The sequence below is a fragment of the Bemisia tabaci genome, chromosome 8 (assembly GCF_918797505.1).
Source record: "Bemisia tabaci chromosome 8, PGI_BMITA_v3".
In the NCBI taxonomy this organism is placed as follows: Eukaryota; Metazoa; Arthropoda; class Insecta; order Hemiptera; family Aleyrodidae; genus Bemisia; species Bemisia tabaci.
The window spans coordinates 5468516-6035293 of NC_092800.1; the positions used below are offsets into that span (position 1 = coordinate 5468516).

Below are 566778 nucleotides of genomic sequence, written 5' to 3' on the forward strand. Positions count from 1 at the left end.
AGGCAACTAAGGAGCTGGAAGAAGGATAACTCAACTTTTAACTCGAGGATCATATCGTCTTTTTTTCTCTCGCTAGTCGCACAACCTACAAGCTCAAAAGCTGTCTCCACACCCGCTGAGAACGACAGCGGAGTCTACCCGCTGAAATCAGCACCCTTGCCATGTTGTCCGGAAAAGCTTCTCAATACAACATTCTATCAACAATTGATTAGTCGAACATAAAACTTCCCATAGAAAAAGGGAGCTTAGTACTCTAGAATTACGAGCGCATCGTGAAAATTTAAAATACACTCCTAACTTCACAATCTGCGTAGTAAGCATGTGCTTTTTTAAGCTTACCGCTTTAAAAACGATACTAACGCACAGGCGAACATTTCATAAGAGGAGTCGTACCTTCCAACCCTTACGCACTAGGGTGCGCAATATCAAAATGGCTGACGCTTACCCGCGCAAATCGTTAGGAAGCACTATGGTCTTTATCAACGCAAGAAAAATGTAAATGTAAACACGACGGTTGATAAAATACCGTCTGGCCACGTGTCTTTCGACAGGTTAGCGTCAGCCATGTTGAGTATTGTGTTGCGCCGTAGCGCACAAAGGTTGGGTGGAAGGACTAGGACTGCTCTCTCAAAATATTCCCCTGCGCCGCAGTATCGTTTTTGAAACGGGAAGCTTAAAAAGCCGCATCTTTTATCAGCAGATTGAGAAGTTAAGAGTGTATCTCAGATTCTCCCGATGCGCTCATCGTGATTTTTGGGCCATTTTTAATAAAAAAAACAACTCTTCTTTTGCTTTGGCTGAAGTTTGCAACAGGCTCTTTACCCACCTGCAGCTCGCGGAAGCCCAGCTCCATTTTTCGCCCATCAAAATCGCGTTACACTTTCCAATCCGCGGCGTCCGGCAGCCATAAATCGTGCCCTAAGCTGGCAGCATCGGGGACACGTTGGAAGATTCACTGTCCGGCGCTGTCCATGAGAAATTGGATTCTGCTTGCCTGCTCTTTATGCGCAAATAGGATGCGGAGTCCGACTACAGGGGACGGGGGGAATGGGGGGGGGGGCTCAGTCTGGGGCAAAAAGGGTCTTGGGGGGGGGGGGGGCACAGAGGGTCCGTTGACACGTTTGACAGGAGGACGGAGATCCTTCGTAGCTCTGGGTTGCTCCAGTTCTTCCTTTTCCCTATTCTTCGCTAGCTCCACATGGGCTTCGATCCTGGCCACGTTGCCGGAAAGTTCGAAAAAGTGAGGGTTTTAGGCTGGTTTTACTAGAGAAACGGGAGGGATTTGACAACGCTGGATCGAAACTTGCGTGGCCAGGAGTAGAGGCTCTCCAAGTCGACACTGCCAGACGGTGCCGATTGAATGAATGCTGCACTCTTATAAACATGTAATGGTGATTTCAGACTTAAAATTTGAAATTTGAATTCGCACAAATCTATCGATTTCAGTTTCTATATTTTATTGTTTCTATATAGATCATCATCTGCCTTCAATTTTTCAGTAGGCACATTGGCGGATCCAAGAGGGGGTGTAAGGAACGTGCGCCTCCCCCCCCCCCTCGCCTGACAAAAAGGAAAGAAAACAAGCAGGAAGCTCCAACGCATTGGCGTCGGAGAGCGGCTCTGGGGGCAGTAGTTGTAGTCAAGAATGAGGGCCTAGACACATTTTGTCATTGATGTACAATCCGACAACTGTCGATTCATGTTTTGTAACTTAGCAGATTTACGTAGCCGGTGTATAAATGTGTATTGGGCTTTGATATGGCGAATACATGGCATTATCACTTGTTGTATACTTTTAATTTTGAAAGCTCTTTGGAGGTCCGCTTCCTAAAAAATCTCTGGTTGATAAGTCGTTTAGCGAGGCTGCAAAAAATTTGCATTTTTATATCTGAAAGTGTAGGTATTGGTTTTTTGTATAATTGTTTTTTTGGATTGCTGGAAAAGTAACGCATACTTCTATAATTTAGGACTGAGTCAGGGAAATATAAGGTTCGTTAAATAGTAAATATTCCTAGTACCGTGTGACACTATTGTTAACGAAAAGTTTTTGCAACTTGTCAAAGAGGTTGTTGAATGATCTTCGAATAACTTTTGATGAGCTAGAGGTAATGGTTCTATCTGCAGCTCGTGGACTTCTGTACGATATTGTCCAGAATCATCTAAATTTTCAAAAAGTGTCCGCTTGTTCGATACCCAATTTGCTCATTCATGCATACAAGGAGAAGCGCATGAAAGCTTTAGCAGACATTTTGGAGATGAATCAAGAATTAGATGAAGAATTTATGACTTAAATCACGGCACCTTAATCACGGGATGACCTTAATTACGGCAACTATTTATTGTCCATGAGATGCAGATGGTTCCATTTCCCTAGCTCATCAAAAGGTATTCGAAGATCAATTTCATCAGCCACCCGTACGAACCACGTTTCTAGTGACCCGTACTTGCTTCGCACGTATGAAACATACAATCAGAGAAAACAGAATTCATCTTACAATAATCAATAATCAGTAGGACATGAATCGTTGCGATGTATAATACGACATTATAATGCGGCATTACTATTGTAATTCATTTTAATGGATTAGGGGCATTATAAATCATTATTGCCACGTCGGAATGAAATGTTGTAGACTGAATTGAAAAGCATGTTGGCAAAATTTATTATAAAAATAGTATAACATGTAGGTACATACATAAAGGTAATACAATTAAATATTAAGATATTAAATTCTATAAATACATTGAGGCTTTAAAAATAAAAAAGAAGAGCAAGACACTAGTGAGGAACTCTTGAACTATAGGTTAATGAGCTATAGATTGTGCATAGAAATTGCCAGTCTAAAGTTTCAAGAATGAGAAAATAATCAGCCCATGAGTGGGTCCAGAATGAGGGAGAAGGAAAAGTTGAAATAATTTTACTGGAAGGAGGGATAAATGAGGTACTCACCGAATTTATTCGTACAGAACATTCAAAAATCCCGTGAAAAAACAGCTCACAAATAAAAGCAAATTGCCATAGAAACTTCTTCACGAAATCACACACACAACGAAGAACGAGGCGCTACAGACGAGTCCGTCCAGGACAAGTTAAAAAATTCCCATGAGCCGAGTGCCGTAGGTTAAGGGCCCGTTCGCCAAAACTAATCGGAACTGTATGAATGAATTGCTCCTTTTAAAAATCAAAACAATATCGAATTGCGATATATTACACAGTTAAGATAGGGCTATGTCCTGTCGTAAGCGGCGACATACAGTCGATATCATTTCAATAATCGCCCCAATGGCCACGATAGTTGTTAGACGTTTACGGTTTCCCTGGTAACCTTTGTTTGCTATCAGCTGATATCGAGTAAATGACTAGGAAGCTCCAACCCAGTGGTTAAAGCTTCCTTAACCGCGAAAACTTTAAAATTCAAATTTTCAAATTTTGAACGTAAAGTACATTTTTTCCATCACGAGATAAAAGCACAAACAAGTTTTGAATTGTTGACTGTATCACCATGATTCCAAAAATACAATACACAACATAGCATTGACTAACAATAAAACAGTATGCAATAAAATAAAGTCATGACAAGGAACATAGCCGAAAATGGCGCCGATTCCCATCAACCAACGCGCGGTCTCTACAATGTAACATGCTGCATTGATACTCCCCAGCTGGGACCGTCCGGAATAGCAGCTCTAGTGCAAGCACCAGAGCCGCTAAAATGAAAAAAGAAAGGACGTATTTACGCTAATAGGAACTAGAGATGGGTGGGAAACATGGGGTGTGCCCTAGAAAGCTGCATTAGAAACAATATGAAAGTATGCATGATTCCTTTTTGCAAAGTGGAAAACTGTGATTTCCCATTAAATCAAAAGGAACTAAGCGGCAACATATGCTAGAACTCTGAGCCGTGGGTACGGCACAGGAGTGTTGTGAACAGGGCTCATGAGTTGAACCACATTTTGCAATAAGGAACCACTATTTTTGGCTCATTTTAGGAACAACATATGGATTACATTTTGCAATAAGGAACCACTATCTCTAGCTCTTCCATAAAAGCACGTATCTGCATAGGGAAATCAATGGCATATGTGTTGTTTCTAAAATCAGCCAGATATAGTGGTTCCTTATTGCAAAATGTAATCCATATGTGCCATTGGCTGCCATAAGCAAGAACGTGCTTTCATGGAAGAGCTAGGGATGGTGGTTCCTTTTTGCAAAGTGTAATCCAGTTGATTGACGTCAACTTGAATTTCCTCGTGCCTGTCGTCGCCGCTGACGTCAGTGGCGCTTTATAATTCCCATTCATTCTTACGGCCGGCACCTAACGAGCACATTCCTTCTTCTCCATTCGTCTCTGGTTCCTTTTAGCATAAATCCGTCCAATCGGGCAACGCATTATGTACTTAGGCTGATTCTGTTCGGAGTCATCCGAATCTGTCTCACACTGGAATTCCAGGTGAGATGTGGCCGGTTTTTAATTTCACCCGGGCCTGGACTAGTCGTAAAGCTGGCACTAGGGCGTAGTAGCCACCTCATCAGTGTCTTCGCAGCTACAAGGAGTAAGATCTCGAGAGCAACTTACGAGCGCAGCCGGGCTCGGGCCTGGATACATGATCAGTGTGATACCGTGATAAAAATCCGCTTGTTCTGTGCATACTCACAGCGCGCATGAGTCCATGTCCGCGAAAAAAGTTTACGAGCAGCCAGCGCGCAGTCTCTGTCCCGGGTTCTTACACGGCGTTCGTGCAGCGGATGGCACGGAAAAAACGCGATTTCCGGTCATTTTCAGAGTGCACCGAGGGAAGAGTACGGTAGTATTATTATTCGAAAATGGACTCAGCGCAAGGGCTCATTACGGTGGATTTACTGGGTTTGCTATTGTTTTTAACTGCTTTCTGTGACTTTAGAAAAACTTGGTGTCACAATGGGCCACTAGATAACGTCTGAGCTAGAAAAGAAGACATCATATATTTTTTCTTCGAAATCTAAACGAGGAAACGATTCATACGACGAAAAGTTCGGAGAAAAACTCCTACACGAGATAGTAACGAGTATTTTTAACAAACATCAAACGGACTACATTTTGCAAGTAGAAACTGCAATTTCTGCTTCATTTTAGAAACGGTGTACGTTTTCCTATACACATAGGTAGGTGTTTTTACAAATGAGCCAGAAATTGTGGTTTCCTGCGTGGAAAACTCATGATTCACTGATGATATCCGAGAAAATAAAATAAACTGGAAAAAAATTCCCATCTTGCGAGAATAGTTGTATCGCGTTTACACTTTATATGTCTCTTACTTTTGAATTTCGAAATAAATTAATGTTAAGTTTGCTCGAGATATGGTATGATATGTCCAAATCAATAGTCATTTTGAAAAGGAAGAAATATGTTTAAAGGTCTCTCAAGAGGTCTTTAAAGTGTGCGTATGTCTAAAAATCGAACAGACCTTCGCTTCAAAGGTAGTTACACAGAGCGAATGAAGGTGGGGATGATAAAGCGCCTGTACGTCGACAAAAAGGTGAAGATTTCAGAGAAAAGTATTTAAGCTTCAGAAAGTAGTTCTTGGACCTCTGTTCACCACTATGCGCAAAAGCACCTCCCTTCACTCCTAACTCTCTCTTTTTCCGTTCATTTAAGAAATTTTCCGCACATATTCTCGGTCGTAATTTTTTTTTTCTCTTCTTGTTTTGCTATCTGTCAGAGGGACGCATTTTTGGCGCTCCAAGGGGGCGTATCTGCCAATGGCACATTGGCCTTATGGCCAGTCCGAGCCTGCATAAAATCACCCTCTTAGGTCATTTTATTCACAGGAAATGAACTTAACTGAAAGGGTGGTTCACCACTATTAGACACATTATTCAAATCCAAAAAACTATGTCAGCATATTTTCTTCTGATGTATCGATGAGATTTGACAAAAATTAATGAGTCAGGAAACATGAAACACAAAATTTGCATGCTCTTTGTATTTTGTTGGGGAACGTACTCATAACTTTATCAGGTCACAGTATGCTTGACTTATATCCCGGAAAGAATTTCTCTTAAAGGACACAGAGAATGATGATTATCTATTTTATTTCCGCATCGTGGTCAAGAGAACGTTTTCCAATTTAATCCGATCTTTAAATAGTCTAAGACTGCCATCAGAGCACGGAACACAAAAATTATTGGTCAGGATGTGTGACTTAGGAGCCTGTAATGTCAGTAAACTCAAAAATATGAGGGCAGTTTTCCACGGGAAAGGGATTGGTCACGGGTCGAGTCAAAGGGGTGCACTCAGAAAGCGCAAAATATGAATTAGAAATAAGGAAAAAATTGAATTCGAGAGCAATAACTCCTGCATGCAGAAATGTAAACAAGAAAACTGAGCGGAATAGTTTCTTTATTTCCTGTCGAGTGAGTCCTCTGGGAGGCGGACCTCGCTGGACCACCCTCACAGCATCCGCTAATCCGAAATAAATTCGGGAATAACGAGACAGACGGGTATGTTCGACAAGACGCCGAGCAATTTCAGCGCAGGGGAGGAAAAAAATGGCGATAAGCATTTGAAGCAGAGGGGGCAGCTTTTTCTACAGTCGTGTGACGAATTCCGCGCGTCTGGCCGGGTCGACAACGGAGGGAGGGGGTTGAAATTCCACGGGGAATTGCGCCTATCGTGGAGATCTTCAGTTATTTTGGAAATCGTCATTTCGGGGGCCTTTCTCGTATTCTCGGGACCGTACTCGCGCAATAAACATTTTTCAGAAGCGTGTGTCCTCTTAATATCCTTAAAAGGCCTGATATATCTCCTCGTATTTCAGCTGGTGTATTATTACTATTCATATGAGATATCCGCAATTCAAGTTATGGATACTTATCTCGGAATAAGGGGTTATTCTCATCATTGTTCGGGCACTATACTTCATGGTCAAGTGCGCCATTTTTCACGCTGTGAGGAAGGGTACTAAAACAGCGATTAATGGAATCAAGATATAAGACTTTCTTTGAAAAGGATTAAAATGACAGAATATAAAATCTCTTGCAGTATTTTGCCTTACTTTATACTCTTTGGGATCTTTGCAGCCTTTTCGCCGAAATTTTATAGAAATCAGCTCTCCTCTCTCTGAAAATATTACATTAAAAAAAGGTACCCAGTGAAAAATGTCTCTAATTTTTGTAGTTCAATATTACTTGCATGATACATGTACTCGTTTTCGCACTCGTTGTTTCGTTTTCGCAAATTATGTTTTAGCCCCAAGAATTTTGAGGAATTCTAACTGAAAATCTCACAAATTTCTCTTCGATCTAATGCAAAAATCGGACAAATTTTGGACAAAAATCATGCAAGATTACTCTCATAAAAAATTCAATTGTTTGAGTCATTTTTGCAACATTGGAATGAAGTTATACGTTTTCTTGTGCGGAAAACGACGGAATATGACAGCTCGGATCACCAAGTTACCTCGAGCAAAGTAAAAACATCACACTGGAAAAAAAAAACACATTGGATGTAGAGTCCAGACTCTTGAAAACATCGACTAGAAAAAATACTCTTGATTCAATCGGATTTTTGCATGAATCAAAACGAAATCCGCTTAAATTAAGAGGCTTGGTTCTTGATTTAAGCTAGATTCTGATTGAATCAAGAGTACTTTTTCTTGTCGATGTTTTTAAGAGTCTGGACTCTAGATCCAATGTGTTTTTTTCCCAGTGCATAAAAGTATCGGCGCACAATCAAAGTAGAAATTATAAAGTATAATCTTCGCCTGTTAACATTTTCCTGGAGTTTGCTTAAGAATTCCGTGAGAAATTGTACAAAACTCCGGGTCTTCATTTTTTTATTGCTGTTATCCCTCTTTGACCATTGCTCTCGTTTCCATTCGGGGACTAAATTGCAAAAAACACTTTACCATGGACTAATTAGGAAGCGAGGCCGCATCGAAGCAACAAAAATATCAAAACCTCATTGCAGCGCTGCAATTCTCGGCTCAATTTGGCTCCGGGGGTCCGAGACAGGAAGCAGAGCTCGCGGCGTTTCATTCAACAATTGGACTATTTATATCAAACAGAACTAGGTGCATTGTGACGTGAGCCCTGTTATGCGTGTGTTCTTACGGGTCTCAGGGCTCATGTCTTAATGCACATAGTTCTGTTTGACAGAAATACGTCCAATTGTTCTTAGCGAAAATCCAGGACGTCATAAATCGACCAGAAGCGAGAAATACCGGGAGGAGAGGAAGAAGGACAACGGAGGACTTTTCGTCGCTCCTCTGACGTAAGGGCGTACCTCGATTTTCACGTGAGCCCTGTCTCCCGTATAGCACCGTGCTTTGCGGGGCTCACGCGTAAATCGAGATACGCCCTTACGTCAACGGAGGACTTTTATGCGGAAGAAATTGAGACTCGGTGGAAGCGGGGAAAATAGAAAGAAGCGCCGAACCAAAAGCGAGTGCTGTTCTTCTTGTGCATCGTAATAAGTCGCGCGGAGCATGGACAGGGTTCGTGGCGCGGTTGTCGGGAAGTCGCGAGGATCGTAATTTTTCCGCGGTTTTCCGGGATTTTAGTGCGGTATCTGGCAACGTTGGTTCTCAGCGCGGTGTGCGGAGATCCGGAATGAAAAAAGGGTAATTTGCACTAGCAGAAATGTCGCGTAAAGGTCAGATCGTGAAATAATTATTGCTGAGGAAGGTAAAAGAAAACAGAAGCTCCCTCTACTGCTATGAGCTCCTCGAGTAATTTACAACGATGATATAGACGTTTTTCGGTGACTGTGCTGAGGTAAACCGAGGTGAATTCTAATTGATTATGTACAGACCTTTTTTACAAAATTATTAGGTTTTTGGCTACTCATAGTTGAAAGGAACAAAGTAATGAGCTTTTAGCCGATTTTGTGGAAGCGAAACTATGTAAATGCAGGGCATGCTTAGCAATGAAACTGTGTGTCAGCGAATTACACGTTTATTGAAAAGTTACCATCGCCATGTAAAGTTAATTTTTAAATAATCGTGTATTTCTCTCGCACACTGTTTTATTGTTAAGTATGGTCCGAATTTTCAGAGTTTCGCTCCCACAGAATCGGCTGAAAGCTCTATACTTTGTTTCTTTCGACCTTTTTTACTAACCTCAAGATTCAACCACCAGAATGTGATTCTGTGACTTCCCAAAATGAATGTATCAGGCGGTAATCGCCCTAATTTTTAGAGGAAGTTCAGAAAAAGGTAGAACTCAACTTGTGATACAAGAAGCTTTTGTACGTAAAAATAGGGGAAAAATCTATTTCGTTCAATGAATCCTCAGAAGGTCTGAAACTTTAAACTTATTTCTTTCAGTTTCAACTGGGATCGGCTCCTTTCCATTGAACTCACCTTGGAAACATTTAAAGCTGAATTCTAACCTTGGTTTTGGCGATGCTAGAGGCTTCGTTGGAAGCAGCAACTATTCGATCACCACCGTCGTGGGTTGCATACCTGAAATTTTGAAGGCGATTTCGACACACGCATCAGAGGAATAGTGACGGTTAACTAGCGACTAATTTCCCGGTGATATTGAGAGTCTACCATGAGAGCATGTCCGCACGAGAACGAATATTTAGAGAAGTACTATGGGGTACGCCCCGTGACCGCTTCGCAGTCCAACCCTCCGAAACGCTTCGCGCCTACACTAGGAGGTTCGCACTGTGATTGCGCTTCAGTCCAACCGAGCTGAAAACTTAAGAGGGGCGCTTTTATCGAAGGAAATATTTTACTTGGACTGGAGAAAAGTTATTTTCAAGGAGTTCTTTATGCGGAGTTTGATAAAATTCCGTTGAGATTTTTGACTCTCCTAAAATTTCCGCCCCCTGGCTACTCTAGAGTGCGACCATGCTAAAAACTACCGTCACGGTTTCTGTTAAACGGGCGTAAGTCCACAAATCCAAATTTTTCAGGAGAGGCAAAAAACTGATTTTCTCGTTATGCAGGACACCACTAAATTTCAAAAAAGGGTTCAAAGGTTGTATAAACACCCGTTTAAAAGTTCTGAAATGTTTTTTTGGCTCAGAAAAATTTTAGTACCCTTTTAGGCTAATTTTAAGTTTTGGACTTACGCCCTTATACCAGAAAACGAAGGATGACTGAGACAGTTTCAAGCCAAAAAACTAATATTAAAGTAAGTTTGAAAAATGTAGCACATGGTTTTTTTCTTTTATATAGCATAGGGAGTTATTATATGTTTTTAAATTTATTTAAAGGCCTAAATTTTCTAGAATTACTCCTATTTTTCCAAAATTAATGAAGGTGACATGGGATATTTTCATTTAAAAAAGTGTTGAAACCAAGTTTTCAAATTTCAATCATGTATTTTTGTGATCAATGCACAATAAGAAGTTATATCACCTAACAGCTAGGTCAAGATGCAAATTCAATACAAATGTTCTTCATTTATTATGAAAAAAGTTACAGAAACTTTAGAAATGCGCGAGTTTGAGAACTCGCCCCCCCTATTCCACAGGCTTCTATACATAGGACTTCCGCCATCTTTTCAGAAAATGTGTATGTACCCTAAAGGAGGCTGAAAATGCAAAAAAAAACGATTTTGAAATTTTTGGACTTACGCCCGTATAACAGAAACCGATTCAATTGCATTTTCTGTTTTGGCATTATTAAATATCGCCGAGGCATAAACCAAGCCGAGTCTCCGAATTCGGGAGCATTGCGGGGGCGTCGGGGGGGGGGGGGGCGGGGGTTGAGCCTGGCCTAAGATCGTGTGCGGCATGGGGCCAAGTCGCTGAATAATAATCCTCATTAAATGCATTAATTAAAAGCGTCAGCCGAAACCCAGCAATGCCTCAGTGTTCGTCTGTCTGCAGCTATGAGTTAGCCCCGCTCCCGGCCCAGGAGCGCAGTCGGGTGGGGATAAGCTTTAGATATATTGGACACAACCATCGAGATGCATGGGTGAGCTTTGCAGTATTTCCAAGTGAACGTATCTTTGCTAAAACGAACTATGTTCTACGCGATCCCTATGCACATAGGTCCTTTCAGCATAAATACGTCCAAGTGTAAAACTCCTCCCGCCCCAAGTTTCTCTTTTTCTCCCGTTTCATAAAGTTTTTATTCCACAAGTCGCCCCCCACCCACCCCCCGCCGATCCGTCTGCGCCGCTCTATTCACAACCCACGTTGCCGATTCACACGCCAATAATGTATTGAAGTCGATTTTAAATCGGGAAAATGGCAACGCTGCGTGTGCTTCTCTCGGTCCTCGCCTAACTTTTCCCCGAGCTTTTGTCTCTGATTCCGAATTCCGCGTCTACCAAAAGAACATTATCCTCGCCAAGCTTTCGCCTTTGATTTATCGCGCAATAGTTTACAGTGTGGGTCTTCCTCTAAATTCTTTCTATATTTCTATATTTTATTTTTATGGTTTATGCCACCTACTTCGTTCCGCCCCGACTTCGAGTCCTTCGTCTGCTGTCGTGTCGTTCCACTCGCTGTCGTTCACCGAGTCTCAACGTGCTCTCGTTCACCCCCCCCCCCCTCACCCCCCACACCCCCACCCGGGGTCTTTTTTCTTGCATATTTGTATTTCGTTCGCTATTATTCGGCTTTTCCCGATTTTTTTTTTTTTTTTTGCGAAAGCTCATTCGGGGTTTCCCACCCGTTCCGCTTTTCGCGTTCCCCGTCCGGCCATCAGTCAGTCCGTTTCCGGTTTGGCCCGCCCGTAAATTCCTTTCATTATTCATTCGGCTCTCATCCACTATTTTTCGAAAGCTCTTCGCACCCTCCTCCACCCGTTTGATTTTCCCCGGATTTTTTTTCTTTTTTTTTCGCGCTTTCATCCCCTCCGCGTAATCTATGCGAGATGCTCGAGCACTTGCTTCTAATTTTATGCATTAAAGGCCGTGATTTATTCCCGCTTGTGGCTTAGCCCGGCGCCGCGCCGCCGCTCGATTTGTCTACGCCAGAAGCGCCTGGCAATGGACGTGATGCAACCAGCAGTACTGCAAAGTTTTTTCTGCGGCGACTGGAGAATTATACTACAAAGATTTTGAATTTTTCGTTTGAAGGATGCAAATATTAAATCATTCAATATTTCATGTCTGTTCCTCTAAATAATGAAGAAAATCAGTTACAGTGAAAATTCCAAAACCTCAGTAATACTGCATTCCTCAATTATGAGAATTATGTCGTTTGTCGATTTATCTACACCAGAAGCGCCCGGCAATGGACGTGATGCAACCAGCAGTGCTGGAAAAATGTTTCTTCGGCGTCTGGGAAATTACATGACAAAGATTCTGAATTTTTCGTTTGAGAGATGCAAATATTGAATTATTCAATATTTCATGTCTATTCTTTTAAATAATGAAGAAAAATCAGTTACGAGGAAATTCCTAAACCTCTGTAATACCGCATTCCTAAATTGAACCGATTATTTTCCAAACCACGTTTACGCCAATCTCTATTTTGGGGGTTGAGGAGTTTTTATTCCTTTTTCTCTGGTATGATCGATAATGTCTGATATCAAATTAGCCCTCTAAACGAACATACATCTCCTTTGAAATCGAAGATTGTCAACAAAGGTTTTTCTTGTTTTTCTCGCATTCGCAATTTTGGCATTTGGGTGGTTTTTGGATAAGTTTAGCAATTTGGCAACAAGGTGAGGATTGAAGCTTTGATTAAACCTATCAATACATCTTAAAACTTGGTACTGTTTCAGCGCTTTTGACAACGCTGCAGAAAATGAGAATTCTTCATGGAAAAACTGATAAAAGAAAAATCATGGGTGAAATTTAATTTTTCTATGATAAACATGGGTGATAAGCTGTTACAGTATCTTCTACAGTAAGTGGGGGCGAAATACTTAACTACTTAGTAATGAGCATAAGCTGATTTAAGGTCAAGAGTTGCCGTTAACCCTTGTACCTACACAATCAATTACACAGGGCGGGGGTAGCTTAGGGTTGAGCCGCGAAAGAAGGGAGTAATCTACATAATTACCGTAACTTCTCCCGTCGGATAGCTAATCCCGGTTAAGTTTCAGATGGTCATTTTCATCCCATAAAACTTTTATAATAAAATTCAGCTCCAGAGGCGGGCCACTCCTCTCCCTCCCTGACCCTGGCCGTTGGATTTAAGGCAAGGCTTTTGTCCCAATTTGCCCGAGTACATTTTTTTACTCTTACAATGTTGCCAAGCTGTGATTGAAAAATGTTCTTTCGATGAAAGGATTTTTCTTTTTCATTAAAACACAAACGAAAAAACAACCAATTCTTTGTGAGTTTGCATGCAGTTTACAGGCTTTACCTAGCAGTTACATTTCCTTCAATCTCTCCTTTAAAAAAACTCGAGTTGGTGAGGATGCACGACAAGCAAATGGAAATTTTAACCGACGATTGGAATAATGGGTCAGTTGTGCTAGTCATCAAATCATATTTTGATAATTGCAGATCATAGATTAGCAAAATATAATAAGATCTGTCCAGACACCAAGTTTCCACGCCCAATATTGACGAAAATAGTTTAATAAAAAAATATAAATATTTTTTGAAAAAATGACGTCATCCACAAAGTTGATGCATACCATGGTTTCTTCAACATAGGATTCATCCATGTTTTAAATGAAGCAACCAGTGGAAATGTGCGTACATCATTAGTCGACGAATCCAAGGTGGAAGAAACCATGGTACGGACTACCGCTTTTGATGACGTCATATACCATGTTTTTCAAAAGACAATATCTCCGTTAATATTGGACGTAAAAACTAGTCATTTCAACAGATATTATTTCTTGCGAGTTTATAAGCTTAAACCATCAAAATACGGTTATGTGACTAGTGCAACTACCCTATACTGGAGACAGTAAGGTTTAAAAAACTCGAGTTTTAGAAATGAAGAGAGAAAGAGTGGGCGATAGGAAGGAAGAGAGAGAAAGTGAAATTTCTCTGGAATTCACCACATGGGTGCAGGAACACGCATCTGATAAAAAGGTTTCTCGAAACTCCTGCGGGAAGGTCCGGGCATTATGAAGTAACAGTACCTTTTTATATAAATCGTGATAGGTGAAATCGCGCTCTTCCCGGGTCGTCTCCTTCTCTATTGTCTCATTATACACCCCTTGCTCAGGGCTAGTTTCACTCTTTCCTCCCTTTTGATCGAAGGAACACAATAACTCGGACACGATAAAAAAATACCTCTTTTAAATTAAGGGTTTGTCCTGGGGAAAGTACCTTTTTTAAGACGGACTCATGCCGGTCGGTGCCTCTCCTTCCTATTCTATTATTCACCACCGCCCGCTTTCTAATTTTTTAAGGGTGGATTCGGATTTTTCTAAAATAAGGAGAGTCTGAGAGGGATTCAGTTTACTTTCGGATTTTTACGGGACGAGTCGATTTTCGGCGGTCGGTGAGTGGTATGGATCTAATCCATGCACAAGTGGTTTTAGTTGCGTTGAATTGCGAGCTTTTTGTGCGCATGCGAGAGTGTTCTGTGATAGAGCTTTGTGTTCGTGCGTGGTGTCGAATAAAATATGGCGGAAATCATTACATCAGGAGAGAATTGAGTCTTAGGAAGGGTGGACCAGGGGCTGGAAAATATTTGTAAATACTTGAATTAATATATTTTGCGGAGAATTAGAATGCCTAGCGAGAGCGCCATAACAAAAGAATTACATAGCAAGGGATTTTCATCACGTGTACTGTGGGATTACTTTCATGCATCTGTTTGGAATGCAAACCTGTTTAGATAAATCGGTTGAGCCAAGGAGCAAAATCTCTTAAAAAGCTGAGGATGTAGAATTTCTCACTATTTAACTGGATTATTTGATCCGAGGAAACTTTTTACACACTAAAACTTTAAAAATAAGATACCGCCGTGGAATTCCTACGGAATCAAACATGGTCGTCGAGAGACTGGTCCGACTTAAAAAATAACACGGGATAGGTGTTAAAATCAGCATAGAGGGAAGGAGAGGAGAATGGTGGTTGCGAACGGTAGCAGACAGGGAAGATTAATCACCGAAGCTGGGGGAGTTCGGGAGCCATGCATTGCATTGTCCATATTTGAGCACAAAAAGACTTCGGTGCAAACACGTTGGCTGTGAATAGGGCCCAAGGATCTCTCGGCCAATCTAATTTCAGGTGGTGACAAAGGTATCCCATGACACCCCTTTTTACGCGAGAGGGGGAGAGAAATCAGATCCAAAACATCGATGTGATATTATAAAGCAAACTATGAGATATCTTTTAACGGCCGTTAAAATTACGAGGTGAGTCAGTTTGTGCGGTTTCTTTGCCGGGAAGGTGCTCGTAGACCGTTTTCGTTGATTCTAATGAGTTAAATCATGTGCGTTTGGTGAGCAAATATTTTGGGAATCAAGCTTGATTACTTTTGCATGTGAGAAATACGAATAAATGTAGTAATTCAATTGAGGGTGATGTGGTTATATTGGATGAAAAAGCAGATTTCTTGGCCGAAAAATAATTTTCTTGTCGATTTTTCAATCCTTAAAATAATTAGCTACGTTTTTTTCTAGATCAAAACCACTTGATTTTAAAAATATAACACATTTAAATATAAAATAATAAATAAGTAACAATTCCTGCTCTTGAGATATAAATGGCAACTCCTGGCTAGCTCATTACACATTTTGATTCAGCATATTTCATTTTTAGGAAGTGCACAAGAAGTATAATTGAAGTCCCTAAAATAATTGGTGCTGTCAATAATATGTAAAAGTTTGCTACAAGTAAAACGTATGATTTACATCATTCCGAGCGCGATATTTAGAATGGTGCGCATTCAAGTGAAAAAGAATTGCAAATTAAAGGCATATTCTGTGCTCAGTGACTGCTGTATACAACTTAATTTGGATACGATATTATTTCAAGTTGCACATATGGATAAGGATATCCTCAAAAGAAAAAAATATAGGTAAGCCTGATTTTTTCGTGTACAAACTCCTTAACCATTACTTAATTTTTATGTATTTCTTTCCGGCCCAAAAAATCTAAAAGTCGAGGAATGATGCAGGAAGGTATGAAAGATAGAAAAAACATATCCAAACTTTACCCTGCAACCATAGTAGTTTTTTTGTGGTTGTGTGTGCATAATTTTTGATGAGGCATATCAGAGCAACTGCAAAAGTAGTCATACCTGAAACAAGCGAATAACATTGATGTTAGAATATGAAAAATGTCATTTTCCGAGACAAGACATGGCAAAAAATCGAAACAGCACACAACAGACACAAAAGTGAATTCCAAAATCAAAGCAGCATTGCATCATATATCGCTCTGTTTCATGCAATTTTTTGGTAGTGTAGTTCGTAGTTAATTTTGGAATGATATCCAATTCAAATTATACTGAACCTCTTGGGAGAATCATCGATTCCCGGCATTTTTTCCCTGTGGATTTTTCCACTGTGACAGAGGTTCCTATTAAAACTTTTGAAAAATTTAAAGAAACTCACGATTTTACGAAAATGGTTATTTATCGGTTATTTATGGTATTTATGGTTATAATGGTTATTTTATGGTTACGATAAATAAGCATTAAGTGAAAGCGTGAGTTTTTTAAATATTTCAAAAGTTTTAATACAACAGCTTTTACTATTTATAAAAATTTCGATTGTTTTATGAAAAAAAGGTTCCTATACTTTAACAAGTAAAAAAAAATGGCGCACTGCTCTCCTCGACCAACCCTCCCTCCTCACTTAGAGTGTTACGCATTTTATGGGAACGGTCCCTCAGGACGGCAGAATACGGGAATATTTGCATGGTAACGCCATCCAACTCTTGAAATCGACTGAAAACGCATGAAACACCATGCGTTCGATTCGAAAGCTTCCAATACGTAATAAACGAATTCACAGGAGTAAATGAAAATCCAAGCTTGTAAGACGACAAGAGCCCCACCGACCGGGGGGGGGGGGGGGGCAGGGGTAATGAATAATTGATTGCGTGAGCGCTCGGGGTCTGTCGGATCGGAGGACCAGCTCGGTGGCGGCGCGGCGCACATGAGAGGTCGCACCTGAAATTTTCGACTAAAATTGCAAATTTTGATGTTTATATCGTAACAATGGACGTATTTTCATCAAAAGGAACTATATGCGTTGTGACATGAGCCTTCTTATGCATGTGCTCTATTGGATCCCAGGACTCGCGTCAGAATGGATATAGTTCCTTTTGATTTGCATGTACGTCCGATTCTAATTTAAAAGAGTTAACTAATAAAACAACTTTTAAATTTCCTTTAAAATATGGTGTCAGGATGGTATAGAATATTGCTGGTTCCACGAGGATCCGGTCCTGCGGGGAAATCAAAGCCAAAAAATGCCAAACATTTTGTTAGATTCAAATTTTTTACTCAAATGGGTAGGAGAGGTTGAGGCAGATGCATTGAGCCTGATCCGAACATCCAGAGTTCAAATTATTGAATTTAATTTTTTGTAATTTTTCGGTCTTGGTTCACTCGCAGAACAGTATGCTCTCGTGCTGAGGAAAAACGCAGTATGAAACTTAAGCATTGTCAAATTTCCTTTGATAAACTACGCCTTTCCTGGGAATGTTTTGAAGATTTTTCTTCCATTTTTCCAGAAAATTTTGTTCGCACCAAAGATCTGAAAATTTCAAGGAAAAATGTCATAACTTTCTTCCAGAGTAAACATATTATCGGAGGAAATTGGGCAACTCCCGAGGGTTCATACGCCGATTTTCCTCAGCACGGAAGCACACTGTTCTGCGAGTGAACCAAGCCCGAAAAATTACACAAAATTAATTAAATTCAATAATTTGAACTCAGGGTATTCGGACCAGGCTCAATGCATCTGCCTCAGCCTCTCCTACACATTTGAGTAAAAAATTTGAATCTAACAAAATTTTTGGAATTGTTTGGCTTTTGTGGCTGACTCAGTGCTATTCTCCGAACGTGTTACCTACAGTTCGGGTTTCTAGTATTTTTTTCCTGTAGAAGAAACGAGCTTTCAAAGTTTGTCCAAATTGCGTCTGACTGGCTCCACTGTGCGGCCTGGCGAAGCGTCCCGGGAACCGGCGGCGGACACCGACAACACCGGTTCGGCCGCTCGGGATTGAGATGGATCCGAAACACGAACAACGCCGCCCCGCGTCCCACCCCGGCCGCGCTCTCCGCCCAGCCCGCCGCCGCCATCTTGGATCCGCCACTCCCGGCTCCCGGTTCGAGCCCAGTGGAGTCGTCGTGGCGTTCAAGTGTGTTCATTTCCTTGCAAAATCTCATATTTTCACCGGATTTTTGTTGAATATAAAGGAATTACTGTTAGGGTCTTACATGTGTGTAGACTTGTGTTGTTATTACCCAAAAATTTGCTCGTTGAAAGCGGAAATGGTCCCAAAATAGTGAGGCTGAACCGTGAACCTTAAAGCTCGATTTTTAGGCTACCTCCGGGAGTTCTACCTTTCTATGGAGAGAGTCGTAAGTCGGTCAATACTGTTTCAGTTTCTGCTCCTGTAATGAGTTTTGTAATTAAACGAGGTACATGAAGGTTTTTTACAGTAATATTTGGACTACTAAAATGCCTAAATAACTATATGTACAAAAAAGAGAGAATCAAAAGCAACATTGCACCTAAGATAAGTGTATCCTTCTTGTTCTTTTCGAAGTAATATATTTATACATAGATATTCTTTAGTATACATATAGTCCATTTTTAGAGGTCTCACATACATCAAGTGAAAATGAGTGATAAAAACTACAGGATTGAACGCGAAAATTTTCGTTATGGCTGTAGAGGTTGAAGATAGCCTAATGTAATTGATTCTATGACTCTCTTGCTTGGAATGGTAGAATTTCTCATATTTAAAATGCAAAACAAAACGTAATCATAAAGTAAGGAGATGCGAGTAATTTTTTATAACATTTGTATGTTTTCTATTCTTTCTATTTTAAACACTTTTCTTTTAATTTATAGTTTTTTCTTATAGCCTGCAATCTGCAGGATTGATGGTTAATATTTTGCTATGGATCTACAGTCAGGTCTACTTCCTATTCCTTTCCTCATACACCAGGGCATTGGCCTTATCCATGCTATAGGCTTTTTAAATTTTCAGGAATTAGGGCAAGTGGAATTTGTTTCTCCATATCCACACAACAATTCCGTATAAATTTGTCTCCACTTTCAGGATTCAAACCCGGGACTTCTAGACCCAGAGTTAGACGCATTTACCAAACAAGGCCAAAAACTTAAATAAATAAAGATATTAATCATCGATGCGAACTATTTAGTTCAAAACGCTACTTAAAAAGGTTTAAAATCCTTCAAAATGGAAACGGACGATAAAAGATCGTATTAGCAAAAGAATCAACGAAATTCAGTGATGTAAAAATGATGCCTCTTCATAGTTATCTAAAAAAAGTCCCAGAGCAGCAAATTGTTTTCGCCTCCCATAAAAAAGTGTCAATTCTAAAGTAAAATAATTTTGTAAATTTTGAATACTGCACTTAATAGTGAGTATTTTTAAAAGAAAAGAAGAAGTTGCACAGTTTTGAAAACACCGTAATTTCCCTGGTTCCTTTTTGCTAAATGGGATCGAAGTATCCACTCGCCAAAGTTCCCGCAGTCTGTAATGCATGTAATGCTTACGTGTCGGCACGGCAAGGAGAGGGCTGTGCTGCACTGTTGCCAAATATTGCTGAAATTCCAGCACTTTTCCCTATTTAAACCCATGTAAAATACCGCTTCTTAGCGCACTACCTGGCAACGATGCTGTGCGGGAGCTTACGCCGGGTACAATGGCCGTGTTTACATCGGCTATCGGGTTACCGCAGCGTTGAACCTGTTCACAATGCATTCTAATAAAGTTTCCGCTGGATTGAGTGGTTTTGCAGTCATTGTAAGTGACCGTGTACGTCTTTGTAGCTTGTCCGCTTCCCTCACAGCGCTGAGTCACGCCAGCAATGAGCTTTTGAGACCCCAACTCCGCGAGGCTCAACAACAAATTGTAGGGGGAGCCGGTATATTACCGAGAAAATTGGTGAGAAGGGGTGTTGAAAAGGGCAATTTTCGGGCCCACTCCAAATTTCCTCAACCCTTTATATTTATCCTCGTGGAAGATCAATTTCTTACGGAATGCGTCGTGATTTGGTCATTTTAGATCTCTTTTTGGGTCTAATACTGGCCTAAACTCGAGTAATTTTTAGGCCCAGTCCGAATTTCCTCAGCTCTATGCTTTTTTTGCTCGTTGAAGATATATTTTTCACGGAATGTATTTCGTAAAAAATACACCTACTTGGAGTAAAAAATCGTAGAGTTCACAAATAATTCAACTAGAGTGGGCCCAAAACGGGGTAGACTCGGGTAAATCTTGCTTAGGGAAGCATTTTATCGTTACAATTTACTCTCAGGTGCGGAAAGCGTCACTGAAATCATGGCGACCTAGTTGAATTTAATGGGATGGCATTTGCTTGGTATTTAGAGAGGTCGTTCAGTGGCCTGTTTAACATTAACAGTCCGCCGGAGAAAATCAATACACTCGAGTTTATGAGGTATTCTCTTTATTCACTAAATGTGTCTTCAGCAAAATGTAAGGAATTCTTTCCCAAAACTTCGCCCAATTTTGGACATGAAAAGTGTAGAATCTTACGTCAAATAGCCAAGCAATAATTTTCGTTAAAACTTGGAATAATGAAACTATCTGTCATAAGGAGAAAATATGATACAAAATAGAAATTAAAAGAGTGCATTTTAAAAGGATAACCCTTGCGGTCGATAATGTTGCTTTGAAAAAGTTACGAATGATACTTATGGCGCACTATAAAAGCCTTTCGAAATTAGTATGTCTGTCACTGCGTGTTAAAAATGGTCATTGAAAATTGTACTTAGGTGAAATCATGGGTGAGTTTATATTTGACGCGCATAAACTGAAAAAAATGGATTGATGATTTAGCAATTCATTTGTTGAAAAGTATGTCCATAATGTTTCAAATGTACATTTTACAATAGTGGAAAGTTAATTTAATCACGAGGTGGTAAAATTAGCATTTTTCTATTGTAAAATCTACACGAACACATGTCGGACACTTTTTTTGACGAAAAAATTGTTAAATCAGCAATTTCACTTTTACCATGTAGGATTTTAATTTTCATTAGTTATGCCGAATGATAAACGAGGCAAGATCTAATACACCAAAATTACTTCCGTGATTTTCAGCCCCGCTCATAATCATAACTCAGGCCGAAAGTCTAATCCGAGCTATGCCGGATGAAATGAGGAGTTAAATCGCACAATTCCCCAACAGGCGCGAATAGCGGAACGCCGCTATGCATGAAGCACGTAAGTGCAATGGAATCGTCATAAGGATCCGTGCTTCTTGCCTATAGCACGGAGGCGCAAAGAAGACACTGAGGCGGCATGGCATCTCCCGCGGGACTCATACGTGGTAAAGCGCTAAAACGCGGCTGAAAGTTGCATTTTGCGCGGGCGGGCGTTGTCGCACCTGTTCTTCGAAACCCGTATACCATCGAACTACACGGATGGGATATCGATTTATCTATGAATTCAGTAATACAGTCCGAGTTCTCTGGTTTTAAGACTGCGCATGGCTGTCGAACTGATGACTGAATGGATAATTTGCGCAAAAATTTTTTATTGCAGCGTATGCGTATACGCTGCAACGCGTATGTTTTTAATGAGCTGCGTTTCCAGTATTTTTCATGATTTTTTTCTGATACGTAAAATTGTAGAAAAGTAGATTTAAAAATGAGAAAATCTGCCACCTTGTGGCGTCATCAGGTGACATTTTCGCATATATTTTATCAGATTAAGTAATTCATTTTATCACGACTCTTCCAATACTATCTTATTTTAGAAACCATATTCTCATGCTAAGTTCACCTAGTATTTCTTCTCAAACATGAAATTTAAAAAATTTCAAACTCTTGCAAATTCTCCATTGCTCAGAGACGAGAAATTCCAGAAGTTTGAAATCTATACCAAACCTAATAATCATAATTTTATTAAGGATACATTTTTTAAAGAACTGTTTGAATTTAATTCCTTTACCGACCGGGAATTTTTTCGTGAGACTAATTTAGCAAGAGATGAGCCCCCAAAACGAATCAATCCTAGCATTATCAAGAATAAACATTTTTTTTTTTTTTCAAAATATTGCCTATTTGACAGGATTCAGATGCGTTTTTATTGGATTAAAGTATGTTCAACATAACAAGAAAATCAGAATCTTGTAAGAAGACTGGCAGGTCTTCCCAACTCTTCTTAGTATCAAAAAGTAATTCATTTCGTTACAATGGGCCTTCCAATTCTCCAAGCCGTACCTCCGTTAGTTAAATTTTCACATGTACCTTACAGATTACACCTTTTGCTCACAAAAAAAAAAAAAAAAAAAAAAAAAAAAAAAAAAAAAAAAATTATCTAGACATTACCCCTTTAGGATCTCCTTCAGGTTGCGCCTTGGCAACATGGCGACCCACCTGAGCGCAAATTAAATTGAGCATTATCGCCGGGTGGATTAGCGAGGAATTGAATCAAATTGTCGCCCGGGAACATTGCCCGGAAAACTCGGGCCCTCGGGCGGCCAAGCCGGAGTCGCCATCACATTTTTGAGCCACCGTCCGGAAGGTGGAGCTGCGCGCGGTCTTCCACGGCGTGAGACGAGCCCTCCCCGTTCGCCACCCCAACCCCACCCCCTCCTACCCGCCCGCGCCATTTCGGAATGACCTCCGCCGCCACCGCCGCCGGTGAATTATTCATTCAAATTCCTACGGAATATTTATCGCCGCTCCTGGAAATTCTCGGATTTTGGCGAGCCTTCATGCGAGCAACATGGTTTGCTTGCGAGACGCCCGCGAAAAAAAGTTTTAATTTGCGGTGTGAGATTCCCGGCGAAATAACTAGGAATATTTTCGTTTCGTGGTGTCGGTCGGCATGAATAATTAATTTTTGAGATTCTTTACTTTTTTATCTACGTATATATTCATTTGTACATGCCATGTGAGCTCTAGCCAATTCATCACTATTTGAGAATAAGATAAAATCAGGTAGTTTTCAAGATTTTATCCCATACTTGCACAAAAGTAGAAGTACAGTGCACAAGGTATTATACCTTAAATTATGTTGAATAATGTTAAATAATATAATGTTGAATAAACCCTAAATAATGTTTTGAACCTGCTAAAATTAATATACAAGTATTTTAAAATAACAATTTTTTCTGCTGGGGGCCTTTCATAAATTCCAGCTTTGCTCAAATATAAAATAAAATCTATGAAAAAAGAAATGTGGCATGGATCTAATGATAAAATCCTGCACTGTATGCATACACAATGCAAACTTGAATGATGGTAATGCTGATTATGCATTTACTAGACGGATCGTGATTTAGCCATGAAAAAATTCTCTAAAATTGATGTATAATTCATGCAATACAACATCAAGAGTACTTTTCACCATATTCTCTGGCAGGAAAACTGGAAAAATTGTTGTAAAGTCATTGTCAGTGCATCAAACATTTCCATTTGAAACGATAGAATTTCATCGTGAAAATCTCCAAGTCTCCAATAAAATTTAGTATAGACTCATTCCACACGATCCTTTTCGAGAATTACCGCCCAGTATGAGCAAACACTTCTTATTTTCTAGAATTAAACGGGCTTCCGGGCTTTCTGCTTCCGGCCGGTGAAAAAATAAAGAGTTCCGTTCCCTGCCCGGCCGGCGCGCAAATCAAAGCAGTCGCGAGGCGTTAACGGTCGATTATCGATATTTCCCCATTTAAAGCTATGGTAAAGAATCGATTATCAAAGCGTTCGTTGCGAACACCCTGTCTATCGATCCTTTTCCACAGGTTTAAACGGCAGATCAATCGATACATCGCAAAGCACGCCACGCCACTGAGTCAAAACCAACATGCGCCGGGAGGAAGCGGCGGGGATGACCCAATTTCGGGGTCGCCGGTGACCGATATCCGCGCCGCGCTGGGGAAAAGGGAGAAGCCCCGGGGAAAAAGGAGGAGTTGGGGAAGGGGGGAGGGGGAGGAAGGGGAGGGGGGAGGGTCCGCGACAAAATAAATAACGCGAGCACTTGAACGGGCGCGAGTTGAAGGAACCCTACGTCCGGACGAGACAAACGGCCGCCATTGGGGAGATCAAATTTGGAAGTATTCAAAGAGAATGGAGCCATCTTTGTTGTTACTTGAGCCCTGGTGGCCGTAAGAATACGTGCTTGCTGCGACCCAAGTCGCGTTGGAGATAGTGCATTTTTATGCTTAAATTTGAAGTGTAGCCTACCGTTATGTCTACGCGGGGCGCTTGTATTCGGTTTAAGGGAACCCGAGTATGAAGACAGCAAACGCAAGTGATCTGAATTTTTTTTTTCTTCTTTTTTTTTTAACTCGGAAGAGGAAACACTTCCGATGTAAGTATTACTAACGCCACAGGCCAAAGTCAGTAATACACACTATCTTGCTTGAATAAAAAGTAAATTTTATTTTAAAGTAAAATTAAAAAACTAAATTCTTAATAATTATTTTTATTACTTTTTAGGAGAATACCAAGAAACCACAGAGACAATTTGTTTTATTACTGATTTCGCAAAAATGCTCCATAAATTTGCCAAAACTAAGGACTGCACATCAGAAAAAAAGTATGACAATCCCAACTGTACTCCTGGCTGATTTTAGCGCCAGAAGGTATATGATTGATCGAACCGCACTTTCGGCAGACTTAACCGTATAACTCTGACTGGTGCAACTATACTCTCATATCTGGCGCCAAAGTCAGAAAGGAGTATAGTTGGGATTCAGATACTTTTTTTTCGGTGTGCGAGATATCGCTTTTATTCATATGGATCGGTCTATTGATTATCCATTTGATTAGCCATTATTTTTGCAAGAAAATGAATATTTAGTAAAACCAAGTAAAATCAAATAACGTGATGTAGAATTGGATGGATCTGAAAAGTTTTTAAAATAAACCCTCTGCAGCAAGGCCCTCGGGTTATGAAACTGCTCGAGATTGTGGCCGGAAGCCAAGCAAGCATGTGACAGTCTGCTTCCTTTTGCCGCAGTGTTTGGAGCTCGGTGACAACTTCCACCCAGATTTTAAACGCATCTGAGAGTGTTTTAGAGAGGGCAGGAGGAACTAACTCAAGCTGATGTGCAGACTCAAGAATTAGACAAGACTGCATGGGATTAAAAATACATCATTGCGATTGTGAAACTAGAGATCAGCTCGAATGTTTAACTACTCTTCGTAGAATGTTTTTTATTTATTTCTTTTTTTTAATGATACAACTATTATCCGAACCATTTTGACAGTATTTCATTTCATTTTTGACAGTCTTTCTACTTTTGAAATGAGTTATCTTGCACAGAATTTCCGTGCAAAAATGTTTATTCCATAAATATTTTTTCACATGCGCGCAGTATTTATTGCTGCAAGAAATAAGTGTCCGAAGTTTCAAAATTACATGGATCCTTATGGCGGAAAGAAAGTTAGAACTGACTTTTTGATGCTTGAAAATTGGAATTTTGGGAGCAAATCTTTCACAGAATACGCATCAAGACTATTTTACTTGAAATCATTATTATTTCAAATTGTTCAAATACTTCACTTATGCGCCTTGTCCTCCAAGCCCTTCAATTGTTTAACACTAGAGCAGTAAAGCAGTCCCGTTCCCTTACCCTCTATTTTGGGGGATTCTTTTGTCATCATAACCTCTGGGACAAGTGAGCCTCATCAATTCCTCAGGGTTAATAAGTAATTTGCGCCTTCTGACCGGCCGAAAAATAGCGCCGGCCAGAATCAAAAGCGACATAAAACTCACGCACCAATTAACCCTCAACACGCATCGGACCATAAACTCTTCCCCGGGCCACTTGAGCCCCTCCACTCTCACTTTCGACGACCGCGACAATAAACATAATTATGAATTCATGAGCGAGCCCCTCCCAGCTAGGCAACCCCCCGAACGCGGACCCGAAATCCAAATCAGTTGCCGCCCCGGCGAGATTAATCTAGTGCCGAGGCGTGAATGGTCGATTATCGATATTTCCCCATTCGAAACTATGGTAAAGAATCGATTATTGAAGTATACCCTCTTTATCGATCTTTTTCCATAGGTTTAAATGGCTGAATGATCGATGTATCGCAAAGCACGCCACGCCATTGATTAATCTTCGCGACTTCGGAAAACTAATAATGGGAACGCATTGGTCCGCTGGGGGCAATATCTTTCCCGGCGCGAGGAGTGGAGGGGGAGGGGGCAGGAAGGCGGAATCAAACGGCACACCGATTTTTATGAGCTGGCGGGCGCGCAGCCCCCACTTTATTGCCCCCTCCCCCCGGGAGCCCTCCGCGATTCGATCAAACACCGCTTTGAATTTCATTGTTTTCGCGCCGAGAGCGAGGATCCATCGATGCCTGATACGATGATTTTGGGAAAAAAACAAGGAAAGAAATCGCGAAAAAAACTCCTTCCAGGGCCGGATTTACCTACTTGCCGCCCATGGGCTGCTAGTATTTTGCCGCCCCCTCCTCATTCGTTATGAAACATCAATGACAACCATCAAATGAACGTGCCAGCGGGGAAGGGGTGCAAAAGACGCGTTTACTCGTGTTGAACACATTTTTTGGGAAAGCCCTGTCAACATTACTAGCAAAAGCTCACGGAACTTTGCGCGAAAGTTAAGTTTCGTGAACCTACCTCTGTGTGGACAAGGCCTTCCATTCATAAGAAATGAACGAAAAAATTATGAAAGAACAAACATAAATGTGGATTATTGATTTTAACTTCCGCCGCCGCGTCTCGCAGACCGCACTGTGTTTGACGCAATGCGTGAAGTATTCACGCAGTCTTGTAGGCGCCATGCGTCTCACGCTGATCGCACTGTGTTTGCCGCAATGCGTGAGGTATTCATTATTCCTGAAGGCGCTATCCGTTTCACGCTGTCGGCAATGACCGCACTGTGTTTGATGCAATGCGTGAAGTATTCGTGCGTCTTGTAGGCGTTAATATGTGTTACATGAAGGCCAAATTGCTTGTTTGGTCTCTCTTAACTCGACTAATTAAAGGTGCTGTCTCTTGTATCACTGAAAGACGACAAAAGTAGAAATTACTGTACTCTCTGAAAATTAGAGATTCTGTCGCCTTTTCTCGTTTGCAATTTTTTATACCTACATTTAAAAAAATGGCAAAATTTGCCGCCCCCTATAGATTTGCCACCATGGGCCGCGGCCCATGTGGCCACCCCCCTGATTCCGGCCCTGACTCCTTCCATTAAATATTCTCAATTTATAACTCAACTGCTCTCGCAATACTTCACCAATGAGGAAATTAACGACTTTTAAGAATTTCAAACGATCAAAATTTTGAACTTTTTATTTTTGAGACAGTTAACCATCAATAATTTATAAAATTCCACCCAAAGAGGCTAAACTGTCAAACGAGGAGTTTTTCATACAGCAGAAAAATTTTAGTTTCTGCATACAGAAATGGCAGCCGAAAAACTGTCATGCAAGGAAAATTCCTAAAAATAGAGGTTTTTGGAACATTTTTGGGTTAGACAGTAAATTGGAATTTGTTGTCTAGTTGGAGGGGGGAGGGTAGTAGTATGGACCCTTAAGGGCCCAGTCCTCAATTCGATTTCACCTCTGGCGCTCTGCGGAACCACCCCATAAAACAGACGACCCGCAATTGTCAGAATTTCCCCATTTAAATTTGACAACATCGCGGAGCAAAACCCTACGTATGAGCTTGCCAATTTCTTCTCCCGGTTATGACCACGCGAGGAGAGGACGAATGCTCGTCTGTTGTTTTGGTCCGTTCCTGGAGGGAGGGGGGTGTGCCTTGCATTCGGTCATTTTAAAATTCGCGGGGTGGAGAGGAAAGGGTGTGTGAGTGCATGCTGACTTAATTGCTTGTATTGATCCCTCGTTTGGGGGGTGTTGTTTCGGCGCGGTATTGTTTTCCTAACTGGGACACGGGATTGCTCAAGTCATTTTTGGATTTCGCGAATGGTGGCGCTGTGATTGGAACAGCGTTGCCTTAATTCAGACTTCCGTAAATTTTTATCATTTATACTGTCTTGACGGGGTGTTTTCATTCCGAGATGCGGCAACGCTGATGGACAATCTAAGGATGGATCCAGGGTGGTTATACTCCAACAGGGGCATTTGTCTATAATTCAATACCCTTTTGTTAAACTTGCCAAAAATAGTAGTTAACGCCTTTGCCCATACAAACGAGGTTGCCACCTTCAACATTGTACTTAGATAGTTTTTGTAGACTTTAAAATTGTTAATACCGGAAAATGCCTCAAAAATAAGAACAGTTTTTAAAACCACCCTGTCCCTAAAAAAGGGCAGAGGGACTGCAATAAAGTAGATTACTCAAAAATCCAGAAGAAAAAAAAAATAACTTTGTTACAATTGGGAAAATTTTCAAGGTGTTAGAGACTGAGTAAAGATAATGAATCCGCGGTTATTTCTCTGCCTCTGAAAAAGTGCGTTACCGATATTTTGCAGAATGGTGAATGACATTGAAATAACCCACATTTGATTTTATTCAGTTTGAAATGAATTTCACCTACGTGTATTGCGTAAAGAATTAAAATATTTCGAGTGGGAGACCCCGAAAAAAAAATCATTTAGATTTTGAAATAATGAGAGTATAATCTGTAAATCACCATGTGAGTGTTATGACAGAGACGCTGCTAATAAATTAAATTATCAACTTCATTCACAAAGCATACAATTTTCAAAAGATATTCACCGCAATCACTGCCCGTTGACGTTACAAAAGCAAACAAATGTATTAAATTAAAAAAATTCTTGTTCAAATTCTGGTCCTCCGACAAATGATGAACCAGGTGAGAGGAAAAACAAATGAATAAAATTACGAGAGAAAAATGTACACGTTCATTTTGTTTATGACTTATTTATGTTTTGGTCTTGTTTTGTACACATGTTTATCATTTTGCGACTACATTTGTTGCTTTTCCAATCAATACGAAAGGTTACCACTTCTCCAAAGAATGACTGCGGAGGTGGTAACGAGAATGGCAAAGTTCAGGATCAGGAGCGCAGCACGGTATAAATTCAATTTGAAAGAGTTCACCAAACAAATTGATTCAAACTCAACACGAAATTAAACGTACGGATGAATTATCCGTCCCGGAGCTCGAAAAGTTTTTTTTTCGGAATCATGATTTATTCAACCCGAAGCTGGAGGTGAGAGGAGGGGCCTGGCCGTGCCAAACCAGCCCGACCAGTTGCTTCGTCTGCTCGGTCCTGATGGCGTGCTCCTACTATTTGGTGGTCCCCCTAAACTGCAGGATGTTCCTCGAAACATAAATAATGTGAGTGAGCGTGCGCGCAATGTTGCCGGGTTGAACTTGAGTCAACTTTGAGATTGAACTTAATCTTTCTTCCAAGTCCAAATGATCGTCCTTTCCTTGGTGTAAAAAAATTCTAAATTGAAAAATGTATTGCTGTTTCGATTTATATATCGAAGAAGTTGAACTTTATGTTTCTTACAAGTTCAAATGATTGACTTTTTCTTGGTGTCAAAAAACTTTAAATTGAGAAATTTATTATTACCGTAATTTATTTAAGTGTTGTCTATGTCGGCTTTTTGCGAAATATTTGCATATCATCAACGCATAAACACCCAAACGATGGGATACCCCATCGAGGGTTTTGTAGTTTCATTTTTGTAGGTCCAAAATTAATTATATTTTTGGAGAAAATTCATTATGCATTCCAAGTTTGAATGCACCATACTTGAAACTCAAGGATGTAAGTATGTATATTGCATGTTTCCGTTTTACAAAAATGCGCACATTAGTTTGTTTGACTTAGATCTTTTAAAAAAACTATGTGAAAATGAATGAAGTCACAGAAATTATGATGCACACCTATGTCCTATGTGCAAAGTTCTTATTAATTTAATTTATTTTTACATCTTTGTTTTTAGCTTAGGTACGCCCAAATAAAGTAAACTGCTTGCAATTTCTTCCTCAGGATATTCAAAATCATCCTCTGTCGAGATCTCAAATTCTAGTGTTTCCATTAAACTTGACTAATATTGCTCTCTTGAATATACTGTTACTGTTCCATTGATGGGCACTTTTGCCCATGAAGAGCATCCATTCATGCGTTTTTACCAAAATTTGACGTTTTACTGTTAGATGTCAAAATGAAAGAGAAAAAAACGTCGGAAAACAGTAACGAAATGCGAAAAAGAAAATAACCATTTGGGTCTGTACATGCAGTTGAGCGTATACGAATATGTAAATTGGAGGGAAGTTGATTATTAAGATTGATTTATACGACAGATTTATGGGATTTGACACCTCTGTTTTCACATTAAACCAGTAACCAAACAAGGTTGCCAGACGATTAATCTTTTCTGAGCTTCTCGCGACAGCAACGCGAGACGGGCAGACGTGGCAAGTCCAACACTCAAGGCGCTCGAACGAAAGCTGCAGCAGCTCGATCATTGGCTCTTATCTTGAGACGTGGATTTCAGGGCATTAGTCTATCCATCGATTTCGACATGGAGAGCGCTCTGGTTCCACCAGCGGGAACGAACTGTGAAAGGGATCGAATTTAATGATAAGTTTCGTTTGCACTAGCCTTTGGCGATCGTGACAGATATATGGTATCACCACCGCATTAAATTCAATTTCCAGCTGAAATTATAAGGTGGCGCGAGCGTATCGGTCTCAAATCTCCGTCAACTGATTGATACTTTTAACTTTGGGTACCTGGTTAAGCTTGAATGACGGTGATTTCTCGCCCGGGTTCCCCTTCCTTGCTCTTCTGGGTTGAATATTGTCGCGCTCGGTGTAAAATTGATCGTTGATTCGGTTTAAATCGAGTCGAAGCACGACTACGGGTCGTTCCGTTTTTTTTTCTTTGTCACTTCCTACTCGTAGTATCGTAGTAAACTATTTATCCGCGAAAGCGCTTGGTCAAATTTCCGTATGAGAGAGGGGAAAAGTTGTTATATTTGGTAGAGGAAAAACTTGTATACTGAGAAAAAAAGTTCGGTCATATGAACCGAACGTTTGGTTACACGAACCGATAGGTCAGTTTGACGAACCGAACGTCCGGTTCATATGACCGAACTTTTTTTCTCTGAACCGGACGTTCGGTTCGTCAAACTGACCTATCGGTTCGTGTAACCAAACGTTCGGTTCATATGACCGAATTTTATTCGTCAGTTCTCTTTACAGTTGAAGTTTGGTTTCACGAACCGGGAGAGCGATGTGACGAAACTAAAATTTTGTTTTACAAACCAATTTAGTTAGAATGATACGGAACACCGAGCATTAGTTGATGCGGCCGAAAAAAATTTTTCAGTGTAAAACTATCGAAAAATACATACAAATGTTGGCTTTTTTTTTTTTTTTTTTTTTTTTTTTTTTTTTTTTTTTTTTTTTTAGAAAAACAAGAATTTAGGGGCTTGGAGGACAAGACGTGTAAGTTCAGTTTTTGCTATCTCAAAGAACACGCGTTTCAAGTTTCAATATTACATAAAACCATAGGGCAGATAGAAAGTTCAAACTCACTTTTTGATGCTTAAAAATCGAAGTTAAAAAGCAAAATGATTTACAAACTTTTTCAACTCAATTTTTTCAAAAATGTGCACATATGCGGCGTTATCCTCAAAGCCCCTTAAAGACTTAAAGGCCCGAACGCATTAATCACATTTTAAGCCGAACCAGTGTCCGAAGGGGGTCACTAACCTCGATAAAATTTAATAATATTATGTTCGGAAACGCGTTAGCGATAATTAGCGTTTCGGCGGAACAATTTTATCCAACAAAAATCACACAGATACTTACGCGGAATAGCTAAACCACGCGGCTCATCACGTCGACGCGGTTCGCTACCTGATTTGCTCGAGTTCTAATTGTAGGATGGATACGGAGATATCATTGTGAATTAATAATTGTGATTAGCTTGTTTCATTCGCATGTATCTAGCCTCCCTACTTAAGCACCTGTCCAGGATACCATTTAATTCATTTGAAGAGCGGTCTCTGGAGTAGCTGGTGATTCTCAATTGGGCTCAGAAAATTACTATTTGACGAGTAGTAATCAACTACTTTAGCGGTAGTTCCTCAGTGAGAGGATCGGATAACGGTTAAAGCGCAAGTTCCTTGTGATTGGCATGAAGTGATATTTATTTAGATGAAAATTAAGCATAGACACAAACACGCATCTGCGAATGAAAATCGACGGTAGATGAGTCATTTCTAAATTAGGCAAGAGTTCGTACCCATCGAGATCGGTAAAGTTGTTGTGGAAAAAATAGAAGAGGATGCGGGAGAAAAAGAATTAGAGGAATAGTAAATTACAGTCATAGATATCTGGCATGTCATTTCTAGATCAAGTATCCTTTTTTTCACTAATCATGCCAGACCGACACAGAAAGTGGCAAAAATTATGTCTTGATGGTGAGAAAAATTGTTAACGACCTGTTTATGAGCGTTACTGACAAAAACCGCCGTAAAATGTGTTTAATTTTTTTTCTTAGAGCGATGTAAGTTATTTTTTTCACTCCGCAAGTTTACCAAACAGGAATTCTTTTCTCAAAATAATTGTGAGGAACGTCATTCATTGAGCTCAGCCTCGCCTGGGTGTTTTTCGGCTGGAAATGAACTCCAAAGAAAGGAGACAACCTATTTAATTTTCAAATCTTACCTTACCAAATTTTTGAAATTTTAATCGAATAAATAATCTGCGGGAGCAGAAATAATGTTATGCGGGGCGATGGATTTTGAGTGCAGCATGCAGACACGTTGCGCCATGAGAGGAAAACAATTTTGTCCGCAATCGAAGCATGAAGTACAAATAAGCATACGCTTCGACCTTATCATTGCATTATTTAGATGGTGCTTCAAGAGTTACACATTGTTGCTAATTTATAAGAAAATTTCCCACTGATTTGCACGTTTTTATGCTTTTAAATAAAAATTCAGTAATATCACAGTAAGTATCCCCCCCTCTCTAAAATCCATAAGAATGGACCAATTTTAAAAAACTTGGGCTCAAAATCTTCCTTAGGATATTTTGAGTTCAACAAAACAAACCGCAACAAAATCGGACCATGTGCGGCCGAACGCGAGCCGTTTGAACGCGCCGAGGTGCTCGACGCTCCCGCCGAATCCGCGAGGATTTGAAGTCCGCTACAGGAGAAGAGCTTCTCTGCCAAAGCCTCAGTCGTTCATCACTGACGAAAAATCAAAGAAATTTTTGTAGAATAAGGGGCTTACCTCACTTCTCCACATAACCAGCTCGATCCAAGCAAGTCTGATACTGAGACTAAGGCTAAGAGAACAGCTTTTGGATGCCTCGTGCGTGGAAGTCTTTCAGCTGACCGCGGATGAAAGAGTGGACGGCTTGTTTGACCTCTTCCACGGATTCAAAATTAACTCCTCCGAGTTCAGATTTCAGATACGATAATAAATGGCAAACCAGACCACCATTTATTCCCGTTCCTGAAATCTGAACTCGGAGGAGTTAATTTTGAATCCGTGGAAGAGGTCAAACAAGCCGTCCACTCTTTCATCCGCGGTCAGCTGAAAGACTTCCACGCACGAGGCATCCAAAAGCTGTTCTCTTAGCCTTAGTCTCAGTATCAGACTTGCTTGGATCGAGCTGGTTATGTGGAGAAGTGAGGTAAGCCCCTTATTCTACAAAAATTTCTTTGATTTTTCGTCAGTGATGAACGACTGAGGCTTTGGCAGAGAAGCTCTTCTCCTGTAGCGGACTTCAAATCCTCGCGGATTCGGCGGGAGCGTCGAGCACCTCGGCGCGTTCAAACGGCTACGCAGCGATACTTCGTCCTCAGAAAAGAGTATGCCGTAACAGACTTGCTGAATACACTGGGAAAAAAAACGTTGGATCTAGAGTCCAGACTCTTAAAAAACACATTGGATCTAGAGTCCAGACTCTTGAAAACATCGACAAGAAAAAGTACTCTTGATTCAATCGGAATCTAGCTTAAAGCAAGAACCAAGCCTCTTAATTTAAGCGGATTTCGTTTTGATTCAAGCAAAAATCCGATTGAATCAAGAGTACTTTTTCTTGTCAATGTTTTCAAGAGTCTGGACTCTAGATCCAATGTGTTTTTTTTTCCAGTGTACTATACTTCGTCCTGAAGACATTCTTCGATGAGAATTTCGATGCTTTTCTTAGTTTATATCTTCTTTCTTCTTAAAGCTGTACCGATTAAGGCCAACAACTTTATCACTCACGCTGAAAAACAAGAGCAACCCCGCAAAACAGGCTCAGGGAACTTCTCGGTTATGCGTAAGCCTCCCTGGGTATAATTACCGGCATGTTGGGCACCACATCTAAAACGCATGAGTTTTAATTGCCGCTCATTGATAATGCACCCAGCTAGCGACGTTGCCAAACCGTGCGAGGAAATCAAGTGTTTGATACCATAATCATCGACAACGGTTTAGATTTGGCAACCTTAATCGGGGTTAAGCGCGGGGCTTAATCAACTGATAGAGTGTGAGTTACTGTGGGCACGATTTCGCGGTGCCAGCGCATGCGCAGTGCGAGCCGAGCATGCAAGTGCGGGGCTTTAATTGCGCGGATTCAATTATACTGCCGTCCTAAGGAAGAACGCCGTATGAGCTTTCACGCATTGCCAAATTTCCTTTGATAGAATACGAATTTTCAGGGTGATCTGTAAATATGTTCACTTCAAATTTTCAGATGATTACATTCGCAATCAGATCTAAATTATCTGAAAATTTTAAGAGAGAAGAGTTGTAACACACCTTGTAAATGAACATTTTTAGGAGGAAATTTGGCAACGCTCGAATGTTCATACGGCGTTTTTCCTCAGTACGGCAGTTTAGGAATTCGTAAGCTCGGCTCGATCTGATTTTCGTCCGGGCTTTTGTGCCGCTGGGGAATTCAAATTTCAGGTCGTGGCTTGTTCCCCGCATTTCGATCACGAATGGGGCTTCAGCTTTTCGTCGCGGTTTGGTCTTGGATCATGTCGCAATCTCGGTTGTCGCAAGAATGTCAGCGTAACGTACGGCAGGAATGGAAATCAGTCAAACCGAGGATAGTTGCAAGCTCATCAGATATGACTTTTGGGTAAACTTCAAATTTTACCCCTTATTTGAATCGTGTTTGATATCGATTTAAATGCTGATTAGACACAGGACACAATTTCGTCAATCCACTAGCGCAAGGGTGTATCTCAATTTCAACTTGAACCCTGTTTCCCATATAACTCTGTGGATTCCAGGGCTTACGCGGAAATGAAGATACACTCTTAAGTCAGAGGGGCCACGATTTCAAAACAATTTCACACAACAATCACACAAACACATCACTCAACAACATCAACATCAATCACACACAACAACATCACACATCAACACAATCAACATCACAACAACAACACAACACATCACACATCACAACACAATCAAACACATCACACAACACACAATCAACACAACATCACAATCACACATCACAACAATCAACATCACATCATCAACACACATCACACATCACACATCACACATCAAATCACAACATCACATCATCACATCAATCACACAACAACATCACAAACACAATCATACACACAATCACACAACAATCATCATCACACAAATCACAACAACAATCACACAACATCAATCATCACAAATCACACATCACACATCAAATCATCAAACACACACAACACAACACACATCATCACAACACACACAACAACAACAACACACAACAACACAATCAACACACATCATCAACAATCATCACAACACACATCACACAACAACATCACAATCATCACAACAATCAACAATCACACAACACATCAAACAACATCAACATCACACACAACAATCACAACATCACAATCACATCAATCACAACAACACAACACAATCACACAATCAATCACACAAACACAATCAATCACATCACAACACATCACACACACAATCACAATCAACACAACACACAACAACACATCACAACAAACAAACAACACAACACACAACACACACATCAACAACAAACACAATCACACAAACAACACACAAACACACAACACACAACAATCACACATCACAACACATCAACAACACACATCACACAACACAACATCAACACATCAAACACAACACACAACACATCAACAACATCAACAACACATCATCACACACAACATCACACAACAATCACACACAAACATCACACACAAACATCACACACAACAACACAACACATCAACACAACATCACACAACACACAACAAAACACAACACAACAATCACACACACACACAACATCAACACACACACAACAAAATCACAAACACACAACACACAACAAACACACACAACAATCACAACACAAATCAACACACACAACACACAACACACACATCACACACACAAATCACACAACACACACAACACAACAACAACACAACAACACACACAACAACAACACACATCACACACAACACAACACACAAATCAACACAACAACACAACACAACACACACACACACAACATCACACACAACACACAAACACACACAACACACAACACACAACACAACAAACAACATCAAACATCACACAATCACAACACACATCACACACACATCAACACAACACATCACACACAACACACACACACAAACACAACAACAACAACACACACACACAACATCAACAACACACAAACACACACAACATCACACACATCACAACACAACAAACAACACACACAACACAACAACACAACACACAACACACAACACAACAACACACACAACACAACACAACAACAACAACACAACACAACACACAACACACAACACAACAACACACAACAACACACAACACAACACAACACACAACACACAATCACATCAACACAAACAACAACACACAACACAACACAACACAACACACAACACATCACACAACACACAAACACAACAACACACACAACAACAACACAACACAACAACACAACACAACACACACAACACAACAACACAACAATCAACAACACAACAACACATCACACACAACACAACAACAACAAACAACAACACAATCACAACAACAACACACAACAACATCACACAACACACAACACAACAACACACAACAACACACAACAACACAACAACACAACATCACACACAACAACACACACAACACAACACAACATCATCACAACACACAACACACACACAACAACAACACACAAACACACACAACACACACAACAACACAACAACACACAACACAACAAAACAATCACACAACAACAACACACAACAACAACAACACACACACACAACAATCAACAACACACAACACAACACAATCAAAATCAACACAACACACACAACACAACACACAACACAACACAACACATCAAACATCACAACACAACAACAACACAACAACACACATCACACACACAACACACAACATCAACAACACACATCACACACACACAACACAACAACACAATCAACAACAATCAACACACACAACACACACACAACAACACAATCACAACACAACACACACACAAATCAACAAACATCACAACACAATCAACAACAACACACACAAACACAACAACAAACACACAAACAACACAACACACACAACATCAACACAACACACAACACACACAAACACAACAACACAACAACAACACAAACATCATCACAAACAACACACAACACAACAAACACAACACACAAACAAATCACAACATCAACAAATCACACACAATCAAACAACAACACACATCAATCACAAAACAAACAACAACACAACACAACACACAACAAACAACAACACAACAAACACAACAAACACACACAACACACAAACAACATCACACAACAACACAACACAACACACACAAAACAACAAAACATTACGCGGAAATGAAGATACACTCTTAAGTCAGAGGGGCCACGATTTCACCCAAATCTCAACATGGAAGGTCAAAAGTTGTGCGATGGAGGTACAATAGCTTGTGGAGATAAAAACTTTAAAAAATCATCCTAAAGTGTCGTAGAATTGATCAAAATCGGCTCCATATAAATCGACCTCAAAATGCAAGGACCAACCCTCTATCCTCCCAAATGATGCTAATGAAAATGATACGCCAATTCTGACAAACGCCATAATTGAAAATGCCCTCCTGGATCCGCCTATGACAAAAATGAACCAAGTGACTTTTGGCTTCTCTACAAATTCTTAAAAGGTTTATTCAATTCACAGTTCAGAGCAAATGATGCGCAAATTACGTTAATGCTGATAGAAAATGAAAAAGATCTTCGCTTCTTTAAAAGACCTGTATCGTTCCCGCTAAACTTAATACACTCTTCGAATGCGCATTTTACAGTAACGATTGAATGATCGATAGCATTTTTGTTGTAGAGCATCGGACTTGGAGCATGTTCGACGCTGTCCTTCGGGGACGAGGAGGAGCAATGAGAGGAGGTGTCCAGGGAAATTAGGGAATGAGGGATGGACCAAGTGCGCCGGAGTCATAAGCCATTAAGGCTCCACCGAAACATGGAAGGACGAGCATTTAGTGCGCCGGAAAATGGGCAAGATGGCTTGTCCCGCCACCGTTACGAGCCGATGTTCGATTCCGGACACGAACACCGTTGCCTCGCCGTCGATGAGATGTAAAATACACCCAAAGTAATTAAAAACTGCGGGCTGATTATTAACATTGATGGACAAAGACTATAGACAAAGAAGGCATAGGGAGTATGGAGCGATCCTATTGCTTAAAATGTGTGGTTACTCTAGACTAAGGGAGAAAATGATGGACTAACTACAGTATCTCTGATGGGTTGCCGTTAGTTAGTGTATAATCTACCTCCTTTGTCAATTGCAATCACACACTTCCACCAATAGGATCCCTCTATATTCCTTCTGTCTTCTTTGTCGATAGCTTTGTCTATCAATTTCAATAATCGGCCTTCTGAGGGGAATTTGGATTTACATCTATAAAAATAAATAAATATCAAGTTGTAAAGTTTCCTCATCGATTCACGCATAAATGATCATCATTCTTTGATACAACTATATTAACTCCCCGGTCACGATGCGGTATCACGTGGAAATGAAGGCGCATATGAAAGGCAGAATCACTTATGCTTATAGAACAAGGATGCGTCGCAATCAGTGGCGAGGCGTGAATGATCGATATCGATAACTCCACATTTGAAGCTATGGTAAAACTTTCTTCCCCAGGCAATGAAAGATTTGAAGTTTTAAAAAAAAATTCGATGAGTCAACATTTTTTTACAATATCACCTCTTTTTTATCAGTCAATCTTCGAGGTGAAGAAAAAATGTACATATATCAAGGCCAAATTCTTCAATTACAAGAGTTGCATGATCCAAGTTCGTAAGGAAATTGGAGAAATATCTTGCCTATCCGAGCAAATTCAAGACAATCTGTCGTATTTCTGCCGAACGGAACTATGTGCAAAAAGACATGAGCCCTAAGACCCATAAGAATGTATGCATAACGCGGTTCACGTCATAATGCAAATAGTTCCGTTTGGCAGAAATACGTCCAATTCACCCGCGGATTGCCCGGGATCTGCGATAGTATCGCATACGCACGTCCATGATTGCCAGATCGTCTGGGAAAATTCCCCAAATCAGTCTCAATACGTCGGGGAAATCAGCAAATTCCTGTAGCCAGGCAAACCTGCTTGTGCGTAAGTCGTACCAATAAATAAAAGGATTAAAAGCAGAGGACGAAACTAACAGGACGATGGACCAGTAAAAGGAACGGTTGAAAGATTTGCCCGGATAAATCATTCCGGCCTGAAAAGAATCGCGTCCCTCGTCCGGATCGCTCTCTCCACTTTTTCTGCGTCCTTTTAGTCTATGTATAAAATACGTTACACTATGTTGCCATTTTCGTATAAATAAGCGAAAAATTCAGGCACTTGAAAGCTCGTGAGAGGTTAATCTGTTCATCTCCGATTTCTGTTTAATCTCGCGACTGCACATTTAAATTGCAAATGCTGAGATTTTTGTTTTGTTTTTTTTTTTTGTTTTTTTTTTGGTTCTATTTTTCTGAGGTATGAATTTTTTTGATGTCCCAAACGAACTTAAGAGTTGTAACTATCGATAGAAAAAATACCTTGATGCTCACGAGCAAAATTTTGAGAGGTAAATTTTGGTTCCCTTAACAGCATTAATTTTTTTACGAATAAAAACGGAGCAATGATTTACTAAGTGTATCCCCTAAAAGTTTGTTTCCGATTATAATCATGTGCATTTTTTTTCATACTGATAAAAAACTTTTTTACAATTCTTCACAAATGTAATATCGCAAAATTTGAACTAGATTTTTCGTATGGTTCCCAGAAAAATAAGAAAGATAATTTTGGCAACATGGACTTTTTTCTGTCCAAAGTCTGGTTTGAAAATAACCCCTTACCTCCCCCTCTTCCTCTATATATGTTAGCCCCCTCCAGTATCTATAAAGATCCCCTCCTCATCCAGGGTCACATAAAGTAATTGGCTTTCAGATTTATTGGTTTATGCGTGTCTTTTTTGCTTCTTACCAAATACTGATGTCTTGATCGTCCGACAAAAGTTGGGGGACAGTACATAGTTATAACTTTCTTTCTTTTGTAGTTTTTCCCTCCTTTTTTTTGTCTTGCCTCTGGGGCTTAGTGGACTTCTTTTTTGTTTTTAGCCATGAAATTCATCACAAGTTCAGGGAAAACATTCGATCAAATTTAGGAAAGAAGATTTCTTCATTTTTCCCAACATTTTTACATATGGGAGTGTTCTCCGATTGAACTTTCATTTTATTGAATTATCGTCTTCAGTTTTAAAATTTTTGATGCAATTTAAACCGTATCAAAGCAGTCTATTAATTCGGCTGTGTGAACAGAATAGTAACGAATACGTCTTCTGATCTATACAATACGTTGTCGGTTCAAGCGATGACCTTATAGAGAGCACAGAGTATCGCAGAGACTGAGAATGGAGAATTTGCACAAAATTGTTTATTGCTGCATCTGAGAGTACTCAATAAGCTGCGTTCGCAGTATTTTGCATTATTTTTTTCTGGTGCGAGAAATTATTGAAAAATATAGTATAGATAGTAACAAAATCTGCCGCCCTGAGTCGTCCTCAGGCGGCATTTACCATTTAAATACATGTATTTTAGCAGATTAGATAATTCGGTCATATTTTTTCCGATAAGTAATAATTGTTCATTTTTGAAACCAAGGATATCCTCGTGCTCAGTTCGCTCAATAGTTCCTTCAAATGTGAAATTCACAAAATTCCAGACATCCACTGGAAAAAAAAAACACATTGTATCTAGAGTCCAGACTCGTGAAAACATTGACAAGAAAAAGTACACTTGATTCAATCAGATTTAAGCTTAAATCAAAAGGAAATCCGCTCAAATTAAGAGGCTTGGTTCTTGATTTAAGCAAAAATCCGATTGAATCAAGAGTATTTTTTCTTGTCGATGTTTTTAAGACGTCTGGACTCTAGATCCAATGTCGTGTCTGCAAACTTTCCATTTATTATTTATTTATTTTTTTAAATTATTATTTTTTTTAAACAAAAAATTGCAGATAAGATGCTTAGTTATCCATATACCCTCTTATTCAACAACGGCGATCACCGTGGCAGGAAAAAAAATTGCGACACTAGATACGCTCGCAGCAATCCTTCATCCATTAGCAACACGTGCGACCGATTAAGCGGCTCGAGCGAAGGAGCCCAATCAATCAAATCAAAAGCAATCACAGGATATTTATTCACTCATTATCACTTTCTCCGAGCGTATCTCAACTTTTCCCCCGACCGCATCCATCACTCTGTCACCAACCGAACCCGTCGTCCGAGACCTTAAAAGTTCACCCGACCAACTCGGAATCTGGTTGGTCGGACCTCCGAGCAGCTCGGGCTCTTTTAGAGCGCGACACACGACGCAATATATCAGAGCTTCTTCGGATTTTTTTTCTCGAAACTGTATTCTATCCGAAAAGCCTTTTACCGATAGCGAACAGAACACGTTGTTTCCTTCACGAAAGAACGTAACTTCATTTCAATGTTGCCAAGTGTCTCCTCTCAAATTGCATATTAACCAAGATTGTCTTGGGCACTTCTAACTGAAAATTATCACCGAAAAAAAAGTAAGGTTGATTTAACATTTGGATGTAAAAAAGTGTGGAGAACTTAAAAAATGCTGAATTACCCGCTACAGCAGTTACTTTAGCAATGCCAAGATATAAAACTAACTGCTGTGGCTGCTAATTCAACATTTTATAAGTTCTCGCACACTTTTTTTACATTCAAAATGTTAAATTAACTTCATTTTTTTTTCGGTGTAATTTTTCCTCGGATTTCATGTAAAAATCAGACATATTTTTTATTTAAATTGCGCAGGTAAATTTTTGTAAAATAAATAATTTTTTGAGTCAATGTGGCAACGTTGGAATGGAGTTAAGCTCTTTCGTCCGGATGAGGACGAACAGAGGCGGACGGGCGGAAATACAAACATGGCGTCGCGTCGACTCGCGTCACATCCGTCCGACGCCCGAAACTATTTATCAAATCGAAATGTATTTAGTGTACGAAGACGATTTTTTACGTGATAAATTAGGAGAACTTGTTCGAGGAGGAATAAACTAGAATTTTTAATCCGGCATTAAAGAGAAAGGAAAAAAGCCACAAATCAAGGAGTGTCCGAACTTACAAGCAGCATGATTTGTGGTCGCTTGCCCCCTTCTCCGCGTTCCCCCCGCCTGTGCTTCCCTCTGCGTTTTCTCGGTTTCTCGTGGAAAAGGGCGTCGTGGGCTCTGCATGGAGCACGGAAAGACTCGGGAATCGATCCGAGGCCCTTATCGCAATTTTCTTCGATGGTGTCTGAAAATTTGTATTTCGTTACGGAGAGGAAAAAAAAAGGCGAGACTAATTGGACTGCATTTAACAGGCGGGAATCGACTAAGTTTCAGTGGTTTTAAAATTAAGCAAATTCTTCTTTGCTTTAAATAATTCTGCATATCGAGGTCTAACGAACAATACCGTCTAACTAACAATTTTAGCAAGAAAAAGAGTTAGCAGCTTGGTCGTATTTTACAGTATAAAATACACAAGCTGATGCTGTATTGTAGGAAAAAATTGAAAATCTGACCTTAATATTACAAAAAAAGCGAAGTTTTCTGTCCGTTCTACAAAATTGTCAATTTGCAGATTATCGGTGGTAATGTTCGTTAGCCATCGATATTTGTAGTCTATCATAAAATTCACACAATCATTTTGCTTCGATTGACCATCTTCGATGGATAAACCATAATCATTTGCTATACTAGACATTTTACTGGATGCATATGAAAATGAGATCTTTACAACACTCTTTTCGTATTGGTTCCCTCCTATTTAATACTCGTACGATCCAATTTTTTTAAGCAAAACTTTTATAGGCTCTTGATTTATTATTTAACATACAAAATAAATGCCGGATAAGATTAATTTATTCTGATGAAATTTGCAAATGTTTTGGCTAAACACTCACATATTAAAATTTGCGACATCAATAATACTGCCAGAAAAAAAGGCAATGCTAAGCTAACGACAGTTAACGTATCCTAATACACCAATAAAAGCGTCTAAAAAGGTCACATGTCATGTGGACGATATAAAAACAACAATCAAATTTTAACAGTATATAAAATTGAGTAAGAGGGACCTGGCAAATGTAACTTGATACACCGTCCGTTTTGCCAAATTACGATTTTGTTTACAAAAATGAGTGAAAAACAAACGTGATCTTTAATGAATTATCGTTTTTGCCAAAGCTCAAAATAATTATCAACAAAGGACGACTAAAATCGGAGATTCAGGTTTTCAGGTCATCGTAAACGAGATCACAACTCGGGAAATTTCAGCAAACAACTTCAGAGATTGCGCACAAAACGGGATTAACGCCAGGTTAACGATTGTAATTGTACCCCTGTGCGTACATTTTCCAGGGGAGAGAAAAATGAATTTGGCTCGGATGTTAAGATCGGACTGTACGGATAGAGTGCTTCACTAAAACAGTGAAAAAACGGAGCCAAAAAATGTATCGAGACGAGAGGTTCGGAAAATACGTTTGCGCTTCAAAAATATTTGCCATTCGATGAAATAAAAAACAACCCTTCCGTTTGGGATCCGAACTCTGTCTCAGCCGTCTGGACCGAGAAGGAGACAACAAAAATCCCCTCCGCAGAGAGGGATGTGTGAATCACAGCGGGAACTTTTGATTTAAGGATCCCGACTCAAAAAAATATGGCCCGAAGAGTCGAAGGATGCGAGTGCAATAAGTCTTTTCTCCTCGGATAAGTTGGTGTTCTCGAGTTTCGATGAGGATTTTTTAGCACTAAGTTTGTGATGTATGCTGCAACATGTTTCCAACATAGATTTATTTTAAATCGCCAAATTTGATTTTGAGTTTACATTTTACATTTAAAATAATTTTTTAATAGTGATTCTACCTCAACCAGTTGCTTTATGAGTAAGAAAACGATGTATATATTTAGAGACAACTATCAACTGAGGAGCAATTCAGCCATTTTTTGTAGAGCAACTGTATGAGCCGTGCTGCCAAAATCGTAAAACTTGGTGAACCATTTGCAGATGACCAATTTAAAAGCCAGACTAGCATTTGCACCCTCAGTAATCTTCCATATGTTTACTGATTTTTCTTTAAAAATTACTGTGTACTTTTATGTTAGTGTGGATTTGCAAATTATGAAAAGGCTTGCACAATCTAAAAGGCGTTTCAAAACTTACACGTCGTTACTACAAAGTATGACTCAATTTTCATCCATCCACTAATTTTTCTGTGAAAAAAATGGGCTTCCACAAAAGTGTTGACAGAAAAATTGTTTGAAAAAAAATACTATGTTTTTCCAACAATGGAAAATACAAAATAATTGTGCCAGTGTCGAAGCATTTACTTGATTATGAACTTTGTAATATTCTTTCTGGTAAAAGTATCGGAATAAGAAAATAATATATACAGCGTTTGGCTTTATGAACATGAATTTTTTTAGCTTTATTTTACTCAACCCTCATTGAGGTTATACCAGCCCCATTAATCATGCTGCCCACAAGACAAAGAAAAGAGAGAAGGATGGAAACAAGAGACTGGAATGCTCCCAGACAGAGAAAGAGAAAGGAGGAGGGGCGTTAATTGATTAACGGCGGAAAATATGCGCACGCAATAATGTATGCGTTTGATCCAGTCCAGAGATTTTTCGAGGTATCGAAAGGGGCATGAAAGAGGAAGGAGGAAGAAAGAAAATTAGCGTGTTAAAACGCGCTCTTGGATTTCATATTTCTCAGCAAGTTAAGAAAATGCCTTTGTCAAACTGGAAGATTTATGCTTCATTCAAAATCACAATCATTAATCATGGTCATGCCGGCCATTTTGGAGAGAGTTTACGCTGCTTTAATACGTGCGAGAATGGTTTATGCTGCATTTTCTGAATCACCTGATACTGCGTTTGATTCACTAGGTTTCGTACCCTTGAATTTTCTCCCATTCATTTTTCATCTTTCTGAATAACATAGGACTTGCGCGGGAGGAACATAATGTTTTTCAACAACGAAGTGTAAATGTTTTAATAAAAGCTTTTAATAAGAGATGGTAAAGTATTTTCTCGGATATGATGAAAAACATAACAGGACAGAATAAAGGAGAATGGAAAATATGCTCTCAAATATTTTATTGTTTCATCTGATATTGTTTAGTGAGCTGATTTCGCAGTATTTTTTATAATTTTTCCTGACGTGGGAAACAGAATAGATCTAAAAGTGAGAAAATGCATCGCTTAATGACGTCATCACGCAGCATTTCCTATTTGAACACATGTATTTTAGCATATGAGATCATTTTGTCATAACTTCTCTAATATTTGTCCACTTTATGAAATATGAGTATCCTATTGTTTAGTTCACTCAGTAGCTTCCATTTAACTACTAAATTTATCTGATTTCAGACACCTGCGAATTCTCTATTATGATAATATAGCTGGAGTGTTGCGATTACGTCACTTAGATCGAACCTAAAAATGTAATATTTCCTTTTATGATTAGCGGATATGCAAACTGCTATGTGAGTTTTCTGGGAACGATGGCCGGTGGAAAGCTTCAGAATATACCCAATTGGTCAGGATACACTAGAAAGAGGTCCTCGGGATAAAAAAGAGGAAGGGAAGAATTGAGTATGCAGCCGTCTGGAAAATGCAATTATTCAACGATCCGAAAATTAATCACGCGGCCATATTTCCTCGACGGCGATCAAGCGCACTTGCGAACGAACCCCAATGTCCGGCTGATCACTGCTCGCAATTAACACATGGAAGGATGTGGTCACCGCGTTTTATTAACACTCAAATTACATTCAGAAGTCGCCTCCCCCTCGCTCGCCGAGGGGGCACGAAGGGAGGCGCGAATAACGCGGAGCGTAAAAAACTGGGCGAAATATAAAAAAAAAACGAAAGGCCGCAACGTGTTATAGAAAAATGGGGCTCAAATGAGCGAGGGGCGAAGGGATGAAATGATGTACCTACACGAGGGGATGGGGGCGCGAAGTGCGAGCAACACGTTTAATTTACCCTGCAGTGACCCTGTATCTTTTAAATGGTTCAGCGTGTTTTGTTGCCGGGCGCGAGGGAGGGGGTGGGTGATGAGATACTAGCAAGTGCAACGGGGGAGCCGAGTGGAGGGACGGGGAGGGAGAGGCCGTACTGCACGGTGGCTGTAGAATGGCAGATATATAGGACTTCCACGGCTGATAAACTATGCGACTGGGGGTACTAAGTTATTTATTTACTGTATATATTGTCATTCAATCCCTTTCCCTCCATCATTTATCACAATCTATGTTTTCATTTAATTTCACGCACGTTTAGGAAGCGAGCCTTCCTGTTCTTCATATTGTCCAATCACGCCTTGGTAAATTGTCTCCGACAAATAAATCCATCTCGCTGACGGATCTGGATTCGAGGGTAATTTTGGGACGCGGAAAACACTCCCTGAATCGATACGGAAAGAAATCAGTAAACGCTGAAACGAGCGTTGCGGGCAGTTCTCGGCTCGTGACTTTTCGTCCCAACCTTTTAAGTGTAGTTCTCTAGGACTTAATTACCTCTGTTTCCGATAATTATTTAGACTTTTTCACCATGTACGGTTCCATGAAAATTGAGCGAGTGAAACTAAAGAAAGTTCTCGGACGATGATTCAAAATGAGGGAGCTTGTATTTTACCGAATTTTTTCGTCATGTGCCGTCCATGAATTTTCGATTAAAAATCCCACTTGTGTTGAGCATTTTTCAAAAATCAGGTTGTTTGTTTAACGTTTCTTGTTTTTTAAGGTTACATAATTTTGTGGAGGGGTTGGAAAAGACGCGCGTTCTATTACCACTTACTCAGGAATTTATCGCACGAAAAATTTTTGAAGTTTCAATTGAGCCTGCGTATGAAAAGTATGAATCGCAATTTTCAAAAAATTTCTCAGATTTGCGACCTGAGGCTTCCTGCAAAAACGTAAAATGATTTGTCTAATGTAAATATAAAGAGAACCACCAGAACGAGGAGTGTATTCATTTCATTCATCCCTTCCAATAATTAATGTGACATTTAACACCTGACTTTTCAAACAAAAAAAGTTATAAGGTATTTTTTCTTCTTCCTTTTTATTTATTTTTTTATTTTATGACTTTACATCCAAGCTCAAGAGATGAAGTTGTTGAAATCCGGTCTGCATTCGATCCAACCTGCTGCTTGCAACACCACTAGAAAAACTCGTACTAAATAAATAACCAAAAAAAAATCCTCTCATTGACTAAATTCGCCCATCGCTCACCTTTTGGAGTCTCGGCTTCAAAGATACCGACTGATTAATCACTCGTTTTAAAACGAGCCGCTTTTTATTGAGCCATTCGATCACTGCAACGTTGCCATCTTCCTTCACCTTTTTCGATTACTTCACCAACATGAGGGAGAAAAAATCAGAGAAAAACCCGAATTTTAACGCCTTGAACACCGGTTATTTTCTATCCATTTTTCACCGAATCCGGTGACGGAGCCATTACCGGGAGCATGGCGCGAGACTAAAGCGACATGATTAAGATTTTAAGCAAATCTGGTAGGCTAACAGGACTGCCAACCACGGGTTCCTCAAAGAATAATCACCACTAGTAATGAGTTTGAAATACTGACATAGGCAAATTGGCTCTTTAGGTTCGATCAGGGAAAAGAGGAGTAAACTAAGATACAGAATTCGTCACCCGGTCTTGCTGGGCAATTCTGGGTTACAATAATTAAGCCATTATTCCTAATGGAACACTGATTGGTCTCATCGGACTGATTAAGGTCTAGAGCCATCTGATGGAAATGAAACACTTAACTTCGGGCGCCACGTTAACAAGAAGCTCCACATACTCATTCCATTCGATCTTTTCTTATTTTATCTTGGGTTCTTTTGCTTAGCAGCAGGGACAATGGGTGCGAGAGAAGAATAAGTAAACAATTAGCAACAGAACGGGTTAAAATGACCTCCTTTCACATGTTAACATAATTTTAGAATACTGTACGAAGTGAAAAAACATTTTAAATAATGTCTACTGCGAGAATCAAGACTTCCTGCAAAAAATAATTTTAACCGGAATTTCATTAAAATTTCTTAAAATTTCAAAATATATCGGGGTTTAACTAACTAACTATAAATGTAGGTTTTTCGAAGGTTAATATCTCTGTTGAACTTGAAAACACGTGTTTTCTTTTTTCCCTCTCTTTTTGTAGATTTATACATGCTCTAACATTTATTACAGCATGATTTCAGCAAGCATCATCACCTAATTGCGATACATTATTTTTAATACTGATGAATTTGTATTTTCTGTTCAAAAAGTTCGAGTACAGACGAGAAAATAAGAGTCTATAGAGATCCAATTCAAATAAAACGAATGAGTCCATATGAAGGAGGCCTTGTCCGAAATCTGAGGTACTCAGAGTGGACCGTCAGAAATTCCGCCTCCAAATTTACACGGCTCGAATAGTTAAAATCTTGCGCCGTGGCTAGGTATACCAATCGCTCTCTAAACTCAGGCGCCTTCCATTCTCCACATAGGCCAAAACCCGACATTCAGGCACGAATAGTTATCTCCCTGCGCCGTGGCAATCTATGGCTCTATTCGGGCGCCTTCAAATTCGCCGCATAGGCCAAAAACCAACGTTCAGGCACGAATAGTTATCTTCCATGCGCCGTGGCCATCTATCACTCTCTTTTCGGGCGCCTTCAAATTCCCCGCATAGGCCAAAAACCGACGTTCAAGCATGAATAGTTATCTCCCCTGCGCCGTGGCAATCGATCGCTCTCCATCCGGGCGCGTTCGAATAAAAAAGGGATAGCTGGAAAAGCTCCCAGAAAACCCGTCGACGCCGCGCAGGAAAAACAAGGCTCGGAGCAGGAGCGAAGTAATTAATCGCTGAAGCGGGGAGTTATGCGCGGAGTGAAAGCGAATGCATAAAGCTGACAAAGTTAAGTCCGAACTGAAGTTGTCTGAAATTAATCCGGGCCGGGGGCTGTGCCTTTGCGGTCGCCAGCCCGTAGCCCGATGGATGCGAGGGATTACCTCTGTTGGAGGGTAAAACCGCAGGTTCGTGTATGACGTCGGCCGCCGCCGGGGGTGGCGGCGCGGGGTTGATTTAGGGCCGGGAAAACTCAACAACCCCCCGCCGCCCCCTCGCCCCCGGTCCCATTCATGTTCGCCCGCAGTTTGATATATCACCTGAGAATTTATATTGTTTCGTGCGAATGTATTCTCCTCTCTCGCCTTTGCACCTATTAATGACGTGTAATAACCTTTAAAACAACCCAGCATCCCTGCATCCGATCCCCCGCTCCGAATCCCTGGCGCCCCTTTCCGGCCTTCCGGCTCCGCTCCGCGCCACTTTCCCGTTTTCCAATTTTTATTAAGCCGCCCTCCCGGTTCCAACATGCAGTTTTCCGATTGACGGATTATTAGGATTGCATTTTGCAAAATAGAACCAAGAGCATTCCGATGTCGCTAAGATTGTGCAACTTTTTTATACTGTAAATATGAATAGATCATCTAAACAAGTTTCATCTCTTTACTCCCAATAAACTATGAATTCAAGACAAAAATTACCTTTGTGCATTTAAGTTTTTGCATAATTTCAGGAATTTTTTACGAAGATTGTAAGTTGTACAATCCTATCAACATTGAAATGCTCTTGGTTACTTTTTGCAAAATGCGATCCACTTCTTCTCGAGAATCATCGCATCAATAATGTGAATTTTATAATGTTGAACTGCAGGCTGATGTATTGAAATCGATGGACAAAGCTATAGACAAAGAAGACAAACTGAAAATGAAGCGATCCTCTTGGTGGAAGTGGGTTTAGTGGGTTTGCAATGGGCAAAAAGAGTGAGTAATAGACTAACCAGCGCAACCCAAGAGAGACCCTATAGTTAGTCCATCATTTTACCCCTTATAATAACTACCCGTTTCAACCAATCGGATCATTCCATGTTCCCTATGTCTTCTTTGTCTACCACTTGGTCTATGAATTTCAATGATCAACACGCATGTATGTCATAGAACACTCGAAAAAAAATCTCTTGGATCCAGAGTCCAGACTCTAAAAATAATTGACAAGAAAAATAAATCTTGATTCAATCAGGTTTTTTCTTGAATCGAGAGTAAAGCCTCTTAATTTAAGAAAAGCGGATTTTCTTTTAATTCAACAAAAAATTCGATTGAATCAAGAATATTTTTTGTCGGCAATTTTTTTAAGAGTCTGTTAGGCTCTTGTTAGCCAAGATACTTTTTTCCAGTGATGGTTTATATGATTACAGAGTAAAGAACCGACAAAAAGTAAGATTTGCCCAAAGAAACTAGCTTTTGCGTCCGACTAACAGATACATCGCGCTTTTTTTGAAAATTGAATTTACCATGGTTCCTTCATGAACCTACATAGTAATTAATTTTCTTTTATATACTCAAATGGAAAATTGATGAAGTTAGCGTACCTGCACGGAAAATTATTCTCATACATTTTGGAATGCTTTGAAAGTTTTTATTCCTCAATTTTTTTCTCTATCAACAAGCAGAAAGCTTCTGGTTACCCACCAAAATGATAAAACATGCACTCCAGTATTTCATCTACCCGGCTAAATTAGAAAATAAGGAGTCTTGAGCCTCTCTAATTTACGCGAAAAAGGAGTTTTGTTCCTCCCTTAATTATTACCAAGGCTGCCAGGAGGCACTTGGGGTGTTGGCCCTCCCTCGGGACCCCGCAGAAGGCACCGCTAGCGCCCTATCAGCTCCCCTCCAGCCAGAACGTGCGAACCGAATCCTCCGGCGTTTTTCTTAATTTATCAACCGAACAACAATTAAAAGAATAAGGAGCGAATAAATCCCGACTCACGCATTTCGCTGCATCGCAAGTGCCCGGCCGCGGGAGTGTCCCGAATTCTGCTAAGGAAGAACGCCGTATGAACCTTCAGGCGTTGCCAAATTTCCCTCGATAAAACACGAATTTCCTGGTACACTTATGAATATTTTCCCTCCAATTTTTCAGATAATTTTGTTCGTAATTTTACCTACAGTTCCTGAAAATTTCAAGGAAAAGTATTCATAACTTTCCTCAAAAATAAGCATTTTAATGAAGGAAATTTGGCAACTCTCGAATGTTCTTACGGCGTTCTTCCTTAGTACGGTAGAATTCTCAACACGCCTAAAACTCGGGAGGGGCGCGGGAATACTAATTTCAGATGTAAGGAGTGAATTTAAGACTCCCGAGGCCGAAAAGGGTTGCGCCTGAATTACGAGCGCGCGTAATTACGAATACATTTTGATAAACGATTTTCTGGGGTTTTCCGCGGCGGCGAAGGAGCGAGGATCCCCTATCTGAGCAAAAACTTGCGCCAGCCCTCTCGATTCCAAGAAAGTATTTCCAAATAAATTAATTAAATCCGCGCGCTGCCGCGGGCACCGAGGGTCAAACGACCCTGAAGGGTCCAAAATGAATTAATAGTCAATTACGCGCTAAGTTCGGCTAACTATCACCTGATTTAAGCCGTCTTTTGTGTGAGGGATGGACGGTTCCTTTCGGCACCCTTCCGCCTTCCTCGAAACTAATCCTTGAAATGTGTGCCGCAGTTAATCTGCATTTCGGTTTGAGGTCCTCGCATGAGGGCTGGAAAGTTCCTTCGGTTGCGGCTCAATATTGGGACTTTGGTGCCCCAACATGCTGGTGCCCTAACGTGTGAAGCTCTTTGGAGGGATTTACTTAAATGGCTTCCGTCTTACATTGCACAACAATCTCTTGTTGCACTCCAGTGGTGCATACTTTAGTATACAGTGGCTTGAAATAAATGGTCTCGAACGTGAGTTCATTGCAAGTTTAATACGAATTAAAGAAAAAAAAACATGATTCTCTTGGAGACCTTCATTTCGATGAATCGACCCAAGGAAACGGATCAAAGGTAGAAAAGTTACAAAATTTAACGGCAGTGCTTGTTTAATCTCTTCCTGTGGAAGATAAGCCAATGCAACCTTTTTCTCCTGAAAAAATTGTACCGTCCGTAAATTTCTTTGGGTAAAGCTTGTTTAAAGGTAAGAAAGCGCAGTTTCCCCTATTTCCCGATGTGGCGAGACGAGAATGTTTTGGATTTTAGAGTGGATGCGAGGATTTTCTATACCTCGCTCATTCCTCCGTCAAAACTTTGAAGGAAAATTTGGAGCAATTTTAGCCAAGTTTTTAAGATGTTTTTTCACCTGGTTTAACGTTTCCCAGCAATTACTTTCCCCCTAGCAGATTTTGCATTCTCACTGTTTTGATTAGACTAAATTTTGCAAAAAGGAACCCATTATTTTCGGTTCTTTTTAGAAAGAATGTATGCGCTCCTAGTTCCCCTGTGCAAGTATGTGCTTATTGGTGAGCCAGAGATGGTAATCCCTTGTTGCAAAATGAAGTCCAATTTGGAATGACACTCCAACTACCGTAGGATGCTGAGACGTATCGTGTGTAAATTTAAAAAAAAACTTCTAAATTACTTTACAAAGGATTTTCGCCACCTTCAACTTATTGAGACCAGTCTCCAGACAATCGATACCCGTGAGAGCCAATTTCACCTCCCAATTTCGATTTTCGCGCCATCTCCCTCATCTAACTCCTTCGTCGACTAGGTCGAATTTCAAACTCCCGCTTTGGAGCCACTTAGCAGGAGTAACGAAACTCGAAACTATAGCCATTGTTGCCGGATCAAGCCAGAAACCTACGAGATCAACCGGAAATACCAACAGATCACCACCCGACCGGCAACAATCTAGAGATATGTATATCTGGTTAGCTATGTATGTATATTGTGTTTGACACGGGGCAGGAGCAGTTGCGAAGTGTGAATCATTCAATATCGATATTTTCACATGAGAAACCATGGTAAAGAATCGATTAATATGGTGTTCGACGCAAAATCGACTGTTTTCTATTGGTTTAAATGGCAGAGCAATCGATTCATCGCAGATAATTTCGCGCCATTGGGCAGGAGCCTTGATCCTGGGCAGAATCCGTCGCAGATCCTAGAAATTTCGAAATAATTTCAGCGGAGTCAGAGTCGTACGGAGCTGGTCGGGGCGATTGCGTGGCGAGTCGATCTCGAACGGAGCCGAGAAAAATGATATAAATCACCGGGCAGGAGTCGAATGTCAGCCAAGTAGTGGAGAATGCGCAGTAAATTACTCGGGGCTGTCGGCTGACATTGGAACTTGATAACAGTGCTGTACTGTCCCTGGTGTTTGGTGTTTGGTCGCCGTCGCCGGCCGGGCGAAGGCGCTCGACACCAGCGCCGAATCGGCCGGCGCCCGAACTACCCGCGGCGGGGACCCGGGGCTTTTCGGGGGGGATTTGGCAACGGGGGCTCGGGTTGGGGCCGGTGCATGGACCGCGGTCGCCGAGTGTCACACTGCAGCCTTTTTCCACCGCCAAGTAAAGCCTACGCTGCTGTTTTGATGCGCTGATGCCAAATTGCTCCAGAACGCGAAAAATTGCGTGAGCAAAAGCCGCCAAGAAAACCACCCCATTTTATGCCTACAGCACGAGAGATTAAAATTTTTGGAGGAAAAACGAAAGATAAAAGAGTTGGAGTGGAACAGAGGGAAAGTCAAGATTTTAGCTTTTACTTTATTTATGGTGTTTTTTTTTTTGAGTGGAACAGAGGGAAAGTCAAGATTTTAGCTTTTATTTTATTTATGTTTTTTTTTTTTTTTTTTTTTTTTTTTTTTTTTTTTTAATGAAACTCTTAGTAATGCGCCAAACAACGTAACTAACAGAGGGAAATTATGGTTGAAGTGAGTTTTTACCCTTTGAAGCGAGTCTCTGCGTATCCAGAGACAAGAAGTCACCTTGGATTATTGTTCAGTGATCACAACCTGTGTCTACATTTTTTTTAATTCATCCTAACTCGCGATTAAAAAGTTTACGATTGAAAAATTTTGGACAAAGCATATCTTTTTCATAAATTCATAATTCTGACCTTCTTGAAAAGTAGCGGTGGCTCATAGTTCACAGGAATTTCCACAGATTTTTCTGAAGAAAATTAACCCACAAAAAACAGGTTCAAAGTTCTGTATGTTAGGCTCCCATTTAAACGCGCAGCGCCACTATCCAAGAAACATTCTAAAATTTCACCCTGAATCTTCATGAGGGTAGGGAAGGAAGGTAGGGGATTAAAAATCTAAAAATTTTGCATGTGGTTATTTGTTTGAGGTTTTTGTAAGGAGGGGTGCGTAGTTTTCCCGGGGAAAACGACATTGCATCACTGGTAGTGATGTACCGATAGTTGGCGTATGTGACTATGTGCGCACGGGCGCTCTGTCAGCCGACCGGGGGAGGGGGGGGGGGGGGGGCATGCCATGACGCACCATCGCATTGCACCGCGGCAGACGCAGATAATCTTCCTCCCCGTTCACCGACCTACAACCGACTCAAAAGTTGCTCGCAACGAGTGTGCACAGACGAATCTCTAGACTAGCCAACCGATGGAAGGCCATATCGAGAACTTTGCTGAGCTAGGAGAGGAAAATCTCGGTGGAAGATTCATAAATTCTTCGATTTGCAGGCAGAAGGACATAGCTACATTTGGACCATGTTTAGCAGAAAGGAACCAAGCCACATCGGATATCGCCAAATTTAACTGGGCAATTTAATTTTTTCGAAGAGAACGTTCGTGCAGATTCCATCGAAAAAATTTAAGAATTTGCTTCGTCTTATGAAGAAAATTTACTGAAATTTGCACAAAGATCCGTAAAACCTTTTCATGTAAAACATAAAATCGCCTAATTAAAGTTTGCAATAGCTAATGTGATTTGGTTCCTCTTGCTTAACGCGGTTCCATTTGATACGGTAAAATTTTCACTCGCGAAGTATACCACTGTGGGACAATTCTAACCGGAAACTCAACATATTTTTCTTCAGATTATAAAGTTTTAACTCTGCGATCGTATGCTTTTGAAAAATGAATCATGAGATTTAGACGATACATAATGTTAAATTTACAGGTTTTTACACTCATCCATGTGACACTTTGTAACGTTGTGCGGGACATCCCGGTAAAAAAATACGTGACGCTCTCTCTATCGAGTGGATTTGAGTGGGATCCCGAGTGGATTTGTTTCGCTTAAAGTCTTTGATGAGGATACATTAAGTAGTAGCGTAGCGATGGTTTTTATTGCGAATTTCCACGACAATCTGACTGGTGTTAAGAACTCAGACGTCCTTGAGGGAGGTCTGGCGGTTTTGGGCTTTGGGTGAACTCAGTCATTCGCAAGAGCTGTTAACTATCACGTTTCTTCGGCTTTAAGATAGCGTCGGTCCTGAAGCGCATCTCCGCTTTGCCGTTGGAAAAAAAGAAAGAGAAAAGAGGAGAATTGAAAAATATAAAGAAACCCGAGGTTTTCCTCGTAGCTGTTTGATTAAGGTAGAAATGATAAAAATGCATACGAAAAAGCGTATAATTCGGGTTTTCTTCTTCTTTATTATCATGCATCAAGCGCAAATTGGTCACCCGCATCCCGTAACATGCTCGTGCTCGTAGATCCGTAACGTTACTCATCCACGTTTCGTTTTTTCAGTCTTGAAAGATTTCATCGTGATGTTATGCGATTCAACGTGGTTTCATCGCGATGGAGAATTTGCATGCAAATTTTTAATTGTTTCATCTGAAAATGTTTGAAGAGCTGATTTCCCAGTAGTTTTTATAATTTTTTTCTGATATGGGAAAGAGTATAAAAATAGATTTAAAAGTGAGAAAATGCACCGCTTAGTGACGTCATCTGGCGGCATTTCCCATTAAAGCACATGTATTTTAGCAGATTAGATCATTTCGTCGTATCTTCTCCAATGATTGTTCAATTCATGAGCCAAGGGTATCCTCGCGTTCAATTCACTCAGCAGTTTCCACTTAGACACGAAATTCATCAAATCTATGACACCTGCAAATTCTCTATTGTTGGTTTTATTTCCTTTTTCATTTTTCTTGATTTTTTCCCTTTTTTTACACAATAATCTTGAGACAGTTGTACATACATATCTAGGAAACTGCATTGTTTTTACCGCACAAAATACCCCAAACCTAAAATCCTTTTCCACTTCAAGCTCAGGGTTCTTCCTCGCAAGACCGATTCAAGTGTGACGCTACCAGCTTTCTCTCTCATGTTGGAAGCATTTTCCGTCGACTTTTTAAGCATTTAAACATCTAAACGCAATTTTTGATTTATTATTTCATTTTTCTTGATTTTTCCCCTTTTTTTACACATTGATTTCGAGTCAGTTGCACATACATATCCAGGAAACTGCATTGGTTTTGCCGCACATAATACCCCAAACCTAAAATCCTTTTCCACTTCAAGCTCAGGATTCTTCCTCGTAAGACCGATTCAAGTGTGGCGCTACCAGCTTTCTCTCTCATGTTAGAAGCATTTTCCGTCGACTTTTTAAGCATTTAAACTGGGCAATTAATCCGGCGGATTGTGGCGGCGCGTGGAGAAGCTTACAGCGACTCCAACGAAGGAGCATTCAAGAAATGCAGGAGAATAAGTCCGACTAGGAAAAGCTCGCGATCGTAACGGATGTTAATGGCAACTCGAGTGAGAGCTTAATTGGAAGTTAAACACCGGTCTAATCCCGTCGTTGGGCCGCCGAGCAGAGTAAAATATCGCCAAGTAGTTCGTCCTCTCCCTTAACTCCTCGCAAATGAGCTTAAACCGTTCGGCTACCAAATAATTATCAGCGCCACACGAAAGCCATTCGCTCCACGCTGCGCCACTTCGACCTTCCCGGATTTCGGAAATGGAAAATTCCCTCCTGAAAATTGAATTGCTTCTAAGGCGCAATTCTGAGCTACACATTGGAAAAAAAATACATTGGGTCTAGAGTCCAGACTCTTGAAAACATTGACAAGAAAAAATACTCTTGATTCAATCAGATTTTTGCTTAAATCAAAAGGAAATCCGCTCAAATTAAGAGGCTTGGTTCTTGATTTAAGCTAAAATCCGATTGAATCAAGAGTATTTTTTCTTGTCGATGTTTTTAAGAGTCTGGACTCTAGATCCAATGTGTTTTTTTTTCCAGTACACTGAATAAAAATCCGATCGTATGGGCTGAAAGTTCAGTGCACCATATCGATTAAAATATCCAGTCTGCGAGCTGATTAATGAGATTGATGGTCAAAGTGATACTCTCAAAAAAATGTATTCCTAAAAAGGAGATGCTTTGTTTGCCAAAATGAGACATAGATCCTTTCTGCTAAACTCGGTTCATTTCCATTTTGGGATTTAAGATTGTTTAAGTTAAACTCACATAGGAAGTAGTGTAGTTTCCTGCCAATATGTGAAGTAAAATGTAATTACCTGCAACAAAAGAAGAGAAAAATGTTAGAAACTTCGTGACTATGCATAAGAGTGGGAGTAAGCAGAAACCGAATGTACAAATCAACACTTTCCAACCAAAGTATCGCAAGCGTCATGCGAAGTTTCAAAATTTCTGTCGCCATTTTATTTTTTTACATAGAAATTGTTGGTCGACTCTGTTTGCAAACATGACTGAATTTTATCGGTAGCACAAAGAAAATTCACTGAAATTTTCGGACAACTTCGTTGAAAAATTTCTCTGTAAAATAATAAAATGGCGGCGGAAATTTTGAAGCATCACATGGCGCTTGTGATACTTTGGTCTAAAAGTGACAAAATATCGCCTCTTTATATTTTAGAATTCTTATTTTTTAATAAAAAACTAACAGAACCCCGCGAGATTTCCCGAAACCAGCGCTGAAATTACAAAAGAAGAGTTAAATTAGCCAGGTTCCAAAATGATATCATAGTGTAACGTAATATATCTCGGGTTCCCTGAAACATTGTACATTTTCAGTAAAATAGAAAAAAAAATCAAATGACTTTGACGGTGTGAGGCAGTATCCGAACATCTGGTCCGGTAGTAGAGATAGAATTTTTCCACTATCGCATTATTCCATCACCTATGCTCTCGTTTTCAAGCGGCAAAAACGAGGATAAAAAATCGAACATTCTAAAGTATCGGACAAATTATGAAACTACCATTTAGATACTCTCGTCCGGTCGAGATTCCTGGTCCAACTTGGTCACGGCAAGACGGTGTTTTATGGTCGTGTAGTGTCCGATAAACCCGCGGAGGACAAATTTTTTCACAATTTGTAGCCCCCAACCTACTCATTTCCGAAGCTTGACAAAGAGGTGATAAATTCGATCGGACTCGAAAAATACCTCAAAACACACGAGCGAAAAAAAGAAGAACAAAACGCGTAGGGAAAACAACATTCAACCGAGGAAGAGTGGGACAAGTAAAATAAGTCACACGCATGCATCCCCAGCCCGAATGTGAGAATACCTATCCCCTCCTTCTGCAAATGCAAAAATTCCTCGCTTTTGTTATTTTTTTCTTCTTTCATTACCATTGATGAAACTCCAGAAATACAATATTTGGACGCGACGCATGAATGACATTTATTCGTTAATGATTGGATTTGACGATTGATATTCATATCAACTCTTCGATACGACATTACAAGTGAAACTGACGAAGTTGTCACTTGGCTGCACTAATATACTCGTATATTTTAACATATTATTTAGCCCATTGTATTCAAGCTCTGGATAATCTAAGTGAAGCTTCAGTTGGCCCTCTTGGTCCAACCAAGGAAAGAAGATTCCCGTTAGGAGAATGGCGCAAATTTTAATGATCCATTACATATTGTCCCTTTGAGTAATTGTAAATTTCAGTCTTTAAAATCACAACAATTTTGCTAAACACTAACGTACCACTTGCGTAAATAATTTTAAAAATGGAGGGACGTGTTTTGGGTCCTTAGGTCTTTGTGTCCCATCGTCGTCAGAGTCGCGGCTGATGATGGGACCTAAGGACCCGAAACACCCTTCATTTTTTCAAGTGAGTGCGTTATTGTTTATTATCAAAAATGAGAACTTGTTTAGCTCCTTGACGGTATTTTGTAGTAGAAATTTCAGTTGCATGGCTGAATGAAACCTTCCGGATAAAAATCGCACATCTGAATTTGCGACTTTTTCATTAGGATATGTGTTTTGGCTCCACGGGTTGTTTGCGTGGTTCACGGCGTGGATTTCATCCGGTGAGCCGATGGGATGAGCGGTGTTTCTCGAGTGGGAGGAAAAGCACTCAAATGCCAAGTTCTATTGATCCAGATCGCGCGAGAACCGGACCCCAAGTCGAACAGGACAGGACCAGGATCGCGGACAGGAACGGGCGAACCCTGGACGAGGAACGCGGGGCGCGGACCAGGGATAAAATAAGTCATCGAAGAGGAGATAAATATCGAGCACGACTCGTTATGAGCGAGTGGACAGACAACCATTCGCCGTTGCCAACTTAAACTGATGTCTGTATCCTCATTTTTTGCAAGAAAAAAAAGCACATTTAAGGTGTTTGGTGCAATAGCGGTCCAAGTAGCAAAATTGCAGTTCCTTAGAACAGCGATGGAATATTTTATTATGGTACCAGTTTGTCACATAATCAGGTAGCACATTGACTTAGGTCAAAAAAAGTTAGTCATATCCTCAAATCTAAGTTGGCACGACAGAAAGATATTGTTATAAATTAGAAATATCAGAAATAGAAAAAATGTGCCCGGGCCATTTTTGCATAGAAGGTCTGTTATGAGAAGTGGATGTTGTGTGTAAATTTCTGATACTGGGGCGGTTTTTGCACATGATCACTTTTAACCTATCGGGAATGCAAACAGGGGTTTCTGGGAAAAAGAAAAGAAAAAATTGAGAGAAAAAGTTGATTTTTTTACAAAGAAACTCATAGAAAATTGAAAATTTGTCCACAAAATAATGACAATATTCATAATCCGAAAACTTTTTCTTTTCCGCAAAAACGGTTCCACCCCGCTTAGGCCGTTTTAGCGCATCACTCCTCAGTTTTTTCATATAACGAGGGCTTTAGCCACTTAAAAATTGTTTGAAAAAATCGTCCGTGTCGAGAGCATCTGGCAGCAAGGAGCTTGGCCGACGTAGACGGGACATTCTTGACGTAGCCGGCGCGAAGCGCGCTCTCATGTCGGCGGCGGCGGTCCGCTTCCCGTTCCCCTGGCGTTCCGTTCCCGTCCGCGTTCCCTGACCCGTAATATAGACGTGTATAAGCATAACATAATTATAACATCAAAAAAGCTCTGCGCAGCGCGGAGAGGCAGAGATCACGAGAAGAGAACCGTAAGTCCCTGTACCTTGTCCCGGCCTTCTTGTTACCTCTCGCAACATACACCGTCCTTGTACCCGCCATTATCATGCTCCCGTGCCAAGCCAAAACCCCCTATCCACAGCCGCACGTTGCCAAATTTACAGTCATGGAATGGGAATTTTCCAGGGGAACGTACACTGGAAATAAAAGTCGTTTGGATCTAGAGTCCAGACTCTTAAAGACATTGACAAGAAAAAATACTCTTCATTCAATCGGATTTTTCCTTGAATCGAAGAGCGAAGCCTCTTGATTTAAGCACATTTCCTTTGGATTCAAGCAAAATTCCGATTGAACAAAAAGTATTGTTTCTTGTCGATGAGTTTAAGAGTCTCGACTCTAGATCAAAGCGACTTTTTGTCCAGTGTATGTTTTCTTTTCTTGCCTTTGAAACGTTTATGTTCTTTATTTAATCTAGTTCATATGCAAGTTTTGAGGCGCAAAAAAACATAACTATTCTCATGGGTAAGATTACAGGTATCCACAAGAAGGAGGATGCTATCCAAGGAGGCAACTTTTTCAGAGGATAAAACTTGTAAACTTGGGTCAAAAAGTCGGAAAACGAATTGTTGATGGAAAACACTATTTATTTATTCAAAAAAATAATTACGAGCAGTTTAGTATGAATTTGCATGTTTTCCTGTCAAACTAGACAAAATTATTGGACTACATTGACGGAGATACGTAAAAAAATTTGACAAATAAAAATTGTTATTTGCCTCGTACACGCATTCTTTGAATTTTCATATACATTTGAAAAACTTAAGAGTAAGATTCTCAAAAAATCCAACAGAAAAAATTCTTAATATTTTTTATTTCCAAAAGAATCGCACTTAGAATCCGTATTCCTCGTCTGTGTGTAAATGCCCATAATCAAACACTTTCAGCTCTTACTCAGAAATCAATTTTTTTTATCCTTAAACCTAGTTTCATTCGACAAATTGGACGGAGTTAAACAGAAAGGAACCAAGCCACATCTGGATCGAACCGAGAAAAAGAGGTTTAAAGTTTGGCTCCTGCATAAGACTCAATGTAAAAGATAAACTTCAAGTTCAATTTCTGCCAAATTTGCTCCAACAAAAACTTTGAATTTTTGGCGATATAGATAGTGGAGCGGTGGTTGAGTTCAAAACCACTCATAACTCAATTTTTCCCAAAATGTGGGTTGGTTCCTTTCTGCTTAACTCAGTCCAATTAAAAGTTTTCATGACAATAAGTCGAGTGTACATCACTCCAATAGTGAAAACCAATGTCGCATCGTAGTTACACGGCTCTCGGGTCTCTTTCCCGTGGGTCGTGGCGAATAAATAATTTATTGCGATAAATTTGGCAACACCCGGGTGCCCATACGCCCTTTTTCCGCGGCACGACAGCATGGCTGCCCCGGAGCCTCCTCCAAGCGTGTACTCGGATCCCGCAGCCTCCCGCATCTCGTGGACCCTGGCCAGCATCCCGCCGCGCGGGCCCCGAGGCCCACCGCCCTCACACCTACGTAGCATCACGGAATCCGCCTCGCCTGAAAGTTCTGAGAAAATTTTAATTAATTGTGATTATTTTTTAAAGAGCTTTAATTAATTATCTTATTTATGTGCGAAAGGGCCTTGTTCCTGCCCCGCGACTTGGACTTTCTTCGGCCATCTTGATGGAGTAACCCCGTTCGCAGATCTGGAACCGGTAACACCCGCATAATGGGCTCGGGGACCCCAGACTAATTAAAAGGGGGGGCGGGGGCTGGGGGGCGGGCGAGAAAGGTATCACTCGCTCGCTGAGTGGGGACCACCGGTCAGGCATCGAGGCTGGGCCGTGACCCTGGTCAGCTCCTGGATCGTTGGCCATTTGGCATGGCGTGGCAGTGATCTCAGGAAGTTGGCGTGTTTTACACCCGGGAGAGATCACTGTCCACAGCGTGCTGCAAGAATTTAGGGGGAGGGAATTTTTTTAAAGGAAATAAAGACAGTCTCAAATCGACCGCGCTAGGCAGGAAGGAACCAAGCCACATCAGCTTGCAATTTAATTGGCAATTGAATTTTCTACGTGACATCGGTTGTGCGGATTTTTTTGCAAATTTCAGTGTATTTTTGCCTTATTGCGAAGCAAATTTCTTAAAATTTTCAAAAGAATCCGTACAAACGTTTTCGCGTAGAAAATTAAATTGCCCAGTTAAATATGGCAATAACTGGTGTGGCTTGGTTCCTTTCTGCTGAACGCAGTCCAAATAATCTCACTATTTTCTTTAGAACAACAAGAACTCTTGCCGTTCCGAAGGAATGCTGAATAACGTAAAGATGATGTCGCGATCATACTCAAAAAAAATTCAAGCGAAAAAAATAATTATATGTTTATTCACAAAGAGCGATTTCTCAAAGCTCAATGTGCTGAACTTGTTGAAAAATCATGTTGTTTATCAAAAAATGTACATCATTGGAGCTTAAATACTGAATTCAACTCCTTGGATTCGTCTTCTAAGTTTTCCCTAAAAAAAACTCTGTTCCTCCAAGAGACAATCATGTTTTCTGTCGTGGTTAAGAAAGGTTTCAGGTAGCCTGTTACGTAGCGCACTTAAAATAGATAATTTCATTGAAAGTCCGGCGCAGAGATACAACTATTCGTGCTTGATGGATGTCCATATTGCATCAGTCCGAAATTGAAGGCGCGCGCGATGGAGCGAGGCGTGAACGATCAATGCTCCGTTGTATGCTGCCGATGAGGTGTCTCACAGATTCGGGAGAGAAATTTAAAAAAACGAGGCCTGAATATGTTGCTCCCTATCTTCGGCGGTGTTGCTCAAGCAACTTTTAAAGCACCACTATAAAATAGACAAGCGGAAGCAGCTTAACAAGGAAAGAGAGCAGGAGAATCAACGCACGTTGTGACGGCGCAGAGATACAACTATTCGTGCTTGATGGATGTCCGTGTTGCGTCCGCAAAATTGAAGGCGCGATGGCGCGCAGCGTGAACTCGCAATGTTCCGCTGTATGTTGTGAATGAGGTGTCACTTAGATTCGATAGAAAGTAAAAAAGAGCCTCAAATTTTCTCTTCCATCTTCGGCCGTGTTTTGAAGCCATTTTAAAGAATGGTAAAAAACTAGAAAATTCTAAAAAGATTCAATAGCATCAACATAGTTTTGCCGACATTTTTTGCCTTGCTAGCTTTCCTTTCGACAGATCCAGGTAATTTTACGCATATCGACTTGAATTTTTATATTCATTTCGACAACCAAAGCGGAGTTTTATTTTTATTTTATTTTTTTTACTATGATATCGACAATAATTGGCCCAAGTGACTCTTTTATATTCCTAATAAACTTAGCTGAAGGACTTTCTGCTCCTCTGATCGGATCGTAATGAAACAGCGCGTCGAATGCCATAAAACCAACATTTTTCGCCAAAATCGGCCTTCAGACCCGGGTTAAGGCCAGCATTAGAGCCAGAAAGGGACCGAAAATGACCAAATCATGATGCATTCCGCAGAATATAGACAGCCAATGAGCAAATAAGCATAAGGGCAAGGAAATTCAGGGTGAACTCAATAACGACCCATATCGATACTGCCGTGCTAAATGGAGAAACTCCGTATGAATATTCGAGTGTTGCCAATATTTTTCCCTGAAATTGTAGCATATTTTAAATCATATTGCGCACAAAATTGTCTCAAAAATTTTATGAAAAATGTTAACAATTTTCTCAGTGATTTCGTTTTTTCATTTAAAAAAATATGGCAACGTCTGAAGGCTTATACGGCGTTCTTCCTTAGCACGGTAGAACACCCCTCCTTTTAGCTAAAAATATAGTGAGCAAAACACCCGTCATTCTGACAAGTTGCAAGACAACGAGGCCAGGTCGAAGACGATCCCAAGTTGCGCGGATCGGCCATTAGATAGCGCCAGACTGCACAGGGGATGAAACTCATATTTCAAAGCCCGGACTGACGGCGGGTGTTACCGTAGCTCTTAAGCTACGGAACCTTAGGCGCGTCTAGACGCGGCGTCCTGGACGCGGCGTCAGACGCCGATAAATCTGTCTAATGGTTTTTGCGCGGGGACGGCACCTTAGCGGCGAAGAGACGCTGCGTAAAACGCCGAGCGAGGACGCTCCGATCTGTCGCGAACAGATCGGAGCGAAGACGCCGAGAAAAGACGCTCAGTCCGCTGCCATTTCTACCGATTTTTGAATGTGTTTAGTTCAACAAACCCACGAATCGATCACAAAGGCCGTGTATTGATCGACAAAAGCCGCGAATCGATCGAAAATTCCGTGAATCGATCGACAAGAGCCGTGGATCGACCGACCCACCCGTGAATCAATCGACAAAAGCCGTGGATAGATCGACAAACCTGTGAGTCTATCGACAAACCTGTGAATCGATCGACAAACCTATGAGTCGATCGACAAACCTGCGAATCGATCGACAAACCTATGAGTAGTTCGACAAACCTGTGAGTTGATCGACAAACCCGTGAATCGATCGAATTACGTCGATTGGTTAACGTTTTGGTTTTTCGATCGATTCATGTCGATTGACTAGATACCGGTTTTCCTTTTAATTGTCAATCATTTCTCGTCTATCGATCCACATTTTTTGTCGATCGAATCGACACCCGTTTTTTAGTAATTTGTCCATAGATTGGTGTCGATCGATTCACGTTTTTATTTTTCGGTCGATTTTTGTCGATCGAATCCACTCCCTCCTAAAAAAAAGCGCGTACAGCCATTTTCGCGGCCCAGAGCATACTGTCCGATCAACGAAAATTCGAGAAATTGACGGCGGACAGAGCGGAAAAAATCCACGGATTCCGCTCCTAAGGTGCCGTGCTCCAAAATGTGAGCGTCTTCTCGCCCTCGACTCAGTAGCAGCGTTTGACGCCGGCGTCCAGGACGCCGCGTCCAGCGCCTAGTCCGTCTTAATGGCCACCACCCCCCACCAAGAGCCCGCCGCAGGGGTTCTGCCATCATGGCTGTGCCTCTGCGCTCCTCGAACCCTTTCCTCCGATAGCGCCTTCGTTTTTTTCGTAGCTCCTTCTCCTCTTTCTTTTAATTGTAATTCCGTAACAAGTGGAGGGAAAATTATAAGCAGATTCCGATAATTATCAGCCCGGTTCGTCGGCCCTCTCCGCATTCCTCCCCCTCCCCTCTTCGTCTCCTTTTCGTTGTTATTGCTTCCAATTTTTTTCTTTTTTATTGTTTGTTGATTTTGCCTCGGGGCAAATTTCGTGTCGGCGAATTAGATTTTTAGTTTGAGATTTTTATACATTCTCATAGTCTGGCGTTCTAAGGAAGCACGTCGTATAAACCTTCGAATGTTGCCAAATTTTTGGCAAAAAATGAAATTTTTTTTGTACACTTGTGAGTGTTTTTTTTTTTTTTTTTTTTTTCAAAATTTTAGCGCATTTATTCGCACTTTCAAACCACGGTATTAATAGGATGATTCGCCAGTAGTAGCAGCATTTTTGTTATTTCTCCATTTACTATTATTTTAATTATTATTAATTTTTTTGAGTATTAATTTTGCCTCACAAGTTTCATGTTGACAACAGGTATTTTTAAGAAGCATATGGTCCTGCTTTACTAAGGGACCACGTTAAATATTCAAACGTTGCCAAATTTTTCGAACAAAACCTAATTACGAATTTTTTGCTTCGAGGATTTTCGGTTATTTTTCTTCAAGTTTTCAAGAGATTTTGTTTGCAATGGAATACTCCTAGTGTGAATCCTACTCCTAGAGTGAAGTGTCAGGGAAGAATAGGTATTTTTAAACATGAGTATTCCAGTTAATGATCGGTGACATTTGACACCAAAACTTCCGAAAAGTCTATGTACGATTACATTATATGAGCTGATCACAGAGTGATACAAATGTTTGTAAAAATCATTCCATTTCTCTGTCATCCAAATTTTTGAGAAAAAATTGAATGCAGATTCAGACTCTTCTTAAAGTCTTAGTTTTATCCTCCTCTTAAATTAGATTAAAGTAAGTTCTCGTTCGGTTGCTATGTATAAGTATAATTCCCGATGATGGAGTTATCAATGGGACCAAGAATAAACAAAGATGTTCGGAAGATATGTAGTACAGGGGAGTCATTTCTTTCTTGATTTCTTTTGCAATACACCGGCACCATTTATCAAACCAAAGACAAATTGAATCATCGCACTAGACAGTTTGGCATTTATGAATTCGCATAAGGAGATGCACCAAGAGGAGCGAGTCTTATTTTGGTAGGATTTGTAATGAAGTGTACAGCCGAGAACAAGTCTAAAGGTGAGGAGGGAGACAGATTAAAGGACGGAGAGACGGGGCAGGAAGAACATAAGTAAACATAATAAAGGACGAAGGAGAGAAGAAGAAAAGAACAATGGCAGGCAAGTGAATAATGGAAGTCTGAGGAGATACTGTGTCGCTCCTCGTAAGAAGCAAGTACAGCTATGCACAAACGGGACGATACGACTCAATATCTTTGATTCTGGATCGGAACAGGTTAAAAGTCTTCGCTCGACACGCGTTGCCAATTTATCTGGAATTTTGAAGTTTTTTCTGATGAAAATGAATGCATGGAACTTGAGACGAGAATGAGGAAAATGTGACAAACTGTTTGAAGTGACCAGCAACGGTGGAAGATGCCACATTGCTATGTGGTCGGAAAATTGCATGTAGTATGCGGTGCCTCGACTGGTTATCTTTCCTTAGACTTAACTGGGGCTTCGCAAACTGGGTGGATTGAACATACAATAGTCTGTTGCGTACTTAGTCAGGGGCCAAATTTTGTCGGTCCTTCCACTGTACTTCGACTGTACACAAGTCCGGCTTGGCGCTTCTGATTGGCCGGTGGTGCGGTTTGGACTCATCGATGGATGTTGCACCTCCTTGGAAAGCCGACAAAATTCGGCCTCAGCACTTACATTCACATCAAATTTTATGAGCAGCAATTTATACAACGCTATGTCTGTACACGTGAATCTTATTATGTTATTTTGGATTGGAATCGACCCTTGTAGTATGCAGTAGCGATTAATCGGTATTGTCACCACAAAATGAAACTCGGTTTCCAGAAGTTGAAGTTGACTCTTTTTCTTCTTTTTGCGTGCATGTAACCTCGAAGTCTGCCGTGCTAAGGAAGATCGCCGTATGAACATTCGAGAGTTGCCCAATTTCCCCGAATAAAACATGTATTTTTGAAGAATGTTATGCGTATTTTTCCTATAAATTTTCCGATATTTTAAATTAAATTGGGAACAAAATTGTCTGAAAATTTTGAAGAAAAATATTCACAATTTTCACAGTAAATTTCTCCTTATTGAAGGAAAAATGGCAGCGTCTGAAGGCTCATACGGCGCTCTTCCTTGGCACGGCAGTAGTAACTGCGATGATAATAATTTTAATTTTACCGAACTCAAACATCTGGTGAACGTATGTATTGCCTAACTTTTCTCCCGATGATTTTTTATTTACAAATTGTAAATGTGGGGGTTGAGGGGTGGGCGCAGGTCACTACTTTTGGCTCAGGGGATTTTCGGAGCCCCGCCGGAGGGACGAGAAGACCCGGCCGGGCGAAAGAGGACATGCGAGCCAAATAGAGTTGGCATAAGCCGAGCTTGCGGCCGACTGCAAGTTCAGGAAACATAATCTTACTTCTGACAGAGCCCGGCGGAAACCCGGCGTTAGGCGGCCTTGATTAACGGCCCGACTCAACGCCCCAAGAGCCCTCGCACGGGATACGTAGACGTCACGAGGTGAAGCCTCTTTACTCCTTCAATCTCTATACATATTCGGTTAGTTTTTGTTTGACAAAACGGATTTTGACACCTCTCTCAAGCCAAATTGAGTGTAAAACGCAGAGAAAAAAATGTCAGGCCTTATCTCCACGGGACGTTTCATGGGATTTGTCCCAAGTTCGAATCCCAGGAATGAAACATTTATGCTTTTCCCCGGTTGAAAAAAAAAAGAAAAAAAAAACCAATAAAATTTATTCATCTCCTCTCTGAGTCGCTCTTAGAACTCCGCAAGGACTCTGATTAAATGATTAGTATTGACTAATTCAATATTTTTTCCAACTTAGCAAGAGGGATTTTCCCCTGAGAGAAATCCCATGAAACGCCCCAAAATTGTAGTCAACCGCCTCTCCGAGCAGTGGCTATAGTATCCACATTTGGAGTTTTTGGCACTACAATATTTTTTACTGCGGAAGCCTTTACCAACCTTTTACCCGTGAGAGACCCCTTTTTCCTCAAAAAGTCTATATTCTAAATCACGTCTCTTAAAAAAAAAAACAAAACAAAAAAAACAATACAGTGTCAGTTAAGTACCAGTTACTGAAAAATTTCGACTCCAGTACCCTATCCCTCCTCCGTCATGAAATGAAAGTCATTAATCCACGAACTAAATCAAAGCCTGGTCCCCCGCGTAGATGAGCCATCCATAACGCTCCGCAAAATCCGACACCCAGGTCCAGACTTCCGAGTACATTTGAAATTCAGATGCACCAACTTAACATCACCAAACGCTGCCACTTTTCCATAAAAAAGCCCATTTCCACGGTTCAAGAGCTTCTAAAGCCAGCCACCTGGCAACCCGGTGCGAACTCCGACCCGGGACTTAAAGCTTTCCACTCATCTGAACTTTTTTTTCTAGACCTCCCGGTCCCTTGCCGGATACGTCTCTATCGCCACCCATCCCTCCGCGCGACGTTGCCAAAAACCGCGAATCCCTTAATATTTCTCCTCGGGAAACGCGGGATTTTGGCAACGCACTAGGTGCAACTCCACCCACGGTGTTGGCTCTTGCTCGCTGGCTTTATTTCCGAGTTTATGTTCATTACAGTGTTGCCAAAGGACATACATTTTCGCATGTAATTGGCTTGGATTCGCGACAGTATTCGGAAACTGGCAACGCTGGTTCATTACCGAATTGCTCGCAAGTGTCTTGAGTGGTCGGAATGCGGCGTTCATTAACGTGATGCCTCCGACGTGGATTTCCTGAATCCGGAGGGTCCAAGACACCGTTGCAAGATAGAGCTGAAAAATCAGCATTTTCCCCATTTAAACTCGTGGAGAATATCCACATTTAATGGCATGGTCTGGCAATCTTGGTCCAAGAAAAAGCCGGGGAGTCTGTTTCTTTAGCTCGCTGTGGGGTGGTGAGAAACTGGTGAGCGCATCGCAAACGGAGCTCATTGGAGAGGAAATGACTCTGCAGAGGAAGGAGAAGAAGAATAAAAAGAGGAAGAAAAAGCGGAGGTAGAATAGTATGAAAGAAAGGAATCAAAACCTCTCGATTTGTTGCCGCAGCAGGTAAAGTTGGTTATGCACGCAGGCTGATTGTGAACTTTTTAAGCTCCCAAGACGAGCTTCACTGCTATCATTTTTAGAAGGGTAACTTTTTAAAACCATCACATTACGGATTTTATATTATTTTAATACAATTTTACGACATGCCAGATCAATATTATTTTCTTTCAGTTAAACACCTCAGAAAATTCAAAGATTGATTCTATGAAAGTGTAGTGCATCCATGTAACTTCCCCGTATAATGGAATTCTCCTCTCATCATTAACGAGACAAAGCAATCTCTAAAACCTGGCAAATGGGCTTGTACAAAATAAAAGTATTTATTTTCGTAAGTTGAGGGTGAGTTTATGATGTTTGGTCAATATTTATGCGAGGTTACAAGCTCACTATAGTAAGTGACGTCGCTTGTAATTTAAAGCATGCTCTCCTCTCTAAACAATTTTGAAAAATGGATGAAAAATGAGAAAAATCCTGTTCTGATGAAATATTCTACAGAGTGAATTATTTAAGTGGCTGGCCATCATTCTTTACCGAGCAAATTATCATAAGACATTTCGAAAGTAATAAAACATTTGAAAATAATAAAAAAAATTTGTCAGACAATGTAAGGAAGGCTCTGAACTAAGTTTAAACGTGTTTAAATAAAATAAAAATAAAAAATTGGGTAAAATACGGGAAAATTCGTTGAAACGTATGCACTAAGTCTTTCGCCGGTAAAAAAATTGCGTCAAGCATCATGCAGACGTTTTATCCATTTTCTCGTAAGGCACATTGTCCTTCGTTTTCAGAGACCATACGTCAAAGCCACTGAGATTCTGCCTGGATTAATCAAAATATCATTGGAAGTGATGATGTAGAAATGATGAATATTATGTTGACAAAACAGTCAAAAGTGGGTAAATGCGACAATTAGTACACTTCTGAGGGCAGAAACAAATTGTGAATCGAGACATTCGAAGATTAGCCACGAAAAATGAAGAACATCAATGAAGGATTCCTCGAAAGAGCCCGTTATATGAGTGTTAAAGCGTGTTACAACAACAAATCCATCATGAAGAGGATATTCGCAGCCATAACACAGCACATAAAACTAATTCAACGAAGAAGAATGTGAAACGGAACGAGGAAAAAAAGTCCCTCCTCCCATCAACCTCAAATTATTCGTCCGCGCAAGGCGGGATCGATTGGTCTGCAGGTGGCGCGCTCTGTCTTCCCGCTCGGAAGCGAAGTTTCACCCGATCCCCGACAGAGAGCAGGAGTATCAAAACTCCAATGCCGCAGTTCCCGCCTTCGCCGCTTGCGCCGCGCAGCGCTAGCGTCGAGCACGTGGCGCGGGCATCGTGGAAGGCATCGAGCGCATGCGCCAACTCTACAGCCGGTGCGCGTATGACCGCTTCCACCGCAATGGTGACACGTCTCGCGGATAAAATCCACTTTATCGCCGGGATTCTCGCATAAACAAAGACGAAAGCGACAACGCGGCGAGCCGGTAGGTTCACTCCGTTTTTTAGGTAATAAAGCCCGATGTTTATGAGTCCACTATAAGCTTTTTGAATTCATTAAACGGGAGTAAAAATAAATTATATGATGGTAACATTGTTTTATTCGATTTCTCCGTCTCGCCGGTCTGGGTCGCGTCGTCTTCTCCCCCGTTTTCATTCATGACTCGCCGGGTGCAGGGGCACTTCTTATGTCATTTTATGAGCCTCCGTGACCTTGGGAGTCCCGCCGATGTGAGAACTAGGCCGAATTACGCGCTCGCCGCCCGGTGCTTTTGGCCGGTCGTACGTTCGCCGACACGGCGCGAGTCGTTAAAGCTCCTCCCCCTCTTTCTCCCTCTCATTACTTCCCTATTAGTTGCCCTCCCCTTCCGCTCTTCTTTCCTGTTCCTGGTCCCCCTTTTCTGCGCCTACTCCAGACTCGACATTCATCATTTTGTTTGTTCCTCCTGGCCGCGTCGTGTGTCTACGATATCCACAACCTGTGCGAAAATGCTTGATTTATTTCGAGTCGCATCACGAGAATAAAATATGGATTCGAAAATGGTATCAATGATCAGGTGGACGTACTTCTGCCAAACGGAACTATGTGCATTATGACGTGAGCCCTGTTATGTATACATTCTTATGTGATCTCAGGGTTCATGTCTTAATGCACGTAGTTCCGTTTGGCAGAAATCCGTCCAGGTGATCTGTCTTTTATTTCATTATTTAAAAAAAAAGTAAAAATACAGCCTACTCAGAATTCATTGTTTCGTCGTTTGACTGAACATTCGGTCCCTCGGGCCGGATTTTTTTATCCACCATTTTGTTTCTAAAAAAAATCGAATGATAACGTGGATGATGGCAAAATTAGTTAACGAATAATTGGATTTCATTTTGCAATAAGGAACCACTATCTCTAGCTCTTCCATAAAATCACATACCTGTATAGAGAAACCAATAGCATGTATGTTGTTTCTAAAATAAACCAGAAATAGTGGCTCCTTATTGCAAAACGTACTCCAATTATGGGTAACCTGATAGTGACATTCTGGCAATATGCGCTCCCCAGGAAATCTGTATAAGCAGCACTGGGCTTCTGGTTGTAATGAGCATACGCCTTGGTTACTGATGCGCTTTTTTGCAAATCTAGGATCGGAGACAGGAAATATTGCATCACATAATTTTAAAATGATTTCAAAGCAACGTCTCTATGAAATTCAGTATGAAGAAATTATCCTGAATACTTGAATACATCATCTCAAAATTGAAGTGTCAACTTTTTTTCGTTGAACATCGAATGCAATTCATTTGATTCTAAATCGCAGACAATAAAAAAGAAAAGCGCTGAATTTTTAGATCCATCTACTCATAGCTCAAGTTCCTTCCTTTGGCTGGTTCCCTCAGCGATCAGGTGTAAGGATGAGGGGAGGGGCCACAAAACCAAACCCCTCCTTTTTTAACGAGAAGCGGCGGGAGAGGGAAGGTGAAGAAGTTCAAGATGCACCACTGTTTACCGCTAGTTCGGTGCAAGCTTGGCAAACTCGGCTCAATAATTCAGCGGTGGCAAATCATTTCAGTGCCAGCAGGCGGCACGTTTCTAAATCCACCCCTAATTTTCAGTTAACTCAAAGACTCAAACTCTGAAACCGCAGACTGAAATTGGCTGAATGATAAAAGCGGAGGTGCTGACGGCGGGGAAAATTTAAGGTGACTTGATTAAGATGGTGCCACTTCTCATGAAAAAACTACATTTTGGTGTACAAGTACCCAGCTTCCAACTGCTCTCCAGGATTTAGTACATTATTTTTGTAAAAAACAGGTTTCGTCTTTTCTTCCTCTGGTAATAATTTACTTCCACTGGACGAGTAAATAAAGCGCTGATACTAAGCAATAAATAGTTAGTCAAAAGATAATTCGAATCTTTGAAACCCTACTAGGTAACATTTGGAATAATCGTATCTAATCCCACAGTATTCGGTCTGGTCATCCGGCAGTTGCAATTTTGGTAAAAAGTGCAACGAAGATCGAACTTTCTTCTGCGTGATACAAAGCGAGAAAGAAAACAAAATAATTTCATGGATGGTAATTTCTCCTTCCGGTAGGTTTAGAGTGACTTTAGATTCTTTAATAAAGATTAGAAATCTTAGATTTCTTTGATTTCTGGATCGCTCTTTCTCAAAATGTATCATACACGGAAAAAAGGAGGTAGGGGTTGTTGTGATACTACCCTAATACATTAGGTTACGAACCCAAATATTGCGATACTACTACAAATTAATTGGAAATGGCCATATCATTCAACGAATTGGGGTAATACCACAATTTTGGAGATAAACTCCAACACTTTTTTCTGTGGAGAGAAAACAAATATTCATGAGAACCTCCTTCAAAAGTATCTCAACATTTAAAATTATAACTTCAAAAGAAATAAATAGATACAACTTCAAGAAGGCAAGACTATTAAAAATGAAATGATTCCTTGTAGACAGCAATAGAAAATGATGTACCAGATGTGCGACCTTTTCATTTTAGGCATAAAGTCTACGCACATTTATAAGTGCATACACGAATAAAAACACAGAAAGTAAGAGTAAATACTCAAATTAGGCAACTGTGGTAGCGACAAAAGTACAGCTGAAATATTCGTCTGAGATTAATAGAGATGGAGTGGAGATGCAAAGAATCTAATTTAATCCATTCACAAATCCCATCCGCGGGCCGCGTTGTCTGAGGGCGAAGCGCGGTTTAAATGGATGTATTAACGCTAAAAGGAACTAAGTTACACGCAAACCCTATGCACTTAGTTCCTTTTAATATAAAAACGTCCAAATTATCAGATGCCAAGGAGGTCGCATCTGGTTTTTCCGAATTTTACTGCATTTTACGCGAGCTCCCTCTTTCCTCGCTGTGCGTTCCGCGCTCAAATTTATTCGCCTTCTTTGAGAGTTCGCACACCCGCTCTCGTATTCAGATCTTAATTGAACCGTTCAATTTTCAAAGGGCTTAAGCGCCAAAAACTCACGAGCCTTGAAGTATTCCGTTCATTACGGACTCTAGTTTTCAAGCGTATACTTAACACTTAGGCTCTTTTAAAAATGACACGTTTAGATAGAGATGATAATTAAGGCTCTGTTATAAATTGTCCTCTTCGTAAATTGCTTTTACGAATTTTGGGGAGCGGGCTTGCATATATTTCAAAGCAGAGACACCGTAAGTGTGTTATTCAATTGTGTTGATATTTTTTAGAGATCGATGGCTAAAGTGCAAAACCACTCGCAGATATCTCTATTGTGATGTTTCAAACTTCTCGCTCCTACTTGATTTTTTCGAAAAGGAACAAGTCATCTTTGTGGCTTGAAGTTCATACAGAATATTCTGCAAACAGAGAAGAAAAATCAAGAAAATTTTCAAAAATTTACGTTGCCTAGTTTTCCAAAGAAAAGCAATTTATGACAAGAGGTCTGCAAAGTTGCAAACGGAGATATGTTGATTCGCAATCCGGCCATCGATGTTTGATAAGGTGCTCGGGATGTAAAAGCTCTTTTCTCTTTCGCTTGTTTGGATGTATCAATAGGCTTAAATACTTATCCATGGTAGACGTTGCATAACAAAAAGGTCCCTAGGCAACCGAGTTTGAGCAAATTAGAAGCGGCCCTAGGGAAAGGTTTAAAAAAAGGGGTAATTTTTGCACTTTAGGGGAGCTGGGGGGAGCCGGATGGGGTTTTAGAAAACACTCATTTGGAAGTATACAATCTATGGTAAAAAAAATTCAGCTTTTTTCTAGTTTGTTCCACTAAAATGCTTTCGTTAACTGGACTATAACTGCCCCTCCCCCCCCCCAAAAAAAAAACGCTAAAAGTTGCTCTGTAAATAGAGGTTAAATTTCAGCGAAGGTGGCAGAGCCGACCTTGAACCTGTACCAAGAAGTGATAGAAGCGAGCCGAATTCACAGATATCATCAAGAGATACAACCAGAGATAATCCATAGGACGGTGTTTTCCTTTCTTTAATGGGAGGGTTCGGCGGGCGGGCAGGGGCACGCCGGCCGGGCCGGGCGCGTCGCGATCATTGTAATGCCGAGTGTGAAAAGCTCTCATCCTAATCAGATTTCGTTCAGGTCTGGCAGTCGGGAGTCGGCGCAGACGCACTGGAGTTATCACCCGTTAATTAGCTAACTGCCGACTTTAACGAGCATCAAACGACGGCTCGTTACTTTGATGGCCCCCCGCGTCGGAGATCCGCGTTTGATGCGCCAACGACACGACCAGGATGAGACGAGAGCGTAGCGCCACCGCTCGTGACGTCCGTCGAGGATGTCCGACGAAGATGATAGAAAGGATTTATGCAAATCGGAGACAAATAGAGACCCTCCGATAGCCTCTAAACTGCGGGCTGATTAGTGAAAGTGATAGATAAAAGGGATAGACATGGAAGACAAACGGAAAATGGAGCGATCCTATTGGTTGAAACGGGTGGTTGTAATGTACTAAGGGGACTAAGGACTATGGAGTAATGGAGCTCTTGCATGTGTCAGAAATTTGTGATTTAAATACTGGTGCTCATATGGAATTTTGCGAGAAACACGATGGCGCCACTGGTTCTCCGTGAAATCAACTCCAAAGCTCAAAAAAGCTCTCGAAGTTGAGGATGTAATGGAGGGAACATCTTACGCTATCCTGAGAGACCACCTCTATATCAAGACAAACTCTGATCCATGCAAAGATAGGGAGAAAATGCATTAACAGAGTTGTCACTTTCTTTGGGGATAGCAAAACTTTATGTATGGTTTTTGGAAGTTAACGCATTTAACTTTCAGTTTCGTTTTTTCGGCGTAAAGTATGATATTTTTACTCTACGCATATGCCCGAATACGCATCATAACGACGGTGAAACTACCAAACCACGTATCTCGTTTGCGGTGTTTAAAAATCTCCGCTCACATTTTATTTTTTTGAAGTAGACCAAATCAATATCATTCCTTGAAATTTTCACAGAATTTTCTCCGCACGAAGAGGAAAAATCACGGAAATTTTCAAGACTGGACGTTAAGTAGCTTTTCATTTAAAAAATAAAGTATGACAGGAAGTCTGCGACGTCGCAAACCGAGATACGTGGTTTGGTAGTTTCACCGTCGATAAGTGACCTATGTGCTTCCTAAGTTGCCATTTTTTTCATTCAAATAGATGTAACCGAAATGTTAGATGTGTACTACCTATACTACTTTCATGTCATTGCTTTATTTATTTATTTACTTTTTGCGTAGGTATAAATTGTTATTTTTTGCTGAATTTTGGAGAAAATATTGCTTTAAGAACGTGGAATGTAAATTAATTTTATTGAAAAAAGAAAATACCATCATTAATTTGGGCGAACAGAGAAAATATACATCAATATTTGGGTCAACATCTCCCTGATTATATAAAGGATGAATATATTAGTATTTCTGTATCAAAAAACTTAGCTTTTGTCTTCAGAGATACGATGATTCTAGTCCCAGTCAATTTGTTTTATTGAAAAAACAAAAAAACAAAAAATAAATAATAAAAAAAAAAAACAACTGAAATGTTAGACATACTATTTTCATGTCTTTCTATTTGTATCAATAGGTACTTTTTGCTTAACTTACGAACGTTGAATGCAAATTAACTTTATTGAAAAAAGAAAATAACGTCATTAATTTGGGGGAACATGTGGCTGATTATATGAAGAAGGTATATTCCAGTATTTTTGTTTAACATATTAACTCACGAGAAAATGTTCGTACATTTATCATCTACTATTAATTATTTTTTGATGATTAGTCTAAAACATTCAATACAACCATTAAAAAGTAGTTTCCATCGTCGGGTATCGAACTCCCGATCGCCGGGTGCCCGCACCGAATCAAAAATACGAGGCGGTTTAGTCAACTAGGCTATGACGGATCCACGTGAGCGAGAGTAAAAATAGCATACAAAAGACTCAAGCAATGGGCGGGACTTATCACAAGAGACTGCTTTTGGGATGATATGAAGCGCATTGCTGTATTGCTGTAGGAGCCATGGTTCGCACTGTTTTAATGCGTCTCGAGGTCCATCCCAGCACGCATTCCGATCGCGGCAGTTGAGCTAAGGCAATATTTGCGTATCCATGAATTAAATCAATCAATCGAGCTCTGATTTTGACTTCTTTATCCGTAACGAGTCCTCCAGAACAATTTTCCACCTTGTACGATGGTTATTATTTCTTTACTTCTATTTTTCAAATTTGAGGTGGGATAATGGCGGCTTCTCAAGAACACCGAGGTAGGCGATCTTTTGCACCAACGAACAGAAAACTGATGGCGAAAAATAACCAATCAGAACCTCCCAAAAAAAAGAATTTGCCTAAAAACGGAACTTCGTGGTTCTGCGCAGATTTACCAGTCAGACACGACATCTCGAGGTGGAAAAAAACTCGCTGAAAGCGAATTTTAGCAATCAACACAACTTGACGTAGAGACATGATTGGCTAAAAAATACAACGGTTTTTGATACATCGGAAAATCAACCAAAAATCGGAGACTGGGCGAAACGCTCAAGGTCGCAGAGGTATAGGGAATCCCATAGCGAAAGCAACGGAACGATTCTAATATCATGGGGAACTCCGTTCCCATGACAAAACACAGATACCCTGCTAATGTATTTGCTCCCTATTTTTGCATGTGGAGTTTGACTTGATATAGAAGTAAACTCTCAGGATATCGTGGGATATCCATTTAATTACAGCCTGAACTTTAAGATCTTTTTTGAGCTTTGGAGTTGATTTCGGAGGAAACAAGAAGCCCCGCCGTGTTTCAAGGGAAATTTTACACAGTATTCAGTGCTTAAATCGCAAATTCTTGACACATGCAAAGCTCCATCGTGCTCGGCATTTTCAGAGGAATAAAGAACAAATAGTACGCTTTAATCAACTGATCGAGGTCCGTTTTACGGAATTGATGTAGTTTTTTATATGTAAATATATAATAACGAGCTGCAGGTCATCGATTGGGCTGGTGCGACGTTTTCAGGAAAGTCTGTACAGACCGGTGGAGGGTGGAATAAAAAGCAATTAATTATAAAGGTACATGAGTTCATATTTTCAGACAGTATGATACAAGCTGAACAACGGCAGGGATGGCCAGGGACGACACGGCAGGGACGGATGAATGTGACTGTCGTGCTAAAAGAAGCGCCTCGTGTGACTAATTGCCCCCGACCGCAGTTGCTAAACCTTTTTAATAAATTATAATTCGGGATAATTTGCTTGCATGAATATATTCCGCTCTTTGGACGAAAGTGTCAACATTGGTCCAACTTTTCCAGCAACCCCTCTGTGAGGCCGCGTGTTTAAACGCAGAGATCGAAACACTTGAAAAATTGGGCGCGGCTCATTAAAGGGTTAAGGGGATGAAATCAATAAAAGTCGGGACCATCAGCGGAAAATAAGGTGAATTCTGTAGTCCTTAAAGCATTTAAGCTGCATTTTTCTAAACGAATCATGGGTTTTGAAATGTTGCTATCAGTGTGTGATTTAATAATTTCAACACTTTCCACTCATACCTAAACAAATAATGTTGCTTAAAATAGACACTCGTCTTTTGGATTTCATTGTTAAGCCTTTCCTTGGTTGTTTTGACTATACTTTGGGAGAGGAAAAATTTGCATTAAGATGCTCCTAAAATTGAGCGAATTTTACATTTAAAACTCAACAAAGAGTAGGTCCGAAAATTAAATCTATTGGTCTTTTTATTGACATTTGATAGGATGCAGTTAGAGATACCCTAATTTTCAAAATGCTTTTGCCAAATAAAAGATGCTGCACGCAGTCCTATAGCCGAATTGCAGTTCCAGTAGTTTGCAAAATGCAGTATATTTGATCCTAAAAATAAAATTTCGCGAACTTTATCAATTTTCTATTAATGCTCCGCATCCCTGTTACCTTTGGAAAATCAAACAAACTCGATTTCTTGAAATTGAAAAAATGCCCGCATTTGATTATCTTCCTCGCGGTTATCTTTCGATTAATATTTTCCCTCCATACGTTCGCTCACTTCACACCCATAGTAAAACGCCGAGGGCAGTGGCGTGGCGTGCTTTGCGATACATCGATTGATCTGTCATTTAAAAATATGGAAAAGGATCGATAAACAGAGTATCCACAACAAACACCTCAGTAATCGATTCTTTACCATAGCTTCAAATGGGGAGATATATCGATAATCGTCCGTTCACGCCTCGCAACTGTGGGGGAGTATCAAGTGAAAACCAGGCCCAACCCAGGCACCATCTTCTCACTCGTCGCAGGGTCCATACTGCCATGCTAAGGAAAAACGCCGTATGAACATTCGAGGGTTGCCAAATTTCTTCGGACAAAACATGTATTTCTGAGGAGTGTTATGCATGTATTTCCGTGAAATTTTCTGATATGTTCGATCAAGTTGCGAACAAAATAATCTGAAAAATTCGAAAAAAATATTCAACATTTTTCCAGGAAATTCGGTTTTTAGTCCAGGAAATCTGGCAGCGTCTAAAGGCTCATGCGGCGTTTTTCCTTAGCATGGCAGCATACGGATGGTGGTTTACCCGCGGAATGTAATTATTACCTGTGAGCACATACACACACATGCACAAGCTCGATCACCGAGCGGCGAGTGTGTGCGGGCTTATCGAGGGGATAAATCGTGATCAGATGGTTTCATGAAATCTTTGCACACAGCGCTTAATTGATAGTTAGGTTAGGTCTCCCCCCTCGTTTTGAGGTGAATGATATTGGGAAAAGACAGGACCTCGCCGGTTGCCAAGTTGTGGAGTTGCTACATGGTTAAATGGGATTTTGCTTGGATTTTGGCGTGCGGAGCGGCAAGGGTGGCTCCCGTCTCGCCGGCCCAAACGATATCGCTCCGTTGCAAAAGTTAATGACCGTTAGTAGGTCAAACTCCCCCTTTGAACCCGAACAAAAACGGGAGCAGAAATGGGCAGAAAAACTTGACGACGTCCCGCTTTGTTTCACTCGTGCACGTTCACTTTCCAGCTCCGTTTCTTCGGCCTTTCGAGTTTTTATCTCTTATCACTCCTGTGAAAGTGTATTGGACAACTGTGAACTATTTCCTTAGGAATGTGAGATCTAGTATAATTAGTTCCTTAAGATATTTCAGGTGCACTTGAAAATATAACAGAGGCGAGACGTGAAATATTCGATTATTGATCTGTCCTCATTTGAAGCTATGGTAAAGGATCGATCATAAAGGTATTAGTTGCGAAAACACTGTTCATCGATCCTTCTCCATAGCTGTATATGGCAGATCAATCGATAAATCGCCAAGCAAAAAAAGGAACTATGAGCATGCAAATCTGATGTACAAAGATCCCTCGCTTTAATAATGAGCGTCGTCTGTTTGCAAACAAGTTTTGTTCAAATGCGACCGAATGATTGTGCTCATAAAAAAAACGCTTTTGTGCGATGATTTTTACATTCAAAAACCATTCAAGCCTTTAACTGCGACAATCGCAACCCAGAGGAATCATTTAAATAATGAAAAATCTCGAAGGCGCGTGAAGATAACTATTCGTACTCGAGTGTTGAGTTTTGGCCTACACGTCGATTTGAAGGCGAAATGGACAGTTGCCTTGACTAAGGGGCCATTCCTACATTCCGTAATGCACATTTTCGGCATTTTTGATCTCATCCCCCGTCCCATTTGTAACGCTTTAGTGACGTAGATTCCTATCCTTCAACACTTTAAAACAAAATGGCGTAACACTCTCCTTGAACCCCCTCCCCCTGAGAACCTTACGGAATTCATGGACAGCCCCGTAGTTTCCTGACTCAAACTTGCCCGGCTTTTTTTCCAAACACTGGAAAAAAAACACATTGAATCTAGAGTCCAGACTCTTGAAAACATTAACAAGAAAAAGGACTCTTAATTCAATCAGATTTAAGCTTAAATCAAAAAGAAATCCGCTCAAATTAAGAGGCTTGGTTCTTGGTGTAAGCTTAAATCTGATTGAATCAAGAGTATTTTTTCTTGTCGATGTTTTTAAGAGTCTGGACTCTAGATCCAATGTGTTTTTTTCCAGTGAAGGCACGAAACACCTCCACGAAAGTACGCGTTTCATTCTTTGTATCGTTATCCTCCAGCCAGTTTCCACCACGCACCAGATTTTTCGCACTTAGCAGCTCGCAGGAGCACATTCCGTGTTCAAGCGTCGTATAATTTAATAAACCCGCTCAAAATTGTCGGGCGGGATAAAATATCGAGTGTTGATGAAGCTGCGGCGAAAGGGTCCGCGAAAGGCTATCTCCGTCACGTGATCTTAATTTCTGGTCGTAGATAATTGTTAATAAGATCGCTCCCCGTTACCATTACTCACACGGGTATCAGTCTCCTACGCGGCCGCCGCCGGTGGGGAGGGGGATGATTGCCGTGGAGAAATAAAATGTTTAAAAATGAGCTTCCAGGGGTAATAATTGCCCCTGCTCGGATGCGCGGTTGCCAAATAGTGCCGTGTGTGAGCGATTCATTCTGCTTGGACAGGAATTTGCAATCACGATTTGGCAAGGCTGCGGATGCTTTACGAGTGCTGAAACCTTTTTGTAGCATGCGACGCCTTCGCGTTTTTGGAGGTGCGTGGCGCGACAGCGAGGTTGCCAATTTTCCTCAAACTTGCTTTAATTGAAGGATGATCAGGCAACAATGTACTCATTTGATTTTTGTCGCGATTTTTCTGTAGGAAAAATGGTAAAAAAAAATAAAATAAATGGAATGACATAAAAAATTAGTGAGAAAACTGTACACGGCGTCTACTCGACAAAATCAATATAAAATCTGCATCAAATGAATTGATTTCTAATTTCATTGAAAGAATGATAAGAGAATAACTGTTTGATATAAGAGGGAATCATTTTTAAATCATTTTTAAAAATGAAAGTTATTTACCCTTATAAATAAAAAAACGAACACTGCTAATCGATTGAAAGCTCCAATGTTTCAAGCTGAACAGCGTGAGTGATGTTTTTATTACTGAGCATAATTTAATTTCGTTCTGATGAAAAACGTAAATTCGAGTATTGCTATAATGCCTCTTTTGTTGGTGAGAAATAGTCAATATAATTTTGGCCAGTATTTTTGTAGCCGTGCATATTTTTGTTGCCGTGGATGTTTATGCTGCCGTGCATATTTGTGCGTGCTTTCCCTTTTAGCCACCAGTATGCAGCTCAAAATTTGTGCATGATTTTCAATATTTTACTGCTAACACTGATTCTAGTTTTCTAGATACTGAAATTTTTTATCCGAGGAAATTTTGTTAAATATATTATGACACTTCCACTGACAAAACAAAAACAATGCACCGTTAAAATTACTTTTGGACTGAAACACTGAATTTTTTCACCTCTGAACCACCATAGGCAGATAGAATCTCGCAAAACCCCGTCAATAATACGCAAAAATGCGACAATATAACGTTTAAATACATTTGAAGATATATTCGCAAACAGCAACGTTGCTCGTGGGTAGCAATCATGGTACGATGCCCTACCTCGACTTAAACACTGCTCGTCCGCAGTTAAACACCATTTACTCCGGTTGGCAACTAATTGTAGGTTAGCGGATATTTTTTTCGGCGAAAGAGACGGGAAAGAACAAGACGGATGAAAGGGAGATGAAAAAAAGGAAGGAACGGAACAAGGAATTTGATGTATACTACCTTGGTGAAGAATAGCCTTTTTGTTTGACTAGGGGGCTGCGGCGATTCAGCGCCCCTCGCCCTGTCGTAGTTTTAGGGTTTCAAGGTTTTTGCATGATTATGCTGCTTTGCATTCAACGGTTTTTTGTTGATGCACGGTCAGTTGCCTCTGTGGTGAATGGTGTTGTGGTCGCTAAGTGTACACCTTGTGAAATTCCTCCTGATTGTAAGTGTTTTCTTTGAAAAATCGTTGATATTTAGAGGGATTGCTAAAATTTCCTGTTTCAAATGCTATAAGTACGTAATCGTCAACTTGGCTCAAGTAAGTAAAGTGCAACCATACGTAAAAGGTTAAATGTGGAGCTTAAATTTGTTAATCAACAGTTTATATTCGAGGGCTAAACTACTTGCTATCTATTACCTCTTTAGTGTTGTATTGCAGCTTCCATCATTAATAATTCTGGGATAAAGTAATTACGAAAACTAGCGAAATGATTAAAACCTAATTTAATCGATTATTGACATTTGGAAGACCCTACATAGGACTTTTGGTATGATTGGATGTAGTGGCTTGGGTAAACATAGTCTTCATCGCAAATGAATCTACTTGAAAATGATTAGAGCTTATTCATAATGATGAAAGTAAAATGATCTAATGATGGTGATTTTTTAGCGAGAGGAGAAAGTTTCGAAACTGATATTGGGTTTTATTGTTTATGTTTAGTATACGATCTCATGTAAAACCACTAAAATATAGATTTCAAGTTTTCTTTGGATTATATTTTTTGTTTTCATTAACAGTTCTTCATTGCTATCACAAATTTTTAAGTTCACGGTACTTTCAGGTAGAACGAGCAGATGTTAGTAAATGACAGAAATAGGAGTTTACTCTTGAATTAACTATGAATGTTGCTTTCTACAATTCAGAAGATTTCAGAGAAAGGGCGTAAGAAATGTTTAAAAAAAAAAATTAAAAATCTTGACTACTTTCATTTGATAACTATTCACTTTAATTGAGGAATCGCCATTAAAATTTCCCGCTGAGAAAATTATATTCAAACAAAATAAATAAATAAAATTAAAAAAATATCCCATCGAGCGTACTGGTGGTTCTGTGAAATGTAATCCCCCTGGCTGCATTGATTGTGGGTGCTTCAGTATTTTTATTAGTTGAATGATCATCGAATTTAATGCTTTAGTTCTACCGGTTATTAATCTCGAAAGGCTGTCACGTCTAAAATAAAATTTGACGTCATAATCATGGGTTCTAGCGCAAAAGGCGGCTAAGTTTAATCATTAGAGATTTGCATGCAGCACCATAGTTTATTAAATGCAAAGCGCTCTCTCCGTGATTCACACGCACATTATTTAATTTCTAATTAATTATCCGTTTTCTGGGGTCACTCTTTCCGCAGATTAATTGATAATTATGCGCAATTAGTCGCAAATCAAACGTAGGTGGCCGTAAAAATATATGAAGCGCGTGCTACTCTTCGGCCGTTTGAATTAAAATAATTAATGGTCAATTAGAAGGAGACAGTAACTGCCATTTGGAGAAAATGATCATGATGGATGTGAGAGTGTTTAGTCAGCACAGCTCAGGTGCTTTTACGAGGTGAGAAGTATGTCGATCTACAAAGATCGATGGTGGATAAATTGGGAAATGATCAATATTTTCGTAACATGAATAAAATTGACGTGACCATGCAGACATGCGGAGAGAAAATAATCAAAAGTTCTTCGTCAAAAAATCTTTGATTATTATACATGAAACTGACTTACGATTGTAATGCCAATTTTTGTTGAGCCAATGGTAGAAAAATTAGTTAGTACGTGCCATGAGAGATCATATTTAATTACCTGCAACAGAAAAAATAACATAACCTAATTAAAAATCATCCATTTATATGATTTGTCATTTAAAATTTTGAAAATTGCAGTGAGATTAAAACTTCGTGGTGCATATCATAACACTCCCTTTATTTCTGAAAACACTAGTTGTTTGACATATCAAAATTTTGTTTTAAAAAGGATAATCGATGCACAGGGAAAACAATTATTTTGCATTCTTGCCTTTTCAGGCTGTAAGCACCATCAATTTTTAATGTTCGATGCGAATACTCTTCGATTTTTTTCGAGTGTGAATATAAACTGTAAACTGCATGCTAAATTGAGAACATTCCACTGAGGTTATTTACACGTGGCATGCTTTCCATGATTTTTACATTCTATGTAGAAACGACTTACAATCATCGCATTGCTACTTAGATTTTGCGAATTATTTCATAAATTACAACGAACCATACAAATATACACGCTGATAATTTTAGTAGAAATCTTAAGTATATGGTAAATTTTTGGGTTCAAAATTGAAATAAGACTTTCATATCTTTTGGTTGCAAACTAAAGACAAAATTGCATATCTGAGTAGCTTCACAAATCTTTAATGTTGTTTCATTTCAACAAAGTGATATCAGCTCCATTGCTGAACGCATAAACAAATTAGTGTAATGGTAAAATCATCGCAGCAAAACGTTGGCAACTGAACGGTAAATGAGTAAAAAGAAGAAAACCCGGCGACCGAGAAGTTAGCCAGCATTGTTACTTCATTCTTACGTTATAATGTCAACTAAAATTCCTCTTCATTTTCCATCTCTTTGATGTGGAGACAAGTCGCATAGTCTGCACCACAAAAAACAGCGCTTAGCTAAATCGGGGACTTCAAGTTATTCCGCATAGGCCGTATAGTCTCATAAAAAAACGCAATAACGTAAAACACCTCGAGATACACGTGTTACAAGTATTTTGAGTCTTTGAGAAACGAATATACGACAGGTTTGTCTGAAGACATCAGTATACAGTGCCGTAACTTTAGGGATTCGTTTATTTTCTGTATTTTTCTTCAGTTTTTCTCTTTACATAACTGCAACGTCGGTCTTTTCTTGAGTTAAAATTAGAAGGAGAGATGTTGTGTCTTGCCTGTGTGCTTTTGACAATCTTTTTGTAATCTCTGCATACAGAGTTTTGCTAAAAAGGTTTGACTTTTTCATTACCCTATCCTGGTGAATGACAAGGAGCAATTAGATCCTAGGACTTTAAAAGAAAGAATAATAGGTATGTGATGATGCTTTTGAAAACTTCTGGGATTATCCTCCTGATGAAAATTCAAAAAGTGTCATATATTTTAGCCAGTTATATAAAATCAATTTGTCCAGGATATATTGTTATTTAGTGTTGAACTCCTAAAGATTTTTCTGGGCTGATGGGCTGAGTTTGTAAATTGACACAAATAATGAAACCAGTAAGTTATTAAGTGAAGCGTACGGTTTAAGGAAAGAATCAGATAGTAAAATATAGAGAAAATAGGAAAAGAGGGGGAAAATCAAAATTTTGAAACAAACGCTATAAAAATTTTCCAAGGAAGATTCCAATTTTCAAACACGAATACTTGAATTCGTGTCCGTAAATGATACACGAGAATAAAATATTCTCAGCCGAAGATCAATTGAAGAAGTGCCTATAGATTTTTCGATTTCCTTTTTTTCCAGCTGTATTTGATTTTGAAATTGATTTTTTTTCAGTTGATATAGAGGTATTTTCTAGTTTGAAAAACTTTTTGGCATCAATGGAGGGATAGCGGGTCGTGAAGATGCACTCAATGAGTCTGGAATTAAAACATTAAAAAGGGGAGTATTACTCAAATATGTCGAAACCCTTGAGCCTCCAGACCCGGACCTGTTGAAAATGACCTTGATTGGTCTGCTAGACTGCTTCACCCAAAGATGATAAACTCTTAATCAAAATGAAAATATCGTTTAGTCAGCTGAGCGGCATACCTGGATAGCTCCCTCAACGAAGGTAAATTATGAGGCTAGGGAGTTGTTGTTTTAAGAAGTAAAGCGGCACTCGGTTGCCGTTTTTCCCGGTAAAAATCAAATTTATGCCCGAAATTTTCGAGATAAATCAATAATTAATGTTAAGATTGGCAATTATGTCTCGGTGCTTGCCTCCTGTTGTTGCGGCGGCGGCAGGCGGTTGGCTAGGACGTGGAATCTTGGTGCATTTTTAGGTGCTTAGGTCACCGTGACACATGATTCAATCGAGTTCATGTGGTTCATGCACTCATGAAAAAAAGTATGACTAAGAGCCACGGACGAAGAGCCTCACGTGAACTTCTATTGGTAGCTACACCCAAAAATTTTGCTATTTTTACCATTAAGAGGTATATTAACCATTTAACGAGAGAGAGAAGAAAAACACTAGGAAGCGTGGCCCGAACCGTGTGTAAGAAGGTGGTAAAACACAGCAAGGTGGTTTTGCGGGGAAAACAAGGTCAAAAAGTTCAACCCCCTCCCTCCCAAGTCTTGTACTGGTACTCATTAGAGCTCAAAATTTTGGACTCTAATGGAAATTTTCGAACTTTTTGGTCATGTTTTCCCGCAATTTTACCACCCCGTTAACCGTTTGATAAAAGCTATATATGACGGTCATGCATGGGAACATCACAGTTTCAAAATGATTTATCTTTTTTTTATACATTGACATTAATTTTGTAAGCCAACTTCTAAGCCGCCTCTCAGACGTAATAAAAATACAAGTCTTCTTCCTTTTACTTTGTAGAACTGCATAATTAATTGTGTCTATTTGAGGAAATACTCAGAAAATATGGATCCATTGAAATGTAAAGTATTACGATTTTTTGCTAACTAAACTATCACTAACAAAATGTTTTTAATAATGATTTTTTACGGTGATTCAAGGAATGTTTATTACAAAGTCGTCAATTCAAGAGACTATCAGGAGAAAACTGTAAAATTGGTGTAGTAAAAATCGTTACTACTACAAATTTGTCTTACATATGTTCCTGTTTTTGTTTTTTAGATTGGAACAATGTGGATACCAAACATAATTCTGGGCATGTGATCAAACACATTTGGATTTTTTTAGGAGATGCATGAGAGGAGGTTGCATATCTTAAAATGGTAAGAAAATAAAATGTATTCGAAAAAATTACATTTAAAAATATTTTTTCAATTATATCTTAGACTATATCTGAGTCGATGTGTTATCAAGAAACAAATTTTGTGTGGTAATAAAAGGATTGTCGATGCACTCAATTGAAGGAGCTCTCAGTGACACAAAATAAGACAGAACAAAGGGTAGAATGTCACTTTCTAGCTGTTTTTGAAAGATATTCTTTACAGAAAATTGTTAAATTATGAGAATAATGTCTAGAATCAATCGCTGAGATGAATCTTCATGGGTGTGGGGCGAAACATCGAAAATGGGCAATGATTGGTGGGAGCTGATCCGAGATTGCTGATCACATGAACGTATTTAATGCTAAAAGGAACTATGTTACACGCAAACCCTATGCACATAGTTCCTTTTAGCATAAATACGTCCACATTCTGTTTGGATACAGCAAATCACAGCTTACGAAATCCCCCATCTCCCCGCATTTGGTGGTCCACTCTAGCGCTAGTTGTCAAGGTTTAATTGGATGATGAGGACAGATGGTTCTACGACTGCACTATGAATTTGCCCTATTTTGGTTTCCGATTTGAAACTGCACCAGAATGATGAATGTCAGTCGAGAGGAACTCTTATCCGTCCGATTAAGCTAAAAGTTCAGCGTGTGATTTTGGAGGAAAACAGAGGGCTATGTCCGCGTTTTTGCCGATCTCTGGTAGAACTCAGCAATGTAACTTAGAAAATGGATCCTCGCAAAGAATTACGATGATTTGCCATTGCAAAAAGTACAAACTACGGAGGAAAAAATTGTATGATTTTGAAAAATTTTAAGGTTGGAGCAAACCTACTTAAGATTTAAAAAACTCGTAATACATTCCATTTTGTATTATGCACTAATTGCAATGGCAAATCATTGACCCTATCAAAACCTCATTTTCAAAATTACACTGCTGAATTTCTCTCAAGGTTTGCAAAAATCGTCCTTTAAATGTTGCTCTCACTAAAGATTTCCTTGAACCTGCCTTACAATTTCAAACCCTTATCGTCGTTTCCCCACGAAAGAACGTAACTAAATTTCAATGTTGCCAAATTCACCTCGCTAATTGTATTTTCATCAGGAGAATTTTAGGGCATTTCTGATTGAAAATATTCCCGATTTTTCTTCTGATTTCATGCAAAAATTCCGACAAACTTTAGACAAAAATTGCACAGGTACATTGTTGTAAAAACAATCTAGATTACTTGAGTCCATTTTGCAATCGTGGAATGGATTTTCGTTCCTTCGTCCGGGAAACTACGATATGGGGCCTCCGAAGGAAAGGAACCTTTTAAGGAACGACTTCGAAGAGTACAACCCTAACTTATAATTGGACGTATTTATGCCAAAAGGCACTATGTCTTAAGCAAACCCTATGCACATAATTCCTTTCAGCATAAATACGTCCAATTCACTCTCGATTCGACCCTCGCAGATAAAGTTCTCATCGGTTACTCAACCATAGCAACGTGTTACGCGCTAAAAGAGTGACAACTTCGGATCCGGGCGCGTTTAGTCTCCTGTGGTAATTATCGGCCAGAGTTACGATCATAAGTTAATTATAAAGTCAATCGTTTCCGCGCGCGCTGGAAGCTAGAACCAGCAACCGGCAACCAGCAACCAGCCCGAGTGCAACCGCCGAACGGCGCTGACGCACGCACGCGCATCCGAGGCGGAGAGCCGCTCGAGCGCGCACCAGCGTGAACATGTGTTTACACGGCTTGTTGCACACTTACCAGGCCCAAGTGTGTGGCAACGCCGTTTGACCACGTGTCTGTCGCGAAGAACATTTCAGAAGCCGTTCCTTACTTTGTAGCGCTCCAAGGTCGATTGCAGAATTTCAGAGCTGACTCGCTGAAGCTCCGCGATGGACCAGTTTGTAGGGTTGGAATTTGAGCATTGCGTAACGTTTTTCTTACTTGCATTTTCCGACAGAACTTGCGAACATTTGTACATATGAAAAAACTTGAATTTTAACTTTAAAAAATAAGAAATTGAAGTTTACTGCTGATAGTAAAAACTGTAATTCCCTCAAAATTCAAGAAAGAATACCAAATGGGCCACCTGTAAATTACATAACGCTTTTTTTCAGCATTTTCGACCCATCCCTCTTCTTATAACGCTGTTGTGACGTAGATCATCCAGCCGTCAACAAGCACTGGAAAAAAACACATTGGATCTAGTAGCTACCAGACTCTTGGAAAATATTGACAAGAGTAAAATACTCTGTGATTCAATCAGATTCTTGCTTAAAAAAGCGGAAATCTTCTGCATGAGAATTGGAGTTTACTGTGATAGTAAAAACTGTAATTCTCTCGAAATTCAAGAAGATACCAAATGGGCCGTCTCTAAATCACGAAACGCTCTTTTTCAGCATTTTCGACCTCCTCGACTCTCCTAATCGCTTTTTGACTTTTTCTGTTGCCTTTACCATGCGTAAAAACAAAATTGCGTAATCGCTCTCCACAAATTCCCCCTCTCTAAGAGCGTTACGTAATTTTGGGACGGCCCCCGAAACCAAAAACAGGCATATCTTTCGGCCGAATTGAAAATATTTTTTTGCTTACTTGCATTCAAAAAGTTTCACTGTACTCGTGCACGGAATTTTGTTGAGAAAATGATACTGTGCATCTTGATTTCTCAGCTTATCTGATCGCACATTCTTGATATGATTTTCTGGATATTGATTTTATTTTTTTATTATTTTTTATTATTTTTTTTTGAGAAATCGACCATCTGCTCGTTTTGTCTCAGTTCATCGACGAGCATGTTGCTTGGGTCTTAATTCTTGATCGATGTTTTACTGAAGAGACACTGGTGACCTCTCCACGGCTAGCCTCTTGAAAGGACAAACTGACCTCTTGCGAGCCGGAGACAATTGTTAAAAAACCTTCCTTCCTTCCCTTAAAACGCATTGTTACTGTGCATCTTTAGCCTTGACGATTTTTTTATACCGTTAGGCACTCCCGCACCTTTTGATTGTTTTTTAGAGTAAAAAAAGGGTCGCAATTCCTGATACTCGGTGATATCCGTCTTTGTCCGGCGCTTTGCGGAAGAGGCCAGGTAAGGATGTGAAAAGGCCAAGCAACGGTAATTCGAGAGCAAAACTGATCGAATTGGCGTAACGAATTCGAACAAAACAAACGCGAACGGGTCGGTGCATTTTTCTACCCTGATTAATAGAAACGACGTAACAGTAATGAGATCCATACGTAAATACGCGGTTTTTTTCTTCAGCACGGTAGTTTTGTGAATGAATCCCGAACAGCAACGGAGCTCCACTCAATGTGTGTAGGATTTTAAAAAATAACTTAGAAAAGAGCGTAGCTCTGTTTCAAATTAAATCAGACCTATCTTCTTAATTTTTGATTTTTTTTCTTAAAGTAAAGTTTTCAACTAGTCGTAGTGGTAATTTTAGTTCGTGAGAATTCTTCAAGTACCGGTCATTTGGATTATATTTTGTAATACGGAGCCACTGGCTTATCTATAAAAGCACCTATCTGATATAACTAATGACATACGTGTTGCTTTCAAAATGAGATGAGAATAGCAGTTCCTCATTCCGAAATATAGTCCGTATGTTCAATTCCTTGTCCCATGTCAGTCCCTTTAAGCTTCTTCGCCCTAAAAGAAAATAACGAGAAGTATACTGCCGTGCTAAGGAAAACCACCGTAAGAGCCTTCAGACGTTGCCATATTTTTCCCAATAAAACACACATTTACTGGAAGAGTTTTGAATATTTTTCTTTCTATTTTTCAGACAATTTTGGAAGCAATTTAATCTAAAATACCTGAAAATTTCAAGGAAAAATATGCATAAATTACGCAAAAAATGCACGATTTATCAAAGGAAATTTGACAACTTTCGAATGTCCATACTGCGTTCTTCCTTAGCACGGCAGTACACACTGGCTGTTTCTGGGTGAAAGACTTCCTCATTGCTGATACCTCCCGGCAATGAAACACCGCTATTGAACCCTCGCAAAAAGTGTATAATTTTTCGAGCGAAATCTCAAGTGCAGACTAAATGGGCCCTTTGAAGCCCGAAAATTTGAGGCTCCAAGCCGTGCATTTCCCTTGGGAACCCTGTTTTGAACCCGGGGGTCCGTCTGCGGTAAATCGCGTTTTAATTCCCTCCCATACTGCCGTGCTAAGGAAGAACGCCGTATCAGCCATCAGACGTTGCCAAGTTTCCTCTGATAAAAACCGAAAAAACTGGGAATATTGTGAATATTATTTTCTTAAATGTTCAAACAATTGTGTAGACAATTTAATCTAAAATATCTGAAAATTTCAAGGAAAAATATGCATAAATTTTGTCAAAAGTACAGGTTTTATTAAGGGAAATTTGGCAACTCCTGAAGGTTCATACGACGTTTTTCCTTAGCACGGTAGGATATCACCGCAGCCCGCCCAGCCGGGTTCAAGGCCCCCCAGAGGTAACGAGCGCCGTAAGTAATCGTGGAGCCACCGAATCGGAATTCGGGCGGGGCGTCGGGCCCCGAAATTAGCACCTCCGCGCGGGAACCCCAAAAAATTGCCAAATTTACACCTAAAAACGCATATATCCCGCCTAGAATCCGTTATCGATGGCCGCACGAGGCAACAAGGCCCGAAATCCGGCCATATTTACGAGCGTTAACACGTGCTCGAGCACCATCAAAAATCAATTCCGACTTCGAAAATTTTTCAATTTGCCCCCTCGGAATACCGATAATTGCGTACAGCGACTTTTCGCCGCCCAGCGAAGCTGGCGGTAACCCCACCCTTGCCAAATATGACCGAAAAAGGTGTAAAATAAAGGTTTTTGGAGTGGGATTAGGCAATGTTGGGATGAGGCCGCGGCGGTGGGAGCCGTGGATCTTGCGGAGTATAATTAAAGTGAGGAAAACGTGATTCTATTTAAACCGATAGTTTATTGGCTGAACGGATTTCTCGTCTCGTTGCTCACCGGCCAACGATGAGCCGGCTCGGGGTCCATCGAAAATCGCCTCTATTTAGGCCCGGGCCAGACGCCTTTTGCCGCGTCGAGACCCCGCCTCAAGACGCCGGGACGCCAAAGATTTACGACCCCGATAATTTTCTTTTTTTTACTCCGATATTTAGGAGCTTGAAAATGGATGCGCCTCCAAGCTCGGCCGTGTTATCGGTTGGAAACAGAAGGTGTGCTCGTCGGTGTTAGAACGTGTTGTATTTGGACGATACGATGACGTCACGATGAACTTTGTGGCGTACCAGATGTAGTTTTGGGATTGGCGGGAAGTTTCACACGGTGCAAGTGATTAACGACGTGCATAATCCATATGCCCTCCCTCGTCTGATTGGATAAGAGTTTTGATTTGTGGTTTATCAAATCTTGTTAATCAAATTAGCCAAATTATGAAGGTTTAAATGCCGAAAAAAGTTGGTTTCACACATTTTTTGTGATTGGTTCTGCCAGTTTTTCATAAGGGTAATTTTGCAGGATACACTCATGGCCGCTGTGTTAAGGTGAATAATGTGATGAGTAATTGAAAAGTATAAGATTGATGAAAATGATTGCCAAATATCGATATTTTTTTCATAAGAGAAATTAATTTGCCTTAAATTTATGACACGATAATTTATGAGTTCTACGGAGAGCTGGTGATGACCTCAGATTGAGAGAAATGCACAGCGATCGGATCTTCTTAAAAGTTGATGACCTTTTCTCATGCTTCATTACGTCTTTAAGGTTGAAAGCTGAAAGTAGTGTAAGTTTCACTACAAAGCTACCTAATTTTGGGCAAGAATATATACGTCAGAGTAGTCAGAGGTTGTTAAAGATCCTGGCAGTTTTTATCGATTATCCAGGTAAAAATTTACTGTAAAATAGTAGATTTCATCTGATCTCTGACAACATTCATTTTGTATGCTGACTCTTGAACTTGCCGCCAAAAATTCTTTTCTCGATTCAAGCTGAACTTTTCGAGGAACAAAACAGAAAAAAAGCTTAAGTTCCTGAAAAAAGTAGTTTAAATTAGCAGCACCATTCTTGATTTAAGAATACATATTTTTGGCGGGAAATTTACAATTTTTTCCGCTCAAACGACTTATCTCTATTGATAATGATTTTGAAGCTAACTTAAAACGAGGGCTGCATATTTGGATTGCATTTTGCAAAAAGGAACCACTAGCATTGCAATGTTGCTAAGATTGTGCAACTTCTTTTGTCTTGGAGGAAAAACCCGATTATCCATTAATAGTTTCTATTTTACTCGCTAAAAACTGTGAATTTAAGACAAAAATTACCATCTAAATTTCATAGTTTTTCACGATTTCCGCAATTTTATTGCAAAAGATGAAGTTGCACAGTCTTAGCATCATTGCGATGCTAGTGGTTCCTTTTTGCAAAATGCAACCCATTTGATCTCTCCTTGCAAATGATCACCGGGTCTACAAAGGCGCGCGAATTTGAGCGATTCAAGACGTTGGGGGAGGAGGGAGGGGGGCAGTCATGCAATCCATTGACGTAACATGGCTAGCGTGAGCCATAGCCATTGGGTCTACGACGACGTCGACGTCGACGCGGCGGGCGACGCAACTCGGAGCGGCGCGGCGCGTCATATCACAATCTTTAAAAAAAATAACTCGGTCAGCCATAAATTATCTGCAGGTTGGAAAGAGCATTTATTTATATTTTATATGCATAGAACGGCAGCCCCCTCTCGGCCAATGAGCTGGGACCTCCCTGAAGCCGAGCTGAGGCTCACAGGTTCCGATCCGGCCATGAGATGCCTCAGTATCGTGATGCTCCCGGCTCATTGCCAGATTTTACCGACAATACTAGTTTTCCCTAATATTTTTCGGCTAGAATAAGAATTTAGAAGGATAGTGTGGTTTTTAGCATTTGATTGTCCCAAAATTTGGCAGATTAAGTTTGTGACTAAAAGAGATGAGTGAACCAGTTGTTTTAAGTAAGAACACGTCTAGTTTTAGTTGAGCTAATAGCGTCAGTATTTCATGAGTAATATCAGAGCCCTGTTCTAATTGGATTGACCCACATAACTGCAAAAACCAATGAAAAAAAACAACCGATTCAAATAGAAGTAGCGGTAACTTCTTGACTTCAACATTTTAAACTGTCATGAGTTATCGGATAAAATTTTGAGCCGTGAAGGTTCACAGGAAACTATGTTTCTAACAATAAGGCTATTTATTGCACGGAAGTTGTAGTGGCCTTTACAAGTTGTTCGTCTTGTAAGTGGTAACAAGGAACTGGCCATTTTCAATGCGTTAAAATAAAATTCATAAAGTGTCCATCGTTACCCGAAATAAAAATGGAATCAAAAGACTGAATTAAACCAAACTAAATATCTACTTATTGAGCATATTTTTTTCATCCTCTACCAAACGCTAGTGCGTCACATTTGAAGAAACGTAAAAAATCACCATTTATTCGCAGATGAAAAAAGTGAAGAGAGTAGAAAAAATGTATTAGGTCGAATAACTTTTAAAACCATGAGAACTGAAGCGAGAGAGGCACCAGAGCATGGATAAATTAAAATAAAGAGTAAATTGATAACAGAGCTACCTCTCTGAAATATGTCGAATATATTGACTAACGCCAACCAGCGATGATTTTTGATTTTGAGAAAAAAAATGCTTGTTCAAAAATACCACGAATTTTAACCCCAAAGCCTCCGTGAAACAACTTTTAAAGTTAGTATTCAAGATCTCAAAATTTTCTGATCTTGTAATAGACCTGAGGCCGAGGTTCAATTTCCCCCGCTTTTGATAAATATTGTTCACTATTTTTCTATCGTGGCCAGCCTATGCTGCCTTTAAAAATTCTTAATTTGCTTTAACTTTGGCAACTTTGGGGTTGGTTCTGTTTTCCAGTGCTAGCGCCGCCGCCGCCGCGCTGCACCGACCGCGATGCGGCAACTCATTAGCTGTCGCTGATGCTGTTTCTGCTGCGCTGGGAAAACTGATCATCGATGAATTTGTGAAACAACACCAGCTGTTGCCTCTTCAATTGCCCCTAATGGGCCCGACTAATTGGTTCTTTTCCGTACGTTCCCCGTTCCTGCACCCATCCCAGATCACACCCAGTTCACAATTTCTCATCATAACTTGGACACCGCGCCCGGACATGCGCGTCTCTCAAATGCAAACTAAGTGTCAGACAGTCAGATCAGGGAAATTGGATTTACGACCACGGTGCGTCGGTGTGTGTATGCGTCGTCGTTGTGGTGGTTCAGAGCCCATTCAAACTTGGAATGGATCAAGGTTGGATGGATCAATGCAGAGGAAAAGGGAAAACTGAAGTAAAACCGATAGTAGAACCGAGTAGATTAAATTTGAACTTTTAATCCTCTATTCAATTTAATTTTTAATTTCAATATGAAAAAATGTTTTCTCACCTTTAAATTTTTGATAGAGAAATACTTAAGAATAGTTGAGTTTAAATCGCTCCTGACTTTTCCTCGAAAGGGTGGTTCGGTTCGTGTCAGTTAACTCTACGACTTTGAGTCATTTATGAGCTTTACCAAAATTGTCTACACAAAAATCGACGCTGAAACCAAACCGAGATGTGTGGTTTGATAATTGTACAATCAATATTTTGTATCAGCTTTTTTATTTGGAATCGTTGAGATTAGTATCTGAATGTCGCCTCTGGTAGGCAAAGAATTAAGAATGTGTTCCCACTTAAGTTTACCTAAACAAAGGTTAAATAATTGTTTTCACAAATTTATTTTACGAGCGTGTTGACGCGTTTCACTCTTGGTATTGACGGCTGAATCATGCGAAAGCTAATGAAAATTAAAAAGACGTTTGAATGCAGATAATTTCTTGGAATGCTCCGCAAGAAAAAGTTAATCCGCAGTAATTATGGACTTTTTTTGTGCATTCATTGGATACCGCGAGTGATGTCGAAGTACAAAAATGCAGCATTCTGTCACGCCTGCTTCCAAAAAAGGAGCGGAAAAGTCGCCAGCTAATCAAACTTAATGTAAAACTGGAAGAGTTTATTCACATGAGGGAGTGGACCTTCGTTCACACACGTTAATCAAAATTCTTGACAGAGGACTCAAAAATGTATGTGTACGTAAATTAACCCGAGAATGTTTTCACATGAAGCCACGCGACCACTGTTCTAAAATTAATTACATCAGATCAGTTCTCGAGAGTGCTTGCCATCAGTGTTCATTCCTGTCACGCTAGCTACCTTGTTCATTTCTTGCATTTTTTTGGCTATTAAGCTCATTGGATGACAGAATACATTTCTTGACAAGTTTTATTCGAGAGAAAAAAGGGAGTGATAACTTTTTTTTCCCTCTCTTATTCTTTGGGAAAATAGGAAATGGCGTAACGGTATGACTCTTGGAATCCCCACACAACAGAGCAGCAACCCTTGTAACATGGACGTAACTAGGGGCTTCCGCGAGTGGAGACGAAACCCCACAGAATACGACCCCGTAATTATCACAGTAATCATGATAACACAATTTTTTTTTTTTTTTATGCAAATAAACAAAATTCAAAAATAAATACCCATTACCCATGATAATTTTATTTCTTTTGATTACAATTACCGATTTAGCTCAATGTCTCGAGCAATATTTTGCACATCAGTTTCACCTACTTAAAAAGCGAATCTTTGACTCTTGCACTGCCGTACTAAGGAAAAACGCCGTATGAACCATACGAGAGTTGCCAAATTTCTCCGAATAAAGCATGTATTTTTGAGGAAAGTTATGTATATTTTTCCGTGAAATTTTCAGTATTTTAATCAAATTGCGAACAAAACTCATCTGAAAATTCGAAAGAAAAATTCAAATTTTTTCCAGTAAATTCGGTTTTTAGTAAAGAAAATCTGGCAACGTTTAAAGGCTTATACGTCGTTTTTCCTTAGCACGGCAGTGCAGAAGTTTCATCCTCGGTGTCCTAGGAAACTCTCCTCCGTTACGCAGTTCATTGACGGTCGTGAGTACCCGCGTGGCCACCGTACCCACGCGTGCCTCGCCCTGCTAGGCTAAAACGACACACGCGCAATGCAAAACCATCGCAGATACGTCGTTTGGACGGCGGAGGTTGCGGCTCCTCGGGAGTCACGAACGGGGGCTTTGAGTTATGGCTGCTCTAATTACCCCCACCTGCAATTATTCTAAAATATCTCCTGATGACGAGTTGTGATGCATATCTAAAAAAGGAAGAAAAAAGGGGATTCCGTATTCCGCGGGTATAATTAAAGGCGACTCCTGTCCGCGGACATCCCGCACGGAGAGCAAGAAAATCACGTCGAAACGTTTCGGATTAGCTGCGTTAATGACCCCGCTCGAGGCTCCCGCCGAGAGATTCGCATCTCTCGCGCTCCCGGAAAAATGCAAGTTTTCGCTGGGAAAATCTTTTCAAGGGGCCCTGCTCAAACCGTATCTCATAGTTCTGTTTATCTCGAAGAAGCTAGAATGCAAATAGTATATCATTAATCCTCGTGTTTATGATACAATCGTATATTGAGAGAAGTAGCGCCAACATTTTTCAGGAGCTTTGGAAAATGTAAGCTGACCGGTATGCTTTAAAAATTCTCACTTAACAACTACATTCACCTTTTTTTTCCTCCTTTTTTCATTTCATTGTAAACATACAATTTTCCCTCAAAATTCGTCTAATCCCTTATAAGCAAAATCACTATTTTAGTGGTTTCAAGTGATAAAAGCTAAATATGTCTTATATGTATAAAAAGAAGACGCAAGTGTATGAGTAACAGCCGTAAGCGCGCAAAAAATAACGTAATTTTAGGCAAAACAGCCGTAAGTGACATTATTCCTACAGAAAGCTAAGCTAATAATGAAAACAGTGCTTTTAAGTGATGTGCCGCCCTTTCCTGCTAATTTCTAACCTGAGTATGTGTTAATTGTAAAACGCAACCACGAAATCATGCAAAAGATAGCACTTACGACTATCTTGCCTAACTGTAGCCTAATATGAAATTGAATAATACCCTTTTTTATAAAATTGAAATAAAATTGATGGATCTTTAATCATCTAAAAAATTTCCAAGAGTCTTTCGGGTGATTGGTGAGAATTTGACAAAAAAACGGAGGCTTCTTTCAATGAAAATCGTTTAGACGCTAGTAAGCCCGTGTTCTCAAAACTTCAGTTCTGCACTTTTACGGCTCTCTTCGCCATCACGGCAGTTCAGGTGTCTCACAAAATTGAAAAGCGTATATTTTTCACACATACTCTCCTTTGCTGTGTATCCAACAAAGGCTCCTTTTTTAACGAGCGCAGTATCGAGCGCCATTCCAGTTCCTATCGACAAGATAACCGAGCTCGGAGTCAAAAGCCGGATTAGTAGTCACACTGGTCACAATATGCGTGTCACACACACAGCCTCACGATCTAAAAAAAATCGCGGATTTTTCAGTCAACGAGCTCAAAGGTCGTGGTGTTCGCACGATGCCGCAACAGCGGTCGTGTCGTCCGTGTGTGTTGCACGCGGTATCCGGCCGGTCCGCGGCGAGGCGGTTGATCTGACGGAGTATGTTCCATTTTGAAGACCAGTAGGTCACTCTTGTCAGGCGTTGTTAGACCGGTGTCCAGCTTGTGCCCTGCCACGCCGCGCCGCGGCCAGGTAAATACCCATCGACAGATCACTCCGCGCCATCAAGTCCACTGCCCTCGCTGGAAAAAAGGCCCTTGGATCTAGAGTCCAGACTCGTAAAAACATTGACAAGAATAAATACTCTTGATTTAATCGGACTTTTTGTTTGAATCAAAAGTAAATCCACCTTGATCAAGAGGCTCGGTTCTTCGATTCAATAAAAAATCGGATTGAATCAAGAATATTTTTTCTTGTCAATGTCATTAAGAGTCTGAATTCTAGATCCAAGCTACCCTTTATTCCAGTGAGCTGCTAAGGAAGAATACATAGAATCGAGGGAAAATATGTATAAGTGCATCGGGATTACTAGCGGGTGAACAACAATAATAGTTGAAAACATGAATCAAACACATTTTCAAATCAGGAGAGATACCAGAGCCATATTTTGCCAGTAAATGTCGCCTTCTATAGTTTGTAAAATTAGGTCGTTTTAAAGGTCGCTGATTGAAATAATATCATAGAGAGTACCTTTGGTCCTACGATATACAGTCATAATTTTTGACGGTATGAGTGTAGAGCTTCAGAGTATGTGTTTTGATTTTGTATTAGCTCGATTCCCTACTTAGGATAAGAAAATTCCGGTTGAGACTTTTAACAAAAGGTCAGCGGAGAGCTTTTGGTTGCTGGCTGAACAAGCGCAAGTCCATGATCTCCGTTTCAAACTGCTGCCGGGGGCGACAGTGTTATTATAATCTGTTAGCCAAGGTGAAATGCGGTTGACAGGAGGAAATTACGGCTCGAATCCTCGTCGGGCGGAAATCTACGTCTAGAGCTTCAACTACTCGCAGGGATTCCAGTGCCCCGGATCTTGTTAGCTATCATCGGCAGGAAGAGTCAGCAGGGTCCACTTCCGAGAGGCGTTCGACATTGATCTTTTGGGGCATTTCGATCCTCCCAATTTAAAAATCCACTTTCCTCAACTTGAAATCGTCGTTTCCTTCACGAAAAAACGTAACTACATTTAAATTTTGCCTAATTTCCCAACTCAAATTGCATTTTTACGAAAAGAACCTTGAGCATTCTTAACTGAGAATGTTGCTGCTTTTTTTTTTTCTTTTTTTTTTTTCTTTTTTCATTTCTTGCAAAAATCAGCAAAATTTTGAACAAAAAATGTATGCACGGAAAAGAATATTAAAATTGCGCCAGCTACTGTGCGGTAGTTACGATAACTACTGCGGTAGAGGACACAACTAACCCGGTAGTTCCAACAACTACCATGGTATTAAAACTTGATGTATCGTTGCCTTGTGAAGACATATTAAAATCAGTAAAAAAGGAGCAGTGGAAAGCTGCATTTTGAACAGAAATAAGTTACAAATCCAAAGAAAATCCAGGAAAAATTGTTGAATTATAGACTTCCTCAATCCTTTTTTCTAGTAATTTCTAAGTCTTCTCTAGATTTGCCTTCTTTCACGGGAAATTTCTTAATTTTTCCTTTACAAAAAGTGCAAAGTTTGTTCATTCCCTGAAAACCTTTTTTATTCAAGTAGAATTTGGTATGATTCCTATTTTCCTATTCAACATTTCAGCCAAGCAAGAGAAAAAAGCAGGATTAGAGACAAAGAGGCAGCTTTAAAAAGACGAAGACTCATGTGCGAGGACCTGTAATTCACTTAGAATCAAGGCTTTGGTAGGATAGTAAAAACACACGTTATTAATAAGCGATGTGCGTCAGGCACAAAGCGTTCTCATGAATCAATGTGCAACGGAGGATACACCAACCAGGCCGGAGATTTCAGAGCCGGCGATGCAGCGGGCGCTGACTCGGTCTGCAGGTAAAACGGAGGGAGTAATCGACAAGTAGAAATTAAACGCAAGCACAAATCGACGTAAGCTACGATGATGAATTTACGATCGCCCCAACTAACTCCTCATATTATATCCATGCATTATAATAAACACTCTCCCAACCGAGTTGCTCGCCGGTGTCTTCTTGCTCGCCTTCTCCTTCGCTCCAGCGCCGGCCCGTCCCGCTTTGCAAAACCGCACCGTGTTCGCTCGACACTTGTCCATACGATAAACAATAGTATGATGAACAACCGATGATACCATTTTATTTTACCGGAGATTCCGGGTTCCCGAAATTAACTCCAATTTTCAAAAGATCCGAGAAAAATTCCAAAATACGCCCGGATATACAGATACACCGAAAAAAAGGGATGCTACTTCAACATTCTGATGTAAAAAAGTGTGCGAGAACTCACCATTGCTGAACTGACCGCTACAGCAGTTATTTTAGCTATGCAAAGATGTAACACTAACTCTGTGGGGTTATTCAGCATGTTGTGAGTTCTCGCACACTATTTTTTACATCCAAAATGTCAAATCAGCATCACTTTTTTTTCGGTGTGATACAAAGATCATCAAATTTGAAAAAAAATAATCAAATTTGATCAAATAATTTGTCAAACTGACACAAAACCCTAAACTTCCGAGAAAATTCCGAAAAGCTGGAAAGTGTGGAAAATTCTAGGAATTTCGAAGATTCCAAAAGATTACAGGAGTTCCAAAATTTCGGGAAATGGCAGCACTGTGATGAACACATGCCTTTAACTGCGGGTCATCAGTCATCTGAGCCATCATTTTTATCTGAATGTCAACGCGAAAATGTTAAACGAGGCAAAAAACACTAAGAAACGTGGCCCAAACACGGTGGTACGTAACAAAATAGTAAAAAAGTGCTGGGTCCACACTTTTTTGCGGGGTAAACAAGGCCAAAAAGTTCAACAATTTACATCAGAGTCAACAATTTTGAGCTCAATTAGAGAGAAAAAAGTGCGAGCTGAACACTCTCCCCACTCAGTATTGATACTCATTACAGCTCAAAATTTTTGACTCTTATTCAAATTTTGAACTTTAATTAGTAATTGGAACCAATATATCTGTTCATTCAGTGAATGGAAAAAAGAACTACAGCAAAGCCGATCCTTGAGATAATAATTTATAAAAGAAATGTATAGTTCTAACATTCTTGATATTAATTTATTTTTCAATTTATAATTTTTTCTCTTTGACTTTTGTCGCTTCCGACCCGAGAGAGACGCGAAGACCTTGCGGCGATGAGCAAAATCATCTCAGGGCGAACACCGTGCAAAATCACTGCCGCCACTCGTGGCCGCAGACCCTGATTAATGCAAAGAGACTCCTCCGCGTACTATTACAACCTACAACCTACAACACGTAACCGAGTTTCCCCCGGTCCTGTTCGTGTGTATACGTTGCGGTACAACGCGTTCATTTTACTATACGTGTGTAATGTAAATTACGGACTTTCGGAATGTAAATTACGCGAAAAAATGCACTTAACAAGCGATGGAATGGCTGATCAAGTGCAATGTCTCCTTAATTATGTACCGAATCATAACCTTAAATGATAGTCAATAGGAAGGCGGCATTATTTTTTGAATGATGTTAAAACATGAAAAAAAAAGTTTTACGGCTTATCAAACTGTGGTACTACCCCAATTTGTTAGATGATGTCAAAATTTCCAATTAGTTTTGGTAGTTTATTGGGTTAGTACCGCAACATTTGGGTCAACTTGATTAATTTGGGTCCCACCACAATTAATTAGGGTACTATCACAATTACTTGGAAATGTTCTCATCATCAGAAAATTGAGACTTATCTAACCCCAACCCTTTTTTCCGTGAATATTTTTAAGAATTCCAATTTAACCGATTTGATATTTTTCAGTTAATTTGGAGGAAAAAATTAAGGAATGGAGTTCAAGCTACACTTTAGACTTTGCCTGCAGAAAAGTGAGGGAAAATTTAAATGCAATTCATCGATTCTGATCCGTCCACTAAAGTGGCAAAACAGTGCTAAATTTAGCTCAACATATATCAGAGAACTGATTAAAAAGTTTGCATTTTTCGGGCTGTCTGACAACAGAATAGAACGCCAAAGCCAGGCGAGCCACGCCTGCCGCCGAAAAAGGGCACAATGGAAGCGCTGAGCTTGGTCTGTGCTTATGACCACCACAGATCGGCTGGTCGGTGTGAAAAGAGCGACCTCATACTTGTAAACGATGCCGGTGTGGTAATTGATGATCGTTGACAGCCGTAAACGAGACCGTTATTATCATCATCTGGAAAACACTGATAGTCACACGCAGCAGTGCAAACCGCCTTTTCAGCTGCATTACCTTGTATGTACCTTAAACAGCTTGGATTTTACAGCGAAAAACTTTTTTCCATCCTAAAAATACTACTTAAGAAAAATTATGGTAACATCCACTATGAGTCTACTTAATTTTTCACAGATTGATGCTATTTAGTGGTAATAAATCAGATTTATAGTAGTATTCACCAGAACTCTGGTTGATACTTACGATAATATAGTAGATGCAACCGTTGTTTATTACCATACTCGATCATCGTATCAAAATATGGTAAAATCTACCATATTTTTTTTCAGTTCAGACAAAACTAGAAGAAACTGAAGGCTCTTTCCATTCATTTTACAAAATTCATTTGTGTTGAAATGACAATGAATGGAAAAACTTGAACTACGCTAAATATGCGTGAAAGAGCAGTCCAGTCTGAAAATTTTGATCATAAATCCTAGAATATTTTCTTCTGTCTGACTTTAAAAAGGAAGCCGTTCATTTGAACAGGTAATTCTCCTAAAATTTAGCAACACTGCTCATCTCATACCTGAGCCATGCCGTTGCCTTTCGTTTAGGCAATAGGGCCACTCCGTAAAATATTTGAGAATAAACTCCCACTCCACCCTCGTTCCATAATTGAGATGTTTTATTTCAAGCGCAGTGGAGAGATTATCGACCTTCGGCCTATTCTATTCCCTCAGGTGTCCAAGAATCGTTTCTGTTGTTTAATAATGTTTTGATGCCTATTCATCTCGCTCGTAATGGGTCGCCCTGCTGAGATCGGCTTCATTCTCTGGCCTTCCTATGTTTCATATTTAGAACTTTCAATGGCTCAACTTTTTTAGATGACTAAAATCAGGAAAAATCTAGACAAATGAATGAATAAAAGAACTTTATACAGAGAAATATTGTCTGCGTCTAGAGGAACTTCCTGGGTGTGGGTCATTCATGCAATCGATAAAAATTACGGCGATCCATCAAATTAATTGCCAAAAGTAGGAGTTGAACCGTGGATTTAGGGTGCGATCGTAATTAGTTTCAGAAGTTCGGGAGAAATATCGCCACAAGATGACCGAGCACCTCAATAAATAAAAATGTGTAACGTGGAGCTATGTGCGTTTCAAATTATTGTGCGGTTATAAAATTGTCTTTCGACACGAGATCAGCCCAGTGCAGTTATGCTGGATATTTTTTACCATTTTTTCTGTAGAAGATGTTTTTCAACTTTCAGCAAACGGAACAAACATAATTTTCTGTGGCTATAGATACTCGTCAAATCCACTTACTGGGATAGTTTGGGATAGTTCGAGGTAGTTTCAACCCCTTTAGGATATTCTGAGCATATTTTGTCATAGCAATTTGTGACTAAAATGTTTCTGGTTTTTACATGAAACCAGATAATTGGACTGTATTTTACAAAAAAGAACCAGGAGCAATGGCATGTTGCTGAGATTTTGCAACTTCATCCTTTGCAATAAAACTACGGTAATCATGCAAAAATATGAAATTTATATGGTGATTTTTGTCTTAAATTTACAGATTTTAGCGTGTAGAATAAAACATGTTTAGATGATCAGAGTTTTTCTTCCAAGTCAAAAAGAACTGCACAATCTTAGCACCATTGCAATGCTCTTGGTTCCTTTTTGCAAGATACAATCCAATTATCAGTTCGTTAATTATAAAATGAACCAAATATAGTTATTCCATATAGCTCAGTGATATCTCGGTGATCTTAAAACTGTGCTTTACTCAATATTTTTCAGAATTTCCCTTAGTCCCCTATTTTCTCTTCTGCTTTGTTTACTATGATACTCTATCCCCGTGCCAAAGCTACAAGTTTGTAAACGACGCTCCCTAATTACTTTAATTTAATTTTCCCAGGACACGACGACGGAGGAAGAATCCAGGATACGGATGACCAGACCGGGAGAAGCCACCATGTTCCCGTGCCGGAGGTCAGGGCGGCGAAGGGGGGGGGGGATGCGGGCGACGGAGCCGAGACGAAAAAAGGGAAGGCCGGCCCCGGCCCCACGGGCATCCACGGATGCTGCTCCATCTCTAGGATCAGGACCCGTATCCTATCACCCGCGCTGAAAACATGGGCCCTCGGACCCAGGAGTACGCTCCAATGATCTCTCGCCAGGTAAGGATAATTAATAACGCGGGGTTTCCAGCAGTAGGCGCTTTTGTTTCACTTCCATCTAGTGTGGATCGCGGCTCCTCCCTCGCGGATTGTGAGAGTCGACTTCCAGAGCACCTGTTTACACACACTGGTAGAAATAGTTCCCCCTTCCCCCTCTATTTTTAAGATGAGAATTATTTAATTTTTTTGTCTGTGTCAAACTATATGCTCAAAATATCGGTGTTCAACAAATCAGAAAACAAACAAAAAATGGGCACATCTTTGGTGAAAGGGTCTTTATTACTTAAAATTTCAGCGCTGGGTGCAGAAAGGGCATTTGAGGGTTTTGGAGGACAAGGCGTATAAGTGCAGTTTTTGCTAGTTAGAGAAATACGTGTTTGAAGTTTCGAAATTACACGGATCCTTATCACGAAAAGAAAGTTCAAACTGACTTTTTGATTCTAAAAAATTGAAATTTTGGAGCGAATTTTTCACGTGATATGCATTGACACTAGTTTTACTTTAAATCATTACTATCTCGATTTTTTCAAAAAATGCATTTATGCGCCTTGTTCTCCAAGTCCCTCATTTCTTGGATAGTGTCTCAGAATCTCCTCAAAAGTTTCATCCATTATGATTAAAGCGAATTCGTTGAAACTTACTGAATTTTCTTCATGATTTGACAACGCAAAAAACGAGAAATTTCAGAGTATTCACTGAATAGTTTCCTCTCTGAGATATAAATTAGCAGTGAAGATTTTGAGACACCGCAACCGAAAAATGCCTTCTCTACACCAACGCCTCAATTCTGCTCGGATTTTGCAACGCTGTCTCTGAAGTCACGCTGAGCCGTTGAGCTGAAACCAAGAGGTAAAATTTCAAGGGGAAACGATTTCTAAGTTGACCCTGCCTGCGCTCCGCGAATAATTTAACGCCACCGAGCATTCATCTTTTTTCGCCGGCGAAATTATGCGGTGTAGGTGTTTACAGCTGATACAAACATGCTTTAAGATTTAGGGGTGCGCGGCTATTAGAAACGTCATATTTCGTGGATTTATGACGTCTGATAAACTTACCCCTGCGTAAACCTGGGCGACTAATGTTCCCGGTGTATCAATATCAACGTAAACCGGATTATTTCTTTCTTTTTTTTCTAATCTTTAGTGCTGTTACGGAACATTTCTGCAGACTCTCACTCTTTCTCCTCTACAAGCACGAAAAATTGAAGACGGTGCAGCGAGATGTAGACTTAATTTTTAACTATAAAACACAAGAAAAACGAGTAACCAAGGCTAAAAAACAGCAAAACATAAGCCAGGACGTTCCAGGGTGGTTTTTATCCCCTCCTCGACCAAGAAATTAAAAAAGTATAAAAATCAAAATACCTAAACCCGCTTTGATTTTTATAGTTTTTTTATATATTTTTTTTCGTGGTCGAGGAAGGGGTTGACCCATCCCGGAACGACCCCGTCCTTATATCTTGATTTTCTTTAGCCTTGGTAACCCATTTTTCTTGTGTTTTTTAATCAAATTATTGTGGCTATTTTCGTGTATTTTTGTTGATTTTTAACCTCATTACATGAAAAACAGTGGTCATAAAAATAGTGCTGTCAACCCGAGAAAATCATCTTACCAGAAATAAATAATTTATACCCATTCATTCATTGGGATGAGAAAGGGAAAAAATAAAAGTTTGTCATGGAGCAAATGCAAATTTTTATCACCCGCATTCGTTCGTGTACTTTGGTCTACTCATTATTATATCGTAATTTCAATTATTTTCAACAAAATTGAAAGAGGTGTGTGAAAAAACGGCCAAAAATGCCTCAAGGCATTTTCGAATTTTGATCACTTGGGGTGATACAGTAGCTTTCGAGACACCCAAAACCGGTCGCCGTTTTGCTTAGAAGCGCCGGGTTGCGACGTTGCCATTTTTTAAAGTGGAAACCTTTAAAAATTCATATCTCCGCCGCATCTCAACCGATTTCAATGAACTTTTTTTTAAAATGTTCCTCTTAAATAGAGCTTTCTAGTGATGTATAGTTTCTTGGGGTTTACTTGGCTTTAAGTGGCACTTACGCGGTTTTAGCAGTTTTTGATAGACACAAAAATTTAGTTTTTATTTTGCCACGATCGTGGAATCGACGGAATCTAAACAAAAACCAGTCTAAATGAAAGTTCAGATTCTCACCTTTCTAACGAGCACAAGATCATCCCGGGGAAACGTTTAGTTCCCGAGATATGACCGCTCAAAGTTGGTCACATGCGCTTTTGCGCAATGTGAATGCGTGTTATCACTGAGTCATTCGCGAACTAGGGGTCCCTTACGTTCAATTTACGTTGAAATAATTACACAGAGCAGTAAGGTGTACAACACGAGCCGTATTTTCACCTTCGGCTGCCGATGTGCGACGTTGCCATTTTTTGAAGTGAAAACTCTTAAAGATGCATAATTCCGCTGCATTTCAACCGATTTCAATGAACTTTTTTTTAAAATGTTCCTCTTAAATAGAGCTATCTAATGGCATTTAGGTTTCTGGATTTTATTTACCTTAGGGAGGCACTTAGGTCGTTTATATGGTTCTTTGCAGAGATTTTTCATACAAAAAAAAGTGTTGCTATTTTTTTTTTCTTTTTTTTCAGGAGGGGGTCTGTAGGTATTTCCCCCGAATTTTTTTAACATTCAAACTAGATCGGAAGATCACCATCGCTAAAAGTATAATGTAAAAATCTTGGTAAATTAGCAACACCACCTTCTCCTGTACAATGAGAGCGTCGCTTTCAATATTTGTACACGTAAGAATAGTGCTTAAAAGAATCCCTTTTTTTAAAAGTTATTTCTTTTAAATTTTGCCATTCTAAACCCTCCCACAATCCGCCGAGAAAAAAAAATATAAATAGCAACACTATTTTTTGTATGAAAAATCTCTGCAAAGAACCATATAAACGACCTAAGTGCCTCCCTAAGGTAAATAAAATCCAGAAACCTAAATGCCATTAGATAGCTCTATTTAAGAGGAACATTTTAAAAAAAAGTTCATTGAAATCGGTTGAAATGCAGCGGAATTATGCATCTTTAAGAGTTTTCACTTCAAAAAATGGCAACGTCGCACATCGGCAGCCGAAGGTGAAAATACGGCTCGTGTTGTACACCTTACTGCTCTGTGTAATTATTTCAACGTAAATTGAACGTAAGGGACCCCTAGTTCGCGAATGACTCAGTGATAACACGCATTCACATTGCGCAAAAGCGCATGTGACCAACTTTGAGCGGTCATATCTCGGGAACTAAACGTTTCCCCGGGATGATCTTGTGCTCGTTAGAAAGGTGAGAATCTGAACTTTCATTTAGACTGGTTTTTGTTTAGATTCCGTCGATTCCACGATCGTGGCAAAATAAAAACTAAATTTTTGTGTCTATCAAAAACTGCTAAAACCGCGTAAGTGCCACTTAAAGCCAAGTAAACCCCAAGAAACTATACATCACTAGAAAGCTCTATTTAAGAGGAACATTTTAAAAAAAAGTTCATTGAAATCGGTTGAGATGCGGCGGAGATATGAATTTTTAAAGGTTTCCACTTTAAAAAATGGCAACGTCGCAACCCGGCGCTTCTAAGCAAAACGGCGACCGGTTTTGGGTGTCTCGAAAGCTACTGTATCACCCCAAGTGATCAAAATTCGAAAATGCCTTGAGGCATTTTTGGCCGTTTTTTCACACACCTCTTTGCTGCATGTAAATTTGTATCCTCAAAGCTACCGGTGGATATTTCAAGAACAACTTTTATTTGTTAGATCATCACCATGAATCGTTCATATATATTTATAACTTTTAAGTAATAATTTGAAAACAAATTCCAGTTATCTCGCTGAAAATTAACAAGAGTAAGACCTGTTTCTTCAAAGCGACCGAAAAACAAGATTTGAATCAAAGAAATAGTCACCCACCAACTTAAAAAACTTCACACAAAGCTTGCTTGTTTGTGCACTCGAAAAATTTTAAGTAAGTATTATCGAAACTTTAAAAGATTACTCGCAAATTAAATATAATGCATGCTTAAAATGAGTCACGCAAACAAGCCATTCAAGACCAACCCAGTGATAAGCAAAATAATTAATGATGGATTTTCTCAGAAGATGCAACCCACTGCTTTAATTCCTACATCTAAAAATAAAATCAAAATCAATATCCTTTTAGTTTTAATTTTACTGAGCCAGGTTTGATGTTTTTCTTTCCTTTCCACCGATCTCATCTTTGGTCGATGAAGTTCACAGCCTCGAGAAACAAGTGCTCCAGGACGTATGTTGTTGCAGTGTCCTGGAAGTCTGCGTGCAACCGAATTTGCGTGTCCCTACATAATAGCCCACTTAAACTTGACACATTGCCGCTTGACCCTGCGAGATACGCTAAGTGCGTAACTTTGCCTCCTTCGGTCTTTCCCTCTTAAGACTAGCGTCTTGAGTTAGATTCCGAACAAACAGGGGGAAAGCAATATCCATCATAGGTGGCACTTTATCACGCAAATTGTTTACAGACAAAGCATGACGATAGCACATTCTCACAGGGTAAGGATGGTATAAAATGCCAAGATTCATAACCGTACCACTAGCCCACTAATGATGGGGTTCATTTTCACTGGAACTATGCTCCAGCGTTAGATGTTTCGTCAGAAATGCACCGCCAAAAATATGCTTTATGATATACAACAAAATTGAGACTATCATAAGCTATTTAGTCACATTTCTCTTTATTGCGTTAATTTTTATTTTCTCGGAGTACCTTTAGCCGCTTTTAATACTTAATACTCAAAACGTCATGATAACATGAATTACAGTGCTCGAGATTGAAAATTCGTTTCATTTGGACTGCACTTTGCAATTGGAAACTACAATTTCTGGCTCTTCCGTAAAAACAATTATGTGCATAGGGAAACGAGTGGCACATGCGTTGTTTCTGGAATGAGCCAGATATTGTAGTTTCAAATTGCAAAATGCAGTCCATGTATTTGAGACTATACATTATATCATTTTTATTTGAAATTTCTTATTTTTATAACTTTTTTATTTCTTTAATTTTTAGCTAATTTTCTATTGCTCACACAACCATCCATTTGGCAATTTATGGCGTTTAACTTTCATTGCAAAAGAAAAAAATAAAACGTACATTTAAAAAAATGCCGAGAAACCCAGAATAAAAGAGCCTTTTTCACATCCAATCGCAAAATGGCTCGATTGATATCCTTCGAAAACTTGGCAACGTTCGTCAAAATCTCGCCGAGTGAGAGAGCGAACACACAGGTATATGTAAGAAGAATAAATCATAGAGGCACACTCCAACAGCTCGTAGTGAGCCCCGCGGGAAAGGAAAATGAACTCACGGTCGATTAAAGGAGCTAAGCCGATTTTCAAATGAGCCCCGAAATGCATGCACCCGAATGCATTTCAAGTCCAATCCGGAAATGTACATGTTCCTTCGCGGTGACCGCGGGTTCGATAGTCAAAAGGAGCGAGGGCCAGCATCATTTCAAACGTGTTGCGTAACTAAAAAAACAATGTCAACATTGGGGTCTTGGCTGCGTTTAAAAGACCGCGAGGGCGACCTTGTAGTCAGGAGAGAGGGGTTGAAAAATAAAATCAGGCGTGTAAGCAAATTAAAAGGTGGGCTGGTGATTGTTTGTTTTTTGCGGCCTTTGTCAACGGGGTCGATTGTGTTGTGGAAGGAACGGTTTTGCCACGTAAACGGGACGAATAACAGTGATCGGTGTGTTCTGAAGACTATTTTGAGCAAATAAGATTGAAAGGATGATATGCATATAAAACAGAGCTAGTTAAATTATAGTTCCAAGTAGCGGAAATTTTGAAAAGGAAGAAAAACATCTTCGATCAAACATCTAAAACCAAATTAAAGACCATGTTTGGACCTAAAAAGAATAAAAATCAATTTTTTTATTTTCTAATAAATGTTTAGGTTTTTCTATTAAACTCTGACTATGAAACTCGCTCAAAAATCTGAGCGATTATTGGCAGAAATTGACTCGATTTTAAAATTCTATGAGGAGGGTTTCGGAGTGAATGCAAGTTCAAGAAAATTTCAAAAATGGAGGCATGATGATATTTTTCTCAAAGATTTCCGTAAAAGTCGGAGTGGAACACACTGTATTCCACGCCTGTCCTGTATTCCTTTATATCACGCTGTATTTTACACAGGGTAAATTCAGAGTCAATTCTGCCAGAAATAAGGTAAACGTTACTATATACTGGTACAGGCAACATTCCTCTGGCAAAATCGACTTTGAATTCACGCTGTGTAAAATACAGCGTGAAAGAATGGTAAATTCTACCAATCTTTTTTTTCTCGGTGCAGTCATGAAGACATTTAGGTTTCCTGTTTTACTCGAACAAAAAAACGCGGCGAGTATGCCTGTGGTCAGTGTAAGTTTTCATCGCAGACAAGCAAGAACTTTGAGCTGAGACACAACTCAGTGGTAATGAAGACGTTAAAACAAGATCATAACAATAACAGTATTAACGAGGTATAAAAATGAGATCATAAACAAGGAATCCACGTCTTTAGTATCCTTATAGGAACTGACCGACCGATCATTCATTCGCTACAACTTTCTAGTAATTCTTTAGGCTAAATGAGCTTTTATGTCACTCAGGATTAATGGCGGTTTTTCCTCTACACTTCCGCAATGCCAGATTGCGCTTTGTAATGGTAGATTCTTTGCTGTGAAGATTCCTTCATTTCAAGGCTTTGCTATTTAGAATAGAAACAAAAAAAAATTAAACCTAAAAGCTTTTGAAAATTAAATTTAACCAGTAGACATGACTTTATTAATTAATGCACCCTACTTCATAAAGTCTCACTCAAAGATTTCATCAAATGACTTTATTACATCTCGGTCCAGACTTTTTTTTATTTTTCAATTTTGATATTCTCTTTTATAAATCATTTGATAACTTTAAACACTTTCCACAGATGAAACAGTCGACTTCATTAATATTTACTCTTGTGCAAACCGCCTAAAGTGTATATGTGCCCCGTATTTTTCACGCACCACCACCTAGTGGTTCGCCCACCATAACTGTTGAGATTCTTGCTAAAAGGTCGGGCTTGAATCTGTAGCTCGTAACTGAATCACGCAAATATGTACACGATCGACGCTAATGTATAATTTTTATTCGCGGTGATCATCTGTTATGAATTCATACTTGTAAAAAAAAGGAGACGATAACATTCAGGCCGACTGAAAGTCTGAAAACAGGAATAGCGTGAATGCAAACTTTGAATTGTATATTTTTTCAAAACATCAAAGAAATCTGCAATTTCCTCGTGTCAACTCAGTGATGCAATTTTACAGTTCGGCAACTGCGTGGTTGCCCACGATTTGATTCCATACTTTTCATTTCGTTGCTTAATTTTGTAGTTTATGATTTATATCCACGGTAATTGGTTAGAAATGTCACTCTCAGTTGCCAAATCTCTCTATCGGCGTATCGAGGTTTCTTTAATTGAATTTGTTGAGGAATTTTTTGGCCCGCAGCCGGTAATTTATTAGTTATTAGGGTATTTGGTCGGCTATTCTGACACAAAAGTAAAATTCGGATTTCTGTTTCATGAATAACCAAAGTTTCGAAGCAGCTTATGACCAAAACTTCTAAATGACAGTGATTCAATTGGGTGTGGATACTTGGATCGCGTTTAACAAAAAGAAACCAAGCCACATCAGTCATTGCCAAATTTAACAGGGCAACTTAATTTTTTTTAGAAGAGAAAGTTTTTGCGGATTCTTTTGAAAATTTTAAGGAATTTGCTTCGTACTGTGCAGAAAATTCGCTGAAATTTGCACAAAAATCCGCAAAACCGTTTTCACGTAAAAAATTAAATGGCCCATTTAAATTCGGCAATAGCTGATGTGGCTTGGTTCTTATTTTCTTACCGCGGTTCAACAGTCCTGCCCACTGTAACTTACAAAAAAAGAAAAAAAAGAAGAAAAAAACACCAGGGAAGAGTTTGAAGAACGCACTATACATCGAAAATTTTTATATGATGATTGAAAATTCTCTCTTTCTAAAGTTCATTTTTTCCTCCCACAGGATATCACACTTCACGAGACAACTGACGGACACTATCTGATTCTTGATAGTTCGCAGACGAAACTTTGGCGAGACTATAGAACACATCAGCGGAGAGAGAAGCAAGCCCTCACGACCACCGCGAACGAACTCTGAATTTATCGATTTCCGGCCTCATGATGGTCTATTCGCTGCTCAGCTGAAAAGGCGCAACTACACATCCAGATGCGCCCTGTCCCTCGTATAGCCCCATGTTTTCCAGGGCCCACGCGGGGGATGCAGACAAGAGCTTTTGATAGTGGAAGGGGGCATTGTCTGACCTGCTCATTAGCCATTAGCCCGCTAATCTCTTACCCCATTTTTCATCGCTTTCAAGCATCCAACTGAGCTCTCGCAGAGTTCTGGATCAAGCCTCGCAGTCGAGATTTCACCAACCTCTTCAATCAGTTGTGATTTGATTAGTTTTATAACCGGTAAGGACGAGACGCTTTTATATAGGTCAATGTAATAACGTTTTGAGGCTGCAGAAAATTCATAGTCGTAGAATATTTTTGGGTAAAAAGCTGCCGATCAGTGCAGTGGCGAGACGTGAATGATCAATTCGTCGCTTGGCTGACTTAAGAGCGTAACTACACATTCAGATGAACCCGGAAAAGCATTGAATTGTATGGAGGACAGGGTTCATTGCAGAATGTAGTTACGCCCTTATGTCAGGAAGACGACGAATTATCGATATTTTTTTTACCCATTTGAAGCCATGGCAAAAAATCGATTATTAAGGTGTTTGTCGCGAATGCCCTGTTCGTCGATCCTTTTCCATGAGTTTAAGTGGCAGATCAATCGATCTATCGCAAAAAACGCCACGCCACTACTACAGACGTCCTTTTTTTATTTTTGGCGCGGTTTTTAAAATGCTTTTGGAATGGTCCAGTCAGTCCACGAGGTTGATATGATTTAACTGATAGTGTTTTTAGTTATTCAAAAGTTACGATCATTTTGATATCTTAGATGTTTCTCATTGAAATACTAGATATTTATAGGAATGAAAAGTTTGAACTAAATTTTATCCTTCCATTCAAAGGGAATTCATTCCAAGTACTCTCCATGGCCTTAAAAAATCAAATAAAAATACAAAAATAATAAAAATTAAGTATTCTTTCACGTGAAGCAAAAAACGGAATGCTCATTCAGAAAAGGCTAACCTCATCATAGCTGAATCGTAACTATAAACATCGTTTCAACTCTAAATTTTTTCGAAAAGAAAAAAAAAAGTTTATCTAGATAATTAATTTTAATCTCAAATATTTTGTTCTAGCGCCCTTTGGAAAGAACGAGCAACAATGATCTGCGCAATCTGGCAGATGTTAAACAACAATTAAAGCTCAGCTTCGATCACGTGACGAAAATCAGAAGAAAAAGACTTAAGTAATTTACGGATTTAAGTACTTTTATTTTAATTTTAATTAATGATAATAGTAAGTTCCTAAAGTATGTGTTGAATGTTATTTTAATTTTTTCATTTCATAATATAGATTTGTAGACTTTTAGAATATGTTATTAAAACACAATCCTTATTCCTAACTGGTTCCGGTTAACACACATTTTGTAGTTTCCCGTACAAATGAACGTAACTCAATTCCAAGGTTGTAAAGTTGACTGAAACAATTTAATTTTTTACAAGAATGTACCTGTGTACTTTTTGTCAATAGTTTTTTATTTATTTTCATATGAGATGAGGAGAAAAATCAGCGAGACTCTCAATTAGGATGGGCCAAGATTCTCCTAGTAAAAATGCAATTTCCTGAGGAGAAATTTGGCAACATTGCAATGTAGTTCCGTTCTTTCGTGCGGGATCGACGATTTGCGAGAAGAGGTCAGTCAAAAATCCGAGCGAGATCCAATTCGAGGAAGTCAAACGGGGGCAAAAAACTGGAGAAAAAACAATGGGCCACAAATCATCCGAGAAAATTTGGGCATGAGTCCGTCGAATGTTTTAATCGCTTCGGAAACACCAAATTATTGCCTCCGCCGATTTGAAGTTTCGGAGATAAAGTACCGCGCTAAAGATATCTTAATTAGTAAATTTTGACCTGAGGAGGCTCAGTAAATTACTGAATGGAAATGACTTCACCACTACAGTCGCAGCCGCACCACCACACTGCCCGCGAGTCCGAGTGTTACCCTCATTTGGACGTATTTATGCTAAAAGGAGCTATGTCACACGCAATCCCAAGGCACATAGGTCGTTTTAGCAGAAATACGTCCATTTTTCCCCTCGTTGGAGCTCTTGCTCTACCCACAAAAAAGCCCTCTCCACTGCGGAGCTGTTGTCCGTGTCCAGGCCTACCTCTCTAAAATGACTTATGGCTTAGCGCCTCCATACTCCATCTTCCGACTACTTGTATCAGCTGACCTGAAAACATTCTCCGCTTTTTCAACTGCGGGCTTCAGACCGTCGGGACTGCTGTGTTTTGCATGGACATTTACCGTTGTTTCATGTGCCGAAATAACCGATAATCATCCCTCTGGTAACAACTACGCTTCCCGCTCGATAAATTAAACGAAAACACCTTTTCTGTAAAAAAAGTTGCTCAACTGATCAAGGTTTTATCAATTTCTTCTTTTTGGACTAGAATAGTTAGCTAGAGCAAGCTACACAATCATAAATAAAAAATTATAAATAATTTAACATATGACACGAAACCTGTGAGAGGATTACACAAATTGTAATTTTGCCTTCAATTTTTGAGATAGGCCAAACACAGCCCTCGTGTAGCAATAGTTATATAAATTGAGGATTTTGTCTCAATCAATTATTGAATTTGTGTCAAATCAATTATTGTATATAATGAGAAGAAACCGAGGTGTTATGGATAAATTTCTCTTAATTTACGTAAGCACTTTGACTGACGGGAATTTACAACTTTCACAGGTGCAGTTTCTTATCATTGCGTAAGTTTTTAATATTGACACCATTGTATATCTGAGATGTAAGCTTTCGGAATGTGAATATCTTTGTGCTTAAGATTTTTCATATTACTTTGAAGACGATGGCGTAAGCCCACTGGAAGAAAAAACACACTGAATCTAGAGCCCAGACTCCTAAAAACATCGACAAGAAAAAGTACTCTTGATTCAATCAGAATCTAGCTTAAATCAAGAACCAAGCCTCTTAATTTAAGCGGATTTCGTTTTGATTCAAGCAAAAATCCGATTGAATCAAGAGTATTTTTTCTTGTTAATGTTTTCAAGAGTCTGGACTCTAGATCCAATGTTGGTTTTTTTGGCGCGTATACGTAGTATACCGCCTTTGCGATCGTTTCGAACCTTGCTCGATACAATAACCGAGTCCCTTAGTTCCTTACCGAAAAGTGACTACCGCGAACTTCTGAGATTTTCCAAAGCGTGTAAAAAGTTTATTTATCCGTCAATAATTATGATTTAAAGTTGTTTCTCATTCTGGGGCTCTCTAGTTTATGTGCAGTGAATACCAAGAGTCTACGTTACTTGGTTTTCTTAAAAAAAGCCTAAGAGTACGACGCGCTGATTTAAAATATGCATATATAAGCAGAATCAAGCGAATTGATTCGAGGATGGCTGAGCAGGTCGGCACTCTCGGAATGAGAATTTAACTCCTCCGCTTTGTTCAGAACGTTGCTTTGACAGATCTCCAAACCTCTGTTATACTTTTCAAAAGTTGGTACCCGTGCTCTGATAGTGCTGTTCATCTGACAACAATGTCAGTGTCAGCTGATAATAATATTTTTATCATATGAGGTTAATAAAAAGTTTTCAGTCAGTCTTTGACATCCTGAATAATTGTCTTGGTATTTATTTACTAATTTTACAGAATTATATTTTATTTCTTATTAAAACTAAGAAATACAGTGCAATCTGTGTAAGTGCAATCTGTGATGAGCCTCGAGACTCATTAGACCATTAGCTAAACGTGGCTCATACAGGAATCCACTTACCCCTCTCTTCCCCACGCTCCTGATCACTGCGTCGGCGTCTCGACGAACAATAGCTAATGACGGTCGCCAAGCTAGGCCGGGATCCTCAGCTCCTCGCCCAATTACTTACGCTTCATTAACCATTTCACCGTCACGCTAGGATTCGCCCAATTTTCGAAAAAATTATTTCGCGAGTTTTTAGCAATTTTTTCCTTACTCTCCGTTGAAACACGAATTAAAAGAGGTCTCATTCATAAAAATCGGCCAAATAGAAGAGAAGTTACAGTATTCGAAATCCGAAGAAATCAACAAAACTTCTCCAAACAAAAAATAAAATGAAGGGGAAAAAAAAGAAATGTATAAATTACAATTTAATATGATTGACCTCAGAATGTGACAAGCAATTCAATTATAAAAAGGAGAAAAAATTGAGTGAAATTACAAAAAATTAGCCTCTTGCAAGGGGCTTCCTTGTATGAGTTTTGACCTGAAGACAAGTAAATCCCGTTACATTATTAAAACGAAATTGACTCCATAGTTTAATGCCTTAGTTTCTTGAATACGATTATTTTAAGCTCTCGAAAATTTATACCAGCAATTTTACCCATGGGGTGATTTCCTGAGAGCTGATAATATCACGAATTTCTCATAGAGCCCTTCAAAAATGGCTTGCTTTTTGGGCAGCCGATTCGGCCATCAAACCGGGGTTTAAATGGAAGCTGATAATAACACAAAGCTCTGAGAAAAATTTTGAGATGAGTATAGGAACGGTTTGTAAATTACGAGGAGAGGCGGGCATTCTGTTCAGCATATCGATACATAAGTATTTTCACACGTAGAATTTAATTTTCACGTCAGGGAGTCGACATATTTTGATTTTTTCGATTTTATACGGAAAATGTATGGTTTTTCGGGATTGAAATTACTTACAATTGTTTCATGAAAAATGAATGCACCCAAAATGACTATAGCATTTTGACTTTCACATACGTGCACTCACTAAATCGATTGGTAAATTCAAAGAGTGGGTACATCGACCTGATATATCAAGTTTCTGCAATTTTTCACGGCAAATCGGTAGATTTTCGGGATGTGGATTGCTTACTTTCAATTCATGAATGAATAAAGCATGGACATGGTTAAGCTTCTTTGCATGAAAAGACGTTTAAAATAAAAAAATCAAGACATATTTAATACAATTGCATTTATATCGAGTATAAATCTCTTTTCAATAATATAACGGGATTTATAATACCGGTGATTTGGGTATTTTAGCCCAAAAATACCTTTAAATCGACTTTATCTTCTAGGAGTTCGACAGAATTTTTCCTTTCTTCGCTTAAATTTTTCCGTAGCACTTTTCTTCAAGAATCTGATAAGATTTTGCTTGAGGCAGATCAAAAAACTTAAATTTGTTCGAATAGCTTTCTAGATTTACAATACACGGTCTCGTCAAGGTGCCTCGTTGACCTTGCACTGTTGGATCGTTAATTCTCTTGTTGTGCTGCTTGCCTTTTTTGAAATCTCTGTAAACGAAAACTAAAGGGGTTGATATGTGCGAGTTAATGACGCGCCTTATCAACACATTGTGTTGGAGTTCACTGCTTGTTTTTTTTTTCTTTTTTTTTTTCTTTTTTTTTCTTCTTTTCTAGTGACGAAAAGTGCCTCAGTAAATTAAAAGAAATTTAGCCACAGCACCTTGGTTTCTTCTCATTACAAACCTACATTCCAAAATGGTGTTGTTTAATTGAAACTCTGTGAATCAATTATTAAAAATTAAGAGTCCCAAGAAAGGCCTACAACCAATAGACCAATCGGGAAGTGGCACAAACATCGTATAGGAACCCTGGACTGAAAGCTCATGAGAACACGGGCATATTTCGTTTTACCATCTCGGGAATCGAAGCGGGGAAATCGATAAGTGGAGGAGCGCGAGTGAAATCAACACTTGCCATTGTTGATCGCCGGGACCGTGATCAACCCGATCGCCTTTGAGTTTGAGCTGAATCGGGTATGACCTCTGACAGGGAGTAAAGGGAGCAAGCATGCCCCGATCGGGAGAAATTACCCCGGTATCAGATAAGGCCCGGACGCTTTGAGCGACATTTGGAAGTCCGAAATAATAAGCGGGGAGTCGATTCCGCGTCCCCCGCACGGAGGAGCGTAACTCCCTTCCAACGTTGCAAAGTTGGTTCGAAAAAAATCAATTTCTTACGAGAATAAAGCTGCATGATTATCGTCAAAACTTTGTCTGATTTTTGCATGGGATCAGAAGAAAAATTAGTGAAATTTTCAGGTAGAGATTCTCAAAATTCTCTTGGTTAAGATGAAATTTGCGTGGAGAAATCTGGCAACATCGAAGTGGAGTTACGTTCTTTCGTGCGAGGAACAACGGATTGCGTCTGCCCGCGCGGAGATGTTCGGTGAGCCCAGGCTGAAAACGCTTTTCGTTTGAGTAAGATTAATGGCTTACCTACAGCATATAATTTCAGATATTGAGCGTGTTAAACTTAAGGAATCCATAGTTTATTCTGAATCATGATAAGTCCCCTTTTTTCCACTCTTCGTCGCCGTCCACTCCGTCTCGCACACGCACTCCCTTCCTAACGCAAAAACAACACCTGAGAATAGGCTCTTGATGGGAGTTAGGTGGTTCTTGGTCAGGGTGGCAGCTTTCTCTCTCGTTCCCTCTTCCTGTCGTTTTTTCACAACTTTAATTTGCTCCTACGCTTCCCTCCTTCTTCCCCGTGCTTTAATTCGCATAGAGCATTTTTTCTTCGTCTCCCTCTTTTTTTTCGTCCATTTTATCTCCTCCGCTCGACCCATCACCCCCTTTGCGGTATAATTGCAACCTGCATTACTATCTTCATTTCTTAGTTTGACTCCTACCATTTTCTTGTCCCTTTTTTTGCTGCTGCAAACTCTATGTTTGTGCACACAGTCCCCCGCCACCCTCCCGACTTCTGGCTCATATGAGAAAATTCCATACTTGTTTCTGACTTCTCTTCTGCAGCTTTTCAATATAGTGTAATATTATGTGCTGAAAATAATAGAACAATTGAAAAAAACAGGACAGACGTCCATTTTTAACATGGGAGAATGTAATAGTGTATTTTTTTCGGAAAATACACTTAAAAGGTGAAAATAGATATGGATTTGGATAAAATATAAATTTAATTTACGTACGGATCAAATATTTTAACTATGGGTGGTTATCCCTTTTAAAGGTTTTTTTTTTTTTTTTTTTTTTTTTTTTGAACGAAAACAATGGAGACCTTGCACGAAAACGTGTATTGCTGCATCTGAGAGGACTTACTGAGCTGTTTTCGTAGTATTTTTCATGAGTGTTTTCAGACATGGGAAATTGTAAAAAAATAGATTTAATGTGAGAAACTCTGCCGCCTTGTGTGACGGAACTTTCAAACGACGTTTCTCGTTTGAAAAGATGCATTTTAGCAGATTAGGTAATTTGGTCATGCCTCTTCTAATAATTATTTACTTTAAAAACCAAAGACATTCCCATGCTTATTTCACTCAGTAGTTTCTTCTTAAACATGAAATTCAAAAAATTTAAGACAATTGCAAATTCTCCATTCTGCAGTAAATAAAAGTGCAAGCTAGCAAAAAATCGATGCGCTGGTGCAACTGATAGAGATCGAATAATGCAAAAAACATTAAACGTTCATTGCTATTGATTTGGTTGATAATATAATCTGAGGACAAAATATAGGCACCATCGAATTGCGTTCAATTTCGATCAGATCAATATGATAGGGAATCGATAACAAAATATAGCTTCCATTGAATTGCGTTCAAGTTTCAGGAAAAGCTGAGCAAAAAAATACAATTTTATACAAACAAAACAAAGTTTGTCTTCAAAACAATACAACGTTCTATTTTTAAGTACAGCTTCATATTCGCAGAATAAACCCCCTTAATGTCTCATGTGCCGAGAAGATCACGCATACTGCCGTGCTAAGGAAAAACGCCGTAAGAACATTTGAGAGTTGCCAAATTTCCGTCGATAAAATGTTTATTTTTGAGGAAAGTTATGAATATTTTTCCTTTAATTTTTTAGAATCATGAGGTGAAATTGCGAACAAAATTACCTGAAAAATTGGAAAGAAAATTTCCATAAGTTTACCAGGAAATTCGCGTTTTATCAAAGGAAATTTGGCAACGCCTGAAGGTCCATACGGCGTTTTTCCTTAGCACGGCAGGATACATCATGACAACCTTGCACTAAGACGCGGAATGAATACTATAATGGAACGTAAAATTCTAGACAATGACGTCAGGTTGTGATGAAAAAAAACATCAATTACTCTATCAAATTCCACGTTGGGCAGGATTAGGTTGGGATGCTGGCAAACCTGGCTGGACCAATGATGACCCACCATCAACCCGAGCGAATCCGTGGTTACTAGATGGTGGGCTAAAATTCGCGGAGACCAAAGGGGAGCGCGGGAAAAGTGGTAAAAAATCGCCAGAACCTGGCAAGTCCAACCGGATCCCGGCGGGCTGTGGGACGAGGAGTAGGAGACTACTGCACAGTCTACTCCTAGGATTTAATGAATAACTAAACCCTTGCTCAATTATGTGCCAGACTCGATGTTGCCGAGTTGGTGAAGCAATTAAAATTAGAGGGTGATAATTCGTCGATTCCCTCACGAAAGAACGTAAGTACAGTTGGACCGCGTTTAGCAGAAAGGAACCAAGTCAGATCAGCTTTTGCCAAATTTAACTAGACAATTTAATTTTTTAGGAGAAAATTTGTAGAATTTCCTTTGAAAATATTGAGGAGATTTGCTCTGTACTATGCAAAAAATTCACTGAAATTTGCACAAAAATCCGCACAACAGATTCCTTGTAAAAAATTAAATTGACCCGTTAAATTTGGCAGTAGCTGATGTAGCTTGGTTCCTTTCTGCTTAGCGCATAGTCAATTCCAATGTTCCCAAACTCCTCGCAAAATACATTTTCACCGAGAGAATTCGTCGCTTGGATGACATAAAGGCGTAACTACACATTGAGATGAGCCCGGAAAAGCATTGAATTATATGGAGGACAGGGTTCATTGCAGAGTCTAGTTACGCCCTTATGTCAGGTAGGCGACGAATTATGGGAATTTCTGACAGAAAATTTTACTAATTTTTCTTCTGATCTTATGCAAAAATCAGACAAATTATTGACGAAAATTGCAGGGGTATAATCTTGTAAATAATGAATTGATTGAGTCAATTCTGCAACTATAGGATGAAGGGACTCCTTCATCCGAGAAATGTCGAATTATAAGACGTTGTATTTGTTTGGAAACAAAAAAGTGTGTATTTAAATTTCATACACTATTGGAGTCCGATGTGAAAATTATTGGTTGTAAGCAGAAAGGGGGAAAACATGTACCATATTCCATTATGCACTGGAAAAAAAAGTCTATTTGGTCCAAAGTCTAGACTCTTGAAAATTTTGACAATAAAAACTACTCTTGATTCAATCAGATTTTTGCTTGAATCTAGAGCCATGACTCCTAGTTTAACTCCTTTTAAGGAAAAGTCGCTATGTGCCTGTAAATAGAGGCATGCTTTTCAAAATGCTCTCATACACATTGTCCTTCTCTCCTGAACATGGCCAATGTGATGAATACCACCATTAAAATCAAATTTTGGCCAGGAATTTTAACTAATTTGTGGTAATTTAATGGAAAGGAATCTGAATTGCCGATTTTGTGAATAATATGGACGCTGATGCCTTACTACTCAGTTAATATGCATTGTAAATGATCAATACTCAGCACTTATTCTGAACACTAGATCTCAATGAGAGATTAGGTCTTCCAATGCTATAATTCTTATCCAGTCTAGCTGCCTTTACTGTCATACCAAGGAAGAACGAAGTATAAGCCTTCAGACGTTGCCAAATTTCCCCCGATTTTTTTCGATTTATACCTTTTCCTATTTAAGTTAACACCTTCAAATTTATTGATTTTTATTTATTTCTGAGGAAATTTAAGAATTTTTTCTTTGAAATTTTTTGGTACTTAATTGCAAACACAATATGTCTAAAAAATTCATAGGAGAATATTCACAATTTTTCGTACAAATTTGTTTTTTATCGGAAGAAATTTGGCGACGCCTAACGGTTAATACGGCGTTTTTCCTTATCACGGTAGTATATACCGAGACTCATGTGGATCTGACAACGAGGTCGGGATCACCGCGAGGTGCAAACTTGGCAATGAATGCATGTGTACTCCTCATCCTACTGGTCACTGCATCAGTTCGATATTCTTATTCTTCCTCTCATTTTTCTTTCGGCCCTGTCTCGTGAGATCTTCTTCTCGCGGACCACCGCGAATCAAGCTTCCTATTTTGTGACGGAAGAGTGGGTGAAGACTTTATGACCCAATCCCCGCACCCTCGGGCTTGAAATTCGATGGCTGGCAGAGAACATATCACATCGTCACTCACCATCACTAGCCCTTTTGGCTCCTCTGTGATTAATTATCAAACATTTTGATTCTTTTAAAATTTATCCGTGAAGCGTCATGACTCCATTATTGCGAGGAAACATTATCATAAAAATTTACGCGGCGAAAGTTGTGACGCCACATTGATAATGTAAAATCATAAGAGTGACAATTGTAATGCAAGACACCAGAAGCGCGAAGCGCTTCGGGGAGCCTTCTAGTTATTATAATAATAGCTGCTTCAGCTCGCTACGCTCGCTTGCGCCGCTAGCCGGTGGCTTCGCCCCCTGGACCCCCAGTCACTCGCTCCGCGAGTGAATGTTGGCTCGCTTCGCGAGCCAAATTTTGCTACTACGAGTAATTAGAGGACTTCCTGGAGGAAAAATGATAAATTCAAAAACAAAGAATAAGAAACTGATAATGATAACCACCTACTTCTAGAAAAAGAAACATCTTTGAAAAATAAAAAACACTCCTTGAAAAGAAAATCAAAACACTTTGTGAAAATTTAACGGTGCGAAAGGGTGAACATTAATTACCGATTCTCTTGGAAGAACACATGAGCTGCTGTAAAAAAGTTAATTATTAATAAAACCTGTGCTGCCGTAAAAAGGAAAATTATCTTCTGAAAAATACACATCAAAATTAAGTAATTTTCATGTAAAAAAAAACTATAATGATAAAATCAAGAAAGCAAAACTCTAGACGCACTACTGAGAAACCTGGACAAACCGAGAACTGATTATGAGCAATGCGACGGAGGAAATGCGTAGTAGGTGTTCCGAGTCAGACGGCATAAGAAAGGGAGTGATACTGACAAAGGACCCATGCCAGAGCAGAAGGGTGACACGTACTAACGGCAGGTAGGGATGGGTTTACGTGGAGAGGGAAACGGAAAATCAGAGGGTGGGAGGTCCCCCAACCATATGACTCGTCCAGCGGCAAAGACGAAAATATTTCGTTATCAAATCGAGGTAAATTTTGCAACGTCGGTCGCGCAAATTGAAAAACTAAGGAATGTTGGCACGTCTACAGCCTAAGAGCTTTCATTTAAAACAAATCCGAGCAAAATCGGTCCAGTAGTTTCCGAGATCGAATTAGCACAAACTGTCCAACGTCAAAAACGCAAGCATGTCGTTATCAAATCGAGGTAAATTTTGCAACGTCGGTCGTGCAAATCGAAAAACTAAGGAATGTTGGCACGTCTACAGCCTAAGAGCTTTCATTTAAAACAAATCCGAGCAAAATCGGTCCAGTAGTTTCCGAGATCGAATTAGCACAAACTGTCCAACGTCAAAAACGCAAGCATGTCGTTATCAAATCGAGGTAAATTTTGCAACGTCGGTCGTCGCAAATCGAAAAACTAAGGAATGTTGGCACGTCTACAGCCTAAGAGCTTTCATTTAAAACAAATCCGAGCAAAATCGGTCCAGTAGTTTCCGAGATCGAATTAGCACAAACTGTATGAGGCCAAAAAAGGCCTTAGGATATTAAATATATAGATTACATTATTGCAACAACATCAAAATAACATTGTTTTGAACGTTGTACCCCTCTCTATGCCCATGTAATATGTATTTTGAGGGATCACCGCACATACAACTATTTTAACACGAGGGATGCTTGCATGGCCTATACGACGAAATGAAGGCTAATCTTGGAGGCAGATCAATTTCGGAAATCAGCGTTCAGTAATTCACTGAAATCTCTCTTACTTACTACCTAAACTGATCCGAGTTGAGTATTCGAGCAAGACACTCTAAGATTCTACCAAAATATGTAGCTCGTTAGACTTTTTTACTCAACTTTCATTACTCAAAATTGCTCAGACCCCAAAAGGAAGTTTTACGTTTTCAGTGGCGTGGAATGAATGATCGATTATCGATATCTTCCCATTTGAAGCTGTGGTTAAGAATCGATTATTAAGGTGTTCATTGCGAACACCCTGTTTATCTATCCTTTTTCGTAGGTTTAAATGGCAGATTCATCGATATGTAGCAAAACACGCCAGGCCACTGGTAAAGAGTTTTAGTGTTTGAGAAAGTTTCCAAGACAAAATAAAAATGCTTACAAGAAAAATGTGGCAGCGCTTGGAGGATTCCAGCGCCGACAGGTTCGCGGCGGCTCATCGGCACCGGGCACCGGAGCGGTCAACGGTGAGGCCGGTGAGTCCCGAACTGTCGGCCATCGCGATTCCTCTCCGCGATACACTTTTTTAATTAGGTAACATTCAACTGCCCTCGCGATCTGCGAATGGTGTGCCAGCATGCCGCTTCTTCTGCGAACCGCGAAGACACGGCGCGCCGCACTCTCGACTCATCGCAAATCGATACTTTTTCAGGGTCCTTACGGTTGAAATCGTGTTCGTATCGAAGATCGATATGCCGTCTGTTTTCTCGCAAAGGGCTGTTGAAAAGAATCGACTCTCATCGCACGACGCTTATATCGATCGATTCAACATCGGTTGAAGCACGCGCAAGGAATGCACCGTGTTCAGAGAGATGTTGTCGACTTTTTAGTTGAAACTCTCTCTTGTCACGTCAGCCTAATGGAGGGAGTTTATGTTTCTCCATTAAATGGCAACACGGGACTACACGCAGTGCTCTTGAGGACATTTCGAGATCATCTCGAACGGGAGATCCAACCTCTCTGAGGCTTTACTTTCCATCATCTAGTGTTGGAAATGCAAAAAAAAGAATGAAAGTAAGCGTAAAAGAATGTTCATTCTTAAGCAAATTTTTTCATTACGACTTCATTTTTTATCTGCAAGGAGGAAAAATAAAGACCTGTTGCTGAAACTATGCAATATAAGAAGATTGTCTTGCCAAAATCTGCAAGGCTAAAAATACGAATGTGATGATTGAAATAAGTTATCTTCGGCTTTAAAATATTAAAAAATAAGTTGAAGGATATTTGTCTTGCAATATGTGCATTTTTTAAACAAAAAAAAATGCAGAGTTGCAATTTCAATTACTCGACGGTAAATTGAGGTGCTTCTTTTAACTAACAAGTTCCTCCGAAAAAAATAACAATAACTGTAAAGGAATTCAGAGCGCACTCGTAAAAGTGACATTCACACCAACAACGCGACACCGTAAAAAACTATTGAAAACCCCTCTAAAAACGCCTGCCACATAGGCATTTCCACCTCAAAGGCACCTAGCCCAGCGTGAACCCAACTCAAAGGCCACGATCCGACCCCAAATTGAAACATCTTCAAAAAACCAGGTAGCAGCACTTGTCAAAGGACAGGTCCAGCGACAACTGGTGCCATCTATACTCCTGAACGCGAACTCCACGATCGTCCCTCGAAGGGTCGAGGAGGGCCGAGCTAAAAAACCGGAGGAGTCAAAACAATAATGAGTCAGGTAGACGGGGCGGAGACAGGGGTAGGTTACGGGACGGAAACGAAGGGGGAGAGTTGAATAGCCGGCTCCGAGGGGGTAATGTGGGTCAAAAATCAGCTGTGCCGATCAGCTGGGGCAATAAAAGTCGGGGGAAATGACGTCAAAATGATTCCGGGAGCCGGCCGGGATGGCGGAGCCGTGACCTTGGGAATTATCATACAAAGAGCCGGCTTTACCAACTTTATTACCTATGTTACCGCTCCTATGCTCCGCGCCCGGCTCGCGGACCGCGCGCCGCTTGGTGGGAGGGTTCGCCGCTTCGGTGGCGAAATCTGGACTCTCGAGAGGAAGAACGCAGTAAGTGCAGTTGCAGACTTGCCAGATTTGGGTCAAAAATATTGTCTAAATGATAAGAACTTTAAATTTTGAATTCCCATTTTTCGAATCCAATAAAATGTTCTACATAAAATCCGATTATGAGACTTTTAAGAAACTTGCAAAAAGAGAGCAAAGTAATAAGGCTTTTAGCTGATTCAGTGGAAGCAAAGCCATGTAAAGTCAGTCTTGCATGACAGTAAAAAAGTGTGCTAGAGGATTATAAATTTATTTAAAAATTACCTTTACATGGTGGTACCTTTGAAAGTAATTTTTAAATAAATATTTAAGACCCTGGCACACTGTATTATTATCAAGCATGGTCTGAATTTACACAGCTTTTTATCCACCAAATTTGCTTGATGACTTTGTTTCCTTTCAATCACGCGTAGCCGAAAACCTTGTGATTTTTTAGAAAATTACTCTGTGTCGATAATTGATAGACACAGCTATCGACAAAGGAGACAAACGAAAATTGGAACGATCTTATTGGTGAGAGCAGGTGGTTTTTATGGACGAAGGAGGTAAATAAACAGGCAAACTAACAGTAATTCACGAGAGAACCTTTAGTTAGTCTCTCATTTTCCGCATGGTCTGTAACAGCAACTCATTTCAACCAATAGGATCGCTTAATTTTTCCTTGTACTCATTTGTCTATCGTTTTGTCTATCAATCACAATAATCAACCTGCTTATGGAGAATCCCCATGGTGACGTCACTTCCCACTGTGTGCCGACGCTGACGCATCCAACGGCGGCGGCGCGGCGGCGAGCGGCCGTCCGTAGTGCTCAGGTCTATTATGCCCTCATAAAAATCCCGAATATATCACCGCTTCGGCTCCTTCGGCTCGTTATTCCTCCACCGATTTTTGCCCCCCCCCCCCCCCACACACTCCAACCCCTCGCGTCTCATTTCCGCGTATCGGTCTCACACACACGCTTTTCCCGCCAACGATTTCGCCTCCCCCAACGATCGCACTTTCACACCGTCGAATGTCTGGTGAGGCCCTATAAAACCGTGGTAAACGAGGGAGGGTCCGCGGGATGTGAGGAGGAGGGGGATGATGAGGGGAGGAGGGTTCTTTCGATACATGCCTGCAACAAGTTCTAGAGATGGTGGCATAACCTAAAATTTGACACGTTGAATCTCACTCACTTAACGTATGGGCGGATCTAGAGACTTCGAGTGGGGGCGTAAGGGGGTCCGAGAGGCTCCACCCGAAAATTTTTGAAATTTTAAAGCATCGAATACAAAATTCGAGTCAATTTCGTCATGTGTAATTACCAAATATGAGCATCCTTCCTTCTTCTTTTCTCCGTTCCTTCCTTCTTTCTATCATCCCTTTTACTTCCTCCTTTATTTCAGGCGAACTGGGAGGGGGAATGTATACCCCCTACGCCGCCCCTGGACTCGCCTATACTTAAAGCCATTTCAAAGATGGGTCAATTTTTTAGAAAATATGACGGCGCACTTTTGTTTCAAAATATTGATGATTTTTCGCGTAGGAACAGGGATAAAATCAGTGAATTTTTCGGTTAGAGATTTCCAATAGTTTCGTAATAAGAGCACACTTTGCGAGTAGGAATTTTGCGCGTTGAAGTTTTGCAGCCAGTCAAGTTTTCTTGGCTGGAAACACAACGAAAGTGTGTCACTACGCTGAAAAAAACACTATCTATGATGGCAGATTTGTGGAGAACACAATTTTCAGGAAGTCTCATCGAAACATTGAAAATCAAGTCACAAAAAACACTGTTAAGATTCCCAAAGAGTGAATTAGATCGGTTTAGTTCATTAATGAGCTTGAAAATGTAGTGAAATAACATTTTAATGCAACTGCTTTGATACCTAAACATGGCATATCAGACATATTCTCAAAGCTACATTTCTTGAACTAAAAACTTCATAGCATCCTAACTTCGGCTCCTACTTCAATTTTGATGGGTTCTAAGTGATAGATTTTCTTAAAATTGTATCACGAAAGCTACAGCATGGATTCGTGTCCCCCAGGATCCGACAACGGAAATCAATTCATGTCATGGAGGGTTTTAAAACTTTCTGTGTTGATCACAAAGAATCACCTTAATTACAAAGAATACACTCAAGAAGTGTGAGTCAGAGAGTGACATTAAATCATAAGATGATCATTCCTGAACCTCCTATCAAGCAATTTGCGGTTGCAACTCTCGGTCGAGGAGAATGACTTCTTACTAAAGTCCTGATAGCAAAGTTGTGGCACTACGTCGTTTTAACGGCCGGAATTTATAGTTCCTAATGGAAAAATGTAGTCCAATTCCTAATTGTTCGCTGAATGTAAAGGTTGAATGTTAAATGTGTCCAAATTTCCATAGATCCAGACAAAAAACTAATTGGACCACATTTTTCAATTAGGAACTATAAATCACAGCTCAGTTTAAAAACAACGCAAGTAAAATTAGTTTCCATTGTACATAAGAGTTTTTTCGGATGAGCCAGAAATTATAGTTCATTATTGCAAAATGAAGTCCAATTCTGCGTCGCTATCGCAGCCTTGTCGCAGCCTCAACCAAAGTGATGGCAATAAAATCACGGCCGAAATCTTGATTAAACGAGGGCCTAAGTGGCCCAAGTGGCACGAACCGGGCCCTCGTCAAAGACCTCAACGTAAACGCCTCGAGAAGCGTTCCTAGCGCGTTCGACACGAAATTTCCCGTTTGAGAACGGAGTAACGCTCCGCGGGTCGCGTGTCAAAAGCTTGTTTCCCTCGGTTTTCCAGTGCAGTCTATGAATAGAAATCCGGCACCGACAGTTATTGAAAGGGGGTAGGCGTTCGGAGCTGACGCGATCCGCTACTAAAGATTTCCGATGACTCCAATTACTAGGCACTATGAATATTAAGGCTCCTCAAGAGCGCTAAATTCTGGGATTCACTCCAGAAACTATGCGAATACTATGTTCATCAGTGGCGAGGCGTGAATGATCGATCATCGATATTTCTCCATTTGAATCTGTGTTACAGAATCGAATATAGGTGTTTATCGATTCTTTTTATATAGATTTAAATGGAAGATCAATCGATGAATCGCAAAGCACGCCACGCCACTGATGTTCTTGATCGTTTCTTAAACAGCTCCTTCCTTTATGAAACCCAATCTAGTTTACATAGTGATTGAGGCGTTTAGGTGTATACGATACCCAATGTTTAGCATTTCTGTAATTTATTATCAGATTTTTCATTTATAAAAACTTTTAAAATTGTAAACAATGAAGATGATATATGTAGATATCTTCAACGTAAGTTAATAAAAATAAATACTCTGTCTCTTCATGAACCCAGAAGGGTAAGAATAATATATAATTTCTATTCTATTCTAAATTGGGATTGAGGGTGGTTTAGTGGAGATCCTTCAAATGGCAACATAAAAAGGACGATTTTAATAGATCTTGAGTACCAAAATTCAACAATGCATGCTTTAGAAATAGACTTTGGCGAAGGATTACAATGATTTTCCGATGCGAATAAAATGAGAGAGGAAAAAATTCAATGATACTGACAGATTTTTAAGTAAGTATAAACTTACCTTAAAATGTTCAAAATCCGCGAATTTTTTTCTCCTGTTGTATTCTAAAAAATTCTTTTTTCATGGCAAATCATCATGATCCTTAGCACGGGTCTATTTCAAAAGTTATATGTATTGTTGAATTTTAGTCGAGATTCGTTGAAATCGCCCTTTGAATGATGGTTTGTTATAAGGACCTTTTTGAAATTCCCTTGCCTATTGTGAACTTTGTGGGGGAAAGGGGCTGTCTCATGCACGGAACGGTAGATCTCCCCGCCAAGCTAAAAATATAAATATAAGGAGAACAACCAAATAAAACCTCCCAGAGTAAGACCGGAAAACGCCTTCAAACGACTCTGCAGCAACCACACACACGCGGGGCGATAACCCGATAACCGTCGGTCGACGGTATACATTACAGAAAATATTAGGAATTGCCGATTTTCGCTGCTTTTTAACTTTTATCACCCCGTAGCAAAAAAACTACTCAAAGGATCATGTTTAAATTTGGCATGATGATTCCTCACGATTCAAAGGCCATACCTTTTGGTGTCTGATGTTTCAAAACTTATTATTAACGGAGATATGACGTTTTAAAGATTATAAAACGCCACCGGACTTCCTTCGTTAATTGCCGATTTTCGCTGCTTTTTAACTTTTATCACCCCGTAGCAAAAAAACTACTCGAAGGATCATGTTGAAATTTGGCATGATGATTCTTCAAGATTCAAAGGCCATATCTTTTGGTGTCTGATGTTTCAAAACTTATTATTAACGGAGATATGACGTTTTAAAGATTATAAAACGCCACCGGACTTCCTTCGTTAATTGCCGATTTTCGCTGCTTTTTAACTTTTATCACCCCGTAGCAAAAAAACTACTCAAAGGATCATGTTGAAATTTGGCATGATGATTCTTCAAGATTCAAAGGTCCATATCTTTTGGTGTCTGATGTTTCAAAACTTATTATTAACGGAGATATGACGTTTTAAAGATTATAAAACGCTACCGGACTTCCTTCGTTTTCTAGAACTCCTGGCCTGGTTATAGCTGCCGATTCTCATTGTTAGCGCGCTTTTTTTATCAAACCAAAACAAAAACACTTGAATAAACTCATTCAGTGTCAATAAAAGAACAATTTGGGAATTTATTCGGAATATATTAAAGTTTAGCGGCTTCTTTCATAAGTTCCCGGGTCGTAAGTTATTTCTGACGCTAGAGTTCGCATGCCATTACGGCACGGCGGCCATTCGTGGTTTTGTTATTGTTATCACAGGTGTTCAGTGTCAAGTGTCAATTATTGTCAAAAAACGTGTGAATTGTAATCGTTTTAAAGTTATTAATTCTTTTTCTCTGTAGTTCATATGTTGCTAAATGTGATTTAGTCCTAAATAATCATAGTTCAAGCACTTGAAGCTTCCACCGGACCCCAATCGTCTTTGAGGAAACAGCTGATACAGACTACAAACCTAGAGCCCCTTTACCTATACTGTTGCTATGCTTTGACTAAGCCTTTGTTTTCTCTTACTTATTTTCATCATCATCATGTACCTTTATACCATCATGAATTCTGAGTGGAAATTTTCGGAAGTGCGTGGTTTACCTATTCTTCGGAAAAAGTTGATGGTGTAGCCACATCCAAACATCCGCGTCTCAATCTCAACTAGGTACTAGCCATAAAACCCCATGGTTTATTATTTCATTCCTACTGTACTATCTACATGTGATTTATAGGAAAGGAATATCTCTTTCTCTCAGGTAACTTATCAAGCATTATAAACGATACCCTCACTTGATTGTGATTCGCCGAGTTGGCAGCTGGTTTCCACAAGCGCAAGTTCTATCGAGTCAATGTTAAGCACTCGACACTGTATTAAACTGATTTGTGACTATGACGATGATATTCTTCTTCGTCTTCCAGATACTGAACATGATTTACTATTAGTTTTCAACGTGGCCTCTAAAATCATGATCATTGTCTGCATTGAAAGTGTTTCGTATCGCTCATGAAAATCTGTCTTATTCTAGTAAGCGTTGCGTTGTTGAGCTCGCTGAGTGTAATGTTTCTATAAAGCTCTTGTATTGTTCTTGTCACAACTCGCCAATGGTGCCATCTGTTATCATGTATTAACGTGTTATTAAGTGGTGCTGATTCAGAGCTGATCAGAAAATTGACATTAGTCTCAACATGCGATGAGCAAGCTCTAACAGCATCAGGCGCCGAACTGATTGCATAATCAAGGACTTTGTTATCATGATGCTTTTCTTTGGGTTGGTATGTTAAGTGCTTAAACTTCTTTGAAATCAAGATGTGCGTGGTTTGATCCCGGCCCTAAGTTATTAAAGTGAACCCAGAATCTGTACTTGCTGAGTCATATTCGCTAATCCTATCTCGTCGCAGCAAAGGGACATGGTTTGAATGCTATTCTCATCAAGCGTCATATTCAAGAAATTACCAAGATCGCCAATTCTTAGCTGCCTTTTCAGAAAGCAATTTACCTTGTCAGTTTGCATAGGTAGCTAATGGCTGTCTCATTCAAAAATCATGGTTCTCCGCTGATTTGATATTCAAAAATTTGCGGAGACCATGGATTGATTGTCCACAGCTGTCAATTTCAACGCAACACATCAGCCTCTGAATTCTCTTATCCATATACGCTCTCATCCTTCAAATCTTCTACAATATCGCGTGGAAAGAGTTCAATTTCCTGTGAGTATTTATGACATCATGCTTTTCAACTTTCCCTCTTCCAGAGCACAGAGTTTTTCTTTTAAGCTCCTTGTCAACCTTGACTTGAAACATGCATTTTCGTTTGAGTACCTGCTTTGCTATAATAAGTTTGGTGAAGGTGCGCATAAGTTAAAAGTGATCTCTTTCCCTCTCCTCAGTAACATTTGAATTCCTCAATCAAATAATTTTTTTTGACATACAAAATTGATCTATGTTACTTCAGGATCTGTGAATAGACTACTCAAGTAGGTAATACTTATTTTTTCATTTAATTCTACCCTGCCTTAAAAACATTTCTCATTAATTCGTTTCTTTTCTAGTTTTTATGGTAATTTTATTTTATTTTTTGAGGGTCAAGGTGCACAATGTCAAAGGATGCGTGTCCATATTTTTGTTAGTGTCCTTGTGCATGCTTTCAAATAGTTCATCACTGTTTTAGCAATACCAGGTACCCATGCTATCACTGGATTTTGCCTGATACATAAATTCTAATTTTCTCAAGGAGTTCATTTCTTTGGAGGCCTAACCAGTGGAAATTATTTTTAAGTATGTTCCTGTAAGACTCATTTCTCAGTTGTTGGGAATCTGAGATCCATTATTTATCCTTTCTTGGCTTCATTTGACTGAAAAAGTATGGCCACGTTTGATCCGATGTGTTAATTTTTGTGTTTATTTTGTAGAGAGGCACCTAGAGATGAGAGGAAAGGATGGAGGAATAATGAGTTACTCAGAAATTTTTCTCACTAAAAAACCGAAAATTCAGTGTTGGGTAGTTTAACCACGGACCAATCAGAACTTACGTCGTTTTGGAATAGCGTGGCTCTCAAGTCATGTAAAAAAAAAAAAAAAAAAAAAAAAAAAAAAAAAACCTAGTTTGTAAATCTTACTTGAACAATAAAAATACAGGATCGGATGACTTAGCTCGTTTAAAAAAAAATGCCCCTTAAGCCATTCTAGAACATTAACCGAAAGCCACGTACGTATTTTCTTGTCAGAATGTACATAGGTTTATGAGGCAAAAAGCCTCAGGCCGCTCACATCCTTTTTGACGAAATAAGTGCGTAAATGACAATGAAGGCATAATTATGTCGTCTCCAAAAGCGTGTCACTCAAGTCATTTCAGAAGCAAGACTGGAGTTCTCTTAAGTCTTTTTTGAAAAAGAAATAAGAACACAGCAGCTCAGTATGACTTGATGAATGATCGACAGCTCGGATAAAAGTGGACATCCATGACCTCTAGTCTCTCTTTAAAGGGAAATATAGCATAAATTTATGGAAATGTTTCTAGAAAAAGAAGGAGAATCAAGACAATGAGAAAAAATTTCCTTCTACGCTTTTTTTTCTCGCCCACCTGGTGAAAAAATTACAGCCAGAAAAAAGAATCATCACTTTTTTTAAAGTTTCCTCAGATCTCCCTAAAGGGGCGTCAGGACCTCCCTTACGAAAATCTCGAGACTTCCTCCAGCGATAGTCCCTTGAGGAAAGTTGGAGGTGAAAGTTGGAGGTGATCCAAACGAGGTCTCGAATCGAGGAAGATGCTAAAATTCGGGCCAATATTTTTATTAAAAATTTGCTTTAAAAATGTCAAGAAATTACATTATATTTCATTAATTAGGTACCTTTCAAGTGCTCATCAATACCTATACCCTATCAGACACTGCAGAAGTTTTCAAATCTCTCTTAGATTGAAAACGAAATAAAAGTAGGTATAAAAATCAGACTATTCTGCTCCTTTTATTTGTTTGTGATCATTTATACGAAAAACTTCATGATATCACACCAAAAACACTTCCGTGTAAAAATGACCCGCCAAGCTAAAAATATAAATATTCGTCGCCTCAAAAGCAATGATATCAAATGAAGTAGACGCCAAGCAAATTTCCTGAATATAAATTGTAAGTTTCTCCTCCCTTCAACATTATTACCGGAAAAACGAAAATTATAGACAAAAAAAAATAATTTAAAAAAACCGATACAAATTTATCATTTTTTTTGTACAATTGTACTACAAAAAAAGGTGATAAATTTGTATCCCTTTTTTAAATTATTTTTTTTTGTCTATAATTTTCGTTTTTCCGGTAATAATGTTGAAGGGAGGAGAAACTTACAATTTATATTCAGGAAATTTGCTTGGCGTCTACTTCATTTGATATCATTGCTTTTGAGGCGACGAATATTTATATTTTTAGCTTGGCGGGTCATTTTTACACGGAAGTGTTTTTGGTGTGATTATGAATACGGCCAATTTTTAACATTTAACATTTAGACAGTAGCTGAAAAATAACGTGTGACTGATTCTTGTTCGATTTTGGGTGAATCTGAAATTGCTGACTTTTCTCTTGGTACAATTCTTCAGTAGAAAAAAATGTACTAAAACATTCTTTCCATCTGAAATCTATTTTTCAAAACTTTGCTGTTGAACTCACGCAGTTAGGTAGAGATAAATCATTATTTTATAAAGTCTTAATTAAGAGGATTTTAATTCATGAATCGGTTTATTTCAAAAAAGTATGTGCGAGAATTAAACTGCGGATTCAAAACTTAAAAATTGCCAGAAGCTTATTATTTTCGCATTTATCTTCTCCATTCTCATATGAAATTAGATTGAAACGACTTGCTTTCATTCCGTCATAAAGACAAACAAAAGAAGAAAAACTTTATCATTGCTGAATCAACAAATTATTTTATCTGAGTTAGATCTGAATTAATACTCTTGTGGTTTTATTTCCTTTACAGATGGTATATTTGCCTGGAAGTATTCACTCAAGAGCCATTCATATCGTCACTGAAGTTTTCGAAAGTCTTCAACATCATCAGCCTCTGTTCTACGGCAACTTTTGCTTCTGTTAATTTTTCATAAGGTGAAATTACTGAGATTTATTTCATTCAATTTTCGCAGGTGTGTAAAAAAAAACCTATTGTTGCACTACCTCGTCTATTAAAAATAGCACAATGATTCTGAAATATAATAATCAAATCGAATTTTCCGTGTCTATCTTAAGCGTTTTCAATTTTAAAACCCTCAAAGTTTCCTCTGCATTTGAAAGTATAATTCCAGTCAGAATAGCGAAACTTGGAACTTACAAAAATATTATACGTTTTCAGGGATTAAGGGAAAGAAATTATGATTAGCAAAACTACCTTTGCCGCTGTAATTCATCTTAACTCGTGCAAAACGACTGATAAAATATTTATATGTTTGGTGCAAATTCCGTTTACTTTGAAAGATGAATTACTTTAAAAAAGTAATATTTATTTATTGCTCTTTATACTTGGAACTTTTTCACTTTTCAGCAAGAACGTTTATTTATGCAAAATCCAAAAAAATAATACTGTCAAGCTCCTAAACTTCTTCGCAGTCAAGTTTTAATGTTTTTATCTTATCAGAATTTTGAATTTCATCAATAAGGTTCTTAATGAATATGCAAGTCTCTCGATTTCAAAACGGAAGTTGACGTAATGACATTTATTGGACCAAAAAATTCAAATCATATAGGGATACTCAGAAATTCTGTTTAAATTTTTCTTTATTGTGGCAGCTACGAGTAGTTATGAAAAATTAAAGCAAAAGACCTCAAGTGTTTCTATATATTTAATAAGTCAGTCCCTTCTTATGCCTCCCTGTTTTTGTAACCTCCCTTCTTACTTCAAGTGGAATGTAAACAAAGTTTGCAAAACCGGTAAAAGCAAAGAGAATAGGGTGAAAAAAAACCATAAAAACAACGCTCCACAGCCCAGGAAGTTATAATTTCAAGCTAGAGCCGAGCCCCCTCTAATATATGGAGCACACTCAGACCCCTACCTGGCAGGGTTCTCCAGGAGCAGAAACGGTGGCCCTCGCTCACAAGACCGCAGTCAACTAAGGGACAATGCCCCGGCTAAAGGCCGACAACGGAGTGCATTATCGAACAGTTAAAAACCAATAACAATGTTTGAGGGCGATTGTTAGGCACACGAGAACAATAAGGGACTCCGCTTACGGCAGGTACCCGTAGGGGTGACTCGCGCGACAACCCTCTTCAGGAAATGGAGGGCGCACGGGGCTAATGTAGATGGATGTCTTCGTTTAACGCCCTGGATCTAATTATCTCATTTGGATCAATCTGGAGGCTCTGATTTGGGAGCTGAAATGGGATGTTTGACTGCTGGTCGTTTCCGCTTTTTAGAGAATATCCTATGAGATTGTTGATAAGTTTTGAGGCATAAGTGGGGAATAATTTAACTATTAATAATAAGTATGAAAGTTTGAGCTTTTTCGACTAATCATAAAGATATCGGTGTTTTATATTTTATTTTTGTCTAGAGAGGATTAATTGGAACTTCTTTTAGTATGATTATCCGTTCTGAACTAATAAGTGTTGGATCTTTTTTATCAAATGAACATTTATATAATGTTGTTGTAACTTCTCATGCTTTAATTATGATTTTTTTATACCTTTAGTTATTGGTGGTTTTGGTAATTGACTTGTACTTGGGCACATAATTATGACTTGGGCATAAGTTGAAGTGGGGAAACTTTGATGAAAGTTACATTGATAATTGACCGCTAGAATACACTGGTGAGCTAGCAGAAATTTTCTCTGCTGAGAATTTCAAGAAATTCAAGAAATAATTGAAAACTCATCAGCAAGAGCTCAATTGCAAAAGCTCCAAGCAATATACTGAAACAAGTACTCAAGATTTCTTAATTTTCCTCTCTGAAGATTAAACATAATTCAAACTATTTTTGATCCGTAACATTCAGTTAAGTACTGATAAAGTAAATACCTCGACACAGTTACGAACTTAAGTGGTTTAAATTAAGGATTATTAGGAATCAATTTTTAGGCACTATAACTTACATTCGATGCATTGAAAAAATTCATAAGTAACGTGCATTGGTGCACAAAAATAAAAAAACCCCAAGATCTTAAGTTTTTGTAGAAACTCGCACGATATAAAGAGCCGTAAAATCAGCTACAAGATCTCAGCATCAATCTTTCAAGATGGATAGTTGTAATACAATGATTATTATTATTAGATGAACAAGCAAAAATTTCACCCGTTTTTCACAACTTGAAAATTAAGCTTGATTTCGTTATCCAGGCCGGTAGAACTCCGGTTTTTTTCCCTTGTTTCCACTCATTTTAATTTTAAGACATAATGTAAAAACTGACTCTGTATTCTTGAAATTTTCTCCACGCCATATCCATCTTTTCATTTCTCAGAATATACAGAGAAAGGGACTACCGTAAAATTAGTCTCAAAGTCTGTGGATATTGAGAAAATGCCGATAAGGTTCTAATTGAACATAATATTCCAACTCTTGAAACACGCAAATTTAAAAGGAAAAATACGAATCCTCACCCAGTTTACCCGGGTACCAGCCTCAGAAAATCAAATACACAGTTTAGTTGAAGCATTCTAGCTTAGAGATATATTACACCTTGCGGGCCTCCCATTGAACGCAATTTTATTCAAATCAGAGCAATGTCTGCTTTAGGACTATTTTTCGCAGTATTTTATACTTGGCCATTGATCTCCTTTTTCTGTCATTAAAAAATAACTCGAAATGATTCATAAGAGATCAAAGTCCTATTAAGTGAGGGATTATGCTTCACAAAGAATTTTATGCCCGCTGCATAGCGTTATGTCTTAGGTCTGAATGCAGAGATTTGTAAATATTTAGGTTGATAAAATTGTGAGCGCTGATCGAGATTTACAAAAAATGCATCTTCAAGATTTAAAAAAACAACAGATGTTTCTGATGTGAATTATATAGAAAATTCAATGAGTAATTTGCATAAAATACTAACAAAAAAGTAAGGACCTGAGGATGGTACAATCTCATTTTAACGCATTTACTATTTTGGCGGAAAATATTTTATTTTTTAGTATGATGGCAGTCCCTCAAAACGGACATTTTCGCAGTTAGCGAGAGGCGATAATTTCTATTTTTTTAGGTATAGGGTCTGCTTGTTGATAGATTGGAAATATTAGTTAAAAATTTGTATGAAGCAACATAATTTTGCTGCTTCTCTCGATCTGCATTAAAATCTACTCTTTATTTTCTGATGAAACCGACTGTCAACATGGATCATTTCTATGATTTAAGTTAGTTGTTTTTTTTTTGTTTTTTTAAATGAATACAAAAATGCAATTTCATGATGAAAACCAAACCAGCCAAAAAATTACCAAATTCATATTTCTTGATAAAATAAGGGAACAAAAAACCTACTGCTCGTTTCGTGCGTGCACGTGTTTTTAACGAGGGACAGTTTAAAACTTGGCCAATTTCTTTCAATTAGCAAATTACTTCTCTTACGTGCAATTTTCTTTCCTCTCGCCGAACGTTATACATCAAAATTGAATTGAATTTACTTAACCAAACCTTCGTTTGGGATCAATCAATCCAATTTATACCCACAGTTCAAATGGACCAGCCGAGAGGAACGAAATGGTTGACAAAATTTTCCATAAAATGTGATGAAAATCTGTGAGTACCCGTTTTAATTCCGTGAAGTACATCTCACCAATCAAGCGTTAGGATAAAATTCCTCCAATCACTTGTATTTTTTCTAGGATTTAATTTTGCTCTTTTTTTTATCAAATAGAAAGGACTAAGTCTGGCGCAATTATTACCCTGTAAAATAGTAATTTTGCCACCAAATTCAAGATTCTTGATAAAAAAAAATTAATACTTAAAAAACCGCCCGCTATCCTGACATTAAAGAGTTGGACACAATTATTTTCTCTCTAAACATTTCTGTGTCTTCTGTCAGCCCCTTCCAATTGACATGCCCTTCCTCTGTTGTGAAAATTGGCCTTTCTGATCCTCGACTTCTCAGACACAGACAATTTTTTCTTACGGTAAATTCTCTACTTAGCTACAGTTTGTTTTCATCCAAAATCAACAATAATGCCTGAATGTATTTGATCTGGCCTCAGAAATGGTCTTCCTACAAAAACTGCAAAAAAATAAACTTCACCACTACAAACGATTCTGCAGGCCAGTTTCGATACGCAGATTCTTCCTCCTTCATAAATAATTTACTCATTCCAATTACACCTTGCCCCTTGGATTCTGAAAATGGCATTTAAAATTTCCATTGAGATCACTTAAAATTTCTGTATCTTCTGTCAGCCTTTCTCAATTGACATGCCCCTTCTCTGCTATGAAAATTGGCCTTTTTGACCCTTAAAAATTCAGACACAGACAATTTTCCCGATCCTGAAAATTTCAGCCACCGCCAACTCTTATTCCTTTCATAAAAGTTGACTTCTTGCCACTTAGATCCTGAAAATTTCAGCCACCGACGACACTTGTTTCTTTCATAAAAATTTACTTCTTGCCACTTAGAACCTGAAAATTTCAGCCACCGACAACTCTTATTTCTTTCATAAAAATTGACCTCTTGCCACTTAGATCCTAAAAATTTCAGCCACCGAACCTTATCCTTCATAAAATGACTTTTGCCACTTCGATTCTGAATTTCAGCCGCCGACAATTCCAAGAAAACAAATAGAACTAGGACTAAGACTGACCTGCTATCGCCATCCAAGGGTAGAAAGTGTGATTATTGGCCGCCTGTTGGTGGAGCTGAGTGGACTGGGCGGTGGTGGAGTTGAGGGAGCATGTGTTCCACGAGGACCCGAGGGTGGCCGACGACGAGGTCCGCGTGGACCCGGTGGCTCCAGGGCTGGAACCCGGATCGCCACCCACCAAACCCACCGACGACCCGTACGTCCTCGAGTCCGGGGTGCAGGCCGACGGTCGGACCAGGCTGTTCCCGGACCCCGAATTCGCCGTGGCCGAACTCCAGATATCCTTGACAGCGGCCGCGGCTGCCGCGTAGCCGTTCTGATGTCCGGACTCGGAATTTTTCGTGCACTCGCCCTTGTTCGTCGAGTAGTTTATGCTGGTCTGGCTGTCGGCCGAGGAACTATACAATTTGCAGGCGGCTGCCGCGACTGAGGCGTCGTAGGGTGAGTCCTGGGGTCGAGACTGGAGGCCGTGGTGGTGGTGCTGGGTCGAGGCGTACGGGGACATCCCCAGCCCCAGGGGGAATCTGTAAGCTTGGTCGTGGTGATGGGACCCTGCCGTCTGGTGGTGGTGACCCCCGTAAAATCCGGTTTGCTCGAAGTACGAATTCATTGCAATTTTTATATTAAAATTATGAGTACACGATTAAAAAAACAAAAAAATAGCACTGGTGTCACGTGGTGGGATCACTGTCCGAATCACTGCTTCAGTTTGTTTTTGTAGTTAACCAACACCGTTGAAATCATTTTGGAGAGCTGTCATAGTTGTGGACAGAGCGTTTTGAAAAATTGGAGGTGGGGGTTATCGGCACGGGCCTTATCAGATAAAAAAATTAACGCTGATAATACTTGCAATATCTAGCTAATGTTTACTAGTTTGACACAACACTTAAAATTAAATGAGATTAGATGAGATTATTCAGCAGAGAAGGATGTGACGACACTTGCAGGAAAATTGTGAGAAATTGGCGAACACATTCATTGTCTGGGGAGAGCGAAAAACAAATTTAATAATTTTGTCAGTTGATAATTTTTATTTTTTACGGAAAAACACACCGCACCACTTCAAAAAAATTTCGGTCCAGAGTATTCACACTGAGGAAAAATTCAAGCTGCGATGATACGGTGATAAGAACTCACGAGTAACTGATAACAATTTTTCGGAGCGAGGAACAGATCCAACTGAATTCTGCGGAGTAGTCACGGGTTTTGGCACAAAAATTCCGGAACTTAAACTCGGGAACTTCAAAAAATCCGTCGGGAATCCCGGCCGGTAAAATCCGATTCTTATCAGAAAAAAACACACGGGTACACGCGGTAAAACCGACGGCGGGGCGTTAAAAATTCGGCGTTAATTCGTGAAAAATCCCAGCGCGAGCCGCGGTCAATCAAAAAGCGATTCGGTGGCCGTCGGAAAAATTAGGCGTCGGAAAACCGTGGGAAAAATGAAGGGAAAGGAAAAAATTTCCAATGAGGAGGAAAGACAATTTTGTTTAAGTACCGCTCATAAGAGTGATAGCGGACGAACTGAATAGCTATAACCATGTGACTAAACTCTAACAGCCCCTACTACGGCGGATTTTGAATTGGCGCGATCCCTTTTAGAATCTGAGTTATCTCCATTTCCCTTTTGTTATTATTATTCTATTTGATATGATAGTGATACCATTAAGACAAAGCGAACGCAGTGGTAAAGAGGAGTGTGATGGATACAGGCGCAAGGAACAGCTCGAAGGGGGATATGCTCCTGAGAGCCAATGAAAATCGAATTCGTCACGACCGCGTAACAACCATTGTTTGCTGTGTGTTAACGGCGGCCAGGCGCTCCTCCGCGCCGCTTCAAATAGTCCCCAGCATCTCCCTATCTATCTCTCTCTAACTACCTATTCAATCAGGGGCTGTCTTTCTCGCCCTCCGTCGAGGCCCAGCCCCCTTTCCCCACGTTGATAAACCCCACCAGGGACTGCATAGCAACTCTATCTCTCGGCAAAATGCTCAACTTTTCCTCCAAGTCCGTCCACTCCTGCAAACCGTTCATACTGTGGGGAATGGTCTTAGCACCAATGCCTTGCTGTCGTTAAAAGTTCCGTTTAAATTTCAGAACGAAGATTTTGTAAATAATCGAGGAAATTTCTTTCAAATGATCTCAAATAATCGAGGGTATGAGCTTTTTAACGTACATTCATTATAAATAATTCTACCAAGAATTATCAATTTTATTTACCCTGACTTTATTGAATTTATTCATGATTTAAAATAATACACTAAAAATCAATTGAGTTTTGAAAGTAAAATTCAATCTTTACTTTAAAAATTCAGAGCGTAATTAGGAAAAAAGTAGCCATTACTGATAAAAGAGACATTTTCAATTTGTTTTCTTTGCTTATATTAAATTGATTTTTAGGACCTACGTTGTGAAATTCAGTGAAATTATACTGCATTCTTTATGAAGAGGAAGAGGGAAATTTATAAGTCTTTCTGTGTGACAAAATAAAGAGAAGGCTCCGGAAGAATATAAAGTGATTTATAATATTTTAAACATTTTCACCTGGCATTTCACCTAACACCTTTCGCCAAGTGGTTTGAAAGTCATCCAGTTGAAACACAACATTCAAAATTATATAACATAATAAGCTTAGTTTCTAATTTTTGAGGATTAAGTCTAGCTTTAAGGAAGAATTGAACTATTGAAATTAAGTAAAATTTCATCGTGGAATATTCCACAAATATTTCAGTGGAATACTCCTGTCTTTTTCTTTCTTTATTTCTTTTTTTAATCACTTATTTAATTTTTTTTTCTGTTTATTTTATTTTTCTTAGACGTAGAAAGACTTTATTTCTTGAACTTACTGTTGGTGTAAGAACTACGGGTTTGGCTATTCGGCAATGGTTTCAAGAAAAGCTGTCTATTCTCGTTTGGCACCTACTTCACATTATTGCTAAAATCGAGACAGCAGTGCGGAAATTTTCGAGAACAGTCTTTAAAAGTAGAAAATGGGTAACCCTATCTTTATGACCTACGGAATTTCAAAAGTTACATTGGAATGGGAATCAATAGAGCCAACACGTCCTCTCGTTACCTCGAAAGGACTATAATGGAGCATGGTTCCTTTTGACTCTCGAGTACTGATATGAAAAGCATCTTGGGAAAAAAATCTAATTCATAGTTCACTCATAAAAAGTCATCCCGTTGCATTTCAATTTCAAAAGCGGCCAATGTCTTGACATAAAAATCTGGCTCCATTTCTACAGCCCTCCGCCAAAAAAAGTCATAAAAAAGTACTGCCGTGCTAAGCAAGAACGCCGTAAATCCATCAAGATTTTCTCTCGTGTTTTGGAACTTAAAACTTCGTAAAATACAAACCGTTTTACCCATGTACCTCAAAATTTCTGGTTAAGTTTTTGATAGTATTTGCGAAAGAAGTCTATAAAAACATTGTCCCAAGGTACATAAGTTTTTCTGCTGCGATACATTGTTTTCAAAAAATTTAAACTAGCGTTTACGGCGTTTTTGCGTTGCACAGCGGAGTATGTCATAATTTTGTGATAGATTTTTTGCTGTAAAATAAAGGGAAAAACGCTCCTCAAAATTAGAGGGAGGCTGTAACTATAAATAAACCTCCCACGCCACGTCCCCTTTTTTCGAAATGCAGTGGGAGCTTGCAGAATCGCACCCCATTTAAATCGAAAAGCACACCTGATATTTTATGACTCATCACACGACAACCGGAGTGAAGAAAGAAGAAGAAAACCCTCGGTTTGTTTTCAATTGACCTGACTAGACACCGATACAGGAGGTCAAGCGAGGAAGAAGAAGTCGGGACAGGACGCGTGCTGCCGTGAAATCTGAAGTGGAAGGAAAACAAGCGGTCATAAAAGAATGGTTAGGTGTGAAAAGATCAACAAATAACCGCCGGGGAGCGCGGGCGAGTGGGCAATAAAATCGTTTGTGATGAGCAATAAAAGTTCTCCGAGCTACCGACAGAGCCAGGCGACTCGAGCGTTGTCAGAGAGCGCCGTCGCACCCGTGAGGTAAGTTGGAAAAGCATCGGATTCCACCCAGATTTGGCATTGTGCCTGGCCGGCTTGCCACACTAGAGCAAATTATGAGATTTTTGGGAAACTATCCAGCTTGGTGACAAAGTGTTTAATAGACTTCTGGCTATCCAAGGAATGTGTGGAAACGATATAACAGGACCCGATGCTCCTTTAAGGTATCAATTCGTCGTACCCAAGACGAAGGAATGTAACTCCATTCTCAAATTTCAGAATTGACTCAGACAATTTAATTTTTCACGAGAATGTAATAGTGTAATTGTTTTTGTCAAAATTTTCTGATTTTCGCATGAGATCAGAAGAAAAAGCAGCGAGATTTTCAATTAAAAAAGCTTTTAATTAAAAATGTGTGGAAACGATGTTATGGGATCCGATGCTTCTTTAAGGTATCAATTATTATTCGTCGTATCCAAAACGAAGGAATGTAACTCCATTCCTAAATTGCAGAATTGACTCAAACAATTTAATTTTTCACGAGAATGTAATTGTGTAATTTTTGTCAAAAATTTTCTGAATTTGTTGGAGATCAGAAGAGAAAGCAGTGAAATTTTCGGTTAAAAAAACTTAAAATTCTCCTGTAAAAATGGAATTTGCGAAAAGATATTCGGCATATCCAATAGATCCCATTCGATAAATCAAACAAGTGAAAGTGTATCGATATCGGTTGGTTCAAAATTTAAACATAGTCTCAAAAGTCAATATAGAAATATGAGAGAACAGGTATTTTTTTAGGTCTTTTGTGATAGATTTCTCATTCTTTTGAGTACCAAATGTCACTGAAAATTGAAATTCTTTGGAATTTTCTCATTCCCAGCTTTTCCAACTTAAATCTAAATTTTTTGTTTGATTGTTTTGATCCAAACAATACATTGAACCACCATCGAATATGATCCATTGCTGGAAGAATTTTCCGCTCTGTCACCGATGGTTGAATGAGGGTAAGTATTTAGAGATTATTATTGAGGTTGAAACCCATTAAAATGGTACACTTTATAGTGATGAATCCATCATTTTAAAAATTAAAAAATGGACAAAAATTATAAGGGCGGGATAAAAATTAAAGAAAAAGAAATAATAAATTGTCTTCCTGTTAAAACCAAGCGGACTATAATATTTCAGCGACCAGACAACACGGCTTTCGAAGGCATGATGCAGTCATTTCGGCACTTGACAGTGTCTACATTTTTTACAGGTTTTCTTTATACACTTGTTAGCGGTCGTAAATGTCAAATTCTGTCCCTTTTACGACCCCCTTCCCCCGGCGTCCTCCCGACTTCGCCGGTAGCTTCGGGTGGGATCCAAGCGAGGAGGACCTCCCAGCGGCCTATAGCTTCCGATTGGGACACAATACAAAGCGAAGACAACGCACAATACAGAGACAATACAATCGAGAGGCGGGGATAATGGGGATCCAATCGATTGTGCATTGCGCGAGAGCCTACTCCTGGAAAAGGGTCAAGACAAAGCCAGGTGAAGCACCGTGAAAATTGAGTTTTATCTCGAGGAAAGGATTAGTGAGCTCCTCTTGGGAACAATAATTACAGGTGAGCTTCTGATCGACCCTGATTTTGGGGATCGTTTTGCTTCCGATTCCTGGTGCGAATTTGGTAGGTAATAAATCAGCCTTGATTTTGGATTCGAGGTTGAGTTAGGTGTAAAGTCGCAATGCAGGGGGCAAGTTTCGAAGGATAGTTTGAACCAGTATTTTTACTTCGTTTTCTAGAGAATGAGGCCCTCAGGTGACCTGTTCAGAGGAAAAGGAACGTCCACCGACGCGACATTTCATCGCCCTTCTGATAAAAGCATGCCGTTTTGCGATATATCGATTGATCTTCTATTTAAACCTATGGAAAGGGATCGATAAACAGGGCGTTAGTAATGAATACCTTCATATCCGATTATTTACCATAGCTTTAAATGGGGAAATATCAATGATAATCGAACATTCACGCCTCGCCACTGGATGTAAAGGCGCGTATCTTAATTTCGACACGAGCCGCGGTGATTATAGAATGTAATGGAGCACAGGGTTCACTTGGAAATTAAGATGCGCCCTTACGTCAGAAAAGCGACAATTTGCCAATTTTATCGTGATTTTGAAACTTGCAATGTGGAACTACTATTTCTGGTTCATTTACAGGAGTACTCGACTATACAGAGAAGCTGATATCCATGGCAAAAGTGCAAAACCACGTATCTCCATTGTGATACTTCAAAATGTTAGCTTATTTTTATTTTTTTCGAAGAGAGCCCGACTAACTTCATAGACTGAAATTTGTACAGGAAATTCTGCTGAGAGAGAAGGAAAATCAAGGAACTTTCAAGAAATCGCATTGACTAGTTTTCCCAAGAAATAAAGCATGGCAGAAAGTCTGCAACGTAGCAAACAAAGATATGCGGTTGCGCACTTTAGCTATTGGTATTTTGTTTCTAAAATGATCCAGGAGTGGTTGTTCCATGCGGCAAAATGTGTTCCGACTGAGAAAGCGCCTTCATTTCTTCAAGTATACCAAAAACATTCTCAAGTGTCGAAATAGTTGCATGTTGCGCCTTAGCTTTCTCTCATCCTCACAGTTTTTACACTTCCATGTGTAACTTTCCTTTTACTTATGGAATGGAAGCATTTGGCTTCCGTATGCTGCTTCCCGCAATGATTGATGAACTTGCCTATACTAGGTATATATTTGTGAAAATCAGTGGATTTGTGTTAGTGTAATTTTTACTATCGATCAATATTGAAAACCCTGATATTTCACACTTTCAAAATACTTCTCGAGACAATTTTGGATCAGGGAGTGTATTATTTTGAAAAATTACTTGACATCAAGCCGACACAAATCGCAGATCCGAAAATTGAAAAATTGACGATGTGGGATTTCAAAAAGTTTACGAATCCTAAAACATTTCTACTAAAGCAGTAATGTTGATGCAAAATATCCAAAATCCAAATACAGTAACAGTCTAATCTTAGTTTTATCATTTGGTCAGAAACTGGAACTACTCTGAATTTGTAATTTTTACACGAAACTTAGAAAATTGGGGTCAATGAGGAATATTCAATTATTCTGGATGAAAAACTCCCAAATCTAAGGATTTACAGAAAATAAAAATGTTGGTTATGATTTTACTGCAGCTCTAATGCTAGTAGATACATATTTTTTCAACGTATTTAAAGGGGTCAACTGAACATATGAATAAGGTTTATTGATTATAAAATTGAATGATTTACCTTTAATTTGGCTCGACAGCTGGTCATCATGATGAACAAGCGAATATCCTGAAAAAAGATATCACATAGATTAATTTCAATCGTCAAAGGTTCGTGAATTCGATTTAAATGTTCCAATGAAAAATTTGGCATTTTGCTAATCACCCATTTGATTCGGTTGAAAATTCAATGAAATTAAATGTGTATTTTCTTCTTCCTGTTCGACCCCTGCTACGTTGAAAAGTTTTTCTCCTCTCATTTCTCCTCTTATAAGCTTATGCGAGTTGCATTTTAACAGATGACAAAGAGCTCGATTCCGACAACGCCATACTTGAGCTGGTTCCCCTCTGACAAATTATACTGCCAGTCAAATGAATCTGGTGCATCATGTGCATCACCAGGGTCGGATCTAGGGGGTGGCCACATGACGGCAAAATGTAGGGGGCGGCAAATTTTGCAATCTTTTTGAATGTAGGTATAAAAAAAGAGAGAGAAAAATCGGATTCAGAAAATAAGATACAATCGAGAAAAGACGACAAAATCTCTCATTTCCTCAGAGTAAAAGTATAGTAATTTCTAATTTTGTTGTCTCTCGGTAATACAAGAGACAACACCTTCAATTAGTCGAGTTAAGAGAGAAACCAAACACGCAATTTGACCTGGAACGACGCGGCGGCGGTTCGCATTAAACGCATAGCGCCTACAAGACTGCATGAATACTTCACGCATTGCGTCAAACACACTGCCGTCAGCAACAGTCGGCTGAAAACGCATAGCGTCTACAAGACTGCATGAATACTTCACGCATTGCGCCAAACAGTGTGGTCACTTGGTCAGCCCGTCAGCAGCGGTCGGCGTGAAACCCATAGCGCCTACACGACTGCATGAATACTTCACGCATTGCGCCAACACAGTGCGGTCGGCGCGGCGGTGGAAGTTAAAATTTGTAACCACACTTATGTTTGTTCTTCATAATTTTTTCGCTCGTTTTTTATAAATGAAAGGCCTTGTCCAAACAAGGATGGGTTTTCGGAACTAAACTTTTGTTAGTGTTGACAGGGCTTTCACAAAAAACGTACCCGACACGAGTAAACGCGTCTCATACACCCCTCCTCCACCGGCACGTTCACTTGATGGTTTTTACAGATCGTAATCGACGGATCACACGGGTGAGATTATATTGATATCGATTGGTTCAATATGTAACCACAGCCTCAAAAGTCAATTTAGAAATCTGAGGTAACGAGTCTTATGTGATTCAATTTTTACTCTCTGGCAATGAAAATTGCCAGAGAGTAAAAATTGAATGTTGGAAGGAATTGTAAGGAATTTTCTCATTTTCAGCTTTTCCAAATTAAATCCTAAAATTTTTGTTTAAGGCAATGTTCTATTGTTTTGGACCAAACGATACTTCAAACCACTTTCGAATACGGTCTATTGATGTTTCAAAACAAATGAGAAGGGGGCGGAAAAATACGAGCGGCCCATGGGCGGCAAGTAGGTAAATCCGGCCCTGTACATCACGAGTTTTTTTTAGGTTTATATTCACCGTTTTTCATTTTGAAGCTCCTTAATACTCGTATGTGTGAAATGCTACCCCTATTTTCAACATTATAAGTGTCCAAACCAAAAATTACAGGGATCGAACACAACAATATACTGCAATTTCTCTCCTGGCATATGAAGCTCAAGGCATCGATCGTGCTGCCGTGATAGCGAAGAGAGCCGTATAAGTGCGAAAATATTATAGCGTCTGAGCAATTTTTATCTAAAAAAGCCCTCATTCCTTGTCAAATTGCCACCAATCATCCGAAAGACTCTTCGAAATCGTTTAGATGATTAAAAATCGACCAATTTTATTTAAAATGCACAAAAGAGTAGGTATTATTCATTTTCATTGTAGGCTAGAGCTAGGCAAGACAGCCGTAAGTGCTGTCTTCTGCGTGCTTTCGTGGTTGCATTTTGGACACACAACAAACACATTTTCAGGTTAGAAATTGGCAGGAAAGGTCGACACTTTACTTGGAAGCACTGTGTTCATTGGCTCTTTGCAGGAATAATGAATGCTTCTTACGGCTGTTCTACCAGAGACTACATCATTTTTTGCGCTCTTATAGCTTTCTGATATGTTTTTCTTTAACGCAAATTGAACTTTTTTGCAAAAATTTCAATTTGCATAAAAAAAAGTGTTCATAGTGCTGATAAAGTCTTAGGAAAATTGTGCATTAAGTTAAAGCATAGTTTCTCATATGTCTCGTTTTTGTAAAAATAAAACGAATTTTGTTGTTACAGGTATTTCAGCGATTTTGTCTAAAAAAGATGTTGACCAATTTTGAAGGAAACTTGATTCGAAAATTTTGAAATTTGAAAATTGAGCGTTACGGCTCTCTTCGCTATCACGGCAGAATAGCGCTGGCATGTGAAATCGTGGAGGCTAGGAGCTGGCGGAGAGGCAGCAGTAATCGAGGCTCTCACAACGTAGATTCCAAGATCGGTTGGTGTGGCGCTACCTATCGGCGGAACGCTGAACTTCTTGGAGAACGCGCCAACCGCGCGCGAGGAGTGGAATCATTTGAATTTTATGTTCATTTTACGACTGGTTTTATTAACAATAAAATGATGAAGCGCTAATAAACTTAACGCCTGCGTTTACCACCGAACTTGACACACGTTCACCGTTCATTCATGAAGAAATTCCGACCCCACCATCCCATCAACACTTCACACTTGCATCGAAATGAGCCGCGGACATTCAACGCGCTCATTTTTAAGCAATTTTGTCATTCGTAACAACCACGGATTGCCCCTCTCTCTCCTCGCTTCCTTCGCCTAGCTTGTTTTTTGTCCGCGTTTTTTACCGGATTTTTTTCCACGAGGCAGATTGGCTTTTTTTCACCTCATTATACGTCAATCTTGAGTGCTCATCATTGGCAATTTACTGCATTTTTACTCTTTTTTATCAGCGTTCCTGCCTACCATGTCTCTTTCTTGATGTTACAGTAATTACAGCTCACGGATCGGAAAAAAACCTCGTTCCTTGTAAAAAGTAAGTTGATTTAGATAGAAATTTGCTGCCAGGAAGAAATTCCTCTTGAATCAGGAAGCTGTTTTTATCCAAAAAGGAGTTGCTTTCCTTCAGAAACCTGCTTGATACAAACTACTTTAATCATAGGTGGATCTAGGGGGGGGGGGGGCTAGGGGGCGCACGGACTCCCCATTCGGACGAAAAAAGGGAGAAAGAAAATGGAAAGAAAGAGAGAAGGAAGGAACGGAGGAAAGAAGAACACTGAGAAAAAAAGTTCGGTGATATGAACCGAGTGTACGGTGTTCAATATCGGCCGTATGTTCGGTTGATGCGACCATCTTCTCGGTTCTGAGAACTATATCCTCGGTTCATGCAACTGAACTTTTTCGTTAGTTCTGTTCGGTTTTAATGCTCGGTTGCATGAACCGAGGATACGGTTCCCAGAACCGAGAGAGCGGTTACATGAGCCGATCAATACGGTCAATATTGAATACCGTGAATTCGATTCCTATGACAGATAATCTAGTAACCAATACCGGTTCCTTACAACTTTAGAGACACATCTAACATAGTATATACTGGATGCATTTTTAACACAAACAGAACTCAGACAAAATTTACTAAGAATCACACACGCAGTGAGATATACTTCAGTCACCAGTGTCAAACTTTTTTTGCTTATATACTTCGGTTCTCTGTACCATTTCTGATTTTGCATAGCTTTTTTCGTGCACTGTGCATAGTTTTTTTTCTCTTTTTTCCTTTATTTTTACCAATCAACTTTTAATTATAATTTAAAAATCTACAAATATACCTCAAATATTTAGTTGGTTCTGCAAGGTGAATATCTCGGGAATTCTGATTAACATCACTGCTCAAAAAGTAGCACATATTATGTATATCTGAGTAGTGCGAGTATACATGCCTTAACTTGTTTCAAAGAATTGAAAATATTGAATCCATTTCTTTATTGATGGACCATTCTGTGTCGTCCTCTTTTTCCATCATGTTATTTTTTTCCTCCAAGGAGGACAAGGAGTTCTCTACGTACCGCTGGCTGAGAGTAAAAAAATGCGTATCTCAAATTGTAGCGTTTAAAAACCTCCGATTAACTTTTATCTTCAAAGAAAATAAATTAAAATGTGTCCTTACGACTCCGTGTGATTTTTTCCCGACACTACTTTTTTTGAACTATCAACTGCCGAACTACAGATTGGTTAAGCAGTTTTTGGTGTCCGTCACGCTAAATTTTGACCTCACTCTGACTTTTCTTCGATTTTGAAATAACTAACGTTTGAATTTTTTTGACTAGGGTTCCTTTTCTTATGGACGGTGCGGTGACATTTAGTCCTTCTTAAGTTTTAATAGCTCCGATCAGAAGTAAGTAAAAAAATCTCGGGGAAATTTTCAGTTGTGTGACAAAGGCACAGCACCACAGATGGGACAGAAAGATGGAGGAACCTGAAACTTGAGCCATAGATCAGCCATTATCATAAAAACAAACAAGAGATTAATATTCAGCTACATTTTCGGAATAAATAACGCTATAAATTCACTCCGTAGCTTCTGATAGTCTGTTTCGACATTCAATATGGCCGCCCGGCGAGGCGACGTGCTTGGCATTCTCAAAATACTGATTTCGGCAAATCGTGCGGGGGAACCTCCTTCTCTCCTTCAGGAAAAAATACCAAAAAAATCCGAAAAGAAACAAAGGAACTTACTAGTGGACAAGCTGTCGGATAAAAATCTTGGGTGCTCCAGCAAGTGGCTAGCGGGCAGTCAAATTTCAGATTCTTGGACGGAATACAGTGGGCTACTTTATACTAGCTTTGTGGAGACGAGCATTGAGAGATGAGTGTTTTCTTGTGAGTATTCGGTGGCGGAGAAACGGCATGTTGATGACTAAAGTGCAAAACCTCATACCTACATTGCAGGGTTTCAAAATTTCCGTTTTTATTTTATTTTTTTGAGGAGAATAAATACTTTAAAGCTTGAAATTTTTACAGAATATTCTGCTAATGGAGAAAAAAATCAAGGAAGTTTTATAAAAAAAAAAAAAATTAAAAGAATAATTTGGTCCGTACAGTTATTAGTTACTTGCATTTAAAGTTTGGTTTGATGGTCCGAACGCTTCAACTAAAACGGAACACGAAACGTACATTCATAAAAAAAATTTGTGCTATTATTTTTTTCAGGAAATTTTGTTGAAAAAGATCACCGCGGCAAAAACTATATTGATGGCTAAGGAGCGAAACCACGTATTTCCATCGCGGTATTTCAAAATGTCAGCAGCCTTTTTATTTTTCCGATGAGAAGCAAGTCAAATGTATACCTTGAAATTTATACAGAGTATTCTGCTGAGAAAAGAAAAATCAATGAAATTTTTTTAAGAAATTACGTTGACTAGTTTTCCTGAGAAAAAATAAAGTATGACAGCAAGTCTGCAACGTCGCAAACGAAGATACGTCGTTTTGCACTTTGCATTTGGCCATCGGTATTTTGTTTGTAAAACGAGCCAAGTTTAGTTGTTCCTTGCGGCAAAATGTGCAAAATGTGCAAAATGTGTTCCAACTGAGAACGCGCCTTCATTTCTTCAAGTATACCAAAAACATTCTCAAGAGTCGAAATAGTTGCATGTTGCGCCTTAGCTTTCTCCCATCCTCAAAGTTTTTACGCATGCACTTTCATGTGTAGCTTTTCTTTCCGTAAACTACTGCCTGCAGTAAGTGATGAACTTGCTTCTGTTTTATATTTGTGGAACTTTTCCGCTTCTGTTTCATTTTTTCAAGGAGAAACAAGTCATTTTAATAGCTTGAAATTTGCACAGAGTATTTTGCCATTGGAGAAGGCAAATCAAGGATGTTTTCGATGAATTGCGCAGATTAAGTTTTCAAGGAAACCATGAAAGAAAGTCTACAAAGTAGCAAACGGAGATAAGTGGTTTCGCACTTCAGCCGTCGATATACTGAGTCTGCTCATACAGTAAAATAATTATAAAAAGTGAACTCCTCAATTTATTACTGTCATTAATTGACGAGCAAGTTTGTTTCGCCCGTTATGTTTATGCCTTTAAATTTCAGCTTTCACAGAGAGGAATTTGCCCATTAAATAATTATGGTGGAATTCAGTTTTATATACTTTTCTAGTCATTTCTAGTTTGGCGAGAAAAAATACCAGAGCGAATATCTCTTCAATTGTAATATTTGATTCGTCAGCAAAGAAAACCCGATTTGCATCACCCCTGTAGTATTTCAGACTGAAAAAACTGTGCGAATAATCAGGAATATTATTGTGTTCAGTCACCTAAATATTTTTTTTTAAAAAAGGTACAGGTGCAGGTTACATCGAATCACAATTGTGCGGATGTACAGAATCGTTGAAATTAAATTTTTGCTCAGTTACCTCCCTGAATTTGTTCAATGTGCGAAGGAAAGAGCCCACAGGCTGACTTGCCATCCATCAATTTGGTGTCAGAGAAGTTTAAAGTAACTTAACCGGTTTTTGATCAAAGGACTCGGAGTTTTTTCCACCGCCATCTACTCCATGTTATTTTTTTATTCTCTTTAACCCACATCATTCTCCCTTCTACACTTCGTTTCCTTCTCCTCTCCAAAAGGTTGGGAGAAGGAATCACACGATAGACCGGTATAGCGATCTTAATATGGCGCAATTAAGCGTTATCGGCTAAATTATAACAAGGAGGTGTGATATAATGATTTTTAAATTTTACTGGAGAATAATCCAAGCAAAAAGAGGGATTTTACGTGCACTTTCCTGATCAGAAATATGATCCAAAAGATACCGTCCACGATCCGAAAGAGGATGCTTCTTCTTCTACCTCTTTTTCTCTACTCTATCTTTGGCGAGAAGAAAAAAAGACAAAAGATAATTTACGATCCAAGCGTTAAAATAATAAAACTGAAGTATATAAAAAAAAAATTATGACTACATTTATGAGAATCTTTGCATCTTTATATGTACAAATTGCTTCCATAACACACTTTGAAGCCAAAACGCCACATTTGGATTGCATTTTGCAAAAAGGAACCAAGCATTCCAATGTTGCTAGGCTTGTGCAACTTACATTCCTCGTAATAAATTAGTGGAACCTGACAAAAGATTAAATTTACCATGATAATTTTCGAATTGAATTTATAATTTATCGGGAGGAGAGAAAGAACTTGTTTAGATGATCGTAAAAAAAGTTGCACAATCTTAGCGACATCGGAGTGCTTGTGGTTCCTTTTTGCAAAATGCAATCCATTTGCCTGTCCGCCTAGAGCTTATTGGTCAACTGACATCGGAAAATCTCTTTTTTTCATCTCATGGATTATCAACTGAAATAAATAACGTTAAACCACGGCATAGGTAAGTTTCTTAAAACTTTAGCTTTCTTCTCCAGCGATCGAAAAAAACTTGACATCGAGGAGTGTTCAATGCCTAACATGTCTTCATTTAAAGCTATAAAGCCTATGTTTGTTGATTAAATTGACCGTCAGTTAAAGCGGAAGGCTCTTTAATTATTGGCAGACACTACATTGCCAGTACCATAAATTACTTGCTGTGTTCTTCCTATGGGCGAAATATTTTGTTTACAAAACCCGCTTCATTTTTCCAACAGCAATATATTTTAAACAAAAATCAAAGTACAGACTAAGAAAACAAAAAAATGTCCAAAAATGAAAGAAGTCAAAAGAAAAATTATGAAGAGTGACGGCTAGAAAAATGGTGAAAAAACAACAATAGACCTAAAGGTTGGAAGTGAATTTTACCGAGGGACCAATTGAAGAAATGATAGGAAAGAAAGAAAAGATGGAATAGGATATGAGGTATTGAAGCGAGACAAGTGAAGAGCCGCAGCGACCCCCCAATTTGCCTTGGCTCGGAAAATGAGAGTGAGAAGAGAAAGATTTGAGGTGACTGCAAAATTGATTTAATGATCTGGAAGAGATCCTGCTTGGAGTTTTTATTTTTACCAGACTCAGAGTGAATCGGCTACTATCCTTGGATAGGAAACCTGAAGGGTTACCAGGCGTATAGTACACCGGCTTCTGCAGTGAGCAGGAAAACCAGAAGGGTTTGAATATTGAGAGCTGTGTGCTATTGCACTTATTATTAATTCCAGATTCCGAAGAATTGGCTTCTCCAAATTGGAGGTGGTATACAAACTGTATGAGTCCGAAATAGAGATGACTTGAATGTGAATAATTTTGAATGCTTGAAATGATGAATTTGCTTCGTTCTGTGTAATGATGACCGCTAATGCTTGACCTTGGTGCCAATATAACGGGAAACTGAACTTCGGTCTTGATCCAAAAAACGCCAATTTCTTGCTGAGCTCCTTAGGATGTTTCTTCAGCTGCTTGCTTGGCTTGATTTGACTTGATCCTTGTTGAGAGCTTGAGAGTGAGGTGCTTCTTGGTCGACTGCTGCATTCAGAGTGAATTAATTAGCGACTTGCGGGTATATTTATATGCAGATTTCCTTTGTGTGCGAATGCGGGAAACCAACTTGCTTGTGATTGGTCGGTTGGCGAAGCAAGAGTGAATTGGGCGGGAAAGCTGCCGCTGGCCGCTGAATTTGTATTGCGCGGGCTCTGTTGTGGCGAAGTTCAAATCTCGTGCGCCGCGGTGACTTGTGATTGGCTGCGGCAGGTACTGCGATTGCGCGCTGACTCGTCATTGGCGGCGGCGCTTGCGTGCTGCTGAACAAAGGATCTCATTACTGCGCGGTTGAAAGTTGACGTCTAGTGCAGAGTTGTTCGCCCGATCACCAAGGTTAAGCTACATTGATCGTAATGCTTGAAATGGAGACCGTTTGGGAACATCGCAATTTTACATCATTTTACACGTTTTAATTTTGTGAATTGGTCTGATATGAGTTGAGAATGCTGAGAAATTGATTTCAAGAATTTATTATAATTATTATTATTTTTTATACAGGGGAAATCAGACATACTCCCCCCGTTGAACGAGTACGCGTTCAACAGAGAATTGTTTTTAAAAAAATTTGTTAGTTTAGAAGCTCATATTCGGTGGCCTTGTCTGAACTTATGGGGAGGCGGCAAAGCTTGGAAACCGGGCGTCGTAAAGTCCCCGTGGTGGTCTTGACATCGACGACGCGTGTGACGTCATCAGGGCCCGGAAAGCACTTGGTGATTCGTCCTAATCTCCATTGCTGAGGAGGTAAATTATTGTCTTGAATAATTACGAGATCATCAATTTTTATTGGATCAGTTTCTTGAGTCCATTTTGATCGCTGCCTCAAACAGTTGATGTACTCATTTTGCCATGTTTGCCAAAAATGTTGACTGGCTTTGTTTATCAAGCCCCATCTATCCACACGATTAGAAGGGGTTTCTGTTAGATTTTCTTCGGGTAAGGCGTTGAGTGGGCGACCAACAAGAAAATGACCTGGGGTCAAGGCGTCCATATCTGAGGGATCTGTTGATAGCGGGCAGAGCGGCCTAGAGTTCATTATTGCCTCCACTCGAGTCACGAGTGTAGTCATTTCCTCGAAGGTGAAAATTTGAGTACCCATGATTCTTTTGAGATGATGTTTTGCGGATTTTATCCCTGCTTCATGTAGTCCACCAAAATTTGGCGCGGAAGCGGGCTGAAAATGCCAATTGATTTCCTTTTTGCTTAGATTTTCCGCAATGCTTGTTTCATTAGTTTTTAAGAATGCATATAGCTCTTTTAAAGAGTTATTCATTCCTACGAAGTTGGTACCGTTATCAGAGAACATATTTTTGCATAATCCTCTGCGAGAGACAAATCGAGCTAATGCCCCTTCAAAGGCCTTTGTAGTCAATTCGCTTACAAATTCCAGGTGTACTGCTTTAGTAGCCATACAAATAAATAGGGCTAGATACCCCTTCGTTTGCCTTGCATTTCTGAGCTTGTTTTCTTTGACTTGGAATGGTCCGCCGTAGTCACACGCTGTATTGAGAAACGGATATGCTGCCTGAACCCTCCATTTTGGTAAATCGCCCATAAGTGGCTGCGTGAATTTTGGTCTGACTTTAAAGCACTGGATGCACTTTTGAAGTTTAGATCTGACTACAGCACGCCCATTAATTATCCAAAATCGCTGATTGATTGCTGCTAAAGTTGAGCTGGGACCGCCGTGAAGTGTCATATCATGATAATAGTCGATTACCAGTCGAGTGAAATGATGATTTTTAGGCAATAAAATGGGAAATTTGAAGTCGTAGCTCATGTCTGAGTGCCTGAGTCTACCACCGACTCGCAATAATCCCTGTTCATCTAAAAAAGGACGAAGTTTGCATAAAGAGGCAGGGCTCTCTTTTTTCTCGCTCAGTGTTTTGATCTCCGTTTTAAATTCTTTGCCTTGAATAATTTTTATCCACCAGTGCCGGGCTTCTTGTAGCTCCGCACTGGAAATCTGTCCAGTTCTTTTCTGGGTAGGATGCCGGGTATTATAGGTAAATCTCAACATCCAAACGGTGGTTCTGAGCAGAGGAACAAATCCTGAAAATGATTTTAAGAAAGTTTCCTCCCATGATTCTTGTTTATTTTGTACCAGCGTGACGATGTCCGGTAATTTGTCGATGATTTCTGCTTTGCTTTCTGGGTCAAATGGACTCAACTTCGGCCATTTTTCTTCTGGCTCTTGCAACCATTTTGGTCCATGCCACCATAAACTGTTGTCGGCCAATCTGTCTGGCATGCAGCCTCGGCTGGCCAGATCGCTCGGATTATCTTCAGACTTGACATGCCCCCAATGTTGAGGTGTTAATACTTCTAAAATTCGAGTAACTCGATTAGCGACGAATACTTTGAGCCGGTAGGGAGGAGTTTGGAGCCATGATAAGACGACTGTGGAGTCTGAATAGGCGAACACCTTCCTGATTGGATGAGCCATTGAACATATGTAGTGAGCAGCATCTAGTAGCTCTGTTAATAGCGCCGCCCCCTGCAACTCCAGCCTGGGGATGCTCATCGGTTTGAGCGGTGCCACCTTAGTTTTCGCCATTAAAAGGCTGGTTTTGACCTCACCGGAGCTGCTTTCGACCCTCAGATACACATTGCCGCTGTATCCTAATTTACTGGCGTCGCTAAAACCGACAAGATCAAATTTTACTCCATTGATCAGAGACACATGACGCGGAATACGGATCTCGGAAATTTTGATGAGTTCTTCGGTGTACTTTTTCCACTGTGCTTGAAGCTCGAGGGGCACCGCCTCGTCCCAATCTATGCCTAATAACCACAGTTGTTGAAGAAATTGCTTGCCTTTTAGCATAATTGGTGATATCAGGCCAAGTGGATCAAAGATTTGGGCGACAACTGAGGCGATACCTCTTTTTGTGTACACCGGTGTGATTTTCTCAACCTTGAATGAGAATATATCGCTGCTTGGCTGCCATTGTAATCCGAGAAGCGATTCGGAACTGTCTGCATCTGAAAATTCTACTGGAGTTTTGAGATTGGACTCCGGCAAGTCCTCCAATATTTCTGGGTCATTGCTTGACCACTTTTTCAGCTCCATGTTGCATTCACCGGCGCATTCGATTATTTCATCTCTTGCGTGTTTTTCCATGAAAAGTTCCTCAGCTAAGAGGTCATTTGGACTTTTGACTGGCCTTGACGGGGGTTCCTCTATCTCCCAATGTCGTCGAAGGCAAGTTTCAATTGGTTCTGAATTGATGGACAGCAAAGCAGTGATTGGTGCTGATTCTGAGGTTGTCACTGCTGCTATGCGTGTTGCGTCATGCGGGGCGCTAAATTTGCCCGTCATAACCCATCCATAAATGCTGCTTAGCGCTATTGGCCAATTTTCATCGAGAATGATTTTTCTGCCATCATAAATGTGAGGATACAGGTCGGCTCCAATAAGTAGATCTACTGGGCCTGGTTTCATCCACTCTGGATCCGCCAAAATCAATGTCCTGAGAGGTTTGCTCATTGTGTTGGGAAGACTTATATTTGGCAGATCGGTGGTGATTTTTGTCATTATTGTTGCTGTTGATGTGAACACTGGCTGCGATTCAATGCGAGACTTGATCTCACATTCCACAGTACCATGAATATCATTGACTGCTTGATTGCCTAACCCTGAAATTGGAGGCGCTTCTTTGTGGATTTTTAGACCCAATTTGTTTGCACAGCGCTTAGTTATAAATGTAGACATGGCAGCACTGTCGATGAGTCCTCTGACAGGTTGATAACCACCAAATGAATCTTTGACTAGAACTAGAGCAGTTCCTAGAATGCATGCGTATTCCTTTGGTTTTGAGTTGGAAACCATAGCTGTCTTGGGAGGTTTTGATGAATCTTGATTTGACGTGTCTTCTAAGTGTAGAAGTGAATTATGCCTTTTATGACATGTTTTGCAGGTGTATTGGTTCTTACAAACCGAACTGGAGTGATTGAATTTCATGCAGTTGAAACACAGGTTTTTCTCTTTGACGAATGATCGGCGTTCAGGGATTGATTTAGCTAAAAATGATTCGCAAAAATAAATGGGATGGTCTTGAGTGCAGCATGGACATTTTTGTTGAGACGAACTCTGTTTCGGCTTAACTGAGGCCGTGAGTGTCTGCTTTGATGGTGGTTGCTTGTGTTTCGGCTTAGTTGACTTGGCTGCCGAACCATCTAATTGAAGGCACTCTTTTTCGAGGAAATCCACTAGGCTATCGATGGTGGGATATTTCGTTTCCGTGCCTCGAAAATCATCAAACCGTTTTCGAAAGTAATTATTTAACTTTTGTACCATGACTGCAGTGAGCATTGAAGAGTACTCGGACAGTTTGTGATCGAGGCCCTCCAATGCCTGGGTGTGCTCCCTGTATTTTGTCAGAAGTGCAGGAATTTGCTGGACATCCTTCACTTCTGGCAAGTCAAGCAACCCGTTGAAGTGATGAAAAATATGCCTTCTTTCACATTGAAAGCGCTGACATAATATTTCCCAAGCCACATCATAATTTGAGTCGGTGATGTCTAACCCTTTTACCAAGTCCAGTGCCTCGCCCTTCAATGACGTGAGAAGGTACTGGAACTTTTTAACTTTCGCTAACTCATTTACATTATGGACAGAGACCATGAATAAATTATAAAAACTTCTCCAATCCTCTAATTTTCCAGTGAATTGAGGTAATTCAAGTTTTGGAAGTCTAACATTTGAGGATGAATGACTTTTAACATGAGTACTATGATTATTGGATACCTCAATTTTCGATGTTTTAGGAGTGAGCGAAAGAAAACGGACTTCGGCTGCAAGTATTGTCTCGTCAAATTCTACCTGCGCCTGTTCGATGTCTATTTTGGAATTAATAGGTAAATCAGAATTGAGACCTATTAATTCTGCTTGAATTAGATCGAATTTATCCTGGAACCCTGACAATCGATCGAACAAAGGTTTAAATTGCTCAGAATTTTCATCTGAAAGCTCATCATTGAATGTTTTTTCTATGGCCTTAACCCTAGAAAAAACTATATCTCGTTTTTTCTGAAGTGAGTCTGCTAATTTTTCACTTTCATTTACCTCAGGAGAATGAAGATTGCGTCGTTTCACCATTATGAATTAATTCTGGACTGTAAATATGCAAGTTATAATCCGGCCCGAGGGACCAAAAAATGAAGAGTGACGGCTCAAAAAATGATGAAAAAACAACAATAGACCTAAAGGTTGAAAGTGAATTTTACCGAGGGACCAATTGAAGAAATGATAGGAAAGAAAGAAAAGATGGAATAGGATATGAGGTATTGAAGCGAGACAAGTGAAGAGCCGCAGCGACCCCCCAATTTGCCTTGGCTCGGAAAATGAGAGTGAGAAGAGAAAGATTTGAGGTGACTGCAAAATTGATTTAATGATCTGGAAGAGATCCTGCTTGGAGTTTTTATTTTTACCAGACTCAGAGTGAATCGGCTACTATCCTTGGATAGGAAACCTGAAGGGTTACCAGGCGTATAGTACACCGGCTTCTGCAGTGAGCAGGAAAACCAGAAGGGTTTGAATATTGAGAGCTATGTGCGATTGCACTTATTATTATTCCAGATTCCGAAGAATCGGCTTCTCCAAATTGGAGGTGGTATACAAACTGTATGAGTCCGAAATAGAGATGACTGGAAGGTGAATAATTTTGAATGCTTGAAATGATGAATTTGCTTCGTTCTGTGTAATGATGACCGCTAATGCTTGACCTTGGTGCCAATGTAACGGGAAACTGAACTTCGGTCTTGATCCAAAAAACGCCAATTTCTTGCTGAGCTCCTTAGGATATTTCTTCAGCTGCTTGCTTGGCTTGATTTGACTTGATCCTTGTTGAGAGCTTGAGAGTGAGGTGCTTCTTGGTCGACTGCTGCATTCAGAGTGAATTAATTAGCGATTTGCGGGTATATTTATATGCAGATTTCCTTTGTGTGCGAATGCGGGAAACCAACTTGCTTGTGATTGGTCGGTTGGCGAAGCAAGAGTGAATTGGGCGGGAAAGCTGCCGCTGGCCGCTGAATTTGTATTGCGCGGGCTCTGTTGTGGCGAAGTTCAAATCTCGTGCGCCGCGGTGACTTGTGATTGGCTGCGGCAGGTACTGCGATTGCGCGCTGACTCGTCATTGGCGGCGGCGCTTGCGTGCTGCTGAACAAAGGATCTCATTACTGCGCGGTTGAAAGTTGACGTCTAGTGCAGAGTTGTTCGCCCGATCACCAAGGTTAAGCTACATTGATCGTAATGCTTGAAATGGAGACCGTTTGGGAACATCGCAATTTTACATCATTTTACACGTTTTAATTTTGTGAATTGGTCTGATATGAGTTGAGAATGCTGAGAAATTGATTCCAAGAATTTATTATAATTATTATTATTTTTTATAAAGGGGAAATCAGACAAATTATACTTCCGAAATTTAATTAGCAGACTGATTTTTTTTTGTAATCTGTGAAAATCAATTTCATAAAAGCCGTTGCATTAATAAAAGAGTTATTGAGTGTGTATTTCCGTACCATAAATTAGTGAGCTACCTTAGTTCCCATCAATTAATAATAGTAACCTGAGACCACCCCTTAGTCGTATGTTAAGAAAAGTTACGCTAAAGTTATACCAATAAAAAAAAAGAAAGAAACTACCATCAGGTTCAACAATCTTAAGCACATGATTTCATTTGATTTCATTCATTTCCGACGTTCCTTCAAGCATATGTACGCTTCCAGTTTTTGCTGAAATGCATACATGAGGACCGCTATTACAGTGCACTCTAGCACTCTGTGATACTCAACCGCCACGGTGCGCTTCCCCTTCGCTTCTGGGGAGTTAGCACTCCCTCCTTTCTTTTAAGGCCCTCAGTCGCCACCCTTTTACTGTGTGTCCCATTTTTCATTCCTCCCTTAGGAGGAACCCGATCAAGCTTTTTTTTTTACATTCCTTCATACAGTTAACATATCCAAACACAACTAGCTGTCAAGTCATGAGAACGTCGGAAACGATGTCATTTTCAACTTCCATGATCTGACGTACTATATCATTACAGACTCGTTCCCTGAAGAAGCCACTGACATTAGTAGCAACAAATCGATTGACGCAACGTCAAAACACACTCGATAACTATTCCATCAAAAACAAGGATGTAATCAAATTCATGTACACGGTATTAATTTGAGGACAATCAGCGTGCAAATTGACTGCTCTCTGTGTGATTAGGGAATTGAAAAAGTGAAAAATAAACAAAATAAATAAAAAAAAGTATTACGAGGACGATTATTTAGAAAACTTATTTGGTGAAGATTGTCGTATATTTAACTGCAATCTGACAAAAATCGAGCCCTAATTATAAGCTTTAGTGTTGCTCTCAGATAAATAACCGCCACCCGTGTTTCAACGACGACAGATGCGAAGGAATACTACCGTGCTAAGAAGAAACACCGTATCGAGCATTCGAATGTTGCCAAATTTCCTCTCAGAAAATGAATATTTTTGAGAAAACTATGATTATTATCCTATGAAATTTTCAGGCTTTTTAGATCAAATTACGAATAAAATTACCTGAAAATTGGAGGAGAAATATTTACAAATTTTATCGAAAATTCGTGACTTGTCGAAGAAAATTCGTCAACGCCTAAGGGCTTATATGACGTTCTTTCTTAGCATGGCAGCACACTCGATGCCAGGCTGAAAATCACTGATTATTACCCTTACGAACTGAAAACATGGGCAGCCGTCGGCGATCCCTCGCAGATGGACACTTGTCCGACTTTCAGAAAAACACAAGCCCAGAATTTGCATAAAAATCGATGGCGCACTTGTTATTTTAATTCCTGTGCAGCAGGCCCCTCCCTCCTTGTTTGAACAATGCCCTCGTGCTTGTTGAAGGAGAAACATGGACGTCGAATCATCAAGATACACCGGCCAGAGCCTCGGCTGTTTTTGGGGGCAGGTGTTTCGGTTGAATTTGAGGGTGAAGATAAGAACCTAATAAGGTTGGATATACTACATGCTGTCGGAGAGCCTAAGATTTTCTGACATCTGATACCGAGAAAATTAAAACACTTCGACGGTGTGAGTCCGCAAACACGTACCTCGGTTTGCGACGTGGCAGACTTCCTGTCATACTATATTTTTTACATGGAAAACTAATCAAAGGCAATTCTTAAAAACTGCCGTGATTATTCGTCTCTGTGCGATAAAAATTCTATGAAAATTTCAACCAATGATGTTGATTTGTTCTTCTTTAAAAAATGAAAAAAGGGCGGAGATTTTCAAACACCGTAAACAAGATACGTAGTTTCGTACTTACACCATCGGATTGCTGAGCTGTTCAAGACGTGGCGTTCCGCAGGTGACTCACTTTAAGATGCGGGGAATGTCTAACCACCTTCACATTTGATGTAATTAAATTTGAAAAGCATGACGGGGTACTTATTTTTGGAATTATTACGCAAAAATCATTGAAAAAACTTGAACAATTGAAATTATTACGATGAAAGAATGGGAGGGGGGATTTTGAAGAGAATACACGTTGCATACTGCTTTAATTCCTGACTAGAGGCCCATTGTGAATATAAGTCAATAAACTGTTTTATATCTTGTAGTGAGAATATGGTATGGTCCTCTAGAAACCCAGTCTTGATTCTCTTCGGTTTATAGGGGTTTGCAAAACTTTTTAGGAGGTACTCATGGTAGAGTTAACGTCGCATAACATGTTTAACAGATAATAATAGGTTAAGTTGATTGAATCTTTTACTTTCGCTTCACGAGTCAGCAAAGGCGGAGTAAATTCTCTCCCCAGCCAAGAGCTTCCATGTTACTTGAACATCAGTCACCATAGGTAGTGAGAATTTAAGGACGCCAAGTACCAACCAACCACAATTTAAAGTTGATTGCAGAGCGAAAAATAGCTTAACCCGCGTCGAGGAAGGTGAGGAATTTCACGCCTGACTTCAGGAAGGAAGTCAGCTGTTAAACGAAGTTTAAAATTATTGGAGTCGCGAAAATAATGAGCGAACGGCGTGAAAATGACGCCGAGCGAGCATTTCTTCGAAACGAGGAGATTACAGGTTTTGATTCCTTTGTCGCGTCGCTTGCATGACTCCGTCCATCGCCGGCCAATTTTTTCTCTCGCATGCACACAGCTTAAGCGAAAAATTCAAATTCGGTAGTTCGGCTAATGGCCGCCTCGCACGTAAACTCACTCATTAGTCGCTCAACTTTAATCGCGAACACCGTTGCCAAACCGTGCCAGGGCTACGTAAAACACTATGGAGTAAATGTGGACTTTCTACGGGATTTGGCACGTGTAGGGTATAAAAAGCTCGGCGCGCATCCTGTAACAGGTTTTTAATTGACAAATTATTTACGCGCTCGCATAGATACGAGTAAATAAAACATGAATCTCGTATGCATGGTAATTATATTCGGAACAAGGATCGGTAATCGGCATGGCGGTAAAAATTAGAATAATGGCGAGCGCCGCGCTGCCGACAGGCTTTGCCGCCGACCGCATAATTGCTCTAATTTAATGGGCTTTCATCCATTTTGTTGCTCGTGTTCTTATTCTTCTTCCTCCAGGTTTTGTTTCTATTTTATCGCGGGATCGTTAACACTTTATTTCGAGTCAAATATTTCGGTGCTCCGCGGCGCTCGCGCGCACATAAGTTTCGCCTCTAAACTGCCGTGCCAAGGAAAAACGCCGTATGAGTATTCAAGAGTTGCCAAATTTCACCGGATAAAACGTGTATTTTTGAAGAAAGTTGTCCATCTTTCTCCTTGAAATTTTCAGATATTTTAGATTAAATTACAAGCAAAATTGTCGGAAAAATTTGGAGAAAGATATTCACAATTTTCCCGGTAAATTCGGTTTTCATTGAAAGAGATCTGGCAACGTCTGGAAGTCAATAAAACGTTCTTCCTTAGCACGGCAGTAAACGCCTCCTTCGTTGATTGAACCTTGCGCGGGAAGTTGGGAGCGTCCTCCTCAATGGGCCCGAAATAGACTCTTTGAAGCTTAAAAATAGAGGCAACTCATTAACGAGTTCGTGCGTTTTTCAAAAGTTCCGTTCACACATTCCCAATGTTTAATCACCTATAGGTCTGAGGCAGGGAGCGGGTTGTTGCCTATGGATTAAGGGCGTATTTAAAGGAGCTGCCGGGAGCGGGTTGTTGCCTATGGATTTAAGGGGCGTATTTAAAGGAGCTGCCTATAATGCTACTTTTACTAGGAGGGCGCATGGTTTTAATGATCGTGAATGCAGGTGATAGTAAGGTCGCAGCATAGTAGGCCAACATAGCATCGTATAAAGGACAATAATGACGAGTCTCGGGTAAAATTAATTTTCCCCGTCATTAATCTCATTGGCTTGATGGGGTAGCTAACATTTATTATTTATATTAGTTTGGAAATAAATCCTTGCAAGGTTTAAGCGGGAGGAAATTTTCGTCAAGAAAGCGGGAGGTTTTCCCTGGGAAAACAAGAGCAAATGTTCATCGTAACATAAGAACAAAACGTAACGTGGATTGATCCCCCCCCTCCCACCGCGTCATCAACCGTCATCATCTGCTAGATCCCCCCTTCCACCCTCAAGAATGACGTAATATATGGGCGGCCCCATAAAGAATGAACTATTTCCCTATTTAATTCTGTGTGTCACTAATTTTCCCTCAAACTTTTGTTATTTGAGGAAGTAGCAGATGGTAGCCAACTTCTAAGGATTCTATTGCAGATAACCTGTAACTGCTGTACCACAGAAGTTTATCTAAATTCATCCAGGAATTCAAATAAGACATCATCTAATTAAATGTCAAAGCAAAATAATTGCAAATTACGATTAAAAGTTTCTCACAGTTCCCGGGGTCTCGCGAAGCGACACCGGGTCCCGCTTGTTTGAAAATAAATCCTTTCGCAGGATTTAAATGATTTGCCTCTGAATAAATTAAAGATATGAAAGAAAAAATGTTGCCGTTGAAACTTTCATGATAGCTTCTTCTTCTTCCTCTTCGTCCTTCCCGGCCTTCTCGTCCTCCACGTCCTCTTTGTCCTCCTCGTCATCCTCGTCCTCTTCTTCCTTCTTCGTCCTCTTCGTCCTCTTCGTCCTCTTCGTCCTTCTTCGTCCTCTTCGTCCTTCTTCGTCCTCTTCGTCCTCCTCGTCCTTCTCCTTCTCCTTATTCTCCTCTTCCTCCTCGTCCTCCTCCTCCTCCTTATTCTCCTCGTCATCATCTTCCGCCGCCTCCTCCACCGACTCTTCTACCTGATCCTCCTCCGCCTCTGCCACCTCCTCCGCCTCCGCCGCTTCCTTTGCGACCTCCTTTGCCTCCGCCGCCTCCTCAGGAGGTCGCGGAGGAGGCGGCGGAGGTGGAGGAGGTCGCGGAGGAGGCGGCGGAGGCGGAAAAGGTCGCGGAGGAGGCGGCGGAGGCGGAGGAGGTCGCGGAGGCGGAGGAGGTCGCGGAGGAGGCGGCGGAGGCGGAGGAGGTCGCGGAGGAGGCGGCGGAGGCGGAGGAGGTCGCGGAGGCGGAGGAGGTCGCGGAGGCGGCGGAGGCGGAGGAGGTCGCGGAGGAGGCGGCGGAGGTGGAGGAGGTCGCGGAGGCGGAGGAGGTCGCGGAGGAGGCGGCGGAGGCGGAGGAGGTCGCGGAGGCGGAGGAGGTCGCGGAGGAGGCGGCGGAGGCGGAGGAGGTCGCGGAGGAGGCGGCGGAGGCGGAGGAGGTCGCGGAGGAGGTCGCGGAGGAGGCGGCGGAGGTCGCGGAGGAGGCGGCGGAGGCGGAGGAGGTCGCGGAGGAGGCGGCGGAGGTGAAAGAGGCGGAGGAGGTCACGGAGGAGGCGGCGGAGGTGGCAGAGGCGGAGGAGACGGATCAGGCAGAAGAGGCGGTGGAGGAGGCGGCGCGGCGGAGGTGGCAAAGGAGGAGGACGAGGAGGACGAGGAGGACTAGGAGGACGAGGAGGACTAGGAGGACGAGGAGGACTAGGAGGACGAGGAGGACTAGGAGGACGAGGAGGACTAGGAGGACGAGGAGGCCGAGGAGAATAAGGAGAAGGAGGAGGACGAAGAGGAAGAGGAGAATAAGGAGAAAGAGAAGGACGAGGAGGACGAAGAGGACAAAGAAGGACGAAGAGGACGAAGAGGACGAAGAAGAACGAAGAGGACGAAGAGGACGAGGAGGACGAGGAGGACAAAGAGGACGTGGAGGACGAGAAGGCCGGGAAGGACGAAGAAGAAAAACCTATCATAAAAGTTTCAACACCAACATTTTTCTTTCATTGCTTTAATTTTTTCAGAAGCAATTAATCATTTAAATCCTGCGAAAGGATTTATTTTCAAACAAGCGGGACCCGGTGTCGCTTCGCGAGACCCTGAGAACCGCGAAAAACTTTAATTTTAATTTACTTTGACATTTAATTAAATGATGTCTTATTTGAATTCCTGGATGAATTTAGATAAACTTCTGTGCTAAAACACTTAAACCCAACATTCCACTATAAAATAAAATCTTCCTCCCAATTTTGAAACGGATAATCTCCGCAACTTCTGCTCACTTGTTTTTTTTAATGGTATGTTTATGAGGCCTCGGCGGAGGTGGATCAGGCAGAAGAGGTGGCGGATGAACAAATATTAACTCCATAAACAAATTTTAACTATATACATGGCAGATGAACGGAACTAGCACAAAACATAGTGGCCAGTTCACAATCAGATGATGTGATATTGGTGATAACAAGAACAGCATGTAAATATCTTGCATAATAAACGCATAGTATTATGATACTTCTCCCTGTTATGACAATCTAGGCGTTCATTGGAGATAATTTCACTCGTCAAGAAATGTACATTTCGAAAATCTAGACCGTCTAAGAATTTACCACTCTAGTATGGTAAGTCTAAGAGTTCACACCTCCCCATCTAGATGCTCCGCTTATTTTTGAATATCCCAATTACACCCCTAATTTTTTAGTTTTGTTTTTGTTGTTGTTTTATTGCACCATTGACTCCCATATCATGGGCTGCAACGTGTAGTGACTTGAAGAGCCAGGTACTTAGTTTAGTAATCTAGCATTTATACTCAGTTATTACTTTTTCTTGATCTCCCACGGGCCTAAATTAATAAGGCGTGATTTTGTAACATGCGGAACTGATCCGTCGTGCCAAAACGTGCTAACAGCTAGACCCTCCAAACATATGCCCACTTGAGAAATCTACTGCGCTGTGGAAAACGCCGCATGCGCATTTGAATGTTGCCGAATTTCGTCTCATAAATTATGTATCTGGTGAGAGAAAGAATGAATATTCTTCCTCGGAAATTTTCAGGTATACTAGAATAAATTGCAGAGAATGTCCTCTGAAAAATTCAAAGAAAAGTTGTCTCAAATTTTCCAGAACATGTCGGTTTTACATTGAGATCCATGGCAACATCTGAATGTCTGTACGACAATTTTCCTTGGCAGGGCAGAACAGGGCTTGGACGAGAAAAAGAAATTTAGCTAGTGTGCGCACGTAGAATTTCAGTGCACAAAGTGCATTGGATTGGAGTAGGTACCCGACATTCGCGCTTCACGGAATATTTTAAGGCGGGATTGCGAAATATTAGTGCGCGGGTAACGTCAACTCGTCGTTACCCTCATGAAAGAACATAACTACATCTCAATGTTGCCAAATTTCCCTTCGCAAATTGTATATTCACCAGGAGAATCTAGCTCATTTCAACTTGAAAATTTCATTGATTTTTCTCCTGATATCATGCGAAAATCAGACAATTCCTTAACAAAGATTGGACAGGTACGTCATTATGGAAAATGAAATATTTTTGGTCAATTTTGCAACCTTAAAATGTAGTTAAGTTCCTTCGTCCGGACAACGACGAACTCTCGCAAGTACACCACGCACGGGTTATGTAAACCGGTATAAAATTTAACGGCCCGGCTGAAAAATGGCCTGCGCGCCTTCCATTTCGGTCAATCGAACGGGCCATTCGGAATCTCCGACTTACAGTCGTAAGCGATCGTTACCGGAGTGCGAATTTGCTGAGACTGGGAATTTTCAGCGATCCCAACTTTCCCCCTTTTTATTAGAGTGTAAAATGTCCGAGATGATGAGATTTTGGTCCAGCATCCATGTGAAAATGAATGAAGCGGCAGTTTGGGAATGCGCTTCTGATTGAGGTATGATGGGCATAGTACTGATCAAACGCTCATTGAATTAATTCGCTTGTAACCACGTAAGCCACGTGGTAGCCACGTGAGCCGCGGCCCATGGCGGCAAATTAAGGGGGCGGCAAATTTTGCATTTTTTTTTTTAATTAAAGGTATAAAAAAATCGGATTCAGAAAAAAAATTACAAACGAGGAAAGGTAACAATATCTCTCATTTCCTGATAGTATTGTAATTTCTAATTTTTTCGTCTTTCTGTGATGCAGAACATAGCACCTTTTATTATTCAAGTTAAGACAGAAACCAAACACACAATTTGGCCTGGAACGGCCAGAGAGCAATGATGACGAGGACTTGAGATGAAATTGATGAAAAGGAGAAGCCCTCGGCGCGGTGGTCGGCATGTAACACATATTAGCGCCTACAAGACTGCATGAATACTTCACGTATTGTGTCAAACACAGTGCGGTCAGCAGCGGTCGGCGTGAAACGCATAGCGCCTACAAGACTGCACGAATACTTCAAGCATTGCACCAAACACAGTACGGCCAGCGCGGCGCGGCGGCGGTGGGAGTTAAATTATTTAACCATATATATGTTAGTTCTTTCATAATTTGTTTCCTTATGAATGGAGGGCCTTGTCCACACAGAGATAGATTTACGGAACTTGACTTTCGCGCAAAGTTCCATGAACATTTGCTAGTAATGTTGACAGGGCTTTCGCAAAAAATGTGTCCAACACGAGTAAACGCGTCTTATGCACCCCTCCCCCTCCGCCTCCGGCACGTTCACTTAATGGTTTTCATTGATATGATGTTTCAAAACGATTGAGAAGGGGGCGGCAAAATACTAGCGGCCAATGGGCGGCAAGTAAATCCGGCCCTGATAATAATATATTTAAAAACTGAAGTTAATTTACAAAACAGACGTATATTTTTGTTTCTTTATTAATAAGCACTCATTCTAGTTGACGATTTTCTCAAAGAATTCGATACTGAGAGATGAATTTCAATAGATGGGAGAAATACAGCCTCATGCTCTTGCCTAACTGTGCTAATTCATAAGCACTATTATTATTTTCAATATTTTTCTATAATTACTTAGACACTGAATATTGCATACTTGTATGCTTATTGTACTTTGAAAGCTTCAGTTGCTCTGATCAGCAATCCTCAGCTTATAGTTTTTCATTCCAATATTTCAATCACAATTACCGAGAATTGAGTTGAATTACGGTTTCAAAATTGTTGAAAGCAAAGGGGGTGAGTCAATAAATTGAAACGCGAGAGAATTTATTCATCAAAAAATTCAAAGTTCTTTCAGAAAACGTATTGAGATTTTCAATTGAAACGAAAATAATGCATTCTTTAAAAAGTTATATAATTTCTTTCCTCATTTCACTCGCTCCGAACGAAATAAAACGGCACGCCCTCGCAGTGTCCCTCTCGAGCAAACCGTAACGCCAACTCCAGAGAGACCCTGTACCGATCCTGGGAGCTGCTCCATCGGGGCAATGAACTCTTCCGAGGGGGGAGGGGGGTGGAGTGGTCTGGATATGCGCAGTCAAAGGCTTTTGCATTTCACGAAACACTCAAATCTGCATGTGTTGATTGCGACGCTGTGTTTTAATTGGCGGCCGCTGCCAGCAGCCAGCCTCCGAGCGTTCGTTCCACCACTGACGGTTCGATGCGAAGTCAATCGGCAGTAATTGCTCCGCTGTATATGTCTTAAAATTGTCTACACTGCAAAAAAAAAGTGGTCTCTTGGATCCTGAGTCTAGATTCTTAAAAAATTGACAAGGGAAAATACTCTTGATTCAATCGGATTTCTGCTCGAATCGAAAGGGAATCCGCTTAGATTTTAGGCTTGGCTCTCGATTCAAGCAAAAATCCGATGGAATCAAGAGTGGACCCAAGAGACTTTTCTGTTCACTAGAAAAAAAAAATTGGATCTAGAGTCCAGACTCTTGAAAACATTGACGAGAAAAAATACTCTTGATTCAATCAGGTTTTTGCTTACATCAAAAGGAAATCCGCTCAAATTAAGAGGCTTGGTTCTTGATTTAAGCAAAAATCGGATTGAATCAAGAGTATTTTTTCTTGTTGGTGTCTTTAAGAGTCTGGACTCTAGATCCAATGTGTTTTTTCCAGTGTTCAATATATACTGTTTCAGATGGTACAGTATCGACTGTCAAGTTTTGGGAGGAGGGTCTTTCATTTTGCATATGAATTGGAATAATCTGGTATGAATATGATTTTCTCAATGTTGATTTGAAATATCCACGATGAAGTAATACTTGATAATGAGACCAAGGTATTAATCCTCGATCGTCTTCAGTGCCTATTTTTTTTTGACCATCACGGAAGTTAAGTCCCAACTTAGACATTTCCAATTAATTGTGGTAGTACCCCGATAAATTAGGTTACTAGTCCAACCTGTGTTGCGATACAAGCAAAATTAGTTGGAAACGTCCATATCACCCAATAAAATGGGGTATTACCACAATTTTAGGGGATAACTCCTTTTTTTCGTGATAAATCGGTACGAATTATGCGATAAAATTACAAATTAAAATTAAAATTAATTATTTCAAAGTATAAGGGAATTGCCAATATGAATATTTTTGGCAGGAATCTTAATAAAAGTTGATGTTACAATGGAAAGTATTTACTTGGTTCCGGTCTAATGAACACAATACTCGGATTGAATCAAAAATCGACAACCAAATGCCTCTTGTGATTTCACTTGGTATTTTTTTCGAGTGTGCTGTAAGAGTTACTTGCCGAAGGAATACATGACACAAAAATCAGGATTTTTCTACCGGAGTCAGCTGCCCCAATCAAAACTAACCGGACAAGATCCTTTAGGCACTAACATGTAAAAAGCAAAACATTGAGCACAAAAATGTTTCTCTCTCAAAGTTATACGGTACTCATTCCGCTGGAAGCAGACCCCTTCTCTCCCATAAAAATCATTCATTTTCGCTTAACACTTAACAATTTTGCAACCTCGTGGGTCGATCAGCGCAGAGAGCAGCGGGAGGACTCCCAAGCGAACGGCGCACGCTGTTCGGCGCAGGCGAGATATCGATCGCAGCTCGTTCGATACATTACAACGGTATCTTACGATCATGCTGGTGTCGCTTGCCTCGACAAGACGCTCGAAATCTATCGATTCGTCTTCGATCGATTGAACAATGCTGCTTGCTCGATAGACTCGTGAGTCGAACTGGGAGCCCCCCCCCCTCGCTTCCCCCACACTCAACTTCTTGAGCGCGGCCCCCAGCTCGACCCCCCCCCCCCACCCCTTCGGTCGTTCCTCATAAATATTTAATCATACATAAAGTATGCGCACTTGCTTATAAAATCATAGCAGCTGCTCCGCAAGCGCGAATGCTCAGCTCAGCTTCGCCTTTTGGCCTCAGAAGTTGCCACTGGAGGGCCGTAATTCCATTATTTTTCTTCATCTCCGCCTCCTTTTTATTCTTTTTAGGGGGAGGGGGGGGGAGGTGTGCCTATGTGTCAAATGCTCGATGGTATGAGAATTTCTTGACCATAACTCCCCTTTTTGCTGGGTCACTTATGAAATGAGAAACAACTTAATCGATCCGGAAAAATAAGAATCAACGGTTTAAAATCGGACTAAGGCCGCAAAATAAAACATAAAATAAAAACAGGGACGTTTCGCAGGATCACAACTACATTTACGAGCGGATATAAAAAAATAAGTATCATTATTATCAATATCAAATACAATTATCATTCATTGTCTTATTTGCCAAAAATAAGGTTTTCGAAACCGCCAGGAGTACTTATGAATATTAATCTTCGATTCATATTTACAAATTATGTTGAGGTAAGAGCCAGTGTATGCTTGCAATCTTCTAGAAATGGCTTCGCTTTGTTGTCAGGATTTTTCAGAAATAAAACCTCAGAATCGTCATCATGACAAAAAAAAAAGCCACACAAAAAAAACCTCTCATTTTAAGCAATTCCGAGTTGCGCGATGCAATCTACTTCACCTCTTCAAAAGAGAAGCACTATTAGGGCTCGATTCGCTGAATATTTTTCGTGCTTCTGAGGCACGTCGGATCTGGGCTGACTTTCTTAGGATTTTAAAAACTCCTGCTCTATCGTAACAATCAATGGTTTTCCTTACGATGGCAGTCATAGGTAAAAAATCACATGCTGAGATTTCTTATTCTGTCTCACGAATAATTATTATCCAGTGTAGGAGCATAAGACTACGATTACTATTAGAAATCCAGAACTTTCTAAAAGAGCAGCAACACTCATACTTTTCTCATAAGCAGTCCACCAACAGTTCGTCAAACCGGGTCTTTATATGATCCACTTTGCTATACAGCAACTTTTCTGACTCTGAAAATCGCCTTCATTTTCATCGGCTGCAACCCCACACTACTCAGACGTTAAAATAGTTGCATCAGGCGCCTGAGTCAAATTAAGGCTTATTGCTGCATTCATCTTGTGTGGTCAGCTTTCGTAGTCATCTTGTTTCATGTCTCTCTCCCTTTCTTTCGAAAATATTGGTGAGCCCCACTTCGCGAAAAAGTAAGTTTCAATTGAACAACAAGTTTAAAACCGATGTTACACAATTAAACTCTGAAATTTCAAAAATATTAAAATTACTAATACCTTATACGTTTTCAGGCATAAGAGCTGTCACTTTTATTAGTTGGAAACTTCAGTTTTGACGACTGAGAATTTAATAAATACAAAATTATTATAGCTTGTTACAAGTTTAAACCGATGCCACAAGGCCAAACACTGCACGAAAAAAAGTGTCAATTTTGATACAGTATAATATGAGACAGCATGGTAGCATATGCCGGAATTATAATCGCATTTACTTTTGCATATCAATGCCAAAGTGCAAAAACACGTATTTCTATTTGCAACGTCGCAAACTTCCTATCATATTTTATTTTTTCATTAAAAAACTAGTCGAGTTAATGTCTTATAAATAGCCTTGAGTTTTCCTACCTTTTAGTAGAATAGTCTGCAAAAAATTCAATCCACATAGTTGACTTTTGTCTCTCTTCAAACAAATAATAAAATATAAGCAGAGATTTTGAAACACCTCCATTAAGATCCGTGGTTTCACAGTTTAGCCATCGATTTGTCGAATGCTGTCAGGATGATAGATATCTTTACTCAATATTATCAATGCACGAAATAGCAAGTAGACTTGTGATAGAACGTACCATTTTTTTCAATATTTTTTTTTTTTATTTGTGAGCTGTTGGTGTCCAATTTATTTTTCGTGACAAAATCTGTCGAAAATCAACAATGTTTCCTTTTCCCTAGAACGTCACTTTAGTCATTTATTGCAGTTGACACTGTGAAAACTTCGAAGTTTCGACTTGCATTGGAGACAAAATAACTTCCATTTGCCGTCAAGAAGATTTGGACTGCATTTTGTAATTTTGAACTATAAATTCTGGCTCATCTTAAAAAACACTTATGTGCATAGGGAAACTAATGGCACACACGTTGTTTTCAAACCGGGCCAGAATTTATAGTTCCAAATTGCAAAATGCAGTCCATTTCATCATGAATGAGTCATCATGAGTGATTTTATTAATCGATTGCATCAAGCAGGTTCCTGCTAGATGTAAGCGACTTTTTTCTATAAGGCATTCCTATTCTCTGATAGACTAATTTGGTGGCTAGAGTTTTATAGTTCAATTGTGAACAAACACTTGACCTCGTCTCTGATGCGTACCCTTCTCACCCTTGTGGTAAAATGAGTCAAAGTGTTTCTCACAATCGAAATTTCTCATATTTGATGAGTCCTTGATTGCTTTGTGTCCTTTCGATGACTAAATTGTACTGAATCAACAAAATTAATTCACACGGAATTTGTCCATGAGGTTATGTGTTTGTTTGGAGGGTATTGTGGATTCGATTGACATGAATCGATTGCAAAATGAAAAGTGATTTGAACAACACCGATTTGGTCGACAACTGTGTTTCTATCGACACCAATTTGGCCGTCAACCGTGAATCGATCGATAAACCCGTGAATCAATCGATAAACCCAACTCCCTGTGAATCGACCGAAATTTGTCAATCAGTTCACTTCGATCAATTCACGTTTCTATTTTTCGATCGATTGACATCAATCGAATCCATACCCTCCTGTTTGTTTTGGTGCGTGAACCACTAAGTTCGATCAAATGACGTAATCACTAAATCAGTTTATTCAAGAATAATTTTTTCTTGGCGGGAAATTCAACATTACTTTAACTTGAATCAAGTCTATTTTTTCCCATGAGAAATTTTGACCACGGAAAGGTTTACTCTAGCATTGGTAGGGATCCGTCCTGAATATTTTCCAGCAGGAATATTTTCTTAGAGCGGAAATTCAAAAATATTTTTTCGTGAATCAAGTCGATTTTTTCCCAGTGGAAATTTTGACCACGAAACGGTTTACCCTTGCATTGGTAAGGATCCGTCCCAAATAATTTCCAGCAGGAATATTTTCTTAGAGCGGAAATTCAAAAATATTTTTTCGTGAATCAAGTCGATTTTTTCCCAGTGGAAATTTTGTATCACAAAACTGCACACTCTCGTATTGGTAAGGATCCGTCCTGAACCACTGTGGCTCAAACCGTCGAGAGAGAAGCGTTATGATGGCAACATTGGAGTTTCCAGCATCGTCGAGCCGGGCCGCTCCGTGGTTAGATCTTGATTTCGAGATATTGCCGGCTACTCAACTTAACCCAAGCCGAATCGGTGTGACCTTTGCTGGAGCCGTTCCCGTTATCCCGTTCAAAATCCACCCGGGCTCACCACACCACTCACCACCGTGCATGCGCCTGTACCCCGGTACCCGGTCCAAACTCAAATTCCGCTCCCGGATGTGACCAGAGAAAATATATTTTACACGGAGAAAAAAACTTCGTGTGTAGGGCCCAAAGTTTAGGTCATATGGATCACTGAAGTTTTCGGATTGAGCATCCGAACATTTAAGGTCCAGCTGCTGAGGTTTGGATCACACATCTGAAACTTCGGTTTTTACATCTGGAGTACTTCGGTTTTCACATCCGAAATACTTCGGTTCTCACATCCGAAAAACTTCGGTTCTCTCATCTGAAGTACTTCAGATGTGAGAACTGAAGATTCAGATGTGTGATCCGAACCTCGACAGCTAGACAGTAAATGTTCAGATTCTCAATCTGAAAACTTCAGAGATCCATATGACCTAAACTTCGGGTCCCTCGCACGAGGTTTTTTTCTCCGTGTAGAAACCTGAGCTAACAATTTCAGCGATGTGATCACACCGAAAAAAAAGTGAAGTTGATTCAACATTCTGGATGTAGAAAGTGTGCGAGAACTTATAAAATGCTAAATTACCCGTCACAGCAGTTAGTTTTACATCTTGGCATTGCTGAAAGTAACTGCTGTAGCGGGTAATTCAGCATTTTATAAGTTCTCGCATGCTTTTTTACATCCAGAATGTTAAAATCGATTTCACTTTTTTTCGGTGCAGTTGAGGCAAAAGTGGATTTCAGCAGTCAACACTATTTTTCCGCCAAATGGTGATTGATGAGCAATTTCTTTAGGAAAAAATTGAAAAAATTTGCCTAACTGACGACTGATGAAATTTTGCCGATGACTCTTTTGTCATCGGTCATGATTAGGCGAATATGAGCGTTGACTTCCAAAGGTAACTTTCAGTGGCGTGGCGTGCCTTGCGTTGAATCGATTTATTTGCCATGTAAACCTATGGAAAAGGATCGATAAACAGGGCACGAAAACGCAACGAACACCTTAATAATCGAATCTTTCAATCCACAGCTTCAAATGGGAAATATCGATAATGATCATTCACGCCTCGCCACGTGTAACTTTTACACTAAGGCAAGATAACAGTGCAGGGTCTCTGAAATATATCGTCTCTAAGAGCAGTGGTCTCAAGTGTAAAGTTAGTATGTATCAAGAAAGTGGTTAAAGGAATACATACATAGATTTGGACGCACTTCTGCATATTAAGACTATCAACATTTGGAAATCAAGGAAAAGTCTATGCATTTCATTTGTTTAAATGAATGATTGAAGCTTAGAGAGTTAAATAAAAAAATTAAAATATAATCTTCTCAATTTCATGAGAAACTTGTTGCTTAGAACAATTGGAAAATTCGCCCTTCGACGAAACAATCGATTTTTGAAAAATGTTTATTTATCTCATCATCTTCATTGCTAGGCTATAATTAAACTGTAATTAACAGTATGCAGTATGTATGAGTAGCTATAAAATGACTGATCACACATAATCTCCAAATCCATTGATTTTTTCTTTGTTTTTTTCCCCTTTTAATTCGTGTCAATGTCTATCGATCTCCCGTTTTGCAGTTGGTCGATGACCATGTGTGTGTGTACATGTAGAGGTACCTATACATAAATGTACTAACCAACCAACTATATACATACATACTGAAGACTAAGTTGTATTATAATATTATTACCCAGTTGGAAATTTGCATGCCCTCTTGGGATTTGAAGAGTGATTTAATGGGCTTTCGTTCGGGCCTGGAGGGCATGACCATGACATTGATATCACAGGCAAACAACCGAGCGACGGAACTAATAAGTCCTGCGGGTCGATCTTTGAGTTGTGATCGAATTATCTCGATCGATTAATAGCATTGCTAAGATAGGGCTTCATCGATAGATATCATTCGATAGAGAGTCAACAGTTAGCCCGAGGATCGATAAACAGGGCACGGAAACGCAACGAACGCCTTAAAAATCGATATTTTACCACAGCTTCAAATGGGATGATATCGATAATGAACATATTCACGCCCCGCCACTGGTAACTTTTGCACGATAGGCAAGATAACAGTGCGGGGTCTCTGAAATATATCGTCTCTAGGAGCAGTGGTCTCAAGTGTAAAGTTATAGTATGTATCAAGAGAGAGACTAAAGGAATGCATACATATTACAGGGTGTCCCAAAAGTCCGTACCCCCCCTCGTAACTTTTGAACGGTTAGAAGATAGAAAAACGAAACTTTGGGAATGTTTCTATCTTAAAGGGGAACATCTTCCAAGGGGGTCAAAATTTTTGTCCCCCCTCAGGGGGGGCTCGGGGGCCCCCAACTTTTTTTTTCAAATGGTAACCCCTATCTTGTGATACCTCATTCGAAAGAGCATAAAAAACTAAGAATTTTGGCGCAAACCGCAAATCAATATCTTAATTTTTGACCGAGTTATGATAGGTCAAAGGTCAAATTTGACCTATTTTCAAAAAATCATATCTCCGGTTCAAATTATCGTAATGAAAAAAATAAAACGGGAAAATTTACCAAATTGTAAGCACTTTCAAGTAAAAATCACAGAAATTACTTCAAACTAATTTTAAGGGGGGTTTCGGACCCCCAAATACGTCATTTTAAAGGTCATACGATATTCTCGCGAAATGAGCCAATTTCCCCTTACTTTTCCTCAACATTATTTTAGTAAGTTCAAAATTAGTTCAACATTGCGATTTCAAGTCCCCAAATTTCGAACAAAGTTTTAAAAAAAATGAAATTTAAATTGTCAAATTGAATCCCCTTAAATTTCGTTTTATGAACTTTGCCCGAAATTTGGGGACTTGAAATCGCAATGTTGAACTAATTTTGAACTTACTAAGATAATGTTGAGGAAAAGTAAGGGGAAATTGGCTCATTTCGCGAGAATATCGTATGACCTTTAAAATGACGTATTTGGGGGTCCGAAACCCCCCTTAAAATTAGTTTGAAGTAATTTCTGTGATTTTTACTTGAAAGTGCTTACAATTTGGTAAATTTTCCCGTTTTATTTTTTTCATTACGATAATTTGAACCGGAGATATGATTTTTTGAAAATAGGTCAAATTTGACCTTTGACCTATCATAACTCGGTCAAAAATTAAGATATTGATTTGCGGTTTGCGCCAAAATTCTTAGTTTTTTATGCTCTTTCGAATGAGTATCACAAGATAGGGGTTACCATTTGAAAAAAAAAAGTTGGGGGCCCCCGAGCCCCCCCTGAGGGGGGGACAAAAATTTTGACCCCCCTGGAAGATGTTCCCCTTTAAGATAGAAACATTCCCAAAGTTTCGTTTTTCTATCTTCAACCGTTCAAAAGTTACGAGGGGGGGTACGGACTTTTGGGACACCCTGTATATTCGGCCGCACTTCTGCAAATTAAGTATATCAACATTTGGAAATCAAGGAAAAGTCTATCTATTTCATTTGTTTAAAGGAATGATTTAATCTTAGGGAGTTAAATAAACAAATTAAAATATAATTTCCTCAATTTCATGAGAAACTTGTTGCTTAAAACAACTGAAAAATTCGCCTCTCGACAAAACAATCGATTTTTGAAAAATGTTGATTTATCTCATTATCTTCATTGCTAGGCTATAATTAAACTGTAATAAACAGTATGCAGTATGCATGAGTAGGTATAAAATGATTGATCACACATAATCTCCAAATCCATTGATTTTTTCTTTGTTTTTTTCCCCCTTTTAATTCGTGTCAATGTCTATCGATCTCCCGTTTTGAAGTTGGTGATGACTAAGTGGTGTGAAGGTACCTATACATAAATGTACTAACCAACCAACTATATACATACATACTGAAGACTAAGTTGTATTATAATATTATTACCCAGTTTGAAATTTGCATGCCCTCTTGGGATTTGAAGAGATTTAATGGGCTTTCGTTCGGGCCTGGAGGGCATGACCATGACATTGATATCACAGGCAAACAACCGAGCGACGGAACTAATAAGTCCTGCGGGTCGATCTTTGAGTTGTGATCGAATTATCTCGATCGATTAATAGCATTGCTAAGATAGGGCTTCATCGATAGATATCATTCGATAGAGAGTCAACAGTTAGCCCGTAGACCTCTGCGACTCCCTTAGAATAATCTGCCGTGCGAAAGTAAAAACGCCGTATGAACATCCTGATGTTGCCAAATTCCCTTTCATAAAACACTTATTTTTGAGGAAATTTGTGAATATTTTTCCATGAAATTTTCAGGTACTAAAGACTAAATTGCAAATTAAATTCTCTGAGAAATCGAAAGAAAAATATCCACAAGTTTCCTTAAAAATTCGTATTATATCAGAGGAAATTTGGCAACGTCTGAGAGCTTATACGGTGTTTTTCCTGAGCACGGCATTAATGTCAAGAAGTGCCCGGAGGAAGACGATGCGGCGTGAAGCCCGGCTCGCTGTCAACGAACCCCACAACCCCCCCCCCCCCCCCCCAACTGCGCGCCAAAACGGGCAAAGGTGCACTTCGGTATAGTTTGGTGACAAATCTATTGGATCGACCTAAGCTCGGGTCAATGGGTTGGCTATTGTCCGCACGCAAAGGTCCAGAAACGGCCGCGTGGCCATCCGCAAAAGGCGTTCGCTGGGGGTTAATTTATCGACGGGCCAAAATTTGCGAGATCCAGGAAATCGCAAGATCAATAGCGCAATCTCAACGGGGCGGACAATGCGGATCTCTTGTCTCCTGGCCTGCGACCTTGGGAATCGAGGATCTTTGATCCTGGGGTCTTTGATTAAGGTGGAAGAAAGGATTGGGGTCATTATTTATGAGGGATCGGATGGAGGGAGCCGGCGAGGGAGACAAAAAAACACGAGAGGACAAAAAGATGGTGACGGCGTGTGGACGGTCTGCGAAAGGTTAGATCGCCTCAGGTTTCTTCAAATCTGGCGCGAATAAAACCGCGTTCTCATTTCACCAAAAAAAGATGTGCAGATGTGCAAGATGATGAGGTATTCGGGATTCATTTCATTATGAATGGTCTTGTGTTCTTTTGTCTCGGCATGAAGCTTAATATGTCTTGTGACAACTTGATCTTAGTCTGGGAGATATCTTGTGACTTGTATTAAAAAAAAATTCTTGTTTGAATTCGTGACAGCCGATAAAATTCGAACAAATATTCCAAACCATCCGAGGAGAATATTTTGTCCACATCAATGTATTGATTGGCTTATACTCTAATTTTGGACTGAGAATTGGAAATGTAGTCGACGTGCATTACAATTCAGAAAACTGAAAATCTCAATACAGAGGGAAAAATCTCATAGGAGCATAATTTTACCTCACAGAGACGAGAGAGAGGTTGTAACTAGAGTTGCAACAAACAACGTATCTCTTTGAGGGAAAATTCTGCTCGAATGAAATTTTCCCCTGTGTATTGAGATTTTCAATTTTCTAAATTGTATTTGAAACTTACTGTCTATTAGACTCGTGCGTCTTCCGCAATCAGTTTGTACCCTAATTTTGTTTAGTACTCAGAGACTAAAATTCTAATAATCCTCTTTAATGGAGGAAAATTATGTGTATTTACGTCGTAAGAAGCCTCGTGCACTATTTTAACGAAATTCCCCCGTTTATTAGATTTTGGCACATTAACCATATTCAATATCTGCTATTTTGAGAACAAAATGCTGTAATGCATGGATAAACGTCAAGCGTAAAAGAATAAAACCTGAGCATAAAAGTCTCTTTTAGTAAAGTTTTTGGTTGTTCGCAAGTATTCCTTCTGCATACTTATTTTTTTCCGGCGAGAGAGAATGCGCAAGAAATAAGGCGCGGCTCGAAGGATTTTTAGAAGCATTCAAATGAAAAGCCTAACTGAGACATTGAAGCTTTAGGAGGAAAAACAGAAAATTGGAAACAATAATTTTTAAAACCTATATCAGTTAGCTCACTTACAATGAGAGTTGTCTAAAAATAATTATTATTATGTCGTTATATCGCTGTCTGCATTGAGAAAAATTTCGAATAAAATTATAAGGAACATCCGGTGAATATTTCTTGGACTTGTCGACTACGGAGGCCTCCTGGTCCCAAGAATTGTTAAGATAATTATTATTTTCTATTTCAAGCTCGCCACATTCTTTCCCCTTCCACCTCAGCTCGCTGCATTGTGCAAATTTACATTCTGTCATTAGATCCTAAAGAAAAAATGAATGACCAAATGTAATTTTTTGCAACCAAAACCTGAGAGCTGCATTCCTAGCAATTACAAAATAATAGAATGATTCACATAATTTTAAGCAAAATATATACTGATGCTAGTCCGGTATCTTCTCTCGGCTTGGGTCATAACTCAGTCATACTTTTAAGTGAAGTCAAGGGTTTTATAAAACTGCCATGCCAAGGAAAAACACCGTATGAGCCTTCAGACGTTGCCAAATTTCCTTCAATAAAATGTGAATTCACTGAAAAAATTGTGACTACTTTTCTTGCAAATTTTTAGACAGTATAGGATGAAATTTAATTTAGAATAACTGAAAAGTTCGAGCAAAAATCTGCATAACTTTCCCAAAAATACACGTTTTATCTGGGGAAATTTGGCAACTCTGGAATGTTCATACGGCGTTCTTCCTTAGCCCGGTAGAATAGACCTTGACCTCGAGTATGCAAGAAACGCGTTCACGACGAGTCAAGTCAGTGAAGAACTTGAAACGGCATTGAAATATCCAGCTGGCCGCAAACCCCTCAATGAACTCAGCCGTCAATGAGTCAAGGGCTCGACAACGACTCTAAAAACGCAGCTACGGAGGCGGCGGTGGCGGAAAACAAACCATCCCGCAACGAAAGGAGGGCTAGAAAACATGCACAGAACAACAAAGCGCCACAAAGCGAGCCACGACTTAAAAAAGGAACATTCGAGCAACAATCCGGTAATGAAGACATTTCCCTGCGTTTGTAGGTTAAACTAAACGGCCGGGATATTGATTTTTTATGACGTGTCTAAGCACAGATGAAACATTCTCAATCGCCATTTTTATCGACGTTACCCAGACTGCATTGTCTTGGAGTGCCGGCGGATGCCAAGATGGCCGCCAGAGCGCGGCGATGTCGGCTCGGCCCACACCGCGCCCGGGCGCTGCCAATAAGGCGCAGCGCTCCCCCACCACCGCGGCAACGCGGCGGACACCCGTCTGCGCGCGGCCGTTTCGGGGTGTGGTCTCCGCGCTGCTTTTCAATCAGGCCGGACGCGGGGCGAGGAGGGGGTGCGACTCCGCATCCCGGAGCTAGATAGCGCTAGTGTCGCCGCGGAGATGATGCCGCGAGCGGGAGGGTGCGCGGGGAGCTGCCGTCCTAAGGAAGAACGCCGTATGAACCTCCAGTTGCAATATTGCCTTCAATTAAGATAAAATTTACTGAAGAATTTCTAAATAATTTTAGTCCAATTTTTCATCCAATTTTGCTTGCAATGGAGATGTTGCATGTGTGAGGAATTTGCGATTTGACTATCGATGGTGTCACTATTCCAGGGGCGGACTGGTAGTCGAAAAGTTAGGAGGGGACCTAAATGTAAGGGCCCCTCCTGTCGTTCGGGGGCCCCTCTACGAAGGTCCGGGGGCCCTCCCCCGGTATATTTTGAAAATTTCACACTTTTTAAACACGTAGGCATTATTGGAGTTGGATTCTACAGTACTTGAACTTCAAAAAAAACCCATTCTCAGGATTCATCGGGGTCCCTTCATCACAAATGCATTTGGCGACCTTCCTTGTCTCTTAGAGACAAATTTTTAGGGAATTTGGGGCCTTTTAGTCATTGAAAAGGATAAGAAAATTACAACATTACGGGAAAAAAACGATGACTCGAAAAAAATTCGGCGCGGGGGCCCCTTCGGGACCTCCACGGCAAATTGTTAGGGGGCGATCGCCTCCCCGCCCCCATGGCCAGTCCGCCCCTAAATCAACTCCCAAGCTCAAAAAAAGCTCTCAAGTTAAGGCCAAAATGGAGGGGATATCCCACGCTATCCTGAGAGTCCACCTCTATATCAAGACAAACTCTCCATGCAAATACAGGGAGCAAATACACTAGCAGTGATGCCGTGTTTTCAATTTTAGAGTCCCCAAATAAAGTGGCAGTCCTGTCAATGTATTTGCTCCCTAGCATGGAGAGTTAGTCTTGATGTAGAGGTGGACTCTCAGGATAGCGTGGGATATACCCTCCGTTTTGGCCTCAACTTGAGAGCTTTTTTTGAGCTTTGGAGTTGATTTCAGAGAAAACCAGTGCCACCATCGTGTTTCTCGCGAACTTTTACCTAAGAATCAACGGTCAAATCGCAAATTCCTCAAACATGCAACATCTCCATTTAATAAAAAACATTAGGAAATTCCGAGAGAATATATGCATAACTTGCCGAAATTTTATTATCTAACACCACTCTATACAAGATTATTCAAAAGTCACGCACCACTGGTCATAGCTTTAGTTCTAATTATGATATCGATTTGCGGTTTAAGACGTTTTTCCTCAAATCGAGGGGAAACTTCTTTCGGTACTTTCCAGTTTTTGATCCTCTCAGGGGAGGGGCGGAGAGCAACTCTAAAATTTCAAAAGGCTACCCCCCTTATGACCAGTGGTGCGTGACTTTTGAATAACCTGGATTTTTCATGAAATTAGATTAATTTTCTTTTTAAAAAAATTAGGTAGACACGAGAAAACTTCCTGCAGTCCTTACGTTGTACTTAAATAAAGTTTCTTCAAAAAAAAAAAAAACTTTCCAAAATAATACACACACTGTATGAGGGAAAAAAACACATTGGATCTAGAGTCCAGACTCTTGAAAACATCGACAAGAAAAAGGACTCTTGATTCAATCAGATGTAAGCTCAAATCAAAACGAAATCCTCTCAAATTAAGAGGCTGGGTTCTTGATTTAAGCTTAAATCTGATTAAATCGAGAGTATTTTTTCTTGTCGATGTATTTAAGAGTCTGGACTCTAGATCCGATGTGTTTTTTTTCCAGTGATGGGTGAAAATTCGGCAACTCTCGAATGTTCATACAGCGTTTTTCCTTAGCACGGCAGTGTGGTGGTGAGCGCTCTCGGAGGAAAAAAATAGCGGAGCCGACACATTTTAATGCAGAAATAAATAGATAGGTATTTAATTACAGGTGAAATGGAGGAATAATTACAAAAATCATTAGGCGGCGCTTAGCGTGCAGGGTCCCTCGGGCCGGAGTTGGAGGCGGCCCGGCTGAAATTGAACTTGCTCTTCTCGCTTCGCCTTTGCAAGGGCCTCGCGGATTTTGTAATTAGTTTCGAGGAGTTATCGCCACGCACTTGGTTCGTTTCCAATTGCTTTTCATAGAGCTCGCGCCGTCGGGAAAATGTGGATCGATAGTAAGTAATCTCACCCGTTTGCATGCGTAGGCCCCGCTCGGCAGGCGTAGTTTCCAGTGGCGCGGCGTGCTTTGCGATGTATCGATTGATCTGCCATTCAAACCTATGGAAAAGGATCGATAAACAGGGTGTTCGCAGCGAACACCTTGATAATCGATTTTTTAACGTGGGTTTAAATAGCATAACAATCGATATATCGCAATTTACGCCGCTTCACCGGTAGTTTTGTCCGCTCGCTCGGGAATGAGGAGCATGGTTTTTTGCACGTTCTTGGACCGGCGGCGCCGCGCCGTGGTCTGCCGTGCTAAGGAAAAACGCCGTATGAACATTCGAGAGTTGCCAAATTTCCTTCAATAAAATTTTTATTTTTGAGGGAAGCTTTGAATATTTTTCCTTGAAATTTTCAGAAACTTTAGGTGGAATTGCACACAAAATTATCTGAAAAACCGGAAGAAATATATTTGTAAATTTACCAAGAAATTTGCGTTCGATAAATGAAAATTTGGCAACGCCTGAAGGTTCATACGGCGTTTTTCCTTAGCACGCGAGTTCAGTTTTTAATTCCAGCGGGAGCGATGCACTTGCTGTAATTCCATCATACCGAGCTGCTGTCAAAAGCAAAAACGCCGTAAGAGCCTTCAGGAGTTGCCAGATTTTCTCCGATGAAAAATGAATTGACTTTGAAAATCGTGAATATTTCCGTACCTCCGTCGAAATAAAATTAATGTACTTTGAAAACAGTGAATATTTTTCTTCAAATTTTCCAGTCGATTTTTGTTTCATTTAATCTAAAATGTCTGAAAATTTAAAGGCGAAATATTTATACATTTCCTCAAAAATAATTATTTCATTGAAGGAAATTTTGCAGCTCTCGAATGTTCATATGGCGTTCTACCTTAGCACAGCAGAGCTGAATTTTCATCATACTGAGCTGTCGTCCCAAAGCAAAAAGCCAAAACTCTATTTTTAAAAAAAATTACTCCCCTCTCTCCCCCGCTCTCTAACAAAACGCTTTATACAAGAAAACCAAAGGATACATATATTATTTAGATTTTTAGTGTAACTGCAATGTACCATTAGAAATTCATACGCAAAGCATGATTGTGATGGTGTTTTCATGAATAAAATAGAATGGGTGGAAAATAAATGCAAACTATGAAATGTAGATAATTCCTTTTTTACTGCAATGATTCCTTTTTCACGTTAAGTTGAGAAAAGTGGAATCTATATTTCAGATTGGCCTCAGTATTTTAGGCTTCGATAGTGTCACAAACGGGGAAATGACAAATGACTTGAACCTGATAAATGCTTGATAACGGGTGTCAAGCTGAGTTTTTAAGCTCGATAAGAACATGATCGTGTTCGTTTGTACCTACGCTGCTTGGGCTATCCGGGAATGACGACAAATTGATTACTACCGAACTGTTCCCGATAATATACGCACCAATTTGTCCAGAATTTATGGTTCTGCAGATAAACACATCACACGCGGCATTGATTACGTATTACGATGATTACGCATTGACTCATAGTTCCATTGCCTCCCCTCCCCGAACAGTTGAGCAGTTGATCATGAGCGTTTCCCGACTATCCCGATAGTCAGCTGACCTTTCTCTATCGGATCAATTACCCTTAATGACGCCTATGACGTTTGACCTGTTCCTCTGTGCACTGGTATTCCCATGTCTGCGCCAGCTCAAAACGCCAGGCCTGGTTTTTTATCATTTTTTCAACCTCGATCTTGACAGAGGAACATGTTGAAATACAAATTAGAGGTTTTATCATGTCGAATGCTATTTTTTCTTTTAAAAAAAATAGAATTTAAGAAATCACAAGACGGTGAAATGGTGCTGGGTCCACACCATTTCGAGGAAAAATCAGCCAAAAATTTCCAAAAATTTTAATTTTTGGAACTTTTTTTTTTCAATTTCAATTTTTGCTACACATATTTCGGGCCATCTCTTAATGTTTTTTATCGTTTAGAGTACACTATAGAACGCCTACAATGTATCAAATAACACGGGGGAAAAAAGGTAATAAAATGCTGGTGCGAGGCTGCAAAAGAAAAATTGGACGTCTTTCTATCAAACGGAACTATGTGCATTTTGACGTGAGCCCTGCTATGCGCGTATCCTTATGGGTCTCAGGGCTCATATCTTAATGCACATAGTTCCGTTTGATAGCAATGCATCCAATTGAAGGCAAAAACGAGACGTTCCGCCCAGTTTCCGTAACATTAATAATTTTGAAAAATATGAAAACAAAGTTGAAAAAAAACTCACTTCAGCAGTGGGTTTTTTTTATCAATTTTTTCGGCCTAGGAAGACAGAAGCTAGGTAAAGCTTTTGGAAGAAGACATCACTGGCCAATGCCAGGTTCTGAGTTTCCATTCTTCATTTTTGGGCCTTTTTCGTCTCAAAATGTTAGAAATATACGACTGTAAGCTCAGATATCTATAAAGCGTCCAACCCACGCACAAACTGAGGGCTACAAAGAGGCTCACCAATGAAACTGTTGACTGTTACATTTCAAAGATCGTCTGGGACACATCACAGATCAGATCTTGAGATTTCCAAGGAATTTTGTGCAGAAATTGCTGAAAAATTGAAAAATTAGTGCCAGTTTGAGAGCTCCAGATCGTGCGTGGGCTGAACCTTTAAGCCTTTAGTTTCGAGCGTTAATGAACAATCGGCCATTTACCTACAGACGCGGTAAGCTGTCATTTTTTATTGTTCTGCTTCTAATTTTTTAAATAACCTGCAGGCCGATTATGAACGATCGAATTCAGACGGGAATTCTGATCGATTTGGGGACGCTATCGATTTAGAAAAGCATTGCGCTTATGGGCCGGTCAAATCGATAGGACACAAATCGATGCAAAAATGCAGAAATACGGCCCTAAATCGATCAGAATCCCGAAATCGATGGAAATCCAAATCGATGGGTCCGGACCCATCGATTTGGATTTCCATCGATTTCGTGAAAAACCAAGTTTTCCATCGATTTGGGTTTAGTTTCAAAGATGGCGAATCTCGTGCTAGTCATTGAGAACTACGAAGATGTTGTAAATGAAGAGATAGAGGAGCGAATACGAATTGAGGAGAGAAGAATATTGAGGAAAACATTAAGGGACAATTGCAACTCATTTAACATGCCAAAAAAAGTATTCCAGCAGAATTTCCGCGCAAATTTACGCGCGGATTTTTTTTTATTTTTTTTTTTTATTTTTAATTTTTTTTTATTTTTTTATTTTTATTTTATTTTTTTTTCCTACGCAAATTTTAAGGCTCCTTCTGTTCGTTATGTCTTTATGATGAATTTCTCGCTCGGAAGAAGTCAGTGGGAAGTGTTCTGCGCCCATGAGAATTTTTTGAAAATCAATATCCATTGTACATTGCCAGTCAATCAACTCGGATAACTAAGATAACATAAAAGAGGGCGGGTGGGTTCATTCCCTCCCCCCTCCCTTAAAAAGATTCGTCTTAAAATTGGAAGTATACTTATTTATGAAACTTCAGCTATCGCAATAAATTGGATTTTTTTTGGCTTTCACAAATCTCGACCCTCCCTTCCCCCCCTAAGTATCGCGTGGAGATAAAAGTTCATTGACTGCCTTTGGCCGTGTACAGTAGACATTCCATATCTTGGGTTCTACTGGTCCGATTTTGACCAGAGAGGACTTAAATTTTTTATACAAAGTTAGCTTGGCTGGAATCAGCACTTGGAAGATGTGCACGAAAGTATCTAGAGAAAATAATCTACGAATATTATTTCTCAGCAAAACTGGAATATTCTATGAATTCTATGAATATATCCAGGACTTCTAACCCTCCGAAGGGCTCTCCACCTCAGGCGATATGCGTTACTTATCTACTCTTATGATTTTAAATTGCAGAGCATGATTTCTCCATGACAGCAATTTGAACTTAGGCCTCACTATCCAATAAAGAATTTTAAATTCTGATTTCAACTACTTACACTTAAGAATTAATTAATTTTCCACTTATTTTTTCGCAAGACTATGAAGGAAGTTTGCACAAATATTATAGGGGAAAGAAGAACCCCAAAGAGTATATTATGAGAAGGATTTTACCTTCATTGAGGCTGGCTCTACTGAAACAATGGGCTGTTGAGTAGAAAGCAACACAGAGATTTTTCATAATTTGCTTTCAAGAGGGGAAAAATATGATGGAACATGTTCTTGATTTCAACCGCCTCAGCTCTAACATGTAAAAATACTACCCAGCAAGACTGCGGGATCTAGGGAAATGAATCTGAGAGAATAAGAACTTTACACAAAGAAACAGGAAAAGGCGCATGAAAATTTGTGACTGAAACACCAACTTAGATATTTTAATTGGGACGAAAGTGCAGGCATACAAAGAAAAATTTGCATGCAGCAAAAAACTGAATGGAAGAGTAAAAATTATTTTGACACCAATATTAGGATTTAAAATATGAGATCTCTTTAAGACAGAATTGTTAAACCTAGCAAATAGTGTTAAAATGAGGTGTATCATTTGAAAATTGAGTTCGCTGTGCATGGATGGTTATGGAGATGTTCAAGGTTCAAAATAAAAATTGTATGAAACGTATAAAACTACAGCTAGATAGGTACTTACAGAAAATTTTGTTCCTCTTTGCGACATTCTAGTAGATTCAAGTGATGAAAAGGGAGTTGATGAAACTTGGTAGAATTAATGGCTGTTTACAATCAAGTTATAGTCTCCGCAAATCCTTAAAATGTACGATAGAACAAGCGGAAGCCATAATTCTGAGTGACACAGCTATTTAGAATTGGTGAAGTCCATGGTGACTTGTTGCTCTGGCTAGCAAGTGTTTTAAAACATTTTGAGTTGAACACATAACTGAGAACAACTGATGATAAACTGACCGCTTGCTGCTGTGAGATTGGACTAGTTGAGCTTGTTAAAAGCTGATTATCCTGGACTTTAGTAACTATCAGGACTCTCAGAGCCCCCTCATGATTGCACAGTTATTATTGCTTGATAAATCAATCCATAAAGGGGCAGCATATCAAGATAAATAAACCTCTGGTTAGGCATGCACTCATGTAGATATTTCTCTATAAGGCTCACCTATGGGTTCATTGTCAATCATCACTCGGACCCATCATGGAAACTCTTACGGACAAAGATAAAAATCAATGACGATTCATTTAATCAGTAAGGAATGGGAAAACTTACTTCTCAAATAGTTTTATGGTATTTTAATACTACATGTGTTTTTGCACTGTTGGACCAATACGCTAGTACTGGTTAGCTACGCTAACCTAATCGCAACCAACGATCCGATGAATTACGGTTGTGATGTTATGCGCAACCAGAGGATTTTGGAAGTGAATTTCTTAAATGGAGAAGTGATATTATAAAATCTTTGACACATGGTACCTGAGGATGAGAGATATAATTACTAATGAAATCACAGATGATAAATGATTTGGAAGCTGCCCGAAGAAGTTTATCATGAGCGGCGATGTCTATGATGATTACTCAGTATCCGGCACGAACTAGTTTTCGAAAATTAGAGCACGCACTTACGAGGGATTACACTACAAATTACGGATGAAATATTAATGACTAAATGTGAAAAAGGACCTCGTGTATCACCATTGAATAGCTTTGATCGGTATTCAGAGAGCGAACCAACACCTCGTAGATCCGTCACACACACCACTTTCCGGTTTGCTAACCATTTCTCCAAAGGATAGAATGTGATCCAAATTGACTGCCTTATAATGGAAGTATTGTAATGATCTAATTAGTTCGATAATATCTTCAAAAAGTAAAATAACTGACAAGAAAACACTCATTCACCAAGAGACTAAGAGAGAATGCAGGGATAAGCAGTACATAAACAAACCTTTCCGAATCAACCGTTCATCGCGCGCGCTTTCAAATATTTTGAATATTACCGCGAATATTTAATTTGACGGACTACAAATCATCTTTTGTACACTTTTCATTGTAATTCTTTCTTCATTTTCTTGATTCTTTTCTTATTTATTGGATCTATTGTCCAAAAAACGGCGCTTCCACTTGGAAGCCATTTTTTTTTTTTGGAAATCGATCGGAAATCGATCGAAAATCGATAGGCCCTAAAATCTGTCAGAAGCTCCTCAAATCGATCAGAATTCGATCGTTCATAATATTCTAAAGCTAGGCTGCAAAAAAAAATTGGAGGTAAAAACGAGACATTCCGTCCAGTTTTCGTAACATTATTAATTGTGAAAAAAATATGAAAAAAAGTTGAAAAAAAAAAACTCACTGCCGAAGTGAGTTTTTTTGCATTACAAAGATCATCGGCCCGACAATCTTTGAAGGTAACCGATGTGTTTGGGACACATCACAGATCAGATCTTGAGATTTTCAAGGAATTTTGTGCAGAAATTGCTGAAAAATTGAAGAATTAGTGCCAGTTTGAGAGCTCCAGTTCGTGCGTGGGCTGAAAGCTTTAAGCCTTAGTTTCGAGCGTTAATGAACAATCGGCCATTTACCTATCAGACGCGGTTTCATTCTAAGCTGTCATTTTTTATTGTTCTGCTTCTAATTTTTCAATAACCTGCTGTATATTGCGTTTTCTTCCATACAGCCGAAGCTGTGCCCTCCGCGAGTTTTTCCCACTTTTAATACATCGATATTTTAAAGCGCTGTATGAATAAATAATTGCGTGCACCGACGTACGTCACAGTTTTCTATTTTCCCCTGAGGTGGTCGCGGCAGCATGTTTCTTTCTGCTTTTTCTTTAATCTCCGGGCCCTGATTTAATCAACTCAAGGCTCATTTTCAATGAACACGAAAGGGTGCTTGCAACGCATGAGCTGGGTTGTCATGTGAGGGATAATAATTTAATGTTATTAGTAATGCGGCCTGATGTGAGAGTTGACTAAATATTTCATTTTAACAAGGTGCTGGTCCACACCATTTATCGGGGGAAACAAAGCCAAGAAGTTCCAAAAATTTTCAATCATTAGAGTACAAAAAGTTTTTCTTTTTTATTACTCTAATTGGAAAATTTTTGGAACTTCTTGGCATTGTTTTACCCGCAAAATGGTGTGGATTGAGCACTATTTCTTCACCTTTGTTACATACAGTTCGGACCATTTTTTAGTGTTTTTTTTTTTCTCGTTTATTTCATTTTATTTACCTCATTTGTCATTGTTTTTTCTACCCTAAAAATAAGAGGAGATGAAGGTTTTCCTTGGCACCGAGAATAAATTTACCACACCACTATCCGCGTAATATTCTATTTGAAGGTCAAAATTGAGCAATGTCTCGCCATTTGGTGTTCACAAGCTTTTAATCGCTCGTTATACAAGCAATGAATGCTCGTTTTTTTCAATTTAGAAACAGTAGGATGAGTCTGAGCGCAATATAAATTTGTCATTTCCTCAAGGACGGGGATGAGACATGAGAGTTTTTTGCGTTCTTAAAATTGATCCACTTTGTCGTCATTCTGTGAGAATTGATTGTTGAATGGACGACTTGTTTCGTTCCTCTAAATTGAATTTCACATCACAGCTTTAATTTCAATTTAGTTTTGTACAAATATACATTAGTCAAATTAGTCACTTTCTCGAAGTCTCTCCTACTTTTTTAACAACATGAATGATGCTCCAAAAAATTCCCCCCGCAGTTCTTAGTTTCTCTCATCGTAAGCTCTCATATTTGAGTCGCTTGGGTTGAGTTAAAAACTTCTTTTAACGCAATGCTTCTTTTGAATTATGTGGCTTGAGTCCTGTGCTTTTAAAAATCGAAGATTTAGATTTTAGATTTAAACGAGTTCATTTACACTGACCAGAACTGGTCCTGTCTTCCTTGTGACCAGAGGAGTGAAATTCGGTGCCGGAGTCTGTGTAGTGCCTAAAAAATCCCGGGTGATATGAATATGGAAACTGAAATTAGCACCATAAAAGCGAATGACATTCCACAAAATGAGTTGATTCTGCTCCATGATACTGTAAGCCATTCTGTAAGGAGTATAGACTCCGTTTCGCATTCATATCACTCGCAGTTTTTGCGTGCTCAGACACAGAATTTCCCTCCAAAATTCTTAACAGTGCGCTAAACTTGGTCCGATGCTCGGTTGAATAGGCGGGCCACAAGCGCCCCCCGTAAGTACACGGTATCCCGCACGTGTCTCAAACATACACTGCTCTACAAAAATAATCGACCAGAATTTCACTCCAAAATGTTTAACATTGTGCTAAAATTGGTCCAATTGTTGGTTAAATACTGCATCAGAGGGGGCGCACGATGGATCGAGTCATTCAGAGAGGTTGGACGTGAAATTTTTGACCAAAACTGTAAATTTTGATGTTCATTTCGTCACATTTTAAATTCTAAGAAGTGCCTCTAGAAGAAAATTTCACGAGGAGACCAATGCAACCACTTTTAGATCCTCAACATTTTGTATGAATGAAGTTATAAGCTTTTAAAGTTTCTAAGTTGTGCCCGACTTCTCCTATTGACCCGAACTAGTGTAGGGCGTTCCCCGGACCCAGCGCGGCCCAACCCCGTAAGCACACGAGATCCCTCACGTGTCTTAAAAATGCGCTGCTCTACAAATATTGACCAGGATTTTACTCCAAAAGTTTTAACAGTGTGCTAAACTCGATCCGATTAATGGTTCAGCACTGCATACGACGGGGCGTCCGCCTGGACACAGCGCGGCCCAACCCTGTGAGCACACGAGATCCCTCACGTGTCTTAAAAATGCGCTGCTCTACAATGTATTGACTAGGATTTTACTCCAAAAGTTTTAACAGTGTGCTAAACTCGATCCGATTAATGGTTCAGCACTGCATATGAGAGGGCGTCCGCCTGGACACAGCGCGGCCCAACCCCGTAGGCACACGATATCCCTCACGTGCCCCGAAGTGCGCTGCTCTACAATTATTATGAACCAGGATTTCACAGCCTGATCGTGGCAACGTGGCAGGGGCCAGGAATGACTTACACACCGAAGCGCGAATAAATCTTTTCAGCGGGACACCGCCTGTTCTGGCAACCTCATGCGCAGACACTGCTCACGGCTGCACCTCCACCTCCACCTCCAACTCCTCGCTCGGCGCGCCGCGCATTTCAGAGGTGGGTGACCGCCGTCGCCGCCCTTACCTCGCCCCCCGTTGCCACTCCACCCCCAAAATCCCCCTTTTCGGCGGGGAGCGATGGTCACGGACTTTCCGAGGATGCCCGGCAATGCTGGGTTGACTTCGACACATGGTCAGAGTTGGCTTACATGCACCCAGGGCTGGCATCGGCCTGCACCGGGCACCCAGAGCCTCCTGAGCACGATCCAAATACAGCCGGACTCCCATCGCAATGAGTGAATTATCCGGTCAAAAATCCCCAATGCACGGTAGTGTACCGCACAGAAAAAATTTCCTGGTGGATCAACAGGAATTCCTGTCAAGTATGCCGCGAGGTGAATTTCTGAGTGAATTATCCGATCAAAAATACCAAATGCACGATATTGTACCGCACTGGAAATATTCCTGGTGGATCAACAGGAATTCCTGTCCAGTAGGCCGCGGGGTGAATTTCTGAGTGAATTATCCGATCAAAAATACCAAATGCACGATACTGTGCCGCACTGGAAAAATTCCTGGTGGATCAACAGGAATTCCTGTCGAGTATGCCGCGAGGTGAATTTCTCTTTGAAAGAACAGAGGATCTCCTTGCTTTAAGTAGATCTGAACCGAATTTTACAGAAAGGAAACAACCCACATTTCCGAAAAAAATGAGTTAAGGATGTTTTTGAAAATTCACTAGCCGTAAATGTCCTCATGCCAAAAACTGAAAGTCTAAAAACGAAAATTTTATTGTAAAAAGAGTGATTAAAGTTTATTATTTACATTGAGCCTTATGCATATGCAGGAATAAAACTTCAAACCTCTTTTTCTCAGTTTCAACTTAATGCAGGTTGGTTCCTTTCTGATGAACTCGGTCCATCTGTTATTTCAAAAAGGTGCACGCTTGCTCGTCGGAGAACCCTAGTTGACACAAACTGATTGCACTGGGAAAAAAAACACATTGGATCTAGAGTCTAGACTCTTGAAAACATTGACAAGAAAAAATACTCTTGATTTAATCAGATTTAAGCTTAGATCAAAAGGAAATCTGCTCAGATTAAGAGGCTTGGTTCTTGATTTAAGCAAAAATCCGATTGAATCAAGAGTACTTTTTCTTGCCGATGTTTTTAAGAGCCTGGACTCTGGATCCAATCTGTTTTTTTTCCAGTGTGTGGTTCGACGCACGAGTCGTCTAGATAGAAAGTTGGTAATTTTGCCAAAGTGCGTTTGAGTTCGACAAATTGTGCTCGAATGAGCTTTTTCCCTCTGTGTTGAGATTTTCAGTTTGAACTCTGACGTAAGTTGGCAAAATTACCAACTTTCTGTCTAAATCTCGGCTGATTCGATCAAATTTCTATCCTGGCAAGTTTTACAGGTCTATTTTTCCAACTATAAGCAGGAGAAAAAAAAAACCTTGTTTTAGAAAAGAGTAAAATGACAGTGTGACAGGAAAGTGTCAAGAAACCGAAATAAGCAAATTTTATTGTTTCGATTAAATTTAAGTTTTTCCTCCTATAAACTATACACCTTTATTTCTTTCCGCCATCATGTTATTGTTCTTCTCCTCATAATTCTCTTCCCTTCAGATTTGCATCTGGAACTTATTACCGTTCTTAACTTTGATTCCAATGCTTTGAAGTTTCTGGTATTGATTTCTACTCGCTCAAGTTGCAGACAGTGCGCAACCGCCTAAGTTAAATAAAAAAAATATGTGGATCCAAAAGAAAAGAAATAATATGAAAAGTATTGATTAATATGCTTAGAGTTGAACGAGATGTGTTTGTGTTCTTGAATGCAGGGTATTAGTAGCACATCGCGCGTGCGTGCAGTGAAACTAGTAACTCTTAGTTGGGTTTGGTTCGGATAGGCAACTAAACTAACTTCCAGGCAAGGCGGAGAGTATCACAGGGATTGAAGGCGCTTTGCTTCTTGCTGTTGCCTTCGCTTGTTCGATGCAAATTATTGGAATTCGGCGAGTTACCACGCATGCCGCTTGCAAATTGCCAGTGACTGTTGAATGCTTGAGATATTTACCATATTCCAGTCACATTATGGTGGTTTTTTTCATCTTAATTCGCTCAGCATACTGCTTCGTCTTCCATTCCGTCAAATTAGAAGCTGCTACCTCTCCACATTCTAAAACTGCATTCTAACTGTCGGTTGAGAGTATGTAGTTCAGAGCTTATTTAGACATAGATTCACGAAAATACCCAAATTTTTCCTCAGGAAACTAGGAGCTTGCATTTTAATTGTTCAGCAAAATTGCTCAAAAAGGTCAATGTTAAAAAAATGCACTTAGCTCTTCCCGGTGGATTCAAATCCACTTACGAGAGATTAAGAGCAAACCTTGTCTTGATTTTGTTCTATACTTTAATTCACCTAGCTTTCCAGTCGGTTGGAAAGAAGGATTTAAAAAAAAAAAAAAAAAAAAAAAAAAAATCCGCCAAAATGACGATCTTTCATAACCAAATTCATAATTCCTGATAGAAAATGAGCATGCAGAGAAACTCTAAACGTTCATGTTTGTTTTCGAGGGTTCTTATCATCAAAATGAATAATAAGGAATAAATTCAAGTGATCATGTATAAGTGACAGACCAATCCTCAAGATTGCGAGTATGAATGTGGTGCAGCACGTACAGCACAGAGCTGGAAACCAATATTCAAGCTAAATGTGCGCCCGTAGGTAAAAGCCAACTTTTGCTCATGATTTACAGTCTGTAAGTCAGTAAGTAACAGTTATAAAACAGGTGCCACAGGTTATGCGTGTTGTTCACTTTATGAGACGATGTCAAATCGCCCATTCCATGAATGTTTTTATTTGATTGATGAAAGAGTATGTAAATAAATACATTAACAATTTCTGGTGGGAATATAAGGTCAGAGGATGAATTTAGCCCTCGTCATTTTTCGTGACCTCAAATTCGAAAAAAGGTGGGTCGATTACACATGTTACTGGATATCACTGCGACGCTGAATCTGAAAAATTAACAAAAACTATGATTTTCTCAAACGCCGGCATGTGGACTTTTAGGTCAAATATAATAACGGAGTTTTTGCTTTTCGAAAAAACCATGGAATGGACGTCATCTACCATCATGATGGCCATGCCAGTGTTATGAAAAACTTGCTCTATCAAAAACGGCCGACCCCGCTCGAGCCGTTTTTGCATCTAACTCCTCAAATGTCACCTTAAAGATTCTTTCACTGGAGCAATTGGATTGCATTTTGCAAAAAAAAAAACAAGAGCAATAAAATGTTCCTGGGATTTTGCATCTTCTTTGCTATAAAATTACTATAATCATGCGAAAAATTAAATTCACAATGGTAATTTTTGTCTTAAATTTATAGTTTCTCGGGAATAAAGATGAAACTTGCGCTTCGATGTTCAGTTCATATTTGCAAGAAGAAGAAAGTTGCACAATCCGAGTGACACTGGAATGCACTGGAAAAAAGAACACATTGGATCTAGAGCCCAGACTCTTAAAAACATCGTCAAGAATAAAGTGCTCTTGATTCAATCAGAATCTAGCTTGAATCAAGAACCAAGCCTCTTAATTTAGGCGGGTTTCGTATTGATTGAAGGAAAAATCCGATTGAATCAAGAGTATTTTTTCTTGTCAATGTTTTCAAGGGTCTGGACTCTAGATCCGATGTGTTTTTTTTTTCCAGTGTGAGGCAATTGGATTGCATTTTGCAAAAAAGAACCAAGAGCAATCCAATGCTCCTGGGATTGTGCATCTCCTTTGCTACGAAATTACGAAAATCATGCAAAAAATTAAATACACAGTGGTAATTTTCGTCTTAAATGTACAGTTTCTCGGGAGTGAAGATAACACTTGCGCTTAGATGTTCATTTCATATTTTCAATGTGAAAAAATTTGCAAAATACAAGGGACAATAGAATGCTCTCGGTTCCTTTTAGCTAAATGCAATCCAATCAATCCTCTGACACTCTTTATTTAGCAAACCATTCTCTGGTCTTGACGTAAAACGGAAAAAGTGACGTGCTTTTTGGCGGACGTGGCCCCGCGCGGCAACGCAGGATCAAAGGGAAGCGGAAGCGAAAGGCGAGATCCCGCGGAAGACAAGCGCGGGCGAGTCAAATATTAGACGAGCAAAAGTGGTGACGTTAATAAGTTCCATAAAATTAAAGGAGCCATTTATGAAGTCATAAAAGCGGAGTGACCTACCACAACGTACGCGCTGTTGATACGAATAAATAAACAGTGGGCATAAAAGTGTAGTTTACGGCCTATAAAAACTTCGGCGACGGAGCGACTGCGCGCACCAGCCGGGCCGCGGCTCGCCTCTCGCGCGGAATCCACGCCATAGTCCCTTGTCGGGCCCCGATCGCGAGCGCCGAGCGGCGAGCGGCCATCGCCCACCGAACCCGCTCACTTCGACTGCGCTCTCAGTTGTTGCTGGGGATGGCGATTTCTGATAGATTTTTTTAAAAATCGAATTTTCCGCCGAACCATCGATGATTGGATCGCATTTTCGGGGTCGATATAAAGCCAGAATCGATTTTTCGAGCACTAGAAAAAAAACACATTGGATCTAGAGTCTAGACTCGTGAAAATATCGACAAGAAAAAGTACTCTTGATTCAATCAGAATCTAGCTTAAGTCAAGAACCAAGCCTCTTAATTCAAGCGGATTTCGTTTGGATTCAAGTAAAAATCCGATTGAATCAAGAGTATTTTTTCTTGTCGATGTTTTCAAGAGTCTGGACTCTAGATCCAATGTGTTTTTTTTTTCCAGTGGGATTCAAAATTTGAATAAATTTTTTTAAGTTCATTACAAATTTGAGTTGATTTTTCGAGTTCGATTAAAAACTGAAATTGATTTTTCGATCCGATATAAAATTTCTGGGGGAAAAAAAATCGAAATTGTCTACGTTCAAGTGTGACACTGTGACACACAAGGCCTAGCTTCTGTCAAACCTGAGTTTCATTTCAAGTTCAGTCTTAGTAGTAGTTGTTTTTCAGCGTCAAAGTTGGGGTTTCAAATGTTTTAGAATCAAATCGACTTATTCGAAAAATCGCCATTCCTTGAACTTGAATTCGGAACATTCAATTTGAAATGTTGAACTTGCTAACAGAAAGTAATGTAGGAAAAGCTTGAGAGAAGCTGGAAATTCTGGGCAGTTCATGAAATACGTAACGTCATGGAGGAAAAAAGGAGGTGGTCGGATCTTGAGGATTTGTTCACCCCGTGACATATACTGCCAAGTGCCATGGTGGCGAAGAGCCGGAGGTCTCAAATTTTCTAGATCGAGTTTCCTTCAAAATTCGTCTGATCTCTATCAGATGAAATCACCAAAATAACTAAAACAACAAAATTCGTATTATTTCTGTAAAAACGAGACATGAGTGAGAAAGCCGTAAGGGCACAAAAAAAAGTGTAGTTTCAGACAAAAAAGCCGTGGGTAGCGCATTAATCCATCCAGAGATCTAATTAAAACAGTGCTTTTGAATTAAATACCACCCTTTTTTGCCAATTTCTATCCTGAATATGTGTTTGATGTGTGTTCAAAACTCAGGCACGAAAACATCCAGAAGATAAAACTTACGGCTGCCTTGCCTAACACTAGCCTAGCATGAAAATGAATAACACCGTTTTTGTATACAAGTGCTTGAAATAAAAATGTTCGATTTTTCATCATCCAGACAATTTCTAAGAATCTTTTGGATGATTGATGGCAATTTGACAAAGAACGGAGACTTAGTTCAATATAAAATTTTGCTCGGACACTAATATTCCCAATTTCTAAAACCTCATCTTGGCCCTTCCGGCTCTTTTCGCTCTCAGCAGTATTCAACTATGCGCTCTCAGTTTTTGATGAAATTTGTAACATTTAGTGTGTCCTTGCTAGAAAAAAAGATACGAAAATTTCAAGAAATTCAAAAGCTCGAAATCTGGGATCGTTCATAAAATACATTTACGTAATATAAATATGTGTCAGAGGAATTGTACATTTTTTTGAGCCATCCGCTTGTAATAAGTTCAGTTTTAATCGAAAGTCTTGGAACTCTGATCGTCAAGAGTCACGTGATGACGGAACAAAGGAAGAACCTAAAACAATATCTTGATAAACCAAAAGCATGGAAAAAAGCAAGCTATTCATGTCTTGCCTAGTGATCAAAAGACAAGAACCCCATTAATTGAGAAGAATGGTGCTGTTTCCCTCGAACAAAGGAACAATAATTACTGTTACAGGCGTCCGCGTGTGCACTGAGACCACACCACTCAAAACTGACCGTCCTTTTTCAAAAAGGTCTAAGTGTCAAAAACGCATGAAACTTGAAAGCATAACAGGGAGGAGAAAATGAGGATCATGAGTTTTTTTCGCTTGGTTGATATAAAAATGATTCGCTCAACTCTAGACCAACGAAAGCTCGTTGACAAATATTCACATCTCTACGTCCCTCAGCGGAAACTCAAATTTAATTAAGAAAATACTCGTCGTGAAGGGGCGACAGACGCTAACAAGGCTGCCAAATTTCTGGGTAATTTTCAAATATCTGAAAGAATTCACGTTTAATTTAGGGCTCTCTTGGAGAATATGGCAAGGATGGTGAAACCGCGGTAGATAAAACACTCCCTCTACAGAGAGGATTGCGGACGACATGTGTTCATCCCGAAGACATCTTGCGGTAATTTTAGACGTGTGACATCCTCTTCATGAGGGAAAGCGTATCGCTTTTGTCCTTTTCGTTTCCGCCCGCTCTAATTAAGGCGGTGAATATACTCTCGTGTGTGCATTCACCGAATGCGTTCTAAAGGCAAAGTTTTAAGTTGAGATATGACATAGAGAGTACTTCTCTACACGAAGCTTTTGTCCCAACAAACTCACTTTAAATTTTTTTCAAATAATACACATAAAATAAAAAAAATGCTCTCTGGTTTTTCTTTTGACTGTTGAGAAAAGGTCGGCGGATCTCCTCATGTATCTGTAAAAATTAGATTTCCATTTAGAAAAAAAAAATTGATTTTTTGGAAGCACAGGAATTTATCATTTTAAACTGAGCTCAATAAAACTAACTTTCATCGATGGATTAATATTTCATCACTATATTATTAATTATGAAATAATTTGTCCCGGTCAACTAGGAAATAAGGTAATCAACCCGGGAGGGGAGGAGGTGGTTTGTAGGTTGGATATCAGACCGCCAAAGAAATAAACTCATTTCCTATTGATTATTAATGGCATTATTCACTATTTTGTAGAATAATACTATAACCATCTCTAGTCCGTTCCAGAAATAAGCGTGTTTAAATCAAAAGGAACTATAAGTATATTTTAACAAGATCCATGAGAATGCATGACAGGGTATTCATTTTATAATGGATATCGTTCCTCTTGATTTAAATTCGTCCAAATGTAAACTTTGCATTTAGCCAAGGCTTCCAATCTTAAACTTATATTCTGTCAAAATAATTGAAACACGGATCTGATCGTAAAATTCATAAAATAATTTATAATGTGAGATTAAATAGAGAATAATTTAAGTACTCCCAATCTGCATTGATCTTATCATTTTTTCAGTGAACTGGAGCCAAGTGGATTACATTCTGCAATAAAGAACCACTATTTCCGGCCCATCTTAGAAGCAACATACGTGCCATTGGTTTCTCTATGCAGATATGTGCTTTTATGGGAGAGCCAGAGATAGTGGTTCCTTATTGCATAATGTAATCCAAGTGTCATAGAAACACAGAGAATGGAATGATGAATGCAACCGTATTTACGGCTGATTTCGCTATTTCCCGCTAATTTTATACTTTCAATTACTCAGGTTGGATAGTTTCACGGTCTTCCCGAGATATAATTTACATGAGTTGAAGTTTTTTGTACTTGCACAGGATATACAACTGCGAGTTTCAATACAATTTATTTATATTTTCCATGTTGATTACTGTTACGTTTGTGCTAGTTTTATGATGATAGTTTTACGATGTTTCTCAAGAATTTCAAAGCCTTACACAACCTACGAATCATCACATCTATTTTTAAAATTTAATCAACGCCATAGTAACCCTAAAAGCATGTAATCGCAGTGCATCCAATTATCAGTGCTCAGTGCATCGTAAACCTCACATTTTTTAGGCGACACAAGAGCAAAAACGACACCCGATGTCTAGACTCCTGTCGGTAGGCCCCTATCCATCACCGTAAGGAAACTAGTTAACCACCGGATAATTGGATGCATTCAATTAAAAATGCACTATCTCCATTCTTACATGAGCCCTGAGAGCCATAAGAACACATGCACAACTAGTCTCACGTCATAACGCATTTAGTTCCTTTTGATTTAAATGCATGCAATTGGCCATTCCCGATCCACCCCGCATCGGGGCGACGCAAAGTGCGCAGCACTCGAGAAGTGGCCCAAATCCAGGTGACCCAATTAGCGCGTTAATTGGCCCTCCCGACTCGGGGCCGCGAACGCGTGTGAGAGAGATGCTGGGTGACGGACCACCATTAAAAATCCCGGAGAAAGAATGATGGTCGCTCGGCGGCCGGGTCGGGGGGCGGGTGGCGAGGTGTCAAGTTCGGTGGCGGCCATAATAGCTCTGCGGGCGGGAGGGGGGGAGGGCGGAGGAGCCGGCTTCCAGCATCCCGCTCCCCCCTCCCCCCTCCCCCGTTATCCCGGCTCGTGAATATTTTGAGCGGGATAGGAGGATAGCATGGCTTCGGCTCCGCGCGCCGCGGCCCGGCCGGCTGGGTTGCCATGCGCCGCCCGCCGCGTGCCTAATGTTGCCATTCGGGGCTAAAAAACAGGGTCGCACCCTTTTAATAATGGCACTTTTCTCCTAATAATGGCAGCTATGCTTCATAGCCCCTCATACTTGAATATCGGAATGCGTTTGTAACAAAGAGGTTCTCAATTATTACTGAAGTAACGCGTAAATGGACCGCGTTAGGCAGAAACGAACCAAGCCACATCAGCAATTGCCGAATTTAATAGGGCATTTTGGACTACATTTTGCAATTAGGAACTATAAATTTCGACCCGGTTTAAAAACAACGTATGTGCCATTAGTTTCCCTATGCGCATACTGCCGTGCTAAAGAAGAACGTTGTAAGAACATTCGAGAGTTGCCCAATTTCCTTCAGAAAAATGTTTATTTTTGAGGAAAGTTACGGATATTTTCCCTTGAGATTTTTAGGAACTTTGGGTAAAATTATGAGCAAAATTATCTGAAAAATTTGAAGGAAAATATTCACAAGTTTACTAAGAAATTCGTGTTTTGTCAAAGGAAATTTGGCAACGCCTGAGGGTTCATACGGCGTTTTTCCTTAGCACGCGCAGCATAAGTGTTTTTCAAGAAGAGCCAGAATTTACAGCTCCAAATTGCAAAATGCAGTCCATTTAATCTTTCACATAATAACGGTTAAGCGGATTTTTGTGTAAACTTCAATGAATTTTCTAGATAAGTACGAAGCAGTTTCCTTAAAATTTTCAAAGATGTCTGCACAAACGTTCTCTTGTAAAAAATTAAAGTGTCCAGTCAAATTTGGTAATAGCTCATGTGGATTGGTTCCTTTCTGCTGGACGCGGGTCAATTCAGAGACACTCCTAAAGAGGTTTGATGGGAATTTGATGTTATTTCTTTTAATAATGGCAGGGCTGCTTCATAGCCCCTTATTTGAGTGTCGGAATTTTAGCGTTTGCAACATAGAGGTTCTCAATTACTGAGGTGATGCATCGATGACACCGTTATTATTGATTATTGTTATTGATGGGTATTTTGATAACCATCGCTGCAGATTTTTGTTGTTTCTAGATGGTCATTTCGAACGCAAAGCTCACTGTCAGTCGGAATTGAGAAAGGTTTGGCTCATCATTACAAGAAAATGAAGGGTTATCATATAAACCGAGACAGTAAATATCTGCATCGAAGGTAATCAAATACACATCATTAGTAGCGGTTCTCATTTGTAATCTGCACACAAAAATTGATTGTGCGAGCAAAAAAAATATGCCTCGATGAGCCTCAGCTTCAGCTAATATCAACCATGTGGTTGGGTGGTTATTTCGCCGAATGATAGCGGTTTTTACATTGTCAAGTAGTAAATACGGCGCACTTTTGGTCATAGAATTTAAAAAGACAATAAATAAATAAATAAATAAATACATAAATAAAAATATGAAAGAAATAAGGGCGGATTGAGAGTACACTAAAATTGTTTTTCCCTCAAATCTTAGCTTAAAAATTGCTTTGTGAAGATTACAGTCAGGTGCGTCTTCAAATTATTGTAATAAAAATAAGTTCAAGATTAGAAAGTTCTTGGCTACGGCTACTTTTAGTCATGGAAGCTAAAAAATCTTTTAAAAAAAAGTAGAGATAAAGCTTTGAATTCTTTTTGTTGAAAAACTCACACTTTCACTTATTGGTTACTTTTCGGACGCGTTTTGGTGGCTACCCGGGCCACCATCGTCAGCTGACTCAGCTGACACCGAAACGTATGTCCGCAAAATAATACCAAGTAGTGAAAGTGTGAGTATTTCAAAACAAATTTAAAAGTTTTAACACAGCTTTCACTGCTTTTTAAAAAAATTCGACTATTTTATTTAAAAAAAAACAGATAGAGGTTGCAAGATGGAACGCGAAAACTGTTGTGACATGGGTCCAGCGAAGGTAAACGATGATTAATAAGCTCTACCGGAGCGCTATCCTGTATGCTATATAAAAACCGTATACGCGTTGGAACGTTGCCAAATTTCCCATCAGAGAATATGTATTTTTGAAGAAAGTTATGAGTATTTTTCCTTGAAACTTTTCGACTTTTAAGATCAAATCACGAACGAAATCCTCTAAAAAACCGGAAGAAAAATATTCACAGATTCTCCTGAAAATTCGCCACGTGTCGAAGGAATTTTGGCAACGTCCGATGGCTCATACGCGGTTCTTCCTTAGGACGGCAGTATCCGCGGCCCACGTGGGACGTGCCTCGCCGGGGCTGAAATTCGTTAGCGGCGCGAGATGTAGATTGAGGAAATACTTGACCGTTGGGGCACTTGAAAGGGGTCAGCCATAAATACGGTGAGCAGAATTGATTCAGGAATGCACACCTCCTGGCAGACCGTAGTTTACTGCACCAGAGCCGGATTTTAGCACCTTGCGCCAACGCCTGATCCCAAGCTCCGCTCGCAAAACCGCGTATCTCCACTTTGTGCCGTTCGTATGGCTGCGTGCTTTCCAGGGCTCATGACAGGATGAGTTAGGAGGTTTTGGAATCGGAGGTGCTGCCATCTGCGCGCTCGAGTCCCCGGCTAATCTCGAATTACTTGCCCGAGCTGTCGGTCAGGCTGTCCCGGCGGGATTTACTCTTGCGACAAATAACCCGCCTGTAACGAATGTAGGAGGAAGTAAGCTGATTCTGCGGCAAAAAACTCCTCTTCCAGGAAAAAACTCGACTGAAATAGAGCTCGACGTGTTCTCGGAGTTTCAAAGGCATCATTTTCAAACAGAGCGAGAGTGGAACCGTCACTGGAAAAATGAAATCTACAAAATAACTAGGATACGGAAAAAATTAAATTGCTGATTTAATAATTTAATTGCTGAAAAAGTGACTGCAACGTTTCAACGTAGATTTTGCAACAAAAAATGCCTCAACCACTATTGTAAGCTAATTTGACCTCGGGGTGGATAAAGAAGCATTTTTGTGTTGTAAAATCTGAGCATTGAATTCAAACATTGCAGTCACTTTTTTTAGCGATTGAATTGTTATATTTCATAAAATATGCATTTCGGCTAGTTTTACTTTAAATCATAAATATCTCAATTTTTTTTACAAAAAAAAAACGCCTTACGCGCCTTGTTATCCACGCCTGTCAATAGTAATAATAAATCATTGTAGATAATATGAGTTCACAGGATGAATTTCCATTTGGGCTCTACCCTCCAAAATTACCGCATGTCTGTACTCTCTCCATATAGGTACCTACTCTAACTTTGGTCATCAATACTTTTATAAGCGGTCTCTCCGAACTGCGCTTACAGCCATGAGTAATCCTGCTTGGGCTATGCTTTATTCCCGACGACGCGACGCGACGCGACGAGTCAAAGCGGAGTGGAAAGGCGTCAAGAGAGAAGGAACGGCGCTCAGTGGATCGAGTCAATAGGAGAGGTCGGACAAAATTTGGAAACTTCAAACGCTTATAACTCCGTTTATACAGAACATTAAGAATCACTGGAAAAAAAACCACATTGGATCTAGAGTCCAGACTCCTAAAAACATCGACGAGAAAAAGTGCTCTTGATTCAATCAGAATCTAGCTTAAATCAAGAAGCAAGCCTCTCAATTTAGGCAGATTTCGTTTTGATTCAAGCAAAATCCGATTGAATCAAGAGTCCTTTTCTTGTCAATGTTCTCAAGAGTCCGGACTCTAAATCCAATGTGTTTTTTTTTCCAGCGTTCCAAAAGTGGTTCCATAGTCTTTCTCGTGAAATTTTCTTCTTGAATCACCCTTGAAATTTAAAATGTGACGAAATAAACATAAAAATTTGCAGTTTTAGTAAAAAATTTCATGTGCGACCTCTCTAATTGACTCGATCCACCGTGCGGCGAGGAAGGCTAACCTTTGGCGAGGGCGTGTTCATCGTCGTCGCTGGTGTATTTAGTGGACAAAGAGCGTGGCGTGGCGGGGCGATAAGGAGGAGTCGTAATTAGCATTCTGACGGCGCGTCGCGACGATTCCAATATACACATTTCTGTCACGGAATTGGGTCAAAAGCCCAAGCACCAGAACAATCGCGCCTTGAAATATCATCGCCATGCTACCAGCCGCCGAGGGTTGCCCTCCCCAGGGTTGCCACTCGCCATCCTCCTCCAGAGACAAGTTGGCAAAACTGCATTTCGTTAAATGTATGTTAAAAAAAAATCTAATTTTTAGAAAATCGAAAGTAATAAATCTCATCTGATGATTGACTTCAGACCTGTTGTTTGCTGGGGGTGCTGGGACTGTTCATCCATGGCTTTCTTGCCTAAGGGACCATTCACACTAACGTTTTCACCCAACACTTTTTGACCCGCGGATACTCGCCCACAACCCTTTTAACCTACGCGTTTTTTACCTACAAGCATTTTCATTAAGTTGCAAGTCACAAGCGTTAGAGTTGGACGGAGTTAAACAGAAAGGAACCAAGCCACATCGGGATCGAACCGAGAAAAAGAGGTTTAAAGTTTGGCTCCTGCATAAGACTCAATGTAAAAGATAAACTTCAAGTTCAATTTCTGCTAAATTTGCTCCAGCAAAAACTTTGAATTTTTGGCGATCTCAGTCCAATTGAGCACCACTCACGCAGTCACGCCAGAAACTTGAGTTAAAAATCAAGTTCGTCCTCGACTCGACCTCCCCCACGACTTCCACGGGTAGTGTAAAATAAAAGTAGGTGAAAACTCCCTCTTTGCAAAATGACGTGTAATACAAAAAAGCATGGGGTCTAAATGCTGTGGGTCAAAAGTTGTGGGTAAAAATGTCAGGGTGAATTGTACCAAAGCACTCGGCAAGTCTCTTCCCTCACCCATAAAAACCTTAACAATATCCACAACTGAAGGACGTACGAGGGAAGAACAGAAGTTTACAAGATTTTCGCACAAAATTTGCAACATTGCTAATCGAAAAATCGTTTTCGCCCACTTTGGTGCACTCCTTGTTCCGTGTCAAAGTTTATCTGATCTTGATTTGTGGCTGCAGGGTGGTGCGCCTACGGAAACAATATCAAGCAACAAATGTAAATAAAAGGCTCTTTGATGCACGGGAAAAACTTGTGGGAACGTTGCAACGTCATTGAAATCATAAACTTTTGACTTATATGTCTTACGTTTTTGAAAGCTTGAGGTTTAAACTAAAATTTTAATCCAATATGCTCCAAATTCCCATAAAATTATTTCTCCTTAAAATGTATAATTTTATTTTCCTATTTACTTTCATTCAAGTAATTTGAAAATAGAAATATAAAATAAGATGAAACTACTTAGATACTTTCTGTTTCACTCCAACAATTCCCTAATGCAACATATATTTCTTAAAGTAAAATACTTTTTAACTGTGGCTGCATCTTCCTGTTAATTAACTCCTTTGAAATTTCCGTATGTTTTTATGCTAAGCAGGATATGACAGTCTCGGGACGATACGCACGGAAAATACAATTTTCCCCTTAATTAAATCGAGGAAAAATTTGCACTTTGATTGTTCCCTTCAGAATTGATATTTCTACTTTTTTCCTTCCTTTCTTAAACAGACAAAGTGTATAATTGGAATGTTTATTAGGAAAATCTGGTGAGTAGAAAGGAAGGATGACGATTATGCCCATAACCACCTCGTTGCTTAGAAAATACATCATTAAATCTCCATAAATTTCGATTACCTTAAAGATTTTTTTTACATTGTATCAGCTTCTCGTCAGTCACTCCTTGGATAAAGTGTGGATAAGTGTCAGTGGCGTGGCGTGAATTGCGATACATCGATTGTTATGCCATTTAAATCTATGGTAAAAAATCGATTATTAAGGTGTTCGCTGCGAACACCCTGTCTATCGATCCTTTTCCATAGGTTTAAATGGCATAACAATCGATATATCGCAAAGCACGCCACGCCACTGATAAGTGTGTGCGAGAGTGGTAAAAGTGGCGATGCATGCGCAGATGCGAATCAGGATGAAAGGATTTCACGGGAGCTGACTTCACCTGGAGTCAGTGCTTCGAGCAGATAAAACAATCTAACAACAAGTTTGACGTACAGCAAACTTAATTATCGCTCAATTATTTATTCACATCAGGCCCCCATCTCTCAAGCTTGCGCAGGATTTGAACAATTACTGTTAACGTTAAGAAATGCAATAAAAGCGCCTCTAGAGTTGGCTACATCAGAAGGAGGTTCTCTCGCAGGAACTGCAGAGGGCCGCATAGTCATCACCGCCGAATTTCGTAAAAAAATTGCTTTTTATGTCAATTTCCCGACCGAAAATCTTTGGATTCTTGTGGAAATGGCAACGTTGCCATAATAATAGCTTGCGTGCGGTTTATTTTGCATACGGGCAAGAAACATGAACAGTGAGCTGGGGCCGAGAGAGAACTAATTAAATATGCATAAAAAGCGCGTATAAATATACATAGATAATTGATAGATAATAGCCCTTAACAGTGGTAACGATAATTAAAATATAATTTAATTCAAGAAACTATCCGGCGAAACATGACTGAAAAAGTGCGTCTAAGCGCTTTGCTTAACAAGGCCGAGGTATTTACATTCAAAAGCCTGGAAGCTGAAATCAGACCGCGCAAAGTGGTCTCATTTTTGCGGATCTCATAAATTCAGCAATGTGTTGCAAGGCGGAGGTGGAATAAAGAGACAGGAAACCAATGCGAGGAGAAATGATCAATTTGAAAAAAAGTCAATTAAAATGTAGACACTTAAAATTATAATGTGTCATAGGCATGCATAATCGAATGACAAGTCCATCGCATTCCGATTGAAACTGCGATCAGTCTAACTTGTTTTCTATTATAAAATATTGAAACATTTTTAAAGTCGACAGCCCTAAGCAAAAATAATGGCAAAACCTGCGAGTTGATACTTTACTTTTTAAGTATATAAATCTGTTCGAGCCATTTAAATATCAGTGCAAGTTGAATTTGAAAATATACCAGTTTAAGTTTTTGTTTTGGTTCGGAAAAGAATGCAATTTATTTTTTTACAAAAATTAAAATAAATAAATTAGCCTTTTTCAACAACGATTCCATGGGCTAATTTAGACCCCTCTATTTCGTAGGACGGTCAGCAGTCGAGTCTTATGACCTCAATCGCTGAATGATTATCCACACTGGTAAAAAAAAGTAACTTGGACTCTTAAAAACATTGACAAGAAAAAATACTCATGAATCAAATGGAAATCCGCTTAAATCAAGAGACTTGGCTCTTCGATTCAAGGAAAAATCCGATTGAATCAAGAGTATTTTCTCTTGCCAATGTTTTTAAGAGTCAGGACTCTTTTTTTAGACAAGCTACTTTTTTTACCAGTGCATAATTCAACAACTTAATAAGTTTTTTTTTTTTTTTTTTTTTTTTTTTTTTTCCAATTTGGTTCAATGAAGAAGAGACCAAATTCCTCTTGGGCATGCGTGGGCTTTTCTATAATAGAAACTACTATTATAGAAATAGCGCTTGCTTGGCAGGCTGGGATCGAACGAGTCAAAAATCAATCAAACTAGTCAAACATCTCGAGTCTCAACGAGTCAAAAATCAATCAAAATAATTCACAAGATCCGCAAGGCAACCACGACGAAGCTTTCTCCCGAATCCCCGAAATTATTCGAGCCCTGTTTGTGTTCAAAATTGGATGAATTGTGGACGGGTCATTAGCTCGGGGGTCATCGGGCCAGTATTTTATCGGATGAACCGGGGTCGGTCGGTTTTATCCGTGGTGTTTGGTAAAGGCTGGAAATTGTACGGTTGAGCCGTCCTGGTATGATTAAGCCAATTACAGTGTCCGCGCAGCACGGGAAAAACGCCCTATAAGCCATTAGACGTTGCTATATGTCCTTTCATAACACAATACATTTAAGGCAAACTAAAGAATATATTTCTCTCAATTTATCGAAGAATTTCATTCGCAATTTGACCTACATATATTACCTCACAATTTTGGAGGGAAATATCGAAGGCTTCCCTAAGAAATAAATATTTCAATGTGGAGAGATTTGGCAACATTCGAATGTTCATACGCTGTTTTTTCTTAGCATGGTAGAGCGCATGCCCGGTTGACCTGCCCGTGCCATCCCTCAATAGCGTAAGGGCGTAACTGTAATTTGAGATGAGCCCTGTCGACCATAAGAATTAATGCTTTTGAGAGCTCGCGTAAGGAGAGAGTTGCGCACTCTCATTAACAAGACGACGATGTTAGATCGTGAATCATCCCGTCTTCGGACTCATTCCTGCGGTGGGCTTCAGGAAATAGCGGTTTTGTATGCGACGATGGGAGGGAGTTCGGTTTGAGATTCGTTCATGAAAAATCTCAGCATGGGCTGAATCTAACAAAATTTAGTGGAAAAGCCTGAGAACACCTCATTATTAGGCTCATGGAAAATGAAGCCCTTGTTTCGGAAAGTTTCTAACTTCGAAAAGTAAATTCAAAAGACGAAGAAAACGCTGAATTAATTTCAAAATTTGCGGTAGGTGATAAATAATTGTGGCTCATGCGATCTAATTTGCAAGGAGAGCCCCGCGTCGCTAAACGTATGAAAGATTGTCCGGTACTTCAATGGTGCGATTTGAACGTTCTTAAAAGTTGAGGTTGGACCGTATTTTAAAAAAAAAATTCAAAATTATTCCGGTGAGTAAATTAAATGGTTTATGCATGTAACCCTAAAACACGTTTTCCGCAATAGAACTACATTTTCATTTCTTGTATGTATAGGGGAGTTTTCGAAGCAAGAATCTCAATTGTGAGAGATCAGCAATGTATGTGAGAGAGACTAGTGTGTATTACCTTTACAAATAGCATAGCTTTCGAAAGGTTCAACAGAGAATTTGACGGATCTACATACCTGAAACATAGAGAAATAAAAAGAATAAATAAGTACAGCTAGCATGAAAGAAATGGATTCAAGAAGAAACACTTCTCGGTAGCAAATTTAACATTTTTTTTTTTTTTTTCAGTGAAGAGATCAAATCAGAATCATTCTTTGCAGTTTTCACAGAATTTTCTTCGCACAGAGGAGAAAAAACCGAGTAGTTTTCCATTTAAAAAATTAAGAATGACAGGAATTTTGCAACGCCGCAAACCGAGATACGGGCTTTCGGAGTTTCACCGTCGATACGGAATGCAGGAAGGGACCGGTGGATTTATCCGTCACGGAGAGTTTTCCGTTACGGAGGGTCGCTACGGAGTGAGAAAGTACCGTATTTCATTTGTAAGCGTCATAAAAGCGGTATTGCATAGCTTTTTATAGATTCCTCGAAATTCGCCCGCTGGTACTCGTGTCCGAGCATCGACATTTGCCGGAGGAGGATCGATCCACCGTGGAAATCTGCGTTCGGGAAAATTGATAGCGCCGGTATCGTGAATTTCGCAAAAGCAATTTCCGGAGATCGTAGTCTCGGCGAAAAGGCTCCCCATAATTCCAGGACCCGAACAATGACTCACGAAACTTTCAAAAGGAATGCTGACAGCGCAAAAGAAAAAAGTAATGGCTACACAGCTTTCGTGCACAAGTTCCCGGGCTCCCCCACATCCTGCCCGACGCTGCCAGACGCCCGGAAAACCCCCGCACTCGAGTCGTCTACGGGGTGATCCAGAATTCAGTTTCGAGACTGCGGATGTCGGATATTGGGATCAAAATAAAACTTTCTTGGTAAATGACATTTTTCCCGCGGATATGAAATGCAGCAAGCAGGGAAAATTGACTTTCCCCATGCATTTTCAAATCTACCATTTATTGGTCTTTTCGGCGTTTCTCTCACGAAAGAATGTAGCTACATTTCAATTGTGTCAAATTTTCCCTTACAAATTGAACTTTTTCCAAGAGAATCTTCGGCATTTTGAACTGAAAATTTCACCGATTTTTCTTTTGATCTCATGACATTATTTTGTGTAAACTTCTCGATTTTCTCATTGATTATTTTTTTTTAAAGATTTTAAAGTTTATTCGAATTTTTTCTCTTCCTTTTTCTGAAATATCCCTTTTTGCATTCCACACAAATTAAAAGAGATTCAGTGCAAAAATGGCCCGATTATCAAGCATTTAAACACAAAATTCACTTCTCAAATCAGGCATTCTGTGCAAAAATGGTTCAAATCTACCTTTTCTATTTCTGTTATTTCTCGTTTCGAACAATATCCTTCTGTTTTTCAATCATGCCAACTTAAACTTGAGGATATGCACTGACATTTTTTGACTTCAGTCAATGCTATAACTGATAATGTAACAAACCGATACCATGATGAAATATTCAATCACTCTTTAAGGGAGCTGCAGTTTTGCTACTTGAGCCGTTTTTGCACCTACCTCCTGAATGATTCCTCACGCCCCACCTACATAAAAACTGAACTGCATCTAATTTTTCGAACACGCCACCACGATGTTCTGAAAAAAAAACTATTTTTTCCCTTGGAAACCTGTGGGCAAGGGGCTATGATCACGAAGAAAAGTGGTATAAAAAATTTAACGCCTTAAAACGCTTTCACTCTAAACAAAAAAGTTAATACTAGAAATGTTTAACCTTTACTCTGAATCACCCTATATGACAACGAATTTCCGGGAAACATTTGACAACGCTGCGCATGTCGCCTGCGCCCCTCCCTCGCATTCTTTGCGCCAGTGAGCGGACTTTCAATACGGCGCTTGCGAGTGTGTTTGTTTTTCTTTGCTTTTTATTTTTTCTTTTTTTTTATGAAGCAATCGTGATTATGATACCGGTCTGGGTCGGGTGATGTATGAATGTACGCACCGGGTATTGTATACATGCGATGTAAACATGTACTCATTCTGTTCCCGCTTTTGTCCGCAACAAGCGCTCGGACTTAGCTTGAACTTTTCAACTTTCAATTAGGTGCTCTGCGATGCAGGCTCTGGATGCACATGCGGAAGACGCTGTGGGACAAAGCGAGAAAGTATACAATACGATCAAAGTTTCCACGGATGATCTTCGTCGGGTGTCGTCTTGCTTCAGAAGTATTTTCCGGGCTTGACAGCTATGTTTTTCATTGATTTTCCTCTCTCTGGAAACTCAAGTCTCTACGAGTAGAAAATTTTCTATTGCTGTGGAGCGTATTTGGAATGCCAAATTGAAGGGGCTCTATAAAGCTATTTGGTGAGCAATATTATTGCAAATTTAGGGTTGTTGTAAGTTATACAATAAACAGAGTGCTGAACACAAAAGTCAGTACTGATTTTAGACATAACGTCGTTTCCCTGACAAATGAACTTAACTAAATATTAATGTTGCCAAATTTCTCCTTGCAAATTGCATTTCTATCAGGAGAATCTTCAGAACTAATAACAGAAAATTTCAGTGACTTTTCTCCTGATTTCAAGCAAATAACAGAAAAATGTTAAACGAAAATTGCACAGGGGCATTCTTTCAAAAATTGAATTGCTTCAGCGATTTTGCAACCTTGGCATGGAGTTACGATCCTTTGCCCGGAGAACGACAATAAATGACAGTTCAGTTGTGAAATTCATAATTTTTCAGTAAAAAATCGACAAAATAAAGGTGTGGATATGAAGGGGGAAAAGCATTGTGAATCCATCTGAAATTTTTACAAATTCTATATCCAAGATCATAAAGAATGAAGTTCTTTCTTTATTCTTAGGTAACATAAAACACACAGAAGCACAGAACTCATGACAAATTGCAGTATTTTCAATACTTCATCTGAGTTTTAGTACTTGACTCATTACTCCTTTTTTCTAGAATGTTTTGTCTACTCCCGTCATGGAAAAGCTATTATCATCTTCAAAAGAACGTATCACAGGATTGTTTTGGACTTACTTTATTTTCAAATTTCTCTCCGTGCGTTTATTCAATGCGTGGTGCTGAAACATCTTTTCATCCGAACACTGCACTTGCAAAGTAGCCTCTTTTTCCGAGACAATGAGTTCCACCCTCCCAATGAAATTACATGGATATTGACATCGCACACCGGTCTAAAAAATGTTTATAGGTACAATGACGTCATATGGGTACTTTTCAAGAAAACTACCACTCGTACGGAAAATTCATTTTCTGGATATCAAACTGAAGCCTCACCGTTGTCAGATTTCAACTATATTCGCGAAAAAACACATCCTACCAGGCTCACACACGAAACCAGATCGAACCGCACACGAACCCTTAACGAACGCAACTGACGAAAATTAAAAAAAAAAGACCACGCGTACTAAACCAATCGGTAAGGGGTACAATAAAATGTATAAACATCGGCCGCCTTCACGTCCAAGTTGGGGCAGTCTTGCCGGATTTTCCGGGCCCCGCAACCTACGAAACCTTAGAAAAAATCATTTCAATGGATATCTAGCAACCCTGATCGGCCCTCTATAGGCTTCGGGGGAAATAAATAAGGCGGTCAAGAAAAAATGCCATTCAATCACACAACACCCGCCTGGGCATTGTTTCGGCTTTTTTAACCCGGGCCGAGGGCAAAGAAACCAGGATCAGACAAGTCAAAACATTCCCAAACAAAACTCCTCCACCGCCGCCTGGATTATTTATTGGGGAGGCTCGTCAATGCTCCGATTCGATTAACCCTTAAAAAACGCTGCGAGAACAATGAGAACCCCTTTTCGATAGCCCATTATAAAGGGATCCGATTTTTCCGTGAAGGTCACTGTTTTTGCGGGCTGATCAACGCCTGTGTCCCCTATCCCTCTGTCCCTTCCTTCTCAAGGATCTTCCTCGTATGCGTTGTCTCCCGGACGAAGAAGCGTAACTCCATTCCTAGGTTGCCAGATTGACTCAAACAATTATTTCATTATACAAAAATGTGCAAGTGCAATTTTTCATCCAAAATTATCTGATTTTTGCATGAAATCTGATGAAAAATCTATGAAATTTTCTGTTAAAATGCATGAGATTTTCCTGGTTAATGTCCACTTTCCGAGGGGAAATTTGGCAACGTTGAAATGGAGTTACGCTCTTTCGTAAGAATAACGACGAGAGGTCAACATTGCACGAAAATATGTCACCAAATGAGCCCTCAACTCTGTAAGAGTGAGTATGATCAAGGCTCATGAGGATATATGAATAGTCCTCTTCCGTTTTTTATTGCCAGGATTTGTTGGATTTGCTATGTAGGTCATGTCCTGGGCATTGATTTCTTGTGTTGTTTTTTTCCGGTATGAAAGCGGAAATGTAGCCACGATTAATCGTTATTGTGACAGTCTTTGGTCCTTTCTTCTTTTGTTTTGTTGTGTCAATTTTGTCCAAACATTTCCTCTTACTCTGCGAGGAGGTTTTTGAAGAAATGGGTAACAAACGGGAAGAGAAGATTTAAGATCCTCATGGGAATGATTGAAATGTGAAGGAGGAACACAGCGATTAATCAACCACAAAACATTCTGCTAATGGGCTACAAAGAGTTCGCTGGCCGTGAAGTATATTCTTCCATGATGTGACTCAATTAATCATTTACATAAATGTCTCATTTTAATTACCCTTGGACTTACGGATTTTCCCTTTGCTCTCGTGTAAAAATCACACAAATTTAAAAAAAAATTGCACAGGTGCATCCCTGTAAAAAATTAAATTGTTTGAGTCAACTTTGCAACCTTGGAATTGAGGTACAAGAACGTTACTGCATCTTAATATTGCCAAATTTCCTGCAGCAACCGGAAAAATCTTGAGAATTTCCGACTGCAAATTTTCTTGATTTTTCTTTAGCTCTAGTGAAATAACCAGAAAAAATTTAACAAAAATTGCACGGATGCATTTCTGTTAAAAATTAATTTGTTTGAGTCAACTTTGCAAACTCGGAATGGAGTTACGTGCCTTCGTTTTCGATTGGAGCTTTGATTTTAATAGAACTCCGATTCACTGATTTCAGGGGTCAGTCCGAAATTGATGGGGGGAGGGCCGGGGGCAGCCCCGCGGAGATAGCTCACGGACGTGCAAAAAAATAAAAGGAAGAAAGAAAGGAGGGAAAAAAGCGAAATGGAAATGAGCGTGCGTGCATGCCGGGTATTTATCATGATCCAGAGCCGGCGAGCCTTATTTATTCGCCGATCCGGGCGCATAAAACACACGGACTGCGTTATTTACAAGCCGAGGTCCTGTGTGCCCCGCTCTCGGCTCTTACGACGCTCCAGATAAATTACGCCCAACGAAATGAAGAAATAAAAATAAATATTTTTTTCCCTCCTTCCCTCCTCTATTTACCTTTTTCCGATTCCTACTCCTACGTTGGATCCCTCCACCGCCGATCGGTTTTTTTTCTCTTTTTTTTTGCGCGCGATATGATATATCTCGTGAGATCCCCGGAGAGGAACATGTAGTCGTTTCCCGGACGAAGGGACGTAACTTCATTCCAAGATTGCGAAATTGACTCAAAAAGTTCAATTTTTTGCGAGAATGTACCCGTGCAATTTTCCCTCAAATGTTTCTGATTTTTGGTAGAGATTATTTGGTAGAAGAAAAGTCAACAAAATTCTCAGTTGGGAAAGCCGAAGATTCTCCCGTGTGAAATGGAATTTCCGAGGGGAAATTTGGCAACATTGGAATGTAGTTACGTTCTTTCGAGAGGGAAAAGGAAGGTTTGATGCCATAAAATTAATCGGAACCTGGGGTGAAGATTCCCCGGAGGAGTTGTAAAGGATACAAGGTGAAATAGAATCAAAAGCTCGAATCGAGGTATATCATATTTTTACCCTCACACTAGTAAACTACACATTGAATCTAGAGTCCAGACTCTTATAAACATCCACAAGAAAAAATACTCTTGATTCAATCAGATTTAAGCTTAAATCAAGAACCAAGCCTCTTAATTTGAGCGGATTTCCTTTTGATTTAAGCTTATAAATCTGATTGAATCAAGAGTCCTTTTTCTCGTCAATGTTTTCAAGAGTCTGGGCTCTAGATCCAATGTGTTCTTTTATCCAGTTCACGGTGGTTGTAGGTTTGCTGAAGCCAAAAACGTGAAGATGACTACCCGATTAATCTATGTTAAATATGTTCTTGATTTTTCCGAGCAATCCGTGACAAAATCAGAAACATTTTCATTGAAGAATTCCTACCACTTGGCGAGCGCAAATGCAATCGAAAATTTTCGAACCTTGAAGCACACTTTTCTTCGGGAAAGGACGATATAAACTATGTGATATCAGATGTGCTATAGTTCATGCATCCGTGTTTCCAAAACTAAACTAAAGAAAGAGTTCGGTGGCATGATCCGAGAGTGTGATTATCCAAACCGAAAGGTTTTGTTAGGTGCATCATTTTTATATTCATTCGTGGTTTTGAAATTAGTATTGTATCGCTGCAATGTTTGCTCAGTCTTTTAGAGCATCAAAACCCCATTCTCAGTCGAGAAATTAAATCAGTGTTCGTCATATTTTGTGCTGATAATTTTTTTCATGATGCTATTTTTTTAGGACAAGGATTAGCCTCATACTGCTGCGCTAGGGAAGAACACCGTATGAACCTTCAGGCGTTGCCAAATTTCCTTTGATAAAATACAAATCTACTGGGAAAGTAGTGAGTATTTTTCTTCTGATTTTTTTGACAACCTTTTTTGCACTTTCATCTGAAATATCTCAAAATTTGAAGGACAAATATGCATAACTTCTCTCAAAGATGCATGTTTTATCTAGGGAAATTAAGCAATGCTCGAATGTACATAGTGTTTTTCCTTATCACGGCAGCATAGTTGAAGGACAAAATAACTGGTTCAAAGTTGTTAATCACTCACGTTTTTCTCTGGACTGAATGCAACGCCAGTTTCAGATGAGTGTTTGCAAACTTACGAACTCATGTGAAATTAAGTTTAAAACTCATGCCGGGACATTTTGAAAATCGAAAATTTCGACGTTAGATCTGACGACGCCAAGCAAAGGTGTCATCACTTCACACCTTTCCCGCCCGCTAAGTTTAAAACTATGTACTCAAGTCGTGTTTCACTCAGCGAACCACTTCGCTCAAAGTTGTTCTCGTGTCAAAAGATTGTTGACCTTTTCGAATTACCGGTTCATGCCGTCAAAGGGCTAATTTTACCGACGCGGCGGTGTATCGCTAATAAGTGCATGAGGATGAGCAAATCGTCACCTTCCTGACATAACGGCGTAACTTCACATCGCGATGAACTTTGTCGTCCGTATAACTGAATGCTTTCCCAGGCTCATCTCTAGGTTCAGTTACGCCTCTTTGTCAGCCAAGCGACGAAGTATTCTCCACTCCCCCGCTTGCGTCATTATAAGCACAGGGACGGAGAATGGGGGATCCATAAAGCATAGTTTCAGACTCATACTATAATATACGAATTAAAAACTTATTACAAAGCGGGTTTTTCGGTGGAAAAAAGCCGCTGCATCAAAAAAGGAGGGGCTTTACCAAACCTTTAATTTTCAACAGTAATACGGAGTGGCACATTTGAAAACTTGATTACACTGAACAAATGAATTTGCTGATTTACAAATTTTGCAGTTGAAAAAAGTATCATGTTCCAATGTAGATTTTACCAACAAATGCTAATTTAACCACCCCCATGATAAAATTAGCTTTCCACTATTGTAAAATGTAACTTTGAAACATGTCAGACATATTTTTTAACAATTTAATTGTTAAATCACCAATCCATTTTTTCCGTGAATATACTGTCAACCGGTCATGATGCGGCTAATTTTTTTAATACAAAAAACTGTTCGCCTCTTTTACAGCCTCTAATTTTGCCCCCAGGCTCTCGACGTAATATTTGATGGACGGCCCACGAAAGCGCCAAATCTGAGATCCATCAAAACGTTCAAGCGACTCCTGCCGTGCTCATCAAGAACCTCGCACGTACATAGGCTTTCCAAAGAAGTCATGTCGTTATTACCGAATACGATATACTGGAGGTCAGGGTACGCGGGCAATCCGCGTCCAGTCATTGGCCCGTAATTAAATTTGATCCGTGAAGCTCTTAAAGCCTAATCTTTCCTCATCTTGTACCGTGGTAAGAATGAACGCCATATGAACCATTGGACGCTTCCAAATTGTTCCGAATAAAATTTGTTCAAAAGAAACTTTTGAATCGTTTTCCTTATTTTTCTTTCACGGGATTTTATTCGGAATATTTAATTTAGGAAGTTGGGTATTTATATTTTTTCTCACAATTAAATGATTTATTGGACGAAATTCGGCGACCTTCACATTTTCACACAACGTTTTTCTTAGAGCTTTGGGTGAAATTGCGAGCAAAATTATCTGCAAAATTTGAAAGAAAATATTCATAAGTTTACCAGGAAATTTGTGTTTTATCAATTGAAATTTGGTAGCGCCTGAAGGTTCATACGGCGTTCTTCCTTAGGACGGCAGAATAGGACGTTTTTCCTTGGCACGGCAGGCCAGTACATCATCATGAGGGACGACATAACTCACTTTTCCCCTAAATTAAAAAAAAAAGGTAGAGATCTTCCCAAAAATTTCATGATGCCTGTTGGTTCCTCTCAGTTCGATTCTATCATGACTTATCTGCCGCTATCGAGTCGTTTCGGAGAGGACGAAAAGCGAAGAATTCGAGAAATGGGCGATGGCATCCGACTCGAGTGACTGGAGCTCCGCATACATTATCCACCGATTCGAACAAAACCGCGTATCCACCTGGAATATCCCTTCAGAGTTAGGTGGTTCTAGCTTAGCGGGTCAGTTATCGGAGACCGGCGGCGGCGTGACATGCGGCAGTGCGGCAGATTTCGTGTGAATTAATGCGGGGATAAACAACGCTTAATGACTGTCAGGCTGTAATGCCCGTAATAACGCACTCACTAACGTCACTCCTAATGCCCGCCTCCCGATTTCCGCTGATGGATCTTGTAATTCATGCCCGTGCCCGCGCCACTCGGACCGCATACCGCTGCGGATTTTTTCGGTCGCCGTGGATTTTCCGGAAAGCGGAGAGACGGCGAGAGAGAGAGGATCCATTGAGTTTCTCAAATGGCGGCGCCTCCACTAATGCTAAAGTGGTATGGAAAAACTGAAGCACCTGCACACTGAACAGGGTGTTTGAAATTGAAGTTCGTGCGCCATGACTTTGCGACGGGGTCAGATCAACGGGGTTTTCTTTCACGTTCCTCTGAAAATGATTTATGTCGTTTGCTGATATCCGTTAGATGGAGAATTTGCGTGACTGGATTTTTTGGATGGATGACTGTTTGATCCCTGTTGGAAAGTGAGCAGCTCATAATCCAGAATTAAATTTTTAACCAAATCTTGAAGAAAATTAACTAAATGCCGAATTAAGTTTAGAAAAGCACATCAATTGGCCAATGCAACACGACAGAGTAAAAACCAGTTTTTTTTAGACGAGTATTCTCTTGAATGTGTGCAAAGACTTTCACACGAAGACGCTTTCATGTTCACGTTCTCATCTTACGAATCAACACCGTTTTGAAATTAGGAAAATAGATTATTCTTCGGTCTGAATCAAATCGAAAATGTCTCAACCCATCTTCAAAGAAAGGTAAATAATTTTGGGTTGAAAAAAAATGTCCGGTTCAAGGATTTGGTTCTAAAATTGAATCAAATTCAGTTGTGGAAATTTGCCTAGAATTAAGGATTTCTTCCCACAGGAGCTTTGTGGCGATTAGGTGTCGCAAAGCGCCAAAGAGCGCTATAACAGCGACTCGTATGTATGTATTAAGGATTTCTTCCCTCAGAATTCAACCAATTTTTTTTAAGCGACAAACGTCAGCGAAAATTTATTTACCATCTTATTACCTCTGGTGATTTCAAAGGTCTACACTCTTAGACTACACGTCTTAAAAACAACTGAGCAGGACACATAATTAATATAAATGCACTAACAACAAGCAAGCAGCCAAACTGCAAGAAATCTTTTGCCTTCTTCCGAGTGATGACTTTATGGTGATGACGGCAGAACAGCGGCATCAATGGGAATCCGAAGAAATTGCGCTAACAGCGAGATCATTACGTGACGAAGAGGCATCGAGATTATTAAAGCGCTACAATGTTCTCTTGATATCCGCTCAGAGGCGCTCTCCTTTCATTTTCCAGGGGTTCGCAACACGAGGAGCAACCTAGATCAGGTGCTCCAGTTCATAAAATTAAACAGTAGGTGATATCTGTGAGGTTTAGTGATGCATGCAAACTACTCCACCGTGCTTGAGAAGAACGCCGTATGAGCCTTCAGACGTTGCCATATTTCATTCAATAAAAGCCGGCTTTACTAAATAAAACATTGTGAATATTTTTCTTCAAACTTTGTACACGATTTTGTTTTCAATTCAATCGAGACATCTGAAAAGTTAAAGAAAAAATATGTATAACATTCTGAAAAAATACATGTTTTGTCCGGGGAATTTCGGCAACTCTCGAATGTCCATACTGCGCTTTTCCTAAACACGGCAGTAGCTGTCGGTTGTCAATGGCAGGAATCATCTCTCATCTGTAATCCTTACCCTTCATCCCCCATCTTCTCGTCTAAATTTTCTTTGTCTGATGTACCCATATCATTTCTTACCGAATCTGGGTTTCTCCATCACTCTGAATTTTTATGTTTTTGGTTTTCCAGAAACTCTCTTACACGTTCACTCCATTTTTCTACTGGCTGGCGCACTCCAAGAGGGAATATCGCCTGATGGGTTGTTGAAGCGTTATTGTCGGCACTCTTGAGCACCGCGTCCAGTAAGAACGAGTATCTTCCCGCTTTCCGTTGCGTCATTGGGCAGTATTGAATGACTCCCATTCACATAGCGCATTATTCAGGTACAGATATATTGACCAAGGCAATTCGAAAAAGATTCACGAATCAACCCGAGTGGATCTGGACCGCAATCGGCCTTAATTTCCGGTTCGGAACTCTTTCATTTTAAGTCAAATCCAAAGATCACGTTAAAACTAACCCGATTTAAAATTTCAATGCTTTCATTGCCTTAAAACTTAAGATTGCGCCGTTACTAAAAAAAAAAAGTAAAGTAACATAATCCCAATTGTACCCCTGGCTGATTTTGGCACCAGTTATAAGAGTACTAGTACTTGCACCAGCCAGAGGCACGGCTGCGTCAGCTGCAAGTGTGGTTGGATCAATCATACCCCTGTCTGGTGTAATCACTCTTATCCAAAATCTGCCAGGAGTGTAGATGAGATTGAGATTATTTATTTATTTATTTATTTTTTTTTCAGTGGTGGGTCTAAAAATCCAGTAAGATATTTTTAAACCATCGATTCAGAAAAAACTCCTAAAAAACCATCTATGCACCACTCCTCTTTTTTTCTAGAGTGGAAAAACAGGAAAGCAAGCATAATTTATTTGGTTTTTTTTATGAGGCTGAAGAGGGAAAAAATCACATCCTCCGAGAGCCCCGAATTAAAATGTGCAACTTGCGAATGAAGCCACTGCGATCTGGTGCAATGCGGCGCAATCCTGCAGCGACACCCACTTTACCCCTCTCCTTCCTTCCTTCCTCCCTCTCCCCTGACGAGCTGACCCCCAACCCCCTCCCCACACCGCCACCCCCGCTTCCCTTATCCGTCGAGTCCTTGCGTCGCGTCGTGTCCACGCTTTTCGCCAAACCTATTCATTTTCTCTGCCCTCCTCACCCACGCTGCGAGTGACTTTGCCAATTCGGCTCGGATATCATCATTTTCACCATGTCTTGACCGAATCGAACTGAAAAGAAACAAGCACCTCCGAAAAAATTAGTTTGCCCTGGGAAAAAAAACACATTGGATCTAGAGTCGAGACTCTTGAAAACATTGACAAGAAAAAGGACTCTTGATTCAAGCAGATTTTTGCTTAAATCAAAAGGAAATCCGCTCAAATTAAGAGGCTTGGTTTTTGATTTAAGCAAAAATCCGATGGATTCAAGAGTATTTTTTTCTTGTCGATGTTTTTAAGAGTCTCGACTCTAGATCCAATGTGTTTTTTTTTTTTCCAGTGAAGAAGAAAGAAACGGAGGGAAGAAGAAGGAAGTACGCTTATATTTGGAAATTTTTCATGACGAAATTGGCTCAAATTGCATATAAGATGCTTTAAAATTCAAAACCTTTTCTGGGGAGCCCTCTGGGCCGCCTTCCCTCCCCCGTTCGAATTGTCTAGATCCACCTACGAGCATCACGGAAAAAACAAGACTAGTGTTGAGCACTACTGGCCGTTTAGTGGGGAGTAGTTGAGGGCTGGCGTCTAAGCGCTGTACCGCTCAACACCGGAAGGCAGTACAGGTGGGCACTGAACATGAGTAGTGCTAATCAGATGCCGCGAGACGTAGTTGTGCTTAACAGGTGTAAATTCACCCAAGAGACGTCGGAGTCACCATAGCCTGGTGGTAACGCGCTGGTCTTCCACCGGCGCAACCCGAGTTCGATCCCAGGCGGAGGCGTTTCATATTTTACGCTCGCTCCAAAGTCACTTTAGGGCTTGACACTACTTCTTCCTTAGTGACCCAGCCTCGAGCTGTTTAGTGCCCAGCACTCCTCTGACTTGCTAGCTCCATTTGATCTAACCCTCGTTAGTGTCCAGCACTAACATGTAGGTCCCAACCCTAAGCTCGTTTTTTCCGTGATGGGCAGAATAGGGGAATTAAGGAGATGCCCCCTTGGGTACTTGGCTGTTTCGAAAATAAATGTGAGGAATTGATTCTCCATTTTTTAAATTGTATTTCAATCAACCTTTTGGCAAGGACAGCTCAGAATTTCTGTCAAGAGGACTCAAGTTTTCAAAAAATTTTCGGGCCCTACTAAACCCTACTTCGAAGCTGGAGGAACCAGCCCCCCACCCTCCTTTGGTGGGGTATCTTACATGTGTCGCGCCTTCAGCCCCTTTGATGGGGTGCTCCTTTGCCCCGCTAATACATAGTTTAAAGTCCCGCCCATGATCTGGAGTAGTTTATACTTTATAGTTCAGTTTGTCGTGCATTTTTTCCGGTTCAAGTTCAAAACATATATGAATGGAGTAGATCTTGCTATTTATTTTTAACACTAAGTCATATGCACGAACTAAGCTTAGACCGAGTTACCTAATGCTTCAGTTTAACGAGGTTCTACTCCTTCCTGGCTTCAGGATCTTCGAGTCAAACAAACGGGATGTGTCTTCGCGAGGATTAAAAACATCTATAAAATACTTTGGAATATAAGTGGCGCTGGAGTGGTTTCTGCAGGTGCTTCCCTTTCCCCTCCCTTCGTCCTGTCTGACCTGTGCCCTTCGATTTCATATGAGTAATGTTGAATAACGTTGTAAAATACGTGGGCATTTAGGAGTGCGTATAAATACGCTAGTATTCACCTAGGTACTTCCTCGGGTAAATACCTGGGATTACACGTAAGGTAATTAAGAGAGTACTCCGCTTCACGCATTTTTCTCTTCGGTACAAAATGGCATTTCTGACCTCTGTACCACTAAACACTTTGCATACTCCTGATTGAGTACGTATCCGAATTTGCTTTCCAAATTTCGCGGTTTTTTTTGTTGTTCGAATAAAAAAATAATCAGCGATGTTAAAAATCCTCTTCATTTTTCCTACACGGAGAAAAACAACTCGTGCGTGGGACCCGAAGTTTAGGTCATATGGATCTCTGAAGTTTTTAGATTGAGCATCTGAACACTTTAGGTCTAGCTACTGAAGTTCGGATCATACATCTGAAACTTCAGTTCTTACATCTGAAGTACTTCGGTTCTCACATCTGAAGTACTTCAGATGTAAGAACTAAAGTTTCAGATGTATGATCCGAACTTCGGCAGCTAGACCTAAAGTGTTCAGATGCTCAGTCTGAAAACTTCAGAGATCCATATGACCTAAACTTCGGGTTCCACGCACGAGTTTTTTTTCTCCGTGTATCATAGTGTATTTTATGGAAATTTTGAACATTGGAGTTACTCTGTCCCCTTTTTTAAAAATAATACTGAGTAGGTGAGTAGATTGTAAAGCCACGTGATTGAAATATACAGAATTTACCAGAACTCTCAAAATTAGCCCTTTGAGTTTACGTACAATTAACTCCGTGGAAAGAGTCAGGAAGAACAAGGGACATTATTTTAAAAAAAAACAAACAAACAAAAAAATAGAACTGAAAGAACATTTAAAATAAACTTTTCGTGCATAATAGACACGTCTAATTGCATGAAGGTACATATCTCGTTGGCCATTGTGTAAATACCAGGCAAATACTCACGTATTAATTTATGGCGAAGGTAATTAGCAATCGCCGGCAAACCGCAATATATTTGTGCTAAATTAAGGAATAAAACCGTTCAGAAGAAGGGAAACAAGATAGCAAGTTCTTTTCCCTCGAAACACAATTTTTTCCCTCTTAAACGCATTGCACCAGTCAGCAAACTAGTGTGTTTGTCTTAAAATCGTTTACCTAAGTTAGATTTGGTTCAGATAGGCAACTAAACTAACTGTCCGGAAAAGCGGGAAGTATCACGGTATTTGAAGGCGCTCCAAGCCGAGGATGTGCCGATGGAGTTTCTTACCGATGAAATCTCTACCGTGTCGATGCGAATTTTTGCAATTTGACAAATTAACACACATGCTGCTTGCAACTTGTCGGCGATCACGGACTTTTCCGTATCATACAAATACTATCCACCGGATATATTTACCCGATTAACATCACTGATTCTATCTAAAACATGACATTCAGTTTAAACTTTCGGAAATTTTCTGTTTGTTGGACTGTCTCCGTGGATATGATCCGTTTCCGTATTTCTTTCCTTTTTTTCCAAATGATCTGGCATACGTGCCGGTCATGCCTGCCTCCCCGCGCCGCTCCTCCTAATTTCGACGGACGAGCGGAATCTATAAATTCTGCTGATGCATGCAAAGGAAGTGTCGCTGTCGCTACATTCTAGCTGTATCTCCCACTTGGACGTGCGCCTCCGCCTTTTGTTCTCGCACTCCTCCAATTATCCTGTAACTTTCGTCTAGGATCACTTCAAAAAAGAAGCTGGAAAAAATTATGTTACCTTCAGAGCTTACCTGTGGTTCACTATTTCCCATGGACGAAGAAATGAAAAAAAAAAGAAAAGTAAAAAAAATAATTTGATTTGTATAGTTATACCAGCCGTTCTGGGCGCGTCTAGCCGGGGAGATGCGCCCCCCTGGACCCCGGTCACTCGCTCCGCGAGTGACATTCGGCCGATTTTGGTTTATTTGATATTCACCAAATATTAAAAAAAAATTATATTGGCAAATTATTTGACCAAATTATTTGATCAAATAATTTGACCTAATTATTTGACCAAATTATTTGACCAAATTATTTGATCAAATTATTGGACCAAATTATTTGGTCAAATTATTGGACCAAATTATTTGACCAAAAAAATTCACCAAATTAGTGAAAGCGACCAAAGTGCTAAATGACGTATGGCCATCGCAATGTCTCAAATTTCCACTCCCTCGATATTTCTCCGAGGAGAGGTAAACCAACTTTATAGCTTGAGATTTACTCAGAATACTCTGCCGATGAAGAAGTAAAATCAAAGAAGTTTTCGAGACAGGGCCGGATTAAGGGGGTGGCCACATGGGCCGCGGCCCATGGCGGCAAAATGTAGGGGGCGGCAAATTTTGCAATCTTTTTGAATGTAGGTGGCAAAAAAAGAGAGAAAAAAATCGGACTCAGAAAATAAATTACAAGCGAGAAAAGGCGACAAAATATCTCATTTCCTCAGAGTAAAAGATAGTAATTTCTAATTTTGTCGTCTTTCGGTGATACAAGAGATAGCACCTTTAAATAGTCGAGTTATGAGGGAAACGGAACACGCAATTTGACCTGGAACGGAGCGGCGCGGCACAGAAACACATAGCGCCTACAAGACTGCATGAATACTTCACGCATTGTGTCAAACACACTGCGGTTAGCAGCAGTCGGCTTGAAACGCATAGCGCCTACAAGACTGTTTGAATAATTCACGCATTGCGCCTAACAGTGTGGTCAGCTCAGTAGCGGTCGGCGTGAAACGCATAGCGCCTACGAGACTGCATGAATACTTCAAGCATTGCGCCAACACGGTGTGGTCGGCGCGCCGGTGAAGATTAAAATTTTTAACCACATTTATGTTTGTTCTTTCATAATTTATTCGTTCGTTTTATATAAATGGAAGGCCTTGTCCAAACAGGGAAGGTTTTACGGAACTGACCTTTGGTTAGTGTTGACAGGGCTTTCACGAAAAATGTGCCCAACACGAGTAAACGCGTCTCATACACCCCTCCCCCGCCGGCACGTTTACTTGATGGTTTTTATAGATCGTATACGACAGATCAAACAGGTGAGATTATATTGATATCGATTGGTTCAATATGTAACCACATCCTCAAAAGTCAATTCAGATATCTGAGGTAACGGGTCTAATGTGATTGAATTTTTATTCTCTCGAGTACCAAATGGCAATGAAAAGTGAAAGTGTTAGGAATTTTCTCATTTGCAACTTTTCCAAATTCTAAAATTGTTGTTTCAGGTTTTGTTCTATTGTTCCAAACGATACATCGAACCACTGTCGAATACGATCTATTGATGTTTCAAAACAAATGAGAAGGGGGCGAAAAAATCCAGGCGGCCCATTGGCGGCAAGTAGGTGAATCCGGCCCTGTTTCGAGAAATTACGTTGACTGTATTTCCAAAGAAAAAGAAGCATGACAGGAAGTCTGATACGTCTCAAACGGAGATACATAATTCTACCTTTTGGTCATCAATGCACATATTTTGATAGTTAGGTTTTTTTTAATACAATTTTTTGGAAAAAGAATGATGTAAATTCATTAAATTCGCTTTTCCAATGTCAACACTCGCTAATAAACTTTGGATCAGTGGAGGGAGGTGTTTATGGGGCACCGACAGTACATGACAATCTCTAAAAGGGGTATCATCAGAGCACGTGCTGTTTAGCAAGAAATTTACCAGGAAAAACAAAAAGAAACCGGTCATTGACTAAAATAATAAATTTCAACGAAAAAAAAGGAGAAATACACTCAAAAATCCATTTTCGTTCCCAACGAACAATCCCGTCTTCTAGTCCTGGTGCATGCCGGCCGTGGGTGGCGGTGAATCAGCGCCGCGACTTTTTCGGGGACCAATCCGATGTCGCACAGCGGAAGAGCGAAGAAGAAGAAGAGGAAGAAACGAGACATGGCGGGGGAGAGGGCACAGACAACTTGTTTTATGCGCCTAACATGAAATTTATAGATTCGAGCGAAAGAGTGAAGGTGTGATAAGCCGCGAAGCAGAAAATGGCCGCGCCGCAGCGTTGTCGAATCCGTGGATTTTTTTCCCCGGGGGCCGGCGTCGGGAGGTTTTCGCGGGGGGATCCGGCAAAAGGGCCGGGCGTTCGTCCGCCCTCATCTCCTTTCCACGCTCTCGTTTACACGAATTGCATGTAAAGCGCAAAAACGCGAATGTATAAATCCCGCGATAAGGACTCGGTTTTTTGGAGTTGGGTCGCTTGTCGGGCGCGGGCATTTTGGCCTGAGTGGTCACCGCAGGGTTGCCAGATTTGGCGGCGATGCTCCCACATTTTCACTCGGTTGAGTTTTGATTGGAAATCGGTGTTTCGAACTGTAATGGCACACCGATGTATAAAGGGTTTTTTTTTGAACGATCTACTTTAATCTTTGATAAGCAAATTTTCGTTATTCGTTTTCCTTCTAAATATAAGAAATAAAGATTTCTGAAAAATGTCTTCAAAAACCCCATTTATTAATACATTGGATAAAAATAAACATTGGATCAAGAGTCCGGACTCTTGAAAACATTGACAAGAAAAAGGACTCTTGATTCAATCAGATTTAAGCTTAAATCAAAAGGAAATCCGCTCAAATTAAGAGGCTTGGTTCTTGATTTAAGCTTAAATCTGATTGAATCAAGAGTATTTTTTCTTGTTGATCTTTTTAAGAGGCTGGACTCTAGATCCAATGTGTTTTTTCCAGTGTATCTGGATTGTATACACCTTGTGGAACTTTGGAATACCCGATTTAGATGAAAAACGAAAGGAGCACAGCTTTCCCTAGCAACTATGAAATGCTCGAATAATTTGAGCGAATGCAATGTCTTACATTATTCTGGGGCTCACGATAAAAATTATAAATTTTCTACCAAGATTCACGAACGTTCAACCTATCAATTTTTAATAAGAGAGGATTCATTACGTCTGGAGGCACAATTTGACGGTTCACTCCAAAAAAAAAATCTCTCCTGCACAACTTACATTAAAGCTTTATGTAGAGAGATTTGAACACTAAATTTAGCGCTCAGATAATTTCAGCTGCATTCGGGTTTGCAAAATAGATCGTTTGGGAAGAAACAAATACAATATACCGGCTCCAAGCGTAATGAGTAAGTTTCTTCCAAAAATTTAGAGTGATACCAGTATTGGAGCAAAATTGATAAAATGACAAAATCAATCAATCAATTATCAACTTATTAATTGTGCTAAAATACTGATTTTATTTTAAATTTTTGACAAAAACGTACCCACGTCTGAAAGTTTAATGAAAGTCTTCTAAAAAGATTAGCCGAAAGGGTCGTCCACGGCACCCGGACCGTAGGCAATCGTGACCGGTCACGAGTAGCGCGATGGAAGCTAATTAAAGAGAGAGACGAACATTTACTTTATTGAAATTTGGAAGAATTCATCCGCGGCACCCGGACCGCAGGCAATCGTGTCCGGACACGAGTAACGCGAATGAATTTAGAGACCGAAAGGAATTATTTATTGGCAGAAGGCCGGAATTTGACATGAAATTATTATTATTGAAAAAGATAGAGTAAAGAAGGTGAAATAGGAAAACATACTCACTTATTCGAATGAAAAGACGTAACTGCTTTGGGAAGAAAGGTTAAGGCGCATGAAAGACATGTGCAGGGCGAATGAACATACTCATAGACGCTACCAAAGAGTGGTAGGTGAAGCATAATTTGGATACGGCACACGGGCCAACCGGTCAAACTTGATTTGAGAAAGAATTACGCGGACGCGTGGTTTAAGTTGAGAAAGGTTGTGAAGGAAGGCACCGGTGAGTATTATAATTTAGAATTTATGGAGAAAAGTAATCAAAGATGAATTTTATATATTGAAACAGACAAAATAATAAATAAAAGAATTTAAATATTTAAAGGAAAGCCGGAGGGGCGAATAAAGAGCCCGCAGCGCGATCGGGCGGGCCGCGGCGGAACTAGGCGCGCGGCGCGACATGAGATGCGGGTGGCTTGCCTAGCTGACGGAATGAAGGCTAAATATTGGTGACGCTAGCGGCGCCAACAACGTCTAGGAAAGACACATCTCACTAGTTTTTTCCTAATGCGTCTGTTTTGTGAACCCTAAAATGCAGTTAAAGTGCAGTTTTTTCAATGTTTGATTACTTTCGGCGTAAATGAGGCGAGCCTCGAAGCTCTCTCGAGGTGCGCAGGTCCGTCATTTCCCGCCAAAAGCATCTCGACCTTCGGCCGAAAGCCAATCGCGGCCCCGCTAGCGCGCATGCGCGGGGGAACGGAGGGAACTTGACTTTGCTTACTCTCGGAGTGAACGCCCTCCGCTGATTCCACGTTGCCAAATCTCGCGAATTTCCCCTATTACATCGATTTAGACGATTTGACTTGTTGGTCGGAATCGGCAGCCCCGCACAGCAAGACTCGTATCAAGCATGCACCGCACGCACCGGGGAATTGATGGCGGATTCAAATTAGCTGTTAATAAGTTAAATCTTTTAATGGCGAGGACCCAGTGTGTGTACCTGCGGAATCTACTCACCGGGCGGGGAGGAGAATATTTTTCCGCCAGCTTTTATCGCCTGGGTGGTCCAACGGCGATGCACTCGGTTCGCAAGAAGATGCCATCGGACAGTGGAGACCATTAGCACCAATCCATCACAGTTTTCAACGGAGTCAATCGCGGGCATAATCACAGAAAAATATCATACTATTAAAAATATTGAGGTATTTCTGTGTGATTAAGGGATGAGATTCGCCACCAAGTTGCTGCTACGCGGTTCGTGTCTTTAAGAAGCGATAAGTGGATTGTATTTTGCGATGAGGAACCACCATCTCTGGCTCTCCCATAAAGCACCTTTCTGCAGAGGGAAACCAATTGCATATATGCTGTTTCTGAAACGAGCCAGAAATAGAGGTTCCTTATGGCAAAATGTGGTCCAATTATCCTTACGTACAAATTATTATAAGAAACTGATCCATAACGTGCAGCGGCATTACCACTAAGTAAAATGACATCAATTTTGTGAAGATGTAAATTTTCAATGAATCTTCAGAAATTTTATATAATTCTACTTAGTACTGATACTGATACACGTTATGGATCAGTTTCTTGCATTATATAGTTCGTTATAATGCCATCATTATGTTAAAATATCCACTTTAATTTTATTTATTTATTTTTTCAGAGAATCTGCATCGTTCCTTGAAGATTTCACAGAATTCTCTTCGCGTAGAGAAGACAAATTGCGGAAGTTTCAAGGAATATAGGTCAAACAGAGATGAATACACGTATCTTTGGAGTTGCACCGTTGATATTCAATGAAATCAGTAAAAATGGACGGGTTTACAATAAAAAAGTGGGAAGTAAGGTAAGTAGCAATCTTCTTGAACTTAAAACTGAGAGAATTTATTTCTCGACATTTTCCAGTGGAAACACTCTGAACTTCCCTCAATTCTAGCACAGTTATTACCTTCACCATATAAAATCTCATTAAAATGTCCAATAATTTTCCAGAAGCTGGCAACAGGATGCATTGTTTCATATTCAGGCACAAACCGCTTCTCATACCTCATCGAAGGTTAAACGAAGAGACTGTTGGAAAAGAAAGTCTCGACGATCTTCATTAAACGGCACGTACAGGTGAGACTAATTGAATAATTAATTAGCGATCCGTATCTAACTAATACATCATGGTTGCCCATTTATTTGCTTAGATGTATCATAATGCTCGTTTATTGACTGGGTGTTTCAGCCTTTCAAGACCTTCAATGAGCATGAGGCTATGGAGAGATTGAATTTTAACACGACCGATAATTGTTGGCGAGAGAGACGCTAGGGAAAATTTCAGACCCATTAACATGCTGTTGAGCGTGAATGGAGTAACATCTTTGAGGAAAAGTTGCAGAAGCCGCTTGATAGTAACTAAAGAACATTTTTTTCTCGATGAAAGATTTTTTTTAATACAGCTATATACAAAACAACGATATTTTAATGAAAGACTAGTTGAATTCTCCTAAATGTGTAAATGCTCATGTCAAACAATTTTTTTTTTACATGAAGCATGTCCCTCTTCATTTGAAAAAAAACCGCTATCAGCTCAATTCCTGATCTTTTTCTTTTTTTTTAAAAAACAAAACTTTGTTGGTATTTAAAATCCATCGATTCCATTTTCCTTCCTGGCTGAGACAGCACCAGAGAGGAAATAGATGCATTGAAATGTTAATAAATTAACTTGCCAGCTTCAAGAGAAAAATAAAAGTCATTTTGTTTTAACATAAAATACAAACATTGGTGTCCCCTTTTTCACTACCTGTGCACAAGTATTCTGAGGCTGCTGTCTATGTTAACTTACTTTTAATCCATCAAAGATAATAACGTACATGCCATTTTTTTTAATAATGTAGCCATGTTTCTTTTTTGCAAGTAAGATTTTACTTACATGTGCCTCGGAATATGCACCTTGACCATTCGGTGGACTCCAATAAATACTTGGTGCTTTAAATTTTATCAGGGCAACTTAACAACTTGGCAACAAATTGAACGATCGATGGTTTCTTTTTTGAATGGAAAGGGTAGGGGGGTGTCTCAGGGTCGTAACTCAAAAATTCTTTTAATTTGCGCGTTCATGTCTCCAGGACGTATAAAATGCAATCCGCGAGCCAGCCTCTTTTTGATTTGTTTCTTGTCCAGATAAATTGCCAATCCTTTGCATGCCAGTGGCCCTGCGTGAATGCAAACGCAAGGTTTTTCCGTTTTTCGTCCGTGCTCATAAGATGAATGATGCAAGGATGGTTTATGATCGCATTGTTGCCAAATTGCTGGAGCATTACTATGAATGATTCTTTTCCTTTTTTGCGTGTGGGTCGCATGCATGCAGACAAAAGAGGCCCTCCACTGGCCTCTCAGCGACAGGTGGAAGCTTTTACTTTCGAAGGTTCAACACTTTCTTACGGACAATTATAAGAGGGCAAAAGTAATTACACTCTTTCCGGCTGTTGGCCTAACTAGGTACTAGGTATGTGACGAGCTTTGGATGACCTCATGAAACAACTAAGTTTATCAAACTTCGGTTTATTTGCAAATCGGCAGTGGGGTCACACACAAGTTGTGAGATGCCCTGGTCTGTCTTGCCTCTGGTCACACCAAATAGTATCAGAATTTCTGGAGGGGCCTTTTTGTGTGCTACTGTAAAGATTGAGTAAGTTCTAAGAACATCAATGTCGAGCTTAAAACCACCAAAATTATGATCGTGGCATGCAAACCAATTGAAAATACGTTTTTCGCAAATTAAATGGTACATCTAAGGAGGGACAAGGTCTGAAATTTCATAATAATAAACAAAAGAAATCCAAGCATCAGCGGAGTCGGGCTTGATAAGTGTCCTATTTTTATAAGGTTTGCTCAAACCTGACCGCGAACTTACAAAATCCAGATATGAATAAATGTACTGGAAAAAAAGGTCGCTTGGATCTAGAGTCCAGACTCTGAATAACATTGACAAGAAAAAATACTTTTGATTCAATCCGATTTTTGCTTGAATCGAAGAGCCAAGCCTCTTGAGTTAAGAGGATTTCCTTTTGATTCAAGCAAAAATCCGATTGAATCAAGATTATTTTTTCTCTATCAATGTTTTTAAGAGTCTGGACTCCATATCCGAGCAACTTTTTTCCAGTGTAGTATTATTAAATGTTATTGTAGTCTCGTTTAGTATGGGCACTTCCAACTAATTTTATCGTAAAACACTGCACCGACCGAAAAAAAAGTGATGTTGACTTAACATCCTGGATGTAAAAAATGCGTGCAAGAACTTTCAAAATGCTGATTTAACCACTACAGCAGTTACTATAGCAATGTCAAGATATAAAATTAACTGCTGTAGCGGGTAATTCAGCATTTTGTAAATTCTCGCACACATGTTTTACATCCAGAATGTTAAATCAACATCACTTTTATTTCGGTGTGTGCCTCCGTATTGTTTGACTGGAATCAAAGTTTTTGCAAGCAATTCACCTGGCAACGGAGCTTAGTTAGTGATACTGATAAATCTAGTCGAATAGACGAGCTGAGTTCATTACAGAGTTTTATCCAGCACTTCTTTATCCTTTATTAACTTTGCTTCAACTTTGCCCAGTTCAGCAAAGGCGTGGAGGCTCAAATCCTTTCTGTCCGCTGTAAAATATTGCAGTTCAATGAGCTATAGGTCCATTTACATTTTAATTCTCTCTCTTTCGCTCTCTCCGTCTCCTCCAGCTCCCCTTGTCCCGCGTTTTCTTTTTTCTTCCACCACCCGATCACTTCTCTTTTCATCCTCCTTTTTCGATTGCATAACTTCACTCAGCGTAATCTGGGTTTATATATCATTGCAGGTTTTCCTGCCTTATCTAATGACACCATATCAGCCATCTAATGAATCCTCGGGCCATAAATAAAAACTCATGAGAACGAACCAACTTAAACCCCGCCAGATTTGTGGGATATAACGAGTTTTATGTTTTTCCTATCTCTTTGGGGAGCAATTCATCAGTTAGAGAAATGCATCTTCCTTGGAATTGAGGATTTTTTGGGTAAAAGGGCGTAAGAGGCTTGCAATGCTGCCGTGCTAAGGAAGAACGCCGTATGAGCCATCAGGCGTTGCCAAATTTCCTCCGAAAAAGAACAAATTTCAAGGAAATTTGTGGATATTTCTCCTCCGATGTATTGGAGGATTTTGTTCGAAATTGTAACTAAAACGTCTGAAAATTTCAAGGAAAAATATTCATAACTTTCTTCCAAAATATATATTTTCTGAGAGGAAGTTTGGCAATATTCGAATGCTCATACGGCGTTTTTCCTAAGCACGGCAGAATGCTGCGGAGATTGTGCAATTTTTATAGCATTTGCGGTGGATGAAATTCAATCAAAGTCGCTTTGAATAGTAAAGGAGAACTCGGAGCATATTCAAGGAAAAATTCTTAGCAGAACTGTCGGATAAGGTACCTACAATTTTTACTTTTTATTATTTTTACCCCGAGGGGCTTCGTTTATTAGCGTACAAAAAAATAGGTGGAACTGGGAAGGACAGTGCCCCAGCCCAAAGGCCTATACATACAAACTAAAAAAAGGGGTGGATTCACTGCTATAAGGTACTTACAATTACAAAATTACGTTGCACAATCGTACCAGCATTGCAAATATCGCACGCCTTTTTACCAAAAAATGCCTCAATTCCACATTGATGGAAAAATTATGAATCTGTCCTGTATTTTCTACTCTTTTTGACCAAACTGAATTTCTGTTTGATAAAATAAAGTTATCATAATAAGAGCCCCAAAGATGAAGCCCATCCTCCATAGATGAAAAATCTGGTGATAAAAAAAGTCCGCTCTCCAAGTTGTGTAATATCACCAAATGACTGAACATAGTGTCAGTCACAGTCAGGCATCTCTCGGAATATCAAAATATGATAGGAAATCTGCAACGTCGCAAAGTGAGTTGCGGGGTTTTGCAGTTTTGCCATGGGTACGCTCTGATATCGGGGATATGCTGTTTCGTTTTGATAGACAAAGGTCGTCCTTAAATGCAGCACCAAGTTGGAGACAAGACCAGATGTCGCATTTCGCCTTCAATTTTGATGATACTTCGAGCACATCCATAAAGCACGAATAGTCGTATGAAAGCGCCGTGTGAGTTCGAGAACCTTGCTCTGCTTTCATCTCTTCATTTTTCACATCTCAACGGTACTTTTGACGTATACCTAGTGTCTCGGTTCGAAAGTGTCATAAAATTGAGAGAATGTAATGCTAAGTTTGCCAAGATGTCAGGGATAGATGTTTCGTGTTGAAGGAATGACATCGTCCTCAAGCGCAGTACAAAATTGGAGTCAAGACAAAGTGTTCCATTTCGCCTTCAATTTTGATGATACTTCAAGCACATCTATAAAGCACGAATAGTGGTATGAAAGCGCCGTGTGAGTTCGAGAACCTTGTTCTGCTTGCATCTCTTCATTTTTCACATCTCAATTATACTTTGTACGGAAGTTCCTCGGTTCTCATAGTGTTGTAAAATTTAGTAAGTTAATATAAAGTTTGCCCAGACGTCGGCGATGGTAGTTCCGTTTTGATAGAATAAGGTCGTCCCTGATTTCCTACGTTTTTGCAAACTATAGAAATGATATATTTCAAAGATTTTTCACAAGTGCGCAAAATGGAAAGTATAGTTTGAAATCTTGGCGTGGTGTTTGCAGGGCTCAGAAGTTTTTACGCAAACTTAAGTTTCCACCCTATAGCAAATTTTGTCTATTTTTAGTAACATTAATGTAGAATGTAAATATCTAGCTTTACGAAAGGTTTCTCGGGTTTCGTGGATACATTCTCGGAGATATGAATTTAATACCAATTCTCACTGTGACAAATGATTCAGTGAGAACGATAACACGCCAACACGCCGGAACTCGAAAAATTCGACCTAATGGAGAATTTGCACGCAATTTTTTTATTGCTTCATCTGAAAGTGCCTAATGAGCTGAGTTCGCAATATTTTTCATAATTTTTTTCTGACATGGGAAATTGGAGAAAAATTGATTTAAAAGTGAGAAAATGCGCCGCCTTGTGACGTCATCTGGCGGCATTTCCCATTTAAACACATGTATTTTAGCAGAATCGGTTATTTTGTCATATCTCCTCTAATAATCGCTCAATTTATGAATCAAGGGTATCTTCGTGTTCAGTTCACTCAGAGGATTCCACTTAAACAGGAAATTCATCAAATTTCAGACCCTTGCAAATTCTCCTTAAAGAGAGCATATTTTTATGGTGATCATTGAAGTTGGCGCATCTGTTCCAATTTGGACATTTAAAGTGTCTTGCAGCACTTGTCTTTCGGCACCAAAAATCTTTTACTTAGACTAATTTCTTCACCTATAACCATGCAATTTTGTGTGTGTCTTGATTATTTTCAATTTTTCGAGTTGAAGTGTTTACATTCTCACTGATTTAAATTAATACAAGCGTGCCGCAGTGTCAATATTTCCACCCTACCAGAAGATTCCACGATGTTGATAGTTCAATAGCAAGGTCATCCCTCGAATTCCTCAGTCCGATTAAGAGGCCGACGCACTGGCCACCCTTCCGGCCACCCTTTTCGACCGGATAATCACCGGAACAGTGCGTCACCGTTGTGCGAAACAATCGGCAAAATGCACCGCGTTTTGTTCTGAGGTGATGGCGCGCCGCTCACCTCAAGGCCGCATCGAACCCGTTACTTTTTCGCAAGAATCACACCTGAGTGTTACCTGGGATTGCGATACCCTTTCCTCCGTAACGGGATCTGTTGTGACTACGGTTTTGATTGTTGAAATTGAAAGTGATCGTCACGGTAATTTGAGTGACCTCTCCACCAGAACTGAGGCGTTGACTTTATTAGCAGAAACCTGAGTGTTTCGCAAAGTGTAGCGGAGGGATTTCCTAGATATGGCAACTCTACAGAGCGTCTCCTGTCTCCCGAAGTCACCTACCCGAAATGTTTATTGTTTACTGTGTTACCTGTTAATTGAAAGTGAGACGGGCAAAAAGTGAAAACACGCGAGGACTGTCATGACAACAGAAAATACCGTTTGATTTCTTTAATCGCTAAGTCAAAGCCGTGATCCTTTAGAAATTCAGAGGTATAGCTAAAGGCCAACCCCCCCCCCCCGCCGCCAAACAAAAACGAGTCTGTATGCGGTATTTGATATGTAGCAGACTCTTTGCGTCGAATGAATGTCGATCTACTTACGCTGAAAACTACTTCTACCTAATTTTTTTCCAGGATGTGGCCTGGTTCTGGCTCTATTTAATTCAGTTCAAATAATGAATCCTGGTAATTGTTAGATTCTCTGTAAAGACAATTTTTTTATGTATATAGTTACTAAATTGATTGATTCAATCAACATTATAATAAATTTAAGGTATAAATGATTTAAAACGTTTGATATTACATTCTCTCTCTTAGTATTACATTCTCTCTCTTAGTATTACATTCTCTCTCTTAGTATTACATTCTCTCAAATTTATGACGCTTTCGAACCGAGACACATAGGTATACGTCAAAAGTACCGTTGAGATGTGAAAAATGAAGAGATGAAAGCAGAACAAGGTTCTCGCACTCACACGGCGCTTTGATACGACTATTCGTGCTTTATAGATGTGCTTGAAGTATCATCGAAATTGAAGGCAAAATGGAACACGTGGTCTTGACTCCGATTTTGTGCTGAGCTTAAGGACGACCTCATTCCTCAAGAACGAAACATCTATTCCCGACATCTTATCAAACTTTATATTAATTTTTCTAAAATTCACGACACTTTCGAACCGAGACACGTATACGTCAAAAGTACCGTTGAGATGTGAAAAGTCAACACAAGATGAAAGCAGAACAAGGTTCTCGAACTCACGCGGCACTTTCCACTATTCGTGCTTTATGGATGTGCTTGAAGTATCATCAAAATTGAAGGCGAAATGGAACACTTTGTCTTGACTCCAATTTTGTACTGCGCTTGAGGACGATGTCATTCCTTCGCAACAGGAAACATCTATCCCTGACATCTTGGCAAACTTAGTATTAGTTTCTCTCAATTTTATGACACTTTCGAACCGAGACACATAGGTATGCGTTAGAAGTACCGTTGAGATGTGAAAAATGAAGAGATGAAAGCAGAACAAGGTTCTCGAACTCACACGGCGCTTTGATACGACTATTCGTGCTTTATGGATGTGCTTGAAGTATCATCAAAATTGAAGGCGAAATGCGACATCTGGTCTTGTCTCCAACTTGGTGCTGCATTTAAGGACGACCTTTGTCTATCAAAACGAAACAGCATATCCCCGATATCAGAGCGTACCCATGGCAAAACTGCAAAACCCCGCAACTCACTTTGCGACGTTGCAGATTTCCTATCATATTTTGATATTCCGAGAGATGCCTGACTGTGACTGACACTATGTTCAGTTATTTGGTGATTTTACACAATTTGGAGAGCGGAATTTTTTTATTACCGGATTTTTCATCGATGGAGGATCCTGAGCGAAAATGCAAGTTTGCATTCCTACAAAGTATGAGCCCATAAACCTAAATTATCCAAATTTCGTTTTTTACTAGTCCTAGCACCGAGTGATTTTTTCATTTTTTTTCGTCTTAAATCGGATCCTGGTGGCGATTTCTCCAGTAGCGACGAAGAGCACGTCAACGTTTGAATCCAGAATCAGACGACGCCGATTTCGTTGCTAATTCGTCGTTCCTCCAACGAAAGACCGTAACTGCATTTCAATGTTGCCAAATTTCCTCTCATTTAATGGTAGAATCTTGGACTTATATAACTTAAAATTTTACTGATTTTTTCATCTGATCTCATGAGAAAATCGGAAAAATTTTGAACAAAAATTTCACAGGTATACTCTTGGAAAAAATTGAATTGTTTGAGCCAATTTTGCAACCTTTGAATGGTCTTACGTTCCTTCGTCCACTGGAAAAAAACACATTGGATCTAGAGTCCAGACTCTTGAAAACATTGACAAGAAAAAATACTCTTGATTCAATCGGATTTTTGCTTGAATCAAAACGAAATCCGCTTAAAGTAAGATGCTTGGCTCTTGATTTAAGCTAGATTCTGATTGAATCAAGAGTGCTTTTTCGTGTCGATGTTTTTAAGAGTCTGAACTCCAGATCAAATGTGTTTTTTTTTTTTTTTTTCCACTGCATGCAAAAACCAGACAAATTTTGAATACAAATTTCGCAGGTATACTCTTGGAAGAAATTGAATAATCTGAGCCAATTTTGCAACCTTGGAATGGTCTTACGTTCTTTCGTCCGGAAAACGAGGATTTGACGTTCGTAAGGGGCCCTACGATCCAAGTCTGTCAGACTAGGGTTAAACCGACAACGCAGCCATACAGCGTGGCAGAGCCCGGTTATGTGCCCTCACGATTCCTGGGTTCTGGCAGCGCGAGGAGCTTTTGTGCCGGGACGAAATTCCGGAGCCAAGCGGAGCGCGACACCGGCCGGCCGCACCGCGACCGACGACCGCGCGGGGACACCTCAATGGCTCGGATTTACGGCCCGGCCTTGTGTACGACGCTTGTTCTAAATGTCACAAATGCCCCTTAATAACTATATTAGCCGAGACAATGCCGCGCAAAAGACGGCCGTACTCAATACATCTACGCGACACCCTTTGAGTATCTAAACAACCGTCCGCGCGCCCTGTCGCTCCAACGGCCGACCGGACAGCCGCGCCGCAAAGGTCGTCCATCTTCGAGCTCCGCAAATGGCGGCGAGACGCCACGCTCTCTACAGCAAGCAAATCCTAACGGTCTTCAAGCGCGCTGAGAAAAAAAGTATGGTTTGAGCGGCAGGAATATGAGTATGGTAATTACCAAAAGACACTTTAGTAGTAAATAATGCAAATCAAATAGCGTTCTACGAGAGTATAGTATATTACTACTGGATGCCTGGTTACGTTTACCACACATAATCACTATGTCGAAAATCAAGTAGCCTCTTGATAGACTTTACCATATCTCTGGTGGATTCGTCGTATATCGACAGTGAAACTACCAAACCACGTATCTCGTTTGCGGTGTTTAAAAATCTACGCTCACATTTTATTTTTTTGAAGTAGACCAAATCAATATCATTCCTTGAAATTTTCACGGAATTTTCTCAGCACAAAGAGGAAAAATCACAGAAATTTTCAAGACTGGATGTTAAGTAGTTTTTCATTTAAAAAATAAAGTATGACAGGAAGTCTGCGACGTCGCAAACCGAGATACGTGGTTTGGTAGTTTCACCGTCGATATGTTTTTCAGTGAGGAGTGATTATTAAAATTCATTTAAGAAGCCTTATACAAAGAATACAAAAAGGAAAATGAAGCGACCGTATCGGTTAAATCCACGTGGTGCCCGGTGCCGGTTCCTAGATTAAGGGAGAAAATGATAGACGGACTAAAATCCGCACAGAAATTTCATTAATGTTTCAACAATAGTAACTTGCACACATTTTAGCTGACTAATTTTAAAAAGTATTACATTTTTTTCAAGTAATAGTGTGTCAATTAGAAAAGAAATTTGTCGTCTGATTCTGGATCCAACCATTCACGTGCTATTCGTCACTACTGAAGCAATCACCATCAGAATCCGATTTGATACAAGGAAATATGCGAAAGCACTCGGAACCAGGGCTAGTAATAAAAAACGAAATTTTGACAATTTAGGTCCATGGTCTCATAATTTGTAGGGGTGCAAATTTGGATTCTCCTTCAGGATCCTTCATAGATGAAAAATCTGGTGAGAATAAAATGCCGCCCTCAAAACCGCGTAAAAATCACTTCTTGGTTAAGTGTACTATCTTTGAAAAGTGTGTGTCATGGTTAGTCATCTTTCGAAAATCAAAATTACGACAGAAAATCTGCAACGTCGCAAAGTGAGTTGCGAGGTTTTGCAGTTTTTCCGTGGATACGCTCGGATATCGGTGATATGTTGTTTCGTTTTAATAGCAAAAGGGCGTCCTTAAGCGCAGCATGAAGGCGGAGTCAAGACCGAAAGTTCCATTTCGCCTTCAATTTTGATGATACTTCAAGCACATCCATAAAGCCCGAATAGTGGTATCAAAGCGCCGTGAAAGTTGAAGACTTTAGTTCTGCTCTCATCTCATGATTTTTCACATCTCAACGGTACATTTTACGAAGACGTGTTTCGGGTTGAAAGTGTAAAATTGAGAAAAAATACGATAAAGTTTGCCAAGATGACGGCAATAGATATTTCGCTTTGATAGAATGAGATCGTCCGTAAGCGCAGTACAAAGTCGGAGTCAAGACCAAGTGTTCCATTTCGCCTTCAATTTTGACGAAACTTCAAGCACATCCATGAAACACGAATAGTGGTATCAAAGAGCCGTAAGAGTTCGACAGCCTTTTTCTGCTTTCATCTCTTACTTCTTCCAGAAATCTAAGCAATATTCTGACGTGAATTCTTCGGAATATAATTCTAAAAATTTGGGGATTTACAGATAATTTCAAGGTGTCATGCTACTCAGTTTGTTGTAGGAAATAAAAACAAGCGAGGAAATTGTGTGATGAAATGCAGTTAGGCTGATTGGAAAGTAAAAAGAATCAGCCAAAATCAATAGAACGAACACACGTCTATTAAACATGACTGTCTTTATTCAATAAGGAGTTTTGTGAATATTTTAGGGGAAAAATCGCGCAAAGATTATACCTGGTATGTTTGATCTTGGCGTTTTTCCTGGCTCGTTCTGAAAGGAATCACTGGTGGGACCAGAGGTCTTTGCTCGATGTCCTGGCGCAGCGGTGCCCTGCGCCCCCCTCCCCCTTATTTCTTCGCAGCCAAGACCACAAAAGTGACTCCAAGTCAAAGTTTATCCGTACACCATTGCAAGTTGGTGCAAATAAACCAATATTTTTCCACCACACATTACGAGAGTGGCCAGGTTGTATGCGGCTTACAACACATGCTCTCGGTATTTATCGCTACATGTATGTGTTTATAAAAAAGGGGGGAAATAAATAAAAGATAAGATGAATAGTATGATGAACTTGATTGAATCAGTTGAGGGAAAACATGTTCTACTGAAAAAGAAAATTGTCGCTTAAATATATACATTTTAAAAACGAAGAACATCTCCCTTTTACAAAGTGTTAGAAAAATGAATCTCAGAGGAACTATATTATACTCTCACTTCGCTGCTATTATCACCTTGGTCTGAAATCAGCATTCATTGCAAGTTGCGCATGTCAGTTGTGAAATAAAATGGGAAATGATTGAACAATGACACTCATTTTACGAGAGAAAGAGTGAGAAAAATGATTTAATGTCATTAACATGTCTTAAATAGTCATGTTGGTAGGATACTTTTTGCAGAAAAATAAATAAAGCTCACCAATTGTTATCCGTGTGATTTAAGACGATTCTTACCTGAAACAGATAGAAAAAAGATTATTAGTTGGGTTTTGTTCATCAAAGAGATTAACATGCTTCATTTTTTTCGTTAATATTTTCACTTTCACACGGAAGAAATTATTTTAAAATTCGTACTCAACGTAAAACGTAACGAATTAGTTAACGTTGTATGGATTCCGTATGGAAAAGCTAATTATTAGGAAAAGTGGAAAGGAAAGAACAATTTTTCTGAAAAACTGAATGCGATAACTGGCCCTTTTCTACACAGCTAATTTCGTTTGTTTTTGCCACTTCGACACCATAGGCGAAATTATGGATATGGAAACGAGGTCCTGATGTAACATGAAAACTTGTTGAAGAAAAATCAATATAGAAAAAATGGACTTTTGCCCTATCTAAAATTGCGGCTTCAATCCAAACTGTAAGACCTGTTACCATTTACAAATATAGTTAGCACTACACCGTCTTACTAATCATTGTACCATCTTCCAATTCTTGTAAAGACGTAATAGCGAGATGCTGAAACTAACTAATTTAACAGTAGTTGTATATACGCCTAGTGCATCCACTAATATACATGTACAACTTTACACCGGAAATTCTGCGCTGAGTTGACTCGATTTCTGTAGAGCATATGAAGCTGTAATTTAGTGCCCACTATTCCCTATAGGCTAAAATTTTACTTTCAGAGGTCAACAGCCCAGATTCGCCTGATACGATGACTGATGACCAAAGAGTTGGGCAATTGGTTTAGCAATCCTAGCCTAATTTGCAAAAACTCGCACTGCAAAGATCTCACTGCGACATTTATCATCCACCATTAGGCGAAATATATCGCCAACCTCCAAATTTACTTGGCTCTATTACATTCGATGGCTTCGATTTATAGTGCATTATATGGACCGCGTTCAGTAGAAAAGAACCACATGAGCTACTGTAAAATTTAACCGAACAATTTAATTTTTTACAACAGAATGTTTGTACGGATTTTTTTTGAAAATATAAATGAATTTGCTTCGTACTGTGTACAAAATTCTCTGAAATGTGCACAAAAATCGGCACAACCGTTTCCATGTTAACGATCAAATTGCCCGATTAAATTTTGCAATAGCTGATGTGGCTTGGTTCCTTTCTGCTTAACGTAGTCCATATAGTCTCTGCCATGCCACTACCATGCTTTTTCCCGAGTAGGTAAATTCCCAATTTTTTTTCAAAATGGAGTCGGACGACATCGGAGGTGGCAACAAGGTCGGGCCTCATAGGGGGCTTTCAAGGTGTTGTGAAACTCCGAAGACACGCCTAACGAGACTACATCCTATATCATGCGCACTCGGGCCTGAGTTACGAGGTTAGTTCTCTTCCAGTTCCGAACCGGTCCTCGGATCCCGGCACCGAGCCCCCCCCCCCCCCCCCCCCCACAACCTGCGGTACCCCCGGGTACACGAGATCCTCTCCTGCCTCTTCCATGTACATGTTTACATTTTTTCCGCCTTCTTATTCTCCGGGGTTAATCCGCGCCGCGCCGCGATTAAAACATAAAATGCCTAGAGAATAAATTCTGGCGCTGAGTTCATAATTCGACTCTTCATACCCCGTGCGCGGCCCGGTCACGAGCTCAGCGGGTTGAAAGCCCTCCACGCCCGCGTGACGTCACTCAGGGGATAAATTTTCCTGCGATTTAAAGTTGAGCTTATGATAGACTACTCTCTCACCGGTGTGGTGAGAATAATCGGACGAATCCTTCATTCCTGACAGAGAAATTGCTTTCGGTGCACATGTTTCAGTTTAAAAAGAATATCATGCTTTTTTCCCTCTTTTTTTTCTCTATCAACGTTTCTTTGGTGCCAGCACTGGAAAAAAAACACATTGGATTTAGAGTCCAGACTCTTAAAAACATCGACAAGAAAAAGTACTCTTGATTCAATCAGAATCTAGACTAAATCAAGAACCAAGCCTCTTAATTTAAGCGGATTTCGTTTTGATTCAAGCAAAAATCCGATTGAATCAAGAGTATTTTTTCTTGTCAATGTTCTCAAGAGTCTGGACTCTAGATCCAAAGTGTTTTCTTTTCAGTGAGGGCTACTCACTTACAGTCTTTTTCGCCGAAGAGACTATTCACCCACACAATTTCACCAATAGCGTGCCACTGAAAAAAAAAAATGGTAGAATTTATCATTCCTCCACGCTGTATTTCACACAGCGTGAATTCAAAGTCAATTCTGCCGGAGGAATGGTTACCTGTACCAGTATGTAGTAACGTTTACCTTCCTTCTGGCAAAAGTGACTCTGGATTGACGCTGTGTGAAATACAGCGTGAACTGACTCTGAATTGACGCTGTGTGAAATACAGCGTGAAGGAATGGGAAATTCTACCAATCTTTTTTTTCAGGGTGGCTTGTTTTGCGACACATCGATTGATCTGTCATCTGAACCTATGGGAAAGGATCTACAAACAGGGTGTTCGCAACGAACACCTTAGTAATAGATTCTTTAACATAGCTTCAAATGTGGAAATATCTTTAATCGATCATTCACCCCTCGCAACTGATTTCCACCTGAGATTCTTTAACCCACGGATGTAAACCTCCGATCCTTTTGACCTACGTGTTTTTTGACCTATGAGCGTTTCCATCATGGTGCAAGTTGCGAAAGTTAGAAGTGAACACCGCTATCATCGTGGTACGTCTAAATGACTGGAAACTAGAGTCAGAAATCAAGTTCGCCTTCAACTAAATGGATACAATTTGAGCGGCTCAGGAGTTGATACAGTTGTATCGCAAATCTTAGTTCAGGGTGATCCTCAGAGGACTCGTTACTTTCAATGACTATCGCAGCGAAACGTCTAGTAACTTTGAATCGACTCTCCTCGTAGAAAAAAATTTTGATGGTAATATTGAGGTATAAGTTGCAAAAGATAGAATTGAGCACCGCTCTTGTGGTATTGACTGAAAAACTGGAAAATGGAGTTAAAAATCAGGTTCACCCTCGCTCCTCAACTCGACCTCACCTATGAATTCCACACATAAGTAGAATGCACGTAAGTCAAACTTCCTCTTTGCAAAAAGTCATGTTTACAAAAAAGCATGAAAGTCTAAATGCTAAGGGTCAAGAATTGCAGGTGAAAAGGTTTGGGTGAATTATTCCAAGGGTGATAAGTCTGTGAATGAGCGGTTCCGGAATCCTTTCTTTACTCAATAGCAGACGAGTAAGTTGTGCTCGAGTAAGACAAACATTCAATCACATCTCAATAGACAAAAATGGTATTATGACAATGGAAGGTTCTTGTTTCCATTATTTTTAATTCTTCAAAAAACGCATTCCGATGTTACCAAAATAATCCTTCACTGATCTCCCAGTTAATAACGACACACTTTGGTGGCACTACACAAAGGAATCATCGGACAGAAATTAGGTACAATGCCGATTTAAGAATATAGAGGTATTTTGCATTACAGTAGTTTGTGAATAAAGAAATAACAACCCACTTGAAAAGCAAAACACTGAGATGATTCAGCGGAGGATTTTATGCAACGAATTCGGAATTCAACATCAGAAGAATGGTGAACTGTGAAGGGCAACTGAAAGAGGACACTGGAAAATAGTGGGCAGCTCAATCGTGTAAAGTTAACAAACAGTTCACGCAGTGGCGTGGCTTGTTTTGCGACAAATCGATTGATTTGCTAGCTAAACCTATGGAATATGATCGATAGACAGAGTGTTTCAGTGGCGTGGCGTGCTTTTCGATGTATCGATTGTTATGCCATTTAAACCTATGGAAAAGGATCGATAAACAAGGTGTTCGCAGCGAACACCTTAATAATCGATTCTTTACCATAGGTTTAAATGGCATGACAATCGATACATCGCAATTCACGCCACGCCACTGGAGTGTTTGCAACGAACACCTTACTAATCGACTCTTTATCATAGCTTCAATTAGGGAAAAATCGATAATCGATCATTCACGCTTCGCCATCACTGATTGTGAGTTCACGAGCTCAGCCAACGCTTCATGATTATCGGTAAATAACTAATCTGACGCTCGTGGATATATTTCCTATTTATGATTTAGGATTGTGATAAATTTTGGTATTTACCTCAAATGTGACAAAACTGATTTCATTTGAAAAATGTTGGAGCCACACAGTTGATCAAGTGGGCCATTAATTTGAATGCCTCCTCCTCATGTTACAAACTTTTGGCGGCTGAACTCTCATTCAGGCGGACTTTAGTGTGGGTACACAATGAGACGCACGGGTTGGATATAATCTCAAAATTACGTGGCTCCACTCCTAGTTTACAGGCATTTTCAGACGGCCAACGTCAGCCGGTGGATTTCCTAATATTTTTGTGGATATTAGAATAGGACGCAGGCTTCCTATGTAAATAATCATGTCGTCAGAGAGCAGTCATATTTTGTTTCTACTTTTTTACAGTAGATGTCAATTTCAAACTTCTTTCGATTGATTTGTACTGGTAAAAATAACTTGAGTCACTTAATTTTTATATTTCCATCTTTCTTGAGTTGTACACATTTTAAAACAACACCCACTAATCCCTTCCAAAGAAAGCACTGATATTATGGTTTCTAATAATTGACAAAAACAATTTCCATGGGTAGAAAATGCATTTTGAAAATTCGCTGCTGAGCGAAGCATTCGAGGCATTTTCCCAGGAGCTGATACTTTGACGATCATATTAAGGCTAATTTCTAAGAAATGAGAGGGTAAAATACCCCAGATAAAATAATAAAATAAATAAATACTTGAAAAAATTAAAAAATGACTAAAAAAATCAAATCATTTTAATACTCGTATGGTTATTTTACATTTGAGTATGATTGTTAGTAAAACGATATGTAAGTATTTGTTGACCCATGATTATTCAGATTGAATATGAATATTGAAAATAATGAGAATCAGTAGTAATATTAATCACCTCACCGCAAACATCCTTGAAAATGTAACTCTCGCTAAAAGTATAAAGCCCCATGATTTACAGTAGTTTCGTGAAACACCGTAATGTATCTGAATTCGGGGCCATGAGAACCATCACTCCATCGATTATCGAGTAAGTGGCTACGATGCAGCCCGCGTCTTTATCGTGCCTTCATTTTTAGGGAGGGCACGACAGACTCCCGCCATATTTCATTTAAATTTTTACTGCGGCTTATTTTCGGTATTGCTCACGGTATTTAATCTTCAATTAATGGAATCATCTGTCTTAATTTTCAGATGAGGGTCAAAATAAATTGACCACCGCATTACTCGGAAGGAGTAAAGGTCTTTTCACTTGAGTTTCTTGCCGATTTGTCGAGGATAATTCAATTTTACCTGACAATTCAAACTAAATTGATACAGTCGGAGGATTTGGCAACATCCTAAACCCTTGGCGCCCGCATAGCATCCAGCCGAAGATGAGATGTACCTCTAAGACAATCGAATCGTAAATGGCGATGAATAGAACATGCAATTAAGCTCAACTTATTTAACTAGTTGTGAGCTGAATTGCTCACGTACAATGTTGTCAGATATTGATGATTGGCATATTTTTTATGAAACCGATGAGAAATCGACTAATACTAAATAATTCGATCATTATAATAACAGAAATAGAAGCGCATTTTCTTGTGATTTCGAGAGCAGATCAAATTGAGTCATTTAAAGGTATAAACAATTTTAAGCTTGTGGAGCTGAAAATTGAATTTTTATGGATTTTTTTCATAATTTTTGCGGCTATCAATAGGTAACAAATAACCCTTAGCGAGAGCGCTTTCTTTAAATTTTTGAAATGTGTGCCGAAAAACGGTCATTTAATCCTAGCTTTACCATCCGGGTCAAAACAGACCCATCAAATGCTCTTGATTTGCATATTATACGTTACAATGCGGTGCTTCACAAAGTGGCTTAAAAAATCCTCTAGGAATTGAATTTGAACATGGTTTTGAAAAATAAATTGTGTTCACGGGAAATTTATATTAATCACTACCCCTTAAATTTCCAACCAGGACCTCCTGAGGCCCAAATCAGTCCTAATGGGAATTTTTGTGTTTCCCATTGATTAGAGGTACAATTATTGGTTGGTAGTGTTGAATGAGTCAGTTTATGTGTATGTGATTTATAGTTATCGAACGCCTTTTACATAATGTAATTCTATGTGTAATCCAAAAGTCACGCATGAACCTGATAAATTCTTTGTAAAAGACCCTACACCTTGCAGGAGAAGTTTGGTGAAGGAAGTGTTTTTGTATATTCGTCTCATAATGTGTATGATATTTTTATCATGATTAAGTCATTTTTCAATGGCCAAATAGCACGTTTTCTTGAACGTAATCGGCGATTTTGCTTATTTTCTTCAGGATTTCAGCTACTCTATTCTGGTTGGTCAAAATTCCCACGGTGACACAACATTACAACAGTCATCTATCCAAAAAAAAAAAAAAAAATCAACCAAATCCAGTCGCGAAAATTCGCCTACAGTCTTCCCAGAATATACGTCCAATAAAACATTGAAGTCATTCTCATAAAAATTCGGGATCATCGAAGACCCAACTTTCCGGCATCGAGTCCTTGCACGTCTCGGCCCATTAAAACGGCGTCCTCCTCACAATGGCCTGACCATTAAGTGTCTGGCACTCAAAGCTAAGGGGCTTCCCCGACTGAGTCACATCCCGCGAATGGCTGGACCGGAAACGGCCCAAAAAACCGGAAGCCGCGCAAAAAGCTTCCAGCAATAGCCAAGACGTTCGCAGACGAGAACGGGGTGGCTTAGGAACGGCATGGCGGCCGGCCGCGCCGCCGAAGGGACTTAAGTCACGTCCTCGAGGAAGGGAGTGGGGAGGGGAGGGCTTGCCATTCTCACCATCCACCGATGCACCCAGCTGAGAGCCATGTTGCCAAATTCTTGGTGGAATGAGGTGATAAAAACCAGACTCTTGCGGCGAAAAATGACCTGCCGCATCATTCGAGCGTCCACTGAAAAAAAGATTGGTAAAATTTATCATTTCTTCACGCTGTATTTCACAGCGTGAATTCAAAGTCGATTCTGCCTGAGGAATTACCTATGCCCAGTATATAGTAACGTTTACCTTTCCTCTGGCAGAATTGATTCTGAATTGACGCGGTGTGAAATACAGCGTGAAGGAATTGTAAATTCTACCAATCTTTTTTTTCAGTGTCCTTCAAGTATTTTCAAGTCCAGATTTCTTTTTCGTGCGAAAAGAAGTGCAACCCGAGTCCTAATCGGGATGATATAGGAAATCCGGTTGTCTCAACGCTAAAAAAAAAATAAATAATAATAAAAAAAAAAACAATTCACATGGGAAAAATATCAAATGAATGTTGTTGTAAATCCTCAGGAAATTTTTTTTCCGTGACCTTACGAGCTTCACTTAAATAACTTCTCATTTTTAGTTCGAGAGTGGATTTTAGCCATGTTCTGTAACATCGCCGATTTCCTCGCGAAAACGTAAACTGAGAAAACACACTATCTCTGTCAGAAACTGATACAAATATTCCTGATAGATATGCCGTGACGGGAATCGTCGTTGAATCAACTGAAAATATTTCCTGTAACAAAACAAAATTGGGTGGGAAGTAATAGAAATACTGTGTTTGAAACAAGGATTCTCCAGTTTTTTCTACGAAAAATTCCTGACACGGTACTTTAATAGCAATTACACAGGAGGAATATTTTTATCAAAAAATTGTAGTTCCCCTCATCCCACAAAAAAAAAAAAAAAAAAAAAAAAAAAAAAATCAGGAACGTCAAATCATTTGCGAGAAATATTCAATAGAGGTTTCCTTCCTATCCGAAAACATCGGTTTTTGAAAGGTTAGTTTTTTTTTTTTCTTTTTTAGGAGCTTATCGCGCCCTCTTTAGAGTCTTTGGCCTTAGTTTTTCAACAAACAGCCACTGCACTGAGACACTTTATTAACACAAGATTTGGTTGTTTAAAATGTGCGATTCGATAAGGCCTGAAGCTGAATACACGCTTAAATTTCCGTCAGATTCCGATCAAAATGATGACAAAAATGGCGGTCAAATTTTGGCAGGCCGCAAAAATTTGATCGTAGATGGTGCGCACCAGTCACCATTTGATCGGAAATTGATGGAATTTTGAGCGTATATCCAGGCCTATATAAAATTTCTGACTCTTGGTTAACCACCATCACGCCGATTTTACATGCGGAGCGGCAACGTTGGCTGAAAAGGCGCGCACTTTTTGAACTTTGTCGCTTGCGCGCCGATTAAAAAGCCCCGGGGCGCCCGACCGGAATACATAATTTACCATCGCAGAGTTATTTATTTCTCCCACGAAAGTACCAATATCGAAGTTCGAGAGTTGGGCCGCACTTGAAAGCACGGCAATCGATGAATCGATATCGAAACGCTGGAGTGGAGAGATGACGGGGTCGGGTGATTGTCGCTCTTCGCCGAAGTTCCTCCCCCTGGTTGGGTGCCGCTAATGAAAACTCCTCGCCTTTGGAACGGAGGCGAGGCGCTAATGATCGATTATCGATATTTCCCCGTTGAACCTGTGATAAAGAATCGATTACTGAGTTGTTCGTTGCGAGCACCCTGTTTATCGATCCTTTCCCATGGGTTCAAATGGCGGAGCAATCGATACATCGCAAAGCTCGCCACGCCACTGCTTTGGAGGTCCCTTCTCCCCTGTAGAACTTTTCCCACCCTTTTCGGTCGGTTTGTTTGTTTGTTTGTCTGTTTGTTTGCTCGGACGAGTCCGTGCCGCGTGCGCCTGTTTTATGACGTATTTATCGAACTTTTTGACACCGCCTCCCGAAATTATCTCCTCCGGTTTGCTCCTCGTGTGAACGATTTTATTTGCGATTGTTTATTTAATTTTATTCTCTGCATGAGAAAATAGTATACTGTTAGCTTTTAATGATCGCAGCAGGGACTAAAAAAAAATGAAAAATTTGAATGGGTGCATATTAAGAAAAGATCACATTCAGAGAGAAAGAGGATATTGTATGGGCTGTTATTCAATATTTTGTGGAACGCGTGGTTTTACATTTGATAATATCATCTATGGATTTTGTCCTTTAAGCAGCGGAAAAGTTAGAATTATAACCAAACATGTCATTACATGTGGTCACTTGTTTTAGGGGTAAAATTTGAGTCACACGCAGCCATCTTATTTTTCTTGGGAAAATATGACCTGTTTATTTATTTTTTCCTGTGACTGTTATTTTGATTTGTCTCTTACTTTCTTCTAAAATGATCCATGATTATTTATAATATTGATAATTATTCATCTAATAACAACGCTTTCAAAAAATCAGTGACGAACCTTTTAGAAATTTTTCCTCTGAATTTCGAAATTCTGATTATGATCATATATTACAGTGATGCCAATTTTGTTAAATAAGCACTGTTTAACTTTCCAAGTGCTCATAGTACTTTCCTTCTGATATTTTTGATTTTCCGAAACAACTAGTTTTCACCTATGTGAAAATGTCCCCTTCCCTTCCAAGGAAAGATTTGCTGTCCAAAAGATTGCTCACTTCTTATTTTCTTGAAAGCAGCATTATTACTTAGATCACTAAAAGGAGGCAACAAAATTTTGAGTTGAATTTGCAAATGGGACAGGACCTATTTATTTCCATTCACGGGCGCCTACTGATTGCGAAAATCTATGTGAAAATAATAACTTAGTTCCAAATTTTGATTTGTTTAGGCTTTTACGTTTTCACCTTACAAATCCGAAAAATTTCGAAGAGATTTGGCAAAATATTTGTTTGCTACTCATTTTTGCCTTCAATAGAGCCATGTCAAAAAGAAAAGAAGAGACTAGCCCTGTTGGAAGACGGTTTTTAAAACTGAACAGTAAATCAGAGTTCTGAAGCACTAATCCATGTGATATACTAAAAAATGAAACTTTTTGAAAAAAATTCCTATAGTTTCAAAAGTAACCATTTTCATTTGTTAGTACTTATTTTTGTATTTAGAAGACCTTCCTGAAAGAGGAGAACCGAGTCTGAAGTCGATTGAAAACATTTACGGAGAATGACAATGCATTGTCATGAAAACGTTTTCAAATTTCGGAAATTGACCCTGGCAAACATAGTAAACCCTACATATTTTGAAATTGAGAACTGCGTTAATTTTTTAATGTTGATTTTCGTGATCAGTAGACGCCTCTGAGTGGAAAAAAATAGATCCTGTCCCATTAGCAAATTGAACTCAAAATTTTGTTGGCTAGTATAATTATCAAAATAATAATTAATCATCGTTTATTTTATGAACATCAGATAAGATATGGGTCCGTATGCAGTTAGAAGAAAGTAAGAGAAGAATCAAAGAAAACCAGTGACCGTAACAATTAAAATTTACGTGATGTTTCGGGGGATCAAATTCTGGACCTCCTGTTGCTGTCAGGAGCTCGGTGCTCTGAGCGACCTTATTATGGCAGCGCTTGATTAGCGCGTGCATTACTTTGCTGCTTTAGCAAGCGATTTTTTTGCCAATTTTATTAATTTCTTTGTTTTGTTTGGAATTTACGGGCCCATTCGCGAAATCGGCAGAATAGGTGCTCAGTCGTTTTTCATGAAGAAAGTTTTTGCTACACTCCGATCAAAATCTTAGTGGGATCTAAGTGACCTCTCCTTGCAAGTCAAAGGATAGCCGTGCGGATCATCAACAGAAAACTCCATCGATTTTTCACCTTAAGTTTATAACCATGACATTTGTTTCTCTCTAGCAGTTTTAAACTGCTGTAAAGAACCCAGTAAAGAATGATTTTCAAACCATCCATGATTAAATTTGAATAGAATGTACTCACTCGGAACACTTGCATTACAAGTCTAGATCATGTAAAAAGCAAAGTAAATATACACTCACAAGCACCAAAAGATATTGATGAGAAATAACCAATTGAATGCCGTCCTTCTGTTGGTGAGGGAATTTTTTGTCTAGAGTCTGTTTTTCTTTCTTCTTTTTTTTAGTGTAAAAGAATACGTGAAGAATGGGAGGAAGGCAAAATTGAATTTCTAAAACTCATCAATTTTCACAACTCCATTTTGTGTAACTATTTTAATTTACACCTTGGTAACTCTGCACTTTTGTCATCCATTCGTGACTCCAAGTATGGTTAAACATTGTATCAAATACAAGCATTTTGGCTCGTATTGAGTTACAAATGTAACTCTAACTACATCATCTGGAGACATGTTTCAACTAAATTGGCTGCGGCGAGATGTAGGCCTTCTCTTCTGTGTTGGTCGCAGCCTTGATTTACTTAATTATAATTGATTAACTGAGCCACGGCTAATCCTTCTATTATACTTTTCTCATTTTCAGGTACACCAAGCACCAGTTCTTCAAAAGACACCTCCAAAGACTCATCTAAAGACACCTCCAAAGACTCATCTAAAGACTCTTCGTTCCCTCAGCTTTTTGGGAAGCGACCCAAAAAATCCACCAAGTTTCACGATGCTTTCACAGGGAATTTAGAGATTGATTCCAAACTATTGCTTTCTAATACAAAGAAATCTGATGGTTACCAAAAGTCATATACCCCTCATTTCCTACCCCTATTTATAAAAGAAACCTAATTATTCGCTATTTTTCAGCAGATGACATTCGGGAAAGATAGTATCGATTATGATATTGAATAATACAAATTGTAGCTTTTTCCAGATGCTTATATATTGTATCTGCATGCATCCTCTCATACATCGAGGTTCTTATAAAAATAAGAGAATTTAAAATTACCCGATCAACACATAACACAAGAAAACGACCTAGGAAAATTCCTATCTTAACTGCAATCAACTTAGCAGTATTTGCTGATCCAAGTGAGCCATTAAAAAGGGTAGAAACCACGGAATACGTATTTGAACTCTCAAAATATCAATTATAATCTAATCATCAGAGATGAAGGCATCCATTAAAACATTTGTGCTGAAGAAATCGCACTAAATGATGAAAATACTTGTCTTACATACACAATTTTTTTTTCACATTAAAATCCATGCATATGCAATTTGTTTCGTGGCAAATCAGCAATCTAACACAGGAAATGTATGCCATTCAATAATTTTTCTAGTTTCACTAAGTTTTTCCAAATTTTTCCTTGCGAAGTTTTGTTGTTAGGCAAAATATTTATACGGAGTTGGGTATAACCTTGGAAATTTTCAAACCACCTTGGTCAATCCTATTCGTTGTTATTAATAAAATCATAAGTTCATTTTTAGTATCTCTTTTTGGCGTCTCCTGGGTGACGACTCTTGGATAGAAATGTATAACTTTCATGGCCTTTTCTCGTGTGCGTTAAATAAAAAACTGATTATCCAGTGCATTGGTGAATAACTATTTAGTTAAATTTATTTCAATTAATATTCATTATTAAATTATAGTTATATTAATATTTTATTTTAGGAATTAACGCACCTAGCGCGACACAAAAAAAAGAAAAGAAAAGAAAATATGCACACACTTACAATTCATGCAAACTCAACTTTCATTTGAAATGAATCATTTTGCGAGTGAACCGAGCCGAGGAACAGCTCCATTTTGACAATTTTTTCTCTAGGCCCATAAAGCGTACAATAATCCTGACGTACAAATAATTGTGTAGATTTCAATTTTGTCAATTTATTTAGTATTTTTAAAGAAAAAAATAAGTTGCACGATTTTGAAAACACTGTAATCACGCTGGTTCCCTTTTGCTAAATGCGATCCAATCTATGCACACTCAACTTTCATTTAAAATGAATCATTTTGCGAGTGAACCGAGCGGAGGAACAGCTCCACTTTGACAATTTTTTCTCTAGGGCCATAAAGTGTGCAATAATCCTGACCTGACGTACAAATAATTGTACAAATTTCAATTTTTTCAATTTATTTAGTATTTTTAAAGGAAAAAAATAAGTTGCACGATTTTGAAAACACCGTAATCACGCTGGTTCCCTATTGCTATACGCGATCCAATTTATGCATGAATCATTTTGCGAGTGAACCGATCGGGGGAACAGCTCCATTTTGACAATTTTTTCTCTAGGCCCATAAAGCGTACAATAATCCTGACGTACAACCCCGCGGAATCTGCACGGCCGCGACGAACGTGGCTCGGCTTCGGGCCTAACAACGCCATTATTATTTGACTCGGGGTGCTGGCATAAACAACTCCGCTTAAATCAGCGGGGACAAGTCTTAAATCGAATCCTCTGCCTGCATTTGAATAGGTTTATTTAGAGGCCTAAATCCAGCTTAACATGTTTTACCAATAAATAATACACTCTCGGCTCCGGCCGGCCGGCCAATGGCGAGCCCGCCCGGACCGGGGCTCTGCCAAGTCAGGTGTCTTCCCGCGGGTCGCCGCTCCAAATTTCAAAGTTCGCCCGTGTTTATCTATTCGCCCCGTGTATTTATGTATCTTGTAACGAACGCCTTGTTCGGGCGTGTTAACGGCCCACGGCGACGCGGCCGGCCGCGTCGCCATTGTAAGAAAAAACACAGTATGAACATCGAAATGTTGCCAAATTTCCCCTCACAAAATTTGTATTTTTGAGGAACTTTATGAATATTTTTCCTTGAAATTTCCAGAAACCTTAGATCGAATTATCACCGAGATTCGCTGAAAAATTGAAGGAAATATACATGCGAATTTCCCCGAAAATTTGTGTTTCATCAAAGGAGATTTGGCAACGTCTGAAGGCTTATATGGTGTTCTTCCTTAGCACGGCAGGATGGCCAGGGAACAGAAATTGCCGTGTCCGTTCAGGGCGTGCGTGAAATATTTCCGATGGATCCGCCGGCCTTGACGAGCTCAAGCGTTTTCGACATTTTTTATGAGTTGGTTTTGCGAAATTTTGATTGTAAAATGGGATCTATGATATCATAGATCTCGGGTCGTTTTCAGCTGAAGGGACAAAACTTTTGTCGCTATATTTTATTTCTTTTTATATATGTTTATTATTATTTTTTTCTTCGGACGGTCCACTAACAAGTTTTGCCCAAGCAGTGCTTCAATGGAAAAGCCTCGCAAAGTTCCTCCATGGTCCCTCCTTCCTGGAGAGACAGAGAGATGAGTCGCCGAAATGTAAGACACATATTTCACCGAAGAAATATCGCATTCGATACTAATATCGAAACTGACTCGAATGCAATGTTATTATTCTGGAAAAAAAAACCCCTTCCTTAATTACGTTGAATTAATTTGTCAAATTTGGTTGGTGAATTTTTTATTCTCATGACAACAGAAATGCGATCTCAAAATTCGAAAGAAATGACAAGTAGCTGAAAACACGGATCGAAGCAATATATCGCATGCCGTTCCGACACAAAATATGGCATCCATCGAATCACCGATTCTCTTAAGTCTTGCCTTTCAATTTCCCGGTTTCAGTGTCAGATATTTGCTATATTTTGTGTATCTCGTTTGCCCTATCCAGTAAGAAATTTCGTCTTAATATAGGGAGGATCACGCTAAGTAACCACAAACGTTTGGTTCATATTTTTTGGTTAGGTCTTTCTTTGGATTACATGACGACACTTTAGGGTTAAAAATGTGTAACTTCGTCAAAAATCAAAAACATGGAACTAATCGATGCGTATATCACGCATGCAGTTCCGACACAAAACATGCCGTCCACCGAATCACCTCAAGTCGCCTGGAGCGCAGTCTCATCTCGAGGAGCGAATAAAAATCACGCGAAAAACTTGTTTTCGGGACAATGGGGAAAGGGTTGCGCGGGCGGGAAAAGAAAACGCCGAAGGGATGAAGACCCGGAGGGGTGGCGGCGGGGCGGGGAGGTGAGGGATCGAAACCATACTCCATTATCAAACGATCTGGATTCCATTCCCGTCGCGAGACAGGGACATTGGAGGGAATGAAAGTTTACGGGTCATGGAGCATCCCCGGAGCGTGGGGCGTCCCTGGCGGAGGGCGCGGGATTCGGGCGCAGCCATGCGGAAGGAGCCGGTCCGGGAGAGCGCGCCAAGAAAATGGTTCCTGTCCCTTTGACGGATGGTAATTCCTTTCCGTACCTCCCATCCCGCGCCCCGAAATTCATTTTCCCGGGTATTAGACGTCGCTTCAGCGGGCGCTACCTTCCTCCACCGGGGTGGAATTTTATTTTGAAATTTCAGCCCTGGTCCCCGTCCCGCCCCCTCGCCGCTCGAATCGTCCCTTGATCCCTTCGATGGTTTTATTCTGCGGAGTGTCGTTTTGTCCAATCGGTTTAGGGAATTTTTGCGCTGATGAGATTTTAAGTATAAACGTGGCACGGAGAAAAAAGTGTGGTTCTTTTGAGAGAAGAAACTTTTTTTGTTGTTTTCTTTTTAATTGAGTAACGATTCAAAATTTAACCTCTCCCCTCAACCCTTTTGTATTTTTAGTGATACTTCCATGTAAATTTATGACTGTTACTGCCCTCTTTAGAGGTGTAAATGGCCTTAGATGCTAAAGCACCGCTTTAAAATAAAATTATTTTACTACTACTACTCGTTTAGTTATGGATTCTACTTATGAATAATTTTTCAACCTTGGAATTGATTTACGTTCCTTCGTCTGGGAAGCGACGAATTTATGACCAGGCTCAAAATATGGCACATGGATGTTTTCATGATATTTTGCGTTTCACATTAAAACCAATAGTCAGCGATGTAGCGTAACACACCGGAATAGTTTGAAAGGCTGTGTTTGGTTATTAGAACAAACTACTTAACACACTCCTTGTCTGCCAGTTGGGACGGAGGGAACTTTCCACGGAGGCCTATAAGCTGAGGACCACTGATGAAGAAGATCACCGGATCATCTCTGCAATAAACAAAGAGTGAAACAACAATAAACAGGCTCGTGACGAATCGTGCAGGGCCGAATTAAGGGGGTGGCCACAAGGGCCGCGGCCCATGGCGGCAAATCTATAGGGGGCGGCAAATTTTGAAATTTTTTTAAATGTAGGTATAAAAAAAATTCGGATTTAGAAAAAAAATTACAAACGAGAAAAGGCGACAAAATCTCTAATTTTCTGGGAGTATAGTAATTTCTACTTTTGTCGTCTTTCAGTGATACAAGAGACAGCACCTTTAATTAGTCGAGTTAAGAGAGAAACCAAACACACAATTTGGCCTGGAACGGCGCGACTTAGGGAGAAACGATGATGAGGGCTTGAGATGAAAAGGAGAAGCCCTCGGCGCGGCAATCGGCATGTAACACATATTAGCGCCTACAAGACTGCACGAATACTTCGCGCATTGCATCAAACACAGTGCAGTTATTGTGGTAAGCGTAAAACGGATAGCGCCTGCAAGAATGCATGAATACCTCACGCATTGCGGCAAACACAGTGCGATCAGCGTGAGACGCACAGCGCCTACAAGACTGCGTGAATACTTCACGCATTGCGTCAAACACAGTGCGGTCTGCGAGGCGCGGCGGCGGAAGTTAAAATCATTAATCCACATTTATGTTTGTTCTTTCATTATTTTGTCGTTCATTTCTTATGAATGGAAGGCCTTGTCCACACAGAGATAGGTTTACGAAACTTAACTTTCGCGCAAAGTTCCGTGAACTTTTGCTAGTAGTGTTGACAGGGCTTTCCCAAAAAATGTGTTCAACACCAGTAAACGCGTCTTATGCACCCCTCCCCCGCTGGCACGTTCATTTGATGGTTTTCATTGATGTTTCAAAACTGAATGAGAAGGGGGTGGCAAAATACTAGCGGCCCATGGGCGGCAAGTAGGTAAATCCGGCCCTGGAGACGTGAATGATCGATTGTCAATATTTCCCAACTTGAAGCTATGACAAAAAATTGATTATTAAGGTGTTCGTCGCGAACACTATGTCCATCGATTCTTTTCAATAGGTTTAAATTGCAGATCAAGCGATGAATCGCAAAACACACCATGCCACTGATACAGGCGCCAACGGAGGTTGCGCAGATTATGTAGGTAAATGTCCCTATTTTTCAGAGAAAATATATTAAAGAAAGAGTAGTAACTTTTGCTGGAGGTTACAGAGGGGTTAGTCAAAAAATTTCTAAAGCGAGGTAATTTCTAAATTTTTCGCACCGAGACACCGTACAAAAACTTTGCAACATCTTATGCCGCTGGTTAACTTTCTACTCTTTAGTGTTTTTCACAATTTTTTCAATAATTCACTTTGCTTAAGGTTGATTTTATTTTATTTATCAATGGCGTCATAATTCACACGACCCTCCGATTCGATAAAGTTCAAAACAGAAAACTCGTGCATGACGTTACGACGGAAATAATTCCTCATAATTTTTTTCATTCATGGCTTCAGATAAACGACGGCTTCATTCTGCCATGCTAAAGAAAAAAAAACCCATTTATGAACATCCAGAGATTGCCGAGTTTCCTCTGATGAAACACTTATTCTCTGGAAAACTTTTGTCCATATTTCTTTCAATATTTCAGAGGGTATTCTCGACAGCTAATTCTACAAAGCAAGAAGATTTCAGCGGCAAATATTCATAACTTCCATAAAGAATGAATAAATTATAAAAAGATATTCAGTAATATCTGAATGTTCATATACAGGGTTATTCAAAAGTCACGCACCACTGGCCATAACTTAAGTTCTAATTATGATATCGACTTGCAGTTTATGACGTTTTTCCTCATATCAAGGGGGAGACTTTTTTACGTACTTATCAGTTTTTGATCCCCTCGGGAGAAGGGGGGAAACTCAAAAATTTCAAATGGCCACCCCCCTCATGGCCAGTGGTGCGTGACTTTTGAATAACCCTGTATGTACGACCAGTGGCGAGGCGTGCTAATCGACTACCGATATCATCCCATATGAAGCCACAATAAAAAATCAATTATAGTGGTGTTCGTTGCGAACGCCCTGATAATCGATCTTTTTTCATAGGTTTGAATGACGTATCAATCGATACATCGCAAAGCCCGCCCCGCTACACACTGGGAAAAAAAAACATATTGGATCTTGAGTCCAGACTCTTAAAAACATCGACAAGAAAAAATACTCTTGATTCGATCAGATTTAAGCTTAAATCAAGAACCAAGCCTCTTAATTTGAGCAGATTTCCTTTTGATTTAAGCTTAAATCTGATTGAATCAATAGTCCTTTTTCTTGTCAATGTTTTCAAGAGTCTGGACTCTAGATCCAATGGGTGCAATGGGTTCAATGAGTGCTTTTTTCCAGTGCAGCATTCGACGTTCTCTCTTCGAACGGCAGTATAAAGAGGCGTTCCTCTACCCATGACGACCGCTCAAAACGTCTAGCATCGACCGACTGGTCGCTCTGGAGCAGAGCCAGACTCCTTCACCGGTCGACTGAACAGCGAGGGGAGGATAAACCGTGGATAAATTTCAGTACTAGTGGCGACCTCTGCCCGGAGAACCGCGAAGCTTCTAACGCCAAGAAAATCGATCTGAGCCAACGGAGCAGGTCTGCCCTCATCAACAATTCAAATTTTCGCCGCTGCGCAGTGCGCACAGCCTCAGCTTCGGTGGCTCTCTTCCGCTGGATCTTCGGGTACGATCCTAAGATGCGCAAGCCTCGGAATTTGAGAGAAACGGGTCAAAGTTTCCCGGAGTAATTTGGTTATTTTGAAAAATGTGGTATTTTTTGGAAATTTGAAAATTTATAGAATATCCTTTTGCCGGAACTTTCGCCTTATACCTCCTCCTCAAGATATTTTGCAAGAAATTTCAATTTCAGTCTCATATTTTCCCTCAAAATTTTGAAAAATATCGGAAATTCTGTTGGAATTGTATCATTCATCACTCCCAAAAGTCCGTCTGCTCTGTAAAGTAAACTGAACCAGATAGAAAAAAAGGAAAGAAAAGAAAACTGCGCCACATGAAACTATGAATTACTTAACCACGAGAGCAGAGATGCTGAAAGAATTAAAATGGAAATGTATACACATTTTACGTCATGGGAAGTTTACTCAAAGAAAAGTTACAAGAGTCCCTTTAGTGACGACCCTGAATCCTCCACTTACAAAGTGTCTCACTTCTGACTATATTCCTTGCAGCCTTATTACCTAGGTGGAGTATCCAGAAATAGTGATGTAAACTTTCGCTAACGGTAAGCCTCTGTTAAAAAGTGTAAACCATAAATTATACATAAAAAAAATTAAAAACCCAAAAATCCTGACAGACAAGTTTTTCTATGAATTCATAGCTGCCCATAAAACTGTTCCAAAGGATAAATGTATTCTACTTCGTGATGACCAGTTTCTTGTGCTTTAATCCTTCAAAACCCTAACCACAGAATCACTTACTTCGACATAGCAAAAATATCCATCAGTTAAATTGTACATTTCGATTGTACCGTTCCTTCAGGTATGCAAAGCGTAAAATCTGAAATATAACCTCAAGTTCTGGAGTAGATTCACAGATGACCCTTTCCCGGGGTCAAAAAACTGGCGCTAAGGAGAGACAAATGCCTTACATTCGTTGTTACACACGTACACACGAACGGGCGCGTTTCTCATTCTCACCTTTCCGTTCCAACCACGATGCAGATTCCAGATAGCGAAAATCGTCGCCCCTTTGACGTAAGAGCGTGTCTCAGTTTCAACGTGAGCCCTGTTTCACCTATAAATTCATGCTTTCTGGGGCTCATACGGGAATCGAGATACGCTCCTACGTCAGAGGAACGACGAAATGTGCCCAGATTTTAGATACCTATACCTCCTCCGACGAGAGCTAAATGTCTTAATCTAAGGTTACCGAGATCCAGTTCGGGATCACACGTGAGAGATGGCACGAAGACCTCAGCATGAATGCAGTTTGCGCATGCTGGACCGACACCCGATTTTATGGGAAGTACCATTGGGTGCACCGAGCGGCTGGCAGGTCTTTCATTCTGCACCTATGGAAATTGCAAAGGTGGTCAAACGTTGGAAACTCTACCTTGCGGTGCATTCGGAGGTGTGAAGACCATGTTCTTATCCTGGTCCTTCCATGAGCCCTTTATTCTGGGGTATGAGTTTTTATTGATAAAAAATGGTTTTTAACCTGTTCAGATACTTCATTTGGTCGTATCTCTGCCAAACGAAACTATGTGCATTATGACGTGAGCCCTGTTATGCGTATATTATGGTGGGTCTCAGGGCTCATGTCTTAATGCACATCGTTCCGTTTGAGAAAAACACGTCCATTAAATGATGAATAAGTAGAAATTCAAAATGGAAACCCTACAATATAAAATATATCAAATAATATGGAAGCGATCAGACGTTACCAATATTTGGTTCATTGTAAAAAAAAGTTTTCAGTTCAAAGTTTTGCTTCATTGTAAAAAAATTAAGTAAATGAAGAAGAACGTTCATATTTTTCAATCGTACAGTTTACGTTCCATTTCATCAGTCAGCGGTAAGTGCAAATTTTGGTATCTCTTGTAAGAATTGATTTCTAAACTTCCCGCTGAATCGATCGCTTTCCACGTACAATTTTAAAGAAGTGACATGGACCGTGGTGTTTTGATTCATAGATTTTCGAGTGACCAGCACCAACTGAACACATTCAAGCTAAAACTGATTCGGCATCACTGGGGAAGAAAGTAATCAGGGGGGTCACAACTTCCAGACGGGAGAAAAGGAGGTGAACTGCAGGGGTTTGAGAGCGTTCCAATTATGTTATTGTAAGTAGCACTTTCTTTTACTCTCGTCGTCTCAAAAACAATAGGGGTCATCCCTGACCCATTCACAGTAGCTACTTCAGTTTCCGCCCCGGCTCGGTCCGTCACGCATCAATTAGAGAAATCTTTAAAATTATGTAAATTTTGACCCAGTTTCACGGTCCAGCCGATGAGTCTTTAATTTTGGTTTCGGAAACAACTGCTGTCGTACTAAGAAAGAACGCCGTATAAGCCATAAGACAATGCCACATTTCTTTCGATAAAATAGTGTTTTCGGAGGAAGTTGTTGATACACTTTTTGGGGAAATTTTAACCACATATTAATCTAAAGTATTCGAAAATGTTAGTGGAAAATAATCCTGGAGTGGCTCAAAATTAACGTTTCATCGAGGAAAATTTGGCAACTGCCGCTTCTTCATACGGCGTTTTTCCTTAGAGTGACAGACAGAGATTTCCATTCTTGAGACGAGAGGTCAAAGGAGTAAGCACTGAATGCACAAATGGTTTAGAGCCACTCTGCTTGGACTTTAAAAGAAGGAAGATTGTTTCCGTTCAAAGTACCAAGAGAATATGCCTTATTCCTGGTCCAATTCTGAAGATTACCGCATATTAAAATACATAATACCAAGAGATGAAAATTATTGGGATGGCGGTTCTCCGATAGAATTTCATTAATAGTAAAAGATTTTAGTTGGAAAAATAGGATTGAAGGTGAGGAAGGAGCTTTTGAATTTTACCGTTATGGGGGAGGGAAGAAACTCTCAAGCTACATAAGTTTTAGCCTTCACTGGTAAAAAAAAAACCTCTTGGACCAATGCCGCGGTGCATTGACTTAAGAGTGCAGTTTCTTGTCGCCGGATTTAAGAGTCTTGAACTCTTGTTTCAAGCGGATTTTGCATTGATTCAATTCAAAATCCGCTTGAAACAAGAGTCCAGACTCTAAAATCCGGCGACAAGAAACTGCACTCTTGAACCAGGAGGTTTTTTTTACCAATGTTTGTTGAAACTCACTAAACATTTTGGCGACTTTTAAAAATTGGACTCTTAAATTCAAATGATCTAAAATAAATTGTCCATTTCAGAGCGGATCTAAATTTTGAGTCAGAGGTCACAGTATGCACAAAATACTTTAATGTGAATTTATGGCACATTTATGTCCACTTTTAATCCTTAGGCACACCAAAATCTGCGTTTTAAATCCACGTTATAAACACAAAATCAATGGATTGCGCAGCATTTGAGCGAAGAAAAAATGGAAGTTTCGCTTGCCGTGTCCTTAAAAATGGACTGGAATTTACATTTCTGTTACTGCGCTCACATTGCAAGAAGTGGGCTATAAAAATTATCTAAATTAAAATAGAGATCTCTAAGTATTTTTATAATTTTGATTGAAGAAAATGTTAAAAAAGAAAAAAAAAATCACAAAATTCAATCTTAATTACATTTACCACCTGGACTAAAAAAACCTGAGAAAAACGAGTAACTAAGACTGAACATAGAAAAACCTCGTAAGTTGCAACCTTAATTTTTGTTATCTCTAAATTTGGGTCAAATTATCATGATTATGATAATTATTATTATGATTTTTTTATAATCTTTGATATATTTTTGGTCCCTGATCGAGGAAGGGGTTGAAACCGACCCAAAACATCCAATACTTCATGTTTCGTTGTTTTCCAGCCTTGTTTACTCCTTTTTCTTGTGTTTTTTTTTAAATTATTCGGTCTTTTTTCGTGTATTTTTGTCTATTACATAGATTGGTGTAAATACTTAAATTCATAGGACGATAGAAGAAATGAAGGTCAGAGATGGACCAACCTCTGAAATTTAAGGCAAGGAAAACAGGAAAAAAAGGGTGATGAAAATAGGGGAAAAGAATAAAAAATGGTAAAGGGCACAGGGGGGTACAAGGAATGATCGAATAATGACGGAAGAGATAAAGCGCTGAGCTTCGAAAAAAAAGAGACCGACTTTCCTTCCGATCTGACTTCCTCACAGCGGAGTTTCCTCCCTTTTTCAGCCCTGAAGGGAGCCAAAAAATGAAAGAAAGGAAACGCGGCGAGGGGGGGGGGAGGGAACGGGAGCAGGAGTGACACAAAAAGATATAAGAAAGAGAAAAGTTCGTCTTCTATTTTCTCCTTGCTTTTGAATATTTTATACTTGTGAAACGTTTCAACTTTATACGACCCACGGGGAATCTAAAGGGCTGTTTTCAGGGGGATAAAGTCGGATAAGGCCCTGCCTCCATCAGTGCCGGGACGGAGCCTGCCGGATATAAAGAGGGAAGTTTGCTCCAAGATAAACTGAACTCTTTATTACTCCAAGAACTACAAACAATCTCACCTATGGGCCGCTTTCCCGTTATCCGAGCAGTTTTTCTTTCATCCAAGCAGTTTTGTTTTATTCATTTTTCTACTCGGGAAACTTTATATTTTACCCGGATGCCTCTGATTCTGTTTTTGCGTGCGCTGCTTATCTGCTTCCTCCTCGTTATTACGAACAACTTATTAAGGGATTGTTTTAATTGCGCGAGAACTCTCTCGAAAAATACCTTTGGCTTTCCTTTAATTTGGACACGAAGTAAGCATTCAGGAGGAGGCGGAGGGGGTGTGCGCCCCCCCCCCCCCATTAGCCCGAAAAAAGGAGGAAGAAAAAGAGAAGGAAGAAGAAAAAGGAACGGAGGAATGAAGAAGGAAAGATGCATGTATTTGGTGTATTCATGACGAAATCGACTAAAACTGCATGCATATTAGATGAAAATTAGAAAAATCAGAATTTATAAATATCAATTTATTTAAATTCAGATTAGTTAAAAATTTTCCGGGGGAGCTGGAACCCCTCAGGCCTTTGCTGATATGAAAAACTAACAGAAAAATGAAAATCGCCATAGCACTAAATAAACTGCGTCACGGAGTATTGGAAAACCCACGTTTTACAACCACAGTTATTACGTCATTCCCGCGGCAATAATGCGAGGTGATTTTTCGACAGCGATGGATGCGTATGATGCGTACAGAGATGATTGTTTCTCCACGCGCTCATGTGCCTCACTGATGAGATCAAGTTGATCATGGCACATACACAAATCCTGCGACTTCATTTACGTTATGGCGTCATCTGTCTCTACTATTTAACATACAATACTTCGACAGTTTGTGGCGTAAAAGATTGACATTTGCACCAACCTTTATTTTTTTCAGTACAAGCACTAGCCAATAAGAGCTATCTATGCATGGTACCAACGGGACAATTATTCTGGTGATCTACACGGAAAAAAATGGAGCACGGGATTGTTGGATGTATGACATTTCCAATTAATTGTGGTAGTGCCTCAACAAATTCGAAACAATTATCGGAAGCAATATGACAAAATGCATGTGTTTTAATGGGAAATGACGTCGAACAGATGGATCGATGTCAATAGGGAAGGTCGGCAAAATGATCTAACGCTTAACATCCTTTTATACACGATTTCGAGGTTCTAATAGTGGTCCCATTGGTTTCCTTTTAAATTTTTCTACTCAAAACACCCCTTAAAGTATAAAATATGACGAAATAAACATCAAATTTTGCAGTTTTAGTCGAAATTTCATGTTCGACCACTCTCTCTGACTAGATCCATGTGTTAAGGAACCGCCTGATGACGTCACAACGAGGCACATTTTTATACTTTTATATCTATTTTTCTGTAATTCGCCATTTTGGAGAAACAATTATGGTAAATATAGCTCATTAATCACTCTTAGATGGAGCAATAAAATTTTCGTGTGCAAATTCTCCATTAGAAATTCTTCGGAAAGGAAGGCACAATTCTGCAGACGAATTTCTTTATTTCTCAATATTTCGCACACGCTTGGCCGGCTCGCGAGCGTGTTGCTGAGTGAGAAATGAAGACCTCAAGGACGCCGCCGTGGCCCTGGCGAGGCGGGCGGGGGAAAAAAAGGATCTCCGTTAAAATTCAATGAAATTTACGGGTGGAAACAGTTGATAATGGTGCGGAGGGTCGGCACTTACATTATTAGTGGATGTGCTTTCGCGCCGTTAAAATAAATAAGACAGGGCGTTAGCTCTCTTGTTTATATCGCTCCCGCCCGCGGAGAGAAGAAAAGTTCCCCGGATACACGCTTTTCTTCAAAAATAATTTCGATAACTTCTTGTTCCGCGTGTGTTGTCTCGCGCATTGATGGAAAGTTATTGCAAAGTGCCCGTTTCTCTTCCCTCCGCTTTTCCGCCGGGTTTTCTTTCCCCCCCAACCCCCCCCCCCCCCGAGCTTTTCGTTTTCGATTTTCCTCGCAGCGGTGGTTCTCTGCTCCTGCGGAACGATGGAAATCAAATTTGACGCATGAGAGAGCTCAAAGCGTGGCGTGTTTGCGATCCATCGATTGCTCTGCCATTTAAACCTGTGGAAAATGATCGATAAATTGAGTGTTCGCAACGAACACCGTAATAATCGATTCTTTACCATAGCTTCAAATGGGAAAATCGAAAATCGATATTTCACGCCTCGCCACTGAAAGAGCTCCTTTATTTCGGAAGAAAGTCCGGGAACGTAAATTCGTCGTTCCCTATACGAAAGAACGTAACTCCTTTTCATTGTTGCCAAATTTTCTCTTGCGAATTGCAATTTTGACAGGAGAATCTCGGGCAATTTTTACTGGAAGTTTCACTGATTTTACTTCTGATCTCCTGCGAAATTAAGTAAAATTTTGAACGAAGATTGCTGAGGCACATTCTTGTTAAAAATTGAACTGTCTGATTGTGAGTCAATTTGGCAACCTTGGAATGAAGTTACGTTCCTTCTTGCAGGAAGGACGAAATGTCAAATGTAAAACTTTCTTAGGTTGGGTTAATTTTAATTCACGAGTTTTCCTTAAGTAAGCGCATTTGAAAGAGAGTGACCATCACTGTCGGGATAGCGAGGAGAGCCGTAAAGCAAAAATGAAGTAGAAAACGGGCTCGGAAACGTCTGAGCGAAATATTTTTTTTAGACAAGCCTCCGTCTTTCGTCAAATTGACACCCAAAAAGAGTGTTTCTCTACTGCAACTTCATCTTTAAATTCTCTGGGACAGAACGGGGTATTAATGTAGCTGAAAGCATCCATCTACAAAACAAGGACGGAAAAATTGAACAGTGTACCGACTTATACGACGGCGATGATTATTTCTCATCGGTAATTCTCGTTAACTTTACGATATTTCAATAGTTTCACTAAATTTCAAGAAGTTTTTTGAGTGCGGAAAAATAATTATGCAAAAATGAGTGCCGGAGAATGGCAAAAACACCGGGAATTTTGAGTTATTGAGACCTCATGGTAACTTTTTAGTATATTCTGCTCTGGTGAGGTTTCCACGGAGACACCTTGAAATATTTTTTGCTGAATATATCGTCACGTTCCGGCCAAAGTATCACAAGCACCATGTAACGTTTAAAAACTTCCGCCGTCATTGTATTTTTTTACAGAGAAACTGTTTAACGACCGAAAATTTCACTGAATTTCCTCGCTGCCGATAAATTCAGTGAAATTTTCAAGAAGACACAACCAGACCCAAGAGGTACTGGGCGAAATTTGTTGGACTAAAATTCTCTAGGACGAAAAATGTTGACCGAAAATTCCTGAAACCGAAAATTTCTCTGTAAAAAAAATGAAATGGCGGCGGAAATTTTTAAAAGTTCAATGGCGCTGTTCGACCGGAAGGTGACGATATCCGACCTACAAGTTTAAAGTCGGACTTGGAAGACATGGCTGAATATTAGAGAATATAGGCACCCACTCTGACAACAAATACAGCTGGAACGTTTGCGCTGGTAATACTGCTAACCGGTTAACATCGTAGATCATGTCGGTTGCTATTGTGCAAGTTATTAAACCTCTTTCGGGTGACACTTTTATCGGTCGCTGCTTTCGTTCGGATCTGTATCACTTCATTAAATTTGCCTTGCGTCGTTGCTAGGAAGAAAGCAATTTTGCAGCGTTGACGAATTTAAACAATTTTGAATATTTTTCGGCACATCGTCTGCATGGAATTATTACGAATTATTCATTGAAATCAGAGACGCTCGTGAAGTTAATTTAATTGTAAGAGAAAATAGCAAGGATAGTACGGAAATAGCCAGTTTCTGGTGGAATATAACTTCACTGAACTTAACGTTAAATAGAAAGTGCCAGTTATTTAGGTATAATTTAATAGTGATTCTTGGTTGAACGCCAGTGATAGCCCGGAAAATGGTTTTGGCCATCAAGCAATTTTTGCAATTTAGTGCAAAACTAAATTGTTTGGCGTTGTTCAAAGTTTACCCATCATACTACAAGAGAACACCAACAATTTGGCTCAATATGTAAATGATATGGTGGTGAAATACTGCTAGGCCCACACCATGCTGCTAGGAAATCAAAACCCAAGAAATTCCAAAAATGGCGATTAAAGCAAAAAATTTGAGGTATAGTGTAATTGAGCTATTTGAGCTCATGAATATCAACCATCCGTGAAAGATCGTAACTGCATTTCAATGTTGCCAAATTTCCTCTCGCGAATCGCATTCTTACGAGTAGAATCTTGGGCATTTTTAATTGAAAATCAGACGAATTTTTCTTCTGATTTCTTGCAAAAATCAGACAAATTTTGGAGACAAATTGCACAGGTATATTTTTGCAAAAAATTAAATCGTTTGAGTCAAACTCAGAATTGAGTCACGTCCCTACGACCGGGAAACGATTATATATACTCCACACCCTCTTTCAAACCGTTTTGGCGATATAGATCGTCACTCTCGTATTGGCAACAAATCGTGTCTTGTTTATAAACCGAAGACAACAAGTTGAATTCGCACAAGTAGTGTTCGCCCTTATGATTGCAAAAGGTCATGAGCCGTGCATTCTGCAGATAAACCTAGGCACCACCCATGCCCACTAGGGCTCACGCAAAAAGTAGATTAAGTAAAAGCAGAGTGGCGTTTTTTTCTAATATCCCAGCCCAAACTACCTGTGTAAAATCCCGGACCAAAAACAATCAGCCGCGCATTCACGGTAAATTAAAAACCCTCCGTAACAAGGCAATACCTGCACCTGACCTTAAAAAAGAAGGGAATCAAACCCCCGCCTGAGCGACCAGCCCTTTCAAAACCGCCGATAAAAAACAATTCAAAGGCACAACTCTTCCGCAAATACGCATGCGCGGTCCGACAACAATAATCAGTCATCGGACGAGAAAGATGTGATACTGACCCGCGTGAGTCAATAGGTTGAGCTGGAGTCTAATCAAAGACAAAAGGGTTTCCTGAAACACCTTTTTTTGCGTGAGCCCTATTTTTCGACGTTGAAAGAGTTGGCGAAGCTAACGGTAAAATCCGGATGACCTAAAAACCTAGCTGACGTGACCCAACTCCTCGAAACCCCTTTGTGTCGACCTTGATTCAATCCTTTCCGTGACAAAGGTTTGATTCCTGAGGAGCGCACGGAAATAAAAAGGATGGACAAGAGATGACAAAAACGTTTGATTGTTTCTGGCTCGCCCACGCTGTTGCGTTATTCGTGACATTGTTTACAAAACAATGATCACGCGAACAAAAAAATCTTATTTCTCCGGTTTGTTTTTCGGCTGTTTCCCCCACTAAAAACCCTAGAAGAGTTGTGGTGAGTATATTCTTCAGTTGGTTTTTTACATTTCTTCGGGGTTGACTTGGCTCCGTGTTATTAGTTCTGTGCTGTGCAGGCAGATAAGTGCATTTTTCTTGGTTAACGCGTAGTGGAAGGAAACACCCTTAAAAGTGGAGTTTACTATAGCGAATCCATGTAAGTAGCAAAGTAATGACTAAAAAATTGTGAGGAAGATTTCAGATTCCAATATCCGTAGTTTTCCGGAAGAAGAATGTAACTCTATTCAAGGTTGCAAAATTGACTCAAGAATTCCATTTTTTACCAAAACGTACCTGTGCAAGTTTTGTTCAACTTGGTTTAAAATTTTTTGCATGAGATCAGAGTAAAAATCAGAAATTTTCAGTTAGAAATGTCCATGATTCAAATGGTAAAAATTGAATTTTCGAAGGAAAATTTGGCAACACTGAAATACAGTTATGTTCTTTCGTGAGAAAAACGACGACTTGTCACAGACTTGATTCTCACTTTGGCACGCTAAAACATGTTACTTTTCACGGCAATACATTTCTCTCTTTACATTATAAGAATGAAGCGGGAGCAAAAATAAATGTTTTACCTTTTTTAAAGTAAGTCGAAAAATAATTTACCAATTTTTTAAAAAAAAAATAAAATATAAAACACCAATGTCCTTGCGATTAGTTGAAAAAGCTCACACTTTCTTATTTTATTAATGGATATCGACCGTGTAAATGGATATTTCTTATCAATTTTTGCGTATGTTTTAAACTTTTCTTTAAAAAGCTTTTCCGATTTAGTTTTTAGACTGTATTTTTCTTCAATCCGGATTATCTGTAATTCAAGATTGACCATATTGCCTCCTTTCCCAACCAACTCAAATTATTTATCGGTTTATATTCTATTTCGAAGGTGTGAAAGCACCAGACCACGTATCTCGGTTTGCAACGCTGTAGACTTCCTGTCATACTGTATTTTTTAAATGGAAAACAACCCAAATTTAATTCTGGAAATCTTCCCAGTTTTTTCTTCTCCGAGCGAAGAAAGCTCAGTGAAAATTTCAAGAAATTACAAAATTTTGTTCTCCTTCAAAAAAAAATAAATAGGAGCGAATATTTTGAAACACCGCAAACGAGGTACGTGGTCTGGTAGTTTCGCCGTCGATTTGCGTCGGAAAATGGAGCAAACATAAAACTTTTTTCTATACGAATCAAAATGTTTTAAAAAATTTTCAAAAACCAATTTTACTTAGATGACTTACTTTTTATTATTATTCTTTACGCACAATGGCCATTTCGGGCATGTCGCCCATCTTCAGGTGACACTTTTTTTCACCATCGCCAGTCATCTGAAGATGGGCGGCATGCTCGAAATGGCCATTGTGTGTAAAGAATAATAAAACAAGTCAGTCGTCTGAGTATAATCGGTTTTTGAAATTTTTTAATTTGTATAGAAAAAAAGTGTTCATAGTGCCGATAAAGTGTTGGAAAAATTATGCTGTGCGCCACAAAATAATCAAACATAAAACGTCATATTGCAAATAAAACTGATTTATTCAGACGAAAAATACATCATGGAGAGAATACTTATACTGTGACTTTCATACTTTTGCCACGACACCGTTGCTACAATATCGTGCATTTATTTTAACAAGTTTAATTAGAGCTCCTGAGAACCTTTGCAGTTCAACCACGAGAGGTGATAAGAGCATGTTCATGCACTTCGCCTAGATCAGCAAAGGCGCCAAAAGTACAATGTCATGCTTCCCGATGTCTGCAACTCCTGGCCAGATAAAGGCCGTTAATGAACTGCGAACGTGTACTTAGAGTTTACCTGTATATAAAAAGGCGAACGGGCTGTTTGTTGCTGTCGCACAGGTTTCCAGTAGCCCCAAACGGCCATTGGAAGCCCAATCAAATATGCATACAGGAGTGATTTTTCAGCCGAGTTTATTGAGGGACGCGGACCGTTAATGAGATATCAATGCCTCGTTAAAGTGCCCCGGCAGAAAGAGAGAACAAGGGGTTAGAGCCCATGTTGCCGGACTTGGCGACAATGATAATTTAGTTGAATCAGTCAGACCGAAAACAACATATTTCCTTTTTCAGGAAAGTCCTTTTCAATCCCCCTGCGGAACAGACTATCCTTTTTTCCAACCAAAAATAATTATAAATGCCACTATTACTTTGATGAAAACACTAATAAGGTTGGATTTTTTCTTTTTTGTGTGTCAATAGGTTAGATAGAATGAATGGAAATAAGGTAGTTTATAGAAAAAAAAAAAGTTGGATACTCCAAATTGATTGATAATTGACCTATAATTTGATTTGACTGATTCAATTAAGGGGCTTTGAGTAAAAGGCGCATAAAATCATTACATGAAAAAATTGAGTTATTAATGATTTCAAGTAAAACTAGTCATAACCGCATATTGCGTAAAAAATTCGCTCCTGAATTCCATTTTTCAGCATCATAAAAGTCATTTGAACTTTTTTCGGCCACGAGGGTTCATGTGATTTCGAAACCTCAAATACGTATTTCGCGAAATAGCAAAAATTGCATTTTTGCGCCCTGTCCTCCAAGCTCCTCATATTTCCTTTTTAACCGCTTAAAGGGCTTTACCGTTAAATTCTACCTGATGTTTAATTTCCTCACGCCTTGAAAAAAGGGCGTTTTATAAATTACAAGGGTATCATTTTGCTTATTCAATTTTTTAGATTAATCGTTTATGGGTCTTTTCTAGCTAATACGGATAAAAGTTGAAAATATCATGTACTAGGACGAGTTAATTTCCCAAAAAATGTACATTGTAAAATTGAATAAAAAGTAAGTAGGGCTATACATCCACTATAAGCATTGTAAGAACAAGAATTATTTTCTCTCCAAGATATCTACAAGAGCTTGAGCCCACTGTCACAACTTTTTGAACACGACAGATTAAGAAAATGAGTAATACAAGGCTAGAACTGTAAAATACTGAACAGACAGGACGTTTCGACCGGTGAAGAGCTCAGTTCAACCGCCAAAAACACTCAAAATTCATAACTCATTGAATTGCGATCTGATCTAAATTATAGGCACGCATCCATTTAAGCAGGATCAAGCTACTACTTAATTTTTACTTAGTTTCATTGTTTTTCGCAGCTGAAAGTGATCCTGAGGCGATTGAAGCGTCCTACTTTTTCAGTATATTACAATTATAGTCTTTTTTCACATTCTCTTTTTTTGGTTCTGCGTCGTGTTCATATTCTTTAGTTATACCAGTGAAGTGGCGTGCTATGCGATGTATCGATTGTTATGGCATTAAAACCTATGGGAAAGGATCGATTATTAAGGTGTTCGCTGCGAACATCCTGTTTATCGATCCTTTTCAATAGGTTTAAATGACATAACAATCGATATATCGCAAAGCACGCCACACCACTGAGTTATACATCGATGGCCGAAGTGCAAAACCACGTATCTCCCTTTGAACTTCGCAGACTTCCTGTCATACGAGGTCTGTTAGATTAGAAACCGGATTTTGGTCATAACTAGCCCACAATGCGTCCAAATTACGTTTTCTTGAGCTTTTCTGATAGCTGCAAATATATTTAAGAACGCTACGTTCACAAATTTGAAGAATTCTAATTAGCTTCCTCGGTATGTGGCTTGAAGTAAGGCAACCTCAAGGGTGTTTTGCGATTTTTATGTTTGACCGAACTTGTCTCTCTTTTTTCAGTCTTGCACTACATTTTACAACCCACGAGGACGATTGGAATTTCGTCTCCATATCGTAGTCGTACACTAAAGTATTGTCACCGAAAATTATCCTATCCAAAAATGTAGGATCATTGTTAGAACGTTCAAGTAGCTAAAGGGAAATTGACATTTGGTTGGATTTTCGTTCAACGGACAACAATCAAGGGGCAAGTGTACCTGAAACTCGATGCATGTCTACATATTCTATCAAAATTGTATGTACAGGGCCTTTAGAAATATTACTCTATTCAACAAGCTCGAAACGACCGTTTTCAAGCACTTTTGCCCGCACTTCTTCCACGTGACAAATGTCAGTTGCCGTTGAGGGTCGATTCCCATGCTCCTCATCTTTGACGAACTCCTGACCAGTTTTGAATAGTTTAACGCATTCAAAACAGTGGGAACATCTCATACAATGATCATGGTAAACTTTACTTAGCATATACCAAAAGTTTCGGTACAAGGTATACCGAGTTTAAAACCTTTAATGTTTAATCTTTGCTCGATCAGTGATCGCATGATGAAAATCGCAAAACGCACCTGACTTACTCGTATTCAAGATGACGCAGAATAATCACTAATCAAAATAAACAAAATCTGTGAATGTAGCGTTCTTAAGTATATTTTCAGCTATCAGGAAAGCTCAAAAAAACTTAATTCGGACGCATTGTGGGCTAGTTATGACCAAAATCCGGTTTCTAATCTAACAGACCTCGTACTTTATTTTTTCTTCGGAAAACATCGGAATTTTTTTAAAAATCCCTTGATTTTTTTTTTCTAGATTAGCAAAATACTTGTGTAAAAATTGCAAGCTTCAGTAGGCTCGTTCTCTTCAACAAAATTAAACAGGAGCAGAAATTTTGAAACACCGCAATGAAGATACGTGGTTTTCCTTTTTGGCCATCGACATACTATAAGCGTGCATTTTCCAAACGTTCAATTTATGACTCAAATGTCATATTCTCGTGAAGCCGTCTCCATAAATAAATTGAGCCGCGAAGCACCCAGGGATGACTTTTAAATAAAATACAACTGCGGGTAACAAGGCCAAAAACAACACATTTACCCAGACGTTTCGACTGGAGACACCGCAGCCTCCTTCATTTGAATGAAAATATATTAAAAAATTTAAAAAATAGTACCTCGTGATGACGGTAACCATAGTAATCCTCGTTATGAAAAAGTTGAAAAAATTAATGTTACCGATGTTATGAAAAATTTGTTCATAAGATTTGGTTTTTTGGACAAGGTACAACCCGGTAATGTTTTTAAATGTGTGTAGATTTTTTTATCAAACTGAGGGAGGCTGGGGTGTTTCAGCCGAAATGTCTTGGTACAGGTGTTCTATTTTAGCTGTGCTACACAGAAGAAAATGTCAACACAAACGTTTGGTTAATACGAGAAGTAAAACACAAAACTAACCCTAGCCTTCGGTTGACGATTTCAAGAGAAAATTCCACTTAGTTTTCTTCAAGATATTCGATAAAAAACGAGTCATGAGTTCCAACGTCACAATTGAGAGAATGCATTTTCCCAGTCTCTCCATTATTTTCTACACTAAATTCACCGCAAACTGTGCCAAAATCAACACAAAATGTGTGTTGGTTTGTGTTTTACTTCCTATATTAACCAAAAGTAGCACAAGAACACAATTATTTGTCACGTGTGTACCCGCAGTTGTATTTTTTAAAAGTTATGTCTCGTTCTGTTATATTGTGCTAAGTTTTCAACATATCTCGCATCCAAGGATCACTGGAAAAAAACACATTGGATCTAGAGTCCAGACTCTTAAAAACATCGACAAGAAAAAAAACTCTTGATTCAATCAGATTTAAGTTTAAATCAAGAACCAAGCCTCTTGATTTGAGCGGATTTCCTTTTGATTTAAGCTTAATCTGATTGAATCAAGAGTCCTTTTTCTTGTCAAAGACTCTATGAGTTGTTGACTCTTGATGTTTTCAAGAGCCTGGACTCTAGATCCAATGTGTTTTTTTTTTCCAGTGATGGACCCTGTAGTTGACGGAAAACTCCCCTGACCGGAGCTGAAAGCCCGTAAGTTGGGCATCGATGCTTCGACAGTGGCACCAGGAGCGGAATGAATGGAAGCCGGCGATGGAGTGTGTAAAGGTCGCGGAGGAAGAAGGGTGCTCGTAAAAATGGCTATGAAATGTGTTACATGGGCAATAGAGACCTCTAAAGCCACTTCTTCGGCTCTTGATGGCCGCCTCGCTCCCCGGATTCCCTTTTCCCGCCGGCCCGACACTTCCTTGCCACCGTTTTCCCGCCACCGCGCCGCCACTGGGAAAGTCGCCTCCTCCATTTGCACCGTGTTCCCGGGATAACAACGTGTCCAGGTCCTATTTCACAGGAAAATGTCCTTGGATTCCGTTGACTCCTGGTTTCATATCCGTGCACTTGAGGGTTCGTGTCCCTCTGGTCACTACGCGGTCTCACCTCGCCGCAGCGGGCCGATTATTGAAATTGATGGACAAAGCTATAGACAAAAGGGATGTGGAAGTGTAACACAAACCAACACAACTTTTGTGTTGATTTTGCTAAAGTTTGTGGTGAATTTAGCGCAGAAAATATTGGAGAGAGTGGGAAAATGCATTTCTTCGATTGCGACGTTGGTGCTCACTTCTCTTGTTTTATTAAATTTCTTCAAGAAAACTGGCTGACATTTTATCTTTAAATTAGCAACCAAAAGTTAGGATTATTTTGTGTTTTACTTCCCGTACTAACCAAACTCTTGTGTTGAGGTGTTTCTCTGTGTATTGATGGAAACACGTGGTTGCAACAGACGAACGGGGTAGGTAATAGGTTCATCAACGGCAACCTGCGAGAGACTCTATGGTTCGTCCATCATTTTCTTCCTTCGTTTATAGGGACTACCCATTTCAACCAATAGGATTGCTCCATACTCCCTATGTATGTTTTGTCTATCACTTGAATAATCAGCCTGCTGGGGGCCCTAAGAGGGTCGTTTCTTGGACTTATAAAACCAGGGCTACAATACAAAAATTTAGATAGCTTCGACGATTTGAAAAGCCTTTTGATAACGGATAATGAATACAAATTACGTATGACCCGTCAATTTTTTCTCGATCCTTACATTAACTGTTAAATTTTAGAATGATTTCAAAATTTCTCTTTTGTTGTCTCACTACTCTCTACTGAACTTTGTTTTTCAGTATCATTTTTTTCTCTTTTAGGGCAAACGCATCGAATAGCAGAAACTGCCATTATTGGAAGCTAAAATCAACACCCGATCAAAGTTGGGACAGACATGGCGACCCTTTCGAGTCGACAATCGAGTCAAATCATCTTCAAAAGTCTTGGTGAGTAAAACGCAAAGACCTCGGGGCGGACATCAAAAGGCTCACATTTCGGTTATTTATCCGCGCTTTCATTTATTATTTATTCATCCCCGACATTTATTCTCTCCGGGACGCCGCGTAATCTGCTTTCGTCGGCGCATTGCGCGGGCTCCGTTAATTCGATTTCGGCGCGCTCAAACGAATTAAAGCAGGGAAGGGGTGGGTGTTTACACAGCCGAGCGCTAACCGGATGCACAGCGGAAGCGTCGTGGGCAAAAACCACGCAACAAACATACGATATCTAAGTCACTTGGGTGGTTGTTTCCGAAGAAGGGATCGCTGCAGGGACACCTTTTTTAATTACGCCCCTAAACAAGAGCGAACTGCAGCGCAAGAGGTCGGAAAGATAAATGGAGCCGACTCCGCAGTTCACACTCAACCGAATTGGATCCGGCCAAAGGGGTATGGGTAGCAATTTCAGGGCCCGGGGAAAGGGATAAAGCCCGATTTATGATAGTGTAGATTGGAATAAGAGAATGCATGTATTCCCGGGCAACATTCAAATGTCATACGGTGGCGAAACGGGGGCGGGGTGGTTATGTATGGAAATAGCCCGGCCGGGGGTGGGGTGGGGTGGGGGCGGGGAAAGCTCCGGAGAGATGCCGACCCGGGCGGAATCCCCTGTTATCGCGGCATTATCTCATTCGCCGTAGTTCGCGCGGCCATGAAGCCGGGCGCTCCAGCCAGGCTCCCTTGTTAATCTGCCGGGATTTTTCAAGCGTTTCCAGGGCCGCATCTCCGTCTAGGATCAGCGTAAGGCGCTCGTTTCATGAGAAAGTTCCATAGAAGCGCGTGTGAAAGATAAATTTACAGAAAGGGTCCTGAAGAAAAAGAAACGAAAAAGAGACGTCTTTAACTCCTAATGGAGAATTTGCGCGCAAATTTTCTTATTGATTCACTTGAGAGGTCCTAAAAGCTCATGAGGGGCTTCGATGACGAGGTGTACAGTTTTTGAACACCTGGAATATTCGATAAATTCGTTACATATGCGAATTGAAATATTAATGATTTCAAGTAAAACTAATCTTAACGCATACTCTGTGAAATATTCGCTTCCAAACTTCCATTTTTTTCGCATAGAAAAGTCAGTTTGAACTTTTTTCCGCCATAAATATCCATAAAATTTCGAAAATTCAACCAGGTATCTCTCAGAATAGCAGTGCACTTAGGCGCCTTGCCCTCCAAGCCCCTCAATTCGTAGGTTCTTTTTTTGCTTTATGGGGAATGGTATAAAAGTAAATTTAAAAGTGAGAAAATGCACCGTCTAGTGGCGTAATCTGGCGGCATTTCCCACTTAAACACATGTATTTTAGAAAATTACATTCTTTTGCCATTTTTCCTCGAGTAATTCTTCAATTTATGAGCCAAGGGTATCCTCGTACTCAGTTCACAAAGCATTTTCAACTTGTACACGAATTCATAAAAAATCAGACACCTCCAAATTCTCCATTCCTTGTAAACGTCTCCTTTCAAAGCTGCACTAACGAAAAAATGTTTATGAAAATGGGGGAAAGCAAATTATTTTTGATGATTAAAAGTCCATTACAATTTGACATGAATTTTGGAAGTTTTTGTAAGTGACCGGTTTAGATGTTTCTGATGGTGCGGAATCCCTGTTATCTTCCAATTTATATACTTTCGATTTTTTTACTTTTTCAATCCGTATCTATCAAGGAGTAACTTTAATACCTCGAAACTTAACGATTGGATTGGATATTCTGATTAGAAAAACGTTTATCAAGAGTTATATTTCATACGAAAAAACAAAATCTAAGTACAACTTAGGAAAACTTCCACTGTTTTGTTCAAGAAGAAAAGGAACGAAAACCCGGTAAAGAGGACCAGGAACGAAAAAATAAGGACGATTAGAAGGAAGCGGACAGAGAAATAATTATTCCGATGCTTTTCGAGAAGATAAGCGGTGAATTTATAACTCCGAGGTTAATCCACCGGAGAAGCAAACAACTTCATACATCTTGATGTCTAAATCTCCGTGCAAGAACAGGTATCGTTTTTCACGCTGGATAAGACGTCAAACGTTGCCATCTTTCGCGCGAAATCCCTTAAAATAAGCGAAAATATACGTGGTTTTATGGCTATCCGGCAGCGTTGGAGGAGGGGTGGAGAGAGCGAACAAGAACCCCGGAGATAGGAGGCATGGTGATAAATACAAGGAGGAACTTTGCTTATTTTCTATTGGTCCGGATTCTGGAATCCTCGCACGCATTCTTCCCCGTTGAATTTTTAAAAATAATTTCGCTAATGTGTTCCTTTAAATCGCCCACCCGCTGGACCCACCCTCCGTGGATTAACACGCCTCTCCCTCCAAAAACAACCCCTCGCTGATACAGTGCTGTCAAACCGCTCGAAAAATTGTTACATGTGTGACTGGGGATGTCAATTAAACAAATTATTCGTTATATTTACTATTAAGAGTGTCCCTCTGGGGAAACATTTTAGTTACGTCATTCAAAGCCTAAGGGTTTTTCTTCTCCTCCATGTCTCCAAAAGTATGATAGAATTTGAGCAAGGGTTTGAGGAGCACATGCCAAGTCCGAGGTATGTGATTTTCTAATTGGACTGAATTTGGCAATTTTGAACTACAATTTCCGGCCCAGTTTATACATTAGTTTCCCTATAGGCGCACGTGTTTTAGCGAGTGAACCAGAGATTGTGATACCAAATTGCAAAATGAAGTCCGATTAAAATGAGGAAAAAATTCTAACTGCAAATGGATCTTTCATGTTAACTGGCACATTTCGCTGAAGTGCGCCCGAATGCTCGATCTTAGGATATTTTTATTGCTTTAAAACTTAATAATTTGACATAAATTACTTAGTGACAGACGAAAAAGGGCTTCTTATGAAATACACGCACGCGATTCAAAAGGGATGCAAAAACTGATGGTACTGATGGTATTGAACATATATGTATTAAACCGAGGTTCCCTTACCCTGATGGAAAGCAACGCATTCTAAGCAGTCACGAGAAATACAGGAATATGTGAAATCTGGAGAAAATACACTTGAAAATAATGAAAGTTTTGGTAACATAAGAAAACAAAGCCCAGCGTAATATATATATGACATTAATTAAAATCAAGTATCCTCAGAAAAATTTTCTCTTGATGCATCACTGTTGAAAATCGATAATTTTACATCGTTTTTCATTGAGACCGCAGAATTAGATAAATTGAATTCCGTGGACTTTCCAAGAAAATTTTCTGACTTTTGGCGGAATGCGGCCTTAAACTCCTCCATAATGGACGTGATGTGGCCAAAAAATCGTCAGATTCTCCCCTATTATGCCCATTTTTTCCAGCTTTCAGTTTTTTTATCTTGATAATACTTTTCAAGAGTTGATATAATCATGAAAGTGGTGCAAATACTCTTTTTGGGATTAAGAGAGCCTAAATCGAGTATTAACACCACTTTCATGGTTCTTTGTCACCCTGAAAAGTATTATCAATCCGAAAAGCTCAAAGCTGAAAAAATGGACATCAGGAGTTTTTGCACGACACGATTCAACTCTGAATCGAATTTTATACGCTCTTGACTTCCTTTGTTGACTCGCGTCCACCCCTTTAGAACTATATAAAAACATTAATTTCACCAACTTCTTCGCCAAAACCGACATCAGCGAGAAATGCAGAAGTCGGGAGAGAGGGGGAGGGTGAGTTATTGGAAGGAAAATAACTTGAAGAAGGGAGAAGAAGGGACCGAACCAAAGAAAGGAAAGCGCTGTAGCTTGAGGGCGCCGCGGATTATTCATCAGAAATTTGAGCAAGTAACACTTATTTATAAAAATAAAGTCATTACTCTAATGCGCTGCAGGCATATCGCCCCCTCTTAAGCTTAAGCCCAAGTCGCCGCGCCCCAACGCTCCGAGCAACATAATTCCCCAAGTTTATTTGCGTTGTAATGCTCATTCTAACAAGATGCCGGCATTTATCCCACCCCTGCTATGCCTTATTTCGCCTCGACGCGGCCGCCCCGATTTATTACCGACGCGCCGCGAATAAATTTTGACACGAAATTAATTTTATGACGCCTGATGCGGGAGCGCGCGGCACTAAGTTATTATCTGTAATGTCATTGTTGTTTTACTGGGTTTTAAGTGGGACTTGGAGATTTCGAGCAGGAAAGTACGGGGAAATACGATTGAGCACCGGAAAAAAACACATTGGATCTAGAGTCCAGACTCTTGAAAACATTGACATTAAGAAAAAATACTCTTGATTCAATCAGATTTTTGCTTTAAAGCAAAAGGAAATCCGCTCAAATTAAGAGGCTTGGTTCTTGATTAGAGCAAAAATCCGATTGAGTCAAGAGTATTTTTTTCTTGTCCATGTTTTTAAGAGTCTGGACTCTAGATCCAATGTGTTTTTGTTTCCGGTGAGGCGCCAGATTTCTATTGAGATCAATCAAAAATATACGTGCAGAAGTATGCGTTGTAGTGCAAAAAATATACTTGCAGAAAAGTTGCGCCTTTTGGACTGCTTTCTGAGTTACTTATTCGCATTTTTAATGTGCGTAACATGCTCTAAACTGAATATAAAAATCTCTTGGAGCCAGAGTCTAGATTCTTAAAAAATGCGACAAGAAAAAATACTCTTGATTTCATCAGATTTTCGCTTGAATCAAAAGAAAATTCGCTTAAATTAAGAGGATTAGCTTTCGGTTTAAGCAAAAATCCGATTGAATCAAGAGCATTGTTTCTTGTCAAATTATTTAAGAGTCTAGACTCTGGATCCAAGAGACTTTTTTTTCCAGTGTACGCGTATTTATCTTTGGAAAAACGTATTCACGAATAAAAATTTGTTCATGGTTCAGTGACCCACTACAGTGTAAAAAACAAAATCCTCTGCGGAGACACCATTTGGAGATAGCCATGACGGTGGAAAAAAAGAGGGTGAAAACGCAAACGCATTTGTCCTGTGATTGGTTCAGCGGAAGGGAGAAAATCAGAGATCAGAAGGGAGCGTAGCATGGAGTAAAGACTATCAGGGGACCGATGAAGATACTTCGACATCACATAATGACTTTGAATACACCCGCGGGCGCTGATGATCTAGTTTAAGTGACTCCTCGGTCACACGGCTCACGACTAAAAAGCATTTACGATTTTGCTTGCAGCATCAGTTTGACACTTTAAATCTGATACTCCTGCGTGTGTGTTAAAATATGAAAGGTAAACACCAAACTTCGCAGAATGACTTTTGGAGAGACTTCGCAGGGCTTGTATTATCTCTGAGTGGTATAGTTACTCCCTAAGATCATTCGTCTACTCTTAAGGAGGTTAATTGAACCATACTTTACACTTTGGAACTGCCATTTATAGTTCATGCATAAAAACGCCTAACTGTATTAAAAAGAAACTGATTACACATACCTTATTTCTATAATCGAGCCAAAAATAATAGTTCCATATTGAAAACTTAAGTCCGATTAGTGCTACCCATGTAGCGGAATTTTCGAAAATGGGGATTCCATAGTGATAAATGGCAATTAAGCAGTGATTAGAAATTGGGTGATGAAAACAGTCAAAAATAGCGATCTCATACCGATAAATTGCAATTGAAAAGCTATTGCGTACTCAAAAATCGAGAGAGACTTTTTATGGCAAGCTTGCATTTCACATGTAGTTTCAAATTGCTCTTTAGTGTAAGTTTCATAGCAATGAATACAGTAAATTGACTATAAATAGCTTATTCATCACTATCATTCCTGTAATTCTGCTATACATGGTTGGTTTTAACACCGCATTTTCATGCAAGTTACGTTCTCTTTTCATCATTCTTTCTTCTTGTTTCTCTTTCCCAACATTTTTTTTCAAGTATACTTTTCCTGATTGATCTAAAAACTACCCGATTTTAAGCAAAGCTTCATTAAACACCTCTAAATAACTCCTTCACTTAATAAACCTTAACCGGACGATCACTACGTCTATTTTGAATCCCTCGTCTTGATGCGCCTTCATAACTTTGTTCAGACTTCCCGCGCGTCCAGAAGGCAAGTTTAGTTGCATTTTCGCCTTAACCTAAGTTAACTTTGTGCTGGTTGAACAAGGTTTAACGAAAATGAAGAATGAACCAAGTGGCTCTTCAAAACATCAGGTTACAGATATATTGCTTGTAATTTTATGAAAGAGTGAAAATACCTATTTTGCTCCATTTCCAGCATGTAACACTTACTTCCTTTTCTTTAATTACTTTCTAAATGACCCGTTAAGAGAAAGTAAGTCATTAGTCTGTGCTCGGATATTCTGAAACTTCCGGATGAAGTTATGACCCTTCGGTGTTAACTCTCATGTATTTATGATACGATATAACTTCAAAAGTCCCCAAAAAACCAACAAAACTTCAATTATAATCCATCGTTTGAATTTAAAAGTGCGCTTACGCGTTAATTAAAGTTCATTCTCAGATACAAGACGCTATCTCCTCCGGGAAAAACGACTTTACAATTTTAATTGCACGGTCTGCCTCCCAGATTAAATTTCGAAGACGCCCAAAAAGTTTTCTAATTAAATTGGTGAAAAAATCCTCTCGGACTAATACTTAAATTTAAATGCATTAAGCAGAGCGCGGTGCTTAAGAGTCGAAAAAAGCACGAAGAGGAGCGAAGACGAGCGAGAAAAGGAGAGGTCGAATCCGAACGAAACGAAACGGACCGAAATAATGGAAAGAGAGAGAAAGTATGAAAAGAAGTTTTGCATAAAATGTATGCAGGGAGCTTTCGGGCGGTGGCTGGGGTGAATCCCGAGGGAACAATAACGCAGAGCTGGAATTGTGAAAGCCGAAACGTTTCTTATTATTCCTTGGCAATCCTTAAGGAAGCCCGAAGCAGCGTGCTGAATATATTACCCGCTCGGTTTCCTTGCATTTTCACTATACCTCCACAGGGTTTTGTCGGTTTTTTGGGAACATCAGTACTGCCGTGCGGAGGAAAAACACCGTATGGGCTTTCAAATGTTGCCAATTTTCTTTCCGAAACTTTTAATTTTTGTTAGAAAAGTTATGTGCACTGGAAAAAAGTCGCTTGGATCTAGAGTCCAAACTCTTGAAAATGTGACAAGAAAAAATACTCTTAATTCAATCGGATGTTTACTTGCATCAAAAGGAAATCCGCTTAGATTAAGAGGCTTGGCTCTCGATTTAAGCAAAAATCCGATTGAATCAAGAGTATTTTTTTCTTGTCAATGTTTTCAAGAATCTGGACTCTGGTTCCAAGCTACTTTTTTCCCGTGTATTTTACAAAAATATACAAAATAATGCTATAGTTCTACTTTGTAAGTTCTTCATCTGAATACACACCAAAAAAGGTTCAGAGATTTAACGTAGTGGGTCATCAAAATCAAAGTAGAAACAAAAAACAAAGAAACTAACGCCATCCCTTCATGGAGGCTAAAAATAATAAAAAACTAATTACCAAGTGTACTGAAGAGACAATGAAAATTTTGATCTCACGATTAAGTCCACTACCTGAAACAAATTAATTAAAAAAATTGGTAATTAATCGTGTCAGAGTTAAATGTACGTTACACATAATAATGATGTAATATTTTTGAACTAATGTCTCATGGGCTTAAGCGGGAAGAAAACCCCTGCGAATTTTCGAAGAATTACATTGGAGAAGCTGAGAAGGAGCAGTGCTCTTAGCAAGATCGATTTCAGCTCAAAGCGACCGTCTTTTCATTGGACCCCGAATCCGAAATCAAGGGTTGGCCCTTGGAGATTTAAAGGCCCAGGGGTTGACATCACGTTATTTATTTTTGAGAGGGTACAAAGGAGGGTTTTGTCTCGGCTACAAAAGGCTCTTTTTCCCGCATGCATACCCCGAGATTTATTTCTTGCGATCCTCCCACTTTTTTAATCGCGGCGACTCACCGGCAGCGATGTGCCATGATTCTTTTTTTGCCAGTCTTTTGTTGTAGATCAAGTGAGTTGCATGTTCTCTTGTCATCTAGTTGAATCTGATCGTGCAGAAGACGGGATGTACATCAATTGAAATGAGGGAGAATCTTCGAATCTAAGAAAAATCAATGAGAGACAATCCTCATTTTTCTCAAACACTGTGGATATGTGAAGAGAAGCCTTTGCCTTTGCATGCCGGATCTTCCGACGCTTTCCTTGTACATGAGATGTATCTACATGTACATTGCCAGGCTGATACAATCAGCAGAAACTGCTGTGGTATATCAGCCCACGTAGCCCTGACACTGATTCCATACACACCTATCCGAGAGAAAAAAATGTATTACAATTTTTCGCAAAAACATGCATTTACATTAAAATTCAACTAAGCCGCGGCTTTATTTCAGCTAAATCTTGGAGAGAGAGAAGGAAGTTAAAAATCTCAAAAATAGCTTCACATTGATTAAAATTTATTAAAATTAATTTTTAAAAAATGTCTTCTGGATGCAAAATTTGCAGCAATAGCTCTCTTCCACCCTCTTAAAATAGAGCCTCTGAATTGATTATAATTTTCAAAGCTGTGCGCAACTTTTTCTCGGTGATCGGAAAGTAATCCGGGAAATTTTCAATATAAATAATGATGAGTTTTCCTGTAAAAATCAAGTCTGGAAAAAAATATTACAGACGCATCAGTCTGTATTATCGTTTGTGATCCTCTTGCTAAATCTGCTAAATCTTAAAAAAGGCTTAAAATTTATCAAAAATAATTATAATTAATTTTTAAAAATTCCTTTAAAGTGCAAAAGTTGCAGCGAAAGCCAGTTTTCGCAGTATTGCGAAACACACTAGGCTCTCGAAATATTTTAATGCTCCGCACCTACTTGTAAGAATGTAAAGACAGATTTTTCTTCCTGCATCGTGAAAATAGTGATAATATGACGACGTCATAAATGGCGTTGAAAACTTCCCCTATGGAAAAAATGCTGACGGCAAGGAACGGGCGAGAACCATTAATTAAGGACTGCTGACCGGCGTTCTTGGGGGCGATAAGCTGAAGTTGAGCGGCTCTAAATGAGTTTTCACGACATTAAAGGGAAGGGGTCAAGCTGAGGGGACGGAGGTATGTCGAGTTGCTGGATAAGCGGTTTATAATAGACCCCTCGGCCAGGCCGGAGGTCCATAGACAAGAAGTTAAACATTTTATCATGTCCAGAAACTGCCCCTTCCATCGTGCGCCTCGGCCATACGCAGTACTTTAGAGAGGGGTTCACGTCGCCGCAACACCAGCCAGGCACCAACGACCCTTTACTTAAACCCGCATCCGGCACTAATTAGAGGCTCCAATGCGTTTATGGCTCTTGTTTTGGCGGCGTCGTGCATTTCGTTCAAGAGTGGAAACAATTTTTGGTGCAACAGCGCAACATCATGGGCCATGATTCCCCGTTTATGTAGTAGGAGCGAAAATAATTTAGAGACCTATTTTCGGCTTTTCTTTTTGAAGGGGTGGGGGGTAGGTACCTCTTCCATGATATTATTATGTATTTTATTCAGTCGCCTAAAGCGATGATGTTACTTTGTTTTTGCACAATCATGATGTAACGAGTATTTTTCACAGTTTTGGCGAGGGAAGAAATATGTTACGTCGGGTTCATTTTTTCACTTAGTTTAGGTAAATGCTTTCACACCTCACAAATTATATTAAATAATTGACGAATCTACGGAAGATGCAAAGGCTGCCGCTGCTCCTTCATCCGTCCAAAAAGGGTTTTCTTTTTCATTTAATTGCTGTGTATTAGTCCCCTGTCCATAGAAATTATAATACGGAAAAAAAGAGTGTAAAGGTGGGAGGAAAAGGCCGAAAAATCATGGAAACATCATACGTTGGCCTGAAAAAAGGGGTTCAACCTACCCCCCCCCCCCTTCAAAGCTCAGAAATGGTAAAAACTTTCATAAAAAAGACTTTTGTCACTTCGAAAAATGCTAGAAGGATTGACTTTCATTAAGAATACAATTTCAGCACACCAAAAGTAAATTTACAAAACAGAAGTTCAATCCGTACGAACAGGAAAGGCCTGTCCCATCCAGAATAAATTATTTTCATTGATAAAATTACTTTTCTGCAGAAATACTTCAAGACATGTCTTAATTTAATGAAGAATGATCATGACCGATGGTGATTCTAATCTAGAGCATCATCTAGACATAATAAAATCATTTTAGTTTACGCTTATTTAATTTATATTACTTCAAGCTTTGAAAGAACAACAGCCCCCATCCTCCTTCTCACCGGCGCAAAAGCGTTCTTGCCGAATACCGCAACTTTTTGAAACTTCAAACTTCTTGGAAACTTTTGAAACTTCTTGGAAAATTTTTACAAGCAAAACGGGCAAAAATGTTGCGAAAACAGCAAAATTCACCTCTCGAGTTCATGCAGCGACTCGATACGGGAGACCAGACTAGGACGACTGATAGAGGTGGAAGTACCGACAAAAGGGCGGTTGGGGGGGAGGGTTCGCTGGGATTTCCATATCAGTAAGCGAATATTTGGTTTTAATTTTAGTCGGGTAGTATTATCGCGCAATTTACCCAATCCGAGAGCGCTGCACTTGGACCGTCGGGCTGCAACGCGGAAACCGACTTTAATATTTGCTTTTGATGATTAAACATTGTTTTAATTAAGGCAATAAATTTGGCCCCGCTTTAATTAGATATTCCCCGTCCCATTCTACCCCTCCTTCTGCCCCCCTTTATTTTCTCTTCGCACCAAGTTGCCAAGCTGAAAATCACTTAAGTGTTTTCTTGTATGTAGAATTGAGAAGAGAGGAGGGGGAATAAATCCCTTCTTAAGGGGAGTCGGCAGCCATATTTTAATTTTTTCAAAACAATTTTCTTACCATTTTTTTCTAATAGATTTCTGCATATTATACTCAGCTGTAATTTCAAGCCAAAATGTTTAAAATCTGATCATTATAATTATATTATGTATCACTTTGCGACGGACGGAGTAATTTAACCCATATATGTGTGTTCAAAACTTTAAACAGGTTCTTCTCAAAACTATGGTTTTTGACCTTGAGGTAAACTTTTCTTAGATTGGATGGACTTTCAAAAAAATTTTGTTTTGTTTTTTTCGTTACCTTTTTTCCAACTACAGACCAGAGGCTATTTTCCTCTTATTCTTCAAAAGAAAAAAAAAATTAGTTCGAGAGCCTACTTGGCTAACTTTTTTTATTTTCATAAAAAAGTTCAAGTTTCAGGATTTCTCAAAATTTTCTCACTTGAGGGTAGAGTAAAGTCTTAGGAACCAATCAAGAAAAAGTTTTTGAAAATCTGTCCTTTTCGGGGTAACTGTTTTGGCACACGTTTTGAGAATTCTGATTTTCCTCCCCTTTTCTTTTTCTTATTTCTTCTTATTTTTTAAAAAAAAAATCACGCACCTTTTCATTACTCAGAGGTTTTATTAACTAAAATTTATTTATATTTGAATTTGAATTGGATATTTCAAGTTTTCAAAATAAGAATTTTTTAAGAAAGAGGAAAGGTGGAAAAATGGAAAAATCAGAGTTCAACAGCCATCGGTTATACTAAAAAAAATCAAAGGAAAGTGAAGGACCAATACGAGAAAAAAAAATAAAATGGAATTTCGTTGTGAATACATTAAGCAGCCGCTGCCCACCCATGAGATAAGCACCTGTGGCTCCGATGGGAAACCAACCTGATACAGATCAGTGTATCCAGTATAAATAAAGTGCATCAAAATCCACGCTCTTAATCACCCCCAAACATGAAGAAAAATCCATCACCAGACTCCTAAGTAGATGTAAGATTCAGATCTCTACATAAGTGGCAATTTATCGACTGATTATGCAACACCATCCTCTAACGATTTAAAGTGGAAATCTTAGAGAGAGATGTGTGATTTTTAATTCCTCTTTCAGGTCCAGACACTTAATTAGGCTTAGAGACTCAGATCTCAAAAATCCTACGTTCAGACCTAGAATCAGCGGTTTTGCTTTGAATGTATTAGGTCCAATTATTTTTCATTCCTTTGTGTGGCACATTTGCGGTGGAACAGAAGCTTGGGTGAAATTGTAATGGTTGAAGGTTGAAGTGGTTTCATCATTTAAAACATGGGCTATGAAAATGGAGAAATTCATGAATAAGCGATTTTAATTTCATACTTGAAATGATAGAAAATTAAAAAGCTTGATAGAAACTGTAAATGAAGAAGGACAATTCAGAATCCAGGAAACGCGATCTAATGTTGCTGAAATTGTATGTACAACTGATTTCCTCGTTTAAAAAGGATTGAGAAGAACAATTTTCATCAGGAAAATAAAAAAAATCAAGATAACCTAAAGAATATTCCCAAATGAAAAGTCCGTGAGACAAACGCATCTAGGTTTGTTACAATGAGTAACTCTATTACTCCATACACATGAACAATTGGATTGCTTTTTGCAAAAAGGAACCAAGCGCATTCCCATGTTGCTAGGATTGTGCAACTTACATTATTTGCAATAAAATTACTGAATCATGCAAAAAGTTAAATTTCTTAAGGTAATTTTCGTCGTGAATTTATAGTTTTTTGGGAGTAAAGATAGTACTTGTTTAGATGATCATTTCATATTTGCAAGGTAAAAATGGTTGCACTATCTTGGCAACACTGGAATGCTCTTGGTTCCTTTTTGCAAAATGCAATCCAATTATATAGCTATACCTGACGGCGCTAATCAGATTTTGAATTTCACTCCTCAGATGGAAACTGCAGAGGAAATTAAGAAGAAACAAATCGGTATAGAATTTTGAGACTCAGGATACCCATACCGTCCAAAATTTGTCGTAATTAGTCACACTCCTCCTTCCCCCTCCTCCACGAACTCCTAAAAAAACGAGCCCTGCTATCCTGCTAATGCGGAATCTGGATAATCCGGTGTTAACTTAATTTTCATGGTTCACAGGTAAACAGGCATGGAGTTTCTGGTTGCGGACTCATTTATTTTGGCTTCTGCGAATAAACGAAGCTGCGGATCCCTTTAATCGAGTCGGGACGCTCTCTCCCTGCAAGGCCGAGTATTATCCTGCTTCGCTAGAGAAAAACGCCGTATGAACCTTCAAACGTTGCCAAATTTTCCTCAATTAAATCAAGATTTTCAAGCAAATTCGTGAATATTTTTCAGAGAATTTTATTCGCAATGGAGAATTTGCAAAAACAATTTTCATTGCATCATCCAGATGAACAAAGCACCCTCAGGAGTGCTCAATGAGTTGCGTTCGCGGCATTTTTGATAAATTTTTTTATGGAATGGGAAATTGTGTAAATTTAAAAGTGAGAAAATGCGCCGCCTTTAGACGTCATCTAGCCGCATTTCCCATTTAAGCACGTAGCAGATTAGGTTATTTTGTCATATTTCCTGCGGTGAGCGTTCAATTTAAAAACCAGGAATGTCCTCATGTTAAGTTCTCTTAGTAGTTTCATTAAAAATATGAAACTTACAAAATTGCAGACACCTGCAAATTCTTCATTCAACCTGATGGCTCTGAAAATTTCGAGAAAAAATATTCATAACTTTTCTCAAAACTCGATACTGTGTTGGGGAAGATTTGGCGACCGAGTGTTCATGCGTCGTTTCTCCTTAACGGCACTATCTGCGACAACAAACAGGGCCCCGGTGACGGTGGCGGAAAGGAATCGAAACCATTGTTGCCTGATAATGCTGGGAAATCAGAAATTTTTCCTATCTAAATCCATTTAATATATCTGTTGGAGACAAGAGTAAAATCAGGCGTTTGGTCCAATGCCCGGGCAAATAGTCAAATAATTACATTTGGATTGAAGTTCTTATTCTTTCCTATAATTGAGCAAAATAATTCATTGCTTCTGTAGGGAAGAATTCTCCGTAAAAATGTGGATCACACGAAAGTATTTTCAACGATTTTTAGCTCCTGGGCGAGCATTTATCTTGAAATTTTCAGTGTGTCATAGAACGCAGATCTTCTACGATTTAAGCATTTATATGTATGAGGAGCATTTGAAAACGAAGTATCAAGGAAAGTTTGTAGATTTGATGAGTTCTTTCCCCTAAAACATTGAAAACTCGTGGAATCCCCGCCATGAAATGACAAAATTTCGTAAACTGTCAAAATTTGACCATCTGTCTGGGTATTTGAAAAAATGTGTGATTTGACTGTTTGCCTGCACATATCTATGTCAAAGGCAAATAGTCAAAGCAGGCATTTTGTCGAATTCTTAGGCAAGCAGTCAAATATTCTTACATAGATTGAAATTTTGATTTTAGTCCTAATTTTAGAAAAAATAATTCGTTGCTCCTGTAAGAAAGAGATCTCTGAAAAAATATGCAGCATACAATATTATTTTAAACGAGTTTTACGTCCTGAGCGCACATATTTATCTTGACATTTTCAGTATGTCATAAAACATAGAATTTTGACAATTTTGGACATTTAGATGTGCGAGACACATTTGAAAAGAGAAGAAACAAGGAGTTCGCGCATTTGAAGAGTTATACATCTCAAAATATTGAAAACCCGTGAACTTTTTGCCATAAATTTACAGAATTTCGTAAACTGTCAAACTCTGACTACCAACCTAGGCATTTGACAAAATGCCTGGTATAACTATTGCTGCGACATATCTACACTGGAAAAAAAACATATTGGATCTAGAGTCCAGACTCTTGAAAACATTGACAAGAAAAAATACTCTTGATTCAATCGGATTTATGCTTAAATCAAAAGAAATCCGCTTAATTTGAAAGGCTTTCCTTTGATTTAACCTTAAATCTGATTGAATCAAGAGTATTTTTTCTTGTCGATGTTTTCAAGAGTCTGACTCTAGATCCAATGTGTTTTTTTCCAGTGTATATTTTATGAGACAGCCTGGCAACGTTGATCGGAAGTAAGGATTCGGGCCCTTAAGCCGCGCCTTGTATCTCACTTCATCCCCCAGCGCGACTCGACTCGACGCGGTGGAGACGCCTGCGGTTTGCTATCCGCGAAGTTTCCCCAAGTACGGCATAAATTCCCTTTTAATCTGGCTCCGTGGTCCTTGGAATAGAGCTATCGGGATCCGCCAGGAGATGCGGATTTGCCCCGGGGCGAGGGGTTCTCGCTCGTTTTTGGTCGGCGGGGACACTCCAGACTCCAGAGTCGATTTAAGGCGCGGAGAATTCCACGTCGGGCTCGAGCCAATAGCGATTTTATTTTGGCTGAGTCTTATGGAAGGTTACTGCAAACTTCGTTTGAGGAGGGAAAAATGGACGGCGTTGAGCAGAAAGGAACCAAGTCGCATCAGCTATTGCCAACTTTTTGGCCGAATGTTACACCCAATTTCGTGCAAAAATTTCAAAGTCCTTGATTTCTTATCTTTTTCCAGTGTTAATCACTGGAAAAAAACACATTGGATCTAGAGTCCAGACTCTTGAAAGCAGTGACAAGAAAAAGGACTCTTGATTCAATAAGATTTTAGCTTAAAACAAAAGGAAATCCGCTCAAATTAAGAGGCTTGGTTCTTGATTTAAGCTTAAATCTGATTGAATCAAGAGTAGTTTTTCTTGTCGATGTTTTTAAGTATCTGGACTCTAGATCCAATGTGTTTTTTTTTTCCAGTGATGCAAAAGATCATAATTTTACGCAGAATACTTTGACCGCGTTTAGCTAAGGAGCCAAGCCACATCAACTTTTGATAAATTTAACCGGGCAATTTAAGTTTTTACAAGAGAATGATTCTGCGGATGAATTTAGAAGGTACCTCACGGGATTTGCTTCGCTTTATGCGGAAAATTCACTGAAATCTGCACATAAATCCGCACAACCGTTTATATGTAAAAACTTAAACTGCCCGTTTCAATTTGGCAACGGATGATGAGGCTTGGTTCCTCTCCGCTAAACACAATCCATATTCGGCTTGAAACAATATTATATCGTTTTCGAGCCTAAAGTAGTGTTGTTTGGGCTACATTTTGAGGAGGGTTATTACAAACTTCGTTTGAGGAGGAAAAGGTGTGCTTGAATGCAGGGCTGAAGTAGACAGGATTACACTAAGAGTAACGAGATGAATCTTAAAAATGATAACTGAAAACAAGAGACGTGATATCCTGTGAACACCCGTGTCTATTTTTTCAGAAAATAGATATTAGAGTAATGATTATGTTCCCGTTTCGACTAACTCGCCCTAATGCGCCTTCAATACTTCGTGCCGCTTCCCGCGCGTCCAAGAAGCACGTTTAGTTGCTTCTTCACTCAAACCTAACTTGGCTCATGCTTTTGATGGTGATATCAAGATTCTCTCAACCTTCGAAATGGTTTGTGCTGTAAACTGGGCGAGGAGAGGGGAGTTTAACAGAAAAATCTAAATAAAAGTTGTGAAGTGGCCTACCGTCAAATTTAAAGGGGTGTTATTCTACTAATAAATCGGTTTAATAAAAGGAGGTTTTCGGAGGTTTCGTTTTTAATTATCGGAGGTTCGATTTAATAAAAGCATTTAATAGTTAGTTTTCTCAACAAAAAAAAAAACAAAAATCAGGCAACGAGAGATGCAAACAGGCTGATCCGAGATGAATTTGTCCATATGATGCACGAAGATTTAGTAAGAATGGGCATTCAGAACTACTGCACAAGCCGCTGTCGTCGTTTCAGACGAAAGCGCAGCCAGAAAAAGAGGAATAAAGAATGGCAAAGAAAATGGAGACCGCCCAAGCACCGGAAGATGGCGCTCGATTCTGGCGAATGGCGAATTATATGCGCTCGACTTATGAGCCCGCCGTGAGTAAAATGAGAAAATTGACGTATTAAATCAACTCTTTTCCACCCGACCCCTCCTCTCGCAGATCGTTGCGTGCTTTTCTCGCCGACTGGAATATAAGACGGCTTCAATTTGGATTTCTTGCTGAGCATCCTGCAGACACCACGTGTTACTCAATCCCTTTTCTCTTCTTGCACGCGCTGCTTGCATCCCCTTGGGGAAAGGGCTGGAGGCATGGCTGCCAAATTGTCTACATGGAGAACCTCCACAACAATTTTTTATTGCTGCATCTGAGGGGGCTTCAAAAGCTGCGCTCGTTGTATTTTTCATTATTTTTTCTCTGATATGGGCATCAGTAGAAAATAGATTTGAAAGTGAGAAAATGCACCACCTAGTGACGTCATTTGGTGGCATTTTCAATTTAAACGCATATGTATTTTGGGAGATTAGGTATTAAAATTTAAGCTTTGAATGAGCTAATTTATTTCGATTTTAATAAATTCGATAGAAGTAAATTCACATGATAAGGCATCGATCCTCAGAAAAAAGACATTTAGGAACACATCCCAAAATTTCTGACTTTATTTTGTTTAACTTATTTGGATGTCAGAAAATACAAAAAAAAAAAAAAAAACTTTCTCCTTTTAAATTTCTTACGGAACATTGGATGTATTAAACCAGAATAAACCTAACTGCATTTTGCGTCGCCGCATTTTACTTTTTTCACAAAAACCGAAACAGCATGAGACACCAACGCTGCGAGAATTTTTGTGAATTTTCCCTAACTTAAACCGGATGAAAACACTCTAAAAATCCCAAGTAAAAAATCTGCTTGATTTCATGTATAAGGGAACAAAGCACGAGTAACAGTATGCAATATGCGTAAACTGATTTTAAAACCGATTTGCACAGAAAGAGAACAGCATCCATAAATATTAAAATACTGACGTTGATAAGTATAAGTAAAATATTTACATAACCAGTGGCGTGGCGTGAATTGCGATGTATCGATTGTTCTGCCTTTTAAACCTATAGTAAAGAATCGATTATTAAGGTGTTCGCTGCGAACACCCTGTTTATCGATCCTTTTCTATAGGGTTAAATGGCAGAACAATCGATACATCGCAAAACACGCCACGCCACTGTACATACTCTATAGAAACTGAATATTTATGACGCCATGCAGAAATCAGTGCACATGTCTTAAGATTTTATTATCGATCCTCGTTGGGGAGCCTGTTGATATCTTCATCCAACATGATTATCGTCATTGAAATTTCTAAACAATGCTCCAAACATGGAGCGAGAATTACGGGTTTAAATAAGCATCGATTTGCATAGATCCGACAGCTCCTCGTTTCTGCGATCGAAATTTCGGAGTCAGATAAAAATCGCGATTCGCGAAAAACCGCAACGACGGTGGTCCGACAGGAGATTTTTCCGGGCGGCGGTGGAATTTCGGCGGAAAAAAGGGAGCGCTCGAAACGGGGATGAATAATAGAGAAGACGCGGCGTAATGAATATATTTGCGTTTAAAACTAAAAGCTGTCAACAATAGTGTAATTCGAGTGACACGAATTGAGTTTACGAGGCCATAAAGCGCCATTGAGCCGCTTTTATGGCCGCTACTTCCCCACTTAATGGCCTCCATCTGTATGTAGATCAGAGCTCGGACTCGCTCTGCGCGCGGCGGCATGGCGGCGTGGCTCAGCTCGGCTGGCGAAAATCTTGATGCACTCTCGGCATTCGTGTGTAGACCTACGGTGTCACCCTTCTCTCGGCTAGGCCTCGCACACTGTTGCCGGATATTATAGAAAAAATATTATTGGAATATCCAGAAGTCCCATGTAGCGGAGTTTTCAAAATAAGGAAGTCGATAGTGATAAATGGAAATTAAGTAGCTGTTAAAATTCAAAAATTAGAAGAAAATAGTCAAAAATGGCAGTCTCGTGATTTGAATAACCAGTGGCTCAATGCAGTAGAGTTTTCAAAAATAGGAATCGACAGTGATGAATGGGAATTAAATAGCTATTAGAAATTCAAACATTGGGCGATGAAAATGGTGAGAAATAGCTGTCAAAAATAGCGCGATCTCACAGCGATGAATTTCAATTGAATCGCTATTTGGTAAACGAAAATCGAACTTTATTATTAATGGCAAGTTTTTATTTCACATCTAAATTAAAATTGCTATTTGGTTGAGGTTTCTTAGAAATGAATACACAATAAATTGACTGTAGGTAGGTTAACGCCGAATAGAAGTACGTGATTAGAGTGGGACAAAAAATCAGTTAGTTTAGCATTTGAAAAAAAATTTAAAAAAAATACAAAGTAAGAATACGAATACAAAAACATAATTTTCTCCCACATTAAAAGCGCGCGAACTTACCTAGCTTGGACATAATTTTGAGTTTTACTATAGCTGCGCATTTTTCCTACCAAATTTCTGAGTCAAGGATAAACGATTATGTGAAAATGAGTGGATGTACTTTATTACACGATTTAGTTTTTTTTTTATATTTTTTTCGTCATAAGTCCATCCCTCGGTTGGATTTTGATATGACTCGTTTCCTCTCCGTTGAGCTCATCGTAACTAACAGCAAGTCACTACACATTTCTTTTTACACCAAAGAAACTTTTGAAAGTAGCTTTTGTATTGAGATTTGCGCTTTAAAGTGCACTTTTTGCCTAGACCGAAATCTGAAAAACGGTTTTGCGTTCACTTACTTTCCGCCATTGTGAAGGGGCCAAATATAAAATATACTTCAGTGCATATCACTGGAAAAACAGTCTCCTGGATCCTGAGTCCAGATTTTTAAAACATTAGACAGAAAAAACACTCTTGATTCGATAATTTTTGCTTGAGTCAAAAGGAAATCTGCTCAGATTGAGAGGCTTGGCTCTCGATTCAAGCGATTGAATCAAGAGTATGTATTCTTATTAACTTTTTTCAGAGTCTGTATTCTAAATCCAAGAAACTTTATTTCAAAGCTAAGCAAATATGGGTTTTCGTTGATAATAAAGAAGCACGATCCGTCAACCTCTGCTGAGACATGGATCATGCAACCACTTTTTAGTGCACTTTATTCGCTGAGATTTTAATTCCCGTCTCCTTTTGACGTGACGCCCATTCAATTCGCGCGCCCATTAGTCCGTCGTTTTTAGTGACGAGCGTCGAGGCTCCCTTTGTGCGGAGCAGAGTTCATAACCGCCTCAAATTTACGAGCATTTATTTTAGATATTAGCATCTCAGTCATGAACAACACTTGAAATTATGGTGGACGGCCAAAACAAAGAAGCTGCTCAGGAAAGCTCCTCCGTTTCGCAAAATGCTGGCTCCGTTTCACGTTGTTAAATCAGTCATACACTGCCGTGTGAAGGATAAACACCGTATGAACATAGAGGAGTTGCCAAATTTCCTCTCAGAAAATATTCATTTTTGAAGAAAGCCATGAATATTTTTTCTCGCAATTTTCAGACTTTTCAGATCGAATTACGAACTAAATCCTCTGAAAAATCGAAAGAGAGATATTCACAAATTTTCCAGAAAATCGTGATTTGCCGAAGGGAATTTGGCAACGCCTGATGGCTTATAAGGCGTTCTTCCTTTAGCACGGCAGTATAGTTCTACCGGATTAAGATCCCATCATAGACTGTGAAAGTCAACGATTTGGCTCCGTTCGGAGGAGTTACGAGTATGATTTGTTGCGTTTGTTGGCATCAAATGCGAATTAAACTTCAAAATTACCTACGACTGTAAAATGCACTGCGTCTTTGTCACCACCGTTTGAACGAAGATTTCCCTCTTCTTTGTGTTCTGCAGTGTTCAAATCCTACTTTTTAAAAAGCTAAAAAGGAGAGAGAGGCAGCTCCTTGAAATAGAAAGATGTTGTCGTAACTTGAGACGACTAGGAATGAATTCTCAACAGCTTTCGAACCGAACATAATTCTAAATACCCGACACCACAACGTTGTTCATCGCCAAAAGTTTTGGAGCTAAACAAAAGTATCATCGAATATTTCCATCGTGAACACGGCCGCATTACAATCGTTAAAATACGCAATAACACAGATATGCTATGACTCGAGTACCATCACTCAGGTTCAATATAAGCCAGTGTCGCTATCATGACTTTAATGACATGTCGATGACCTGAGTGCAAAACCACATATCTCTTTTTCGATGTTTTGGAGACAAGCCAGCGTTGTAGCTCAAAATGTATACGAAAATTTTGCGAACATAGAGGTAAAATTAAGGCAGTTTTCAAGATATTACGTTAACTAGTTCACCATACGAAAAATAAAAATTGACAAAAAGTCTGCAGCGTTGCAAATAGAGATACTTGGTCTCGCACGTTGGTGATCGATATGTAAAATCAGGAAAATGATTAGGTTTTCGGCTACTCAATGGAAACCAAGTATTAAGCTTTCAGCCGATTCAATGTGGGAGCGGAACAACGTAAATTCAAATTCAGGCTATGCCTAACAATAAACCAGTGTACAAGAGAATTACGTATTTATTCACATGTTTTACCGTGCAAAGGTGGTAATCATTAATATAAACTTCGAAGGATTCAGACTTTCAGCGATTCTACCTTTTTCTATTTCACTCGATAGGTTGCCAGACTGTGCGATAAATGTGAATATTTTTACATGGATTTGAATTGGTAAAAGCGGTAAAAAAGCAACTTATCCGGCAACAATAGTGTCAGGAGGGACGAGAGGCTGCCTTCCTGGGAAAACCCATGATTCAGCCGGAAATGTCATTAAAACAATTGATTCCGTTTGAAGCATCAATTGTATACTAGAGGAAAGCTATTTTAAAATGATAATTGTAAATGGACACAGATGCCACAGAAAGGGAAAGAGGAAAGGGAAAGGAAATGAAATGAGGTATATGATTACTAATACGCAATCAGAGAGAATAAAACAAAATCATCAGAGAAATTTATATGCAATGAAAGTATAAGAAAAAAACACGAGTGGGCTCATTGCGATTCGGAACTCGAACTATACTATCGTTGAGCAGTTTTTAGACCCCTACGCTACCGATAATCTTCTTAGGAGGTAAAGATGAACTTTTGCTACTTCAGCAAGTCAAATCGCGGAAGGAGATCCATGGATTGTCTTTTTCCGCCACCCGATGGGATGACGTTCCAGTCAAATGCGTTTTTGAAGAAATGATCGATCCCCATCATCGCTTCATCTCCACACATCTATTCATGTGCAAATGATGGCACGCTCCGGCAACAAGGTTCTGTGACGAAATCATGTTTTTCTCCAGAGTCTCCAAATGTATACATCTTAGTGATCAAATGTCCAATCACTGAGAAGAATGGCTCGCGGAGCGAGCCGAATGTCACTCGCGTAGCGAGGTGATCGGGGGTCCAGGGGGCGTAGCCCCTTGGCTGGCCGTGACGGACGCGTCCAGAACGGCTAGTATTTAAATAACAATAATTCGCTAGCACACTGCTTCATTGTCAAGCATGGCTTGAATTTACATTGTTTCGCTTACATTGAATCGGATAAAAGCTCAATACTTCGTTTTTTTTCCTCATAAAATCTACCAGAGCTGAAGGAGGAAAACCTTCCAAAATATCAATACAATTTTGATTTGGAAAGAGCGGACATTGAACAAGTTACTTTTTTCATCCAGGTGCACACCTCGGTCAATTCCAACACACGCTGGGAAAAAAACACATTGGATCTATAGTCCAGACTCTTAAAAACATCGACAAGAAAAAGTACTCTTGATTCAATCAGAATCTGGCATAAATCAAGAACCAAGCCTCTTAATTTAAGCGGATATTTTTTTAATTCAAGCAAAAGTCCGATTGAATCAAGAGTAATTTTTCTTGTCAATTTTTTCAAGAGTCTGGACTCTAGATCCAATGTGTTTTTTTTTCCAGTGTTTCGTGGCAAATTGAGAAAAATCAAACGAATTGCAAAATTTTTTGCTGCTCAAAAGAAGTGAAATACGGAATAGCAGCCGAAGATACTCTCCTCTACACTTGCAGCATCGACTTATGACGTCAAAACGGACCAACATTCTTCCGTCCATCCGTCGCGTCGCGTCCAAGTGCCGTGAGGGTCAAGACACGAGCGTCGCTGCTCCCATCGCCGGAGCGGAAAAACAGCGTATCTCCCCGAATCCCCCACCGCAGATCGGAGCTTTTATCGTCGCTGGAACCGATCGTCGCGGCGTGTACGTCCTCTCGTCCTCTCGAGTGGAATTTCCGGATACTCGTCCCCGAATATAAATTGGGCTTAATGAAAAGCCGAGGAATGGACTACGAGGAAGTCGAAACCTCGTATTCCCGTACCCCTATGAGCCTTGAAATGCATGATAGTATACAGAATTCGTGGCTCATGGAGGGAGGGATATGTGCGGTTTGAAATCGACGGGATGGAATGGGCCGCGCGCGCTGGCTGGAGCCCGGGAAAGAAGAAAAAGTTATAGGCGCTTAAGCTACTTGTCAACTATTCAAAGTGATCTTTTTACGGCCGACGCTTCGAATAAATCACGAAACCCCCCGTGCATATGGACCGCCCTGCGTTCCTCTGGAACCTGTTTCCCCTCTGCGTTTGTTTACAGCTTTAATTAGAGGCTCGGAAAGCTCGACCTGTAGCTTTTGTCGGTTGAGTTTCTGAAGTTTTAGACGAGGAGAATTGAAACAGGAAAAAATCTGGTTTTATTTGGGAAAATGCGCCTTTTGTATGTTTTCAGTGATGAAAGAGAGAGAAAAAGGAAAATTTCGAACTATGCACACAAGAAAGGAAGCAAAGGAGGGGTATCGATAAGGGCCTTTATAGGGCCCACTTTAGCTGAATTTTCTCAAATTTACGATTTTTGATCATTAAGGGTCTATATTCTAGGGAAAAGATACACATTTTTATAGAGCAGCCCGCGACAATGGTAACAGTAGAAAAACAGGAGGATAAAAACGGGAAACAAGGCTAAAATACACAAATAAAAAGAAACCGAGTCGTTTCGACTCAAAACTGAGTCTTTTCAGTCGGATATTAACAAAAAATTTAAGAAACTGATATCTCTACTGTTCTAGGGAATTCATAATGATTTGGTCATTGCTGGTCTCTTCTCTGGTCTCTGATTAGGTTCTCAGGTCTAAACGGACGTATTTCTGCCAAACGGAACTATGTGCATTAAGACACGAGCCCTGAGGACCCACAAGAATACATGCATAACAGGGCTCACGTCATAATGCACTAGTTCCGGCTGGCAGAGATACGTCCAAATATGAGTCAGATGGCCGATTTTGACGAAAAAGGCATCCACTTCCCCCCCCCCAAATCAGCCTTCAGACGCATGTTTAATTTTTTAGGCCAGCAATAGCCAAACCATGATGCATTCCGTAAAATACGGACTTCTTTAAGAAAAAAATCGTAGATTTGTTGAGGAAATTCAGCTATGATGGGCCCAAAACCGGCCTTTATCGATATCGCTCCTTCATTAAACACTCTTCAAAGTTATATTTAAACATAATTTTCATATTTAAAAAAGCAAACATTTCCAATCCGCTTGATAATGTGACGGCAGCCACCACGTCGACAGACTACTTATTCAGGAAGCGAACTCGGATAATATTTCACAAAAATCCTCACTAAGCCCTGAGTCCTGCCGCAGCCTCCGAGTGGGGAGTGGGGAGCCAGCCCGAAAGCAAAACAGACAAAATCGACGGAACGGAGCGAGGGCACGTATACGTGAATTTGAGCTATTACGAACATCAGTTGTATTGTCTGTAATAAGAAGCGGTTCCAGGGGATGTTCGGATCTTAAGAGGGTGTTCTTAACTACCCTCCTTATGATGCGCTGTTATGAAATTAGGGAACTTCTGGGTGCCGCGGCTGTCCGACCTCATATCGTCCTTCTTCTAACATATAAACACAACCATTTTCTAATTTGAGCCCTCTCGTCCCTTTAACTTCATACTTTCCAAGGTTCACGAGGAGATGGATTTACGCCCTTTCGTATGTCGTAAGTCCCAGCTGCAGCGCGCTTTTTTCCGCCACGAAAGTGAGGGGTTTCGGCGGAGGGGGTTGGCGGGAAGGGGTGTGTGGATTTAATTAGAACACCTCTCGCCCCGGCAGCAATTCCTGTCATCTTTATATTAAATTTTTGGAGCTCGTAGTTGACGTATGAAGAGTGCGCTCTCTCAGTCACTCAACTTTGTCGTTAATGGCCGATGAAACATCGCTGATGGCCCCCTATGCGCGAGAGGGAGGGGCCTTAATGACTGCCGCGTCCGCATTTAAACGTAAATGCATGTACGGTGTGTTTCTCGATGTATTTACACGCCGAGCGCATTTGGCTGATATGAGCTAGAGGAAAGATTTTATCGAATCATTGCGAGTGGGGTCATGGGCAAAATACGAAATACAACACTCTGATGAAAATCCGTCTCCTCAAATGTAACGTAGGATATGATTACACAACAGGAATAGAATTGAAAAAAAAACGGATCAAATGAAGTATACGCTTCTGAAGGTTGAAGTACCCTTAAGTAATTGTTACTGTGACAGGGATGCGTGTACTGGAAAAAAAAAACACATTGGATCTAGAGTCCAGACTCTTGAAAACATTGACAAGAAAAAATACTCTTGATTCAATTGGATCAAAGCTTAAATCAAAAGGAAATCCGCTCAAATTAAGAGGCTTGGTTCTTGATTTAAGCTTAAATCTGATTGAATCAAGAATATTTTTTCTTGTCGATGTTTTTAAGAGTCTGGACTCTAGATCCAATGTGTTTTTTTTTCCAGTGTGGTAAGGAGTGCACAGTTTCGTGGGTATCATTTTACAATGCAAGAAAGAATGAAGGTCTTGCGTGTGTATGGGATTTCTGATTCAAGAACTTTTCTTGCGTAAAATTTTGCGAAAGGCACGATAGTGTGACTGGTTTTCCCTATAAAACTAACTTCAAGGCTCAAGAAAAGCTCTCGCAGTTAGAGGTGGACACAGAGTGGGATATCCCTCCATTACGGCCTTAACTTTGAGAGGATTTATTTAGGTTTCGGAGTTCATTTTCGAGAAAATCAGCGACACCATCTTGTTCTTCCCGGAATTTCACGCCAGAAAGAGTGCTTAAATCGCAAATACCCCGCACATGCAATTTAAGAGCTCCATTTAGGGTGGTTTCTATTCTCTCTCGCCCCTTACTCATCGTCCTTAAATCTTATGATTAGTCGGATTGCATTTTGCAAAAGGGAACCACTAGCATTGCAATGATGCAAAGATTGTGCAGCTTCATCCTTTGCAATAAAATTTCGGAAATCGTGAAAAACTATAAATTTAGATGTAATTTTTGTCTTTAATTCACAGTTTTAAGCGAGTAAAATAGAAACTCTTAATGGATAATCGGTTTTTCCTCCAAGATAAAAGAAGTTGCACAATCTCACAAACATTGCAATGCTAGTGGTTCCTTTTTGCAAAATGCAATCCAGTTGGACAAACGATAAAGCCGCAATATTTCATCCTGCAAACCCTCGGATCCATCTGCATTTGGACGCATTTCTGCCAAAAGGAACTACATGCATTAAGACGTGAGCCCTGAGACCCATAAGAGTACATGCATAACAGGGCTCACATCATAATACACATAGTTCCGTTCGGCAGAAAGACGTCCAATTGGAAAATTTGCCAGTTGAGAAGAGCTCAGAGAGAAACCCGTCGGAATGGTGGAGGGAGGGGGTGGGGCTAGACGGATTCCTCCGCAAATGGCCGCGCTCAGCTGAGCAAACAAAGTTCGGGGAGCGCGGTTTAAAATTCTGCACAAGTATCGGGAATTCCTCAGGAGCGCCGGCGGTGAAGCTACTTTAAGCTCCGGACCAAGTTTTAAATAAGCTTTGAAAGTTTTTCCGCCGCGTTTAAGTTTGATATTGTATTCCGAGCGCATCGAACTTTGACTCGATTCGGACCCCTCTCACGCCGTCGTGCTCCCCCCCCCCCCGCTCTTACTGCACGGACGTGCTCCCCGGCCCCGTCTCCGGGAGCAAATCCCTGGCTCCGCGTATTTATATATTCGCGTCTTAAGTCCGGGCGTCGCTCCTCGAGTTTTGGATGGCGTCTTTTTATGGCTCACGTCCGTCATTCGTCTCTTGCAGCGCGCAAAAAGATTTAGCCCCTCCCCCGGCTCTCGAACGACGAAAAAAGAAAAAAAATAGTGGCAGAAAAATCTGCACTGAAAAACTGACATCGTATTTTACTTTTGAAAGGAGGATTGAATTCTGGACATGTGACGGGATCCAGATCAAACCAAGTTTAAGTACAATGGCGGATCCAAGGGGAGGGTGTAGAGGATTTACCCCTACCCCCCCCCCCCCGGTTCCATTAGTTGATCCAGCGGGCGTAGCCCCCCCCCCCCCCTCATTGAAAAAGGAGGACAAAAAAAGAAAGAAGAAAAAGATAGGAAAGAAGGATGCTTCGATTTTGTAATTATTCACAACGAAATTGACTCCAACTGCATGCATGTTAGATACTTTAAAATTTTGAAAATGTTCATGTTTGTTCTATTTACTGATATCATTTTTTATTAAATTTCAGCACTATTCTGTCTCGAAGAACCAATGACAGATAAGTCGACATATTCCACAGCTAAGAACAAGGATACAGGACCACTAGACAGGGTGAGGATCTAACCGTTATCCGACATTTTTGCTCAACATAATTTTTACGCAGAATGTACTCATCAACATCCGAAAAATTTCTAAATATAATCAATGTCAATCAAATCATTTCTTCAAAGTAAATGTTTGGTAAGTAACTAGATCGTATTTTCATAAATATGTTCCTGTCCCTGTAATGAAAGACAGCTCTATATAAACTTTTAAAAAAGATCCACATCGTGAAATAAACTAAAACTAGAACATAGTTACCCTCGGTCTGACTTCGAAAGACTTCTGTTTTTCGACGAGCGGTTAATTTAATTTTCTGAATACAGATAAAAACGTCTACCACGCTCTAAATGAGATTTTGATAGGGAAAATATAAGCATTTTGATACTGTATTTCCATCTCTATCTATTGGCAGTGGTGTCATTTCCTGAAATTAGTTCCAAATTTTGGAAATTTTGCAGTTTTTCGTTATTGTACCGATTATTTGGTCAAATTTGATAAGTATCTTTATCCAATTCGACAATCTTCGGAGCTCAATCCGGGCGTATTCCAAAAATTTTCCTCGGGACTTTTGAAGAAGCTGGAATTTTTCTTCAAATTTTTAGAAACCGGGATTAACTTTTGCGGGTCCTCTGGAATCTTTGGCAGCAGTGTCTACTGGTCCACTCCGCAAATACATGGCTGAATTGCGACGACAATCATCCAGAAACCCGGTGGCAGCGGCGCGGGGCTAAATTATGAAACGCGAAAAACAAGGAGCCGGATCGAAAACAGAGAAATAAAGCAGAGAAAAACAAAACGGGAACGAAATCGAGAGGGTGCGGGAGGGCGCGCCATTAGGAGCTAGACTCGAGCGCTACAGAGATTTACTAGTGCAACTGTTTTTATACCGGGAAAGGGTTATTTTTGTTAGGCGCTAATGATATTTATGACGCTTTTAAAAGCTGCAGGGGTGAAAATTCCAATCCTAAACATCCCTTAAACTTCAATTTCCTTCTCCTTCCCCCCTCATTCGTCTTGTTTACGGCGCGGCTTACATTTTAAATTGCTTTCTACTCTCGCCCCTCGCCTCCGGCGGGTCTTTTTCTTCTTCCCTCATCAGCGGAGCACATCTCTTATACTTTATACTTTTTCGCCGCGGGATCCCTTATCGTCCGCTTTTTTCGCTTATTTATTCCTTGAAATCACCATTTTAATATATCTGCTCCAATTACGCCCCTGGCCACAGCATTAAGAGCCACTGAGTGGTTCCCGCCGACCCGCCCGCTTTTCCTTTCCGTCGCTACTCGATGCATTTTTGATTAAGACGTAAATTGAATCATATTGCGTTTTTAACGAAGGAACTAACTGTAGAGTGCTCTATAACGACTGCTATGCAATTCCTTACAGCGCGTCGTTTCCTTCACGAAAGAGCGTAACTGCATTACAATGTTGCCAAATTTCCCTTCAAAAATTACAATTTTACCTGTAGAATCTTGGGCATACCACTCTGGATTTCGATGATTTTTCATCTGATCTCATGCGAGTCGGATATATTTTGGCAAAACAAGCACATCCATGTAGAAAATCGAATTTTTGGAGCCAAATTTGCAACCTTGGAATGAAGTTACGTTCCTCCGTCCGGGGAACGACAATCAGTCTACGATATTCTCAGTTGGACTGCATTTTGCAATTTGGAACTATAAATTCTGGCCCTTCTGGAAAAACACTTATGTGCATAGGGAAACTAATGGCACATACGTCGTTTTCAAACCGGGCTAGAATTTATAATTCCAAATTGCAAAATGTAGTCCAGTTTAAAGTTTGAAAGGGTCTATAAAAGTTTCCATTTTACGCGCCTGCGTTTCGATGATTTTTTAATGGCTGAGACATTCTTTGCAGAAACAATGTTTCAGCTTTGGAATGCTGCTCAAATTAGGCAACTATATTTTCGATGAGTAACTACAAACATACTGATGAATTATATAGTAAAAAAAACGAGTGAAAATTCGTTAGATTTTTGGGGTAAAACTCTACGTACAACCTCCACATCATTCAGATGAAAATTAAGAAGTTGCCTAATCTGAGGGGAACTGGAAAGTTTTATGGTTTCCCTGCAAAAAATGACTCAAAAGAGAGACAGAAATTAAAAATTGTTGCCTTGAACTTGTTAACTCAGTCTGTATCTTCTATGCCTTGTTTTCTTTTTCTTATACTTCCCTCTCTTCCCACTTATTTTACTGTTGTACTTACTCATTTCTCTAATGGATCTGCTGAATTACTACTGCTGCATCTTTCTCTTCCTAGATTTCTCCCTATTTTCCTTTTTTGCTTTAACCGTGGGGAATTTCGACTGCCGTATAAGGTAGTTCAGGACCGGATTAAGGGGGTGGCCACATGGGCCCATGGCGGCAAATCTAAGGGCCGGAAAACATTTGCAATTTTTTAAAGTATAGGTATAAAAAAAAATCGGATTTATAAAAACAAAATTACAAACAAAAAGGCGACAAAATCTCTCATTTCCTGAGAGCACAGTAATTTCTAATTTTGTCGTCTCTTAGTGATACAAGAGACAACACCTTCAATAAGTCGAGTTAAGAGAGAGACCTAACACGCAATTTGGCCTGGAACGGCGCGACTTAGAGAGAAATGATAAGAAGGACTTGAGATTAAAAGGAGAAGCCCTCGGCGCGGCGATCGGCATGTAACACATATTAGCGCCTACAAGACTGTACGAATACTTCACGCATTGCATCAAGCACAGTGCGGTCATTGCGGTCAGCGTGAAACGCATAGCGCCTACAAGACTGTCGGAATACTTCACGCATTGCGCCAAACACGGTGCGGTCTGCGTGGCGCGGCGGCGGAAGTTAAAATCATTGATCCACATTTATATTTGTTCTTTCATAATTTTTTCGTTCATTTCTTATGAGTAGAAGGCCTTGTCCACACAGAGATAGGTTTACGGAACTTAACTTTTACGCGAAGTTCCGTGAACTTTTGCTAGTAGTGTTGACAGGGCTTTCCCACAAAATTTGTTCAACACGAGTAAATGCGTCTTATGCACCCCTCCCCCGCTGACACGTTCACTTGATGGTTTTTATTGATGTTTCAAAACGAATCGGAAGGGGGCGGCAAGTAGATGAATCCGGCCACGAGTTCATTCAATACAAAAATTTGAATTACTTCATTGTTTTTCCTGAGGCCACCTGTAAAGGCCACAGACTACTTCGATTAATTCCATACGTTTTGTGATGGAGTTTTCTTAGTTTACATATTGCAGATTCTGTATATTGTTGTGTCGGAGTCATCGATTATTTTGCAAGATACTCCAGGAACAAGAAAGGGTAAATAACAATAAATAACAATAATGTAAGAGGATGAATCGATGAAGCTTATATTATAGGATGAGATGAGTTTTCTGAATCATTAAAAATTCCTAAACTTATGGTGAGAATTTATGGAACATGACAGCAACGACTCCATAAAACTGTCATCGCTGACGCATCCCAAGCAAGTATCTAACAACTGGCATTAATTCGCTGAAAAGATCAGATGGCTCATAGAAATCTCAGAGTATGACTCAGTGGCAAAGCATTCTCTAGCATCCTCTTTTTTTCTCTTTTTTTTTGCACCCGCGTAATCCGATTCAAAATTCCGCGATAGCCTCTAAGATATCGAACCGCGGTAGGTAGACAATTAAACATGCGCCCGATTCTCAGAAAACCGAGTTTTAAAAAAGAGGGGAAAAAAGAAGAAGAAAAAACAGTAGAAGGAAAAGGACCAGGCGTATATGTTACTTTTGAATCGAATGCTTGACATCTTTGAGGACAGGTAGGATGCTCAGCCGCTTTGAGCCCGGGCTCCGATCGCACGTATATAATTACCATTACCCTCTATCACGATGACATTGGGGGAGCCGGGGGTCTCAAAATTGCCTGCAAAACTCGCCTTTTTCACGTGGGGAACCGTTGTTCGAGAACGCTATCTGGCAATGAGGGGGACCGGGCTTAATAAAGATATCAACAACTTCCATTTCGGACGGACCATAACTTGCGAAGAGCGGCGGCCTGGCCTACCCTGCCGCCGTCTGCCGGATTTATCATTTTCCTCTTTCGAGATGTCGAATTCATTTCCCAGGAGATGGTTATATTTAATTCGAATCGGTGCCGGGGTGGGGGGGGGGGGGAGGCGACCTCCGTACCGAAACAGGTAATCGTTGAGGAAAACCAACTCTCCGGGATCCGAGAAAATATGATGCTGGGAGGAGCGTTCGTTCACTCGGGGTGTTTGCCAGATTTTAAGGGTTTTTTTCCGATTCGAGTCTAGTTATCCGCAAAGAAATAGAAAAAAATAATAATAAATAAATAATAAAAAAATAAATTACAAAAGTTCAGACACCTGCAAATCCTCAATAGAGGACAAAATTCAAAGTGCCAAGGGAATTGCATTTAAAACGTCGAAAGTGCCTTGAAATCGGCATCCAAAGCTCTTGCGTGTACTAATTTCCCCCGATTTTGAAAATACCTTCCCGGTGAAAACTTGAAGTTTCCCTTCACAATTTCCAAAATTTTTGGAGGAACCAACATTTTTCCAGCATATTTCATTGTTTTTCGTATTTTGGGGAATCTTAAAGCATCGGGTTAAAGCGGCTTACCAAATTTATTAAAAAAAAGTCACTCTCATTGCGAAATGGGCAAAAAGGTATGATTCTTTGGTTGCACTGATTTCTTGATTTTCCTGGAAACCTGAATGGTAATTTTTTTTTTCATTTTGACAGGCATAAAACGGGAAAAGTTAGTCTTCACCGAAAGTTTTAATATTCAACAGTTTGAGATCACCTTCAAAGCTTTTGCGGGCACTCAACTAAATCCATCATTCTTTTATCTTAGCCAAAATTCACATTTAAGACTTTTTTTAAGCAAGCTGTGTATAATTCTTTGAGGCTCAATTTAACATAACTGAGAGGAAACTCCCTCAAATTTTCGCTGGCCCCTCAAGTGGAATAGACATCCTGGCAATTAATCTGTCAGCAATCCCCTTTAAGGACGGCCCAGCCTGTCGTGATCGCACTACGAAAATTAAGTATGATTAAGCATAATAAATCAGAATATCGGGGTTTAATCATTTCGGTGGATAGCCAGACCCGCCAGGCAAACGAAGGTGCAAAGAACCCAGAGAAAATGCTCACGACTATCAGTCGTGACTCAAGAACTGTCGGGTAATTTTTGGAGCCAAAAAACCTCCAAACCAGGTACTAAATTTCCGCTGGAGCTCTGGTCGTTCCTGGACCAGATCCAGGGGAATGTGAGAAACGAATTTACTGAATAAGAATGAAAAGCCTGGTGGTGGAAAATGTTTGAAATACAGAGGCTTCCAAATCAGATGCAAGTTGTTTTATTTCGAATTAAGGTTTCGTCACTCCAACCAATGAAAATCAAAGGAAAAAGTTTCCTCGTTTAGAACAGGAACCTATCCGCATCTCATGAGCCTTATCCTGCTGAAAGAAGTACCAAAAAAATTACTGGTCTAACTTGAGTACACATGCGAGTACACATACACAAGTGAACTTATTACTTGCATTCTACACTGGAAAAAAATACATTGGATCAGAGTCCAGGCTCTTAAAAACATCGACAAGAAAAAATACTCTTGATTCAATCGGATTTTTACTTGAATCAAGAACTAAGCTTCTTAATTAGAGCGGATTTCCTTTTGATTTAAGCAAAAATCTGATTGAATCAAGAGTATTTTTTCTCGTCAATGTTTTCAAGAGTCTGGACTCTAGATCTAATGTGTTTTTTTTTCCAGTGTAGGTACGTTTTTCCGCCTCCCTTTGTCTCTCCAATGATGATGGTTTAGCTTGGATTTCCCGTGAAAATCAGTTAAAGTGACCGAATTGATGATGGAAATGAAAGAGAGGAAAGTAGGAAAAGCGGGTGATCCTCTGCCGCATTCTGTATTCATACAGATTGATAATTTCATTTATTCTGGTTGTTTTTCAGGTGCGGAAAACCTGCGTCATGAGCATCTTATTTTACCAGTGTTTTCTGGGTATCTTATTCTCCTCCTACACTGTTTGAAAAAGTATACTGGGCTCCCATGGTTACTGGAGATGAGATCGAGCCAACTGCATCTCTTCTTTCGGGTCGAATTTGGCTACATATCAATACATTGGACTCGATCTCTCCTTTCGAAGCTTTTACCAGATTTCAATGGATTGGACTTCAGTTGACGGTAAAATAACTCTTGACTTATTCTAAATTATTGAAATTGCCTCTTTGTTGAAGATTCATTTCACCTGATCTACAAGTCAATCGACTCGCCATATTATCTTCAATGTTCATAGGAACATGATATTACTTTTCATGTCGTCCTGTTTTCATCTTCTCGATTCATGTTTGTCCCCTTCTTATTTTAAACTTCTTTTGCTTCGCTTCCTGCCACCTCTTCAAAAGGATGCACGTTAACGACGGCGCAGAGATACAAATATACGTACTTGATGGATGTCCGTGCTGTATCCGAAAAATTGAAGGCGCGCTGACGCGAAGCGTAAGCTCTCAATGCTCTGCTACATTCTGTCAATGAGGTGTCGCTCAGATTCGGTAGAAAAGTTGAAAAAGAGGCCCGAACACATCTCTCCTACCTTTGGCTGTGTTACTCAAGTAGTGCTTGAAGCACCACTACGAAGAGACAAAAGGAAACGAACACAATATGGAAATAGAGCGAGAGAAAGGATGCACGTTAACGACGGCGCAGAGATACAACTATACGTACTTGATGGATGTCCGTGCTGTATCTGAAAAATTGAAGGCACGCTGACGACATATGCTGTACATATGTATATGTGTATAGCCTCAGTTATATCGCACTGAAGCGCACCGCGACACGTAGCAGCCACTGAAATCCATCAAGTTAGAAAGTTACCGGATCTACCATCTCACTATTTCTTTTTACATACACTCTAAACTGTGCGCCTCCTTCTCCACACTCTGGAAAAAAACACATCGGATCTCGAGTCCAGACTCTTGAAAACATTGACAAGAAAAAGGACTCTTGATTCAATCAGATTTAAGAAATCCGCTCAAATTAAGAGGCTTGCTTCTTGATTTAAGCAAAAATCCGATTGAATCAAGAGTATTTTTTCTTGTCGATGTTTTTGAGAGTCTGGACTCTAGATACAATGTGTTTTCTTTTTCCAGTGCCGGGTCTAGCATCTCACTATTTCTTTTTACACATCCTCTTAACCGTGCGGCTCCTTTTCCACATTTTTTGCAACTTTATAAAAAGATCACTTCTGAGTGGCTGTTGCGCCATTAAAAAATAAAAATGAGGATCTAAAAACGAAATCTGGCAACACGGGTTTTGCAAGCGGGCGTCGGGTTCCAAGATGGCGGGGCCCGAGCGGTCATTAATCGTGATGAACTGGTCTAAGGATGCCGGGACCCCAGGAGACCCTGTGTCGTAGATTGAGACATAACTCACCTTTACCCTCGGCCGAGGCCCCCACCCCGACCCCCCTTTATCTCTTGCCCCCTCGCCTCCCCTCCGAATAACTCTTGCTCGGCGCGGCACGCACTTTCTCGCGCTACGGTCGTTATACCTCCTTCAACTCCATTAAATCCACGTTTACGAGAGCCTACCGAAATCGAACGGGAGAAAAAAAGCGTAGGAAAAAAAGGCCCCGATCGCTCGAATGGTCGGAATTAATTTCGAGGCGGGGCCACGTTTTTTTGTCCCCGCGCTGATCACTTAATTCACTCCCGTGGATGAGCTCATACTCTCCGGTTAATTAACGATAAAACCACGATTGGATGGCCGAATTAACGAGTATTGGTCCGTCTTCTCGGGCCGGTGTTTTTCTTCTCCTTCTTCTTTTTTTTCTTGTTCATTTGAATAATTAACCTATGGGATCGATTTAGGATGGGACAGAGCATCCTTGGAGTCGGTGTTGATCTTTCGGGGAAAAATCTTGAATTTCGTGTGAATTGAAAAGGTTGGCTCTTGGAGATTCGGAGGATCCAACAGAATTCGACAACTGCATTTGAGAGGCTTGGAGGACAAGGCGCATATGTGCAGGTTTTGCTATTTTGAAAAGTACGTGCTTGAAGTTTCGAAATTATATGGATCCTTAGGGCGGGAAGAAAATTTGAACTGACTTTTTGATGCTTAAATATTGGAATTTGGTTGCGAATTTTTCACGGAATATGCATGAAGACTACTTTTACTTGAAATCATTACACGAAGAGAAAAACTTCGTGAGTGGGACCCGAAGTTGAGGTCATATGGATTTCTGAAGTGCTCGGATCACGTATCTAAAAACTTGAGGTCGAGCTGCCGAAGTTCGGGTCAGACATCGAGGCACTTCGGTAGGTACCGGAGTACTTCAAATGTGTGACTCGAACCCTTCGGTATATATTGGAGTACTTCAAATGTCTGACCCGAACTTCGGCAGCTGGACCTCAAGTTTTCGGATGCATGATCAGAAAACTTCAAAGATCCATATGACCTAAACTTCGGGTCTCATGCACGAAGTTTTTTTCTCCATGTAATGACTCAATTTTTTCAAAAACTGCACTTATGCGCCTTGTCCTACAAGCTCCTCCTTCAAGACTATCTAATTTTCTCTCATGATTTAGTTTTTTAACAGAAAATCTTTTTATTAGGATGCAGGAATTTTTTCTCCTGCTAGCCTCGTCACTTTTTTTTCTGTATACCTTGTTTCCAACCTGATTTTGCACGATTTATCAATTGAGCTCTACGGTTGAATGTAGCAGGACAGTCCTGTGGAATGTGACCAAGCTTAGCGAGAAAATCAATGGCATTACGTCCGAGAATTGCGTATCCCGTTTGTCAGGTGAATAACATTGCATAGACGACTAAACACGACTACAAACGCGAGAAATCTCAATCGTTTTTTCTTCCATTTCCTTCTTCCTTAACGCGTGCATTGTGAAATTTGGTTTCAGTAATAAATCTTTCAAGTCACAAGGAAGCGTCATGACTACTGTAGTCAGATATTGTAGGCATTGTAGTCAGACATTGTAGTCTAATCGGTATTCTGTTACACACTCCTTAAAACCAAAATGAAATTGTGCCTTAATTCTCGCTCAAAGGCCGCAAAAATGAAAATCTTATCACATTGTATGGAGAATGAAAAATTAGTTAGTAATTTCATGTCTTAATTACTTTGGGATAAATTTTATACAATGTTTCAGTATTCGGAGAAGAGGAACATGCGAACAACTCTGACCACTTTCGGCTGTTCAGAACCCTCAGAAGAAGTTGATTTGAATCGCACAGCTTTCGTGGAAAAACTGCAAAGTCGCGCCAGAACAACCAAGGTTACATAAGACAGGATGCAATAAAATTTGGCCGAAACCGGAAAAATACGTCAAAGGAAAAGTTTGAGCATTGCCTCCAAGAAATTAGTCTTTTTTCTCTAAGGAAGAAACTTATTCACAAGAAAAAAGCAAAGATGCTTTGCGAATGGAAGACTATAACATAAACCATAAAGCAACCGTAAGCCATTTTAGAATTTTACATAAACCCAAATTGTGAATGTATATTAAGACGACATTGACACTATACGAAAAAGCTGGTTCCAAAGATCAAACGGAGATAAAGTCGAAAAATGTAGTCAATGTTTTAGTCGTTGAAATTTTTTCAGTTTTCAAAACTGTTGATCGAACGTGACAAATTTTACAAGAGGGCATTTTTCGGCAAAAAGGCGTAGGAGACTTCCAATGCAGCTAAGATTGTGCAACGTAGTTCTCTTGTTGTAAGTATGTTATACGAAAGTTCTGCAGTAAATTTTTTCCTCACTAATGAAAGGAAGTAAGTCGACTGTGAATGAATTATATCTATCGCAAACGATATTAAAAATTGCACACCTCAGCAGCATTGCAAGCCTCACACGCCCTTTTACCGAAAAAGTCCTCGGTACTAAAACTTGACTTCTCATAAGTTTCCTTTAGATTTCATAATTACCTTTCCAATGATTTATGTTCCAAATTTTCTCATCGCTTTAGAGTTTGAAAACCGACTCGACGCAGCCATAAACCGGGAATACATACAAATACAATCGAATAAATCTCAAAGTAAACGCCCTCACACACACCCAGAGAACGGCGATAATGGAAGGGGTTGAATACAATCAAATATCATGGTCTGTTAAGCTTTACAATACATTAAATCAGACTTGGGTAGTCAAAGGGTTGCGTTTTAATCCACTTTAATGTTCCTAGCAGGATTATTTCAGTCCTGGATTAATTCCCGCCGCTGGTATTATCTTTGCCCGGGCCACAATAAACACTCATCTAACTCATTCTAACACCCACACAAATCCCTGCACCCCCTTACCCCTTCCGCCGCCTGGGGGTGGAATAAATGCAACATCCCCAGCGAAAACCACCCCCTCCGCCGTCTCCCGGATCCCCGTAATCAGGACGTATGAATATTAGTTTCGCTCGTTCGGTCGAGGCATAAATTTGATACGGTTCCACAAAATTGGCTTTTTCAATCTTGTATGATTAAAATTTCCGCCGGGAAGGAAGCTTGGCTGAAATTCAAACGACCCTACTTATGCAGGCAAGCTTCTGGGGAAAAATGTGGGGCTGAGATCCAGAAAACGAGTGAAATGCGGCAATATAGTACCGCAAACCCCCCTTTTTTCATCGGTTATCATTTTTCAGCCCCGAAAAAGGATTCGCTATCCACAAAAGTACCAGAATTTGTCGTCTCTCGGTCGGAGGCACGTAACTCCATTCCAAGGTCACAAAATTATATCAAACGATTCAATTTTTTACAAGAGTATACCGCATAATTTTCGTCGAAATTTGTCTGGATTTTGCATGCTCAGAGGAAAAGTTGGTGAAATTTTCAGTTAGAAATTCTTAAAAATTTTCTGGTGAAAATGCAATTAGCGCGAAAAAATTGGGCAACATTGAAATTTAGTTACGTTTTTTTGTAAGGGAAACGGCAAATAGTGAAAAGTAGAGAAAATTTTTCAAATTTAGAGTTATAAAATGAGGAAAACATGCGGTTGCTTCATGCTAACAGTGACCCTTATTGAACGAACGAATGAAAATTCTTGAACTTGAAAATTACATTTTCTAATCGATAACGGTCATTATATTTAGCCATAAAACTGAATTGCTATAATTGCAATTCGAGAAATTCTGAAAGTATGAATTCGCTTTAAGAACAGGATGAATCGAATTTTAAACGATTTGATACTAGACAAATTTTCTCGGAAAATGAGTTTTAAATATAAAACTATTGTGAGCGTATAAACTTGGAACATTATCTTTAGAAACTCTGTAGTACAATATTGGGGCACATGGTAAGTGGTATGCTATGTATAATAAAGGCTTTTAGATGCACGTTTTAAAGTTTTTGACGGAAATAAGTAAATATTTCGAAAGTTTTAAACATGCATAAACTTTAAATGATGAATGAAGGTCTACAGCGGTGTTAGTTATAATGGCGGGCCTGATTTCATAACCAACAAGTTAGCGTGCGGTTTTATTTTTACGACAAAGCAGCACGCGCCACACCTCTTTATGAATGATGATTCTCTCACTCAATGATCCGTAAAAGCCGTAACTCGCGGACCGCTTCATTGACACTCCAACTATTCTAACTTTCGGTCCAAATAACATCGACAGCGTCCCAAACATATTTCAACAAAGCAGATGTGCAAAAGACAAAGAAACTTATCCTTCTTGCAGCCGGAGTCGAGTGCACTTAATCACACTGCAATACAATTAACAGTAACTGCTCATATTTTACTCCTCTTTTATTCCGCCACTTGAAATAATACCGACCTATCGAGCGCATGTGTGCTCGGATTCCAATAAACGAGCAAAAAATATTTTCGGGCGAATTATTGGGTTTTGCTGGAAAACGCGGTTGGTTGATATGAAGAGGTTCAATCAACGCGAGTGAATAGGGAAAGGGGCTATTGGACGGGAACGGGCATAATTTATTTTCGAAACAGACGAATTGTTCTACTGTGTGCTTCTGCGGTCAGCTGCCTATGATAACTTCATCATAAAAGCAATCACTTTTCATTCACCCCAGGAAAAAAAATTCCGGAATGAAATTTGATGCTTCCATGCTTTTTCCATTCATTTTCAATTTGGTCGCATGTTCTGTTTCATTCACGGTTTGCTATATAGAAAAATGTTGCTTTGCAGAACATGATTGACTATGTGTTCTTAAAACAATATGCATTACAATGTTGCTAAGACTTTGCATCCTCTTTTAATTTTAGGAAAACAACATGATCCGGAACTTAAAAGCTTTGATTGTATCCTGGAGAAGAACATTAATTCAATAAAAAAAAATGATTCTGTAAGTATCGTTCATTGGTCTGTTTCTGTATTTCAATTTATTCCATTTGTTTCATCCAATAAATTTACGGTGGACAAATAAGTTGTGCAATATCAATAGCAATCCAGAGCCAATATCTCTTCTACACAATATACTGTCAAAATTAACGGGCCGATAGAGTCATATCTGTCTTGCGGTACGGGATTTTTACTCAAGTAGGAATGCGGTATTCGTCCTCAAATTAGTTTTGCAATTTAAACCCTTCAAAAATCTTCTTTTTTTTTGAGACGCATGTGTAGTAAATTCATCTCATAGCGGGAAAAAACAAGTAGCACGATGTAGATCATAAATTTCACGAGACCTTATCCAATGCGAGAATATAAAGCACGAAAAAATGTATGTTTTTTTCTGTATTCGTGTTAGTTAAATACCGGCAGCTCATAGGAATCAGACTGGAAAACACGGTGCTAAATCATGATTAAACCAGTCCCAAAGATAGAAAAACTTACATTCCTCACAAGTTTTGCGTCACGTGCGTCTTTTTTGAAAGAAGCGATTCAACCAGGCATCAACACGTGTCTTTAATTATGCCGTGAGGTCTTTCGATGGTACCACTGCCAGATGACGACGGGAAGACAGTACTCGCGTGCGCATGTATTTTTTTCTCGTAACCTTCCCCTTTTTTCGTAAAATAAGTGATCGTCTGGAATCGTCTAAGTTCATAAAGATGTCGTCACGTAACTCCTCCTACCATTTCGGGCGGGGCTCTTAATTAAGCCTAGTTTAGCGGAGACGAAGCAGACGTAGCTTATTCCAGGAATGATGCACCTAATCCTTGATTTTTCCGATGTAAATAATTATTTTCATGAACTTAATATCAGCGCGCTTTTCAATTGCACGCTTTTTGACTTTGGATTTTTGCGACAGGCGAAATGCATCATTTTGCGTATTTGAATACGTACACTAACAAGGAATGTTAAAAATCAGTGTAGGTCTCCTTCGAAGAGTCAGCTTTTGCATATTTAGGTAAAAGAACGAAATTTTAGGAGGTTAGATTAGGTTTTGGTATTTCTCTTTTCCTGTAAAACTCGTGGAATAGCATCAGAGTAGATGTACCCTCAGATCGCCCTAATGTATTCTGACGGAACTGTAATTTGGCACATTGATTGCTCTTAGATGACAATGATTGAACACACATGAAGGATTGAAGGCATTTTATCTCACCACTTTTCAGCGGGAGACATTTTAGAGAGCCCCTCCATTTGTTCGAAAATCGCAGAGAACTCCGTGAATGATTGAGGAGCAGGTATATATAAATCCGCCTAACCATTAACTTGTTTGAAATCAACCAAAAAAGAAGAATGCATTACTTAGGTATCAAAAAATACCAATTTTATCCTGACTATTTTTTGGCTAAAATAATTTTTTTTAAAAATCTATTTAAAAACCAATGCAGGACTAGGCTAGGTACTAAGTTATTTTCCTCTTCAAAATTTAACGTAAAAAAGGAAAGGAAAGTTTGGGAACCAACTCCTAAAGAAGAAATGAATACATATGTGTACTCAAAAATAATAGCTATACCAAAAAGACTTGTGCAACTTATGTTCTATCTGACCAATGTTATAGCATACACATTAAAACCTTGCTTAGGAGTTGACTTCACAACTTCGCGCAAACAGCGCATGAATCGCCTTGGTCCAAACATTTAGCAGAGAAAACATGTAATTTCATCCTTTAATTGTGCCTTATTTGGTGGCCAATTATGTCCGACAAAGTTTTTCTCTAAGGCGGGTGGGAGGAGTTTTCGTGTATCATTCGTTCCTCTCTTCGCTACGAAAAAAATAAATAAATAAATACATTTTTTCGACAGTATTCTTCCATCTCTTTGCCACGAAACATTCCACTCTCAAGAAATAATACTCCCGGTGAGCTGTATCAAATTCTCCAGCCGGAGAGCTTCGACCCTCTAAATTTGTTAAATGTAGCGTGGAAATCTCAAAATGAACTCTTACAAAAAGCTGCTCTCCCCCCGACAAACATTGAGCCCTCCCCCCCCCCTTCACGCCTGTGCTGGACCCCATTAAGATAAGAACGAGACTCCGCGATCCGCCCAGGGTAAAGGTCAAGTGATGTACGCTTAATGGCCGGTATTTCGTGGAGGTCACTCGAGGACATTAACGAATTTTTAAGATCATTACGGGGGAACCGGGCTTTGAATTTATAGGCTTGCAACTTACGAAATAGCCGCGGTGGTGGTACGGGCGCAGCGCTGGTGGGTCCATACACACCTCCAAACTTGTTTCTCTCCCCCTTTTATGAACTCATGGAGTTTTGCAGTTCATTGAGAAAACATCAAGGAGTCGTGGTATGACTTTATATGTTTTTGGCCCTTTATAAATGGTTTGATTAACAGTTTACTGCTTTCGGTCTGGTTTCTGACGCTTGTTTAGATTGGCTGCCACTTCAAGCACTCGCGAGAAAAAACGAGTTTGTGTCAGAGACACAAGGCGGAAAGGTCAATTGGCGTTACCTAAATTTTCGGCGTGTCAGATCTAACCGTTTAGGGCTGAGATGAAAACGAAGTATGTTGCGGCTCTAAACTGGTAGTTTTGGAACGCAAACGCCAATCAATACGTCGTTTTTGCGAATAGATTAAGACTTTAATATAGGTTGGAAAAAAGGTTGAGTTGAACTTGTAGTACGATTGTACCGCGTTCAGTAGAAAGGAACCAAGCCACACCAGCTATTGCCCAATTTAACTGGGCAATTTATTTGTTTACGAGAGAACGTTTGTGCAGATTCTTCTAAAAATTTCAAGGAATTCTCTTCGTACTATGCAGAATAGTCACTAAAATTTGCGCAATTATCTGCACAACCATTTTCATGTAAAAAATTAAATTTGGCTATAGCTGACTTGGCTAGGTTCTTTTCTGCTCAACGCAGTTCGATTAATAATACGTTTAGATATGTATCTTGTGAATCTGCAATTGAATTCCGAAGAAGAAAATCGTACAACATCTGAACTATACAAAGAGAAAAAAATCGGTTGAAACTGTGAAAAATTGCGACGATGCTCAACTATTTCTATACTTCAAATGGTTCATATCACGCTCCTCATACTGAGCATTCTTTTCTCCATCATGGGAAAGCGATCGAGCCATTCCACCGCCATACAGGAAACACATTGGGACACTCCCCCTCTGAACAGCAGGAGGACGAAAGAAATCAATATCAATTTTAAGCTGAACGGAATAGAAAAGCACCGTAAGTGAAATAAATTCGGAGGAAGAGAGACTCTTAGGACACACGCTGAATACCTAATTTTTCGTCTTCAATTTGGCTTTAATGGCGATCGGAATGATCGGATCCTTTTTCCTTCGGGGCTCGAGAGAGGGTACTATCCCACGTAAGGCAAAAACGACGAACACGCTTAAAGGTATCGTTGCAGTTACGCGCTTCTAACTAAGCTGGGCAGTTCTGCGCTTTTCCAAACACATTGATTTGCCAGTCACCTTGCCTCGTCTCCGACTGCCCGGTCGTATGCACCTTTGTCAAATTCTCGGAAAATATCGTCAAAATGCATTTTAAAAAAGATGTTTTTGGTGCGATTCTGCAACCGCGATCGCGAGGGAGGAAGAAAATGTTAGTTTATTTCTCTCAATGGGTTCCCGGTGAAGCTCGAATAAAAGTAATGACCGAGTTAATACAAAGGCAATGCCGATTTCATTTTATTTTATTCGTATTTTCTTAGTGAAATTGTCAGCTTTCCCTTTTTTTCGTAACTTCCCCGCGGCTGTTGGATTATTCAAAATAGGGGGCCACGGATAAATTGAAAGCCAAGGGTATGTGCCGTGAAATTAAAGGAAAACAAACAATTGTCCTCAAAACGTTAATTTCTTTTTGTAAGCGAATGCGGAATATCTGCTTTTTCTCCACACGTTAGTTTTTTCTGTAAGCGAATGCAAAATTTTAGATGCAAGGAGTACCTGAAAGTTCACCAGTTTTTCAATCAAATAAGAAATGTATTACTTTTTACATGATTTTCAATTAAAATTATGTCTCCCAAAACTGCTGAAGTCGGAAATTGAAAAAGCCAAGAGTTTTGAGGTTTTCATATTTTCACGAACAGAATAGCTGAGGTACTACCCGCTGCCGGATGGATCCTTTTAGTAGCTGATGAAAATGCCCAAACTTCAAACTTTCAACCGACGACAAAATTGTGCCTTACCTCAATTTTTCCGTTATCTGAAATAGGTCAAATTTCTAAACTTCGCCGTTTCCGAAACGAGCCTTACTTACAAAATCGCATTTAAAACCAGCTTCACATCAAACTGTTGTATGTTTCCATTCCGTGATCATAATGCTGAGAGAAAGCTTTTGGGCCTTTACCAGAAAAAAACGACTTGAATTGTCATGAAGGAGATTTCCTCTTGGATCAAGAACAAAATTGCTCGAATCAAACAGATTCCTGCTTGATATAAGCGTCTTCCTCTGTTGGGCTCAACATGTTTTCTCCTTGATACAAAAAACAAATCATGTCGTTGCGGCAATTTCAAAAATGTTTGTTAAAATAAGTTTTAAAATTTAGTTGTTCTCTTTCCAATGTTGAAAGCACTTAAACAATGATGGGCTCTAAGATGAGATCTTCCATTTCAATTATGACAGGTCGCTTCACCTTGAATTGATCATCAAATTGGATTTAAATGGAGGAAAAATGGATTACATTTTGCAATGAAGAACCACTATCTCTGGTTCTCCCGTAAAAACACATATCTGCATAGGGAAACCAATGGCATGTATATTGTTTCTAAAATGGGCCGGAAATAATGGTTCCTTATTGCAAAATGTAATCAAAATAGTGTTGCTAACGTCCAAGAAACGCGACTGATGTAGTCAAGATCCCACCTGATTTACATGGTTTTGATATTAAAGGCGGCTGGAAAAAATAATAAAAAAGCCCTCACAAATCAGAGGCACCCAGCTGTTTCTCGAGAAACGCCTTCAGGAACTGTGCAGACGCAACCCCTTTTTGACGCAAGGAACGGTCGCCTATGGTACTACCCAGCTACATTAAGCTTCTTGTTTACAGGAGGGCTAAAGATTTCTTACGGGGGCCTCCGTTTTTTACAACAAAAGAGCCGCAGAATGCATCGCTGCCATTATGGGCTGATAACGTTAGAAAATTGACGGGTGGAAATTCAAAACCGATATTAGCCATCGTGTGTATTATATTGCAATATCTTGTAAAGGGATGCAAAAGCCAGAAAATTAAAATTCTTATCATGAAAATCAGACACAAATTTACAGAAGTGGAGGTGTTCACTATTCAGACTCTTTTGCAATTAATTACGCATTATAGCGACAACTGATGGCATTTCCAGGTTTTGAATTTACAATCTTCATTTGAGAAAATTGTGAAAAAGAATCTTGCATCACAAATTTCCTTCGGTATATTACGCCATCGCGCCTATTGTTAAAGTTTCATGACTTTGTAACTATTCTTTTACTGGCTTTTCTTTATTCAATGCTTCAGTTGATTCGTGAAAAGGGCCAATTTTCAGGTTTGAGGCTATTTCCCTCTTTATTATGAGAATATGAATTTTTATCTCAATTTATCACGATTTTTTGTTCGATAATATTGCGATAATGCGCCGTCGATAAAATCGCAATTTTATTGCAACTTTATGCGATTAGATCGCAATTTATCGCAATTTTTTATCCGATAAGATTGCAATAAATCGACGTCAATAAAATCGCGATACATTCGCCGATCAAATCATGACTTATCGCGATCACTGATACTTGGGGTCGAGTTAAATGCATTTTCTCGCACTGTGTGAGTAAACACCGATTAAGCTTGAAAAGAAATCGTCAAAAGATAGCAAGAGCAGTCAAAAAAACGACAAAATGCCCCATAACGCTCGATAACCCCACATTCGGATTTCGAGACACCAAACAAGGGTGATTGAAATGTCCCCAGGCGGCGTTGAAATGTTCCCAGGCGCTAAGCTCCCTAAGATCATGGATAACGTCCCGCCAATTCAAAAGCCAGTTGAATCGCTAATTCACGGCACCTATTTGTTCCAAATTTGCGATCATCGAAAAAAGTAAATAAATCGAAGGGAGGGAAGGGTCCCAGAGGAAAGGGCCGTATCCCGCAAGCGCACGCCGTAGCGACACACAGTGGATCAAGTCAATCAGAGAAGTCGGACATGTAATTGTTGACTACAACTGCAAATTTTGCTGACTATTTTGTCACAATTAAAATTTAATGGGGTGCTTTTCCAGATGAAAATTTTACGAGGAAACCAAAGGAGCCACTTTTGGATCCTCAAAGTTTTGGATGAGTGGAGTTATAAGCGTTTAAAGGTTCCAAATTTTTATGAAATCGTTCATGAGTAACACCATTTTTAATATGTTGTAGTTTGAGTAAGGAGCCAAGGTGTTACGTTCACTTTTATTTTATTTTAAAAAAAATTGTTTATAAAGCTGGAGCTTTTCGGTTTTTGGCCACCATCAGAGCGTTAAGTATGTATAACATTGGTAAACAATAAATTATAACAATCCGTATTAACAACAGAAAACTTTACAACGGTCAGAATCATGACAAATTACTGGTGACTTCGGCGTAAATAGGAACATAATTGACAAAAAGCTTGCTTACTGACAAAAGCTGAAAGCTTCAGCTTTATAAACAATTTTTTTTTAAAATGAAATAAAAGTGAACATAACACTTTGGCTCCTTACTCAAACTGGCATATTCCAAATTTTGTCCAACTTCTCCTTTTGACTCGATCCACTGTGCGGCACGGCGTCCATCAACGGAGATAAACGTCTCAATATCCCATTTGAGGACAGTTTGACCGTTTCGTGAATGGCCGTCACTCAACACCCTTCGAATTGATGAGTTCTGCGACGCGCCGCGGTGCGTTTATTGCGTCATCGAACCGATTACGGGCGCCCAAACATCTTTTGAATTTCATACCCGGTTGCATCCTGGATTGAAACCACAACATGATCGAATTCGATCGGATTTTGAATGGATTTAAAGCGCCTTGCCGAGGGGTTGGGTAATTTGTGGCGGTTTTTCATGGTTGTTTCCCTCGGTTGGCGCAAACGATAGCTCAAATTATTGAAAGTTGGAAAGACATCCCGTCGGGTCTCATGATTACGAATCACCGTCTAACGACTTTAAGAGTGGATATGGTTTCCGATCCACCTTTAAGAGCCCTGAGACTTTTGTCCTCGTTTGGATCTCTGATATTGTATCTTTAGTATTTATTTATGCTGTGGTATCGTTCTTTCCATGTGAACAATTTCCGGAATATCTTAAAATACTTGACTCAGAGGACGTACACTGGAAAAAAAAAACACATTGGATCCAGATCCAGACTCTTGAAAACATTGACAAGAAAAAATACTCTTGATTCAATCAGATTAAAGCTTAAATCAAAACGAAATCCGCTCAATTAAGAGGCTTGGTTCTTGATTTAAGCTTAAATCTGATTGAATCAAGAGTACTTTTTCTTGTCGATGTTTTTAAGAGTCTGGACTCTAGATCCAATGTGTTTTTTTCCCAGTGTATTCTTAAAATACTTGGCTCAAGGCCTAGTTATAGAGAAAGCCAGGCAAATCAAGGCAGATTCGAGGTAAATCTTCCTCGATGTAATACTCAATATTGCGGATAAAATTAGACACAAATTATCATTTTCAAAATGTTTCTCTATCTTATAGAGTGGCATGGTTTAGATTTGTGAGATAATCAAATTTTACTTTCTGTTATTCAAGGAGCATGTCACACAATATTCAATCCGGAGAAGTATCTATGGACTTAACTTTCAATCTACCGCAAAATGCAACACAACAGTCTGAATTGGGAAAACAAGTCGCTCAAAATTGCATAAATAAAATTGTAAACATCAGGTAAACATACATTTCTTTATTAATTTTTACATGCGAAAAAAAAACGTCAGACTGAGGTTAACTTCCTGAAAAATAGAGATACTTTTACGTGAATGCAACATTGATTTAGAAAAACTATGTACCCAACTTTGATGGTTTATCTCAGTATTTACACCTAAGCCAACAGCTTGTTCGTTCAAATAAATGTTTAAGAGTTAATACTAAATAAAACACCTGGATAAGAATTATTCCTGAGGCATCAAATTTTTATTTAGAAAAAGCAGTCGTTCATTAGAGTGAAAAAATTGCAAGGAGTACCTCTTGCCGCGGCGAGATGTTTTTAGTTTATCATACACATAAGTTTTGGCACATGAAATGTTAAAATTTAAATCCAATCTGGCAATTTTGCACCGAATCCGTTTCGAGCTCTACCCTAACGTTCCGTTTCACCCCAAACTTGATGAAAAGCGTGTACAACATAATAAGCAGATCCTACCGTGCCGCGAAAGAACAATAAAAATGGAGGGTATTTTGGATCAATATTTTATTCTATCATCGCCTAAATAGGTATCAAGAACCGTGAGACTCTGAGTCTAGGGTCACCTGATCCATCCTCGCATAAATACTGCGTTTCGGTACAATCTGAGGGTATTGCTGTCATAGGAACGAGAGGTGCATGATTTATGAAGAGTTTTTGTGAATTTTAGCGGAAAAATCATGAAACTGAGGAAATGTTTTACAATATTTTGAGTAATGGTAGATAATCTAACTGTTATTGACACTCTAATTTTGTCTGCTTGATTTTTTTTTTAAGTCGAGGTAAAACCAAAAATTATTTTCCAAAATAACGTAAACTTCGTATTAGGTTGCTGTTCTACTAGATTTGACAACTTTTTTCGACAGTTTTGCCTCACATTTCTTAAAATTTTTTAAAAAAAATTACAGGAGAACAAAATCGCCGGAATTCTTTTTCCATTCGTGTGTATTAATAAAGTGTATTGACTTAGTTGCAATTGTTTATGGCTAGACAAACAAGATTCGGAGTGAGGTACACTCCAGATATCACTCTAATATTTATAGCAGCGGACTGATTATTGAAATCGATAGACAATATGACAAAGGGAAAATTAACCGATCCTAAGGTTGAACCGTGCGAGTTTATTGTAAATCACGGGGTAAAATGATGAAGTAACTAAAAGGTCTCTCGTAGATTGCCGTTAGTAAGTCTATTGCCTACCTTCCTTTGTCCAATGCAACTACCCTTCCATCTTTGCCATGAACGCTCAATGTTTTCCTATTTGCCTTTTTTTTTGCAAACAGCTTTGTCTATCTATTTCAATAATCAGCCTATAATTTAATGCCATTAAGTGCATTTGTCCGTGTTGGGCTGTGTCCATATTTGATGGCTTAGAAATAATACCGCCTATTTGCGAATGGAAAATTTCGCAGAGACGTAGAGAAAACCTCGATAGTTCAGGAATTTTGAGATCAGATTCGCAATTTTTTCATGCATTACAGCCTCATTACAGCGCTCCCCTACGGAATTGGAAAAAAACTAAAATCATCACTTGCGTATTTCACACTGTCGAATGTGGCAAAGTCGCCAATGGAGAATTTGCATGAAATTTTTTATTGCTTCATCTAAAATGCTTAAAGAGCTGATTTCACAGCATTTTTTATGATTTTTTCTAATATGGGAATAGAATAAAAATAGATTTAAAAAAGAGAAAATGCACCGCCTAGTGACGTCATCTGGCGGCATTTCCCATTTAAACACATGTATTTTAGCAAATTAGCTCATTTTGTCATATCTTCTCCAATAATTGTTCAATTCATGGACCAAGGGTATCCTCGTGTTCATTTCACTCCGTAGCTTCCACTTGAACACGAAATTCATCAAATTTCAGACACCTGCAATTTCTATATTCGTGTTTCCCAAAATGGTCAATTAGGCGGTACTCACTGGAAAAAAAACACATTGAATCTAAAGTCCAGACTCTTAAAAAGATCGACAAGAAAAAATACTCTTGATTCAATCAGATTTAAGCTTAAATCAAGAACCAAGCCTCTTAATTTGAGCGGATTTCCTTTTGATTTAAGCTTAAATCTGGTTGAATCAAGAGTCATTTTTTCTGAGTTTTCGGTCTTACCTCCATAATGGTATTTTCCAGAAACTGGATCAATGCCCTGATTCTTAGTTTTTCCCTTTCTCTTGGCTCCTCGATATTCATTTGAACACTGAGACTCTAGGGAGCTCTGACGTCATAAGATTCCGGTACAAATACAGAAAACGCAGACCTTCTGCTGAACTTCCATTCATCCACACAATACGCATATTTGCTGACAATAGAGGGCTTTGAAGGGGATCCAAAAGCTACGAACACAGAAACCAAATTGATAGTATTCATTTCCACTCGTGCTCTCAGCGAGCCGGAAAGACATCAATATTTTCACGTTGATATTCGAGGAAGGAAAATATTATCGACACAAGCACTCGAAAGGTGACAACGATTCGACGCGGACGCAATCAAAGGCGCATTTTTGGCGCGAGAAACGCAGAGCCGCGGAGAATCGGTTCGTCACAGGTAGAGCCTTTCAGAGAAGCCGCCTCCGGGACCTCCGTCCTTCGCGGCAGATGTAAGACGGAGTCCCGGGAATTAGATTAAGAAATAAAATTAAAACGAAACATTTTTTTAAGGTCCTCGTGCACACATTACCCACGTCTGACAATTCATTTATAATGACTGTCTGAGACGGATCTCCAATCCGATACAATAAACATCCTCCCAGGATGGTGCGGACGGAGGACCTCACGGAGGAGAGTGAGACGAAATATGAATACATGTATGAGAAGGAGAGAGGGTGATACAGGGGGTCTCAAAAGGTTCGGATGCACTGTTAAAAATTAAAGAATGGGATTCGGTGCCGGAGTCTATACAGCGCCTAAAAAACCTGAATGATGTAAATTCGTAAAATTAGCACCATAAAAGTGTATACATGGACTGGATTTTGCAATAAGGTAAAACACATATTGCAATACACTGGGAAAAAAAAAAGAAGAAAAAAAATCTGGATCTAGAGTCCAGACTCTTGAAAACATTGACAAGAAAAAGTACTCTTGAATCAATCAGATTTTTGCTTAAATCAAAAGGAAATCTGCTAAAATTAAGAGGCTTGGTTCTTGATTTAAGCAAAAATCCGATTGAATCAAGAGTATTTTTTCTTGTCGATGTTTTTAAGAGTCTAGACTCTACTTACGTATCTAATTGCCACCAGACTAGTTTCGGGAGCTTTCATCCATCTCCCATCTTCAGTGGTTGTTGACAATCCACTGAAGATGGGAGATGGATGAAAGCTCCCGAAACTAGTCTGGTGGCAATTAGATACGTAAGCGAATTGAGTTTTTAAGTTGATTTTAGCCTTAGTTGATTTAATCGGTTCGCTGTTTTTTAGTTTCAGCAACCTAAAAACCGGTATTTGTATTGTTTTTTTCTGGTAAGAATACTACTTTTATTGGTAATCAATTCCCGGTAACTTTGCCATTTCATATCGGTAATTCTACCACAGTCGATAAAAAACATTGGCGTTTTTACCAGGGTCCACTAAAATTACCGAGACAGTTCAATTATTTCACTGAGATTTCTCGGTAAAATTACCAATCCATAAATGGTAATTTTACCAAGAAAAAACTGGGATCAAATAGAGCCCTGAATTCTTAGTAATTTTACCCTTTTCTTAGTAAATACACCGAGATTTTTTTTTCAGTGTTCGAACACTGAGACTCTTGGGAGCTCTGACGTCATAAGATTCCAGTACAAATACAGAAAACGCAGACCTTCTGCATGAACTTCCATTCATCCACACAATACGCATATTTGCTGACAATAGAGGGCTTTGAAGGGGATCCAAAAGCTACGAACACAGAAACCAAATTGATAGTATTCATTTCCACTCGTGCTCTCAGCGAGCCGGAAAGACATCAATATTTTCACGTTGATATTCGAGGAAGGAAAATATTATCGACACAAGCACTCGAAAGGTGACAACGATTCGACGCGGACGCAATCAAAGGCGCATTTTTGGCGCGAGAAACGCAGAGCCGCGGAGAATCGGTTCGTCACAGGTAGAGCCTTTCAGAGAAGCCGCCTCCGGGACCTCCGTCCTCCGCGGCAGATGTAAGACGGAGTCCCGGGAATTAGATTAAGAAATAAAATTAAAACGGAACATTTTTTTAAGGTCCTCGTGCACACATTACCCTCGTCTGACAATTCATTTATAATGACTGTCTGAGACGGATCTCCAATCCGATACAATAAACATCCTCCCAGGATGGTGGACGGGACGGAGGACCTCACGGAGGAGAGTGAGACGAAATATGAATACATGTATGAGAGGAGAGAGGGTGATACAGGGGGTCTCAAAAGGTTCGGATGCAACGTTAAAAATCGAGGAATGGGATTCGGTGCCGGAGTCTATACAGCGCCTAAAAAACCTGAATGATGTAAATTCGTAAAATTAGCACCATAAAAGTGTATACATGGACTGGATTTTGCAATAAGGTAAAACACATATTGCAATACACTGGAAAAAAAAAAGAAGAAAAAAATCTGGATCTAGAGTCCAGACTCTTGAAAACATTGACAAGAAAAAGTACTCTTGAATCAATCAGATTTTTGCTTAAATCAAAAGGAAATCTGCTAAAATTAAGAGGCTTGGTTCTTGATTTAAGCAAAAATCCGATTGAATCAAGAGTATTTTTTCTTGTCGATGTTTTTAAGAGTCTAGACTCTAGATCCAATGTGGTTTTTTCCAGTGTACGTAAAAACACCTAACTACACAAGGAAATTGATGGCAGATTTGTTGTCTCTAAGATGAGTCCGAAATTGCAGTTCCTATTTAAACATTGTAGTTCATATGACACTCCGTGAAAAGAGTAGATTCCGCCTCATAATAGTGTGTGTCACTTCGTTAGGGGAATAGGTTCCGCTCCGCAAACATATTACTCGGAGTTTTTGAGCATTATAGATTCAGGTACAGAATTTCGCTCCAAAATTTATATCAGTGAGGATGTGAAATTTGTGAATGCTTGAACTTGGAATTTTGAAATTTAGAGGACTTTTGTAATTCCATCGAAGCTCCTATTTTGACTTGAATAAAATTTGGGAATACACCTTGTGCCTACATGAGCGACCATGAATTTGGACACTGTCGGTGACCACCCCATTCTTATTATAGTATTCTAAAAAATAAATACAGAAATACTGTGATATTTTCAGGAAAATCAGAGGTCATTCGGACGTGGTTCATTGCATCTAAAATGAGATTAATGGCCTGGTAAGAAGCGCATATATCAACCGGACGAAAGACGCATATTTCTGACTCATCCCTAAAAGAACCTATCTACATAGAGCACCGGGCACCCACAGCACACATCGACGGTGGAACAACTAAACCCTGTATCTCGCTTGCTAGGTTTAAAAATCTCCTCTCACATTTTATTTGTTCAAAGGAGACCAAATTATGATATTCCTTAAAATTTTTACAGAGTTTTCTCCGCTCGAAGAGGGAAAATCACAGTAGTTTCCAAAAATTGACGTTGAGTAGTTTTCCATAAAACAAATAAGATGTGACAAGAAGTCGGCAATGTCACAAACCGAGATACGTGGTTTGGTAGATTCACCGTCATTATGCTGTTTCTAAAATGAGCCCCTTGAAATAAATTTCAGTCCGGTGAATTTTCTGGTTAACCATCTATGCACTGGAAAAAAAAAAACACATTGGATCTAGAGTCCAGACTCTGAAAAACATCGACAAGAAAAAATACTCTTGATTTAATCGGATGTTTGCTTAAATCAAGAGCCAAGCCTCTTGATTTAAGCGGATTTCCTTTTGATTTAAGCAAAAATCTTATTGAATCAAGAGTATCTTTCTTGTCAATGTTTTCAAGAGTCTGGACTCTAGATCCAATGTGTTTTTTTTCCAGTGTGGCATGAATTGATATTGATTCTGGAAGACGCAAATCTATGTTGCAGCTCTCGTAAAAACATGGAATCCTAAATTTTTTCCTCTAATTTTCAAATTTTCGGTAATTATTGTTTCGAAGAGAAATCGTTGATTATAAAATTGCAAAATCTTGCAACAGAGGCAAGATCTGATTTTTAAAAAATCAAAAAATGCGTTGTTACGAACAAGTAACACCGTGCCATAGAGGGTTACGTTTCAATGAGAATTCAAACATTTCAAACTTGAAATTTTTCAACAACATCCTTGCTTCTGCGACACCCTGTACATGAGCTTTGTATATATAAGCACGGCGGCGACTGTTTTGTTGGGAGCCACCCCTCTCGCCATGGTTCATCCTCGCCGCGCCGCGAAGGGGTGAAGGGGTGAAGGGGCGAGACGCGAAGCACAGAAAAGAAAGGCGCTCCCGCTCCTACAGACATGTGGCTGATTTATTGCCGCACAGCTTTGCCGCCATGATAGTCTTACTGTGTGGTTGCCATGGCGACGGCCAATAGCAGCAGGTTCCCGCGCCCCCCGCCGGCACACCGCCCTCCCCGCTCCAGTGCTGACTGCCGAGACTTCCACATTAATCACTGCGGATATCTTTATTTTACCTTTTTTTCATCTCCTTCTCTGCATCTTGCCTCCTGCACGCCTGACCTGAGTCGAGCGGCTATCTAGTTTATTTTTAATTATTTCCAATTTTTTATCCCTCCGGTGTCTCTCCGGTTTATTTATTTTGAGTTTTTGTTCTTCGCTCCCGATTCCAGATTAGTTTGAGTTACGGGGGACAGGCCGAACATTGAGATATTTCAAGGCGGCTGTTTTGTCCGTCCTTTTCATTTGATGTTGAGATGATTTAAAAAGGCGCTTTGAGCAAGGTTGGAGGTTGGACACTCCTTTGGGCGCCTTCGAAGATGGGCGGTGTGGCTCTATCAAAGCAGAGCTCGGATTCTTTTGAAAAGGGATGAAGGAAAAAATTTGAAATCGTGATTTTGATATACGTTGGGACCAACTGTACCAGATGTAACCCACGAGGGAATGTCCAAGGTTAACTACAGAGCCGATTTCCGTTTCAATATTTTCTCGCCCGTAACTTTTTCTTGAAGTGTATATGAGGGGCTTGAAAAGACAAAGGCGCATGATCGTAGATTTTGAAAAAATTGAGATATTTATGAACTCAACTGAAACTGGTTTGAAAGGATATTCTGTAAAAAATTCAGAACGAAAATCCAACTTTAAAGCATCAAAATGTTATAAACTTTTAAACTTAGTTTCCGCCACATGGCTCCATGTAACTATTTTGAACTCGTATTTCTTGAAACGGCAAAAACTGCACTTTTGCGCCCTATCCTCCAAGCCCCTCATCTGTACTGATGCTATACTTCGGAGTATTTTCTTATTGTTCGACTTGGGAGGAAAATTTTGAAACATGGGAGAAGAGAATACGCGTAAAGCGTGTGAATAATTGTAAACCAATTGTGGAGGGATGGAGTGGATACAAAAATTTGATTTTTCAAGGATTCGGGAATGAAAACATACTGTCGAATTTATTTTGAGTAAATTTACCTTCATTTTTTGAACCGAGAAAATCAAATTCGCAGCTTACCTGAAACAATAACGATAATTAAGGAATTAGAGATATGGAAAAGGAGAGTTGAATATAATGAGATTATCACCGAGCGAAAAACACAACGCATACTTCAAGTAAATCTACAATTTCAAGCATGATCTGTCAAATAAATTTTCTGATTTTTAGAGGTAAAAATATGAGGGTGATATGATATGACTGTGTAATATAGAGGTGAAATATGAGACTTTTAATCTCAAAATAATTCCATTTGTTTTTAGGGGGTCGCAATTCGTGCATTACCCTTTTGGGTGTAACATACACTACGAATGTGAAAATGATGTGTGATGTTAAACCAGCAACTTTGACATACCAAATCCTTCAGTTTATTTTTACTGCAAATCGTTCTTCATCATAGAGTACCACTACCTTGAAATTTCTAATAATGCTTCGACATGATCATGACTATGAATTCTATGACTAAAAATAAAATACCTTTCCCATTTTATGTTTCAGCCTGCTGCGAGGGGCTCAAACACTGCCCGTTTTCAAAGCTAATGTCGGTGACATGGTTCAAGATTTTAAATATTACGAATACTTCGTAGAGGCAAGTAAAGCTGCAATGTTTCGATGCCTCTAATACCTGCATGGAGACCATCATTGTGCGAGGAAAAAGTTGGACGGTATTTGATAAACAAGATGAAGCATAGTGTGTAATTTTAGGAAGAGGCAACCATATGGTGCCATTAGGTTTGAAATAAGGTGTGACTTAAAATGTAAATTTAAGTTACCATTCAATAAAAAAGAGACAAATTCTTACTATGTTATAAAAAGATGAGGCCTTTTTTGTGTGCATGCCCGTGTCAATCCGCATTCTCATCGGTCCTTTCATTAACCAATCAGAAAACGTCATTGAAAATCCCCGCTAAATTTAAATGTAATATATAAGAATATATCTAAAATATTATCATCAAAATCAGTTATTGTTTCATTAAGATTATGATTATTCGTCTCCCAGGAAAACAAACATGCTGGTGCCAAATTGATAATGGATCAACAGGAATCCCTCCGTGAAAATCTACATCAGTAATAGTTTCAAATTGTCACCTTAGACGGAAAAATATGCTTACTAAAAGTGCTCTGATAACATTTACAAAACTTTTTATTAACGAGTACGATCTGATCACGGCCTAAACCAGCCCCATGTTGGGGTGATGGGACGAAACGGGTGAAAATCGAAACCTCTTGGATTCGGTTTATACCAAACCCAACGAAATAAGATGGTTACACTGTCATATCTTCGCCACTGTTTCTCACGGTCACCCCCCCCCCCTCCCTTCCCCAAAAAAAGAGATGTGATTTCATTTTTCCTTCTTTTTGTGATAATAACTAGAGGAATCTACCGTCGTCCGGAAAGATGTTACGTTAGATAGACATACTCTTTACCAACTCCTATTGACTTGAATACATTTTTGACTCCACATCAAAAATCTATAAAAAAACAAATAGGAAAAAATTGATGCAATAATTTATTTCCATCACACCCTTAACCAACTATCGGAAGAAAAAAAGCTCAAGTGCTATAATTTAGTCATTATTCATTTATTTTTTTGTTTCAAATCTGCGTAGGCAAATTTTCACGGTCATTGAGCCCTGTGTTTATTAATGAAGCTAGACATGAATGAAAGCGTGTAGAAGCGACCCTGACCTACTTCATAAAAGAAACCCATAAAACGGTTTTACAGTCCATGAGCAACCCCAAGGTACTTGAGCCGCCACCGCGCTGGGATCTGGCACGCATCGACCCATTATTTGTGGGTTAGTTTTTATGGCCCTTTTCGTTCATTCATGTCTGGCTTACGACAAGCCTTACGCCTCTCTATTGGGCCTTCATTGATGGCTCACTAGCGACGATCAAATGATGGGGCCGCTGTCAAAACAGAGCCGACTCAAAGTGTTGCCGATCTGCTCACAAATCCACGCCTTGAATGATGTGAGGATGAACCATATGCTGTAAGGGTATATCGGCACCTTCCGGCTAAAGTATCACGAGCGCTATGTGACGTTCGAAAATTTCCGCCGCCATTTTATTTTTTCTTCGAGAAATTTTTCCACGGAGCTGTCCGAAAATTTCACTGAATTTTTTTTGTGGTGCCGATGAAATTCAGTGAAATTTCCAAACAGATTCAGCCAACCATTCCTCCGTAAAAAAATTAATATAAATATTCATTTTTGAGAAAAGTTTTGCATATTTTTCCATAAAATTTTCGAATATTTTACATTAATTTGCAATTAAATTGTATACAAATTATAAAGAAAAATATTCATTTGTTGTCTGAGATTATTTTTTTATCCGAGGAAACTCTGCAGCGTTTGAAGACTCACACGACGTTTTTTTCTTAACACGGCAAAATTGATGACAAAAGCATTATCGCAAATCGATAAGTCGAAATCGCAAAATAACTTGGCCACTAAATCAGTCTAGTCACATGACTCACGGGAGAAATTCCTGGAAGTTGCAACGAACGGAACACGGCTTTGAGCGGGTGACCAGCGCAGAATTCATTAGAGCGTATCTATATTTCTACTTGAGCCTTGTTGTCCATTTAATTTCCCGCTTTCCGGAGCTTACGTGGAAATCGATATAGGCCCTTTAGGGAGAGGATCGGCGAATTATCGTGAGCCGGACGGAAAACGACCGCGGCCTCTCGGCCAGGCCATGGCCTTATCGTGGCGCTGAGTTGGGACATGCCGCGGATGACATACTCTCTGGGAAAGGTAAGTTGGTGCACTGAGGCGGTGCGATAATAACAGTACGTTACACCGGGCCCCGTGCCGCCGCAGTCGCGTAGAACGTTGACCGCGGAGTCCACTGCACGCTGTTTTAGGCGTTGCAATACGTACAGACCTCGATACACGATCGAATTCCCGAATCAACTACCATCAGAATGTCGGGAGTCATCAGTCTTAAAATCGTTACTTCGCCTAATTTTCAAATGAAAACCTGGCAGAAATGTTCCGTGAGGCAAGAAATGATGAATGGTGGCACTCCATTCTGATCAATATTTGACGGCGCCGTCCAATGGAGATGTTGCATGTGTGAGGGATTTGCGATTTGACCATTGATTCTTGTGTAAAAGTTCACGAGAAACACGATGGTGCCACTGGTTTTCTCTGAAATCATCTCCCAAGCTCAAAAAAAGCTCTCAAAGTGAGGCCAAAATGGAGGGGATATCCCACCCTACCCTGAGAGTCCACCTCTACATCAAAACAAACTTTCCATGCAAAGATAGGGAGCAAATACGTGAGCAGGGTTGCCGTGTTTTCACTTTTGGAGTCCCCAAATAAAGTGGCAACCCTGCTAATGTATTTGTTCCCTATCTTTGTATGGAGATTGGAGAGTTTAGTTTTGATGTAGAGGTGGACTCTCAGGGTAGGGTGGGATATCCCCTCCATTTCGGCCTCACTTTGAGAGCTTTTTTTGAGCTTGAGAGATGATTTCAGAGAGAACCAGTGGCACCATCGTGTTTCTCGCGAACTTTTACATAAGAATCAATGGTCAAATCGCAAATCCCTCCCACATGCAACATCTCCATTCTAATAAAAGAGGACTGTTGCATGGTGACCGTCAGTCATCAACACTGGTCTACTTTGATCGAAATTGGTTTCTGTGTATCCAGACCTTGCACCATTGATACGACGATTCTCTTCGATGAATTCTTTAAAGGAAGTAAAAATCAAGAAAAATTACGTTGGATAACACTAAAAATAGTCGAAAAATGCGTTGTTGCAAACTTCAGCTAGAGGGAACGAAATAAGTTATTTCTTGTAGGTAATGGCTCAAAAATCACGATGAGCGCATAAGGAAAGTCTGAGATGTACTCTTAAATTCACAATCTCCGTAAGAAATATGCGTTTTCTTAAGCTTCCCGCTTCAAAAACGATACTACGCCACAGGTGAGCATCTTGTAAGAGGAGTCGTTCTATCCAACCCTTGTGCAGCATGAAGCTACACAATATTCAGCATGGCTGACGCCAATTAGCCAAAACCAACGTGACGAGACAGAACTTTATCAACTAGCGTGTTTAACGTTGACATTTTCTTTGCATTGATAAAGGCTATGGTGCTTCCTGATGATTTTCGCGTGGAGGCGTCAGGCATGTTGAATAATGTGTAGATTCCTAGTGCGCAAGGGATGGATGGCAAGGGTTGCGAAGTGTTCATCTATATCGTTGTATCTTTTTGGAAGTGGGAAGTTAAAAAAAAAAAATACATCTTACGCCGATTGTAAAATTAGGAAAGTATTTTAGACTTTCCTGATGCGCAAATACCTCATTCCCTCATGGAGCCCCGTATGGTTTCCATGGTGACTGAAGAGCTCTTTGATTTAGCATCGTAAAAAAGACGATTTTTCTAATCTAAAGTAAAATTCAGTAGTGAAATTCTAAATATGCACCCATAGCAATTACTTTTTCAGCAACTTAAAAGCCTCGAGAGTCACGTGACTTAGAAACAGGGTTACGATGTGCTCTCGAAATGAAGAAAAATCCTACTTTTCCTCTCCGATACTTTGAACCGAAAGGAAACATGACAACCTGGAGCCAACCTCACGTTTCCAGCAAAACTGATTAAGCAATCAGCATGACGTTCGCACAACCGGCCGGTCAGTCGACTTTTCACCAACCGTACGTTCTCAGCGTGATACTCGTCCAATCCAAGTTCTCGGCCCTTGCCTATTTCCTTCTTACTCCTTCCCTCACCTGTTTTTTTTTTCTCGATTTTCTTCTTCTTCTCCTTCTCTCTCTCCTTACTTCTGATTCGAGGATTAATGTCGCCCGGCGAACTCCGGTGACCGTGCGGCTTTGGGGCCACAATCAGGTAGGCACGGCTGAAATTTATCGTGTCAGTTTAATGCCCGATAGTGGTCGAATTCGTTTTTTAATCCACTGAAAGAGTTATAAATACCCTCACGGTGGGTTTCTAGTGCCGTGAACACACACTCGTGGGCTTATCTACCTAATTTATCGGACGCGAGATTTAGAGCTTGCGTTCTCGTGCTTTCAGGCCCGTGCTGGGAATACTGGTGGATTCCAACCTTTCACTTCTGTGAGGCAGGTTGAGGAGATTCCTGGGTAGGAAGAAGGTTGTCGTATCGCTGCCCAACGACGCAATAATCGCAGCTGATGTGAGTGGGCTGCTACCGTCTTTAGAAGGAAGAAAAATAAACCGGGAAAAAATCGTCGTCGTGTCCTAGACGAAGGAACGTAACTTTAATTTAAGGTTGCATAATTGACTCAAATGATTCAATTTTTTACAAGGAAAAACCAACGCAATGTTCATGGAAAATGCCTCCAATTTTGGTACGAGGACGGAAGAAAAATCAGTGTAATTTTCAGCTAGGAAGCCCCAAGATTTTCCTGGTAAAAAAACAATTTAGACGAAGAAAAATGACAACATTGAAATTTAGTTACGTTCTTTCGAGAGGAAACGACGAAATAATATCCATAAACAGTTAGCTGTTGGTTAGCAGAGCACCGATTATCGTTGCAATAACCACTAACAGAGGTAATAAAATTACATGAGGGAAAATGCAACTACCGTTGTACCCAAGCAGATAGCCGCATAGTAACTGGAGCTTCTTTTGCCAATGATCGGTTGCTGCTACTGGTTTTTTTTTTTCTTCGCTCTGTTTTTTTCCCTTTTCTGTACATCATGTGCTTTGTGTGGTATGTGACGAATCGATGAATATTTCTCGGAATTTTTCATTCATTTTTAACCTTTCAGCTCGGATTCCACATGCACATGCAATTGAATGGAAAGTTAAATCAAAGGAATGAATTTTCCGGCAGAATCTTATGTTTCGATGGGAATTTTTGTTCATTAAAATAGGTAATCAGTCTGTATCCTGGAATATAGTAGGTACTTTCACAACCTATTCAACTAATCGTTAATTTTATTTTTCATCACTTTTCTTTTTCTCTTTTTACGAGTCCCCCACTGATAAAGATTGCCCCCACACGGCACTAAATAAGTCAATACGACTACCACATCGTTGAATTTGAACCGAAGAATCTTTGAATAATGAGAAAGATTGTGAAGAAAAATACGAAGGCCTTCCATGAGTTTTTTCGAAGGAATGTCAAATGAACAAACTTGATTATAACTATGATTAGGTACTGTAATATTACCCTTAACTCATGCTGAACGGCATGCCACATATGTCGTTAGTCCTATGCACCGGAGATAGTACTAAGAAGACACCCTCTGAATAGCATTATGTTGTGCGTGTACTAGAAACTGGTGCGCCTTCAATATTGTGCTTATGCAATGTGGGCATCTACGGAGTTCAAATAGTTGTATGCATGCCTATCAAGGCGTTTGCTGCCTTCAAAGTTGCCCTGAACATGAAATAATATGCAAAGATGTGGTCCACACCTATCCCTCAGTCTGCACGAACCAAATACGATGCAAATACAATAAGAGATGTCATAAAATTGCATGCTGCATCATTATATAATAATCGAAGGAGCAGAGAATGGAGTTTTTTGGGATTAAATGAAGTCTGTAGGTACAAATATATAACCGCCTGTATTATCTCTGTGTCTCTCTGGACATTCAACATCATGTCCACTTATCACACTGGGGGCACATCTTTAATTGCAAGTTCATTACAATCGAGAGAAAGGATCTTTTTCCCTAGAGATGCTTCAGGCTACACTCATAAAACCGTTCGATTTGGGTCTCATAGTCCCCTAATTTTGTCTCCCTTCTCCTTCCCTGCGAGCAAAACTTCCCTATGGCGACGCCACAACCCATCAACCCTTCCAGTCTCTACGTGTTGAGACACTGAGCAAGGAGCATTCCCTCCCGTTCAAAATTCAGCCCAAAATGACTCGATGACGTCATAAAACCGCTTCAACTGATTAGTGCACCGCTCCGAATTGGAAACGAAGCTAAAAGAGCCGTGTAAATTGTCGCAGCGCAATTCTTCGTTCTACTCACGAAATAACGTAACTACATTTCAATGTTGCCAAATTTCCCCTCGCAAATAGCATAATAACTAGGAGAATCTTGGGCGTTCCTAACCGAAACTTTCACTGATTTTTTCTCAAATTTCATGCATAAATCAGAAAAATTTCGATAAAAATTTCACAGGTACAACTTTGTCAACTAAATTAATCGTTCGAGTCAATTTGGCAACCCTGGAATGACGTTACGTTCCTCCGTCCGGGAAACGACGAATCGTCATAAACTCCGACGCGCGCAACCAATACATCGTCAAAAACTACGCTATTTCCATAGATAACTACATATTTTTCGTGAAATTTGGCGACGCAGCTTGGCGCCGCGTAATAAAGTAATTATCGGAGCGAGGATGGCCGCGCACTGAGAGTTCATTTTGAATTTCTCGAATGTTTTTACAATCGCGGCGTCGTCGTCGGGAGAGGAAAATTTAAAATGGCCGCCATAAAGAAGATCGTTCGGGGGGCGGGGGCAGGGGGGGGGGGGGCGTCGGGGCTCCGGTAGCTCTGCCGGTTGTTTATTTTTGTCGCCAAGCCCGTACCTCGGCGGCCGATCTTAAATCTCTCTCTTCTTCTTTTCTCGGGCGTTTCTTCTCCCGTTCCTGGCTCTGATGCACGGCTAAAAGGATTTTCCAGCTCGGGAGAACTGCAGCGATGACGATATTTTTTCGACGCCGCGAGAGGGAATGGCGGCATGACCGTTCCCAGCGGATTTGCCGGTGTGAGCGAGAAATTCTGCGAACTTTCGATTGTTTTTCCATCATAGGAGCGGACAGTTGGTAGGTTATAATGATTACGAGCCATTGAAAAAAATGATTCACTGGAAAAAAAGCACATTGGATCTAGAGTCCAGACTCTTGAAAACATTGACAAGAAAAAGACTCTTGATTCAATCAGATTTAAGCTTAAATCAAAGGAAATCCGCTCAAATTAAGAGGCTTGGTTCTTGATTTAAGCAAAAATCCGATTGAATCAAGAGTATTTTTTCTTGTCGATGTTTTTAAAAGTCTGGACTCTAGATCCAATGTGTTTTTTTTTTCCAGTGCGGTGTGCGCGAGAAATTCCGCGAACTTTTGATTGTTTTTCCATCATAGGAGAGCACTGTTAGTAGCTTATAATGATTACGAACCATTGGAAAAAAGGATTGAAGTGAAGGGTGATTTTTTTCTGACCAATATGTCAGGTGAGACAAGATCCGCCCGACGAAAATTACTGAAATCTACTCCTTACTAAGATATCAAAGTCTTTAGTTCACATTGGTTACGCAAAATTTGAACTCCCTGCTCACAAGACAAACTATAGAATACTTGAGTCAAATCGTCCACTACGACGGTTTTCGCAAGCTTCTTGACCAAGCAGTGTTCTTCCCCAACTTGTGTTATTCAAACAGTTAACAACAAGCAACAGCTGAGCAGAAGCTTTGAGATTAAAATTGCCATGGTTTGACTCCCGCAGACTTATGTTTTCCTCATGAACGGGAGGTTGGAATTTACGCCTCGAAAAAACGTTAGAAAAACGAACATCTCAGTTAAAGTTAAAATCAGTGATTTTCATTACAAAAATCGTGTTCTGCGTGAAATTTTGAGAGGAAAGTACATATTTTTTTGCTAAGATTCGTACCTTTCTCAGTAGTGCATACATTTAGAGTGACATTTAATCATCAGAAACTTTGAAGAAATTCAGACAATGCCAATTTATATTAAGAAAAAAAATCTAAAAACCACGTGGATACAACCAGAATTTCAACACACTTAAAATTTCTTTGAGACTTCATTTCGTGTATTAATAATGCCAGACTTAACAGAATGAAAAGGCCCTTATGGACACTATCCTTCCTTTTCATTCAATCTATTCCATACTGTTTTTCATTCAACTGGAAATTAATTGTTCCACACCTTGTAACGTAGACAAATAACTGCAGAATAACCATTACTTGTAATCCGGGCTCTTGGTCGTGAGCGTTTTTTCAAGTCCAGCGGCAAACGCAACGTTGAAGGTATCGAACGCCTTCATTCCGCCTTCATACAACTATTCGTACTCTTTGGATGCCCGCATTGCATATACGCAATACTGAAGGCGCACCGGTCCTCGTTACGGTCATAACGCGCAATGCTACTCAATCACTCTCTTTTTAGTCAAGCTTCTGGTGCATGAGCAGACTCCATAATTGGCACATTGTTCAGCGTGGATCCTGCCACAGTGATCATTATAATAAAGTCTGTTTATTTGGTAGTATAACATTTGAAATATTTTTATTCTGCTTTAAATTATGTTAGATTAAGACGTGGAGAGAGTAATCTCAAAACAATAATAAACCCATTTAAAAAGCGGGGAACAAAGCTAATTTTCATAAACAAAACCAAAACGTTTCGGCTGAAAACTCAGCCTTCCTCAGTTGGATAAAATAGTAAAAAGAAAAATGGTAAAAATCTAAAATAGTATCTGGCTGTACCTTTCAAAGCGAGAATGTTGTTATGAAAAAAAATTTGATAACTACATATTTTTCTTGCGTAACAACATTCTCGCTTTGAAAGGTACAGCCAGATACTATTTTAGATTTTGACCATTTTTCTTTTTACTATTTTATCCAACGAGGAAGGCTGAGTTTTCAGTCGAAACATTTTGGTTTTATTCGTGAAAATTAGCTTTGTTCCCCTCTTTTCAAATTGTTTTATTATTGTATATCTTGTCACGGGCTGCGGAGCGTCAATCGTATCTTATAACTCATAGTCTCAAAACATCTCCCAACACGTTTTTTTCCAAAATTTGACCCAATCCTTAACCGAGTAATTCAGCCCGACTCATGCCGTCGTTATACCACTTCGTTGCATCATTTTTCCGAAAAGCGTCGTTAAATCTGACGACAGTGTTAACGCGAGAGGCGAGCCAAAGGAGCGGTGGCGACGCGAGATCTCCGTGTACCAATCTCCGGCAGAAACAAACATAGAAACCAATTAAAAATAATGAATTTAAATGTTTCCCGGAATTTATGCACGAGCGATGATTGTATTTTCCGTTGCGTAGATTTACTGCGTGGGTCAGCAAGTCCTCTCTACGTGGTTTTTCTCTCGTTCCCCTCTCCTACCGTCTTTATAACGGAGGTACCATGAAGCCACACTCCGAGGAAAGGGACAAAAAGACGGAGACAGAGTTATATATCCGGCAAACCGATTATGGAACTTGATAGACAAAGCTATAGACAAAGAAGATGGTAGGGGTGTGTAGGGATCATAAGTGTGAAGCGGGTGGTTGCAATTGAATCAGTGAGAACGACAACACACCAACTCGAAAAAATGAAATCAATCAAGACTTACACAAAACTGCATATTAGGTGAATAATTGAGTCTAAGATGCAGATTGTTGGTGCCTAAAAGCAAGTACATAAGGAAATTTTAATTGTCCAAGTTGGAACAGATACGGTAACTTCAATGAACTTTATGAAAATTGTCTGTCCTAAGTGAAAAGTGACCATTTTCGAGGTACGAGTTGGTGTGTTTTCGTTCTCACTGATTCAATTGTCAAATGAGGTAAGTAATGGACTAACTAGGCAACCCACGAGAGACCCTATGTTTGGATTGCATTTTGCAAAAAGGAACCAAGAGGATTCCAATGTTGCTAGGATTGTGTAGCTTCTATTTTTGCAAAAAATTACTGAAATCATGCGAAAAATTGTATTAACAAAGGTAATTTTTGTTGTGAATTCGTAGTTTATTGGGAATAAAGATAAAACTTGATTATCAGTTTATATTTGCGAGATAAAAAAAGTTGCGCAATCTTGGCGACAATCGAATGCCTTTGGTTCCTTTTTGCAAAATGCAATCCTGTTAGTCGATCATTTGCTCCCTTAGTCTACATAGCAACCGCCCGTTTCGACGACTTGGATCGCTCCATATTCCCTATGTCTTCTCTCTCTATAGCTTTGTCTATTAATTTAAATTATCAGCCGGGGAATCCTATTCAAACCTACATTGAGAAGTAAAAACCTCAATCAAATAGCTCCAACAAATTTTCTTTGTTGAAAACCTCATTTGTGCGCAGCAATAGGCGTCTACACAAGATATGAACTGACGGTCCGCGCAACTTAACAGATCACGAAAAAAAACGAATGATACCACGGAAAGTCTGGAGATGAACACCTACTCGAGTTACAACGATTTTGAATTTTCATGACCAATTGGTCAAAAAGCTTTGCACTTTGACTTATAAGGGTTAGACTCATAGAATCATAGGGTTAATAGACTTTTGGAGATGTATTATCCTCAAGATTTTTACTTTAATTTTAGTCTTAGCTAACTAAGTGTTTTTGTAATTTTTCAGTTTGGTTACTCTTCAAATTCAGTCTTATTTCTATGACATGAATTCGTCGCCTCTTTCAGAAGGCGTATCTCAATTTTCACATGAGCCCGGTGCTCCACATATCTCTATACTTTCCTGGGCTTATGTTGAAATAGAGATACGCCTTCTAGTTAGAGGAGCGACAAACTGTCATTTTGGAATTGCAAAATCTTATCGACACCCTATGGCGCATACCAGGTTTTGAATTTCCACTCAACAATGATCGTATCGCGGACTCATGCATTCGGAGGAACGCTGGGAATGAGAACATCATTAAGTCGTTTTTAACCGGAATGAAGTCAACACAATTGATAAACTACACATTCTCGAATCAAAAACCCATATATTGGCGTCATAACGAAAAGAATCTATTGAAGACGGAGCTATCATATCCATCCGGCTTTTCACCTCAGCAAATTGAACGACCATAAACACAGTCGAAAGGCACTCATTCGAGAGGGGAGCTCAACACGTCATAAGACTCAATACTTATGTGGTCCATAAAAACGTTTTCCAGAGCGTTAAGATGATCTTAATTTACCCACATAATAGACTCTTTTTTTGGGGGCCTCTTCTGAACGCCGCCCTTCCCACCATGCCCGATTCACCCTGGGCGGCTGTGAATGCACGAACTCGTTCAGCCGACTCGCTTCAATTTCGCGTATCACAACAGAATGAATGGGTTTCGCCGTGATTTTTATTTCAGATTGATGGCATCGTTGCCAGATTTCATTGAAAATTAAATTATTCAAATAAGTATTTTACAGGTCCATCGTCAAATTGGCGCTACTGTTGATGGCTTCATTTATCGCGCGCCATGTTGTCTGAAAAGACGCATAAGGAAGAATGCCCGTGTTCACCGGCCGTATGTAAATTATAGCCCTTTTTAAATACCCAACGGCTCCGAATTTCGGCCGTTTCGCCGCCCGGGTGACATTTTTACGTCTCTCTTAGCCTTTGTCCCGGCGCGGAATGGGCTCCAAGACATGTGAAACCGCCCTTGTTGTATGTTATAAACCGGTGTAATGCCCGTACGGCGGCAGGGGTCGATCCTCATGGAATTCGGCCCAGTTGGGAGTTATGTCGTTGATATTTGGAGCGTGCACGACCCTTTTGCACCTTGGTCCCCGAAGGAGCTCAACGTCCAAAAGAATATTATTGAATGGCTAATGTGCCCCATAATGGGGATCTCGACACCTGCACTCGGTTGGGTTGAGGTCTCTGATTCCGGGTACGCGGGGGACCATCTTCGTCTAGCAGCTCAGCATGAAGTTACACGATTTATGGAAGTTCTATAAATCGTGGCATTGAATTTGTACCGTAATGGCAATGATCAAAAGGTGTTTAGGTTTCTTGTGCTCCATAATATTACATTTTCACGAAAGTAAAAATTCCCATATCAAAAATGAAAACTTTAAGATTATTTTTTAGAAAAAAAATTAGATTATATGCGTTGACTGCTTCATTTAGGTACTTCAATTTAATTTTTCTTTTATTTTCTTTTTTTTTGCCACTTGACAATGAAAATTGACCAACGATAATTTAGCTGTCTAATGATAAAAGTTAGTAGATCTCTAATTAGAGATCACAAGATAAACGAAAACTCGCGAAAAAAGGTTTCAAACGCCAAACTAAAATTAGGAACACAGGAAGTCAGTTGGACTTTTTTCTGCCAGACAGAACTATGTGCATTATGTCGTGAGCCTGAGCCCTGTTATCCATGTATCCTTCTCGATCTCAGAGCTTATGTCTTAATGCATATAGTTCCGTTTGGCAGAAATGCGTCCAGTTAAGACTCAAATGAAAGTAAAAAGCTTGAGGATTACAAAGTCATGCCGTCATCGTGGCTCTAATTGTATAATCATCAACATTTAGAAGCATCTCAAATCATAAACTATCATAAATAATGTCATTCATCAAAAAAAGCTTGTTCATTTTTAAAAGGCTTGCTAGAAAGGTAATCTCATAGTTATGAGAGAGGGTGGGGCACCAGAGGCTCCCGTAAATCTAACGCAAACTCACAAAGCTCGGGTCGATGTGTATTCACCAAAAATTGTGGAGGTGCAGCCGCTAATCAATTTCACATTTTTTTTTTTGGATTGTCCATGATAAGAGACACTGAAAAATATTGATGAGTATTGCGCTTTTTCGTTTGACGAAAACTTTTAAATCTGAATCACCTAAACCTTTGAATCAGCAGCGCTGGTATTTGAACCGTTCAAGTTCGGCTCGGGTTTTATCAAAACGAATGAAAAAGCAACTAAGGTTGCGTTTCCGAGCATCGAAAAAGAGACAGAAAAGCCCTCGACCGAAATCTGTAATGGCCCCGAAACAGAGAAGAAAAGGCTGGCAAAAAGGGAGAGGAAGTAAAAGACGGGGGTGGGGGCGGAAGAGGAAGGATACAGGACAAACGTAGCAGCAACAAAAACGATTCCGAAGGCAATAAAATTGAATGTTCTTACGGTTGTATATGTATAAAGAGAAGACGCGATTCTGGCTGCCTGGGTGCACCCGGAGAGGGCGGCGTGGGGGGGGGGGGGGGGGCGTCGGGGCGCCATTAGTTGCGATACATTAAACAATCCAATACAGTCTCTGCAGGGACCAGGGTATGGAAATAAATGCCTGACCAGGGGGTTGGGGATGTCAAAACAAAATACAAATAGATTTTAACAAACATGCCGTATCGTTATTCTTTCGAGCTTTTTCCGCTTTCCCTGTCAAAGTCGGCCCTCGTTCATCATCGTGGCTTTCTTCGTTGATTGCGAGCGGGCGACCCGAAGGGATAAACTCAGTTTTCCCGATGAACCCGCCAACCACCATACTCAAATAAAGGAAACTGTTTTTCTTTCTTCTGTACTCCCGTGGGTTAATGTAGATGGAGTATTGTTTATCGAAATGAGGAGTATGTGTAATGCCTTGGAGACTGTAAATCATCATAATGTGGTACATTTAAGGCAAACCAAAAAAGGGTGAAATTGCCTTACAAGGGTTAACAAATGCAGAAAATTATTCGTCTTTCTGATGGAGGAGTATGAATTCAAACATGGTAAGCGCCATATGATGTTCCAAAGATTCTGCATGGTATCTCTCATTATAAAAAATCCTGAAAATCTAGGACTTTTAATCGGAGACGTTCAGTTGACTCAGGGATTCCCGGGTTCCCCAGTCTCTCAATTTATTTCTGTGGTGATTCACCGCGAACTGTACCAAAATCAACACAAAATTTGGGTTGGTTTGTGTTTTAACCAACCAAAAGTAATCCAAAAACACAAATATTTTAAATCGGTGTGACAGAATGTAACTACGCCAAACAGCACAACTCTAAGAGGGAAATGGTGCTCTATATGAGATTTGTCCGTCCATCGTGAGTTTACTCTGCGTACTGCAGAGGCATGACATCACCTTGGCTTTGACCGTCTGATCACCAACTTATGTCTATTGTGACTGGTGCATCTTGTTTGTTCTTTGAGTTGATTCCATTGAAATAATACCCATGAGAACACACTAATGGAAAAGGAGGAACATCAAACTGTCGTTTCCCTCACGAAAGAACGTAACTAAATTTCAATGCTGCCAAATTTCACCTTGCAAATTGAATTTTTACTAGGAGAAACTTCGGCATTTTTCACTGAAAATTCCTCTATTTTTTCTCCTGATCGCGTACAAAACTTAGAAAAATTTTGGACGAAAGTCGAGCCGGTATATTCTTGGAGAAAATTGGATTGTTTCAATCAATTCCTCAACCTTGGAATGGAGTTACATTCCTTCGAACGAGAAACGACGAAAGGACTCAAAAGCTCTTTCCCTCTTCCTGACAAAAAAAAACAACGAAGAGCAAACGCACTGTTTATTTATTTAGGGTGTACATCCCACGCACCCAGTCGCAGGAGAGGGTCAAGAAAGCGATTAGAAAACGGCAACAAGAGGAATAACTCAGCGAAAGATTAGTCGAATGCGGAAAGTCCGAAGCCCCACCTGGGTGCCATGAGAGTAACTCTTATCTGCCCATTAACTCGGTGGACTTGTGCAAGGACAGCGCTCCGGGGGCGGCGGGCGGAGGGGCGCTAAAGCCGCGGGGGTGACAAGCCCCCTACTGTCATGAACTTTTAGTGCTGATAACAGTTAGTCTATGGTCAAGGGGTGTGATTCGGGAATGCTGATTCATGGTCTTCGTTACGCTCGCCGCATGCTGTCCCTCCGGCCCGCGCACCCCGCCCCCTTTTATCTCGTCGGACATCCCTTCCCGAGGATAATTGTCACTGATATCAAACGCAATTTTTATCCCCGCTCCCTTTTTTTTCGTCCCTCTTGCTCGGACGGCCTTCAACGCGAGTTTGCCAATTTGGTCAATGTGTCTGAAAATCTTGTTTTCTCTCCGTTATTATTTCCTTTCCTTGATTTCTGGAGGATTTTGGTCCAAATTCACTCTGGAAAACTAAATTTTTTGCGAAGTTCCGAGTAGAATATCGACAATCTCATCTTTAGTCGATTTCTTTTAAATATTGATTGCGGTAGACGCACGAATCGTATAGATATACACTGGGAAAAAAAACACATTGGATCTAGAGTCCAGACCCTTAAGAACATTGACAAGAAAAAATACTCTTGATTAAATCAGATTTTTGCTTAAATCAAAAGGAAATCCGCTTAAACTAAGAGGCTTGGTTCTTGATTTAAGCAAAAATCTGATTGAATCAAGAGTATTTTTTCTTGTCGACGTTTTTAAGAGTCTGGACTCTAGATCCAATGTGTTTTTTTTTCCAGTGTAGAAAGGTGTAAATGTAGCCAACGTGCCGTACAATTCAGTAAACTGAAAATCTCAACTCAGAGGGAAAAAGCTCATTCACGCTCATTCCTTCAAAGAAATATCAACCGGCGAAAGTCCGCAATCACATATCTCGTTTGCGGTGTCTGAAAATCTCCGCCTCTATGTCATTTTTTTAACAAATTGACATCATTCCTTGAAGTTTTTGCAGAATTTTCTTCGCAAAGCGAAGTAAAATCACGGCAGTTTTAAAGAATTGCCGTTGAGTAGTTTCCCGTTTAAAAAATAAAGTAAGACAGGAAGGCTGCGACATCGCAAACCGAGTTATGTGATTGCCGACATACACCGTCGATATGCTGTTTGTGTAGTAACTGGTGTTGCACCGAAGCAACATATCTCTTCGAGAGAAAATCGTGCTCGAATGAACTTTGCCCTCCATATTAAGATTTTCAGTTTACTGACTTGTGACGCGCGTTGGCTGTACTTCAACTTTCTGTCTATTTCTGATAAGTGTCAAGATTATGAATCTTCAAGATTTACCTATACTTTTTCTAGGGACAAAGTAAGTAAAGTTTTTACGAGAACCAGTAAAAATGTATTGCCCAGTTTGACAACTCATGGAGACTTTGGTGTCGCACATCTCCCCTCTTCTGCCTTTAGGTAATCACAAAATGTGACCATCAGCAGTTCAATAAAACGCTCAAGGCGCAAGATTGTCTCGTAATTTGTATTAGATGAAGCATCTTGAAATACGCCCATGAAAATTGCTCAGCAGAAGCTTTTCTGGTGAATTACAAACCTTATTATCGTACTTTTTAGGCACAGAGTAAAACATTCTGTGGAGTTGTTACACAATTTAACTGACTTTTTCCGATTAAACCAAAAAATTGACAATATTTATGATTTTGCCTACAAATCGCACAGTAGATATATTAATTTAATTCCTTTCTCTCTTTTTTTTTTCTTTTGGAAGATTCCCCTTAAAATCATTTCCTGAGACCTGGTGCAGGTTGGTCAAGGATGGATCCAAAAAAAAGTGCGGCGGATGTGGACCAGAAGATGCTATGCGAAATGCACAGCAATGAGGGTAGAACGACCTAAAAACGAGTCGACGATACCAACGAAAAGCAGCTTATCTGCATGACAGAATGGATGCAGATACATCGTTCCCCGCGAATCCTCGCGAGTTATCCCGTTAATTAAGGCACACAACCACGACTGTGTCGGCCCGGTTTCCTCCTCTCCTTCTCTTTCTTTCTTTTCCTCGCTTTGTTTTCCGTCGCGCACGGCCGGCGGCGCCTCAGGAATTAAAAATAAAACAACTGAAGGTAATGGAACGCGGTAATGGGGGAGAGGTTGAGAGCATGATTAAAAATAGACGCCGACGAGGGAAAAAAGGGGGATGATTTTAAAATATCGCCCTTCTTTTCTTATCTCGCACCCCTGATTTTAATTTTAAAATGCTGAGACGCGCGGAATGCTTCCCCTCTCCTTCCTCACCCCCCCCTCCCCGCGCTTCCTTAATCTCCCGCCTCACTTAGGACCGAAAGTTCCACGATTCGTACTCTGATATTTCAGCCGCGCTCTTTAGGAGAATAAATATGTTTATTTAATGCAGCTGCCGTCCGCGCATCGTTGTTGCCAGATAGTGCTGAAAAATCAACATTTTCTTGTTGTAATATCCACATTTTATCGCACGACGTGGCGGTCTTGGAGCGCATCCTGGCTTTTAAACCCTTCCCGAGGAAAAAGGGATAATAGAGAAATTAAAGTGTCAGGCGGCGATACATCTTGGCGGTGCCTTCGTCTGCGCTTTCCTCCGCGGAAATCTCACAACTCTCGGCCGACAGGAATCACTTGGGGCTAACGACGCACTTCAAGGGATTCAGTTTCGAGTCGCTTCGGCATGCAGATTTTCTGCCAAACTGAGGGAAATTGAAATGGATTACACGCTGAAGCTGAGCTTATATTTTGGCTGCGGATTGCTTTCGTTTCTCCGAGAGTTACTTCTGACGTAATCGGCGAGAAACGTATAAACTCTGGTATACGCATTTAGGTAGAGCTATATTTGCATACATTTTTCTTCTGTTCATCTTATGATAATATGCTTTTAATGGCAGTTGTGTGCCTCGTGAACTTATCTCTTCAGAATCGCACGGAAAATGTATGTATGCAAGTCAATTTTGCACTTTTACCGTAAATATCCCAAGAAAACATTTGAAAAAGGCTTTCAATTTGCGCTAGATGTTTTCTCCCATTATCTATCAAAACTGTGCACTAGAAAAAAAAACACATTGGATCTCGAGTCCAAACCCTTAAAAACATCGACAAGAAAAATTGCACTTGATTCTATCAGAATCTAGCTTAAATCAAGAACCAAGCCCTTCTTTAATTTAAGCGATTTTGTTTTGATTCAAAAAATCCGATGAATAAATATTTTTCTTGTCAATGTTTTCAAGAGTCTGGACTCTAGATCCAATGTGTTTTTTTTTCCAGTGTGTGTTAAAAAAAAGTTGTTGCCATTTAAAAATATAGAGTTAAGCTCCGCGTTGCAGGCAGACCGTTACCAAAAGACTCCGTAAATTTTGCCTAAACGGAAAATTAGCCTCCAACTTCAAAACAATTCTCAAATTCCATCCTTCTCGGTGCAGCTATCTAAAAGTTAACCGGTTTCGGTGCATTTCCTACTCCACTGACGATCTTGTAATGGATAACAAAATCGTCTAACGCCAACTCAAGAAGCAAAACATCAAAAGGTTGAGGAATAAATAAAATGAATCACGTAATACTCTCAGATTGGAAATCAATAATACGCTAGTAATCATTCAATGTATACTTCAAGGTTTCATCGCTGAAGGCAAACCATCATTACATAACACTACTGCTACTTGGAAATTTCTATTACATTGTTTCAGCGATTTACAATGGACTGAAAGATTATAAATGGTTTATATGAGAGAAAAATTTAAAAAAATACTCCGCACTTACTATCCTGATAGCGTCGACAACGAAATAAAAACCTGGAAATCACATGTCATTAAGGTTGCCTTACATATTTTCGCCAACTTGGTGCTTTTTTCTTTTGCGTTTGGATTTTAATCTAGACATTTTAAGTGATCTCGCAAAACGTCGAACTAGAAAGTAAACGTTACAAACGAGGTCTCATTTGACGTATTAATTTTCGACTATGTGTACACAAACTGGGGAAAAAACACATTTGATCTAGAGTCCAGACTCTTAAAAACATCGACAAGAAATAATACTCTTGATTCAATCAGATTTAAGCTTAAATCAAGAACCAAGGCTCTTACTTTGAGCGGATTTCCTTTTGATTTAAGCTTAAATCTGATTGAATCAAGAGTCCTTTTTCTTGTCAATGTTTTCAAGAGTCTGGACTCTAGATCCAATGTGTTTTTTTTTCCAGTGCACGTGAAATCCTCAAAAGCTCTTCCACTGAAAAAAAATTTACGGACTATAAAAACATACCGTCCGCGTTCCGCGCTCAGATGCCGAAAGTTCCGAAAGCTGGAGCCGTAGCGTCGATTGCTCCAGGTGCTGCGTCCGGAAATTCCGGCCTCTGAGCCGGAACGCGGACGGTATCTCTATGTAGCCTGTAAGTGCGGATTCCACGGCCGGGGTTTTTTATTCAGTGGGATTGTTTTTACAAAAAATACGCTCTCGCCCCTAACACTCCCTGAATATACAGGATGATGCAGGACTAAACGACCAGACTGCAGGAGCGCGTTCTAGTGGTCAAAATAAGACTTTTTTGTCGAATAAAGTTTTTTTCAAAAGTCCCCTGAGTCGGAGCTACGGCCCTCCCCCAACATTTCGGAAAGTAAATCGTTTTTCCTGAATTTTGACAACGGTTAGGAACCAAATCTCATGAAAGTTTTTACTCCTCTGCACTTGTATGCCTTGAATTCATGAGTTATCTAAAAAAAATCGGAATCTCGATTCGGAAAGAGTGTTTCGGCTCATGCAGTCTAGCCGTTTACCCCTGGATCACCCTGTATACGAAACTTTCAAAATTTTTTGGTAATTTTCTCCCTATTCAAAACTAACCTCGTATCTCGACCTAAGATTTTGTGACTCACAAGTGGAATCATCGCTATCGTCCACGCCATCGGAAGATAACACTCAGTCTCGAAGTAAGCGGACAGCGAGCGGCTGGTTCCCTCCTTTGAATAAAACTCGGCTTATCAGTAAAAATCGAGGATTAAATGGGAAAAAAGCTCCATAGCGGGGGATAAAACTGTCATAATTCCGTGGGAAATGGTGCGCGGGCTCGCGGGCAGATAAGGGTTCGTAGGAGCGAGGGAGGACAAAATATGATAATACAACATAAAGAGAGCGATTCAATAAATTCCGGTACGCATGTGGTATCCCGGAGTCGTGGGGCAGAGGAGGAGGTTAGGTTTCCTTCATTTACATAGCCAGATGTATTTATGGTGATTCGGAGCACGCCGCGTCTTCCACTCGAGATGAAGTCATAATTTTTCCGCGAGGTCCTCGTTTCCCCGATATTATTCGATACGAGTATCGATAGCGAATCCTTGTCGATAATCGATTCGATATCAATCGCAAGGTAGCCTTTTGAGTACTTGAGTCTGGTAAGATGGCCGTTCAAGTATTATGTGCATGAGCTACCTGCGGAAGAGGGGGTCTAAATGGGCCTGTTGCAAACTTCAGCCAGGGACAGATGAAGAGTGCTTTAAGAAAATGGCTCAAAAATGAAACAAATTTATCAGAGAGGAACCGATCCAAATTTTCGAAAAAATCGAGTTAAGAATGTTTTTGAATTCCACTAGGAGCAACATATTTGCTACTAGTCGAGAAAAAGAAACTAGTTTTGTGAAGAGAGGGGTTGAAGTTTATTTTCTGCATTGAGCCTTATGCAAGAATAGAACTTCAAACCTCTTTTCCTCAATTTCAACTGAATAACGGCTTGGTTCCTTTCTGATGAACTAGGTCCAAATCACAATGAGAGCTTTGACCAAAGTCTGCAACACACACTTAACTTTAAAATCTGCGTAAGAAGTGTGAGTTTTTTAAATTTCCCCACTTCAAAAACGGCACTGAGGAACAGGTGAACATTTCATACAAGAAGTCGTTCCGTCCACCTTGCGCACTAGGATGATACACAGTGTTCAATATGGCTGACGCTTCGGCGCGCAAATCGTGAGGGAGCACCATATTCTTTATCAACGCGATGAAATTGTAAATATGAAAACTCCGGTTGATAAAATCCCATCTCGTCACGCGTGTGCTTTGGCGGGTTGGTGTTGGCCATGTTGAATATTGCGTTGCATTCTAGTGCGCAAGGGTTGGATGAGCGAATCCTCTTACGAAATGTTCACCTGTAGCGCGGTATCGTTTTTGAAGCGGGAAGCTTAAAAAACACATATTATCTACGCAGATTGTGAATTTAGGGGTCGACGATTTTTAATATATCGAGAGCACGACGAGGGTGTGGTTCAATTTTGATGTAGCGTGTCGGAGGGAGAGGAGATGTTTTATTGTCAAAAGCTGCTACAACTTGAGAACCAAGTGTACTCAAAAGACCTGTTTCCAGTTTACCCCTCTCTCACCCCTACCCGTCCCTCTCTCCTCAAAAACGTATTGAAATGTTTGGATCACGTATGCAGGAACTCACATTTTACTATTTCTGAAATCAGTGGCAAAACATGAATCATCGTCTATCGATATTGTCCTATTTGAAGCTATGGCGAAGAATCGATTATTAAGGCGTTCGTTGCGAGCACCCTGATAATCGACCTTTTCACCAATATTGGCAGAAATATTATGTTCAATGCGCCAACATTTGAGTCGCAATCAAGCATCCTCATCACTGTAAAAATTAGAGGGGCTGATTGAAATTAAGCAATGAGGAAAACTTTTCGAGTGTAACTATTGATTGCTTATTTTACTTTGTAAAACCGAAGAATCACAAATATCTTGATGCGTTGTAATTAAGAATGAGACATCGAAATACTTTTAGAGACAGAAAAAAAGAGGAAAAGCACGCGGTGATTTGATTACGGTCTGGCAGAGAATTAAAAAGAAATCAAAGAGCAGTTTGTCTGCGACGCGAGTCGATGTTTGCCCTAATGCGATTCGTCGTTAGTGCATTGGCACGCTCCTGTATTCACTTCCACGGTCCTCTAACGGCTCCAGTCGTGGCTTCATTTCAGAATGAGCTGTATTGTCCATATGTATCCATGCTTTCCAGGGCTCACACGGAAATTGAGATACGTTCTTAAGTCGCGGGAACGACGACATTAGGTGCGAGGCTGCGTTCCGTGATGAGGATGGAGTTTGCGAGTCCTCTTGCCTCTTGCGGATCGTTCTTTGTCGAGAGGCAAGAGGGGAAGAAACAGCATTCCTCCGCAAGTTTCCGATCAAGAAGAAGCGGGACGATATGAACGAATCCTGGATTAATAGGTAAGTTTCGAGGCAATGGAGAATTTGCATGACAATTTTTTTTATTGCCTCATCTGAAAGTTATTAAAGAGCTGATTTCGCAGTAATTTTTATACTTTTTTCTGATATGGGATATAGTATAAAAATGGATTCAAAAGTGAGACAATACACCGTTTAGTGACGTCATCTGGCGGCATTTCCCATTTAAACACATGTATTTTAGCAGATTAGATCATTTGGTCATATCTTCTCCAATGGTTGTTCAATTCATGAACCAAGGGTATCCTCGTGTTCAGTTCACTCGGTAGTTTCCACTTAAACACAAAATTCATCAAATTTCATACAGCTGCAAATTCTCCATTTTTGAAATGCGGTGGATAATTTTCCAACTTTAAATATCATGCAGCTGCCTCTTGATCAAAAGCAGCATTTTTGGATGGAGAAGAAAAAGGTACCGATACGAGGCGAATTTTCTTATTTTACTGATGACGGTAGATTACGTAAGTGGTATGCTTAGAATATCTACTGATATATGCTGCGGCCACGAATAGCCATTTTACTAGTACATTTTTCTCAGGAAAGATTCCAAGGCTCATTTTTAAAAAAAAATGCTCATAAAACTATTTTTTACGACCAGTGAAAAAAAAAACTTAGTGATTGATTGTTTTGATAAGTTCACTCAAATCATAAGAAATAGCAGAAAAGCGAGCTATTCTAAAAGTTTTCTTCCAGCTTCCGAAATTCGCTGTGACCAGTAACTTTGCGACATCTTCATTGAAATGCCTGTGAAATTTCAAAGCTTTTCATGAGTACTTCCTGAGAAATGTGTACACAAATTTTAGTGAAAATAACATTGGTTCACACGAGATATGCCCCTGAATTTGATGCGCTGAAAATGTAGAATTTTCAGAGAAAAATATAGAATTGAAATAATATGATGATTCCAATAAGTGGCTGGCGTGAACAGGGTACGAAAGAGGGGTGCCCCTCTCCCTGAAAGTCTTCAAGAATTTGTTTTATCCCATCATTTTAATTTGCATAAAAGATAAAAAGATGGTACCTTGGAAAAAAGTAGCTTGGATATAGAGTCTATACTCTTAAAAGATTTGACAAGAAAAAATACTCTTGATTTCAACGGATTTTTGCTGGAATTAAGAGCTAAGTTTCTTAAGTTAAACGGATTTTCTTTTGATTCAAGCAAAAATCCGATTGAGTCGAGAGTATTTCAACTTGCCAATGTTTTTAAGAATCTATACTCTTGATCCTAGATATTTTTTTTCCAGTGTATATTACTACGAAAACGATCGAAAAATGCTTTCTGGCAGAACCTGATTATTCATTTTTTTCTAAAGATGAACCTCGGCAATCCTCCCCCCCCCTCACAATAAATAAAAAAGTTTCAGCCCACATGCATGTATCCTCTCGACAGGATTTAATACCTTTGAAGCACAATTGAAAAGGATGTACCGCTAACTACTGCAGGTAAAATGCTTAGAGGTTCCTTAATTTACGAGAGGAAACTCCACAGATGAAAGCAGAGGGCAACCTCAGTAGGCCGCGGCTGAAATTGAAATAATGAAAGAAGCAAGTGGAAAATGAATCGGTAAGTCCATTATCGGGGCGATTCCGCGCTGCAATTAATTAGACGCGAATCTGGAGGAAGAAAAGGCCTAACGACCAATGAAAGCGGGGCAAGGCTCGTAAAATGACAGGAGGCGACATTAAAAAACGAAACGTCCCGCCGTTAAGTTAGTGATTTTATGGTGCTAAACCTCTCCACAAGACAGCAGCACGCACCGGGGCCCGCAATCAGCGCCATCTCTTCATCCGTCGGCGAACGAGCCGTGCGTCATAGTTGGGGGAGCGCACGCTAGGTAGCTGCTCTGGGCTCGACGCCACGCCGGGGCATAGCCGATCGCAAGCTCTTACTTTTTAATGGTCTGCATAAAAATAATGAGCGTCGAGCATTTAATACTCGTTCGGCGTCCCCATGAATTTTCGTGCGGAATCGCTCGCTCTCTTTCTCGAAATAATGACGTTTGAAAGAGTACAACAAGTTGAGTAACAGAGTAACTCAAAAACGACTGAAAACAAAACTAAAAACCTAAAAAAGTGGGGGAAAAATGAATAAATAAATAAAGGGATCTTGTGTCGAACACATCCACCGGCGATATTCGCCCTCGACTTTCGATTAGTCCATTGCGGTGAATTATCTTACCCTTCCTCCATCGTCGTACCTCCCCCCCCCCTGGAAAAAAACTCTCAGATTTAGCGTCCAGAATCTTAAAAAATCTGACCGGAAAAAATACTCTTGATTCAATCAAATTTTTGCTCGAATGGGAGTCCGCTGAAATTTGAAGGCTTGGCTCTCGATTAAAGGAATTTGATTAATCGCGAGTATTTTTTCCTGTTAAAATGTTTAAGTGTCGGAACTCTGATTCCAAGAGACATTTTCCAGCGTGAATATGTCATGGACCTTTCACAATTGTATCCTTTCTGTTCTCAACGCTGATCCCTTTCACGGAGACATTTCCATCGCTCAGAGGAATCCACCAATTTCTGTAGAGGCTATGCTCATTGGACCTCATTTTGCAATCGAGAAGTGATATTTGAGGGGATTGTTGGACAAGGCGCATAAGTGCAGTTCTTTCTATTTCAAGAGACACAAGTTTAAAGTTTCAAAATTAGATGGAGCCTCATGGCAGACAGGAAGTTTAAACTCAATTTTTGATGCTTCAAATGTGTATTTTAGTTGTGAATTTTTCGCAGAATATACTGTCAAACTAGTTTTAATAAGTTCATGAAAACCTACATTTTTTCAAAAACTACACGTATGCGCTTTGTCCTCCAAGCCCCTCATTTCAAAAATGGAATATGAGCTAATTCACAAATATTATACATTAATCTGATTTGGAGGACACGTGAGGAATATAGTTATGTGTTGTACCTCCGTAACTGGCATGCATACATCGGGACACTGTGAATTATCTTCAAGCAACTTTTCAGTTCATGCTGATGCAAACTATATCCACTTTTCACGAAAAAAGGTTGATTTCGAACTCTTGAATACTTCTGAATTGTGATGCGAGAGGTAGGATAGTCTGTGGCTCCCGTAGTAAACTTTTGATAATTTCTTACCCATACCGTGTCAGAGTAAACAAGATTTTAATCAATATATCATTTCGCGAGTTACAGGTAAGAGCAAACACTGAAACTACGTCAAAATGATTTGATAACCGCGTTAAAAACGCCTGCAAGGTGGGTAATTCTTTCAAGCTCAAAGTGTGCATTGTTGCATGTAGCCCTATTTGAAGGCGTTTCAAAGCCGAGCGACGGCGACGAGACATTCAGCTCAAGTTCTGCGGTCCATGCATATAAGTCGCTCAGCGTTGGCCCAGCAGATATTGTTCGCAGCTCGCTGTGTTACTACATCTCAGGAACTGAGTTTACGCCTTGAGTGCCTCGATGCCATATCTGTGATAATATAAAGAAACCACTCACTGGCTTCTCCGCTTTTATGTACATAAACGGAATAAAAAGTTTGATGGTAGTAATCGCATTGCTTCAGAATGTTTTCAGTTTAATTTGAGGTAGATTTATGCAAGCCACACAGTAAATTGGAGTCTTCATTTTCATCTGAGGTTTAATGCAAAGATCAAGATGAATTCATGATTATGTGAGAGTGAGCACGGAGCTCAACTCCGTTAGTTATATTTTAAAAAATAAGTGGATAAAAAATGAATATTTCTCCACGTGTATTAATTTCATTCCGTTAATTTAATTCGGTGCATCCTCCCCCGCCAAAAGATGATTGTGTTGGGCGATATTTTTGCTACATGCTTTCCTCAGGATTTTCCGGCAAAGAAGAACAGCCAGTATACATTGACTTGAGTCCCGGTATTTGTTAGAAACCATGATACCGATCTTCAAAAATATTCATTGCATTCTGACCTTATTGAAGGATGGGTTGAGAATTTTTCTCGCGAAAGTCAAATGTTGAGTGAGGATTTTTAAATGTGTGCTTTTTATTTGTTTGTCCAGCCTATTCTTACAGAAATCCTAGAGAACCCTATTTTTTACGTGCTATGAAGGACTCTGATGTCAGTGTCTAACAAAACTTGCTTGAGCTGATTTTGAACTCTCAAAGAGCTTCTCGTACCCAAAGAAAGCTGTTTCAGTAACCTATACAACTCCTCACTCATCAGATTTTTTGCCTGATGTAAATGTCCGTCTTATCATTTATATGGAATGTTTCGTGTAAATTGATACAGTTTCTAATGTGTTCCTTTGCAACATTAACAGATCAACAATAAAGCTTCGTCTACTTCTTCTCTCATTATTTTTCTTTCATTATTTCCTTCAAAATTGCTCAAGTTAGTAGTTTGAAGAACCCCCCTGAACGACTTTCATTGTTTAAAAGAAACAAATTGTGTATCAACCATTGAAAGTATATTATATGTCATTATTTACAAATACGTGCAATTATCACCTCCAACTCTTCCCTTTTTTATTGAAAACAATCACGCAGAAGAGATAAAAGATCTTCTTTCAACATAAAAAAACTGCAAGAATCTTCCTTTCCTTCTGAAGAATAAATCTCTATTAATTGAAGAAGGTATTTAAGTTTTTCAGTAAAGGAGATGATGTGTACTTCCGTTTTCCAAAGTTGATTTTTCGGTTGTTAATCTATGTTAAATTAGCTATGACTGACCAGTTACAAAACTTAGTCTTACCTGCATCATAAAAAAGAAAAAAAGAAATGAACAACTGAAAAGCTCACAAGTTTTCGGTAGGACAAAAATTTATTGAAACCTTATTTCCATTTGAAGAGTTTTTTCCTAATTTGTAACATCAATTAGACTAAGAGTTTATACAATGAAATTGTAAAATATGACAGTGATAACACCTATAGTGACTTCATTGTTTCAAAAAGACTACACCTTCATTGCATTAGATTTTTCTCTCAAATCCCTATGATTTGACATAATGTGACGCATATGCAATGAATAGACTATTTTCATAACTAGACTCTCTTAGTCTAAATAAGTATCGAATAAAGTAAGCAAAAGAGAAGCCGAAAACGAAACATGAAATTAAAATACTTCCCTTCCCTGGGAATTTAGGGGAGCAAAAAGTATCAAATCCTGCCAATGTCCTTCAATGCTTCTTTGGCGTCGAACCTCAGATTGAAGTTGCACGGAAACTTGCAAGAGCATATTTTTCCACAGCGCCTTCAATTGGGCGTGATACTAAAACGCGACGTACGAGTTGATATAATTGTATCAAAAGGAGGATGATGAGAGATCCTTGAAAATATTTTTAACGATAGTATTTGATACAACTATTACTCATTTTCACCTTTTGATTGATGTATGCTATATAAAATCGATTAAATAAAATTCGATCATCCGCAGAAAATGGTCAAAGCCAAACAGAAATTCTGTTTTAAAAAGGAAATTTAGTGATTCTGAGAGACTTTGCAATTGTGATGAAATTCGAACGAGCCCGGTAACGCTAAAGTTTTTCTATCGATACATGTTTTAATCGTATTGTGATTGAGCAACTCTGATCTTCAGTTTAAGATACCACCGAGCACATTTTACCAAAGAAGTGCCATTTCCAACTTTCCCTTGGAGCAAATTTTGCTTGACCGATTCTCAGAATCATTGGCTTGTATCAAAGCTAATGAGTTTCTCTAACGCTGTGTAATATCAAATATTCTTATAAGTTCATATTAAGCAAGCAGTGGAGATTATAGAAAGTTGGCAACACTGTTTTCCTTCCATTTAAAAGTATGTAAAACAATCGATTCTTGGTGAGGCAGCTCACCTAAAATCGATTCTTTTAAGGGATTTAAATGGAGGAACAACAGCGCTTCCAACTTGCTAAATCGCCATTATAAGCAAGATATAGAGAACTTAATTCAAAATCCGCGTTTATTAATTGCGGCGATCAGAAGAAATTTGGCAACATCGAATTGTCCATTAGCTGTTTTTTATCACAGCATGGCCGCCTATAGTGTACTGAAAGAGATAAAGATGCTAGAAAGTTCTATTGATCGCGGGTATAGAAATAGTGAGTTCAAATTCAGGATTGAGGCGCCTTCAATTTGAGTGATACTTCCAGCTTTGCCGGGGAGTTAGTTTAGTTGCGTGACCTAACTTAACCCAACCTGGCTCTGTTGCGATCGTTTCTGGAGGTTTGTAACCTAACAGAATGTGACATTTTGGCACATGCAATTACTGCAAAGACATAATTTGTTTTAATGTCCTGGAAATACTTTTAATTTATTATTTATTACAAGGAAATTCATCAAATTGTTTTAAAAGTTCTCCGTGAATATTTGTTATTTTGTACGTAGGTTTGGTAGATAATCACTATCTCGGCTCCTGTTCGGTTGATTTCTGTGAAACTCGGTGTCGGGGGGTATTAATTGACGGGAAACTTTAATTTTTAGTCAAATTTTGAAAACTCTAAAATCCAAGATGGCGAACGTGACCTAAAATGCTATCTCCGCTTCTGTTCGATCGATTTTCTTAAAACTCGGTATCAGAGGATATTTTTTGGCAGGAAACTCAGATTTTTGGTCAAATTTCCAAAATGTAAGATGGTGAACATCCGCCTAAAGTGCTGTACTGACTTTTCCAGAAGTATCTATCCTTGCAATTAAGCTATGCATTTATTTTCTGTTAATTTTCAAAATCAATTTATCCTCAGCTAATATAGACCTTAGTGTCGGCGCGCTCTTCAACACTGATGAGTGAAAACTACTTGTTTTATTTCATTATTTTTTTTTTTACATTCATTATTGCATTTGCCTCTATTTTGAATCCGGTTACACTGAAAAAAAAATCTCGGTGTATTTACTAAGAAAAGGGTAAAATTACCAAGAATTCAGGGTTCTATTTGATCCCAGTTTTTTCTCGGTAAAATTACCATTTATGGAATTGGTAATTTTACCGAGAAATCTCGGTAAAATTATTGAACTTTCTCGGTAATTTTACTGGACCTTGGTAAGAACGCCAATATTTTTATCGACCGTGGTAGAATTACCGAGATAAAAGGGCAAAGTTACCGGGAATTGATTACCAATAAAAGTGGTATTCTTACCTGGAAAAACGGTAAAAATACCGGTTTTTAGGTAAGCTTACCAGTCTGTCTTGGTAAAATTACCAATAATTGGTAAAAAAAAGTGAGATAGTAAAGGACCTTGGTAATAACGCCGAGAATTTTTTTTCAGTGTAAGAAGGGGGAGCAGAAGACGAGTCCGTTGACACATCTAGGTGTTTCAAAGGCACGAAAATCCTGCTGAAAAGCAACTCTAGCTCAATGTTTCAATTCATTCGAGGCCACCTATTTTTCAAGACGGGTTTTAAAGATGTTCACGGATTAATTCCCCGGGCAAACGGTTCTTTCAAAGACCAGATGGTCAGCGGCATTGTCGCCACACGCCACTCTCAGCCATACTTCCAATCACCTTCCCCATCCAAACACGTAAAATGTGCGAAACTGATCGAATATCTGGCAGCCAGGGCAGTGGCGTGGCGTGCTTTGCGATACATCGATTGTTCTGCCATTTGAAAATATGGTAAAGAATCGATAATTAAGCTGTTCGCTGCGAACACCCTGCTTATCGATCCTTTTCCGTCGGTTTAAATGGCAGAACAATCGATACATCGCAAAGCACGCCACGCCACTGAGCCAGGGTTAGTGGGCTGTAAGCAGGCGCCATCATTCATATTTAACGCCTCTCAGCCAGCTCCTTGCGCACCTTTTGCACGGCGTACGCCGTTGTCATGGTAACGTAAAATCCTCCATACACATTCGAGCAGAAGATATTTATTTTCTTAATTTGATCACAAGTTGGCATTGTATGAGCGTGGAGAAGCTTTTCGTATCGGATTCCTCGTGGGGCCTTGGGTCCCTGCTGATAAACTGCCGATGTTTAGTCGGGAGTTCTGAGATCCGTGTATTTTTGGATTTTGCGCCATTGTTCCATAGCAAGGGAAGAGCAGAAAATAAGCGCGCGAAATGTAATGCGTTGTGTCAATGGAAACGATTGTGTGATGTGGGATGGAGACCAAGAAGGAGGAACCGGTGGTATAATCGTTGTCTCGCGTCTAGAAAAAGTGCTGCATTCCGATACAAACATCTGTATATAATGCCAGTAATAACAACGATAATACCATTTTACTCGGAATATGCCCTGAGAAAATAGGGACTCTACATGAGGAAAATTTTTGGAATTTTGAAAATTTTAATTTCGTATTCTCCACGATTTCTACGTAATATTTTGATAATGGAACAAGTTTTACGGAAGTTCAGTTTGACTTCATTTTGTAATTGGGAACTATTCTATCTGGCTTATCCATAAAAGCACCTATTTTCATGGGTGGAAAAGCTGCCAAGAAAGTCGTTTTTATGCAGTGCTAAAAGAAGAGTTTCCCAATGGAAAATGTACTTCCATTCTTATTCTCGTGTCTAGTGGTTCATTGTGCGGCTTCCGGTTGCCTGCTACAAACATTATTGTATTGACCTGGGTAACATTTCCAGGTTCTCTATTCTTCTTCTTCACTTGCTTCCTTGTTATTTTCATGTTTATGATTACTTCAAATTCCCTCAAAACCACCATATTTCTTCAGTATGTGTGTCATTTCACGCAAAAACCGTCGTTTCCCGTGGGACGGAACGTAACCCCATTCCACAGTTACAAAGTTGACTCAGACATTTGAATTTTTTCTGAGAATGTACCTGAGTTTTTTTTTGTCAAAAATGGCTTTAATCTTCGCTTGAGATCCAAAAAAAATCAGAGAAATTTTTAGTTAGAACAGACAAGGATATCACTGGAAAAAAAGTCGCTTGGATCTAGACTCCAGACTTTTAATAACATTGACAAGAAAAAATACTCTTGACTCAATCCGATTTTTCCTTGAATCGAAGAGCCGAGCCTCTTGATTTAGGCGGATTTCCTTTTGATTCAAGCAAAAAGTTCCATTGAATTAAGAGTATTTTTTCTTGTCAATGTCTTTAGGAGTCTAGATCCAGGCGACTTTTTCAATCCAGCGATTCCTCGTAAAAGTGCACTTTGCAAGTGGAAACTTAGCAACATTCAAATTTAGTTACGTTCTTCTGTGAGGAAAATGACAAATTACCTGCAAGAGAATCCCACCGAGACTCATATTGCATGGGAACTTCATTACGTCGCTAAAAATTGTCCATGACGTTGCATTCATGCATACATTTTCGGAGGAGTAATTAGCTAAAAGGAAGAGGGTGTGGTAGACAAAGACGAGTTTACCACCAGCTCAAACTCGAGGAAGGAAGCGACAACGATTAGCACTGATGCTCCTAGATCCTTCCCATCGATTAAGCGCGACAAATGATAAAAACCACTGATTAATGTACACCCTTGTTACTCGCTTACCACCCTCCATCCTCCGGGGTCGTGTGCTTTTTTTTTTGTTTTCTCTGTGCTCTGCAAGTAACCTGCCCCAAGGTGCACGGGCATTCCGGGCGCATTCTCCCGGGGCAATAAAATTATTTTTATTGCTCTTTTTACTGCTCTTTTATTCGCCGCGTATTCTCTCCCTCGCCTTCCTCGAATTTGTCTCGTTCTAGCGTTCAGCAGGTGTGTGAACGCGGGCTTTGTGTCGTCCCGGAGTTATGGGCTTTTAATTGGTCGCTGCTAAAATTTTAAGTGAGCGCCTTCTTCGGAGGTGTTTTTACGGCCGCTTTTTTGTGGTTGTTCTCGTGGTGGTCCTCTTAAACACTCCGTTTTACAAAGTGTTTATGGGTGTCCACTACCCTGTGTTTTCCTTTCCCGAAGCAACTGTTTGACGTGGAGTTCGTGTCAACCTGTATCTACTTCGGCTCACCCCGTCGTTGATAGAAAAGGGTATCACGAAAAAAATGAAGCTGACCTCGCTGTACTATCTTGCATGATTGCACAGGGGTGGTGTACGGAAAACTGACACTTAGCATGGTAAAAATGTACTAAGGACACTTTCTGGCTATAATCATGTGCAAATTGGAAAAAATGGCACTGGGAAAAAACACATTGGATCTAGAGTCTAGACTCTTAAAAACATCGACAAGAAGAAGAAACTCTTGATTTAATCAGAATCTAGCTTGAATCAAGAACCAAGCCTCTTAATTTAAGCGGATTTTGTTTTTGATTCAAGCAAAAATCCGATTGAATCAAGAGTATTTTTTCTTGTCAATGTTTTCAAGAGTCTGGACTCTAGATCCAATGTGTGTTTTCCCCAGTGTGGTTAGGCAAAATCACCTTCCGCCGAACGTCCTGGGGCGCAAAGTATTTGACTATACATAAAATCTATGTCTATGTTACTCACAGAGTATTAATATTAGTTCTATTTTTTCCATAACAGAGTCTGTGGCTTAGAAATTTCTTATTTTTCATCGTTAAGAATGCACTGCCGTGTACACCCTTCACGGAACTCCCCCCCCCGCCCCTCAAAATGCTGTACCTATCAGCCTTCAGGGGTCATACGTGAAATACGGGGTCGATAAGAGGGTTACATTTTAAAGTTTACGTTTTGTCTTTACATGTTAAAGGATAGGAACCTACACCAAATAAGTGGTAAAAGGGGAGGGGGGTCAAAAACTTTAAAATTTATCGGTAGAATTTAGGTATTTTCATGAAAATCTTCCCGATTTTTCTTTTGACCTCACGCAAAAATCGAAGCAAGTACTTCTTGAAAAGAAAACTGAATTGTTTGAGTCGATTCTGCAATCTGGGAATGGAGTTAAGTTTCTTCGTGCAAGAAGCGACGATGTAACGGTCGTCATTACCGCGCGATATTTTTCTGGATTTCGTCTTACTTTCATCCGATTTCTTAATTTGTGTCCTCAAAAAAGAAAATGAAGCATAAAAATGAGCAGATTGCTACAACAAGGAGTCGAGTGCGTTGCAAAACACTGCATAGCTGTAGAAACAAACTTGAGGTAGTTAATTTACAATGTAGCTAAGTAAAGATCCTGGAACAGTCCGTTCAGTGACATCAATAAATCATTTCAAGACAAGTATGTTTCTTGACTAAGTATTTACCAAACAGATCTTGATATGTAAATAAATATGCAAACGTTTTCAAAAAACATATCATCCTCTTTTAACTATACATTTTATCACCCGCGAGGAGGATGCGAATTGCAGCTTAAAATACCTGATGGGAGAAGGAGGAAGTTACAAAACGTCTGCAGTGACGGATGCGCTGCGAAGATGCTTACTCAGCGGTTTGAAGGGACGATATTTCACTATAATCACTGTTTAGATGCCAGCATAACTCAAGTAAAGATCAAGCGCCATGTGCTGGAGTGCCACCTCTCGTTGGAAAGCATCTGTTTTTAAATACACGTTTTTCATGATTGAATATTTGAAATTTCAGGATTTGTTTCGTTTTAGATATTTAAGAACCTAACTCTGTAAAGGAACTTTGAAAAATGGCAGGAGGAGGAAGTCATTCTGCACTGGAGAAAAAAGCACATTGGATCTAGAGTCCAGACTCTTGAAAACATTGACAATAAAAGATACTCTTGATTCAATCAGGTTTAAGCTTAAATCAAAACGAAATCCACCTAAATTAAGAGGCTTGGTTTTTTATTAAAGCTAGATTCTGATTGAATCAAGAGTAATTTTTCTTGTCGATTTTTTTAAGAGTCTGGACTCTAGATCCAATGTGTTTTTTTTCCAGTGTGAAATTTGAAATTTTAGGTTTGTTTTGTATTAAAAGAACCTAACTCTGTAAAGGAACTTTGAAAAATGGCAAGAAGAGGAAGTCATTCTGCATTATTCTTGTTTAAGTCACCTCGCGAAAAGTAATCCGCTTGCATCTTGTCACATGCACGGGCGTCCTCTGTTGTATGGAGTTCCAAGCTTAATTAAACTTTATTTTGCTATTAGGAGCTATAATTTCTGCCTCAATTTAGAAAAGAACGTATGTACCATAAGTTTTCCTATGCACATGAGTGTTTTTACGGATGAGCCAAAAATTGCGATTCTTAAATGCAAAATGAAGTTCTTAAAAATCTAATTATTTGATCCCGTGCGCTGCTTAAGAAAATATCTTTAGTTAAGTCACGGCGAGGACCAAAAATACTTCAACTCCTTTTGAGTGCAACAACTTATTTCAAATAAAATCCTCATCTAATTTTTGCTAGCCATTCCTAAATTACGTAACGCACTTTTGCGGCATTTTTGACCACTCCCCTCCTTGTAACGCCTTAGAGCGTTACCGTAATTTAGGGACAGCAGCCCCTCGTGAGACGATCGAAATTTACGTATCAATAAATTCTAGTCGTGTATACAATGGATTCCAGCCGGAAGAACATATTTTCAGAGTCGTTCCTGTCGATGCTCTAGAGAAATGTTTCCTTGATGCTCCACTAAGTCTCCACGATAAAAATAGAAGCTTAAAATAAAGCGATCGATCGAGAATAGGCCCATGACGTCGCGCAAATTTCTCTACGGCGTCCCAATTTGTCACCTGAGGTAAGAGCGTACCTCAGTTTCGACGTGAACCCTGTTTAACAAATAAATCCATGTTTTCTGGGGCTCATGCGGAAATCGAGATAAGTTCTTACGTCAGAGGAGCTACGAATTTAAACGTCCATTTTGATGGAGGAGACCAGTGTTCGAAACTCACAGGCGCCAACGCGCCAAATGCGCCTAAAAAATCGGCCATGGCGCCTAAAAAATGAAGGCTCTGCGCCAACGAGGCCCCTAAAAATTGCCCCCTAAACATCTGAATTTTCAAATCAGGTGATTATCCGAAATTTTCAGCTACAAGTGAAAGCTTTTTCTATTCTTCACGATTTCATTCTTAGTGCTTTTGTCTTCCCCCAAGTTACAGCTACTTACTAGTTCTGTTACGAAAACGTCTTACATCTAACTTTTCACTAAATGCGCCGTAATATATAGGCAAAAAGTCAATTTGGCCCCTAAAAAATCTTCAATGGCGCCTAAAAGTCGGGCTTGATGCGCCACTTGGCTCCTAAAACTCTAAGGTGAGTTTCGAACACTGGAGGAGACCCAGGTTTGCCTCAATTTCAGCGGCTCCATCCGGCACCAGAGGGACCAGCGAAGCGCCAGGGTAGCCATGACGGCCAGCTCGGATCCGAGAAAGGAAAGTCGAAGTCGAGCCAATACAACACCGGTGTTGCCAATCCGGCCTCTCGAACCGAAAATTCCACCACACAAACAACAACGAAATTTCAGTGGTGAGTTTTGACAGCCGTGTACCACACACACCGTCGGGCTCTGGCGTCGACAATGTAGTCCGGGCCCGTTCGTTGTCGCCGCGAACGGGCAGGGAGACTGCGCTCATTAATGCTGAATCTGCGGGTTTTATGACTTGCAGCGCCGATTTTGGAGTTGGGAGCGAGGGGGTTTGCCAGCCGAGGTGGGCGCGCTCGCTCGTGGGCAAGCGGTACAGAGTAAGTCGGTTCAAAGTTCGGCTCTAACGCACACCCTGTATTGTTTTACAGCGCCCACCAGTTCCAGCTCCGACCACCGTTTCCAAGTTTTCTTAACTGGGTTTTATGGTCGATCCATGGTGGATCCGTGCAAAATCCCAATTTAGGGAGGTCGAAGAAGCTAATTTGTACAATTTACTTAAATATTTTCGGAGACGCCTGACGGGCCTCTCCGAAAATTTTTTGCAAGAAAAAAAGTATGCTAAAGTAGCATTTCGGTTGTCAAATTGTGCCAAGTGGGGCCTGCGATCCGGTTGTTGAAACTATGTCTGTCTGGCAAGACAAAAAATGGCAATATCTCGCTGGAAAAAAAAGTATCACAATCCTATAATAACAAGATACAAGAGTAGTTGCACTAGCCACAGGTATATGGTTGATCCAACCACACTTTCGGTAGACTGAACCGTACCTCTGACTGGTGCAACTTCTCTTCTATCTGGCGCCAAAATTAGCCAGGAGTATAGTTGGGATTGTGATACTTTATTCCGTGCTTACCCATGAAATGTATCGCATTTCGATGTCTTGTCGGGCTGCTTTGAACTTTCAAAAATCGACCCGCTGAACCGGCCGGCCCGCTTTTATGTAGTGAATATTTCACAAGCTCAGGCTGGTTATGTTATTCATTATGCTAATAATAAATGGCAGGGAAGTTAAAACTGTTATCATGATTATAAATAAAGCAGCCTCTACTCGCTGGGTAACTAAGTACTGATTTAGCTACCCTCGCAGTTCATTTTACATTATCAGAATAAAAAATTGTTTGTGGGGGTATGGGTAAATTAAAATGTACGTCTCACCTGATAACACAATTTTGACATCGAAAAGACTACGTACACGTATTGTTTTTTTCGGTCCAAACGTCGCTTAAGTGGAGCAAATTAACGGATTTCACCTGTCTTACTCAGACAATTCACAAAACAGCCCTTTCCAGATGAGATACATTTAAGCGGGAAAAAACTGTTAAAAATCGTATCACTGCATTATGCTGTCACTATGTTACTTGAGTACACCTTAGCTTTTCAAAATATATTTTTTCCTCCTCTTCTGAGCATATTTCTTCTCTCCTCCTTCCTCTTACATTCGATTGATCTCCATTTGAAATTTTAGATTATAGACTGCGCTTCCAGACTTCGCTGGAAAATCTCTGGGACCACAAAGCGGTCACGGGGCACGGCCTCCTTGCATATTTTTTTAAGGAAAATAATCCGCCGTGCTGTTCTACGAGGAAATAAAAGCCAAAAAAACCCAGAAATTTGAATCGGACTTACAATATGAACTCAAATGTGTTTCAGTGCGAGACTGTGAGCGGGGGACCTCAGAAAAATTTCCCTACAGAACAAAGTGAACCCTTATATTCCCTTTATTCTATAATCCTATTACTCGAAGTATTTGGTCCACATTTATACCTTTTTTCTGCTTAGATCAAGTCACTTTTTTCTGGGGAAGTGTTCCCATTTCCTCACTGAATTGAATTGAAAAGAATGGCTGTGAATAATTTGGTCAAACCGCTGCTTGAAAAAGGTTAGCATTCATGGAAAAAACGGGGTTGTTGGAAGATAAAGACACTTTCAATTATTGTGGTAGTACCTAAATTAATTGTGCTAGTGCCCCTACAAATTAGGTCACAAACCCAAATATTATGGTACTAGCACAATTAATTGGAAATGTCCACAATCCACATCATCCAAAAAATTGAGGTAGTACCACAATTTTAAAGGATGACTCCTAAAACTTTTTTCCGCGTTATTTGGCAACGTCTTAATTGAAAACTGAGCGAGAAAAGGGTTGAATTAAAGTGGTAGCCAAAACAAACGGGACGAACCCACAGAAAATACAATGGAAAGAGAGAGTTGCGCACATGAAAAGAAAGAATAGGAAACCAAACTGCGCAACTATGAATGCGTGCGTGCATTCAGGAATTAAACGGGTTAAAAGAACAATGCAACTGAGGGATCATCCAGTCGCCTTTTGATAGGCAACTCGATTTCTCTAAATCCTGATTTTCGATCCATCCATTCAACTGGACGTAAAAAAGAGTTTCTCGTGTGTTTCTGCGTGGAGAGTTCCCACTTGAGGAGATCGCTTGTATTTTTTTAACGGTGCGGTAACGTGGAACTACGGTCTGTCCGGCGGGCTGATTATTGAAAGCGATAGACAGGGAGGGAATGGATTTGATTGATATGAATCGATCGACGAAAACTGATCGACAAATTATTAAAAAACCGGTGTCGATTCGATAAAAACGAATCGATCGACAGAATTTGATCGGTTTACGAGCTTGTCGATTCATTCCCGGGTTTGTCAAACGATGCACGGGTTAATCATTTGTCGACAAATGATTAAAAAACCTGCGGGGCGATTATTGAAATGATATCGACTGTATGTCGCCGCTTTGTCGTACCGCGCCATCGACTAGGTGGCTCTTAGTCGATGGCGCGACACGACAAAGCGGCGACATACAGTCGATATCATTTCAATAATCGCCCCGCTGTGTCGATTCGATCAACACAAATCGATCGATATTTGATCGATTCACAAGTTTGTCGATTAATTCACGGGTTTGTTGAACGATGTACGGGTTAATAATTTGTCGATCGAATCGGTGTCAATCAAACAAATGAATGAATCAATGATCAGCGCGTGCAGCACTTCAATATGAAGTTATAATTTAGATTTCATACGTAAATGGACGTACTTCTGCAAAAGCCAATGTTTTAATTTCCCTCTCCGATTTTTGAAAACAGTATTGTTCATGCGACCACTTCATTATAGATACGAATGCACTTCAAATGGTAACAATGATGTGCAGAAAATTTTAAACCGAGTAAATGTCGCAATTAACGTGCCACTGACAAGGATGAATTCTTATTCTTCCCAGTTTTCCCAACTTTTCAAAGGTCAACTAAAACAGGGAGACTTTTTGGTAGTTATACAAATCTGTTTGACTCTTTAGAATACAACGATAATAGTAGCAATAGATGTCATACCTACTCCTTTGATGCAAATCTCAAAATATTTGCAGCCTGTCAAAGCATCTCACATAACTTCACCTGCTCTCATGGTTTAATTATTTATCATTGAGCTAAACTTTTCAACCCTTTATTCTTTCAGTGAATTGAAGTTGCACTGAGAGAAATATTACTGGTCTTGTGTTACTTTCGATTAGTATAGGAAGTGAAATACAAACCAACCTAAATTTTATGCTGATCTCGGTGAAGTTTGCGTGCACTTCAGCACAAAAAACAATGAAAAAACGAGAAATCCCAGTTTCAACTAGAGATTATGGTTATACTTCGTGTTCCACTTCTCATAATACCCAAACGTATGGGCCATTTTTCCTCTCAGTGTGTACAGACTGCACTGAAAAAATTTCGTGACTCAATGTTGCTTCATTTTCTGTTTAAAAAAGTATAATTGTTTGAAGTAAATTAGGCAACGTCTGATGTAGTTTTAAGCTGATTCCAGTTACTTCATCCAAAATAACCAATTGATTATCCAGAATTTTTCCTTGAACTTTTTTCTATCCTTCAAACATATTTAAAGCAGATTTCAAGGAGATATTTTCGACAGTTTTTGTTTCAAATGTAGAGCATAATCAGAAATTTTGCAATTTTGCGATGAAAATAAACAGGTTGCATCATCAGCCAATGCCAGGTCATTTTTGTAGTGCAATGTGTGAAAAAACTCAACACTTCATATTATTTTCACGAAAGAGTACTACTGAACCAACCATTTTCCGCGTGATTGTAGAACAAGCCTCGGAAAATTCTGAATAGTGTGTCATATTTGCAGCCTTGAATGAAATATTGAGTCCCAACACAACAATAATCGTTGCTACATTACATTTTGGGTGTACGTTACATACCACTGTGGTTGTAATGTTGTTCCAAACAAATGCATTTTGTATGCAACTGGAGGAATCTATTCTCAGCCGAATGAAAGTCTGATCCTTACAAGAATACTATTAGCCGGTCATTCATTGCATCTTGAATACTTTTCAGCGCGAGAAAATTATCCAAACGTGTAAGATAAAATGCAAATAAGCGTAAGCAAATGTCTGGTGCTTGTGAAGTAGGACACAAAAAAGTGAAGATTTCCACAGTGATTAATGATTTCAAACCATGTCAACACTTTGTAGGCTTGATTTTGAATGATATTTTTTGGAGCCAAGCTGAAATTACTTCACATTCACCTTTACAATTACACACGTTGAATTTACTACGTTCATGATGTTCACGTTGATTTTCGTTTCACATTTAATAGCAGAAACGCTGAGGCATTGATAACTTCAAACGGCTTTATTTTTTTTAGCAATATAGCGCTATTACATATGAGGTATTAAAAATTGGACGCTTCAAATTATAGTTCAATTCAAAACACCGCTTTAAAATTATATAGGACTTTCGGGTCTTTCGGAATTTTTGAGCTTCAAAATTTTTTAATCACCGCTCAGAATAATATCACGGGAATCCGGCGGAGCAGGAGCATTTCCAAAAACTAAAATCTGAGTTAGGTTTGAAAATGTGTACCGCCGCTACCAAAATCTGCCTGTGTGCATTACTATCACTTTTATGAGAGAGGCACTGACGAGAGGTAAAATTTAATTGGCTCAGACTAACTGAATCATAAGTTTCAAGATGTGTGATGAGAGCAGCATGTTTTTAATTTACCTAAAAGAGGAAACCCTCGGCTGAAATGAAAAGAAAAATCAACCGAAAGTACGCTTTTTAAAGCAATCTCAGTTCAAGTCATTGCAGGATTTTTCTTCATCTAGACCCCAACATCACTTAATGAGGTACAAAACTGATTCAATACTGATTTTTACTGCGATCCTGACAAATTAAGATGTCAGCTATAAATCGTTCATGGTTGCCCAGCAAAATCCGTAAAATATTGACCACCATGGTATCCACTAAAGGCATTAAGCCTAGAAAGTGGGAAGAATTCCGCCTGATCAAACAGACAATAAGTTCCTAAAGGCGATTTGACTGAAAAATTTGCGATTATAGGCCAAAAACTGTTGAATTTAGTATTTGTAGTTTCTCCATTTGTATCCTCTGGTTTTGTTGAAAACTTACCACGTCTCAAAAACGCATTCATCATTCTTCAAGTGCCTTATTCAAGATAGTTCAAGGCTCATTGCAACTTTGAGACCTCAAAATGTTTAAACATGGAATGCCTACATAAATAATGTTCAGGTGAAAAATTGAGGAGAATACAGAATGATGTGAGGATGGATATTTTTACGAACACTTGTGTTCCGGAAGAATTGTTCTTAAATCGGTTTAGAGGCGTTTTAGTGATTGAAATAGAGACCACGCCTCTGAACAAAACCGACTGAAGCATCGTATATGATAAACAAAAAAACATATTTAATTATAGGTTTGGCAACACTGTTTCCTTAATATATATTTGTATAATCACGTCAAATCTGAGCCATTTTCTTCAAAAATATCTGAACTATATAGTTTGCATAATCGTGTTGAATCGAAGAACTTTCAATCGATGGGATCTAGGTGCAAATGTAAAGCTATCCGAACATAGAGTTGATGATTAAAACGCAGTTGGAGGACAAAGATCCGAGTCAAAAATTTAAAAACACGACACGGTAAAAACCTAATTATCGTGACTAAAACCTATCATGAGCTTTAAAATACGTCTAACATTGCAATGAGGGTCCTGTATCATATGATTCCTTACCGCAAGCTTGCGTTTTTCAAAATTTGAGCCAAAACATTGCAATGTTACAGTGCATAGGCTGATGTTAAATGGTTTGATTACACTGCCACGCTAACACCAGTTGCCAGGAAATTGGATATTAATAAACCACAACATGATATCACAGGGATATAATTATACAATTAGTTGGAACTTGATCAAAAACTCAAAAATCCAGCTAGGCACAACTTGATTCGGCTAGATTTGTGATGACAAATGATAAATCAGTTGCTGATTTGATTCATGCACCCTCAAACATATGCCCTGACGGATAGCGACAAGATTTGATAAGGATAAATGCACTAACGGCGCAAGTGTTGAAAACAGAGAGGTTAATCAAAACAAACCGACCGTTATCAAAACACCGTGCCTAATCCCTTAAAGATAATGAGTTTTAGGATACTTCCAATACCGGAAATTATTGATTTAACCAATGTTACCGATGGCAAATACATCTTAAACTATGTATGAAAACACTCTCTTACCTTTAACACAAGATTCAGCCTAGAAAACACGCAAAATTCGCGGCGAAACCGAACTAAACCCACACGAAACACTCGGTTTTCAACATCCACGGCAAACACTGTGTATAGGTTAAGTTGGGTCGGGTAAAGATTTTTTCCCTTTCTCTACTCCATACGAAAACAACAAAATCAACAACAACGTGGACTTGTTCTGGAAAGGAAAAAAAAATATATTATAAGTTAAAAAAAGGAAAAAACGTAAAAATTGCAGTTGACTCACGTTGTGTATTGCCGCGTCGCCATGGAAACCAGCATGGCTGCTCCCCCACCACGTCGCCATCCGACCCATAAATTTTCCCGCCCATTGCCTTGATTATACGGAGGAACTGTTCTTACTGAATGTCATTAGAGGAGGGAGAGAGAGAGCCGATCCGGGGGCCCCTGCGACCGAGAGAGAAGCTCTCTTGCGCTGAGGGAAAAAGAACTAATCCAGACTTGCTGCCATTAGGAGGGAAGCTCGGAGGAAATCTGTAGAGACAGGTTACTCCTCTTCCCTCCTCCTTCTTACCTTTTCTCCCCGTTCTCCTCTCCCTGTTTCTTATTCTTCCTCTCAGGAGCATCGCGCAGCGACTCCTTCTCTCCTCTCTTTCCGATCCGATCTCCCAACCTCCCCCCCTCCTCCTCTCGTAATCCGTCCCCGCGGCGATTGTCAAGGCGTTAGACAAGAATTTAGACAAGAAATTCCTTTTAAATCTTGCCCCGTGCTATGAGTTATTTCGATATATTGTTGGACGACGGGCTTTTTTCTCCTCCTTTATATAATATTAATATATTTTTTCCCTCCCTTTTATAATGGATTTTCGTAAGTTATGCCGCGGAGTCGCTTTAATCCTCCTTTCTTGGCCGGGCCCGGAATGGTGCTGTTTCATCTATCCAGGGCTTAACTCTTTGGTCTGGGCTCATGTTCCTTTATGCTGGCGGAGATAAAACTTCACCGCGAAGGATGAGGATTTACTCGGAAAATTCGAGCATCCGAGCCGCGTGAAGTTTTCTCTTCAAATTTTCTGGGCAGCGGATGTTTCACCTGCATCCTTCGAAGATGCGTCATCATGGCGGTGGCTCGAGATAACTGCAGTTACTCATTCATGTATTCATACGAAAGGATCGAGACACAGGTTGATCTGGTTTTCTTTTTCAATTCCAAAATATTTTTAGAGATCGTTCGCTCTGGACCCTGAACATTTTGAAATACTAAAATGTTAAGAAACGCTCTTGACCCTCTGTGGCATGAATTAAAAAGCTATTTCTTTCAAAATTTTCTCTTCGAATTTTCTGGGCAGCGAATATTGAGGGCAAATGGATCACATGCATCGTTCAAGGATGCGTCATCATGGCAGTGACTCGAGATACCTGCAGTTCATTCATGTATTCTTACAAAAGAGTCTGGCCACACGTTGATCTGGTTTTTTTTTTTTTTTCAATTCGAACATAGTTTTAGAGAATGTTCGTTTGGAATAGGGTTTAGATCCTGAACGTTTTGAGATACTGAAATATTTAAAAAGCTCTTAACCCTCTATGGTATGAATTAAAACCAATTTTTTTTAAAGTTCTAAATTTTGGGGAATCAGTTATTTAAAAAAAGAACACACTAATGAAAACCACATAGGAAAGATTCAATTTTTAAAAACCCCAAAAAACATTGTTACGAATTTGTAACGCCATGCCAGGGTTAAAATGCAGAGGATGAACCTCGAGAGACTCTTCAAACGAACATTTAGGTAATATAACAACGGAAAAATAGACTGCATTTGATGAATTACCTTTTAAGTCATTTTTATTTTTTGGGAAGCAAAAAATTCACTCGCAAACTTAAATCACACCAGGAAAACAACTTATCTTCGACAAAAATATAAATTGCGGAGGTTGTAGTTTATTTATTAGCCTACCATCATGGGAGTTAAATATTTTGGATCGACCATCAAAGAGGATTTTCATATACTCATGATTGCATATGGAAAATAAGTTTGTGTCCATACCTGCTATGCAAAAAACCTTAAAATGAAACACGAAGTAAAATCAATTTATTTTATCATTCGCTGTCAACTTGAATGCCGTATTTTGCACATTGAGAACACATTTTGCAAATCTGAGTTTCTGCTAAAATCATGCAAAATGCTGTAGCGGGACATACTCACAAGGGAGACTATTTCAGACTCGAGAAATTTTTCTTCGGACAACCATGGTTTTTGCAAACAATACTCTAGATGTCCCATTGTGGACATGGCTACTTTTTTACCCATTCTTCGTCCTACTTAAAGTATAAGCAAATGTGGGTTTGAATTATTCTTTTAAAATTAATTCGTTTTTGACTCCTGGCTTTAATCGCATGTTTTGTAGACAATGAGAAATCACCAGCAATTTGCCAGCTACTTAGGATGAATATGATTTGTTTCTTTTTTTAAATTATCCAGCCCGTGTCATAGAAATTAGAATAGGAACTTTTTACACTTAGAAATAAAGGGACAAAATCAGAGTACTGACTCTTATTTTTTCTTCTATTGGAAGAGACGCCTTTGTGACCTTAGTTGGGTTCGGGGACAGGTAGGCAACTAAATTAACTGCGACACAAAGCGTAGGGTATCACGAAAAACAGAAGGCGCTCGAAAACGAGATCAAGCTTTCAGAGATCTCACTATTTTTCCTCACTTTCGGTGGTAAACCACCGTCCTCCGCAGGTAGGCACCTACTAATTATCCCTAAAATACGCCCCGTCAGCAGGTAAAATTGTGGTCCTACCCTTATTTGTTGGATAATATGGATATTTTCAATTATTTAGGGTAGTGCGGCGATATTTGAGTAAGGAATATTTATTGGGGTACTCTACTATAATTAATTGGAAATGCTCATATCATCCAACAACCCCTACCTTTTTTTCCATGTAGCTTGCATTGAATATTTCAGACTCCATTTTCCTTATTGATTAAATACGTCATAAGTTATGGTTTTACTTAATGAAACGTTATGAAGATATCAATCTTATTCTCTGAAAAGTCCCCGTAATGAGCGTTCATTCATCTTTCGAGGAGAGATAAGAAAAAGAAAAAGAAAACTAAGACGGAAATTTTGAAATCAATTACTAATAGTGTGTAGTGTGCTTGTTGACAAGTCATTTTCAAGAGGCAAGGCGGGCAATCTTGCGAACCAACAGGTTGATCAACCCAAAACATCAATCCGACTTAGCTGCAGCAGGGCGCGCAATAATTTTAGATCCACGTCAGTTTGTTAACGGGAAAAATTCGCTTAAAATATGAGGACGTGCATTAGGGCGACTCGACGACTTATGACATGTCGTATTTCGGCTTAACGTTATGAATGTCGAGCAGTGATGCAGCAGTGTTTTGGATTGCGCGCGATAAATTACGTGATGAACAGACGCGCGCCCCGCCAACGCGGGAGCAGTGCGCAGCCGTGCTAAGGAAGAACGCCGTATGAGCCTCCAAACGTTGCCATACCTCCTTCAATAAAATAAGAATTTCCTGTTCAAATTGTGGAAATTTTCCTTCAAATTTTACAGACAATTTTGCTTATAATTGAATCTAAAATATCTGAAAATTTCAAGGGAAAAGATAGAAAACTTTCCTTAAAAATACATGTTTTATCTGGTGAAATTTGACAACTCTTGAGTGTTTGTACGGCGTTTTTCCTTAGAGCGGCAGTGAGGGCAACCGACGAATCTGGAAACAAAAATTCACTCGGCTCCCGTCCCCTGCCACCAGATTGGGCCGTGAGTGGTGTCAGTGACCAGGTTTTGCGTTTTAGTACTTCCAGGGTTTCTTACTTCATTGAAGGTTTTGTTTTGTATTCTTGAGTATCAAACCGGTCGAGGAAAATGATGCGCATGGATCTATGGTGGTGGCGTGGCGTGCTCTGCAATATATCGATTGATCTCTCATTTTAACCTATGGTAAAGGATCGATAAACAGGATGTTCACAATAAATCCCTTAATCATCGGCTCTTTAACATGGATTCAAATGGGAAAATATTGTTAATCGATCATTCAAGACTCATTACTGATGTATGGGGAGCCTAGGGTAGTTGAATTCCGATAATTTTCCAAAACTCGATATGGAATATTGATTATTCATCATGCACCAAGGTCAATTGAGAAACATTTTAAATGGGAAAAATTACATGAGAAAATTCAGTCTCTACTGGTTGCTTTTATTTTTAAGGTTTTGACTGAAAATGCATATTTTTGAGGTTTCTTACATATTTTTTGTTCAATTTCCAAAAATGATTGTTAAGTTCTGAAAATCTGAAAAGAACCGTGAAAATATTGTCAATTTTCTGCCTTTTTTCGATTGGAGGGGAGAAGGCGGTCACAACTTGGAGAAGAAAATTTGAATTTTCGTTTAGGACCCTCTGCAGATGAGGAATTCGGTGCAAGAAAAGTTCCGCTCTCAAAATCGCGTAAGAACACCAAATGTCTGGACTAAATGTCTACATCAGTTACTCATTTTTCGGATATCAAAATACGACAGGTAAACTGCAACGTCGCAGAGTTAGTTGCATGGTTTTTCAGTTTTTCTGTCTATATGCTCGAATATCGGGGATAGTTGTTTCGTTTTGATAGAAAGAGGTCATCCGTTAGCGCGGCACTATGTCGGAGTCAAGACTGGGTGCCTCGTTTCGCCTTCAATTTTGATGATACTTCCATCAAATCCATAAAGCACGTATATAGTGGTATCGATGGTCGAGAGCCTTCTCTTGCTGTCACCTATTGATTTTTCACGTTTTAAAAATTGAAATTTGAAGTATCAAGACATGACAACGGCAACGGTATTTTTAACGCAAGTTTCTCGGTTCGATAGTACCGTGAAATTGAGAAAAAGTAAGCTAAAGTTAGCTCAAATGTTGGGGATCGTTATTCCGTTTTGATGAGAAGAGGTCGTCTGTAAGGCCATAGCACAAAGTTCTAGTCTACACCGAGAGCCTCATTTCGCCTTCAATTTTGATGATACTTCAAGCACATCCATAAAGCACGAATAGTGGTATCAAAGCGCCTTGTGAGTTCAAACGCTGTGTTTTGTTGTCGTCTATTGATATTTCATATCTCAGCGGTATTTTTTACGTTAGTGTAAAAAATAGGTTCCAGTGTCGTAAAACTGGACATACTTGTTAATACCTCCGGTAACATTTGGTTTCCAAACTTCCCATATGTGAATTGTTTTCTACTTAAGATTTTGAAGAGAGAACATGGGGACTTTTCTCTTAGTTCAGACCTTGTCTGATGACCGATTATCGTCGCTCCTGTGACGTAAGGACGTATATAAATTTCCACGTGTTCTCTGTTCCACATATAAATCCATGTTTCCTGGGGCTCATGTGAAAATAGAGATACGCCCTTAGGTCAGAATAGCAACGTTGTGACCCCGACCCTCTATATCCGTGCGGCGGCCATCAGGAGTTAGGGCCCTTTACTTCACAACTTTTCCGTCATGAAGTCGGGAAATTCCAACAAAGTAAAATCAATATTCACGAAAACACCTCTAGACAAGGTATCAATTAAAACATAACAATACAAGTTTTCTCCTCAAAATTCCACAAGAAAAACGAATCACACAACGGAATGTCTGAAAATCAATTCATGAGCAAGATTCAAGTGTTTTCTATTAACATTGCTCAAATGGCAAATATACAAATGACGTCATCTGTATAATCCAACTTCCATTTGATTTTTGTTTTAAAGTTTGTTAATATCTCGTTCAGGAGTTGATTTCAAAACTACCAGTTGTGTGAATTCCGTTCAATGTAGGATTTTGAAGAGGAAACATACGACATTTTCTTCTACTTCAGACCCTCTAATTTTTCTATTTTCATTTTTGGATGGGAAATTCCAGCTGATTGTGTCCTGAAATCCTCTCAAAGCCGGACGCTTGGACGCTCCTGATCCCGAATATCATGCGAGAGCATGCAACGAGAAAGCAAGAACAATGCTGACTGGAGAGCAAGTCCTTCGTGAAGAATGGTCCTCACATACTTCAAACAACAGCTCCTCGGGCAATAAACACGGCTTATCTTCATAGTCTCTCAATCGCCAAGACAACTCTGTTGTCCCTCGACCAACTTGCACTTTATTGAGAGCCAAGATGAGCATTTTCCCGGTGAACGATTGTTGCGAGTCGCGGACCCTCGCAGCGTTGCCGTCCCGCTCGAAATATCCACCGAATTTCCCGGATTTACCCACTGAATTTTCCACACTCGCCAACAGCGCCGCCGTCATTTGCTCGGCACGATAACAAGGAGGGGGAACCGGGGGAGGGGGCACGCAGGGGGAGAAAGCCGCGAGATTGGGCGGGTGGCGAGGGGGGTGGGGGTGGATAGGGAACGAGATCAATATTCAACACTGACGTGCTGTGGTAAAACGACGTATGTGCAGGGGGTTGGTGGTGGAGATGCGTGGTTTTTGCCGGCGGGGTGGAGCGAAACCCCCGTGGTCTCGTTGTTGTCTCAGGAGCTGTCAACGGAACTTGGGCTGGCCTCGCAGCAATCTCGTCGGGGGTTACCTGCCGCGGAATATTATGCGTTCGGGATTCTCGGCTCCTCGAGTGCCGCTCCTGATTTCAGACGAGTTAAGAGTTTGCTGCGTTCGTACTTGGAAATCCTTATGCAAAAAAGAAAGAAGAAAAAAAAGGGTAAAAATACCTGCAAAGCTATTATTCAGTGACCCCCGCCCGCCGATTAAATAATATCGTCGTTTCCTGGACGTAGCACAATGGATCGAGTCAATGGGAGAGGTCAGCAAAATTTGGAAACTTTAAACGCTTATAACTCCGTTTGTACGAAACTTCGTGGTTCCATTAGTTTCCTCGTGAAATTTTCTTCTTTACGCACCCCTTGAAATGTAAAATGTGACGAAATAAACACCAAAATTTGCAGTTTTAGTCAAAAATCCATGTCTGACCTCTCTAATAGACTCGATCTACTACTGCGAAGGAACTTAACTCCATTCCATAATCCAATTTTCTGCAAGAACGTACTTGTACAATTTTTGTCAAAATTTGGCTGATTTTTTTATAAGAGATTAGAGGGAAAACTCAGTACACTTTTCAGTTAGAAATACCCAAGACACTCCGAGTAAAAGTACAATTTACGAGGAGAAATTTGGCAACATTGAAATTTACTTACGTTGTTCCGTGGAGGAAATTGCGAATTTTACTTTCATCTTCCTTAAATTTTCCGTAGGGCTCCATTTTTTCTCAAACTGGTTCATGATAATCATTCGGACAGGAGTTAACAGAGATGCACTCAGTTGCGATTTTGTAAGTTGGAAATATTGTGATTACTCCATTTAAATCCATTAAAATTATCGATTATTGATTGCTTTACATACCCACTAGACGCACCTAATTGCATCAAGCTTGAACCGTGAAAAATATGTTTGGTATTTTATTCCTCCGTACGACTCAATGTTAAAGATAAAGTTTATCAACGATCTTCATGTTTAAAATAAATTTTCTTGCTAAATAATTAATAGGGAAAGATTTATGCTTAATTACTTTAAAAGTGACTCCAATGACTAATTTTTTTCCAGAATTCAACTTGATACCTCCTTGTCAAACTATTTGTATGTCGATGCCATGTCACTTAGTGAATATCAGAGAAATCAATGTATTTTTCCCGGATTTGAAACGAATTCTGTCCATAATTGAGAGAACTCCACGAAATTCATTATGAAAATGTTCAAAATCTGGACAGATAATTGGGGTTTTTGCCACTCCTCTCTACTGGTAGAATTAAATCAATAAGAAATGTTTCCGACTCTTTTCTTTCGAACGCGAAATTAAAAGCCAAATTGAAAGGGCTTCCATATGTCAGAGAAACTTTCAAATCATAACGAACTTTCTTTCGAAGAAATATCAAGAGATTCGCAGAAATTTTCGGACGTTAATTTTCTCATCAAACTTTGGCGTTATAAATTTTTGAAAGCTTTCAAAAGCCTCCATGCAGTGGACATGCAATTTTCAGTTTTCCTTCTTTTAGGTTGTGCAAAGTACATACTGGAAACATGGAACTATCGGAATGCAAATTTTATGGGCATCATGTATCCAGAGTTTAGATCCACTAAACTTTTACCCCTTTCCTGATACATGAATGTAGTTAATTCGTGTAGTAACAGCTATCACAGAGAGGATTCTACTAGAAATTGCACGAATTTTAGTATCCAATTTGACTTGGGTAGGCTTTGATTATGGACAACTAAGGATTAAGTATTTGCCAAACATTCCAATTTCTAGTTTATGTACAGATTTTTATGTACTGACAAATGGAATTCGTAAAGTTGAAAAGTTATTTGATCAAAAATGTATACAAAAATTTAAGAATTATGTTCTAATATTTGCGGAATGGAGTGGTAACAAAACTCATTCCAAGAAAATAGAAAACCAAGCCTTTGGAAGGGGTCCTAGAAACAGAAGCCAGAGATGTGTAATTGTATTCCAACATTACAAAATTTCACCTGACAATAAATTCGTTTGGGCACTCAGGAATGTTTCTAATACTTTATTAATATAATTATTTACTGTGAATCCTGAAGGTAACTTAAAATAGTTCTCTAAAATTTTCACTTGGAAACATGCATCCGTTAAGGAATAAAGAAACAAGTTTTCAAGTGAATCTATGAAACTTTGAAATGCAATTACCTGTTGTGCCAAATTCTTAGGAGTAATTTCAAACTAAAGTGCAATAACTGTCCGCCTTCACGTTTTGAAGTGTGAGCCTTTTGATCTACCTACTCCTTTTGATTGTGCAAACTTTTACAACCCATTGACCGCCGAAGACATGAATTTTAAATGTTTTTTACTTGTTGATATAAAAATCTTGATAAGGTTGTTTTGACCTAATTATACACATTGTCTGTTCGTTTGTAAAAGTGCCTAAAATAGAAAGTATAGATACTCGAAGATCTGGTTTTTTTTCCCGGTTTTGTAGACCTCTTGTAGTCATGCCGAACAAATCTCCTACTTTCAGATAAGCCACAATAATGGAAAACAGTTACTTGATTTAAACGAAAATATTCTTGAATTTGCGGCAAATATGCTTGTATCATGAAGAAAAATGCTTATATCGAACAGGGAGTCCCTCATATAGATTAGAGAGCATCTTTTCTCGAACGAACGAACGTATCTGCATGACTGACTCAAACGATTCAATTTTTTAAAAAAACATACCTAATAAATTGTTGTTCGACATTTTTTTGATTTTTGCATGGGCTCAGAAGATAAAACAGTGACATTTTCAGTTAAAAGTGCCCAAGATTCTACTGGTAAAAATACAATTTGCAAGAGGAAATCTAGCAAAAAAGAAATGTAGTTACGTTCTTTCGTGAGAGCCTATGTGCGCTATCTTAATGTTGATTCAGTGGGAAATCTTTTCGACGGGAAATTTATGAATTTCTTTTGTTATCAAGTGACTTTCATACTGTATGGGTTAAAAATCGTATAGATAATAATGAATATTATGACTCAAAAATATTTCATAGAACAATATTTACCCAAAAATGTATATTTTGGGTGGATTAACAGTCTCTGACATTTGTAGATGGAGGCTTAGGTCCTTTTTTATTGAACACCAATGGACCATAACTTCTATTTTGCAAGGAAGTCTCTTTTTAGCGCATTCTAGGTTATTCTTCTATTGGATTGAAGAAAAGATATTCGAAAAAAGGAATTTTTCATGGCTATCTCAACAGCATGTAGAGAGGAAATTCATACACATATGTCCAAGTGAGGGCTAGTACTAATTTTTAAATGCTTCAATTATGATTAGCAGTGGCGCTAAAATTAAAGAAAATTGAAAAACAAAAACTAGTCATGTTGTACACTGTCAACACCATTTGAATCTAATGTTGATCAATGTAAATTTATTCAATGGAAAAAAGAGTAATGACATTCGACATTCACATAGTACAAAAAAGAAAAACAAAGTAAGGACAGATAGATTTTTACAGTGCAGAAGAATAATCAGTACAGAGGAAACCTATCTAAAAGATACGTATAGCGTCATTTCTCTTTTCACAATGATGCAGGAGGAGTATGACAATGAATAATAGACTTTATACAAGTTAAATCTTAAAAATATTTTCATAATTTCTTTTAAATTAATGCTACATACGTATAAAATTTTTGGGAGGACCTAATTTCCTATCAGTAGAAATATTTTGCAAGGATCCTATATCTGAATGAGTTTTACTAAAATAGCAACGTAGTTTTGAAACTAAGGTTGGGATCCAACTCCTTAATAAACTAGCAAGCAGAAACAGAAGCTACAAGAAAGTAAAATTAAAGTTCAAATGCAAAATATCTGTGAAAAATTAAACAAAAAAAAAATATAAACACTGACTGAATGTAAAGCACGCACCGACATTTCATTGAATGATCGGAGATAAAATTATTTCCCCACATCTGTCTATGAAACAAATAGAGTAGTATAGAATCATGCCGGGAAATTCTTGTTTAAAAAAGTAGCTCTGTTCTGGCAAAAAATGGCAAATAAAATATTTACTGAAGATAATCAAATTATGCTTTTGGCTTGAACTGTGAAAGTGCGAACATATATTTTGAAAGGTAACTCGTGAAAGAAAAACAACAAGATTGGGATGGTTGTATCTTGCAGATTGTTAAACTATCAGTTTACTAATTTGACGGAGTAATGGATTATCAATTTGAAATACACTTTGGAAAAGAAAAGAAAGAGAAAACTAGCACGCTATCTCTACTTGCAATTTTTTGACATCATAAGTTAAAATTGTATTTGACTCGTTTCTAAGGGACTGATGTGTGATGACTTGCAGTTTAGTTAAATCAAGTATTGTCTGAAATAGTTACATCTGTTAAATTCGAAAAATCTGGACTTCAAATTTTAAAGGCTACATAAAAACGATGCTTCTTGCACAGAACCAAATCATACAATTCGCACAAAAATGAAACATCTGACAATTACAAATTCTTATCACAACTATTGCACAGTTGTTCCTATTTGTACACGAATATACATAGAAATCTTTAATTACTTCGTTTTCCTCCAATTATTATTTAACATATATTTGAAGAGACTATGTGAATCTTTAAAAAATCACATCTACCTCTTTTTACAAATCAGATGTCCATTTATTTATTTATCAGTCAATGAATTGACTGACACGGTAATATTGTAACTTAGAGGGTTTAAAAATCATTCACACGAAAAGATTGAAGATTTGTGTTTCATTAAGAATACTGCAGTTTCAAATCTGCCTGAGGATTGCGAGAGGAAGAAAAGAAATGCATTTCTTTCGCTTTGTGGCAAGGGAGATAAGGCAAAATGCATAGGTTGTTTACACAACACTGAAACGCCGATATCAGCCGCGCATTATTATGAGTAATTATGTAAAAAAAAATCGTTGCAAATACACACCAGCAGACGGGTTATTAAAGAATACCAATTCATGCGAACGAGGATCGAGTCTGAATGGAGACAGCTCAGGGGGTCAGACACTCTTTAGAAACTAATATTTTGAAACCATTTAAGCCCATCTATTTGCGAGATGTCAAGATCATAACAACAAAACACATTAACGGAATACATTTTGAATCTGACACAAATTCAATTCACAAAATGGCAGAGGGGCCAAGTCAGTGAAATGTGCCTAATAGAGATGATTAGGGGTGACAATGAAGGGGTTGATTCGAGGCTTTATTTGAAGACTAATACTTGAGTCAGGGGTAGCAATGCCGTCATAGGCGGATTTTGCCTCCTCTGGTGTCAGAATGTTAGTACTCATATAAGCATAAATTAAGTTTCTTCAAAAGAACACATTTTAACACACTTCATAGACTAAAGGAGGAGTTTAAACTTTTAAAATGTTCCAAAGTAAATACTTGTCTGTCTTACAATGAGAAAAATTGCAGCGTGAAGATTTGAATCTCTTTCTTTTCTTAATCAAAATGTGTCTTTCTATCTACTAGGCAATGTTTTCAAAATTTGAATACCCAATTTTCATCGTTTCATAGATTTAAAACAAGATTTGTATTTATTTCATCATACAATCAGGAAAGAATACTTACATGACAGAAGGGTAGTACCTCCAGTCAAACTTGTTATTTTATTTTAAAGTAAAATTAACTGAAATTATAAGAGACAAATAATACTACCTTCGCACGCTATGGGGTAATTCAATACAAATGATTAATTTTGTGCTTAAAATCGTTTGAGGATCCTATTTAGTGAAATTTTAATGTCAAATAGCACGGCTGGTAGAGTTATCTTACTTTTTCAAAAAGGGTTTTGTTTTATTGTTACGGTTCCACAAAGAAAGTTTGGTCAGCTGATTCCTGCAAAAATTCGGATGAAATTGTACGCGCATGAAAACTGGAAGCACTCCCTGATCTCGTTTTATTAAAAAATAAAAGAAAAAAATGTGTTTCCAAAAATGATCATTTCAGCAGAAATGGGTGTTTATCGTTATTTCCTCTTCTTTTTCAAAAATTCAAATTTGAATCGATCACACTTTAAAACGAGGCAAGGAGGAAGTTATTAGTGCTTCTCTCGTATTGGGAAAAGTGCAAACTAAGATAATTGGTCATGCACTGATAAATAATTTACCTTATTGTGATAAGAAATGTTTCAAATGGGTTCGGTAATGTTTCGGTTTCTTTGCTCCTGAATGAGTTCTCCAAGGAATCAACTGACCTATTTTACTCTCGTGAAAGTACAGACAGAATTTTTTTAAAAAAATTGCTGGTAACGGTCGCGTTAATCTACAAAGTTGCAATTTAGTGCCGCCCGATAACAGTCAAAACTTTAAGTTAGGACGCAAAAATCAGATGAAAAAAAAAATTAATAAAAAAATAATAATGCCGAAAAAATAACAACAACTTAAAGCGAGAACGCTTAAAACATAACAGATTCATATAACTTCAAAATTATACAAAATAATAATAAGTAGCGACGAGGATAATAATAAAAAATACATAAATAAAAAAAAAAAATAAAATTGGAAATTAAAAAAATTGAATTTACAGAATTTCAACCGCAAAATAACTAAAAGCAATATTGCAATTGGAAAAGAACAGAATTATTTACTGAAATTTACACGAGATATTTTACAGAAGTTTTGAACTTTGTGAGGGCAGGCAGAAAGAAATCGATTTAATCTTGAACTTGGAACCAATTCAATTGAGTTTCAAAATCGGAAGAATGATGAAAATTTCAAATTAAGGGATTTTCAAGTATTAGGTAACATACTCAGTGGAAACTGTTGTTACGGTCTGCACAGCAGTGCATTATGCTATGCGAGTGGGACCAATATCTCAACAGCGCGCAGCGAGGTAAATTCAATACACTGCGTTATTTATTGAGAGAAACAAAAAAGAAATAATTGGATGATTTTAAAAAAATTGATGAAAATATACGCCGAGGAAACTGTCTAATGTATGAATGGGGGGGGGGGGGGGGGGGGGGCCAAAACAAAAGAGGTAAGTTACGGAATACTTGAATGTCCTTTCGTCCCCTATGTATCAGTAGTATCATTATTTCAGCAATTGGTTGACAACATTTCTGCAAATCTTACACAAACGAAGAGAGGGAAAGAAAAAAAATTAATGTAATTTGGTAAACACAAAGCGCATTATGTTTTCTAAAGAAAACTACTGGAGAATACGTTTTGAAAAAAGAAAGGAATCTGATTCAAAGTATATAAATAAAGTACTTACAATTTATTCACTAACTTTTACTAAAGAAATACGTATATTATGTTGGCATGAATCACGAAAAATGATCTCGCATAAATTTGCATGGACTTGAGACCCATGCAATATCACATGCAGTTTTCATTTTACTCTCGGCAAAATACTAAGTTAAATTACTCAATAGTACATATCTATAAATAATATGTACAAGATTCTCATAAATTGTTAACATGTTACAGTCTCAATGGCATAAATTCGTTTTTGGCGAAGTATTTCATTCCAAGCGACCACATCTTAACACTTTCTTCTTCAATTAGAAAATTCATGACAAAGCTTTCAGTATCTTTTCAACATTCAAACGCAAAATTGCAGAAAAGACAGAAGTTCCAGCATATGGTGAATTCCCTAATTTTGAATACTGTCAGGATTTATTAAGGACTATATGCAATTGAATTTGAGCCAAACTGGTGAAAGTAGAAAAAATAATAATAGAGAAGTGTCGCGATTGGTGCTTAGAATTTCGAATTTTTAGGGTGAAATAACAACAGAATCTAATTCTCTCAAAAACGCATCCATGCCAATTTGAGATATAATACCAATACGTATAATTTTAAATTACGTTTGTTACTGGTTGTATCGCACCATCAGATTTTTCTATTAGATTCGGCCGGAAACAATGTAGAAAATCAACAGTGTCCGGAGATTTTTTAAACTCATGTGCTTAACACCACATCATTTGACCTCATTATGTTATATTGTTCTCATTTATCCAGAAAACTGAAGAAAAAATGTTTAGAACTCAAGGCAATTTTAGCTTACTCACAGACTTTCAAACCATGCGGATATAAATTGGACGTATTTCTGCTAAACGGAACTAGAGACGTGTAGGAAAGATAAGGTGTGCACGTGGTGAGTTGCATTAGAAATAATGTATAAGTGGGCGTGATTCCTTTCGGGGAAATGGAAAAGCGAGATTTTGCATTCTTTTAAACGGAACTAAGTGCCAACTGTGAGCTAGCTCATGAGCCGTGGGTATGTGCCAACAGCGTTGTGGACAGGGCTCATGAGATAAAGAGCCCCGATTCCGACGTCGCCGATGACGTCACTGGCGCTTTTTAATTCCCATTGATTCTTACAACCCTCAACTTACGAGCACACCCCTTCTTTTCTACCTGTCACTGGTTCCGTTTAGCAGAGATACGCCCAATTGCGGTGACGAAATCTGATGGTAAACGATGACAACAGTAGAATAGAGATCTTCGAAAAATAGGCAATTCTAAAATTACAACCGCATAGTTAAGGAGGAGGGAACGAAAATACAAAATGAAGAAAGTCATAATCAATAAATATAAATACAACTATCAGAAGATACGTACTCGAGGTATAAATATTACACACATTCAAGGGTTAAGCGCGCGACTGTCCCTACCGTTTGCGGAACAATTCGCAAATGGAGAGGGAGTCACTTAACTCCGGGTGATGAGTCTATTTCGCCGGCTCAAAGTTAAATGGTATCGCTGGGCCACGATACTCTCCTTCGTGGTTTGGGCTGCTCTATCTCAGTCTGTGTGGGACCGTTTGGCAATTTTCTTTGATTTCAGAGGTCAAATAAATCAAGCTTTGTTGCTGCTAAAACGACAATGAATCAAGTCTTCTGTACGTTTCAAAAGAACAACATCGATATTGTAATTCGTCGATTTCCCCACGAAAGAACATAAATACATGTCAACATTGCCAGACACCTCCTTATGAACTGCGTTTGAACAGGAGAATTTTGGGCAGTTCTAACTGAAAATTTCACTGATTTTTCTTTAAATATAATTGAAAAATCAGAAACAATTTGGAGAACAATTGCACAGGTACATTCTTGTAAGAAATCTGTTTGCGTCAATTTTGCAACTTCGGAATGGAGTTAAGTTCCTTCGTTCGGGAAACAACGAATTTTTATCATTGAAACTACGAATCTACACGATTTGTCCAAACTTCAAGTATATCCTTTCATCATCAATAAAGACACGTCTCTTTGAAACAAGTACGATGTCATTCACCGAGATTTTGTTATTTTTTGCTGCAAGATTCAACGTAGACATGATTTGGTGACTCAGCCACTGACTTATTCTTTGGATCGAACGTTTATTTCGCTAAATGGGCTCTTTGGCAGTAGAACAATGCTGCGAATCATGAGACCTGAGCATACAACAACGCCACCTAGTCTAGCGGTCCATTCGCGGTGCACTGAAAAAAAAAGTTACGGGCTGTATAGACATACGTTCCGAGCTCAGAGGCCGAAAGTCCCGGGTGCTGGAGCCGTAGCTTCAATTGCTCCGGGTGCTCCGCCCGGAACTTTCGGTCTCTGAGCCTGGAACGTGGACGGTATGTATACAGGGTTATTCAAAAGTCACACACCACTGGCCGTAACTTTATTTCTAATTATGATATTGACCTGCGGTTTAAGACGTTTTTCCTCATATCGAGGGGAAAAGTTTTTCAAAACTTTCCAGTTTTTGATCCCCTCGGGGAGGGGGGGGAGACAACTCAAAAATTTCAAATGGCCACCACCCTCACGGCCACTGGTGCGTGACTTTTGAATAACCCTGTATATAGCCCGTAAGTACGGCCTCCACGGCTGGCTTTTTTTCAGTGAAGGGAGTCAATTTTTGGACTGAGAGGGTTAAACAAAGCCTGAAGCGATCCTCAGTCGGGACGACCCAGGGAACTTTGAGCTTGCGAAAGAGGGTTTCTGACGAAGTTGGATGGGCTATTAGGTGGGCGGAACTTTGGAGACGACGGCTTTGAGCATGTCGGCGGTGGAGTTCTTCTCGATGCCTGAGATCATCTTGTGGTGGTCGAGGATGCCTCCGCTCTGGTGGTGGTTCTGCGTGTGGTTCTGCGAGTGGTGCTGCGAGTCCAGCTTGCTCTGCTGCTCCTGTTTGAGCCGCTCCTTCTCCTCGCGCTCCTTCCGCGCCTGCTCGTTGATCTCCTTGACGGCCCGCATCTCCTTCTTGAGCTTCATCCGCCGGTTCTGGAACCATATCTTTATCTGCCGCTCCGTCAGGCAGAGGGCGTGCGCGATCTCTATTCGTCTCCGCCTCGTCAGGTAGTGGTTGAAGTGGAACTCCTTCTCCAGCTCCAGGGTCTGGAACCGTGTGTACGTCTGCCGCCCGCGTCGTCGGGGACACCCGCTGGGACCTGTCAACAAAAAATAGCACAAAATTAGAAACGCAAAAATTATAACGCATATACGTATAACACATACTTTATTTGGGCGTTTTTCTGCTAAAATTAATCCGAGAAGAGTGGAAGAAGGAGTGTGCTCGTCAGTCGAGGACCATAAGAATGAATGGGAATTACGAACCGCCAGTGACGTCATCGGCGACAACGATCGGCGGATCTGAGTCTTTAGCTCATGACACCTGTCCACTACGCTCTTGTCAAATGCCCACGGCTCATGAGTTAGCTTATTTCAGCGCTTACTTTCGATTTAATGTAAAATCTCACTTTTCCATTTTTCCAGAGGTAATCACGCCCACTTTTACTTTGTTTCTTATGCAGCTTGCACGAGCACCCCATCTTTTCCACTCGTCTATAGTTCCGTTTAGCAGAAAGACGTCCTTTCGATTAAGCTCCTCTTGGGAGGAGACGCCCAGTGAAAAGGTGGCTACACGGAATTGAACAAGAAATCAGGGAATGCCAGCTTCCAGAAAGACTTTGGGCACAGGCAGATCTAAAAAGAGGACGTAGGGGGCGTATGCTCTCCTCGTTCACCCTGAAAAACCCTAAAATGCTCCTGAACGGTACTCTATCCGAACCATATAATCCATGAACTAAATCAACCACAAAAATAAAAAGTGTACCGACGCATGGTAAGATTTTAAGGCAGCATTAGAAAACTTTTCGCGTTGAGGTGTTAACATCATGCCACTGAGCAAAATTGATCAGTGATTTGCTCTTGCGTTGCTTCGAAGTGTGACATTAAGCGGTGAAACCTGCTCATTCTCGCACCTAATTCTTATTCGCCTTTTTTGTGTAGCCCATTAACCTTTTCAGAGGTGAGATTTATTTAGAATCGGCTTCTTTGATAAGGGAAAAAGTCGATCGCGTTAATGAAGGAAAAAAATTGAAATGAGAAAAAAATGTCCTGTCTCCAGTCCGGATGTCGTCATTGTACCAATCGGGCCTTGTTGAATGCGATCGAAGAAAGGTGTTGCAATAAAAAATGAAACGAAAGGCGTGAACTGATTGACATCGATCAGATACTTCGGCTAGTCCTCCGAGCGGACAAGCCAAATGATTCAATAGATTATGAGAATCATAGAAAAAAAACCATGGGCAAAATCATAATGTGTAATTCACGAGCTTTTTCACAAAATACTAGGAGCAGAAATATGAAATTCTTCAGTCATTAGGCTGACGATTTCTCAATACGTTCAGGAGACGGGCTGATCATAAATAGTGATTTTTAATTTTCTTTCTATATAAATAATGACCGGAAAGCACCTGCAATCTGCCGTGCTACGGACGAAAGCTGTATGAACATTCAAGAATTGTCAAATTTCCGCGGATAAAACATGTATTTATGGAGAAAGCTATGCATATGTTTCCTTGAAATTTTCAGACTTTTTAAATTGAATTGCGAACGACACTGTCCGAAAAATTGAAGGAAAAAAGTCACAATTTTTCGAGTAAATTAGTGTTTTAATGAAGAAAATATAGTAGCGCCACCACGCATAACCACCATTAGGCCACCTAGCGTTAAGTCCTTTACGTGACTCCATTATCGAATGTTTAATTTAAAACTTAACCATCCGATAGGAATATCCTGCATGCGATAGGAATATTCTGCTCTCCATTGAAATAATGCCCAATCCGTTTATGAGGAAATCATTTATTCTCTTTCAAGGTGTGTGGGATCGTGCATAATCAAAATCAGTGCAATTTCGCGCAGAGGGACACCCTGTAGAAGGAGACACCTGATAATCCGGCAAAATCCTCCACGCGTGACAAAAAATCACGCCCTGGAATCCGTGAATGAAAGAAACCTGAAAGGAGCGAATAGAGCGACAAAAATAAAAGCCGAAAGGAAGAAAAATGATCGAATCATCGCTGCTAAATCCTGAGCACCAACTAATTTTATTGGCCTATTAAGTTCACTATAGTTCTTTTATTACCGCTTTTATTGTTTCCTCTCTCTCTCGCTCCTTTCCGCGCCGGCTCGCGCTGTCTCTCTCCGCGCGCTGACCCATTTTATTTGCTTTAATGCACTTTATGACCCGGCTTCCTTAGGTTTCGCAGGAGAGCTTCGCGGTTGACACATTTTTAAAGCGAGCGTCTCGTCGTGGCTGAGCGTGGAGAGTTTTATTACCTCGAAATTAGCGATTGCATGTGCGTTGATTTCCCGCAATTTATTTTCGATGAGTGTCATTTATCTCTTCTAATCCCGCGGGAGTTTCAACTTACTCGTGGCGTTTCGCGCTGTTTCGTGACGTTTTTCATGCTTGAGTTAAGAACTAAGCTGAAATTCCCGGGAGGTTTTTTAATGTAATTATCGCAAGCATGTTATTTTTCTAGGTGCTTGATCATTCTAAAGAATGATTGATAACCGTATTACTTAAAACGTTTATTTTACCTTTGCACCATTGCTTGAAACTTGGTTACAAAATCAAAACAAGTCAATTCAGTTATTATACTACATAATATAAAGCAATCATAGTATTGACAAAAGAGGGACTAGACATCAGATTCACTATCAATAAGTCTGCGTGACGAAGAATGGTCAGAGACAGAATAGAATGGAATATGAAGAAGTATACACCGAAGTTAATTTCAGTAGATACCTAAGCCGTGCATTTCACGTATAAGGCTTCGAAAAGAAAAGGTGGAAAGAGGATTTGAAAGCTGATAGAGATGTAAGAGAATCGAAAAGAGGAAAGAAAAAGATACAAAAAGCGAAAGAAAAAATCATCAAAAGAAAAAGCTGTTAAATTATTTTAAACATTTAGTTATAATTTGTATATTTTTGCCAATCTATAAGACCTCCCAGCTTCAACATCCTCTGTAATACCCTGGCGAATTTCAATTTGTCGCTCCTCTGATGTAAGTCGAAGGGCGTATCTCTGTTTCCACTTGAGCTATGTGCTCCGTAAAACTCTATGCTTCCCGGGGCTCTTGCGAAGTAGGGATACGCTCTGACGTCAGAGGAGCGACGAATTGAGAAACTTTTTTTCAAAAAATAGAAAATAGGCAACATTGTAACTGGACCGTTTCTCGACAAAAAATGGGTAAGAACAGGTGAGCCCTTTTGTCAAGTGAGAGGAGAAAGTACGAAGGCCTCGTTGCGGTGGAATGAGATTGTTCACGGAAGGTGGCGGAAATGAAAGGCTTATCCCGTGTCCGGTTGTCTCGTCGACCTTTTTTTCACAATTCAACCTTCCTGTGAATTAAGGCCAAGATGCAATCCGTTAACTCTCTACAACCTTTCCACTCACGAAACCGTTTGTTCTCTTTCATTTTTTTCTTAGGCGTGAGATCACTCTCAAGTCTCAGTTCAAAAAATTTTAGCAGTACGGCACTACGTAAGTAAATACGTTTATGAGATCACGTAATTGGAAACTGGGAAATCAATGGAGGGTTGTTCTGCTGAGATAAGTTAAAAATGGTTATTTCTGCCGAGTCCATAATAATTTACTTCCTATTTCCTATAATATATTAGGGTTATACTACCGAATCACTTGAGTAAAATATGAATATAAAATTTATTCGAACAGTATGGACATTATGCGTATTCACGCAATATCAATTTCGTCTAAAAACAACCGCAAATGCGATAAATATTGACATAAATATACTGGAACTTCAAAACACGTTCAGACAATTTTCATTAAGAGTTACGGTCAAAACAAACTAAACCAACTATTTCGCTCATTTTATCGAAAAAAAGAAGGAAAAGGGAAAAAATCGGTTCGGGAGTGAGATACTATTTGCATTTATGCAGAAACGCCATATGAACCTTTAGATATTGCCAAGTTTCCACGATAAAATATTAATTTTGGAGGAAAGTTCGCATATATTTCTTTGAAATTCTCAGATATTTCAGATTAAATTGCGAAAAAAATTCTCTGAAAAATTAGACAAAAATATTCAGAACTTTCCTGGTAAATTCGTTCTTTATCGAAAGAAACATGGCAACGTCTCAAGGCTCATACGACGTTCTTCCTTAGCACGGCAGTAAACGTTGGTAAGGTTTATAACGCCGTCTTGGCGACATTCAAGCGACTGATATTTCCAAAACTCGACGATTCTCGAGCCGATAATCGCTGCCGATTCAACCTACCCTTTCGACGAAGCCGCGAGTCAACCCCTTCCGAAGTTGGGCTAATGTTCCTCGGGAGAGATTTTATTCTTAGACCCGGAGGGAGGATGAGGGGGAGGAATAATTACACACGCGGAGAGAGGGCCGGCCAGAGAGGAGCGATCAATTCGAAAGCGGATACCACTCAAACATGGTTGCTGGGGTGTCCGGTTCCCATGGCAACGGACCACGTTGGAGCGCACGCATGCCACGGCCCGCGTCCCGCGCTGAGGGAGCACGCGTCCTATTGGCTCCTTGGTCCGACCTGAAAGTTTTCGGCCGGTCGCGAGCTAATGCGGGTTTCGAGCTTTTAAGCCGGATTTGACGCACTAATGGTCTAGAAAAGAAAAAGGATCACGTAAGCTCTGTGGTTGATTCATCTTACTTTACTTCATTGTTTTTTACCGCCACACTTCTTGGGTATTTTCTCTTCCTTTTTTTGCGTTTTTTCAAATTTTCTACAGCTAATCAGATCCTTTGAATTTTTTACCCCCTTTCTTACGAGCATTTTTTTTTTTTTTTTTTGATCGTGATGACTTATCAATAGGTTTTGCGGCTATAAAACTATTGCAACATTCGTTGATGTTGATGGAACGGTAATGGTAACTCCATTATGTTTTACCACTACACTTTTTAGGTAATACCTCCTTCTTTTTTTGAATTCTCTGGGGTAAACTTAATCACGTCCTTTGAATTTTTTCCCCCTTTCTTTTGAACGTTTAAGAGCTTTTTACCATTATCGCAATGATTTTTACAGTAGGTTTCGTGGCTAAAAAACTATGGCAACATGAATTTAAGAAAGGGTTACTGACTCTAAAAGAGCCAACTTTGTGGCAAAAAGTAAGGCTCAGGATGATGTAAAAGCTCTAGAATTTTGGGCAATTTCAAAATGTGGACAATATTAGAGCCCTCCATCTTTCATATCGAAAAGTAACAGTAACAACCTTGGAGTTGGGTTTTTTTGCAGGCACTTTTCTTTTATTAATTTTTTTTTTTTTTTTTTTGCTTTTGGTGTGTTTTTTTTTAAAAAAAAAAATCTTTGCTGTGCAATATTGTCGCAAAGTACGGGCTGTAATCCAAAAAAGGAGAAAACCAGTAAAACAATCTAAAATAATAGTCGGCACGACATGATTGCTTACATTGTGAGCCTTAAAAGACAGAGTAGCGCTACAAACCATAAAGATGCATCCCAGGGCAACAAATACGCACACCTAAGTAAGCTCGCAGTCACGGATATAATTAGCAATCCCATAATTCTTCTCCGCGCATTAATTATTACCGAGGTGCCACATCCATTAGAAACAACGCCGCCGTTTCTTGAGGAAATAATCAAATTTCCCTATAGAACGATGTAAAATAAATAGATTTTACTGTGCAAGTTGCAACAGCGGCTATAGGAGTGGTCGTTCATCTTTGGCGCTAGTCTTAAGAGTTAAGTTACGCGGTACAAATGAGTTGAAATATTTGAAAGATCAATGGGAAATAAGTAACGTGAGCATGGAAAGAACAAGAAACACGCTCAAAAGAGAAGAAGGAGAAGAAGAGGGATTTTGTGGCTCTTTCGCCGGGACGGAAAGATGCGCGATCGGATCTAAAATAGACTCGAACTCCATGCTCGAAAACCAATGTTGTCTATACACATTACCCTCCAGAATTTAAATCGTAAATTATAATTTTTTTTTGCGGCTGGCATGCATGAATAAATCACCTCTAAATTTGGGGTGATTCATTACCTATTAAAAAGACTTAAACGCATGGTTAGAAAGCATGTGTTGTGCGTAACACAGGAGGAAAAGGCGTGATACAATTATGTCAAACTTCCTGTGCGATCCAGTAAGTATCTGCATAGGGAAATAAAAAGTGCACATGCTGTCTCTAAAAGTAAACAGAGACTGCAGTCTCTTAACTCGATTAGATACAAATTTTCCGGGATGTCTTTGAATATTTATCTTCCAATTTTTCAGAAAATTCCATTCGCAATTTAATTTAAATTATCTAAACATTTCGAGGGACAACTCATATCCATCCTCAAAAATTCATTTGTTATCACTGGAAATGTGGCAACGTTTGGATGTTCATACGGCGTTTTTTCTCAGCACGGCAGCTTAGATAATCTCGTTTTCACTACCGTAGTTATTTTTACTTTACTCACTACTATACGTTATACCGTTCGAGAAAGTTGTCGCTGGGATAACCGGACATATAATTTGAAATTACACATTTCAAATTTTCAAAATGACACAGCTAAAAGTGTGTACAGTTTTAATCAAGACCCAATGTCTTCCCAGAAAAAATTCCCCACTCGCTCGTACGCACGCGTGCTGTGCATCAAGGTAATATCGTAGCGCGAAACAGGCCCCATTGGCAAAGGCCATTAAGCAAGAACAGCGTAACCGCATTCGATCCTCCTATGAAGATACGTGATTGTTGCATAGGACGACGATATCCGAGTTTCTTCCGTTTTTATTGCCTCTCCCTGGTGATTTTACTCGATTGCAAAATGCAGCAGTCAATGTTAACATCTCATTTTTAGCCTTTCCAATTTACCGGTCGATGAGGCCAGCTCATGAGTATCCCGGGTTCCCACCGCGACATATTCATTTGGAGACCGTTTCGTGGTCACCATTTAGATTACGCTGCTGACTCATTGCATTACTTGGACGTATCTCTATCCAACGGAACTACGTGCATTAAGACATGAGCCCTGAGACCCATAAAAATACACGCATAACAGGGCTCACGTCATGATGCACATAGTTCCGTTTGATAGAAATACGTCCACTTCTCATTAGAGGTCTATATTTGCAGCCTTTTTCCATTTGCGGGAGCGAAATTGATTGGAAATGGAATCCAACGTTTGCCAAACGGCTAAATGGTTCTGCGTGGAGGCAGCGTCTCTATAAGGAGTCGCATGCATGTAAATGTTAGCAGATGAAGAATATTGATATCAACTTCGTCTACAATGACAGTTTGATGCGTTTAATATGCATCGAAACTATTAAATCATCCATTTGTCGACGTTTCATGTTCTTTGCGATGCAATCTACTATGTCACCAGAATCTCATTAACGGTTGTTTCTGAGGAAAACCAACGCGAAATTTACCCATAATCTTCGCTGTGAGGTAAATGAGAATCAGTACGATCTGCTGATATCTCGGTAGCTACTGCAGGTTTGCAAAATGTATTTATATGAGTGATTGAGATAATTTTATTGCATCCATTCAAATTCTGTGCCATGAAGCTTTAGGTTTTGAACATCTGCAAATAAGGGCCGATTGAACTGAACATAAATAACGAAAAAAAAATTCAGAAAAAAAAAATAAAAAATTCGTGTCCCGTTGGCCACGCTAAAATTCCAATCAAAGTTCTTTCCGGGTTAACACGATCATTTTTACATTTTGTGGAGAAAAATGGAAGCATAATGTTCTTTATTACAAGAGATGCATAAAAAAGTAAATTTTTACGTACAATGGAAAAAAAACACATTGGATCTAGAGTCCAGACTCTTAAAAACATCGACAAGAAAAAGTACTCTTGTACCAATCAGAATCTAGCTTAAATTAAGAACCAAGCCTCTTAATTTAATCGGATTTCGTTTTGATTCAAGCAAAAATCCGATTGAATCAAGAGTCTTTTTTCTTGTCAATGTTTTCAAGAGTCTGGACTCTAGATCCAATGTGTTTTTTTTCCAGTGATAACATGTTAATAGTATGGAGGAAATTGGGGGGGAAGGGGGCCATCAATAGCCAAAGCTAAAAGTGAATAACATATACCTAAAGTATTCTAACTCAATAACTATAGTTCCGCCGATGAAATGACCCGAATTATGTGATAAAGGTCCTAAAAAAGGTTTTCCAAGTATCACAAAAACCATTCGTAAATAGGAGCTAAAAGTAAATAAACCGAACACAGTATGTCTTCGTTGGGAACGGAATAACTCTCAAAACAAACTGCAATCCTCTTTTAAGACCCTTCGCTCGAAACCGATGTTATTGAGGTTTCATACCGAAAACATGCCCGTAGCGCGCGCAGAAATGAAGCTATTATTCTACTTCAATGTATGCGTATAGTACCCATTCTCTCTACTTTCCTACCATCAGTTCGATTTTGTTACCACTCACGGGTCATAATTGCTCGTAAAGGCTGTGTTCAGGCGGTAGAAGAAAGATTTCTCGAGGTTGTTAGAGACTTGCGCCTGATTTTTTCATCCTGGCTTCGTTTCCGAGCGCAAGTGGATAATTAAGCCAGTCTTGCAGCCACTTGCAGACGGCGAGATGATGAACCAAAAAACGGGAAAGGCAAGCGCAACAGCCGAGAAAAGCAAGTGTCTCTCGGTTCAACTAAGTAACTCCTCTCCCTGCATCCTGAAAGGCTGCTCCAGCATCGCCTGTAATTACTGTCCTATTCCCCGCCCATTAAATTATATATCCATGTATGCATGTTTATTTTTTTTTATTCCTCAACTCCTCCACCGTCCGCTCCGCGGCCGGCCGAAATCCCATAAAACAAGATAATGGTCGATCCTGGAGTGTTTCGAGTCGTAAAAGCGACCAGAACGTTTAATTTTCCTGTCCATTGGACGGTTTTTTATACGGGCCGAGATGAACGATTCCGAGCCCCTCCGGATTCCTCGGGATTTTTCATTTTTTTTTTTCTTTCTCGTTTTCTGCTCGGGTTTGCGCGGCGGGGAAAATCGTTGCGGCGTGGCGCTGAGCGGCCCCGGCCCCTGGGGAAACGGGCAATTACGGCCGTTCGACGATCATCGTCGTAATTGTTGCCGGGGCAACGAGGACGGAGGAAATTAGACTCGGCCGGCAATAAGAGGGTCGTTAAAACGAGGAATAAAAGATGAAAAAGAAGTTCTAGCCACTCGGAATCTTTGCGCGACGATGAGAGTGCTGCTCCTCCGTAGGATTCGATGATGCTCCGACGACGCGGCCGCGTCCAGACTCCCCGAGAAAGTTTATTGCGTCGATCAATTTGGAGACATATTACGGGGAATCGACGATTTATCGTTTCGGAAAATGTTTGGGGAAAATGCAGCCGGAATATTAGGACTCATGCGTAGTGAGTCTTATGGAAAAGTATATGTACACTGGAAAAAAAGCACATTGGATCTAGAGTCCAGACTCTTGAAAACATTGACAAAAAAAAGGACTCTTGATTCAATCACATTTAAGCTTAAATCAAAAGGAAATTCGCTCAAATTAAGAGGCTTGGTTCTTAATTTAAGCTTAAATCTGATTGAATCATGAGTATTTTTTCTTGTCGATGTTTTTGAGAGTCTGGACTCTAGATCCAATGTGTTTTTTTTTCCAGTGTATGAAGACGAATGGATCGCATTTAGCAAAAAGAAACCAGTGCGATGACGATGTTGTAAAAATGTTGCGTCTCCATTATTATCTAAAAGATCTCCCAGAATAGCAAATAGTTCTGGCTTCCCACCAACAATTGTTAATTTTAACGAGAAATAATGGTGTAAATTGACGTAATGTACATCTATTAAGTATTTTTAAAAGAAAAGGAGAATTTGCACGATTTTGAAAACACTGTAATCACGCTGGTTCCTTTTTGATAAATGCGATCCGAATAAGGGTCAAGTGAAAGCGAGATAGATAGGTTCCCTTCGTAAATCAGAGGTCACCAAAGGATCTATGTAAGAAAAATATTGCTTCTCTCTGCTTTTCTCAGGTTGTTCCACCAATTTCAGACTTTTAATAGAGCCTTGGGTGGGGCCCAATAGAGACAAATCTTACCTAGATTTTTCCTTATTCTCAAGGGAGAAAGGGATATTGGACAGAAAACATTTCAAATTCCTAACAGATGATGGCTCATTTAGAATTTTTTTAAGCCTTTAAAAACAAAAATTGATTATCATCACCTCCACAACTTTGGCACCCCTTTGTTCATTTGAAATGAGCCGTAAAACACCATGAAAGCTTAAAACTGGTAGCCCAATCAGAAAGTGGCAAAAGTTAGAGTCCTCATTTATCGGATTTAGGTTTGGGTCGCGTAGCAGTCAGGGCCCCATGGTATTTTCCAGTTTTCTCGCAAATCCAGCAGAATCCTTATTTCATTCACATTTGGCCGTAAAAACACCACGGAAGCTTAAAACTAGTAGCCCAATCAGAAAGCGGCGACTGATAGAGTCCTCATCTATCAGATCGGGGTTCAGGCCGCGTAGCAGCCAGGGCCCCTTAGTATTTTCCATTTTTCTCGCAGATCTAGGAGAATCCTGGGAAAATTACGCTACGCCTCGATTTTTTCATGGAGCCTGGATGACCCTTTATGGCTCGGTCGAGGAAACAAGCGGACGATAAAACCAATTGTTGCGCTCATTGAATGTCAGCTTAGCTGGTAATTTTATGGGCGTCATAAACGACAGTTTTGATGTCTAATTAAACGAGCGACGCATTCTGAGAGTGTGAAATAATTGTCGCGTTTATGACCTTGTCGGGGGCCTATTCGTAATCAGCGAACAGTGCGCGGACCCGGCCAATTGTGCATTCGAGGCATGGTCGCTAGATGGCGCTGAGCGTCATTGGCTCGAGTGCATATTGCATGCCTACCAGGATTGCCGATTCCGACTCCATGCCCAAGAGCGTGCATCCTTTGGAATGTAACGAGAAGACGAGGATTTTAGAACAATGAAAATACGATAATACGTTATGAGAGCGGTGCATCCTAAGAGAAAGGAATCTGGCTTTTTCGGTAATGTGGGAAATAGAACACGAAATATACGTGGTTAAAACCTAATCGTGCAATAAACATTTATTGCTTAGTTTCCTGGTGGTCTACATCGACCAGATTTTTGGGTTGAAAATTTGCAACCTCGCTAAAGATCAGCGCGAACCGTCAGGATCAAACCTGGATCGGATTGGGAGAGATGGATGCCATCGAGCGGATCGAGTCAATCTACAGGGGAAATTTTAAAACATAAAAAAAAAAATAAACGGTAATGTTATACGATATTTGAAACTATACAATAATTCGTCACCTCCCGGCCAAAGTATCACAAGCGCCATGCGACGATTAAAAATTTCCGCCACCATTTCATTCTTTTCAGAGAAATTTTTGGTTGGATCTCTTTGAAATTTTCACCGATTTCTATCAGCAGCACAAAAAAAATCAGTGAAATTTTCGGACAGCTTCAACCAACAAATTCTCCGTAAAAAAATCAAAAGGCGGCGGAAATTTTGAAAAGTGGTATGGCACTTAAGATACTTTGGCCGGAAAGTGACGAATTGTTCCTCTGATCACATCCCCACCGCAACGATCCTGTAAGGTATAAAATAATTTCCCACTCTGATTAATGTCTCGTTAAAAGGTCACTGTTTTTGTTTTAAAAGGGCAAACTGGCAAAGCAGCTCGGCTTCATTGTCTACGCGGGTGGCAGTGCAGACGATGGACGGCGAACTGGGCGTTGCATGTTGCATCATCGGGTTTCCTGATCCTTCCTTGCACATGCGCACTTTTATCTCTCTCGCCATCGTACTGTATTCATATTCGCACGCGCGCCAAGCGATTGCGATTGCTAAACAATCCATATGACATCCTGAGGGACAACAGGATTTGCCACAGCTGCGCCTGAATAACGAGCGCGCAATAATGGATTGGGTGCGAGATGGTGTGATGGAATTGATGAAGTACTATTTGGCGGATAAGTAGGGCAAAATTAATGAGCAGCGCAGACTTAAACGCTAAATTTTATCCAAAAGCTTCATTTGATGGGTCCATTTCCACAGCCTCCTTCCCACTTTTGATTTTGCTAAAACCATGCAAATAAGTCAAAATTTGGTGTCATATTTTTCTGCAAAATTAGAATAATAAAATGGGGAACGGGCTGTAGAAACGGCATCGCTCCCCCCCCCCTCCCCCCACTTTTGACTTTGAGAAATCTGATTCGTTCCTGGTGACCATGAGAAAAGTCCCTGTTCTACAGCTATGCACATGTACTTTGTGCATCTCTTTTGATATTTCAAGAGTTGAACTCACAGACAAAAAGAGAGCCCTCCTCTTAGCTTTCGAAGACTTAAAACTACCACTTAAACCATTAAACTCAACCTTTTAGGTGGCCACGTGATGAGCACTTCACTTGACAAGCAAGACAAAAAAAAGTTTCAACTTCATATTTTTGGGAGCCTCGGGTTTTACTAATGGCTCTTTTACTTTAAAAGTCCCTCGACTTTAAAAGATTGGACTGGGCAGAATTTTCTGTCAAAATCGTTTATTTAACGGTTCAGATTCGCAGTTCTGACGCAAAAATATTATATTTAGACATTTTTGGAAGCCACTTGGAAACCATTCTAAGTCACTTTTCATTCAAATTACGGAATACAGTCCTTTAACTCCTTTAAAATTTTTGGAGTTACTTCCAACTTCAATTCTTTCAATTTCTTCAATTACTTTGAAAATAGTATCTTTTCATTTTCTGATTTCGCCTTAATGTTTAAATGAAGTTCTGCAACAATTGCACCGGATAAGGAGTATCATTCAATAAAAAATAGTGAAGAACACCCTTAGTTCATTTCCATATATTATTAAATTCATCACTTGTTTGTTTTCCCCGAGAAAAGTTAGCATAGCCATAAATTTGAGGGATTGTGGGAGGTAGCGGGGCATAATTGAATCCGAAACCATCCCTCGCTGGCAGTTTCCCGACGGAGCGAAGAGGGATGCAAAGGGTCCAGTCGAAGGGAGACTCGGGCTATATCTCAAGGAGGAGAAAGTCTCAGATGAAGATGGAGGCGAGCTACGGGGCGGAAGGGTGGCGCGAGGAAGGGGTGAGGGCGGGGGGTCGCGGATAGATTCTCCTTCGCGGCGATGGGATTTGAATATCAAAAGTGGCATTGTTATTCCTCCCTCATCGCCGTCCCGCCTGCATACTGATCAGCAAGCTCAGGCTCCGCCACCATCCTCCGAGACGCGGATCCTTAATCGTCCTCGCGCATCCGAGCCAAATTTCCGTCGAAAAGTCGAAAATAATCAAGCAAAACTCATAAAACACACCGAAAAAAAGGATGCTGATTTAACAGTCTGGATGTAAAAACGTGTGCAACAACTCATAAAACGCTAAATTACCCGCCAAAGCAGTTACTTCAGCAATAAAAAGATGTAAAACTAACTGCAGTGGCTGTTTATTAATAGCAGTTGAAAGTTTCGTGAGTAGTCGCACACTTTTTTACATCCAGAATGTTAAATCAGCATCCTTTTTTTTTCGGTATGTTTCATGAATTTTGGAAATTTATGAATTTTGGAAATTTATGAATTTTTATGAATTTTTCTGGATGTAAAAAAGTGTGCGACAACTCACGAAACACTCAACTGCTATTAATTAACTGCCACAGAAGTTAGTTTTACATCTTCACATTGCTAAAGTAACTATTTTAGCGGTTAGTTCAGCGTATTGTGAGTTGTCGCACACGTTTTTACATCCAGAATGTTAAATCAGTATCCGTTTTTTCGGTGAATGTTATGATTTTTGTGACAGAATTTTTCCACGTTTTTGTCCTTAAGATGAAACTTTCAAGACAAATTTAAAATTTAAAGAAATCAATGAAGAATTTGCAGACGTCTGAAATTTGATAAATTTGGTATTTAAAAGGAAACTACTAAATTGACTAAACACGAGGATTATACATTGAATAATTTTTGGAGGAGATAAGACAAAATGATCCAATCCAATGATCCAATGTGTTTAAATGGGAAATACCGCCAGATGACATCACGGGGCGGTTTTCTTTTTCAGTTTTCAATCTATTTTTATACCATGCCCCCCATATCAGAAAAAGATTCAGGAAAATACTCCAAAATCAGCTCTTTCGGCACTCTTAGATGAAGCAATAAAAAATGTCCGTACAAATTCTCCATTGGAAATAAGAGGTCAGGGAGTGGTTCAGTAAAGGAGCAGTCTGCTCTGATTGCAACTGATGATGGGGATCAATCAACTTTTCTTGAAATGGATGTTCATTCCATCGTAAACGATGAGTCACACTGAATGTTGGATTTGACTATTTTTCATGGTCTGTATAATTGTGTATTTTAACCTTTATTTGCTACTTATTTCTTCTTCCCTCTTACGTCTCTTCTTTTTGATAACCTAATCACAAGAATCTTGTTTGTTACTGCCAAAATTTTTGGTGTTTGGAAACCAGACCACTTAAATTGCACAAAGCTACTGTCAAATGCTTTCGTAACAGATTAATGCAGAATGAGGTGCAAAAATTCAGCCCTGTTTACAAAATATACATCTGTGGTCAAATAATTTACTGTGCACCTCATTTATCCTATTGGGTTCGGAGCAGGGTTCTAAAGTATTTAGCAAATGACCATAATGGTTTGATTAGGAAATATTCTGATAGAGGCGGCGATGTTCTATCTGACACTTTTAAAGAAGACCATCGCCATCAACATCGTCATCAAGGTCATCATCTGTAAGGAATGCTATTTGAAACCTTTTCCCCTTGACTCGAGCATGATGTGCCTTGGTTTCTTTCTTTTAAACTTGGTTAGTCATCATTTTGCGACAAAGGTCCCTATATTTTTTACTTATTATAGAAACAGCATAACTGTCATTAGTTCCCCTTTGCAGATGCGCGCTTATAAAGATGAGCCAGAAAGATTGATTCCTCCCTTGACGAATTAAGACCACTAAGTCTGAATTCAAGGGCAACTCGGAAGCATTCCCTCACTTCTGGCCCAATTACAGTTAAAAATCCACTGTAGAAGTCCAAAATAAAGAAGAAACAATGCGGATTAAACCGGTAAATGAGGCAACAGCGGGGAACCGCGGCGCCAACCCAATGAAATGTTACCATTCCTGACTCGAATTCCCCCTCAGGACCCCCACCCCGTTCCCCCCCCCCCCTTCGGTCCCGGTCTGGTTTCCGAGCTCCAGGAAAATATTCATCTTCCCGTCACATTTTTTACATTTTTCTTCTTCCTCGCTTTTATTGACGCACCCCTTTACCCTTCCTCGCTCGCAGCGTGCGGCTACATTGAAAGCTTATTTCGGTGGCACGGTCGTTCGTTACCCACGGGTGGTTTTAACGGGAGCCCGGGGTTCCTCACGACGATCCGCAAATGCAGATTTACCGCTAACGAGAGTTTCGGCGCGATCCGAGAATTCACTGCCTCTCTGAATGACTTTACCTGTTGCAATCTTCAGCTACACTGGAAAAAAAACACATTGGATCTGGATTCCAGACTCTTAAAAACATTGACAAGAAAGAGGACTCTTGATTCAAGCAGATTTAAGCTTACATCAAAAGGAAATCCGCTCAAATCAAGAGGCTTGGTTCTTGATTTAAGCTTAAATCTGATTGAATCAAGAGTCCTTTTTCTTGTCAATGTTTTCAAGAGTCTGGACTCTAGATTCAATGTGTTTTTTTTCCAGTGTAGAGCAAAAATAAAGGTTATTTCTAATAAAAAATAGCTCAAAAGTCACGAAGAGCGCATCGAAAAAGTTAGAAATGCACAGAGATTTTGCAGTCATGATGCAACTGTTGTCCATCTACTCATGATTGAAAACACACTTGAATTCCCAAGAATATTCGAAGAGAATATAATAGGAAAAAACAAGTGTTCTGAGGAACAATGGTACTGATTGATTTCAGAGGGAAGGAGGTGATGAAAAAATTCCAAAGCGCTGAGCCACGAACCCCCAGACCCGAAATTCAGCAAAAGCGAATCTAAGAAGGGGTTTAGAGGGTGCATCCCCTTGACCATTTTCTCGAAACATAGAAAGAAAAAAAGAGAAGAAAGAAAGAGGGAAGGAACGGAGGACAGAAGAAGAGAGAACGCGTATTTTTGGTAATTGTTGGTGACGAAATTTGCTCCAACTGCATGTTAGATGCTTCAAAATTTCGAAACTTTTCAACGGGAAGCTAACTAGACCCCCCCCCCCCTTCTGCCCCCCGTTCGAAGTGTCTAGATCCGCCTACGAAATTCGGTTACCTAAACTAATCAATGAGTGATTTTTCCTCCAAGACTCGACACTTACAAAGGTACTGTCGTGCTGAGGAAAAACACCGTATGAACCCTCAGGCGTTGCAAAATTTCCTTCGATAAAATACGAATTTGTAAGGACATTATTGGATATTTTTCTTCCAATTTTTCAAAGAATATCAATCGAAATTTGATCTAATGGATGTGAAAATTCCAAGGAAAAACACTCATGGCTTTCTTCAAAAATTAAACTTTTTTAAGGAAAAATTTGGCAATACCTTAAGACTCATACTGCGTTTTTCCATAGGACAACAGTACAACGGTAATCGACTGAGCCAATGGCGTGACGTGCTTTTCGATCCATCGATATTTCCCCATTTGAAGCTATGGTAAATAATCGATTATTAAGGTGTTTGCTGCGAACACCCTGTTTATCGATACTTTTGCATAGGTTTAAATGGCTGATCAATCGATAAATCGCAAAGCACGCCACGCCACTGGACTGAGCGGGGGTTTTTCGAAAACCGGGCACGCGCGTACGAGCCGCACCGATTTTCACTGCATTTCACGGCTCACGGCCCCGCTGGGACCGGCTCCCTTCTCCCGACGACAGATAACACAACCGACACCCCCCCCCCTTTCCATTTCGAGATTGAGTATAGGTCCCCGCTCGATAGAAATCTCCACTCTCTCCGTCGAGTCGTGCTTCTAGTCATGACATACTACTCGGAAACGCTTCGAATTTTGTCCCCAAGAGTGTTTTCTCCTGGTCTGTAGAAGAACACCGTATAAGCCATCAGGCGTTGCCAAATTTCCCTCGACAAATCGCAAATTTTCAGGACACTTGAATATTTCTCTTTCGATTTTTCAGAGGGTTGCGTCCGTGATTTGATCTAAAAAGTCTGAAAATTACAGGGGGAAAACTGCATAACTTTCCTTAAAAATATTTATTTTCTGAGGGAGAATTGGCAACATTCGAATGCTCGTACGGCATTTTTTCTTAGGTCTCGCGTCTTGCTAGGATCGTGACGGCATATACATGACATTTTGCCGTAAAAAACGAGTTACGTTATATCAAGTAGGGAAGGAGAAAATTGTCGCGTACCTAATAGAAAGAGGTGTTCTGAACTTTTGACATACCGCGGTGGGTGAACTCGTCATATACAAAAATGCGCTAACTGTATTGAAAGTCTAGCGATCTATATTTCTCTAATAAAGGGGCACTTGTAAGGGTCCAAAAGTCGACCTATGTGAGTAACGAGGTAAACTGGACGAGAAAATGTGCCATAAGCACAGTTAGGCAACTGTACCTGGAGTTGTACGTGATGAAGGTAGTGCACATCAGGATGACTCACTCAGTCCAACATGCCAGAATCGCGACAAATTACAATCTGGGTTTCTGACAAAAATATTAGAAGGATAAATTATGTTTTTCTCTCTAAGAAAAGTCTTGAAAAAGTACTAGTTTTACCATCGTTTGACCGGGTTCTTGGCTTAGAAAGTCAAAATGAGGGCTGATCAACATCCCTAAAAGTTGCAATTACCCTGTTTCTGGTTAACATTCAGATTTACCGTCGAAGGCTGCACTCATTTGGATCGGTTTTCACCCTCAACCTAAAAGATACAAATAGCTCCTCTGTGACGCGTTTTACTTATTTCGTCGGGATTTTACTCTGTTGCATCAAACGGAGACATATCCTTTCTGTACAGCCTACTATTTGTTCAATGGTTAAAAAGACACAAATATCATACATGCTACAATTGTGTAACGTTCTATGGTACAGATTAAGAAAAAGAAAAGTATTTATTGTAGCGTGAAAAAGAAGAGCTTTCCTCAAACACAAGGAAATGAACAGCGATGGGCACTTATCTTTATCCTTACGGTAAACATTTACCATGAAAAATACTTCATGGCAAAACAGGAAAACTCGAGCTTTCGCTTAGGTCTGCGAAACATGAATTCCTCTCTTGAAAGAGGAATCTGCTAACACATACGCGTGTAAACCCAAATTACAAACTCAGGTTATTCGTCGCGCTATCCCTCGAAATGCACGCTCTATGTTCCGACCATCAGGGCGCCGTGTTTTCTTTTTTCCAGTGCAGAACATGCTTTTTTAGTCGGTGGACAAGTCGAGTTTCTTGCCGTCTCGCGCCATCCTCTCTTCTTCGCTTCCCCCTCCCCATTTCCCTTTTCCACCGGGAGTCCATCTCCCCTTTTAACACAGCTTTCCTTCACCAGCCGAGTAAGACTCCACGCGAAAGGGCGTGGTATTTTCAGCCGGGCAAAACCTGGAACCTGCGATGCAGAAACATGTCTCGCATCACGCTCGCACAACGGGCAAAAATAAAAGTTTTCCTCGACTAAAATCGGACACGGTATCTCTCGAGGATCATTCAACTCAATTAAAACACGCACAATATAGTTTTAACCTCAATTTAAAATTACTTGCAGTGTTTCTCACTGTGCGTTCTCCGGCAAGTAGGAGAGTAAAACTGACAGTGGATCTTCTTTAAAAAAGAAGATGCATTAAGTATATGATTTGTAATTGTTTGTAAATCTGTGGGATGTCTCCTACACGAAAGTTAATGATCTACTTCCTCCAGGACATAAGAATTGAAACTAAAAATAATTAGATCAATGAAAATTTTTATCCAATTTTTATTTTTTATTTTTATTATTTTTTTTTTATTTTTTTTATTTTTTTTAAGTGTATCACCGTTGTACTGATATCGCCAATAGTACAAACTCCATTTTCAGGGAAACATATTTTCTACCAATGATAATGGATGAATGAGTGGGCAAAAATGCAACGAATTCTGATTATCGTAAGATGTTTTCAAGATGTGCAACTCGCACTTTAAGGGCATTGGGTTCCCATTGAGTGAAAGAGACGTGCAGTTGCATGACCTAGATGATGCTTCATAGCGCTTGGAGTTTATTTAATTTAACATTTCAATAGTTGAAAAATCGGAGAAGTGACCGCTATTGGACATTCTCTTCGATTTACCATAGACTACTCTACTTTGATTGCAGTAACCAGATACAAACTAATGAATTTTGATTAATTACAATATTGTCGGCTGAGATTTAATGAGAGTTGGAAGATACGCTACCCAGCAACGCATTATTCTTTCGTGTTATGGGAAAACGCCGTATGAGCCTTCAAACGTTGTCAAATTTCTTTAGATGAAATTCGAATTTTCGAGGAGCTCAGTGAATATTATTCCTCCAGTTTTTCAAAGAATTCGATTAGCAATCAAATTAAGTCATCTGCAAATGTCAAGAGAAAATATTCTCTAACTTCCCTTAAAAACAAGCATTTAATCGGAGGAATTCTGGCAACTCTTGAATGTTCATACGGTGTTTTTCTTAGCACAACAGCGTTGTTTTGCTTCAGCCCCCGACGGCAGAAAGTTCATAAATCGACCGAGATCCAACAGAATATCAAGTGTGAATTAACCCACAACAAGATATGAAACAGGGGCCTAATCTGCTGCCTGAGGCGATAACTCAAACCTCGAAATCCATGCAGCTCCCATTCAAGTGTTTTACGAGATGATAAAAAACACATAAGCGCTGGCTGGATGCTTCTTATGAATCGGATCGACTCCGGGCGGAAAAAAGAGACGGGGCTCTTGAAACACTTAGCCCGCTAATAAGGGCGTAAAACACTGAAGAGAGTCGTAATGAGCACTCGCGAGGAATTGATACTACCGAATAGTTCACTGTCGCGGTTACTTTGTGGCTGCTTAATTGAAGGAGGGAGGGCGCAAAGTAGTGTGGGGCTCATCTCCAAAAACACATTTCGGGAGCTATTTCCGCGGGTAGGTTTTTTCTATAATTCATAATTGAAAACACTCGGCCGGTCGTGAAAGTAACATTGTTGCCATGAACCCGTTAGAATTTGAAACGGCTAACATTAAATTTACTATTTCCTGATCGGATTTATGGAGGTTTTGCTGAACTTCTTCCTGTTTCAGTCTGAGCTGATGACCCAGTGAGGTGTTCTTCTGGATTTTTCTGTAACGTGATGAAAATATGAAATGAAATTCGAAAAACCTGCATGCGTGATATCATCGGTCTCATTCAGTATTCTAAAACACTCCGATAAGTTTTCCTTCTATCAAAGTCATAGGACGCTCCATTTGAGAAATTTCACCTAAGAGGGATATCCTTCAAATTTTTTCAAGGCATATGAAGGACCAGAATCTAAAATATTGATTGAAGTGTACGAAGTGCACATCAGAGGTAATGATACAAATATTTCGACTTCTCTGTCGTCGGAATTGCATAATCACTGAGATGAAGGCACTTGTAATTTGGCATCTTCTTCTTTCTACTTTTAGCAGAAGTACCTCATGTAGATTTTTGTCATATCTTACTATATGATATAAAATCATAAAAGTAGTGCGTAACACTTAACGCCTAGGGCGCGAGACGCTTCGAGGCTTGGACCGCGAAGTGGTTAGAGGGTGCACCCCCTAGTTATATTTATTTGTAAAACGTACATATTCAGCAAATATTAAATCTGGTTCCGTATCATCTCGTAGCTTATAATTTTGAGCAACTTTCACGTTGACCTACCTAAAAAGTTAACAGTTTCCAACTATCGTTAAGAATGGAGTTGCGTTACCTCTCTTGATCCAAGCTATAAACGATGAACAGTTCCCCACCTTAAAAGTTTACAAATTTCCAACTATCCTTAAAAATGGAGTTCCGTTACCTCACTTAATCCGAGATCAACAATGAACACTTCCCAAGTTTGCAAGACCAACTCCTTAAGCATGGCCCGTCAAAACACCGACTTTCCCGAATTGAAAATCGTGAGAGATGAAACCTCATCTCAGGAACTGCGAGGTTAAAAGCAATATCGATAAGTTTCGGCGATAGAAAAGTGAGCGGAACGGCGCTACTCGTGAACTTAGGCGGCCATTTAGGGGTTGCCGACAAAAAGTCCGGATGGAATTAATTGAAACACGCTCTCCGGAGCGCTACAACGGTTAGGTTATGGGATCGGAATAAGAATGTGAGAAAAAGGTCGCCCAGGAAGAGATAAATAAACCGGGGATAAAGAGGCGAAAAACAATAAGAAATGCTCGGGTGCTCCTCGCGTTGGGAAGCGGGGAGGAATATTATTTATGTATTTTAATTTGAAAACTTTCCCCTCCGAACATCCCGGAGGGTGGGGTGCCCTCGGAGCGGGAGCGGGAAGAAAAACTTTTTCTTTAAATTTCACGACGACAGACCCCATCCTCTTGTCATATCTCCGGAGAATAAATTACCTTCCTTATAATCTCCTCCCCGCCCCGCCCATCTCTTTCGACCGTGCCCTTAAAACTTCATATTTTGGGTCCCGTTATTAATTTTCAGTCCGATTAATAGAGGGAGGGATGCTTTCTCGGGCTCCGGGACTTTTGCCCCTGGGAGGGTGGATCGAGCGAAATCAAATTCCCTCTCAGGGTGATCAATTTTGCTGGGGGTTGAAAGTCGACGCGTCTTGCGAACTGAAAGCCCAATTGTGCTCATGCTATTTTGGCATTTAAGAATGGCTTGTATATCACGGTTGTTGAAAAGCTGCCACAACAATGCCCCTCGTAAGGGCGTGCACGATCGAAAGAATAATCCTGCACATCAAAGAACCTTATGAGTTTAAAATTACACTCAAAAGGATTTGAAACATCTGACTACTGCTTGCAGGCTTGGCTAAAAAGTTTCAAGAATCTTACAGATTTATCATCGTGTACCTACAATTTAACCTGAAATTTCCCATCTATAAACGAAACGCTGGGTGCAGAAAGGGCATTTCTTGGTTGCGTTGTCTCAAAATTTCTGATGTTGTTTCATCCATCATAATTAAAACGAAAGTATGGAGTTCGTTGAAACTTTCACTGAATTTCCTTTATGATAATACAACAATGAAAACGATATATTTCAGGTAATTCACCCAGTCGCTTCCTCCCTGAAATAAAAATTAGCAGTTGAGATTCTGAAACACATCAACCAAGAAATGTCCTTTCTGCACAGAACGTCTCCAATTTGCCGGCAGCTTCTATTTTAAAACGCTCTTTAATAATAACATCCACTGACGTTATAACCCTGTTTACCATCAATACAAAGCAACAATGGTGTTGAAACCACAATGCAGAATATTTATGCTTTAGAGACCTCAAATTGGGAAGATTCTAGTACTACCGTACCGAGATTCGAACCTAAAACTGCTAAGGGGTCACGAGACAAAACCCGCCGGTGGCCATTCAATTCCCGCGGTAGTTGACAGACGACTCAACCGTTTATTTTGAAACGAACCAAAGGGGAAAATACTCTCGAGCACTGATTTCCCGTGCGATTCACGCTCTTTAGACATCATGAGTTGCCTCCCCTTGAGCTCTTTCAAAAATGAACGGTTGGATGGGGGTGGGGCTCGATTCAGCGGCGAAACATCGGAATTATCATCGGAGGAGCAGCGGTTATTCCTGATCGACTGGACAGACGACTCACACAGAGGCGCCAAACTGAGCTTTCTGAAAAGAGGTACAAACGTAAGAGGGGAATTCAGAGGGGTTTTCAGGCTGATTCAACAACGCTCGCGGTCTGGGGTCCAGTCTCATCGCAAAGGGGGGCGATGTGGGGCGAAGGGGGGCACCCGCGGCGAGGCAGAGAGCAATGACTCGATCTGAGAAAAACTCGTCGGCCATCTTCTGAGAAATGTTGCCGGTTTTCCTGCTGGCATCAACGATACGGCGTTGAAAGTTGTTTAAATTACTCGGCAATAAAATTAAGTGCAATGGAACGAAAATGTGCCTCGATTAGAATGCATGAATGGAAGAAATAAGGAAAATTTTAAGTTAGAATGTCTCCTAACCATGAAAGTACACGCGAGAATCTGAAATTTAAATTATTTACAGCATCATTTTTAAGGGGTGTCTTGCAGTTACCGAAAATCTGCTGGATCCTGTTTTATATTTCGCAAACTATCGCAGTTACCTTTCAATACAGAATGATTTATTTTATAGACTCTTTTGAAAAGCGTGGTTTTAGGGTCTCAGCCTTTGTATTTTTGTTTCATTATTATTTTCTTAGAACTTTTAGTGTACCTAGGTGAACTTTTAGGTTTATATCCTGTGACTTTTCAACATATGTGTCAATCACTATACATTTTCCTTTTTGTCTTTTTCTTCTCTCAAATCATCGTAGAATGAAATTCACAGATTTGTTTGCTTCTGATTACAGCAACCGCTTTTTCACTTTAAAACCACCGAACATTTGTAAAATCGTAAAAATACCGGTAAAATAAAAGTTGTTAAATATGCTAATGATTTTTTGATGAGGTATTCTCGGAAATCGTCCATGTCAATATTCCGCGGCGTGCTATACTTGCCAATATGTTTTCTACTTTTCTAATCATTCCACTCAATTTTCAAACCCGAACCATTCGTAAAACTGAGCTCTTAAAACAATCATCACATTTGGATCTACGACTGCACATACATTGGCAACAGTATTCTTCTCCAAGTCTCGGAGTGGGAAGAGGGAGATCACAGCTGCAGACGGAGACAGTAATAAATAATAATTGAAAAATGGCGATCCTTTACACATACCGATTGCGTCTCCCGTCTGAAGAGAGGCGGGCCCTGAAGCAAGCGTTCTCATCGCTACCATCTTGGTCCACCGTAGAAAGCGGTAAAAGCTACACAATGTTTCACGGAGATTACAGCAAAATTTCCCGCTTGATTCCGAAATTCAGAGGGAATGATAAATTATCAATAAATAATAAATGGATTAACAATCCCTGCCAAAAGAACGATAATGTTTTTATCATGTTGTTACCAGCATAAAACCAACATAATATTATGTTGATGATACTACAGTATCCCAACACTGCCCAGTTCATGCTGGGCTTAAGTAAAGCGACAGCGGTCTTGAAACTTTCTACGAAATTTCTCCGCATATGTGAATGTTTTCAACAAAATTCGAGGGGTAAGAATACCTAATTTTTTGTTTAAAAAAAGTACCTAAATATGAAAAAATCATACAACGTGAACGTAACTGCGCTAATCTTGGTTTGCGTAATCCAGGCACGAAGATAAAACAACGTAAATGCGAATATTCTGAGAAAAAAGCAAGGATAGTATTTATAAAAGGGGCCTTTTATCTAGTTTAAGAGTGATACAATTTTGGAATTATTTTAACAGGGGTTGATAGGAATTTTAAAAGAAATCAACCTCTACCTCCGGCTGGAAGCGATGTAATCATGATAGTAACACGAGAGCACTGCCGTGCTGAGGAAAAACGCTGTATGAACATTTGAGAGTTGCCACATTTACTCCGATTAAATATTTATTTGCAAGGCAAGTTATGAATATTTTCTCTTGAAATTTTCAAATAATTTAGATCTGATACGGAATAAGCTTCTTTGGCAAATTCGAAGATAAATTTTCAAAAATTTCCCTGGAAATTCATTATTATTGAAGGAAATTTGACAACGTCTGAGGGCACATACGGCGTTCTTCCTTGGGACAGCAGAACAGCTCTCAGCTCGCGCTCGGGGTACTCCGAAGGCGACGCGCTGGTCAAGGGTTGAATCAAATCGGTGGGACAATAGGATGGCCCGACACACTATTGCGAAAAAAAGGCAATAAAAAAAGGTTCGCTATACAAAGAATGCTACGGTGTTCGAGGCAAGCAGGAAGAGAAAGTGTTTCCTTTTAATCGGGAATTAAAAAATACGCGTATCCGAAGTAAAAAACGTACCTGCGGTCAAGGAAACAGCGAATTTCTCTTCAACCCTTTAGAGAAGAGGTAAATATTTATAGCTGTTTGCAGTTTTACACGCTTTACCCTTTCAGAGCAAGACAAAGGCTCTTTGTCCTCAGCGCTGACCAAGTCACCACACCTCGAAATCGAACAAAACAGAATTGAGCCCTCATAACTTTCATTTTTTTAACCTTTTTTTGTGCGGGAATCAAAGGGGTACATTCCGGAATGAATGGGTGAAATCTGGAGTTATTCCACTGAACGAGCAAAGAGAGAGTTCGTGAGCCTTTTTCTTATTTTTCTTCTTCTTTTGCGGGGAAAGGATTGAAGACACGAGTCTTTGATACCAGTCATTCTCAGTTTATCATGGACTGCGGGCAGTTTAAAAAATCTATCAGAGGATTTGAGCCGTGATAAGTGACTTTTTTGGCCGTTGACTTGTAAAATTGATCCGTTTGGAGGTGTAATTGTTAGAGGCGAAGTAAATATTTGTGCGGAAAATAGTGACGAATTTTGTGGGTCATGATTATTTGGTTGATAGGTTTGGCACCGAATTATATCCTATCATATACTAAAATTCTAGGATTGAACGGCCTAAAAGAACCGGAATTGTGATTTTTTGGCGATTTTACATTTTATTGCTTGGAAAAGAAGTAAAAAAAGTCATAGTATAAAAGTGCTGTTTTAGTGCTGTAAGTGCTTGTGGATCATAAAAACATCGTTCGATTTCGAAAACGAAGCAGCCTACAAAGAAAAAAGGTACATTTTCATTTCTGTTTTAGCCAACAATCTTAGCCGAAAACAACATTTTAGAAAACACGAGTTAAAATATGAGTTCCATCCCGTCATTAGCGGCGAAGCGGCGAATGATCGATTATCGATATTTTTCCATTTAAAGCTGTGGCAAAGAATCGATTATTAATATGTTCGTTGCGAACACCTCATTTCTCGATCATTTTCCACAGATTTAAATGACAGATCGATCGATACATCAGAGAGCACGCCACGCCACTGCCAGTTTTTCCTTTACAAGTGAAAGCATCGTTAAACGAAACAAAGTTAGTCTTGGAGCTAAATTTTACATTTTCAATGCTATTAACGCAGAATTACCGCGATAGTTTGTCTGTGATTCCTGCCGTACCATACGTTTACCGTTCACTGGAATAAAAACACATTGGACCTAGAGTCCAAACTCTTAAAAACATCGACAAGAAATAATACTCTTGATTCAATCAGATTTAAGCTTAAATCAAGAACCCAGCCTCTTAATTTGAGCGGATTTCCTTTGATTTGAGCTTAAATCTGATTGAATCAAGAACATTTTTTCTTGTCAATGTTTTCAAGAATCTGGACTCTAGATCCAATGTGTTTTTTTTTTCCAGTGTAGCCGCGATAGTTCGTCTGTGATTCCTGCCGTACCATAGGTTCTGCGTTCCCTCAAATGCCATTCCACTTGAATTTTCCTAGCATTCCCTTCATTCGGAGGAAATGTAAAAATGCAAAATCCTAAACCATCCCCCTACCCCTCTGAAACCGGAAGTTTCCCATTCCAAAGCTCTGAAACAAGGGGATTAGATCGGGCCGAGCGCAGCATCCGATTCGAGGGCCCGTAGCGCATCCAATTAAAGGCAAACAGGCAGTGCAAAAGCTCCCTTCCCGCAGGACCACCCCTAGGCGATGTGCGGGCGGAGAAATTAAATGAGGCAATTAAAATGCGGCATGGAGGACCCGCGGAGGTCATTCCTGATAATGTCCGGTCATCATGCCTCCGTTCATTTGTCCGGGGGGTTAATAATTTCCACGACCCCGCTTAAAACAATGGGGCTTCATTGTAGCCGGCACTGCGACCCCTGTTAATTTAGGGGTGGGTTACGGCCGCATCGGGGCGTCAATGTATGCGGGGTTGCGATTAAGGGCGAGAGGGGGAGGGGGTTGGCGGATGGGGGTCCGAATCACGTCGGGCTGAATACCTCGAGCCATAAATGTAGATGGGTAGATACGCAGGTGAATCGGTTGCGTTTATCAGTGATCCCCACTCGATATCTGCGTGGCTATGGCCGTGGTATCTCCCTATTACCACAGCTTCTCAATTATGACTGTGTTATAGAGGCATGACTTGTAGCCAAACGAGAGAAATTTGGATCCAAGCAGAGGATCCAGGGGGAAAAATTTTCAAATTTGGTACGAACGTTTCTTCTTTAGTTAAAATAAAATCAACTTAAAATGGGACTAAGATGACAAAAGCAAAAACATAAATTAAAAAACCCGGGACATTTCGCAGTGTCGCAACTGGTTTCGTTGCATTTTCAGTCTCACAATAGCAGCGGTTAGGCTCAGTTCGTCACTTTTTAATTTTCGTTTTTTTTCGGTTGAAAATGCAGTTGCATACTAAGCGTCCCAGGCTTTTTATTTCCTTCTTGTTTTTGCAGCCTTGTTTAAGTTGATTTTGTATTACCGTTTCGGGCCGATTAACTTATTTTTTTTTCATCTTCAGTTAAATTAGAGTTCTGTTGTTTAGAATTCTTAAATTTTTTTTTCCCTGATGTTTCCTAATTTTCACGAGAGAGTTCTTTGATGATAAAGCAGGATTTCTCCTTATTTATCCGTATGAGTATTTTTTTTTAGGTGTGACGAAATGTTGCTCCAAAGTACCGTGGGGGGATGATCAACTTTTGTATCGTTGGTCTGATTCTTTAGAGTCAATTCAACAATAATAATCGATTCTTAACTTTTTTTTAATGAAAATTGTAAGACAAAATTCAAATCATATCCCCGAACCTTTCCACCGTTTTAAAATTTTATTTATTTTCATTCATTCAACTCAAACTATTTTGCAACTGTGATCTAAGAAGACGCACTCTCTGCAGTTTTCAAGATCGGGGAAGGAATCTTTTCATTGACACAGTTTCAAATCAGCAGACCCCCATTCATCCTTAAGACGGTAATTTAAATATTGGCAAGAAATCTTGTTATTCACAAGCTTTGGACTTGGTACTTGGTGATCGCATTATCTCTCCGGGTGGCTGGAATACCGTGACCCAGAGAAGAAGGATTTAACGGTGAGCTGGAGTATTGCTCAGCTTTCATCAACCGTCATGCTTTTCACTAAGACTCGATGTGTCTGGCATTGCTGTGAGCTGAGATCAAAAATAGGATTGGAGGAGTCAAGAAAAAAAGTTGAATGCATGCATGTATGGGAGCTGATGATGCACATGAACTCGTAACCTCTTGAGTAGAAAATGGTAGCAAAGGAATGAACTCCAGCAATCGAAATTTTTCACAAATCATACACAAAGAGACGAAAACCCGAGACTTCTAACGCCATTTAAAACTGTCTCTTGGATCCTAAGTCCAGAATCTTAAAAAAATTGACAAGAAAAATACTCTTGAATCAATCGGATTTTTGCTCGAATTAAAAGGAAATCTATATTTATATTTATAATAATCGATATGTTTCACAAATCATACACAATGACGAAATTTACACGAAACTACTAACGCCATCTTAAAAATGTATCTTACAAGATCCAAGTCCAGAATCTCAAAAAAACTGACAAGAAAAATACTCTTGAATCAATGGGACTTTTGCTTGAATTAAAAGGAAATCTATTTTTTTATCTTTATAATCCTATTACTTTTAAAAAGAAAGAGGCTTGGCTCTCGATTCCAAATAATCCGATTAAATAGAGAGTATTTTTCCTTGCAACATGTTTTAAGAGTCTGGATACTGGATCCAATACTGGAAAAAAAAACACATTGGATCTAGAGTCCCGACTCTTGAAAACATTGGCAAGAAAAAATACTCTTGATTCAATCGGATTTTTGCTTGAATCAGAACGAAATCCGCTCAAATTAAGAGGCTTGGTTCTTGATTTAAGCTAGATTCTGATTGAATCAAGAGTACTTTTTCTTATCGATGTTTTTAAGAGTCTGGACTCTAGATGATCTAGATCCAATGTGTTATTTTTCCAATGAAGGGAATTTTTTCTCAGGTTTGTCCAGTGTCCTGTTGGTACGAACTTCCAAAAATTCTAAGCCCGAAACACTGCCAACTTTCAGGGAAGCTGACAAGCTCCGAAGCTTGCGGTATTCTCAACTTGGGCGCCGCCGGCCGCGCGTTCGGGCGTCCGTCGTTCGCACCCATGAAACGACGCGTTCGTTATCGTTAAACTGACGTAAAGTTGACTCGGTCAAGCGACGCGGCTTAAAATAAATCAGCGCCCTTGCGACTTGTTGTGCTTTCGGCCGAGCCACCGATGCGATCGGAACCGTTTGTTTTCGCGCCGCAACATCCATCTTCCCGGCTTCTCCGAGTTCTGAGATTTGCCAGAATATTAGCGAGCATCGTCAAACGGATAGCGGCGATAAAATATATTATGCCGCTGTTATTACGCCCCCCCCCTCCCCGCGGTTTCTTCCGCGTATGATGACGTATAACAGCGGAGAGTTGCATTCGCGTGCGAGCTATTTTTGATCGCGCGAGCATCCATCGCGATGCATCCATTCGGAACACACTGAAAAAAAATCTCGGCGTATTCACTAAGAAAAGGGTAAAATTACAAAGAATTCAGGGTTCTATTTGATCCCAGTTTTTTTCTTGGTAAAATTACCATTTATGGAATTGGTAATTTTACCGAGAAATCTCGGTAAAATTATTGACTTTCTCGGTAATTTTACTGGACCCGGGTAGAAACGCCAATATTTTTTATCGACTGTGGTAAAGTTACCGAGATAAAATGGCAAAGTTACCGGGAATTGATCACCAATAAAAGTGGTATTCTCACCTGGAAAAAACAGTAAAAATACCGGTTTTTAGGTAAGCTTACCAGCCTGTCTTGGTAAAATTACAAATAATTGGTAGTAAAAAAAAGGGAGATGGTAAAGGTACCAACGGACCTTGCTAAAAACGCCGATAATTTTTTTTCAGTGCACCCTGCTTTCCACTGCTGTGTTAAGAAAAAAGCCGTAAGATCATTCGAAAGTCGTCAAATTTCCTAGCAGAAAGAATTTAGTTTCGAAAAAAGATAGGAATGTTTTTCCTTCGAATTTTCAGACTTTTTGAATCAAATTGCGAATACAATGCTCTGAAAAAAGGAGGAAAAATATTTACAAATAATCCCAAAACTTCGTGATTTGTTGAAGGAAATTTGGCAACGTCTGAATGCTTATACGGCGTTTCTTCTCAGCACGGTAGTTTGTGGGTATGAATTGGTTTCGATTACGTTGCGAATGGTCAGCGAGGGAAACCAAATTTTTTGTGAAGGTCTGCTGATTAGATTTTTGGTAGAGCTATCCCTGAAACGAGAATTCGCATTCAGTATTCTGAAAATAACCTAAACTGATCGAAATTTAGCTTACATTTTGAAGAAAACAACATTCAAAATGAGGCACGACTTTGTAAGTAACAGAATTGGGAGCCATGCTGAACACTCAAACTTTCCTCAATTTTTTTTTATTTTTTGGCTCTTATTTTCCATCAAGGTGGTTTGGACGCAGCATTATACTCTTATTCTATCTATTGATTAACTTTTGATAAATCTTGAAAATAAAACAGTAAACATGTTTCAAACGCGTGAATCTTCTATTCTTACTTAACATGAGTAACACTTAAATCACCCTATGAATATATCACAAAAGAAACACTTGTAAATGAAAATGATTCCATCCTTTTTTCAGATAGTTGTAACTTGGATCTCACAGTAAACTTTAAAGAAATCGTTATGTAATGTAGCACAGCTATCCTCTAATTTTGTATCAAGTTCCCCTACATGTTATTAGAAAAACAAGCCTCACAGCGAGGTGCGCGGTTTCTTCTGAAAGAATATTTCAAAAATCCTGTCTTCCCTCTTATTCTGCCCTCCCTCTCCAACAAAAGCTAAATTATTTTGTTTTTTATGCCTTTAAAAATTGTTCGATTCACACTTTCGAAAATCCCAACATTTTTCCACGATATTTAACATCGTCCTTGTGACCTCTCGTCAATTCCACACAACCGCAGTGAGCAATTACATGATGGGTGCATAATGCAGATTTATCATAACGATCTCCGTTCCTTTTTTTTAGCTTGCGTTCTTTTTCGCTCATTTTTTCTGCAGGCTTGTTTTTGCCTTGTTAAGTCAGACACCAGCAGGCAATTCGGATGTTAATTACGAAATTGAGGCAGAAAAAGTGAGCCCAGCTCGATGGGCCCGAGGTGCGAGCGAGGAACTGACGAATAACGGTGAGAGTGCTTTTTCCGTCACTACAGGTTAATTGGGGAATTATTCATGCAGTAATTGTTACAAATTGCTAAATTAATTGTTTCGAGGAGCTGGACTGCCAGCGATGCGCCTGCCGGGATCAAGATGCAACTCCTCGTTCCTCTTTTTCTCTCTCGGGCTGGATGTTTATGCAAATGAAAGTGCGGCAATAATGGGAGACATGTCATAATGAGATGCATTCAGGCACATCACTCAAGAATTTTCTCCCTTTCGCGGGTTCCTCGCGCCAAGTTCAACATGTTAACATCGTGTCCGTGCGACTTTGTTCCCCTCGACCGGTTTTGTCTAACTTAGCTTCAGATGGAATCCCCTCGTCAGAATTTTATATCCTCACTTTTCGTTTCGAGAAAATTGTCCACCGTGAGCATTTGGTTGAATTGAACCGCGTTTCTGCATTCCAACATTTAAAATTTTTCCAAAAACGTCCGATTTTTTTATACAGAAAAAACCTTCTTCTCCGATCATTTTCGAGAATTCGAAAAATATATAAATGTGGGACTCAACAAGTCTCACATGCAAAAGTATAATGAACGGTTGCATGCTACTACATGGATAAGCAAAAATGTTCAACGATATTTCCGGAATCCCTGCAATTTCTTAAACTCTCATTTCTATTAACAAAATGTTGCAGACGATCAACTTATTTGTTTTCGTTTTTTACTTATTATTATACGTATATTATTGGTAGCTACATAAAAACTTAAAGCATGCAAACTTTTAAAAGCAAAGACTGCAAAAAGTAGGCTGATACTCGTCCTTTATTTTTATATCTCAGAATCTTTTACAAAAACCAGTTCGCAGGGATAAAGTTGTAAAATGAAATAATAAAATTCTTGAGCTAAAAAGCTTGTGCATGTGACCTTTACATCAAATACATAAATACATTATTTATTCGTTTCATTGATGGTAGAAATTACTAGAAATTAAACGCTGTAGATTTTTTGAAAACGACACGATACCCAAGAATCTATTTAAAATTTTTCCAGCTTAACGACTTCTCACTGTTTTCGACGTTTTTTATTCACTTTACTTCGTTTTCTTTCTTCTTCATCTACCTAGAGAGGAACTTCGCATGGTCGTGTAAAAATAAATATGAACGGCATACATTTTGTGAGAAGGAATTTTTAAGAAAAACATCCAATTCCTTTTTCTGGCAAAAATGATAAAGTGGCATAATTTTTGGTTGTCATCGGACAATCCGATCCCTTTTAGTCTCTCAAGAATTTTAACCTGAAAAAGCGCCTTGTAAGGTGTTCTCTGGGAGCCCTGATTTTCCCACGATAAGATAGTGTGCTTTATTCCCATTAATGGGCCTGGAGTTGCCAACGAAGCAAGGAACAAATTGGACGTAATGACACAGAGCCATTGTGCGCTAATGGAAGCGACGGGGAGTTGGCCAAAGCTAACGGCTCGAGAACACGAGCAAAACCGTTCTTAATATCAACAAAAACGCAAGTTCCGTATCGCCCAAACTGACATCACTTCGTTGTTGCCACGATCCTGCAAGGAATTTCGCGTGGTCGTGTAGAAATCAACATGAAACCCACTAATTTTGTGAGAAGCACTGAAAAATTCGGTCCGTTCTTCAAGTGCAATAGTTGAAACATTAATTTGATAAAATATCCTCAAAAAGAGATCTGGAAACATACTTTTAACTGGGCACGCGCTTGGGCAAAAAACAATAGTTTGAGTACGACGTCCTAGCAATGTTCCTTCATAAATCTTGATCTAATAATCCTTCACCTTTATCGGGATTATATGATTCGATTTTATCCAATTTTATTTTATAGTTAAGGCCTTCCCAAGATTGTTTTATTCACATCAAAGCCCAGGGGATTTTGGAGCATGCCATGTTGTGAGCAGTTTCTTAATTCCTATGATTCCTATGCAGTATTTGGTGTTAAATTCGGGAAAGATGTTAAAGAAATTCCAAACATGATTTCTCGCTGATTCAAAAGAAAAAATTGCTGAATGCATTTACCAGTTGTTTCCTCGTAAATTTTACCCTTCCACTACCTGATACCAGTCGCGTATGTATCAAATTCATTTCCTCCGTGATGTAATTATTATATTGACCAAATGCATGACATTTGTTAAATATCGATATTTTCCGGCTACCTGGCAACACCGTTGTCGACACTGCACTGTCAGGGCGAGTGACACCACCGTGTCAAAGAAAATGATGCTTGTCGCTGGGAAATGGCAGCCGGTCCGATCCGCACTGCGCGTTGCACTTGCACCGAGCCCACAATCTGTCAGACTGCAGTCTGGACTCGCTGTATTTCCCGTAAATTATTATGAAATTCAAGAATTTCACGTCAAATCCGACACAGACGGGTGCCCCGCACCGAACCGCAAACCCCCTTTCTCAGCCGCAACGTAACGCTTGCTTTTCTCGCAGACAAAACCATTTGTTCTAGACGCAGTGCAACTGCAAAAACTGCAGCTAATGGTATTTCAACGGTTTGGTTGGTTGTTCGTCGAGCTGCAGTCATTGCCCCTGGGACATTTTAGCTCCTTGAAAATGTTTTGAATTATTTCTCGAGTAACTTCACCCACAGACTTTCTTAGAAGTTTCTCAGCGACAGGAGTTAAATTTTACTGGTCAACAAATGCTTTCTTTTTTGTTTGTTCTCGTTTTGCCTGAAACCTGTTAACTGATTCCGGGTAGATTTGTAGCGTTGATTTCGTGAAGGATCTCCATTTTTCCGGATTAGTTCGATTTTCACAGAATAATCGCCTTTCTCATGGACATTTTTGGCTGCTAAATCCGGAGATGACCTTAATTTTTCTCCACGTTGCATGGTTTTTCCAGAAAATCAACTTTTCTTAAAGAAAAGCTCGATTTTCAGAAAAAATGGGGATTTTTCTGGGAGAAATCGAACTGATCCTGATAAACGGAGATTATTTCAGAATCAGTGCGAAAAACCTAACCGGATTCTGTTGACAAATATTTGGCAAATCGACTCGTGTTGACCAATGCTATAGTTTAACATGTACATCGTTATTTTTACATCTTTAATGTAGAATTCGCCACAATTTTACAATATATAACATTAATTCAAAGCAGTATCGATAGAGAATGCATGAACACAAAGTAGAATCCTTGTCACGAACATGATTTAAAATGTACTTATATTCAGTAGTTATGCTTACACACAAAAGCATTTATTTGCTTTAGACATGGTCAAGTAGCCGTTCTAGGAAAGAACATTTTTAAGTTCAACGAAAGTTATTGCTTCGACCATAATGAAAAAACTCTTTTCCACCTCATCGTTTCCTTCCATCCCTTTTCGGTAATTACACACAAAAATAATCAAACAAGCTCATAAACCTAGGCTTAATTATCTTCACCTAAAACTCTAGAAGAGGCATGCTCAGTTCGGCAGAACGGAACGACCTTTTTAATTTCAAAATGATGATCCCCGGGCCATTGGCGGCCACCTATCAGAAGCTGACCGGTTAATTAAGCCTGGAATCGGCCGCCCAATGAGCTGGCACATAAATTTAAGTGGGTGGAATGGGATTTATGAAGTAATTATTCCGGATTGGATTTCGCCCGAGAAGACCGACAAGGAACAGGGAACATTTGATCGTTAAATCAATGGGCAGAGGAAACTGGGCGGCGAAGACGACGGAGCGGCCATAAACTAGTGAGAGCGAGAGAGAGAAGCGGCCATAAACAAGTGGGAGCGAGAGAGACAGAGACAGCCGAGGGGAGTGGTAAGGGCCTGAAAATTACTCATTCTTCCATGAAGCTACCTGCGGAACGGGCAACCAATCACAATATGGCCACACCGACCCTCCCCTATCTGCCGCCCCTAGTCGCTGCCCCTCAGTAGGGGATTGGACGTGCAGGGAAAAAAGGGTGGATGATATCCCGTCGCCAACTTGTGCAAACTCCCGATGCACTTAATATTAAAAACGATGATTTTTTACAGGAAATGGCAACGTGGAGTGGAATTGATGGTATCGTGTCGGGGGAAAATTGCTCAGCTTTTATCTTGTCCCCAGTTCACCCCTCGTCTGTCGCCCTTTGTTCGTAATATTAAATATATTATTAAGGACTCCGCTCCTTCTTTTTTAATAAATAAAAAAAACAAGCAGGGGGATTCTCAGGTGCATTTAATAGGTTATTTGACGGCGAATTATGAACGAGCCTGTATTAGCTTTTAGAGACAATTCCAATTAAGCACGCAGCGATTTGGAACGACGGCGGCGCTCGACAAAAGCATTAGGCCGCGGCTGGAATGGCCTGAATGGCCTAAACGGCCTGCCTACCTGCAAATGGCCTCATTCTCGTTTGCGCGATACCTGCCTCCGCCTTTGATACTCGGCGAATATCTCGTTTTAAAGAGGGATCGCATGAGGTGCTCTTCGCAAATATTTTGATAAATAGGAGTGCCGGCCGGGGAACAAATGGTAATCATAAGTCGATAAATAAATATTTGAAGTATTTCGCGGACTGGTTCGAAGGAAAAAGGGTGCCTTGACGCAGGGAGGAAGCAAATTGCTCGTGATCTTTACCGATTTCAAGATGTACGCGATCCCTTCGTATTTATTTAGATCCCTTCCTGCATCCTGCATGATCATCATCTGTTCGGCATATTTTTTGGTGTGCCGCGGATATACATAATTCACTTGTGGGTTTTTGACATCCCTGCGAATCGATTTAACACAAACGGATTCAGTTAGCGGGCATGTTACTTTTTTTTCTTTGCTGAATACACATACCTACTTATCGCTTCTTTTTTTTGCCCGAGCCAGCATGGTACAAAAACCGAGTTCCGCATAGAATAGATCCTTAAAACTGAGGTATCAAAAGAAGGATGAGAGAGCCAAGCAAGATTTTGAGCTGGGAATATTGTACCGGAAACCTTTTGCGGTTTCAAAAAAAAACATTTATATTGGTTACTATACATCTGGCTTTAGATAGCAGGTTTCAATAGCAGAAACTACATAGCCAGCATACTCAAAAGTTTGTTAGACATTTTTTCACACATTTGTGCGAACATTTCCTCAACATCCGAAAAATCAAATTAAAATTTTCGTGTTTTGAAGCTTCTGAACCTGACCTGCACACTCATTACGACTAGAAACATTATATTTTAGAGACCTGTCACTGCTATTACTCCTACAGTGTAAATTGGACGTATTTCTATCAAACGGAACTTTGTGCATCATGACGTAAGCCGCGTTATGCACATATTCTTATGAGTTTCAGGGCTCATGTCTTAATACACATAGTTCCGTTTGATGAAAATACGTCCACTTCACCTTCGAAAGTCAACGTTCTGCTTCACCTTTTGATGACTGATGACCTCAAAGTTGGGAATTGGTTCAACAATCATCACCTGAATTGCACAAGTTTGCCTCGTAAAATGTTCACCCCAAAATTCACCAATCATCTTTTGGCGAACTTTAAGCTCAACAAGTAACTCATCAATCATCATTAGGCGAAAAGTAACGTTGCCTTCCGAATTTTAGTTTTACCTCACCCAATCACATTCTTCAGATTGTTAGTTTGGGGTCATTTAAACAAATCTGGTCACGATTTCACCCTTAGAAACCGTTTCAAAATCGTGAGACGCTGGAAAATCACATCGTGAACAAACTCTTTGATTTTTTAAACGACTATTATACAGTGGGACGCCGTTCGTGCGTCAACAAACAAAAACTAATGGGAGGAGGTCGAGTAGACGTTCCCAGACAACATTAACAAAAAAATTCAAAAGAAAAGGACGATCGCGTTTGAACATATCCTGTCTCCCGTGAGACATTCATTACTACGTCAAACCAATCATTAATTTATGGCTTGCCTATCTCGATTCAAGGCGACCGTTTATTTACCCAAGCTCGCGCTAGCCTGCCTCTCGTGTTCATATGCAAATCCTACGGCTCTACTCCGTAACCTAGATTTAACTCACCCCACAATTTTCCCCCTTCTTTCCTCCGTCCGTTTCCCTGAACTGTGAAGATGATTCATCTAACCGGTGTGCAAACCAATATGAATTGGAAACGACGATTAAAAAACCGGTAAAAACAATGAATGAAAGGATTAGTGCTGAATTATTAATCCCAGAATACTTAAAATACACTTAACTTCTTTAATTATCATGCATTCTTTTATGATCACTTTTACATTTGTTTGTTTACTTTCAGATAAAAATGTTTACTAAACGGAGTACGGAAGTTCATCAGGGAGCACTCGGCGCAGAGTCACTCGGATTGGCACGGTACAGAGACAAAATATGTAAACATGGGACTGGAACCTGAGAAAAGAAACTTTGGTCTTCAGAAATCAACGCCACTGCACTGAAGGATCAATCGATAGTGATACTTCCACCGAAATGGAATGGAATGGAAGAATATTTATTCATCAGAGTTAAAGGAACATCTAAACGGTATGTCGGTGCTGAGCAATAAAAACACATCTGAATTTGGAACAAACTTGAACAGTTTAAGGGTAAACATTACAGTTATGTCAGAGTTATCCAGAGGGCATAATCGTATGGTCATTCCCATAAAATGAAATTTTACAGCTTGAGAAAGGTTCAAAATTTCTCGGAAATCGAATCCAAAAATCTGCACAGAAAATTTGAAAGCATAATTTTGTTCGCAATCATCTTGACACGATTTTAAGCGCATAAAGAAATGCAGTTGTAAATGATTGCAGTATGAAAAATACTTCCGTTTACTCTCTTGTGCAGTAAGTTCAATAAGCTAAAGCACTTTCCTGAATAATTTTATTTCACCGAGTACAATTTGCATAATTTTAACGATAATATGTGATAAATAACAGTTTACATTATTACAAGGGTCAGTAGGGGTTGGGACGTGCATCCCTGGGGGTGAAAAAAAAACCTTTTTAATTAACTGAAACGGCGATCTGTGTATTATGAACCTTCCCCTACGGAATCAAGCTGCTTCCTGATAATCCTGATGGGATTAAGGAGAGGATACTGTTCCTGTCCCTCCGATCAGAAGTACGAAAAGGCGGGAGAACTAACTTTGCGTCCCTCAGCCCGAAGTCATGTATTCGGTAAAACATGGGGGCTTTGTGTCACTTGTCTTGCCCCCCTCCTTTCATTTCAGCTGCCCGCGGGAGGGTGGGTATTAAAAATGTTGCTCGGATAATTACAACCATCATGGAGACACAAGTAAGTGACTCTCGACTGATTCCCGCTTGTTTTGTCTATAAAAATTAACCTCCTCATGCGGGTGACTGTATTTTTTTCGAAAATCTGCAAAAGACCCAACCGCGTTGTTTCGAGGGGAAACCGTGTAGGAGTGTAAAGCGTTCATGTTGTAGTTTTTGCGGTAGAACTTCGCTATGAAAATAAGAAAAAACGCAATTAAATTAGGCGTCTAGATCCAAAACCGGCAATCTCCATTCCCCTGTCTAGAATTTGTGCAATCATATTAATTTTATACATGGAGCACGAACACTTCTGACAGTTTCTATCATTTTCCAAAAGTTCTCGCTTGAAAGCAGAAAACTCACAAGAAAACGAAAACATGAACACGAAGGGTTCTTCGTTCTTTCAATATTGAAATTATAATGATCGCACGATTTTTAAACAGCGTAATGCGGAGATTGCCCCTTTTGGCTCTAGACGCCTCTTTTTTAAAATTTAACAGCTTGAAAAAATAAAATAATTTTATGTAGAAAATAAATATTAAAATAAAATAGCATACATGCTGGAATGGTTTTATTTAGTTTTGGTTTGCTAGGTGAGATTTTCTGTGAACTTTTGTCAATTCGAATTGAATTTTTCAAGATCAAAACTCCATCGGGATTACGTAAAAAGAATCATTTCTTTGGATAAAACAGATTAAATAATTTGCTTAGCGGCATTGCGTGATAGTTTCACTGTTCTTGTAGGCATCAAATGAGCATTTACAAAGGAAAAAGGAGAGAGAGAAATTGAGTGAGGGAGAAAAAAAACACAAGAAGAGGAGATGAAGAGAAATTATCCGCATATAATGGAGGGGAATTATTCTATTTTTAAAGAAACTATTTTCTAAGTACCTCTTTTCCCCGTCTTGAGTTCAACTTGAACTTGAAGTAGTGAGAGGGGGTGTTTACAACATAAAATGCGGAAGGACTGGCTCGACTCCCGGGAGAAATTCCCGATAGAAACGGAAGTTAAAATTGTTTCATAGATTTCATCACCTCCTCCCAAACAGTAGGTCATCAGCCATCTACCTCCCTTCCAGCACGCAAGCATGGAGAGAGATAAAGGAGATGAAATATTCCCTAGATCAGTGACGGTAAGCACGAGCCGTTCACTGAAACACGACTTTACGAGGAAATAAAAAGAGAATTGTAAGGCCTCCCAGGAGGAGCGCGAGATAAACGAGAAAAAAAGGTGTTACACAAACAAAACGGTAACAAATCATACAATCAGCACGGCGCTACCACGATGTAAACAGTGACAAACGCGGGGAAACGGTGAAGTGCGAGAGAGAGGGTGGCTATCGTGGAAAGCGGGATTTATAGGCCATTAAGGTACTTTTAATGGCCTCTAAGGTTAAGTTTAACGGCGGAAGGACCCTGCCGAGGTGTGACTTCTGCCCGGAGTGAATCACACTTTTATTGACTCTCGCGTCTAGACTCCTGTTTGACCTTTCAATTCTTTCTCTCGTCGGAAAGCGCCCAGTGTCATGCTGATTGCTCGCTTTATTGCGGCGAATTTGTACAATTATTTTTTATTGCTTCGCCAATTCGTTCAATTTGTCGTCCGTCAGCCGGAGCATATTTCAGCCTGGCCTAGTTTCCTTCTCACTCCGCTGGCTACGCTTCCAGAGACAGACATGGTTCCATTGCTCTTATTGCGCGATGCTTGGTGTCGTTTGTGGTTTTATTGTCGTTCAAGCAGATACAGATTTACCACGTTACAGTTTGAAAAAGAAAACGCACTTCCTTTCCAAATTCACTGAGAAAAAGTATCACAAACCTATAATTATACCCCTGCCTGGCTGATTTTGGCGACACATCTAGAAGTAGTTCCACTAGCCAGTGATACAGTTGATCCAACCACACTTTCGGTAGACTCAACCGTACCTCTGACTGGTGCAATTACTCTTTAATCTGGCGCTAAAATCAGCCAGGAGTATAGTTGGGATTGTGATACTTTTTTCCGTGTTGAATTGAGGAATATGGTTTAGTTTCTGATGAGAGATGCGTCCTTTTCATAATGTCCTATATCTTGGTATATTACCTGGGCCACGTCTCAAAACTTTAAAGACGGTGAGTTAAAAACCCACATGGGGGAAGGGGGTTCCATGAACTGAATAGTGTGAATCGACAGTTATTACATATCACATGACCGAACTTTTTTTCCAAGTATGGTAAAATTTTCTACGAACTAATTACAGTAGACGCACAAGTCATTCGGACATGAAAAGTTGGTGTCGTAGCCAACGTGCGTTAAAATCAGCATAAAGCTGAAAATCTTAGTTCAGAGGGAAAAAGCTCATAAGAGCACAATTTTCCTTCAAACCACCAACAACACCACCAAACAGCACATATCTCTGAGGGAAAATTGTGCTCATATGAACTTTTCCCTTGTATTAAGATTTTCAGCTTTAAGCTGATTTTTAAAGCACGTTGGCTACGTCACCAACTTTTTCTGTCTAAAATTTTCTGTATAAATCGTTTACTCAAGCGTTCATCACCGTAAAACTTTAACATGATTGCAATTTGTTACACATACATGCTGTTCAAAAATTTGAAACAGGCGCGGTGACACAAAAAACCGGTTATAGGAGTATCAACACCCACGTGCCTAATTTAGAATCATCCCAGCGAGAATCGTATTAGTAAAAGAGCGGATGTAGTGTATCGGATTTAGCATGAACCGTCACTTCTTCGAGTTCGGTGCCACGACGAAAGCTCCTGGAAAAAAACTGAGAAAAAAAAATTCCGGCTAAATTTGTAGTTTGAGCATTCTAGTCAGTCGAGGATTCAGGTCACGGCGTCGGATTCACGCTTGTGCTTGAGTCGAATCTTTTAACGGTCAGCTGATTTACGAGACCCGAGACGGACATTTGTACAAACTCAAATCCAAAGGAACTATCTAAGTTGGAACATGAGCTCTATCCTGCGTGTATTGAAATGGGTCTCAGGTTCCATGTCACGATTGAGGTAGTTCCTTTTGATTTAGATACGTTCATTTAAATGCGTGTAACTCGCGATTTCTCACATTTCCAAGCTCGGAACCGATTCCTGCGACGAATTTAAATATTTAAATTAACTTCGATTTACATTACGCGCGCATAATTGATTTCCTAGGCGCACGTAGCTTCTCGCGCGCTTGGACCAGGCTCGTGTGTCCGTAAGCCAATCAGCGAGCCCGCCCGAGGAACACTCCTCTTTTTTCTTGTTCTTTTTCTCTGATTTCCTGAATACATTTAAATGATTAAATGGCGCGTGCATACAGGGCTGAGTCAGTGTTTCAAAATTTTCCATCTTAATTCTACTGAATAAAACGGAAATAGATCGACTCAAGATTAAATAATTTGAGGGAAATTTAAAAGCCCAGTTAGTTTTATATTACAGTTTGTCGTATATTCCAGGTCTGGCAAAAATATTTTGAGGGTGAAGATAGGTGTCAAACTTTACCGTAAACATAAAGTTTCGGAGAATACACAATACAACTTCATGCCTCTTTCTTTATAATAAAAATTACAGCTTTTTCATTCTAATTTTCAATAAAATGAGGTATTCTCTGTTCTTCAAACTTAAATTTTAAAACAAAGTGTCAAGAAAAAGTAAGCTTAAGTTGAAATTGATCCTTTACGAGATTGTTTACGCAAATTAGAAAACATGTTGTATCAAAACCAAACAAAACCAAGTTTGGAAGCCCTCCAATTGACTGCAAAAAACAATACGACGAGATTAACACAATTCAAAAGGAAAAGCTAGTTTATGGTTTCCCAAAAAGTATGTCTTGTCAAAGCCCAAGATAAATCTATGACACCGGTTTGAAATACCTAGAATTGAGAGGAAAGAAAAAAAATTGTGCAGTATATTATGGTAACTGCATTGAGACAAAAATAAAATTGATTTCAGATGGACTTCATTCTGCGGTAAGAAACTATTCTTTTTGGCTCACACAAAAAAATCACCTACCTCTATGAGGAAACTAATACCTCAAACGTTGTATCTGAGATGAACTAGAAAGAAGATTGCCTTTTTAAAAAATGTGGGCCAAATGATACAGAGGGAAGCAAAATTAAATTAAATATGGGCGCATGTGTACCTCTCAAAGTGGTCTTCAGTGCTACAAAAGTTGATCGTATAATCTGGATCCATTGTGTAATGAATTGGCAATCGTGTAGAGAGTCACAAGGTGTGTTACATAAATTATGGGCCTATGTTTTGTCCCATGTTCTTCGCGCCAGAGTGGGAGGAACGTAGCCAGCGACCAGTATGGGGAGGGGGGCGCAGGTGTAGAAAGGGGGGTAGGAGGTGAACGATCGTGGGGCACGTACAATGGCGAAAGGCTTGCGTCGCTAGGGCGCTAAACGAAACAACGTATCTCCCGTAGATTTTCCATTGAGATTATGTGGTTTTTCCATGATCAGTCAATTCGGGTCACCGGAAAGGTGGAATAATCTTTTCCAGAGGACCCGGTCAACCTGTGTCGACTGAGAAACCTATGCCTGATAAAGAGGGTGAGAATTTCGACTACGTCCGAAAAAACTCGGTCTGGAAAACGCCTGAAAACCATTTAAAAACTAGGAACTACTGTGACTGACTTTTTCTCAGTGCGTTATTAGCTCCAGAAGATTGAGAAAAACAAATTAAAGCTCTCACTATGATTATGCTGAATTTCAGACCCTATCCGAGATTGACTTGGCTTCAGTGTACCTTCTGTAAAGATGAAGCATTTTTATCGCAGCCAAAGCATTTTTACCCTCAAAATAAACATTGTAACCGATACTAGGATTGCGAAGATTTGGCGCGAGATTCATCCTGAGCAAGTTCAGAATTGTAATTCCTTTTTTCTGCAAAACTCGCCGATTTCTCAGACTTTTGGTTCTAGCCCGTGCTTTTTTGACGGATATACTACTTGTGAAAAGACTAACTCAATATTGAAGCGCAGGAGTTTTTTCGTTTTCATTCCACGAGGATAGCCGCACGATTCCTCTTCGAACTTCAAGATGCCTGAGATAAAAATCTCATGTACACTGGTCCTTCACTCATTTTTTTATCAAGATTTGTAGGTCACGGGTCATGCGATTGACCACAACGTAATCCTCTAGAGAGGAAAGAGTTCCACGGAGCTACTTTGAAACCGTCTGTCTGCTCTCAATGCGTTTAACACTAATCTTCGTCCCAACGCATAAAATTTTATCGATACTCCTTATAATTTGTCATTACGGGACGTAGACATGACAAATAGCTGGCTATATCGATGGAGCAATCGCTGTCTTATCATAAACGGTTTCGGGTAATGGATTATATGGATACGACAATGTCTCGAAATCATGACAGTAATCTATATTATGACCACTAGGCATCGTTTTCATCAAGTTGTCCGATCGATTTCAAAAAAACAGAGCAATTATAAAACACTATCACTCTCAGCATCGACAGAATTATGAATGCTTTAAACTCGAAGATGAATGAAAAAAAATTTAAAAAGTCAATGATCAGATCGGGAGTCCGAATGAAGCCTAATCAAAACAAGTTAAGCAGCTTCGTTGATATTTTTTGAATAATTTATAGTTTCTTTACGCGGACGCACTACATTTTGAAGCATTAACGCGCTCAAAAGTGCACTTTAAAAATAGTTTGAAGTGCTCTTGACTGCATCAAAAGTCGTTGATATAAAGCCTCTGGAGGTGACACTGGATTACATTTATGCATGCTTTAATAGTCCTGACGCAATATTCCTTCCTGCTGGGCCATAAAAAAGATCATTTAATATAATAAAAAACCTCTAAAGACGCCGATAAACCGCTAGTTAACGCGCAACCTCCTGGCAAACAGGCTCTTGTCAAAACCATTTTATCACGCTTTAAGGGACATCAATGTAGTATTTATAACACTACAGGCCGCTGATTATTTTCTTGAAATTTCAGTCGCAATTATTTCTTGAACTCCTATGCGAGATCTTTTTAATTTTACGATTAGATATGTCGATTAGACATTAGAACACAAGAGTGAAAGAGCTCATTTCCTTTCGGGTGCCTGCTTCGGAACAAACTCTGTCAAATTGATTTACACGCAGGTTCATTCAAGACCTGTATCTTAGTAAATTGCTTGTAAAATAGTTTAAGTTTCATCTCTTAAATTAATGCCGTTGATCAATTTTGTTGACACACGAGGAAAATTAATTGCAATCCGTGAAATAAACCCAAGAAATTATAGACGTTCGACAAAAGTCCAAAACTTTAAAAAGGAAGTATGAGAAAACTCTTAAACTAATTTTCTCACAAAAATACGTCGTAAATTAGAACGAAAGAGTTAAAACAAAACCTTGGCAGCACAAACCTTTTTTAAGGAACGGCTTTCATGTAATATCTGTGAAATGAGGCCGGATTTCCGCACTAAAGTGAGACTCTTTGCCTACCCCGGACTTTGCAGGCTTTTCATTTTTCGTCCGCCTTTCATTGCTCAATTAGAGTATCGGCGACCCTATAATCGTAAGTGAGATCATTAACACCCTTATTTTGTCTCTTTTCGGCCTTATTTATGGATCAAAGCACGTCAACCCACTCATGTCTTTCATTTAAAATTTCATTATATACGTTAAGTATTGAACTTTCCCACTCGATAGAAATAATTTATTCACCGAGACTTTCTATATCGTAAAATGAGTCTAATTAATTTTTAAATTGAACTTATTAATCAAGTGCGCAAATCCGTAGAGAAATAGTAAAATTCTTCCCGAGCGATAAGAGATAGCCGTAAGTAGAAAAATCAACCCACCAGAGCACTTAACACAGCAGGCTCAGCTGTGATAAAACATGCGCTCCTACACAGTATGCGTATGCACGTGCTCTCCACAGAAACGGGTCCTTTCCGAGGACACATTTCTTGGCAACGGATACCGCTCGATCTGGTCATCTTAAGCTCCGAGAAAACCGAGAATGCGCATAATCAGAGGCCAAAACGGTTTCAAAAATAAATAACTTGCAGTGGCTACAGACGAGATCCATCATATTTTTTGACGAAGGCTCTCTGTAGCCAGGCATGAGTCATATGTAAATACAGCCGTAAAAAGGAAAGCTGATTGTACATGACGTTCGGACAGACGCACCACAGAAAGGAAAGCTGACCTGATAAATGGACTAAATTCTGCAAAAAAGAACGAGGAATGTTGCAATGTTGCGAAAATCACTTCACAATTGGATTTATATCTAGTTAATGTGCCGTTATAAAATGACTCCAGATTTTACAATTTTTGAAAGTTTTGTCAATTCTTGTGAAGAAAGGAGGATGACCCAGATTGAATGCGACTAAACTGAAAAGTGTAATTTCAGTTCATTTCATTGAGAACCATGCAGGGACTGGTGAATAAACTTAAGTAAGGACTGGTGAATCAACTTAAGTAAGGACTGGTGAATAAACTTAAGGCCCTTTGCAAAATGAGCTAACAAAGCCTTTTGAATAGATTTTTCCGCAAGAAAATGCTACATTTTTCGAGACTCCAACGACTTCGAAACAAACATTTTGGAGATGCAGATACAGGTATTCTGATGATCTCTTGAAGGAACGTAACCTACGCATCTGTGCGTAATGGGTACACGTTGATTATCCATTCGACCATCTCCGCTGGAGCAGGAACAGAAGCCTCCGCGAGCTTTTGCCAACTTAAATAAGTCGCCTCCTCACCGGATAAAGTTTCCCGTATTTATAGAAATCACTTTGAATTTAATCACTCGGAATCACTTCTCTCCTTCTTTTAATATGAGGCTCGTAAAAACGGGACATAAATAACGTTGCCCGGATCGATCGGAGATAAGCCGGGAACTCGCGTGGCGGGGAGCCGAGACTGCACATACAGGGGCGCGCAACGTTGCCAGATTTACGAAAAATGTACACCTTCGATCGAGGGAAATCCGGTAATTTCATGCACGAGCTGGCGGCGCCAGGTGGGGGAGATTGTCCCGGCCCGGGTATAAATCAAAACGAAGCTCGTAAAAGTCGTTCGATTCGCGGGAAGGTTAACCGGGCCTCCGCCGGCCGGGAAAAGAGAAAAAACCGGAGCCTTCGCTCTCGAGAGGAGATAACGTGTCGAACAAAGGCGCGGTCAAAAGTCGGAAATTGAGCCGCGCGGTGACAGTCACGTTCTGGGATTTAATTTTTAAGTCGCTCGTTTTCGATGGAGAGTCGAGCTTTACGATGTATCGATTGATCTTCCATTTAAATGAATGGAGAATGATCAATTTTGGGGATGATGGAATCAACACCATGAAAATCGATTTTTTTTTTTTTTTTTTACCATAGCTTTAAATAGGAAAATACCTTGGTAGATGATTCACACTTCGCAGGAAGCGCCCCCTGGCTTTCAGGGAGGATTTGACGATGAGCTCCTGAGCGTCAAAGTGGTTCAAAAACGCTCGACTTGTGAGATTTTTTTATCTTTTGTATTATTTTCTACCGGTATTGAGGTGTATCGTGTTACACTGGAAAAAAAAGAATCTTAAATTTGCCGCCAAGAAGTATTTCTTCTAAAATCAAGAATTTTGCTGGTTAATATAAGCTACTTTTTTGCTTAACCCAAGCATTATTTTTCTTGAATCAAGAAAAATTCAGCTTAAAGCAAGATAAAGAAAATTCTTGGCGGCAAATTCAAGAATTATCATGTTTGATCCAAGCTACTTTTTTTATCAGTGTAGGAGGAGAGAGAGAGACATCTATAATTTCATTCATTCTGTATACATAAATAAGTCGCAGGCAATCAGCAATCGCCGGAAATTTGCGAGCAACTAGTGAATAAGAATAAAGACATAGAATTCAGAAAAAAAGGAACAAGCTTAGTGTAGGGATTATTCTGCCTTTAATGAGAATAGACACGTTTTCAACTGTAGAAACATGGCAGGTACAGGCACATTTTTGAGAGCCTGGGAGTTAGATCCATGACCATAGTTGGGTTTGGATCGAACAAGCAACTAAACAACCTCCGCGACGAAGCGTGGGGTATCACACAAGATGAAGGCGCTCCAAGCTGAGATCATATCTTGAAGGCCATTATCCATCAAAACTTCATTGTGCCGATGCGCCTTGTTGCAATTTATCGAAAGAAAACGTGAAACGCTTGAAGATTGCCGGAATTCGCTAATTGCTGATGACATATGATATTGCCAAAATTAGACCGACAATCAGCAATTTACAATATCAATAGCCGAGAGCTGGCAGCACTATTTTCCACCTTTTCAGCCGCCGTCTCGTCTGTTCCAGGCTGTAAGTTGAACAACGTGCTTTGGCCATTCCAACTAAATGGAATACGAATTAATTATAAATTCTCACAGAGTTTTAAATTTCGTATTTACGAAATGTATTTTCTCTGCAATGCATTAACCTATACCTTAACATAAGGTTACATAAAGGGGCAGTCTCCCGGGAAACCAGGAAACAATGGATATTCTGGCTGTCAAATCATTCACTACGTCTCTATTTATCCTGAACCCTCGAAACATTTTTTGTGAGAAGGGCTTCGGATCGATATATTGGCAGATATCCCATAGCGAACTAAATTTTTTTGCACCTCCTGAAGACTCAATTTTTTTTTATCAGCTCTAATCAAAACGACAGATAAATGTGACTTTTTACGATGTGTTCGAAAATCAGTTTGACGTTCCTTGCGATATATGAGCTTGTTCAGTAGTTTCACTTCACTGAATGAATATGCATTATTCTCTTCCCCCTTTCCTTATTTTCCACCACCCTTTTTTTAAAGGGAACAAAGATATCTTTTTTAGCATTTTTGTCGTTAAAAACGAGACAAGACTCTATTTGAATACCGAAGCCAAGTCCTGTTTTTTTTTCTTGATACTTTTTTTCCATCGTCTTGCGCATATTTCATCAACAGAGATCACAGCTCCCAGCATCTCAGTGGCGATCCTGATGTTATCAATATCATTCAGCCGTCTAATTTGAATTCAAAGTTCTCATCACACAGACTCGTTCAAGTGGCCATTTCGCGGGTTTATTGCCGTTTCCACATTAATAAAAAGGACTCGTTAATTAAACTGATTATGACGGTTTTATGTTGGAGCGAGCCGTTTAAAATAATATAAACTGCGGATCGAGCATTCGCCGCTTTTTTATGGCCGCTGACTCTTGGTCCTTTGATCGACGTACATATTTATAGCTAAATATTTATAGTTCATTATGGTCGACTTAACAGCATCTTGCAGTATATCCCTTTTTAAACGAGAGCTGCGCAAGTTTTACCACCTGAAATTGTGGTGAGCTAGTTGCCAGGTTTTTACGATCCGTTAAACGAGCTGAGACCGGGAAATCCGTGTTTTCGCGTATAAAGACAACGTCGTGTTAAACGTCCGATCGTTAAATTTAAAATAGGTGCTTACGACTACTGTTCAATACTTTTCACGCCGCTTTCATCTTTTCTGTTAAGTGAGCTTTGAAGTTCGAGTTTGATTCCTCGCGAATTCAACAAAGAAAGCTTTATAATACCTATATAATGCATCTTTTTGGCTGAATCTCGAACACAATATGTTACACTAATTTTTGAGCAAAAATTGTCAAGTCCTTGATTTCTTATCTTTTTCCGGTATCAATGCAAAATTTCATCATTAAACAAGGTATCCTAAAAATTTGTGAGCTGCGCGAGGTTATTATGATCATGATTATTACGCATTACTAGAGAATCTGTTTTACGAAAAAAAACACAATGGTTTCAAAATGATATAACCTTTTCAACAATTCGCTTCTTCCAGCCCATTCTCAAGAGGTATAAATAAGTTCGATAGCTTTTAATTTACTGTAAATGCTAACGTCAAAGTTTGGACGCAACTAAATCAGCTCCTAGGACGGCCGTGTTGCATATTCGAAGAGATGAAGGCGCGCTGACTTTTTTCCGCAAACACAAAAAGCCGGACCATACCGCTGAAATTGAAAATTTCGAATTCTTTGAGAAATCCATGGGTTATTAGTTCGTACGCCCTTATTCATTGGCAAGGCAGATGAGTTCTTGGTTAGCGAAAATAACTCACTAACATCCTCTGCAAAACCAAGCAGTTCTGTCACGCCTCAGAGGTGGAGACGCGGTTCGCTGAAAAGTTCAAGGCTTCCCCATTGATTGACGGATCGTCCCTATCATTTTGTGTCTTGCCAATGCCTATGCCTACTTTTCGTCCCTATCAACATGCTGAATTTTCAGTGCTGTGACATGAATATGATTAAGTAGAATTGCCTATTATTTGTCTTGAAGACAGTATCTTCATTTGACTTCTTTGTTTTCAATACGGTTTGATTGAAATCCATCGAAATTGAGAAAATGGGTATGTTACGAACTTAGTTTTCAATTTGCTTAAAACTACTCGAATTTTTTTGTTAACTGGACTGGAAATCTTGCAAACCCTTATACTCGATATTAATTCCTGCATGTTCATGCTAATTTGTCTGCTTCAACATGATTCAATTAGTTGTATTTTATATTTTACAGCCCTTTGGGACAAGCTGGCGCAAGGAATGTTTAATGACGGAATTGGGATCACGATAAAATCTGCATAGAGCCGTTCAAACTAGAATTGGAAACTTAAAAAGGTCAATGCGTTTTGTTCCACAAAAAAAATAGTGAAGGTAAATTAACAACCCAGATTTCATCAAAGTAACACCATTAAATACCTGCCTACTGTACCTTTATACTTCTTTTTGTTTCAAATTAACTTTTTAGGAGAGTAAAAGGACCTATCTGAACATTACAAGGTCCGGCGAAGAGACGCGTTTTTTTAAAGAAGAGATAAAATCAAAATATAACGTCAAGAGAAGAAACATAGGAAAATTAACAGCAAACGCAATATAACTTTAAAAGAATCAATTTTTGGGGTAAAAGAATCAAGAGTTGGAGATAAGAAAGAGGGAGAATAGAAAGTAAAATAATTAAATCAGTACTCACCACATACGACTCGATCAAAGGGATTTATCCATTCTGCAAAAAAGAAAACAATTTTGTTAGATAAGCGTAACAGGGGCTCGAAATCAGAGTGTAAGTATGGATATCGGCTGAAGAATAATAATACAAAGCATACGAAATACAGTTCAATCAATTCACTTTTTCTACTGATATTGTAGAAACTATTATTTACAATCAAACGTTAGTTAATCGTGGTAAAAATAAAGCGCACTCCTAAGACGAAATGGTATACATACAAGGAACTACAATTTGGGGCTCATTTTAGAAACAACATATGTGCCATCAATCTTCATATGCAGATAGTTGTTTTCATGGATGAGACAGAAATTGTAGTTCCTTATTGCAAAATGCAGTTCAAATGTTCCTTTCAATGTTCATCCTCTGAGGACCATTTATTTTACGAGGAAAAGCTAAAGAAAACTCTCAATAAAAGTCAGCTTTTCATTTACTTCGAAGAGAGAGTAATTTCAAAACAAGGTTGAACTTCCTTAAAACTGGGCAATCCATGCAAGAATATCATGAGCTCTGGCAAAATATAACATATTCCGATTCAAAAAGGCTCATAATTTGGAAAGGTAGTGGACATGAAACCGTAAGCATAAGTTTGTGAGATACAATAATTGCTCAATTTAGTGTAGCGTGTCTATTCTGGAATCGTACTTATTTGCTCAATTATTGTTTATCATCGCTGATGAGAGATACAGTTTTGAAAAATTAAGTAATTCAAACGCATTTAATGACCTAAAGGACAGGTTTCAAACACAACAATTATTGATACTGCATTTAACCATTAAAACGGATAAACAATAATGACAACTTTAAGTATCTTACGTAAATGCATGCAAAATACAAGACGGCAGATAAGCAAAACATGCAAGAAAATTCATGATTTTGAAAATAAAATGGATAACGATGAACGATTCACCAAATGCGATTGTAAACACGAATAAATTGATCATTCTTCGCCATAGCTGTCACCGTTGAAGAATAATAACTTATGGGGGCCCCCACACTATGAGCCAATTTTAGAATATTGTGAATAAGTCAGAGTGAATTTGAAGCATGTGAAAGAAAATTTGAATAACGAGTGTACGTGGAAGTTGAACGCTCTGACGGTTCGTCTGGAATGAGAAGTGGTTGAACCGTCTCACACGTTTGAGATTGTATTTAATCTGAAGAAGAAATTGACCAGTTTTCCTCATCTGCCCATCCATGCCCCACAACTTGCAGGAGGGAAAGAGGAGGAAAAAACAGGAGATGACACCTTTTTTGCCGCGATTTCTCATTTGTCCGTACACATAGTTCGTTCTCTCCCCTCTCTAAAATTGGTTAGCTATTCACTGATCATTAGGAGTGATCAAGTAGTCACAACTGTCACAGAATCATATTTTGTATGGTTAAATGTCACGTAAAGCAATCTATGAGATCCGTCAAGATGCCAAAGGAATACGAAGAAAACCGAGAAATTCGATATATTTCATTTGATGTTCTTTACAATCTCTTGTGAGCTTTTGAAACTGAACTTTCTACGTGCCAATCTCGAGAAATTCGGTCCGAAAAGTGCGTTTTTCAGCAGTTTTACATGCTTTATCAATAGGGAAAACGTAGGTGATCGAGGTGTAAGATTTTGATATGATTTATCTTACAAGCCTCTGAGCACTATGAGCTTCTAAAATCGAACTTATCGAACTTATTATGTACCAATCTTGAGAGAATTAGGTCTACAAATGCATTTTTTGGCAATTTAACACGTGGTATACAAAAAAGTGGCACCATCGCTTAGTCGAAGATGCAAAGCTTTTTGTTCTGAACTAAGTTGACGTGGTGTCTCATCTCCCCAGTCGGCGCGAGATAATAATTTTCTCTTACATGAAAACTGCAGCCATCTAACCTCGAGTTGTGAAAATACAAAATCGTTCCAATAAACATTGCGACCATTGCATTGAGTTACGTTCCTTCGTAGGGAAAACGGTGAAGTGACCCATTAATAACGTTTACAGTATAGTAGTAAAAAACTAATGCAGAGTGATTGCTTCAGTGATAAAAAATGTTCCGATCAAAGTTCGTACCTTCTTCGACTTGACATGCTTTGACCTTTGGCAATCTACCTGCGGGCGGGGCTGTGGACCGGTCCCGTTACGTGTCCGAACTCGTCGACAAGGAAGGAAAAGACAATGGCGTTGAAGATGACGATAATGGCCGCAATCATCGCGGCCATGATGGCCGAGGAGGACTCATCTCGCCGGCCTGAATGAAAATCCAATCTCCGAGACGCGACCGCAGGGAAAAAAAGGAGGAATCGAAAACCGCAGAATCCGTGGTCGACGATGCCAGATTATCGAGCTTGAGAAAAACCGCGTATCAACATAGGTATTTTATGGGAGTTACGTGTTTATTGCCCAAGTGCTTCGGTCCGGTCGCGGGTATTCCGCAATTTTTAATGTGAACCGCAGCGAATCCTCGGAACCGGGCGGTAAAAGCTGTTACGGGAGAAAATGCATCACAATAAAAGCACGCCAACGATGCAATAACCAAGAGCGCGACGCTCCGATGGTCGCTGGCGAGGAAGACGTCGCGATGCTATGGTCGGCTACGGCTAGACGCGAACAATGGAGGGTATGGATTCGATCGACTTGAATCGATCGAAAGATAGAACCGTGAATCGATCGAAAAATTATAAAAAATCGGTGTTGATTCGATCGACATGAATCGATCGAAAAATAAACGCGTGAACCAATCGACCTCGGGTTTGTCGAACGATTTACGGATTTGTCAAACGACTCACGGGTTTATCAAACGATTTACGGGTTTGCCAAACGATTCACGGGTTTGTCTAACAATTTACGGAGTTCTCGATCGATTCAAGGATTTGTCAATCGAATCACGGGTTTGACTATCAGTTCATGGTTATCGATCGAATCGAGTCACGTTGATCGGTTCACGTTTAGATTTTTCGATCGATTCGTTCTGTAAAAACATTTAATGCCCTTTACTAACGTAAAAAGCTATAGAGAAATCATGGAAGAATTTTTTGGGCGCAATTTAATAGAGACTCTGAAAAGAATACAATTTATGAAAATTAATACACATTCAAAAACACAAATACGTTAGAAAATGCACGTGCAAGAAGTATGATGAATTAAACTTGATAAAAGCTCGATGAGTCAAGCAACTGAAGAGAATGAAATGAAGATTATTGTGAGTGGCCAAAATTAAGAAGTTATAAAGCTTCCGGTGATAAAAGATGTCAAAAGCTGATAAGCCTCTAATACTACTTCCAGCAAAATGCAAAAAAAAACCTATTTAAAGAATGAGACAAAACAATAGTTGATACGTTCTAAAATTTAACATGAAATGTTTCCTGAAAATCAAGTAATCTTGAGTGAGACATTATAAATGCAAACATTCTTTAAAAATGTCAGAGAGGAAGATGAGATAACAGACGTTGGGGAGTATAAAAAAAAAAAAAAAAAAAAAAAAAAAAAAAAAAAAAAAATTATAAAGCGATCATGCATTGTAAATCACTGTCAGGCATTCCATTTCAACATACAAAACTTATCAAGAACACGTTGAAAATAATTAAAAGAATTTGAGGGGAAATGATATAAAAAAGAAAAAAAATGAAATAAAAGGATACAAAACAAAGTGCAAAACTGAATCAGATGCATATGCTTCCCCTGTTTTTGCAGCAGTTTTATGGCTCGTATAAATGATTTTTAAATAGGTGATAAAACGCACACATAAACTTCCGAAATTGTTCATCACTAAGCATGCCTGTATCAAAATCTTTTCAAGTTGCTACCTTGGTGTCGTTAAAAATCGCATTAGTCCACGCTAATCATTTCATTAACATGACTTTTTTAACGACACCAATAAAAAATCGAGTTCAGGTAAAGCTGCTAAGTTTAGTTCAATAATTTGCCTTCTTCCCCTTATATTTTCTTCTCTTGCAAAGGATTCACTGTCTGCAATCAGTTTGATAGACCAGTCTTTCCTTCTCTCCTTTCCAGTATTGTATAGTGGATAATGTTTTGCTTTGTTAGCTTATCAACACCAAAATTAGATTGGTTCAATGCGTCTGAATTGCAGATGAAGAAACTTGATTTTAGAGAGGAGGGCATGATTTTGGTTTTCTCTTCAGTTTAACATACAGTCAAGACATCGGATTCACATAACAGTTTCGAAAAAAAAAATGACACCGAATTGAATCAATGTATGAGATGATTCATTTAATGAACTTAAACTAGAAGCAAGTAGAAAAGCGGCCGTTAAATTGCATGAAAATATAAGCGTGGTACATTATAGGCGTGAATAAAATGCCAACCTTTCTCAAAATACGATAGCAGGCCTCTTTGGTCGATTGGACAGGATAGTGAACTTGCTGTGGAGAGGTCCCGTGATCGAAGTTCAGCCGCTGAGGAAAAAACCAAATGGAAGGGATTTAACACAGAGCACATCTGAGGACGCAGACCTTAGTAACTAAAGCAGTGGCATGGTTTGATTTGCAATAAATCAACTAATCTGCTATTTAAACCTTTGGAAAAGGATCGATAAACAGGGTGTTGATCGCAATGAACACCTCAATAATCAATTCTTTACCATAGCTTCAAATAAGGAAAGATCAAAAATCAATCATTCACGCCTCGCCACTGAACTAAAGGCTTAAGATTAGGGGGTGGTTTCACAGGAAGAACACTTGATCCTCAGGCTAACGGGTTGTTTGCCTATCATTCAATTCTTCCTAGGTTCATTTTTACAGGCAGTAATGGAACAGCTCAATAGAACTGAAATAAACAATTTTACACTGGGCATGGGAACCAACAGGACATCCCTGTACAGGGAACATGTAATGACATTTAATAACTTAAGAACAGCAGGTTTAATATGAAGTCAGGTAAATCAGTCGGGTTTTTAGGGAATAGGCACTGGAAACAAATAGCATGAACCGAATTTCAGCCCCTAGTATAAATTCTATTCAATTTTCCAACAGTAGGTTGAATAATAGCTACAATCGGTCTGATTTTTAAGGATTTTGCACCCAAATAAAGTGACATCGCTGGGAAAAAAGGTCTCTTGAATCCAGAGTCCAAACTTTTAAAGAATTTGACAAGAATTACTTTTGATTCAATCGGACTTTTGCTTAAACAGAGAGCCAAGCCTCTTAATTCAAGGGGATTTCTTTCTGAATCCAGCGAAAATCGGATTGAATTGAGAGTACTTTTTCTCGTCAAATTTTTTAAGTCTGGACTCTAGATCCAACATACTTTCTTTTCCAGAGATGAATTGCTTCTACTTGGATCAAGAATGAAGTTGCTTGTCAGTAGATTTCTGCATGAGGTGGAGCAGCTTTTTTCTTGAAAAAAAAGGGATCTTTTTTGCTTCATTCAAGAACAATAATTTTTCTTGGCGGCTAATTTGAGCATATTTTTGCTAGAATCGAGTCAATCTTTTGAATCCAGTGTGAGGAGGCCTAAAAATATTCTGCCCCACGGGGCGTGAGGAAAAATCCGAAAGACAAGTTTAATTGGCGGTAGGCTCTGTCCGAACGACGATTGACTTCTTGAATGAGTGATCGGCGGGAAATTATGTCTAAACGTAGGAGGACGTTATTGGCTTCCGTCCATTGAGAGGCGTCTTGGGATTAGGCTTTGATGTTGCGTTCACTGATGCAAATACTGCCGTGCCGAGGAAAAACGCCGTATGAGCCTTCAAACGTTGCCGAATTTCCTTCGATAAAACCCGGATCTACTGGAAAAATTGTGAGTATTATTTTCCAAAATTTGCAGACAATTTTGTACGTAATTTAATGTAAAATATCTGAAAATTTCAAAAAAAAAGTATGCATTGATGTTGTCAAAAATACATTCTTTACCGAGGGAAGTTTGGCAACTATGGAATGTTCATACGGCGTTCTTTCTTAGCACTGCAGAATAGGCGAATCGCCGGCTTTATCTCTCATGCAACGTTAGCGGCGCAATAAGGAAATAGTGTATTGCACTATGAATGCTGCATTACGGTTCGGGCCTTTTGTTCGTGCATCGAATGCTTCGCGGGGCGAGGTGAAGAAGATTCCGACTTGTCAAATTGCCGGGACCTCCACCTTGGTGCCGCCGAGGGTCGATAATTTCATGAATGTTAGTTGACGCTGATGATGGGGCATTTCTAAGTAGACAACTTGCGTTCAGATACCTCTGCTGAAGGCATTATCTCATTTAAAAAAAAATCGCTCTAGCAACAAGTTATTTAAATCGATTTTAGCCGAGAGAAACCAAGTTCTTTTTTCGGTTAAATAAAAAGACTGCTCGTAAAATGGAGCTCTTGCAAATGTGGGGAATTTGAGATTTAAATGTTATTTCTGGTGTGAACTTTCGCGAGAAACATGTTGGTGCCACTGGTTTTCTCTGAAACAAATTGTAAAACTCCAAAAAAGCTCTTAAAGTTGAGGTCGTAGTAGAGGGGATATTCTTCGCTATTCTGAGAGTCCGCCTCTATAACTAGTCAAAATCTCCATGCAAAGATAGGGAACAAATACAGTAGCAGGGTTGCCGTGTTTTCAGTTTTGGAGTTTCCAAACAAAATGGCAACCCAGCTAATACATTTTTATCTTATCTTTGCATGGAGAGTTTGACTGGATATAGAGGCGGATACTCGGGGTAGCGTGCAATATCCCCTCTATTACGGCCTCCACTTTGAAAGCTTTTTTGAGCTTTGGGGTTAATTTCAGAGAAAGCTAGAGGTAAAATCTTGTTTCTCGCGACATCTCACACACAATTCAGTACGTAAATCGCAAATTCCCGACACATGCAAGAGCTCCATTGCACGATTAATAGTGTAAGGCGCCACAAACTTTGGTTCCCGGAACCAAAGTTCGATTTTTTTACCGCCGCGACATCTCACATAAAATTCAGTACTTAAATCGCAAATTCCTGACACAAGCAAGAGCTCCATCAGACGATTAATAGTGTAGGTGACACAAACTTTGGTTCCAGGAACCAAAATTCGGTTTTTTTGACCCAAAATTTCGGTTCCGCTATACATGAAAAGAGTCCTCCCCGTACGTACTTCCCGGTTCAGGGCGATGAGAATTTTTTGTGTCACCGCATAAACGGCAACGCCCAGATCCCTAAAACAGAAGCTGCTACGGAAGTCGGCAAACAGCCCTGTCCCCGAAAGCAGATCTTTGAGAAGGGTGGGAATAGGCCACGGAGACGAGGCCGCAGATAGTTTAGGCCACGGATAACGTCAAACCCGAGTGACTAAGGAGACGCCGCTGTATTTCATAAGGAGGGTTACTGTTCCACACCACAACAGGTCATAAATTATTTTTAGCCCTACTTAAAAATAAAACACGTGTTGCAGCGTCCACAACAGCGGAATGCTAAAAGCCACCGAATGATGTGCGAGCCTCACCAGCGGGCACAAAGTAATCGATCCTATTGGTGGAAGCTGCAATGGACGTAATAGACTAACTCGGTAGATGAGCAAAATAGGTCTATCAAATAATCCGCAGGCTAATCCCGACTGAAACTGTCCTATCGTGCCGTGATGAGGAAAAACGTCGTATGCGCCATCATGCAGGCCCGATTCCCTTCGACAAATAACGAATTTTTAGGAAAATTTTAGACAATTTCTCTTCCGATTTTTTAGAGGATTTCTCTCGTAATTTGATCTATAAAGCTTGAAACTTTCAAGAAAAGACGTTCACGGCTATCTTCAAAAAATAAATATTTTCTGAGAGGAAATTTGGCGACATTCGAATGTTCATACGGCGTTTCAACTTAGCACGGCAGTACCGCGATGAGTTTTAAAACTTCCTCAACCTGTTCTCTTTGGTTCGTGGATGATTTAAAGTAATGGAGTCGTTAGTGTTTACAATATTTTCTTACGGTATTAACAGGTGACTTTAAAATCTACGGGACTTTAATTAATTTCTGGTGAAGAGCATGACTGTTCATCGCGGTTCTGATGATGCTGAATGGAGAGTTGTACAAGAAGAGTATAATGCTTAATATGAATGTACTCCATGATCAGAGTTCACAGTATATGTAATAGATCGATACATTTAAAAATGAACAATTTTACAGCTCTGTACCATCACAGATGGGTATTTTCAAAACCGTGTATTTAAGAAGTCAAGATGATTTTTGTAAAATCCCTGTGATAGTGCTTTATCTTAAAAACCGAGGATATCTTTGTGCTTAAATGCCTTGCTTACTTGGTAGTTTCCAGTTATGACACATAATCAATCAATTTTCAAACTCCTCCAAATTTGCGATTACTGATTCGCAAGAGCTTGGATCCTTTAGGATGTGCAGAGTTAGGAAAAAAAAATTCTGAAAAATATTCGATCTTGCTGTATACTTTTAAAGCTTTTTACGACTAAGCTATTCAACAAGTAACCACAGGTCATCTGGCAGTTTCTTATGCACGTCAGCTTTTCGCAGATCGCGTCATGTTATTCAGCATTTGAAAAAGGATCGTCTACTTTCTTTAAATTTCGGGAGGTGGTAAAGAGACTTTCAAAATCGACAGAATAAGTTGATAGTCACTTCAAAACTACGGAATGTGCATTAGGGGCATTATAATGAAGAATGTTTATAAACTCGAGCAGTAGTTTTTATAATAAGTTTTACAGTAAACGCCAAGCATGTGTCACATTGAACTTTCATCCTGCCGTGCTAAGGAAGAACGCCGTATGAGCTTTCAGACGCTGCCAAATTTCGTCTGATAAAATACGAATTTTAGAGGCAGCTTGTGGAGATTTTTCTCCCAATTTTTCGGAGAATTCAATTTGAAATTTATTCTACAGTATGCGAAAATTTCGAAGAAAAGTTTTCATGAGTTTCCGAATGTTTCATGAGGGAAATTTGACAACATCAGGATGTTTATACGGCGTTTTTCCTTAGCACGGCAGCAACCATGATGTGACGTAATCCTGGATTTTCGGGTGAAAAAAAAACAAACTTTGACCCAGAACCTAGGAATTCCTTCGACACGCGTCGAGAATGACATACGCCTCGCAGGTGGATTAAAGCCCCCTCTCGACGAAGGCGTTTCGTAGCCGCGGCTGAATTATGGGCGCGATTTGTCACTATCGTAGTGATTACTGTCGTAGAATAGCGTAATTATGCCCATTTGCGCCACAAAAAATTACTCGAAATGAGCTTGATATAGCTGGCTAACTCCGAGAGCCCGTTTCTACTGCCGGTTGGTATTCCTCGCGAGGAAAACTTATCCGACTCGACTGGCTGCGGGAACTGGTTTCAGGGCGAGTGCGCTGATCTCACAGAAAAATGCCTCTTTCCAACGCTGCCAAACATCCATCGTTCTTATCACAGTCGTTGCCAATTTACTTCCCTCATGAAACAACCTAACTACATTTCAACTCGGTGATGTGCCTGTTGCAAAGTGCGAGAATTTGCGAATTGATAAATGATTCCAAAAACAAATTTTACGGAAAGAACGATGGTGCTATTAAAAAATGTTGAAATCACTTCTCAAACTCAAAAGAAACCGTTGTAGGATCCGACACATTCAAAACAGTCACTTTTACGCGATCGGATTCGGTGCACTCATGACGTCACAGTACAGGACAAACCTGGTCTCCTCATCAAGCGGCTGCCAATTCCTAATCGAGACATACATTGTAGGCGATGAAGAGATCAGGTCGATGAATCGATCGAATGCTTCTGATGGACTGTCGATGGTCATTCGATAACGTCGAGATCAGGATTGTCATGGACTGTGACGTCACGAGTCTACCGGATGCGTTCCATGCGTAATAAAGATTGTTTTGAAAATCTTTAAAACTATGAACGGATATTATCGAAACACGTACAAAATTGACCTGTTTGAAGGCAAAAACCCTCCAGAAACACGAATTGAGACTGACTGTCGACTTAATATGTAGTTAACTGTGAATTATTTGTTTCTTCAGAGCTTTAGTGTTTAACGAACAATTCTCCTCGAATATCTGGGCATCAGGCAAGCTGTCTTTCTTTCTTCCTGCAAAATGCCTCACATACACGTGCATTTTTTTCAAGCGCGCATTTAAAAGGCTGCATTTTATTCCAATTCCTCACGTCACTTAAATTGCTCGTTAGTTTTACATTAAAGGTGCGATTTTGTAAGGTCTTGAAATAAAGCCTCAAGTCAAGCAAACACAACCATTTTAATTTCCATTGGAATGATATTTATCCGAGAGAAAAATGAATCTAGTTAACGCCTCAGTTTGAAAGGAAATATTTATTGACATGACTCAGTTCCAAAATCTACGTGAATATTTTTTCCCTTCTTCTCTAGGGGGTTAATGACTAACAAACACAACAGAAACGGGTATAACCAAGGCTAAAAAACAACAAAATATAAAGCCTGAGAACATTGGGGTGGTTTCAAACCTCTCCTCGACCAGGAAACAAAAATATATAACAAATTATAAAAATAAAAATACCTAGCTCCCATTTCGTGCTAAAAAAAATGTGATGTTTTGTTACCGTGAAATGGGGGTCTAGGTTTTTGATTTTTAACATTTTTCATATATTTTTGTTTCCTGGTTGAGGAGGTGGTTGAAACCACCCCGAAACGTCCTAGACTTTAAGTTTTGTTGTTTCTTAGCCTTGATTGCCCGTTTTTCTTGTGTTTTGTAATTGAATTATTCAGGCTATTTTCGTATATTGGTGTTAAAGACTTAGTTTTGTTAAAACACCTTTCAAGTCAATGTATCTACCAACCAACCAACCGCAAGAGGAGAAAATCAAGGAATTAATTTTCCCAAGTAATTTTAAATTGAAGATCACTACCCCGACTAAAGCAAAAAAAACCTCTAAATTTCAAGCTCGGCATAGAGGCGTAAGACCGGTTAAAATTGCGAGTCTCAGGTCTTGCTGATTCAACCCCAGATCCTCTTACATATTCATCAACTATTGATTCTGGGTGGCAGATGAGCGTCTCGTAAAAGGCGCGTCCTTTTCTTCCTCTTCTTCTCTTCCAGAGGGGGAACGGGACGCTCTGCTTACATCCTCGCGACTTTCAAATCGCCCTTCTCACATTTCGGCTCAGAAGGGACGACCCTTCGTGTCTCAGTCCCTCCTCCCAGGATCAAAAGCCATCTTCCCGGGTCTCGGACATTAATACAGGTTGAGATCAAATGTCTACGGTTTGTTTACTATTAGGTCGGTCTCACTGAAACCCGAAACACATGGCGTACGCGCGGCCGATTTCAAAGATGACGGAATGCAGCGGAAACCAGCCGGCCACTGTTTGGTGTGGATGGTGCTTTTCCCACATTTTCATCCTCAAATGAGAAATGTCATATCTTGAAGGAATTGCACTGTTATCCTTTGAACATGCTTTTTTCATTTTTTTCGAAGGATGAAGCCTCGAATATTAGTTTTGATGAGTGCAGTTGATGAAAGAAACAAAATAATGGAAGGCAATGTATTGACTAAAAGATTATTAGATAAGTTCGATTGGGAAAATTGGGTTGATTTCATCGTAACTTTTCGTGAGACACGAATTAGTTTAGTGCTTCAATTTCAGAGGCGAGTTTTACTTCAACCGTTTTGTCATAAAAACGGTCCCCAAACTGACGATGAGAAAATTTTGAAAAACCGTGAGGCGAATTGGGCAGAGCTGAAAACCAATTTCACGGTGTTGAACTTTAATTGCTTCAACTTCCCACGCGGTAATTTTAGAATGAAATAATGCCTCTTTTTTTGGAGAATAAATTTAGGACCCTTCCCATTCACAACCCTTCCCTCCACCGGTGAGCAATAATTAGGAGCCGATGCCTAGTAAAACTATGACGTCATAAGAGCGTCCGAGCGCCCAGGCACCCCCCTCCCTTCTCAACCCCTGCCATTGCCAAAAAAACGCCGCATGATCATTTGAATTTGGCCCGATTCTCCCAGATTATATATTGGTTTTGTGCAAAAGTTGCGGAGATTTCTCTTCAAAATTTTCCGACACATCCTGATCTTTGATTTAAAATCTGTGAGAAGTTCTAAGAAATTCTATATGTTTATGAAAAATTTTATTTTGATCGACAACAAATTGGCAATCTCTAAATGTCAATGTATCGTTTTTCCTCAGCACAGTATCCAAGTCTCAGATAAAAAATATTGACTGCGTATTTTTCGTTGGTATACGGAATAGTATATTGTAAACTTGTAAACGATACCAAATTGACAACGTCGGATCATCTTGTACAGACGCCGCTGCGTGCCATATAAAAGCCAGATTAATAAAAACAATAGCATTCATTTGGACCGGCTGACGGAATTCTCAAGATCCGCCGTGTTTTTAATAAAAGAACACACTTATAAAACGAGGATAAAAATAATTTTATACCTTGATTAAAAGACTTATCGACAGCGCCCCGCAGCTAGCAGAGGATACGTGCGGGGATTTAGTTAACTGTCTTTTTACAACCGTGATTCATTGCACTTTTTATTAATTGGTCTTCTGTAAAATCACAACGTGGGGGGTTACAATTTTTACGGCCGGTTTTTGAACTTTTGTCATGAATCGAGCTTTAGCGCCAATGTCAAGGATTTTTTTTTAAGTTGAGCACGCGTAACTGTCACATCAACTCAATGTGGCCGTGACTACAGTACTTTTCATTTTTTTCTGTATGATCGAAACTTTCGTTTAAGCCTGCGAGACTATAGGTAAAAGTTATTTATTTGTAAATTTAATTAAATTTAGAAATTCATCACGAAGAAAATGGACTAAAATTATTTTATTTTGATACCCTCAGCGTACATTGATGGTAATAATTAAGATACATCCACCCTCAACCTAAAATCCACGTGAATGTGTTTTCCGGAGTTATTTGATAATCATTTAAACCTCACTCTAAAACTCTTCGGTTTTGGGCTGCATAACCTTAACTAACAATTATACTTTCTTGTTGCCGAAATGATAAGTTCCTTTTTATTTTAATCTCTACCCTGGCTGTAAATTTCACGACCTTACGAGTAAATGCAGTGTAAACCATTTTCTTGAAACTTAGGAATCCGACCGTGTATACGAAAACATGAGCAGAACACTGGAAAAAAAAAACACATTGGATCTAGAGTCCAGACTCTTAAAAACATAGCCATGAAAAAATACTATTGATTCAATCGGATTTTTGCTTAAATCAAAAGGCAATCCGCTCAAATTAAGAGGCTTGGTTCTTGATTTAAGCTAGATTCTGATTGAATCAAGTGTATACTTTTTCTTGTCGATGTTTTTAAGAGTCTGGACTCTAGATCCAATGTTGTTTTTTTTCCAGTAAACGTTCAAAAAATTCGTAGCAATTTGGTTTGTGGTCCAACCAATTCAAAGGTTGCCATCACCGAGGGATTCCTGATATTCATTTTCGAGGAAAATTGTAAATTTTGGATTTCCACGCACCAAATCGTCGCTCCTGCGTATATCATTCTCCGAGTGAGACCCGTTTTACGAATGAATCCATACTATCTGAGGTTCATACGGAAAATCGAGCTACGCCTTTACGGTAAAGAAGCGACAAAACTTGACGCTCCCCGGTGCATCAATCCAAGATGGCGTTGGGCCACGTGCAAGTCGGCTGAGGAACGACATTCTAAGGCAAAGACCCGGGACTTGTTGCCGGAGATTAATTGGAAGCCACTGAGCAGAAAGGATGTTTCTACTAAGGGAGCTATGAAAAACCGCGCATCTGATGTAGTTTTATAATGGGTCGTAGGTTTTCTTTTTTAAAAGTCTGTTGGGATGGACCTCTCTCTGGGGCTTAATGATGTCCAATTGAGCCACGAAACCCCACTCGTCAGGGACGTCCCAACATCAAACGCGGCTGTCAAATTGTCGGCAAATCAATCCGAGACGCAATCGTAGAGGTTACTTAGAGGAAACAACGTAACTTTATTTCTGCCGTGGTAAGGAAAAATGTCGTATGATCCTCAAAATATTGCCAATTTTTTCTTAGTGATACAAGTATTTTTAAGGAAACTTGTGCAGGTTTTTCTTCCAATTTTTCAGAGAATTTTATACTCAATTTTATCTAAAATATCCGAAAATTTCAAAGAAAAATATTCACACCTCTCCTGGAAAAAAATGTTTAGCGGGAAAAATTGACAACATCCGAATCTTTATACGGCCTCTTTCCTTCGCGCGGCAGATTTTGACGGTGGGGAATTTTTGCTTTCAGAAGGATTTTTCCTGAAAACATTTTATTCGTTTGATCCTTGATTGCAGAGTTCAAAAAATTGAAGGATCAGCAATTCCTCAGTTTAGTCTAGAGTGACTCCTTAAAAATTTAATAAACAAAGATTCAGCGCCTTGGTTGAAAACTAGAGGTTCAGGGAGCAAAGTGAGAAAAATAAATATACTGATCATAACAGAAAGTCTGAATGAAGAAACTAATTACTCTCACTCGTTAAGGGGCACCAGTTGACGAATGTGTGTGAAACTTTTTCAGAAATAATACACACCCGAAATGAGCTGACTAAAGCTCCGCTCAAATCTACCTACTACAATATTAAAATTATTTTCAGCCAATTTAGCTCAAGTTTTAAGGCCTAGCAATTTGCACGCTCTTCACAGAGAGCGATAAAAATCTTTTCAATTTTTTCGAGGGACGGTAGATTAAAATCAAGAGACACATTTTGAGCTATCACTGAAAATTAGCATTGGCTCTGTCTCTGCGAAGCATACCGATTAATGACTCCGCTCATAAAATGCAAATTAGTAAAATTGTGCATTCGATCATTATGCCCGAATGTGCGGAACGAAATGATTAATGTCTTCGCCTGAGATTAAGCCACATACTCCGGACCGTAATAAAATTAAATATGGACCTCGTAAAATGTAGTGTGGCGAGCATTTTAGTGCGCGGAATTTGTACCAGCGCTTACACTGTACGTGAAGCATTGTCATTGCATTTCATACGCTTCTCTTTTTTGCCCGTTAATTTCAACAATAGAGGAAGCTCATCTCAACAATGGGATGAAACCGAAAATTTCAAATTTCCAGAGGCACCCTCCTTTCAATGAATAATTTTTTCAATGCGCTAATTGTTCAAGCGGTCGAACAGAGAAATTCGGAATTCAAAATAATACAGGTAAATTTGTCTAATTTTTACGGATTCGGTGATTTCAAAATTGGTCATTTTACCGTGAAAAAGATTCGGAGGATTGGACAGATTTAATGCAGCTGAAAACTTTAAGTAAACTTTAAACGTCAGTGAAATAAGGGTTTGTTGCCGCTTGTTCCGACTTAAATGAATTTCCAAATGATAAGAACATTACCATCGGAGAAACTAAAAAAAATTTTATGAAACTGAGTTCGAAGTATTCAAAAAATTGTCAATAGATCTATGCAACCCGAATGTTTTAATTTGCAATGCTAAACGCCACCAGCTTTGCTGCAATTTAGAATGATCCTTTGTACACTTAAACTTGGAATCTTTTTGCCCATTCAAGTGACTGATTCACCTCAAATTTTCTTCATGGGTTCCAAAGCGATTTAAATATTAAAATAAATACGTCCTTAATCTCTAATCCTAAAGAATAAATACACGAATTCTGACGAACTTTTAAACAATACATGAGAACGCAGATTTTTTACATCAGTTTACACACAAATGTAACACAGTTAAATTTGTTAATATCAGTTAAGTCACATGGAGTCAATTATTGGTGGTCGTTTTATCGGAAAACTGTTCTAAATCAGAAAAATTAACGTCCATTCCAAAAATCGAGGTTTTTTGATATGATGCGTTAAACTCACATCTTGGGAGTTTTTGCCCGAAATTTTCTGGTAGCTATCTGACATTCATGTGCATTTATTTTCAGTGCGTGATTTCATTCAATCTTCTTTAAAAACAGTCGGATTTTATCAAAGTGACTAGAGGTTAACACGTTTTAACTGGCCGATCCAAATTAGTTGGAAATTTTAAAGACAATACATATATCTCGAATTTAAAACCTGCATTCATCCGCTGTTATTATCATTTGACGCTTCAGTAAAAGGCTGCTAAAATTGGTTTGGAAATCTAATATTAAATTGCCACTAGTTTAAGGTCAAAATCCTAACTTGCGAATACCAAGGCGTATGCGATAAAAATTCCGATTATGAGATTCATGTAAAAATGAGTTTAGAGTGTTGAGGAGGATGAGTTGGAAAGGTGAGAGGACCAAAATTCTTCAACGGGGTAAAAGTGAGCGCATTTTTGTCACACGCAGGTGACAGGACCAAATCTCTGACTCTGGACCCCAGGAGATGAACACCTAAAAGAAATTCAGGCTGCATGAGCTCCGTTCAGGGTGGGATCAGCTTTATGCGATACACGGCACAAAAGAAATGAGAGAAAGTAATTCTAGGAAAAAGGACGGTCTTTTTGTCATTCTTGTCTCGCACCGCGGTGTGGCGCAATGCAACCCGTTCTCCGGGAGAGCGATAAAGGTGTTTCTTTTGTTCTATTGCGATGTGAGGTTCTATTGTACATCCAGATTCAGTAGCAGTCTCTTGAGAAGACACAGAGAGGCACAAGATAGACGAGAAAACCGCTATAATGGCCACTCTTTTGTCTAATAATTTCCTTAAGAAAACGCATTAAAAAGGACACTGGCGAGACTTGAACTCTCACAGAAATTCAGCGTTGACGCCGCGCGATTTATTTCATTAATTGGGCGTTAATCTGAACGATATCGATGTATTCTAAAAAGAATGATGTTCACTTTTTGGCATAAGAACTCCGGTTGCTTGAAAAATAGATTGCGTGTTTGGACACTGTAGTTCAATCAGAATATTGAATGGTGATATACGGATTCTGGAAACTGTACGTTGACAGTAGCCTTCTATTATTGAATAAGTTTTCTTTGGTTTCATTAGTATTGTTTTTCTCACTTTAAAATCGGAAAATACAACACGAAGAAACTTTTAAATGATTTTTACCGACAAAATAAACTGAAACTAGGATTCATCGGTTACTATCATAGGTATCGATAGAAATCACAGGGGATTTGGATTTTGAAATAAAGTAGGTATTTTTGAGCGTGCATGTTTGCTAGGAAATGGGTGCCTGAAATTGCTCCTTTGGGATCAAAACTCACAAGAGGTAGATAGACAAGTAAGAAAGAAGTTGAATCACCAAAAACTTTCCAACGGGCTTGTAATCTAAAAAAAAAAAATTGCTCACACGAAAAGAAATGTCACACTCGATAAAACATGCTTCAAGAAAATTTCTCCCATTACAAGACAGAAAATCTCGAATTTTCTTCCCAAGTATAATCATGTGTTTTGTTTACCCGACATACTCATGCATGTGCCAGAGGCATTACGTAAAAAGACAAATTGACCGCTTACTTTTAGAATGGAGACGCTTAATTTTTAATTTGTTATTTGATGCGCTTCGCGATTTTAGTTTGATTCAATGAAAGGAAAGAGAGAATTCGTTGTCACAGTGACACCTAAGAAAAATGATGTGAAATTCACCAAACTTCTAATGCAACTGATCAAACGAATTGGCTTGATTAGAATTCTTGGTTTGCTCAGGAAAGCCGAAGAAGAAAGTTGGTTTTGAACATTATTTTATAATTATTATTTTGTTTATTTATTTTTATGTACTTCGACCACCTCTGTTAACATCTTGTGGAACAGAAAAGCTGTTAAGCTTTCTTCTTAAATCAATGGAATTAAATTGATTCTTTTCAGGAATTAAGATGACGGAAATGTATAGATGTTTCAAGACGGTATTTTTAGGAATGGGCAGTGAGAGTTAACATTGATCATAATTGTCTCTTTGATACATCAATGGAACCCTCATAATTTATTAATCCTTTATTTAAGTATCCTTTATATTAGTAATTTATAAAATTATTGGGGTTTAGGCTACTTGTAATGAAAATAAATACTAAGGTATTAGCTGAGTTCCTCCACAATTTTGCGAACTTACTGTCAACAGATTAAGGTAATTTTCGGTAATTAAAAATGTAGACATCCTCTAGCGCATTGTTTTTTTAGTAAAGCATGACCTGAGTTCGCATGATATGGAAGAAAAAATCGGCTAATAGCTCAGTATTTGTTTTCATTAGTAATTAATCAATTATCCTCATATATTTATTTCATAAATTAAACATTAATGGTGTTTGATCGCGTCAAATTTAATTTGCGCGTTCGTTTTAATCGCATTCGGTCAATTTTATTGTTTACTTTAATTTTTTTGTTACAAAACAGCGCAATTCCTTGGTTTACTGTTCTTCTACACTCAGTTGTAGCTACTATTTTTGTTTAAAAAGCTGTAAGCAAACTTTAAAACATACGCAGATAACTTTCTTCGAGAAGAAGGGACCTGATACATTCTTATCGCTTTTGTTGTATGCGGTACATTGCCACACTTAACTTAATCAATTAAGACTTAAAATTGACGATATTCTTTGTTTTCCAGGATGGGTGTAGCTTGGCTGAATCGTACGAAATGTTTAGAAGCTGATCTTCAGACGACCCGCCGTTTTTTCAAGAAGTCAATCGTTCATTTTGAAGATACCGTTTGAATTGGAATTCAGAATACGTGCTGCGTATTTTAACCTGCTACATTCTGTAGTTCCTTACGCTAAACTCGGAAAATGCGGTATATTCATTGCGTCATTTCTCCTGTAAAAGTAAAGGCTCCGTTTCAAATATATTTTGGGAGAATCCATACACCCTTGTCAAGCAATTGTCATTTTGATTTGAGTCGCCGTATTATAAACTATCAAATTATGATAGATCTATAATACTTTGGACTTCAAAATCACCAATGAATGAAACAAACAAAATCACATATAGGTTGAGCCCCCGTGCAGACATGTCTACGTGACCGATTAAGCTATTAAGCTGTCATTCTAATCACTTTGCAAAAAGACTGATACTTATTGAAGCCAATTTGGGTTAATGATCGAACGTTATTTATAATTACGGCGTTCCAGCGAGAAAGAGGTCAGCAGTTTAAGTATGCTGAAAGTTATGTAATACAAATAAGAAAATCACAGATTGGTTTTGAATGCAAAATGAAGTCATTCACCACGACAGAAAACTTTCTATTAAACATGAAATACTTTAATTTAGCTATATGCTTCATAATTTAAGATAAGGCCCCACGTCGGCTAGAATTACCATGGGAATGTATTTTCCTTCGTTTAAGCTGAGTTCTAGAGATCTTAGGGTTGCGTTAGCTCAAACAATTGTTAAACTCTTCAAATTGATTATTACAGCTTTCAAAATCCCCTCTCAAACAGGAGATGAAAGTTATCAGAGAAACAAACATACGATTAGCCACACTCCTACATGCTTTTGGTACCAACCCAGATATAGGATTGAATCGACCACATTTTCGGTGCAATCCATCAATTTTCAAGCTAATGAAACCAGAGTGATGGTCAAATTTTATACTTGGCGCCAAGATCAACCAGGAATATGGTTACACGTATCGTCTTTTTGCCACGTACAATGAACTACGCCAAATCAGTCACACGTGTCTGGACGGGTCCCTCCCCAATTCGGTGACAAAACCCACACAGAAAACGAATCAAAAAGCACTGCTAACCTGATAAATGCATCCACGGGTACCTAGGAATGTCACCCATCTGCTGTCCGGTGGTGCCCGAGCTGGCAGGGGTGGTGCACGTGGAGAGGTGGTCCATGGCCGAGGCCTGGTAAAACTGCGACACGATGGACGAGGGGGTGGCCGAGATGGCCGCCGACGAGCCGTTCTGCAGGGGGTTGTAGACCATCGAGTCCGGCTGGGGGATGCTCCCGGTGTAGCGACACGATTTGTCCCCGGAGACGGCATCGAGGGCCGCCGCCAAATTGGCCGAGGTCTGCGAGGAAAAGGCCCCCATGGACCCGGGGCCGCCCCCCGCGAAAGCTGCCGCCACCTGGGCCTGATTGTGGTGGACGTAGGGGTACATCCTGGAAGCTGCACTAACTAGGGACGAAGGCGGGGAACTAGACGAGTTGGAGGAATTGTTGGCCACGTGGGAACTACTGTAATTGACGGCTGAGGTCGAGTCGGCCGATGCAGCCGAGCTGATGACGACGGAGGGATGACTGAACAACTGGTGATGGTACTGCTGATGGTACTTGGGTAACATACTTCGGCCTGATCACTTAACTGAATTAAATTGTTTCTGTTTACCTGCACACATGGCTGCACATTCACTTGACACTAACAACAAGAGCACACACTGAGTATCCCGCGATCGGAAAGGGAGCACGTGTCAATAATTTATTGGAGCACGGAGTAATCCTGTTTATGAAAATTCGGGCGGGAACGGTGTCGTTTGGGCGATCAGCCGGTCATTACTGAAACCACGAAATGAGTCGGAGGAGATCACAAAACGCTGTTAAGCACTCGATAATTCGGCCGCGGGAGGAGGATCACTGGGCGGAAAGTTGATAATGTATGTTCGTACGCGTCCGATTGTTTAATATATTTTTTCTCGCTCGCTCATTTGCGGAATGGCTAAAAAATGGTTATTTTTCCGCGTCCTTTGTTACATTTTACAACTCGGAGAGGAGGCCCGGCTCAAAACCCTAGTTATATGAAAACGTTTATGACTTCACTCAATGGCACTTACCTAGTGTCTTTGAATTTCGAAACCTTTCCTCTTTCTCCCTCCTACGGCGCCGGCGAACGACCTAACAGCCAATCAAACTCCCGGCCACTTCCGCCCCGACCAATGGCAGCGCTCGCCTCCGACCAGCAAGGCGGGATGCTATAAATGAACAACTTCACTGCGCGCTCGATTCTCTGCTCTCAACTCATTCTAGCGCACGTAAATCAATGCCCGTCTCTCTCGCTCGCTCGCCCTCTCTCTCCCTCTCCCGCCGCGCGCGTCGCTCTCTCCCTCTCTCCCGCGCGTTGATAAGACTTATCTCGCATCTTCCTCCTGTAACGTCTTCTTTTATATTTATATATATGATTATGATTATTATTTAGAAATGCTGAAACAGCAACAATAATTGTCCATTCTCTCTCTTGTAAAAAGCCACGTGTTCCCCTCTCCCGATTGTCCCCGGGACGAATCTTTTTCGAACTTGAGACTGGCAGCGCGGACCCGTAGTGCCATCTATCGGCGAAGCGCTGAACTTTTTCCGCTCCGCCAGGGGTTCTCAAAAACCTTAATGGTTTGTTTATTTTTGGTCGCATGCCCGAAGAATTGATGATCCAGAATTGCCTCGGTTTCGATCCCTAACTCCGTGTTGGATTACCTCTAAATCAGGTTGATGGACTCAGCTTTTCATCGGTTTCAAACCCCCCTGCGCTCCTCGGATCTTTCTCTTCTCCATTGTGTTGTCGTTCATTGGCCGATCTCCATCAGGGGGGAAAAGTTAGTATGTAATAGATGCTTTTGCTTTTTCTTTGAAAATACTCACGAGGCTCAAGAAAAACAACCCAATAATATGCAATAGTGGCAGATCGTGTAAACATTAGGGCCATCCTTTCTTGGGTAAGAGCACAGAAGAAGAGGAATGATTGAATCAACTGAGGACTGGCTCATTTTGATTAACAATCGATAAGATCAAATGCGCACTGCCACGCTAAGGAAAAACGCCGTAAGAACATCCGAATGACGCCAAATCCCTCCTGATAAAAGATATATTTTGGATGAAAGTTTCCTTTATTTTTCTTTGCAATTTTCAGATATTCTAGATTGAATTGCAAGCAAAATTAGCCGAAAAATTCAAAGAAAAATATGTACAGCTTTCCCAATAAATTCCTGTTTTAAAAGGGAAAGTCGGCAACGTCTGAAGATTCATACGGCGTTTATCCTCAGCACGGCAGGAGAGTCGAGCTAACTTCGAAAATTGTTTGCGTACAAGAAGTATGGTAAAATCATCCCTTTATGGTCGACGCCAAAGCAACTCTGGACTGTGGTTAAAGTTTTTGGCCTATTTTTTCCTTGAAAGACCACTACCTACTAATCCTACCTGACTTTTCAGTTGTTGCCCCATCTCCAACTGCGGTAATACTAAGGCCCTATTTTTTTAGAAAAAATTTAATGCATTTTATTGAAAAAAAAAATGGAGTTGACCTACAGATTTTACGAGCCTTTTCACATGTTCCTTATAACTTAGTATTTTTTATTATAAAATCAAATAGCGATTAAAACGTAACGCTCTGTTTTCAAGCTTTTAGCCGTTAGGATCATGAAAACTGTAAGAGAGCTATAGAGGCAATTTTTTCTGAAATTCAATATTCCATCGCACTTTCCTCTTCAGGTTGAGATTACATAAAACATGCTGAAAACTTCATGTGATGCTCCTTACTTTAGTAGCGTAAAGGCAGCTTTCAAAAAAGTCATGAAGGTAACAGATCACGTCTTTGCATCTGAAGCCACTTGTCAAGGGTATTTTGCGCAGATGTTGTGCAGTATTTGGGGAGAGAAAATATTCAGTATTCTCACTAGGGCATGTGCAAAACAAGGAGAGTTATTTTACCAATATTTCCTTCGATAAATAATGCACCACCGCATGCAAGAGAATCGAACTATCAACATAGTTGATGCTATTTTAATAATATTTTTCCTTCGTTAAGAGGAATTTGGTCCTGTATCTTAGTTCTAATTTGGTGTAAATTTTCTTTTTTTTATAGGTTCAGCAGTTGCGTACGCTACCATATTTGGTACCAAAAAGAGATCAAACATTACTGGTTGGATAAAAACATGGACAGGCGGAGATCTAACGGAGAATGAGAATTACTCTAAGTGGATAACAAAGTCATTGTCACCAAAAAGCTCATCATGAAAATAAATGCAAAATTTCTGTAAAGATTGGAATTCCGAACAAAGAGGAAAGAGGGATATAATCCCTGAATAGTTCGATTAGGGAGGAGTATGCATTACATGGCACAGTGGCAGAGTGAAAGATAGGGTGGTTTTAGATTAAATGCATGGAGTAAAAATTGTCAAAACTATTATCAGGTATATGATTCTGTACAAGGAAATTGTTTAATGGATGATAGTTATTTCAAGTCTAGTTTTCTTTTTAACTCATGTCCTTTTGACAAATCCCTATAAACATCGAACATTGCCTAATGTCTTCAGATAAAATACGTCTTTTCTGGGGAACGATTGACTTGTTTTCTTTGATTTTTTTGGAAAATTTTCCTTACGATTTCATCTAACGTAGCTAATAATTTCAAGTAAAAATAACTATAATTTTTCCCAAAAAAGAATATTAAGTAGGGAGAGATTTGGCAATCTTGGATGTTCATACGATGTTCTACTAAAGGAAGGGAGCTTACTAAGTGACACTAAAATTCTCTGATTGACAATACCAAGAAAGTAAAGAGTCGAGTATCGGTGGCGAGGCGTGAATGATCGATTATCGATATTCCCTCCTTTGAAGCTGTGTTAGAGAATCGATTATTGAGGTGTTCGCTGCAAGCACCCTGTTTATCGATCCTTTTATTAGCTTCAAATGGCAGATCAATCGATATATCGCAAAGCATGCGGTCACTGTCAAGTATGGGTCCGAAGTGAGAGCAATGTTCGGCTTAATCGTCGATAAAATTCATAAAAATGTAGCCGGCTTATAAAAGCCATTTCTGACTCCATTACTGTTCTCTATAAATGTTAAGCCTCCCCCTCCCCCCGTTCTTTTTTGAGGGCCGAAGGATGATATGACACACACGCCACGCCAAAAAAAACTCCTCAATCATCGGAGCTGGTGAATTCGGTTTAAAATGGCCGCCAAGACCTCTTCATTCCATTATGAAATAGCTTTTATCGCACTTTTTCCGACCACAGAACTAATGCCTCTCTCCTTAATGGTTACTTAACTCTTTAATTTTATTACCCCGAGTATTCGAGTATTCAAGTATTTATTTGTATTTATTCTGCTGATAAGATTATTGTCACCCAGTCGATCTACAATTCTCCATTTTAAAATCGTAGATCCTGTTCTTGTTCTGGAAAAGGAATACAAAGAGGCTCTCATTAGATTTCAGTCCACTTAGCACGGTGGGAGGTCATAAATACCATTTTTACGACCTATGATTATGATTTAGGATTTTTCGGGTTACGAGTCCCCCCCCCCCAAATTAATTTATATGATATTTAGTTTAATTTTTATGATGTTATAATTTTTTTTCATGAGGCAAATCAGGAAAATGAGAAGTAGTACACCATCAGTTAACCCTGGTAAACAAGGTGGTAAAACAGTGTTGAATTCACATTATTTTGAGGGGAAAACAAAGCCAAAAAGTTCAAAAATTTCAATAACTCATTAGAGCTTAAAATTTGTGTCTCTAATTGAAAGTTTTGGCTTGTTTTCTCCGCAAAATAGTGTGGACCCAGCGCTATTTTACCACCTTGTTGCATACAGTTTTGAGCAACACAATTTCGTGCCGATTTGGCTGCCTTTCATAGAACATGGTAAAAAGTTTGAAAAAATAATCGAACTACAAGCCAAAAATAAATAAACAAAAAATAAGTATTTCAAACTACATAGAGATGAGAAACCGCAGTGTTGGCGGTCGAAACGTTTGTTTCGTTTTGTTTCCTGTAAGTTTTTTGGTATTTCTCATCTCTATGTAGTTTGAAATATTATTTGTTTAATTTATTTTTGGCTTGTAGCTCGATGATTTTTTCAATCTTTTTACCATGTTTTGGGCAACGTTGCTTGGTGTTTGTTCCTCCATAGTAAACAAGTTGGCTTGCTTTAAAATATTCTCTTGATTTTTAACACCTCGAATTCGGCGTTACTCCTTGAAGAGGCGCCATCTCTCGGGAAAACTCGGGACCTGGATGCTGGAGGATTTCAGGTAGCAATTTTATGGTATTCCAGTAAACACGACCGTCCGATTCAAAATTATCACGCTTGTCAAACGAGATTTACGGCGGACCGAAGAATCCGTGTAAGTTCCTTAATGCATGGGCTGGTCTGCCATCAGCTGGTTTGGCCTCCTGGACTCACCACATCGGCTCCCCTTCTCCCCGCTACCGAACTCCCCCGCCGACACTACACCCCCTTTCTTTTTCTTCTTCTCTTATTATTCTCTTGAGGTCTGACACACAAAGAGAAGGTGTGCCGCTTTGCGTTGCCGCCGCGATTTGACTTTCAAGATTTTTTTCTTCGTCTCCCCGCTTTACTCTCTTTCTCCCTGTGAGACGCTTAAGAAACCTATACACAGTTGCCAAATAATACTCCTATCCTCTTGCTTAGCTGCATAGAGAAATTATAAATATCGAGTAACAATTGCTTGAATGTAAAAAGGAAAAAAAAGAGAAAAATTGATTGCGATCAGTAGATTCTCACTAAGAGAATATTCAAGGAATCTAGTTAGAACAAAATTCTGACCATAAAAAAAGTTTGATTTCCGAAAAGAGGGGGTGGGGCTGGTGACATGAAGCACCTATTGTACCTCAATGCTAAAAAACAAAAGAAGAACGAATAACCAAGGCTATGAAACAGTAAAACTTAGAGTCTGGGGCGTTTCGGGGTGGTTTCAACCCCTTCCTCGGCCAAGAAACAAAAATGTATGAAAAATTACAAAAATCAAAATACCGAGACCCCCATTTTGACTATCGTCCCAGGTTTTATTTTTTGTTGCTGTTCAGCCTTGATTACCCGTTTTCTTGTGTTTTTCAGATCAATTATTCGAGCTACTTACGTGTATTTTTGGTTACATCTCGATGTTAGTATTGGTCTGATCATGTATACTCAGAGGAAATTTAAAACTGCCAGGCGTCCACCACTAGCCACTGGATTTCCTGAAGATATCCATTGCGAGGAATCTAGCAATTGTAGCACCATTATATTTTCCTGTGCATGATATGGGTGGGGGAGGGAGATTTTAGAACAATTGACAGAAATGTTTGAGTGGAAAAAATTACTTGTGAAATTTTTAGATCAAGATGCGGTCCTGAACCTTCTGTATCCCATTAGTTACTTCATTTTGCGCACCGAGAAAAGTAGTTAGAAAGAAAAGACAACTTCTATTTAAAATAAATCAAATCAATCTAAAAAGCAAAATTCTAATTATATTTGTTTTTATAATTATTTTAATTTGTTTTAATAGCTTAAATTTGTAAAGCATAATACTGAAGCTGCAACTTGTGTGTGAGAAAGTTTGTTAATTTCAGAGAAAAGTAATTTCCTTCAAAGATTCAAAGAAAGTTCGCAACGTTCAAAAGTCCATACAAAATACGACGTTTTGTTTTAGCGCAGGAGGACTTCACTGGAAAAAAAACACATTGGATCTAGAGTCGAGACTCTTAAAAACATCGACAAAAAAAAATACTCTTGATTCAATCAGATTTGAGCTTAAATCAAGAACCAAGCCTCGTAATTTGGGCGGATTTCCTATTGATTTAAGCTTAAATCTGATCGAATCAAGAGTCCTTCTTCTTGTAAATGTTTTCAAGAGTCTGGACTCTAGATCCAATGTGTTTTTTTTTTCCAGTGCTCCTCCATTTCGTTTCTTCTTTCCATCAACTTCTCTGGTATGAATGCTGATTCAGCCATTTCGTAGATATGCATTCTTTTTCTGGGGCACAAAAAAGGATAGTGCCAAAAATTAAAAATTAAAAATTGGCTTTTCGGTCAAGGAACTTTTTAAATACTCTAAGGTGTGTTATGTTTACAAGTTGACCTTTCATCGTTTTCCTCATGTCAGAACGTAACTCCATTCCAGTGTCGCCAAATTTTCCCTCGAAAATTGCTCTTTTATCAGAAGAATCTTGGGCATTTCTGACTGAAAATTTCTCTAAGCTTTTATACAAAATCATAAAAGCTTAGAGAGCTCTTATTTCATACAAAAATCAGCCAAATTCTAGAAATAATCGAGCAGATAGATTCTTGTAAAAAGTGAATTTTTTGAGTCAACTTTGCGACCTTGTAATGAAGTTACGTTCTTTCGATCGGGAAACGACGGTTTGCCAATCAGTTTCGACAGAAGAAAACAAATATTATTAAAATATATATGAGTGCCTCCTGACGCCTTTCTTGCTCCCCAAAAAGTAACAATTGATTTAAATATAGTTCAACTAGGCGAGGGGAAGAAACGCAAACAAGTGCCTTAAATTTCAGGTATGAGCGGGGAAGCAACTGACTTGTGTGATAGGAAATGGGTGTGCCAGTTCCAGCGGCGCCGATAAAGGGGGAAGAAGAACGAGGTGAGTGCCATTCGTCCTATTCCGCTCAAAGTGGATGGTGTATCTCCGGCCACGGAATTATCCTTCGATGCAGTTTGACGAGCGCGCAATCGCCAATATTGCCTATACGACGAAATGAAGGCACTTGCCGCCCCAAGCGACATTTTCACGTTCCGGCGTTTCGAGGTCGAACTAGATAAAGTAGATTTTTATTCCGATGAAAAGAAGTGTGGGGATGATGACTCGCTTTGAAGGGGTGAGAACCAGAGGGGTTTGATTGAATTGCAATATTTTGCCAATTCATTTGACACTTAGGAATTTTTCGGTGAAAGAGCGTATAAGGCTTGCAATGCTGCTAAGAGATTCTGCAATTTTTTTTATAGAGTTTGCGGCAGATGAGATTCATTCACAGTCGACTTACGTCCTTACAATAGTGAAGAAAAACTTGAAGCAGATTCAGGGAAAAATTCATAGCAGAACTGTCGGATAAGTTACCTGCAACTAGAGAGCTACGCTGCACTATCTTAATAGCATTGGAAGTTTCATACGCTAATTTACCGAGAAATGCCTCGATTAATTAATATACTTGACAGTTGTGGCTGAAAATTCTCTTTGGAAAACGTCTCCGTGAATTTTGGATGTAAAACAGGCCTTCGTTAAACATGGAAGAAATAGATTGCAGGGTGAATTTTGGAACGCTGCATTGCTTTTACGTTTCTCTAGCTCTCACCCAACCAATTCTATTCACGAGGACTTTTGCTCCTTCTTTCTGAATTTCTTTAAAAAAGGAAATTCTCCGTGATCCAGAGAAATCTTTTTTGAAAAAAGAAATTCTCTGTCGTCCAAGGACGGGTTTCTTCATTTTAAGATAATATTTCCTTGCTTAAAAATTTCAGGCTTATTGATTGTTCGTTTTTATACAGGTCAAAAGAAAAAATCTTTGATTGAATAAAAAACAATGTAATTTATAGAAGGAAAAAGAATGAACGACAACTACTCAAATCAAAGAAATCGCATTTAAAATAAAAACAAATGGAACGAAATAATTATTTTTAAAAACATTATTTGCTACTATGTCTTATTTTTGTATTATTAGCATTTCCCTCTATTCGAATTCCACGTTTAATAGATGAAATAAAAAATCCATAATTAACTTGGTAAAGCATCACTGATTTAAAAAAGAGAGGCGAGGAACATACGATGGCTCAAAGGGCAAATACAGATAAAATATCATACATTTTTGGGCTTTAAATGCATCGATGACTTCTTAGGGTACGCAGGATAAAATTGCCATCTACCATTGCATTGTACCACCACCACACCAATAAAGTACAGACAGCAACGAAAGTAAAGTATTGGGATAATTTTTAACTATTTTGTGACAAAAATATCAGAATACTATCCATTTAAAACAAATTGGATTAGAATAGAGCGTCCTTCCAAAAGTAGATGCACGAACTCAGACCTACTCTTCTGAATCTCAATTTAAGGAATTTAGGAAGAGAGCATGGAAAATTGTAAAACATCCCCTGATGTTACGTTTAGTTTGATCTCGACTTTCGTTACGAATCTCGAAGATCAAGTGACAAAGCTACCACAGACATGGTTCATATGATCCCTCTTAAAATTCTGAAAGCATAAGCATATTAATGCATTCTTGCTACGAGGAGAGGTAAGTCAGTGATAGAAGATAAATAAATTAACCAAAACCACTAGATGCATTTTCTCAATGCAAAGTTTGGATGGGAGAAAGCACACAGCTGAAAATGAAGTGTCAATCTTACCGGAACCTTTCGTTCGAACTAGATACTCCTGAAGCTATGCTTTGTAAGTTAAGGTTGTCTTTACCTGAAAGAAAAAAAAAACTCACATTAGTAAAAATATTAGTAAAAAAACCTCTGCTGAAAGAATATTTTAACTTTATTTAGCATATGTTAGAACAAATAGATTGTCATGACTTAATTTTCTAATTCTTACTTTATTTCGTGGCTCATAGTGCATATCAAGTCTCTCAGGGGAAAAAATACCCACACTGGAAAAAATTCTCGTGGATCCAGAGTCCAGGATCTTAAACAATTTGACAAGAAAAATGGGATTTCATTTTGAGAAAAGGAACGAAGAGGATCCCGATGTTGCTGGGATCGTGTAACTTACAATTTTTATAATAAAATTACTGAAATCATGCAAAAAAATTAAATTTACAAAGGTAATTTTCGTCTTGAATCTATGTTTATTTGGTGTAACGAAAGAAGTTGTTTCGGTGTTCAGTTTTAATTTTCAAGGTAGAAAATGTTGTACAATCTTAGCAGCATTGGAATGCTCTTGGTTCTTTTAAGCGAAATGTAATCCAAATACTCATGATTCAATCGGATTTTTGCTTGAATCGAGAGGCAAGTCTCTTAATGTAAGCAGATTTCTTCTTGATTCAAGCGAAAATCTGCTTGAATGAAGAGTATTTTTCCTTGTCAAATTATTTAAGAGTCTGAGCTGTGGATCCTTTTTTCCAGCGTGCAGCATTTTTATCCAGAATTTCTCTCAGCCGGTAAAAATCCCGAGGTGTCAAGGGACTCGGACGGGCAGATTCTCGAAGCGCAGCAAAGATCCCTTCGGGTGAGCGTGAGTGGCCGGGGGGGGGGGGGGGTGAAATAGGAGATATCTGCTCGTAATGGCCGCGGCAATGCGCCGGCTAAAGGGGTGGCTGGAACAAGCGACCCTCAGCAAGGCCGTTATGTCCAGCAAGGGATGGGCATCGCCCTTATCCATTCCGATGATAGTAATGACGCCGTAGTCAGCAATTCCCTCAGTCCACGTACCCGTGTCCCGGCTTTCTCTGAAACCATTTTCATCAGCTAGACAACCCCCCCCCACCCCCACCCACCAACCCCTAGTGCCGAGGTCCGAGTCTGTACTTGGTCATACCGTGAGCGAGCGTTTTTCCGGGTGCTTGCGTTTAATCTATCGCGACCCATATGCCAGGTACACTGCGCCCCCCCCCCCCCCACCTCTTCGCCGCGAGCCCTTAGTTTCCAATTTGAGTCTCCTAAATCGAAAAAAAATTGGTAAAGAGACCCAGGTAGACTTTTTGGTGAATGTGATCCAGTGGCACACATTGGATCGAGTCAATAGGAGAGGTCGGACAAAATTTGGAAACTTTAAGAGCTTATTACTCGATTAATACAAAACTTTGAGATTTTAAAAGTGGTTCTTTTGGTTTTCTCGTGAAATTTTCTTCTACAAGCACCCCTTAAAATTTAAAATGTGACGAATCAAACATCAGAATTTGCAGTTTTAGTAAACAATTTCATGTTTAACCTCTCAAATTGACTTGATACATTGTATGGCGTAGCGTGAATGATCGGATATCGATATTTCTCCATTTGAAGCTACGGTCGATTATTATCGATTATTATAAGGTGTAAATAGCGAGCACCCTGTTTATCGATCTTTTTCCATTGGTTTAAAAGACAGATCAATCAATACATCGCAAAGCATGCCACGCCACTGATGTAATCAAAGCAATAGCACTTTTATCCACGATTTTCGAAAATATCTATCACGGTTTCAAAACGTGCTTGCGTTGCTATGGCAAATTGAACTACTTGACAACGTCGCGCTGCAAGATGCTCAATAGCAGTATGCTTCGCGATGTATCGATTGATCTGCCATCTAAACTTATGAAAAAGGATCGATAAACAGCGAGGGAGTTCGCAAAGAACACCCTAATTATCGATTCTTTACCACAACTTTAAAGGAGGAAATATCGATAATCGATCATTCTCGTCTCGACACTGCTGCACACCTTACCCTATATCTAAGGTTTGGTATAGTCCATTCGAATGTATTTACATACAACACTAAGATTCCTCGAGAGTAAATAGTTGCAAACAGGCGACGCGATGAAGCAAACCGGACCGCCTTCGAACTTGAGTGCATGCAACACGGACAACTCTAGAGGACGAATAGTTGCATGCCGAGCGCCTTCAATTATTTCCCTTTATGATAGAAGATTATGTTAAATTAAAAGATAATAAGTCGTCCACGGCGTGTGCCGTTCTTTTTTCTTTCACTAGACAGGTACTAAGAAATCGTGTCATTTTTCACTAATTCGAAGCCAGGATTTCAACGTGAAAATTACGAGACGCTTTACAGGGTAAAAATGTGCTAACGCGAATCGTATATTTAGACAGTCAGATTTTTTACATGATTCTATTCGGCTGTGATTTTATCAGAAATTTCCCATTTAACTGCAACTTGGATTCCCTCTCATGTAGTATTAAAGGTAATACACGATTCATAGTTTCCATACACGATGTCGTTGTCAGATAATGTAAATCGAAGGATCGGATTGAACTGTGTGTAGTGACGTTATGGGCTAAGAGTAGGAAACGCAAGATGTTACTTCTTTTATCTTGCACGAAAAAACACATTTATAAGTAAATATTTTCAAGCTCTTTACTGCCCAAAAATTTATGCCACACGTGTAAAAATTCAAAATTACCTCCCTCTAAACACTCATTTTTTAAGCTCTGATGATCCAACAGTAACTACCAAGATTTAAATGAAGCTCTTTAAACAGGCAAATCTCAGAATTTCCTGGTCTCCAACGTGAAGAGCCTAGTTGGTAACCGTCGTATTTAATCAACTAACTAACTATTTGAGGTTAAAAAATATCAAAATCAAGTGTAGCGGCGAAACTTCACGGGAGTTCCCCGTCTCCATCCTAGAGAATTTTAGTCCAATAAAGAGCTCCCAAAATTTGGCCCCTTTTTAGGTATTCGATTCGACCATCGGACCAAGGTTTAAATGGAAGCTTATAGTAACAGAAAACTCAGGAAAAAATTTCAAGATGAGTATAGGACCGTTTTCGAGTTACGGGGGGGCAAAGGGGTCGCCAATCTGGCCTAATTTTTTGCTGTTTTCTTGTAGAATTGATGTATCGGCGGGGTTCTCATCGTTGTTTACGCATGTGTAGCACATGGATTCCTACGTGTTTTTACACGTAGAATCTATTTTAACGTTGCCGAATCGATATATTGATCGGTTAAATCGACTTTTGAACGATTTTTTAAGGAAAATCGATGCTATTTGAGGATCGAAATTGTTAATTTTCGATTCATGAATGAATAAATGCACCTGAAATGACTGAAGCACATGTAACCCTATGTATTTTTGACACGGAAAATTGATTTTTAACATTTCGAGTCGATTTATCTACAGTTTGTATCGAATTTTTGCGACTTTTTACGAAAAATCGATGACTTAGCGGAATTAAAATCGGGTTTGCTCCATCCGAGATCGGAGATATGTACCCAACATGATTGGAGCACATCGACTCTTACGAATTTTTATACGTGGAATCGATATAAAAACCTCGATAAGTCGATATATCGATCAATTGTATTGAATTGATGCGATTTTTTGCGAAAATCGATGGTTTATCGGGATTGAGATCGGTGTCTCTCCGTCCAAGATCGGAGAAATGTACCCTTCATGATTGGGAGCACATAAATTCTTACGTAATTCTGCACGTAGAATCAATTTTTAAACGTCAACGCGTCGATATATCGATCTGACATACACAAACTCTTGCGTTTTTTACGGATATTCGATGGTTTTTTGGATTGGCATTGGAAAAATCTAACAGACATGACTGGAGCACATCGATTCGTTGTGATTATTCTCGCAAAATCAATTTTTGAAGTCCACGAGTCGATTTATTGACTGGTCATATTGACTTCATGTGATTGGAACCAAATCCATTGACACCGGAGTGAATGAGTGAATGAATAACTTCACTTAAAATGATTTAAGGAGATACGTACACGCATCTACCTTTTTTATGGAACAGTATGAGAATTCCGGATCAGCATATTTGAAGGAAGATAAACTGTCCCTCGAGTTGGCCGAGTATGACCGCAATCGATAAATCGACTCGTCAACCTTAAAATGATTCTACGTGTAAAAGTACGTGGACATGGCGTGCTCCGACATGTTAGGTGCATATCTCCACCCTCGGACTGTAAGTAACCAATTTCATTCCTGATCAAAAAATCGATTTTTCATAAAAATCACAAGCAGTCAATACGTCCAGTCAATAAATCGACTCGTGGACTTCAAAATTGAATTGCGAGAATAATCACAAACGAATCGATGTGCTCCAGTCATGTCTGTTAGATTTTTCCAATGCCAATCAAAAGAACCATCGAATATCCGTAAAAAATCGCAAGAGTTGTGTATGTCAGATCGATATATCGACGCGTCGACGTTTTAAATTGATTCTACGTGCAGAATTACGTAAGAATTTATGTGCTCCAATCATGAAGGGTACATTTCTCCGATCTTGGACGGAGAGACACCGATCTCAATCCCGATAAACCATCGATTTTCCGCAAAAAATCGCATCAATTCAATACAATTGATCGATATATCGACTTATCGAGGTTTTATATCGATTCCACGTTAATAAAATTCGTAAGAGTCGATGTGCTCCAATCATGTTGGGTACATATCTCCGATCTCGGATGGAGCAAACCCGATTTTAATTCCGCTAAGTCATCGATTTTTCGTAAAAAGTCGCAAAAAATTCGATACAAACTGTAGATAAATCGACTCGTAATGTTAAAAATCAATTTTCCGTGTCAAAATACATAGGGTTACATGTGCTTCAGTCATTTCAGGTGCATTTATTCATTCATGAATCGAAAATTAACAATTTCGATCTCAAATAGCATCGATTTTCCTTAAAAAATCGTTCAAAATCGATTTAACCGATCAATATATCGATTCGGCAACGTTTAAAAATAGATTCTACGTGTAAAAACACGTAGGAATCCATGTGCTACACATGCGTAAACAACGATGAGAACCCGCCGATACATCAATTCTACAAGAAAACAGCAAAAATTAGGCCAGATTGCGACCCCTTTGCCCCCCCGTAACTCGAAAACGGTTCCTATACTCATCTTGAATATTTTTCCTGAGTTTTCTGTTACTATAAGCTTCCATTTAAACCTTGGTCCGATGGTCGAATCGAATACACTAAAAAGGGGCCATAATCAGCCTCTTTTTTGGGAGGCTCTTTCCCCAGTACCACTCAGTCCAGTAAGTTTGGTCCGATATTTATTGGTCCAATCTGTAAAATAGCCCTGCGTTTTAGGTCCAATTGTGTTTTTTTTGTCCTTTACACATAGTTTTTCTTTTCGATGAACAACAACATTACACAAAAGGAAGAGGTCGTCGACGAGCAGTGCCCCCAATTCCCCACCACGTGTATATGGAATTCCTACACTTAGTTTTAGAGGACAGACACCGCACAAATTTTCCCCTTTTCTAATATTTACCTACGCTATAAATTGGACAAAAAGAAAATCTGATCATTGGACACATAAATATGGGTCAAAATAATAAAATGGACCAAAAAAGGTAGGAAAAATTTTCTTTTGGGCCAAACTAACTACTGGACAAAAATGTAAAATGTACCAAAAATACAAATTGGACACAAAAACATTGGACAAAGATTCTTATAACCCTTGAATTATACACCGTCGATTCTTCATAGATATTTGAAATTTTCAGCTATATAAAAAAGCGTTCCTAGTGCGGAGGGACCCAACGTTCATCCTCAAAGACGCATCGAGTCGAGGAATAGAGACATCGGCACACAACGACTTTTACAATCATGCAAATTGCGCGTCTTGAACGGCTTGATGACTCAGTTGATAATAAGGGAACTGAAGGAACTTATAACGCTGTGCATTACAAAACATACTGTTATCACCTCGGCAGCTCCGCCGAGGGCAGAATGTGGTTGATTTGCCCATTCATTGCGACGAATGGCTCTTACCTCGGTAATTGTTCCCAGTTTTATGTTTCTTCATTACCGATGATTTATGCTCGTAAAGGCGTTACTCAGGCGTTTCTATGAAATCCGTGTCGCGTTTGTGGCGCGTCACTTCGCCAGCCTCTCTTTTTAATTTCGGCGAGGAGATGAAGCGAAAAACAATGGGATCTTCGTTTGTCTTCCTTGTGGGACGTCTATTTTTGTCGCGGAGATGAGGCCGGGAATTGGCAATATCCTTCGCAAATAACAGCGGATAGACTAAAGAAGATGAAGGGATTGTCCACAATTGGAGAGTTCAAGATGGGTACGAAAGTATCCCAAAAAAATCCGGCGATTAAAGCAAAAATTGGCGTATTTATGCTAAAAGGAACCATGTCCAGTGAGTTTGCGTGCAACACACTTTTTTTTAGCATTAATACGCCCAAATAATGTAGAGCTTACAATGAGGGGAAAATACTTGAATATGCCTTCAAGAAAATGAAATCCTGAATCACTGATAAGCTAACTTAAATCAAACAGGTTTTTGCTAGAAATAAGTAGCCTTTTTTTATGATTGCATCCTTTCTTCCAGATTTAAGATCAATTTCTTCTTGTTTCATATTAATTAACGTCAGCTACTGAATGAGCTAGTGTATAATCAGCACAGCTCTATGAGGGTCATTAATCTAGTAAATGAAAAATTCAGCCTCTTTCTCGGAGGTCAAAGCTGTTTTACGAGAGGAAACTTCTAAAGACTTCCTCTCACAATCACCCGAATGAAAAATATAAGTGGACGATTGATTCTTGGTCTCAAATAATTTCTTCCGAACGATGAAATGGATTTGGGATGAGGTGAAAAAGTTCAAGATTTTGGTGGTAACGCGCAGATCATGAAAATGATTAAAAGCGTATTTTTATTAATATACAGGGTTATTCAAAATTCACGCAACACTGGCCATAACTTTAGTTCTAATTATAATATCGATTTGCTATTGAAGACGTTTTTCCTCATATCGAGGGGGAAACATTTTTAGGTACTTTCCAGTTTTTTATCCCCTCGACGGAGGGGGCGGGGGGCAACTCAAAAATTTCAAATGGCCACCCCCCTCTTGGCCAGTGGTGCGTGACTTTTGAACGACCCTATACATAATGTCGGCTTGCAGAAAAGACGCTTGATGGCCTAAAGATAATGTTTAAACCGATTCTCTGAGTTTTTGCTTCAATGTTTTCTCCTGAAAGAAAAAAAAAATCTTTCAAATTTTTCAGAATCGACCAGGCTTCAACTAGTTCTGTGAATTAGACCCGCTCGAAGGGATATTTCTTATCTTTTCCACCGTTACTCTCATTCATTCTCATTCATTGAAATTTGCAATGGCTGAAAACAAACAGCCAATGGCCATCCATCTCCACGGTTCACGAGTGAGTAGGAGTGCCTATTTATACGTGTCTCCTGTTTCATCGCAAGTATTCTTGGAACCGAGACATAAATTTAATTAAGTGAAAGCCATGTTAGGTCCCCGGCATCAATAATAGAACTTTAACTTCCGTCGTTAGTGCTTGTGCATAACTTATAGGCCACCATTTTTAGCACTCAGTACTCTTTCCTGGGAGGAGTTGCAGCGCAATGTAAGCCACCAATGTTGCCGATACGTTATGTTAACAAGTCTAATGACCTAGGTGGGGCATATGTGAAATCTTCAGTTTTTTCAGAGCGAAGCAGATCTCTTTTTCTTCTATTTTCTAATCTCCTTTATGAAACTGCTTGATGAATTCATGTTGAGCATCGCCATATTTGTAATTAGTGATTGAATGAACCAAAGCTATGTCAAATTATAACTATTTTAATGCTGAAGGTTGAAAAAATATTGATAATGATGTATTCCCTAAGTATTTTTGCATTTCTTTGACTCCAAAATTTCCTGCTTTCCTAATTCCTTGACTTTCCCTGAGCTTCGAACAAAATTTACAATATTCCCTTGTTCCGAAATCAAATAATGGAAAAAAAAGACTTAGTAGTTGATTAAAAGATGACAAGCCTTAATAATGACCAGAGAGGGTTTAAATAGTGGGTACATCAATGATATAAGTTTTAGTGAAGGTGTGTCAGAAATTACGTGAATTTTCCAATGAATTCACCGACTCCACCAAAATTCTCCGATCATCGAAAATTCCCAGATTTTCGCGGTTTTCCACACTGAAAAAAGCTAAGGCTCATAAACTAATTAGTGGTTCAAATGGAACACCACTATATAGTAAGGGCAACAATAGTTACAGCACATATACCTTAGTATGGTCCGAGATACTTTCGTATGGTTCACACACCTAGACTCATAGTTCATTTACAACTATTAGTGGTGTTCCATATGACCACTAATTGGTTTAAAAGCCATAGATTTTTCTCCGTTTAGACCGCCGGCAATCCTGAAATTTGCCTAATCAAGTAATATTATTATTATAACTATTTCCGTTTGGTTTTTCTGCACCGTCTCTAAAGTAATTTAAGTGCATAATTCAAGAAATTTCCTTTCCTGCTTAAGGAAAACTAAAACTGAAACTTACTAACTAACTAACTAACTAACTAAAGTTGAACTCGAAGTTTAGAAAACGAGCCCCGATAATATTCTCACGATTTGGCAACGTACGATCTGAGGGAGAAGACGGCCGTTCATTCATAAGACCCATACGACCCGTTCATAAGACTCGAAGCCCCTTAGATGCTCCCATAAAACGCGTAGCCAGAAGTTTATGCCATCGTAGGGGATTAAATTTGGTTTTGATTGATCGTAAACGTCGCGAGGACGTCGATAAAGGGTTAACACGTTAATCCTTGCGGACAGACGTTGGCCATTTCATGAGCGCTGTGCTTGGGATCCAACTTGATACACCTTACAACTGGAAGTTAGCTGCTGAAAATGGGTTATTTTTTTGGCAAGCAGGTTTGAACTTTTTGGAAGATAGGCCATTTTCGGATGAGAAATAGATATTCAAAACCTGGTAGACTACGGACAGATTCAAACCGCTGTAAATCGAGCATGGTAAAATGGAGATATGGCACCAACGACTGACGTGAGTGTGGGAAAATCCAGGATTTTAAGCATCTCTTAGAATGCCCTCAAAATAAATCGCTCTGCACTTGAGATCACCAAATTTTAGCAAATGACGTTGCGACTGATGTTGCTAATATTATTGGAGCTCACATATTTACTTTTTATCTAATTTTTGTAACACATTTGATTAATGATTGTGTTATATGTCTGTTACTCCGGACATGGAAGAAGAAGAAGAAGAAGAAGAAGATGAAGAAGAAACCTGGTCATCAGGTGTTGTAGAGCTTGTGCACAGCGTTCCTCAGGGGAAAAAAAACCTAAAATTGAGTCATCACAGACGACGTGAAATTCTTCTAAAACTATGTTTCTCTGCCTCTCCTGATAATTTTTTAGGTTCCACGAAAAATCAGTTAGGAACTGATATCGTAAAAGGGTCGTTTTCGGGCCCTACCTTTAATTCCCACAATTCTACGATTTGTTGCTCGTCGGAAGCCTTTATTTTCCGGGATGTATCATAAAATGGTAATTATAGTCCAAGACTGGCCTCAATATAAGCCGTAAGATCTAAATAGGGGAAACATGCGAGAGTTGCGGATTTGCGGCCGTATGCAAAAAATCAAATTTTTTTACCAAAATCGGCTCTCAAACCCATTTTTAGACCGATATTGGACTTGGAAAGTCACCAAAAATGACCAAATTATGATGCATTTTGTAAAAATAAAGAGCTTCAATTAGAAAAAAATCGTGTAGTTGCTAAATTCCGCTTGGATGGGCCCAAAAACGGCCCTAATCGATACCCTACCTCGTCGACAGTTATTCCTGCTTGACTATGATTCCCGCGAATACTTAAAAGAATTTATCCTAATATTAGTGGGAACAAAATTTTCGAAGAAAACGTGGAAATCATTCAGGAGAGAAACATCGATGACCCCGTTTCAAACTTACAGAGCTACTTAGATTAGAGAGATACTGCGCCATTCGTTAAAAGACGATTGAGTGACGACGGGTTTACAGCGCGCGTAACGTAGCAGCTCGATCATCTCGTATCAAACGAATGCGGTCCAAGAGAGGGTTGTTGGGCGATTCGGAAACCCCAATGCGTAGGGGATGCTGATACTCCTAGCGCATTCTGTCGGAGAAAGCTCGAACTGCGTGCTCTCGCATCACGGCGCGAAAAATCAATAGGGGGATACCTGACATAGGGCTCTGCGGGGTTGCTGGCTGCCTAACTCCCTCCCTCATCCCTCATCGACTCAACCGTGTTCCGAATCTCAATGTCATTGAGAGTCTCATTTTCAGCTTTGTAAGAGGGAGGGTGAGAATAGATTAAGAGGGAATTTTTGCGTGGGCTGAAAGTTAATTTGAAGATCAGAATTTATCTAAGACTACTTGGGCGGGAGTGAAACGGAAGAATTATGATAGTGCGCAGTGGCGAGACGTGCTGAGACTATCGATATTATCCCATTTGAAGCCACGGTAAAGAATCGATTATTTAGGTGTTTGTTGATAACACCCTGTGTATCGATCCTTTTCCATAGATTTAAATGACAGATTAATCGATACATCACAAAGCACACCACGCCGCTGATTATGAAGTATCGCAGAAAAAAATAAATAAAATGAAATAAAGAGAATAGAACACTGAAATTAAAAGTTAATTGATGATAAAAATATGTGTATTATTTTTAGTGTAATTGCGATCGGGTTGAAGCAGCAAACTCAATTACGTAAATCGTTGTAAGGCAAGATCTTGTAAGTTTTTAGGATAACTTAAATTCAGATTTTGCAATAAAACGAGCCTACGTTTTGACGGAAAAATATTGCGATACTTAATTTTATGATTTCTTGTAAATTCCCAGAGACTTTAACGAGTGGTAAAGAATGCAAGGCATGAATAATAAATAGGAAAGCAATACTGCTTTAAATTCAAACAATTGTTTCTAAATATTTTTCTAATTTGGTTTTGGAAAAAAACTAGCTTTGCTTGGGCAGGCTTTAGTCGGTATATCTCAAAAATTCTCCAAACAAGTCATACAAGTATATCAGTGCGAGTCACTCTCAACCTTATTTAAGTGAGGCCCTCTAGGAGGCTAAGGGAGGTTTCCTAGCCCGCTCCAGCGAGAAAGGAGTAGTGGTTGGAAAATCAGTTTTGAGTAAATTTCTTTCTGATCATTCCTAATAAGAATAAAGACAAACTTTAAAACCACATGGTTTGGTTTGGTTGCCCCGGGGGCTTTTTTGGAGGAGAGATACGTTTCTTTGTCTCGCTTGAATACTACTTACAAAGAATCATTCGAAAACATTTGAACTTCTTGACCGAGGGCAAAGAAATGTGAAAAACAAAGGGTCAAAAAAGTTGGTCAACAGTCAACAAAGTCAAAGTCAAGAAAGATTGAAAAAAAACGTGGTGCTACTGAGTAGCACCACGGAATTTTGAGTGGAGCAAGGGTTTTCAAAAAAAAAAAAAAATTTTGAAACACCCGAGTGGTCTCACGCGAGAAGGGTCGCAAATATTGGCAAGAAGTACGAAACATTAAAATTCTGGTAGAACCGCCTTTCTTCCACAGAATCTCTTTGTACCGCCAGTTTCAGCAGTATTATGACAGTCAAATGGACCGCGTTCAGCAGAAAGGAACCATGGCACATCAGATATTGTCAAATTGAACTGGGGCAATTTAGTGTCTTACGGTTGTGCAGATTCCTTTGAAAATTTTAGGGACTTTGCTTCGCACCAAGTAGAAAATTCACTGTAATTTGCACAAAAATCCGCGCTACCGTTTTCATGTAAAACTAGAATTGCCCAGTTAAATTTGGCAATAGCTGATGTGGCTTGGTTCCCTTCTGCTTGACGCGGTCCAAATAGCGTGCTTCCTTGATGATTACATTAAAAATCATAGTTTCTGCCTTAAACATGATTTTTGTCATCATTGGGAAGCACCCTCAGCTGGCAGAGGTTGCCTGGAACCTACGCTCTTCTCTCTTTGAAGAATATTTACAAATCTTAAAAAGGGGCGTTTAAAGAGCACTTGAATCGTTCATTCTTAAAACGACCCATGTGTCAAAATTAAAATATGAAAAACACTCCAAAAAAGTTTGAATTGACCCGTTCCAAATCTCATAGTTCCATGATATCAAAGCATTCAATTGATTGATCACCTCAATTACTCAATCTAAGATTGTAACTGGCCGATCAATACAGTTTATGCTGTTTTTCTAACCTTTGTATTTCTGGCGGCTCTGGCGCTTAAGTCTTTTTGAGAATCACCGTTCCGATTTTGGTAGAATCGATCGGTGGGGATTTTGCAAGTTAGCAATACTGTTTTCCAGTAAAATATCGATTTTGGGTGATGCAAGCTGCCGCTTGATTGTTTTACATACATTTAAAAGGAGGGAAAATAGTTTCTGCCAACTTTCAAGCATCGCCACTGCTCGGTAGAAAGATACGCCCACCCTTAAGGAAAACTACCGTGCTAAGGAGGAACGTCGTACGAACATTCGATAGTTATTATGGCAAAAAGTTATGCATATATTTTTTCCTTGAAATTTCTAGGAATTTTTGGTGAAATCGTGAATAAAATTATTCAGGGTCTGACTGGCTCGCATCTGAGGGCGTAGACCTTTGGCTGCTTAAAGGAATGTCATGTGATATTTCCTGGTAGGGCAGCACCTACGTGGAAAGGGAGAGGGGTTCAGAAAATTTTGGCAAAGCAGCACAAGTTTACGCTATTTTCAGGTTCAAAGTTTATTAACCGTGCAGAGTGAAAATTGCAAAACTGAACGTATTGAAGAAACCAACGAACTTCTGAAATTAAAGTAAACATAAAAAAATTAAAGACACTAGACGCAACCAAGCACCATTATTTCCAAAAAGAACCGAGCCAGTGCTGCGGTTTACACGAGCTTCAGACGTGAGTCTGCAAATCCATCCTAAAAAAGAATCAGACAAGAACCTTAAAAAAGAAGAAAAAACGAGTATCGACACAGTCGAAGGTAGGAGAGATGTGTTCGAGCCTCTTTTATAACTTTTCTACCGAATCTGAGCGACACCTCATTGACAGAATGCAGCAGAGCATTGAGAGCTTACGTTTCGTGTCAGCGCGCCTTCAATTTTTCAGATACAGCACGGACATCCATCAAGTACGAATAGTTGTATCTCTGCGCCGTCGTTAACGTGCATCCTTTCTCTCGCTCTATTTCCATATTGTGTTCGTTTCCTTTTGTCTTATTCGTAGTGGTGCTTCAAGCACTACTTGAGTAACACAGCCAAAGGTAGGAGAGATGTGTTCGGGCCTCTTTTTAACTTTTCTACCGAATCTGAGCGACACCTCATTGACAGAATGTAGCAGAGCATTGAGAGCTCACGCTTCGCGTCAGCGCGCCTTCAATTTTTCAGATACAGCACGGACATCCATCAAGTACGTATAGTTGTATCTCTGCGCCGTCGTTAACGCGCATCCTTTCCCTCGCTCTATTTCTATAATTGTGTTTGTTTGCGTTTGTCTTATTCGTAGTGGTGCTCCAAACTAGTAGCATAGAGCAGAGCATTGCACGTTCACGACTCAAACCATCGCGTCTTACATTTTTCATACGCAATGTGGAAATCCATCTTGCGCGAATAGTTGTCTTGTATCGCGTTTACACTTTAGATGTCTCTTATTTTTGAATTTGGAGATAAATTAAGGTTAAGTTTGCCCGATATATGCCATGGTATGTCCAAATCTAATAGTCATTCTGAAAAGGAAGACATATGCTTAAAGGTCTCTCACATGCGTAAAAGCACCTTTCTTTACTCCAAACTCTCTCTTCTTCCGTTCATTTAAGAAATTTTCCGCATATACTCTCGGTCGTAATTTTTGTTCTCTTCTTATTTTGCTACCTGTCAGAGGGGCGCGTTTTCGGCGCGCCAAGGGGACGTATCTGCCGACGGCATATTGGCCTTATGGCCAGTCCAAGCCTGAAATTATTTGTAAAACAGGGAGAAAAAAGTCCATAGGTTTACCAAGAAATTCTTGTTTTATCAAAAGAAACTTGGACGTATTCCTGTGGGGAAGAAGAGGTGTGCTCGTCAGTAGAGGGCCGTGGCAAATAAATGGGAACAATACTGCCGTGCTAAGGAAGAACGCCGTATGAACCTTTAGACGTTGCCACATTTCCTTCAATAAAAACCTAATTTACTGGGAAAATTGGGAATGTTTTTCTTCAATTTTTTCAGATAATTTAGTTTGCAATTTTGTTTAAAATTTCTGAAAGTTTCAAGGAAAAATACATATATTCTTTCTCAAAAATACATGTTTTATCCGGGGCAATTTGGCAACTCTCAAATGTTTATACGGCGTTCTTCCTTAGTATGGCGGAATAGATAACCAGTGACGTCAGCGACAACGAAGTCATCGCTCGTGGTCCGCTTAAACTCATGAGCCTTGTCCGTAATGCTCTATTGCCGTGCCCACAGCTCATGAGTGCCGCATAAAGTTGGCACATGGTTCTTACTGAGGCATATACGATCCCGCTTTTCCATTTCCACGAAAGGAATCACGCCCACTTTTACAGTGTCTCTTATGCAGCTTTCTAGAGCCCACCATATTATCTTTCCCACTCGTATATAGTTCCGTTTAGCAGAAATATGTCCACCAGGCAAAGCCTGAAGGTTTATCCTGCGTTTTTTCTGAGCACGGCAGTAGGCAGGAATAGAGTCCCTTTCAGGGAGAGTTGAGACAACGCTGCTTATGGATGTCCCAGGGAATAAAGATTACACAGATCGAACGTTTCTTGTAATCTTTGATCAACCCATTCCCGAATTCCTATCTGCTTTCCCTCTCTCATTCCATTTGCTCCTATGGCGTACCCCCGATTCCCCGGTCCATTCCAATTTAATCTTTGCAATTGGTGAAACTATAATCTTTATATTCCCGTTTGTGACACTGTGAAGGTCTAAACTACGGGAACCAATCAGGAATGGATTCGCATGGTCTTTACTCTCAGTAAAGAGACTCAAGGCAGGAATAGTACACGGAGAAAAAAACTTCGTGCTTGGGACCCGAAGTTTAAGTCATATGCATCTCTGAAGTTTTCGGATTGAGCATCTGAACACTTAAGGTCCAGCTGCTGAGGTTTGGATCACACATCTGAAACTTCAGTTCTTACGTCTGAAGTACTTCGGTTTTCACATCCGAACAACTTCAGTTCTCCCATCCGAAAAACTTCGGTTCTCACATCTGAAGTACTTCAAATGTAAGAACTGAAGTTTCAGATGTGTGATCCGAACCTCGGCAGCTAGACCTACAGTGTTCAGATGCTCAATCCGAAAACTTCAGAGATCCATATGACCTAAACTTCGGGTCCCACGCACGAAGATTTTTTTCGGTAGATCCGTCAAAAACTGAATTTCTGAAAATTTGGCGTTTACGCCCCCCTCGAATATCCTGCTAAATCCGGCATCACGGCGCGGACCCGCACGTACGAAAGATCGAAAGACCGGAGCCGAAGAGTGGAAAGAGGCGCTGGGAGGAAAAAACGGGGCTCGTGACTCCTCTGCGGAAGATGGCGCCGAGAAGGGTTGGAGGGCGCGGCGGGGGGCGGGGGGCTCGGAGGCGGCACGCGGACCGCGGGGGGCGCGAGAGGGGGGTGATCGATCTGCTCGGAGGATGAAGCTGCGAGGCGGGGCCGCCGGGTGGCCCGGGAAATGCCGGATTTCGAGGGGGTTTCGGGTGGGTTCGGACGGCGGTTTGGCGGCCGCGGATGCAGCCTGCAGCTCGGATCCGGAGATCGGTGGTGTGGGTTCGTCAACCTACGCCGCGGTGCAGGCCGGCACCGCGGTCGAATCAGAGATCGGGCTCGGCGGGCCCGGAATAAAATGGCTAGATTGATACAGCGACTGCTCGGGCACTGCTTGGTTGAGGGGTTTTATTTTGCAAAGCGAAAGACAAAGCACTGGAAAAAAACACATTGGATCTAGAGTCCAGACTCTTGAAAACATTGACAAGAAAAAGGACTCTTGATTCAATCAGATTTAAGCTTGAATCAAAGGAAATCCGCTCAAATTGAGAGGCTTGGTTCTAGATTTAAGCTTAAATCTGATTGAATCAAGAGTATTTTTTCTTGTCGATGTTTTTAAGAGTCTGGACTCTAGATCCAATGTGGTTTTTTTTTTCCAGTGAGCTGTATCAGCTAGTGTTGGGGATTTTTCCGAAAAATTGATTGATCGAATCGAAACGAATCGATTTTCTTCGAAAATGCGCTTTCATTGATTAAAATCGTGAAAGAAAATCGATTTTCCGAAAAATCGACTCAAAACATCGGGAATTACGAGGGCTCAAATTCGCACTCTTTAAAAAAAATCGAATTAAAATTGCCGGGAAATTTTCTAGAATTCATCGGCGGTTCCAGCAAATTGGCAACATTGTCTTTTCTCCATTTAAACCTATGGAAATATATCGATTCTTGGAGGAGTCTGGTGCTCCGACAAGAACCGATTATTTGACATAGGTTTTAATTGAGGAGATCCGGTGTTTCCAAATTGCTGGATCCGCCTCTGCTAGAATTATGATCGAAAACTTAGCTCACGCGTGCGGATTCAACACATCTGGGTATCGAAAATCGATCGTTTTGGGGGGGGGGGGGAACTCGATTTCCATGGTTAATCGAATCCTACATTATCGATGCGATTTAATAGTTTTTCATGAATATGGGTTGAAAACCCCCAACGCTAGTCAGCCTTCAGATGTAGTTAAACTTCCTTGACGAATCATCGTTTTCCAGACAAAGAAACGTATCCCCAGTACAAGGTTGCAATAGCTTCTTACATTGGAGGAAAAGTGTCTTGATTCCAGGGTCTTATAACTTCGGCGAGAAAAAATACTCTGGGTTCAATCAGATTCTTGCTCGAATCAAAAGGGAATCCGATTAAATTAAGATGCTTGACTCTCGATTCGGGCAAAAATGCAATTGAATCAAGAGTATTTTCTCTTGTCAATTTTTTTAAGAGGTTGGGCTCTGGAACATAGAGGCTTTTCTGTCCAGTGTAGGAATTATATTATGAATTGAATTGTATTCAACGCCTTCTCTTCTTGAGTGCGCAATAGACGCTCGTTTATAGTGCTGTAGCGCGTGTGCATAGTGAAATCGGTGTCCTCAGTTGGGTCAGTTAGGTTAAGCAACTAAACAAACTCCGCGGTAATGCGCGAGGTATCATCAAAATTGAAGGCGCTTCAAAATTTCGTGCTCTACTGTGTGCATGATAAGTACTATCAAGAAAGCTCTTTCGTGGATCAAGGATTTGCAGCTTCAATAATCTTCCTTGTGCGAAATTTCACGTGAAATGAGATGGTGCCGCTGGTTTTCCCTGAAACGAATTCTGAAGCTCAAAAATTCCTCAAAATCGAAACCAAGTTTTCACAAACATTTCAAAAATTTCTCCTTCATGCATTTTCAAAAAGTAAGGAAAAATTTCTGCAGGAGCATAAGGTCCTTTTTCTAGATTTAGTCACATTTAAGCTGTATAAGTAGCTCTCTAGAAATGATCGAATGACAACTAGAATGGAATTTATAACGTAAGTCGGAACATATTTTACTGTCAATTGTTTTAAGAGTCTCGACTCAGGATCCATGAGACTTTCTTTTCAGTGTACAAAAAAACTTTTCTCGCACAAAAACAGGGTAATGGCTATTTAACCGACCGAAATCTGCCGAGTTTTAACCACACGCTCGAAACCCGAGATTTTTTTGTGGTAAAATGATTGAAATACAGACTTGTAGTTCTTCTACATCGGCTTTCTGTTCAACACGCGATAAAACTAAACTCCCGTGCATTCCTGAAAAGGTGAAAAAAGCGAAAGTGCCTTCAATTTAGAACATGCAACACGCACATCCGTGGAACACGATTCAAGGCGCTAAAGTCGATCTCACGTGCTGTCTTGTGCTAATAACATCTTTTCTGGGCGTATGTGACATGTATTCTCTTCTTTAAAGGAAACTCAGTATCACCTCTATCTTAAAAATTGAGAAGATAATAGTGTGAACGTGATCTCGAACTAGGTACAAATTCTAGGCACAAGCAAGGATTTGGGCCAATTTTGTGCAAATCCCGAGTTTGAATCCTGGCAGGTATTCTGGCTTCCCCCACAGATACGAAGTGAGATTAATTTTATTGTTTTTCTCCGAAACTATTAAGTCAGCCGATTGGACCTTTGTGTAGTGGGCTGATCGATACAGGTGGGGTGGTAGGCGGCTCAGCGCTGCATTCCACCTACAGTCTAAACAGCATTTTAAATCAAAAGGTCATGGTTCAGCCTTACCGTTCATTTTTGCAAAATATACATTTCGATGATATATTAAGACTTGCATTTAAATACGCGCACAGATAAATAGGGCATAACTTGAGGTCAGGATTTGTATTTTTGCCAGCGGAATCATCCAGAATGCCCGGTTAGAACAGTAAACTTTCATTTTCCAACAAAATCAAAATAAACTATCTGTGAATCTTGAATCTGTCGGAATTAGATTAGCTCAAATTAAAAGTCATTTGTTGTAGTATTCTCCAGCAAGAGCAGGACCAGAAAATTTTTTGATAAACTAAATTAAAGGAAATCAATCGATTGAATGTAGATTTTTGTAAATTTTGTAAATCACGAATGTGAGCATTTGTGCTAAAGAGAACGAAAAAGGGAAGAAACAGCCGCAGAAATTGGAATTCGCGAGACGCCGGCATCCATAGGAAAAAGACTCCCAAATCTCCTCCCCCCCCCTTTACATCCGCCAAGTCTTGGAAATATCAACTTGTAGGTAAGAAAGCTCTCCAAAATTAGCCTGGGATTAGAAACGTCAATATGCCTTCATTTTCAAAAACCGAATTTTCCCAGTACTTAACGTTATTTCTCAGGAGAAATCTGATCCTTACAACAGTTTTGAGAAAATAATTTGTCTACATGAACGAAGAACAAACTAGCAAATAAACTACATGTTCCCTTAGGTTTTACAAATTCAAAAGAAATTCTTGAGAAATCATGAATGAGGAGGGAGTCTGGATAGAGTACTGGACTAGAGTTTGTCCTGCTAGACGCCTCCACGTAAGTTCTGATCACGAGTCCGCGTGATTCAAGACGATAAGAGGAAAGTGAAACTAGTTTCTTCTCAGCACATGGCGCGAGTCCAGCATCATTTTTCCCCTCGCGCTCTCAGCCCACAGATTATATCTGATTTGCCGGATCGTGTTCGAATATGAACACTGTTTTCAAAAATGTTTAAGCCAACGTTAGCCGAACAAGTTTTGGATTGAGCACCGCCTGGGAAAAGGCGACGGGGACACCCACGATGGGATGTTTCGTCGTCCGTTGCCCGACGACCTCTGGGAAGATAGGCATATGTGGCGTTTGGGTGTCGCAGAACACCAGAGCGCGGATTAGGGGAGACTTTTATGTTTATGTTTTGCGTGTCTTTTATGTTTTGTGTGTCTTTTATGTTTTGTGTGTCTTTTATGTTTTGTGTGTCTTTTATGTTTTGTGTATCTTTTATGTTTTGTGTGTCTTTTATGTTTTGTGCATGTAAAACCAACATAAAATACTAACTGTATGGTCTGATGTGTGTGTGATCCCTGCGAAACGTCCCGGGTTTCTTATTTTATTTTATGTGTTTCTTTTTATTATTTGCAGCCTTAGTCCCGTTTTAAGTTGTTTTTCCGCGAAATATTTGTGTAACTGGAGGTTCAAATGAGAAAAGTGTCACGTTTTCTTCTCGACTGATTAAGATTTAAACTGTCGCCTCCGGATGAATTTAAGTAGCAAATGCCTTCATAGCCGTTAATCATGGACAGTTGGAAGTATTTAAAACAAAAAGAACTATATGCATCCTGATTTGAGCCCTGAGATCCATGGACTTCATCACGGAAGTGTTAGATCAATGGCAGATCCCTCTAAATGCCATATCAACAGGCTCTTCAGACAATAGGAGCAACGTGGCAAAAGCCATGGAATTACTCCATATAAATTTTATCCCACTTTTTGGGCACACTTCGAATGTTGGGGTTAATAAATTCTTCGCCCACCCGATCATAAAGGAAATCCTAACGAAATGCCTCCGACTTCGCTTTTTCGTGTCGACATCGACGAAAGCCGAGCTTGCTTTGGCCTCCTCCTTAAAAGAAGCAGGTAAAAAGTTTTGCGCGAATTATTCTTCTTTTACTCTAGCAACTGGAATACGATGCATAGTTCATTATCATGTTTTCCTCCTCTGTTGAACCGAATTTCATCACATGGATCACGTCATTTTTTTTTTCATAAATGATGCGCCAGCGATTTTCATGTGTTTGCGCAAGGCGGTACAATCCCGCCTTATCGACGAAGACTCGACACAGTATAAATGTTTTAATTCATCCTAAATAATAACGATGAGTGAATAAAAAACGTAAAAACGATCAACTGTATACGAAGTACTGTAACGAAGTACTCTTATGAGAGTTGCACGAGAATTGTTCATCCTTAGTTTCTTGAGCGATGAATCGTACTACAGGAAATAAAATTATTTTGTTTCTTTTTTTTCTCGGAGGATGGTGGAATATCGTTCGAGGTGGCAATGGAAAAATGTAATTTTTACTGTGGTGGTTCGTTAAAAAGGAAAAAACAATGCCTTCTCGCAGAGCTAAAAATATCAGATTTTCAGCCGTGGGTATATTTGAAAACTTTCAGTTTAGTTTCATCCAGTGTTTCCCACCGATGATTCATTCGATTTTTTCCTCATGTAGTTTCAGGTATGGCAATGCTTCCGCTGCCCAGCGTTTGCGATACGCGCTGGTGGAGTAAGACTAGACGTCTTCGTGGTGTCGTAAAGCAGCATGAACATATCGTGAAGGTGGTGCATGGCCACGACAAAGGGTCTAAATACTTGAACGGCCTCCTGACTCCTAGAGAAATTATCGTTTCCGAATGTGTCCTGAAGATGTTACAGCCCCTGGAAGAGATCAGTGAGCATTTGGCAGGTCATAATTATGTTACGGCCAGTGCTATACTGACTATCCTCCCAAGGATCCGCAAGCTTCTGCAGAAAATCGAGATAAACGAACCAAACGAGTCGTCAATGGTCGCGCAGGAGCAGGTCGTGGAGGTGGAAGAATCCATGGTGAGTAGTTAGTATCCGCTCTCATCAATATTTGGAAGTATTTAAAACAAAAAGAACTATATGCATCCTTATTTGAGCCCTGAGATCCATCAGAATACATGCATGGTAGGGCTAATGTCATAATTTACTTAGTTCTTTTTTATATTAATTCGCTTAAAAAGCAGTCAACATTTGCCGACAAAATGTTGCAGAGGATGAGAATTTCCGTCTGAAAATGTTTTAGCTGAGAGCGTAAACTATTGATTTGAGGGGAAAGGCGGAACAATTATTGATGTTACGGAGTAATCATAAATATCCCATACAACTCCCTCTAGGTTCCTCAGTTAACAGAGGAAAAACATAATGTACAAACAAAATAACGCAATATTAACAAACTGAGAAGCCTTTCCTAAAGATAAACTCGGCATTTGAAGAGTTCGTGGAGTGTAAGACAGTGAAAGAATAATTGAAGTTGGGTTCGACCCCAACATGCAACTATATCAACTCCGCGGTGGACCGGGTTGCATACGCTCAATTTTGCGGGCGAAATCTGAGATCTGACTACAGCTTCCACGATAGAGCACAGGTGCAATTATTGTTTTCCTCTGGCGTGACGTCTATTTTCGGTCCACTTTTTGGATGCTCTTGTCGCACATTATTTGAAACGCGATATTAACAAACTGAGATGCTTTTTGACTGACAAACTTGGCATTTAAAAAATGCACTGAGCGTAAAACAGTGGAAAACTTTACAAATAATGTAGTGCTCAAGATTTTTAGCATTGAGATTTTAATTCATGGTACGAATAATTACAGTATATACTGATAAAAATTTCAACACAAAATTTGGTTGATGCAGAAAGTAAAAAGCAAAATGACCCTAGGCTTCGGTTGACAATTTCAAGAGAAAATGCCAGGTTGTTTTCTTGAAGAAATTTAATAAAAAATGATTGGTGAAAACCAATGACGCAAATAGAAGAATGAATTTTCCTAGTCTTTCCATTCTCTCTGCGCTAAACTGCTAAAGTCACCAAAATCAACACAAAATTTGTGTTGGTTTGTGTTTCACTTCGTAAATAATCAATAGTAACACAAAAGCACAAATATTTTTATCAGTATGGCTGCTTTTGAGGAAGGATGAATTGGAACCAACTGAATTTAAAGTTAAATAACCTGGGGACTCGGGGTCATTTTGATGCGCCATAAATCGGTCCATCCGCTTTTATTTTGCGCGATATTCGTCCAGTTCGGACGCGCAGTTAACAGTAACGATATTGCTGGAAATTAATTAAACTGGCGAACTTGACATTAAACCAAATATAACCGCATCGTAAATCTCCGATCGTCGATCAAATATAGATTAACGGGCAGATTAGAGCGAATTCCACGGCGAGTTAAGAGTCCTCCGTAATCACTTTCTCGTTATGCTAATCAAGTTAATTTTCCAATTAGCGTGCTAATATGGGCCATGAACGCATTTGACGCACTTAATATCCATAATCATGTCATCCAAAACAAGAAATATAACTCAGAGTCAGAAACCCACCTGTAAGTCCGATAATAGATTGAGAATGGGAAATTCCGCTCTTGTAGGTACAAAAATAAGGAAAGAAAAAAGGAAAAAAGTAAGCGGTTTGATATCTGTAACTCGTGAAAATATGGTAATAAAATTTTAACAGCCCCCTTTGCTTCTGGTGAATCGAGATGACCACTACCAAAAGTATACTAGACTGAATGGAATAAGAGCCTTTGTTGGCGAATTTAAGAATTATCATTGGGGGTGAGGTGTACTGCCTAAACCAGTTAAGCCTAAACAAAAAGGGAAAAACAGAATCGGGAATCATCATGGTGTACCCATTTAATTATTATTGAACCTATGGTATTTTGAGTAAAATACGAGTTTTGGATTTTCATTATTGTTAAAAATTGATTCAACTAAACCGAACCGGAGCAGTTAGGTTTGGGAGGAAAACCATCACCGTTACGTACTGTGTTCATGAGCCTAAAATTATAGCTCTGGAACTGTAACTTAAATTTGGCAATAATTTAAGTTTTTGTACTACCGCACCCTTTATGTTATCTGGCTCACTTTGAAAGCTCAATTACATGTACCTAAGGCAAAATTAAGTACATACAGACCGAATAGTTTGCTTACATTTATGAGCTGAATTGTATGACCAACACTGAAGAATACCGGGGTACGGTTCATAAACCGAACTTTTTTCCTCAAAATGTCGAATCAAAGGTGATGCTAAGAGCCTAGGAAAGAACATTATTTTCTCAATTACGGTAAAGATATGCTTGGATTATTATACACTTAGTTTTCGAAAAAATTCAAACTGGCACCCTTCACATCGCCTCGTTTGATTACTATGTAAAGTTTATAACCATGAACCCTCTTCTCTAAACATTTTCCAGAAAAAATTTGAGCCCTGCAGATCGGCAGAAAAAAATTCATGTTTTCCTTGTTTTGCTATTATGGTTGGTGAGTTATGTATTAAAAAAACTGAGGAAAATCAAGACACATTATATTTTTACTCAAACAGAGAATATTTGTCGTGAAGAACACTTTATTCCCAGATTTCTCTCTACTTTGACAGAAAGTATACATGACGCATGGTGCCTTAGATTTAGGAGACGAAATAAGCACTAATAAAGCTTAAAAATGTATTCACAATGGAGTGAATTATCTCCAACCAAAAGTTGTCGCTGTAGAAGCTCAGGATTTATTGTGCGACGAATTACAAAAATGATCTCTCATAAGTTATCTCCCGAGATCGCACTGTTGACTTCGTTTTGTTTGACTATGATTCGGGATATTTTCCCACCCGTCACTGTGCCCCGGAGAAAACATTCTTTTTCATTTAAAAGAGCTGCAGTTTTGATCAGGCGTTTAAATCAGGCTTTCGAGGAGAAAGAAAGCAAAATGAGGCCAGGATATGCATGAGCAAAAACTCTCCACCCAGCGCGGAGGTCGGATTTTTTAAGAAATATCCGCTTATTTGTTGATTTCACGGATTTCGAGCACCGATGCCCTCCATTGCCGTTTCAAGTGGCGAGTTAAAAAAAAACTTGAGCTAGAACGTTAGAACTGCCGTGCTAAGAAAAAACGCCATATAAGCCTTCCGGCGCTGCCAAATTTCCTTCGACAAAGCTCGAATTTCCAGAAATTTTTTGTGAATATTTCTCTTCCAACTTTTCAGGAGATTTAGTTTATAATTTGATCCAAGAAATCTGAAAATTTCAAGGGGAAATATTCATAGCTTTCTTCACAAATAAATATTTCTGAGAGGAAATTTGGCAACATTCGAATCCTCATACGGCGTTTTAACTCAGCACGGCAGAAAAAAAGACCGAGTGGAGAACGTTGCACAGAGCCGGACTTTAGCCCATTCATCATACGCACAAGAGCTTGTGTTGAAGGATTACGCTGCTTATGAATATTCGGCCAATACGATTCTCCACACTCCCTCGAAGGGGGCCGGATTTATGCCCTGGGCCCTTTCAGGGCTGGTGAAAACAGGGAGGGAAAAAACTCGTAAAAAGCGTTTCAGCGGGCACTTTTCTTTGACACCACGATTCCGTTTTGAATACCCGCCCGGTATAACAAGCACGTAGCAAATCCGGGGAGCTGCCCCGTTGTTTGCCCCTCCGAAGGCGCGGAAGAATACCCGTCTCGCATTGACACTTGATAAAAAAAGAATCAAGACGTTGAACAGAGAGGCTCGTCTAAAACATTGTTGCGAGGGCCGCGTTGCCAAGTTTTATACTCGGGCCAAAAGTAAAAAAAAATACAAGAAACGTCCCGGGCTTAATGTTTCCTTGTTTTGTAGCCTTGCCCGTTTTCTTGTGTTTTTTAGTTAAATTATTCGAGAAATTTTCGTGTATTTTTGTTGCTCGCACTGAAAAAAAAGTAGTTAGCGTTGAGAACTAATTTGGTAAGTTCTCGCCAAGTAGAATCAAAATTAGGCTTCAGAACTAATTTATTGTACTGAAGCACCAATCAATTCGCTTCATACGCTGACTTGACTTTACTAGAGCGCGAACCAGAATTGGAAAACAGCACTAGCTGTAAAATTAGCGCTGTGGTAAGACAAATTCACCTTCGGGTCAAACTAATTCGCCCTCAACACTAACTGCCACATTGTCCGTTACATTTATTTAGTTTCGAAAAAGTGGCGTCGGTACAACAGCCTCAATCGCGTCAGCTCGTGAAAATCAATTAAAATGTGAAATTTCGGGCTCGTTTGACAATGTAAATACTCCCGGTATGATTTATAGTGTCCTCTCTTTCTTGAAAACGTTCGAAAGCAACATAAATAAACCTGTTAAGGTTAGAAATCGTCTGTTCGATTCAAAACGTAAACAAGCATGATATTCGTTGGAGTCGTCAATCTTCTGTATTAAATTGCGATTAAAGCGTTCCGCGTTCAGTTTATATTTTACGAAAATCTGTGAACTTACTGCTTACTTCTATAGTTCGTGTTCTCCCGTAATTTCAAAAGAATATCTCAAGTGTTCGGACGAGATATGTTTATTCAGTGTGAACATTCGCTACCGTTTCATGTGTGAGTGTGTGTCTCTCTAAAGGATAATTCTGTCTACTTGCACATACCTATGGGATATTCCTTTCCTCTGTCGTTCATTTGGAACCGGTCAGTTGATTTTTACCTCTCATCTTTTAAGAAATCTTCTTTTCCTGAAAGTATTGTCCAGTTATCATTCGCTAAGCCGTTTTCTCCTCTCTCAGTTTTGAGGTTAGGTTGACCCAACCCTACCGAATGCGAATTAGAGTAGCGGAATTAGTTTCCAGCACTAATAGTGGTTAGTGTACAGAAACCAAAAATCATGTGTGTCCAAATCACACAATTTGAGTTAGTGTATAGAAACCATTTTTAGTCATCTGACGCTAACTCATTTTTTTCAGTGCGGGCTAAAATAAGTATTGCGTTAGTGTGGATCGTATTATCATTATTGGCGAACGCTTTCCTTGAGAGGCCAGGTCCAAACATCGGAAATTAGGGGTGTTTGTTGACGTAGCATGATTGAAATGATAGTTTTTACAAGCCTTGAATAAATTTTAAAAGATTAACTTCGGAAATAGATTATTACACGGAATTACAAAACTTTGCACAGAAGAAAGAGAAATTCGCAATTTTGACAGATTGTGAAGAGAATGTGGAGGTAACTTGACATTTTTGAAATCCGAAATAATTATCCATTGGGAATTATTCCTGTTTGTGACGATAAATTGTCATTTAACCTTTTACGGCATGGTATTATTATTCGTGGCAACGCATTTCTTGGCTCGATATAAATTAGATTATTTCTATGTAGCATGATGTAACATAGTTTCATAGGTGTTTTCTTTTTTGAAAAAACTGATCAAAACAATTTACAACGTCGCAAAACCGAATTGCGGAACTTCGTGATATGATCTGCAGCGCGTTCTACAGATCTGGCGTCGCAGTCGCAACAAAAATGTTGAGCCTCCAAAATACCAGACCCCCATTCAAGGACCAGTTGAATTGCTCAATATACACCGAGCAAAGGAGGAAGAAGAAGGGCGCTTTTAATGGAGCTAGTAAAGCATAAATACGCTGCTTAACCTACGTGACCTCCGACCGAAATTGCCGGCATATTTAATTTCGTAACTGCGCGTGCTGTGCGAGGCAAACAGAGCATCGCGCAGTCCGAACTTTTTATATCGCCTCATGGTGTCTCTCGTCACAATAAACCATGTTTAATGGGTGACAAATGGCCCATCGCGAGCTCGATTGAAGCCCCCTCTTCCTCTTCCGGGGAGGGGGGGGGGGTTAAGGGGGCACGGGGCACAGTCTAGGGAGGCGTAACGGTACTTAGTCTGAGGAGTGAATTTAAGGGTCAGCTCGATTGATTGATGCTGTCCGGAGAAGTGAATGCGCATGTCGCAATTGGGCCGTCGGCTTCGATATTAGGAGGCGATTCAGAGGAATGACCATCACATCGGCATTCTGACTTATTATCTACGTCGTTGATTTTTTGGGCTACGGACCGCAATGAAACATTGAAAAAAAAATGGTAGCTACACTGCCGTACTAAGAAAGAGCGCCGTATGAACATTCAAGAGTTGCCTAATTTACTCTGGTAGAACATGAATGTCTGGAAAAACTCATGCATATTTTTCCTTAGAATTTTCAAGCATTTTAGATCAAATTGAGACAATATTGTCTCAGAAATTGGAGGGCAAATATCCAAAATTTTTCTTGTAAATTCAGTTTTTATTGAAGGGAATTTGGCAACGTATAAAGGCTTATACGAGGTTCTTTCCTTAGCACGGCAGTACAGGAGACTTCAGCTGCGATGAGTGTTGCAAATAAAAATTGAATCGTGTCGTGCGAAAACCGCTGATGTCCATTTTTGCGGTCTTGGGTCTTGGGTTTTTTTGGGTTGATAGTACTTTTCAGAGTGAAAAGGAACCATGAAAGTGGTATGATACTCGATTTAGGGTATCTTGATCCCGAAACGAGTATTTGCACCACTTTCATGATTACATCAACCCTTAATTGAAAAGTATCATTAACATAAAAAAACTGAAAGCTGGAAAAATGGACATTAGCTGTTTTCGCACGACAAGATTCAATTGAGGACGATTATTTGTGCTTATAAGGACTCTTACTGCTAGAAAGTCCAGAAATACCATAAAAGCCCTCCAAAACTCAATTTAAAGATACACGCACGGCTGACCCACTTGGCTTTGGCTTCACAACAACTGTAACCGATGTTTATTTTTCTAAATTTTAATTTCATTTTTACACGTCTTAAAACGGGAGTTAACTGCCGCGGAAGGTGAGCTCTGAGGAACTTAGACCTCTAACTTTGCTCTTTTACACCCTCGATCCTCGGGGCTTTCGTCATTAGCATCAGCGATGCGTAGTAAAGGAGCTGGAGCCCGAAAAGCTTAAGCTGAGTTGTAAAATTAAAACAATTAAATGATCATTTCCACGAGGTGGAAATGAGCCGTGAAACGCCGGATCGGAGGTCATAAAAATATCCGCGCGGAGTATTGTAGAAACAAACTGGGTGACTCAACTTCGGACCAATTATTTTTACGAGCTTCCAAATCGTTAGCGCCCGGCGTCAAAATTTTGAGAACGGAAACGCGGTTGCCTATTTTTCATTTTAAACTGAAAAATGAAAAGCTTCAAGTAAACCGGATGTATGTATGTTGAGAGTTCTTACAAGGTAAAGATCTACAATAGTGTAGGTATGGTATGCCATAATTTTAGATTTTGACGCAATTCGCAGTTTTCCGCAGGAAGGACATTCCAAGGTTTTAAAATTAATTCACACAATTCAATTTTTTTACAAGAATATTCGTGGAAAAAACATCCCCGAAATTCATCTGGTTTTTGCATGAGATACGAAGAAAAATCAATGAAGATTTCAGTTAGAATTTCCCAAAATTCCCTTGGTATCAATGCAATTTGAGAGGGAATTTTCGACAACATTGGAATGCAATTACGTCCTTTCTTGAGGAGAACGACGAATTGGCGCATACAAAATTAGTTGACGCTTTCTGGAACAGGGCCCTTTCAGTCGAAAGAACCGACCGTTTCAGTTGTGAAAAACTGAACCTTAGTGCAGTGGACCGAACATCCAATTTTACGCAACAAAATAATTGAGCTCAAATGGTACATACGTTTCACATGCACCGAGAATTATCGGCTCGGTGGAATAAAATGAACATTCGATTCATTGCACTGAGATCACACTGAAAAAAAGCACGGCAAATTTTACCAGAAATGTAGTACATTCTACCATCACTCTAGCTTTTTGACGCAGTGATACTGAGGGGTAAAGATAATCAGACATCTGGTAGCATTATCATACCTTCGGCGAATGTGATCAGAGTTACGGTCTCGCGACCATCGAGTCTGTTAGTGAGTACCATACTCATATAGCTTTCGGTCAAAGCATACTTTCTTTTCAGTGCATTTCTGTCAACTTGAGTGCAGGTAGGCCTTAGTCCTGTGAGCCAAAAGGCACCAAATCTATCTGGATTACATTTTGCGATGCGGGACTACTATTTTTGACTCATTTTAGAGACAACGCAGGTGCCCTATGCAGATTGGCCAAGATTAGTAGTTCTGTATTGCAAAATTTAGTCCATATAACCAAGAATTTTCTCCCTGTGAAGTTCTCGCCCCGAACCTTTTCACAAAATAAGCGGCAACGAAGAAACGGCGAGCGAGCTGCCGTTTCTTTCGACCACCAACCGATTATCACGCACAAACTGCAAAAACAAAGCGCTAGGAAACCCCCCAGAAAATCGATTTTATTGGTAAGGCACGCCATCGAGTCGCCGGTAATGTCCGCGGGGCATAAACTATTTTTTAATGCTCCACAGTCACTTCGCACGCTTTTAATAGCGTTTTATGGGAGCCCCCTCCCGCCCTGTCCACCGTCGTAGCGGCGCTAACCACACCGAACTTGTCGTTCGCTCATCGCGTTGCCGAATCTGGACGAACGACAGGATTTGCTTGTGGTTTCCGCACATAAATTCGTGTGCCATACGTGATGACTGATTCATTTCACACGCTGGAACGTGCATGTACTTAGCTTAGCTTTGCATTCGTAAACCCCCTCCTCCTTCCTCTTTTTGATAATAATAACAGACTCCTGTATTTTGACGGCCTCGCGGCGCGAACGAGACTTGCTGCTGACTTTAGGGAGGGCATTGGTGACAGATTTTAACTGATTATAAACAGTGAATTTTGGACACATGGAAATTTTAACTTTATCAGAATTCATGTTATAATTGGATATACTTTTTACCTTGTAATTCTGCTGTGAATTTTGTTGTTGTGTTGATACATCAAGAACAAACACACACTATGCACAACACAACAATAAAATTCACATCAGGAGTAAGGTAAAAAGTCTGGATGAATTTTAGGTCCAGGCTAATTTTTAGGCTCACTAAATTTTATTGCAACGATTTTTGACCTATAATTTTTGGGAATAATTTTTGACTATATGAGAGTTTACAAATGAAAGCAAGGTAAAAGAAACAAAGGGTATCACTACCGCGGTGAATGGCGTCATAAACAGAATTTTTGAAAGCGCAATATCTCGGCTGATATTGAATAGCTGTTTAGCTGTTTCGACAGATCTTAATATTTTGGGATGATCCACAAAAATCAAAGATCAAAACATGATTCAGTGACCAGCGCAACTGACCCACTTATTTCCCCTTACCTACACTTTCCAAAGTTTTGAAATGACAGAATCCAAATCTATTAGATACTTTTTATTTGTAGCTTGCATTTCGCGGGACATTTTTCTGCGAAGTCCAAACTCCACCGATGCGCGTGCGTCGATAAGATTATGGTCATATGAAGGTTTCATCAAGTACAAGGAAATTTAAGGCTTTTTGGCGAAACTTCCGACGTTTCTTTAATTTTCCAAAAACACTTCATCCGTTCATTTAAATTCTGACGCCTTTTCGAAGAGATGCAAAATTGATTAGGGCAGGGCTCTGATTTATTCTCCTTGGATCTTCCACACTTGCTCGTGATGCAGTGGCGAGGCGTGCTTTACGATATATCGATTGATCTGCCATTTAAACCCATGGGAAAGGATCGATGAACAGAGTGTTCGCAGCAAACACCTTAATAATCGATTCTTTACCGCAGCTTCGAATGGGGAAAAATCGATAATCGATCATTCACGCCTCGCCACTGTCGCGATGTCAAGTCTGAAATAGTTCAAGCCCATAGATGGCACACAAAATGTCAAAACGCACCTTTCACTAAAACATCTCGTGCATGGCTGATTTTGACCTACATCATCGTTCCCACTGAAAAAAAAAGATCGGTAAAAATAGTAACAAAAAATGACTGGGTGTCAGTTGATAAAATTCCTTTCGGCTGCGGCTAGAATGGAATTCACCTGGATGCAACTTTTTCTATGTTACACCGCATTCAAACAAGTTGAATCAGTGTTACCGCAAGTCCGGCTTGGAGTTGATTTATTAAACGGCGTTTGAGATCACTTGATGAACTGTCACATAAGTGTAGGCGGCCTTGACTTCACTGATCTTTTACGTAAGTTCGACAGACTTGCGATCGGTTATGTGAGATTAACTCACTGTCACTTTCACGCGAACTTACGTGGAGAGGTTATTAGCGGCAGAGCGTGGATACAATGTATTTTCAAGACGGCCTCCCCATCGCATAAAAGTTACTTCTGGAAGTCAAAGCTCAGATTTGCCTAATGACCAATAAATTCAAAAGTTCAAAAATCCTGACCTAATTTTCAAACACTCGTCTGGAAAGTGCTCATCATCATTTGGCGAATTGAATTGCTTTTATGCTCAACAATCTGATCATCGATCATCAAAGTAAAGTTGTCCCCCCGAAATCAATTTTCAACTCATACCATGGGGGAAAACAAACTTCGGCTGTGCCAAACGCACTCACGGACTGTACAGACATGCCGTCCGTTTGGGGCTCAAAAGCAAAGGCGTGCCGTGCTTCGCGATAAATCGATTGAGCTACTATATAACCTATGCGAAAGGATCAATAAGCAGGGTTTTTGCGACGAACACCCGATCGATTATTTGCCATAGCTTCAAATGGAGGAATGTCGATGGCCGATCATTTACGCTGTGCCTCTGCTTAGAAGCCAAGTTCCGGTGTGGCACTCGTTGCTCGGCCGCTGAACCCGGAGTGGTTGAGGCAACGACTCTGACACTCGTAACTTTCGGCCTCTGGGCCCGGAACGGGCAGTGTGTCTATAAACTGCGAAACTTTTTTTCAGTGAACCCGATTACTATGCTCAGATTGTTGATGCGGGGTCCCGAGAATATAAGTATGTGTGTCCGGGTAGAAAGAGAGCGGTGAATGGGGGGGGTGGTTCTCGAAGGATGGCCTGGAACATTTTTAAAAATTTCTCAATACCCAAACTCTTAATGCCATAAGATTTGTTGGTCCAAAACGATATTAAATACTTGGATATGTTTGAAATTTTTGTGAATATAGTAACATGCGTTGACCAATTTTTTAGAGGAGAAAAAAGCGTGAGAGACACAGTCAGATACAAATTTTTGGTAATACGATCAAGCCATATTTGCAGCAAATGAGATACCGATAAAATAACTCGCCTCCTAAACGTTTAATATTACATAGTCATCGAAATGAAGGAGCAAGAGGTTCGGAAAATTAAGGGTTATTCAAATGTTTTGACTGACACCTATTATAACGATGCGGGAAACACAACTTTTATCCAATGTTACAAAATCTTCCCTCAAATATTGCACTTTGACCAGAATTATCTTGGGCATTACTAACCGAAAAGATCTATGATTTTTCCTCGAATCTCATACAAAAAGAAGACAAATTTTGGGAAAAATCGAGCCGGTACACTGAAATAAATGTGCTTAGCTCAAGCATGATGATTCTTGAAATTGCCGCCAAGAATCTTTTTTATTTTGATTTAAGCTGAATTTTTCTTGATACCAGTGGAAAAAAGCTTAGATTAAGAAAAAAATAGCTTATATTAAGCAGCAGAATTTTTGATTTAAGAAAAAATACTTATTGGCGGCAAATTTAAGATTCTTTCTTTTCAGTGTACCTGTACATTCTGTTAAAAATTGAATTCTTCGAGTAAGTTTTGCAACCTTGGAATGGAGTTACGTTCCTTCGACAGAGAGACGACGATAAAACCTGCAACAATGCGCGGTGGGATTGAGCATTTTCCGAATTCTGTCTGCTAAAAATATCTGGGCAAACAAGCTAGGTGACTGAGATGCACAGAGAAGACCAGGACTCACCTAGGCGAGAATTTCTTAGGAATTCCAAAAGGGTTGAAAAAAACTGCACTGACCTTGAATGTGCAGTCGCGTTGTGCAACAATAGAAACCGAAAATCCTTTAAAAAACTATTCTAAAGGGTTGAGGATATCGAACCGTGACCCGGTCAGTTTACCTGTGTTTGCGGATGTGAGAAAGTGTTTCTTTTATTCGTTGGGAGAATCCCTGGCAGGCGTGCGACGGATTGTCTAATTTCTTACACCTTGATCGGCGAATGAGTAAAATCAGTCAACAATCCCTTGCTATGAAAAAGCACAGCGTATCGGGGAAAATAGGTATTTACAGCAAGTACTGTCTTAACCTTTTTTTACTCGTTAATAACAATAAGATCATGCAAAAATTGTGTAAACATTCATGTATTAACGCGTGAAAAAAGAGAGAAAAAAAAACAAGAGATCGGCACTAGGGATGTCATGCATGTAATCGAGCTTAACCTTAGGGTCGATTTTTTCGGAAAGTCTTTTCACAGTTGGCACAGTGCTTTAACTTGGTAAAGCAAATCTAGTGAGCCCAAGAAGACCTGAGTGCCATACCATTAGGTCCCTTTCGATCTCCTGATGTATTACGATTTTCAGCGATGAAAAGTATGTTGTAATTCGGTCAGTTGAAAAATGAACGATTTACAACTGAAACTTCAGGCCGGAATGAAAATTCTGCTGAAAAAGCATGCCCTCTTACGAAACGTAAGGCACAGTGCCTATGAAGCTTTAAGAGAAAATCTGCATTGGTTTGAGCACTGATACATGACATTGTATGAATCACACCTATGTTTAAATTCGTTTCATGCAAAATGATGAATCAATATTTGTGAGTATTTCCTATAATGTCCTCCTCAAAGCAATCAAAACCGTTCAAATTAATACGACGTGCAAAATACTTATTTTCCTCTAAATACTTCTCTCTTTTTACAAGAGCAGTATATCCAATTTTATAAAAATAGTCCCAAGGTCTGTTAGGTTCTATGAAACCCACACCCACGCAATTGAATGAGTATCAATCCCATCGGTTAGACGATTTAAAAAAAAAAAAAGAAAAAGAAAAAGCTATAAACACCATGCTGATACGGCAACGCTGAACCTGTATCCAACCCTTTTTTAAACCTATCAATGTGACTCATTCCGATAGTCAAGAAGTGGCGAATCGGTCGAGTGACCGAGCTCACGCAACTGACACGAAAAAAAGCGAAAAGAATGAGGTCGAAAAAATAGGTCTCTTTAAAAAAGTAATTACATTGTTTCCACGATCCCTCGCCTCCTCCAACCAAAACAAAACCGTCACGCTTGTATTGTAAACAACGGCCAACGATCCTTTTGTCGAATTGCGTCACATCACGGGCTCACTGGCGCATTCAACCCTTTGGCCGTGTTGTCGATTCAAAAGAAGTCCTCGGTTTGTTGGGCAAGATCCATTGTAACTCTAGAGATTTTCATACGAAAATCGGCTACAGTTTCTTTCTGTGCTATTTTTCGGTTCCTCTTTTTGTCATTTTTCGGTCAAATCCACGCAACCCTTCTTTTTTAGGTTAGCCGGCTGAGGTTCGTCCGAAAGCAGTTATTTTTTTAGGTCGGTCGCGAAAAGACGCGTTTCGTCCGAAAGTGATCTGTGATAAAGTGATTTTGTGTTAATTACAACCGATAAGTGCGTGATTTTTGCACCGTACTTAATTTCAACCATGTGCCAGAACCAGCTGTCTTGGCAATATTAGTGTCCTGACAATGTCAGTTTTAACGATCAATTTCAAGTAACGGCTTCTACTTTTTGTGTTCATGAATCAATCTCAGAAAGAAATAAGGATGACCTTCGTTGAAAAATAGTGTGGTGTTGTAAAAGTTGCTGGAGGATCTCTACAAATTGTTGGTTTGTTACCTCAGATATATTAATGGTTTACTTCCTCCCCTGCATGAATAAGTTTGTACGTTCACATTTTTTAGTTTGTTTCTTAGAATTGTATGTAAGACAAATCAACTGTGAAACAGCGATATCACGTGACTACGTCTCAAAATTTCATACATTTATCTCCATCCTTATTTTTCTCAGGGAGTAATATCTGACAGTAAATTTGTGCGGAATTATGAGGGGGTCTTCTAAAAAAATGAAGAAAAATCACGCGAAATCTTGCGCGAATCATGAATAGTCACACCGCTAAAACTTTTAAAAGATGGCAGGAATTTTGGAATGTCACAAACTGAGATATATGCCCTAGATCTTCCATCATTATAATTTTCCTCAAAAAATTTTCGTAAATTGCCCAACCAGGAGGTAAAATGTGTACCTAGGTTTAAGTTCAAAGTCGTTTCAAAAGAAATCTCCACTTCTATTTTCAGAAATTCCTTCTAAAATGACTGGAAATTTTTGCAGGAATTATTCATCGGCATTTCCTTTTGATTCCGATGAAAAGTATTCTCAGTGGAATTTTCTCTCATATTGAATATTTCCCACGTATTGATTCGGAGTGTTTCAAAAAGAAATCATTTCAAAAACAACTGGACTATGCCTTTAGTTTTTCTGGGGCAGCAACTTCTTTTTAGTCATGTAGGTACAATTTTGTTTTTCAGCTTGCCAATATGGAAATAAAGCCTCAGCGCGCGGAGAAATATGTACACTGTTTGATAAAAATTAACAGTCATTCACTATTTCACCGTAATAGAAAAGAAAAATATATATTTCACAAATTTAAATCAATTGAAAATATCTTCTAGGATCAATATTTTTTATTTTAAATTTAAAAATAAATGATCCTCAGTGCCAAACATTGAAATAATGACTGGACACTGAGAAAAAGGCACACCAATTAAACAAAAACGCAATGAACTGTAACGCAACATAACCGTAACTCACGGTGACCGCACTGAAAGAGAAAGAGAAAAAACTTAAGCATAAAAATCGATTGAAGTTTTTTCGCAGGAAATTTAAAATTGATCATTTCCTTTTGATTCTTTTTGATCCCTAGAAATTCCTCTCACTGCACAGACATAGAAATAAGGTTGGTTGGTAGATACGTTTATTTAAAGGTGCTTCCAGCATCTGGGTCATTATAGCATGTCTGGACACTAATAAGTGTGTGCACAATTTGATTTAAAATAGTTTCACTTAATACTTCTTGCATACAAGAAAAAAGAATGAAACATAAGATGTTTTATTGCTTGCTAATTTTAAGGCTTGTATTCCATGGTTGGTTGGAACCTATAGCCAACTAAAACCCCGCACACCCCCCCCCCCCCCGGTTCTTCGCCGTAGACATTGAAAACAAGATAAAAAAGAAGAGACGTCCATTTTCTAGACTTTCCAAATTTTAAGCATTCAAGCTGAGTGAAATGTACTTTGGTAAAGTCACTTGTCAGTTTCGTGAAAATTCTGAAATTAAATTAAATTCGAGGACCTATTGTAAATCGGGGCTACTTAAAATTAAATACTTAAATCAACTGAAATTCTTCAGCGGTATGAATTCCACGAAAATTCATTCAGATTCAAGCAGATATTTTCCTCAATGAATTCGCGCGAAAAACAATATCGGATTTGCCAGACGGGAAAAATAACTCTGCCAAGCCGAACAATCGCACAGTGGATCGAGTCAATGGGAGGGGTCGATATGAATTTTTCGACTAAAATTACTCATTCAAATGTTCATTTCGACCAATTTAAAAAATTGAAGGGTGCCTTGCAAGGCAAATTTTAGGAGAAAATCAACGGAACTACTTTGAGACCTCAACGTTTTCAAATAATGGGAGCTTTTAAAATTTCCAAATTTTGTCCGCCTTTTCCCATTGACTCGTTCCACAGTGCACCGGTAGGTTGAAGCTCCCGCGCTAGGAAAGAACGTAGCATGAACAATCAGGCGTTGCCACATTCCCTTCGGAAAACCACGAATTTTCACGAAAATTTGTTAATATTTCTCATCCGATTCTTCGGAGGATTTCATTCATATTTTGACCTGAAAAGTCTAAAAATTTCAAGGAAAAATATTCATTACTTTCTCCAAAATTAAACGTTTGCGCAGGAAAAATTTGGCAACATTCGAAAGCTCATACGGCGTTGTTACTTAGCACGGCAGTAAAGGCCTCGGATGCCACCCTCTGCTAAGGCAAAACGCCGGGTGAACCTGCGTGCTTTGCCTTTCCCTGAAAAAACATGTATACGTAAAACATGTAGGAAAGTTATGCATATTTGTCCTGGAAAATGTCAGATATTTTACATTAAATTGTGAACAAAATTGACCGAATTTGAAGAAAAGTATTCTCAATTTTTGCAGTGAATTCGGTTTTTCTTGAAGGAAATGCGGCAACGTCTGAAGGCTCATACGGCGTTATTACTTAGCACGACAGTTAGGGCCACGCCGAGTGGGCATCTGTGAATGGACCGGGACCGGCCATGACGGGCGAGGAAGCTGCCATCGCACCTGAGGCGGAGTTACTCGGGTCCCCCTCGCCTCCCCCCGATCCCGGAGCCGCGGAGAGATGATGGCGCAGCATCCCACCTCCTGGATCCTCTCGATCTGGAAAGGGTTCTCGTGAGGATTTACGAGTCGGCTCGAGGCGCTGATGGAAAATATTCCGATGCCGATGCTCATGGACGTCATTTTCTGGTCGTTACGTCATTCTCCGCCCGTCGCCGACCGACTCCGACCCTAGACGACTCAATCCCGGGGAGTCGCATCGCCGTCGTTTGTGCATCGTCATCAGCGGGGCTGTCGAATCGTGGTGTCAGCGATTTTTCGAAAAAAAAATCAATCCAACAAAAAAAATCGATTACCTAATCAATCGGATCGGTTCAATTTTCCTCGAAAATCGAAAGTTACAAACGCTCAAAATTCGCACTCTTTAAAACAAATTAGAATGTAAATTTCTGAAGTTTGCTGAAATGTTGGTCCAAAAATCGGCTCAGGTGCTTATTCAAATATATTAGTATAGCAAAAATTGGAATTTTCGATTGAGGGAAAGACCTGATAATAGATGATTCCATCGAAATCGATTTTTTCGGTTAAAAAATAAAAAGATTGGTTTTTCAAGAAAATTGATAAAAAATTTGGATTCGTGGGCTTTTCATGAGTCATGAAGTTCCTGCACTGGTGGAGGTTTCGGATTTATTTTTGCTTGACGACAGAAAAATGGTGGTCATGGTGCCGAGAGAAGAAGTAATGAACAGCGAAAATGAACTACATTCAGCAATATCGATGGCCGAAGTGAGAAACAACCTATCAGTGATACAGGTTATCCCCAATCATTGTTACGCTATCCCCATTAGTTGGATGTTATGGGCATTTCCAATTAATTTTGTTCGTACGGCAACTCAGATTAGGGTAGTACCGCGACACTTGGGAGGTTAAAGTTATAATTAAGTAAAAGCGTTGTCTGAAATTTTCACCGGCAAGGCACCCTCTTAGAATGCAGGACATAAGCGTAACACCCCCTCACCCCTAAGTTGGCTATGAATTCTTGAAATAGAATTAAAAAAAATTCTATTCCTTCTCGAAGTGTCTTTAAAGTTTCTATTGAGATTGACCCCTTGCAGTAGATGGATGCTAGCTAAGGTATCATTACGGATAACAGAGCGAAAAATTGATCAAGAGTTCAACAAGATTATGGATTTCTTGGTCAAAAGTTTTACCAAATTTCATATCACAGTTCTGGGGAAACAAGGTGGTAAATAGTACTGAGTCCACACTATATTGTGAGAAAATAAGGCCAAGAAGTTCAAAATTAATTTATTTGATTTTTAAATTTTATTTGATTTTTAAATTTTATTTCATTTTAATATATTTTCATTTTTTTCAGACTCAATTAATATCTAAATGCAAGCTGCTTGAGCTTAACTCTCTCCTCTCTCAGATCAAACTGCGTTACTCATTGGAACTCAAACATTTTTTACTCTTATTACAATTTTTGAACTTTTTGACCTTGTTTTCTCCGCAAAATAGTGAAGACCGCGCACTTTTTTTACCGCCTTGCTATGTACAGTTCGGGTCACGTTTCTTGGTGTTTTTTCTCAATCTAGGGAAATACACACACACATAAAGTTGGGAGAGGATTGCTCGTCGGAAATGCACATTTCGTCGTTTCCTCAATGAAACAACATAATTATATTCCAAGGTGCAAAATTGACCCGAACAATTCCAATTTATTTTTCAAGAATGTGCTTGGGTATTTTTGGTCAAGAAAGTTTATGATTATTGCATAAGATCTAAAGGAAAATCGGTCTTTGGCGTTCGAAATTCCGAAAATTCTCCTGACAAAAATGCAATTTGCGAGGAAAAATTTGGCAACATTAGAATGCAGTTACGTCCTTTCGTCCGGGAAATGACGATTCGCAAATTATGTTTCAAGGTTTTACGCTGAAGTCTGGCGTCCAAGGAGAGGCAATTTTCCGAGAAATTGTCATTCGTCCCTGTTCCATAAAATTAAGCATCTAATGGCCGACTAATCGCACCGTCAAGCGTAATTCACGCCATAAAATAATGGCTTTATTCACATGGCTCCCAGGGTTCACTCCAGCTGTCCACTCTCAGGAGTTTTTCTCATTTTTCTGAAATCCTCCGCATTTCGCTCTGTCACTTTCGTTCTGGAGACGCGAAAAATATGCGCTGTAGAAGGAGGTGGAGGATGACTCGGTTGGAGATTTTATCATTCCTTTTTCCTTTTCTTCCAGTTCTCGACTGAATAATAATCGTTGCGCTAGCCGTGGGTTTAAAAGGTTTTCTGTATATGCTTGAATCAGGCAGCATACAACAATGAACCGATTTTATTCTCCAAGGTCTAAGTTTAAAAGGTTTTCTGTATATGCTTGAATCAGGCAGCATACCACAATGAACCGATTTTATTCTCCAAGGTCTAAGCGCTAAATCAAAGTTTCGAAAACAACGGGAAAAAGCAGTGCGCGCTTAATTTTTTGAGCCCAAAAAATTTATTTAAACTGCTTATGTAGGTCGTTTAAAAACGGGGTTTCTAGCCTATCGCTCTATTATAAGATGCGTCTAAACCTAATCAACCAGAGTCCACCAAAAAGTCAAAAAGCAGGACTGCTCACTCCAAAATCTCCTCCAAAATAATTTAAGGATGCAATTTCACTTTATCGTGGATGGAATTTGCAAGGTTGGTATGGTTTAGACAATTTTATGAATCGTTTTCCCACTTCGCGACGCGAGAAAACATCAGTATAGCGCTGTTATCCTAGATCAGTTGAGAGATTTAATATCTTCAAATGGGATCTCATGGATTAAAGAATTTGACAAACAAGGATAAACTATATCGAAGTCTTTGGAAAGGCTGACAAGAGGTTCTGTATGAAAACTAGAGAATTGATTGGCCAGAAGTCAGGGTGGGCCAACGCGCCAAACCGATCGAATCAGGGAGGACAAGGGATGATAGGAACCCCTCATGATAGAACTTCGAAATTCTCGGTCCATCGTGCGTGTTTGATTTGCTCATTTTGATTCCCTCGCGAATAAAACCGCTTATCAATCTGATCTCGATGTCACGTTTTAAAAAATGTTTTCATGAATGAAAAGCAAGAATAAAGTTGTCAAACGTCTCTTCATCGTTACATCACACCTGCGGTGCGATGAAGCACACAATTAATTTTGATTTTTATCACCTCTAAATATATCACAAAAAGACGAGGGTAGAGGTAACAGATGGAAGAGTAATTTATACCTTAACACAAAAGCACCTGCTTGAGCCGACTGATGGAGCTAAAGTTACTTACTACATTTTTATACAGATGCCCTAGGATCCTTCCTCTTTTTCATAAAAAACGTATTATTTACTTTCGTGCTTAAGTCGAGCTATACATCTTTTCACTTGTGAAAATACTGAGAGGATTATGAAAAATTCCGTGTGCGAATGTCCTTCGGCTTTTCCTTGGAAAAATAAAGTTGAAATGAGAATCTGCAACGTCAAGAATTGAGATACGCAATTTCCGACATTCAGTATGGATTTGTTTGAATGGAGTCCCCGTGAACTGTTCACGAAGAGGGCCGTAACTTCCGAAATCGAGTTCCTTTCAAAATTCGTCAATTTTCTCTTAAAAAAATTCACCGTTATAGCTAAAACATCAAAATTCGTCTCATTTATTTTATGCAAATGAGACGTATGAAAAAGCCGCAAGTGTGCATAAAATATAACGTAGTTTCTGTCAAGACAGCAGTAAGTGACATTATTCCTTCAGAAATAAGCCAATGAAAACAGTTCTTTTAAGTAAAATGCCGTCCTCCTCTGTCAACATCTAACCTGAAAACGTGTTTGTTGCATGTTCCAAACGCAATCATGATGCATGCAGGAGGTAGCACTTATGGCAGTCTTGCCTAACACTACCTTAACATGAAAATGAGCGAATCCCTTTTTATTTAATTGAAATAAAATTAGTCAAATTTTAATCCTCTAAACGATTTCTAAGAATCTTCCGAATGATTGGTAGACATATGACGAAAAACAGAGGCTTTTCAATGAGATTTTTCGCTCAGACGCTAGTGAATACATCTCAAAACTTCATTTTTGCACTTGGGCTCTCTTCGCTATCATGAAATGTTGTTGAAAAGCGCGACAAAAATCCCATCATCCGGGGGAAGAACCCCATGGAGTCGCCCCGACGAAAACTGGACGGTGAAAAGCCGGTGTCTGCCGTCGAATTGGCGAGGATCCTGGCGGGAATCGGGGGGGGACAGGTGGGCTGGGGAGGCGTTGGACACGCCGTAAAAAGGGTGATTTGTCGCGAGGAGTCCCCGCGCGACAGTTTGTTCTTCCAGTTTCGCGGAGGACGCCCGGTCCCACTCCGGAATTTCCGCGCACGCTCGCTCGCCCGCTTCGCGGAATCCTATTGTTCGCCGCGAGTTGCGAGTCGCGGGGCGGCCGCCATTCCTCCACCCGGAGTCGCGGGCTCCTGCGAGGGGGAGTTGGGATTGGCGAATGGCGCGGGCAGGCAAGGGTTTTAGTAGAAACTGTGTGGAAAAAAGCATGTTGAGAGTGGATATGTGGATTGCATTTTGCAAAAAGGGACCAAGAGCATTCTAATGTTGCTAGGATTGTGCAACTTAAATTCTTTGCAATTATTACTGAAAACATGAAAAAAATTAAATTTACAAAGGTAATTTTCGCCTTGAATTCATAGTTTATTAGGAGTTTAGATAAAGGTTGTTTGGATGATCTGTCTATATTTGCAAGATGAAAAAGTTACACAATCTTAGCGACATTGGAATGCTCCTGGATCCTTTTTGCAAAATGCAATCTATGTGGAACTTCAAGATTTAAACACTTCATATCGAACGACGGAATTGTGAATTTTGAACAAAACACTAGACCAAGACGTTGTAAAATCAATAATTTTATTTACTTAAGCCTTTCGGCTGGATAGCCATCGTCAGAGCTAGTACATGTTACACCTCACAGCAAAATAGAAGAATTCATCACCTGGGATTAGTCATCAAAAAATTTCAATTCATACCTTAACAGTTCTTAATTGTTGAACGTTAAATGTTGAATTGTTCCATATGAGTCACAATTGAATTGTTTAGGTTTAATTTAAAATTTTTTTTATTCTTGGTTACATCAAGGTGATGATGTCTGCTATTTTGCTATGTGAAATGTATAACATATGTATAGCAGCTCTGATGATGGCCTTCCAGCCGAAAATCATAGGTAAATAAAATTATTGATTTTACAACGTCTTGCTTTAATTTGTGTTCAAGATACTAGGTTGTTGCACATGACCTCTTCATGTAGGTAGGGACATATTCATACCGCCGACTGCCATGTCATGAAACAGAGCAGTAGGTGTATTCAAAGCCTCATGCATACGTAAAAATACCGGATGTCGCGTTTTAAAGTTTTGAGAACATCGATGTCTGCGCCGCAAATAGAGTTTAGCTAAAGAATTTCTTCTCTAAAATAAGTGAAAAATCTTCCTCTAAAAAATGAGCTTCAGAAATTTAAATATGCAGCTAATGTCAAGGAGATACGGTGATTTTAAAGAAAGCCAACATCCGCTGTTTTTACGGAGAACTTTTTTAGGCATGAAATGAACTACCTAGCTAATGACTTCCTCTTGAATGTTCATACTTTTGATTGATTAAAAATAAAACGAGACAGACTGTGCGTTCTTCCAACAAAGTTTGATACCCGGAGATGGAAGCATATGACATCTGTCAGGCTGTCAGTCGATGTCGGTGACACGGGTAAATCGATGAGCCTTCAATCCGGATGGATGCAATGAGCTAGACATCAGACCGCAGACGCGACTTAAATCCTTTTCGTTCTTCAGTATTTCCTATTTCTATTGAAAATGGGCGCAACACTCGAGATTATCAAATACAACTTCGAGATGTTTTTAGCAATTGTGCAGAGAAAGATTTTAAGAAAAACCTTTATATTACGGTGAGCACGTCAGAATAAGCGTGACGTTGATTTGGAAAGTACTAAATGAGCCAATAGAGGAAATCCCAGGCGAGTAATTTAGGGAAAAAAGTGAGTTTGATGCGATACGGGAGTCTAAATTGAAACTTTATTTTCTTCGCGATTGAATTAGAATTGGATTGAGACTTTACGATGCAGGAAATATTAGTAAACAACGATTTTTCACGGTTTTAGACAAAAATAAAACGGATAATAAATAGGCTAACTCGTAAATAAGGTAGGCAAATAGTGTAAACGGCGAAAAAACGGGGGGAAAAGCAACACAAATCGTGGGACAAGTACTAGGAATTAACAAAGCAACTTCTAGGAACGCTCCCCTTCAATATAGTTGTATTTTGACATTGTAAAAAAATCATTGAGCGACGCATGCGTCACTAACTTCTCTGCTTTTCTTTCTGTGTAGTAGAATTTGGATTTTGTGTGAGAACAATCTTATTTGAGGGGCTTGGATTACAGTGCGCATTAGAGCAGCTTTTGAAGAATGTGAGATATTCACGGACTCGACTAAAACTAGTTTGAAAATATTTTCTGTGAAAAATTCACAACTAAAATCCAACTTTTAAGCATAGAAAAGTGAGTTTCAACTCCTTTTCAGCCATAAAACTCCATGTTGTTTATAACTTTGAACAAGGATTCCTTGAAATGGCAAAAACTGCACTTGTGCGCCTTGTCCGTCAAACCTCTCATTTCAGTTGAGTTTCTTGAATACCCTTGGCTCATTATCTGAAACTTCGAAACACGGGAGAACACACAAAATCGGGCACATTCTTATGATTTGGAAAGGTTTACATCGTAAACATATATAAAGAAACGTATTAAAATAGGTAAAAGTTGCAGAGATAAGAAAGAAAATTACGTCAAAATACAATTTCTAGCTAACGTAGTCGGATTTCTTCTTTTTTTCGAAATTGCAATGGAAAGGAAACGGTCAATCCTGGTTAACCCCCTCCCCCAACTCCAACCCTGGTTCTTCTAAATTTGTTTTAAACTTTAGCTGATGCATGTTCTTTTGCTTGCATCAAATGCATATTTAGTGCAGGCTCTTCGGTGGCGAAAAAAAGGGCCCAAAAATGAGCACATATTCCCATCCTCATTCCATTTTTATTGTGTGGTCATTAAATTAGTTGATTCTGTTATTCCAGGATTTTAGAGTTACGTTTCGTAGCGAATTCGTTTCATTGCTTTTAGAAACAGACCTAGAAGCTAAAGCTAGCACGCTAGGAGTTCAACAAAATTAACATGGGTTTCATACGATTTATGCTTTCTTCAGCCACTATCATGAAACTGAAAATGACTTCTTTCTTCTTTTCACGACAACTTAACAAGGAGTGATTAAAAAGGAACAAATGACCTAAAGATGGGAAAAGCAACTCCCGAAACGGGCATTGTGCAATAAAAGTAGTAAAACAACTAGGAGATGAGGAATAACAAGAAGGTAACACCTAAAAAAGAAAATTAAAATTACTTCATTTTATCGTGTAAAAAATATTTAAAAGCTTCTTAACTAGATGAAAGGTCAAAAAAATCTACCAATCCGCGACGCCAAAAAATATTTAGGCAGGCCTAGAGGTAACAGAACTTGTTTTAAGTAGGATAGAAAATTTCATCGGAAATCAAAGTTAACCAAAATGACAACAATAAAAACGCTTATTTATTTGGTTTTCCGTCGTTGTCTCAAGATGAGTTTCGGAGAGAATCAGGGGGATGGGCACAATAAAAGGAAAGCAGGGTCTCATTTGAATAAGGAGTAAGTTATGCGTATAAGAAGCTCATAAAAAACATAATTTGTAATAGCGTTTATGGGAGGGGCACGTTCTTGGTCGTACGTTTATCGCTATCCAACCGGCGCGGCGCCAGTCTTGCCACGCTGCTCAAAATGGAGGAAAAAAATTGTAACACCGAATCGTGTTTCGCATGTGACATCCGGTGCCAAAAAACGAGCCGAGTCCTCTAGTCCCAAACATTATTTTCGCACGGAAGAGATCGAACGAAATCGGATATTTCCTAGATACAAAGTTTTTTTTTTATATGAAAACTTGGTTGATTTTCGGATAACGACTAAACAGAAGAATAATGAAGCTATAAAGAAAATGATATTCAAGGGAGAGACATATTGAATACCAGAAGGTTTAACTTTACTTTTGCTGATGTTTTTTCTTCTTCTCTGGGCAAATCATAATGTTTATATATTTGGTTTACCCTCTTTTTCTCTCCCCAAAACTTTAACCGTATTTATTTAACTTTCACTCTCCTCCTCCTCCCACCCCATCTAAAAATGCACCTACAAAAGGTTTTTTTTTTTTTAAATTGAAATTTTTATTTTAAACTTCCATTTGCTATTTATGAAATTGATTATACCTGGAGAATCTACCCTCATCCCCAAAAAAATAGATAAAATTTTTTAATCAATTAATCTGTTCGTTTTTCGGATTTTTTTTAGAGCGAAGTAATATCAAATGTATTTCAAATTTCCAGTGATGGGTACTTAATTTGAAGACTTTTAGAAAACAAACTCCCCGTTGAAATAAATACAAACTGACAATAGATAAAAACGGTAAAGGTAAATAAGGAAAAACAGTCAGTGACTTACACAAGTGTCGATGGCAATGAATGAAAAAAGAGCAAAAATGTAGGTTACCTGAAAGAAAGAAAGAAAAAAGTTAACAAAAATTCACAAATTCAAAGATATGCAAAAGTTCATGCACCAATTTACACATGCTTGCTGATCAAATGAGACAAATTGGCGAATTAAAAAAAAACTTTTTTCACTACTGATCAATATTACTCTTATATTAATTAAAAATCAATGTTTTCAAGGAAATGCGATGATTCGCTCGCAGGTTCACAGTCTGCAGTTATTGAATAACATTCTTATGATCCACTTTCCCTTAAAAGCTCCTTCTATTCTTCTTCCTCTTTATGATTTTACAGTGCTGGAGATGTAAAATTTCAGAAAATTCACCCAACACTTTTCTCTTGTAAGAATTACCACTGAAGATTCTGAAACACCGCGACCGAAAAATGCCTTTTCTGCACCCAACACTGGTGAAAAAAAACCTCTTGGTTCAAGAGTGCAGTTTCTTGTCGCCGGATTTAAGAGTCTGGACTCTTGTTTTCAATGCAAAATCCGCTTGAAACAAGAGTTCAAGTCTCGTCAATCCGGCGACAAGAAACTGCACTCTTAAGGCCTAGATACACACGGCGATTAATCGCCGCGATTGATCGCCGATGTGTATCTAAGTCTTTAAGTCAATGCAGATGCTGCATTGGATCAAGAAGGTTTTTTTTTACCAGTGAACGCCTCATTTGGGTCAGTAGCCTAATTTAGTGGGGTACCACCACGAGTGGAAATGTCCAAGTTGGGACTTAACCTCTACATCTTCTTATCTGTGATGAAATGCGATGATTCGCTGGCAGGTTCACAGTCTGCAGTTATTGAATAACATTCTTAAGATCCACTTTCCCTTAAAAGCCCATTCTATTCTTCTTCCCGCATGGACTGTAACCTCCTCGGGTGGATGTCCTTCCTCTCGCCGAAAATCCATTAGACCCGAAGAGAGTACAAATTAGTGGCAGACTCGAAATATTAGCCGGCTTAAGTAGTCATTCCGCCGTGGAAATGCAGCCGGCGATCCAAGCAACGACACTTAAGTGCCCACTAAGCGGACCCCGCGAGACTCATCTCGAGGAATTCTGCGAGCTCCGGAGCAGCCATAAAGCCGGCCAAATCGATCAGCGAATCGATTAAATTTTACGGCGCGGTTGCTATCTTATTAACCTCGTTATGGCCCGGGATTTAATGAAGCTCATGCTCGAACGCACTGGACGGTGCGGATTTGATTATCAGGAGGTACTGGGAAAAAGAGAGAGAGATCCTAACACCGCGGGAAAAGGAGGAAGTTCGAAAGGAAAAAGAGAGTGGCTGAAGAGAAAGAGGAAAAACACTCAAAATGTCAACATCGAAAAAATTAGTTTATTTTAGTCTAAAAGTTTAAATACGATCAATAAAATGTTAGGAAGTTCGTCGTTTCGCGGACGAAGGAACATAACTCCACTACAAGGTCTCAAAATTGACTCGAACACTTCAATTTTACGCAAGACTTTACCTGTGTAATTTGTTCCCAAAATGTTACTGATTTTCGCAAGGATCATGCGAAAAATCAGAGACGTTTTCAGTTAGAAATGCAGAAAATTTTCCTAGTAAAAATGCATTCTGCGAGGGAAAAATTTGGCAACATTGAAACGTAGATACGTTACGTTCTTTCGTGAGCTAAGTTTCTTGCAATAAATTTGATAGCGAGCTAAATGAATTCCGGGATAAAGCGATGTCCTCATCGTAGACGGACTTAATTTCCTTTCCATTCAAGACGGTTGCATATTTTGGAGGAAGTTCCTTTAACTGTGATTAACAGACTTAATATAATCATGCATCGTTGAATAGTGTAATTTTGCTTGTATATAGACGTATTCATGCTGCATATGGACCATGTTCAAAACTCCAAAGTTAAAGGCAAGCAGGCCTTGTGCACATAGCTCCTTACAACTTAATCCATTGCCAAATAGTGCAGTTCAAGCATAATTCGTCGAGTCTCTCACGAAAGAACGTAACATACGCTCCAATATTGCCAAATTTCCTCTTGTAGATTTAACTTTTACGAGGAGAATTTTGGGAATTTCTAACAGATTTTTCCACTGATTTTTCTTTTGATCTCATGCGAAAATCAGAAAAATTTTGGGGAGAAAATCTACAGGCGTATTCTTGCAAAAAAATTGAATTGTATCTATGAGTCAATTTTGCAACCTTGAGATGATGTTACGTTACTTCTTCCGGGAAACGACGAATCACACTCATTTTGATGCATGATAAAAGGCACGTACGAACCTACCTTGGAATTTTCAAAACCTGGAACATTTTTTCATTAGTATTTACAATATTTTAAAGAATTAAATGGACTTATTTATGCTAAAATGGACTATGTTGCACATAAACCCTATGCACATAGATCCTTTTAGCATAAATACATTCAAATCATTGTAATCAATGGTCCATTTTCAAGGTTGCCTATACCTTTGGATTTCATTCAAGATTCGTTGTTGCTTTTTATACTGCTATGTTAGGAATATCTTGAAACCTCCCATAATGTCCCCGTAAATCATATTGAGCTACTTAAAGCAGTGAACTCTTAAAGGAAACACTATGAATACGGCCTGAATCTCAGAATATTGTAACTCCAAAATTGAACTAAATAACTACAAACAGAATCAATGGGCACAAGGAACTCTTCAACTCTCATCAAGAGAAGATGAAGAGAATTTTATCCTCCCTAGGAAGCGAGGTCAATGCCAATAACCCGTTGCCGGTAAATATAAGACCCACGGCTCGATTATTGAATCAATATCGAATGACTTGATCGATAAAGAGCATTGCTAAGATAGGGATTTATCGATCAGGATCATTCGATAGCGATTCGATAATCGACCTACAGCTGTCGAAGGCGGCGTTCTGCGATATTGATGGCCGAGAAGATGGACTCGTTTCAAGAGTCGTCTCGAGAATCTACTTCGCTCGCTTCAATGGGTTCGGACCGGCTCATTATTTTAATGGAAGTTCTGTACTCGAGTAATTAACGCGCCCCATCTTGGATTCAAATCGATGAGGAATATAACGCGGTGGCGATAATCGGAAGTTGGTGGCAAAATGAAGTTCCCATTTATTCTCATTATGACTTATCGATTCTAAGTTAGAATTGCAACCAGTGACGTAGCATGCTTTGCAATATATCGATTGATCTGCCATTTACACCTTCGTAAAAGTATCGATGAACGGGGTATTCGCAACGAACGATAATCGATTCTTTACCGTGGCTTCAAATGGGGAAGTATCGATAGTCGATCATCCACGCCTCGCCGCACAGTGGATTGATTCGACAAAAGAGGCAGGACATAAATTTTGTGACTAAAATTGGAAATTTAGATGTTTGTTCTGTGAAATTATAAAGTTTGAGGAATACTTTTCAAAGTAAATTTTACGTAAAAAGCAATGAGACCACTTTTAAGACATCCACTTTTTGTAATGATGGAGTTATGCGCTTTTACAGTTTCAAAATGTTGCCTGTCCTTTCCTATTGACTCGATCCAGCGTGCGCCGCAGATTGCAACGTGAATGGTTATGGATGATAGTTGATGGTAAAAAGAACGAGATTTAGGACTGCTGTCTTGCGAGAGTTCCTACTGATACATGGAACAAAAGCTTTTTAAATCAACCGGAAAAACGTGAGAACACATTTATTTTTCTAAGTTAATGCCCTATTGCCCATACTGTTTTTCTGAAGTCGCCCAGCTTAGTAGTTTAAGTCAGGGCGTGTCAGTGAAAAGGGGTGAAAAATGCCCTGAAATCAAGGAAAAATTGCGTTTATAGAATAGTGAATTTATCTGTCCACACTATGTAACTTGAACCTATTCCTGTGCTTTTATGGTAAAGGTATCATTCACACGTACAAAACAAAATAGCTCAACGCTTTTCTTAAACCCCCACCCCCCTTTTACGCTTTTTATGAATGGCGACCTGGACGGAAAATTTAAAAATATGGTAAAAATGAGACTACGTATAATGAAATAAGGGTTTACTATTTTGAGTTGAAAGCCAGTTTTAAAGAAGTCTACATTTTCAGAACATACAAAGAGGTTTGCAATGTCATCAATGAATACTTCACATTCATGTATCACCTAATCCAGCTTCAAACTAAATTTAAAAGCTTAAAGAAACATGTTTGATCATTTGAACGTCATTTTCATCAGCAATGCGCACTCAATGAGAGATTACTGTTTGACCGAAGGTGAACTGTGCGAAAGCACGCCATCACTATTTCCCCACAAAATCTTGAGTAGCGTTGTACTATTCGCTGATCTACGAGATGCATGCTGTCAACAAGAATATTCCCCAACGCCCAATGAAACGCTACCATCACATATAGCACTGTATAGTATATTGACGCTCGGCCACTAAACGTCGTGAAAAGATGTCCGTTTTAGAATCGTGACAATTTAAATTTCACGGCAAAGACCAGGAAATAATAACTCCCGACTCTTGAGGAGCCATCGGAGCTGAATTGATTCCTAAGAGGCACTTTTTAGCCACTCTCCTGGATCGGCACTTGGCTCGATTCCCACAATCGACTCGGATCTTTGATATCAAAAACGAGACGGACGAATTATTTAATTAGACATAAAAACCTCGGGCTCCCTCAAAGGCCCCATCCACCTGCACGGCTCCTGCTGCTCCGGGAGCTGACGAAATGATGTCATTCCCGGAACGTCACAAAGGTGACGAAAACGGCTTCACCTTTGATTGGTTTCCACCCCTCCCCCCGGATCGAAACCCCCCGCTCGATTAAGCCCCCCTCGCCCTCGATCAAATTTCTCGGAGCCCCTGAGATGCTTCCCTCCTTTTTGTTTGTTTTGCACGATTACAAATTGCAGGGAATCGGAGGGGCCAAACAGTCTACGAGGAGGGACGGGCTTCGGTTTATCTATTCTGCCGTGCTGAGGAAGAACGCCGTAAGAACATTCGGGAGTTGCCAAATTTCCCTGGAGAAAACATGAATTTTTAGGAAAAGTCATGCATATTTTCCCTTGAAATTTGCAGATATTTTAGATTATACACTGGAAAAAAAAACACATTGGATCTAGAGTCGAGATTCTTAAAAACATCGACAAGAAAAATACTCTGATTCAATCGGATTTAAGCTTAAATCAAGAACCAAGCCTCCTGATTTGAGCGGATTTCCTGTTGATTTAAGCTTAAATCTGATTGAATCAAGAGTACTTTTCCTTGTCAATGTTTTCAAGAGTCTGGACTGTAGATACAATGTGGTTTTTTTCCCAATGTTCCCTGAAGACAACATGAAATTGTAGGAGAAGTTATGCATATTTTCCCTTGAAATTGTAGATATTTTAGATTATATTGCTGACAACACTGGTAAAAAAAAAAAACCTCTTGGTTCAAGAGTGCAGTTTCTTGTCACCGGATTTAAGAGTCTGGACTCTATTTCTATGCAAAATCCGCTTGAATCAATGCCAAAATTCGCTTGAAACAGAGTTCAAGATTCTTAAATCCGGCGACAATGAACTGCACTCTTATGTCAATGCATCGCGGCATTGGTCCAAGAGGTTTTTTTACCAGTGAAAATTGTCGGAAAATAAGAAGAAAAATATTCACGGTTGTCCCAGTTAATTAGGTTTTTATTGAAAGAAATGTGGCAACGTCTGAAGGTTCATACGGCGTTTTGCCTTAGCTGGAAGTATCCGACTTGCGGCGCGCGAGTAAACAGATTGATCGGATGGGATGCTAACGGTCTTGGCTCACGACTCGGCGCACTCGAATGGGATCGTTGTTTGCGACCTGGCGATTGACGGCTTAAAGCTTGAGTTATTCCGATCGGGAAGGAGACTTTTGATCCGGGGGCCGGCCCATGAGGAATCGGTCCTTTTCTCGCCCTGTCAAAAGTAGGGAGTAATTATTGTAACAGTCGACTCGGGTCCAGATTAGCTGGATTTTCGGATTTCTCTCATCATTGGATTTGATGATTTTTCTCGTGAATTATGATCCGTTTTTGTCCGTTGTCTTCGACAAAAGAGGAGGCTCGTTCGGAGTCCCTCCTTCCCCATTATTTTTTCAAAAATTATTTCGAATATCTTTATCATCATTTTGATGCGCGAAAGACTCCGTCTGCATTTGGATGTTAGATTCGCGCTCGAATCACCATGAACACAGCATTCTGTCATTTCAGGAATTAGAGATTTTGACAATCAAGCTAAGGAAAGTGGAAAGTACTTGGGGTTTTTAACCCATGATTGAAAAAGTTCAATAAATTGATTTTATACAAATGATAGCTGTTTTTAACGGGTTCTACCCGTACATATAATCTGCGCTGTAAAGGATGAAAGTTCATTTCAAAAACTTCGTTTGGCCTTTGAAAAACAGGTTCAATTAGGTCATATTGGACCTGTATGATGAAAACTCTGAAACTGTATGATAAAAACTCTAAAAACTGTGAGAGCGCACACAATATGACATGAAATCGGCAAAAGTATACTTTTTGAGTTAATTTTATTGATTTCTATTCATTACAACGTATAGCACAAAGTTCATCATTTCAATATCACCATTCAAAAAGTTGATACTTCATAGAATCGCGGATTTGTCTAATTTAGAATGAAAAATTCATTTCGACAGCAGAGTATACAGTTGTTTTAAAATGATCGGGCAATGCTACTCAGGATTGATTTTCTCGATTCATGATGGAACTTTAATATCTTAGAAGTGTACTTTGTTGCATAAACATCGTGCGTGAGAATATTCTTCTATTGCAGACTCCTGTCATACGTTATTTTCTGCATAGAAAGCCACTGAACCTCATATTTTTTAAAATGTCAGTGATGCTTCTTCTTTTTATGAAATGGATTAAATTTTGCATTAAGGAACCACTATTTCTGGCTCTTCGATGAAATCACCTTTCTACTTAAAGAAACTGATGGCACATATGTTTTTCCTACAATGAGCCAGAAATAGTGGTTCCTTATTGCAAAATGTGGTCCAAATATACTCTGTGAAAACTTCAAGCCACGATGTTTGGTCTCCTTTCAAAAAAATATAATAGGAGCGAAGATGTTTGAATATTGCAAACTAGATACGCCTTTTCGCAGTTTAACCATCGTGTCAGCGGCAACAACTCCGCCATGGCTACAAGCGCAGCCATCTTACTCTCGATTGCTACATTCAAGCTCCTCAGACCAAATCCGAATACAATGATACTAAAATACCATAATATACCACATTGGCAGCTCCACGCTAACCTCGCATGTTCCCTTTTTTTCAGCGCGACACGGCCACCATTAAAAACAGGACTTTGTTGGAGCTCGAGTGACGCGAAAGGGATGAAGCTCCGGGTCGAGCATCGGGCCGGGCCCCGGGCACAATTTTTCATCGTGTTTATACCCCGGGAAAGGTGTCCGAAGCTCCATTGGTCGACCCGGCGCACGGCGCAAGTGACCAATATTTCTCCGACTTTATTGTAAGCCTCCGATTATGTAAATTCCGGCTCGGAGGCCCGGCCTTTGTTCCGCGCCCGTCCATTTTCCTTTCTTCCTCGCCTGCTAAATTTATTCAGAGCTACGCCGCACCGTCGCGTCGCCGTGACTTACACGTTTAATTTCCCGGCTCCGCGACGTCCGTTAAGTGCGACACTTTATCCTCGCGAAAAAGAAAGGCGTAATCGGATATTTACGGGCGGCTAGAATCCGAAACACGGCCTGCTAAATGACGAAATCCCATTAATAATGTACTCCGGCCGCCGGTGCCCCTCCGGCCTTTTCTCCGTTGTGGTCTCTTTAGCCGAGGTCCAGATGTGGTGTACTTGAAAGAAGACTTAGATTTGTAGAGAAGTCAAGAGTTTGACTGTAAATAAAGAAACGTTAATTTCTCATTTCAACGTTCAATGGAGCTATTGGATGTGTCAGGAATTTGCGATTCTAGCACTAAATCCTATAAAAATATTTTGCGAGAAACACAATGGCGGCACTGTTTTCCCCAAAAATCAACTCCAAAGGTCAAAAAAGCTCTCAAAGTTGAGGTGGTAATGGGGGAGACACCCCTGCTACCCTGAAAGTTCAACTCCATATCAAGACAAATTCTCTTTGTAAAGATACAAAGCAAATGGATTAACAGGATTGGCACTTTTTTTGGCGACTCAAACTAAATAATACTCATGATACTACATACCGATTACTCATGGTGGGCTTTGCCCAAAAGGTGCCTCTGATGTTTGATTAACTTTTTTTTTAATAAATTGAGTGCGCATGGTAAGGCTCAGCCAATTCTATTTATTTTCGACTCTTTATCAAGACACGCTCTTTATGAAAAGATACAGAGCAAATATATTGGCAGGGTCACCGTGTTTTCAGTTTTGGAGTCTCCAAACAAAGTGGCAATCCTGTTAAAGCATTTGCTCCCTATCTTTGCATTGCGATTGTCTTGATACAGAGTTAGACTCTAAAGCGTGGGGTGGGGTACCTCCTTTCCTTCATTAAGGCTTCAACTTGGTGAGCTTTATTTGAGCTTTTGAGTTGATTTCAGAGAAAATCAATGACACCATCTTGTTTCTCGCGAAATTTACACCGAAATCAGTAATTAAATCGCAAATTCCTGACGCATGCAAAACATCATTAATCGACAAAACAAGTAAGTCGACTACGATCAAAGAATGCATGAATAATGCAAGTGCGAGTGCATAATCCAAGAAGAGAGCATAATAGGTGCCGAAAAAGCATTTTCGACACCTCGCGAAAATAAAAAAAACTACGGTCTTGCGGTTACCAAATTAGCGAACATGCAATTACGCTATAGTGTAACACGCAAAAACATGTGCAATCCACCTCATGCAAAGTGACCGGACCTAGTGACTAATCATTTTCTTCCTGTTTCCCGCCACGAATCCCCTTTCCTTCCCTCGCATCTCCGCGACAATTTTTCCGTGCGATCCCTTACGTTTTTCCGGTTTCCAGCGTTCTCACCTTCAATTACCGCGAATGAACAAGGCGGATAGGAATAACTCGGGCTCATTTTCTTTGACAGGACATTAGATAGAGAGCCAGCTGCGGTTTAGATGCTCGTGAGATAGCGCTGAAAACTTGTAAATGACGAGGAATTGAGGTTACAGCTATCCCTTGTCCACCTCGCACCTCCATGTGCAGATGCATGATCCAGAACACTTCTTGTGCCTTGCTGAGGAAAAACGCAGTGTGAGCATTCGAAGGTTGCAACATTTCGTTTTAGAATATATTTATTTTTGAAAAAAGTTAGTAATATTTTCCCTTAAAATTTTCAAACACTTCAGATTAAATCACAAACAAAATTCTCTAGAAATGTGGAAGAAAAATACTGACGAAATTACCCGGAGATTCGAAATTTATCTAAGACAGCTTGGCAACGTCTGAAAGTGCATACGGCTTTTTTTCTTAGAGCGGCAATACGCTTGTCACCATTTCCGTTTGACAAGCAAGCCCATAGACATGGCCGTGTTGACCTAATTAGAGGATACGAAACGACGCACCTTAAATCTATCTGGAGGGAGATAGTATCGAGTAGGAGATATGTTTACATGAGATCCTGACTCGTGGGATTTCTAGTTTCTACTTCGAGTGTCTTCTTTGAAGCCCCCCCCCCCCCCCTGATTTAAGTGTATTAATTATTTAAGCACATAATTCTGGCAGTGCAAAATAGGGCGGTAAAAAAGATATTCCAAAACATTTCGGTTCATTTGAATGATACATTGTAAGCTAAGTCATTGATACGTGGATTAATCCACCAACAGAGCTTATAAAAAACTTTTAAAATTAATTTAAGGACTTTTCAATGAGACTTAGTACAATCCATATCTTAAAAGTTTTTCCAAGAAAAGTGAAATTTCCGTTATATTTACCAAAGTGGACATTTAATTGCGTACATCTTTAAAATCTTGTTAAAGTTTCTTTCTTCATTTGTAAGAAAAGTTGTCTTCGATCTTTGTACTTCCTTGCAAGGATCCATTCAAAAGTTACGCTTCTGAAGTTCACTCGAAGTTTGCAAAAACATTTCTTCTCATCGTGCTATGTAGTGGATCTCCTAACGACACATGAACACTTGCACAGAGGGTCTACTAAAATTTAATTATCAATTTTTCCTGATACTTCTTATGAGATTTACTCATGTTTCGCGCAAATAAATTGCCACTCGTTTGATTAAGAAAATCAGCATATTTGAGGAAATGAATCAAATGTTTGAAAAATACTTGAAGCACTCAGAATTTTCTGATCTATGACCGATTTTCCTGATATTTTCAGGTTTGTCTGGTATTCACTGATGGTAGCTAGGAATCTGATAAATTGCAGTATAAATTGCTTGGGGCCTCCCAATGAAAGGAGCTACATAAGGAACGGCTATGAAAGACCAAGAAGTTGAACAGTAGCGGCGGATTTTTTTCTCTCGACGTAGAAAAGCGGGCGCGAGCAAGTGATGCGTCACGGATTCACACGAGGGCGATAATCGATGGCTGAAACGTAAGCGTTTTAAAATATGCGTAAACAATCATACAGCTTCCGAATAATCGCCGCGGATCCTCTGGGCGGAATGCCGCGCGGTCGTTGGCGGCGTCCGATAGCTCAATCCGAGCCAACCGCGGAGGAGAGAAAAAACACTCGGCGCTCGAAAATATCAATCAGGGCGCCGATAAAATCCATCAGAACCGCCGCCAAAATGAGTGAATTATCGTGCTCGGGTACTTAGAGCATGCATGAAATTTTCTGCCCGCCGTAAAAGAGGCCATCGGCGCAGCGATACGGAGGCGGCCAATGACAGCAACGATGTGTACGCCTATAGTTTATTATTATTATGAACTCGTATGCCTTTAACTCCTTCTCCCCGTCGGAGCCCGCCGTTCACATGCGCTGTCCGCCGCCGGCCCTCATTTCCATAAAGTCTCCTGTGTGACACCTCATTTAAGGGATCAAAATAAAAGCCCTCGTAATTGAATGAATTGCTATACTTCCCAGCTCTACTCCAGGGGAGATCGGCACTGAGGAAAAAAAATTGAGGGGAAATATGCAGAAACCCTACCCATCCGCAGGGTACTTTTTTGTTTAGATAACAGGGTTGCCACAATTTCTGCATCTTAAAATTCCCTTACTTTTCCCTGACTCCAAAAATACCTAATTCCCTGACTTTCTTTGACCTTTGAACAAAATTTCCTTGTTCCAGATCAACTTATGGAACTCAGTAGCTAATTAAATGATGATAAGCCTTTACAATGACCAGAACAGGTTTAAACATCGTGCAACACACTGGAAAAAAAAACACATTGGACTAGTGTCCAGACTCTTAAAAACATCGATAAGTAAAAATACTCTTGATTCAATCGGATTTTTGCTTAAATCAAGAACCAAGCCTCTTAATTTGAGCGGATCTCCTTTTGATTTAAGCAAAAATCTGATTGAATCAAGAGAATTTTTTTTTGATCAATGTTTTCAAGAGTCTGAACTCTAGATCCAATGTGTTTTTTTTCCAGTGCAGTGCCATAGTAAGGTGAAACGACTTATGAGCACAAATTCGATTTTTGCCCAAGTTCCTAACCACGAAAACAATGTTATTGAAAAAATTGTGACCGATATTTTAATCGTAATTCAGACCGCGTTCAGCAGAAAAGAACCACATTCGATTCTGCTTGATTTGACTGGGCAATTCAATTTTTTACGTAGAAGATGATTGTGTGGATTCTTTAGAAAATTTCAAGAAATTCGCTCCGTGCTATGCAAAAAGTTCACTGAAATTTACACAAATATCCGCACAATCGTTTTCTTGTAAAAAATTAAGTAGCCGAATTAAATTTTGCAATTGCTGCTGTAGCTTGGTTCCTTTTTGCTTAACGCGGTCCATTTAGAGTAAAGTATCGATATAACATATGTATCGTGAGAAATTCGGAAACATTTACATGTTCATGGGGCGTTCATACTCCTCCTAAATCGGACACAGAAACTCTGATCGCAATTTTAAAAAAAGATTCGGAATGTTTCAAGGAGAAATATTGATAACTTATTTCAAAAAAACATTACGTGTGGGATGAAAATTGGCAACATTCAAATGTCCATACGACGTTTTTCCCTGCATGGCAGAACGGAACACCTTGCGATATGCCGTTTTGGCTTAGAAATTCTCGGACGGGAAAAAGCCATCCCGGCGGAGACATGATGAGATCAATAAATTGTTGTTTTTTAAGACGGGAGGCTGCCATGGTCGTGGAGCGAACTGATTCTGGATTTTATTAAGTTATTCCAACCTGGGTTGGAAGCACGGACGCCATGAGAAATATGGACGTATTTCCGCCAAACGGAACTATGCGCATTAAGACATGAGCTCTGAGACCCATTATATAAATGCATAACATGGCTCACGTCATAATGCAGATGATTCCGTTTGGCAGAAACGTTTCATATGACGTTCGCCTGCCAACCTTGGGCTCTCCGCCCGGGAAGAAGCGAGGTGGGAACGGGGGACGAAGAAGATGGGACTAGATTAATTAAACGTTTGATTTAAATACTTGATGTCTATCAGGTCCTTTGCGGGATGAGTGCGTCGTCGCGTTCGCGATAAGAGGCGTCCGAGTCGCCAGCCTTGGTTCCCATGTTCGTTTCCGAGGAAATTTCTGCGAGCGCATCCTAGAAAATTTGCTCGAGGTCAAGAATCAGATTCCGTGAGAAGCTCTGTACACTGCCGTGCAACGAAAAAACGCTGTGAGCGCAATTTTACATTTTTTGGAAACAATGTATCAAAGCAGAAAAACTTGCGTATACCTTGGAAAATGTTTTTACAGGATTCTTTCGGAAAACGTATAAAAAATTTAACCTGAAAATTTGAGGTGCATGGGTAAAACGGTTTGGATTTTATAAAGTGTTTGGTTCCAAAAACGGAGGGAAAGTTTTAATGGATTTACGGCGTTCTTGCTTAGCCCGGCAGTTCTCAAAACTTCACTCTTTAGTACGCGAATTTACTTCAGGTGATGATGAACAAATAATTAGATAAACCCATAGAAGAGAAAAAGGAGGTGTTTGTATCTTGAGGATTGGTTACTCCGTTACGCAGCTCGGTACAGATACCGCAGCAAAATCCGAAATTTGAGGTATGAAAAATGGACTGTATAAATATACCTACATCAACTCATGATATAATTTCAAACATTTTATATAGAATGACTTTCTTCCATAAACGACACCATTTCAAAGAAAATCGATGATAAAAATCGTCCGTGCCGAGCTACGTAATAAAAAAAAATCAAATATGTCCGAGACGCAAACACCTCTTTTTTTTTCTCAATGAGGTAAACCACATTCACATATATGATTTTGCTTCGATAGAGAGCACATGAAAAAGATGATGTCATTTGTAATGAATTTCAAAGGCAACGAATGAGTACCGGGTCTAAAAGTGCGTCAAGTCTCCTGCAATTCTAGAGCTAAGGCGAAGAAAAAAAAGGAGTAAGTCGCATTTTAAGGATTTGTTAACCCCGTGACGTGGGCAGGTACTGTATGGCAGCGATATTCCGGGAAAACACGAAATACAAAGTATGAAAAACGGACCATAATGCTCGTTTCTTTGCTTAGTTCAACTCAAAATATAATTTCAAACACTTTGTATTAAATTACTTTTTTCCAGTAAGTACACCATTTTCAAGAAAATCGATGGCAAAAAGCGTTTGTACCTACCCTGCGCCATCGACGAAAACCAAGATGCCCGAAATTCGACTGACTGCTTTTTTTTCTCTACGGAAAAAAAATCATTCGACACTTTTAAAAGGCGCTAAATGAACACTTATTGAGAATTTGGGTTCATTTACAGCTGCTCAACAACCCCTGGACAGATTTTTGGCCTTTTTTCTTCGATTAAACTAGAGGTTCAATCAAAGGTACTATCAAAGGCAACCTATATCAAAAACCGAATCCTGAATTCAGTATGTGGTCGGATGTAGTTTTTCAATCAGAGATGAATACTCAAAATCTATGAGCGCGTGTTCACAATGATCCAGACCCACGCCGATCAACAAGACACATGCAGGGAGTTGGGTCATGTAAATTCGACGTTTTGGGGGAAACTAGGTGAATTATACGCGACATCGCAGAATTGAAGTGGTATCCACGGCATTTCCCATAGAATTTAAATTTAATTCATCGGGATTCACAAAATAATCGGCAACAATGATGAGGAAGGGTGATGGGCCGGGGCTTGTTCTGCAGTGTTTGTTCAACATTTGCGGGGGATGAGATGAATAGGGGGTCCTTCCGGTCGGAGGTCCGCGTGGCGGCGTGGTTCTGGTTGAGTAAAGAAAGCTGCAGGACAATATGCGTGCAGGGGTTGCGATTTTCCAATATGAACGCAAGCGGCATCGGGTTTGAAAAGGTTGGAACGCGAAATGGGCGCGCATTAAGGCAGGGGAAATATAATCCCAAAGTAGACACACGCGTATTGGGACTATAGTATTAATCGTGTAATATTTCGTATTAGACGTTTACAAAAAGATCCTAAAATATTACAAAAATGGTGGAACACGGGTAAAAACTTCCATACATACGCCACACCAAATTTGAAGGTTCAAATGTAGGTTTTTTGCAATTGTAGGACTAAGCGTATCGAATATAAATGCAAAAGTCATTTCGACGGTGAAAGTCGGCAATCACATAACTCGGTTTGCGACGTCACAGACTTCCTGTCATACTTTATTTTTTAAACGGAAAACTACTCAACGGTAATTCTTTAAAACGGCCGTGATTTTTCTTCTATGTGCGAGGAAAATTCTGCAAAAACTTCAAGGAATCATGTCCATTTGTTCTCCTTTAAAAGAATAATATAGTTGCGGAGATTTTCAGACACCGCAAACGAGTTATGTGATTGCCGACTTGCACCGTCGATTTTTAAAAATGCTGTGCATCACTTCTTGAGAGAAACTGGTGTAGAAAAAATGAACCGTTTGCATACTTTTAGATTCGTCTCAGAATGCCAATTTAACCTTAAAAATTACAGGGTTCGGCCAAAGACCTAAAAAAATAACTATTTGTTGGATTAATGACTATTGGAAGTAAAAATGAAGTCAGTATCTACAGAAATTAAGATAACGCAATAGTGTATTACAAAACTATGCGAAGCAACTGTCGATACCAAGAAAGAGCCTTTCAACTGATGCAATGAAATATTCTATGATGAAATCGAGCTTTAGCGCGAAGGTAGTAGCCTACTGCAAATATATAGGCAATTTTAGGCATTTTTCATGTCACAAAGAATATACTTTGGCACTGAGATAACTCAAAATAATACCATATTATATGAAAACCACCCAGGCAAGTAAACTGGAATAAACCAATAATTTTCAAACACAATATGGATTTTATCAATTCTAACTCAGAGCCTGAAAAATTCTCGCAAAAAAGTCAATTGATCAAGAAAGGGCATAAAATTATTTCTGATTTGAGTTTACCCTTGCAAATAGAATATTGGAAGCTATCAATGATTGCTCTTTAAAAGCATTTACACATCTTTGGTCAAATTGGAGAAATTGGCAAATCAATTATGGTACAGCTAAGAGTAATTGTAGGAAATAGTAAGTAGTGGAACTGCAACACTGAAACATTTAATTTACTTCTATTATTTAGTCATCTCAAGTGGAACAGAGAGGCAAAGAGGAGGCATAGCAGAACCCAATAGGTTGCCTTATCGTGTCAGAAAGGACCAGAGGGAACATTCACCAGAAAATGAATGTTTTTTCACGAGAGCTCCAGCTGCGCAAAGAGCTGGAGGTGGAGCGCTTTCAATGGTTCCTCTTTCCAGGACCACTCGGCTCCACCCTTATTTCACCTCGCTTCACTGTTGTTCCTGTCGCGTGAAAGGATTTTCTCAAGCTGCTATGTGTGTGTAATTTTTAATATAAATCGGTTCACTCGGCACCGCTGTTTTGGGCGAGATTCCGGGTTCTTTAACCGAGGTGGAACTGATCAATGGATGAGTCGACATGATTTTTTGATCGTCATTCGAATTCAGAATTCGTTGAATATAATTTTTACGGCACAGAGGAATGCAATGCCTGCCAAAGAACCCACGTTCCTGATAAAAGCAAATTCTGAGAAACCACACTATTTTCAAAAAATTAACTTAATTTGTTTAATAGCATATTAGATACACAAGCGCTTGTGTATCTAATACAGAAGCTTTGTGTGGTTTGTGCTTAAGCACAAACCAAGAATTGTTGGACTTGATATGCATGTGTAGTTTCTCTGATATGCATGTGTAGTTTCTCTGATATGCATGTGTACTTTCTCTGATATGCATGTGTACTTTCTCGAGCATTCACACAGGGATAAAACTTTGGCTAACACGGGACGTGAAACACAAAATAATCAAGCTTCGGTTGACTCAGGGGTTCCCCAGCCTCTCCAGTATTTTCTACGATCAATTAATCGCAAACTGTACTAAAATCGATATACTATTTGGATTCTGGGTTAATTTATGTTTCATTTCTTATATTAACCAGAGGTAACAAAAGAACAAAAATATTTCATCAGTGCAATTGACCCAGAAGCTCGTCGAGTAAAGTTTTTTTCTCATATGGATTGCATTTTGCAAAAAGGAACCATGAGCATTCCGATGTTGCTGGGATCATTCTCTGCAGTAAAATTACTGTAATCATGCAAAAAAATGAAGTTTATAAACGTAATTTTTGCACGAAAATTGCAGAGATACGAAATTTTTAAAAACGTATTTGTATGAGTCAATTTTGCAACATTGGAATGGAGTAACGTCCAAGAAATGACGAATTCATGATAAGTCGAGGAAATAGCGTTGGCCTCCAAATGGATCGTATTCTATACATACATGAAACAGGTGAGAGATTGCATCGATATAGATTGGTTCAACATGTAAAAATAGCCTCAAAAGTCAATCGAGTAATCTGCGTGAACAGGTTTCGGTGATAGATTTTTGATATGGTCATCATAGGAAAATGACGGCAGTGAAAATGTTACGAATTTTCTCTTTTTCAGCTTTTCTAACTTTACTAACTTAAATCCTAAATTATTTGCTTGCGGTTATGTTCTATTGCTTTGAACTAAACGATCCATCGAACCACCATCGAATACGATCCATATACAGGGTTATTCAAAAGTCACGCACCACTGGCCATAACTTCAGTTCTAATTATGATATCGACTTGCGGTTTAAGGCGTTTTTCTTCATATCGAGGGGGAAACTTTTTTAGGTGCTTTCCAGTTTTTGATCCCCTCGGGAAGAGGGGGGCGGGGGGCAACTCAAAAATTTCAAATGGCTACCCTCCTTATGGCCAGTGGTGCGTGACTTTTGAATAACCCTGTATCTCTTTCCCCACTCGATTACATCGCTTGGATTGTTACAAAGTACTGGGTCTCTAGATAAAGATACGTTGTCTTCGGTTGTAAACGAAGGGTAGGAACCCGAATCGGGCAACTGAGGCGCCAGGTGCCGATAAGCGGAAGCGCTGAACTTTCAGCCGAGCCCACCCCACCGACAAGTGGCACCGCGGAATTCTTATTTTAAGCCCCCGCTCGGTCGTTCCCGCTGAAACGCCATGTAAATTTCGCCATCCTCGCATGCCAACCGCCGCCGCGCCACACACCGCCACTCGGAAGGGCGCCCCCCCTCGAACCCTCCCTTCGCCCTCCCCTCGAACACTCCCTCCCCCTCCCTCCCGCCCGCCCGCCCCCTTTCCCCGGAAGCGATCAATAAGTGTGGGTGTGGTTTCCCCGCGGATAACTCGCGGCTCTGTTTACTTGTCGTTACACGGCCCGTATTTCCATAACCGCGCCCCCGCCCCCATCGATTCGCCACCCCCCTCCTCCCCCCCGGAACCTCCGGCAAAAGTCGAAATGCCGCTCGCGGAGGACTTTGTTATCTCCACTTCGCTCGGCACTTCGGCTTCGACGATAAGCGCCGTAATGGTCGCCGATGGAGTTCATCCAAGTTCTCTTCTCTGGCGTCTTATCTTCTCTGTCCCGCGCCTTCGCTCTTTCTGCCGTGCTGAGGAAGAACGCCGTATGAGCTTTCAAGCGTTGCCAAATTGCCTGTAATAAAGTAAGGATTTAATGGGAAAGCTATAAACATTTTTCTTCCTATTTTTCAGACGATATTGTTCGCGGTTTGTTCTGAAATACCGGAAAATTTCAAGGACGAGTATGTATAAATTCCTTCCAAAGTAAGCACTTTATCGGTAGAAATTAGCCAACTATCGAATGTTCATGGGCGTTTTTCCTTTAACATGGCAGCATTGATCGTCTGGTTGTTTTTTTCAGAGCGCTAAGCGAGAACCGCCGGCCGCTGCGACAGAACAAAGTAACTCCCTTTTCCGGTGCGGCTTGGGAAACACTGCGTTACGCGTATACGGCATGGATCATCTAAAAACTAGTAACGCTCTTTTTCCTCTCTCTCTTTTCTCGTAGGACGTCCAGCCGAGCAGGATATGGTACTTTACCCCGCGCGTCACGGGGCAGTTTACAATGTTCGAACTATCTGTAGCTTTACGTTGCGGTGAAGTACATCCTGTTCGGTCCAAGTTCTGAGCTCCCTGCTTTAAAAACAACAAAATAGGCGCGTCAGTAGGCGTGGCGCTAGACACCTATGACTACATTACTTTTCAACAAAGAAAGTCTTATAAAACTTGCAAAAGTTTTTCTTTGGATGTTTTAATGTTTCTACTTCTTCTGCTCAATTTAATTGTAAACTTATTTCGTCGTTTTCAAGTGATATTATTACAAGCAGTGATTGCAAGTTTTAGCGGTTGTCCGTTACAACTCTATGCGAAACACTCCGAATAACTGATAAAAGAATTTCTAGCACCCATTCTCAATAATTAATACAATACCCGGGGAACTTCGCCCTAAATATGTGAGTTCTGCAGTGAGGCATGTTAAAATCACCGTCATCCAGGTCGATCCCTGGCTCTGACGGCAGTAAAAGATAAATAAGAGTAGATCAATTTCGTAAGAAATTACGAGGAGGTAAGCACTAAGAGCCTTTTGCCTCTCGACAGCACGAAGTACGCCTGGCAAATCAAATCAAATCGTTTGGCTGGTCGCCGAGTGAGACGGAGCCTGAATAGGCAACTATTCGTGCTTGAGTGTCGATTATTGCCTATACCTCTATTTGAAGGCGCGCTCCAGAAGGGGCAACTTAATTGTGCTCGAGCTCAGTTGCTCACAAACGTAGTAGGCTAACACTTGCAAAAACCTTCAGAGAGGTCGTTTTTGCATAACCTGTGGAAAGGGGAGAACAATAAGACTAGGTTTATCTTGTTTGCCTAATCCAAGCAATCCTTCACCGATATTCGTTCGAAAATTAAAGAAATGTATTTTTTCCACCAGGAGCAGAACCTTTCATTAGAGACGATACTTTCTTATTATGAATAGAGAAGCTTTAACGAATAAATACATTGAAGAATTCCTCTTCTTTACTCTTCAATTTCGCTCATTGGGCCCTCGAAGACGAGAGAGCAGGACACTTAAACTGGCATAAAGATAAAATGAGCAGAGCACTCTAAAAAAAAGTACCGCAAATTTTACCCAAAGTATGACTAAATCTAGCATAAATCTACTTGTTTTTTGACACAATAATATTGTAGGATCCATATGTCTGGAAGCATTTACGATACCTTTGGTGCATGCGATTATCCGAATTAGAATTAAGGCACTTCCTGCTGTAGATTTTTATGGTGATTACCATACTTACTCATATCACTGTGCTTCACACCATATACTTTTGCTTTTTTTACTTACTAATTATTGGGTTTTCGGCTGCTCATAATTGAGAGAAACAAAGTATTGAGCTTCTAGTCGGTTCAGCGGAAGCGATACAGTGTTAACTCAGGACATGCTTGACACGTAGTGTGCAAGAGAATTACATGTTAATTTAAAAATTACCTTCAAATGACATTAAGCATGGTAATGGTAACATGGTATGATAATTAACATGTAATTCTCTTGCTCTTTTATTGTCAAGCATGGCAGGTTTACATAGTTTCACTTTCACTGCAATGGGTAAAAGCTAAATATTTTGTATCTATTTATCTCGGTGTAACCCACTGAAAAAAAGATTGGTAGAATTTACCATTCCTTCACGCTGTATTTCACACAGCGTGAAGGAATGGTAAATTACAACAATCTTCAAGTCGATTCTGCGAGAGAAATGGTTACCTGTACCAGTATAAAGTAACGTTTACCTTTGTTTTGGCAGAATTGACTCTGAATGAAATACAGCGTGAAGGGATAGTAAATTCTACCAAGATTTTTTCAGTGAAGTCAGGCGGTTTCGTCTTTCAATTCACCCCATGATCTTTTCTTTTACAGAACGGCTAGCTCTTAGAGACTTTCCAGTCTGCTTGCTTACGACCACCTCCCGGTATAACGCCCGCCAAGACCCCTAACTTTTAATTTTCTTCTCCTCGCCAACACCTCTTGGATGCCGGCGTTACCTCACCTCCCGGCGTCGCCCCGTCTGGGGGGTCAGCGGCGCGGCGCTAATAAGCGCAAACTCCCCGAAAAGCGGAAGGGGCCGCGGGGATCGATAAAAAGGTAAATAAATGAAAATATCAAATGGAGGGAAATAGAGTGAAAATGCCGGGAGAGCGCGGTGCTTCCGCGGTGGCGGGGCGAAACGGGAGCGGAGATAACCGAGTGTACCAGGGGAGTCGTAGCGGCAAACAGCCCCTCCCGACTCCCTCCCTCCCGGCCGGTCGAATCAACCCCTATCCGAGGGCGGTTTTTTGCGAGGGGGCTCCTCTCTCTCGCTCTCGGATAAATAACCGGAAAGCGGCCCGCTTCTGTACTCTCCGCCGGCTTCTGTTCCGGTCGGACTGTGGTTTTCGCTGCTGGCTCATCGGTTGCTCCGTTGCTCACCGCTCAACGCTCATCAAGGTAATTTCCCTGCAATTTTCCTCATCTCTTCATAATTTCTCTCGATGGCTGTATGTATGTGGTGAATGATGAGATCCCTGGGATACGGGGCAGTAAATGTACATTGTTCAGCTACAGTCGCGAATCGTAGCTACATTATGCGTCCTTGTCAAACTTCGTAAATTGACGGACTGGGTGCAAAAAGGACATTTCTTGATTGCAGTGTCGTAAAATTCCCGCTACCGTTCATTCATTATGCTTTGAGCAAATGTATGTAATTGGTTGTAACTTTTACTGAATATCCCTCATGATATTACAGCACTGAAAACGTAAAATTTCTGAGTTCCCTCTATACAATAGAAAGTTGCACGGAGAGTTCCTGAGACTCTACAACCAAGAAACGCCATATCTGCACCCAACGCCTCAAATATACATAATTCAGCTACAGTTGCATATTATAGCTACATTATGCGTTGTGAAACTTGGTGAATTATCTTCAGATGTTCTATGGCCCTTTCTTCCTCTTTTTTCATCCCGATGTTGATGTATTTTTTCTCACTTTCCAATGAGTCAAAATTGAATGCATCGATGCATTACATACAATAAGCTTTTACAATATGACTTTTTGACCTCAGATGTAAATACAAAAGAGGTTGAAAAGAACAACGTAAAGCCTATTTTTATTTTCGAGTAGATATGCGTTTTGGAAATCTCTTTTTGCAGATGGGTATGCTTTTTCCAGTAATTTTGAAATGTTTTTTATGTGATGCATTGATCCTGCATTGTGTGTGGATTCAGCACAGAGCGTCTTGGAGGAAATTGCTCGTGTTGCAAAGAAGACGCGAGGATACGTCAGTTTTATCGCTTTAAATCACAAAAATAACATTGAAAAAGAGGTTCTGAGTTTAAAAAGCTACCAACTGAAAAAAGAAAAACCAACGATGAAAAGATGAATAAACAAATCGTCCAAACGGAAGCTTATTGTTGGTGTAGTCGCCACCACACGATTGGAAAACCTGTGTTCTACTACTCAATTTTAGATTAGGTATTTATTGGGCGAAATCAAAGTCAAAACTCACTCAGTCATTTTGTTCTTTTCGTCTTATTTTGTTTTGTTAGTTTTGTTTAACTTGGAGGAAGTCCAAAGCATACTTGTAAATCTTGAGAGACACGTTAAAAATGAGGAAAATATTGCTCAGTTCCACGCTTTTCAAAGGGATCTATATGGTTCATTTATGAAAAATGTCAAAATGAATTTCCTGTTCTTGGGGGTATGGCGTAAGGAAGCTGGCACTTTCCTCAGAGCAATAAAACTGTTATGATAATGCTAGTAGTAACTGTTAAACATACTGGTACGCCTATAACTACACAAATTCCATATAAAAAGGTAAAAGAGCAAGCCAGACTTGTTGGACCATCTTGAGATCCAGATGTCCCTGGATGCAGCTAAGTTACTCTGGACGATTGAAAATTATCACCGAATAATATATCTTATAATTTTTGCTCAAACAAGTGTTTCCTTTCAGCTATTTTACACTCCTCGATTCATGCAGGATTGTTGATCATCATGAGCCATTGTTAATTAGACTCCATTTTGCAATGAGAAACTAATACTTTCGGCTCATTCTGAGAATAACGTATATGCGACCGATAATACTTCTCTTGCTGATTTTCTTCAACTATTTCCCTCCTTCTTCCTATACTTGCTTTCCTTACACTTCCTCGCTTCTCTCCCTCTCTTTTTCATTTCATCTCCACTTCGTTCTCTCCCCCTCTTTCTTTTTCCATCCCCTCTACATTCTTCTCCAATGTTTCTTGTCCCTCCCCTTTTTATTCTCTATCTGATCTCCCATTCGATTTTTTCGATGCAAATAAGTGCTTTCGCAGATGATCCAGAAATAGCGATTTCTCATTGCAAAATTTGGTCTAATTATCGCTCCTTTGACGTAAAGGCGTACATCTATACACCAATGGCGTGGCGTGCTTTGCGATATATCGATTGTTTTGTCATTTAAACCTATGGTAAAAAATCGATTATTAAGGTGTTCACTGCGAACACCCTGTTTATCGATCCTTTTCCAAAGGTTTAAATGGCTTAACAATCGATATATCGCAATTCACGCCCCGCCACTGCTGTACACTTGTGAGCCTCGGAAAGCAAGGAGTTACACGGGAAGCAGGACTCACGTTGAAATTGAAATACGCCGTTTTGTCAGAAGAGCGACAAATTGATGTATCACATACGTTGGATTGTAATTTTAGCAGACCAAGATGCCATATTTTCGAAAGAAATACGCATAGTTTTGCGAGAGAACTTCGTGATTCAGCAAATTCTGTTTTCTCCCTAAAATTCTTAAAGACTTCACGTTGTAGAAAAACCGTAAAAAGGGGAGTTCAGATATGGAAGTTCATCGTGGAAGCAAAAGAGAAAATTCAAGTCGGGGTGGGGGATGAAATTCTCGCTGGCTCAGTCCGGGAGTGAGAGGAGGAGAACGATAGGGTGGGGTAGGGGAGACTTGAACTTCAAGCCTTGCCCTCTTTGTAATATGAGCACAATGCCGGTCGCTTTGGGGGAGAAGAGAGAGGAGGGGTTTTTATCTAAGCCCCTCTCTCCTCCACATCCTTGATACAGTCAAGTATTACATACGAATAACCGCAAATAAGAATCTGAGAACAAGCCTCAAGCTTCGGGAGTCATCGGCCGGGTGATCGCCGATGAAGGGTGAGTATGCAAACTTTCAGGGGTTTAAACTTCCTCCTTCGCATATTTGATGCGAACTCTTCCAAAATACCCTAAAATTTGTATTAGATTAAAGCGAATGAAAACTATGAGTACATTTTTCATTTTGAATACTACGCAACAGAACTTACAGTCTCATAGTGTCTCAAAGAAACACCCAAACAAAGAAGTAGACCTATTGCCATTGAAACAAATACATAAATCAAACAAGAACTTCAGGAATACTTCCGTGCTCAGGAAGAACAGGAAATGAGCATTCGAGAGTTCCCAAATTTTCTCCAAAAAAACATTTATTATTAAGGAGAGATATGATTATTTTCTCCTGACATTTTCACATAATTTGAATCTAATTGCGATTAAAATTCTGTGTAAAATTAGAGGAAAAACATTCATAGATTCCTCAATGGTTCGTATTTTATCAGAGAAAATCTGGCAACGTTTGAAAGCTCATACGACGTTATTCCTTAGTGCGGCAGAATACCGGGTGGTTAAATACAGTCTTAATTTCATCTCAATAATTTCGGAATTCGATGGAGAGTTCGTTCCCTGAGATCGGATACTGCCTGAATAATTACTGATATTCTTTAATATCTTTTCCTAAAACTGACTATTTGTTGACAGGTTTATCACATGAAAGACGGACAATCTGAAATACCGATTAAAGAGACGACGTCAAGTGGTCATGATCAAACAGGGAATACAAACAAATGGCTGATAACTGCAATTCCCATTCAGAGATTGCTTATGGAATTGATCGGACCGAGGAGTTGCTGAAATATCACTTTTAATAACTATGGTAAGATTATATAATGGGTAGTGGTGGGTGCCAAATTCTCCTCTGAGCACTGCCTAATGTGTGGAATGAAGAGACAATAACGGAAATAAAACATAATCATTAATATAGCTGATGCTGAACTTCTTCAATTGCATTAATATAAACATCGTATAAAGTTAAACAGAACCATATAGACAACAAAGAAGGATATTTGCTGAACAAAAGTCACACCTAAATGTTCAGCCTGCGAACTTTCATTGGTCAGTTACCATTAGGTGATGAATCTATAAGATTCATCTCCGAAGAGAGCATGGATATACCACGATCATTTCGGTCATGAAACAAAATCTGCTTGGATACTGGGTAATCATCAACGAAGATATGTTATGCTTGGGAGGCAAATACGCTGTTGATTTCGGCACAAAATAAATCGAAAAATTGATAAAACCAAAAATAATTAAGATAGGCTCATTTGGATTACGTACTGAGTAATGTGCTATTCTATACTAAATGAATTTAATATCTAGATCACTGAAAAAAAGCAACTTTTATCTCATTTACATTTCAGTAAAAATACATTAAAAAATTACTGCAAATAGAGAGGAAAAAAGTAAAATAACTTAGGTCACGTTATTCTCGAACGAATTAACAAAAATTACTTCAGTTTGAAGGAAATTCATATTTTTCCTTTAGATAAACGTTTGGTTCTTTGCCACATTAGCGAGTTAGTATTGCTGCCTGATGGATGAATTCTAGGAATTAATTCCAACTATATTCACCTCGTTAAGAAGGCAAATACCTCTTTAAGTAGATTTTGGAATCGTGAGATGAAATCACCGACCACTCGATGACATTCGTAATAGACTTGACGTTACTTTGTATCTATGACTTTCACGATAGCTCCATTTATGGTTTTTTCATGGCAACCTCAGAGCACACCTATGGTTTGTTGTCTCGTTGGTCTGCCACGAGACGCAAAAGCGCCCAAGAGTGCTGGTGCTTTTGCCGCTGCAATATTTTCCGTCGCATGACAGGTCAGGTCCAAGGCCCGAGATGCAAAATAGAAACGTCAAGATATGAATTCCGCCTCCACATTAAAAATGTACAACCGACGCCGAGACGCTCGAACAGTGGTGCCAGTTTGAGGGGAAAATAAAATTAATTTAAACAATGACCCATGTGCTGACTGTTTGAATGTTCAGTTCATTTGAGGCCCAGTTATTCGGTCATGTGAAGCTGGAAATCAAAAAAGGCACCGAAAGTTTGAGAACGACTTCGAAAATTGTCTTTTTATTCTTCTTCTACAAACAACTGGGGCATATATCTCTGTTTGTTAGGTCATCTAGTATCAAGCACATTAACTCTCATAAATAATATAAGATCGAAAATTTTCATAACAGATAAAAAAAGGCTCTCCTATACCAAAAGACATTTGAGAGATAAAGATTTTAAAAGTTGAGGGAAGGCTACATTAAAAAAATCTCGCATTCCTGTGAATTAATGGAATAAACGGAGCCAAAGGTGTTTATGAAACTATAGAAAGAAAGGACCTTTCAAGTTTAGCGTAATACTTTAAGGCTTTATTCAATACTTTAATCGTCCTTTCCCTTTACAATAAATTCAGATTCTTAATGCTTACTGAAGCCTTACCGATAAAGCATCAGTCCCATTGTTATCGGTTCATCAACAAATTGATTTTATCATTATCAAAGGTGATTGGGGAACAAGAAATCAGGAATCTCATCACATCATACTCTAATTTGATCCTTCTTTTCGGTATTATAACGCATAGTACCGTAAACTCAGAACTTTTAACCTTTGCCGAGTTTCTTCGCGTGTCTTTTAAACGTGCATTTTGACAAGCACCCGAGTTATTGAACATAACCGCAATGCACTGAAAAAACGTATCACAATCCAAACTATATGACTGATTTTGGTGACAGATATTAAATTAGTTGCACTAGCAAACTGTACTTTCGAGAGACTCAACTTTACCTCTGACTGGTACAACTACTCTTATATCTCGCGTCAAAATCAGCCAGCAGTATAGTTAGGGTAGTGATACTTTTACACTTACTAAACACTACACTTACTAAAACAGAAAATGCTGTATCCTTACACTAAAAATTCGAACAAATATGAACGATTTCAGCTTCAAAATTGCAACTCTGCCTGAGCTCCCGCATCTCCTTCACTGCCTAACAAAAGATTATGATGTGAGATCGGCGAACGTAATTTTTTCCATCCCCGCTAGGAAACTTGATTAGTCCGCTTGATCAATCAGGGCTGGCTGCGGAGCCCGGCTGGCCGTCTCTGGCAGGAATTTCAATCAGCCCAATAAATAACCTGCTAATTGAACATCGTCCAACTAATGAAGTTATACGCTACAGAGTTACTGCATAATTATTAAAGGCCCGGCCAATAAAATGCTCGATTTACAGGGCCTCGCTCCGTGGATTTTTGACGTCTGTCACTTCTGCCAGCTGCGCCCGTCCGCAGCGTGCGAAATTCAGAGAATGACAAAAGCGACATCTACCGGAGAGCCCCCGCATTCTCGAACCATTCTGACTAAGGAAAAACGCCGTAAACACATTCAAATGTTGTCAAATTTCCTCTCAGTAAATACTTATTTTTGAAGGAAATTATGCAAACTTTTCCTTGAAATATACAGCCTTTTAAGATCAAAATCATGAACGAAATCCTCTGAAAAATCCGCAAAAAAATATTCACAAATTTTCCTACAAATTCGTGATTTTTCGAAAGAAATTTGGCAACGCCTAATGGTTCATACAACGTTCTTTCTTAGCATGACAGCAGAAGGAGGAGTGGGGGGAAGCGAGCTCGTCACCGCGGGCTCCCAAATATCGCCTGTCATTCGGCAATGTGCTGTCAGGCCGCGTAATTCGCTTCTAGGCTTTTGTCATTTTTCAGGCATTTTTCATACATTTTATTGGGCCCTCTGATCAAAAATGTAAAAATGAAACGGCTTCGCGACAATCGTTCGGTGGAAAGTTTATGGGGGATTTCGGTCGGGGAACAACCCGTGACAAGGGCGCGATTCAGTAAAATATGATTCGGAGGAAGGTCGAATAAATAAGGGGGTTCGAGTTTCCGTTTCAGAAGGCAAGGTTCTTTATTTACGCGGTGAAAATCGATGGTGAGGGTCGATTGATACGTTACTCCATGCATGGTCTCAAAGTTTTTGATTCTAATTTATTCTTAAAATGGAAACTAACGAGATTCTGTCTTCAAAGATACTGAAATAAGTGGAAAGAATGTATCGGAAAATTTGAGAAAAACTGCCAGATGGGAGAGGATTAGTAACTTTGCAATCAGAGACAGAGACACGCATTTCATGATTGAGGCTGACAAAATGTAAGAGTTGCTCCGAATATATTATGCTCCATCAGAACAAAAACAATGTAAAGTTAAGATAGGCATTTGCTAAAAGCAAAAGGAAAATTAGACCCAAAACATTGTAGTTTAGGAAGTCGAAATTTATCGGTGAGCCTTCGGTAAGGTCTGTTGTGGAAAGGTAAGGGGAAAATTTGCGGAATTCAGCATTTTCTTATTTTAAAAAAAATTAAAATTCATTAAATTGCGGAACTTATATTTCAATTAAAGTGGGCCGACATTTTTTTCTCGAGAATCGGCACATTTGACTTCAATTTAAAGTTTAAGGGAAATTTTTGTAAACAGATGGATTTGGAGCAATTTTCAGGACAGAAATGTATGAGTCAATTTCATTCAAAGTAGCAAAATTATGAAAGGAAAATCAGAATTCGAGATGCAGAAGCTGCAAACGATATACTGCAAAAACACCTTCCTCCAGTTACTGTTGATTTTATCGCTTGTCCATTCATCGGCCAATTACTGGAATTAGAGTGTTAGGTAATTGTTTTCCTCATAATGAGCATTAACATGACAGTAATTAATGCTGAAAAAGTGTTCAAACTGGTACTAACTACATGGTCAAACTGAGAATTGGTACATTCAACTTTCATTTTAAGTTAGTTATGTCCTCCATACTGGGCAAAAGACAATGAGCAATGCATGTCAAATGGGAGGATAAACAAATTAAAACTTGGAAATGAAAAATTAAGGCGTTAGATAAGCATCAGTTATTAAATGGTTTTTCGCTATGGGAAAAGCGATTGTTTCACTCGGGTGCTTTCATAAGTTCCTATAAGATTCTCAGAAAATACTTGGTTTTCAGTCTGGTGCAGACTTGTAATCAAATTATCTAAAAGCTAATTCGGTGTTTAGTTTTCTATATGCTAGAAGGCAAAAAGACATAAAACTAGAGAAATCAAGCGAAATTCACGAGAAAACGGATACATCGGCATCACCTCAGTGCATGTTCCGTGAAAAGTTGAACACTTGAATTCATGTTATTGTCTCAATATCTGCGTTGAAATTTTACATTACACCATTAGGTTTCACGTAATTTTTTCAGTTCCAAACGGATTTGGCTCTTGGCTGAAATTATTACTCACACCTCCTTCAGGTACAGTTTAATTTAATTTAGTGCATCTTAAGAATTTAATAACAATCATTGAAGAATTGGATTTGATGTGAATGATGTTGCAGTGATTTTGATAGTTTATAAGCGGAAGGACTTCCGACTAAAAAGTCTAAAAACGAGGAGTTGAATACTAGCGCAAATGGCTAAAATCGATTGTAAGACAGACTAAATCTACAAAAAAAATGGACATATGGAGTGTGGCCTGTTCAAAATGATGAAACTTGACAATCATCTTCGCTCCGACTTCTAGGAGGATGTTTTAGAGTTTTAATTTGAAGTTTAGAAAATTAAGTTATTATTTGAACCTTTTTGACAAAATAGGAGGTCCCTGATTATTTGATTATTCATTATTATTATTAAATCATGTGTGAAAGACTAAGCTGTTAAATGCACTCTAAATGACTTCAATCGTCAGTTATTGACTTCTCTGAAAAAATCGATGACGTGATCTGTGATATGATACAACTCGAATTCAAATGTCGCACAAAGGGTTTTTCGAAGACAGTTTTTCGGTAAAAACACAACATGCCAGCAGAAATTTTGCGACGTTGAAATGAAGATACGCCCTTTTGGTGGGGAAACGATGAAATGTTTACAATCCATACGCTTCAATTAGGTGTACGAAGCCAGACGAATTACGGCCACGGTTTTTTGACGGTTTAGGACAGACGAATGGAAAACCAGTGAATTTCAGTCATTCGCCCATCTCGATCGCCGAACAGAAAACCAGGGTTGCAATTTTTCATGACTAATAAAATAGTTAAATTTCATACTAGTTCTAATGTGAACTATTTCATGAAATTTCAGGATTATATGAAAAGAATATTTTTCGAAATTAAATGCAAAACTAAATAAAAGGCAAATGGTTTTACTTTTCGGTGTTTTTAGCGCGTGTTGCATACTAGGATTGCCATAGCTTCGTCATCTAAATTTCTTGATCTTTTCTAACTACATTATTGCTTTTCCCTGACTCCAACATTTTCGGATTCCCCGACTTTCGGATGAGACTTTTACTCCTATTTTCTTCCTGTAACTTACACTTATTTCTGCTAAGCGCTAAACGCAGTAAAGTTCCTTATATTTTGTGTGACTTCCCCGACTTTCCCTGGTCGCCGCAAATGCCCTGACACTCCCGGTTTTCCAGACCGCCGGCAATGCTGCATACCCGGCCTTTGAAAATTTTCATATTCTTCACAACTTAGCAAAATTTCATGAAAAGTTTCACGAAAATTCCCAGTATTCGGACTACATTTTGCAGTCCAGAACTACCATTTCTGGCTTAACTCTAAAAACACTCATGTGCATACAGAAACTGATGTTGCATACGTTCTCTCTAAAACTGAGCCAGAAATTTTAGTTCCAAATCGCAAAATACATCCCAATTCATGTTTCATTTTCCTCGTCCAACCCGCCGAAAACCGGGCCCGGCGTGCGGCGCGGTGGATGCTGCGCGGGCAGACCTCGACCGCGGCACTCACCAGTGCATAAATTAAACCACTCGAGACGCGGCAGGAGCGAAAGCGAGAGGAGCAGCAAAAAACAAAAATAAAAGCGGAGAACCGGCCCCGCCTCGCCCGGCACCGGGGAATTTTAATATCAAATCTACTAACCACGCCTACGTTTTATTGACGTTGCCGGCGCAGACCGCTGCCATCATGGATGCCCCCCCCCCCCCGCCCTTCCATCCCGCTCTCCCCATTTCTCTTTCGCTCTCTTCCCCAAAGCTCCGCGGCGAGTCGCGCTGTCCTTGTCTCCCGCGCCAGTCTCGGCCCGGAGGTGGGGCAGGGCGGGGGGGCAGTGATACTAATTAAAAATTTCGCGGCTAATTAATCGATTTTTAATCAGGGCCGGCTGATCGGCGGCCGCCATCTTGGGAGCCGGGGCAGCGGTGTCGCCGCGCCGGAGAGGGGAAACGCGGCGTCGTCGCGCCCGGCCCGGGCCGGGCCGGGGAGGGTTCCACGTTTTTATTTGGTTAGATTTTTTGATATCTGATAGCCGTCACCGTCGTATCCCGCGGTAATGTCAGTTTGTCGCCACACCTGATTCAGGTAACAAGTTGCGTCCCCGTCCACTTGCGCCCTTTGTTCGAGTTCCTCCTGGGAAACACATGTGATCAAGTTCGAGTCTCGCTCCGGTGACTTCCGTTCTCGTGCTTTGTGAGTAGAAATCAAACTTACGACTGTTGTTGAAAGCTGTTTCCGTGCGATTTACAATGTCATAACCAGCGTCTTTTCACCCTGGTAACACGAATGACAGCTTTGTTATCAACATTCACTTTGACTGATTTGTATCGCTGATTCTATTTGCTGTAACACTACAGAATGACCCTTCATGAAGTTAGAACGTATTCTATACCTTATGGTATGCTTCGTAAATAGAAATCAAACTTACGACTGTTAATTGCATACGATTACGTTGTTTTGAAATGTCCGATGTAGCGTGTTTTCACCCTGGTAACACGAACGACAGCCTTGCTATCAACATTCACGATGACTGAACCTTCATTTTAACATAGTTTTCCTGTGTTATCACTCCTTTCATTGCTCTAAAAATTTGACGCTGTTTGCGTACGATTATGTTGTTTTAAAACGTCATGTGAAGCGTGTTTTCATCCTGGTAACACGAACGACAGCCTTGCTATCAACATTCACAATGACTGCATGAACCTTCATTTCGACATAGTTTCCCTGTGTTATCACTCCTTTCCTTTCATTGCTCTAAAAATTTGACGCTGTTTGCGTACGATTACGTTGTTTTAAAATGTCATAAGTAGCGTCTTTTGACTCTGGTAACACAACGTTTTCTTATCTACATTCGCTTTGACTGACACATCATTTTAATAGAGGTCGTCTGTGTTATCACTCCTTTCATTGATCTAAAAATTTGACCGAGCTATCACTGATTTAATTTGTTGTTACACTACAGAATACCCCTTCATGAAGTCAGAAGCTGTTTGCGTACGATTAAGTTTTTTTTAAATATCATAAGTAGCATTTTTTTATCCTTGTGACTCAAAAGAGAGCCTTGTCAACATTCACTTTGACTGAACCAACATTTTAATGTAGTTTTACCGTGTTATCACTCCTTCCGCATTGACATAAAAATTTGACCGTTCTATCACTGATTCCATTTTTTATAACCACACAGGATGCCCCTTACGGTAACGTTGTTTTAAAATGTCTTATGAAGCGTCTTTTCACCCTGCTAACACGAAGGACAGCCTTGTTATCAACGTTCACTTTGACTGAACCATCATTTCAATTTAGTTTTTCTGTGTTATCACTCCGTTCATGGACCTGAGAATTTGACCGTTCTATCACTGATTACATTTGTTGTAACATTACAGAATGATCTTTCATGAAGTCAGAGCGTGTTTTTAAACCGATTGGACTTCGTTTCACATGGCTGTCATAAAGTTTTCGTATCACTGATAGTATAAAAAATTAACTATTGCTACTTTACTTGAAAATTGCTTGCACACACTTTGATATATTTAAAATGTAACATTTCAGTTAGTAAGCCTCGTGATACACAATACATAGCATGTTATCAACTTTCAGGTCATTTTAACCTTCAATTCGACACATTTCTGTTGTGTTATCACACTTTCCATGAATTCACGACACTTTCATCAATGCTTACTCTGTTCTACAAGGAAAATAACACCATTGCACTCCCCTACGAGGTCAGATCTAATTCTCACGCAAATTGAACTTCATTTCACTCGAATCATTATGACTGTTTTGCAATGTTTGTGTAACATAAGAAAGGATCGTGAAATCTCAGTATTTTTGTCCTGAGGAGGACAGAGCTTCATTTTTCTAAATTTAACTGCACTTTGAATGATTTAATTTTAATATTGTCATTACACAAAGCTAATATCCGAAATAATGATTTTCAAAACAGATAAAGTACATTACTCAGTTCATGGGTATGCAGTTAAAATCTTAAATGCTGTGTTGCTCATTAATCTTCATTTTTAAAGTGTTAAACTTTCAAAGGTTTCTAAGTTTAACTTTTGCATGTCGTATTCTGATTTTACCATGTTTTACTTGGCTACACGAATCTAAGCAGCTGTGTGATTCTAGAACTCAAGTTTTTTCAGGGTGCTTGGAGTTTGGTACCTGTATGATTATTTCAGGAATTACTAATTTATAGGTAGTGAAAGAGATAGATATTGTAATTTTTGGAGAGCAATTACTTCAGGGTGCTGTTGGTCATAACAAACTGACTTTAGATTCCAGGAAAAGTGGTTTCACTTTACGCATGGACTTCACCGCATACCATTTTATTTTAAGGTTATACGAGAGTGTCATTATAGCATATTTCCAACGTCATGCTTGAATATTACCATGACACTATAATCAAAAAGACGCATTATGACTTTATATTAAAGAAAACTGATTATCGTCTCTTTCAAATGGGTATTTCAGGACTTCTCTGGGTAACATTCTCAACACTGTAGTGTAGCATTCGGCTATTTGCTGCAGCCATATGAGAGTAACTCAGCAGAACTTATATAAAAAGTTTTTACAAATAGCTTTGACAGGAGTTCTTAAGAATTAAAAGTTCCTCATATACAGTTTCAACTTGTCGAGTCCATTGTGATCTCAAATTGAAATGATCATTTTGGGTCAATTTAAAGAGCATTCCACCCTGACTTTTTCGGAAAACGTGACCTTCATTTCCAGTAATTTGGTGGCATGAAACTAAACATCCGTAAATTGTAGCTTCTTCGTAGCTCACCCGAGCTACGAACAAGTTTCGTGATAATCATTCAATTTATGTTGTTTTGTACAGAGAGCATACAGATTTCATATTCCACAAAAATAACTAGTCCTCTAACACGAGGATCTTACTTGCAAACTTCAGTAACATGAGGCTGTACCAATACAGTATTGGTCGGATTGCATAAACATGCTTGATAGGGAAACTTAATGAAATAGCTTGAGTGGTAGTCATTGTTTATGTTTATTTACAAACTTTTCAATTTACACCTATTTATTCTTGTATGGGATATTTGCTCTGAGAATAAAAGTTGACTGTTTTGAACCGAAAGGAGGAAATTTAACATCTCCTAAAGCTCTGTCAGATTTTTGCACCGATCAGGGGGCTCCGAAACAAAATTTTCTCTGTGAAAAATTAAAACTCGGGGACAAAATACGCAATGGCTGACTGTGATTCGAATACATTGACGAATCCCCACTCAAATAAGGTCGCGCTCGCACAGATTTCAACCGGTTTGAGCCCTCATCCCTGACGCAACACCGGTGTAGATGATAGAGCAATAAAGAAGTTACTTTATTCCTTTACCTGTGGGCGGTTCAGACTCTTGATTTTCAAGATAAACTAAAACTGGATGAAAAGGAAGCATAATTTGAGGATGAGGGTGCGTCAAGATCACGTCCTATGCTCCTCTACCAAGGCCCTAATTAGGTTTTTCAACGGGAGCAAACTACCCATTCAACTTCAACCTACATTCATGGGCCCTTCATCCCCCTCCTCCAAGTTGAAAAATCGTGAGAGTCCAACATCGCTTGAATCTCAGTATCAAACGAAGCTTGGAATTAAGAGATACCCCCAAACATTTTCCAATTATTACTATCTGAAATATCTTGATTTCCGTGGACTTGTGCATTCTGCCGTGGTACAGAAGAACGCAGTATGAGCCCTGAGGCGTTGCATGATTTCCTTTTATAAAATGCGAAATTCCTGAAAAACTTGTGGATATTTTTCTTCCAGTTTTTCACAAAATTTCATTTGCAATGTAATCTACAGTATCTGAAAATTTCAATGAAAAATATCCATATCTCTCCCCAAAATTGACAGCTTATCGGAGGAAATTTGGCAACTCTCGGATGTTCGTTCAGCGTTTTCCCTTAGCACGGTAGTATTAGTACTCGCATCATCTATCCCGAAAAAGATGAAGTCTGATTCCAACACTCTACTCACTCATCGAATCCCTGTGGCAACAACCCCAAAAACCCTGCATTGGGGCAACTGAACGCGGTAGAGGTCAAAAGTACGAACAAAAAGGTGCGAATGCTGGCGACAGAATTTTCAGCTGAAAAAAGAGCCCTTTTGTTTTCGAGTCGAAACTGTGGACCCAACCCCTGACGTCACTCGGTAGAGGGGTACCGGAAGAGCACTTTTTGAAAGCGCCTCAACCCTCCCATTCAACCCATTCAGAGGGCCATAAACCGTGTTCGAGGGCAAAGGGTTGAACGAGTGCAGGAAATTGAGCTATTCTTTTTTGCGCAGTTCAACCCCATTATCGATCTTGTACTCGCGGGGCGACAAATGGTGATCTGCACTTCATTACAGGCCGTTTGTTGATGGGGAAGAGTTGAAGGGTCAGAAATAACAGAGGTAAAAGCGACAGAAATATACTATTGCAATGGCAGTTTTAAATGTAGCGCGGAGTTGCCACAGAGACGCAATTTGGCAACACCGGATTTCCTACATTACAACCTTTGGAAAATCATCGATTCTTTTCGGAGAACCTGACCCCTCCAAGAATTGATACATTTCCATAAGTTTGATTGAGGAAAGAAAATGTTGCCAATTTTCTGGAACCGCCAATGAGTTGCCATCAGTTCATACTGGTTGAAACTGCAAAAATTATAATGGCCGAGTAGTTGAACATCTTCATCCACCTATACCACGCTTAAGGTGATTTAATGGACACCATATTTTGTGTCAGAACATATACCGCATCAATTAGCTCCATATCTTCAGCTACTTATCATTTTTACCGAAATTTGTTATTGCAATTATGTTGTCGTGAATCTAAAATAATTCACTTTCCAAATTTGGCGGACGGATTCAACTTCATAAAGGCAGAGTTTTTTTTAGAGGAAAAGTGTTACATTGGATACTGATATCGAAACAGTACTCGATTGTGATTTTTTCTTCTGAAAAATACCATGCCTTTATTAAGTTTGATTTAAGTGTAAGTTCTCCTACGTAGGTGAATTGTTTCGTCTCGGAACAACGGAAATGCGATTTCAAAATTCGATAAAAGTGACAAGTAGCAGAAAACATGGAACTACCAACTAATGGATGCGATACATCGTATGTCCTTCTGACGAAAAACATTGCGTCCATCGAATCACCTTGAGAAGCGATCCACTAATTTTAAAAATCGAGACAAGAGCAAAAAAGACAAAAAGAGAATCTAAGACTGTTGCTCGCAGAGAGAACACAGTGAAGGAGGACAGTAGAGGGGTATGCGTACATAGCAGAAAGATAGCCTCATCTCTAGCTAGAGACAGTGCAACTTGCAGACACAGGAAGAGGAAAGGGGGAGGGTTGAGGATCTGAAGAGCATCCGGGCGACTGAGATCACGAAGGGGGGGGGGGGGGAGGGCAGAACAAGATATCCGCGATAAAAATAAAATACGAGGCACGTGCCCACAGGTCAAAGTAATAAAAACATATAAAGGCTATAAGTCACTTTCATTGTCATTAGTTTGGCGCTAATATGAGATTCATTGCTAACCTCAAATAAGACTGCACACATAATTAATTTATGTCTGTTGCGCGGCGATAAAAACAATAGTAAAAATGTGAATATTAGCAGCGAAATTGTTTTTTTACTACACTTGGCTACAAATAGGATCTTTGAAACGCGAGCGGCTTCCTGAATGCTTCCTTTTCTATTTTGCTAAAACACCGCTGTGTATCGGCCGACAATATAACGGGCTGGAAAAGTTAAAAGATGCAAGCTGTAGTAAGCTTTCAATTCAGATAGTTCTCCTCCTTCAACGGCTCAAATTTACTTACCCTGCCTGTATTATATGCTTTTTTTTCTCCCCCTCACTACCCTTTCGTTTTACCCTTATTTAATGAAATAAAGATTCCGCAAGGAGGCGAAGACTTTTCACAAATTGCCATCGATCTAAACTTGGAACCTCACACATACCTCGAATTCAGTCCACACTATTGTGCGGGAAACAAGGCCAAAAAGTTCAATTAGATTCATAATGACTTTTGAATGTTTTTCTGCTAATTCTTCAAAGAATGTTAATGGCAATTTGATCCAAAAATCAAAAAAATATATTCATAACTTTCTGCATAAGCAACGAGAAACAAAAAATACTAAAAAATGTGATCGAGCGGTACCTTTATTTTGCGGGGAAAACAAGGCTGAAAAGTTCAAAGTTTTCAAAAAGAGTCAAAATTTTGAGCTCTAATGAGTACCAGTACAAGATGGAGGGGAGATAGTGTTCAGCTTAGGCAGTTTGCTTTGGCATATCACGCTCTCCCACTGAACACTCTCCCTCTTCAGTCCTGTACTGTTACTCATTAGAGCTCAAAATTTTGACTTTTGTTGAAAACTTTGAACTTTTCAGTCTTGTTTTCCCCAGAAAATAGTGGATACAGCTCGATCACCTGTTTTACTATGTTTTGCTCGTTGCTTATGCAAAAAGTTATGAATGTATTTTTTTTTTTTTTATTTTGATCAGATTGCGATCAACATTCTTTACAGGATTAGAAGAAAAACGTTCATAAGTTTTCCAGAAAATCTGCTTTTTATCAAACTAAAGTTGGGAATATTTTAAGGCTCCTACGGCGTTTTTCTGCCAAGGGACATTGATCGAAGGTTATTTGACAATGCTAAACCAGTGAGTCGCAGGTCATGCTTAGGACGCAACACGTTTCCTTTCCTACCACAAGATCCTGTCGCAAGCCCTCAACGAGATTAGAATTTTTAAACGTTAGTTCGCGACGATCATTCAATCAAAGAAACTTTCAAGGACGAAGAGTGCTGAGCACTGACCACTCTTAGTCTCAGATGATTGAATGTGTTCGATCGCTTCCAGAATTTCTGCGCGGTTTAATTTTGAATGGGCGGTAATATTTCCATATTCGCTTCCACCCGTTGGCGTGGCGTGCTTTGCGATGTATCGATTGATGTGCCGTCTGAAACAACGGAAAAGGATCGATGAACAGGATGTTAGCAACGACCACCTTTACAATCGATTCTTTACCACAGCTTCAAAAGGGGAAATTTCGATAATCGATCATTCGCCCCTCGCCACTACTTCCATCGTGATCATATATAATTTATCGCGGAGGAGAGAGGGCTGTAACAACAACTAGTCTGACGTGCTAGGGAAAAACGCCGTATGAACATTCGAGAGTTGCCAAATTGTCTTCGATAAAATGTTTATTTTTGAGGAAAGTTAAAAATATTTTTCCTTGCAATTTTCAGAAGTTTCAGATAAAATTACGAACAAAATTATCTGAGAAATTGGTAGACAAATATTAAGAGAAATTCCTGAAATTATTAATTTGCCAGAAGAAATTTGGCAATGCCTGAGGGCTCATACGGCGTTTTTCCTCAGCACGGGAGTAGTTGTTATTATTAAACTGCAGTTTTTTCGAATCTCATGACTTGAGGATTAGGACCTGATATTCGCGATTGCTGCAAGGTAGAGATTGAATTTAGGTTTAAAATTAATTAGTTTATTGCACCTTGATTCTACGAAGAAAAAATTGACGAGCAATTTGAAGCTTATCTTTAAAAATCTGATACAACCGTATGACTGATTATTCGTGTAATTCAAAAATCTCGCACGGTTTTCTTAACATATCGACTATGAAATTACCAAACCACGTATCTCGTTTGCGGTGTTTAAAAATCTACGCTCACATTTTATTTTTTTGAAGTAGAAATTTTCACAGAATTTTCTCCGCGCGAAGAGGAAAAATCACAGAAATTTTCAAGACTGGACGTTAAGTAGTTTTTTATTTAAAAAATAGAGTATGACAGGAAGTCTGCGACGTCGCAAACCGAGATACGTGGTTTGGTAGTTTCACCGTCGATATACAAAATACCAAAAAGCTTGAGCTAAAATGTAGCAGGATACCTCACATTATTAATATTCTAACTAGAGGTTCTTATTTTGAAACTGAAAAAACCCCTGAGCAAACAAATGTTCATTCATCCTCTTTTTTTTTCTTTTTTTCTGGATTTTTCCTGGTATTGAGAACCCAAGACGAGTCAAGGACTAGAGCCTTGAGTCCTTTTCATGCCCTAACCATATTATTATTTTCCTGAGACAAGTTTCAAAAAAACTAAAATTATTTCTCGTCACAATTAACTTTGACTTCGTTCGATTGATTCAACCATGTATTGATCAGAGTTTCTGCTCAGCTCAACACGAAATGAAAAAAAAAACCAGCATAGAGAGTAAGGGCTAAACGTCCAAGAATCCAACGTGCAGCCTTAAAGAAAGACGCAAAGTGGACACTTCGTGGCCCGGTTCCGATCGCATACTCAGAAGTCAAGGTCACAATCCCGGGTCCTCTCTGTGTGCCATTGTCAAGGTTAGGTCACCAAATAAAAGGCTATTATCAGCCTCGATAAAGGGTTACGATTGTTTTGATTCCTTTATTAGATCAGTGTTACGTATCCGTATGAAAAAAATCTCATACAATTAACCCTTTCCCGTGTTTCGTCATTGTTGCGTGTTTTATTCAATTTTAATTGATACGCCGAATTAAGATTTTATTGATTGGCCTCCCATTGTTTTTTTGTTGAAGGAAATGCACGGCGCAGTTCCTGCTAATCGAAAGGTGACCCTTTGAATGCCGGAAGGGTTCCCTTTTTGTGTTCGCTGCGTTTTTTTGCTTTTGTCCACTTGCTCCAGCCGGGAGCCAGTAACATAGATATAGTGCAATCTTATTCACAGATGTTCCTTCTCTTTCTTTCATGAACTCAGAACGAGACCTGTAGAGGATGAAAATAGTCAGGATCAAAACTAGAACCATTCATTCAACGTTGCCACTAATCTCGATCAAAAATTGAAAATTCTCTTCGGTAAGAGCACTCTGGCTCGAATTATTTTCCAAAATTGTTGGAAGGTTTAGTCATGCAAGGAGTAAATACATTAATTTTAGTGGCCCTTAGTAATAAGACTTTGATTTCACTACCCTTTTGAATTTATTGCAGACCATCCTTTTTTTTAATAGCACTCGCATCAAAATGATGTCGCGAAAAATGTTTTCACTTTTTCGATGCAATGACATAAAATAGAGGATCAATCGCAAGATGATTGAAGTGATTAATTTCTTTACTTTTCATGACGATTAAAAACCTTGCAACGTGCCACGACACTGCTCAGCAGCTTACAATTGGACTGCATTATGTAATTGAAAACTGTAAATTCTGGCTCTTCTAGAAAAAAACGTACGTGCATAGGGAAACTAAAGCACATATGTCGTTTTTAAACCGGGCTGGAATATATAGTTCCAAATTGTAAAATGTAGTTCAATTTATCTGTCTTTGTGAACGGTTTTTTCTTATCCTTCGGTTTCTTGAAATAAGACCCACGAGTTTGAAGTTGCTTTGGATAAGGTTAAAACTGAACGTAAAAGGGCAATAATCGAAGCTGTGAGTCTTAATCCAAGAAATCAAAATCATTGAGATCATAATACGAAATCATGATTGAACACAGAATGCTCTATTTTACTTCTCAATCGTTTGAGTCTCGGCAATCATTTTCAATTCCCGCCATCAGTTGACGCACATTAAAAATGGAAAACGTGATTTTCTAACATTATTTTTCATTTTTACTTCTAATAAAATATTGAAAAAGCTTTCTATCATGACAGAAAGATTCAAGCACTTTGTCTGTCCCCATACTAGCTACATTCCGCGGATATGAGTTCCCTCTTCTTCCCGCGTGGGACAGAACCCCACCCTGCAGTCCTCTCTCCCACGAGTCCGACAACTGTCATTTGCAGTAGTTAAAATTTAGCCACCTAGAACCATATAGACGTTTAATTTAGCACATCCAGTTACTTCATCAAGCTAGCTAATCCATACCCCCCCCCCCCCCCCCTCACGATAAAGAAAAATCAATTACTCCCGCCGGTGGAAAAATCTTGCAATTTCAATTTAAATTAATTGCCAGTGTCACCGTGCTTAAACGGGACCACCACGGTTGCCAATTTTCACGTTGCGAATCGAGATGTCACGTCAAGTGCGAGAATATTCGTAGTCAATTTTCGACTGCGGCATCATTCGGCTTATAATTGAACTAGGACTAATTACATTACTACTCATCCAACTCGTTCGGAGAACTAGTTTTCCTGCCTATTTCCTATAAATTGGTTCTCTCGCATTTAGCTTGTGATCGACCGATCGTGTGTACTTTACGTGAGAAAATTCCGCAGTCGCGATTCGGATTTTGACGTGAGCGTGTGATCTCAGTGGAGAGACGTACATTTTGTACGTTAAGGATTGAGTCCATAAGTGTCCATCGTAGGTAGATTGCAAAGGTATGCGTTTTTACTAACATAGATTTATCAGTCTCCTGTCGTAATTGTAATGTAATAATTTTTCTGTTTTCTTTTGAAGTGTATTTTCTAGCGGACTACACACTGGGCAGAAGAATGAATGTCAAAGAACATGACAAAATTACCAGAATTTTTTTTATGTTAAATCGTATTATACTTCGATGCGTTCACCACGGGGGAGTTACGGACTCAGTGTGATAGCAAGGACATGCAGTGACTTTCGGTGACATTTCTTTCGGTTTTGTGCGCTGATTTAAATGATTAAATGGATGTGAAACATTAAAAAAAAAATTAATGTGTTTGCACCCACTTTCGCCGCTGGCAATTAAGGGGAGGGGGAATGGACTTCACAACATTAAGTTCATGTATGCAGTTGAATTGAACATTAGTGTGCGAGTGCCTTTTTGTTGTGAGAAAAATATGAATTTTTCTAACTTATCTGAAGTTCAGTTTTCAATTTTTTGCCGTTGAACACTGAGAGTATTGTAATTGAACTCCCATAATGTATTAGTGTGACTGGTAAATTAAGCGAGAACTTCCTTGCTGCATTGAGAAAAATTAGCGGTAATGATTGCCGAAGTATCAAGATCTCTCAATTAATTTTAACCATAACCATAACCATTCATACTCAGTAATATTCTTTACCTCCAGTTGATAATTCACCTTTACTTTGGCACAATAATCGCATTTGATACAAATACCACCGATTGTAATTCCGGCTAAAATAAATTCCAAAATCATATGGAAAACCTTTAATTCGGCAATCATAACCGCTACTTTTTTTGTGTGCTTCCTATGGGATATTGAAAGTTTTTCAAGACCTGAATGACAGTAAAACACTTAAGAAAATGAGGTCACACTGCTCTTTCCGCAACACTGAAACTCACTACATTTTTATCAATCTTTTTCATACTGCAAAACGGTAGAATGATGGACCGGAACCGCTGAGTCGGAACACTTAACAGTGGCGTGGCGTGCTTTGCGATATATTGATTGCTCTGTCATTTAAACCTATGGAAAAGAATCGATAGATAGGGTGTTCGTAACGAACCCCTTAATGATAGATTCTTTACCGTGGCTTAAAATGGGGAAATATCGATAATCGATCATTCACGCGTCGCTACTAGCGACTTCCGCTTGCGGTTTCAAGCACAACTTCGCAAGCTCGAAGATACGCAGAATGCAAAAACAGCATAGACGAACTGAGTCACGTAGTTACTCGAGCACGAAGCGTGCAGCTCGTGAGATTTCCACGTCTATTTTTAAGTCAAAACAATGTGCGGGCACGCGCCAGCGGAGGATAAAAAAGTGCAACAAGAATCTGCTGTAAATCATTTATTACTATTATTTCTGCAGCTACGAATGCTGTTAAGGCTATTAAATTGTATACTTTAATGCGGATACTAGTTTACTTCGGTCGTTCTTGGGAGCTTGTAAATCAGCGATAAATGCGAGGGTGGGTGGATTAAACCTGGAGTTGCCTTGCTGAGCGAAAAATAGCAAGGTCCTACACTATCAGTGTAGGATTTTCGGTGAAATCAGGCATCGTCGGTTGAAATATGCCCTGGCAGTTTTTCAAGATTCTGTCCTGTCTAGCTATAGAACGGGAGAGAGCGTTTGATAATGGTCTCGCGCCTCAATAAATTAACTCGAAACCGTTAAAATCGGGCGCTCTTCATATTCACAACCGTGTGAGCTTTCAAAGTTGGATTGTTTCTCACGGACTTTTAGTTTACCCGAAGTTTACGCCAAAGGTCGCGGTCTTTTTTCAAAACGCGGAGGTTAAAAGTCTGAGCTCAATATTCAAAACTTTCTGGTTCTTTGGATATTTTGTCGACCAACACACAAAGAAACTTATCTCATCTGCGCTGTTTCTGTATTTTAACGAACATTTTACTTCATGGGAAAACCATGAACTATCCTACGAATCTGCATGAAACTTCAAGCATTTTTTCAATTCGTGACAATATTTTACCAAACAACGTATGTACTGTACCAGTGATTTTCTTAGTTTGTAAGGAGAAAAGAGAGAAAAAGGCAAACTTTTCAGGAATATTCTCACCTAGAACTACAAAATATGTACTCGTCTACCCAGTGTGTCATTAGTAATTACAGATAAACAATAAATACTACTAAGAATATATACCTGAAAAGAGATACTCTATATATTCCTGTGAAAGTTTTAAAAAGTTGTAATTTGTGTACATTCTAAACATCGATGTCACTTCATTTTTCTTGTTCCATGGATTTTAACTTGTTTTATTACATGTTGACCTCTGTAAAAATACGTAGAATTATAGATAATACGCGTGTTAAATACCGATCAATTATATTCGCCGTTTTTTTCTTATAAGAATACGTAGGTAAAATTTGCACACGACGCTAATTGTAATGTATTGAAAACTTAATTTTTAATCACTTGATGTAGATGATAAGCACTAAATAGTAAATCCAGCTGAATTCTTAAGAAGCATTTTATCGATGAAAAGTAATTGTTTTATTAAAACTAAAAAGAAGAAGCACTTTTTACTGCGAGCAACATGACGGCAGAGCGAAGTTCAGTCCAGCCCAACAAGATGGAAGATGGAAGCAAGAACCATGGAATGGCATCCCAAGATATCAGCCCGACGACTTCAACAAGTACACCAACCTTGCAGATCCGTCCGTGAGGTTGTGAAAACCCCTGGACGTATACTAAATGTATCCTGAGTGTTATATTCTTCCGGTATACCTTTAGTATACGTAACAGGAGGGATCACTTTCGTCAAATTTCTTCGAGTTGCCTGTGGAAATGGAGTAGAAGATCTTCAACCGAGGTCCAAGCAAACCAAGTTGCAGTCCTAATGTGCTTGGTGGAATCACATAATAACTTTTAAGCAGAATTATCCTTAGGTCATGAGGAAGGGTACTTCTCTCGTTTCTATTTACTTATATTTTCTTTTAACAACAAAATCAAAAGTTCTGAAATGATGCAACAGTCCTACAGGCAAATTTTTTTATCGAGCCTCTCCCTACTAAACTTAAAGTTTTGGCCATGAATGTTACCTCCTGTGTGATTAAAAGCTTTGCTGAGCTATGCTGTCGCCTGTCAACACTTGTTCAGAAATAGTGAGATGGGAAAATTTATGTCTGATCTTCATAGAATTCTGATTGGCAAGGCATTGTAGAGGAAATTATTGATGTTAAATTCAAAACTGTCTAAGCCAATGTATATGATCTCACTACTTTAGTGTGTATTTTAACATATTTTATGAGATTGCTGATAATTGCCTCGTTACTTATGGATTTGTGAATTTTAACAAACTGATTTTTGACTTGTACAATTATCTCAGATGAAATAGGGTTCCTGTGCTGAAAGTGAAAATGAATATTAGACTAAGTCGAATTGGAATATTATGGATCTTAAAAATGGTTTTTCAGGACTCAAGTGGAAGAATCATGAGGCTTTTGGCCCTTCAGAAAATTCAGACTATTAGACTTCGTACATGTACTTGCCTAACATGACTTTTTTTTCTTCTTCTTCTTCGGAATTGCAAAATTGTCTATAGAGTGTTCATATACACCCGACCTTCCGATCCACTGATACCTTTCGCAAATTGGCAACACATGTTATATATTCATACATATAATTTCGTATTTTATTGATTTTAGGTGTGATGGCTTTTTCGCTAGATATCGATCGTTACACATACATTT

The 566778-nt window shown here is 39.6% G+C and overlaps 4 protein-coding genes and 2 long non-coding RNA genes across 9 annotated transcripts in view; 1 reads left to right on the top strand and 5 right to left on the bottom strand.

The window, feature by feature from the left end:
• LOC109037947 (homeotic protein ultrabithorax) overlaps window positions 1-144359 on the bottom strand; it is a 272996-nt gene extending 128637 nt beyond the window's left edge. Inside the window, exons 1-2 of one of the 3 annotated variants that reach the window (XM_072303375.1) lie at window positions 142197-144359; window positions 15100-16106 (exon numbers count right to left, since the gene is read on the bottom strand). In XM_072303375.1, coding sequence (XP_072159476.1) covers window positions 15961-16106; window positions 142197-142806 — 756 coding nt within the window. In that variant the 5' untranslated portion in view covers window positions 142807-144359 and the 3' untranslated portion in view covers window positions 15100-15960. Of the gene's footprint in view, window positions 1-15099; window positions 16107-84536; window positions 85178-142196 lie in introns of those variants that run through there. The other 2 variants (XM_072303376.1, XM_019052820.2) reach the window with 2 other exon arrangements.
• Window positions 144360-158494: 14135 nt separating this feature from the next.
• LOC109040527 (uncharacterized) lies at window positions 158495-162550 on the bottom strand. The gene has a single exon (XM_019056503.2). The coding sequence runs from the start codon at window positions 162548-162550 to the stop codon at window positions 158495-158497; it is 4056 nt and encodes a 1351-aa protein (XP_018912048.2).
• A 6708-nt stretch (window positions 162551-169258) lies between these two features.
• On the bottom strand, window positions 169259-169651 carry LOC140225266 (uncharacterized; the record flags this gene model as incomplete). The annotated part of the gene is made up of 1 exon (XM_072303538.1): window positions 169259-169651. A coding segment is annotated over one exon (393 nt), but the record flags the coding sequence as incomplete, so codon positions are not given.
• Window positions 169652-247080: 77429 nt separating this feature from the next.
• LOC140225225 (uncharacterized) lies at window positions 247081-386081 on the bottom strand. Its single transcript, XR_011900369.1, has 3 exons — window positions 379799-386081; window positions 289891-289943; window positions 247081-247142 (listed from the first exon to the last, which is right to left on the bottom strand). It is a non-coding gene; the product is annotated as an uncharacterized lncRNA (long non-coding RNA).
• A 10047-nt stretch (window positions 386082-396128) lies between these two features.
• Window positions 396129-468296, bottom strand: LOC109037944 (homeobox protein abdominal-A homolog). 2 transcript variants are annotated; one of them, XM_019052818.2, is made up of 4 exons: window positions 466486-468296; window positions 451261-451350; window positions 446919-446951; window positions 396129-396694 (listed from the first exon to the last, which is right to left on the bottom strand). In XM_019052818.2, exons 1-4 carry the CDS (start codon window positions 467030-467032, stop codon window positions 396267-396269), a joined length of 1098 nt encoding a protein of 365 aa, XP_018908363.2. In that variant the 5' UTR covers window positions 467033-468296; the 3' UTR covers window positions 396129-396266. The 2 variants fall into 2 exon arrangements, with proteins under 2 accessions (XP_018908363.2, XP_018908364.2); XM_019052819.2 differs by lacking the exon at window positions 451261-451350 and having other exon boundaries at window positions 466486-468293.
• On the top strand, window positions 460220-470005 carry LOC109037946 (uncharacterized). The gene is made up of 3 exons (XR_002009520.2): window positions 460220-462021; window positions 465349-465531; window positions 469537-470005. It is a non-coding gene; the product is annotated as an uncharacterized lncRNA (long non-coding RNA).
• Window positions 470006-566778: the final 96773 nt, after the last annotated feature.

What these genes read in the sequence shown, in the direction of transcription:
- LOC109040527 (XM_019056503.2), bottom strand. Translation starts at nt 162,550, where the DNA reads ATGGTCTCTGTCCATAATGTAAATGAGTTAGCGAAAGTTAAAAAGTTC.
- LOC109037944 (XM_019052818.2), bottom strand. Translation starts at nt 467,032, where the DNA reads ATGTTACCCAAGTACCATCAGCAGTACCATCACCAGTTGTTCAGTCAT. An exon ending in CCCGTGGATGCATTTATCAG is followed by an intron (nt 451,351 to 466,485) that starts GTTAGCAGTGCT and finishes TTTTTTCCTCAG; the next exon opens with CGGCTGAACTTCGATCACGG. An exon ending in CTTTGATCGAGTCGTATGTG is followed by an intron (nt 396,695 to 446,918) that starts GTGAGTACTGAT and finishes TTTTGTTGACAG; the next exon opens with GTCCCAGCGGGTGTCCCCGA.